General features: G+C 40.7%; 32 protein-coding genes, 8 long non-coding RNA genes, 11 other non-coding genes and 1 pseudogene across 81 annotated transcripts in view; 37 read left to right on the top strand and 15 right to left on the bottom strand.

The window, feature by feature from the left end:
* Window positions 1–12,724, bottom strand: part of pkhd1l1.1 (PKHD1 like 1, tandem duplicate 1) — a 79,345-nt gene extending 66,621 nt beyond the window's left edge. The window contains exons 1-17 of the mRNA XM_037795502.1: window positions 12,614–12,724; window positions 11,992–12,126; window positions 11,736–11,813; window positions 11,106–11,250; window positions 9,664–9,772; window positions 9,506–9,563; window positions 9,315–9,408; window positions 8,888–8,941; window positions 8,087–8,160; window positions 7,936–7,978; window positions 7,744–7,814; window positions 7,537–7,647; window positions 5,521–5,613; window positions 3,816–4,075; window positions 3,005–3,096; window positions 2,768–2,927; window positions 1–17 (exon numbers count right to left, since the gene is read on the bottom strand). The exon at window positions 1–17 is cut by the window's left edge and continues 119 nt beyond it. Of these exons, the coding sequence (XP_037651430.1) occupies window positions 1–17; window positions 2,768–2,927; window positions 3,005–3,096; window positions 3,816–4,075; window positions 5,521–5,613; window positions 7,537–7,647; window positions 7,744–7,814; window positions 7,936–7,978; window positions 8,087–8,160; window positions 8,888–8,941; window positions 9,315–9,408; window positions 9,506–9,563; window positions 9,664–9,772; window positions 11,106–11,250; window positions 11,736–11,813; window positions 11,992–12,046 (1,514 nt within the window). The 5' untranslated portion in view covers window positions 12,047–12,126; window positions 12,614–12,724. The remainder of the gene's footprint in view (window positions 18–2,767; window positions 2,928–3,004; window positions 3,097–3,815; window positions 4,076–5,520; window positions 5,614–7,536; window positions 7,648–7,743; window positions 7,815–7,935; window positions 7,979–8,086; window positions 8,161–8,887; window positions 8,942–9,314; window positions 9,409–9,505; window positions 9,564–9,663; window positions 9,773–11,105; window positions 11,251–11,735; window positions 11,814–11,991; window positions 12,127–12,613) is intronic.
* Window positions 1,680–19,054, top strand: LOC119503638. Its single transcript, XR_005210363.1, has 3 exons — window positions 1,680–1,690; window positions 3,024–3,026; window positions 18,899–19,054. It is a non-coding gene; the product is annotated as an uncharacterized LOC119503638 (long non-coding RNA).
* A 474-nt stretch (window positions 19,055–19,528) lies between these two features.
* On the top strand, window positions 19,529–22,875 carry gdf6b (growth differentiation factor 6b). The gene is made up of 2 exons (XM_037794006.1): window positions 19,529–20,538; window positions 21,294–22,875. Exons 1-2 carry the CDS (start codon window positions 20,193–20,195, stop codon window positions 22,184–22,186), a joined length of 1,239 nt encoding a protein of 412 aa, XP_037649934.1. The 5' UTR covers window positions 19,529–20,192; the 3' UTR covers window positions 22,187–22,875.
* A 23,894-nt stretch (window positions 22,876–46,769) lies between these two features.
* On the bottom strand, window positions 46,770–74,541 carry LOC119503046 (T-cell differentiation antigen CD6-like). Of its 3 annotated transcripts, XM_037794540.1 has the most exons (14): window positions 74,403–74,541; window positions 71,099–71,194; window positions 68,838–69,119; window positions 67,155–67,472; window positions 65,332–65,643; window positions 64,306–64,377; window positions 63,940–64,077; window positions 62,998–63,114; window positions 62,664–62,786; window positions 62,369–62,440; window positions 61,925–62,089; window positions 61,298–61,408; window positions 61,109–61,212; window positions 46,770–47,268 (listed from the first exon to the last, which is right to left on the bottom strand). In XM_037794540.1, the coding sequence occupies exons 1-13, from the start codon at window positions 74,452–74,454 to the stop codon at window positions 61,121–61,123; spliced, it is 1,950 nt and encodes a 649-aa protein (XP_037650468.1). In that variant the 5' UTR covers window positions 74,455–74,541; the 3' UTR covers window positions 46,770–47,268; window positions 61,109–61,120. The 3 variants fall into 3 exon arrangements, with proteins under 3 accessions (XP_037650468.1, XP_037650467.1, XP_037650469.1); XM_037794539.1 differs by lacking the exon at window positions 46,770–47,268 and having other exon boundaries at window positions 59,697–61,212; XM_037794541.1 differs by lacking the exons at window positions 46,770–47,268; window positions 62,664–62,786 and having other exon boundaries at window positions 59,697–61,212.
* On the top strand, window positions 59,481–61,249 carry LOC119503049. The gene is made up of 2 exons (XR_005210242.1): window positions 59,481–59,543; window positions 61,068–61,249. It is a non-coding gene; the product is annotated as an uncharacterized LOC119503049 (long non-coding RNA).
* Window positions 74,542–76,313: 1,772 nt separating the features above from the next.
* Window positions 76,314–85,831, top strand: LOC119503047 (G1/S-specific cyclin-E2-like). Of its 2 annotated transcripts, none has more exons than XM_037794543.1 (12): window positions 76,314–76,435; window positions 77,372–77,403; window positions 77,516–77,564; window positions 77,673–77,723; window positions 79,044–79,183; window positions 79,460–79,595; window positions 80,288–80,434; window positions 81,965–82,060; window positions 82,167–82,301; window positions 82,699–82,810; window positions 83,701–83,858; window positions 84,954–85,831. In XM_037794543.1, exons 2-12 carry the CDS (start codon window positions 77,390–77,392, stop codon window positions 85,026–85,028), a joined length of 1,113 nt encoding a protein of 370 aa, XP_037650471.1. In that variant the 5' UTR covers window positions 76,314–76,435; window positions 77,372–77,389; the 3' UTR covers window positions 85,029–85,831. The 2 variants fall into 2 exon arrangements, with proteins under 2 accessions (XP_037650471.1, XP_037650470.1); XM_037794542.1 differs by having other exon boundaries at window positions 76,373–76,566.
* On the bottom strand, window positions 85,768–106,186 carry ints8 (integrator complex subunit 8). 2 transcript variants are annotated; one of them, XM_037794537.1, is made up of 28 exons: window positions 106,095–106,173; window positions 104,071–104,209; window positions 102,627–102,801; window positions 101,189–101,329; window positions 100,931–101,002; window positions 99,533–99,584; window positions 99,112–99,291; window positions 98,786–98,893; window positions 98,524–98,676; window positions 98,243–98,343; window positions 97,897–98,038; window positions 96,226–96,296; window positions 95,899–96,074; window positions 95,645–95,775; window positions 94,432–94,542; window positions 93,898–94,102; window positions 93,473–93,594; window positions 90,628–90,812; window positions 90,480–90,513; window positions 90,317–90,376; window positions 89,007–89,068; window positions 88,787–88,905; window positions 88,326–88,429; window positions 87,622–87,672; window positions 87,325–87,398; window positions 87,188–87,252; window positions 87,033–87,076; window positions 85,768–85,983 (listed from the first exon to the last, which is right to left on the bottom strand). In XM_037794537.1, exons 1-28 carry the CDS (start codon window positions 106,116–106,118, stop codon window positions 85,867–85,869), a joined length of 3,018 nt encoding a protein of 1,005 aa, XP_037650465.1. In that variant the 5' UTR covers window positions 106,119–106,173; the 3' UTR covers window positions 85,768–85,866. The 2 variants fall into 2 exon arrangements, with proteins under 2 accessions (XP_037650465.1, XP_037650466.1); XM_037794538.1 differs by having other exon boundaries at window positions 85,867–85,983; window positions 105,990–106,186.
* Window positions 106,187–106,745: 559 nt separating this feature from the next.
* Window positions 106,746–111,129, bottom strand: LOC119503048. Of its 2 annotated transcripts, XM_037794546.1 has the most exons (3): window positions 110,831–111,129; window positions 108,907–109,022; window positions 106,746–108,829 (listed from the first exon to the last, which is right to left on the bottom strand). In XM_037794546.1, exons 2-3 carry the CDS (start codon window positions 108,984–108,986, stop codon window positions 108,130–108,132), a joined length of 780 nt encoding a protein of 259 aa, XP_037650474.1. In that variant the 5' UTR covers window positions 108,987–109,022; window positions 110,831–111,129; the 3' UTR covers window positions 106,746–108,129. The 2 variants fall into 2 exon arrangements, with proteins under 2 accessions (XP_037650474.1, XP_037650472.1); XM_037794544.1 differs by having other exon boundaries at window positions 106,746–109,022; window positions 110,831–111,128.
* A 5,019-nt stretch (window positions 111,130–116,148) lies between these two features.
* Window positions 116,149–117,302, top strand: LOC119503557. Its single transcript, XR_005210341.1, has 3 exons — window positions 116,149–116,201; window positions 116,926–117,019; window positions 117,193–117,302. It is a non-coding gene; the product is annotated as an uncharacterized LOC119503557 (long non-coding RNA).
* A 1,745-nt stretch (window positions 117,303–119,047) lies between these two features.
* LOC119504033 lies at window positions 119,048–119,166 on the top strand. Its single transcript, XR_005210480.1, has one exon. It is a non-coding gene; the product is annotated as a 5S ribosomal RNA (ribosomal RNA).
* A 316-nt stretch (window positions 119,167–119,482) lies between these two features.
* On the bottom strand, window positions 119,483–119,601 carry LOC119504029. Its single transcript, XR_005210476.1, has one exon. It is a non-coding gene; the product is annotated as a 5S ribosomal RNA (ribosomal RNA).
* A 596-nt stretch (window positions 119,602–120,197) lies between these two features.
* On the top strand, window positions 120,198–120,315 carry LOC119504035 (annotated as a pseudogene).
* A 1,073-nt stretch (window positions 120,316–121,388) lies between these two features.
* LOC119503700 lies at window positions 121,389–122,046 on the top strand. The gene is made up of 2 exons (XR_005210372.1): window positions 121,389–121,641; window positions 121,806–122,046. It is a non-coding gene; the product is annotated as an uncharacterized LOC119503700 (long non-coding RNA).
* Window positions 122,047–131,559: 9,513 nt separating this feature from the next.
* On the top strand, window positions 131,560–144,837 carry LOC119503512 (NACHT, LRR and PYD domains-containing protein 5-like). Its single transcript, XM_037795343.1, has 8 exons — window positions 131,560–131,736; window positions 132,901–132,998; window positions 133,780–135,574; window positions 138,220–138,396; window positions 140,998–141,174; window positions 141,720–141,893; window positions 143,563–143,757; window positions 144,819–144,837. The coding sequence occupies exons 1-8, from the start codon at window positions 131,603–131,605 to the stop codon at window positions 144,835–144,837; spliced, it is 2,769 nt and encodes a 922-aa protein (XP_037651271.1). The 5' UTR covers window positions 131,560–131,602.
* Window positions 144,838–146,853: 2,016 nt separating this feature from the next.
* On the top strand, window positions 146,854–148,324 carry LOC119502803. Its single transcript, XR_005210171.1, has 2 exons — window positions 146,854–146,929; window positions 147,047–148,324. It is a non-coding gene; the product is annotated as an uncharacterized LOC119502803 (long non-coding RNA).
* A 478-nt stretch (window positions 148,325–148,802) lies between these two features.
* On the top strand, window positions 148,803–148,921 carry LOC119504062. The gene has a single exon (XR_005210507.1). It is a non-coding gene; the product is annotated as a 5S ribosomal RNA (ribosomal RNA).
* Window positions 148,922–155,291: 6,370 nt separating this feature from the next.
* Window positions 155,292–155,410, top strand: LOC119504060. Its single transcript, XR_005210505.1, has one exon. It is a non-coding gene; the product is annotated as a 5S ribosomal RNA (ribosomal RNA).
* A 319-nt stretch (window positions 155,411–155,729) lies between these two features.
* On the bottom strand, window positions 155,730–155,848 carry LOC119504032. Its single transcript, XR_005210479.1, has one exon. It is a non-coding gene; the product is annotated as a 5S ribosomal RNA (ribosomal RNA).
* A 597-nt stretch (window positions 155,849–156,445) lies between these two features.
* Window positions 156,446–156,564, top strand: LOC119504048. The gene has a single exon (XR_005210494.1). It is a non-coding gene; the product is annotated as a 5S ribosomal RNA (ribosomal RNA).
* A 319-nt stretch (window positions 156,565–156,883) lies between these two features.
* LOC119504031 lies at window positions 156,884–157,002 on the bottom strand. The gene has a single exon (XR_005210478.1). It is a non-coding gene; the product is annotated as a 5S ribosomal RNA (ribosomal RNA).
* Window positions 157,003–157,599: 597 nt separating this feature from the next.
* Window positions 157,600–157,718, top strand: LOC119504037. Its single transcript, XR_005210483.1, has one exon. It is a non-coding gene; the product is annotated as a 5S ribosomal RNA (ribosomal RNA).
* Window positions 157,719–158,037: 319 nt separating this feature from the next.
* LOC119504030 lies at window positions 158,038–158,156 on the bottom strand. The gene has a single exon (XR_005210477.1). It is a non-coding gene; the product is annotated as a 5S ribosomal RNA (ribosomal RNA).
* A 597-nt stretch (window positions 158,157–158,753) lies between these two features.
* LOC119504028 lies at window positions 158,754–158,872 on the top strand. Its single transcript, XR_005210475.1, has one exon. It is a non-coding gene; the product is annotated as a 5S ribosomal RNA (ribosomal RNA).
* A 319-nt stretch (window positions 158,873–159,191) lies between these two features.
* LOC119504034 lies at window positions 159,192–159,310 on the bottom strand. The gene has a single exon (XR_005210481.1). It is a non-coding gene; the product is annotated as a 5S ribosomal RNA (ribosomal RNA).
* Window positions 159,311–162,377: 3,067 nt separating this feature from the next.
* LOC119503712 (nucleolar protein dao-5-like) lies at window positions 162,378–168,881 on the top strand. The gene is made up of 10 exons (XM_037795603.1): window positions 162,378–162,766; window positions 164,042–164,173; window positions 164,301–164,426; window positions 164,530–164,643; window positions 164,739–164,864; window positions 164,956–165,102; window positions 165,903–166,013; window positions 166,102–166,254; window positions 168,141–168,284; window positions 168,364–168,881. Exons 1-10 carry the CDS (start codon window positions 162,715–162,717, stop codon window positions 168,432–168,434), a joined length of 1,176 nt encoding a protein of 391 aa, XP_037651531.1. The 5' UTR covers window positions 162,378–162,714; the 3' UTR covers window positions 168,435–168,881.
* A 1,261-nt stretch (window positions 168,882–170,142) lies between these two features.
* On the top strand, window positions 170,143–188,350 carry LOC119503329 (probable C-mannosyltransferase DPY19L4). Of its 2 annotated transcripts, none has more exons than XM_037795041.1 (20): window positions 170,143–170,546; window positions 170,719–170,756; window positions 170,916–171,051; window positions 172,989–173,113; window positions 173,202–173,292; window positions 173,437–173,558; window positions 176,686–176,831; window positions 177,685–177,808; window positions 177,907–178,041; window positions 179,889–180,020; window positions 180,351–180,452; window positions 181,294–181,367; window positions 181,548–181,706; window positions 181,870–181,989; window positions 182,093–182,213; window positions 183,761–183,817; window positions 183,912–183,994; window positions 184,080–184,212; window positions 185,265–185,423; window positions 187,175–188,350. In XM_037795041.1, exons 1-20 carry the CDS (start codon window positions 170,456–170,458, stop codon window positions 187,337–187,339), a joined length of 2,313 nt encoding a protein of 770 aa, XP_037650969.1. In that variant the 5' UTR covers window positions 170,143–170,455; the 3' UTR covers window positions 187,340–188,350. The 2 variants fall into 2 exon arrangements, with proteins under 2 accessions (XP_037650969.1, XP_037650968.1); XM_037795040.1 differs by having other exon boundaries at window positions 170,719–170,865; window positions 170,938–171,051.
* A 1,556-nt stretch (window positions 188,351–189,906) lies between these two features.
* On the top strand, window positions 189,907–195,790 carry tekt1 (tektin 1). Its single transcript, XM_037795042.1, has 8 exons — window positions 189,907–190,039; window positions 191,418–191,602; window positions 191,683–191,848; window positions 191,974–192,102; window positions 193,350–193,496; window positions 193,608–193,827; window positions 194,103–194,299; window positions 195,165–195,790. Exons 2-8 carry the CDS (start codon window positions 191,437–191,439, stop codon window positions 195,322–195,324), a joined length of 1,185 nt encoding a protein of 394 aa, XP_037650970.1. The 5' UTR covers window positions 189,907–190,039; window positions 191,418–191,436; the 3' UTR covers window positions 195,325–195,790.
* Window positions 195,791–198,244: 2,454 nt separating this feature from the next.
* Window positions 198,245–211,369, bottom strand: LOC119503303 (lysine-specific histone demethylase 1B). The gene is made up of 21 exons (XM_037794995.1): window positions 211,354–211,369; window positions 210,902–211,044; window positions 209,261–209,382; window positions 209,078–209,167; window positions 208,850–208,961; window positions 208,648–208,761; window positions 208,518–208,556; window positions 208,195–208,387; window positions 207,894–208,078; window positions 207,582–207,752; window positions 207,293–207,367; window positions 207,064–207,198; window positions 206,141–206,312; window positions 205,635–205,762; window positions 203,413–203,544; window positions 203,227–203,301; window positions 202,973–203,089; window positions 202,662–202,787; window positions 201,916–202,038; window positions 200,347–200,499; window positions 198,245–199,094 (listed from the first exon to the last, which is right to left on the bottom strand). Exons 1-21 carry the CDS (start codon window positions 211,367–211,369, stop codon window positions 199,011–199,013), a joined length of 2,505 nt encoding a protein of 834 aa, XP_037650923.1. The 3' UTR covers window positions 198,245–199,010.
* Window positions 211,370–211,598: 229 nt separating this feature from the next.
* LOC119503302 (cilia- and flagella-associated protein 69-like) lies at window positions 211,599–233,490 on the top strand. 2 transcript variants are annotated; one of them, XM_037794994.1, is made up of 23 exons: window positions 211,599–211,981; window positions 216,003–216,062; window positions 216,151–216,216; window positions 216,571–216,680; window positions 216,784–216,860; window positions 218,745–218,843; window positions 219,681–219,833; window positions 220,083–220,257; window positions 221,186–221,309; window positions 221,451–221,499; window positions 221,608–221,729; window positions 221,815–222,046; window positions 224,066–224,218; window positions 224,309–224,424; window positions 224,792–224,910; window positions 226,127–226,208; window positions 226,338–226,530; window positions 228,429–228,566; window positions 228,972–229,048; window positions 229,331–229,528; window positions 230,558–230,644; window positions 230,735–230,818; window positions 233,298–233,490. In XM_037794994.1, exons 1-23 carry the CDS (start codon window positions 211,892–211,894, stop codon window positions 233,460–233,462), a joined length of 2,769 nt encoding a protein of 922 aa, XP_037650922.1. In that variant the 5' UTR covers window positions 211,599–211,891; the 3' UTR covers window positions 233,463–233,490. The 2 variants fall into 2 exon arrangements, with proteins under 2 accessions (XP_037650922.1, XP_037650921.1); XM_037794993.1 differs by having other exon boundaries at window positions 211,892–211,981; window positions 218,745–218,915.
* A 2,569-nt stretch (window positions 233,491–236,059) lies between these two features.
* LOC119502813 lies at window positions 236,060–241,677 on the top strand. Its single transcript, XR_005210178.1, has 3 exons — window positions 236,060–236,303; window positions 237,203–237,292; window positions 240,749–241,677. It is a non-coding gene; the product is annotated as an uncharacterized LOC119502813 (long non-coding RNA).
* A 3,784-nt stretch (window positions 241,678–245,461) lies between these two features.
* Window positions 245,462–256,306, bottom strand: LOC119503511. The gene is made up of 8 exons (XM_037795342.1): window positions 255,974–256,306; window positions 255,339–255,397; window positions 255,116–255,252; window positions 254,832–254,959; window positions 254,222–254,515; window positions 253,708–254,041; window positions 246,437–247,699; window positions 245,462–245,496 (listed from the first exon to the last, which is right to left on the bottom strand). Exons 1-8 carry the CDS (start codon window positions 256,121–256,123, stop codon window positions 245,462–245,464), a joined length of 2,400 nt encoding a protein of 799 aa, XP_037651270.1. The 5' UTR covers window positions 256,124–256,306.
* A 2,076-nt stretch (window positions 256,307–258,382) lies between these two features.
* Window positions 258,383–261,451, top strand: LOC119503885. Its single transcript, XM_037795902.1, has 2 exons — window positions 258,383–258,668; window positions 258,796–261,451. Exon 2 carries the CDS (start codon window positions 259,640–259,642, stop codon window positions 261,296–261,298), a length of 1,659 nt encoding a protein of 552 aa, XP_037651830.1. The 5' UTR covers window positions 258,383–258,668; window positions 258,796–259,639; the 3' UTR covers window positions 261,299–261,451.
* A 9,792-nt stretch (window positions 261,452–271,243) lies between these two features.
* On the top strand, window positions 271,244–289,937 carry LOC119503576 (Na(+)/H(+) exchanger beta-like). Its single transcript, XM_037795420.1, has 12 exons — window positions 271,244–272,303; window positions 280,022–280,488; window positions 281,749–281,999; window positions 283,249–283,466; window positions 283,738–283,934; window positions 284,992–285,081; window positions 285,236–285,306; window positions 285,545–285,718; window positions 286,894–287,008; window positions 287,123–287,221; window positions 287,585–287,657; window positions 289,403–289,937. Exons 1-12 carry the CDS (start codon window positions 272,012–272,014, stop codon window positions 289,633–289,635), a joined length of 2,280 nt encoding a protein of 759 aa, XP_037651348.1. The 5' UTR covers window positions 271,244–272,011; the 3' UTR covers window positions 289,636–289,937.
* An 802-nt stretch (window positions 289,938–290,739) lies between these two features.
* LOC119503577 (fatty acid-binding protein, liver-like) lies at window positions 290,740–293,599 on the top strand. The gene is made up of 4 exons (XM_037795421.1): window positions 290,740–291,966; window positions 292,047–292,219; window positions 293,268–293,357; window positions 293,479–293,599. The coding sequence occupies exons 1-4, from the start codon at window positions 291,819–291,821 to the stop codon at window positions 293,527–293,529; spliced, it is 462 nt and encodes a 153-aa protein (XP_037651349.1). The 5' UTR covers window positions 290,740–291,818; the 3' UTR covers window positions 293,530–293,599.
* Window positions 293,600–294,339: 740 nt separating this feature from the next.
* On the top strand, window positions 294,340–305,548 carry LOC119503468 (serine/arginine-rich splicing factor 10-like). 5 transcript variants are annotated; one of them, XM_037795278.1, is made up of 6 exons: window positions 294,340–294,516; window positions 297,427–297,725; window positions 298,236–298,342; window positions 301,741–301,912; window positions 302,394–302,465; window positions 304,222–305,548. In XM_037795278.1, the coding sequence occupies exons 2-6, from the start codon at window positions 297,697–297,699 to the stop codon at window positions 304,445–304,447; spliced, it is 606 nt and encodes a 201-aa protein (XP_037651206.1). In that variant the 5' UTR covers window positions 294,340–294,516; window positions 297,427–297,696; the 3' UTR covers window positions 304,448–305,548. The 5 variants fall into 5 exon arrangements, 4 of the variants coding, with proteins under 4 accessions (XP_037651206.1, XP_037651203.1, XP_037651204.1 ...); XM_037795275.1 differs by lacking the exon at window positions 297,427–297,725 and adding an exon at window positions 297,165–297,269 and having other exon boundaries at window positions 294,347–294,516; window positions 298,239–298,342; XM_037795276.1 differs by lacking the exon at window positions 297,427–297,725 and adding an exon at window positions 297,165–297,269 and having other exon boundaries at window positions 294,348–294,516; window positions 298,239–298,342; window positions 302,394–302,444.
* Window positions 305,549–311,473: 5,925 nt separating this feature from the next.
* LOC119503401 (gap junction alpha-9 protein-like) lies at window positions 311,474–313,464 on the top strand. Its single transcript, XM_037795190.1, has one exon. The coding sequence runs from the start codon at window positions 311,579–311,581 to the stop codon at window positions 313,085–313,087; it is 1,509 nt and encodes a 502-aa protein (XP_037651118.1). The 5' UTR covers window positions 311,474–311,578; the 3' UTR covers window positions 313,088–313,464.
* A 1,285-nt stretch (window positions 313,465–314,749) lies between these two features.
* LOC119502984 (MYC binding protein) lies at window positions 314,750–317,500 on the bottom strand. Its single transcript, XM_037794377.1, has 5 exons — window positions 317,330–317,500; window positions 317,010–317,082; window positions 316,815–316,863; window positions 315,106–315,235; window positions 314,750–314,998 (listed from the first exon to the last, which is right to left on the bottom strand). The coding sequence occupies exons 1-5, from the start codon at window positions 317,342–317,344 to the stop codon at window positions 314,954–314,956; spliced, it is 312 nt and encodes a 103-aa protein (XP_037650305.1). The 5' UTR covers window positions 317,345–317,500; the 3' UTR covers window positions 314,750–314,953.
* Window positions 317,501–317,738: 238 nt separating this feature from the next.
* On the top strand, window positions 317,739–339,773 carry LOC119502981 (sialin-like). Of its 4 annotated transcripts, none has more exons than XM_037794369.1 (12): window positions 317,739–317,928; window positions 322,380–322,485; window positions 322,745–322,841; window positions 325,847–326,064; window positions 326,487–326,720; window positions 327,273–327,447; window positions 328,800–328,918; window positions 330,566–330,727; window positions 332,635–332,767; window positions 335,224–335,371; window positions 335,755–335,845; window positions 337,242–339,773. In XM_037794369.1, exons 3-12 carry the CDS (start codon window positions 322,757–322,759, stop codon window positions 337,407–337,409), a joined length of 1,533 nt encoding a protein of 510 aa, XP_037650297.1. In that variant the 5' UTR covers window positions 317,739–317,928; window positions 322,380–322,485; window positions 322,745–322,756; the 3' UTR covers window positions 337,410–339,773. The 4 variants fall into 4 exon arrangements, with proteins under 4 accessions (XP_037650297.1, XP_037650296.1, XP_037650298.1 ...); XM_037794368.1 differs by having other exon boundaries at window positions 322,688–322,841; XM_037794370.1 differs by having other exon boundaries at window positions 322,685–322,841.
* Window positions 339,774–344,577: 4,804 nt separating this feature from the next.
* Window positions 344,578–360,805, bottom strand: LOC119502983 (sialin-like). Of its 4 annotated transcripts, none has more exons than XM_037794372.1 (11): window positions 360,683–360,805; window positions 359,044–359,194; window positions 357,856–358,073; window positions 357,200–357,433; window positions 356,473–356,647; window positions 354,924–355,042; window positions 353,804–353,965; window positions 352,120–352,252; window positions 348,980–349,127; window positions 348,506–348,596; window positions 346,942–347,109 (listed from the first exon to the last, which is right to left on the bottom strand). In XM_037794372.1, the coding sequence occupies exons 2-11, from the start codon at window positions 359,126–359,128 to the stop codon at window positions 346,942–346,944; spliced, it is 1,533 nt and encodes a 510-aa protein (XP_037650300.1). In that variant the 5' UTR covers window positions 359,129–359,194; window positions 360,683–360,805. The 4 variants fall into 4 exon arrangements, with proteins under 4 accessions (XP_037650303.1, XP_037650300.1, XP_037650301.1 ...); XM_037794373.1 differs by having other exon boundaries at window positions 359,044–359,197; window positions 360,683–360,802; XM_037794374.1 differs by lacking the exon at window positions 360,683–360,805 and adding an exon at window positions 359,390–359,516.
* Window positions 360,806–361,703: 898 nt separating this feature from the next.
* On the top strand, window positions 361,704–371,829 carry LOC119502645 (sialin-like). Of its 4 annotated transcripts, none has more exons than XM_037793673.1 (11): window positions 361,704–361,722; window positions 362,723–362,897; window positions 363,863–364,080; window positions 364,563–364,796; window positions 364,974–365,148; window positions 366,279–366,397; window positions 367,999–368,160; window positions 368,900–369,032; window positions 370,354–370,501; window positions 370,631–370,721; window positions 371,362–371,829. In XM_037793673.1, the coding sequence occupies exons 2-11, from the start codon at window positions 362,789–362,791 to the stop codon at window positions 371,527–371,529; spliced, it is 1,557 nt and encodes a 518-aa protein (XP_037649601.1). In that variant the 5' UTR covers window positions 361,704–361,722; window positions 362,723–362,788; the 3' UTR covers window positions 371,530–371,829. The 4 variants fall into 4 exon arrangements, with proteins under 4 accessions (XP_037649601.1, XP_037649600.1, XP_037649602.1 ...); XM_037793672.1 differs by lacking the exon at window positions 361,704–361,722 and adding an exon at window positions 362,407–362,527; XM_037793674.1 differs by lacking the exon at window positions 361,704–361,722 and adding an exon at window positions 362,408–362,527 and having other exon boundaries at window positions 362,723–362,873; window positions 371,362–371,529.
* Window positions 371,830–381,545: 9,716 nt separating this feature from the next.
* LOC119502961 (elongation factor 1-alpha) lies at window positions 381,546–385,813 on the top strand. 2 transcript variants are annotated; one of them, XM_037794326.1, is made up of 8 exons: window positions 381,546–381,699; window positions 382,540–382,694; window positions 383,554–383,733; window positions 384,090–384,386; window positions 384,473–384,623; window positions 384,723–384,979; window positions 385,063–385,297; window positions 385,400–385,813. In XM_037794326.1, the coding sequence occupies exons 2-8, from the start codon at window positions 382,551–382,553 to the stop codon at window positions 385,522–385,524; spliced, it is 1,389 nt and encodes a 462-aa protein (XP_037650254.1). In that variant the 5' UTR covers window positions 381,546–381,699; window positions 382,540–382,550; the 3' UTR covers window positions 385,525–385,813. The 2 variants fall into 2 exon arrangements, with proteins under 2 accessions (XP_037650254.1, XP_037650255.1); XM_037794327.1 differs by lacking the exon at window positions 381,546–381,699 and adding an exon at window positions 381,949–381,972.
* A 161-nt stretch (window positions 385,814–385,974) lies between these two features.
* On the top strand, window positions 385,975–395,872 carry LOC119502962 (elongation factor 1-alpha-like). 2 transcript variants are annotated; one of them, XM_037794329.1, is made up of 8 exons: window positions 385,975–386,114; window positions 387,230–387,382; window positions 388,972–389,151; window positions 389,246–389,542; window positions 389,714–389,864; window positions 390,491–390,747; window positions 393,081–393,315; window positions 395,498–395,872. In XM_037794329.1, exons 2-8 carry the CDS (start codon window positions 387,239–387,241, stop codon window positions 395,620–395,622), a joined length of 1,389 nt encoding a protein of 462 aa, XP_037650257.1. In that variant the 5' UTR covers window positions 385,975–386,114; window positions 387,230–387,238; the 3' UTR covers window positions 395,623–395,872. The 2 variants fall into 2 exon arrangements, with proteins under 2 accessions (XP_037650257.1, XP_037650256.1); XM_037794328.1 differs by having other exon boundaries at window positions 385,980–386,114; window positions 387,227–387,382.
* Window positions 395,873–396,126: 254 nt separating this feature from the next.
* On the top strand, window positions 396,127–418,858 carry LOC119502964 (elongation factor 1-alpha-like). 3 transcript variants are annotated; one of them, XM_037794331.1, is made up of 10 exons: window positions 396,127–396,278; window positions 396,763–396,913; window positions 398,512–398,691; window positions 399,058–399,354; window positions 399,549–399,699; window positions 399,920–400,176; window positions 401,330–401,564; window positions 402,704–402,778; window positions 403,907–403,928; window positions 418,840–418,858. In XM_037794331.1, the coding sequence occupies exons 2-10, from the start codon at window positions 396,770–396,772 to the stop codon at window positions 418,841–418,843; spliced, it is 1,365 nt and encodes a 454-aa protein (XP_037650259.1). In that variant the 5' UTR covers window positions 396,127–396,278; window positions 396,763–396,769; the 3' UTR covers window positions 418,844–418,858. The 3 variants fall into 3 exon arrangements, with proteins under 3 accessions (XP_037650259.1, XP_037650260.1, XP_037650258.1); XM_037794332.1 differs by lacking the exon at window positions 418,840–418,858 and having other exon boundaries at window positions 403,907–403,947; XM_037794330.1 differs by lacking the exons at window positions 403,907–403,928; window positions 418,840–418,858 and having other exon boundaries at window positions 402,704–403,017.
* On the top strand, window positions 401,573–402,392 carry LOC119502967. Its single transcript, XR_005210228.1, has 2 exons — window positions 401,573–401,944; window positions 402,269–402,392. It is a non-coding gene; the product is annotated as an uncharacterized LOC119502967 (long non-coding RNA).
* rpl11 (ribosomal protein L11) lies at window positions 410,072–415,077 on the top strand. The gene is made up of 6 exons (XM_037794333.1): window positions 410,072–410,107; window positions 410,213–410,363; window positions 411,394–411,500; window positions 411,913–412,044; window positions 414,135–414,245; window positions 414,998–415,077. The coding sequence occupies exons 1-6, from the start codon at window positions 410,087–410,089 to the stop codon at window positions 415,025–415,027; spliced, it is 552 nt and encodes a 183-aa protein (XP_037650261.1). The 5' UTR covers window positions 410,072–410,086; the 3' UTR covers window positions 415,028–415,077.
* Window positions 413,295–414,631, bottom strand: LOC119502966. The gene is made up of 2 exons (XR_005210227.1): window positions 414,404–414,631; window positions 413,295–414,290 (listed from the first exon to the last, which is right to left on the bottom strand). It is a non-coding gene; the product is annotated as an uncharacterized LOC119502966 (long non-coding RNA).
* klhl43 (kelch-like family member 43) lies at window positions 416,560–433,667 on the bottom strand. Its single transcript, XM_037794325.1, has 7 exons — window positions 433,463–433,667; window positions 422,886–423,504; window positions 421,473–421,621; window positions 420,627–420,973; window positions 419,572–419,871; window positions 419,311–419,486; window positions 416,560–418,984 (listed from the first exon to the last, which is right to left on the bottom strand). Exons 2-7 carry the CDS (start codon window positions 423,236–423,238, stop codon window positions 418,186–418,188), a joined length of 2,124 nt encoding a protein of 707 aa, XP_037650253.1. The 5' UTR covers window positions 423,239–423,504; window positions 433,463–433,667; the 3' UTR covers window positions 416,560–418,185.
* Window positions 433,668–437,308: 3,641 nt separating this feature from the next.
* eloa (elongin A) lies at window positions 437,309–460,456 on the top strand. 3 transcript variants are annotated; one of them, XM_037794322.1, is made up of 12 exons: window positions 437,309–437,581; window positions 441,435–441,491; window positions 443,456–443,568; window positions 444,175–444,851; window positions 449,045–449,370; window positions 451,370–451,481; window positions 453,103–453,258; window positions 455,110–455,207; window positions 457,496–457,676; window positions 457,827–457,956; window positions 458,567–458,749; window positions 458,842–460,456. In XM_037794322.1, the coding sequence occupies exons 1-12, from the start codon at window positions 437,510–437,512 to the stop codon at window positions 458,906–458,908; spliced, it is 2,172 nt and encodes a 723-aa protein (XP_037650250.1). In that variant the 5' UTR covers window positions 437,309–437,509; the 3' UTR covers window positions 458,909–460,456. The 3 variants fall into 3 exon arrangements, with proteins under 3 accessions (XP_037650250.1, XP_037650251.1, XP_037650252.1); XM_037794323.1 differs by having other exon boundaries at window positions 437,313–437,581; window positions 458,567–458,745; XM_037794324.1 differs by lacking the exon at window positions 437,309–437,581 and adding an exon at window positions 437,726–437,794.
* Window positions 460,457–461,873: 1,417 nt separating this feature from the next.
* Window positions 461,874–477,411, top strand: pithd1 (PITH (C-terminal proteasome-interacting domain of thioredoxin-like) domain containing 1). The gene is made up of 6 exons (XM_037793962.1): window positions 461,874–462,344; window positions 463,382–463,425; window positions 463,784–463,861; window positions 465,500–465,604; window positions 467,990–468,098; window positions 476,910–477,411. Exons 1-6 carry the CDS (start codon window positions 462,153–462,155, stop codon window positions 477,009–477,011), a joined length of 630 nt encoding a protein of 209 aa, XP_037649890.1. The 5' UTR covers window positions 461,874–462,152; the 3' UTR covers window positions 477,012–477,411.
* A 3,264-nt stretch (window positions 477,412–480,675) lies between these two features.
* lypla2 (lysophospholipase 2) lies at window positions 480,676–505,428 on the top strand. Its single transcript, XM_037793961.1, has 10 exons — window positions 480,676–480,808; window positions 489,884–489,976; window positions 493,587–493,618; window positions 499,162–499,227; window positions 499,548–499,595; window positions 499,747–499,817; window positions 500,568–500,641; window positions 500,744–500,845; window positions 501,012–501,182; window positions 502,974–505,428. Exons 2-10 carry the CDS (start codon window positions 489,899–489,901, stop codon window positions 503,022–503,024), a joined length of 693 nt encoding a protein of 230 aa, XP_037649889.1. The 5' UTR covers window positions 480,676–480,808; window positions 489,884–489,898; the 3' UTR covers window positions 503,025–505,428.
* A 5,014-nt stretch (window positions 505,429–510,442) lies between these two features.
* sfpq (splicing factor proline/glutamine-rich) lies at window positions 510,443–536,883 on the top strand. Of its 2 annotated transcripts, XR_005210296.1 has the most exons (12): window positions 510,443–511,426; window positions 512,116–512,304; window positions 512,833–513,134; window positions 513,248–513,343; window positions 514,104–514,300; window positions 514,467–514,551; window positions 514,996–515,107; window positions 515,220–515,268; window positions 516,898–517,004; window positions 535,195–535,243; window positions 536,459–536,544; window positions 536,755–536,883. XR_005210296.1 is itself a non-coding variant. In XM_037795022.1 (10 exons), exons 1-10 carry the CDS (start codon window positions 510,617–510,619, stop codon window positions 519,924–519,926), a joined length of 2,058 nt encoding a protein of 685 aa, XP_037650950.1. In that variant the 5' UTR covers window positions 510,445–510,616; the 3' UTR covers window positions 519,927–520,298. The 2 variants fall into 2 exon arrangements, 1 of the variants encoding a protein (XP_037650950.1); XM_037795022.1 differs by lacking the exons at window positions 535,195–535,243; window positions 536,459–536,544; window positions 536,755–536,883 and adding an exon at window positions 519,816–520,298 and having other exon boundaries at window positions 510,445–511,426.
* An 18,715-nt stretch (window positions 536,884–555,598) lies between these two features.
* The window catches only part of LOC119503242 (zinc finger MYM-type protein 4-like), a 38,608-nt gene continuing 21,526 nt past the window's right edge, over window positions 555,599–572,680 (top strand). Inside the window, exons 1-5 of one of the 4 annotated variants that reach the window (XM_037794917.1) lie at window positions 555,599–556,246; window positions 565,777–566,437; window positions 568,052–568,138; window positions 569,437–569,513; window positions 569,665–569,808. In XM_037794917.1, the coding sequence (XP_037650845.1) occupies window positions 555,944–556,246; window positions 565,777–566,437; window positions 568,052–568,138; window positions 569,437–569,513; window positions 569,665–569,808 (1,272 nt within the window). In that variant the 5' untranslated portion in view covers window positions 555,599–555,943. The other 3 variants (XM_037794916.1, XM_037794918.1, XM_037794919.1) reach the window with 3 other exon arrangements.

Genomic DNA, 572,680 nt, shown 5'->3' with positions numbered 1-572,680 from the left:
GATTCAAAGGTCACCACCTGGGTAACAGTGAGAGTGAGCGAAGGTGAGGCACAGAAGCGAGAAAACCCACCTTCCTTCAACCTGCTATATTTACTTCTACCTCATTTAGTGATTTCCTACATTCTCCTAAAAGACATGAATGATAACAAACCCCATGAAGAGAACGATAATGCTAGCAATAATGCTAGCAATGTAACAGAAGGAAAAACATGAACTTTTCTAGTCAAGAAATGCTGTATCCTTTGCTTAAATTGCAGAAAGGTCTGGCTGTATTGCTGTGACTACAGACATTGGTATCCAAAAAATGCAACTGGAAAGCTAGAAACAACCTGAAAGATAAACCCTACCCTATTAGATACTGACAGAAACCACTTTATGCTACATTGTCATTAGCTGCTTTTAACAGAAATATTTAAAGGTCCCATATTGTAAAAAGTGAGATTTTCATGTCTTTTATATTATAAAGCAGGTTTAAGTGCTATATAAATACTGTTAAACTATCAAAACGCTAAATATACGGAGAAATACACACAGCCCGTATTCAGAAATTGTGCGTTTGAAACAAGCCATTAGGATTTCTGTCCATTTGTGATGTCACAAATATACAATATTTAGACCATTACACGGTTTTAAACGTAAATATTCTAAATGTGTCCCAGTTTATTTCCTGTTGCAGTGTATGTAAATAGCATCAGCTGACATGGACCCAAGCTGTTGCCTAGCAACGCAATTCCGTTGAAATGCACTAAAACAGAGCGTTTCAGACAGAGGGTAAATACAGGTATATTCCGGCAGACCGTATGAGGAAAATAAAGGGTTTTTTTTAACATTAAAGCATGTAAACATGTTCTAGTAGAAACATGAAATACAAGTATGAACCTGAAAATGAGCATGATATGGGACCTTTAAAGGTACAAAATTAATTTCATTTTTTTACTTAGAAATGACTAAAGGAAACCGGGAAGGTGTAAAATACAATTGATTCCGCCGCCTTTGTAGGTTGTTTTATTTCCCTGTTTAAATGAATAGTTCAACATTGTGGTAAATATGCTTACTCACAAATCGACGCCACTTAAATATCCATATGTTAAATATGAGGCTGGAGCCAGGAGACTGCGTTAGTTAAGCCAGAGACAGTTCATAAAGGAGAGTCAGTTTCCTGTATCTGAGACACATGGGTTTTGCTACTGCCCCTTTAGGAGACTAGCGACATGTCCTGAGTCTATTAAACCTGCAGTAGGCAGAATATATTTGGCATCATTGGGCAAAAAGGCTTGTCTTGGCTTGTCGCGGTAATCGGTGTTACCGGTGGTACACGCTGGTCAGACACACACCGGTCAGACACACACCGATTACATTATGTACCCACCGCCCCCACCGTCGTTTGGCTTTTTTTACAGAAATAAAACCCGTTTAGTTAATTTTGGCGTATCAACGCCGTGTTATCAATACAAAGTTGGACGACGGACGCGGCACACTGGCAGTGAATGCATCTGCTCCATACGGAGTCTCTGCTTAGAGTAGCAGGTGTCGCACACACGGAACGAGACAGAGTTGACAGACAAGACGATGCAAAGCGAAAAGCAAAATGCGCCTACTCGGCAATATTTCAGATTTAAACCCAACACTATAAGGGGACCATAACATTAATGAGGCCATCGCCGTGTGGAGGACGGAGCGGTCACAGCCGGTTGGAAACCTGCAGCCCTGCAGCAAAAGCTGGACCAGAGAGGCCAGACACACAGCCACCTGACGTCAAAGATCAAAGTAAGTGCGCTACACGTATTAACCGTCATCTTTTCTTGTAAAATGTCCGCAGTAATCAGTAACACTGATGTTGTCACAAGTTTATTAACCGGTGGGAAAATATCTTCACTATCACATCTCTAATCAGCTCTGATTGGCTGTTTTCCTCCAGTCTCATGCACTACTGTCATGATATAACAGTGTAACGGTGGTACTACAACTTCCGTGTCCGTCACCTGATGCCATCGGGCCCAAAAAAAACTTTTCTTCTTACATTGGGAAAGAGACGTATGTATCTCAGCGGATCATTTTCTTTTTAGGTGAATCAACTTCCCAGTACGAACACTCTAATAGTCCTTATTTAAATCATTAGGTCCTAAAAGTTATAAAATGCACTAATAGCTGAATCCAGAGTTATTTCCCTTCCTCCGTTCATGTGAATGAGAGCCAGACCGAGGCTGGAGCGAGGGCTGGGAGGCGGAGTTAGCAAGCCGCGTCGACAGCGTGACGGCTGTGACCCCGTGACCGAGACATGTGACCAAGCGGACGCTACTGCGCCTGCTCCATTTTGGCTTCATGCGCCACTGAGCAACTCTCATAGAAATGAACGTTCTCTTAATACATCCATGCTGGAAACATCTTGCTAGCACTAGCTCCGTTCAAAGGTTAAAAAAAGTCCACCTACAGCAGCCATCCACAAGCTCAATAATTAACACATTATATATATATATATATATATATATACTGTATATACGGGGGAAAGCTAGCTGGCTCAATCCAAGAAGACTTCTTGGATTGAGCCAGCTAGCTTTCCCCCGTTTCCAGTCTCTATGCTAAGCTAAGTTAACTGTAGCTTCATATTTAGCGAGCAGATAAGAGAGTGGTATCAGTCTTCTCATCCGAGTCGGCAAGAAAATGTCTGTAACCATTCACTTTACGGGGAGCTGAACAGAGAATCTGGGATGTGCTGTGTTTAACAGAAGCTCCGGGTTAGCAACGGGTTAGCAACTACCGTACATACCTGCTCCTCATCGAACACGTCGTATTCAGCCACGATATCCTGAATTTCATTGACAGCGTCGTCCGTCTGGTCTTCTGTGAAGGAACTCTCCTCTCGGAACAGGCCGATGTCGACCCTAGCAAGACCTCCATAGTCTTGGTGCAGAATTTCGAAGTAGTAGCTACAGGAAAAATGATTTTAAAATTATTTTCAAGGGGAACTGTAAAGGTATTAGAGCCATTAGAGTCATGTACTTACGTTTTATCTCCCTCTAGAGCAAGTACTTCAGACTTTTGCGATTCCGTTTTCGTGAAATCTGAGTAATATCTTGTCTGGAACGCAATCAGAGCCTGAAGTGGAGGTTGTGAAATAAAAACAAGCAAGAAAGATATTAGGATTATTATTACAAAAAAATACAAACAACTTGTAAAGTTATTAGGGCTGTCAAACGATTAAAATATTTCATCGCGATTAATCGCAAACTAAACGCAATTTTTTTATCTGTTCATAATGTACCTTAAAGGGAGATTTGTCAGGTATTTAAATCACTTATCAACATGGGAGTGGGAAAATATGCTGCTTTATGCAAATGTATGTAAATATTTATTACTGGAAATCAATTTACAACACAAAACACTGACAGATATTGTCCAGAAACCCTCACAGGTACTGCATTTAGCATGTCTGTAAAGGGGAGACTCGTGGGTACCCATAGAACCCATTTACATTCACATATCTGGAGGTCAGAGGTCAAGGGACCCCTTTGAAAATGGACATAGCAGTTTTTCCTCGACAAAATTTAGCGCAAGTTTGGAGCGTTATTTAACCTCCTTCGCGACAAGCTAGTATGACATGGTTGGTACCGATGGATTCCTGAGGTTTTTCTACTTCACTCTAACTTTATAACTGAGCCTGCTACAAATCCCAACTTGAGTTAATGCATTAAAGAATTTAGTGGCGTTAAAACAAATTTGCGTTATCGCGTTACCTTTGACTGCCCTAAAAGTTATCTGTGATTGTTTCAAATGGAAACCTGTGATTGATGTTGAACTGAACCCTCTGTTCATACCTTGTCTTCTGGGCGGCTGGAGTTGCTGAGGTAGAGCTCACATCGGTCATCACAGTGGAGGTATATGGTGTAGTTGGCGCTTGCTGGAGGTTCAAAGAAGCCTCTGGATCGTGAGCTGAAATAATTCAGGTCAAAGATGTGGGGCATGGAGTCGATCCACTCTGTCCAATATCCAGTTGTGTTCTCATTGTAGGTCCAAATGTCAGTCAGGAAGCGGGGTCTTGTGTCGTTCCACACCTCCATCTTCAAGCCTCTTCCACCTGGATTTAGAAGAGGTGCATGTGACAAAATGGAAATAAATGGTGGTGTATCAAAATTAGAGCTGAACCGAATAGTCGATTAATCGATAGAGTTGATCCAATACCGATACCAGTAACGGAAATGCGTTCGATACTGCCCAAAATTCGGATTCGGGTATCGGCGAGTACGCCAGTCTATGCACCATACCATGATTTACAGTATCAACCTAAATTAAAATCAACTTGTTTAAATGGATTATTTTATAATCTTTTAATATTATTAATTGATGTTCTTTGTAACTGACAAACTGAATAATAAAAGAAAGTTCTATTGCATTCATTCTCTGTAAGTATTTGTTCATGTTTTACAAAATGAGCCAGGCCATGCAACAAAGATAGTAATCATATCACATCCATACATGGTCAGTAGTAAACAGAAGAAGAAGAAGAAGAAGAAGAAGAAGAAGAAGAACTATATAATAATCTATTTTGAGTCATTTTTCAAGCAAAAATGCTCAACATTAGTTGATTCCAGCTGCTCAAATGTAAGAATCTGCTGCTTTTCTCCGACATATTTGATAGTAAACTGAATATCTTTGGGTTTTGGACTGTTGGTCGGACAGAATAAAACATCTGAAGACGTCACTTTGGGTTCTCTGAAATTATAGTGGGCATTTTTACTATTTTCTGACATTTTACAGACAGAGATATTAATCAATGAATCAAGAATATAATCAGCAGGATAATCGCATGTGAAATCAATTGTTAGTTGCATCTCTTATTCAACAGATGGGTGGCAAACGGTTCTCTTAGAAAGTATAAATAACCACATGAGGAATGAAGTACCCCTTTTGCTTCTTATGTAATTGTTTGCAGAACCCGATGTTAACGTGAGCTTGTTTGAGCACTCTTTTGCACAATGCACACTTTGAATAAAAACCTTTGAATCACATGGGGCGCTCTAGAGAGAGAGAGCTTTTCTAAAACATGTGCTCTTCTTCCTCTTGAAGTAAGACTCGGTCAAAACAAAGTATATGGCCCTCTGTGATCCAGGCAAAAAGCAAGGAATTTATGCTCTTATTGTTTGATCTCAATCATAAGATGACTGTTAAAGTTCATCTTGTTGTAGAAATAAAAAAAACGGCGTCCGTATCTGCTGTTGACATCAGCTCTACGAGAGGACATTTGGATGATGTATGATGAAAAATATGTGCTTTTGTCACAGTCACATAGCAGGTTATCTTTTTACAGTACACAGCACATCAAAGTGAGTCTTGATGAATCGTGACAACACGGTGACAATGAGATCGTCATCTTCAAGACAACTCTTTTGTTGACGGATGCTTTAAATTCATCCGGTGATCCGAGATGCCGACTGGTGTTAATGCTTTGTTCAGATAATGACACAGCAGCAACTATCACAACAAAAGGCAGAAGAACAGAAGAAGAGGAGGTTTTGTTCTCACCTGGGTGGACTGACATGTGGCTGTTCATCTCGTGTTTGGGGGTCCTGCACGTGATTCTGTCATCAGACACACTCTGGATCTCACAAGGCCGGCCTGAAGGAGAGTCAGCGTCACAATAACGCACAAAAAAACACAACAGCACGGGCTTCACTGAAGGGAATAGTTCACGGTAAAGTGAAAATGGACTAATAACCCACTCACCTCCGCGTCGGCTGAAACACCACTGAAACTTAGTATGCTTTTTACACATTTCACTAGCCCTTCAGGTGACACGAAGATGTGTGTACAATGACTGAATTTAGGATGATATATTTCTTTTAGAACGGTCAATTGACATTTAATCGTGATTAATTGCAAATTAGCTGGAGCGTTATATATTATATATATTCTCAAGCTAGCATGACATGGTTGGTACCAATGGAATCATTAGGTTTTCTAGTTTCATATGATGCCAGGATCATCACTATCTAGCTTTAAAACTGAGCCCGCTACAACCTACAAATCGCAAATTGCGTTAATGCGTTAAAGAAATTAGTGGCATTAAAAGGAATTTACCTTAACGCGTTATCATCGCGTTAACTTTGACAGATGTACTCGTGTCCCCCTGGTTGCATCGTTCCAATACCTCATATTATTGCAATTTCCTCATTTCATCACTTTATTTGTGATATTTTGTTGTTTTTTTTGTTGTTTTATTTTTTGTTTTCCAGTGCTTCATTTTGCAAATGGTGCCTCAAAATAATCGTTCTGTTTTTTTTTCAAGTGAATTATTTTGTCATTTTTACCTCTCCAGGCCTCGAAAAATAAAAAATAAATCTCCTTGGTCACAACCATGTGCAACCAGTAACAAGAGTTCACTATTAGACTTTGACTGCTGACTAATATTCAGGAAGAAAATAGATGATGTGAGCTCTGCGATGTGGTGGAAGTGGAAAGGGAATCTAATTTTCTTCTGTGTTGTGCATGCTTTCAAACTTTCATGACGAAGGAAATTCGTAGGAAAACGCACAAAAGATACGTTGTTGAAAGTCGTTCTGAGTGTCGAGAGAAAAAGGGAAATTTGTCTATGTACACAAATCAAATAGATTAAATTCTACCGTGAGACTGTGTTGAAATATCCTAAATATAGCGTACACTTAAACGGAAATTGATTGTTTTAGGTGGGCCTTTCTTTTAGGTGTCTAAAATAATTTTTTCTGCCGTCCCCGTCCACAGCACTGTGTGCTTTGCTCTGGTGTCGGCACTCCTGTCTGTTTCTCCAAACTGGAGGCGTGCAGACCGTCATCTACTGTAGGTAATACACTGGCTATGGATAAGTACCTCATACAATCCCACTTGAAAACACCCAAACTATCCCTTTTAGTTTCCTAATTTTAAAGCATGGAAGTAAAGGTAACACATGCCCTAATGCTGATGCTTTACCATCAGTAACATATGAACCTTATTGCAGACTTGAAGGTCTGATTAGGTAAATTACATGAATATACTTTGTGTACTGTCATTTGATAGTGTACGCTCTGCATTCTGTATCTGACTCATATTCATTTCTGGCGTCCTGTACACCTTGAATTCATTCATCACCATGTGAAAAATGTGGAAGAACTGGGATTTAATTTCGACGATGATTGCGTCAAAGAGCCCTGATTCACTGTCAAACACGTACTGTAACTTTCAACATGTTGAAAGTGACAGACGGCGCCTTATGAAAGACGGCGCTCCGGCTCGTTTGTCACGGTCTGTTGTGTCTCTAAGCTTTCACAGGATTCTTTCCTCTAGCGTGAGACAGCTCTGTGGTTTCCTTTTGTCTGCTGTGTCTCAAAGTATGCACACATTCTGTTTGTGTTGAAAAGGATTATCACCATTGCACGATTGGAACAATGTGTCGGGTTTTGTTTTGGGGAGATGCATCACATTCAACTCGTTGTACTGTGTGAAAACAATGTCAGAGAAGCTGTCATGGCATTGGAAACTGGCTACGGCTAGTTGAGTTTTTTGGTAGATTTCCAGTGTGATTACCTCCAACGAGAACACGTGCTGGGCGATCGGTTTGGTCGAAGAAGCGGCCGTGAATGGTCAACAGGGTTCCGCCCATGACACTGCCCACGGACGGGGAGACTCCTGTCACCTCTGAACAAGGGACATAACACACATTTCACTGTAATAAGAATAAATACTACAAAGGAAGTACTTTATTGTGAGCATATGTCTGTCTGTCTAACGTACCCGCATAGGTCTGAAACATGGCGAGTGTGTTCGCAGCTGAAACCCTGTACAGAGACTTGTATGGCATACTCCTAAAGATTTTAAAGAAATGAATTAATATTGTTACAGTTGTTCATACAATAACCTTGTTGTTGTGTGAAACACTTTAATTGAATGTAAAGAAATGCAAAAATTGGAGTTAACATGACCTACCTTCCATATTCATTATTAACAATGTAACTGAAATTGTGATGCCCTGTTGGAAATAAAACATGATTGTTAAAGGACAATTTGTACAGTTTCAAAATTGACCTTTAAAAAATAAATGTTAAGAGTGGCTGTAATGTGAACGAAACCATCTTACCGACATACGTCCCCGTCATTTTGCAGCTCATGTCTCCCCAGCTAGAAGACTCAGAGTCCACTCGTAGGTTATATCTTTAGAAAAAAATGTAGAAACTTTTGATACTGTAATATGTATTCTTAGTGTTCAGTTCAGTTTTATTCAAAGGTGCTAAATGCGAGACTGGGAGCATTTCTATTGCCTCCACAGGGCTCTCAACATGGCAGCGGCTGAGCCGGCGCAAACAGTAGAGAAGCAAAGAGACAAAACTCCGGTGCTTTTTTGACAACGGCTGCTAGTTGCCGCTGCGGTAACTCTTCTCTTGTTGCAGCGTTACATTTAGTTCCTTTTGAGCGTCTTTCTTATAAAACTAGGCAGAGATGTATAGCGGATTTTCATGAGCGTGCTCCGCATGTAATCTGATATTCAATTATATTTCAATGTGTTTAATATGTCTAGGCCTCTATCTCTATATGTTTCATAGGCTATGCAATGCTGTCAGAGATTATGCGATATGTTGCTGTGGAAAAAAGGCTTTGATTGAGGAAAAGAAGCACATTTGGTATTGTTTAGTATATGCACAATTTGTATGTTTTTTTGATTACGATTAATCTATGATTGATCGTCAGTGTTACCAATGATCGATTAAGGAAAGTGCTTATAATTTGCATCTCTGTGCTCAGGATATGGAATTTAGCACCTTTAACCTAACTTCATCCCACAAAAGATTCCTCAGCTGTGAGACATACAGTATCTTAACTTAACTTAATCAATATGTTTTGCATTTTGCTGTGTTTTCACTGTGATATACAAACTACTTACAGTTCATCTGAATCCGGTTTAAGCAGCAGGCACGGCATCCCTCCCATGTAGACTCTGCAATAAACAAGATCCTATTCACTGATCGATTACAAGATGACATTTTAATAAAGTTTAAATGAAGTTGGTTGTTACATAGCGAGCAAATAAACGTCTTGAGTATCTCTCAGTCTTGTGTTTTCGTAAAACATGTGAACACATTTCAACGGGTTAATTTCAACTGTTTTTATTCTGTCAAACTAGTTTCTTTAGCGTTCATTAGTGGGTCAGTCTGCCTTCTTTTATAGGATATTGACAGGATGTCATCATAAAGCTGTCAGAAATGGCCCTGAATTTAAAATCAATGATACTTTAATGCTTGGGTGAGACAAAATGCCTTACGTTAATATGAACATTTTGAAAGTATATCCGTTTCATTATATTTCTGTACCTCAGAATACTGGCGTCATTGCCGTTAGAGCTCTTGGCAGTGTTGCTTCCGTACACATCAGTGAAGAGAAGTCCTCGCGCTGTCACCAAGCTGCCTGCAGCCGTTTTGAAGTGGGTTTAAAAAATATATTTAATAGAGTTGAAGGAATGGACTGTAAATTCACCGTGTGCTATAGGAGTAAAGAACTGTACCTGGGGGACCACTGACTGGACTCAGAGTCTTGATAGTAGGCGTGCGGTACCAAACAGTCTGAGAAAAGTCACAGTAGGAATGGAAAAAAGGGCTGTTAGAAACCGACCCAAACTTGACTGTAAGATCAGTTCATTTGTAAATGAAGGTGTAAACTTACATAGAAGCTGCAGTGGTGTATTTGGTACCTGCCGCGGCACAAATTGCTGTAAGGAATGGGAACGCCGTCCACACTGACGTGGACCATGTAGCGATCACGCGGCATGGCTCTGTGATGGATGAATCATTAGATAAGAGATATATGCATGAAGTGACTTATGATAAAATGTGTTTATTCAATTAAGACAGGGATTCTCAAAGTTTTTGGCGCCAGGGACCAACTACAGGGGAAAACATTTTCCAAGGACCTCCTCATCGTAACACTGATAATGCTTACTATCATTTGTACTCTTAGACACCAAAGGAGCTATTTGTATTCTGAAACTCTTCACCCCAAAATACTTCAGACATGTTTTACAGTGATAAACAGAAACACATTTCAATTTGAATCATGTTAAACCTGCAGGAGGCAGAATGTTTTTGGCATCATTGGGCAAAACATTCCATAATAACCTTTCAGCATATTGTAACTCAAGTGTTCTGAGAGAAAACTAGACTTCTGCTCCTCCTCATGGCTCTGTTTTCAGGCTTTAAAAAATCTAGCCCGTGACGGGAGACTTTGACCAATCACAGGTCATTTCATTGAGAGAGAGCGTTCCTATTGGCTGTTCATTCAATGGAGGCAGCTGTCAATCACTCGCGAACTCCAATCAAACGGTCAAACTAGGCAGCGCTGATCAAATATGAATCAATATTCTGTTACTGTAATGCCTATTTCTCTCCTCAAATGTTTTCAGAAACATCTTATAGTGTACTGTTTAGCTGTAAAATTAGAAAGTTTTCTCCAGCTGGTGGGCGGTGCTTGGTATTTCCTCAACTGATCTCAACAACTTTCTCATTTACAGCTAAACAGTAATTTTTTTCAGATTACCTGTCTCATGCACTACTGTCAGGATATAGTAAACGTTTTAAAAAAATAACTTTTTTTATTCATATTTGCTCCAATTCTACCTACTGCAACTTTAAGATAAAATGAGATAATCCTTTATTAGTCCCACAGTGGGGAAAATTGTAATGTTATTGAATGTTAATACCATTTATTTACCTTTTTTAAAAAAGAGTGTGGTTTTATTCGACTGCATTTGGACTCAACTTAACAGGATTCATAGCCTACATTTCAAGTATTTCATCTTAAGATCAGATATTTAAATTTAAAAGTCCAAAGCTGACTTTCAGTAAGTGCTTCAACTTTAAAATAATGAACTTATTGCTGCGTGCCACAATCATATCAGAGTTTCTATTGGCCCAAAGCTAATGTGGGTGGGAGTAATGGACACAATATGCTTGTTTTATTCGCACAAATAGTCCCCTATCTGTAGATATGTACTTTTTAATGATACAGCACAATTTCATAATTTATATCAAATTATTTCCCCTGACAGAGTGCCATGGACCCCACTTTGAGAACCACTGAATTAAGAGGCCTCTCGGCCTGTAGGCTACCTGGTGACACAGGTGATCCGGTTGCTGTGTGTTGAGTCTCTCTCCACATCACAGGGGACCGTCAGCTTGTCTGACACCAGGAACACACTGTTGCCAAAGTCATCGTCTTTTGGAAACAGCTGGAACTGTCTCTCCTGGGCAAAACCTGGGGGGGGGGATGAACGCATACAAGTAAATGCAAAATGTTTTTTTCTGGATAAAGGAGTCAACAGGCAAACAAGTCCTAGTGAAGGACAACTTTTAGTATCATGAAGATACAGATGACAATGCTGCTAAAGTTTTAGATCAGGAGTTGATATTTGTCACAGTTTAGAAACAAATAATCCACAATCATAATAACTATAACTACTTCAATCTCATTTATTCAGCTGCATCTCCTCAGATAAACAGTGTCATAATATATGGTAACTAGCACAAACGAGATTCTTTGATTACTTTTTGATCATTTTTAACCAACATATTTATATGTTATAACCTGTTTAAAATCACATAGCTGACTTTAAAATAATGTCCATTATTTATTCCTGAAGATAAATTAGGTCTGTAACAAGATTTCAGCATCCTCATTGTGGATTAAACGTCACCATGAACTAACATGGAGGCTTCCATGTATCTGATTCAATCTCTTACCGCTTCCTTGGATCATGATTCGTGTTCCTCCATTAAAGCTGCCTCGTTTTGGAGTTATGTAATCAGTGCGTTGAGCACCTGAAAATACATGAAATATTACAAGCTCTGTTAAGAATATATAAAATAATGTGAGCAGTGCAGTGGGCTGGCAGCGCAGGACATTTGCGCAATTTCTGCATTTAAAAAGGCGCAACTCACATTCTAAAGGGAATAATGTCATTATTATGGTACTTTGTAGCTGTACTTTGCTACTTACTGCAGCAGCACCAGAGTGCGAGGAGGAGAACCACCGGCTTCATGGGGGACTCCATCCTGGAGGATTACCCAGAGATCCCTGCGGCTTCACCTGCAGTCTGCTGGGATGCTGCGGTGGAGTCTATATGCTGGGAAACTGTAAAACACGGAATACCAGAAGTGTTATTTTAGTAGAAAAGGTTTAACGAAAGTCCTCATACGTTAGTAGGCTACTGGCCGTAAGTCAGACTGTTTTGATAAATAGATTTAACTATAAAATGTGAAAGACTGTTATTTGGCTCAGGATTAAAGCAGGTCGACCACCAATCGGAAGTTCGTCGGTTCGATCCCCGGCTCCTCCGGTCCACATGTCAGAACATGTAAAGCGCTTTGAGTGGTCGGATGATTAAGAGTCGCTATATAAATACAAGTCCATTTACAATTACCATTTGTTCAAAATCCAGATACCATGAAGAGTTATTTAAGTAAAAAAACACCATGGAGATTAGACACAATTATGATTATTATTATTATAGAGTTAGAGCCACATCGTGATGAAATGTACTAAAATCTGTAACAACCACAAGAAATGTTGAAAAGATATTTTCAAAATAAAATGTGATTTAAAAATGAATAAAACCCACCTGTTGAGAAGGTCGTTGAGGCGAACTGTTAACTGTATCAGGTGTTCAAATAAAGAGATAGAGAGATAGAGAGAGACACTCCTGTACACAGATCACTGCACTCACTCTTTATACAACTGGCTGCTCACTGTCTCCGCCTCTCACCTGAAGCTGAGAGGAGGAGACTGTTGAGATCAGCCCATCCTCTGGTATCCATGCAATCCACCACCACCACCACAGGATTAATCTGTTGCTGAAATCAAACCAGATTTGTCCATTTCCTGTCAGAGGAAGTCAAAAAGAAGGATGAGTAACAGCTTTATGAACCACTCTGATGGAATTGAAGAGGAAGTAGTGGAAATGTAGAAAGAAGTGGGTCTGTCAGTCATGCATGTTTTGCAGGTCAAAGTGAAGTCAAGTTTTATTTTTTTCAAAGCTGTAGTTTTGTATTGCATTCCAACATGTTGCCAATACACACTTGCACAATGTACCACAAACCAGCTTAATTACAGGGCTGTTTGATTGTATTAAACTGTGTCTAAACCTGCCTCTACACGTCATGTATGAAATATAAAATGTACAAAACATAAGCACAAAAAGTGGCTACAATCGTGACAAGACCAAACAAACAAACATTATTCGAGGGGTGGACTAAATAACAGGAACACATAGACCTTTTCAAACTTGACAACATAAACAATCGAAATGAACCCCTTTGTATTTCCTGTTGCGATGTTTGCTGATGTAGTAGCTGACAGGAAGTAAACTTGGACCAAAACTGTGGACCTAGCAACAGATTGGCAATGAATAGGTCTATTATACACTATACACTAAAAAACAGTGGTTCTCAAAGTGGGACCTGGAGACCCCAGGGGTCCTCGAGGGGGTTCCCGGGGGTGCCCAGCTAAAGGGGGAATCATTTATTGATTGATTATTGATCATTTTTTATCAATTCTCGAGTGGTAAAAAATGGTTAAAATTAGCACAAAATCTGTGGGACAAATGGTATCAACCCAAACATTGCTGCAACAACTTATGAGACATAATAGAGTATGGGCATGGACATCATATACTTCTATCATAATGTTCTAAACCCTTATACACTCTCACAATTTATTTTAATTCATTAATTCATGTTTATTTCTGATTTATGACTAGAACAACTTGACAGACAGTGCTGAGCTTCTGATCTTCATGTCCCCAGCTTTCAGATGATGTACACCACTTCTATGTGACATCTACTGTTGACCTGCTATCTCCCCCTAAAAGATGGTGATGAGTTAATAACTTTCAAAACAAAAATAGCAGCAACTGGTCATTTTGCTCTCATCACCTCCTTCCTCGTCTTTTCTTCTCAAACATGATTGACAGTTTGAGCTAAAGATAGAGACAGAATGGCAGAACTGTCATAAAGTTTTTAACGTAAAAGGCTGTGGGGCTTTGCTGTTGTTCTCACAGACGTCACATTTCTTTGGTCAATTAGCTTTCCAACCCAGAGGCACCTGTGAGTAATTATGAGGTGATGTACGTTAAACTACTACTACTACATACCTTCTTCTATGAAGTACTTTGTAAATAAATACAATTGCAGTCAACAGCAGCCTTCTCTAACATCTCTGATGTACTGCAAAGCTACAGGCCGTCTTCATGTAAACCTGTAGTGAGAGGAGTGGATAGTTTACTGACATTATAGAACATGATTTTGAGGTAATAATTATTGTATTACCCTACTTTTTAAGGTTTTACTCATCACATGTCTGTCTCTCCTTGTTTGCTTTCTGATGCCATTTTCTTTTATGAGCAAGCCTGATTATGCATCAAACACAAGGAGTTACACACCTCCGCGAGCCTGTAATGCCCATTACACACCAGCAAATAAAAGGGTTAGTTGGATAGAAATGGAGAGATTATTTATACCTTAGGGTTTGTTAATACAGGAAGTGATGCTCTGTAGGGGTGTGGAAATAAATGAGGATACAAGTGAAAATAGCACAGACAAGACAATGGCAAAGACTGACGGTGATGATTAACACTGTAAACAGCATTAAAAAAATAATGAAGCCAAGAACCAGGTGTGGACGGGCCTGTGGCACACGAGCCATTCCCTGGACCTGAGCCTGCTCTGACTATGTACAGGTATGAATGAGGTGAACTACGTGACCATACTTGAATGGACACAGCCTGGTCTCATCTCACATTCATCACCATCTACTCTCTGATCACATATAAACTACATCACTGCCAAAAGGCAAGACAGATGCTTTCAAATGAAATCACGTGTGTTCAAAATGTGTCCATTTAATCTCATCCTAGCATGGCCACATAAGTGTGGAGGGATTGTGCTGGTCGACATGGACAATAAATATATATTACATCTTTATATACAATGAAATGGAGAAGGGCACGGTGGCAATTTGAGAGGGTGTTTCTCCTTTTAGTTCAATGAGTCTTCCTGCCTTAACATGATGAAAGGATGGTAAGATTCAGTAAGATTACTGTAATAGTCTGATTTCTGTCTGTCCAGCCTGTCATCATAAACTAATAATATATTGATATCATTGTATGGTATGAAAAGTCAAACATTTCCTGTCTTTGGTTTTGGTGAGGTCTGTGGTTATATGTTGTATAGCAGTGGTTTGCAAACTTTTTCACATCAGAGACCACTACATTGATACAAATTAGACCACGGAACCCTGTTTCATAAGATTTTGTCCCAGGGTTCCCCATCTGAAAATAATTTAATTAATTAATTAAATTGCTTTTAGATGTTTTATTACAGAAAGTGAATGAAATCTATGACCAAAATAATCATACATTCTGTCATTGTGTTACTCATGGATGGAATTCTAGTGAAAATACAATGATATCAATATATCATTAGTTTATGATGACATGGTGGACAGACTATTGCAGTAATGTGAGTGTTAATCATCATTGCCAGTCTTCGTCATCGTTTTGTCTGTGCTATTTCCACTTGTATCCTCATTTCTTTCAACACCCCTACAGAGCATCACTTCCTGTGTTAACACACCCTGAGGTATAAATAATCTCTCCATTTCTATCCAACTAACCCTTTTTTGCTGGTGTGTAATGAGCGTTACAGGCTCACGGAGGTGTGTAACTCCTTGTGTTTGATGCATAGTGAGGCTTGCTCATAAAACAAAATCACATCAGGAAGCAAACAAGGAGAGACAGACATCTAATGAGTAGCTGATGGGTGAGAGAATCATAGATGGAGGACAACTTTGCAACTTTAGCAGCCTCAAGTGGTAGAGAGAGGTTACTGTTTAAAAAGTAGGGTAATACAATAATTATGACCTTAAAATCATGTTCTATAATATCAGTAAACTATTCACTCATCTCACCACATGTTTACATGAAGACGGCCTGTAGCTTTGCAGTACATCAGAGATGTAAGAGAACGCCGCTGTTGACTGCAGTTGTATTTATTTACAAAGTATTTCAGTATTTCATAATTGCTCACAGGTGCCTCTGGGTTGGAAAGTTTAATTGCACAAAGAAATGTTACGTCTGTGAGAACAACAGCAAAGCCCCACAGCCCTTTACGCCAAAAACATAATGACAGTTCTGCCATTCTGACTCTATCTTTAGCACAAACTGTCAATCATGTTTGAGAAGAAAAGACGAGGATTACCTGTTGCTGGTAGTGATCTTTTGTTTTGAAAGTTATTCACTCATTACCTACAAAAATATATTTTTTTTGTTTTTCGATGGAATCATTCAGAAGAGAAAAATCATTAACATTGTCTACAAAACTACGATCTAACCCTCTGAGACCCACAATTGACCCATTTTACAGGGGGTCTTTAGGGGGAGATAGCAGGTCAACAGTAGATGTCACATAGAAGTGGTGTACATCATCTGAAAGCTGGGAACATGAATATTAATTAGAGATGCAGCTCAGCACTGTGTGTCAAGTTGCTCTAGTCATAAATCAGAAACAAACATGAATTAATGAATTAAAATAAATTGTGAGAGTGTATAAGGGTTTAGAACATTATCATAGAAGTATATGATGTCCATCCCCATGCTCTATTATGTCTCATCAGTTGTTGCAGCAATTTTGGGGTTAATACCATTTGTTACACAGATTTGGTGCTAAATTTAACCATTTGATACCACAATTGATCAAAATGATCAATAATCCCTCCAAAATACCACATTAAGACACCAAGACCTTGAGGAACACCATTGAAACCCATGCTGTGATTTGGGATCAAAAACTTTTGACATTTGGAGATTTCTGCAAGAATTGCATTTTTCGGCGATTGGATGTCAAGCACTTCTGTTCCCTGGAAACTGCTCAGAAACCCCCTTATTGTCAATTTAGCGAGGAAAGCCATCCATCCTCTGAATGCTCTAGGTCTCTAGTTTATGGCTGTAAACCTTCATGAGGCTGTGATTATCCTAGAGGTCACCACAGGTAATTTTATACAGTGAAGTCAAGTTTTAAAAAATGGTCTCACTATAATGAAACAGCTACTATGGGGACAAACATCATCACACATGAATACAGTTGGACTCATTTGATCCACAAGAGTCTCAGCTCTACAGTGAGACCCAAGTTATATAATTCCAAGAAGTATGCAGAGACCGTTTAGAACAGGCGAAAATAGCGTAACCTGCTACAGCCTCTGAAAGACAGTAAAGTCAGTCGGGATATAATAATTATAATAATTTATAACTCTATTGATTACAGCTGTGCACAACATTTTGAGTTTTGTACGGATTAAAAAACAAGATATGACTTGTTAAATAGTCCGATTTAGAGGTGCTTCTCATCGAACTGTCGACGAGAAAGCGAATAACTGTGTTTCCCAAAATATCTTCATAGGTTATATATGATATTCAGAGCATTAATATAGCAGCAAACAACTATTTGCTATGTAAAGATATAGTGGAGTAATGTCTACATATGTTCTCATCCCAACTCGTCACATACCAACTCGTCACGCCCTTTGGCGTCACTTTAGGATTAATCAACAAAACCACTATAATTAGGTTTAACAACATGGTTGGGCAAAACTACTACATTTGTACAGTGAAAATGACACTGAACATTGTGAATACGGGACACAAACAGTTGTCTCCTGGATGAAAGCCTTGTGTTTGTTGGACCCGTCCACCTCCCCTCCAGCCCGCCCTGTGTGTGTCTTTTCCATGGATGTATTAAAAGAACTGGATCCAGTGTTGGAGGCGGGGCCCCGTTCATTCCTATGAGAGTTGCTCAGTGGCGCATGAAGCCAAAATGGCTCGACTTCCATCTTGAAAAGTACCCGGATCTTCCGGTGATCTTCCGCATCCATTGGGCCCATGGAGCAGGCGCAGTAGCGTCCACTCGGTCACATGGCTCGGCCATGGGGTCACAGCCAACACTCTGTCGTCACGGCTTGCTAACTCCTCCTCGCTCCAGCCTCGGTCTGGGTCTCATTCACATGAACGGAGGAAGGGAAATAACTCTGGATTCGGCTTTTAGTGCGTTTTACAACTTTTAGAACCTAATGATTTGAAGGGACTGTTTGTAAGAATCAGAAATTGCTTGTTAACAGCGATACCTGTGGCCTTTAAGTCAACGAAAGTCAGAGTTGGGCTCGCGCTTGTGCTCGCTCTACATAGGCATGAACGAGCATCGACACACTTCAGCTAAAACCACAATATCACTCTATATTTCAGCTGCTTGGCAGTAATGTTAGCTGACCAGACGAAGGTCTCTCCATGAATCAATGCTGATCCTAGTGTTGGCTTTTCCTGCCTCAGCCTCTCGGAGGGAACAGGGGAGACACCGGAGTTTTGGTCGGAGTCGATAACGTCTTCACAAGACACGGGAAACCTCTGTTTGTCTGGAGGAGCTGCAGCAGTTATTTCTGCACAAACGTCCACTTTACATTCACTAGATATTCTCAGAGCTAAACTAACTCTTCTGCAGTGTGGAGTGTGCGCGCATGCACGTGAGAGTGGAGCGAGAACGAGCGCAGTGTGTGAGTGAAGGCAAGCAGTCAGACAGAGGAGCAGAGTACAGCAGAGACTCAGGTCCTGGAGACCAAAGCTACGGTCTCCCCCGCGTCCTCCGACCGCGGCCAACACTGTTTACAAGATGGGCTTCACTAGATACAACTTTGAGGTTTTGGTGCTTCCATGTAGTTTGTGTTGGAGTCTGAGTCTGAACAGCGTAGCCACATGTGAGCGTGCATGGGACAATGATTTATACGTGTAAGAAGTTACAAACAGTCCCTTTAAATAAGATCTATTCAAGTGTTCGTACTGGGAGGTTGATTTAACTAAAAGAAAATGATCTGCTGAGTCACAGACATCTCTTACCCAATGTTGTCAATGGGAAAAGTATTTTTGGGCCCAATGGCATCACGTGACGGACACGGTAGTTGCAGTACTGCTGTTTGGCCACTATAAAAATTGGCATCAACGACCGGCGCACTTCCCGGGGGCTTGGTCTTTTCACTCTTTAAACTGTAAAATGAGAAAGTTTGTGACCTGGCCGCCTTCTTGAGATCAGTTCAGGAAATACCAAGCACCACCCACCAGCTGGAGCAAACTTTCTCATTTTACAGCTAAACTGTGCACTACAAGATGTTTCTGAAAACATTTGAAGTGAGAAATTGGCATTACAGTAGGGGAATATTGATTCATATTTGGTCAGCGTTGCCTTGTTCGACCGTTTGATCGGAGTTTGCGAGTGATTGACAGCTGCCTCCATTGAATGAACAGCCAATAGGAACGCTCTCTCTCTGAAATGACCTGTGATTGGTCAAAGTCTCCCGTCACAGGTTAGATGTTCTAAAGCCTGAAAACAAATTCATGAGGAGGAGCAGAAGTCTAGTTTTCTCTCAGAACACTTGAATTACAATATGCTGAAAGGTTATTATGGATTTTTTGCCCAATGATGCCAAAAGATATTCTGCCTACTGCTGGTTTAATCCGACACATGTGACCTAAAACAGTGAGGACTCTGTCCATGGTTCTGAAGGAAGCTGATTGGCTGAGTGTGTCCTCTCGTGCATCAGCAGCAGCAGGTCGATATGTGTGCGCCTCACTAGAGGGCGGGAGACTCCTTGCTAAATCCTCAATTCATGAGACACAGTTACATTGATGTTTCAAGTCCTGCTTGAACAGATAAAAACTTCTAAAACTGAGACATTAAAAAAAAAAAAAGAAGCCATTTTGGATGTGTAGAGTTTAGTGAGCGCAGCAGAGCAGCAGAAGTGGAGGCTCGTCCTTTCAGCGCACATCTGTCTCCCCAGGAGGAGGGGACGGCCGACAGAGGAACAATTAGTTTTACAGCCTTCATTTGCGCCCTCCATTACGCCTCAACAATAACAGTACAATGTGGGCGTGTTCTCGCCCCCTTTTCTCTGACTTTGCACCGCCTGTCCTCCGGAGCTGTGCGCACTGTGCGGAGCAGCCAGTAGCTGCGGAGTGGATGTAGACTGGATGTGGACTGGATGTGGACTGGATGTAGACTGGATGCAGAGTTCAGCTCCGGCTCAGCCCCGTGGTCCCCCCCTCCTCCCCGGCCACAGCTCTCAGGCTCCCTCCGGCTCTGACTCCGGATAAAGACCAGAGGATGGATCTCTATCACTTGGCTTTCCTCTGCGGGGCTCTGTTGGTGGTTTGGGGGATCCCCTCTTCTCACTCTCTGGCCATCTTCCCTCCAGCTGCCCAGAAGAGCAGCAAGGTGTCCAGGATCTTTGATGGACAAAAAGCTTCCAGGTATTTCAAGGAGTTTTACGCGCCGCCGTCCATCGACAGGAGCAATAAAGCTGTGTCTAAAGACTCAGTGGAGCCGCACGACTACATGCTGTCTATCTACCAGACCTTCTCCACGGCAGAGAGACTGGGACTCAACGCCAGCTTCTTCCGCTCCTCGAAAGCTGCCAACACTATTGCAAGTTTTGTTGACAGTGGACAAGGTATGTGGAGCACTGTACATGTGAGTGTGTGTGTGTGTGTGTAGGCCAATAGTCGATGTGGGGACATCAATCTGTTTACATAGCCACATTGTGGGGACGCGCCTTCCTTTTGGGGACAAAATACAAGTCCCCATAACGTAAATCCTGACATTTTAGGGTGAAGACTTGGTTTAAGGTTAGGGTAAGGGTTAGGATTAGGCAAGTATCGGTTATGGTTATGGTTATGGTTATGTTTATGGTTAGGGTAAGTGTCCAGGAAATGAATGTAAGTCAATATAATGTCCTCTAAAGTGATGGAAACACAACTGTGTGCATGTGTGTGAGTGTGCGTGTATAACTCGTTGTGGGGATATCAGTCTGTTTACATAGTCACATTGTGGGGCCTCGCCTTCCAAAATGCAGGTCCCCATAACGTAAATCATTCAATTTTAGTGGAAAACTTGGTATAAGGTAAGTTTAAGGTAAGTTTAAGGCAAGTAGCAGTTATGGTTATGGTTACGGTTACGTTTGGGGTAAGTCTCCAGGAAATGAATGTAAGTCAATGTAATGTCCTCTCAAGTGAAAGAAACACAACTGTGTGTGCATGTGTGCATGCAGGTAGGATTGATTGAACACCCGTGACTCATACTTTGTCTCCCAGATTAATTCAGTGCAGACAATAGAGGGATTTTTCCCGTCAGATTCCACATCTCTGCGGTATGCACATCGTCCCCGTGAGAATGCATCTGACCCTGCTGCTTTAATGCTTTCCACAGATGACCTCCCACTCTCCCCTCTGAGGAGACAGCAGTATCTGTTCGACGTCTCAACGCTCTCCAAAAAGGCGGAGGTGCTGGGAGCCGAGCTCAGGATATACACCAAAGTGTCTGGGAATTTCAGGATATCGGAAACGGAGCCCGTTGACATCCAGCTCCTCTCCTGCCACGACCGGCAGCTGCTCGACTCCAAAACGCTGGACCTGCAGGATTCCCAGAGGCCGAAGTGGGAGGTGTTGGACGTGTGGGAAATATTCAAAGAGCAGCAGCACCTGAGCCAGGGGGAGAATTTCTGCCTGGAGCTCAGGGCGATGCTGGACAACCCAGAGAGGGAGCTGGACCTGCACCTGCTGGGCTTGCACAGGCACGGCAGGCCTCAGCAGAAGAAAGCCATCTTAGTGGTGTTCACCAGGTCTAAGAAGCGGCAGACCCTTTTCAGTGAAAGGAGAGAGGGGAGACCATTGCTGGGTCTGGAGAGGAAGGCCAAAGAGAGGGGCCCTGGTGCCAAAGCCAGCAGGAGAAGGAGGACGGCCGTGTCCAAAACCCGCCACGGGAAGAGACACGGCAAGAAGTCCAAATCCAGGTGCAGCAAGAAGCCGCTGCACGTCAACTTCAGAGATCTGGGCTGGGACGACTGGATCATCGCCCCACTGGATTATGAAGCATACCACTGCGAGGGGGTATGTGACTTCCCCCTGCGCTCCCACCTGGAGCCCACCAACCACGCCATCATCCAGACTCTGATGAATTCAATGAACCCCAGCAACATGCCGCCCAGCTGCTGCGCCCCATCCAAACTCAGCCCCATCAGCATCCTCTACATCGACTCAGGAAACAATGTGGTCTACAAACAGTACGAGGACATGGTGGTTGAGTCTTGTGGCTGCAGGTAGTAGATCTGACAGGTATAGCGCTTCACTTTGACCAACTCCCTGTTCGTCAGGCTCTCTGGTTAGTGGAAATCCAACAGAAGTACAGTCTGTGTAATGAGAAGTCTGCACCTGAAATAAGGAAAACTTGCTCAATTTCTTTGGAAAGAAAAACTTATTAATGCTTTTCCTGACCATGCACCCAACAAGGTCACGTTTAATACCTCAAACATTTGTTTTCTTGTTGTTTTTCTGTATGTTCTGGCCACTTCAACACCAAGTGACAGCATATTCATGGATATATGATAAGAGAAACTTATTGAAAACTCTATATCTTCTGTGTCACCAAATCAAGAAAAGGTTTAAAAGAACAGTTCAACAATTGGCAAATACACTTATTCACTTTGAAGACAACGGAGTAGAAGCGCTGCTGGGTCGTTGTGGTAATGACATTATTTTTGAAGATGATATGCATTTTGTGCTTTTTTGAGACCATATTCCACCCACGCAATGAGCCCTTCACAAGATTGAATATACACTTATTCACTGTCTTGCAGAGAGTTAGACGAGAAGATTGATACCACTCACTTGCCTGTACGGTAAATTTGAAGCTACAGCTAGCAGCTGGTTAGCTTAGCTTAGCATAAAGACTGGAAACAGGGGGAAACAGCTAGCCTTGCTCTGTCCAGCTAAAACAATATGCTGCACAAAACAACAGTCATTTTTAAAATTCAGTTTTACGCACTAAACAAACAAGATATAATGTTTTAATTAATGAGCTTTAGAGGGGCTGGTAGGCAGATTTAGTTACCTTTGGACAGAGCCAGGCTAGCCACGTCCCCCCGTTTCCAGTCTTTATGCTAAGCTAAGCTAACTGCCTCTTGACTGCAGCTTCATTTTTACAGCATTGACATGAGATCTTTTCATCTAACTCTGCAAGAAAGCAAATCATTTCCAAAAAATGTTGAACCATTCCTTTTAAAAAGAGACATTTAATATCCCCTATTTAAGAAAATTGTATCTTTTAATCTTATAAAAAATATTGCCAGTGCAAAAATAAAACATTTTATTTGACTTTATATCCTTTTACCACCCTACTGTTTGGCCCTTGGGACACAAGCACTATGTTTAACTTTCATGAAGAGTTACATGATTATGAACATTTAATATATATGATGTTAACTATAGATTCTAGTTCATTTTCAAAAGCGTGCCCTGTAGTTATGACGACCCAGGTACAATGTAAACCAGAGTATTCAACTGAAACTTTAAAAACTAATCAATCGTCCTTGATAACTTAATGTCCAAATTAATTTCAAGGTTCTAATGATCAAAAATAGTCAAACGATAAACTTCAGGTAAACATTTTTTTCCCGTAATGGACGTGTTGAGTGACATCTCTGCCAGGATTAAAAAGCAGATTTTTCAGCACTTGACATGGCCTATGACTCAGGGAACGTCCTCGAGTGCTGGAGAGAATGTGAAGTCCTTATTTTTTTCAGATGAACCACCATCAGTACATTTCCACCAAAAAAAACAGCGCAGGGTTTCTCACCAGTTTACTTTGTCATTGAGGAGATCCATAATTTTGTCTGCGATGCACTGATGTTCAAAGGTACCATATGTAAATATTTGGAAATAATAATTTATGTTCTAGTAAATTATTTCATTTTTTTTATTGTCTACTTTGTTCTGTTACAACTTCCAGATGGCATGAGTCACACATCTGGATGTTCAGGTTCAAATAAACACATATGGGTAATGTTTTGGTAACGAAACGTGACAGCTTTGTTCTGGTCACAGACTGTGAAATACTGTAGTATATCAGTGTTTTTGTTGTATATATACAAAGTAAATAATTATTCACCAAACAAAAAAACATTGTCTTTGTTTGATGAACTCTTTTTTAGGCTATACTGTTGTTTAAAACACTAGTATCATATTTAAGCCTCTTATCTATATTTTTTTCAATTATTTACTGGAATCTGAAAATAATATATTATACTGATTGACACTGACTGTCAGTAAGATGTCTCTTTTCCCTCCTACATCAAACCTTATTACAGCCAAAAAATTAATTGATAATGTATTTGTACACAGTAAAGTAACCAGAAAAAAATTGTTTAACCAAATTAATCTATTCTTATAAACTGTGTGAACTGTAAGATGTGTAGAGTAACAGGCAAATTAAAATGTCTTGAACTTTAAATCTTGTTGAAGTGTGATTTGGTTACTAATACTTTTACTCTTTTTGTTCATTGTACCACTAGATAGCAGGTCAGGAGTATATGTCACATAGAAGTGGTGTATATCATCTGAAAGCTGGGAACCTGAAGATTAATTTGAGATGCAGCTCAGCACAAGTTGTTCTAGTCATTAATAAGAAATAAAAATTAATGAAGGAATTAATTAATTTAAATAAATTGTGAAAGTGTATAAGGGATTAGAACATTATGATGGAAGTATGGCCATTCCCATGCTCACTCATGTTTCATCATCATCATCATCATTGTTGCAGCAATTTTGGGGTTGATACCATTTGTTACACACATTTGGTGCTAAATATAACTATTTTTTACCACTCAAGAATTGATCAAAATGATCAATAATCCCTCCAAAATACCACATTAAGGCCCAATTCCAATCCGGCCCCTCCACCCTCCCACTCTGTGGTGGAGTGAACTCCGCCTGTAGTCACACTCACAGCTCAATGAAGCGTCCTTCTTTAAGGTGGAGGGTAAAAATACAGCAGCCACTTTGGGACGAACTTCCCTCTCTCCTGCAAGGAAATAAATATCAGAATCAAAAATACTTTATTGATCCCCGGGGGAAATTGAGTTATGTTTTGCTCCCGTTCTAGAATATAAATAGAAATATACAAAAATAGATAAATCATAAGAAAATATACATAAGAAATATATATAATGACAGTGCAAATAATAATGCTGAAAAATAAGATATATGCAAATAATATAAATGCATGCATTTATAAAAATGCAAGAATACTGTAAAATAAGAATATTAGTTTAAATGTTATATAAATATGTATATAAATACATGCAGTGTTAATGCTGGAGTAAACCAGATTATTGCACAACTGAATTATTGTGCTAAATTATTGCACTGTTAAGTCAGTATTGCACAGTTAAAGATATAATAAATTATGGGGTTATAGCTCCTGATTTAGCTCCTGAAAAATTATAAATATATGTTGTGTGTGTGTGTATATATATATATATACATATATACATATATATATATATATGTATATATATATATACACACAATCTAATGCACATGTCTACCCTTTTCTAGACTGGACAAGGGTATATTTGATCCTAAATACAATCTATTTACTTTATGTTGTTAACGTCTTATGACAATAAAGTAGAATAAATCAAATGTCTATCAGTTTGAGCAGTTTACAAGTAAATGTTTGTACTGGTAGTACCGGTTTGGAATTGGACCTAAGACACCAAGACGTTGAGGAACACCATAGAAAAAGCCATGCTGTGATTTGGTTTAAAAAACTTTTGACATTTGGAGATTTCTGCAAGAATTGCATTTTCGGCGATGGATGGCGAGCACTTCTGTTCCAGAATCTGCTAAAAAAAAAAACGTATTGTCAATCTAGCTAGGAAAGCCATCCATCCTCTGAATGCTCTAGGTCTGTAGTTTGTGGCTGTCAAGTTTCATGATGCTGTGATTATCCTAGAGGTCACCAGAGGTAATTTTATGCAGTGACATCAAGTTTAAAAAAATGTTCTCACTATATGAAATTGATCCTATGGGGACTAACATCATCACACATGAATACAGTTGGGCTCATTGGATCCACAAGAGTCTCAGCTCTACAGTGATACCCAATTTATGTAATTCCAAGACTGTTTAGGGACCCCAGTATGCAGCAATATTCACCATTTTAGAATAGGAGAAAATAAACACATTTATACTACATGCAAAAATCAGCATGGTTTTTGCCCCAAACTGCATGTGATTATCATAAAGTGGGCATGTCTGTAAAGGGGCGACTCGTGGGTATCCATAGAACCCATTTTCATTCTTGTATCTTGAGGTGAGAGGTCAAGGGACCCCTGTGAAAATGGCCATGCTTTTTGGAGAGATATGTGTTAACTAATAAACTCTAGAGCTGCTGTTAGGTGGATTTTGTTACCTTTGGACAACGCAAGGCTAGCTGTTTCCCGGGTTTTCAGTCTTTATACTAAGCTAAGCTAACCAGCTGCAGGCTGAAGCTTCATCTTTATCGTACAGACATGAGAGTGGTATCCATCTTCTCGTCTAACTCTCAGCAAGAAAATGAATAAGGATACCTCCCAAAATGTCAAACTCCCTTTCAATGGGTCTGTTATTCTTGCCTTTTGTTGGACATCTGAAAGTGTAGACTGCTGTTGTTGACCTCTAGTTGTTAAAGGTACAGTGCACCTAGACCTGCTATTGATCAATATAAATAAGTGGTCAGGAGCTTATAGACTCATTAGTTTCCCTCTCTGGTGTTAAAGGGATGCAGGGTGAGTGACAGTTTGTAGGGTGAAAACAAGGTCAGCAGACAAGTGGAAAGAGCGCCATCTTCCCTGGGTGGGCTGTGTTTCTGTGTGTGTTGGAGGTCAGGGGGGCAATATGTGACAAACAAATTGGTGTGCAGATGTACTGACTGCCCCCCCCCCCCCCCCCCCCCCCTCCTTTAGTCTAAAGTCCCATTGGGTCCCCTGCCACACAGACAATGGCAGTGGAGGATCTCAACATCAGATTAAGCCTGCCTTTTCCTCACCAGGGTCAAAGGTCAAGTGTGGTATTGTCTCCGGGGGGTGCGGACATTAAACAACGTACACGTCCCCTTAGAAAAGGGACGGCAATCAAGAGGGGAGGGAGGAGGGCGAGGGGAAGGAATGCGTGTGATGCTCTCTGAGGGCCTCGCTGTCATCCCCCCCCCCAAACAACAAGGTGAGATATAAAAAAGGGGCGTCCGGTTTGAAGCAGCTGCTCTGAACAGCCAGCAGAGGACAAAAGACTGGAATGTTCCGTCTCTATAGTGGTGTACGGAGGCGTTTCTGCACTGCGTCTCACTGTGGCAGATTTGCTGTGAGATGGAGAAAAAATATTTGCAGGGGAAACAAAACCGGGTGTAAATCGAGTGCAGGATTCAACAGTTGTTATCAGAGGGAGTGGGGGATAACTGGGAGCTCATGTTTTTCTGTTTTCTTGCTGAGTTCTGCTGTGATTTTAAATGTTTCACACATGTCCAGAGTGCAGTTAAGAGGAACAGAAGGGATAAGGAGTGAGCGCAGAGATCTGGAATAAGATAAGCCCCGTTTCCACCAAGAAATTCCTGGTAATTTTAGTCCCAGGACTACTTTTCAAGGAACTAAAAAGGTGTCTTCAGCCCATTGCCTACAGAGATGATTAATTGACCTAGCTAGTTTTCAGTGGCTTGCAGAGCTCGAGGCAACTTAAAACGCTGAACTCACCGAACATCACATCACCGAAGACCAAAGATGTTGCCAACTGTAATACACTGAAACGTACCCCCACTCAGGATTACCACCAAAAATAAGAAAGGCAAAATAACAAAGTGGCAGGCTCTTTAAACCTGCCAGGTGACTACCTAGTCAGGGTGCTCTAAACCAACATTCCAAGCTGGTCAAACAGTTACCCAGTCAAAAGCACAACTAAACAAGCAGCAATAACCACAAATGATCTAAACTCTACACTCAAAGGCCACAAAATACACACAAAAACTTACATTTACTTCACCTCATGGATGTTCTAGATCCCGGACGAGCCCCCATTTGTTACGCCCCACCCTTAGGCAACGCTATTTGGGAGAACAATACTAACACTGACCCAAACCAAAGACAGAAGACACCTTTAAAACTCAAATCCATAGGATTTATTGACAAGAAAATGTGAAAAGGACAATATATCAAGTCCTAAGCTGAGAGGCAGCAAAACCAGAAGTCCCCACACCAGAAGCCTCTCCCTTATGCTGCTGGCACAGGAGCTTTTAAGCACTTCCTTCCCAACCTCGTTGAGCCAATGCAGCGCACCTGGGCACCTCGTTGAGGAGTGCAGCCCACCTGGGCACCTCGTTGAGGAGTGCAGGCCAGCCGGGCAGAGCTACTGAAGAGGGAAAAGGGACAGCAGCACAGAAAACACATACAGCCGTAACAGAAGCGCAATGAGTTTCTCAAAAGGTTCCTAGAGGTCCTAGGGAAAGTTCCTGCGTCGAAAAGGGGCTATAGTTTACAACAAGAAAACTCAAAACAGTCAAAAAGAAAGAAAACTTTCCCCTGAAGTGTTCACTAGATATAATTCCAACACGTGTCTTCTGTGTTTGCTTTTAGTCGCAGGAAAAGTGATGTCTTGTCATGTTGACCTCTGTGTTTGCTCTAACGCAGCCTGCTAAAGTGGAAATCCTCTCTGTGGAGTCAGATGGCGGCAGACTCAAAGCCCTCTGACTGACATACGAGGGAAGTGACTCGTTACCCTTTCTATTTGTTCAGTCAACTTTAGTGACTTCTTATTTGTCTTCTTTGCTGCTGTTTTGCTCTTTTCAAGTTTTGCCTCTGATTCCAATTAGGCTTTGATTTTTTTTTTAGAGGTAAAAACTGGGCTAAATGTGATTAAAAAATGTATAAATCTTTTTAGATATTTATTATATTTAATTAATATTTTGACAGCATTAAAATAACCTAAATACATGTTGAAATATAGCTATTAAAATGCTGTGGAAAGAACAGAAAAAAGTTTGTCTATTCATCAAATCATCTAAATATTGTAGCTGGTTTACTGTCTTTGTAGGGATCCTTTTTAGATTTGTATACAGGTCAAATAAAAATAAACTTGCCAGTTTATTAGCTACACCTAGCTAAAGCTAATGCAGTCTAATGGTGCCTTCAAATGAAACTCGTGAGCTTGTGTTTACAAAGTGGGAAGTCGTGTACACGATATGCTTGGCGTTCAAGTGGTTAAGTCGTGAGAACACTGCTGCTAAGCAACGGCAATATTAACGTTACTGTCGCCGTCTAGAAGCCACAGAAGCTAGAAGTTTAGCAAGCTAGCAAGTGGGTAACATAATGCAGGAAATACAAAGGCATAATGACAGAGGAACAAGATGAGGCCGTTGGGAATATCTACATTTTCCTCAGACATATTATAAAATTATGAAGAAAAACAATATACGACTAAAATAAAAATATACTGTATTCACTTATTATGCACCAAACAATACACTTCCAAGGCCTCCGCCATTTCTGACAACGTCAACAAACACATCACAACTCGTTAACTCGGAGCTTTAAGAAACTTTCCACTCTCGAGGTCGTAAATACCACAAGAGGGGGGCATTCATATGGACTCTTCTCGCGAACACGGTAAACACGACGCCATTTAAAGGCACCACAATACAACAGTCCATCTTCATTAAGGCGTTGATTCAACTTAATGATTATTTTGGAGGACGTAGCTTGTGGTGCTGTTGAACAGAGAGGCGTTTCTGTTATTTATCCAACCCTCATTGATATAAATAGGGTGGACAAAATAATAGAAACACCCTTTTAAATGTAAAAGTAACCTGGGATTTAGAAGAAAGTGTAAACTCAATTGTACTTATTCCAAATTTGGGCTAAAAGTTTGATGCAAAAAGGTCTACTACAATTTTAAAATGAACAATTAAACAAAAGACTTTGCAGTGACATCTAGTATTCATGACTGATTCATCAAGATCTTGAAACATGCACATTAATAAATTGTTGTTGTGTTGTTGTTTTTTGTTTTTTTGGCCCATAAGAAAAATGAAATGGGGCTATTGTGACTGAGTTACTCTTTGCTGTAGTACTTTCACTTTCTGGACATTAAACTCAGACGTGATTAAGAGTCATTGGGAGATCTCTCTGTCTGGGTGCTGACTGATGCAGACTCAGAAGAGAAGAGGGATTACACAGTTGAGTGAGGAAGCAAAGTGATGGAGGAGGAGGAGGAGGAGAAGGAGGAGGAGGTGAGACAGGTGAGTCCTCTCTGTGGGTCACTGCTGCTGACAAATAGTATCTTCTTGAATGTCCCTTAGAGCCCTCTCAGGGTTCGGATTGGTGTCTTTGTTGTTGTGATATTATATCACATATCACAGGTAAGTGACACACAGACAGATCGGCCCTTGTGTCTCTCCCATTATGCACATACACGTCATACACTACAGACATCAATTAAACTGTGATGCTGGAAAGCCCCTGCCATTTAAAAAATGGCAAACTTTACAAATACAAGTGTTTTCCAGATGCAGCTGGTTGCACTGCTGCCCATAATCTGTTGTAATCTATATCAGCTGTGAGGACTTCCCCCATGTCTGTCTTTGCATCGCAGCATTTTGGGACAATTTGTATTAAATGTAATTAATTAATTACTCTTGAAAGTTTATAAGAATAGATTCATTTGGTTGAACAAATAATTTTAGCCTGCATGTTGGCCTGTGCAAATGTATTTAATTATCTCACAACAAACAAAAAAAAACAGTGGAAATGTTTCTTCTTCTTTGTCAGTTTGTTTGATTGTGCAGTAATGCCATGTTATGCTGAAGCCCAGCAATATTTAACAGGCATTTTATTTTTATTTCTACAGCTTTTTTGCTAAATATACAATATCTGGAGGGTCACATTTTTGTTTTGATCACTTGACAATGAGATCAATAGGATCATTGATAAAATAAATAAATAAATAAATAAATAAATAAATAATAGAGCCTGCACACCCAAAAGTACAAGAAAACATCTCATTACACAATAATAATAATAATAATAATAATAATAATAATAAAGAAAAATTATGATACAGTAATAAAAATACTAGAAGAATTGCTTTGTCATGTTGGCCATTTCTCTTAGCACTTTGACCAGAAGGACTAATCTTTCTTTGACTACCCTTTGTTGCTCAAGCTCATTTGCATAAATTAAAAACCCTGCAGGAAGAATATGGCAAAGGAACTCAAGGCTCCAATACTTTCTAGGTTTAGGACTACAAATTCTAATGTTCAACAGGCGGCCTTTAGGGCTACTTCAGATCTCTTTGTCATTTAGTGTGTGGCGGTACTGAGTTCCCCAGACTTTAGTTGTTCAGTCAGAAGACTGAAAAACAGTTCCCATCCACATAATAATATAAAATATGCCTTGTTAATAATAATAATGAACAAATGCCTCTTCAATAATGAACAAATGCCTCTATATTAACAAACAATTAAGGAAACTGAAATATTGGTTTGTGTTTTTCCTTTTACCCTCCTTTAAAGTTTTCCCAAATAAAATACACTAAAAGAAATGGGTATAAAGGGTTTCATTGAAAATCAACAAATGAATAGAATACAAAAATACAGCCTGCAGGCGTTAGGCTATTGTAAGGCAAGCCTGATCGTTGCACAAATAGTACCTAAACGTCCCAGTGCAGGTAACCCAATTGGTTGGCACTTAACTTTCCCCAACTAGGAGAGTCAACACTCTCAACAAACAAAACACAAAGATCACAGAATCCCAAAAGGGCCCAAAACAGACCAGAGTTTCTGATAAAGCTGATAACACATGTTGCATTGAGTGAAGGAGAGATCAGAATGACACTGGGTGTGCAGTTTCCCTCCTCTTTTAAGCCCTACAGAAAGGGCGTCGTTACACCCTGATTGGCCAAGAGGGGAATGCACCAAGCTGCTCTCAACTATCATTTAAGAGCCAGTCCCCACACCCTGCGCAACAGGTGAACTGAATAACCCTCTAATCACTCAGCAACTCAACCAAAAAAACACCAGGGAAAAGGGAAACAACAGCAAGCACCAGAGAATTGGCAGCTGCCACAAGTGTTCGCATTAATTTGTGGGGAGTTTTGTTGTTTCAACAAAAATCAATCAGCAACTTTACCAGCCTGCCCAAGCATATTAATTATGTGTATTAAGTGTTTGGCCAGTAATACCTGCACTTTTTTTCTCTTCAAGTTCAAAGAAAGGAATTAGATTTCATTTAATAAAACTCCCAATAATTCCCCATCTGAAGCCTCATATCTGTCCTTTTCTGTATCTCATTTCCCCTCGCTGTAACCTCTCTATCTCTATCTGAACACGTGTACTTTGGATACACATGTTGTGTTTCCGCACTTTGAACAAGATCCTCTAGTTTCGTTCCCATGCTTGATCTCTCTGGTCTCTTACAGATTGTGGCCTCAGGTGAAGGTTTCATGAGAGGGCAGCCGGGGCAGATCCACATTCTTTAGACATCTCAAAGACACATTATCCACAACACCTCATGATGGTAAAGTTTTATAGAGATTGGAAAAGTCCTGATACCACTCCTTCTTCTTCTGATGCACAGGAACAGCGAAAGAGAGGAAAAGACAGGAGGAGAAAGAGAGAGAAAATTTGAAAGGAAAGTAGGACAGAGATAACAGGAGGGAGGGGAAGTGAACTGAGATCATGTGAAGGATACAGACGGACCAGTAAGTGAAAGACAGACAGAAAAAACAAAATGAAAGTGGGTTTTTTGAGGGGGAAAGCGATTATACAGTATCAAGAAAAGACATGGAGAAAAATAGTGATTGCTAGCAGCTCTGTGAGGCTGTACTTCGGCACAGTGGTGCCAAGAACGTCCAGCAGCAGAGCTATGCTTCCGCCATTTTGGACTGAAAGCGACTACCAAACGTCAAAGTGCCGTACAAAAGTAGAACATTTTTTTTTTATATTCTATTGTTATATTTAACGTCCCTACCGAAATGTCCTGTGTTGAACAACAAAAATATTATAAATATAGGCTAATAAGTGTTTTCAGTCCAAAATGGCGGCAGCGGCTGTTGTCAATAAACACTGGCATTTCATCTCTTTGCCTCTATACTCTTTTGCGGTGCTTTGTGCTAACGTCAGCGTGGTAACATCCTCACAATGGCAATGCTAACATACCATGTTTAGCAGGTAAAATGTTTACCGTGATCACCATCTTAGTTTAGTGTGTTAGCATGCTAACATTTACGCTTTAGCACTAAATACAAAGTACAGCCAAGGCTGATGAGAATGTCACTAGTTTGGCAGGTATTTGGTCATAAACCACAGTATTTACTGATGATAGGGCTAGAGGAAAAAATTAAGGGATCACCAAATTTCATGACAATCCATCCAACCCGATATCATGGAAAGCTGCATAAATAACATGATATTTTTAAGACATTCCGTGTGTCATGATAATGCATTTCAGGCTTTCAGCTTGTCATTTATACGCTATGTTGTTACCGTGAAATGTTTGCGGTTATGATTAGGCAACAAAACTACGGTAACGGCCGCAGTTAGGTTTAGGCAACAAAACCACTTAGTTTGCTTTGGGTAAAACATCATGTTTGGGCTTAGAATAAATACATAATCTAAGTAAAATACGTACGTCAACAACAAAACATAAGTACGGAAAACACATCATAAATGCCAATAACGTAACTTCTAAATAACTCAACAACAGTTTAGGTCATGAACACCGGTCTCCTGGTTGAAAGTCCTGTGTTTGTTGGACCCATCCACCTCACTTACTGCCCACCGTAAGCAGTCTTTCTCACTTTTAATTTTCCGTCACTAGTTGTGAGCGTAGCATATTCACACAGATGCGTTTCCATTGCAGGCAGTACAGACTACATGGTGTACACATGACATGGCAAAAGCAACCCTAAGCGCCGTCATTGCACGCAAAATGGCTTACAAATTAATTCATAGTCCGACGTCATTTGGTGTGACCGGGTTGATCCAATCACTGTTGAGATGTTTCACTATAAGCCGATGATGTCGTGGCGCTAGAGGAATAGTCAGAGGATAACCAAAGTCACGAGGATTCATCCTTTGGGGACCATGAATGTCTGTACAAAAGTCCATCCATCTAATAAGATATTTTAGTTTGGACCAAAGCAATGGACCGATCATCAGACCGGCATCCATAGAGCTAAAATAAAATAGTTAACATCAAAGCTGCAATGTCCGAGATTTCCTATCTCTTAGATCTAAGACCCTAGTATATGAATCTCTAGATTTCCCATAATGCAACAAAAAGCATACCTCACCACCTGGGAAACACCAAAGTGTTAAGACCAAGAGGACATTGTCGGCTGAGCAGTACAGAAATAAAATGACCCTTAAATGAGGGTGATGCCAGGGGTGAAAATTCAACATTTGTGTGTGTGTGTTTGTGTATGTGTGTGTGTGTGTGTGTGTGTGTGTTGGTGTGTGTGTGTGCGCCCCATCAGTCAGGCCTTTTGGCAGCAGAACAAACCGGGCAGAGATACTTTTTAGCGGGTGTTCCCCTCTTCTTCTCCTCTCCGCAGCCTTTTACTGTCACACAGGGATCTAAATGATGAGGACACGCAGAACATGCAGATGTTTGCAATATCTCTAATATGAACTCTCTCATATGGACGCACCTGGCTCTGATTTGTCTGAGATAGAGCATGTAGCGTGTGCACTTGACATAAGTTTTTTTTTTATGTGTGCAGAAAGATACTTAAAGGCAAGGGAGAAGAGGAGGAGGAGGAAGGAGGAGGAGGGAAGGAGGGAGGGAGGGGGGTTGTAAGTAAAAACAGAGCAACTGTCGCTCACATGCCCGACACAGAATGATAATCAGGACCCGGGCTGCTTTTGTACATGAGCAGCTTTGGTTTTGGGTGACAGCGCTGGTAGTGTTGTTTTACAGTCAGTCTGCAGTTGGAAATAAAAACCAGACGAGGTGGGCTCCGCAGCCAAAATCAGTCCCCCCGGTAATTAAAAGTGCCTGCTGAGAGCTCTTTACTACACGCAGCCAGATCACTGATCATCACTGGCCGATCACATCAAAAGGAAATGACACAGGACACAAGGCGAGCCATTAGTGAGTCGATTTCCCCAAAAAGATCACAGGCAGTCATTGGGCGGTTGATTACCTACAGATTGTCTGTTCTTTCTCCACCTTTCCACCCCGCAGGGATACACGCTGAAACTTCAAATAAAACTCCTTAGAGGCAAACTATTTAATGCCACAATGATTTGATTTGATCGCATCACCAAATCTCACATATTTTGATTTTTTTTTTGCATGTCAATTTAAGCTATAGGCTTCATAACATTTGCCAAACAGCGGCCTCTGTGGCCACAAGTGGTAATTACAGGATAAAGACGCAATCAATTTGCCTTCATTTCCCCAAGATTCTCTGAAAGCAAAAGCTTGACATAGTGGGAAATACACTCATTTGTTTTCTAGGGGAGAGACTGATACCACTCTCATGTCGTAAATATGAAGCCAGTTAACTTAGCTTAGCATAGCGACTGGAAACAGAGGGAAACAGCTAGCCTGGCTCCGTCTAAAGGTAACAAAATTGGCCTACCAGCACCTCTAAAGTTCACTCATGAACATGTTTTATCCTATTTGTTTAAAAACCAAAGTGAAAAAAGTACAATTTGCTGTTTAACGAGGGATTAGGTGTCATATTATTTTTTACAAAATACTGTTTTTCTACAGGCCATTGCATACATAAATAGTTAAAGTACCAATGTGTAACAATTAGGGGGATCTATTGGCAGACATAGAATTCAAAATGTAGTTTCTTTAGTGTAAAATCACCTGATAATAAGAATCGGCACACCGGAGAAGTTTCAGTTGGTTGCAATATCCTCACCTCACCGCTAGATATCGCCAGATCTTACACAGAGCACCTTTAAGAGAGGACAAGACAGTTCAAATCCCCAAAAAGTGCACCTAAATAATAACAATAAAAAAGCATGCACATATTGATTATAAAATTCTCCCTAAAAGATCCTAACTGACATTTCTCACTGCACCCCAGACAGGGAGGTCCAAATCGGCCCTGGAAAAACAAATAAGACCTCATGAAAACAGTGGATTGAAATAGTATTCATTCAAACATGAGGTTATTCCTTGAAGGCAAATTAGAATCAAACAGAGAACCAATTTGTGTTTCAATCTTAAAGGAACAGTCCGTAACATTTTGGAGGATCTAATACCAGAAATGAAATATAATATTCATAACTATGTTTTCATTAGTGTCGTCGTGTTTTTGTTAGCTTAGAATGAGCCCTTCATATCTACATCGGGAGCAGGTCCTCTTCACAGAGTCCGCTATGTTGCTCCTCCATGTTTCTACAGTAGCCCAGAACAGACAAACCAAACACTGGCTCTAGAGAGAGCCTTTCAGGTTTTTATGTGACCTGAAGGCCGCCGTCGTTCTCTGACATGCTTGTGTAACTGTGTAAGCCGCAGAGTGCAACTTCTGTTGCTCCGAAAGTAGTGTTATTACGATAAGGATGGCCTCTGAGTGCAGCTCACGTTACCGCAGTCTTGGAAAGGGAGGAGTGAGCGGAGGGTACTCAGTTGGTTGCCATCTGCAACCACACCACTAGATGTCGCCAAATCCTACACACTGCACCTTTAAACAATTATGAGGATGATGTTTGAAGTCCAGATCTAAGCTTCATACATCAGCAGTTCATTGCTTTGAGTCTAAATTTTGATTTCATCAACTTATTCAAGGACTCACTAGAAATAAATGTATTGTCATTCTATTCTTGTTTGTGTTGAAGCAATCACGTATCAGCACTCAAATATCAAAAGTAAAAGTACTCGTAGTGAAGAAAAGTGAAGTTTCCTCTTTCATCCTTTCAGATCAGCTGAAGAAGTAAAGAAAGGCGAGAAGGGAAGAAGGACAGAAGGAGAGAGTTTTGTCCAGATTGACTAGATTTCTAAAACCCTACAGAAAAAGTCTGAAAGTCAGTGTGACATCATCATCAAACCAAAACTTTTACAGAGTTCCTGAAAAGTTGACCTTTTTGAGACGAAAGACTTTTACAAGAGAAAAGCAACATTTCATGAGCCCTTCTTACGTTGAATATAAAATCTTAATCTGTAAAGAGAGTGCAGCCATCACAGATAAATGTAGTAAAATGTACAATATGTCATGTATTATCAACGAAACCATCTCTATGATATCTGAGCAATCTGAAAAAAAATATTTGTTTTTACTGATGCAAACTGCTTTTCCAGGGTCAACAATGAACTTTTAAACTTTATAATATTCCCCTCCAAAATGTAGTGTAGTAAAGGAAACCTCCAGTGAATGTCCTTACTTACTACTAACTCTGTAGGTGCATTAATGCAGTGATTTTCAAAGTGGGGTCTGGGGACCCCCGGGGGTTCGTGGCACTCTGCCAGGGGGTCTGTGAACATTTTTCAGATTCATTGATTTATTATTATCATGTAGTTATTTTTTATTTTTTGTTTGTTTGCAAAAGCCTTCATAGTTCAACGCATAATTGTAAAATCTGCACCTTCACCAGGAGACAGCTGTTCATGTCCCGTGTAAAACCAAAAGTAAACATTGACTTTTGTTACGTTACAATTTACGCAACGCTGTTTTACGCAACGCTGTTTTACGCAACGCTGTTTTACGCAACGCTGTTTTACGCAACTCTGTTTTACGCAACTCTGTTTTACGCAACTCTGTTTTACGTAACGCTGTTTTACGCAACGCTGTTTTACGCAACGCTGTGTTACGCAACGTTGTTTTACGCAACGTTGTTTACGCAACGTTGTTTTATGTAGTTTTGTTTTATGCAACGTTGTTTTACGCGACGTTGTTTTACGCGACGTTGTTTTACGCGACGTTGTTTTACGCGACGTTGTTTTACGCAACATTGTTTTATGTGGTTTTGTTTTACGCAATGTTGTTTTACGCAACGGTGTTTTATGTAGTTTTGTTTTACGCAACATTGTTTTACGTAGTTTTGTTTTACGCAACATTGTTTTACGCAACGCTGTTTTACGCAACGCTGTTTTATGCAACGCTGTTTTACGCAACGTTGTTTTAAGCAACGTTGTTTTAAGCAACGTTGTTACACTTCGTAAAGTAAGAAAGTCTGCTAAGGGCGGTTGTTATTTATTTACGTATTTACGTTAAGTTGGTATATTATTATTTTAACACAAACCGTAGTCTTTTTTCCAACCTTAACCAAGTAGTTTTGTTGCCTAAACCTAACCAATCGTTTCACAACGTTAACCACGTATCATTGTGCGTTTTCGCAAGCCTGATACAAGGCTGATATGAAATGTATTTCACGACTGGGTTGGTATAGTGGTTCATAGATTACGTTCTAATCTAACAAATCGACTTTTAGAAATCTGAAAATATGTTTAATACATGTCTAATATCTTTCTAATAAATTTCTCTTGTGTTGTTCTTTCACATAACTGAGACTATAGAAGTGTAAAAAATAGTCTATGTCAGATCATACCGAGGGATATACAGGAGTTGGTCCCCAGTATACTCTCTAACTTGTAATGGGTACTTGGCTGAAAAAAAGATTGAGAATCTCTGCATTAATGAAAAGAAATACCTTAAATTTAAGCCTTTTTCAATCAATTTTAATGTCTCAATAAACTTCCAAACCTTGAAGAATTCACCCTCTTAGTCTTAGACATTCAGGGATGCTCTGAGGTGCTGAACTCTGGACATTTTTAAACACCTTGTTAAATGAGTTGCAGGTGCAATCAGCAAGACAACGCCACTTTCAAACTTCGGCACAATCGCCCTCCTTACTGTAATTTATTCCCCTTAAAGAAATGCGGGGGCGAGTGGCGTTTGGGCAGACAGAGAGGGGGAGCTGAGTCTTTGGGTCAATAAAAATCAAAAAAGCAGTTATTGACTTTGAAGCCCTTTGCCGTTTGAGGGAAACCTGAACCGGGCCGATTGTGGCGAGTCGCTCTGGTTGAGGCCGGAGAGGAAATGCAGTGTGACACTAACAGGCTGAAGGAGGAAGTGTTGATGGACTGAATTAAACAAGAGGGGGGGCGGGAGGGGGGGCTGGTTTGTGGGGGCATGACACTAATGTTTTCCATTGACAAGAAGGAAAAGCCCCGCTGCTATGCCACACACACACACACACAGTCATAAATTCATGCATTTATTCACAGGGAGCGTTCACTTGGAGCCGGCAGCGGGGGCACTTTCCCATGCATACTTTAAGGAAAACATATAAACATTCGGTTTAAACTGAAGCTTGAAGTATGATTGAAAGGTGAAAGATCCATCCAATCAACATTTACCAAACCGCTCTGGTACAAAGTTTCCAAGAGCAGTTTGATTAAAGACTAAAAAATGACCATCAGTCGCTCCGGATTGAAAGAAAAAATAATAAAGATTTAAACATATTTCAGGCTACTGTGACTCAGAGGTACACAAGCTGTCTGTTTCCAATTATGGCTTTTAAGCAGTTTGAGGAAATGTGTGGTAACTTCAAGAGGAAATATTTTACATCGTCATGGATGTAATAGAGGAGCATTGTACTTTGTATAAACTGCTGGATCTGGGTTTTATCTGCACACAGGCACAAAAATGCAGCAGTGAAAACAAAGAAGGAGTAAATGTGGAGGGAGTGTTGACGGGGAAAAACAAGCACATGCTGAACAGAACAGAAGCACAAATATGTTCAAATGAGGATTTTCACCTTCAAAATTTGTGAATTTAACAATAAAAATGCTCCCGAAATTACGTAGAATAGCTGCAGCATCATCGAAAGCAGCACTGAGGAGTGCTCAGGTCAAAGATCAACACCTCAAAACTAGATGTTAAAACGGATATAAATTTGCAATATTTCTTTATGATAAGGAAATACACTGGTTTATTGCAGAAGGTAGATGCTGTGCACCAGTCAGAACAAAGCGTACACTGGCATATAAATCAAATTACTGATAAAACCATCTTTTCAAGGCAACCCAAGATGCTTTTCATTTAGATTTATTCCATTATGCAATGGAGCATAATAAATAAATGAAACAATATCATTTTGGGGACTATTCAATTCAATTCAATTCAATTCAATTCAATTTATTTTTGTATAGCGTCAAATCACAACAGAAGTTATCTCAAGACGCTTTATATATAGAGCAGGTCTATGACTGTACACCATAGTTTAGAGACCCAACAGTATCCACCAAGCGCACTGTGGCCAGGAAAAACTCCCCGATTATCTGTTGTGTAATAGTTGTGAGTATCTTTGATCAGTAAAAAGCAAAAAACACCAAACATTCTCTGGTATCAGCTTCTCAAATGTGAGGATTTCATCAATTGATTAAAATATTTCATCACGATTAATCGCATGATTGTCCATAGTTAATCGTGATTAATCACAAATGAATCGCACATTTTTTATCTGTTTAAAATGTACCTTAAAGGAAGATTTGTAAAGTATTTAATACTCTTATCAACATGGGAGTGGACAAATATGCAGCTTTATGCAAATGTATGTACAGACGTAGGCAAAGTTGTTGGTAACGTTCCGTTAAAGAGAGAAAAACCCACAATGGTCACTGAAATAACTTGAAACTGACAAAAGTAATAATAAATAAAAATTTACTGAAAATGAACTAATGAAAATCAGATATTGTTTTTGAATTGTGGTTCAACAGAATCATTTTAAAAAACAAACTAATGAAACTGGCCAGGACAAAAATGATGGTACCCCTAGAAAAGATGTAAAATAATGTGACCATAGGGACATATTAAACTAAGGTGTGTCCTGTAATTAGCATCACAAGTATCTTCAAACTTGTAATCAGTCAGTCTGCCTATTTAAAGGGTGAAAAGTAGTCACTGTGCTGTTTGGCATCATGGTGTGTACCACACTGAACATGGACCACAGAAAGCTAAGGAGAGAGTTGTCTCAGGAGATCAGAAAGAACATTATAGACCTTCATGTTAAAGGTAAAGGCTATAAGACCACCTCCAAGCAGCTTGATGTTCCTGTGACTACAGCTGCACATATTATTCAGAAGTTTAAGGTCCATGGGACTGTAACCTACCTCCCTGGACGTGGCCGCAAGGGGAAAATTGATGACAAATTGAAGAGACGGATAATACGAATGGTAACCAAAGAGCCCAGAACAACTTCCAAAGAGATTAGAGGTGAACTCCAAGGTCAAGGTACATCAGTGTCCGATCGCACCATCCGTCACTGTTTGAGCCAAAGTGGACTTAATGGAAGACGACCCAGGAGGACACCAAATCATAAAAAAGCGAGACTGGAATTTTCCAAAATGCATATTGACAAGCCACAAAGCTTCTGGAAGAATGTCCTTTGGACAGATGAGACAAAACTGGAGCTTTTTGGCAAGTCACATCAGCTCTATGTTCACAGATGCAAAAATTAAGCATCCAAAGAAAAGAACACTGTACCTAATGTGAAACATGGAGGAGGCTCGGTTATGTTATGGGGCTGCTTTGTTGCATCTGGCACAGGGTGTCTTGAATCTGTGCAGGGTGCAATGAAATCTCAAGACTATCAAGGCATTCTGGAGCGAAATGTGCTGCCCAGTGTCAGAAAGCTTGGTCTCAGTTGCAGGTCATGGGTCCTCAAACAGGATAATGACCCAAAACACAGCTAAAAACACCCAAGAATGACTAAGAACAAAACATTGGACTATTCTGAAGTGGCCTTCTATGAGCCCTGATCTAAATCCTATTGAACATCTGTGGAAGGAGCTGAAACATGCATTCGGAGAAGGCACCCTTCAAACCTGAGACAGCTGGAGCAGTTTGCTCACGAGTGAGCCAACATACCTGTCGACAGGTGCAGAAGTCTCATTGAGAGTTACAGAAATCACTTGATTGCAGTGATTGCCTCAAAAGGTTGTGCAACAAAATATTAAGTTAAGAGTACCATCATTTTTGTCCAGGCCAGTTTCATTAGTTTGTTTTTTTAAATGATTCTGCTGAACCATAATTCAAAAACAATATCTGATTTTCATTAGTTAATTTTCAGTGAATTTTTATTTATTATTACTTTTGTCAGTTTCAAGTTATTTCAGTGACCATTGTGGGTTTTTCTCTCTTTAACGGAACGTTACCAACAACTTTGCCTACGTCTGTATATATTTATTATTGGAAATCAATTAACAACACAAAACAATGACAGATATTCTCCAGAAACCCTCACAGGTACTGCATTTAGCATAAAAATATACTCAAATCATAACAAGCTGCAGCCCAAAAGGCAACAACAGCTGTCAGTGTGTCAGTGTGCTGACTTGACTATGACTTGCTCCAAACTGCATGTGATTATCATAAAGTGGGCATGTCTGTAAAGGGGAGACTCGTGGGTACCCATAGAACCCATTTACATTCACATATCTTGAGGTCAGAAGTCAAGGGACCAGTTTGAAAATAGCCATGAAAGTTTTTCCTCACCAAAATGTCACGCAAGTTGGAGCCTCCTTCGCGACAAGTTAGTACGACATGGTTGGTACCGATAGATTCATTAAGTTTTCTAGTTTCTTATAACGACATTATCTTCATTCGCATTAACTTTGACAGCCAGACATTTATGTAAACTAAATACATTTTTTGGATTGCTGGCCGGACAAAACAGGAAGTCTGAAGACACTTACGTCATCAGATGATTAATCAATTAATCAGGGAAATAATCCCTGGATTAATTGCCAATGAAAATAATTGCTGATGACTTTGTTGACCTGTTGATGGTTTTTGATGGATACATTCACATATCTCCCTATAGTCTCATTCGTTTATCGTACATTACATAATCATATGTTAAACCTGTTGATCGGTTGACTGATGAGTGAGGGTGATTGCACAATAACAAACATTGTAAATGTGCCAGAGTTAGCCATGAAGCTGTTTTTCATGGAGGACAAAACCTGCCAAAATAAAAAATAAATGAATAAATAGATAAATGACTCGATAAATAAATGAATGTCATCAAATGCAGCAAAAATAATATTAAAATAAATGTAGCAATTAATCAATTGATAAAAATGTGACAAAAATTTATATTTCTGTTCATTTGCTTCTTTATTTATTTATCTTTGTATTCATTTCCTTATTAATTTACTCATCTATTTAATTTTCCCTTTTATCTATTTATGTATTTATTTGTATTAATTTTTAAATGTATTTATTTATTTTTGCATTCATTTTTTTAATCAATTTATATTTATTTTTAAATGTATGTATTTGCATTTATTACTTATTTATGATGATTTATAATTTTCCCTTTGCATTTCACCCCCTTATTTCTTTCCCCAAACTTATGTCTTTCTTTCTATTACAACTACAGTTTATCGATATATTTATTTCATATGCGAGTTCTGGCTCTTAATCTTTTTTTTCCTTTGACATTGTAGCCATTAATTTCCTACATGTGTAATGAATAACAATCTACTCTATATGACATACATCGAATACATTACTGTAGACGAAACTGTGATTGTGATTTTACTGATCAGACGGTATTATCTTTCATCCTTTCTCTCCCTCAGTGTTGATCGGTGTGAGCGCGATGATGAAAGCGTGTTTTGATCTGTAAGCCACTTTTCATATCTGGATTTGGGAGGCACATGGCATGGGAGAGGTCAGCGTTTATGGGCATTAACAACAAGTCAGACAGACCTCCCACCACGCGTGCATTCATCTAATAAAGCAGGTCTACTCGAGGCCTTTCACTCTTCAGGCCTTGATAAGGTTGTCAATCACACATTTCTGCAGCCTGGAAGCAGCAGCAGGAGCAGCAGCAGCATTTCTGAGGCCAAATCAGAACCGATAAAGCATTAAAAGAGAATTACGAGATCAAAATCTTTTATCAGGTCTTTCATCCAGCCTCTCTTTTATGTCGTGGATTTGTTCAGTGTTATTCTTTGCTTTAATTAACAGGATTAAAGTGAACTTTGATCAATATCATTTGAAACAATGTCTTGTTGTCAAACCTCCGTTAATCCCTCCCAACTGTCAGATTGCATCACGCCGACCAAGTAAAAACTTGACCAAAGTGGATTTTAGAAGCGGCCCGGAGTCACACGCTGAGGATCTGCAGCCAAAAATGCAACGTGTCGAGGTGTTCTCAAATATTCTTGTTACTGTGCCATCTTGAAGAATCAAACGTTGTCCTTTTATAGGCAAGAATAGATGTTTCTTGTGGGGAATTATGAAATTGGATTAGAGGCCAATCTGATACATTTGAGGTATATTCTCATACATTACAGAGTTAACATCTGATTTACAATTTTCAGTTAAGTTGCAGTTAAATTTGCACCTGTAATGTGATCAAAAAATTCAATTTGCTCACTTTCTATTCAAAAGGATTCTCATATTTTATAGTTTTTAGTACGAAAAGGAACCACTTTTTCAGATGTTCAGTATCTGACTTTGGTGAAATAAAAGGGTCACTGCAAAACATTTGACTTAGTCGCTGTATGGTGTTAGTATTAAAATGGGAATGATAAGGGCAGGGCCGGCTCTGGCTTTTGGTGCCGTAGGCAAAATTCTGATTTGGGACCCCCGACCGACCCCCCGCCGCCGCCTATGCCGACCTAGGGTTAGGGTTAAAGGGACTGTTTGTAACTTTTTAAGCGTATAAATGTAGCGGGTCGCCACACATGCGCGTTCGCATATGCGCGCTCGCGTGTGGCCGGAGCCTCATCTCCGCTGCCTTCTTACCTTCACTCAGACAGCGCGCGCGTTCTTGCGTACTCGCCCCACCTCTGCTAGACGTGAACGCGCGCTCACTCCACACTGCAGAAGAGTTAGTTTAGCTCTGAGAATATCTAGTGAATGTACAGTGGACGTTTGTGCAGAAATAAATGCTGCAGCTCCTCCAGACCAACAGAGGTTTTCCGTGTCTTGTGAAGTGACGGGGCTCCTCCGCGTGTTACGTTGTCGTCTCGTTACCGACCGGGTGCCGGTGTCTCCCTGCGGCTGCCGGCTGCAGTCGGGAGGCGATAACGTAACTCGTTGAGTAGCCCCGCTGCCTGAGCCTGCGCTGAGCCAGGAAAAGCCAACACTAGGATCAGCAGTGATTCATGGAGAGACCTTTGTCTGGTCAGCTAACATTACTGCCAAGCAGCTGAAATATAGTGATATTGTGCTTTTAGCTGACGTGTGTCGCCTCACTGTTTTGAGCGATGCTTGTCCATGTCTATTTAGAGCGAGCAAGCACGAGCTCGACGCTGACTTTCGTTGATTTCAAGGCCACAGGTGTCGCTGTTAACAAGCATTTCTGAAAGTTACAAATAGTCCCTTTAACCTACCCCCCCCAGAACCGTATCCCTAGCCTCGTAAACCCAAACACACATCAGACAACACAATGGTTTTAAGACAAAAATTAAGATTTTTATTTTCATAAATAACTGTATTTTATTATAATATAAATAAACAATTGGTCCCTGATATTGTTGTCTTAAAAGTGTTTACAATTTACACTTTTATTAACAAATAAATGCGGCCGGGCAGATGAAAAAGTGTTAGAAAGAGAGTTACAGGGGTGGAAAGTGTATTCATTTATTTCTTTATTTATTTGTATATGTGTTACCTCAATGCAGAAAATGAGGAAGGGCGCCCTACGGCATTTTTTATTATTAATATTATTATTATTATTTTTTTAATTTTAGAGGCGACCAGCACTCCCCAGAAGGTGGCGCCCTAGGCGACCGCTTATATGGCCAATCTCTGATCACTCTCTTACAGTTTGGACTGTGTGGTGAATAACAATAACAAGTAATGATATTTTAGTCCAATAGAAGAACATGGGGCATTATGGAGTTGTATTTCTGATAAAGTGTGTTTGTGCGGCTCGCTGAGTCTGAACAAAATGATCGTCATCACCCCCCCGACTGGATCAGAGCGATCTGGTGGCAGTGACCCCGGCTCCCCTCTTTCACCTTAAGGTGTTGATTGCTTTTAGAGCCCTAAGTCTAGATTGAGGGCTTTTCCCATGGAGATTAGACGATCTGGTTTAAAGCTGTTTCAACAGGTCGCTTGTGAGGGGTCAAAGGTCAATTACATAGTAGTGCCTAATGGTAGCAAATAGCGTCAATCACCTTAAACGGACCAGCGGCGAGACTTGTGCCTGACTTCTGGCTGGAATGTGGAGAATCCAGGGGTTAAGCTGGTGGCATGGAGCGGCTGACCGGACACACACACACACTCACACACACACACACACACACACACACACAGTTCCTCGACTCTAAGCTGGCCGAGCTCACTCACCATCACCTACCATTCCATGCTATCAATCTTGCAGTGACCTCATTCAATCTGAAAAACAACACACGTCCCAGAACTGTGGAGAGCATGTGATCGGGAATAAACTGATTTCATGTATGGAAGCAAAGAAACGCCGTAAAAATTCAAATGTTATAAGTAACTCAACTCTGGAGCTGCAACAATCAACGGATTAATAGATTCTTCAACTATTTTTATGATGGATTCAAGAAAAAATGCCAAATATTTGCTGCTTGTTTTTATCATATAGGATACTAAATAAAATATTATTTGAGAAAAGAATCGGCAGATGAATCAATAATTAAAACAACTTTTAGTTGCAGCCCTATTGAATACCTTTTTTTCTACATTATCTTTATTGAAAGTATTTACAAACAGAATTACAAACAGTTTCAGAAGGTTTAAAAATTATATATAGTACCCCCTACCAATAATAACATTTAAAATCATTTAAGTTCAAGTCAAAGAAAAATGTAACTTTAATTTGATAGTAATGATAATAGTAATAGTTCAGTCAGTTTAAAAACAACAGTATAATAATAATAATAATAATAATAATAATAGAAAAACCAAAAAGGAAATAAAGTATGAACATTTCAATCAAATTTATAATCATATTGTCTTTCTGCAACTGAATACCTAATTGTGAAATGTAACTACAACCAAATACTGAATAGTGGAATTAAAATGACACTTCATTTTGTAGAGTTGAAATATTTTACTTTCCCAAACATGTATCTAAATGCAGATTTAGGTATGTAGGTTTAAATTACACTCTTTCAAACTCTTTACCAAGTAATTAAAAATTTAAAAAATTTAAAATTGAAATTTTTTACAGTTTCACAAACTGCACATTTTCAATTTCAGGTTTAGAAATTCACTTAGAAGTCACTTCTAAGACTTTAAATCTTTCCTGCCCTCCTTTGCTTCCACACTCCTCCTCCTCCTGCTCTTTGTCCTCCTCCTCTTCCTCCGATTCTCTCCTTCGTTGCAGCTGAGGTGAAATGGTTCGTCCATGGCACAAACAGCCTGAAGTCCTGTGGAAGACAACTCTGTTGGCACAAATGTCTGCCGTTCACATTTACAGTAAATGATTTGTTAAGGCTGTCCCAGATTGACTCAGTAATTAATGACCTCGCCTGGGGCGCACAAACAAATGACTAGGCTGTGTAACCATGACAACGGAGATGACTCATACCCAGAGCGAGCCCCTCACCTGGTATGATGTGATGTCACAGTGTTTATAACTCACACTAACAGAGTGATGTGTTCATAATGGTTTTGTTTGGTTTTGATGTAGATGGAGCAAATTCAATATTATTAATATATTAATATTATAATCATAGGATAGGAGACAGTGCTCATTGATTCACAATAAACTGTAAATGAGCCGTAGTTAGCTTGGAAGGATCATTTTCATTCATGAAAATCTCCTTAAATGGAAGTTGATGAGTAGAAATTTGCCTTTTCATCTTTTAATAGAAGTATATGGTAATACATGTAACACACATGCTAACATTCTGATATTTAGCAGGTACATCTTATTTTAGTGTGTTAGCATGCTAACACTTGCTAAACTGCACTTCCGATAACACAAAGTACAGCTGAGGCTGATGGGAGTGTCATTAGTTTTGCAGGTATTTAATCATAAATCAAAGTAGTGGACAAATTAAAATTTTGACCTACTGGTGGCACTACATGTAAATTCAGAAAATTCAAAATGATTATGAATAATATCTTCTGGGGACAGTGAATAGTTGTACAGAATTTCATGGCAATCTGTTCAAAATCTTTAAGCCTGGTCGAACGTCATTGCTGCTAGCATGGCTAAAATGCAACCAAGGCAACTTTTAACAGATTGTTCTTCATTAAAGGGACTGTTTGTAAGAATCAGAAATGCTTGTTAACAGCGACACCTGTGGCCGTTAAGTCAACGCAAGTCAGCGTCCTGTTGCTCGCGCTTGTGCTCGCTCTACACAGACATGAACGAGCATCATTCAAAACAGTGAGGCGACACACGTCAGCTAAAACCACAACATCACTCTATATTTCAGCTGCTTGGCAGTAATGTTAGCTGACCAGACGAAGGTCTCTCCATGAATCAATGCTGATCCTAGTGTTGGCTTTTCCTGCCTCAGCCTCCCGACCGAGGCCGGAGGGAACAGGGGATCTCCGAGTTTTGATCCGAGATGATAACGTTTCTCGCTGCGGAACCCCGTCACTTCACAAGACACGGGAAACCTCTATTGGTCTGGAGGAGCTGCAGCATTTATTTCTGCACAAACGTCCACTGTACATTCACTAGATATTCTCAGAGCTACGAAGTCTTCTGCAGTGTGTAGTGTGCGCGCATGCACATGAGGTGGAGCGAGTTGAGTGAAGGCAAGCAGACAGAGGAGCATTGGAGCAGAGTTCAGCAGAGACTCTGGCCCTGGAGACCAAAGCTACGGTCTCCCCCGCATCCTCCAACCGCGGCCAACACTGTTTTGCAAGATGGGCTTCACTAGAAAGAATTTTGCGGTTTTGGTGCTTCCGTGTAGTTTGTGTTGGAGTCTGAGTCTGAACAGCGTAGTCACACGCGAGCGCTCATGGAACACCGACCCGCAATGATTTATACGTATAAGAAGTTACAAACAGTCCCTTTAAAGAAAGAGATCAAGTATTCACAATAGACAATTCCAGATTAATCCCACCATTCCTCACTCACCTGATCATCACCTGCAAGCACATCTGCTCCTCATTCACCTAAATCAGCCACTCTATATACATGTACTAAACCTCCCCACTAGCACTAGTCATGGCCTTGCATCAAAATCTAGTTATAAGGCCTTTATTTTAATCAAAGGCTGCGTTTAATTACCATACTTAAAATGACCACAAACTAATTTACACATAAAAATCATGTAGCCAGATTCAACAGGGGCCCCACTTGCCCCAGGGCCCTCGAACAGGTTAGTCTGGCCATGCCTAAATCGTGGCTACAGCCCTGGTTCAGAGAGCACTTCATTTGTATATAATGTGTCTGTTTCTTTCGTTGCTCTCAAGTTTTAACCATCCAATCTGAAACCTGTTGTTGCTCCAGAAATATTTACACAATCATCATTTGATTGACAATAATAATAAATAGATGACAAATCCCTGGTGCAAACATTCGTACAGTATCATCCTACAATGAGGCACAGCTCTCAGTGTCCCACACACATTATTTGTATATGCAGGGTTTTGTTTCCATGCCTCCTTTGGCCTGAAAATTCTTCCGCAGGGAACAGCACACTGCAATCAGGCCTGGTTTATGGCAGCCAATCTGCCTTTCACTGGAGAATAAGATTGATGACGCCTGTCTTGACTGACTGGCACTCAGAGCGAGATGCCGCTGTCCGACATGCACCGCACACTCATAAACCTCAGTCCATCTGGTTGGAGACAAACAAGGGAAATGTGTCCATAAATTCTTAACTTGCCTTGAGAAATTCTAAATGTTGGACAAGCGAAGAATAAACAAAAGAACATAGTGGGCCTACTGTGAATCACGTCTCAAACAACTGGAAACTACTGCACATCCTCGTATCCTCCAGTCACGGTGCCCTTTTGACCCGCTGACCAGACTACTTACATTAACTAGACACAATGTATTCTCCCATGAATGCAGCGTTAACCACCACAGGCTCCCATTGACACTCAAACGGAAGTATTTTTACGGCCTCCAGGCACCACTGAACAAGTTTAAAGCAGCTTAATTGCAGCATTGACCTGATTGGCAGCTACATGAATGTGACTTGGTGGGGAAGAGGCCACAGACTGTTAACTGCAGCGAGGTGCTAAGAAGAAAAAAAAGGTTAATGAGCTAAACGCTGCACTGCCAGGCCAGCTTTCAAGTTGGGATTCATTTCTTTATACAGACTAATAAATGTGTCTTATGAGAAATGTACGGTGGCCCTGAGGTGCAAAACACAACAACATTGGATGAAACACATTAGCGAAATAGAAAACACAACAAAGTTGTTTTAGACACTAAAATTCATTGGGTCAATTTGGCACCAACACAATAATGGTTACCCATGGTTAGAAAACAACCCAAAACAAAGAGTTGTTTTGACTCTGTCAGTGTTTTTTGTATAGATAATACTGTTGGATTATTTACCCACATTAAAATATGTAATCTTTGCAAACTGTTTAAATCTACTCTAGCTGCAGTGTGTGGGATCTGGCGGCATCTAGCGGTGAGGTTGCAGATTGCAACCAACTGAAACTTCTCTTTTGTGCCAAGCGTGTAGGAAAACTATGGTGGCCGTTGCGAAAACGCAAAAACGCAAAAACGCGAATGGCCCTTTCTAGAGTCAGTGTTTGGTTCGTACATTCTGGGCTTCCGTAGAAACATGGCAGCCGGCTCCATGAAGAGGACCCATTGCATGTTTAGATATAAACGGCTCATTCTAAGGTAAAGAAAAAAAACAACAATTCTTATTTTCAGGTGAAAATACACTAAAGAAAACATAATTATTAATATTATAATCTATTTCTGCTACATACTTACACACTATTCCTTTAAATATGCACATAGGTTTGTACAACTAACAATACATTTTAGGGTAAAACTTGGCCATATTGTGTCATATTATGACACATATAATATTATGTTTTGTGATTTATTATAAAAATGTTGCACAATTCATTGTTGTGTTGTGATGTCATGTTCTGTGAATTGTTGTGTTTTCTATTTTTCTATTAAAGCTAGGGTTGGTTATCTTCTTCAAAAACGTTGGTTCAAAATCTGGTATCTGTGGCTGTCGCAGGATTGTAATAAATGAAATGATTGGACGGGCTACCTATGTGCACTCTGCCCATGCACTCATTGCCCATCCCCAGTGTCTTTCACTAGCTGCTAGCTTGACAGCTGTGAATATTAACAATAGCCATGTTCGCATTCATAATGATAATTTTGGGGGAGTGGCTTTGGAGGAAGGCCTGAAGGGACAGGCTGTCAGTTTTGCAGACTTTCTCACTAGATTTAGCGACTGTTGAGTTCTGCTAGCTACTTTAATTGGAAAAGAGATGACAACACTGGTATGGGTTTTTCGGTTGATATTTTTTTTAAATCTAGCGTACTCTTGCTGATTACTGGCTCTACCTTTAATGTGTTTTGCACCTCAGGGCCACCGTAGTACTGCCAATTATGACCTCATGTTTGTTGTCATGTTCGTTCTTCTCCAAAGACATAAATTCAACAAGGTTTTATTCCAGAGTTTTAAAATGCCATCTGAGACAAACATTGCAAACTTTACACAACCAAACCATGAGATTCAAATGCTTGTCTGGTACAGTAGTAACAGGAAATGAGGTAATGAGGGCCTCTTTGGTAGTGCACAGCATGGAGAGTGATGCACTGACCCGTGGCAACCCAGACAGGTCCACTGAACTTTAAAGGTGAATTGGATCAGGGCCCCTGCCCGGCCGCTCAGCCAAAAACCTCCTGATGAGGGCTTAGCGGCGGCAGTGAAAGCAACCTAATGAGTGAGGAGTAATCAACACTATTACCGGGCCTCGCAAGCGCACCCAAGCTTCAGCCCAGCAGGCTGTAATGTCGTTTACAGCCAAACTACAGGTTGATTCACTGTGAGAGTGACTAATCAGGAGAAAGGAATATTAGTGAATTTAATGGCTTTAGTGTACATCTTTGCCATTTCTAGGCCGAAGGCGGAAAAAAAGCTTTGATTAATAAGCTTAAGTGGTCTGTAACCATCTGGGGCTCTACCTAAACTGATGACCTCACTGCCTTTCACTGGCTGCAGTCCATCCTGCAACATGTCCCTGGCAATCAAAGAGCAGCGCCAACACAAAGGCCAAGTCAAGAGCAAAACCTGCAAGGTCACAGTGAAGACACTAATTCGACATGTTAAAGACTGTTTTTTTGCAGTTACATATGAAAGACTGAAAAGAGTATTTCAGTAAAATGTTATTCAAGGTTTATGAATGTGGAGGTGAAAGCGCAATCTCATTCTCAAAATGAATAGCAAACTCATGATAAGAAGATAGGAAATGTGGGCTTTGATCCAGATAACAATAAAAAGCCCAAAAGTACCACTTGATATTCAAAGAAACTTTTCAAAAGCTGCAGGAATCAGGATTTTTTTTGGCCACTAGGGGGCAGAAAAACTCACAAAGAAAGACCCACAGCACTGACATATTATAGCCTTTTAAGTTGATATAGTGAACTTGTTAGCAATCAGTTGCTTATTTACACAACCAGCCAATACAGAGCAACATTATTGTTTATTTTGAATTGTGTCCACCTGATTAATATAAGTACAATATTCACTTTTAGCTCTCATATACTTTTAGCTCTGTTTTGGTCTCCACCAACTCCTGAGGGAAATATCTGTCTCTTTAGCTACTAAATGCTACACTATATTCACCAGCTGGTCACTAACTTTTTTTCGCTGTTGGTGCTGGGCTGCTTGCTATGGCTTGAAACAAGGTTGATGAGAGCAGTGAGATTGAACCAATCGTGAAACCAAAACAATGAGCTAAAAGAAGCTAAAAAGATGAGCAGCAGAGTTCTCTGTTCCCTTTTTACATGATAGTCATTTGGGGTCACTGTATAATAATATTTGAGCATGGAGGGCCATTGTTGATCCTGGAAATGCATATTGTATTAACTAGGGCTCGTGTTAACTTTGACAGCCCTAGAAATAAAATATTCCTAATTCAAGGCTCACTTACTTGCTATTTCTGGACCTTTCAGCCATATACACAACCACCTGTTATATCGTGACCAGAAGTCCATAATGAGGTCATGAATTTACAACTGAACATTCATTGAAAGTCATGGGATACAGTCAAAACATTTGTTAAAAAAAAGCTAGTTAGTGAACATTGACTTAAAGGTCCCATATTGTAAAAAGTGAGATTTTCAAGTCTTTTATATTATAAAGCAGGTTTAAGTGCTATATAAATACTGTTAAACTATCCAAACGCTCAATATACGGAGAAATACACACAGGCCGTATTCAGAAATTGTGCGTTTGAAACAAGCCGTTAGGATTTCTGTCCATTTGTGATGTCACAAATATACAAAATTTAGACCATTACATGGTTTTAAACATAAACATTCTAAATGTGTCCCAGTTAATTTCCTGTTGCAGTGTATGTTAATGACATCAGCTCACAGGAAGTAAACATGGACCCAAGCTGTTGCCTAGCAACGTAATTCCGTTGCAATTCCGTTGAAATGCACTAAAACGGAGCGGTTCAGACAGAGGATGAATACAGGCATATTCAGGCAGACAGTATGAGGAAAATAAAGAGTTTTTTTTAACATTACATCATGTAAACATGTTCTAGTAGAAACACAAAATACAAGTATGAACCTGAAAATGAGCACGATATGGGACCTTTAAGAATATTTAATCATATAAAAAAAATACTGATAGAAGCTTTAACAGCTTTGAGTGTAACATAGCATCAACACATTTCCCATGCTAAAAAGCCAAAAAACTACTTGGCCAGCTCTAGTTGTTGTAATATTCCTTATATAACCTTTTATTGCAGGATGACAAAAGAGTTCTAAACACAAGCTGCAGCAGCTGTTATTCAAGGGTTCTAGTATGTGCTCCATACTGTTTGCAGGCAGGTACTGTCGTCTCCGGGCCTCCTGCACCAAATCGAGTTCAAAAGTTTAAAGTCGGGCAGGATCTGTTGTCGGGACACTCTAAGCAACTTATGGACTTATGGAGGCATAATCCTTTGTGTGTAACTGATTTAATGAACAAAGTAAAAACAGAGGGTTGATCTCCTAATCCCTCAAATAGTACAAGCTACTTGAAATACTAGTGTACTACATTTCTTTCCCTTGATGTTAATCAGGACTGTAAATCCGCAGATCTTAAGATTCTGATTTATCGATCTTTCAGAGCGGAATAAAACAAGAGCAAACTGTTGGAGGAGGATCTGTAATATATCATACTGCATACTTTTAGATGGAATCTCTGCTAAGTGGTGTGTGTGTGTGTGTGTGTGTGTGCATGTGCGTGCTGGATTCTCCGGCATGTGAAAGAGATAGAGTTTCATAAGGAGATCTGGTCGTTAATTCGACTGTTTATCTCGATGCGGAGCTCTGGACTAAATTTGAGTGTAATATATGATTCTCTCAGACACGTTTTATCTCTTCCGTCCACCTCCTCCTTTTCTCCTCAGCTTCACCCCCCCAACCCCCATCCTCCCCCTCCACAGACCCCTCCACACACTCATCCTCCTTTCCAAATACCTTCCAGTCAAAAAACACCCAATCCTGCTGGTTATCAGTCTAATGCATCATCACTCCCATTTTCTCACGTTAACTGAGCTAATCCATGTTTATCTGCGCGTTCACCACTGCGACCCCCCTATTAAAAGTTTTACAGGTGCTTTTGAAGCAGTTTGTCATATTTACTTCTACAAAACAAGACATCACTTTGATTCAAGGCATCACTTTAGATCGGGGGGGGGAAGCGTTGATGCTCTGCAGCTGCTGCAGATGTAACGGACCAAGAAGAGCCGCGCCAGGTCTGGTTTCAAACCGCACGGATGGTTTATGTTGGCCCCCGATCAGGATCCACAGTTCCCCCTCTCAAACTTTTCCACAGTGCATTATTTTGACTTCTTCCTCGCTCAGCACATATATATATTTGTAATAAAGTGTTACAGCTGGGAAAAACATTTATTTGGCAAATAATTTATGGTGTTACAAGTTTGTTGTTTTTTGTAGTTTATCTGTAAGGGCTTCACTCCAGTCAGACACTTAAACCTTTAGTTACGTACAAGCTTATAGTGCCACCTTGTGGTAGAACTCAATAGTTTGATTACACTTTTACAAACACCTACAGGATGATGTGCTGCAAACATGAACACATTATTTGAATACACCATGTGGCCAAAAGTATAAGGATACATACTTGTGTGTACATTTGGTCTGGGGTCATTTATTGTGGTTTGGGCTGAGCACCTTAGTTCCAATTAATGGAAATAACTTCAAATTATTTAGACAATAGTGTGCTTCCAACGTTGTAAGCGTTTGAAGTAGACTTTTTCCTGTTTCAACATGAACAGTTTCTTCCCTCAGGCCGTCACTCTGATGAACAATTAATCAGTCAGACACTGTCAATAACTCTCTAACACTAAAATATCCGCTGCTGCCATTATAGATTAGAATTTACAGTCTTTAATAAACATTTTTCTGTCCGTTTAGGTACATATTGCAATATGTATCTGTCACTGTAAATACAAGTCCTTCACTGTACATACAGTATGTAGACATCTTCACATGTACATACTGTAATCATCCAGTCCATGTATATCCATCCAGTGTTTATTTCTTTGCACTATTTGTATTGTTTACAACTTCCAGAACATTTGACCTGTTCATAGACATTTATTTTAACATTTATTATTGTTGTCTTATTTTACTGTTGCTCATTGTTGTTCCTAGCTGTTATTTCTATTCTGTGTAACTACATTGAGAGAGCTGCATAAAACCGGAGTCAAATTACATGTATGTATATACTTGGTCAAATAAACCTGATTCTGATTCTGACAATGCCCCCTGTGCACAAAGTGAGATCAACATCTTGACTGGCCTACACAGAGCACTGACCTCAGCCCCATTCATTAGGATAAACTGGAATGCTATATGGCATATTTTCACTGGCTAATGCTTAATTCCTGCATGTGTGTCTGTTCCTGTCTGTATGACGTTATGTGGGTTCCTTTCTGTCTTTAAGCGGGTAGGTGAGTGGTTGTTTGCACATGCAAGCACATTGAGTTTACGTGCAATGAAATGTGCTAAAATTGCCTTGCCTTTCTCTTGTATTACAGCCCGACATCAGTGTCTGACCTCATGAATTAATGCCCATGGTTTTAGAATGATGTTCAACAATCTCATATGGGTGTTATGTTTGGTTATCCACATACTTTTGGCCACATAGTGCACATCACAATTTTACAGATTATGTTGGAACTCAATAGTTTGAATGTACTTATATCCACTGGAAGATACAAAGCAAACATTAGCACATTGTTTGAATCAGGGCTGTCAAAAGTAACACAATAAAAATTTGTTAACACAAATTTGTTTTAACACCACTAATTTCTTTAACGCATTAACGCAATCGATCTTTCGGAGGTTGTAGCGGGCCTTAAAAGCTAGAGCAAAGATACTGGCATCATATGAAACTAGAAAACCTGATGAATCCATCGGTACCAACCGATGCCATGCGACCATGTTAGCTTGTGGCGAAGGAGGCTATATAAGGCTCTGAATTTACGCTAAATTTTGATGAAGAAAAACTGGTATGGACATTTTCAAAGGGGTCCCTTGACCTCTGACCTCAAGATATGTGAATGAAAATGGGTTCTACGGGTACCCAGAGGACTTTGACCAATCACAGGTCATTTCAGAGAGAGAGCAATCCTATTGGCTGTGCTTGTCATGTGACTGATACTTGGGATTCCTTCAAGCCAACTCAACCTGATCTCAACATGTCTGCCGGGTCACAAACTTTCTCATTCACAACTAAACCGTGCACTACAAGATGATTCTGAGAACATTTGATGAGAGAAATAGGCATTAACGTAACACAATATTGATTCATATTTGATCAGCGCTGCCTAGTTTGACCGTTTGGTCGGAGACAGCAGCTGGACAGCAGACCTCAGATCAGCTCTTACTGCTTGTTTTCCTCCGGTCTGTGAAATCTTGAAAATGCAGTTAGGAGCACCGGAGGACACCAGAGGACACAGAGGGACATGATTTTTTCAGGTTACCTGTTTCATGTACTACTGTCACGATATAGCGACCATTTTATAAAAATAACTTTTTTTAATCATATTTGCACCAATCTCGCCTACTTCAGCTTTAAGGTACATTTTGAACAGATAAAAAATGTGCGATTAATTTGCAGTTAATCATGATTAACCACGGACAATCACGCGATTAAATATTTTAATCGATTGACAGTCCTAGTTTGAATACATACTAGTTATTATTCTGCTCTGCAAACGCATTAGTTAAATATTTAAAAAAATCTTTAAAAAAAATTTACATATTTTACAGTTGCTTCTACATTCACAGATCACCTAAACAACTTCTCAGTTTGATTTCCTACCTTCCAGGCAGTCATTTTCATTCAATGCGTCAATAATTCAATAATGTTTTCATGTAATGAGACTTGAAACTTGCTTTAGGTAGCTAATCCATCACAGTGAACATTTTGTCGTATTTCTTTGTAAAATTATATTTGCATGGCAATGGAGCTGAAAGCAGGGACTGTTTTAAAAAGTGCACGTCCAGCATGCTTGGACATTTCAGAGTCAGCTCTAGCTTTTCAATGCAAAACATGAGCTAAAATCACTCATTATTATCCTTTTCACAACATCCAAATTTGCTTCTCATTTGTCTCCAGGGTTGGATTTTTGGCCAAAAATGAGTATCATAGCCAACTCTCAATGGCATCTGACTGTCAGATGTCTGAGCGTCATTAAATGCAGCATTTAATGAGTTTTCAAAACAGTGTGTGCTCACAACTGGAAAAATCAACTCATTATGATGGATTACCTGCAGTGAGTCAATCACATTTTGAGTCTCAACAGTTGTACATTGAACTTTTCAATTGTCAATTGCCAAGACACAAAAACTGGTACTTGTGTGGCACAATTACTGAAACCACTAACTCATGTTGCCTATCTATTGACCAGAGGCCTGTACTACGAAGCAGGATTTGGCATTAGCGAGGTAACTTCATGGTTAACCCTTCAGGGTTTTCCGTCCTACGAGGGTGGTTCACTTCTTACCGGGGTAGATCACCATGGTGACTTATGCTGAACGGCTAACCTGCTCCGGAGCAGGTTATGTTCCAGATAAGTGATCAGCTTGTATAAAAGCACCTCCTACTGACCAATCAGAGCTCAGTGCGCAGATCGTATGGTAATATTACACATATATGAAGAAGTTTAAGTCATAATCCAGGCTATAAACAACACAGTTTAAACTGACAGATGCAGGAAAGACAGCTGGATTTATGCTGTGGGTGTTTACCGCTTTGAATTATGTTTTTATATTTATTTTTTACTTGCTCTCAAGTGCGTTTCACACCGCAAAAGACGGGGACGCAGCTGAAAGAAGGTTAAAATAATCATAGATGCCTCTTATTTAATAATGGGCATAATGATGTGTAACCCATCCATCCTTGATTTTTCTTAAAGCTATTTATATCCAAACGACTGTATCTGACTTTTCAGTTTTCCGTTAAATTAATAAGTCTGTTAATTCACGCATTCACACATCGTGAGTTTTGTCTTTCACCAGCTGTTCTTCCTGCATTTGGCAGCTTCAACTGTGTTAATTTTGAATCTGGTTTAAGTGTTTAACTTCTTCGTATTTGTCTAATATAATTTACTCTTCCTTTGTAAAATGAGCCGATCTGCCTGTCTGTCTGCAAGTCTGTAGACTTGTCCATGTCTGTGATTGGTCAGTAGACTTGTCCATGTCTGTGATTGGTCGGATACTGCCAACACCTCCCCGTTCATGTGAACGTGCTCATAGCCAGACTGAGAAACTCTGGGTTGATTTACCGAGTTGATAACCAGCGTCGTAGGACCGCTCAGTGGGATCTCGGTTGTTAGGGTTAGTTAAGCCAGATAACGAGAAGATACCCTGGGGATGTTGAACTGGCTTGGTAGTACAGGCCTCAGGTCTGCTAAACCATAAACACATTGTCTGCTTTACTCCAAGTTTGAAATTCTACAACACACTTTTTGCAAAAAAAATACACAATTATCTACATTAGACACGTCATTCAAAATTAAAAGCCTGTGTGTGTTGTTTGCTAAACAATGTTATTGAAATACCACACTCATTTATCAATTATTTGCACTCAGATTGCACCTGTGAAAACACCTGTAACCAAATAGATCACTAAGAAATCCGGAACTGAACACTATAAATAGGTTTTCTCTTTGGTGTGCACAACATGCATTCACACCAAGAGCGAAGCAGATTTTTGCCTCGCTTTACTCGTGCAAGTTGGAACGTCGGTATCATTTGTGTTCGTTCGCGCTAGACACGTCAGAGAGGAGAAGGGGCTTGTCTCCATAGATAACAACTTTTCTTTCCGTCATTTCCGCCCTAAACCATGGAAGAGACTACCACTGTTGCTGCTTTGTGCATGTTGTAGCCCAGATATGTCAGAAAACATAACATAACAGCCCCCGGCGGCAAGCTGTATTCACATACAGTGCCATTGCACTGTCTGTATCTAGCAAGCCACACATCACTACTGCGGTATGAACCCAAAGCAAACAGATTGTGCTGTAATTTAATTACAATAAATGGATCAAAAGGATGCCGGAATAACTACATAATAATGACGGTTTGTAAAAATTCTGAATTCATGCTTTGTCAGGTCTGTCCACAAGACGACAAGCAAACAACTTTTAAAATGCTTGTTTTCTGAATGGAGTTTGGATTGATCCGTGCTAGGCTATGCTAACATTGTAGCTGCTCCATCAACACTCAACATAACGTCATCTAAGCATAAATACAGCAGCAACGTTATTGTAAACGAATCAAAGTATACAAGTAATAACTGAATTCATGCTTTGTCAAGTCTGTCCGCAAGACGACAAGCAAACTACTTTGTGGTTGTTTCTACCATAGACAGTCTGTGGTTTATACACATACATATATACACAGAGTTTTGTCCGGTCTCTGTACAGATATGAGGTACTATCGTAGCTCTGGATGCCCACAAACAGCTACAATATTTTTTTCCTCCATTTCTGATTGAACAACGTCAGGACGTCAGTGACGACCGGAGGAGAATCTCAACTCTGAGAGACTTTCAAGACACAGCGTCACGCAAATTTCTCGCTCGAGTTGAAATATTTCAGGGAATGAATGACGCTAAATTTAGCGTCACGCCATTTGCGTCACCCGGCGGGAATTCGTGTCTATTCGCCTCTTTGTGTTGACTTTGTATGTAATGGCGCTGCACGAAAAGTTCACTTCGCGCTTGGTGTGAACGTACCGTAGAGGACTGTGATTGCAATATATTGTATTTTGTTTACAGTATAATACAGTAACTATGTTCATGTCATCTTCAGTTAAAGTCATTGTGTGTTATGAGTATATGAGTATTGAGAATAAACACATTGCATTTGTGTGCATAGTCTATATTTATAGCACGCTACAAATGAAAATGCCAAATAGTGTTTTATACTTAGCACATCACTGTGCAGTTGGCATCTGGAAAGTACTATTTCTTTTATGTTTGTGTGTAAAGTTGTGATGCAAGAATACCATTTTTAGAAGAGTTTATGTCGTTTTGAAAGAAGAATTAGCCTTTGCAAGAGATGTAAGATATTTTGTATTTCATGTATATGTTTTGGATTTTGTCTGTAGAGTTTCGACAAAGTTTAAGAAATTGTGTTTTAGCAATTGCAAAACACTAAATTATTGTTGTTCACAGGAAAGAGTAATTTAGTAAGTTGCAGGTCAAAAGTCAGTGATGAAATCTGGGTCAAAATTTGTCTGAATTTGGTTTAATTTTTAGATCCCCAGGCCACATATAACTCTATCAACAGCATTCCAGTGTTGTCTATTGCACACAAGGAAGTGTAGCCATTGTAATGCTGTTGAAACAATGGTTATAAGTAACCTAAACCTACACTTTTTAACCAAATTTAGTCCAGTTTTAAATGTGTAGACTTTTTTTAGCCTGTAAATCACTAAATGGGTTCATTGGGTTTACTCAGTCTAAACAGGTTGTTGGTCTCACAGTACAGTACATGTTTCCTTTCACTGCAGTTTTGCAGCTTCCGTTCCACAATCCCTGGTCTGTGAGTTACCTCCTCTGGTTACTATGCTGTGTCGATGTCATCGTAGTCATCGTCAGATGAAGAGTTTTGGTCGGGGCTCACAGGAGAGTAGAGGGGGCCGTCATCTTCATCACCTAATGATCGGACAATAATAAAGATCAGCAAATGTGATGATAATGATCACATTTTTTCCACAAGTGTCACATTAATGAAATTTACCTGAATTCTGCAGGTTGGTTTCTTGTCCGGGGTAAAGTTGATCTTTGCTGTAGGTGAACCTCGAAGGGTCAAAAGCATCATTGGCAACAGATGACTGGCCTGCTCCTGGCTCTGTAATTTGTGAGAGCACAAGTGACAACACTACACTACTGTATCTATCGTGTGAAAACCTTTTTGAGACAGTTTCAGGTTGGCTTTTGTCTTTCACATCCTCCTTCCTCTAAGTCACGAGTGTGTTTTTCTTGACTCTAAGCTGTAAATACCCACAGATTTAGTTTAGGGACCATACCAAAAAATATTGCTGAATCTTATATTTAAAAAGCTTAACGCTGCCCAGTGTTATCATTTTCTTTAGAAAGAAAAGAGCTGCAACACCCTCACCCACTATTAACTGAAATAGGAAGGAGTTTATCATGGTGGAGCCTAATTTCAAATCTTAAAGGAATAAATTAGTTTAGTTAATTCCCTTTCTTGCCAAGAGTTACAAGAGAAGACTGAAACCAACAGCCAGTTAGCTCAGCTTCATTTCCGTACAATTCATTTGTGTACAGTCCCTTAGTTAATTTTTACGGCAACGTTACAACAAGGTACTGGCTGAAGGGAAGCAGGTGAATAACTCCGACTGACCGGGAGTGACCTTGACATAGCCGTTGTTTGTGTTTTCGTAGCATTCCCCGGAGGAGGTGCTGGAGGTATCAAATGAGTCCACTGTGATCCTTGACACTCTGGCATATTGAGCCTCTGCGGGGTCGCCATTAAAGACTCCCATCACTTCCTCTGCGGGTTCAGGGGCTGCAAAATGAAAATTAGAATGTAATATTAAAGACACAAGAATAATTAAAAAAATACAAATTAAATTAATTATCTCTTGTGAAAGGGATCATGTAGGTCTATAGTTTAAACTAAAACAGAAAAAAGTGTTTTAATGTTTGTTGCGAGAAAATGTAATATGTCATGGTTAATTCTCTCAATGTTTGTGCCATCCTCTGCCTCACAGACGATTACATATTATTGTGTGTATTTGAGATCTGTGTAACATCTTTGTTTCTGTGGCATCCAACAGTGACTCACCTTCCTCGAAGAGGCTGTCGAGACCTGAGGGCCTCATCAAAGGGTTCACGTCTGCTCTGTACCTCTGAGAATCTGGATACAACACGATGCACAGGAGGCATTGTTTTAATCACAAACCATCCTGCAAGCATTCGGTGCAAACAGCATTGATCTGCAAAGACCGCACACACACACATGCATGGCAGAGCAGCTTCAACCGCAACATGCAGCAGAACAGGGAGAGAAGATCTTGAGAGGCAAAGACTGAGAAGCATACAGGAATGAATACAAAAGGAAATAAAAGAACATAGCTCACTCCGAAAGGTTGATAAAGGGACAGACGGGTCATTGTTTGGCTCATACTGCTCATAGTCTGTATCTACTGACGTGCTGTCAACACTACTAAGCTGGGTCCAAAGATACCTGGGATTGGAGGGGACTTTTAGAGACAAACACAAAGAAAATGACTTCATGAGACGACTATTTCCGGTGTAAACGCTGCACAATTCTGCAACTTGTGCATGTATATAAATACATATATGGTGTAAAGAAAGAAAAGAGTAAGTTGTGTTAGTATCCAATGTATTAAATTCTGCTCACACATTCAGTCTTTTTATTTATCATATTGTTGGAAATGTTCAGTCCCTGACCTTCTGTCTGCAGTGGGTTGGAAGTGACCTTGACGAGGTCGACAGCGTCTTGGTAGCTGTTGTGATGATGTTCAGAGGGAGGTCGTGGGTTGGTGCGAGTCTGCTGGAGCAAGTACGCTGCGGACACAATTACCAAGATATAGAGAATTATTATCTTATTTAATTCACGCTGTGTGATTAACTGTCTGGAATGTCTACTGTCTGACAGAAGGATTTTTTATCTTAAAAATGAGAGTTGGAGGTATCAATAGACTGAAGAGTTGGGATTAAATTAGATACAGTATGCTGTGTTTTGAAAAACTGGAATACTGTTGGAATATTTTCAGGACACGTGAGATGGAGACTTTGTTGATATGTAGTCTGTTGTTGAGATTACAGATCCTCTCAGACATGTTTTAAGACATTTGAATAATAATTTGTCTGATGTGTTTTATTTTCCTGAGAAAAGTTCAATTACCTTGAACCTTGTATTCTTAAAACACATCTAATGCTTCATTCAAAAATCCAGACTCTTTGAATATGTTAATATTGTTCATAAAAAGTTGCATTAATATACAAATATATGCAAATATTTAAGTTGGGTTTTTTTTAAATATAAAGACATTCTGAATTGATTATTTTTTTTTAAAGAAAAAGCTCCTCTACCACTCTGATGAAGGATATTAAGGCAAAAATGTTTGTAGAATGAACATGATCAGAAGTATATCGAAGAACACATGCTGTTTTTCATTTACTTTAATCTGATGAAGAGCACAAGGTATCTGTAACTGAAGCCTCATAATAATCAAAAACAGAATATGATGATTTCACTGATTCTGTTCACAGCTCCTGGTGTCAAAAGCAAACCTTAGTTTCTAGAACTGATCGTAAATCAGGTGCAGAGGTACTGAAATCATGAGAGCAGTGAGACTGTAGCACAGACTTGAGGTGAGGAGAACCAACCGTGTCTTCTCCTGTAATGGCAGCAGAGCATCGAGTTTGTAATGAGAACCACGAGGAGGAGAAGAGCCAGAGCAATGATGCTGAGAAGCAGTGTAGAACCTAATGAGAATCCTTTAGCACAACCGTCTGAGGTTACACCTTTTGGGATGGACAGAAAGAAAAAATACACATCATTCTCATACTTTCTGGTAGTTTATTAAAGAATCACATGGTTGGTTATAATTCTCAGTGTTTGTTCATGTGACTTTTAAAACATACTGAGCCATATTTTGTTGTCCTACTTAGAATATTGAAAGTATCATTTATAAACATAATGTGATATACAGTATGTCTGTTTTAAGTAAGATAAAAAGCTAATATATTTACCGGTCGTCCAGTCGGTCATTACAGTTACATTAGGTGTGGTGGTGGTGGTGGCTGAAGGAAACCCCAGGGAACCTGCAGGACAAAAGTATCATATTTTTAAGTTCAACCCAATCTGGATGTGAGCTGACAAATAAAGAAAAGAAAGGATTCACCGTTTTATTTACATAAGCAGAATGAGCTTGACGTGAATTTCAGATTTCTATTAGAATTACATGATTGTGTAAATACTGAACAGCAAGCCAAAAAATGCAGGGAGATTGGGGTTGGGAATAAAATATTGTAATTTAAAGATTTTTTTAAAGAAAGCTGTCTAAACATGAAGGAAACTGTTCTCTGACAATTATGTAATCATGACTCAAATCTCTAAAACTTTAAACGGAAGTATCGCAGGAGAATACGTGTTTTTCAAAAAGAGCTTTCGTCTTAGCAAAATTTAAATTTAAATAATTATTTAGGACACAAATGCAATTTTTTTTACACCATAACTATGGCCTTCGTTATTACTTAATGGAAAGTGAAAAAATATCACCTGAAAGTGCAAACATTTGTATGTTAGTTTAAATTTTCAGTTGATAAAAATTGAGTGCAGAATTCTGGTCCGGTCTTACAAATAGCTAAAATCTTGAAGATTTACAGAGGGGTTTATCCATCTCGTTATATAGCTATGATCAAAACATAATTTAAAAGACATCTGTAAGTCACCAGCTATTTATTGATTTATTGACAAAAAAGTCAAATAATGAAATGAGAATATATTTTTATACTCAAAAATAGCTGGAAACAAATGAAAATTATCTGTATTAAAATAATAAAAAACATGTTGCTGCTTTTGATTCATGTTTTGTTCATTTTGTATAAGTATAAAAAGATGAATATTTCTGCCAAACCATTTTCATGTGCTGTTCCCCCTATTTTACTGTGTCAAAGCCAAGACATCAGGTCTTGTTGCCTAATACGAAGCCAACTCTAGACCTATACCTATGTTGTTGTTACTTCATTAACAAACACAGACACTGTGTCACTCACCATTACAGATGACGCCGGATGCTTTAGCGGACATGCACAGATGTGGTTTGTTGACGAACTCCATGCACTGCCACAGATTCTGCATATTTGAACTGCATTGGTAAAACCACTGTGTCCCGTTGTTGAGGGCGAGAGGAGGAAGAAACTGAGAGAATTTCAGCGGTTCACCACACTGCAGCATGGAGCACACCATGGAGGCCATGTCTTTATTCCAGCAGTTATCACACACCGCACCCCAGCTGCCATTACGGTGGACCTCCACTTTACCAGAGCAACGGTCCAGACCTCCAGTCAGTCTGACTGCTTTCATCTCTGCAGAGGAAGAGGAGGAGAATTAGAGGAAGATAAATACAGTATTCTCTGAAGTAGATTAATGTTGTGTGAATAATTCCCTTTATGATATCACCATTGAAGACACTGAAGTCATGTACTTGTTATTTTTTCTTTGGGGATTTTATGAACCTGAGGGTAGTTTACATTTAAAGTTATAACCTACATAAGGTGGGTGTTTAATGGAAAAATGTACAGTCAATTTGACTACATGGCAATGTTGGTCTGTCTGTCCACCACTTTGTCAGATTAGAAGAATTAGATAGAATTAGATAGTTTGCCATAAAACTTTGTACAGACATTCATGTTCCCCAGAGGATGAATCCCCCTGACTTTGGTGATCCCTTAACGTTTCCTCTAGCGCCACCATGAGGTTCACATTTGTGGTTTTGAGTGAAATGTCTCAACAACTATTGGAAGGATTGCCAGAAGATTATACATTATTATTAATACACACCATTTTATATCTAATTGTAATTATATAATACAATTTAAAAAAATACTTTAGTTTATAACAAAATACCTGCAAAACTAATTCCCATCAGCCTCACCTGTAGGCCAGTTTCTGTTCAATCAGTGCTAATTATTAGCAAATGTTAGCATGCTAACTAGCTACACTAAGATGTTTGCATTTAGCTCGAAGCACCTCATCCTGGTCGGTGTTCCATGAGCGCTCGCGTGTGACTACGCTGTTCAGACTCAGACTCCAACACAAACTACACGGAAGCACCAAAACCTCTTGGTTGTATCTAGTGAAGCCCGTCTGTTAAACAGTGTTGGCCGCGGTCGAAGGACGCGGGGGAGACCGTAGCTTTGGTCTCCAGGGCCGGAGTCTCTGCTGTACTCAGCTCCTCTGCCTGTCTGCTTGCCTTCACTCAGCTCGCTCCACTCTCACGTGCATGGGCGCACACTACACACTGCAGAAGACTTCGTAGCTCTGAGAATATCTAGTGAATGTACAGTGGACGTTTGTGCAGAAATAACTGCTGCAGCTCCTCCAGACCAACAGAGGTTTCCCGTGTCTTGTGAAGTGACGGAGCTCCGTAGAGAGAAACGTTATCGTCTCCGACCAAAACTCCGACGTCTCCCCTGTTCCCTCCGGCCGCGGTCGGGAGGCTGAAGCAGGAAAAGCCAACACTAGGATCAGCATTGATTCATGGAGAGACCTTCGTCTGGTCAGCTAACATTACTGCCAAGCAGCTGAAATATAGAGTGATATTGTGCTTTTAGCTGACGTGTGTCGCCTCACTGTTTTGAGCGATGCTCGTTCATGTCCATGTAGAGCAAGAGTGAGCCCGAGCAACAGGACGCTGACTTTCGTTGACTTAACGGCCACAGGTGATGCTGTTAACAAGCATTTCTGATACTTACAAACAGTCCCTTTAACTTTCTCATTTAATGTTTTAAATTTCTATTCATGCTACCGAACAGTTATTTTTATGTTGTTGTTTTTTGCAGTAGGCCTTTGTATGAATAGGTTTTCTAAACTGGACCTGAGCACACGACTCCAGCGTCCTCTTTGTGTCCGCAGTCAGGCTCGTCCTGAGCGGCCGGACAGGCCCACAGGTTCTCCTCTCTGCTGGTACAGTTCAGCTCGTCCAGGTGGACGGGTCCTGCTTTGCCCGGGGGGTAGGAGCCACCCTGTCCCGTCACCCTGAGGGCGTAACCGCAGCCGAGCTGGGCGCACACCACGTCGGCGTCCCGCAGGTCCCACCGGTCGTCACACACGGTGCCCCACCTCCCATCTCTCCACAGCTCCACCCGTCCAGCACAGCGGTCTGAGCTGGCTGCCAGCCGCACAGCCTGGTGGCCTGAGGAGGACATGATCACTGGTTATGATGAGGGGCAGAGATAGTCTGGGAAATAGTTTAACGGCACTCTATTCGATCAGATTTACACTACTTGTACAATGGAGACTTCATTTCAGTCTTTGCAAGTTAGTAAATCTCTTTTATCAGTGCATAGTCATTCATAATTAATACAGGAATCAATAAAAAAAATCAAAATTATTGTTCATCACTTGCATTAGAATAGCATATCTGACTGGGCAGATAACCTAGAAAGGCTGATATGGACTATTTATGTATGTATATATTTATGTAGACTATTTATTGTTATTTGTTGTGGTGTATAGAGACATAAGCATAAGCATTAGTAAAAGTAGAAATAGGCAATGACAGTGTAAAAATAATAATAATAATATATTATATACAGTATTAAGTTACATATTGATTATAATTAGTGATGCATTACTTCATGTGTAAGCACCACTAATGTTGCAGCTGGTAAAGGTGGGGCTAATTTTTATATTTCTTAATGTTACTGCAGGTTAGTTTAATACATAATACAAGGTCCAAGGTTCTTTATTTGTCATTTGTCAATTCCAGCAAAGCAGCCATTGGCAATGAAAATATTTGGTCTCTGGTTCCTTCAACAATGATAAAATAAAATATGTATATATAAAAGGAGAAATCGCACAAGTAAATGTAAAAGAAAAATTATAATCTAAGGCATAAAATAGTGCAGTTTAAATATAGGGCTTAAATATAAACATAAGTAAATATAAAATAGTAATGTAAATTTGTAATTTTGTATTTCCTATGGGAAAACTGAATGTAAACAGGATGTAGTATGTATATGCATGATGAGAAGTAATATATGTACACAGAGGTGTAGACAGGAATGTAATATGTAATAATGAGAAGTACTAAAACTATATATATACATAGTATAGTAGTAGAAGTAGTATGTATGTGTATATATATATGTACAGTATATATACAAATATACATATATATATATATATATATATATGGTATAGTTGATTTATATTCTGAAACTGTATTTTATGTTTATGTTAAATACATCTAATGGAGTAAAAAGTAGAATATTGGCTTCCAAAAATGTAGTGGAGTAGAAGTATAAATGTGAAGTAAAGTAATATATAACAGGTGGTTATGTTTGCCAAAAAAGCCAAACATATAAATAAAATATACATTAATAGAAATACAGTGGACTAGAACACTTTTTAAAAGATATGCCTATGAATTCACAAGTAAATGTAACAATACAGTTTTTTAAATGGAAAATAAAAGGATAATTTATTTTAATCCCAATCCTATAATCAGTATATCGGATATAATAATAAATAAAAAATATTTTTTTAAATAATTTACCACAAACAGCTTCAGCGATCACAGTGCAGTTGCCTCCCACACTCTGTGAACAGTTCTGCAAACGACCGTCTCGGTACAAACAGTCGTGGTAGCAGGTGGCACTGGGAGGTGAGCTGCTTTTATCCACATGATAGACGCTTCCACAGTCGAGATCCTGACACATCTGTTCAGCCAACGTATCTATAGAGTCTGCTGGTAATGCCACCACATCACTGCTCCTGTTTCCACGCATCCTGAGCGTGAAGCTGCATTTACCAGCAAGTTTGTGAACGTAAGGGTCACCTAAGGACACACAGAAGCAGAAACTCAGAATGATTTATGTGGTGATAATTCCTGTAAAACTCAAAAGTATCAATTCTTGTTCTCTTATTTTGGTCAGTTTCTCAATACTTTCTGACTTCCCTCCCGTGTGAATTCTACTGAAGTACATTTTTAAAAATGTCTCACAAATATACAGTATAGTTTCACTTTTTGAAAAAGCTCAGTCATTTCCCAAAACAGCTGGGCTCTGTAGTTTTTAGAAAACTTGACTCAAACAGGAGGATAAAGAGCATTTGTTGGGGACTATTTTCAACTGTGGATTAATACACATTTGGTGCTATGGTGAGTATTTACAGCACCAGGATGGAGTTTGTGAGATTGATCGTGCAGTTACTTTCACTGGTATTGACAGTGTGAGCATCATGTCTTTACAGGCTACAAAACACACCGCATCAAACACATTTAACCACATGTACTGACTGAGTAGTTCCTCGTTTGAAGAGTCAAATTTGTCTGTTTGAGCACGGGGGTCAGAGCAGTGTGAGTGAAAGTAGACCATGTCATCAATGAAGTATCTGCCATGTGCAATGTTCCATGTATAACAATTCTGCCAAAGATATAAATTTGCCTCCGACTACTTTTAAAACCGACTTTGTCTTTTCCCGCAGCTAAAACTGAAATACTTGACACATCTCCCTTTAAGGTACATTTTGATAAAGATAAAAAAAATGTGCAATTAATTTGCCATTAATCGCGATTAACTATGGACAATCATACGATTAATCACGGTTAAATATTGTAATCGACTGACAGCCCTATAGTATTAAAGGAGACATATCATGCTCATTTTCAGGTTCATATTTGTATTTTGGGTTTCTACTAGAACACATTTACATACTTTAATGTTTAAAAAAAACTTTATTTTCCTCATGCTATCTGCTTGAATATACCTGTATTCACCCTCTGTCTGAAACGCTCCGTTTTAGTACATTTCAGTGGAATTGCAATGGAATTGTGTTGCTTGGGTCCATGTTTACATCCTGTCAGCTGATGTCATTCACATACACTGCAACAGGAAATAAACTGGGACACATTTAGAATGTTTACGTTTAAAACTTTGAAATGGTCTAAATATTGTAGATTTGTGACATCACAAATGGACAGAAATCCTGACGGCTTGTTTCAAAAGGTCAGTTTCTGAATACGGGCTGTGTGTATTTCTCTGAGGATTAAGCGTTTCGATACTTTCACAGTATTTATATAGAACTTAAACCTGCTTTATAATATAAAAGCCATGAAAATGTCACTTTTTATAATATGGGACCTTTAATATAGCAACAATTTGTGTGTGAAATTTACAAAATGTGATTTTCAATTGCAATACATTTACAACCTTTTCTAATATTTTAGGGTGTCATAGGTTAACATATAACAGCAACATCCCTGGTTTGTTTATATTTATATCAACCCTATTTCTTCCTTTTCATGGTAAAGCTTACCTTCATATTTACTGTATTCTTTAATTTTTTTCTGCTCTGTTCTACTGTGTAAATTCCAGTAGAAATGTAGCTTATTACTATTTATATCATTGCCATTATTACTTTGGCAAATACGATTTCAATGACTCTGAATGTACATGCATTGGACTGAGATGTCTCTGGTTACAAAACTGTGTTGCTGAGGGTGCAGTTTAGCACAAAGCTGCACAGAAACAAAAAGGTCGCTTGCAGAGCAAACCATGAGTCTGCGTGGGAGAATGCTTTGCTATCTCACAGTTTGATTTGCACCTGCAGATGTGTTTCACAAGCAGGTCGCCCCACATCCTGTGACAATAAGAGCAAGAATATTCAAACGCACTGCGCATAAAGTGTTCTTCTGTTTCAAAAGTAGTATAAAACAAAATTCTGGTATACAGTTACTGTGTTTGTGTGTTAGAGAAAGAGAAAGAAAAAGATTATCTTCCTGAATAATATATTTATACTGCAGAAAATGTAACTTACTGTTGAATTCCTCTTGTATTATCCCTCTTGTATTATTTCCCTCTGCTGTCACTTGGACATCAGTTGGGTCCGTTTGAGTGGATGTGTTTTGTAAAGCTGAAATGGAGATAGGAAAAGACTCATTACTTTCACTGTCAGTGTCAGTGTGAGCTTCAAGCCTGCATACACCACACGTGTCTGCCACAGGACTTTCGAAGGATAACAACTTGACCAAGTGTCTGACTTTTATGTCTCAGCAAGCGGATGGAGTGCAGGGTGGGTAAAACATGATAAGAGGTCAAAGACCAACAATAAATGAACTGCCATGTGTATTCTTCCATATTATTCACTATACCACATTTATTTTCTTTTTCTATCATCAAAACTAACTTTATGTTTTCCACTCCATATGACTGAATCATAAGCACCCATACCAAAGGATTAAAAGGATTCAAAGTATTCAAAGGCGAACCTGTTGTGTATCCATCACTTTAGAGGACATTATATTGACTTTCATTCATTTCCTGGAGACTTACACTAACCCTAACCACAACTGCTACATGCCTAATCCACCTTAACCTTAACCTAAACCTAACCATAACCTAATCCTAACCTTACCCTAACCTTAAACCAAGTCTTCACCCTAAAATGTAATGATTTACATTATGAGGATGTGCATTTTGTCCCCAAGGAAGGGGAGTCCCCACAATGTGACTATGAAAACAGATTGATGTCCCCACAAAATGAGTAATACACGCCCCCACACACACACACACACACACACACACACACACACACACACACACATAAGTAATACAGTTTTTTGCATTTGCCAAGACAAGAAAACTGGTACTTGTATGCATAATTAAGGATACCACTAACTCATGTCGCCTTTCTATTGACCAGGTCGGCTAAAACATCAGCACATTGTCTGCTTTACACTAAGTTTGAAATTCTAAAACACACTTGTGCAAATAACTACTCACAGTTATCTACATTAGACACATCATTCAAAACTAACCTGTGTGTTGTTTGCTGAACATTAAAAACCTAAAGGCAATTATCAATCACTTGTACCCAGAATGCACCTGTGAAAACACCTGTAACCAATCAGATCACTTAGAAATCAGAGTTCAAACACTATAAATAGGATTCAGATTTGCTCTTTTGTGTGCACAACAATGGAGGCCAAGAATATGGATAAATGGAGAATATTTATTTTTATTTATAATAATAATAATGTATATTTATAAATGGATAATGTGTTTAATAATTCAAATGAGAATAAACACATTTGTTTGTTTCCCCATTGCATTTGGGTTCATAGTCCATAATTACAGCATGCTACAAATGAAAATGCCAAAGACTAGATGATAGTGTTTTATACTTGATATAAAGTAGATATAGTTTTGAATGAAGTGTTTGCTTTTTCAAGAGATGTAAGATATTTTGTATTTTGTGTATATGTTTTCATTCTCTTATTTTGGTCAGTTTCTCAATACTCACTTCCCTCCCGTCTGAGTTCTACTGAAGTAAATCTTTAAAAATGTGTCACAAATATATAGTTTCAAAAGCTCAGTTATTTCCCAAAAGAGCTGGGCACTGTAGTTTTTAGCAAACTTGACTCAAACAGGAGGAAATAGTGCATTTGTTGAGGACTATTTTCAACTGCGGATTACAGTTTTTTACGATTGCTTAAAGCACGATATTTAAAACGGGGCTCATTTTGTCAAAACACTGCACACATTCCAAACACCCACACCCACAACTAGCAGAACACCTCAGATGTTTTGCAAAATGAAACACTTCATTCAAAACTATACAATAATTTATAAAAACACAATTTTGTCACCATGTGGCACACACATGGTTCATAGGATCTGATTCTGTTGGAACCAGTTAAACACTGCTGTGCTCAATCTTAAACACTTTTTTCTACTTTTCTAATGATATAGTCTGGGTTGGAATTTTTCAGAGATATTGTTAGAGTAAAGTACATGAATATATTGGCTTTACACAACACACAGAGTATGTTGTACTGCCTCAGTACATCCATACATTTCCACTAACAAACAAGTGACTTTATGTCAGATTCATGCGTCTTATGTAGAGAATAGAGTGCAGTGTGTTGCAAAATGTTGAGTTGCAAATTGGGTGCAAAGCAGAAAACATGTTTAGAGTTTTGGAGACTTGGGCTGAGGTTTTGCTCTCTGCATGTCAGTTTCAATGATTATGGTTTATGAGTCATTTTAGTATGTTTGCAATTGAAAAAAAAAACCTGTAAGCAATCGTAAAAAAAAAACCTGTATTACAGTAGAGTTTTGCAAATGGTAAATGGACTTGCATTTATATTGCGCTTTTCTAGTCTTCCGACCACTCAAAGCGCTTTACACTACATGTCAGCATTCACCCATTCACACACACATTCATACACTGATGGCAGAGGTTGCTAAGGTTCCAACTTTTCCCATCAGGATCTGATCTAAATACTCATTCACACACCGATGGCTATGCCTTCGGGAGCAATTTGGGGTTAAGTGTCTTGCTCAAGGACACATCGACATGTGACCCGGAGCAACCGGGGATCAAACCACCTTCCGATTGGTGGACGACCTGCTCTCCCCTCTGAGCCACAGGCGGCTGTGGCTCAGGACAAAGAGGGCCCTAGTTTCAGAAATAATTTTAGCATTTGCAAAAAACTGAATGTGTAGTGAAATACAATGCTCCTAAAGAATGTGCTAAAAGATTAGTGTTGATTCAAATTCATACATCAATGTAAAAATATTCAAAATTAACACAAATGTACATGATCCACTTCCTGTCCAGAACTCCAATTCTCTATGTTTTCACCTTGTTGATTACTTTTAACCTCCACACCATCTCTACATTTTCTTCAAGGCATTTTCTAAATTTCAAACCTACAAAAAATAAATAAGAGCAAATATAATTGGACCAAAAATACGAAAACAAACTACTATATTTATTCTGAAATACACTGAATACGGTATAGCCAACTTCGCAATCTTTGCCACTGTAGTTTGTGCATGTTAAATCTATAGTGTTACTTCCTTTTTCCTGTGATGAACAGCAGCAAAAAAAGCTAAAAAAAGAAGACAATACCAGCTTCTACGATTTCCCGTCATTGACAACAATAATTTAACATCCAGTTATTCAGTTGTTTATGATTTTCATTTACAGTAAATTGTAATAATGTACTTTATGTGCTGCTAGTGTTAACTGACAGTTTGTGAATATTTTTTACATATCAAATTTATAAATAAAATTAAACAATAAATAAATAACAAAATAAAACTGTATACATTACCTTGACAAAGACAGCTCAGTTGGACAATTAAAATGCATTTCACCAGCTTCATGTTGTAGACAGAAAGGGGGAAACAGCTTCTATTGTCTCTGTAATGTAGAACAACAGCTACTGAGCCTGTTGGCACTGTGTGGCTTCCTCTCTTGTTCCCTCTGTATATTTGATTGACAGAACTTCCCATTCGCTGCAGTGAATCATGACAGGAAGTGAAGCCTATGGCTTTGTCACTGATACTTGACTGTAGTATCAATAGTCAATCCACATTCATGATGCTGAAACTTACAGAAGCAATTTGTAGTAATAATTTACCCTGTTCTGTCTTTGATTTGGACATTACATTTAGACTTAATGTTGTGCCATCATGGACACTTAAGCAATGTACTGAATTAACAATATGTAGTAGCTGAAGGTCATATGGTATCTTAATGTATGCTGCCGATCATTATAATGCCGTTCAATTGCTGCTGTTGTATTGAGATCAGAGTGCAGTATTTATAGTGATAATTACATTAAAAGTACTTATAGTGCACACATGTTTTTCTAACGTATGAATCATATTGCATACAAATAATTATATTTTGGATTTATTGCACCTTATTGCAACTGCTCCACATCAATTTCCCTTATCTTACCCTGGTGACTTAAAACTACATTTAACCAGAGGGGGCGACATTACTTCAAGTCTGTGGTGGTGCACGTTTCAGCCAAAATGTTCAGGCTGTTAACAGATTGGTTTATATTTGTCGTTGAATTCAAATGACAAAACATAACAGACTGTAAATATTTTGGGATATTCACCAAGTAGGTAAAGCAATGAGATGGACACTTTTAAGACTACTCTGGGGCAATTTAATTTCCTTTAAAATGATGACACTTTAACCATTAAGTACAATAAAACACAAAAATACTGAGGTCCTGCATGTCCACGATATTTTTTTATGGAAAAGTATTTTATATATTTTTTTATATTCTTTATATTTCATAGGTTGATTCAAGAATTGTATTTAAATTGGACTAACTTTGCGCCAAAGAAAGAAAGAAAGAAAGAAAAATTATCTATAGTGTTATTAATAGCAGTTGAATAAATAAAATATGGAAAATCCAAATTGTAAAAAAAAAGAAAGATCTGACCTTCTTAGTGGTGTTATTGGGACCTGGTCCGATGACCTCAATATTAAGACATTATTATCTTAATAATGGAGATTAAAGAGGTCATTTGCTATCAGTGGTAATGACACAATGAACACCACTCATCCATGGCCATTTTATTCATTCCACCTTTATTTATGCAGAGGGGAGCTGTAAGGAACATATAGCTTGTTTTATAACTTTTGTCATTAAGCATGATTCCGTTTTCAAAGCTGTGTAACAGAGGAGAGCAGCTGTGTAACAGAGAAGAGCAGCTCTGCTGGACCTCTCTGACAGCTCTTTATACGGCCACGTGACAGCTGCCTGCTTTGTTTACATCCTGGTCCAGGAGCACGCGCTCAACTCAACTCGCCCTCCTATTGGCTGTTCTGTTCTGTAGCTCCGCCCACCACCGGCAGACCGGAAGATACAACTGACAGAAACAAACAGAAGAGGACGAAGTTAATGTAACATTTACCTTATTTATATACCTTTTCTATAACAATAAAGACAATAGTCATACTTCAACCAAACACCTGATTTAAGTAAAGAGCATTCGGCTTAATAAACCCGACGGTTTCTCTATTTAGGCTCTGGTTTAGTGGCTGGTTTAGTTTAGTCGCTGGTTTATTTAACGTTACGGTTAAAGAACAAACTCCTCGCGCTGCGTTCAGGCGGTTGAAACTAAAGCAAAGATAATGATGACAAAATAAGGTAAACATCCTTCCAGCTCCTCGCCTATAAGGGAGCTAAATATTAACCTGGTTTCACCTTTAACCTCGGGTTAAGTGCTTTAGGGTTGGGACTATTTCTACACATGCGCAGTGTGCCGCAGACGCTCATCTGTTGGCGCCAGCGCCAACTGGAGATCAGTTTGATTCTCGCTCTGAACCGAGACAGAGGAGGTAAGCTGCACTCATCAGAGCTCCTGCAGAGTTAACTATAGTCTCTCTCTAGCTCAGTAGTTTGATCTGAACAGTTCCGGATCAGTTCCTGCTAGTCTGCGTGTCCTCCGATGCTTCAATCAAAGCAGCAGGTAGTGTGTTATGTTGCTGATTTGATCGTAAACTCGGTCGTTGTCGAGCTTCTTGTCCAAGTGTTTGTGTTAGAGAGCTAGCTAACCCTATCCTGGTTGTCATTGGAGGCTGTTTTAGAAACGTGTTCTTGTGTTGAGTTTGCAGAGTCTGTTGCATCTTCTGAGCTTTAGTAAACTAAAAGGCTTCTAGTCCCTGCAGTCTGTTCCTGGTTCGGTTGTGGCGGTAAAGTTGGATAATAACTCATCTGAATCGTGATTAAAGTGTCCACAGCACGGACATGATACAAGAAACCACAACCAATGGATGGTTTAATGATCGATGATCGTGTGGTCGTCGTTTAGTGTTGGATTCAGAGCTGTTTATCATCAGTGGTTCTTGGCACAAAATGTCTTCCCTGGGCCTTTGTGTTGCTGCAGCTTTCACTGCATGTCTCTTTGTGCTGTTCACGGTCGTTTTGGCTCAAGAAGCAACTGCAGGATCTTTAGGCCAGAGATCTCCTCTAGAGGTGATCTAAAGTCTAAAGAGTCTTAGATTGCAGGTTTTTATCAGCACCGTGTAGTTTGTCGGCTGCTGGCTGCAGAGCAGAGTTGCTTTACGCGCTCATTCATCCTGTTGGCGCGTTATGATGATGAGGTCTAATTCCTGAAACTATGTCGGGTTATGTGGTTTCATCGGACTTGGTTTTGAATGGAAGGATGTTTTATGCTGTGATAATTGCAGTTGGTTGTTAGTCTTTCCATCTGAGGGACAACTTTCTGGTTTTAATGTTAACAAACTAACTTCTGAATTGTTCCTTTCTTACAGACAGAAGCAGCCACCACCATGTCTAGACGAAGGTAAGGACCTCTTCTGTTGCTATATGAATTCTTCTTCTTCTTCTTGTATCTTTGATTTGGTCTGTTGTCAGATCTCCTGCTCCATGTTGACTTCAGTTTAATGTCTTTGCAGTGTTCGCCTGCAGAAAAGATGTGGAAATGCTACAGAGCAGAGATGCAAGGTAACCAGCATCCATTTAACACTATACACTACAGTTTGAATTAGTTATTATATAGACATCATGTTCCAGATGGTCTGACTAACAACTTAGTACAACTTCTCTTTTCAGCAAAGCAACAGAAACAAGAATCCGCCCCTGTCAACGCTGCAGTGTGAGAAGGTATGTCCCTTTGTGAAATTATATGAATTAGATTTTATTCAACATTATTGTCATTGTACTGAGACAATGAAATGCAGTTTAGCATCCAACCAGAAGTTCAGGGAGCAGTGTACAGTATGAACATAGTAAGCAGTGCAGCTATAAGTATAAAATATATACAGTGCATACTAAGGGTAGACTATTATACATAATGAACAGCTGCAGGTATAATATGAATACGGTGTATACACTATAGATCCGATATGTAAGATAAGATAGTGGTATAAATATGAATACTCTATAGGACAGGATATACAGTGTAGATGGTAGTATTATGTATGGACATGTGAGAATGCATATAGTGCAAATAGTAGGTGTATAAACCTGTGCACTGTGTTCTTTAAGTAAAATGAGGTCCCATCAGAAATGTCACACAGTCAGAACAACGTCACACAAAGAGACCCTTACCCCCCAAAATTACACAAAGACGAAGAAATTAAAGTCATAATTCAGGCTATAAGCAACACAGTTTAAAATGCCAAGTGCAGGAAGGACAGCTGGCTGTATGTTGTTGGTACTTATCGCTTTGAATTAGGTTTTTATACTTATTTTGTTACTTCCGCTTCACACCGTCGGAGAGCTGAAAGAAGGCTGAAATGGTCATATATGCTATATATGTTGTCAAAGGGTATAATGATATGAAATATAGCTTAATCTATTCATTCAGTCTATTTTGAAAGCAATTGATATATCACTGCCCCATCTAGTCTACTATGTCTGACTATTGGGTGTTCTGTTAAATCAATAAGACTGATAATATATGCATTCACACATCAGTATTTTTTTTCTTTCACCAGCCGTCCTTCCTGCATTTGGCAGCTTCAGCTGTGTTACTTTTAGCCTGGATTATGTGTTTCACTTCTTTGTATTTGTCTAATATTAGAGTTGGATCTTGGTTTGTTAAATGTGCCGCTCTGCTGACAGTAGACTTGTCCATGTCTGTGATTGGTCAGATGCTGCAAACACCTCCCCGTTCATTTGAACGCGCTCGTAGCCAGACTGAGAAACTCTGGGTTGATTTACCGAGTTGATAACCAGCGTCGTAGGGCTGCTTAGCGTGATCTCGGTTGTTAGGGTTAGTTAAGCCAGGTACCGAGAAGATACCCTGGGGATGTTGAACTGGCTTCGTAGTACCGGCCTCAGTTCAAGGGGAAAGCAAAACAAACCTATGTCCCTGTCTTCAAGATCCGAATCAACACAACAGAAATATCCTGTGCCGTGTCCGTAGCTCTTTGTTTATAAACCCATGTGTTGCATTCAGTTTCCTCATTTTCATTTCAGAACCAGCTGGTGCTTGAAGGTGTCGCCGCCAAGCCTTGTATTCTCATCGAGACCTCTGAGAAGGGAGTCTGGGTCGACAGTGACACACTTCTCACTTCCGCAAATTCCTTGGTTCGGCCGTCGCCTCTGCCTCATCTTGGGTGACTTATTATTTATTATTCAGCCATGGTTTCACTCGCAATTATCTCTTTTATATCTGATGCTGATATCCTCTGTCGGACAGACTTTAATATAGTCATCCAGAAACAAACAAACATATTCAATTTACTGTAATGTAAGACCAAAAAATCCCCAGGATTCTCACATTTAAGAAACTGGAACAATCAAATGTTTGATTATTTTCACTTTAAAAATGATCAAAATAGTTGCTACAGTATATGATTGATTATTGACTAATGGTTGTCTGCATGTTACAGGTGGGGATCTCCTGAAGACGTGTGGGTGAAGATGGTCGGCAGGGAGCAGAATTACAGACACAGCAAGGACTTTGTGCAGAAACACCCCACAATACTACCCCGAATGAGATCAGTGCTCCTCGACTGGTTGATTGAGGTGCGTCTTCAACCGCAGCTCAGATTCCAACAATATTTGTTGGAGTTAAACATTCATCTTTGCTTTTCAGTTTAACATTTATGTCTTATATTAGGGCTGCACAATTAATTTTTATAAATGTTATCAAAATCGCAAAATGGCCTACTGCAATTTTCAAATCGCAGGATGAGGAGGAAATCACAATATTAAAGGCCACATGTGTGTCAAAATACCATTTTAAATTAAATATTGTGGTGTTGCAGAGGCCTACGCATCATATCCTACAGACTTAAGAAAATGTCTTTGTTTGGTACAGATAATTGCAATTAGATCTTTTTTCAAAATCATGCAGCCCTATTATATTTATGTGTGAAATAGTGGCAGTTTAAAATCCTTTTAGGGTCGCAATATTGTAAATACATAAATGGCTATGTACAAAACTAACCATGTGAGCTATTTCCAGTTTGACCTATATTCATCCACCATGTTTTAGGTATTTGGCACAAGCCTTGTTTATTATCTTAATACTAAATTCACTTTAAACATCAGGCCACTAAAACATGACTGTACTGCTTTCTCAGCTTTTTCAGTTCAACACAAAATAAAAAAAAAACTATGACGGAAATATTAACATGAAATAATGTAATCACTTAAATTTAAATCCTTAATCAAAATGTTTTCCAACATGTTTTTTTCATCATTGGTTTCACCAGGTGAGCGAGGCCTATAGTCTCCACCGGCAGACGTTCTACCTGGCACAGGACTACTTCGACCGGTTCATGTTGACGCAGAACAACATTCAAAAGGACACGCTGCAGCTCGTTGGGATCACCTGTCTTTTTATAGCGTCAAAGATGGAGGTGAGAAACAACAGGGAGGAATCAGGTCTCATCTTCACAAATCATTCAAATTAAGATGTGCTGCACTGAGAAGAACCCAAATTCAACTTGCACTTAAAGGGGAACTACGCCTATTTTCTAAATTCATTCATGTTATTCCTATGGTCTAAGACAGTCCAAAAAATATGATTAAATATGACCAACCCTCTTCCAAAACCAAAAACTAGAGCGCTAAAACTCAAACTTGTGATGTCATAGGGTATGAAGTGTGGAACTGCTCCATAGACAAAGAACTGAGAGATGTCTGATACTGAGAGCACCCGGGTGAATGTTCTGAGTATATGGGAACATTATGGCTTCGTCTGAAATGGCACACTATGCACTTCATACTCAACGGGTATACTCTCGTTCAAATGTACTTTTGTGTGAATAAACAGCAGTATGGATCTTTTCGGACGCACTGAGCAGTAATCTACGTCGTCACAACCTCAAGTTACCAAAATGACAGTTTGTAAACGTCAAAGTTGGACTTAATTTAAGATATATTTTACATCTAGCAAAAGGGAAATCTTATATTTGCAGTTAAATCAAAGCGTTATTGACGTCTCAGAGCTGTCCGTTATGAACGTTGTCGTCACTACTGCATTGCATTGTGGGATATTTATGCCGCCGTAGTGTCCAGCGTTGCGTACTGTAATATTTTATCGGAAATAGTATGCAATTCACGTCATATTGGTTTCGGACATACTAAAAAAATCTCACATACTGTTTTAGCGTACTAAATAGCATGTTAGTGTGGAGTTTCACAACTGACAACACTACAGTAGAATAAAGCTCATTTTGGGTATAAAAAAGAAAACAAATATTTTGTGCGTCCATTCATCGTCTATGGAGCAGCTCCAGACTTTATACTGGATGACATCACCAGTTTGAGACTTCCTTCTCTGGTTTCTGGCTTTGAGAGAGAGGAGCTCGTGTTCACTAATATTGACTGATCTTTATACTAGGCCACGGAAACAACATATTGGAATTCTTATTTTAGGTGGCGTTCCCTTTTAAACAACACGTCTCAATATATATTTCAAGACATTTCGTTTGTTTGGTGCAAAACACCCAGCAGACAATTTAGAAACCTTTTTATATGAAGGTGTTTAACAGGCTCATTGATCCTGAGGTATTTAATCTGCTTGATGGCAGCAGTGCACACAGACACACTTCTAATGGATATGACTGGGCTATGGACTACGGGGCTGGGCGATATGGAGAAAATCAAATATTCTGATATATATTTGACCAAGTGCCTCTATCGACAGTGTAGGGTTGGTGCTTTCACAATATTTCCACAATGAGATTTTTGATAAATAATCATTAGTAATGTAGATATAATGACCAAGTGGGTAAATAATAGAACAGAACAGTCTGGTAAGTTCAGACAATTACAACACTTCACTGTAATGCAGCGTTAAAAACCAGGAAAAGACAACAGCCATAATACAATATCCAAAACTGCTCTTTGTTTTTGAGTTATGGAGCTATTTTCTTTCCTTGTAGGAAAACTGTCCTCCGAAGCTCTCCCAGATGGCCTATATTACTGCAGACACCTACTACGAAGAAGAGATCCTTCAGATGGAGTTAATCGTTTTGAAGGTAATACTGTTAAAAGTGTAGCCACGTTGTGACTCTACTCTTCATTAATAGTCAATAAGGTGGCTTTGATTTTTTTGCATAATTCTACGTTCTGCATGTTCCACAGGCGTTGAGGTGGAACCTTTGTCCTGAAACAGCCGTCTCTTGGTTGAAGCTTTACTTCCAGATGGCATCGATGGAAGCCGACTCCGACCTGCTGGAGCCGCAGTTTCCACAGGATGCTTATGTACAAATGACACGTGTAGGTGTTTTGGAATTGGATTCATGGTGTTCAAGCACAAATACCGACACAAACCTCGGTCTCAGAGTTTATTTAAAAACCCTCTGACACAGTCAATACAAAGATGTAACCTTTCACAAACACTCTTTTGTGTCTGGGCTGTTATCGGATTCATTCTGTTGTAAGACTATAGGAGCGTGACATCAATGGGTTCCTATCAGAGCTTTCTCTCGTCATTCTATAGCCACACTGTTACCGATGTAGACAAATGTATCAGTATTTCTGGTTATATCTCCCAACTTAAGCAGCAAATGAAATGAACTAAAGCTTGTATATTTTATATGCTGTATTAATTTCTTCAGGCTAAGTCTGGCTTATGACAAATTATGTCTCTCTTCTGTCTTTTTGACTCTTCCAGCTTTTAGATCTGTGTGTCCTCAACATAAACTCGCTGGACTTTGAGTATCGAGTGTTGGCAGCCTCCGTCCTGAGCCATTTCATTCAACAGGAAACAGCTCAGAAAGTTTCAGGTAAAGTTTGGGATTATTACTAGGGCTGTCAAAGTTAACGGGATAACAATGTGTTACTGCAAATTCGTCTTAACGCCACTAATTTCATCATCTGAAACTAGAAAACCTAAGAATCCATTGGTGCCAACCATGTCATACTAGTTTGTGGTGAAGGAGGCTAAATAACGCTCCAAACTTAAGCTACATTTTGGCGAGGAAAAACTAGCATGGCCATTTTCAAAGGGGTCCCTTGACCTCTGACCTCCAGATATGTGAATGTAAATGGGTTCTATGGGTACCCACAAGTCTCCCCTTTACAGACATGCCCACTTTATGATAATCACATGCAGTTTGGGGCAAGTCATAGTCAAGTCAGCACACTGACACACTGACAGCTGTTGTTGTCTGTTGGGCTGCAGTTTACCATGTTATGATTTGAGCATATTTTGTATGCTAAATGCAGTACCTGTGAGGGTTTCTGGACAATATCTGTCATTGTTTGTGTCGTTAATTGATTTCCAATAATAAATATATACATATATTTGCATAAAGCAGCATATTTGCACACTCCCATGTTGATAAGAGTATTAAATACTTGAAGAATCTCCCTTTTAAGGTGAATAGATAAAAAAAATGTGCGTTTAATCAAGATTAATAATCATGCAATTAATCACGATTAAATATTTGAATCAATTGACAGCCCTAATTATTACCTTTTTTATAGAATGTAGATATAAATGGGAAAGTTTTGAGTGTCACATCACAGTAACATATTTTAGTATTTAATTTTTTCTGTGTGTAAAACGGATACAGCTTACTGTCAGAGCTGTTATTAAAAAACCTCCTGATCTGAACCACAGTGTGACCCCACAGCGAGGTTACTCACTGCATGTAAACACATCTGTGCTCAGGTCTGTCGACAGACGCCATCCAGCTGTGTGCTAACTGGATGGCCCCCTTCGTGGAGACGGTGGGCTGCTCCAGCAGAGTGGCTCTGAGGGATTTTGCCGGAATCAAGCAAGAGGACAGACACAACATCCAGACGCACACACACTACATGACCATGCTGGTTAGTATTCTCTTGTTGGGATGCGTTGCATTACATTCATTTAGCTTGTTCATGTGATGTACACCAATTCAACCCCCTTAGGAACAAGAGCTAAATGTTCTCAAAGTGGAAGTGCATCCCTCCCAAACAAACCACTAAGAGTGTGATTGAGTTTTAAGGAAAGTTGAAGGTAATATGGATGAGTTTTAAAGCATAGCTTTTTAGAAAGGCTTGGGAAAAAAATCAGGGAGGAACGAGTTAATAAAATGTTCTCCTAGGAGTCTAGGGGGTCTCCATAGTCTCAAAAGTGTCATGGAGAAAAAAAATTAATCCGTCCTCAAATTAGTAATCCTTGTTGTTGATTGAATAATTCATCAGGAACCATAATAATTACATTATTAATCTATAATCAACAATGGTTGCTGGGAAGAGAGTGGAGGACGGAACCTTCCAAAATAAAAAATCAATAAATAAATAAATGACTCAATAAATAAATGTAGCAAAAATAAATTTAGCCATTAATTAATTGATAAAAAGTAACAAATTAATATTTTTGTTTCAGTTTGCTTATTTATTTATCTTCCCTTATTTATTTAGTCTTGTTTAATTTTCCCATTTATTTATTTTTATTAATTCAAAAGGAATTAAATGTATTTATTTTATATTTATTTTTAAATTTAGGTATTTAGTAAAGCTGAAACTATTAGTCGACTCATTTTTCAAGCAAATTCCCAAAAACTATAATTTTAAGTTACTCGGATACAATGATTTTCTGTTTTATATGATAGTAAATTCAATACTTTTGTTCACCAGTCTGTGTAAAACGGATTATAACTGCTGCACTATTTAAGGTGTAGAACAGGCTGTAGCATTTGTCGACCTTTCCCAAAATAAAGAATTTTGTGAGGCACTCTACTGACATCGTGCAGTTTTACATGTAATGAATTATTAAACATAAACACTCCTAACACGAGGATGAAGGGAAAAAAACTGCTTCAACTGATATTGCTTTTATTGAGCGACCATTTAACATCAAAGCTCAATAAGTAATACTTTAACTATTCATGATGCTACTGGATCACTGGTTTCTGACTCTCAACCTGTTTTATTTTTTAGGACCACAGTCAGAAGGATGTGACCAGCCAGTTCCTCACTCCTCCCAACAGCACAGAGAAAACCAGCACACACTGAACCACAAGAGGAAGACTCTGAAGGGACTGTGAGCAAAGAGGACGCGGGGTTAATGTCCCACTAAGAGGACGCAGGGTTAATGTCCCACTAAGAGGACGCAGGGTTAATGTCCCACTAAGAGGGGCTCTTTTTACAGGAAACAACTCCTACTACTTTTAACTGGAGTCTGGATGGGAGTTTTTTTTCACGCCTGCTGATGTGAAATTGCCACTGAATGCATCATCCAGGATAATATTTTAAAGACTTTTCTTTCTTCTCAGCCAAAGCTTTTTTTTGCTTGATGTTTAGCTGTTTTTAGCAACAGGGTGCTATAATTCAGAAAAGGAGAAAATGTTTTTAAAAAAGTGTCAAGTGTCATTTCTAGGAAATGATCTATTACTGAAAGTGATGTGCAATTGTTTACTTTTGTAGCATATTAAATATGTTCATAGTCAACAGATGATACTGCTTCAGGGTCAGTTGAAATATGAAATTGTTTTTTAAAACAGATGATGTTGAAAAGCAGCTACCGTCAGCTAATCTGTAAACTAAGTGTGAAAAACAGGGAACCACTGATATACAGTACGAATATGCACCGTCATGAACCCAGATGAAAGCCATGCGACTGAAAGGGCAGGCTGAATAAATGGCATACTCAGTGTTTTTCAGTGATATTTCCCATGCTATTGTAAAGCCATTGTTTGTGTAACTCAGGGCTATGGATAGTCAGTGATCTATTTTCAAATGATTGCAAGTGTACAAATGAGCAACTGTATTTATTAGAAGTTTATTTTCTACCACAAAATAAAATATACATTCCCAAACCCTCCCAGAAGTCTGCCAGTGGTTCACACGTCTCCTAGAAATACAGTTTGGCCATCGCCTGCAGGAATCTCTTCTTCCTCTTCTGTGCAGCCAGCTGCAGCACCTCCTCCGGGTTACTGGTGTTCAGCTCCGTCTGTCCGATCGCTTTTATCTGAGGAGAAGCAACCAGTTGGGAAATGAATGCAGCTCTCTGGAGCGTCTCGGGAAGCGCAGACTTGGACATATGCAGGTTGTAATTTGATTTGGTCGAGTTGTCTTTCAACAGCATTTTGAAACCCTCAGTTTGAAGCAGAATTATGGTTAAAAAATAAAAAAAACTGCAGTTGAACTGAGGTTTATATACAAGACAGATGTCGAAAACTCACTTTCCAACCCAGTTTTAACCAGATGTGTTTACAACCTGCAGTAGGCAGAATGTTTTTTGGCATCAATGGGCAAAAAAATCCATAATAACTTTTCAGCATATTGTAATTCAAGTGTTCTGAGAGATGACTAGACTTCTGCACCTCCTCATGGCTCTGTTTTCAAGATTTAAAAAACTAGCCCGTGATGGGAGACTTTGGCCAATCACTGGTCATTTCAGAGAGAGAGAGACAGAATGTTCCTATTGGCTGTTCAACAGAGGCAGCTGTCAATCACTTGCGAACTTAGGTCAAACTAGTCAGCGCTGATCAAATATGAATTAATATTCTGTTACTATAATGCGTATTTATCGCCTCAAATGTTTTCAGAAATATCTTGTAGTGTACTGTTTAGCTGTAAAATTAGAAAGTTTGCTCCGGCTGGTGGGCGGTGTTTGGTATTTCCTCAACTGATCTCAACATGGCTTTACAACTAAACAGTACACTACAAGATGTTTCTGAAAACATTTTATGCGAGAAATAGGCATTACAGTAACAGAATTGATCACAGATTGATTCATGTTTGATCAGAGTTCACGAGTGATTGACAGCTGCTCAGAGACGGCAAGGCTCCAGCTCGGCTCTGATTGGTTGTTTTCCTCCAGTCTGTGAAATCTTGCAGATGCCGTTAGGAGCACCGGAGGACACAGAGGAACAGGATTTGTTTCAGATTACCTGTCTCATACACTACGGTCAGGATATAGTGACCGTTTTAAAAAAATAACTTTTTTTTTTTTTTTTAAATCATATTTGCTCCGACCTGCCTCCTCCAGCTTTAACTGGGTTTTGAACTGCTTACCGCTATTTGTCTCTTCTCAGTCTCGCCCCTTTTATGGTGAATATCTGAACGCACAGTTAGGAAAGTTAACAGTTGACATTGTAGTTAACAGCAGGTTATGATAGAAGGTCTGAAGGTTCTCAATGAATCAATACAGTCATTAACAGGAAGGATACGTGTGAGGTATTCCAGGATGGTGACGTCCCAGATGTAGTCGTAGAACGAGTCCATGGCGTCGTGACTGTGGTGACGAGAGAAAGATGTAAGAGATGTTCAGAAGAGTGCTGGTGGGCGTGTATGTGTCATGTCATACCTGTTCTGTTCTTGAAGAGCTTTAAATGCCGTCATGTAGTCCACCTCTCTGAGAAACTGACAGAGAACAGCAACCTGATGAAGACGGGACACAACAGGCATTTAGCTGAAAATAAACATTTAACACTGAAAGTGATGAAACCTGACGGGTATTTCTTCGGTGTCTGACATTTTCAGAAACATTGCTTCAGGAAACTGTTAACTAATTCAACTATTTTACCATAAGGACATGGAGACAGCCTGGTGATAGCAGCTGACATTAATCTTTAAAAAGAAGGAAACTGGTTTGACCTCTGACCTGTGTGTGGCAGTTCATCATTGAACAGCACTTGATCATCCTCTTCAGGACCTGCAAACAACAGTCAGTGTTATTATAGGATGGATTCTTTTCTTTTTTTAATCATGCTTTTTATTGTTTCCTTAAGAGAAAAAGATTACAACAACCTAAATCACCAACAAATAAAATAATATGTACATAAAGTATATCAGATAGTAATTGTAAATTGAAAAACAAGCTATTCAAAAATAAAGAGAAAAAAAGGTAATAATAATAAAATTAAAAATATAAATATATTTTAAAAAAAAATTCTAAAATTAAAAATATAATACATTTTTTTTTTTAAATAAAAATAAATAAATAGTAATGATAATAAATAAATAAAAATAATAAATTCACACACCACATTCCCAGCACCTACTTATATCCCCGTACAAAGTACATACTGTGTGTTTAAGGCACATTTACAACAGAGTAAATAAAACAGAATATGAAAATAATTAAATAATATGAATATAACTCAATAAAATATTGAAACAAAATTAATTAAATCGAGGTTTCATTTTAATGTCAAAACAGTGGACTGAAACTACAATTCAGACTAAAGTATGTTCATTTTCTATCTTTTTATTGTAATTCGCTCTTTGTTTGTATTTCTTGTTGCCAACAACTGCTGAAAAGCTGTTCACTGTGAACGTATGTGTACTGTTTGCTGTGTGATCTACCTGGTCACTGTAGACGTCAGGGGGAACAGCTTTGGTGAAGAAGTCGGAGCACACGGCTCCGGCCTGGAGGTAAAGGTTCAGTGCAGCAGAGTATTGATTGGTCACTACAGAACAGAGAGAGACCAACAGAAGGCTTCAGTCAAACGGAGACATCTGGGTAACACTGTTTATACTTTCCCTTCATTGTTGTAGCCAGATGTTTGGTGTTTGCAGGGGTGTAATGCAAGTGAATATATTTACATGAGTACTGTACTTAAAGGGTAACTTTGGTATTTTTCAACCTGGACCCTATTTTCATATGTGTTTGTGTCTAAAGGTTTACTAACCATTTAACCCTAGTTTGCCTAAATCCATTGGTGAGCATTTTAGGAACTGGAACTTCAACTAAATTCACTGATAAAATATTTTCCGGCTGCAGATGTCCTTAAAGAAAAACAAAAGGCTGCCGGTGCGTTTCTCACCAAAGTAGATGTCTGCCTGTGTGATGAGCCACGACTGGTTATTAGGATTCAGGGTGAGGGCGTAGGACACCAGCTCTTTGACCGTCACAGCCACAGCTTCCACGTCTACTGCCTGTATGCTGATCCACACAAACACACACACCCAAAAACATCACCGTCACATTTAGAAGGCTTTGTTTGAGAAATCTTAATAATTCATTAAGAAAGACAATTTTCTTACCTCGGAAGAGTAGATGGCCAGATGGTGAGGTGTTCTGCTGTCACTTCATTTACAATATCATCCTAAAGAGAGAGAGAACAGTTGGTTACCTCGGAGAGAATGAGATGAGCTGATGGTGATAAGCAGTGCTTTAAGTGTCCAGACTGAAACTGCTGCAAAACCTACCATCACACCATGGTATTTATACATTTACTGCAACATTAAAGCACTTTGATCCATTGTAGCCAGCTGTTTATTAGAGGCCGGGCAGCAGCTCTGCTCTTGTTTTTGTCAATATTCTTCTCCTTCTTCCCTAGAAAATCTGCCTTCCCATGCATGAAAATAAACCAAACTTTGCACATAGATCCAGTCCTATGCTAAACTTCCTCAACTAGTTTTGTGGGCTAATAATAAGCTTAAAACTCTTAACAAATCAGCCGTACGTGCTAGCAATTTGCAACTTTCACCAGAATGTAGCCCCAAGTGAGCAGAAATGTTCAGATGCTTCAACCTGGCAGGAATTATAAAGTCCATGACTAAAACGTATTAAACTCCAGCATTTGTTTCTCACCTGACACCAAACTTCAGACTGTCCTCCACAAACCATCCACCAGATTTTTGAATTATCAAAAATCCACAGTGCATCAAAACATTTTAGTGTGTTACTGTACACAGCTACTGCAAATTCTCACTAAATAAAGCTCCAATGTTCATGAAAATAAATGAGAATTTTGAGGTCATGGTAGGGTGTACAATTATCTCAAAAACTGCATTTTTCACAGTATTTTGAATTCTATCCTCATGTGAACCATCACAGTCAATGAAAATCAATCAATCAGTTTGTCACTTAAGGAGCAATCAATCATTATTCAAATACATTACAGACATCTCTGTGTTGTATATATGAAGTACACAAATTCTCAGAATTCTGTCTTGAAAACTGAATTTTTGACACTAGTTTGAAATCTGCCTTTACATGCAGCCCCGGTGATCGCCTAGTTGTAGTGTGAAGTCATAGTGTGTGAAGCGGTAAGTTCACCTAGATAGTGACTTGCCCTTGGTGTTTGAGGTTGTGAGTTGGAGACCCGACTGAGGCAGACCTAACATGCTAATGCCTTCCAGGTTCGATGATGGACTGTCCTGTATTTCTCATCGGTCTTCCTCCTCTTCCTTTTTTCATCTTCCTCCTCTTCTTCTTCATCCTCCTCTAAATGCCCGGCCCCTTGTTTCGCTGTGAGATATTCCTACTACCACACAGCCTATGTGAGACTCTACAGCGTGCTATCAGTGTGGAAAATTCAACAATCTAACAGCTCAAATTAGAGACATACCCGCACGATGCTGTGGAGCCTCACAAACAGTGAGATGAGGGTTGTCAGCACCAAAGGCTCCTGTGAGACATAAGAGGACACTCGTTACCTTTTGCATCAATAGTATCCATTGTTAATGTGACATATCCAAAGTGGGATTAAGTTTAGTTTATTAAATACTCACTCTGAGTTTCTTGATGAAAGTGATGAATTTGCTCCTAAATGCGTTAAAAAAATGAAAATAGATCAGAATGAGCCTGTGTGTGCTTCTCTACAGCGTATCATTGCGTTGTAATGCTTCGTTCAATGCAGGGGGTGTGTTTGCAGCGTACCGGTAAAGGATGCCCATGGAGGACTCCCGATGTTTAATGAGGCCCACTCTGCCGTCGCTGTTCCTCTTGTGTTGGATGGACACGCTGCAGATCTGCACCACCACGTCCCACAGCTCCTTGGCTGTGCGCCGACACTCTTTAGGACCCGGGAGCTCTTTGCACGTCGAAGCCAGGAGCTGACCGATCTATCAGAAGGAAACAGAGGGAGATTAATTCAAACAAGCCAAAACCACAGCGGTCTCCGCCATGTCAATCATTTCAGAGCCAGAGGAGGGTCCATCATCACAAAGTCTTGGTTCAGACCAACACAGGTTTGTTTTGAACTCTCATGGAGATCCCAGTGTTTCCAAAAGGTACCAAATATGTATTGTTGTGGGAACGTGTATAAACTGATGCACAATACTTCAAGAATAGTTGTTGTTATATTATAGAATATTACTGCCGTGGCATTGAATGGCACATTGAGTTTGTCTCAATATACGAATCACATGGCTTAAACCTGCAATAATGGATTTCTTTTAGCCACTTGGGGGCAGTGCAAGAAGCTGTATGCACATCATTGACATGTTATCACCTTATAAAGTTGTCATGAACGTAAACAGTAGGGATGGGCGGATGGTGAATACTGTGGTATTGATTCTTTGATAGTCACAAGCTACTCATTTGGTATCAATAACTATCGCTAATAAAATTATATAATTACAAAAGTGGGTGGCTGCATCACTGCTGAATGTTTTCACTACTTTTGCATAATGTTTGTGCCAAAACAGCCCCGACATATTTAGCTGGCCCGTGTCACATGACTGTGGAAACCATGTGACATCAGAACATAGTCGCACACTTCCACATCAAACGTGAGAGAATGGCAGAAAGGAAAGTAGTCTGGCCGCTTAAAATAAAAGTTAAAAAGATACAAATACAGCAAAATGCACTATTTGTGAAAGTAAAGTGCCACACGGCAGCACAAGTCCCTCTTCAAACATTTCAAAACAACACACCCTGAAAGTTATAAGGAAGCTTATTATTTAATCATAGTATTTCTGTAAAATGCTGGACTAGTTTTTACATGTAGTAGCACAAACCTTTTTATTTAATTGTATTTATATTTGCTTTTGTAATAAATTTGTTATTAATGGCCGGTATGTGTCATGTGACTTGCCTTTGAGTGTAACGATCTTTTTTTTTTTCTAAAAATGCCCATGATTTTGAAAAATCACAAGAAATTATCAGTTTCGGTATTGTTAAAATTGTAACAAAAAGTATCTGTATCAGATTAAAAAATGTTGGTATCTCCCATGCCTTGTAAACAGTTGCCTATTTACACATCGAGCACACATGACGCAATGATATTATTTTGTTTCTGTCCACCTGACAAATGCCAGTCCAATATTTATTGTTCTTTTAACTCTGTTTTGGTCTCCACCAACTCATGAGGGCAATATCTGTCTTTTTACCTGATAAACTGTGTCTGTAATTTGGTGCTGGACAGGTCACATACACATATTCATTTTGTTGTTAATCTAGAAATACTGATCGGAGCAACAAGCAGATAAAGGATGTCATGCTGTGTCAGCATGGCCAACATGTTTCTGTATTGAAAGGTAAGGAGAAATTAAAGGGACTGTTTGTAACTTCCTACTTGTATAAATCATTGCGGGTCAGTGTCCCATGCGCACTTGCGTGTGGCTGTGCTGTTCAGACTCAGACTCCAACACAAACTACACGGAAGCACCAAAACCACAAAGTTCTATCTATTGAAGCCCGTCTGTTAAACAGTGTTGGCCGCGGTCGGAGGACGCGGGGGAGACCGTAGCTTTGGTCTCCAGGACCGGAGTCTCTGCTGTACTCTGCTCCTCTGCCTGCCTTCACTCACACACTGCGCTCGTTCTCACTCTTTCGCTCCACTCTCACGTGCATCCGCGCACACTACACACTGCAGAAGAGTTAGTTTAGCTCTGAGAATATCTAGTGAATGTTCAGTGGACAGAAATAACTGCTGCAGCTTCTCCAGACCAACAGAGGTTTCCCGTGTCTTGTGAAGTGACGGGGCTCCGCAGAGAGAAACGTTATCGTCTCCGACCAAAACTTCGGTTTCTCCCTGCTCTCTCCGCCCGCAGCCGGAGAGAGCAGGAAGACACCAGCACCCGGTCGGTAACAAGATGATAATGTGTCTCTCTGCAGAGCTCCGTCACTTCACAAGACACGGGAAACCTCTGTTGGTCTGGAGAAGCTGCAGCATTTATTTCTGCCCAAACATCCACTGTACATTCACTAGATATTCTCAGAGCTACCAACTCTTCTTCAGTGTGAAGTGAGCGCGCGTTCATGTCTAAAGGTGGAGCGAGCTGAGCGAGAAGGCGCGCGCTGTCTGAGTGAAGGCGAGCAAGCAGAGGAGGAGAGGCAACAGCTACACGCGAACGCGCATCTGCGAGCGCGCATGTGTCCCGACCCGGTACATTTATACGCTTAAACAGTTACAAACAGTCCCTTTAAGAGTGAAAATCAGAGTTCAAGATTTTAACTGTAAACAATTCTATCTGCCTGCATGTACAAATTCATGATAGTTTTGATATTGTGTTGGCCATTATTGAATCTGAACAGTGACATTTGTTGAAAATCTTAGTTCAGCAACCGTACCTTTACAGAGCATACAAAGCTGAAGTTTAAGTCAACATTAACATGATAGAAATAAAATAGCAGAAGGCATTTTTAACTGTTTCATAACCTACAGAAATGTTATGGACTTCTTGGAATAATGTAAGGGAAAATAATATCATCTATGTAACTGGTACAATGAAGCAGTGATGGACCTGAAAGTGGTGTAAACACAGTTTTTTTTTTTTACCTTGATGTATGGGTTGTTCATGACCAGAGATGGTGGCACCTGCAGAGTCAGGTAATCGTTCTCCCTCCAGTTCAACATGAAGGCGACACACTCCTCTCCAACCACCTGACGCAGAGGCAGATCTGGAGACAAAGATAAGGACATCCCCTGATTTATTAGTGCGTCTAAAAATGATCCCTTATTCCACTGCAGCATTAATCCACAGTGAGCGAGCTACGATGCTGTTCATATGCAGTAGATAGGGTCACATCTTAATATTAGAGTGCATCCAGAAGTGTCGTAAATATTTGTTTTGCCAAATAACTTTTAAACTTGCAGAACCAGAGTGACGGAGTTTACCACACAGCCCGACATCAGACTATTTAAAACAAATTACAGCTGGGTAAAGACCAGGTAACAACTCCACGGTGTTTCCACTCACTCACCGTGAATCCTCATCTCCAGGTATCCTCTGACCCTGCTGACAAGGTCGGGCGGCGGTCGCTCCTTGCTGCCCTCGGCCGCCATCGTCTCGTGCGCGCGAACCTCCAGTAGCAGCATCTCGTTCAGCATCACCTGCCTCAGCTTCGGGGAGAACTCTGTAACAAGCTCCAGGCAGGCTGAGAAAAGCTGCCGCGCGTGGGCAAAGTCCTGAGACGACAGGAAACAAGTATTAACGGATTCTCACTGCTCGGAACTGTTATTGTAATAAAGCTGATGGACCACTTGTTGATGTCCTTTGTGTCAGTAAGGGTTTAAATAATTGTGGCAAGCCATTTGGTATTCTTTACAGTTAAGAAAGTTCAACAAGCTCATTCCATGTTTTGGATCCTGTGGAACAAAGTAGTCAGTCTACAGAGCCTCAAGTCCGAGAGTTAAAACATTCTTCACACAGCGTTTACTTTTCCATTTTGATGCATAATTGTGAGCCTGAAACTAGAAAAAGGTTATATTTCTGAGCGCTTATCAAGTAAGCACACCTTTATTGATATGCAGTGGAGTCCTTTGGCCATGAGGATGTAAACAAGGTCCTTTGTCAGGTTGTCTTTAATGCCGAGGATCACGTTGATGTAGTCCGGAGGAACTTCCCACTGTACACACAAACAGAAGGGGGAATTTTTTGTATTATTTCAGTTTAGATTTCATTATATCTGACAATGAATATTACTAGGGCTGTCAATCAATTAAAATAGTTAATCGCAAATTAATCACACATTTTTTTATCTGTTCAAAATGTACCTTAAAAGGAAGATTTGTCAAGTATTTAATACTCTTGTCAACATGGGAGTGGGCAAATATGCTGCCAGAATATATATATATTCATTATTGGAAATCAATTAACACAAAAATATGCTCAATTGGCAACATGGCAAACTGCAGCCCAACAGACAACAACAGCTGTCAGTGTGTCAGTGTGCTGACTTGACTATGACTTGCCCCAAACTACATGTGATTATCATAAAGTGGGCATGTCTGTAAAGGGGAGACTCGTGGGTACCCATAAAACCCATTTACATTCACATATCTGGAGGTCAGAGGTCAAGGGACCCCTTTGAAAATGGCCATGACAGTTTTTCCTCGCCAAAATTCAGCGCCAAGTTTGGAGCGTTATTTATCCTCCTTCTCGAAAAGCTAGTATGACATACAGTCTAAGAATCACACGTTGCATTAATGCGTTAAAGAAACAAACAAAAAACAAATTTGTGAATAATTTAAAACATCAACATGAATGGGAAGAATCTTGGGGCCCCTTTGCGCAACATTTGGACTCCGTTTGACAGCATTTGTATTCATATATTGATAGTTTTCTTTTTTCAAATACTCCTATTATGATGATGATACAGTATGTTATGATATTTATGCTTTTTCTTTTGTCCTTGACACACAGTTTGGATAATTTTCTCTTAGTTATTTGTACCACTCCTCCCCGGTAAATGTGTGTGTGAGTGTGCGAGTGCAGGTGTGTGAATTTTTAGGTTGGGTTATGGTTTTGATTTTTGTTTGGCTTATATGTTGTCATCAACATTTGTCAATAAAATTAATACACAAAAAAAAAAACACATTTGCGTTATTATCGCGTTAACAGCCCTAGTTATTATTACTCTTAACAGGAGCATTATTATAGATATCTAATATATAAATGTCTTTGATATCAGCACTTTCTCTTCCGGTATCACTCTGTTGACCTCTGACCTTACTGTTGACCCTCCAGAAGGGTCGTTCGGCCATGCCGTGGAGTTCGATGAGGATCTGTCGGATCCTGCGCGGCTCCAGTAAGAGGATGAGCTGCTGCTCCAGCTGCCCAATGTTCACACTCGCTGAAGCTGTGGAGCGATGAAGACAAGCTTTAAGAGACTGAAACACACCACTGAGAGCTTTCCTGACAACAAACCCATAATCTGGATGTCACCGAATAGTAAGCATAAGAACAATTCTCAGTGCTGTACCTGGAATGTCGTAGAAAGAAGGTAGAGGCTTGGCGCTGAGGTTGATTGTGGCCGATCTCTTCCTCAGCTGCTCCACCAGAACCTTCCTCTCCTCCTCCTTCAGCAGCTCCATGAAGAGCTTATGAGAGGACACCACGAACAGCAGAGGCAGCTCCTCCAAGGTTTCACACAGAGTCCTGCAAGATGACAACGGTCTCATTTTAAAAAGATGATCAGGGTACGTTAACAGAGGCTACCAGCTGTAGGTTCTGCTATTTCTTTACTAATAAAGGTTTTATTGTCACTTTAGCTGGTATGTCAGTGGGTGTGGCTCTGACGCTCACTCACTTCATGAAAGCGGCCATGTTTCTTCTGCATGTCTCAGACGGACGCTCCTTTTCCAGTGAAAGTGTGCACACCTGCAGGACGAGGAATGTCTCATTCAAATGTGCAGCAGCTTCCAATTTGATTTTTTAATCATGAGAAATATTCAGGTCAGTCCCAGATACACAAACTCCTCAAACCTCAGCACAGCTCAAGAAAATTATTTTTTAGCTTTTATTGATAGAGACAGAGAGTACTGAAAGGGGGGGAGAGAGAGGACTCAGCCTTGGAACAGGGGGGGCCTGCTCTACCAGGTGAACTACAGCGGCGCCCCTAGCTTCAATATTTTAACCTGCAAATTTAACTCCCAAAAACCTCTTTCCTTAAAGGGGAACTACGCTCATTTTAAAAATGTATACATGTTATTCCGATGGTCTAAGACCAAAAATATTAGTAAACATGAACAACTCTCTCCCAAATCCAAAAGCTAGAGTGTTAAAACTCAAACTTGTGTGTCTGGAACTGCTCCATAGACAATGAATTGGGAGAGATGTTCTAGATGACACTGAGAGCAGAGTTCCAGTTGAGTTTTAGCCCTCTAGTTTTGGGATTTGAGAGAGAGATGTTCATGTTTACTAATATTTTTGGACTGTCTGCAAAGCAATATACCGCTGTGGACGGGGGCAGAATTACATTCATCTATGCTCTCTTCAAAGCCACCAGTCTCCTTTGACAAAAACAGCAATTTCAGTCCATCGGTTAGTTTGTGTGTGTTATTGTGGGATTTTGGTGTTTCAAAGTGTTAGTTCGGATACACCAAAGGTCAGACAATAACGAGGGCTGTCAGAGTTAACACATAATAACGAGCTAACACAAATTAGTTTGAACGAATTTCTAATTTCTTTAACGCATTAATGCGACTTGTGATCTTTAGGTTGTCATATTGGCTCGTTGTAAAGGAGGTTCTATGGGTACCCACGAGTCTCCCCTTTACAGACATGCCCACTTTATGATCATCACATGCAGTTTGGGGCAAGTCATAGTCAAGTCAGCACACTGACACACTGACAACTGTTGTTGCCTGTTGGGCTGCAGTTTGCCATGTTAGGATTTGGGCATATTTTTTATGCTAAATGCAGTATCTGTGAGGGTTTCTGGACAATATCTGTCATTGTTTTGTGTTGTTAATTTATTTCTAATAATAAATATATACATACATTTGCATAAAGCAGCATATTTGCCCACTCCCATGTTGATAAGAGTATTAAATACTTGACAAATCTCCCTTTAAGGAACATTTTGTGAACAGATAAAAAAAATGTTTTAATTAATCGCGATGAAATATTTTAATCGATTGACAGCCTTAACAATAACACAGACAAACCAGCTACAGACCAGTAACTTCCGTGTTCTGCGAGGTGAAGTTGCTGTTTTTGTCAATGGAGTCTGGTGGCTTTGAAGAGAGCATAGATTACGGCTTCGGTCCTCCGTCAGACAGGGCTGTCTGACGGCAAGATAAAGTTGGGAAAATATTCAAAATATAGTGTACACTTAAGCCGATATTGATTGTTTAGTTGTCTAAAAGCCGTTTTGCTGCTGCCCCCCCGTACAGAGCAGTACATTGCTTTGCTCCCGCGCTGGTACTCCTGTCTGCTTCTCACACTTACTTGGGACACAAGAAGTTTGAGAAAGTACCTCTAAAATGAAATCCACCATCCTTTTACTGGGCTTGAGGAGGAGCTGTTGGAAACGCACACTGAGCATTTCTCCTTCCAGAGCATCTCGGACGGCGTTGCAAACACACACCTTGTAGCAAACCTCATCCAGACTCGATTCCCTGCAGAGTGTTAGAAATGGCTTGTTTGTTGGATTGTTTGTGGACATGCAGTTGGACTGTCTGTCACTATAAACTAAATAAAAAAAAAAAATACAATGCAAGCAGTACCTCATGTTTCAATGCGTAACATATATATATATAGGCTTTGTCACACTGCAAACGGCTGTGTTTGAATTAGTTTGGATTTTGGATTGAAAATCTCACCCTTGCTGGACTTTGTACAGGAACTCCCTGAGAACAGATCGTCTGAAGTTGTTTGGCAAACTGCGGCACACGTTGTCTTTGATGAAGGCTTCAATGACAGCCTGTCAGAGAGAAGAATACATATTATAAAGTACTACAGTGCTGAATATCTCACTGGAACCTCCCTTTTGCCTTCAGTTTACAATTGGAGCCTTACTACTGTGCATGTCACATTGCTCATTACGTAGTCCTGGGTGCATTAAAGTCTTTGGCTTTAAGCTCACTGCAGCGTCTGCTCTGACCTGGTAGTTGCGCGCCCTGATCAGGCTGTTGATCTGATTGTAGGGCGTGTTCTGGGAGTCTGAGGGGTCGCAGTCTTCAGTCAAAGCTTTGCAGGCGTTCCAGTAGCCAGCCAGACGTTTCCCGTCCAGGTGAACATGGATAGTCGAGTCAAGCTGAAAAATAAAGTTTTAAAGGAATGACTGCTGGTGGCAAACTGCAGTCATTACAGGACTAAAACAAGACAAATCAGGACATGGTTAAGTAATATACAAGTAAATCTACCTTTGTTAACAGTTCCTTTGTCTGTCTGAAGTGATCCCGGGCTTTCTCATAGGCAGTTTGGTCTGTGCAGCCTTGCTGGAAGAAAATACCTCCCAGATCATAATGCACCTGAAACACCAAAATACAATTAATTGCAATTAATCGCCCATTGTTTATCTGTTCAAAATGTACCTAAAGGGAGATTTGTCAAGTATTTAATACTCTTATCAACATGGGAATCAATAAAGTTCATCTGATTATATGTAATCTGGATGAATTGTACTCAGAGTGATCTAAACCCAAAAATTTAATCCCAGCAGCGAGACACCACTGAGTTGTCCACCAACCTGACAGTGCAGCTCATCGGCGCTGATGCGAAGCCCTGCGGTCGAGGACTCCGTCTCTCCGTTGGCGGCGGCGTCAGCAGCCAGCAGATCCAGAGTCCTCAGGGTGTGAACGTAGAAGTCTTTCTTCAGCTGTAGGGCTCCCTCCAGGACACTGATGGAGTCGGTCGCCTGCTCTTTCAGCTGAGGGCAGGAAGTTACATGATGGGAAAGTAATTTGACCTACTAGATATTTTTTTAGACAGAGGACAGGGACAAAACAGGGATTAACGGAAAAGGGGCTATAATGACGTGTTGTTCATCCAAACCTTTACAAAATCAAAAGTTTGTGGATAAAATGTGGATACCGTGTTTATTTATATCAGATATAGTCCGAAAAAGTATATTTCATGACGACGTTTAAGGATTTCCATTTCGTACTCACCACAGTAAGGATGTTTTCAGTCATCTCCTTCTCCTGCTGCACGATACTTAACCTACGAGAAGCAACAAGACATGAACTCACTATCGTCTTGATGCCATTCAAACTGAGCACTTAAATAGCTATATTTCAATTTTTTAACCCTCTGAGACCCACATAGACCCGTTTTAGTCTTTTTTAGGGGGGTACAGGGGATCTTTAGGGGGAGATAACAGGTCAGCAGTAGATGTCACATAGAAGTGGTGTACATCATCTGAAATCTGGGAACCTGAAGATTAATTTGAGATGCAGCTCAGCACTGTGTGTCAAGTTGTTCTAGTCATAAATCAGAAATAAACGTGAATTAGTTAATTAAAATAAATTTTAAAAAAAGTATAAGGGTTTAGAACATTATGACAGAAGTATATGATGGTCATCCCCATGCTCTATTATGTCTCATAAATTGTTGCAGCAATCGTTGGGTTGATATATTTTGTTACACAGATTTGGAGCAAAATTTAACCATTTTTTTACCACTTGAGAATTGATAAAAAATGATCAATAATCCCTCCAAAATACCACATTAAGACACCAAGACCTTGAGGAACCCCATAGAAAGAACCATGCTGTAATCTTGGATCAAAAACTTTTGACATTTGGAGATTTCTGCAAGAATTGCATTTTTCGGCGATTGGATGGAGAGCACTTCTGTTGTCTAAACTGCTCAGAAACCCCCTTATTTTCAATCTAGCTAGGAAAGCCATCCATCCTCTGAATGTTCTAGGTCTCTAGTTTGTGGCTGTAAAGTTTCATGAGGCTGTGATTATCCTAGAGGTCACCACAGGTCATTTTATACAGTGAAGTTAAATTTTTAAAAAAATGGTCTCACTACAATGAAATGTCTCCTATGGGGACTAACATCATCACACATGAATACAGTTGGGCACATTGGATCAACAAGAGTCTCAGCTTGACAGTGATAGTCAATTTATGTAATTCAAGACTGTTTAGGGGCCCCAGTATGCAGAAATTTTCAAACACATCATTTTAGTATAGGCGAAAATAACACATTTTTACTACATTCAAACAACCATGGTTTTTGCCCCAAAACTGACTTAGTGTAAGTTTGGAGCGTTATTTAGCCTCCTTCGCTACAAGCTACTATGACATGATTGGTACCAATGGATTCCTTAGGTTTGATATCAGTATCTTTACTCTAAAGTGAACCTGCTACAGCCTCTGAAAGACGGTAAAGTCAGTCGGGATCGCCCCCCCGATCACGCAGGTCTCAGAGGGTTAAACTCTATGTGCAACTAGGCCTGGATGTTTCAGATGAGCACGAGTGAGTGTATTTGTTCTGTAAAACAACTTTATCTTGACCCAAACCAGAGGAAGTGACAGGAAGGGAGGAGCAGTATTTACATGTTCATCTGGTGAGGTCCCGGTTTTGTCTGTTTCTCTGGAAAACTGCTCAGCACGATGGCTCTGATGGCCCTTTGAAAGACACAAGAAGACATGGACATGAAGATGGTTCAGACTCTTTGTTCTTTTTTCCATTTCAGCTGTTTCTTCCTTTCATCAACATTTATTCTTCGGGACTAATGCAATCACTAGAGGGTTAGAGACTCTCTCTCAGTACTTCGGTGAGTTTTGCGTGCTTTCCCCGTGGATCTCACTCACCAGCGGTTGTATATGATGACAGCCATGGCCGTGGTAGGAGGCAGAGTGGACAGGTCCAGGTCCACGTGTTTAACCCCCGGTGGCACTTTGCTCACACACAGGAGCTCGTTCAGTAACATGTTTAATACTGGAATGGTCAAGCTGGCAGGGAAGAAGGATCAATTATTACATGATGCTGTATGATTTGATATAACACACAATAATTATTAGAGACACGTACAGGGCTGCAGCATTTTGAAAAAATATCTAATTGTGAGTATTTTGACTGATACTGCAAATGCGATATGATTTACGATATTAGAGGGAATGATAATTTTTACATCAATATTCTCATTTTGAAAAAATTGATTTGTGATTTTTGCGGGCATCTGTCTGTACCATACAAATATGTTTTCTTAAGTCTGTAGAATATGATGTGTAGACCAGGACATCTCCCACAGATGGCCAGCCCAATCACAGACTTAATCAACAAAATTAAAAATACCTGCTCCCACAAAGCAACACTAATTCCACCACCAGAAAAGAAAACAAGGTTTACTTTATAACACACATTCATAGTTAAATAGAACATCCATTATCTGTAACTGCTTATCCTATTGAGCATGGCGGCGGGGCTGGGGCCGATCCCAGCTGGCATTAGGCGGAGGCGGGGTACACCCTGGACAGGTCTCCAGACTATCACAGGGCTGACACATAGAGACAGACAACCATTTACACCTACGGGACATTTAGAGTCAAGTTAGCCTGCATGTCTTTGGACTGTGGGAGAACCCGGAGAAAACCCACGCTGACACGGGGAGAACATGCAAACTCCACACAGAAGGGCCTCAAGCCGGGTTTGAACCTGCGACCCTCTTGCTGTGAGGCGGCAGTGCTAACCACTGCACCACCGTGCAGCTCTTAACTAGAACATTCCTTCTGTATTTTTTTTTTATATATATTTTTAGTAGTTACAAAAAAAAAAGTAGCTCAATTTAATTTGGACCGCTATAAACCATAGATGTATTAAGAGAACTGGATACAGCATTGGAGGCGGGGCCCCGTTCATTCCTATGAGAGTTGTCAGTCTGGGTCTCATTCACAAGGAACGGAGGAAGGGAAATAACTCTGTATTCGGCTATTAGTTCATTTTACAACTTAGAAAACTTAATTTTTTAAATAAAGGCAATTTAGGTGTTCGTACTGGGAAGTTGATTCACCTCAAAAAAAATTATCCGCTGAGTTACAGACGTCTCTTTCCCAATGTGGAAAAAAGTATTTTTGGGCCCAGTGGCATCACGTGACGGACACGGAAGTTGCAGTACCGCCGTTTGGCCACTACAAAAGTTGGGATCGACGACCGGCGCTCTTCCTGGGGACTTGCTACAAATGCATCGACAAGCTTGCACTGACGGCCTCCGCATTATAAGTCTAAAGAGCCTTTCACACACACACTTACCCTTTCTCAAGAGCATCCAGGTCCCACTTCATGTGGGCGGCTACTTTCAGGGCCAGCAGCTTCAGGGTGCGGTTCCTGCGGTTGTCTGCTGGAGGCTGCACTTGATTCTGCTCGTTCACGGAGGGTTTGGACGCCTGCTCCAGGAACTGGATGATCAGCTGCACCGCTATCGGGTCTGTGGAAAAACATACATATGATTATGTTTTAATGAGCATTAATGGGCACACAGTAGATTAATTCAAAGTGTCCACTCAAGACGCTGACGTGACAAATATATCCAACCTTGAATGCTTTTTAGGCTGTTCCATTTAATAAATCTATTATATGTTGTAATTCATTTTTATAGTGAACCCCCTTTTCATTAAATTGCTCATCATCAGCATCCCTCTTCAGGAGATAATTCATTACATTTCCAAGAAATACTTCTGGAGGAGACGGAGTACTTTGCTCTGTGATTCTGACAAAAAAGGCACCAACACCTAAAGTATATCGTTATGATATCTCATTCAGATGCACTGCAAATATCACAATATGGTGTCTCGTTGTTCATGTTTGGCCCCACAGCAGGGAGAAGAATTCACCTTAAAACAATAAAATTAAAATGTACTCTTTAAAGGGTATTTTTCAACATTGCCCCTATTTTCCTAAGTTTTTGTGTTTAACTGACAAATAGCGACTATTAGGACTGGGCAATATGGCCACAGTCTTCTACCCCGATATAAGTCATTTCATATTTCGATAACAATATATATCACAATATAGCATGTTTTCTGGTAATTCAATAAATAAATTGTCTATATGAAATAACCACATGGTAAAGCCTATTTTTGTATACTCCTGTGTGAATCAAATACTTGACAAATGAAAAGCTAGGAGTATTGTAGCAGCTCATTTTGCAGCTGTCTGTTACAGTGTTATCCCTCAATACTGCACCAGTTTTAAAAAATGTTGTTCCCATTAGTCACTTTAGACACAAAAACATGAGAAAATAGGATCCAGGTTGAAAAAAAACAATGTTACCCTTTAATGGATGATTATTATGCAAAACATGAGGGTAACTATTTCTATGAATTCCATAATAAATCAGAATTAAAGTACTTACACTTCGCAGCTAATGAATGCACTTTACTCAAAGGACATGAGATACAACAAAAAGTATTTATGCCATAACAAAAGGCATGAAATATAGATATTTTCATGAAAAAATATTTGCAACGTCATGAGTACATATATTTTTAGCCTTGTTCAACTCACTGACATAAAGTTGTATCACAGTTGATAGAGTCCAGATGTTTATTCAAGGAGGAGAACCAGTATTAATTGAGCTATCACTGAAATGTTGTCCACTCTTGTTATTAAATGAGTTTATCTAATTAAGAGACCAGTACAATCTACAACAAGACATTATATAATAACTGTTAGTCATAAGTAACGCTGAGCTGACCTGGGTTGGACTTCTGCAGGTGATGCTCCAGCAGGCTGCCGTCCAGGAGGAACTCAAACCATGACGTCTGAAGAGGCGTGCTGGGCCGATTGCTGGTCACAGCGGCTACCCGGTCCACCGTCTCCACACTCATCCTCCCCTGGTGAACAGTGAAAAAGATTTGAACATTTGTTTTTAAGGCATCACAGTGACCTACAGTAAGGGTTATAAGGGATTGTGTGAACAGATTAGAGTTCTATGTCAGCAAAAATGAAAGTGACATTGAAGTACCTGGTTCAAAATGAATGCTATATCATATTAACACTTTAACGCAAATTCATTTAACGCCACTAATTTCTTTAACGCATTAACGCAACTTGCGATTTTTAAGTTGTATCGGGCTCTGTTTTAAAAGGTACAATGTCATAATAGCTTCTCACGAAGGACTTTAAACAACGCTCCAGACTTACGCTAAATTTTGGCAAGGAAAAATTGTCATGGCCATTTTCAAAGGGGTCCCTTTACCTCTGACCTCCAAATATGTGAATGAAAATGGGTTCTATGGGTACCCAGGAGTCTCCCCTTTACAGACATGCCCACTTAATGATAATCACATGCAGTTTGGGGGCAAGTCATAGTCAAGTCAGCACACTTACACACTGACAGCTGTTGTTGCCTGCTGGGCTGCAGTTTGCCATGTTATAATATGAGCATATTTTTTATGCTAAATGTAGTACCTGTGAGGGTTTCTGGACAATATTTGTCATTGTTTTGTGTCGTTAATTGATTTCCAATAATAAATGTATACATACATTTGCATAAAGCAAAAATATTTGCCCACTGCCATGTTGATAAGAGTATTAAATAATTTTATCAACTGACAGCCCCAATTATCACACAGGATCAGTTTACTCATCAGGGGGAGTACTACCAAGTCTCTAAAAACAGATAACTGTATTGTCAAAAGTCATGTTTTCTGTGGCTTTGTCAAGTCTGAGAAAATGCCACTGAAGATGTATTTTACGTATTTCTTTTAATGTGAATTACTGTTTTATTTTTACGATTCTTAACTTGAAGTACTTGTTTCTCTTTTTCTACTATATATTTATTATGACCGTTGTGCACTAAAATACCATGGTTAATTCATCTTCATGTACCTCACACATGCAGAGAGATGATCTTTACTGTTTTGTTTATGTGTACTCTACATCTTTCCTACTTTGTACTACAGCTACTGCACAACACTTTCCCTCAGAATAGTTTTATTTTATCTTGTGTATGTGGAAACCTAACGTTACCTGGCAATAAACCTTTTGATTCTGATCAGGGTTACTTTTCATCATTAAAAAAAACAAAAACTTACATTTTGCTGCCAATATAATGCCTTGTAATTTATGGAATGGATATTTACACTAAGGTAGTAGTTTTATTTGTAAAACAAATATATATACTTTGCCCACTTATGACAACATCATTTGTCTCTTACATGTCTTTGCTGAAAATAGATGGCCATATTCAGTTTATTTTCTGTACATGTATCTATTATTTGTATTAAAAGTGAAGCACATGAAGTAAACAACCCACACGTACACTAAAGCTATGCTCTCCAGCTAGATAGCGAGCTACTTATGATAGGATGGAGAGAGCAGATAGGTAGCTAGCTACTAGCTAATCAATGAAAGTTTAATGTTTTGTATTGGCCAGGGAAGTTTAATCTGAGTAACGTGTAGTCCCGTGTGGGCGGAGTTCCACTTGTCCACTTGACTGACTGGGGACTTGACTGGCTCGGGGCTGACAGTACACCAAAACCAAGCGCACCCCTTCCACCCATTCTCTGTTGTGTCCGGAGCAAACGTCGTTTTGAGTTCATATTCAGCTAAATATCAACCTGTACAGCCCGGCACGGCTCGGCCCGGACTCAGAGGGACGGGTTAGCTTACCTTAACAGGCCAAAACGAACAAGTAGTAGATATCTGAGATAAATATACACTAAAAAAGCTCCTAATTAAAAGCTGGAACAGCTACACGGACTGTTTGAGTCTCACATAATTCATTCTGCGCTTCGACATCTCTCCGCCGTGTTTCCGGTTCCGCTTCGTTGCCAGGGAGACACACAGTGCGCCATATTTGCGCATATTTATGCTCCGAGCGTGATGAATGTTAGTTATCATCGGTGCCTCGAGGCTGGGTTAAACTTAAGTGTATATTGCTGTTCATAAATTTATATCTTTATATTCTGTTTTCATGTGTTCACTGTTTAACTGTACATTGAAAATAGGCCCAGTACAGTATTATTTAGAAAGAAATGTTATTTATTTTATAATAATTGGATGGTTTTGGTACTTAGTATATTAAAATAAATACACGCTATAAAATATTTATTTACTCTGCTGTTTACTTGTCCCTTTTATTTATGAATTTTTATTTATGAATTAATTATTTTTCGGCATTTTTTAATTTTCTTTCCATTTATGTTTTTATTCATTTTATATCTAAATATGTCTATTTATTTATTTTGTTATTTATATATGTATGCATGATTTCCACTTTGCATTTCAGCCTTTATTTATTTCCCCAAATGTATTTATTTCTGTATTCTTTTCTTTATGTATTTCTGCCTCATTATACAAATTAGGGGCAACCACATATTTGACTACTATACTATACTATACTATACTTATAGCCTGATTTTTTTCCCCCCAACATTAACAAATTATGATAATGATAATGTTTGTTATTAAGCATCACATGAAAGCAGCATTAATTGAATATATATATATATAGCTCAGAGTGGAACTGATGCTTTATCATATTAAACTGCTTCTTTTTTTTTTTTTTTACTTTTTTATTTAGTGAAGCATGACAAAACAGTGGAAATTTGACAAGACAAACAGAAACAAACAAAAGAGAAAAATAAATAAATAAAATACATCGGAAGTCATGACAACATGAACGGGACAAGCCAATTCCAACAAAACGAACAAAATGAGACAAATAATTAAGAGATGTTGGTGGAGGGAGGGTGGTGTTATTGACAGTGCAGGGCAGTCTGTTGTGTAAGGTTCCAGTGTGTATGTACAGTTGTGTGTGTTTGTATGTATAAAGTGTGGGGGGTGTAGAGTGTTTGTTTGTTTGTATTTAAAGAGGAGAAAGAAAAGAGCGGGAAAGAGAGAGAGGGGGTGGGGTGGGGAGTTGAGTATTTTTCGTGGCAGGGATGGCTTATAATATCCCATGGTCCGAGAATGTTATGTTATCATATTTTGTCTTTATATATTGGTCTTTATTTGTATTTACATTTATATATATTTTTTTCCCTTTTTCCTTTCTTTTTTTTTGTTTCCTGAGACAGGTTACCCCCCTTAAGCTGCCCCCAGACCCTGGGGAGGGGGCTAGCTGTCAGAGGTGTCTACTGTCGCCCTTCTTCCCTTTAAACTGCTTCTAAATGACGACTGTAAAAAAAGAAACAAATTTTGTAATAAAGATTTTATATTCGTCCATTATCCATTTTTCTCATCTGGTCCTGTAGTCCTCCATCCTTCTCATCTGGTCCTGTAGTCCTCCATCCTTCTTATCTGGTCCTGTAGTCCTCCATCCTTCTCATCTGGTTGGTGCCTAATACCTGAGTAAAAGAGACTTGGAGACTTGTCTTAATGTTAGTAATTATTACCATAGCTCCGTCTGGTACAGCCACCTACACCTAACTTAAAAAACAAAAAGATAGAGAGTTAGTAAAATATACAATTTCTCAATTAGTGATAAGTGAGACTTTCAGGAGACTTGTGTTAATGCTGTCATTAAGTGTTGACTTACCTTTGTCTGGTATAGCCATCTCTACTTTATAAAGAAAAATACATAACAGAACAACAACCATTAATTGTTACCTTACCTCTGGTATCAGCATCTAGCATCATCAACTATGTCTCAAAAGGAAATTCATATATAAAAGAGATATAAAAAAAAAAAGCTCTTGTTCAAGAAGCAACCTATATGGCCAACCCCGCCAGATGCATGGGAAGGCTGCCTGGGGCTTTATCAGTCCTGTCAGAGGCAAAGGTTGTACAATCCTGCAGCAAACAGCACTCAGTCTGAATCTGAGTCGCTGTTATCAGGTGAGAACTGCCAGTATCTCCTGAAGCCGTACCTGTAGTAGTCCTCTTCCCTGCTCCGGTTAGTGGAGGAGCCGAGGCCTGAAGTGGAGGATGCTGGCTCCTCATGGCTGTCCTCATACTGGCGCTGCCTCTTCACACCTACCTGCTCTGTGCAGTCCTCTTCCCTGCTCCTCTTCGCGGAGCTGCTGAGGCCTGAAGTGGAAGATGCTGGCTCCTCATGGCTGTCCTTACACTGGCTCTGCCTCTTCACACCTAACTGCTCTGTGCAGTCCTCTTCCCTGTTCCTCTTTGTGGAGCTGCTGAGGCCTGAGGTTGAGGGGGCGGACTCTTCTGACCTCTGACAGACTGACGGTTGACCTTCTTCAGGGCGTTCCTCTTGCTGCGCAGGAAGAACACCAAAATTGCAGCAGAAAGGAGCTCCAGCGGGACGGCCAACAGGAGATGACCCTCGGTGCAATCCCTGCCAAAAGCTCGGAGCTGGGAACAGCTGGTTGAGAGGGGAGAGAGGTCTGATGATGACGTTGATATCATCGTCTTCAGAGTCCTCTTCATGCTCGGACTTGGACTCGTAACCAGAATCTTCGCTCGGGTCAGACCAGGCGTCTTCATCCTCCTCCTCCTCCTCCTCCTCCTCCTCAATGTCAGAGAGGGCCATTACATGAGCAATAACTCTGTTGAAGACATGACGCTCACCAACAAAATCAAGCCTGACCTCACCTTCGTCAACAGCAATCTCGACCTCACCTACCTCTTCCTTATCAGAAGAGCCGTAGATAGGAAGATTACCTTCGTCGTCATTGACGATCCCGATGACTTCAGGGAGGCCATCTGGTGCAGGACGCTCAACGATGGAGTTCACACCACCTGAGGGGCAAAAATTCAAAATAACATGAAATCATTTTGAATAAGTTTGCAATAATCGAAAAAGACACACGTAAATTAGAAATACGTCGACTGCACTACACGTGTCCCGAAGCGAACAACACACACGGGGTTCTGCCTTTTAACAGTAATATCAAACACTGTGCAGCTCTGCCTCTGTTAGTTTGAACAGATGAGGGAATGAGAAAAAAAAATCACATAATACACATTTTGACAATATATATCAGGCTATAAGTATAGTATGGTATAGTATAGTATAGTATAGTATAGTATAGTTTAGTATAGTATAGTATAGTATAGTATAGTATAATATAGTATAGTATAGTATAATGAGGCAGAAATGCATAAAGAAAAGAATACAGAAATAAATACATTTTGGGAAATCAACAAGGGGTGAAATACAAAGTGGAAATCATGCATAAATACATAAATAACTGAATAAATAAATAAATAAAGAAACACATTTAAATAGAAAGTAAATAAAAACATAAATGGAAATATAAATGAAAAATTCTGCAAAAAAAATGCAAAAAAAACAAAACAAATTTATTAAAATAAATATATGAATAAATAAAAGGGAAAATTAAACAGTAGAGTAAATAAATAAGGGAATTAATAGAAAGATTAAAACAGACAAATTATGTCACATTTTATCAATTAATTTATGGCTACATTTATTTTTAATATTATTTTTGCTACATTTAATGACATTTATTAATTTATTTATCGAGTATTTTATATATATTTATTTTTTATTTTGGCAGGTTCCGTCCTCCATAAGGAGGGGCTCACGCTATGCGCTTTTACTTTTCTGATCTGGATTCAGATTCCAGCCGCAAAGCCTTCTTTAGACAAAAATACAAACCCGGGGACACCGGGAGCACCGGGACAACGGGGGAAAATGAGAGCTACATGTTTATTTAGCAGCAGACAGTTGTAAGGACTTCAGTGTTTGTGTGGACTAAACGACCAGTGGTTTGCAATAAACAGCGTGAATGTGTTTAATATGCATTGAACTGCATGCGTCATTACGCACAGTGAACCATGGCTTCAGTACATGAATCCAACATGACCAGAGGAACCTCTTTAGTTTATTATTGTCCCAGTTTAGGAGCTGCATATCACAACGCGTGTGTGTGATCATGGACGCAGCACGTGCACATGTAGTCACATGCAGTTACTGAACAAATCTCTCTCTTGTCCCTCGAAGACAAAACACCACACTAACAAGCAATGCACATTTCTATGTTAAATGTTACCAATAAGTTGATTTAGATGTGATGAACTAAAAGCAGCAGGTGTTTCTACAACAAGTCGAGCTTCAACAATGAAAACAAACCATCTCAGGGTCGCATCCGCACAGAAGCACGTCTCATTACACTTGGACATCCTGACGTCAGCTCCTACCTGTTACATCGTTTCCATGGTGAGCAACTAAAATACATGCTGAGCATTTTATGAAATGTGGCCCAGTCGCCATCTTTTTTCAGTATTTTTGATGTCAACTTTGGAAGATTTGATGCCCTCAAACCAAAATAAGAGTGTTTTCAAACCATTACACACATTGTTAACCCGCTCCACAATCATTTTACATACATGGAGAAATCGTCCACTGAGTGTCAGTTTTCATCAAATCAGTGTTTTTTCCAACAGGCCTAATAAGATGGTGTGAACAGTTCACCTCTAAACTCAACAAGTTACACTGATTTCTATACGGAAAACGTTTTTAAGGATTTTAAGGCAATGAATCAATAAATAAAATGATAAAGTAAATATAAAAGTTCTTTAACCTGGCCTGTTGTTGTCCAGCTCAGGGGAGACTCCCATCAGCTGCTCCTCCATCAGTGGTCTGCTGAAGGATATCTTCAGGCTCCTCGGTTTCCCACAATGTAGTTGATTTATCCAAAAGTTTAGTTCTCCAACAAGATCCGCTTTCCAGTAGTTTCTCTCAGTGGTTTCAAACTCAAAGAGTTTTCTTTACAAAAGGTTTTAAACTCTAAAGGGCCAAAGTCCAAATGCTAAGTGAGAAATGATAATGCTCTGCAGCCCTTACATACCTGACCTGACTGCTGTTGCCATGGCATTTACTGACTGATGCACGTGCATGTGTGTGATTGAGACACCAAAGGACGCATTTTATTTTTTTTCTCATATTTATCAAATATATTTTCATTTTATTTATACTTCTATTTTTTTTTTTTAATAATTTTTCACTGATTTATTACCTTCTATCTCTCTTTCATTACAGTAGAGCTGTTAGGCTAATGCAAACTGTTGTAAACCTTACTTTATACTTCTACTCCACTTCAATTCAGAGGCAACATCAGTTATTCAGATTAATAATACAAAATATAATCAACAAATAAATTATGATGTATTATTATCGATTAAGATAGAACTTTATTGATTTTTAGGGGAAAACTCACAAGCTACCAGCAAATAAAGTATATAAAATAATTAGAATGAGCCAGTAATAGTTGCAATATTAAAGCGATGTAGGCCTACACATTCCTGATTTGTTTTTGATCTCACAGGGCAGGACTCTTCCTGGAGCCCCTGAGAGTGGACGTCAACCGAACCACACAAAGCCATCAGCATCACACAACCAGTCTGATGTGAGGTAGCTCCAGCACCACAGCAGTCCACTCAATGCACTGAACCGCCTTCAGCACCACACTTTACACACAAATAATAATAATAAAAAAACTCAGACATTTAAAATGATCCTGTGTTATGTCACATACTTTACTCTCACTGATATTGGGTTGACATGAATCTTCCTAAATAGTAATTAAAATGATAAATAATAATAATAATAAAAAATAATTTGGAGAACATCAACAATAATTCCCGTTCCTAAGAAAACCGGAACCAAAGAAATGCAGGATTTTCGACCCATTGCCCTCACACCCATCCTCAGTAAGTGCATGGAGAGTCATCTAACACTGTCACTCTGTGGGGTGGAAGACGCCAGCCTGACACTAATACAAGCAGTGACTGAACACCTGGATAAGCCAAAAGCCTACAGAGATTTTATTTATGGACTTCTCCTTTGCATTTAATACTGTTAAAGGGACTATTTGTAACTTTCAGAAATGCTTGTTGACAGCGACACCTGTGGCCGTTAAGTCAACTTAAGTCAGCGTCGGGCTTGCGCTTGCTCGCTCTAAATATACCTGAACGAGCATCGCTCAAAACAGTGAGGCGACACATGTCAGCTAAAACCACAATATCACTTTATATTTCACCTGCTTGGCAGTAATGTTAGCTGACCAGACGAAGGTCTCTCCATGAATCAATGCTGATCCTAGTGTTGGCTTTTCCTGCTTCAGCGCAGGCTGAGGCAGCGGGGCTCCGCAGCGAGTAACGTTGTCGTCTCCGCCCGCAGCCGGAGTGAACAGGGGAGACACCGACACCCGGTCGGTAACGAGGCGATAACGTTTCTCGCTGCGGAGCTCCGACACTTCACAAGACACGGGAAACCTCTGTTGGTCTGGAGGAGCTGCAGCAGTTATTTCTGCACAAACGTCCACTGTGCATTCACTAGATATTCTCAGAGCTAAACTAACTCTTCTTCAGTGTGGAGAGAGCGCGGGTTCACGTCTAGAGGTGGAGCGAGTACGCGAGAATGCGCGCGGCTTGTCTGAGTGAAGGAGAGCAGGCAGCGAGAGGAGCAAACTTCAGCCACACGCGAGCGCGCATGTGAGCGCGCATGTGTCCCGACCCGGTACATTTATATGCTTAAAAGGTTACAAACAGTCCCTTTAATACAGATATCCTGCTATCACGTCTTTTTAATTTACAGGTTGACTTACAGCTGTTATTTGCTGGATAAAATAATTATTATGTAACCGACCTCAGAGAGTTAAGATAAATGATTTTATGTCTTACAGTCTTGTTTTTAAACACTGGAGTCCCACAGGGTTGCATTCTATCTCCAATTTTATTTTCAATACACACAAATGAAATTGGCGTGGCGCATGGTCTTCACATGATCAGAGAGTGCTGTTATTCCAATCACCTTCTGCGCAGATCGCAAGCCTCATTTTCCTCCAACTCAGCTCAGTATCAGTGTTGGACCTTTCTGGACTCTTTTCTATTTATTATTGATATGGTCTTTCCTGTGCGTCCATGAGAAAGTGAGTATTTGTTATAGTTGTCTATTGTTTAGTAACTGCATCGTTATAATAATTCTAAAGTCACCTGTATCATGTTATAATACTCATACTCGTTTGTCTATAAGAGTTTGAATGATAAGTTGTGTGTTTCTGTGTCAACATCATTTAAGTTAGAACAGCGCAGTGAACGGGCATACGCGGCCGTCATTAAGGGACCGTCGCACAATTACTCATATCACCCTCTGTGTGCACTCTGCTCATTGTACTGCCTGAGAGCCTGAGTCTGCTATTTGTTGACGCTCCCTTAAAGGTCAGAAGGCTGCGTTCTCCTCCTTTTACTCCCGTTTAAACTGTTTAGCTTGCACTGTATTTAATACAATACTGTTTGTTTATTATTACTTCATGTTACTAATACCTGCTCATGTTTTCTATTTCATTTTCTGTATTTAGTAACCACTATCCTCACTATCCACACTATTCAAAAGGATTTACAAACCATCTTCAATTAATAAATGAGTGGTATCTCAAAGAGAGTGTGTGTGACCTGGACTAATTGATACATCGTCATCATATTCATGTTCTTACCGGACAACCTGTGGAGATTGTAAATGACATTCATAGAACCATCATCTAAGGGTTCATTCACTCAGCATCACTAAGGTCACAAGTTTGGTATCCATTACACCAACGCCTATTTTACAGTTTACACAAACTATGTTACAGAACTCATGGAGTGGTTTGGTGATAGTCATCTTATGCTGAATGTAACCAAAACAAAAGAAATGTCTAAATGGTTAAAAGAACAACCTGTCAAATCCTCTATTTGAACCAATTAGAGTTAAGGGCCAGGAGGTGGAGCTAGTGAGCTCCTGGGGACTGTGGTAAAGACTCTTCCTGCTGCACAAACTACAGAGTTTTGAGGTCAGCCAATGCTTTTTAAACAGAGTATACCAATCCCTAATTGAACGTATACTCACTTTTAACATTGTCTCCCTGTTTGAGCACCTAAGTGTCTAAAGCAAGACAAAGCTTTCCAAAGTAGTTAGACTGGGCAGTACAATTACAAGCTGCAAACAGACCCCACTGTCCATTCACCATGGCAGGGCAGTCCAACGCTTCAGTGGCAAAATCTTAGATGACCACAGCCGTCCCTTAAATCACCACTTTCAGCTGCTGACCTCAGGGGAAAGGTACAGAGTCCCCTGTGCAAAGAAAAACATCCATAAAAAAACGTTTGTCCCTGTTGCCATAAGGAATCTTAATATGTAAGGACAGCCACTTTCTGAAGCCAGCCTGCTACCTCAGCACACAGCACTTTATATCCATTTATTTAACCTTGATTCAGTCCTCAACATCAAGTACCTGCTGCTCCTTTTAATGTAGCTTCTATTGGTGTATTGTGTTTTTATGTGTCCTGTCTGGATGTGATAAGTTGTGTTTTGATGTACCCTTTTTAATAACATTTTTTGCACATGCAAACCAAAGACAAATTTCAGCCTTTTGTATGCAAAAAGTAGACAGTAAAGTATTTTCTACATCTTGTAAATCAGTTGGTTACATTTGATGTGGAGCCTGTTTCAACAAGCAGCCATATACATATATAAATTTATATATATTTGTGTAATAATAAATGTAATTCCTCCTCCAACACGCACACACACACACACACACACACACACACACACACTCACACACACACACATACAAACACACAAGAAGTACTAGTAGTAGTAGTAGAAGAAGAAATCATGCTTATAATTGCACAGAAATAAATAAATAAAATAACTAAAAAAAATAATATAAGTAGCTAGTTAATCAAGTTACATTGATTATCGTTTTTTATTGTTTTCTTGGCTGGTTCGACATTAATAGATATTGAGAGTGTTACGATGAGGAAGTTCATAAACATATTAATAATGTATTTGGAGTCGACATTCCTTTTACATGTGATAGTGTATGGGTGACATCCCATTTGAAGGGTGGAACATCAATGATAAGAAACCGGTTCAAATACTTTAGCAAAAAGGCTGTTACAAGGATGTGGCTAAAATCTGAGCCACCCACCACTGACGAATGGATAGAAATAATACATGAAATATATATCATGGAAAGACTGTCTTTTTCCCTCAAAGTCCAGAGAGACATTTTTTTCCGGATTTGATCCTATAAGTTCAGACTTTAGCTGATTTGATAGAATAATTTAGGGAGAATGTAATGTGGTTTATATTAGACTACTTTATCGCGTTTAACAACCCATACTTTATCCATTTATGTGTATATGTATGAGTATGTGTGTATATATGTACTGTTATGCAAGCTGTGAAATAAAGTATTCCCCCCTTCATCCTTTTTCACTGTAATTGCAGTGCAGTTATAGGGCTATTTTCTCACTTTCAATGGGGAAACACAAAGTAAATATTGGGTAAGCGGACTGCAATATGTAGCTTCATTTCAATATACGCACACCGTAAGCTTCTGGATAATAGAGGTAGATATGGTTTCCTTGTGAATGTTTTTCTCTTCTTGAAAAAGGAAGTGATTTTTGTAGGAGCGAAAAATGCTGAAATTCAACATTCAGAGACAAGCTGCTCTGATTTTCAAAGTGTCCACCGGAGAAGCAGCAGCGCCCTGTGCTGTTTGTAAAGAGAAGTGCAAAAGCTTACAGCACCTGGTATTCCCAGGCGGTCTCCTATCCAAGTACTGACCAGGCCCGACCCTGCTTAGCGGGAGAGGGTTAGAGTGGGTCTGCCGACGAATCAGCTTCCAGGATTTCCATTTTCTCTCGACAAATCATGTGGCGGCTTTCCATTTTCACTGCCGACGTCATCCATTTTCAATGCCGACGTCATCCATTTTCACCGCGGATACAGCCAATCGGAGCTCTGGATTCCATTTTCAGGCAACGAATCGTGTGGCTGATCTCCGCCACGTCATCCATTTTTGAATAGCCAATCACAGCCGTCCCAGCGGACGCGATGCGGAGGAGGGAATTTTGAACTATTCACTGCCGTCGTCGCAGAAACGCCTATTCAGTTAAAGACAGGTAAATATCATTATTAACATTACATAACATTGATATTGGATTCTCTTAGACAATACGGATTAAACGTGTTTTAGCTTTCTGGCGTTTTTAAATGTTAGCTGATTAAGATTTGCTGTGAAATCAATGAATGGGTTTGTAATGTTACTCTGTCTAAGCTAACCTGGCTTTAATTATCTCAGAGAAACCTGGTGAATTAGTTACCAATCACTTTATAATCTGTTTAGAGCTCTAATTATTATGCTGAGGCTACGTTACAGTTACAGTTACAGTTACATAGAGGTAACGTTACTCCTACTGTATGAGCTCCTCAGCGTTGTTAAACTAACACTACCACCGTCACTTCTTTTAGCTCAGACAGGTAAGATAACTGTGATGTTATATTAATGATTATATGATCATAAACGTTATGTTAATACTAAAGCTATATATACATATACAGTATGACTGCTACTGTATTAGCTTCTTAACGTTGTGAAACAAAGTTTACTATCACAATCACTGTTTTTAGCTCAGACAGGTAACTGTCAGATAACTACTGTGTTATATTAATGTTCATGATTAATGATTATATGATCATAAACGTTATATTAAATGTTCATACTAAAGTTATATAAACATGACTGTAGTTTGCAAGGTTTTTCAAGGTAAAAGAAACATAATTATCATATGTGTGAAATTGTTTCTACATATAAGTTTTATTTCAATATCTGTTTGACTTCTCCAGGCTGTCAGTCATCCTGTATCCTCTGCCCCAGAAGCTCAGCCTGCAGTCCAGTCTGAATCCTCACCTGGTGTCTCAGGTGGCAGAAATACAGTTGGTAAGTCATGTTTACGTAAACCTCACAATAAAGCAATAGTAACAGTTGTGTCAAATCTATTGAACATACAACAGACAGCATACGGACATTAGGACATTATATGTTACATGTGGTGTAATTAAACAGCACTTTATCCTGTTTATTTGCTTACTGATTACAAATTGTATGTTTAGGGGACGGGCATGGTATGCCAGGTATGGATCGGGTTGACAGCCTTGCAGAGCACCTGGTAGAACTGAGGACATAGACCTCCATGACTCTCAGCAACCAGCAGGTTAGTAATATTTGTGATTTGGAATACCATGCTTAGTCCAAAAAGAATAAAACAATGTTGTTGTTGTTTTCATTTCATTAATTACTCACATAAGCCTGTTGTGTGAATAAATATTCAGTCTCTGTTGTTCTTTTCATGTTTTTTTATAAGTGAAGCACAATTGTAGCCCTGTAGCAAAACCTGCTGGACGTTGACAGTGGGCCCAGCAATCTACAGTGGGCTGGTCACTGCCTGAGGCCCCGCTGGAGTCTGAGCTGAAGGAGTTTCTGGTGAATCTGTGTGCTGTAAATCATTTTGTCTGATGTTGCAGGGAATCAGACCCAATGACAAACATTAAGAATAGTATTATCTTCTTCAAATTATTTGTTCTTGTTGTTTCACGTGTTCCAGGCCCAAAGACAATAAAGTTAAAACTTTAATATCATTACTGTCTCAATTCATGTGTATTCCTATGGTTATTTTTTTAATTAATTACACACAGCAAGTCCATCCCAATTAAAACATATTGCTCAACTATTCTCCAGTACATTATGCTTTATTATACAAACATTTTGACCTATCTGACCTAACAGTTCATTAATCAGTCATAAGGAGGATGTATGCAATAATAATAATGCAAAACATCATCATGGATGATGATAATGTTTTGTATATTTGTTAGCTGTAGTAATCTACCAGTTATATGACTGTATAAGGAAACCTGAACAATTTTCAATATTAATGTATTAGTTACAGGGCACAAGTCTTGCATTAAATGTATATCTTGAGTCGATTCAAGTTTACACGAGCAACACAAACTATTTTTTACTGCATATTATAAACTTCGACCCTGCCGGAGACGATATTCGAACTGCCTCTCAAGTGGAAATGTATTCTTCCCCCTGAAAAGCACAAAAAATAATGTTTTTATTCTTTAACAAAAATACTATGGTGTATAAAGACTTCAAAACACCATGTGGGGGAAAATAAGAGCTACAGAGTTGTGTTTTCTTCTCTCTTTCTCTCTTTTTCTTTCTTTTCCTCTCCCCTGTTCTCCCCCTTTTTCCTCCTTCTTCCCCCGCCATTCCAGACTATCGTTACCAAGCTTTTGCGGTGCTTAGCTTCCGAGATCAGACAAGATCGGGCGTGTTCAGGGTGGTATGGCCGTAAGCAACAGCACTGGTGACAAAACGGCCCTTTATAGATGTCAATCACTGCCACCATGAACGCCTGTGTGCATTTCTGTCAATAGGGACATTAGCATATTTCCAGAAGTTCTGGGCAAGGAGCTCTGATTACAGTGACACAGTTTCCCCACATGAATGATAAACACTATCTATTACAGAGGTGAGATTGTAACTGAGCTGCTTGAATGCAGGTTTGAGGTGCTTTTTTCAATTTTATGCTACTTTATACTTTATTTTACAGGGATAGATTGTAGTTTTTACTCCACTACGTTTGTGATTGTTATTGCCACTTTGTACATTTCGATTTGACATTTAAAACGTGATTGTTTCATAAAATATGGCGCAGTATGATACTTGAAAATGCTGCTTACACAGCAATACATCAGTGATAATAATCCAATAATATTTTTATAACATAGCCTGTAACAATGTAACAACGACAGAGTTTGTAACAAAGGCCCTTTTTGTCATTATAGTGAGTATATTTGTTTGTGTTCCTGACAATCTGCAGCTGCTACCTGTATAGACAGAATACGAAAACTTTGTGTTACAGCATCTTTAAATGGCCTTTTCGTTGCTGCAAATGTTGCTTACGGCCATACCACCCTGAACATACCCGATCTCGTCTGATCTCGGAAGCCGAGCAGGGTCGGGCCTGGTCAGTACTTGGATGGGAGACCGCCTGGGAATGCCAGGTGCTGTAAGCTTTTTCGCTTCTCTTTTACAAACAGCAGAGGGCGCTGCTGCTTCTTCGTTGGACACTGACAGGTGCTGATGAAAATCAATAGAATGGTGTACACACAATGTCTATTCTTTTCAAATATTTTTTAAAGAGCAAATCACGAGTTACAAGTGTATATCATTATATCATAAACTAATTAGAAGCTGATCAATTTCACTCGGAAAAATTTGTAGGAGCGAGGAATGATGAAATTCAACATCCAGAGACAAGCTGCTCTGGTTTTCAAAGTCTCCACCGGAGAAGCAGCGGCACTGTGTGCTGTTTGTAAAGAGAAGTGAAAAAGCTTACAGCACCTGGTATTCCCAGGCGGTCTCCCATCCAAGTACTGACCAGGCCCGACCCTGCTTAGCTTCCGAGATCAGATGAGATCGGGCTTGTTCAGGGTGGTATGGTCATAAGCAACAGCACTGGTGACAAAACGGCCCTTTATAGATGTCTGTCACTGCCGCCGTGAACGCCTGTGTGCATTTCTGCTCATAGGGACATTAGCATGTTTCCAGAAGTTCTGGGCAAGGAGCTCTGATTACAGTGACACAGTTTCCCCACATGAATGATAAACACTATCTACGACAGAGGTGAGATTGTAACTACGCTGCTTTAATGCAGGTTTGAGGTGCTTTTTTATATTTTATGCTACTTTATACTTTATTTTACAGGGATAGATTGGAGTTTTTACTCCACTACGTTTGTGATTGTTATTGCGACTTTGTACATTTAGATTTGACATTTAAAACGTGATTGTTTTATAAAATATGGCGCAGTATGATACTTGAAAATGCTGCTTACACAGCAATACATCAGTGATAATAATCCAATAATAGTTTTAGCCTGTAACAATGTAACACTGACAGAGTTTGTTACAAAGGCCATTTTTGTCATTATAGTGAGAATATTTGTTTGTGTTCCTGACAATCTGCAGCTGCTACCTGTATGGACAGAATACCAAAACGTTGTGTTACAGCATCTTTAAATGGCCTTTTTGTTGCTGCAAATGTTGCTTACGGCCATACCACCCTGAACACGCCCGATCTCGTCTGATCTCAGAAGCTAAGCAGGGTCGGGCCTGGTCAGTACTTGGATGGGAGACCACCTGGGAACATCATGTATAGAGACAGTGGTCCTCATCCATCAAACTGTTGTACCATCTGATCAGAAAGTCATTGATCAGTTCATCTCTATCACAGTTCTGAGATCAGTCTGACTGAAGCCTCAGATCACTGGCTCTTATTTCATAGAACCGTGGTTACATTTAGTAACCATGATGTGGTTTGCCCATAGAGTTATTAAAGGAGGGTAACGAGATGAGGGTGTGGAGGTTTAGTGTCTTTATTAACTCGTTCCAGTCACTAGGAGCAGCACACTGGAATGAGTGATGACCAGAGGAGGTGCAGACTTTAGGAACGACCACACTGATGAATTAGCTAGAAGATAAATTGCGGTTCCTGTTGGAGATATTGAGTAGTGAGCGGAGATATGGAGGTTGGTTCTGCTAATGATAGTTTTATAAATGAACTGTGTGTTGCATCAGTGACTGACAGCTGATGAAGGGAGTCTCTGTAAACACTGATTCATGACTTCTGTTCTCTTCTTCTCTCATCAGCTGGAGGTGGTGATCTCCGTCAGAGTGAGTGATCAGAAAAGTGGATGTGTTGAGAGGATCAGCTGTGTCCTGATGATCCACAGAGGTTCACCACCTGGACCTGCATCTGATTTTGTCTTTTTTTTATTCATTCATATATTCTGAACCCAAAGTGCCTCTGCAGAATAGTTCAGTTCATGACAACATAACTGTAGATTAACACATTTAAATAGATCTTTCTGCTCTGCTTTGTGTCGCAGCTCCACCCTGTGGAACGATGGAGTTTTGCTGTTTACTTCCACATATTTCTAAATAAGTTAATAAAGTTACCCTATTAAAACCGAGCCCTCAGGAAGAGTGTCTGCATATGACATGATAACTGAATGATATGACTTGATGCCCATTTTCGTAGTGGCCAAACGGCGGTACGACAACTTCTGTGTCCGTCACGTGATGCCATCGGGCCCAAAAAGACTTTTTCCCATAGACTTATGTAAGGACCTACTAAACATTGCTAAGTGAAGAGACTGTGTTTTCTCATGTAGGTAAATTCAATGAAAACTACATTTACCATAATGCTTTGCTTTCTTGTTTATTTTGTTTTCCTGGGTAATGCGAATCACAAACCATACAGGCATATATTGATAGTTACCACAGTTACATTCAGATTCACACAGATGCATCAAAGAGTTTAGTTAGTAAAATAGGAGTTGCATTTATTGAACCAGAGTTTCATATCCAAGTAGGGAAAAGGGTCAGTGATGATTTATCAGTTTACAGGAGAAATGCTCTCAATACTGTGAGCAGTGCAGTGGATAGAGGAGGCCAGACCATTGAGAGCAATCATCTACTCAGACTCAAGTTCATCACTAGTTAGTTTACAGTTCAGTCATTCAGACAGCAGACCAGACATCTTGATTGAAATACAACAAACATTATACAGAATTCAAATGATGGGGCTGACAGTAATGTTGTTATGGATACCAGCACACATAGGGGTCAAAGGAAATGAAATGGTAGATAAGATTGCAAAGAAGGCTACAAAAAATAACAACATTGATTTGACAGTTATAGCTTCAGCAAAACAGAAATGAAGAGCATTATGAAACAGAGACTGAGGGAAAGAGAAGCAATGGGAGGAAGAGAGGAAAGGACGGTGGTTTTACAGAGTTCAGAGGAAAGTGGGAGAAATGAAGGAGAGATGAGACAATCAGATCAAGACTTAGATTAGACACACTGGACTAAACAGCACACTATTTAAAACAGGTAAACATGACACAGGTAGATGTGATTACTGTGGACAAGAGGAAACGGTGGAGCATGTCATGTTGCATTGTGGGAGATATGAGGAAGAAAGAAGGCCTCAAAGAGATTAAAGTACACTTTGATTTAACAGATATTTGTAATGGAAAATGACATTGTATGTAATGATGTCTCTTTATGCAACAGTGGAGAGTTCCTGTCTGTGTGCTCTTCGTCTCATGTAGTGGGAAAGTACTGTGTTGACTTTTACTGGGACACTGTCTGAGTAAAACAACTCCTTTTCTCACAGTCCCTGTTGTAGATTTCTATATAATCACATTGTAATAATCTCCTGCAGTGCACTCTTCTGCAGACTTTGTGTGACTCTGTATAACCAGTGCCTCTTCTTGCAAGAATAAAATACAACAAAGACATTTCATCTGTTTGAGATCCTTATTTCAACGTTCATTAGGACTCATCTCAGAATATTGACAGAATTTCCATTACATATTCTACAAAAGAACTCACTAAATGAGTGTTATAGAACATTATTTCAGTATCTTAGACAAATTAATATGATTGGAAAAATATGAGGTTGTTTGTTTTCTTTTTCTTTTCTTTATTTTTTGAGGATATAGTAATTATTAGCCAGAATGATCCACACTCCTTCCTTTGGGTGGAAGGAAATGAGAATGCAGATATATTGGCCAAACAATCATTAAAACGACACTTAATTGACATACAAATACCGTTAAGTAAAGCAGAGGTTAAAACTACTAGGACTACATGCACAAAACCTGGCAGGAATACTGGGACTTTAGTGACACAGGGAGACATCTGTACAGTATTCAGACACATGTAGGAGCTGGTGGAAGAGATGGTCATTACCCGTCTGAGAATAGGACATACAGGATTAAACCAAACACTCCATTGAATAGGCAAGCACCCAACTGGACTATGCATGCACTGTAATAAACCGGAAACTGTCAAACATGTTCTTATAGAGTGCAACAAATATGACAAAGAAAGAAGGGAATTGATATCAGGAGTAGATGATGGAAATATTACAATCTGCTAGGAAAGACATCTAAGAAAGTACACAATCTTCTAATTAATTACTTAAGGACAACAGGAATAATGGAGATAATTTAATTAATATTATTATTATTGTTATTATTATTAGTAATAATTATTAATTTTTATTTTATTATTTTATTTTATTTTATTTATTTATTTATTTTTTCCAGCTTGACTATTTTCTGTCATTTTGACCAGAAAGTGACTTTTTGTAGTTGGTGCTGCAGCCTTTAACCTTTAACCTCTAACCAGCATGGATGAGAACACTTTAAAGCAGCTGGTGAAGCTCACTCAGGATGGACAGGTTGACTCTCTGCAGAGACTGATGAGCAGCTCTGAGGTTCAGTCTGTCAGCAGGAGACACTTCGGTCGGTCTGGGGACACCCTGCTGCACTATGCTGCCAGGAGAGGACACCTGGACATGCTGCAGTATCTCATAAAGCAGGTGTGCATGGATGTAGAGCTGCACAACAACGACTACAAGAGGCCTCTGCACGAAGCTGCTTCCATGAGCCACCAGGCCTGTATTAGCTACCTGCTGCAGGAAGGAGCCAACGTGGACAGTCTGAAGAAAGCTGACTGGTGAGGATGATTAATGCATGTTAAACCAGGGAGCAGATAATATAAAAAGAAATGTTGTGTATGCATGCAGCGCCCTCTGTTGGCTTTAAATATGCCTTATTTTGCTGTGTGCATCAGCTGAACCTCATCATGCAGCAGGCAACATCACACATCCCTAGAGACTCAGGGGGCTTTGTGAGGATGCTTGAAGACGAGGCTTTCTGTGTTTTCCTGACATTGTTCCATAAGATCATGCCACAGGTGGACATGCTTTTCAACCAGCTGCAGAAGAGGAACATGGACCCTGTCTTCATCAGAGCACTGGTCCAGAGGTTCACAGACAGCATGCTAACCATCAGATAAATAACTCCCAGATATTTACTATTAGCTGATAAAGTTGTTGTTAGAAAGATGAGTTGCTCACTTCCAACAGTCTGTAAAAGCCTGAATGTGCCTTGTCATCAAAGTGAATGAACATCATAGAAAAGAACATCACAATAATATCTGTTTAGAAGTTTAAAAAGGAAAGAGACAATCAGAGTTGGATAATAATGCAGGTAAAGTAGTTATTAAACACAATCCACCAGGTCAGTTTCTAGAAGAGGCCTAGTTGTTATTGAAGATGAATTTAATTGTTATGCAGACTATACGCAGGCTAAATGCACAGCAGAATAACACTACATTGCATCTGGCTCATGAATGTGATATAGAAATCCTAAAAAAAACTGACTAAAGTTTTAAAAAGATGAATTATATAACCATACTGTAAACAACAGTGAGTATATTGCACACAATGAATAGAATTGCACATGGATCCAGTTCTCTTTATACATCTGTGATTAAAACCAATACCAGCCATTTCTCATATTATAGAAGATAAATATTTGGTTGTAACAAACAGAAAGAATGAGATAAACTCTGAATTCAGTCGAGGCTTCACTTCAGTTTCTCAACTGACTACAAACAGATTATGTCTGGATTTTTGGTGTAAAGTCAGCACCTTCATATTTAATATGTTTGATGTAAAATAAACAAACCGAACTGATTAACATGCGTACTCTAGATTATATATTCACTAATCATGTACGTGCAGGAGGATTCCAGTTTCATGTTTGACTCTGCCAGTTTTCACGTTACATGACTGAACACAGAAACATAAAGTCGCCCGTGGAGCTTCTTCCCCTCAGAAATCCGTGTTGAAGCGGTCGTTCTCACCACCGTTCATGTTCTGTTGTTCCTGCTGGAGCTGCTATCTGCCAGCAGATGTCACCATTCCCTCTGTTTTACCACAAAGGAGGTTTATCAGAATGGATGCAGTGAACACTGAACTGTAGGGATTTGGCAGTAACAGCTTTGGTTATTTGCAAATTAATTAATAAATAATAATAGAATTATTCATATTCACTGAGCACTGAACTGTATGGATTTGGCAGTAACAGGTTTGGTTATTTGCAAATTAATTAATAAATAATAATAGAATTATTAATATTAATAAAAATGATCAATAAACATTAATAATAAATGGGGCACCACCCTGGAATCAGGGACCAATAACCAAAACGTTAATATAGTCTCATTAAATATACTAAACTATCAATTTGGAACTTAAACTGAATCTTTTTGAAGATAAACTATACGTGTCTTCACTGTCAGTTTCAGAACAATAGGAAGTCAGGTAGCTGTTCACTCTCTCTCTCAGTGGAGGTTGAGGAGTTGACTTCATTCCCAAGGATTTTGAGTTGGTTGGAAATCTTTCACTTCTGAGTGGAGAGGAAGTTAACCTCTCATCAAGTGAGGAGAGTGAATCGGAGTAACCAGAATCACAATGACTGACAGACTGTGGTGGGGCGAGATGTTCTAATCTAAGCCCTAACAATTTTTCTTTGTGTTGACAAAGATCTAACTGCTGAATGCAGGTCTTCTAAGTAACGCACTGCTTTCTTATTTGCTGTCTGAACTTCATGGAAGAGACAAGCACTTTGCGTTATTAGGCTATCTACCTCTTTTTCCAGGGCTGCTTTACTCTGAATGGCAAGGGTAGTTTGCCTGTGGAAAATCAGAAGTAAGCATTTCAACAATGAGTCTTTGGATGCGGTCTGTGCATCACACCTGTCTGTGAGGAGTGATTCTATTTCTTTCCTGCACTCACTGAGACTCAACCTGCTGATGAGTTCAGGGCAGCCAGGGTTTAGGCTCTGTGCTAGGGAAGAAATAAAAAGCTCTACACAGGGGTTCTCCATTGTTATACCTGGAATGGAGGGTCAAACTAAACAGGATGTCTAGTACAAAACAAAACAATGTTGTTGGCTATGGTGTTGCGTTGGCAGACACCTTGTAGTGTAGCTTGGGAGGTACTCTAGCCTAACAACAATGCACTGGCCTACACTATGGGGGGTAGCTTCCTGTGGAGGAGGGGTAGCTACAGGACCAATTAGTGACTCTGGTGGGCATCAAACAAAAGGGGCCAGTAAAGTAAACACAGGTTTACAAAAGAAATTTGCTTACACACAACATGCACTAACTGAGATGCAGGGCAGTAACAGTTGTGATGATGTTTCTTAAAGGTGACTCAAGCTGGAACATGTGGAAGTAACGGCTAGGTGCAAACTTATCTCACAGGGCAGGTAGCACACTGTGGCTCTATTTAACCCACTCAGGCTGGAATGCTTGGCAGTTACACAGCCAGGTACAAGCTCTCTATGTTACACAGGGCCGGTGGCACGCTGTGTCATTAAAGGAACACTTAGATTACAGCAAATATGACAACTAGACTAGATTGCATTGAATACTTGGTATTCAAATGCTGAACCAAAATCTTTCAAGTTCTACAGCGTAGGTTAACCTGAATTAGCAGCAAAAGCAAGTTATTAAAATTAACACTATAAAGGCTTAAAGTGTTAATAATCAAACTCTCAAATAAACAATTCTAACCACAATGTACTTGTTTAAAAGTACAGCTGGACTTCTACTCGTGTGGAAGACTAGTGGTGTAGAATGTAAACACTTTTGGTATGTTTAGAAGTGGAAACAAAATTTTTGGTTTTGACCAAAAATGATGCTGAAATTAATATTGCACAATTATGAACAATTTGCCAACAATAATACTATGCCTCACACAGGGCACCAACATGTAGGGATTTGGCAGTAACAGGTTTGGTTATTAGCAAATTAATTAATAAATAATAATAGAATTATTAATATTAATAACGGATATGCGCGTGCGTGCGTGCGTGCGTGCGTGCGTGCGTGCGTGCGTGCGTGCGTGCGTGCGTGCGTGCGTGCGTGCGTGCGTGCGTGAGAGAGACAAGATGGCTACTTGTCTCAAGATGTCTGCCTACAGACAAAAGGGGCAGGCACTGTAAAACTACAAAGATGGCGGGATCAAAGATGGCCGCCAACATGTCACCACATGGCCTCTTTTTTCTTCGGAACACATGTGCTCAGGAAGGACGGAGAGGGGGGTGATGTGGGGTTAAGATTATCTGAAGCTGTATGTTTATGTTTAACTAATTCACAGTTTCTGTATGTGATCTTAATGTGTGTAAGATAATGCAGTGGGTTAGAAAAGATGATTAGTTTGCATGCAAGACCTTGTCTATGTGAAGCATAAACTAAATACATCAGATACGGCGAAGCCAGCTACCGAAATATCAAATACAAATAATATCCCAAAAGTCAAACTCAATGAATAACATTAAACCAAATCAATACAAGTACATTCTAGAAATCAAAGTTGAACAGTCTTGCTCAGCCATGTGCAATTGCTACTGCTAAGGTAAGCCCAGTACGTTACCAATCCATAGAAGAAAAGGGTTTGTAATTCCATGTGTTGAAGTTGTGGTTCCAAGTCGAAGATGTCGTCTTTGCTGTGCTCAAATCAAGTTGTGCAGATTGTAGGAAGCTGATCGCTCCAATACTTTCTTCCCAGCAGCTTGATAGCTTGGTGCTAACTTCCTTGCGGTTGTGGCTTGAAGTTAGTTGATCAAAAGGCAGGTCCTTGCATCTTCTGCCTTAGAAGATCTTTGTGTTCCTTTGGCTGTTTCCTAACAGGCCTTAGATCAGAGCAGAGCTGCTTTACAGCTTCTGGTCTGGAGAGCAGCAGCTCACCTCCACAGGTCAGGAGAGGTGAGAAGGGTGAAGGAAGAGCAGAAAGAGAAGGAACAAAGAGATTCCTCTGGTTTTGTCCTGGGTGAATTTCACACCTATGTGTGAATGCTACAGTAGCCAATGGCTACTGAGCTGAGTCCTCAGCCAATGGCTACTGAGCTGAGCTGAGTCCATGGGTCAAGGATCATGTTACTGAGTTCATGTGGTCACTTGCCACCAGTCACATTGGTGGGTCCCTACAGAACTGATGGTGTGAATGCTTTCTTCCTGATTGACTTGGTGTTGTAAAGGTTAAATGTCATCATGATGTAGTTAAACTTGATTTAAAATGATGGAAACTAGATTTGAAATTAAACTCGGCAAACAAGTTTCACAAACGCCCACTTGGACTCAAGTATGAACTGATTAGAGTTTGGTGATCAAAGGTCAAAGGTCACCGTGTCCTCAGAAAAAACATTTTTGGCCATAACTCAAGAATTCATCTGCTAATTATGACACTTTCACACAGATGTTAATTATGATAAAATGATGAAGTGATGACATTTTGGACAGACGTGGATGTAAACTGTAATTTGACTGGTTGGGGGAGGCAGACAACCGTGAGGCGGTAATTCTAGTTTATTTCTTTTTGAAGACAAAACAAGTTTATTTATTCCATCAATGTTTAAGTATTTTGAGTTAACTAATTTTAAAATAATTTAGCTAATTTTGTGATATTAACAAAGAAACTTAGCTAACGTTAGTGTTAATGGACACTTTCACTTTTTAAAACTTCAACATGTTTCTGTGGTTTTCTGTCCACATTTTAAGATGAACTAATATCTGTTACTGCTCTGGACAGTGAACTCATCATTGTAGTAAAGATGAGACTGCAGGTATTTTGTTGTATTACTATTCAACAACTATCTTTGATAGAACCTCTTTAACATATCACACAATAAATCAAAGTTGACAGTGTTCCTCAGCAGGGAGAGAAAACTGCATGTTCACATGTTATAATAAGTATAATATATAATCTCTGGCTACCCTCTGTGTTTGGATTATGAAAAAGAGTTGCACAGTTGCAACGCAGGAAAAAGGCTGAAATTATTTTTTTATTGTGCAACAGACAGAATAATTTTTCATCCTGATATTCAGAAGAATTTTATTTGTCTAAATCTTTAAAAGAAAACAGAACAGAAAAAAATACGTCAGTTTTATACTAAATAGATTTATGAACATGATTTAAAGATAAAGCTGAGATCTCTCCATTCCTACACCACCATGTTCTTGTTTGGTTGGCTTCGGCTGTGTTACTAGATCAGGTTTTACACCCTTCATTCACCACACAACCACTCATCCATCTGCTGACACACTGATCACACTGATTCATTCATTCATGCATTGATTGGTTATTGTATGTTTAATAATAAACTTGTACACCTCTCTTGTCATGGCTCATGAGCCGGGTCATGTGACAGCTGTCAGTCACCTAGAAAAGATGGAATCTAATCTAAGAAAACTTGTTCTGAACTTAAAGAGGTTGAACATTTTATGTCATTTTTAGCTTGTTACTTTAGTTCAGTTGACTTTCTTGTCAACTAAACTAAAAGAAGTTGTATACATTTAATTTAATTTTTGCATTTCGTTTCATTTTTGCAAAGACCGTGAATCGAAGCCTCGCTGAAGAGAACGGAGCTGCGTTTTCTTTTATGTGTTTCAGTGCTAGCATGTTGAACCAGATCGGCATGATGTGTTATTATATCACACTTAGAGAAACGTCAAACTGCCTTTGAATCGTCGCCCACTTGAGGGCGAATCCAAACTTTAACTCCACTCTCTGTTTCCTGTTCTTTGTTTCCCACTTTTTGCCATATTTTGCCCACTTAGTACCTGGTATTGTTAGCTAAACTCCATCAACCCCATCAACATTTGTCTCACAACAACAAAACTCTGAGTGGCGGCGACGGTGAGTGACTGTCAGTGACTGTCAGCCATCTGTGTGTGGACAAACTAGAGCGGTATAAAGGAGAGAGACAGGAGCCCAAATAAGCAACTACACTTTAGAAACAAACCCCCAAAAAAACGCTCCCCACGACTACCAATATTAGTGAGGCCTTTTCAGGAAAACAAGCCCAAAGTCACTGATAATAAGCCGACTTGGCAACTCTGGCTCTGTTCCGTAAATGGAAACGCCCACTCAGCCGTTGCAAAAGGTCGTGTCTAGAAGGGAGCCCGCAAAAATGCGAAATCTGATTTGAGATCTGCAAAAACTTGCATATACTCTCGCGGGACTTGCTGTCCGACGACTTATCGGCCCAATTCCGATCCGGGGCTGCGGTCGAAAAGTCTTCTTCTCTCAGGAAGGTTCCTAACGGAGTGAAATGACCCGGAAGTATCTCAGTAGCAGCCGTGATGAGAGCTGTTAGAATCCTCTAAATGCTGAGGAAAGGAGCTTCAATGCTTCCTTTATTATCTCCTTTAGCAGAGGATACACTGGAGCATCCTTTACCAAAGGAAAGGAGATAATTCAGCCCCACAATTCCTAGCGGCCGCAACTTTTAATCTTATCGTGCAGGCCGAATTCAGAGGATGGATGGCTTTCCTAGCTAGATTGATAATAAGGGGGTTTCTGAGCAGTTTACACAACAGAAGTGCTCGCCATCCAACCGACGAAACATGCAGAAATCTACAAATGTCAAAAGTTTGTTTTTTTTATCAGATCACAGCATGTCTTTTTCTACGGTGTTCCTGAAGGTCTTGGTGTCTTAATGTGGTATTCTGGAGGGATTATTGATCTTTTTTTTTTTTATCAATTCTCTAGTTGTAAAAAAAATTTTAAATTTAGCACCAAATCTGTGGAACAAATGGTATCAACCCAAAACTTGCTGCAACAACTTATGAGACATAACAGAGCATGGGGATGACCATCATATACTTCTATTATAATGCTCTAAGCCCTGATACACTTTCACTATTTATTTAAAGTAATTAATTCATGTTTATTTCTGATTTATGACTAGAACAACTTGACACACATTGTTGAGCAGCATCTCAAATTAATCTTCAGCTTTCAGATGATGTTCACCACTTCTATGTGACATCTACTGCTGACCTGCTATCTCCCCCTAAAGACCCCCTGGACCCCCTAAAGACCCCCTGGACCCCCTAAAGAAGACTAAAACGGGTCTATTGTGGGTCTCAGAGGGTTAATTCAGCCTGTTCAAGCCAAGAGAGATTCTTATGAACACATCATGTTAAATGGCTGTGAACACACACAACCAGTCACAGATGACCTCAGTTGATTTCCTGTAAATGGAGAGAGGAGTAGCTGCACTGACGGTGTGACGCAGGCTCATGAGAACAGAGGAAAGAAACCATGAAAGTGAAAGTGTTCAGTTCAGTTCAGCGCCAGACTCCATTTTGAGATAACGGAGCAGAAGACTGAAGACTGAAGACTGAAGACTGAAGCAGGGTGAGTGTTAATCCAACATTTTATTACTTCACTCTCAAAGTGTCTGAGTCAGTTTCCTCCCTGTGGACTGTAGAGGAGAGAAATGTTAGAATGAACTCAACAGTTTGATTCTTCTGTGAACACAAAGTCATGACTGGCTGAATAATCCTCATTAAACCTGCTGTAAGCCAAGAAAACAAGCAGAGAGTTAAAGAGACGTGACCAGGTGGAGCGCTGGCTGGTTTTATTATTATTATTGTGTGTGTGCGTGCGTGCGTGCGTGCGTGCGTGCGTGCGTGTGTGTGTGCGCGAGACTACCTGTTCTCTCAGCCTGTGACTCTTGAACAAACTTGTTTCCGTTACATAATCACAGTCAGTGTCCCTGTTTTACCTCTCAGACTGATGTCAGATCAGAAGATGGAGGAAGAGGAGGACAGAGCAGAGTCTCTAGTACCCAGCTGTCTGTCTATGAAGAGTTACCGGTCCATGTACGATCCTCTGGACTTCAGTAATGAACCTGGACCCTCAGAGTCAAAGTAAGAGACTGTTTCTACTGTAAGCTGACCTGATGGATGATGATGCATTGAGAATGAAGACTAAATGTTCTGCTAACAGATTTATATTCCTCAACATGCAGCTTCATGTTGTACTAACTGAGCAAGAAAAAGTGTCATTTCTGGCTACCATCTATGTTTGGATTATGAAAAAGAGTTGCTAAGGAAAATGGCTTAAATTATTTTTTATTATGCAACAGACAATATTTTTTTTCTTTCAGATGTTGAGAAGAATCTTAGTCATATAAGTCTGGAAAAAGCACATTAGTTTTTAATCACATTGATTTAAACATAAAAATGAGATAACATTTGACCAAAACTCATTTTAATTCAACCTGTTCAAGCTAAAAGAGATTCTCATGAACACTCCGTGTTATAAAGCTGATTTGTGTGATACACACGCCCTCATAGATAAACTCTGAGGTCAAAGGTTTCCTGTAAATGAATAACAGAGCAGAAGGATGAAGACTGTAGACTGAGGCAGGGTGAGTGTTAATCCAACATTTTATTACTTTACTGCCAAAGTGTCTGAGTCAGTTTCCTCCCTGTGGACTGTAGAGGAGAGACATGTGACGCTGCCACCTTGTGGTTTCCCGGCGTGCCCTCGCAATATGAGGTCCATGAGCAAGTTACAGTTCTTTTTCCTCCCATCATGTTATATAGCCTCCAGAATAATATCAATGATTTAAAAGTGGCCAAAGAGAGCTGATTATGTCCTTTACTGATTCACAATCACTTTGGGCAGTTTAGTTTGAGTTAGTTAGGTTTGAACTGAGGTTAGAAGTGGTCTAAATATTGAGGTAGACCAGCAGTCTGAGACACACAGCATGTAACTCTGGTGTTCCTTGTTAGAATAGATTAATATCAATGTTTTAAAAATGTCCGTTGTTCCTCTTTAATAAAGAAACTTCAGCCAGATCACTAAATGTTTAATAAGACAGTCAGACAGGAAAAGCAGCTAATTCTTGTTTATTAAAGCAGGAGAGTTCAAATAATGGAACATTTTCATCACAGACTGAATGCTGAATTCACTACCAACACTTTAACTCTTCTCTGTGACCATCTGAGCTTCAGTGTCGGCCAGGTCTGGATATTCTTCACCAACAATCAACAAATGATTTTAGTAATAAAGTAATGTCTCCACAGAGAGAAGAAGAGGAGTCATGCTTCTGTGGAGGAGCCGATGTCCAGATCCAGAACAAGACCTGGACCTCAGACAGCCAGTCAGACCAGCACTGTACAAAGTAAGACTGTAGATGTGTCTGCTGATGTCTTCATGTCTGGAAACTTGTTGTTTTAATACACTGACTATTGTTGTGACAACTGTTTAAGATCTTCTCCATCATACATATCTGCTCTGCATCACTTGTACTTTGTTCTCCTTTGAGAGAAAATCTGAACCCAGAAGAAATAATGTTATATTTGTATGTTTTGTTTTTATGATAGCACTCCGTCTTTGCATCAACCAATCAGAATGATGTTTGTTCTCCATCTGCATAGATGAAGATGGAGAACTATTAATCTCTGTAAAGCAACAACATCACTGTTCTATCCCAGACAGACAGTCACACTGATGAAAGGGGAGTTATCTTCTTGTCATTGTCGTATAACAATACATGCTCATGGGGGATCTCTTGTTGGGTCTCTAAATGATAGAGTACGGTCTAAACCTGCTCTATATGAAAAGCATCTTAAGATAACTTCTGTTATGATTTGACGCTATATAAACATAAATTGAACTGAACTGAACTGAACAGGAGCCACAGACTTTGAACAACATTAGCTTTCCTGCTACAGTCTCCTTCTCTGACTTACAAACACGTCTGGTCCTGCAGAGCGACTTGTTGAAAAACTATTAAAAATAAATATAAAAATCACGTTGACGTTAGTTTTGACTTCAAGAAGGGATGATGACTTTATAACCTTTACTTCTTTATATGTTCTTATATTGATTATTTTCATATTGGCATTAGAAATAATGAGTTTCTTTGTTTTGTCTTAAACTTTGTTTCTCTCTTTCAGCAGATAGAGGTCTGCAGGAGGTTGTAGATGAACATAAGATCAGTCTGAAGGAGAGATGTGAATGTGTAACTGAAGGAACTGAAGGAACTGATGAAACAGGAAGTGGAACCCTCCTCAACAGGATCTACACTGAGCTCTACATCACAGAGGGACAGAGTGAAGAGGTCAATATCCAGCATGAGGTGAGGCAGCTTGAGACAGCGTCCAAGAAGAAGACCCTCCATGACGCTCCAATCAAGTGCCAGGACATCTTTAAAGCCTTACCTGACCAACAGGGACACATCAGAGTCGTTCTGACGAACGGCGTCGCTGGCGTTGGAAAAACCTTCTCAGTGCAGAAGTTCACTCTGGACTGGGCAGAGGGCTTGGAAAACCAAGATGTCAGTCTGGTGGTTCTGCTTTCGTTCAGGGAGCTGAACTTGATCAGAGATGAGCAGTACAGTCTTCTCATGCTGCTCCATGTTTTCCATCCAACATTACAGAAGGTCACAGCAGAGAAGCTCGCTGACTGTAAAGTTCTGTTCATCTTTGACGGCCTGGATGAAAGCAGACTTTCACTGGATTTCCACAACAACGAGGTTGTGTCTGATGTCACCCAGAAGTCATCAGTCAATGTGCTGTTGACAAACCTCATCCAGGGGAATCTGCTTCCCTCAGCTCTTGTCTGGATAACTTCCCGACCTGCAGCAGCCAATCAGATCCCTCCTGCATGTGTTGACAGGGTAACAGAAGTACGAGGCTTCACTGACGCCCAGAAGGAGGAGTACTTCAGGAGGAGAGTCAGTGATGAAGAGCTGTCCAGCAGAATCATCTCACACATCAAGTCATCCAGGAGCCTCCACATCATGTGTCTAATCCCAGTCTTCTGCTGGATCATTGCTACAGTTCTGGGCCACATGTTGACTACAGACCAGAGAGGAGAGCTGCCCAAGACCCTGACTGACATGTACTCACACTTCCTGTTGGTTCAGACAAAGAGGAAGAAGCAGAAGTACAGTAAGGGACGTGAGACGAATCCACAGAAGCTGACGAAGGCTGACAGGAAAGTTCTTCTGAAACTGGGGAGGCTGGCGTTTGAACATCTGAAGAAAGGAAACATCATGTTCTACCAAGAAGACCTGGAGCGGTGTGGTCTGGATGTCACAAAGGCCTCAGTCTACTCAGGAGTTTGTACGGAGATCTTCAAAAGAGAGAGTGTGATCTTCCAGAAAACAGTCTACTGCTTTGTTCACCTGAGCATTCAGGAGTTTCTGGCTGCAGTCTACATGTTCCACTGTTACACAAACAGGAACACAAAGGTACTGAAGGCCTTCCTGGGAGAAACATATGTTCATTCAACCCTGGATGACTTCCTGAACAGAGCCATGGAGAAATCCCTTCAAAGTGAAAATGGCCACCTGGACCTGTTTGTTCGCTTCCTTCATGGCCTCTCTCTGGAGTCCAACCAGAAGCTCTTAGGACGTCTGCTGGGTCAGACAGACAACAGTCCAGAAATCATCCAGAGAATCATCAACAACCTGAAGGAGATGAACAGAGATAATATCTCTCCTGACAGAAGCATCAACATCTTCCACTGTCTGACGGAGATGAACGACCACTCGGTACATCAGGAGATCCAAGAGTTCCTGAAGTCAGAGAACAGATCAGAGGGACTCTCTGTGTTACACTGCTCAGCTCTGGCCTACATGCTGCAGATGTCAGAGGAGGTTCTGGATGAGTTGAACCTGAAGAAGTACAACACATCAAAGGAGGGACGACGGAGACTGATTCCAGCTGTGAGGAACTGCAGAAAAGCTAAGTAAGTCCAGATGTGATTAACTTTATAAATCATTGTAGATTAGTAGTTTAGTTCTTCAAATATACACACTATAAATTATTCTTAAAATATGATATTCTTATAAGTGTTCCACATGTTTATTACATAAATATGTCAGTTATACTTTGTCACAGATGTCAAAAATGTTTCAGTAAGTTGGGTCTAACCGGTGTAACGGCAGCAACAGAACGTTTGCTGATCCGGCGGGGAGTCGGGGCGGTCCTGGGATCAGAGCCCTGGTGCTGGGGTTTGCACTGGTTGAATTTGAGCTAACTGCTAACTGGGGGTACGTCTCCTGGAGCTGCCGCACACTCTACTCCCGGCGAAGCAGCCTCCCGGCGGCGAGGAGGACGATTTCTCGTTTCTGCTTCTTCTGATTTAATCCAGACGGTGCAGTGTCCGTTCAGAGCACGTCTGTTCAGAACGGGACGAATGCTTGCAACTTTCTCCAGAACCGCTCGTACAAACAACTTCACACTCGACATTGTGCTTCGTTGGGTCCCGAGCAACACACCTGCCATGAAATAGTTGCCTCACACACCCAAGTCACGGCTATTCAAGGTTAGGAACACCGGTGAAATACACTTAGCGGAGGTAATTTTCAAATAGGTGTATTTTCCTGGAGGTAACGTTATTAGTGATATTTGTTAGTATCAAGTCTGACACCGGGGAAATACCGTCTTACTCACGGGGGAAAACACACACAGGTCACAGCTTACTCACGATCACTCTGGTGAAATACAGTAGAAGAGTTTGGTTGTAAAGTGAACTGCAGTCAATAAGCCGCGGTCTGCCCGCTGTGGACGACATGCTGGACTCAGTCTGCAGAGCCCTGAAGCCCCGCCCCCGCTGCTGCACAGAGCGCTGCTCGCTCGTTTATTCAAAGTTTAATAATATTGAACGCGCGTCCAAATTGCACCAAATTTGAAAATGGACGTCCGTGGGTCCCAACCACCGGTTGAGTGGATGATAGTGTTGTCACGCTACCAAAATGCTGACTTTGATACGACACCCTGCCTAAATATCTCGATACTGAAACGATAACACGGCAAAATAGAGTAATAGATGACAGAACATGGAACTTAAAATTATTTTTTATTAATTTAAAATATTTAAATGTTACAATTTATTTATTAAAAAACTGAAATGGTATGCAGTAATCTGATGTCCTCTACACTTAAGTTTATGTGATTTCTTTGATAATTAATTTTATATTTGCATTTATTTTTATAATGCACACATGATTACATCTAATCTGTATTCTTATTTCTATTATTCTTATAGATCATCTATGTTTTTTTATATATTTTTATTCTTTTATGGAACAACGGTAATTTCCCCTGGGGATCAATAACTTATTTCTGACAGCGTTTAATACGTTTTTGGGTTGTTTTTTTTTAAACAGAACCCCCGTCGGTGCATCAGTAACAGTTCAGGCGGAGAGTGTTATAGCAGCACGGAAGACGACGAGAGGCTTCCAAAACAAAAACCTAGAAAACGATAATAAATTCAGATGAAGTTCTGAGAAGTTGATGAAAGAAAAGCTGCTAAAATCAGGAAGACACCACAGTAACTGTAGAAAGTAAAATAACACTTTAACACGTTACAGAGACACACGGTAAAATAATACTTTAACACATTACAGAGACACACGGTAAAATAATAATTTAACACGTTACAGAGACACACGGTAAAATAATAATTTAACACGTTACAGAGACACGGTAAAATAATACTTTAACACAAGCTCTTTGGTGGATTATGTGTTTTTCAGGAGATGCTTGGACAGATTCAGAAAAGATGGAAATACACAGCTTCCACCAATAACAGCGGTCTGATGAATATATAACAGCAGAATGGTAGAATTCAGACTTTTTAAGAGATCTTATACACACCAAAGATCAATGTTATGTTTTTAATGCTGAAACACTGATAACATCTTTCTGGTGACATTATGTTGAAAATAATGCAACCTTATTGGTTCTTTAATTGTGTTTGTGAGCTGAATACGTTTGATGCTCAGAAAAGAGTGTTAATGACAAAACGCTATGCAGTCATCAAAATATCTAATTATATGAATGTTTAATTATGTACAGGTCTAATATTATTATGTGATTTGTTTAATTTCTCTACCGTTTGGCAGCAGTCACTGAATTGTCCCATTTATGGATGTGAACCTTACAGCAGCAGGTAGTTAGCAAAGAGAGGTCAACTTTATCAACTGTATCATTATTACTTATTTACTGAGTTTTAAAAATGCTTTTCTAATCAAGAAGGCCTCATGCATCAACCCTATAAGAGCGTCCTGAGTGTTCTTGCCAACACACCAAGGCTACATCGCTACCTGCAACCAACACCTATACAGTCCTCAATAAATACCTATTCAATACTCTTCATCTGCAAAATTAAAGAAAAACAAAGATTAAAAGTCTGCAGGTTTGAGAGAGAGTGATGAGAATTATTGTTTCATGTCAAACAGTGAGATAAGATTAGCTAAACCACTGATGTGAGGAGCAAATGTTAATCAAAGAAGTATATATCAAACTGTTTAGTCATCAAATGCATGAAGTAAATATAAACTGTCCTCTTTCATAATAACATATTTTGTAATTTTTGTGTCATGACAGACTTTCTAGCTGTGGACTCTCAGCTACTCACTATGAAGTTGTGGCCTCTGCTCTGAAGTCCAACCCCTCCCATCTCAGAGAGCTGGACCTGAGTAGAAACAACAACCTGAAGGATTCAGGAGTGAAGCTACTGTCTGCTGGACTGGAGAGTCCAAACTGTAGACTGGAGACTCTGAGGTCAGTTCACTGACTGTAGTTTATGTAGTTTGTACACAAACTCTCTACGCACACAGCAGAAGCTTCAGTTGGTTGCGATCTCCTTACGTCACCACTAGATACCGCCAGATCCTACACACTGGACCTTTAACCACAGACCTTATTTCAGACATCTAACTAAAAACACATTGACCTCCAGACGAGGGAACAGGAAGTGCTAAAATGCAAACTCATTTCTGGGTTTTAGGACTCATTCCTGCAGCTCTCTATTTGAACATGTCTAAAGGTGCAGCACTCTTCAACAAACACGTATTGCACCAACTTAAAGGCACATAAGTGATGAATATGAGCGACACCATCAAATTACAGGTTTCTATGGTTCTAAGTTATTCCCACGTTCTTGTTGACAGCAGATCTAACTGTGCTCTGTTTTCATGTCAGCATTGTCTAATTATTTGAAGCCACAGACATTTAGATTGCATCAAAAAACAAATAAATATTCTGCATCAGAAACATTTTTGCAGGTTCATATTTTTCTCAAGTCTATCTGAATACAATACTCACATGTTCATATGTACATTCAAAGAGTTATTGATGTCTGTCATCATTCCTTCTGTCTGTGAAGCCATCCCCGTTTAACCTGAGTGTTACGAGATGAGGACGAAATCCACCGTCTTGTTCTGTGTAAAATTACCTGTAAAGTTGATCTTAAACTAATCGGAGGCTTCAGCAGTCTGAGTTAGACGTATTAGGGCTGGGTGACTTGGACAAAATCAAATATCACAATATTTTTGACCAAATACTTCGATATCGATATTGCGACGATATTGTAGGATTGACCATTGGTGCTTTCACAAATTATTTACACCATGAGATTTTTTGATAAACAATCATCAGTAATGTGGATCTCATGATGAAGTGTAAATGACAAATAATAGTACAGCTAGAACAGTCTGGTAAGTTCAGATAATTACTTCACTTTATTGAAATGTAGCCTTTAAAACCAGGAAAAGACGACACTGATGTCATATCACGATAAAAAAATATGCAAAATCTAAGATGGTATCTCGTCTCATATCACGATATCGATATAATATGGATATATTGCCCAGCCTTAGTATGTATCCAGTCAGTATGTTGTGTTTGACAGTTTCCTTGTTGAGCTGCAGGAGGATTAGTAACTCAAAGAGGGAATTTGGTACTAAACAGTCTGTAACTTTGGTAAACACTAGGGGTGGGAAGAAAAATTGATTCACCTTTGTTTCGCAATTTTTTCTTTACGATTTAGAAATAGATTTTTTAATGCCATAATCGATATATTTGCTCCATTTGAGTCTATGTGGAGGTAGAAGGAAGTTACCGCTTTTATTGTTGTACTCTGAGTAACGTGACTTCATATCTGTTCAAACCAAAACAAACCGCAGTGAGCCGAAACGAGAAAGTATAAAACGTTGGAGGGTCAGCGTGGATACGACCTGCACCCTCACATGTTAAATCCAGCGTGGTAAACACTACACATCCAGTAGGGGATGGAAACACTTTGGGTTTCACACATTGACAGGAAAAGCAGAGCTAGACATCACGGCTAAAGCTGCATGCTAACTCTGTCAAGGACAGGAAACGTTATCGTATGGCGGTAACGTGGCGGTCGAGCCGGCCGTCGCTCTTATCTCCGTGGTCAAATGGGCCGACGCTACAACTGTAGAGCACCCATATACTGACATTTATGTTAAATGTATTTAGCCTTTGATTTTGGGGTTTCGCTGGAAATTTTTTTATAAATACTTCCTGACAATGACTGATATATTTGACTTCAGGACATCTCTGACTACATACATGCTGAAAATCAAACATTTTTACTGGATTAATTTAGATATTTTCTAAAGTAAAAGTCCCTAGAAGTGTATGATTCAACTTTTTCCCATGGTCTAGTGTTAAAAAAAGTTTACAAAAATCGCAATAAATTGTAATATCGAATCACAATACTTAAAAATCACAATACATATTGAATCAGGTGATAGTTGAATCGACCCAGCCCTAGTAAACATCCACTTGATTTGTCGGACTCAGACTGCTGAATCTTCATATCAGTTTCAGTTGAACTTATGAAGTCATTTCTTACAGTGTAGTTGTGTAATGAAGGGACCACTTCACAGGAGGAATGATTACTGCCACCAATAACTCTTTTAATGTACTTATGACATGTTGTTGTTGTTTATAGATACACTTGAACAAATGTTGACCTTTCCTGTAAATGACATAAACCTGCTAAGCTACCAGATACAGTGAGAAGAAGGCCATGTAATAAATGAAGTAATGAAGTCCAACAAGTCTGATTTGATATTGATCCTCTAATTCCAGACTTGACTGAGATCAGCAGCATGTTATAGATGTGTGTTGACATGAACAGGTGTATGAATGTTGTGGTGACATCTGGATGATGTCTGTAGAAGGCTGACATTATGATGATCCACAATAACACCATGACAAAGTCACTCTACTCATTTTAGGGAAAAGATCATTGATTAGGACATAGTAATGTTGAGCTACACATTTAAAACCTGAACACATCTGACAGGATTATAAAGTAATTTTTATCTTCATTATTTATTCTTTATTCAGATTGAGGTGGTGCAGTTTGTCAGAGATCAGCTGTGCTTCTCTGGCCTCAGCTCTGAAGTCCAACCCCTCCCATCTGAGAGAGCTGGATCTGAGCTTCAACAACAACTTGAAGGATTCAGGAGTGAAGCTCCTGTGTGGTTTTCTGGAGAGTCCACACTGTAGACTGGAGACTCTGAGGTCAGTTCACTGACTCTCTGTTACTATTAGAGATCTTATATGTTTAATTAACAAATGAACCTGATTTATGTACAAACATAACTTACATCCATAAAGTTGTTAATGTCCTTTTCTTCATATGTTCATGTTTCTTGAACTAAATTCAGTCTGCAGTCACAAAAGACTTGTGTTTCTTAAAGAAAGTGTAGAAAATGTCTACTGTTAGTTGTTAAAGTAAATTAATGTTTATCATTGTTGGTAAATGGTCACATCTGGATACAGAAGATCCTCTTAACTAATATTGGTTCTAAATTGATCAAGTTTACTTCATGAAGTAGAAATATTTCTCTGGTTTCTGTTTGTTTCAACGTGTTCCACAAATAATGTCTGATCATTGATATTGATCCTTCAGCACACACACATAGATGAACACAGAGATCAGCAGCATGTTATTGATGTGTGTTGACATGAACAGGTGTATGAATGTTGATGTGACATTTGGATGATGAACACATCTGATTGGATTATAAAGTGATTTTTATCTTCATCATTTATTCTTTATTCAGATTGAGGGACTGCAATTTGTCAGAGACCAGCTGTGATTCTCTGATCTCAGCTCTGAAGTCCAACCCCTCCCATCTGACAGAGCTGGAGCTGAGTCACAACGACCTGAAGGATTCAGGAGTGAAGCTATTGTCTGGTTTTCTGGAGAGTCCACACTGTAGACTGGAGACTCTGGAGTAAGTAGAGGGTCGGAGTCGGTCCATGCTGGTTTCAGCTGTATTGTTGTGATGTGTTTCCTCCGTTAAGGTGTGAGAGGAGAACGGTGACACACAGAGAGAGAGAGAGAACAGTCAGCCAATCAGATCAGCCAGAAGCTTGTTGTGATCATGTGTTAGAGTTGATGTGAAGAAGATGTTGTTGTTGTGTTCATGTCTCCAGGAAAAACACTGAGTATCTTAATGCTAAAGTCCATTTTCTTCTTCAGTGGTTTAGTCCATTGACTGTGGCAGAGCATTGTTGAGCTACACATTTAAAACCTTCATATATCACAACACCTGACTCCGTCATGTTAAAATAAATTGTAAAAAAAACATAAATATGAAAAATAAATAAATAATCTCTGTTTCAGCTATCAGACAATAACAAATATATTCAGTATTTTCTTTTTCTATAAATGTTATGAAGCTTTATGATTCTTTTACTGACTGAAGAGTTTAAACTGAAGATGCTTTGATTTTATGACTCCACTATTCCTATAATATATATTGCAGATGAGTTTTGTTCACATTTCTCCAAAATCCATCCTGACATATTTGACGTCTTTGGAAACTTTGAGATCTTGAGTTGAATCTTGAATCAGTTTCTGTGCTTTTATTTGTGTTTGGCTGCTCAACATGAGTTTGTATAGATGGATCCACTAGTGGAGCTGTCAGAGTTTAAGAGGTGAAGTCACTACGTCTTTACAGAAGTAGCAGCATGTTGTCATTAATACTAATGAGAGCTCTGTTTCACTGTTTGTGTTTGACAGTTTTTGACCTGCATCCTGTTGGCTTCAGGTGTTTGGAGTTTACATTTTCTAAACTTCTACGTTCTAAACCTTTTTCAGCTTTGAACACATTATTAAACATTGAATGATTTCAAGCAGGAACGCTGTCTTCTAAACTTACATCATTTATTCTTTATTCAGATTGAAGAGCTGCAGTTTGTCAGAGATCAGCTTTGCTTCTCTGATCTCAGCTCTGAAGTCCAACCCCTCCCATCTGAGAGAGCTGGAGCTGAGTATCAACAAGCTGCAGGATTCAGGAGTGAAGCTCCTGTGTGGTTTTCTGGAGAGTCCACACTGTAGACTGAAGACTCTGGGGTCAGTTCACTGACTCTCTGTTACTGTTAGGTATCTTATATCTTTAATTAACAATTGAACCTGATTTATTTACAAACATAACTTACATCCATAAAGTTGTTAATATCCTTTTCTTCATATTTTCATGTTTCTTGAACTAAATTCAGTCTGCAGTCACTAAAGACTTGTGTTTCTTAAAGAAAGTGTAGAAAATGTCCATTGTTAGTTGTTAAAGTAAATTAATGTTTATCATTGTTGGTAAATGGTCACATCTGGATACAGAAGATCCTCTGAACTAATATTGGTTCTAAATTGATCAAGTTTACTTCATGAAGTAGAAATATTTCTCTGGTTTCTGTTTGTTTCAATGTGTTCCACAAATAATGTCTGATCATTGATATTGATCCTTCAGCACACACACATCGATGAACACAGAGATTAGCAGCATGTTATTGATGTGTGTTAACATGAAAAGGTGTATGAACATTGATGTGACATTTGGATGATGAACACATCTGATTGGATTATAAAGTGATTTTTATCTTCATCATTTATTCTTTATTCAGATTGAGTGACTGCACGTTGTCAGAGATCAGCTGTGCTTCTCTGGCCTCAGCTCTGAAGTCCAACCCCTCCCATCTGAGAGAGCTGGATCTGAGCTACAACAAGCTGAAGGATTCAGATGTGAAGCTGCTGTCTGATCTGGTGAAGAGTCGACACTGTAGACTGAAGACTCTGAGGTCAGTAGAGGGTCGGAGTCGGTCCATGCTGGTTTCAGCAGTATTGTTGTGATGTGTTTCCTCCGTTAAGCTGTGAGAGGAGAACGGTGACACACAGAGAGAGAGAACAGTCAGCCAATCAGATCGGCCTGAAGCTTGTTGTGATCATGTGTTAGAGTTGATGTGAAGAAGATGTTGTTGTTGTGTTCATGTCTCCAGGAAATAAAGCTGGATTACAGCTGACAGCATCACAACATGTATAGAGACAGTGGTCCTCATCCATCAAACTGTCGTACCATCAGATCTGATCAGAAAGTCTTTGTTCTCTCATTGATCAGTTCATCTCTGTCACAGCTCTGAGATCAGTCTGACTGAAGCCTCAGGTCACTGGCTCTTATTTCATAGAACCGTGGTTACATTTAGTAACCATGATGTGGTCTGCCCATAGAGCTATTAAAGGAGGGTAACGGGATGAGGGTGTGGAGGTTTAGTGTCTTTATTAACTCGTTCAAGTCACTAGGAGCAGCACACTGGAATGAGTGACGACCAGAGGAGGTGCAGACTTTAGGAACGACCACACTGATGAATTAGCTAGAAGATAAATTGCGGTTCCTGTTGGAGATATTGAGTAGTGAGCGGAGATATGGAGGTTGGTTCTGCTAATGATAGTTTTATAAATGAACTATGTGCTCCATCAGTGACTGACAGCTGATGAAGGGAGTCTCTGTAAACACTGATTCATGACTTCTGTTCTCTTCTTCTCTCATCAGCTGGAGGCTGTGATGATCTCTGTCAGAGTGAGTGATCAGAAAAGTGGATGTGTTGAGAGGATCAGCCGTGTCCTGATGATCTACAGAGGTTCACCACCTGGACCTGCATCTTATTTTGTCTTTTTTTATTCATTCATATATTCTGAACCCAAAGTGCCTCTGCAGAATAGTTCAGTTCATGACAACATAACTGTAGATTAACACATTTAAATAGATCTTTCTGCTCTGCTTTGTGTCGCAGCTCCACCCTGTGGAACGATGGAGTTTTGCTGTTTATTTCCACATATTTCTAAATAAGTTAATAAAGTTACCCTATTAAAACCGAGCCCTCAGGAAGAGCGTCTGCATATGACATGATAACTGACTGATAGGTAAACATGACACAGGTAGATGTGATTACTGTGGACAAGAGGAAACGGTGGAGCATGTCATGTTGCATTGTGGGAGATATGAGGAAGAAAGAAGGCCTCAAAGAGATTAAAGTACACTTTGATTTAACAGATTTTTGTAATGGAAAATGACATTGTATGTAATGATGTCTCTTTATGCAACAGTGGAGAGTTCCTGTCTCTGTGCTCTTCGTCTCATGTAGTGGGAAAGTACTGAGTGTTGACTTTTACTGGGACACTGTCTGAGTAAAACAACTCCTTTTCTCACAGTCCCTGTTGTAGATTTCTATATAATCACATTGTAATAATCTCCTGCAGTGCACTCTTCTGCAGACTTTGTGTGACTCTGTATAATCAGTGCCTCTTCTTGCAAGAATAAAATACAACAAAGACATTTCATCTGTTTGAGATCCTTATTTCAACGTTCATTAGGACTCATCTCAGAATATTGACAGAATTTCCATTACATATTCTACAAAAGAACTCACTAATTGAGTGTTATAGAACATTATTTCAGTATCTTAGACAAATTAATATGATTGGAAAAATATGAGGTTGTTTGTTTTCTTTTTTCTTTTCTTTTCTTTATTTTTTTGGGATATAGTAATTATTAGCCAGAATGATCCACACTCCTTCCTTTGGGTTCCTGCACACATAGGGGTGGAAGGAAATGAGAATGCAGATATATTGGCCAAACAATCATTAAAACGACACTTAATTGACATACAAATACCGTTAAGTAAAGCAGAGGTTAAAACTACTAGGACTACATGCACAAAACCTGGCAGGAATACTGGGACTTTAGTGACACAGGGAGACATCTGTACAGTATTCAGACACATGTAGGAGCTGGTGGAAGAGATGGTCATTACCCGTCTGAGAATAGGACATACAGGATTAAACCAAACACTCCATAGAATAGGCAAGCACCCAACTGGACTATGCACGCACTGTAATAAACCGGAAACTGTCAAACATATTCTTATAGAGTGCAACAAATATGACGAAGAAAGAAGGGAATTGATATCAGGAGTAGATGATGGAAATATTACAATCTGCTAGGAAAGACATCTAAGAAAGTACACAATCTTCTAATTAATTACTTAAGGGCAACAGGAATAATGGAGAGAATTTAATTAATATTATTATTATTGTTATTATTTTTAATAATAATAATAATGTGAAATAAACATCAGAGATGCTTTGCTACAAGCAGAAACTGCAGGAGCAACTTAGGACATGGTGTTGCACGTCCTCCTCTAAATAACATTCATTGGTGGCAAGGTGGTCAGAGCATTCACATTGATGGGAACCCTTCTGCATCTTCAGCAGGTATCTCAGGGTCATAAGCGTTTCGCCCCTTAGCCTGTACGCTTCACCAGAGTGGGGCAGTGGAGACTACATTAGCCTTCACCTACAGAAGGGTTCTAGTTATAGTTTTTTTTTATTTTTTTATTTTATTTATTTATTTATTTTATTTTTTTCTGCCAATCTACTGCTCCACACTCCAGTCCAGTAGGTGATGGTAATGCACCAAATCGTTGTTTGCCAACCACCAATAAAGCTCAAAGAAGAAGAAGAAGATAAACAACAGTGAACTCTTCTCTTCTCTGCAGCATGTCTTCAGGAAGACCAGCTTGACTATTTTCTGTCATTTTGACCAGAAAGTGACTTTTTGTAGTTGGTGCTGCAGCCTTTAACCTTTAACCTTTAACCTCTAACCAGCATGGATGAGAACACTTTAAAGCAGCTGGTGAAGCTCACTCAGGATGGACAGGTTGACTCTCTGCAGAGACTGATGAGCAGCTCTGAGGTTCAGTCTGTCAGCAGGAGACACTTCGGTCGGTCTGGGGACACCCTGCTGCACTATGCTGCCAGGAGAGGACACCTGGACATGCTGCAGTATCTCATAAAGCAGGTGTGCATGGATGTGGAGCTGCACAACAACGACTACAAGAGGCCTCTGCACGAAGCTGCATCCATGAGCCACCAGGCCTGTGTTAGCTACCTGCTGCAGGAAAGAGCCAACGTGGACAGTCTGAAGAAAGCTGACTGGTGAGGATGATTAATGCATGTTAAACCAGGGAGCAGATGATATAAAAAGAAATGTTGTGTATGCATGCAGCGCCCTCTGTTGGCTTTAAATATGCCTTATTTTGCTGTGTGCATCAGCTGAACCTCATCATGCAGCAGGCAACATCACACATCCCCAGAGACTCAGGGGGCTTTGTGAGGATGCTTGAAGACGAGGCTTTTTGTGTTTTCCTGACATTGTTCCATAAGATCATGCCACAGGTGGACATGCTTTTCAACCAGCTGCAGAAGAGGAACATGGACCCTGTCTTCATCAGAGCACTGGTCCAGAGGTTCACAGACAGCATGCTAACCATCAGATAAATAACTCCCAGATATTTACTATTAGCTGATAAAGTTGTTGTTAGAAAGATGAGTTGCTCACTTCCAACAGTCTGTAAAAGCCTGAATGTGCCTTGTCATCAAAGTGAATGAACATCATAGAAAAGCACATCACAATAATATCTGTTTAGAAGTTTAAAAAGGAAAGAGACAATCAGATTTGGATAATAATGCAGGTAAAGTAGTTATTAAACACAATCCACCAGGTCAGTTTCTAGAAGAGGCCTAGTTGTTATTGAAGATGAATTTAATTGTTATGCAGACTATACGCAGGCTAAATGCACAGCAGAATAACACTACATTGCATCTGGATCATGAATGTAATATAAAAAAAAAGTGAATTATATAACCATACTGTAAACAACAGTGAGTATATTGCACACAATGAATAGAATTGCACATGGATCCAGTTCTCTTTATACATCCATGATTAAAACCAATACCAGCCATTTCTCATATTATAGAAGATAAATATTTGCTTGTAACAAACAGAAAGAATAAGATAAACTCTGAATTCAGTTGAGGCTTCACTTCAGTTTCTCAACTGACTACAAACAGATTACGTCTGGATTTAGGTGTAAAGTCAGCTCCTTCATATTTAATATGTTTGATGTCAAATAAACAAACAGAACTGATTAACATGCGTACTCTAGATTTTATATTCACTAATCATGTACGTACAGGAGGATTCCAGTTTCATGTGTGACTCTTCCAGTTTTCACATTACATGACTGAACACAGACACATGAAGTCGCCCGTGGAGCTTCTTCCACTCAGAAATCCGTGTTGAAGCGGTCGTTCTCACCACCGTTCATGTTCTGTTGTTCCTGCTGGAGCTGCTTTCTGCCAGCAGATGTCACCGTTCCCTCTGTTTTAGCACAAAGGAGGTTTATCAGAATGGATGCAGTGAATGCTTTCTTCCTGACTGACTTGGTGTTGTAAAGGTTAAGTGTCATCATGATGTAGTTAAACTGGATTTAAAATGATGGAAACTGGATTTGAAATTAAACTCGGCACACAAGTTTCACAAACGTCCACTTGGACTCAAGTATGAACTGATTAGAGTTTGGTGGTCAAAGGTCAAAGGTCATGATGAAATGATGAAGTAAGCTTTTTCACTTCTCTTTTACAAACAGCAGAGGGCGCTGCTGCTTCTTTGTTGGACACTGGCAGGCACTGATGAAAATCAATAGAATGGTGTACACACAATGTCAATGCTTTTCAAATATTTTTTAAAGAGCAGATCACGAGTTACATCTGTGTATATCATTATATCATCAAGCATTATCAAAATGCTGCTTACACAGCAATACAGCAGTGATAATAATCCAATAATAGTTTTAGCCTGTAACAATGTAACACTGACAGAGTTTGTTACAAAGGCCATTTTTGTCATTATAGTGAGAATATCTGTTTGTGTTCGTGACAATCTGCAGCTGCTACTTGTATGGGCAGAATACCAAAACGTTGTGTTACAGCATCTTTAAATGGCCTTTTTGTTGCTGCAAATGTTGCTTACGGCCATACCACCCTGAACACGCCCGATCTCGTCTGATCTCGGAAGCTAAGCAGGGTCGGGCCTGGTCAGTACTTGGATGGGAGACCGCCTGGGAATACCAGGTGCTGTAAGCTTTTTCACTTCTCTTTTACAAACTGCACAGGGCGCTGCTGCAGCTTCTTCGTTGTACACTGGCAGGCACCGATGAAAATCAATAGAATGGTGTACACACAATGTCAATGCTTTTCAAAGATTTTTTAAAGAGCAGGTCACGAGTTACAAGTGTATATCATTATATCATAAACTAATTAGAAGCTGATCAATTTCACTCAGAAAAATTTGTAGGAGCGAGGAATGATGAAATTCAACATCCAGAGACAAGCTGCTCTGGTTTTCCAAGTCTCCACCGGAGAAGCAGCGGCGCCCTGTGCTGTTTGTAAAGAGAAGTGAAAAAGCTTACAGCACCTGGTATTCCCAGGCTGTCTCCCATCCAAGTACTGACCAGGCCCAACCCTGCTTAGCTTCCGAGATCAGACGAGATCGGGCGTGTTCTTTTTTTTTTATCTTTTTATTATAAATTATGACATTTTACAATCAAATGCATTCCCGGTTAACAATCAACCAAGAAAAACAACACATAACAAATGAGGCATGTAAACTATCAGTTTATACAACAAAACTAAAAAACCAACAACGGTATAACTATGCCAACTTAAAATGAAAACACAAATCCCCTTTTTTACCCATGCTAATCAAAGTGTTATCTCCAACAAAAAAATTCTCTGCCTCTACATCACCATACTTATAAATCAAATTGACATCCCTTTTTACAATCATTTCAAATATGGCTTTAATATTCACCTTTTTCTTTTCAAAATATGCATAGTTTCTTCTTAGAACGACTGCACGCCGAGCGTGGCTCAAAATAAAATTCAGTAAAGCCCGATTTGCCCCATTCTTCTTATATGGGAAACCAAACAAAAAAACAGTCCTCCAGTCTTTCAAAATGTTTTTGTCAAGTTTACATCGTTCGGCTAGCAATTGCTTCAAATAAACAAAAAAACCTTGCAACTCCCTACAATCCAAAAATTAATGAAAAAAAGTCTCATGGCCACAGTTACATACATCACATTCCCCACTTATCTCATTATTTATTTTATGCAAAACCACTTTTGTGTACACTCTGTTGTGTCGCAGCATAAAGTCATTATTTTCGCATTCTAAACTATTATATGTTACATTTAGACTAGCCCATATGTTTTTTCTTTTCTAACTGGGGGAATACCTCACCCCATACTCTTTCAGCCGCTGGGGCCTTAAACTCCTCCTCTATCAAGATGGCATATATGTTTTTAACAGTCAGCTCTTTCAGTCTCTTCTTCCAGCTCTCTCTCACTACATATAATCTTGGTATTTCATTTGTTTGCTTTTTTACAATTTTTGTGTTTATTATTATCCTCCATCTTTCTGGTATACTCACTTTAATTTTGTTATAAAAACAATTAATTTCTGCCCTGCTTACTTCTTCCTTCACCTCACACACACTGTCATAAATACATTCATTCCTCAAAAAACCTGGTATTACCTCATACATTACATCCTTAACCTGTCGAATACCAGCATCCCAAAACAACTTGTTATACAATACATTATTATCATACCTTATTTTATTGTTAAGAAATATAGGTTGATTTATTATATCTTCCAGATTCTCACATTCATAATTTAGGTTTTTGATGAAGTTTCCCCAAGCTTGCAATGCCTCTTTAAACACTTCTGACATCCCCTCAGTCATGGTTCTTTTGCTTTTCATCAAGAAGAAGCTGTTACCCATACCCCCAAACTTTTGCACCTGCTGTCGAAAAACTACCATCCAGCCATATTCAGCTTCCCCATATAGGTATTTAATGACAGTTTTTATCCTCACAGCATTGTGTTTAGCTCCCAGATCCACTAGCTTTAACCCACCTTGTTTTATTTTCCCAATCAGGGTTTTGTACCCGATCCTAACCCCCTTCCCTTCCCACAGGAAATCCACAATGATTTATTGAATATCTTTTTTAACCCATTCTGGCATATCCAATACTCTTAACACATACACACACACAGACATCACGAGAGAATTTATTACCACTACTTTACCTTTCAACTTCAACCTTCTTTCCCTCCATAACCCACACACACTCCTCATATTATTCAAAACCCCTGTCCATGTTAAATCCCTTCCGACGGACTCCCTTACACCCAAATACACCCCTAACATCTTCATACAATCCTCCCTAATCCTAAAATCTAACCCAGACCTCTCTACATCCCCTATATACATAACCTGTGACTTACCTACGTTTACCTTAGCCCCCGCTGCCTTCCCATACACCCCTATTAACTCCATAACCCTCTCTATACTCTCTCTATCCCTCACTGTGATGGTTGTGTCATCTGCATAACTATTAATCTTAATAGTCTGCCCCTGCTCCAGCTCAATTCCCTTCACCCCCGCATCATTCCTGATCATACTGGCCATTGGCTCTACCGAAAGAGCATATAGCAGAGGACTCAGCGGGCACCCCTGCCTTACCGACCTCTCTATTCTAAAGCTGTCTGTTAACACCCCATTAACTTTCACACAACTCCTGGCCTCCCCATATATACATCTAATCCACCCAACTATCTTTTCCCCAAAACCAAATCTCTTTAATACCTCAAATAAATAGTCATGTTCCACCCTATCAAATGCCTTACTCAAATCCAAACTAAGCACTATCCCTCCCTTTCCGTCATACTTCATGTATCTGATCACCTCTCTTATGGTACTTATACTATCCGCTATATCCCTCCCTGGTATACTGTAGCTTTGTGAAGGCTCTATTATTCCCCCTACCACCTTCTTAATCCTGTTCGCCAAAACCCTAGTCAATATTTTATAATCATTATTCAACACACTAATCGGTCTATAGTTTTCTAAATCTAATTTGCTCCCTTTGTTCTTATATATTAATGTTACCACCCCCTTTCTCTTACTCCTCTCTATATATTTATATACTTTTAATAATATTGGCCCTAACAAGTCCCTATATACTTTGTAAAACCCGCCCCCTAACCCATCACTCCCTGGACTCTTCCCACCTTGCAGTCCCTCTATAGCCGTCTGTATTTCCCTCTCAGTTATGTCCCCCTCGCACATTTCCCTATCATCTCTACCTATCTGCTTATTAATATTACCAAACACCTCATTCATACTACCCTCATCCCTCTCCCCCCTCCTAAACAACTCTGTAAAATATTCTAACACTATCTCTAACACTTCCACATAATCATTAACTGTCTTACCTGCTCTATCCACTACCTCAGATATATATGACCTGCTTTGTTTTCTCTTCTCCTGCCCCAAAAAGAATGCAGTGCATCTCTCTCCCTCCAGTGTGTATCTTGCCTTACTCCTCAAAATTGCTCCCCTACACTTATCCCTCTCAAACTTTGCTAATTGTGCTCTGACCCTCAAAAACTCTTCTATATTGTACCCCGGCTCATCATCTGCTCTACTCAGTTCCCTATTTAGCTTCTCCCTAAGAACCCTCTCTTTCTCCCTCTCTTCCTTATTCCGCTTTCTTGCAAATGTTATACTTATCCTCTTCATCTCTTCTTTTACCCCTTCCCACCATTCCCCCACATCTATGCTATCTTCTAAAATATTGTTTATACAGTCAAGTTTCTCCACTAATAATTGTCTAATCTGCTTGCTGTATTGCTTATCCACCATAATATTAGCATTTAACATCCACTGTCCTCCACCTCTCTCCCCACCCCTACCTCTAATCTTAAACAGTAATGCTGCATGGTCACTAAGAGTGTTGAACTTATACTTTGTATCCTCTATATAACTCAGAGTGTCCTCTTTAACCAACAATAAGTCAATCCTAGACTGCTTCAATCCCCCCTCCTTTACCTGCCTCCTTGAGTACTCCCTCCTGTCCAAATTATAATATCTCCACACATCTACTAATTTCCCTTCCTCCATCATTTCAACTAATATTTTCCTAGACTTTTCCCACCTAAATACTACATCTTTACCTACATCTAACCTAGTCAGTTTAATATTGAAGTCCCCTGCCACTATGCAGTTCAGCACACACAGCGGCTTTAATTCAACCAGAACCCCCCTTTTCTCCCCTTCTATCACCGGCATATATACATTTACCAACCTAAACCTCATATCTATATAATCAAATTCTGTACTTAATAACCTCCCTCTACTATCCTTATACACCTGCCTTATATTCTCCACTCTATCCGTTTTCACTAATATTGCCACTCCTCTTGCATTAACTGCCCCATTACTGTAATATATACTCCCCTTCCACCTCTCTCTCACCTTTCCTACAATTCCATCATCCCAGTTAGTTTCCTGGAAACACATAATGTCAGTTTTATGCAACTTTAATATGTTATCTAATTTCGCCATATCCCTCAAACCATTCACATTAAATGACAAGACTGTGACCATGAGATAAAAAAGAAAGAAAACAAACACAAAATAGCAATCTGCCAGCCTTACTTACACTTTCTTCTTTACTTCTTCACATTGTTCTCCATTCCTCAGAGTCTCGGCTTTCCTCTTCCCACCCCCCTGTCCTTCCGGCATCATTTCTTCCACTTTGTCCTGCTCATAACCCCGGTCTCCTCGTCCTCTCTCCTCGTCTCCCAGCCTCTGTCCTCCTCCTTTCACCGATCCCTTTGCTCCATGCGCTACTCCAAACACCCGGCCAAGACCGGGCTTTCTGCTGTCCTTCTGCTTCGGCCCTTTTCTCTCCTTCGCAGTGCGCCCGGTGAAGCTCGCTGGCTGGCTCTCCTCGTCCGCGTCCGCCTCAGCCTCCTCCACCTCCACCTCCTCCACCTTCTCCTCCATCTCCTCCGCCTCTTTCTCTCTTCCCTCATCTCCTCCTTCGTCCCTCGCCGTCTCTGCTCCCGTCTCCTCCGCCTCACCCTCCTCTTCCTCGTCCACACACTCCCGTGCGTGATGCCCTTGCCCTCCGCATCTGAAGCACTTCAGCTCGGGGCACTCGCGGTAAATATGACCCGGTTTTATACACAACCGGCAAACTCTCTCCTGCCGATCATGTATTACTCTGAAGTGTTCCACTCCCTCTATGGTGGGAAAACGTGTGGAATAAGGTAGAGACCTCACCTCGTCCGTAAATCTTACTTTGAGGAAGCGTGTTCCGTCCACCACATCCGTTCCTGGCCACTTTCTCCTCCAGATCTCCGACGCCGCTCCAACTCCCCACTCCTGCAGCCGGCCTTGTATCTGCGCGTCTGTGATGTAGACGGGCAGATGCAGAAACGAGACAACCATCTCGTTACTGTTCATTTCACGTCCCATTATTCTGGAATTCCTGAACTTTATTCCGTCCATGATTTTCCTCTTCCCCTCCGCCGACTCCATAGTGATCTCCAATTTGCCAGTTCCTCGTGCCCTGCATCCCAGCACTACTCCACAGTCTTCTTTTATGGATCTCAATATTTCCATTGTTGTGACTTCCTCCTCGCCTTCCACCACCACCATCACTGTCAAACTCCTGCTGTATTCCTTAATGCCTCTGCTCCCCTCCTCTGCTTCTCCACATCCACCGTTCTTTTCAGCAGCGCTCCCGCTGTTGGCAGCCATCATGGAGGAAAACAAACAATCAAACAAACAAAGCAACAAAGCAATCCTCCCCTAACACCAACAGGTGCTAGGGGGGAGGTGCAAACAAATGCCTCCACTAAAAAAGAACAGAAAAAGGACTCAAACTGAGCTAAAGTTTTCAACGTAAAAATGGAACTGTCCAGCACTCTGTCTCCTCTTCTCTCTCAGCCAAACTGCACACAACCCTGCTCAGGCGTGTTCAGGGTGGTATGGCCGTAAGCAACAGCACTGGTGACAAAACGGCCCTTTATAGACGTCTATCACTGCCGCCGTGAACGCCTGTGTGCATTTCTGCTCATAGGGACATTAGCATATTTACAGAACTTCTGGGCAAGGAGCTCTGATTACAGTGACACAGTTTCCCCACATGAATGATAAGCACTGTCTACGACAGAGGTGAGATTGTGACTACGCTGCTTGAATGCAGGTTTGAGGTGCTTTTTTTCTATTTTATGCTACTTTATACTTTATTTTACAGGGACAGATTGGAGTTTTTACTCCACTACGTTTGTGATTGTTATTGCGACTTTGCACATTTAGATTTGACATTTAAAACGTGATTGTTTCATAAAATATGGCGCAGTATGATACTTGAAAATGCTGCTTACACAGCAATACTGCAGTGATAATAATCCAATAATAGTTTTAGCCTGTAACAATGTAACACTGACAGAGTTTGTTACAAAGGCCATTTTTGTCATCATAGTGAGAATATCTGTTTGTGTTCGTGACAATCTGCAGCTGCTACCTGTATGGGCAGAATACCAAAACGTTGTGTTACAGCATCTTTAAATGGCCTTTTTGTTGCTGCAAACGTTGCTTACGGCCATACCACCCTGAACACGCCCGATCTCGTCTGATCTCGGAAGCTAAGCAGGGTCGGGCCTGGTCAGTACTTGGATGGGAGACCGCCTGGGAATACCAGGTGCTGTAAGCTTTTTCACTTCTCTTTTACAAACAGCAGAGGGCGCTGCTGCAGCTTCTTCGTTGGACACTGGCAGGCACCGATGAAAATCAATAGAATGGTGTACACACAATGTCAGTGCTTTTCAAAGATTTTTTAAAGAGCAGGTCACGAGTTACAAGTGTATATCATTATATCATAAACTAATTAGAAGCTGATCAATTTCACTCAGAAAAATTTCTAGGAGCGAGGAATGATGAAATTCAACATCCAGAGACAAGCTGCTCTGGTTTTCAAAGTCTCCACCGGAGAAGCAGCGGCGCCCTGTGCTGTTTGGAAAGAGAAGTGAAAAAGCTTACAGCACCTGGTATTCCCAGGCGGTCTCCCAACCAAGTACTGACCAGGCCCGACCCTGCTCGGCTTCCGAGATCAGACGAGATCGGGCGTGTTCAGGGTGGTATGGCCGTAAGCAACAGCACTGGTGACAAAACGGCCCTTTATAGACGTCTATCACTGCCGCCGTGAACGCCTGTGTGCATTTCTGCTCATAGGGACATTAGCATATTTACAGAACTTCTGGGCAAGGAGCTCTGATTACAGTGACACAGTTTCCCCACATGAATGATAAGCACTGTCTACGACAGAGGTGAGATTGTGACTACGCTGCTTGAATGCAGGTTTGAGGTGCTTTTTTTCTATTTTATGCTACTTTATACTTTATTTTACAGGGACAGATTGGAGTTTTTACTCCACTACGTTTGTGATTGTTATTGCGACTTTGCACATTTAGATTTGACATTTAAAACGTGATTGTTTCATAAAATATGGCGCAGTATGATACTTGAAAATGCTGCTTACACAGCAATACTGCAGTGATAATAATCCAATAATAGTTTTAGCCTGTAACAATGTAACACTGACAGAGTTTGTTACAAAGGCCATTTTTGTCATCATAGTGAGAATATCTGTTTGTGTTCGTGACAATCTGCAGCTGCTACCTGTATGGGCAGAATACCAAAACGTTGTGTTACAGCATCTTTAAATGGCCTTTTTGTTGCTGCAAACGTTGCTTACGGCCATACCACCCTGAACACGCCCGATCTCGTCTGATCTCGGAAGCTAAGCAGGGTCGGGCCTGGTCAGTACTTGGATGGGAGACCGCCTGGGAATACCAGGTGCTGTAAGCTTTTTCACTTCTCTTTTACAAACAGCAGAGGGCGCTGCTGCAGCTTCTTCGTTGGACACTGGCAGGCACCGATGAAAATCAATAGAATGGTGTACACACAATGTCAGTGCTTTTCAAAGATTTTTTAAAGAGCAGGTCACGAGTTACAAGTGTATATCATTATATCATAAACTAATTAGAAGCTGATCAATTTCACTCAGAAAAATTTCTAGGAGCGAGGAATGATGAAATTCAACATCCAGAGACAAGCTGCTCTGGTTTTCAAAGTCTCCACCGGAGAAGCAGCGGCGCCCTGTGCTGTTTGGAAAGAGAAGTGAAAAAGCTTACAGCACCTGGTATTCCCAGGCGGTCTCCCAACCAAGTACTGACCAGGCCCGACCCTGCTCGGCTTCCGAGATCAGACGAGATCGGGCGTGTTCAGGGTGGTATGGCCGTAAGCAACAGCACTGGTGACAAAACGGCCCTTTATAGACGTCTATCACTGCCGCCGTGAACGCCTGTGTGCATTTCTGCTCATAGGGACATTAGCATATTTACAGAACTTCTGGGCAAGGAGCTCTGATTACAGTGACACAGTTTCCCCACATGAATGATAAGCACTGTCTACGACAGAGGTGAGATTGTGACTACGCTGCTTGAATGCAGGTTTGAGGTGCTTTTTTTCTATTTTATGCTACTTTATACTTTATTTTACAGGGACAGATTGGAGTTTTTACTCCACTACGTTTGTGATTGTTATTGCGACTTTGCACATTTAGATTTGACATTTAAAACGTGATTGTTTCATAAAATATGGCGCAGTATGATACTTGAAAATGCTGCTTACACAGCAATACTGCAGTGATAATAATCCAATAATAGTTTTAGCCTGTAACAATGTAACACTGACAGAGTTTGTTACAAAGGCCATTTTTGTCATCATAGTGAGAATATCTGTTTGTGTTCGTGACAATCTGCAGCTGCTACCTGTATGGGCAGAATACCAAAACGTTGTGTTACAGCATCTTTAAATGGCCTTTTTGTTGCTGCAAACGTTGCTTACGGCCATACCACCCTGAACACGCCCGATCTCGTCTGATCTCGGAAGCTAAGCAGGGTCGGGCCTGGTCAGTACTTGGATGGGAGACCGCCTGGGAATACCAGGTGCTGTAAGCTTTTTCACTTCTCTTTTACAAACAGCAGAGGGCGCTGCTGCAGCTTCTTCGTTGGACACTGGCAGGCACCGATGAAAATCAATAGAATGGTGTACACACAATGTCAGTGCTTTTCAAAGATTTTTTAAAGAGCAGGTCACGAGTTACAAGTGTATATCATTATATCATAAACTAATTAGAAGCTGATCAATTTCACTCAGAAAAATTTCTAGGAGCGAGGAATGATGAAATTCAACATCCAGAGACAAGCTGCTCTGGTTTTCAAAGTCTCCACCGGAGAAGCAGCGGCGCCCTGTGCTGTTTGGAAAGAGAAGTGAAAAAGCTTACAGCACCTGGTATTCCCAGGCGGTCTCCCAACCAAGTACTGACCAGGCCCGACCCTGCTCGGCTTCCGAGATCAGACGAGATCGGGCGTGTTCAGGGTGGTATGGCCGTAAGCAACAGCACTGGTGACAAAACGGCCCTTTATAGACGTCTATCACTGCCGCCGTGAACGCCTGTGTGCATTTCTGCTCATAGGGACATTAGCATATTTACAGAACTTCTGGGCAAGGAGCTCTGATTACAGTGACACAGTTTCCCCACATGAATGATAAGCACTGTCTACGACAGAGGTGAGATTGTGACTACGCTGCTTGAATGCAGGTTTGAGGTGCTTTTTTTCTATTTTATGCTACTTTATACTTTATTTTACAGGGACAGATTGGAGTTTTTACTCCACTACGTTTGTGATTGTTATTGCGACTTTGCACATTTAGATTTGACATTTAAAACGTGATTGTTTCATAAAATATGGCGCAGTATGATACTTGAAAATGCTGCTTACACAGCAATACTGCAGTGATAATAATCCAATAATAGTTTTAGCCTGTAACAATGTAACACTGACAGAGTTTGTTACAAAGGCCATTTTTGTCATCATAGTGAGAATATCTGTTTGTGTTCGTGACAATCTGCAGCTGCTACCTGTATGGGCAGAATACCAAAACGTTGTGTTACAGCATCTTTAAATGGCCTTTTTGTTGCTGCAAACGTTGCTTACGGCCATACCACCCTGAACACGCCCGATCTCGTCTGATCTCGGAAGCTAAGCAGGGTCGGGCCTGGTCAGTACTTGGATGGGAGACCGCCTGGGAATACCAGGTGCTGTAAGCTTTTTCACTTCTCTTTTACAAACAGCAGAGGGCGCTGCTGCAGCTTCTTCGTTGGACACTGGCAGGCACCGATGAAAATCAATAGAATGGTGTACACACAATGTCAGTGCTTTTCAAAGATTTTTTAAAGAGCAGGTCACGAGTTACAAGTGTATATCATTATATCATAAACTAATTAGAAGCTGATCAATTTCACTCAGAAAAATTTCTAGGAGCGAGGAATGATGAAATTCAACATCCAGAGACAAGCTGCTCTGGTTTTCAAAGTCTCCACCGGAGAAGCAGCGGCGCCCTGTGCTGTTTGGAAAGAGAAGTGAAAAAGCTTACAGCACCTGGTATTCCCAGGCGGTCTCCCAACCAAGTACTGACCAGGCCCGACCCTGCTCGGCTTCCGAGATCAGACGATATCGGGCGTGTTCAGGGTGGTATGGCCGTAAGCAACAGCACTGGTGACAAAACGGCTTCTTCGTTGGACACTGGCAGGCACCGATGAAAATCAATAGAATGGTGTACACACAATGTCAATGCTTTTCAATGATTTTTTAAAGAGCAGATCACGAGTTACAAGTGTAGATATGGCAGATAGAAGTCCAATTAGATGAATATGCTTTCTGCATTCCTAAACTCACTGATTATTTCTTTGCAAACATTTACTTATATCGTGTTGCTGTAAATGTCAAATGCTGGAAGGCCAAGTAATTTTCCTGGGCCTGTGTCCTCATGTCCATACACGTGCAAGACATCTGGCTGGGGTACAGTCGTGTTGTTACTGGGTAACAAGCAGTGGCGGCTGGTGGATTTTTTTTTGGGTAGGGCCAATCAATTTCAACAAACATCCTAGTACGATTCAATGCAAAAAAAAAGGTATCAAAAACGCATTACTACTTTGCAGTTACATTTCTATCATTTATTCCAACACTGACATAAGGACATCTTATTCATACAATTCAATTCCCCTCATGACGGCAGCCCCGTCGTACGCCTGGGCAATAAGTTTGTCTGTTTGTCCGGGTGGGAGTATGGTGCTCAGCCTCTCCATAAGCGCTGTAGCGATGGTGTCAGCGGTCACGTTCTGGATGGTGATGTACTCGAAGAACCGCTCTTGTACATTACCGCTAGCATCTATGTAGCGTAGCACGAGCACCAGCTGGCAGTGGGTGGAAATGTCCGTCGTCTCGTCCGCTTGAATGGCGATAAAATCCGCGTTTTTGACTTCCTCCAGAATGTAATCCCTTACAACCGACAGCATGCAGTCCAGCAGCTCGTTCTGTACCGTCTTCGACGTGCCTTTGAAAACGCTGGCTGTCTCGAGGTGCTCCTCCAGCACACTGTCGAGGGACGCTACAAAGTCCACAAGTCCCTTGAACACGCCGGGGTTGTCCGAGGAGTCAGTCTCGTCATGCCCACGCAAGGCTAACTCAAAAGCCCCGCAAAACTTGACACAATCAATTATTTTTGATAAAATGTGCCGGTTTTTATCCACCTCCTCATTGTGCTTCTTTACCGCAAGCCTGTGTCCTTCGTCCAGCTGCATTGCAATGTTCACTCTGCCTAGCATAGCTAGCTTCACGGAGTTATCTATGTGCATCCTGGTGTTCTCGTGTTTTCTTATTTTTTCAGACAAGTGTTTCATGTCTCTTACTCCCGTCTCTGCCCATGCTGAATCTGACCCTGTCGACTTAAAAAGCACGCATGGGAAGCAAAATACAGCATTAGCTTGACTGCATCCAGCTAGCCAGGCCTTCCTCGCGTACCAGTCTTTACAGAAGCTCCGCATGTGTGGCTTGCCTTGTACGCCGGTCTGTTGTTTTATGCTGAGTCCAGGAGGTTGATCTGGGCCCAGTTGTTTCACCAGGAGTTTCTCCGCCAAAGTCCTTCTCTCAAACGGGTCTTGGAGGAGAGATTTGATCGAGTTAGGGTTGAGTCTTGCAAGAGTAGCGCTACTAGTGCTTGGCTGTTCCATTGTCAAGATCACGCGAGAACTGACATGAGCCCTGACGAGAACAGAGAGAGACACACGTGAACGTGAACGTGAACGTGCGCCATGGGCCAAATCAGTTTGGCCCCCCCGGAAGTCTTTTTTACGGCGCTGATTGGATGAATTGTATGTCATTCATGCTTGTAATCATATATCTTTAATCAGTGATTGGCTGTACTGCTTATTAGACCCGCCTTCCTTGGGCCAAATCCATTTGGCCCCAGAAAGTGCATGTGAGCAGCTGAGAGGTGCACTAGCAGAGAGTTCAAGGAGGAAAGCAGATATTTGGCGCAGTTATCCTATTTTACAAATATTACGGGTATATTCCATAGGTCAAAAACACACATATTGACAATTTTTAGAATTTTTAGAATTTTTATAATTAATAATTTTATAATTTTTTTTTTTTTTTTGGTGGCTCAAGGTGGGTGGGGCCAGGCCCCGTGGCCCTCTATTGGCTGGCCGCCACTGGTAACAAGGTAGGGAAAATAAGTGGTAACAGTGTAGATATTGCAATGAAAATTTTCAAATGATGATGTGCTTACAAAAAAAATACTTTGGGAAATGACATTGTGAGAAGTTTCCAAATGTAGAGTACGTAATGTTAGGAATATACAGTATTGTACATTATTAGTGCTTGGGAACAGAACAAGAAGGGTGTTCCTTTACAGCCATAGCTGTAGAAGTATGTGTACAGTGTGTTTTAACAATTCCAATAAAATACTGGGGAAATGTGAGGCAGTTTTGGGATCTGACGTAGCATCCATCTGACGATCAATACTGATTTCAGAGAAGTTCCTAAGCCACATTTCGCGTCCTTTCATATCATTATATCATAAACTAATTAGAAGCTGATTAATTTCACTCAAACAACTTTTTTTTGAAAAGCAAGCAGAAGTGATTCAAACTGAAGTAATGGCCGTTACTCTTTGGTGACAGCACACTAGCACCAGGACAAAGCGTTGAAAATGTGGGAGAAAGGCCCCGTAGTTCTGCGTAAGAACTGGGTATGCAAGCTGTGAAATAAAGTATTCCCTCTTTCATCCTTTTTCACTGTAACACTACACTAGAGAGGAAGGGTGGTCCCAGATGAGTCCGTGAAAGGGGTGGTGCAGGCCATGCATGAAGCATTGGGCCATGCAGGCACCATACCCACACGGAAGGAACTGGAGAGTCAACAGTTCTGGATTCCGGGGAGCCGCATTCGCTAGATCCTTAAAGACTGCGAGGTATGTGGACAATACAACGCAGGTCGGAGAGGACAGAGGGTGGAAGGGCTTAGTATAATTATATTTAATAATTTAAGTGATATATGTGCACACAAACAAACTAAGGTCAAAACAGCGCTAAATTTGGCTGAATTATAAAAGGCAGAAGTGGTAAAACGAAGAACTGTTTGGGAGTCGAAAGAGCCGGCTCTTCTTGGTGAGCTGAGCCAAATGATCTGGCTCACTGAAAAGAGCCCTTATTCCCATCACCATCTCCTACTACCTGCTCCGGTACAGCAGGCGACGGTATAAGACCAGAAGAAGAAGAAGACGCGTCATCAACACTGGACCAACACTTGCGCAACCCAAAACGGAAGAAAACAAACCCAACGTGAAGTAGGAGCACATTACAGCCACGACTGACCGGGGAAACTGGTTTATAAAACTTGTTTAATGATACTCTGTGGCAGAGAGGGACTGTAGCTGTCGGTTCGCGGACCAGACACGGAACAGCTAACTAGTGACAACAACTAGCAACAAACTGCGAACTTCACTTAGCAACCAGAAGAAGAAGAGACCAGCAGTAACTTAGCTAGCTTAGAGCAAGTTGGCGCCTTTTGGTTGAAGAGCATTAACTAACAGATACTAAGTAACGAGATGGCCTGCAGCACAGCCGACCTGCCGAGCAGTGTGGCACACAACTCTCCAGGTAGTTACATTAACAATGTTGTTTTGAATCACAGCTGAGGAGGCGAACATGACATTGTGCTCCGTCGCAGCTAAAAGCTACGTTAGCTTAACGGAAGTAACAACTTGGCAGCACTGCTGCTAACGTGTTTCAAAACAGCTAACAGTTAGCTAACAATGGGGAGTTATCATTGATCAAATCACAGATTGTGGCCCATTAATCTAATACAGTGACATTTCTACGTGCATAGTAGTATTTTAGGAGCGTTTGTCAGCACTGCAGCGACAAGCCACATTTATGAATACAATCAATAGTACTGGTTATAGTAATACACTGTGGTGGGAAGTAGTTGAAGTTCTGTAGTTTAAGTAGGCTAAAGTACAATTTTATATAATTTCTTGAGTATTTACAGTTTGTTACTTTATACTTCACTACTTTTACCCCACTACATTGATCTATAATTACTTTTGACTTTGTAGATTATAATTTGACATTAAAAAAACATGTAGTTATTAAAATTCAACCAGCTACAACATAGAAATGCTACTCACTTGTTACTACTTGCAACGGTAGTAATCTAATAACTTTACTCAATTATAAATAATGAGTGCTTTTACTTTTGTTACTTTAAGTGGATTTTCCTTATAATATTTGAGTACTTCTTCCACTACTGGTAATAAACAGTCGTAATGCTCGAATTAATTGTTTAAAAAAGCAGAGGAAGTTTGGAGTTATTGGAGCAGCCCCCTCATAGACTGCTTTTTGACTAATGTTAAGAAACTTGTTAGTAGATCAACTTCGCTCTTTATTGTGTGACACAACTGGTTTGACTCCAGCCGGGAACCTTTATAGCTTGTCATCCGAATTTCTTAAACTCATCAATCTATACAGTCAAGGTAAATGCCATAAAAAGTAATCACAATTATAAACAATAATCTTTAACATTCACAAATATGCTTTGTTTTCAAAGAACATATTGGTTGCAGTATTGTTGTCAGAGAGAGTATTTTAATTTAGCATGTTTCCTTAATCTCTGATGAGGTCATTTTATGATTTATTACAGTAAATATATGACATATTGGTCCTTTAACTATGGGTTTGTATAACATTTCTGAGTTAACTGTTGAGTCAGTTCCAAGCACTGGAAAATACTTAAAGGAAAGTAAAATCAGGATGTGCAGAGTAGAAAAGGGGTAGATTATTGGCTCCAAATGTATTGTCAAACTTTTATGATCATTTCAGCAGACCAAACTTGAGATGTAATTACTGGTATTTATTCATCCTGTCTCTGATCAGGGAACAGCTCCTGCTCTGATGATGACGATGACGTACCTCTCTCGAAGCTCCGGACGAAGCCACGCAGTGAGGAGAAACAGTCGCGTGGAAACACACACGGATCCAACACTAATTCAGAAAAAGACAAAAGTGGTGAGGACAACAAATTCAACAGACTGTCAACGATACTGCCAGTCGAAATAAAATATTTTCAACTTGACATTTTTGTGACATTTAAAAGCAAAGGGTACTAAATTTTGTATATCTTCTCCTGGTGTAGTTTCGGATGACTCTTCAGATGACGAGCCTTTGATAAAAAAGAAAACAATCCCTGCAACAGCTAAGAAACCAGAGAAAAAACACAACAAGACAACAAGATCTAATGGCACAAATAACAAGAAAGCAGGTGGTTACATTACCATATGTCATCAGCCATATTTCTGCTGTATTTTCTGAGCATTGTCTGTAATGGCTGGCTTTAAATCTTTTGATATGTGTAACTTTTTCAGATATGAATTCAGATGACAGCTCTGACAATGAGCCTCTCATAAAAGTTCCCTCCAAAGCTGCAAAGAAGCCTCTCTCAGTGTCTCCAAAAAAATCTGTTGATTCAAAGAAGAAAGGTAAGATAATCTTATCTCCATGGATACGCAGCGTCAACAGGAAGTTGCTGTCCTCCATAGCAGATACTTGTTCTTGACTTCCCTCTCTTCCACAGAATCACTGGAAGACGGTGATAGCTCGGATGATGTGCCTTTGAGTGAACTTGGCAAGAAACTTTACCCCAAACGTCAGAGAAAGGCCCCAGTATTGAAATCCAAAAGAAACGCAGCGAGGGAAAGGGGTTGGTGTTAAAATGTGGAAATCAAAACTCATCTAAAATGCTTTTCTCATAGCACTTGTTCCCAAAATAAATGTTTTTTTGTTTTTTCTAGTTAAATATGCAGAGTCTTCCAGTCCCAGCTCTGATGATGAACCACTGGCAACGATGAAAAGGAAGTTGACAAAGGCTCCTAAAGAGCAAAAGACTTCCGCAAACAGCAAGAAAACAAAACCAAAACCTAAAGACGAATCACTAAAAGGTAGGCAGCGCTTTGATGCGGAACTATTGTTTTGACGGAACTAATGTTTTGATGTCAGAATCTTTTTTAACGGCGGTACAGTAAACAAACCGTGCTTCATTCAGACAGAAAATGGACAGATATTTGATAGGGACGAAAAGAAAAACAGGCGATGCTTCTGAGACCAATAAGACAACATGCTCAACTGATGGTAATCAACCAAAAAACAAATCGAGAAGAAAATATGACGAAGCCCATCATGCTGTTGGGTTCACAGTGAATGCGGTGGGAGCTGAGGAGAGATCAGTGTGTATTTTATGTCTGAAAACTCTGGAAACTGACAGTATGAGACCCAACAAATTAAGAAGACACTTAGAAACATTACATCCAAGTCACGTCAATAAGCCACTCGAGTTCTTCAGCAGGAACAAAGCTTTGTTGCTGCATCAGTGAACAACAAAGCACAAATGGCATCAGACATGTTATCTTTGTAGCAAATGTTACGGTTATTTCATTTTTCTTTATTTTTGAAAAAGCACATAGACTGAAGGAGCAATCTGGTGACAAATGTCACAAAAAGAGGTTTGATAAAGTTAGTAATGGAAGAATGGGGAAAGGAATTTTCATGATCTTGTTGTTATTATTTCAATACACAAGTTAAACTTGGCCCATTTCGTCATAATTTTGTTGGAAAAAATGTTCTTCCTCCAAAGGGGGGAATGACAGAAAAAGTTTGAGAACCGCTGTAATAGACAGACCAGAAATAATTCATTTAATTTCAGTACTAACCTCTTGGATTTTCAAAAACCCTTCATCCTCAGACAGCAGCTCAGATGATGACGTGCCCTTGGCGAACCTAGAGAAGAAGAAACCAGTGATTAAAAACACAAAGACAACTGCATCGCCAGGCAGAGCTTCAAGAAAAAGACGAGGTACTGTAGCAGTGATCAGGACATGAACAAAACGTAATTTTGAAGAAAACATTTTTAATTCCTTGCTGCTGTGACTGTTGTTTTGCAGGAGACTCCGATGAAAGTTCAGATGACGAACCGTTGATTAATCTTGTGAAAAAGAACCGCACAGACAAACAAACAAAAAACAAACCGAAGGCTTCGCCTCCAAAGAAGAAGAGGAACACAACTCCCAAAAAGCCAAGAAAGATGCCCGTGCAAGGTAAAGACTCCGGCCCAGCCGGTCTTAGCTAGTAGAGGTGACAGAAATTAAAATGCATATCACAACACCAACAGTGGAAGAACAGAGGCCTGTATTACGAAGCGAGTTCAACATACTCAGGGTATCTTCTCGTTATCTGGCTTAAAAAAAACCTAACAACCGCGATCCTGCTAAGCGGTCCTAGGAAGACGATTATCACCTCAGTAGGTCAACCCAGGGTTTCTCAATCTGGCCGTGAGCGTGTTTACATAAAAGGGGCGGTGTTTGCAGCATATGACCAATCACAAACATGGACAAGTCTACTGTCAGCAGAGCGGCATATTTTTCAAACCAAGAGCCAACTCTAATATTAGACAAATACGAAAAAGTTAAACATTTAATCCAGACTAAAAGTAACACAGTTGAAGCTGCCAAATGCAGGAAGGACAGCTGGCATAAGAAAAACAAATGCCGATGTGTGAATGCGTAAATTAACAGACTACTAAATATCACTGCCCCATCTAGAGCATGGGAAGATCTGACTATAATTACATTGTATATTCCGTTAAATTAATAGGATGCTTAGATGTATTCTTATGGCGTGTATGACAATATTTTGGCCTTAGCTGCAACCCAGACGCTGTGAAGACTTGATATAATTTATATGAAAGTAAGCCTGCTTACCGCTTTGAATGAATAGGGTTGCAGCAACGGAAAGAATAAGGCTAAAGTATCGTCATATACGCTATAAGAAAACTTCTAAAAAACACATTAATTCAACGGAATACACATGTAATTATAGTCAGATCTATCATGCTCTAATGGTACGTGTCCACAGGCTCCGTGCTTTCCACGCTCTCCATTCATTGTCTATGTAAGCAGCCGCGCAATGCATTCTGGTAGCGTGGCGTCGCAATTCGAGAGACTAGGCGTCACGACGCCCGCTCCTTATTTGCATAAAGTTGAGGGCTCCTCTACTTTATGCAAATCACGGGTGTCCGACGCGACTCGCCGCCTCTCGAAACTACTGACGATCTTTTAAAATAAACGTTGTTGATCCAAAATAAAGACCGATTCAGCAACTGCGTGGATTATTTCTCGCCTCAAATGTTTTCAGAAACACATTTCAGTGAACTTTTACGTGAAATAAGAGAAGAAAGTTTCCAAACGAGCCTCCATACTGGTTCCGGTTTGAAAGCTGGGAGCAGCAGCCAACGGCGGGAAAGCGTTCGTCCAATCAGGAGCCGAGTGCCTTGTTTCTAGGGACAGCACACCAAGCGTCCAATGTTGGGAAGCGTTGCGTCCCCTCGCGATAAAAAACGCCCCTGTGGACACGTACCGTAACAGTGAAAATAGAATAGTAGATGTCATGATTCCCATTGAATATGAAGTGGCATGTATGACAACCTTCTTTCAGCTACGGTGTGAAACAGATTTGGGAGCAGATAAAAAATATAATTCAAAGCGGTAAGCAGGCTTACTTTCATATCTAATAATCTCATACAGCATTAAACTGTGTTGCTTTTAGCCTGAATTATGACTTTAACTTCTCCATATTTGCGTAATATTATCCTACGATCTGCGCACCGAGCTCTGATTGGACAGTAGGCGGTGCCTTTATACGAGTAGAACTCTTATCTGGAACATAACCTGCTCCGGAGCAGGTTAGGTGTTCAGTGTAAGTTACCATGCTGATCTACCCCGGTAAGAAGTGAACCACCGTGGTAGGACTGAAAACCCTGAAGATACCTCGCTAACCCCAAATCCTACTTCGAGGTACAGGCCTCAAATAATGTGGTTCCTTAGCAAAACCCCTTCACTGAACAAACATATTCAGGTAAATGTAGTATTGTGAAGCTTTTTTCTATTCTCTATCATGCATTTATGTTTCTTTAATACATTTTCAGAGTCGCCAAGCAACAGTTCAGACGACGAATCCTTAATTAAGGCAGCTAAACACCCACAAGTGACCAAAATCCTGAACATAATACTAGAGAGGTGTGATGGTGAAGAACATGGGGACACAGGAAGCCCCAACAAAACCAGAACAGGTACTCATTACATAACCAAGTCATCATTGATGCTCTAATAGAACCTTAAAATAAAGAGTAACATTATTCTCCATCACAGAGACGCAGATCGATGAAAGGACCTCGAGGGACGAGTCGGAGGCCTCTGAGGAATCATCAGAACAGGAATAAGCAGCAGCAACGTTTTCTTGTTACCTTTCACCTGGACGAGGAAGTTCAAACCACCTAGTGGCTACAAGTTTGAAGGACTTCCTACAGTGTAAATCCCTTGGAGAGGCACCTCCTAAAAATCCCAGTTAGTGTTCATGTAAAGTTCAACAGTGTGTTTTATATACAGTACATACATGTTAATTTAAGGTGTTGATATTTTTACTCCCGTTTTTAAGTTTGGGACCAGATTTTGTAGTTTCCTGAAAGATTTTATTCACAGTCTTTGATGTTATTTCACTATTTGTGCCTATTGTTTGCACTGGCTGTCTCCTCTGTTTTTTTTGGTTTTTTTAAAGAGTCATATAATCAATTGATGTAGGTTTTATTTCTGCTTTCATATTAACTGTACACTCCGCATGCGGCAGTGAAAACCTGTTGTGTTGGATTAAACTGCCTTCACTATGATGAGTCTGTCTCGATTTCAGCTGACTTGCCACACACCCACAGTTCTTTATTCCCGTCTGGCATTTTCTCGTATGTCAAGTCAATTTTCTTTATGCTTCCTAAAAGGACAAAATCAGAAGGCTTTTCCACAGCTCTCAACTTGTATTTTAAAGTAATTCTACATTTTTACTCTGGGCCACTTTGCTTGTATCAGCAGCCAGGGCTGTCTACATACCTCCATCCAGCTCTGACCTTGAAACAACCTGATATCAGTTGTACACTTTCTCCAATCAGGATTTGATTGTAGTTCACTGGTAGGGATGCACCGATCCAACTTTTTCAGTCCTAATACCGATACCTGGGCTTTGGGTATTGGCCTATGCCGAGTACCAATCCAATACCAGTGTTTAATTAATAAACTGCACTCCTCACTGTGTGGAAGTGACTGGATCAGGCTTGACTTAAACATTGCTTTCCTAACTTTGTAAAACAATTGTAACAAATAAAAACATAGATACAATTTTACTGAATTGTATAAAAATAATAAGATCATACACCAGCAACTTGGTAAGAATTGCAATTCAATTGTAAACCTTTTTAATGCAGCAACAAATTGGTCAAAACTTAAAAATTCCAGCATATAATGTTTATTGTATAGAATAAAATTGAATTGAATTAATTGAACTGAATAAATCAGCCCCATTGTCACCGAGACCCGAACCAGCTATTTGAGTCAGTATCGGCCGATATCCGATCAGGTATCGGTGCATCTCTAGTTTCAGGTAGGTCAGTTATCTTCAAAAAATCTCCAAAATGTGGTGACTGATGTCTTCACATTGCTTGTTTTCCCTCAAACAATGATAGTCAGTTTACAATTATTTTTCTAGTAAATCAAATAAAATGGTGATGACAGACAAGGATCATACCATCAAGCAGGGGTGAGCGGCGTGCTGATGGTCTACAGGTACAGAGCAGGATGGAGAGGAGGAGAAAAAAGAGGAGTGTGATGCGCGAATAGCAGACAAGATGATTGACAGTCGGAAACGAAGCAGCATGTAAAATTATGGTATTCTGGAAATTAAAAGGTTTAGTATAATTATATTGAATGATTTAAGTGATATATGTGCACACATGCTAATCATAGGTCAAAACAGCGCTAAATTTGGATGAACTATAAAAGGCAGAAGTGGTAAAACGAAGAGCCGTTTGGGAGCCGAAAGAGCCGGCTCTTCTTGGTGAGCTGAGCCAAATGATCTGGCTCACTGAAAAGAGCCGGAATTCCCATCACTAGTTTCTGTAGCCATCCGCATCCGTAACTTCCGCTCTGTCCCAGCAGCGGTGCTAACTTCAGTCCTCTACTCAGTAAACACCGCAGACACTGGAGCTGTGACACTTCTGCTTTACAACTTCATACAATAAAAGTTCCATTAGAAGAGGGAAGCGTGTAACTCGGCTTGTCACCTGCCTGGTTTACTTCAGAGCAAAGTATTGATCTGAGGGCTCTTGGGTTAGCTAGCTGACTGCTCGTTAGCTTGTTAGCTAGCATGCTGCTGTCTCAACACATCAGACAACTCCTCTCGGACTAATCTCATCTCGTCATGACCGAATTAAGATGTCGAAGAACAGACCCTTTGGAGGGTGATAAAGAAGATGACGGGCGGCACAATGAGCCAGAGGTGCAGGCTACATGTAAGTTGAGCTAACTTAGCAGTCTGCTAACTGAATACCAGTTAGCTTCCTGTGCTAAAAACATCCGGTAACTTCAGTTAACTTTCCCACAGAAACATGACCTCTGACCTGTTATACATTGTCACAGAGCTTGTAGTTATTGAACTGTCTGTCTGTGGTTCCACCTGACCAGCTACCAGAGAGCCGGTGAACACAGAGGAGGAGGGGACTGTGTCCACCGGTGAGGATGGAGAGGACCATCAGCAGGAGGAAGATGAGGGAGAAGTTAAAGAAGAGGATGGAGCGGACAAGCAGCAGGAGGATAAAGAAGAGGATGGAGATGACAAGCAGCAGGAGGATAAAGAAGAGGATGGAGATGACAAGCAGCAGGAGGATAAAGAAGAGGATGGAGATGACAAGCAGCAGGAGGATGAGGGGGAAGTTAAAGAAGAGGATGCTCAACAGACACAGGAAGAATCAAACAGACCCGAGTCTTCTGTCAAAAGATCCAAGTGCTCTTCTGCATGTAAGTTCATGTCCTCTACACTCTGTACACTTTCAGCACTGCCCAGTGTCAACTTCACTTTATAAAGCAGTATCAGTATCAGTCCCACTCTCAACTGATGATCTTGTTTTAGGGCTGTCACTTATGTCCAAAATCATATTGTAGCCAATATTACATCCACGTTATAACTGTCACATGTGTCATGTCAGAAGATCTGACTTTATGTCGAGACTGTTACTGATCATACTATTTCTGTATCCTGAGTTCAACACAAACATGGAGGAAAGTTCTGATGGACAAGAGATGATACTGATGATAACAGCAGAATACTTTCACTCGCCTTCATTGGAACACGTTAAAAATTATGAATTCTGTTACAGCTTTTTGTGATGTGTTTCAAGACTAATTTCCTTATTGTTTTACTCCTGTAGTACCTGGTTTAACATAGACAATGTTCCAACAGATTAATGGGACCTTTTTACAGTTTGGGTTAACCCTCTGAGACCCACAATATACATGTTTAGTCTTTCTTAGGGAGGTACAGGGGGTCTTTAGGGGGAGATAGCAGGTCAACAGTAGATGTCACATAGAAGTGGTGTACATCATCTGAAAGCTGGGAACCTGAAGATTAATTTGAGATGCAGCTCAGCACTGTGTGTCAAGTTGTTCTAGTCATAAATAAACATTAATTAATTAATTAATTCAATTGTGAAAGTATATAAAGGCTTAGAACAATATGATAGAAGTATATGATGGCCATTCCAATGCTCATTTGTGTCTCACAAGTTGTTGGGGCAATTTTGGGGTTGATACCATTTGTTACACAGATTTGGTGCTAAATTTAACCATTTTTCACCACTCAAGAATTGATAAAAATGATCAATAATCCCTCCAAAATACCACATTAAGACACCAAGACCTCGAGGAACACCATATAAAAAGCCATGCTGTGATTTGGGATCAAAAACTTTGGTGATTGGATGGAGAGCACTTCTGTTGTGAGGTCACCGCAGGTCATTTTATACAGTGAGGTCAAGATTAAAAAAATGGTCTCACTTCAATGAATGGCTACTATGGGGACTAACATCATCACACATGAATACAGTTGGGCTCATTGGATCCACAAGAGTCTCAGCTTTACAGTGATACCTAATTTATGCAATCCCAAGACTGTTTAGGGACCCCAGTATGCAGAAATATTCAAATACACCATTTGAGAATAGGCGAATATAATACATTTATCCTACATTCAAAAAACTGCACGTGATTATCATAAAGTGGGCATGTCTGTAAAGGGGAGACTCGTGGGTACCCATAGAACCCATTTTCATTCACATATCTTGAGGTCAGAGGTCAAGGGACCCCTTTGAAAATGGCCATGCCAGCTTTCCTCGCCAAAATGTTGCCTACATTTTTAGCATTAGTTAGCCTCCTTCCCAACAAGTTAGCATGACATGGTCAGTACAAATGGATTCCTTAGGTTTTCTAGTTTCATATATCTGTACCTTAACTAGCTTAAAACTGAACCTGCTACAACCTCTGAAAGATAGTTAAGTCGATTGGCATCGCCCGCAATCCCACGAATCTCAGGGAGTTAAATTACTGAAGCAGAATTCTCCTAAAAAGAGTTGTGAAATGCACTTTTTACTAAATCTAAGCATATCAACATTAGAAGAAGGTCCTTTTTATAGTGGTATCTTATTTACCCATAGAGCCCAGCACTGTGTGAGCAGTTTAAACCATTAATACAGAATCAATCTTAGAAAAGAAGACTAGTTTCTCCAGTGTCTCGATAAACCCTTGACGATGGTGTGGCAGGATAGTTACAGTGTAAAACTGTCTGAGGGTTGCTTTTTTCCTTTATAAACAGACAAAATGTGTCTAACACACTTGTCATTATAACTTACTAAAGTATTGTTGTGATATGTAATGTTCACTGTTATATTTCTGCCCCTCAGCGGGTTTTTTGCAGCGCCTGGTGAGGGTGTTCTTCGGATGTCTGGCAGCAGTTGCCTGTGGCGTGCTTTATGCCGCGTATCTGTCTGCGTATCATGACAGGAAGTTCTGGTTTTCAATTAGACAGGTGGGTGACTCACGAGTCTGCTTCCCTTAAATTTCCACTTCTCTGCCATAAACATATCAATTCTAAAATTCACTTTATTGCATCTCAGGAGCTAGAGCGGGAAATCACCTTCCAAGGAGGCAGCGGGCTGTATTATTACTACTACAAGCACATGCTGACGGCACCGTCCTTTGAAAGAGGTACATGTGTTCTTTCTGCTTCTCATTAAAGAAATAAAATATTGAATTAAATACCAAAACAGACACTAACTTGAATGAAATGGCTACGGATGTCGCTCTCTCCTTGTCGCTCAATTCTGTGCTCATGTGGTTTGTGTTTTCCAGGGTTTTATGAGCTGACGCTGGATAACAGGACTGTTTCAGGTCAGACCATCAACGCAGTGGAGCGTCTGTCTCTGTATCCAGAGCTCATCACAAGCCTAATGTACAGACTCACCGGCAGCCAGGTGGGCTTGTTTTTGCTGTTTGATCAGCTTATGATTGAACTTAAAGTGTAATTAAGACATTGTCTGTTTTGACCATGAGCTACGATACATTTGTGGCATATTTGTTTCTTAAATGATAATATGAGATGGAAGGTGCACATATATTTTCCAAAGAACAAAAGCTGTGAAAAGTCCTTGGAACTCCTTTTCAAGGAACTAAAAGGTTCCTTCAGCCCACTGTTGTCTGCATTTTCACCGCGGTCTAAAGACCTGCGAAGGTTAGGCCAATTAGTTCGGTGACGTACGAAAAAGCAACATGACGTGAGGCGAGGGCTGCCGGTGGTCACAGCAGTAAATACACTCTGTAGCCTGCAGTTCAGTGTGTCCGCCTGTTTTTTCTCCAAAATAAATGCTGGAAAAATACCCATTAGGTTTCGTCTCAATGCGACAATATTTACTGCTTCATATATTTACTGATGCACATAGGATGTAATGAATGAAATACAGCAGAGGAAAATTAAACTAAGAGTGTCTGTCTCCACAGTAAATCATCTGTTGAGTGTTTGAGGGTTATTTATTAGCAGTGCTGTGTGTTTGTTTTACCAATCAGCAACGGTTATCCCTGCAAACTCCACCCCGAAAGTTCCTGTACTTTCAGAAAGTACTACCCCCCCAGGAAGGCCCTGGAATATGTTCCCGGAACTTAATTTAGACCCGGGTCGAAAACACAATGAGTTCCTAAAAAAGGTTCTTAGTTCCGGGGGAAAGTTCCTCCCGTGGAAACGGGGCTTTTGGCGCTGAACCAGCACAATGCCCTGTTTTAAAGTAAACAAACACTGGCAGACAGATTAGAAATAGTAACATAGTTCCTCTCATACGTCTGAAGCAAAACGGTAAACGTTAGTTGAACTTCAGATGGTTTGCATAGGTTTGTACTCTGACAAGCCAGTTACATTTGCATTTTATTTTTTTAAGTTTGCATATGTATCTTATCAGATTGAGTGGTTTAGCATGTGACATGCTAGCAGTGGCGGCTGGTGGATTTTTTTTGGGTAGGGCCAATCAATTTCAACAAACATCCTAGTACGATTCAATGCAAAAAAAAGGTATCAAAAACGCATTACTACTTTGCAGTTACATTTCTATCATTTATTCCAACACTGACATAAGGACATCTTATTCATACAATTCAATTCCCCTCATGACGGCAGCCCCGTCGTACGCCTGGGCAATAAGTTTGTCTGTTTGTCCGGGTGGGAGTATGGTGCTCAGCCTCTCCATAAGCGCTGTAGCGATGGTGTCAGCGGTCACGTTCTGGATGGTGATGTACTCGAAGAACCGCTCTTGTACATTACCGCTAGCATCTATGTAGCGTAGCACGAGCACCAGCTGGCAGTGGGTGGAAATGTCCGTCGTCTCGTCCGCTTGAATGGCGATAAAATCCGCGTTTTTGACTTCCTCCAGAATGTAATCCCTTACAACCGACAGCATGCAGTCCAGCAGCTCGTTCTGTACCGTCTTCGACGTGCCTTTGAAAACGCTGGCTGTCTCGAGGTGCTCCTCCAGCACACTGTCGAGGGACGCTACAAAGTCCACAAGTCCCTTGAACACGCCGGGGTTGTCCGAGGAGTCAGTCTCGTCATGCCCACGCAAGGCTAACTCAAAAGCCCCGCAAAACTTGACACAATCAATTATTTTTGATAAAATGTGCCGGTTTTTATCCACCTCCTCATTGTGCTTCTTTACCGCAAGCCTGTGTCCTTCGTCCAGCTGCATTGCAATGTTCACTCTGCCTAGCATAGCTAGCTTCACGGAGTTATCTATGTGCATCCTGGTGTTCTCGTGTTTTCTTATTTTTTCAGACAAGTGTTTCATGTCTCTTACTCCCGTCTCTGCCCATGCTGAATCTGACCCTGTCGACTTAAAAAGCACGCATGGGAAGCAAAATACAGCATTAGCTTGACTGCATCCAGCTAGCCAGGCCTTCCTCGCGTACCAGTCTTTACAGAAGCTCCGCATGTGTGGCTTGCCTTGTACGCCGGTCTGTTGTTTTATGCTGAGTCCAGGAGGTTGATCTGGGCCCAGTTGTTTCACCAGGAGTTTCTCCGCCAAAGTCCTTCTCTCAAACGGGTCTTGGAGGAGAGATTTGATCGAGTTAGGGTTGAGTCTTGCAAGAGTAGCGCTACTAGTGCTTGGCTGTTCCATTGTCAAGATCACGCGAGAACTGACATGAGCCCTGACGAGAACAGAGAGAGACACACGTGAACGTGAACGTGCGCTATGGGCCAAATCAGTTTGGCCCCCCCGAAGTCTTTTTTACGGCGCTGATTGGATGAATTGTATGTCATTCATGCTTGTAATCATATATCTTTAATCAGTGATTGGCTGTACTGCTTATTAGACCCGCCTTCCTTGGGCCAAATCCATTTGGCCCCAGAAAGTGCATGTGAGCAGCTGAGAGGTGCACTAGCAGAGAGTTCAAGGAGGAAAGCAGATATTTGGCGCAGTTATCCTATTTTACAAATATTACGGGTATATTCCATAGGTCAAAAACACACATATTGACAATTTTTAGAATTTTTAGAATTTTTAGAATTAATAATTTTATAATTTTTTTTTTTTTTTTTTTTTTTTTTTGGTGGCTCAAGGTGGGTGGGGCCAGGCCCCGTGGCCCTCTATTGGCCGGCCGCCACTGCATGCTAGTGTGTTGCTGGTTTGTATTTGTTCTTCTCAGTCTACTCAGTGACAACATACATGGAAATGGAGCTTCATAGCAGCTAATAACGCAATAAATCATTCAAAGCATTGAGCCAGAAAAAATTGGAGAGAAGTCAAACTTTTGCATTGCATTTCCTGGCTATAGATTACAATAGCAAGACGCCTTCATGCTAGTTGGCCCAGCACCAAACAACAACATTGACATTTCACTTATTTTGCTATACAGTATACGTAGTAAGTCTTATTTAAGTTATCAATTAGTACACCGCCTCATTTTAACACTTTCTTATTTGACATTGGATTTCTGGCATTGACATAGTTGGTATACAGCCATTTAAAGCAAACATTATACAGAGTTGTTTATGTTCCTCCTCATATCATTTTGGCCTCGCCTGTGATGAAACCTTTATGTTTCTCTCTCTACCTTCAGGATTTTGTGGAGCCGATCTACTTCTATGTTGGAGCGGTTTTCGGGCTCCAGGCGGTCTATGTCACCGCCCTGTTTGTGTGTAGCTGGGTGATGAGCGGCACCTGGGTGGCCGGCATGTTGGCCGTGGCCTGGTATGTGATCAACAGGTGAGAGGAACTCTGCCGCCCGGTTTGTCTGTATGCCTCATCACGATTTTTCCTCCTGTCAGCACGGTAAAGTTACCATCCTGTTGTGAACTTTATCATGCATCCTTTCTTTCCACTTTTTCTCCTCTGTTGCTTCTACATTCTGAGAACAAAACAGTCTTGAAAATGGGACATGTAGGCTGCTGTTAAAAGTCCAGTGTGTAGGATTTGGCTGCATCTAGTGGTGTGGTTGCAGATTGCAACCAACTGAACTACCAACTACCCTTCCTCTCACTCCTCCCTTGCCAAGACTGCGGTAACGTGAGTCACAGAGTACAAAACCGTGATATCGCCGTTCACCTCGCTCAGAGGTCATCCTTACCATAATACCATTACTTTCAGACGGCGGCTAGCTGTACCACAATTTAGCACTCTGCAGCTCACGTTACCGCCGTCTCACAAGCGTGTCAGAGAACTATGGAGGCCTTCAGGTAATGTAAAAACACGAAAGGTTCTCTCTAGAGCCAGAGTTTGGCTTGTCCGTTCTGAGCTACTGTAGAAACATGGCGGACTCCGTGAAGAGGACCCGCTCCCTATGTAGATATGAAGGATTCATTCTAAGCTAACGAAATAACCACGATTCTGAGTTTCATGCGATTACACACTACTGAAAACATAGTTATGAATCTTATATTCCATTTCTGCTAATTGATCCCCTAAAATGTTACACATTGTTCCTTTAAGACAAATTCAAATCTCAGTGATGAAGCATAATAATACCCTCCTGTTTCAGATTCCAGTCTCACTCGTTTTCCTTCTGATTTCTGGTGACTTGTCCCCTCTACAACTCGTCTGTGGGTCATTTCTTCCTCAGACCAGATACAAGCAGAGTGGACTATGCCATTCCTCTGCGGGACAACTGGGCTCTGCCTTACTTCTCTTGCCAGGTTGCAGCTTTGACTGGATTCTTGAGTAATAATATCTGCTCTGCCACTGAGGTGAGCCTCTCATGAAACCAGTTTGGTAAATAATCCTCCTACCATATCAAAGTTAGGTGGAACTCTGCATTTACATCACAAACTTTCTTTCTGTGTAGATGTTTTGCTATCTCACCATGAGTGCCACCACCTTCACCTTCCTCCTGGTCTGGGAACACAGCCACTACGTGCTCTTCATCCAAGGCCTCTGTCTTTTCTTACTCGACTCTTTTGACCTGGTGCCACCACGCAAGGTAAGGAAGGGACTGCACCTGATCAAGAAATAGTCCCGCACATAAAACCACAATTTGTTATTTTTACGCTGCGTTTTTTGTGTGAATAAACAAACAAGATATAACATGTTAATTACTGAGCTTTAAAGGTGCTCATAGGCAGATTTAGTTACAGTTACAGTTTCCTACTGTTTTTTAGGGATGGGGGGGGAAATCCAATTCACCTATGTATTTTTTTTTTCGTGATTTTGAGATTGATATTTTAATGCCAGAATCAATGTAATGGCTTCATTTGAGTCTATGTGGAGGTAGAAGGAAGTTACCATTGTTATTGTTCTTGTCTGAGTAACGTGGCGCCATATCCGTTCCGTATCCGTCACCAAAACAAGCCGCAGCGAACCGAAAAAAAAGCAGAAAACGACGGAGGGTCAGCGTTGATACGACCTGAACCCTCACATGTTAAATCCAAAGTGGTAAACACTTCACATCCAGTAAAGGATGGAAACACTTTGGGTTTCACACATTGCAGGAAGAGCAGAGCTAGACATCATGCCTAAAGCCGCATGCTAACTCTGTCATGGACAGGAAACGTTATCATATCGCGGTAATGTACGGTCGAGCCGACCTTCGCTCTCATCTCCGTGGTCAAATTAACCGACGCTACAACTGTAGAGCACCCATATACTGACATTTATGTTAAATGCATTCAAACGGCCCCGATGGAGCTGACCATAAAGAGAACGGAGCTGACGGGAGCGCTAGCTAACTTGGAGAAGTTAGCGGAAGTATACACGTGGGACTACGTCCGATTTTCAAAATAAGGTTTTAACAAAAGGAACTGTATATACAAAATACATATATGGAAATAAGATTAATTGATTGTATTCACCAGAAGTATAAAACATTACATGTCCCTTTATAAATTAAAAAGAAAAAAACACTAATTTGTGAGGGAAATGTCTTTATTCTTTGATTTTTGGGTTGCTGGAAAAAATGTAGTAAATAATTCCTCACAATGAGTGATATATTTGTCTTCAAGACATCTCTGACTACATACATGCTGAAAATCAAACATTTTTACCGTATTAATTTAGAGATTTTTCAAATTAGAAGTCCCTAGAAGTGTATGATTAGACCTTTCCTAGTGTCATCTTTTCTAGTGTTAATAAAAAGTGAACAAAAATCGCAATAAATCATAATATCGAATCACAATACTTAATAATCGCAAGACATTTCGAATTGGCACCCAGGTATCGTGATAGTATCAAATCAGGAGATAGGTGTATCGTCCCAGCCCTACTGTTTTTATGCTAAGCTAAGCTAACTGCCTGCTGTGTATAGCTTAATATTTAACTGACAGACATTAGAGTGGTGTCGGTCCTCTTATCGGACTCTTGGCAAAAAAACGTATTTCCCCAAATGTTCTTAAACTATTCCTTTAACCACTGAATTAATGAATGAAATCCAGCTCTGCTGTTGTAGTTTTTGGTTTACTGGTATAGCACACTCTTTTATTAGATCTAGTTAAGAATGAGTTTTGTGGACTGAGGAATTTTTTTTTTTTAAGCTTTTAATTAATGCATTTATGACACCTAAACAAGAAGTAATCCTAAACCTTTGGCCAGTTCTTTATAAACATACGATGTGGAAAAAGAGAAAAATGCTGTGGTCTTTTTATTTATAATGAGCTTAAATATTCTTCAGGAACAAATGTGATTTCCCAAAATGTAACTGTTAAAAAAGTATCTATAGCTCCTCCTACGTTGTGCCCACAATTATCCTCAAAGACTTTGTGCTTCTTCCTTTGTTCCTCTTCTCTCTCGGTGTCTCTCTTTCTCTCCATCATCCCTCCACCTGGAAACGTTAAGATGGCTGACATTCACAAGGTGTACCTCAGCTCTTTGTTCCTGGCCTACATGTTCCAGTTTCAGAACCCGACCCTGCTCAGCTCGCCTCTGCTCAGCCTCCTGATTGGCTCAGTGCTCGCGAGGTACTTCCAGGTAGAGTTAGCTGCTCCCTCACGTCAGAGCTCAGTCAAATTACATATTTCAGGCGTTTGTTTTAACTTGCATTGAATCCCAGATGGGTGAGCTTTGGTGCTGTCACCGTGATTTAAATCATTGGTTAACAGATAATAACTAGTGGGTTTTATTAATTTAACTAATTTATCAAGTAAATTAAAAAAAAATCGTTTCCTGGTTGCACCTTCTCAAATGTGAGGATTTTCTATTTTCTCTGTATTTTATCATTAAAACCTTAATTGATGACTTTCAGCCTTTGAACGTAGAGTAACACCATCTCAATGCTATTTTTCTGTATTTCTATTGCAGCAAAAGATGAAGATGGGGCCTCTTGTGGCCAGAGTGATGAAGCTCTTCCTACACTTCCACCTAGTCTTTACCACGGGGATCACCTTCAGTTATTTGGTCAAGGTAAAAACCAACCACAGGATCATGGGCTGGCTGTCTCCATTGATCCATTTCAAGTCAAGAGCATTCGTTTGTAGTTATTAGTCATGTATTGTATTATAACTAGGGCTGTCAAAGTTAACGTGATAATAACGCAAATTCGTTTTAACGCCACTAATTTCTTTAACGCATTAACGCAACGTTTTAGGTTGTAGCGTGTTCAGTTTTGAAGCTTGAGTGAAGATACTGGTATCCTATGAAACTACAAAAACGTAAGGAATACATTGGTACCAACCATGTCATACTAGCTTGTTGCACACGAGGCTAAATAACACTCCAAACTTACGCTAAATTTTGGCGAGGAAAAACTGGGATCCCTTGACCTCTGACCTCCAGATATGTGAATGTAAATGGGTTCTATGGGTATCCACGAGTCTCCCCTTTACAGACATGCCCACTTTATGATAATCACATGCAGTTTGGGGCAAGTCATAGTCAAGTCAGCACACTGACACACTGACAGCTGTTGTTGCCTGGTGAGCTGCAGTTTGCCATGTTATGATTTGAGCATATTTTTTATGCTAAATGCAGTACCTGTGAGGGTTTCTGGACAACATTTGTCATTGTTCTGTGTTGTTAATTGATTTCCAATTATAAATATATACATACATTTGCATAAAGCAGCATCTTTGCCCACTCCCATGTTGATAAGAGTATTAAATACTTGTCAAATCTCCTTTTAAGGTACATTTTGAACAGATACAAAATGTGCGATTAATTTGCGATTAATAGCCATTCAATATTTTAATCGTTTGACAGCCCTGATTATAACTGTTGGTTAATCATCACTGTTTTTCATTCACAGAAACTTATACCTGTAAGTGAGAGTGACTTCATTTTGAAATTCCTTGAAGTAAAATTTGGGCTCAACACAACAACGTGAGTCACAGCTGTTGCATTAAAAGTTAGCTGTTCCAATGCAGGCTAATACACAGTGTGTATTATCTTGTGTGGTTTTGAACAGTATCCATATGTGTTAGTCAGTGCGTGTGCTGTTTTTGTCTGTATAATCTAATCCACTGTAATCTAATTTCAATGTTTTCTTTCCTTCTATGTCAGTGACTTTATCACCAACTTCCTCCTGTGCCAAAAGAGTTTCCAGACACCCGGTCAGGACTTATTTCTACGGCTGACGCAGGCCTCAGTCCTTCCCTTCTACTTCCTGGTACTCACTGTCTGCCTGCTGTCCACCCTGCAGACCATTTACAGAAGACTCAGGTTAGAGACTTGTGCCAAACACAATGCATGCCATTCCTCCTGGGTGTCTTTCTATGATTATATTTGACAGAGCTTGTCACTTGTGACCAGCTACAGTTTGAAGTTTCTGCTGTTTGACTCTCTTGTCTGCATGTATCATGGTTCCACTTTGACTTTCATACAGTGGCCAGCCGATGAAAACCAACCTCAGGCTTGAAGATGGACGAATAGGAGAGCAGCCAGAGGTCATCTATCATGTTTTTCACACGTTGCTTTTTGGAGGCCTGGCTCTGCTGTTTGATGGGTGCGTCCATCAGCGTAAAAGTGTTTTGGAATTTGAAGTGAAGCATTGCTGAATTGTTCATTATGGCACAACAAGACATCAACTGTGTTCTTTTCTCATGCAGGATGAAATATTTATGGACCCCGTACGTCTGCATGTTCACAGCATTCGGTGTGTGTTCTCCAGACCTCTGGATGACTGTGTTTAAGTGGCTCAAACTGAAGTCCATCCACCCTGTAGTACTGGTGAGTGGCTTCTGATATTCACTTTTAACAGCAAACATTGTGCTCTTTAAATTATAAAAAAAAAGTGCATGACTTTGGACAAACATTTTTTCCCATTAAATTCACCCAAAAGGGTGTTTTTAAATTAGATTAATATCTAATCTGCAGAATTGTTTTGCTACATATGAAGTATTATTATAACATACAGTTGCAAAAGAACCTAATCCCCATCATTTGTTACTACAAATCATTGGTCATCCAGGTTCTTGCTTAAAGAAATAATTCCGATTTTTGAAGTGGGGTTGTATGAAGTACTTATCCATAGTCAGTGTATTACCTACGGTAGATGGCGGCTGGCACGCCTCCAGTTTGGAGAAGCAGACAGGAGTACCAGCACGGGAGCAAAGCAATGTACTGCTGTGGACGATGGCAGCAGAAGAGAGCATAGATTGATATAACGACTTCAGTTCCCCGTCGAAAAAGGGCTGTCTGACAGCAAGATAAAGCTGTGAAAATATTCTGAATATAGCTTTCACTTAAACTGATATTGATTCTTTTAGGTTAACGTTATGTGTGTGAGTGAGCGAGTCGAGTGACATGTGATCGGATGGACAGTAACGTTAGGCCCTGATCAGACAGAGTGTGTTTTGCAGTTTGCTGCGTCACCAAATGAGTGCCAACGTTACCTTATTACAAACCATGAGCTGTACACGACCCAAATAGTTAATTGCACAGTTTAAATGAATGAAATCAATTTACCCGAAATCTCAAGTACTGCACTAATTTGCCTCCTGCGGTTTTCTGTTCAGATCACGGTTACTACGGTTGGTAAAGTCATACAGCTCCTTGTATTCAGCAAAAGTCACCACAATCAGAAAAAATGCTAATAACGTAAGGCGCTTTTCCGCTCCGAGTTGAATATTTTTCGACAGGGCGCTCCTGTAAAAGAGCAGATAAACATGCAGCGCTCAACAACACAAACGCTGAACCAAAACGCTTCAATCTCAGTGAAAACAATTACAAAAAGCCACCCAGGGTGCTAAAACACTGTATGATCGGGGCCTTAATCTGCATTCATCTTTATTTTTTCAGTATAACGTTATGATGGTCAATTTGAGGATTTCTCAGCAGGCCGGTAAAAGTCATTTGAAAATCTGCAGGGAAGTCTAGTTGTGGTTGCAGCCATGCCAGCAGTACAAGGAGCAAGGTGTATCTTTGTAAATGGATGATCACTAAAAAATAAATCATCTCCGTTTGAAGTTACAATTAGGCGTGAGGTCTCCAATAGGTTTGATCGTGGCGTTAAGGCAGATTCGGTTAATGAACAACCCAAAAGCGACAAGACAACCCAATACGAGACGACGAGAGCGCAGGATGTAAGGCACCGCCCTCAGGTGAAATACCAAGTTTATAGGGAGTCTTCTTAGCTTCTGTGCTGGTACTCCTGTCTGTTTCTCCACCGCCATCTACTGTAGTTAATACAGTGACTATGGATAAGTACCTCATACAACCCCAAATTCAACAAATCCAAAAGATTTAAGGTGTTAACTGTTGCTTTTCCTCTCCAGTCTCTGATCCTGAGCACAGCAGTTCCTACCATCATTGGTTTCAGTCTGTGGAGAGAGGTGAGATTTTCAGCTCTTTATCTTTTGAAACTCTTTACGTCGGACATTTAAAGACATATAATATCTTCCTTCACTGCTCTCTCCTGTCTTGCAGTACTGCCCTCGTGTCTTAGCAGAGTTGTCAGATCTGCAGGAGTTTTATGACCCAGATACAGTAGAGCTGATCAGCTGGATCAAGTGGGTCATCACATCTTTCTATACTTTTTAAAGACGTCCATAAAGTCTTTATTGTGGCATCTAACGTCTTCTTCTGGTCTTCCAGGTCCCAGGCTCCAGTGGCGGCTGTCTTTGCAGGCAGCCCTCAGCTGTTGGGAACAGTGAAGTTGTGTTCAGGTTCAGCTGTAACCAGTTTACCGCTTTACTCAGACATCAACCTGCTGAGGAGAACTGAAGATGTGAGTAAGGTGACAGATTTATTCAGAAAGGAAAAAAGGAGACTCCCGGTACTGGAAAATAATCGAAAAACATGACTTAGAACAGTACGGACAGTTTTAAAGAGGATCTATTATATTTTTGTGCTTTCTCCATTTCCTTTAGTGTGTTAAATAGTTTTTTTGTGCAAGTAAAAGGTCTGCAAAGTTACAACGACCACACCAAAGGGAGTTACCCTCACCCACAGAAACACTGCTCCTGAACTGCCTGAAACACCTTGCTTGAAGTCCCGCCTTTTCTTCCGTAACGTGGTGATGTCACCAAGTAACACTTTTGCATTATACTTGCCTAGCGGCTAGTTTGGCACGACCTCAAACAAAGCTCAAGGCATAAAAATGCCTTTAGAGAAAAAGACATAACATATTTTGATTTTCCTTCTCACAGATGAGTTGAGCTGGCAATCCTCCCCGACAGCCGTGGCCAAAGGCATTATGTTTTCGGGTTGTCCGTCCGTCCGTACCATTTTGGTCACGGTATCTCAGGAACGCCTGAGCCATAAAGCAGGGGATGCTTAAAGGGCTTGTCTAACTTGTGATTGACAGGTCGCTACCACGGCGTTGTCCGGTCTTGGAGTTGTCCGTGTATTCGTCTAACAACTTTAACCCTTTCACAGTGTGTTTTCAGTTCATCAAAGTTAATTATAACCTTTTTGGTCGCCTAAAAATGTCTCATTCAGCGTTCAGTTGTACTTAGCTCCACCCTCTCGTGTCACTTCTGGTTGCAAAAGCCAAGATGGCAACGTCCAAAATGCCGAATGGGTGATGTCACGGTGACTACGTCCACTTCTTATATACAGCGTATGGACCTCACAAAACACGTTTTTGGCCTTAACTCAAGAACTCATATGCTAATCATGACAATTTCATACAAAATGTCTAACAGGATGAAATGATGAATGGATGACATTTTGGACAAACATGGATGTAAACTGCAACTTGACTGCTTGGTGGAGTCATACAACCATGAGGTGGTAATTCTAGTTTCAAACGAATATCCTTTTTTTCTTTCCTTGTAGACTTACCAGGTGTATGCAATGAGATCTGCAGAGGACATCTACAAGATTCTGACCTCTCACAAGACAAACTATGTGATCATCGAGGAGTCGATTTGTAACGAGCTCAGTCTTAATAAAGGCTGTAGGATCAAAGACCTGCTGGACATCGCCAATGGACATGTGAGTTTTACTACAAAATGCAGATTCCCATCTGCATGTCTGTTAACGTGTTTAGAATTGTTCATGTTTGTTGCCATGAGGTGAAAATCATGATTTTAAGTTTATCGAAGTAGGTTTTGAATAATCTTCCATCGGACTAAGTGTTTGAGGAATACTGCGCAGTCTATCAACGTCAACAAAGAACACCAGAATCTGAAATGGGATGTTTTCATACACAAGCAAAGTGCTAAATCTGTTTTTTGTGGTGCTCTTGCTCATTACATACAATTAAATTAAGACCATGGTATCTTGCACTGTACAACTAAGATACAGCACCCGCATATATGTAAGTAGATATTGAATAGACAGACATGGTTTAAAGGGACTATTTGTAACTTTCAGAAATGCTTGTTAACAGCGACACCTGTGGCCGTTAAGTCAACAAAAATCAGCGCCGGGCTCGCGCTTGCTCGCTCTACATAGACATGAACAGTGAGGCGACACACGTCAGCTAAAACCACAATATCACTCTATATTTCAGCTGCTTGGCAGTAATGTTGGCTGACCAGACGAAGGTCTCTCCATGAATCACTGCTGATCCTAGTGTTGGCTTTTCCTGCCTCAGCGTCAGTGCCGGGGCTCTGAAGCAGAAAAAGCGGGTCGGTGACGGAGCTCCGCAGCGTCATCCCGACCGGGTGCCGTTGTCTCCCGACTGCGCCCGCAGGGGAGACACCGCACCCGGTCGGGGAGGCAATAACGTTTCTCGCTGCGGAGCCCCGTCACTTCACAAGACACGGAAAACCTCTGTTGGTCTGGAGGAGCTGCAGCAGTTATTTCTGCACAAACGTCCACTGTACATTCACTAGATATTCTCAGAGCTAAACTAACTCTTCTGCAGTGTGAAGTGAACGCGCGTTCACGTCTAGAGGTGGAGCGAGTACGCGCGCGCGCTCTGTCAGTGAACCCAAGCAGGCAGAGGAGCAGTGACTCCGGCCACACGCGAGCGCGCATATGTGAGCGCGCATGTGTCCTGACCCAGTACATTTATACACTTCAAAAGTTACAAACAGTCCCTTTAAAGGAATAGTTTGGAAACTTGCTTTTTTGCCTGGAGTTAGATGAGAGAATTGATTCCTCTCTCATGTCTGTACGGTAAATATGAAGTCAGCCAGTTAGCTTAGCTTAGCATAAAGACTGGATATGATGGGGGGAACGGCTAGCCTGGCTCTGTCCAACGGTAACAAAATGAGCGCCTCTAAAGCTCACTAACAAACACGTCATATCTTGTTTGTTTAATCTGTACAAAAACCAAAGGGTGATAACGGCACGTTGCTGTTGTATGGGGGGGGGTTATGTATCAGACTAGTTCTTGTTTGGGAGCAGTGACTTCCTGGAGTTAATAGGGCTGTTTCCATACACATGGTGGCTTGGCTGACAGAGCCAGGTTAGCTGTTTCCCCTCGTTTCCAGTCTAAGCTAACTGTAGCTTCATATTTACCGTTTGGACATGAGAGTGGTCTCAATCTTCTCATCTAACTCTTGGCAAGAATTATTTCCCAACATGTGGAACTCTTCTTTCAGTGCATTTGACATATTGTTACATATAGATAATTACAATGAGGGACTCATAGTAAATAAATCCGGTGTACACCTATCAACCATAACATTTTGACGCCATTTGGTGAGACCGTGCCGGATTATGACGTGATTTTTAAGAAAGTGTTATACAGTTGTTCTTCTCATTAAAGTTCCAAATCCTCTTGTCTCATTCAGGTCGTTTATGACAAAGGAGAGATCTACTCCTTCTCCAAGCACGGAAGATTCTGCCACGAGATAAAGATGAACTACTCGCCCTACACAAACTACTTCACTCGGGTTTTCTGGAACCGCTCGTACCACGTGTACAAAGTGAACTCTGTCATCTCCTTTCAGTACTGACAGCAGCTCCTGCCTCCCTGCTGAGAGTTCACTGAGCCCGGCTCTGCCCTTCTCCAGTGTTTCACACCATATCCACAATGTAACACAGAGGACTCGGAAAGATGTCTCATCACTGGTACCTTCCATGTCCTGGTGTAGACGGTGAAGCTGTAAATTCAGACAAACTGGGATCAACATTGGTTTTGGCCTACACGTCAACATAAAAGGGCCCTGTTGAAGTTGAAATAGGCCATAAGTAATAATCACTGTACTGTAGTTTTACAAGCCATGCGTTACTGTTACTGATGTATTTAATGAAGGAAGAGGTTCATATGTGAGGTCTGTGTTTTCACTTTGTACAAAAGACGAGAGCGGCTGACATTTGTTTCTGCTCTGTAAAAGGGAAGTGGGTAAGTAAAGGTGAGCAGAGGACACCCACCTCAGTTCATCAATATAATTCCTGGGCTCTACCATCAGCCGGTGAATATATTCAAAGCTCAGCAGCTCACCTGCGACATTGCAAGATAATGACGTTGTGATATCAGGTGTGAAGTGTAGAGAAGCTTCAAACACCGTGAATATTTATGGAGAGATTTTAATGTGTCGTACATGCTCTGCTTTTCCCATTTTAACTATGGTTTTGTTACGGAGCCTCTCTGTTTTTATATCCATATATTGATCGAACAACCCGGGACAATAGAAACAACTTTCTTTCAGCCTTAAAGGGTAGTGCTGGTTCTGATGCTGCTATGTCTCCATCGTTCTCTCCATGTGGATGCCTTATTTTGAGATGTGGGAACTGATTGATAGACATCTCTTTATCCATCACACGTTTTGTTCCGTCTGAGACTGACCGTTTCCCCTCCCCTGGTTCTTAACTGAAGTATTTGCTGGTAAATTCCTTCTGGTGCTATCATGCAGGTCTCACCAATAACTGTTCCTCTGCAAAAGGCCATGTAGTGACTATTAGGTTTAATTGAAATATGGAAAATAAAAGTGTGTATGAGTTGATAAATACAAAGCTGTTGCCAATTGGTATTGAGAATTCTATTATGCTTTGAATGTCATTTTAATTTTTTAGGAGGGAATAAGGGCAAGAAAAAGACAACTTTATCTATTAGAGTCAATTTTCCCTTTGCATTTTTTGCTAAATAGTTTATTCCCCTTAAGATCAAATTAAAACAATACTTAACACACAGCATGACCGTTTGTATATGAAGTACTCACCATGTGTTACCTTAAATTCCGTAAGTGAATTATTCCTTTAACTTTTATTTTGGTAATTTTTTATTTTTATGATGTTTTCCCGTTTTCCACTGCCCGGCACACGCACATGCCTAGATGTTTGTAATTTTTTGCCTATCGGAGGTGTTCTCATGACTGTTGGGGTGGGAAATACCACAACTTTATCATTATTATAGGTAACTAGAATATGGTAACCTCATATAATTCCTACCAGCTCCACTCAGGGGTGTAATCAGCCAGACTAAGTGAGAACGTGTGGGTGTGCCGGGCCTTTAAACGTCCCAATTTATCCTTTAAATTGGAGTATTTACACCGATCAGCCATAACATTAAGACCACTGACAGGTGAAGTGAATAACATTGACTATCTCGTTACAATGGCACCTGGCAGTGGGGGGGATATATTAGACAGAAAGTGAACATTTTGAGCTTTGAACTTTGTGTTGGAAGCAGAACAAAATGGGCCAGCGACTTTGACGAGGGCCAAATAGTGCTGGCTAGACGACTGGGTCAGAGCATCTCCAGAACTGCAGCTCTTGTGGGATGTTCCCGGTCTGCAGTGGCCAGGACCTACCAAAAGTGGTCCAAGGAAGGAGATCCGGTGAACCGGTGACAGGGTCAGACGCGAGGCTCATTGATGCACGTGGGGAGCGAAGGCTGGCCCGTGTTGTCTGATCCAATAGAAGAGCTACTGGAACTCAAACTGCTGAAAAGGTTAATGCTGGTTCTGATAGAAAGGTGTCAGAACACACAGTGAGGAGCAGGTTGTTGGTATGGGGCTGCGTAGCTGCAGACCGGTCAGGGTGCCCCTTGCTGACCTAAGGTTATGGCTGATCGGTGTATATTTAAGTTTTTATTTCATTTCACATCTTTCCATTTTTATTGCCCATATTAAAATAGCAATTAGTGTCCATATTCATTTAAATATCAAGTTTCTTTTTTCATTTAACTACCTTAAAGTTGATATTTGTTAAAGATTATATTTGTTTTTATTTTGTGTGCACAATGTAAGGCATATTTTAAGGGACTTTGGGGGCTCAATAGCTTCCATGTACAGTAATTATCAATTCCTGTTTAATATTAAATTTACCCTTTTAATCTTGTTTCTGGGTAAAATTATCCTCCAGAGAATTCATCTCATGTGCCAAATTGGCATAGGCCTAATTAGCTTGACAGCAGGCTAATTAAATACATAATTGCCAGAAGCAGGTAGGTAGCCTCCTCATGCAAACAAAATGTTATTTATTTTTATACATTATATTTTTATCTTCTTATAAAGTAGTAGTTAGTATGCACTGTTACTTATTGTGTAGGATCTGATCTGAATACTTCTGTCACCTGAAGGGTCAAATGACCGTTTCCACTCATGACGTACCATCTGTTGCCATGGTAACCATCTGTTTGACATTTGAGAGGCAGGAGACGGTGAAACTAAACTAAAACATTTGGCTGTTTTTCAAGTACCGTAAGTAACAAGGTATGTACGATATAGTTTTGGATTTGTCTGTACTGTGTCTTCTAGTGTGTTGTTATAACGCTGAACAACGTCTCTAATGTCTGTCCGTCTCAAGATGAGAGAGTGAACATAGTGTTAGTCACGTTAGCTTAGAGGCTAGCTGACTTCACTAACTAGCTTCAACGTGTTCTTTATACGAACATTTTAGGAAAACTCAGAACGGTAAACATCTTCCTAAAGTGGGACAATGGAAAATGTGATTGAAATAACGAATATAGATGAACAAACATAAATATATCCCAATAAAAACTAGCAGGATTGTTTTATTTATAAGAAATGTATACCCTTAATATTAAGTTTATCTAAACATTATGTCACTGACCTTCGGGTGGTCTTCACACAGGGTGCTTCCAGTTTGATGATTGCTCCACTCAGATCTATTATTGGACATATGAGAAGTTATGGGATTTTGATCACATGACCCCACCGCTTGTGTTAACCGATACTTTTATTGACTTTTATTTGTTTGAGGAAGACCTACACTCACTGGAGCTTAGGTGTCCCACATTACGGCAACTCACCCACGAACATATTACAGATATTTAAATTGGAGTAAAATGAAACCATATGTAAGCTACAGTTACTTCTATACAAATCCTTATATACATATAAACATAGGGGAGGCTGACTCTGAGTTTACATCAATGATGCTCGGTGCTCAAACATTGTCAGAGTTGATGGACAATGCTTCCCTGATGTCGATTTTTTTCTTTTCAAAAATCTTTTCATCAATGTACAGACTCTTACTGTGACAGGTCATGTTATTGCAGATGCAGATGTCAAATTTTAATGATATCAGCCATATTATCTGTCCAGAGAATTTACCAGTGTATTTGTTGCTGCTGTTTACATTCCTCCTGATGCTAATCCAAAAAATCACTACTGTTTATATTGTGTTTAGTTTTGTAGTTTTTCTGAAAGGGACTATAACTGCATTTCGTTGTGCAGCCCTGTGTTGTACAATGACAATAAATGAACATTGAACCGAGAGACACTTTGGTTTATAATAGTTTAACCATCTCAATTCAAAAAGCAAAAATATTCCTAAAAACAAAATTAATAACATTTTTGATATTCAGATTACTGAGCTTTTCAGATGCAATTTTGTAATTTTCTCAATGTACAGAGCTTTTTCTAATCAACATTTGCACTGGGTGTGTTTAAGTGTTCCTATTTCTTTCTGACGTTTCTAAATAAATGATCAGTGGGTGTCCAGTAAATCCTGTATAGTCTCATTTTCCTCTGGTTTTGAAGTGTTTTCAGTTCTCTTTCACCACGAGGCAGCCACATTTCGAATCACTTCTTAATGTCTCTTCTTCCTCCCTGCCTATACTGTCAGTGACCACCAGTGTAGAACAATGTCTGTCCTGGACCCCAGTCCCCTGCAGACTGTCAGACCCAAACTTGTGAATACTGAGGTTATGCGGAACCACTCTGAGCTCTTCCGAGCAGAATGCAGGAGGCTAATGTTGGAAACTGAAAGTGAATGCAAACGCATGCAAAATGATGACACCAAGCGACTAGGTAAGTAGGGCAATGCCAATGTGTTTAGCACTAAAGGATGATGTTGACTAAAGAGGTGGACTTTTTCTTGTACTGTTCAGATCAGCGGGTCAAGGACATCCAGTTTCTGAAGAAGGAGTTGGAGCTGAAGTTGGAGGAGATTATTGTGGAGATTGATGCCCTCATAGTGTTGCAGAGCAGAGTGGTGAAAGCCCTGGAGGCCTGCAGAGAGCCTCTGAGAGTCACCATGGTCTGTCTGGAGGAGAGGTTAGGCTTGAAAACGATGGAGAAGAGAGAATCTTGAACAATCAGATTTGGGAGCTATTGTTAGTTTTCAGTAACGTGAAGTAAGTATAAACATGTTAGTACTCTTTTTGTTCTGTGGCGTGCAGAATGAAACGTCTCCCTTCTGAGAGGCTACATGACGAGGTGGACAGAGAGCTGCTGAAGGAGAGGGAGCTTATTGAGGGAGTGGCTTGCCTTCTGCAGAGTGTAGCAGAGCAGATCACTGAGCAGATACGGTAAGAAAGATATCAAACAGTGAGTAATTGATATGCAAATGGTCATTTTGTGGGTGAAGTATTCCTTTAAGCTTTTATTTTGGTCATCTTTCATTTTTATTTTTAGGACGTTTTCCCATTTATCTCTACCCGGCACACTCACACTACACTTACATGCAGAGCTGTTTGTAATGTTTTTTTGCTTATCAGATGTCTTCTCAAGACTGTTGGGGTGGGAAATACCACAACTTTATCATTATTATAGGTAACTAAAATATGGTAACCTCATGTAATTCCTACCAGCTCCACCCAGGGGTGTAATCAGACAGATTAAGTGACAACACGTGTGGGTGTGCCGGGCCTTTAAACGTCACAATTTATGCTTCAAATTGGAGCAATTTCAATTGCGTTTTTTTTTTTTTTTCATTTTTACTGCCCATATTAAAATAGCAATTTGTCAGTATCCATATTCAATTAAATATCCAGTGTCTTTTTTCAATTCACTACAAAGTCCTTAAAGATATTTGTCAAAGATTATATTGGGTTATATTTGTGGATTATATTTGTTTTTACTTTGTGTGCACACTAGGAGTATAATAAAATATCGGAAATATAGAATATATCGGGATATTTTGTTTTGTGATACTGTATCGATTCTCAAAAACACTGTCTCGATTTTTTAACTAAGTTTACATGCGAAGATGAACTCCGTCAATACTTGATGTTGGATGTTACAGGGACTGTTATAAATGCAAATACAGATCCCACTGTTCTGATTGCACAAAAAAGATAACTTTTTTTACTCAGATTTTATGCATATGGTGTTTTCCTAAAATTAGATTTAAAAAATTGCAATATATCGCCTTGCTTACAGTATCACAATATATCATGATATATTGAATCGTAAGCCCTGTATCGTACATATCGTCAGATTCTTACCAATACACAGGCCTAGTGCACAAGGTAAAGCATATTTTAAGGGGCTTTGGGGGCTCCATAGCTTCTTGATACAGTAATTACCAATTCCCATTTAATATTACATTTCCCCCTTAAAAAATTCTCCTCAACAGAATTCATCTCATGGGCCTGAAATCAAAGAGAAATCAGCTAAACATTGGTACGGACTATGATCTGTACAGGGGATCTCAGAAGTATGCAGACCTTTTGGATCTTCTAACGTTTACTGTCTTGAAACCTGGAAGGAAAATCAAATCACTAGATACAGTTGCCAGTAACAGCAAGACAAAACATGTTGTTTTGTGTTCCAGATTGAACCGATCCGCCAAGTACCACCTGGAGCAGGATCTGAAGGAGAAATTTGAGGCTCAGTGCATCGACAACTCCTGTGCCTTAATGACCACCCATTCCATCAACAACCCGCAGTGGTCCAAAAACACTGAAACTGCTCTGCTGAGGTGAACTACTATGATGATCTGACATTCTGACCCACAGATCTCGGTAGAAAAAAGGCATTTTGTAAATTCCAGGTCTTCATAAGTTTTTTTTTGAACGTCTCCCTCTCTCAGCTCGACTCCAAAGCAGTGGGAGAACATCACTGAAATCAACATGGCCAAAGCGCAGCAGCAGCTGACCAACTCCCTGTCCCTGCGGGCCCTGGTGGAGTCTCTGCTGGAGCAGACGGCCGCTGACATGCAGAAGCAGGTCCGGGCCACAGCAGCAGCCTTTCAGCTGAACATCAACGAGATGAAGTCTGCCAAGAGCCAGATGGAGAATCAGCTGGACAAGGTGGGGCAGATGAGTGTATGGTGTAATTTGGCAGAGAGAGAGTCAGGCAGTGGGAGGCAGATGTTATGATAAAGAGAGAAGATTTAGTTTGATTTATTAACATTTGGATATTAGTTGGCCAGTGATGACCCTTTCATTAAGGATGCACAGGTGTGTAACAACGTGGTTGATTATTTGAATAGAAGTTTCGTGTCTTGGTAGCAATATGTTGATATCATTTTCCTACTAAGTGAAACCACTGGTTGACCCTGGAGTGGCACCCCTATCCCCTCTAGATTCTGTCGGAGTTTGCCAGGCAGCAGAGGACCAGAGAGGATCTGCAAGTGGCCATCACAGAGAATGAGCATGCTCTGAGTTTGGCTCAGGCCCGGCTGGCTCTGCGTCGCCAGAGGCCTGGCAAAGAGCAATGCCACGATCCAGCACAGTCCCAGCTCCTCGCTGAGGTCCAGCAGCTCACCGCTCGCACCAACGAGTAAGGCCAGGGCACACTCGCCTCCCATGTGAAAGCACTAAGCAACAAATGTTTTCAAGAGGGATACAGAGAAAGTTTAAAGAGGACCTATTATGCTAATTTTCAGGTGCATATTTGTATTTTGGGTTTCTACTAGAACATGTTTACATGCTTTAATGTTGAAAAAACGCTTTATTTTTCTCATACGGGCTGTGCTGCAGACTCCGCTCCAGCTCCGCTCTAACTAGCTTTGTTTGAGGGCGTGCCAAACTAGCCGCTAGGCAGGTATTATGCAAATGTGTTACTTGGTGACATCACTACGTTATGGAAGAAAAGGGGGGACTTCAAGCGAGGCGTTTCAGGCAGTTCAGGAGTAGTGTTTCTGTGGGGGAGAGTAACTCCCTTTGGTGTGGACTTTTTAACTTTACAGACCTTTTACATGCACAAACAACTATATAACACGCTAAAAGAAAGGGAAAAAGCACAAAAGTATAATATGTCCTCTTTAATGATACCAGTGTGGACACACAGCTATTATATCTGCTAGTTTACGAAGGCTATAACCAAGAAATCTAGAAATAAATACAACAAATGGGAACAATTCAAACATCAATTTTAACATGTCAAAAAAAAGAAAAGGAGTGTAAGTGAGCATGTATACCAGTGAAGGTTTTTAAATAGGAGTAGCAATAGAAAAAAAAAACTTAATTATTGGTACTCCAAAATGCACAGATGTCTGGTTTGGATGGATTGTCTAGATGTGATGACAGAGTAAAAAAAAACAATTATGTTCCTGTTTCCTACCATGATTCTTCCCATATTGGCTGATGTATTGTTTAGAGAGGACAAGTCATCATGTGGCATCTCTTTATCTGTGCCCTCTCAGGCTGCGTCAGGCAGCGGCCCAGTCCGAAGTGGAGCAGAGGGCTCTGGCTCGCTGCCAGCTGGAGCTGCAGGAGAACATCGAGATGAAGGCCAACTCTCTCTACATTGACGAGGTCATCTGCACCCAGTACAGGGAGCCCGTTATCATACATAACTTCTGAGCATTTAGCAACAGGAAAGGTCGAGAATGTTTGGTTAACTGTTTCCAAGCTGAACAATTGACTTTAAAACGTAACTTTTATAAGTGAGTGTAGACTAGAAGTCATTAAAGGTGCTAATGCCAAATTCACACCAGAGCAGTGGCGGGGTGCTGCCCGCGGCCAGCTGCCATGCAATGTCAATGGAAAGCTGCGGTCATTGCTCCCGAGCTCAGCGAGCTGTGGCTCTTTCATTCTGCAGCGCGGCAAACATTTGAACTTTTAGCTAAGTGCGGCCGATCAGTAAACAGATTCTGTGACTCCTGTGACATGTTGACCTATGTATTACAAAGAATTATTTCCTGCCTGAAACACATGAACATGCCTCCCGGGCCGCAGAAAAATGTAATTATTGCGACGAGCCACACTTCACCGCTGCCTGGTGTGAATTCGGTGTAAATGCGAGATTGGGAGCATTTCTTTCAAAGAGTATAGAAGCAAAGAGACGACAGCCGCTGCCACCATTTTGGACTGAAAACGCTTATTATATTTTGATTATTTTATTGTTAAACACAGGTCATTTCAGTAGAATATGACATTAGAGTAGAAATAATTTAGTTTTACTTTTGTACGGCTCTTTGTAGGCGGACGTTTTACTGGCGTCCGGTAGTCGCTTTCAGTCCAAAATTGCAGAAGCGTAGCTCTGCTGCTGGGTGCTGATGTTGCAATGGAGCGAACAATTGACTTTCACTTCTTGGCAATAAACATTCTTTGTTTCTATTGCCTCCGCACGGCTCTCAACATGGCAACGGCTGAGCCAGCGGCTCGCAGCTAACGGTGCTAACAGCGCAAAACAGTGAAAACAACGGCAACAGTGCGGCCAGCCCAGTTATGTCAACAAAGCGTGGAGAAGCTCTGATTACAACACAGACAGAGGGAGAGAGACTTCATTCTCTACTCAGGTAGACATTACTCCTCTATGTCTTTACATTGCAATTAGTTGTTTGCTGCTGTATTAATGCTCTGAATATCGTATAGAGCACCTTTAATGAAGAGCTTAGAAAAAAAATCTGCAATTTCAGGCCAACTCCATCTGCTAAGGAAAACTGTGACACAGAACAGCTATTAAATTGAAAATGTTTTCTTTATTGATTAATCTGCCAACCATTTTCTTCATTAAGTGATTGTTTAGTCTATATGATTAAAATAGTGTGAAATCTCAGATGTTCTCAGAGCCAGAAATGATGCTTTCAATTTGCTTGTTTTGTCCAACCAACTGTCCAAAGATTTTCAGTTTACTATGATGGTAGACTAAAAGAACACCAGCAAACACTGTCTGTATTCACATTTGACATGTTGAAACCAGCCAATTTGGGGCTTTTTTGCATAAAAAGAAATATTAAAAAGATACATTTTTGCGGATTAATTTTCTGTCTATCAACTAATTGATTGACTACTTGTTTCAGCTCTATTGATATCTTTAGTCGGTACAGTACTGGAGAGCCAACCCAGTAAAGTTGACTTTACAGAATAGGTTGGCATAAATCTTTATCAATGAATATAATAACGCTGATTTGAGGAGCCCAATATTCATCCACAAGTGAAAGCGGTCGGTATGGCAGTTGATAGCTCAGTTTATTACACACATACAAGATAAATACTCAAACACTGTAATGCTGGACAAACAGGACATGATCATCTAGATGTACTGATCCAGACCGATATGAGGACCAACATGTAAAGCTTCATTAGTCAACATTAATCAAACCTCTTTGTTCAGGAACTAATAAAAGAGAAATGTGGAGAGTTTGTTTTTTTCCTCCTTTGGTTGGTTGTGTTATTTTTTTCCGACCATTTGCAGAATTGTCCATTCACAATTATTATTCTCTTCATCATTTTCTGCTAGGTGTTGTTGTCTTGATCACATCCCTGAGACAGTAAGGGGACAATCCTCTGATCATACTCACTATTCAACCTGTCATACACATCAACTATTCAGATTTTTTCATACAGTTTTTAAAGGGACAGTTTGTAGGATTTAGTGGTATCTAGTCGTGTGGTTGCAGATTGCAACCAACTTCTCTCACCCTGCCTTTTCCAAGACTATAACGGCTGGCGTTACCGCGGTTTTGCACTCGGCCAACCCAGTCTCACTCCCAACTCGTCAAACACTGCCGATTCAGCAGCGCTCCTCAGCATTGGAAACCGACGGACGGGGGCACCCTTTAGTGACAGTTTGTGACGAACCGGGCTTTCAACTAACTCCAATGTAAAAATCCACCCGCGCTGTTATTCTACGGTCGGAGCAAGTGACGTAGTATTAATAGCATGAAATTCCATGGTGGTGGACGGGTCAAACAAACACAAGACTTTCAACCAGGAGCCCGGTGTTCGTGTCCCTTGTGAAACTAAAAGTAACGTTGACTTATTTTGTCATGAACGTCATTGGTCCCGTGAGTCGTTAGTCCCGTAAGTCGAGTCAGTGAAGTTAACGTCAACCCCGAACGTTTCCTAACCCTACCTAAGTGGTTGTGTTGCCTAAACTTCCTGTGAAAACAGAAGTTTATTTTGAAAGGACACCAATCATGTAAGGAGCGTATCTTTGACACGCCGTCCCTGGTCCGTCTAAAAGTAACGCAAAAAGGGGTACCCCGTGCGTCGGTCTCTGATGCCGAGGGGCACTGACCAAGCAGCGGTATTTGTCGAGTTGGGAGTGAGAATGTGTTGACTCGGCAGCTCATGTTAACGCAATTTCACAAGCGTGTCCTTCAGGTAACATAAAAACGTGAAAGGCTCTTTCTAGAGCCGGTGTTTGGTTTGTCCGTTCTGGGCTACTGTAGAAACATGGTGGATTCCGTGAAGAGGACCCGCTCCCTATGTAGATATGAAGGACTCATTCCAAGCTAACAAAACACACAATGATTCTTAGTCTAAGGTGATTATACACTAATGAAAACATATTTATGAATATTATATTCCATTTCTGAAAATAGATCCCCCCTAAATGCTACACACTGTCCCTTTAAATCAGATGGTCGTTTTAAATCAAAAGTGCTATCACAGAAGTACTCCTACTCTATATCTAACCTTTTTTCCTGTTTCACCTCAACATTTGTACCAACACATGAATCACATGATGCAAATTCATTACAGCTGTATAAAACATTGGTAGGCGGCTCTCAAAGAAAATAGTTTTAAATATCACTACAACGGAATCTCTCAAAACTCGGAGATTAAATCTTACTTAATTCATGATTAGACGACAGAGTTTACCAATGTTTCATGCAACCCTAAGCTGTCAAAATGACATTTTCTGATCATTTCTATCACAGAAGTGCTACGTACACCACTCATTAAACTCTAATTTAAGATAATATCCTCCTGCTCTCCAGCACAGCAGGCCCAGGCAGAGCTGCACAGGGATCATCCATTAGTCATGCCTTGCTGTTCATTTTGCATCTTGTCACCAACAAACGTTTCACCAGCTGGATTTCTGATATAAATTAAAAAGCACTTCTCTTGTGTTAAACATGTAGAGCCAGGCCCTGGGAAGCCCTACTTGACCTGATCAGACACATCACAGTACAGGGAAATATCATTTCAAATGGAGCAACTTAGGTTAACGCAGTCCGAGTCGTTTGACGGTCTGTTGCTCAGTGCAACCCGTGTGTCCATGCTGGTGTTTTTGAGTGCTCGAGGACTGACGGAGCTTACATAGCAGCCATCTTGCTGGCCTCTCTGACCCCACTCAGGTAGGCCCCCGTCACAGTCTGAGGGAAATGTCTGTTGGTGGCCTGGTAACAAAAAAACAACAACAACAAATCAATGAAAAACTGTTTTAAAGTCTGCAATATGTTAGCCTGTTAAATATGATAGCTAGAAAGTAAACAGTGACTAAATATCTGACATCATAAGACATTCGACTGCTTTGAGCAACTTCTATGAAACCATAATAATTCATTTTTTAAAAGGTAATCCTCACTCAAGGTCCACTTACTGGTTTTTAAATCAAATCTGTCATCATGATCTCATCCTCTGAAAGTTCTGGAAAAAGCTAGCACTGTAAGTGGACCTTGAGTTAAAGGGGACCTATTATGCTAATTTTCAGGTGCATACTTGTATTTTGGGTTTTTACTAGAACATGTTTAACATGCTTTAATGTTCTGCTCTGATTGGTCAGCTGGCCCACTGTTGCGATTGGTCAACCGAACCAAACTCTTTGGACTCCGCTCCAGCTCCGCTCTAACTAGCTTTCTCTGAAGGCGTGCCAAACTAGCCGCTAGCCAGGTTTTATGTGGAAATGTGTTACTGAAATCACCACGTTACGGAAGAAAAGGTGGGACTTCAAGCGAGGCATTTCAGGCAGATCAGGAGCAGTGTTTCTGTCGGGGGAGAGTAACTCCCTTTGGTGTGGACTTTGTAACTTTGCAGACCTTTTACATGCACAAACAACTATATAACACGCTAAAAGAAAGGGAAACAGGTCCCCTTTAAGATTATTTTTGTCAAACTACTGTTTCTAAGGTCAAGATTAAACTGTCATGCTAAATAGTGTGTTAAATGAATCCAGGAGGTCTTGGTGCACTGATGGTGTTTTTGTTGGAATAAATAAAACTGGTTAGGTCAACAAGCACCATCTGCAGAAACCCAACCTTTAATCAACAGCAGTGTCCATTTCATTCTGAAATGTCACAGTAGGAAAAACACAGGTTTAAACAATAACATTATTGATGTCTGATTTCCATTTAGCTGCAGGGTCCTGGTGTTGTTCATGCTGGCTCACTGTCACATGGTTATGGTTTACTAGGACACTTATATAGAGCGGAGCCATCATTAATGTTATTAGGAACACCTGGGCTTTTCCTGATAAGTCTGCTGTGAAAAGGCCGGTTGATATGAAAAGTGCAGTGGGGAAAACTCCAGAGGAAGAATAGCTTATCACCAATAATATTGTCAAAAGCAAATAAATCTCACATTACCATTTTAAATAACATGACATTTCGAGACACATTTGATTTTTTAAAAAATTGGTAAAAGCAGCATCACCTCGCCAGCAAAGAACACTTTTCCCTGCACGTCTTCAGCGAGGATGTCGTAGGCCTCTCCGCTTCCCCTCGTCTTCACAAAGCTGTAGGACATCTGGGACCACATGTCTTTGCTCCAATGTGTGACAAAGAAACGCAGCGGCTCTGGGACGTCCTATCAAGGATGACGACAAGAACGGTAATGAGAAACACACACAAATAATACTGTACGAGCAAATCTGAAAAATAAAGGTAATAGGAGTTAAGGGAAAATGTGCAGGGTATTTTAGAATTGGCCACATGAATTAGTGACTTCATGTGTGTTTTAAAGGGATAGTTTGGGTGTTTTGAAGTGGGGTTGTATGAGGTACTCAGCTATAGTCGGTGTATTACCTACAGTAGATGGCAGTCGGTAAGCCCCCAGTTTGGAGTATCAGACAGGAGTACCAGCATGAAAGCAAAGCAATGTACTGCTGTGGACGGGGGCAGCAGCAAAACGGACTTTAACCAACTAAAATAAAGGCCCACCTAAAAAAAAAATCTCTAAGTATATGCTATAATTAGAATATTTTCAACACTTTACCTTGCCGTCAAACAGCCCTATCCGGCAGTGGTAGACCAGCAACTGCAAACTGTGTTCTGCGAGGTAAAATTACAGTTTTTTTCCCAGTGGAGTCTGGTTGATTTGGCGAGAGCAGAGATGGATATAACGGCTTCAGTTCTCTGTCGGAAACAGACTGTATACAGTAGCTGTCTGACGGCAAGGTAAAGCGGTGAAATTATTATAAATGTAGCATACACTTAAACTGATGTGTTTTTTTAGGTGTCTAAAATCCGTTTTGCTGCTGCCCCCGTCCACAGCAGTACATCGCTTTGCTCCCGTGCTGGTACTCCTGTCTGTTTCTACAAACTGGGAGCGCACTGACCGTCATCTACTGTAGGTAATACACTGACTATGGATAAGTATCTCATACAACTTCACACGCCGGAGGGAACAGGGGAGACACCGGAGTTTTGGTCGAAGATGATAACGTTTCTCGCTGCGGAGCCCCGTCACTTCACAAGACACGGGAAACCTCTGTTGGTCTGGAGGAGCTGCAGCAGTTATTTCTGCACAAACGTCCACTGTACATTCACTAGATATTCTCAGAGCTAAACTAACTCTTCTGCAGTGTGTAGTGTGCGCGCATACACGTGAGAGTGGAGTGAGAACGAGCGCGGTGTGTGAGTGAAGGCAAGGAGAGGAGCAGAGTCCAGCAGAGACTCTGGTCCTGGAGACCAAAGCTACGGTTTCCCCCGCGTCCTCCGACCGCGGCCAACACTGTTTAACAGACGGGCTTCACCAGATACAACCAAGAGGTTTTGGTGCTTCTGTGTAGTTTGTGTTGGAGTCTGAGTCTGAACAGCGTAGCCACACGCGAGCGCGCATGGGACACCGACCCGCAATGATTTATACGTGTAAGAAGTTACAAACAGTCCCTTTAAATGTGACAGGGTTACACATTAAAATGTGGCAGGGTTACACATTAAAATGTGGCAGGGTTACACATTAAATGTGACAGGGTTACACATTAAAATGTGGCAGGGTTACCTGCTCTTTGAAAAGTTCACGCAGGACCTTCATGCACTCATCCACCACCTGCTTGTCCTCCATGTCCCGGACAGCACGCACAGCATCGCCAGTGATAACAGACATGAGGACAGCCTGTTTCCCCTACACATACACACACACACACAAAAGACAGCATTATGCACATTGTAATCATGACATGAGGTCAAAATCCACCTCTTATCTTTTTATGCCTCGGCGCCGGCAGTAGCCATGATTAGAGGTATTGTGTTTTTGGGTTGTCCGTCTGTACCGTTCTCATGAATGCACCATCTCAGGAGGTGGAGGGAACTTCTTCAAATTTGTCACAAACATCCACTTGGACTTGATGAACCGATTATATTTTGGTGGTCAAAGGTCACTGTGACCTCACAAAACACGTTTTCGGCCATTACTCAAGAATTCATAAGCCAGTTACAGCGCTGCCGCCAGGCACACGCGCTGTGCGTAGGGCACCAGGTGCCGGAGGGGGCAAGTTCTACTTATATATTTCTGTATCTTCTGTATTCTTGTGATGCTGCTGACGGCTGTCAAATATCCTTCTGATAATCAAAACAAATAGCATTGTTCTTGTATTTGGACTTGCAGTCTAACATTAATAGTTCCTTCCCTGGTAGGAATTAGTGTCATATGTGTAATTTCTGACAGGAGAGCATGTGATTAGAAGACATGTTGAGTGGTAAGAGACTGTACTGTCTTGCCGTGTGGATAAATGAGAAACAACAAACCTGTGGCTCCACGTCATAGAAGACACTGAACATGCCTCTCTTGTCAGGACCTGGTGGGATGTGACCAAAGTAGTCTGCCCCTTGGATTTTGTTGTCCCAGAATCTGTACGGGAACTGAAGAGCAATCTGGAAGAAGTTTTTTAATCATATTTTAGCATCTACAATGAGGCAACTTTCTCATCAACGGGCCACTGCTGTTATTTTGCCTTAAATCTAAATGTTCTGAATATGTTTGCCAACATTTCCCTGGTGGCCTGTACTTATCTACAACCATGAATTACACACACACACATACACAAAGCAGTGATTACCTTCTCTATGATACCAGCTCCCAGGCTGTGGATTGCTTTCAGTTTCCTTTCAGGAAGCGGAGGGTTGAACTGAATCATGTTCTTCTGGAGTAAAGTCAATGGGACTGTGACAAGAACCTAAAAGAGGAACATTAACACCCTGTTAATCGGCAATGAATACATCCACCTTCTCTGAAATGATGCATGTTTTTAAGATAAAATATATCTTCCTGGTAAATATAAACGATCTATAACATTTATTATCATGCGTTTACCTTCTGTGCTGTCCACTGGGACCCGTTGGAGGAGGTAACTTTGACGACATCACCTGAGTAATCAATGGCCTGAATCTGGAATTGAAAAACAAACAGTAAACCTGATTTTCATTTTTTTGTTAACACATTCAACGCAGTGTAACAAAGTCAAAAGCAAGAGCTGAAATTAAAGATTGAATTACAAACCGGGCACTTTGTGCGGATGTCGAGGCCCTCGGCCAGTTTGTGGAGTAAAGCAGAGTAGCCCTTGGTGAGTAAAGTGTGGTCTCCTGAGAACTGGGCAAAAAACTCATTGTGGTCCCAAGATCTTGCCGATACCTACAAACAAACAAACAAATAAACAATTGAGAATATTTTCATTCACAAAGACACAATATCCAATCCCACACAAAATGAGCAGAATGCAGACAGAGTTCCCTTTCTGCAATAAAAAATAGAGTGATTTTCTAGAACAATAACTCCACACCTCAAAACACACAGACACATGCAGTGTTGTTATAATCTTCTTTGGTCAATGTTTTCCTGATTCTGCAGGCAGAGATGTAGGATGTATTCATAACAGGAAACCAGCTGGTTTTCTTCATTAAAGGGGACATATCATGCTCATTTTCAGATTCATGCTCGTATCTTGTGTTTCTTCTAGAATATGTTTACATGCTTTAATGTTCAAAAAACACATTATTTTCCTCATCCTGTCTGTCTGAATATACCTGTATTCACCCTCTGTCTGAAACACTACGTTTTAGCGCCTGTCCCTTTAAGACCCCTTCTGAAAAAGCCCAGTCTGCTCTGATTGGCTAGCGAGGAAAACATGGTGCACCTTTGCAAAGGTAGTCTACGTTCCAAATCGCATACTTTCTTTTTACCTTTAGTACATCCTGCATCTGCCCTTACAAAATACATACTGTTGCATGAAGTATTGGTGCCTTCAAATGGGGTATTTACAACCTCGTAAGTGGAGAGTTGCGATGTGTTTGTTGACGTTGTCAGAAATGGCAGAGGCCATGGAAGTTCATATTTCGGTACATAATAAGTTAAAGGGACTGTTTGTAACTTTTTAAGCATATAAATGTACCGGGTCGGGATCCCATGCGCACTCGCATATGCGCGCTCGCGTGTGGCCGGAGTCTCTGCTCCTCTGCCTCATTGCCTTCACTCACACACACTGTGCTCGTTCTCACTGTCTCGCTCCACCTCTAGACGAGCATGAGCGCATACTCCACACTGCAGAAGAGTTAGTTTAGCTCTGAGAATATCTAGTGAATGTACAGTGGACGTTTGTGCAGAAATAACTGCTGCAGCTCCTCCAGACCAACAAAGGTTTCCCATGTCTTGTGAAGTGACGGGGCTCCGCAGAGAGAAACGTTATCGTCTCCGACCGGGTGCCCCGGTCTTTAGCTGACGTGTGTCGCCTCACTGTTTTGAGCGATGCTCGTTCATGTCTATGTAGAGCAAGCGCGAGCAACAGGATGCTGACTTTCGTTGACTTAACGGCCACAGGTGTCGCTGTTAACAAGCATTTCTGAAAGTTACAAATAGTCCCTTTAATAAATTATTATTTTAGTCATATATTGTTTTTCTTCATAATTTCATAATATGTCTGACAAAAATGTTGATATTGCCAACAGCCTCATCTTGTTCCTCTGTCATTATGCCTAGTGACGTTACCCACTTGCTAGCTTGCTAAATTGTTAGCCTCTGTGGCTTCTAGACGCCGACAGTAACGTCAATATAGCCGTTGCTTAGCAGCGGTGTTCAGCTCACGACTTAACCACTTGAACGCCAAGCATAGTGTGTACACGACTTCCCATGTTGTAAACATGAGCACACAAGTTTCATTTGAAGGCACCACATGCATACAAATGGGACAAACTACTTTGTCTTAACATTGCGCCTTGAACTTTGACCCTCTTGCTCATATATCTGCTGTGCAGAGGATTGTGGGTCAGAACAGCCAGAAAAGCATGCCGGCTTGCATATTGCAAAATGTGACCGGATTTAGTAGGACATCCTGGTATTTTTGGCTAACTGCATTTGACGTACTATGTATTGGGATATACTAAAAATTGTTCTAGCATACTAAATAGTAGGGTAGTATGGGTATTGGAATGCACAGAGAGTTCTCATGCTCTGGGAGGTATATTCTAATGAGCCTACATGTGACATAGGAAGGGGAGTCAAATCTGAATGGCTTGTTGAATCACATTTTCTGATCTAGACAGACCACAAAAAACTGCCTGGGTTGTCTTATTTCACAGTTTGTGGGTTGGTAGGCACTCCAGATACCCAGATGGATGAGCACAAAGCACATGCCCCATTTAAAATCTTAAAATCTGGTGGCAACTGACACTACGGTCTTATAAAGACTGTAAAATCCAGCCGCCCTTTAGTGTTTGAGTTTTCCACACCTGGTCTAACGTGCTTCCACAGGCGTACTCCAGGTTGCTGAGATGAAACTGAAGCACTTTCTCCTCCAACTCGCTGAACTGGATTCCAGACTCCTGAAGAAAGTTCTTTTTCACCTCCTGGACTTTTTCTGCAGAGATAAAAAATGTACACATCAAATATCTCCGAACACTAACCAGACTCTGTTTTTATATGTTTTTTTATTAAGGAAATCGTTTTTGCTGAGTCGCACATTATTTCTCAGCACTACTTCCTTTTTACTTGCACGGTGTGTATTCACACTTGAACTGCCCGGTGCTGTAACATGCTCTTTTAACCCATGTCATAGCCATGATATCTGGACTTTAAATGTAGAGCTCATTATCTTGACCACATTGTAATAATTTGCAGGTAAGGCCAAACATGAGAATGGCTGCTATCATCATCAGTAGTCTGATAATGATCTTTACTGAACGTCACAATTTAGATTAAAACAGTAATGTCGGGTTTGGGGATAAAGGTTCAGCACCTCTCAGCGGCGTGTCCTGGTTCTGGGACTTGTCCTTCCTCCACTCTGACACCACGTCCAGGATGGCGTTGAAGTGGAAGTCCATGCGCTTGTCAATGGCCGTGTCAGTAACTTGCCCCCCCTCCTGAAAGAGGTCACACCGCTCTCCCAGCTTGTGCATCTTGATGCCCATCTGCAGAAGAAGAGTGAAGAGTCAAAGTCAACCAAACACAAATCCTAGAGTCACATATGAAGATGCCACAAGAAAAACAGTGTTTCCATTTAGCAGAAAAAAGACTTAAACCTGCAGTAGGCAGAATATTTTTGGCATCATTGGGCAAAAAATCCATAATAACCTTTCAGCATTTTGTAATTCAAGTGTTCTGAGAGATAACTAGACTTCTGCACCTCCTCATGGCTCTGTTTTCAGGCTTTAGAAAAACTAGCCCATGACGTGAGACTTTGGCCAATCACAGGTCATTTCAGAGAGAGAGAGAGCATTCCTATTGGCTGTTGATTCAACGGAGGCAGCTGTCAATCACTCGCAAACTGAGAAAGTTGCTCCGGCTAGTGGGCGGTGCTTGGTGTTTCCTCAACTGATCTCAACATGGCTGCCGGGTCACAAACTTCCTAATTTTACAGCTAAATAGTACACTACAAGATGATTCAGAAAACATTTGAGGAGAGAAACAGGCATTAACGTAACATAATATTGAGTCATATTTGATCAGCGCTGCCTAGTTTGACCGTTTCATCAGAGTTCACGAGTGATTGACAGCTGCTGAGAGACAGCATGATTTTTTTCAGATTACCTGTCTCTACTGTCAGGATATAGTGACCATTTTATAAAAATAAATTTTTTTAAAATCATATTTGCACCAATCCTACCTACTACAACTTTCATGAAATATGTAGAGTTCTTTTGAGCTCTTAAAAACGTTTACCTGTTCACACATCAGGGCGATGGGGTTGTTTACACAGCCATTGACAATTTGAGCTCCTCGGCCTACAGTGACGCCCAGAGAAGTATCATCCCACACGCGACCTCCAATTCTCTCCCTTGCCTCAAGCACCACCACCTGTAGACCAATGCAAATGAAGAGTGTACAAGGTCAAACAGGAGTTCAGAGAGAAGATCTGCGACAGGAACTAACTTGAGCCAACGATAGTTACCTGAGTGCCAAAGTTTTGCAGCTGTCGTCCAGCAGCCAGCCCCGAAGCCCCGGCACCGACGATGAGAACGTTCCTCTGCAAAAACACGATGAATGTGGGAGGATTGTGGGTCAGTCTAAATTATTGAAAAAAACTTTTAAACACCAGATTTAAAGTGGTGCTTTTGTGTGATTCTTTGTGGAGAAACTCAGATTGATTAAATCAACTAATTGATTAGTGTTACTCGACTAAGAATGTCTTTGGTCAAGGACAGCCCTAGAGCTGATCCAGTACAGATGAGGACACTCACAGAGCAGTGTCCCTCAGGGAGCAGAGGCCGCTTCACTGCCAGCACACCGGTGTTGATGAGGCCCTTCCTGGTCATGAAGTGGAGCACCCGGTCCATCTCTTGCACGCAGCGCACACGCACCAACCCCCGCACAATGATGTGCAGGGCACATTTCTGGGAAGTCAGCACCTCCTGCAAAAAAACAGGAACAATTGTTAATTGTTTTTGGAGTCTAACGTTCCCTTTTTTTAATATTCCAGGTCCAAAACCCTAAAAGGTGGAAACATGACAAACGTGCAATGTTTGTAAAGCACACTGTTGTCTGCAGTGTACCTTGCAATTCTTGTGCCAGGAGGCCAGAATAAGGTTACGCAAAGCCAAATACATGGTGGGATCGCGGGAAAATTCTGGAAACTCGTAAAGCTCATCCAGCTCCATCATATCCGGACGAACACACAGAGCCTTCCCACACTCATTAGGCTGGTAGAAGGGCTGGAAGTATGGACACAGGCCTGGAACTGATGGGAAACGATCATTATTACGACACCACATTACTACAGTAAGTGCTTTAGACTGATATCTCTGAATAGGAGGCAGTTGAAATATTCCGTTCGTCTCACGCCCACAGACTTACTTTGCGGCTGGACAGCTCTGCAGTGGTCCGCCCTCAGCTCAGAAAGAGACATGTTGCTGGGAGGGCCTGATGGACTCATCCCCACACAGTCAGGGTAGTAGGCGGCGAGGAACGGGGTGGCTGGACTTTCTTTGAACAACGGCGGCAAAATCAACATTGAATGCCACCAGCTGTCAGTCACCTCGGCCACTCTCTGTCAGAATGACACAGCGCGGGGTTAAAGAGGATGCAAACCACCGTCGGGTCTTTGCCTAAAACCACTAACACATTTTATTTTGTGATAACTGGTAGGATTCCAAAACAGATCTTATAACACAGCTTACCAAGTCCTCTGGTTGGGAGCAGTGGTCCGGCCCCTCACTCTGCACAAAGACACAAAATCATCATCATAAAAAATAAATAAAAATGTTGCTTGTGTGTGGCTGGTTGATTATTTTCCCATTTCCTGTTTACCTTGATGTTATTGAACTTCATCCCACAGCGGTACGTTGATGCTAAGGACGCAGTGAGTTGGATCTCCTTGGTCAGCTGACGCCACTTCGTACAGTCCGGCTTAGTACATTGAACCTGAAAGGAACATTACTGTGTTTGTGACATGCTTAACCAGGTTAACCAGGTTGTTTAACAGGAAGCAGGAAAGCTGCCTGCTGCTTACCCAGAATGGCAGCTGCTGATCTGCCATGAAAGCTTTAAGACTGGGCTCACTTTTCCCGTTACTAGTCCACACCTTCTTCCATGAAGCAAAGATCTCATAGCCGTCTTTGTGACTGCCAATAGAGAAAAAAGGGAAAAAAGTTATGGCTTTGATGCAACAGCACAGGAAATGTCAAAAAATACTGATTGTTTATTAATGTTATGCGTATAGTTGTCCTGTCAACATTACCTCCTGTAGTAGTGATCGAAACACTCGTTGCAAAAATGCTCGCCACATGACAGGTGATACCAGCGAGACGTGTATCCATTTTTAGCACACCTGAGAAGATACGAACACAACAATCTGTATCTGGAAACAAAAGTGAGCGACTGAGTTAAGATCTAATTTCTATTATACCAAGAAACACGCTACCTTTCAGATGCACTTGCAAAACAAACTGGGTATGTGGCCGAGCATCCAGCCTTCTCACACTTCCTGTACTTCTTCTCGGACTGGTCGTCTTCCTCCTCCGTGTCTGTGGCTTTTCTTTTGCTCTAGAAGAGAGTGTGGAGAGAGTCATCAGCGAGCTCAACTCAGCTTTATTTATAGAGCACTTTAAAGAAGGGATCCACACGCAGTCATCCAGACTTTACATGGATAATTCACACAAAAGTATGTATGTAAAACTATTTAAAAAGATACATATTTTTGCCACTTAGTAGGCCTCATTGTGTTTAAACCTGGTATTTGTGCACAGTTGCAGATAAAGATCAGGCTACACTAATATTATTAGTATTATACTATTAGTAGGTAGAATTAGCCTACAGTGGTGGCTGCATAGGATTGTTTCCAACTTGTGTGATCCAAACATTTCCAATAACTCCACAGAGAGTTGTGAAGTCCAAAAGTAAATATTTATTGAAAAAAAATAGATGTAATCATTTCCAAAATTCACAACATGTTTTTTATCTAACGAAATATTCTGCTTCAATCCATATTTGTTGGAATTTTGCCTTTCAAAAACAACATTTCCACTGCGGTCAAAAACCTATTTGCTCCCACACGAAGGGAGGCATCTATATATACAAAATAATCAGCTATAAACTATAAAATTGTGCTGTATCATTAAAAAGTATATATCTACAGATGCGGACCATTTGCACCAATAAAACAAGCATATTGTGTCCACTAGTTTTGGGCCAATAGAAACTGTGATATGATTGTGACGTCATCACGTCAACCTGTCATGAATCAGTCACTTCATTCAGGACGCAACGAAGCGTCCCTGCTGCTGCTTAGCTTAGCTTATTAGACAGCTAGCTAGCTGAAATGTGTTTCTGTTTATCAAACAGGTCTGACATATTTAGGTTGAAAAGTTTTAGAATAGTTCCAATGACATCTAAGAGTATAAATGGTAGTAAGCATTATGCTTAATTGGTGTTACGATTATGAGGGGGTCCTTGGTTCTATAAGGGGTTCCTAGCCCCTAACAGTTTGAGGATCCCTGGTCTAGGGGCTAAGACGAGTACCATGTAAATCACAACGTTATGGGTTTGAATCCAGCCGGACCTTTGTTCCATATATCACCTCCCTCTCTATCCCCACATGTCCTGTCTGACTCTCCACTATTTACTGTCAATTAAAGCCAGAAATGGCCCCCTAAAAATAATCAATAATTGTCATTGGATGTTCTAAACTCTCAAATATCAGCATCAGACTCAAAAACTCAAGATCAGGCACAAACAACTGGGACAAAAAAAATAGGGACCAAGTAAGAACCGTAGACCTGACTGTGTCCAGCAGGCAGACAGAGGTCGAACATGTATGCTGCTAGTGTACCTGTCCAGGTGGAGGGATAGAACCACAGACCTGACTGTGTCCAGCAGGCAGACAGAGGTCGAACATGTATGCTGCTAGTGTACCTGTTCAGCTGGAGGGTCAGAACCACAGACCTGACTGTGTCCAGCAGGCAGACAGAGGTCGAACATGTATGCTGTAGTGTACCTGTCCAGGTGGAGGGATAGAACCATAGAGCTGTCTGTGTCCAGCAGACAGACAGAGGTTCAGTCTTACCTGTCCAGGTGGCGGGTTGTTGGCTCTCTTCACCCGGACGTTGATGTGTCTCCCTGAGGAGCGCAGGGTCTGTCCGTCCCCCGGTGTCTCCCCGGAGCTCCTCTTCTTGGCTCGCCGAGCACCAGAGGCATTCCCAGAGTAGTCTAAACGTGGGTGACAACAACAGTATAGCTTTACCAGAGGACAATGCAGAGCAGCTCAGTTCAAACGGGGCCTTTAGTGTAACTGATAAGAGCTCTCTCCGACTGATAACATGATGTATCCTGTTAACGGAACCAATTACACATTGACCAGAGCGAATGAAACACGAGATCACATTGTACATTGTACATAAAGGCAGCAAAGGTGTTGACACATTAGCGAGCTCTTTAAAGCAGCCAACCAATGTCCTCCTGTCTCGTTTAGCATGCAGAGTTAGCACTGAGAGCAGCAGCAGAGCTGTGAACACTGACCTGCATCCGACAGCATGGCTCACTGCGCTGCTTCTTTAACAGCCCGGAGATTAAGTGACAGTTATGTGAGTTTCTGAGACGTTTTTTGGATTGTTACAGTTCGTCTCCCTTTTATTGTTGTGGGGGGAAATCAATGCGCTGTTTTTGCGAGAATACCACTTCCTGTTTTAAAGAGGAAATGGGCGTTTCGTTTTCGTGTTTTAGTTTTGAGCTCCACTGCTTGCCGTCCTGCACGGTAACCATGGTAACTGTAGTAACGCTGCGCCGTCAGACTCCGGCAACGTCAAGAGGAGCAGAGACTCAGATGTTGGACGACTTCAGAGGCGTTTTTATCAGAGTTTAGTGACTAGAAACCAACACGGGTTTAGGTGAAGTTTCCGTTAATGTCAGCTCGCTGTTACTAGCAAACAAACACCGAGGTTAGAGACGTCTAATGTCCACAACTGACCCTTTTAATGAACCAAACACATCTCGTGAGGCAAAATTCAAATGAACCGACAATGTTTGGAGTAAGAAGTTGAAACAAGAAGTTTTGGAAATGGATTCAGGCAAAGTTGTGCACAGAAGAAAACCGGATATTCCTACAATCAGACCAAGAGCATCGGATCAGAAGCAACATGTCCAGGAGGTAAACAGTGACTGCTAATGTTACTCATCATACTGCTGAAGTGTCTCCTCTGGCTCTCACATTATAACGTTATTCATCCATTCACAGTGGGGGAAGAAGTATTAGTCAAAGTAACAATAACACAATTTAAAAATACTCTTAATTCAGTGAAACACCTTCATTCTAAATCCTACTAAAATTAAAGTACTATCAATAATGTGTTGGCTACTTAAAGTGTAAAGGGTAAAGTACTCACTATGCAGCCAAAATGGGCTCTGTTGTTGTTACATTATTATATTGTATACTATTATATTATATACAGTAACATTTAAGATTAATTTTAATGTTGTAGCTGATTGAAGTAGAGATAATTTTAATATTTTTTTATACAGTTGGGTGGTTTAATTGATTGTATAACACTGTATTGTATTCATATGCTCATTGTTTTTTATAATCTTCATCTGTAAAGTAACTACAGGTATCAAATAAATATAGTGCAGTCAAAAGTAATATTTCCCTTTCCATGTGGTGGAGGAGAAGTATAAGTAGCACAAAATTACACTTCAGTACAAGTAACTCAGAGTTGTATTTAAGTACAGTATGTACTTAGTTACTTTCCACCACTGCCCTATTTATTTAATGTAATAATAATCCCTGATCACTGGGAATGTAAATAGTCCATAACTCGAATGACTTTACCGGTCTTTTGTTACACAAACTAAAACTAGACAACAACTAAATATAATACAGTTATTAATGTTTACTGACGCTAAATGTAAACTAAAGTGCTTCTTTGAACTGAGAAACACACAACATGCTTTCAAAGGATACTTTATGTACGGCTGAATTACCAACTGGGCAAGTGGACAACTGCTGCAAGGCTTCAGACCTCCAGTGGTTTGTAATAATTTGCCAATTTATTTGGGAATATGCACCAATGAACTTTAATATCCATTGAAAAGGGACACAAATTAGGTCCAGAATGATTGTTATCATGAGGCCCTCGGTGTCTTGGAGGGGCCCTATGTCGCAATCTAATTTAAATATCTTTCTTATTCCAGTTTATGTTCGTCACAAATGTGTATTACTTTATTTTCTCAAAGTAATTAGCAGACAGCATATCAGTGGCCAGGTAGTACTCTAACATAGGAGTATGAGCTGGTTTAGGGATTATAGGCAGGATATAATTAAGATGTGTAGTCTGATGTGTGCACAGTTCTTGATGGGTAGTTTGAGGCGACAGGGTACGTTCACAGTGCAGTGAGAGTGGGTTCATTCAGCCATGCTGATTCATCAAATCTATCCATTATATACAGTGTATTTTATATGAATATCTGTGTACTTGTTATTAATGTCGTTAAGACAAGATCCATGATGTATTATCACAGTTAGTATGCAAAAATGGGTAACACTTTATAACAACCATTTATAAATGGTAAATTGATAGTTAATTAATTTTAAGTTAATAGTTATTTTACAGTTAACAAACAATGAAATGATCATTACTAATGTTTACTAACTATTAGTAATGCTATAATTTCTGTTATTTTATCAGTAGTTTGTGTAATATGAAATAATTAGTTTATAAATTCTATATTGTATCATAGCTGATAAGAGACGATAACGATCACATTCTGATTACATTAGTAAAGTATTTGACAGTTTGTTGTTGCACACATTATAACATTTGATATACTATATTAAGTATTTGTTAGTGATTACCAAATGATTTGTAAACCTTTACGAAATCGTTTGTAAAACATCTATAAATATTACATAGATAGATGGACCAGAAATGATTAACCATTGACAAACTATTAACTATCTATCTAAATAATGTTTATAGATGCTTTACAAAGTATTTATTAACCATTTAACAAGGTATAATAATCATCAGTTGCATCTTTATAATAGCCATCCAAATAATGTAAATTATAGCATTAATAATTATTAGTAATCATTATTAATGATCAATTTACCATTTATAAATGATGGTTATTACACAGTGTTACCCAAAAATGTAACTGTTCTATTTACATAGAAGTGTAGTGACTTGTTGCAATTTTAAATATGACCCTAATTGCCAGATGGAGCAAATATAAATGCTGAATTGGGTTATTATGATCCCAGAAATTGCACAAAGAAAAAAAAAAAGCATTACAAAATGTCAGATAATATTTTATCTTTTACTTCTATAATGGACTATGGGTCTGGAAATAAAGTGTATTGAACTCAACTATTACATGAGATACAGACGTAGGCAAAGTTGTTGGTAACGTTCCGTTAAAGAGAGAAAAACCCACAATGGTCACTGAAATAACTTGAAACTGACCAAAGTAATAATAAATAAAAATTTACTGAAAATTAACTAATGAAAATCAGATATTGTTTTTGAATTATGGTTCAACAGAATCATTTTAAAAAACAAACTAATGAAACTGGCCTAGACAAAAATGATGGTAGCCCTAGAAAAGATGTAAAATAATGTGACCATAGGGACATATTAAACTAAAGTGTGTCCTGTAATTAGCATCACAGGTATCTTCAAACTTGTAATCAGTCAGTCTGCCTATTTAAAGGGTGAAAAGTAGTCACTGTGCTGTTTGGCATCATGGTGTGTACCACACTGAACATGGACCACAGAAAGCTAAGGAGAGAGTTGTCTCAGGAGATCAGAAAGAACATTATAGACCTTCATGTTAAAGGTAAAGGCTATAAGACCATCTCCAAGCAGCTTGATGTTCCTGTGACTACAGCTGCACATATTATTCAGAAGTTTAAGGTCCATGGAACTGTAGCCTACCTCCCTGGACGTGGCCGCAAGGGGAAAATTGATGACATATTGAAGAGACGGATAATATGAATGGTAACCAAAGAGCCCAGAACAACTTCCAAAGAGATTAGAGGTGAACTCCAAGGTCAAGGTACATCAGTGTCAGATCGCACCATCCGTCACTGTTTGAGCCAAAGTGGACTTAATGGAAGACGACCCAGGAGGACACCAAATCATAAAAAAGCGAGACTGGAATTTTCCAAAATGCATATTGACAAGCCACAAAGCTTCTGGGAGAATGTCCTTTGGACAGATGAGACAAAACTGGAGCTTTTTGGCAAGTCACATCAGCTCTATGTTCACAGACGCAAAAATGAAGCATCCAAAGAAAAGAACACTGTACCTAATGTGAAACATGGAGGAGGCTCGGTTATGTTATGGGGCTGCTTTGTTGCATCTGGCACAGGGTGTCTTGAATCTGTGCAGGGTGCAATGAAATCTCAAGACTATCAAGGCATTCTGGAGCGAAATGTGCTGCCCAGTGTCAGAAAGTTTGGTCTCAGTTGCAGGTCATGGGTCCTCAAACAGGATAATGACCCAAAACACAGCTAAAAACACCCAAGAATGGCTAAGAACAAACATTGGACTATTCTGAAGTGGCCTTCTATGAGCCCGGATCTAAATCCTATTGAACATCTGTGGAAGGAGCTGAAACATGCATTCGGAGAAGGCACCCTTCAAACCTGAGACAGCTGGAGCAGTTTGCTCACGAGAAGTGGGCCAACATACCTGTCGACAGGTGCAGAAGTCTCATTGAGAGTTACAGAAATCACTTGATTGCAGTAATTGCCTCAAAAGGTTGTGCAACAAAATATTAAGTTAAGAGTACCATCATTTTTGTATAGGCCAGTTTCATTAGTTTGTTTTTTTAAATGATTCTGCTGAACCATAATTCAAAAACAATATCTGATTTTCATTAGTTAATTTTCAGTGAATTTTTATTTATTATTACTTTTGTCAGTTTCAAGTTATTTCAGTGACCATTGTGGGTTTTTCTCTCTTTAACGGAACGTTACCAACAACTTTGCCTACGTCTGTATATGCACATTTTAATGCAAAATATTTTGTCACATCTTCAGATTGCACACAATAACTTGATGCAATATTTTTTTTGTGTTCAAATCTTTTTATCATCCAAGAGTTATTATAATCCCAGTAACACCTTGACAGACAGTGTAAACTTTGACCTAAACTGTAATTTCTCAACAGGCCAGTGTGAAAAGTATTGAACTCAGTAAGGTGATTCGTCTTTTTGAAGATCCTTTGACAGTAAGTTAAACTTGAATGTCATCAGACTTTTTTTCTGTTTTAAGTTATGTGATATGTAATCATACTGTACTTTCTGTTTTTATTAAAGGCTAACTCGAAGGAGAGGCACCTTTTTGTGCTGAAGAAACTACTGAAGAGAAGCCAAATTGGCTTTGTATCCTTTGTTCTGGATTTAGCCTTCTGACGTATGATAACGCACAATCTCTCTTTTCCAAAATAAATCTTTCTCAGGTGTCACACACTGCAGCAGATTGTCAAATTGTCCTCATTACTGTCCCCGGGCACAGTGATGAAAATAGATTTGCTCTCACGCAAAATAAACACAGCGCCAAACGTCATTCCCAAGGCTCTAATTTACAGCTCTATCGCTGTCTGTCAGCATTTTCCCTGTTCAGAAATATCCTCAGCTATCATGATGACTCTTTGCCCCGTCACTTCCCCTCCCTCGCTGGGATTTATCTCCGTATACGCTTTGCCAAAATGTTAGAACTTCTTAAATTATTTCAAGCTTTTGAGGGAGCTGACAGGCATCGCCAAAATACTCAACATCTGTGCTGAGAAAGTGACGGATCACCCTGAATATGTGCCCATTCTGTGTGAGGTACTTCAAATTTGTAGGTAAGAAACTCAAATATTTGAAGCCTACATGGAAAAGAAGGATGTTTGTTGTTTTTGTTGTGACATCGTCTGAACATCAACATGTTGCTTTGCTTCATCTCAGGCTTCCCTTCCTGAAGGAGAAAGCATCTGATGAGCTGAATTACGCTCAGGACGTCATAGAGTTCCTCTCACACATGGGTATACACATCACTTATTAAAGTTATTTCATATTTTTGCATTAAATTGCAATTGACCATTTCCAAAAGCGTAGCATAGGCTTTAAGGTCATTGATTTACCTTCTACAGTAGGAGCCACTAACTCTCATTCTCCTTCTTCTTATTCTATGTTATGAAAATTAATTTGAAGTCTTGAAACTTAAAGGATAAGACTGGCAGTATTGTATTTTCTATATTTTATTTATTATTGTCAAAAAATCCCATGAAGAGACAGAAACAAATAGTTTTCTCAAGACTTTAGGACACCCAGACAGGGTGCCCATTGGTTCCTTCTGAAGATGAAAATCTCTAAAAACAGGTCACAAATTTACAGTTAAATTTTTCTAAAGAGGCTCAGTAATTTCCTAAAACAGCTGGACACTGTAGCTATTGTCAAACATACCTAAACTGGAGAAAACAGTGCATTTATAGAGGACTATTTTCAGTAGTGGATGAAGACACATTTGGTGAGTATTTCCTGCAGCAGGATAAGAGATTTGCTGACAAAAAATACATGTGAAATATCACCAGCCTTACTCTTTAAGAAAGAGCACCCATTACATGTTACATGTATTTGTGTCAAAGTTATCATTGTGGGATAATGTTGTTTTTTGGTGCATTCACATGCTTGCAGGACTTGAAATGCAGTGGCCGAACCTTTTTAATGCAACACATAACAGAGTCCATATTATCCTTCATATAGTTGTTACTTTGGTTTCTGTTTTTACAGTTTGATTTTTGCTTTCTATTGCTTAAGACTGACTTGGTCCTTCAAAGTTAGGGTTGGTAATCTTGAGAAAGCAGCAAGAGTACATTAGACTTTAAAAATTAAACAAACTGAAAAGCCCAGGCCGGTGTTGTCAACTCTTTTCCAGTGAAAGTAGCTAGCAGCACTTGCTCCAAAAGTCACAAAATCTAGCGAGAAAGTCGCCAAGTTGGCAACACTGATAGTCCGTACCTTCAGGCCTCCCTCCAAAGCCAATCCCCGAAAATGGTCATTATGAATGTAAACAAGGAACATGACTATTGTTATTTGTGGAAGACTCCACATCCGGTTCCCTCGTCTGGAAGTCAATGGGTTGTTAGTTAGATGCCTGAAATAAGGTCTGTGGTTAACACAAGCTGAAGAGATTTTAACGTTTTGTTCTACGACATAAAATACACCAATAAATATCCCACTCGTAAATTTTGAAGCTTTTATGTGTCTTAAAAAAGTCGGTTGCTAACAAGTGGCTAAATAAGACTACTAAACGTCATCACGCTGACTCGTCCTCCTTTACAGTCTCGTTGTGCATACTCGCGCTCATGCGTCCGTGGTGTAGTTCGTTTATAGCCTAACGTTAGCTTTTTACTTCTGGTGATTGCATTTACAATTCAAAAATCATTAAACTGGTGTTCATTTGTGGAGATTATCTTGCTGAACAAAACTTGTAATTATCATAAATGTGTGTTTATCACAGAGTTTATTTTCGGTGATAATCCAAACCCCAATGGAACAATCCAATTGGCTTTTTGTCGAGGGAACCAGCGCGGTGCTAACTACCTGGTTGGCCTACAAAAATACGTCATCCCTGCAGCACTCTATGAGTGCACGGGCAGAGTGCGTGCAGACAGGCATGTAGATAGGTAGCCTGTCCAATCATTTAATTCGGGTTTATTACAGTCCTACGACAGCCACAGATACCAGATTGTTTTTCTCTTTTTATCGTCAGAGTATTTGCTTTGTTGATTGCTGTCTGGATTTAATGAAAATGTCATCAAATGTAACAACAAATGTTTTTGAAGAAGATTACCAACCCTAGCTTTAAAGAAGAAGGCAGTTTCTCCAGACAGGAGTGACTCTGACTGATGTGTTTGTTTTGGCAGGCTGTCTGATGAGGGTGTCAGATGTTGAAGTGAGACAGCAGATAGTTGAGTCAGTGAAATCGTTCTACAGCTGTGTGGCTCCTAAACAGCTGCTTGACGGTACGGAGCGTCTTGCCAAGCCAAAGCCTCGGACTTTCCACTCTGACAAGCGATTTTCTAGACTTTCACTGAGTGAGGTTTTTTCATGGCTTCTGTGGTGGCATGCTTGTGCCTTTGTTTCTTTCCTTTTCATTGTTTGTTTCCTTCATTCTTTCTTTCTTTCTTTCTTTCTTTCTTTCTTTCTTTCATGCTTTACCTTTTCTAGAGTCTTAGTGAAACATTACAAGGCTGATGTTATGAACCAGTAATGGCTTATCAATCTTGGTGATTGTAATTGTCAACTGTAAAACAACTTTGTCCATAGAGACTGGCACAGTTTTGTATGCATAAAAAAATATATTAACTATTATATTTTTACTACATTTTGACAGATACAGCAACTGTTAAATAGGGCTGCCCCCTCTTTGTCGACTAATCGGCCGTTTTGGTCTTTGTCGCCTAAAATTCCTTTAGCCGTTTATATCTACATACGGAGCGGGTCCTCTTCACGGAGCCGGCCGCCATGTTTCTACAGTAGCCCAGAATGGACAAATCAAACACTGGCTCTAGAGAGGGCCTTTCGCATTTATCACGGTTTTGTGTCGGCCACCGTAGTTGTCCGAAACGCTTGGCACACGGGAGAAGTTTCAGTTGGTTGTGATCTGCAACCTCGCTGCTAGATATCGCCAAATCCTACACACTGCACCTTTAAGAAGCACTTGTAAACAATAATGTGTTGTTTTTCTTCTTTTTGTTTTTGTATTTTTAATTTTCTTTTCGTCTTCTCTTTAGTTCGATTCTTGCAGCTCATAACTTACATCCATAAATGTATTTTATTGTTATTATCTGCTTCCGCAGGGCTTCAGCCGACCTCTCCAGGCTACAGGCTGCAGCTGCTGGAGCGCAGCGACCTGGCTCAGACGCTGCTCCTCTCCATGGCCGCTCTGGAGAACCAGCCTGCCATCAAGCTGCAGCTCCTGCAGACCCTTAAGATCCTCTCCAGCTCCTCTGGTCAGTAGCTGATTTTATTCTGGATCCACTGAGGATAGTGGAGGAGGGGATCTGTCAGACACGTCAATCTAACCTCCTTCATTAGATAAAGTAGCCAGCTCTCAAGTGCATAAATCATCTTGTGACCCAAGTAATAATCAGACAAACAATCAAAACAGTGATTTTAAGTGTCCTTGTGTCAATGTCAGCAGGTCAATGGGTTGTTTTCATCATCAATCACATTAATCGCTTTTCATTTTACAAACACAGATATGAATTGTGCGTTAATACTGAAAGCACGAGGAGCAGAGACCATCTGCCTCCACATGAACGAACCTGACCCGTCCGGTCAGGTCCTGTTCCGCTCCTCCGAAATCCTCTGGAACCTGCTGGAGAGAGGCAGCAAGGAGGTCACTGCTCAGCTCAGCAGCATGGAGTGTGTCATGTATGTGGATTTAACATCTTTTGTGGCTGAGTGTGAGGAAGTTAAAGCTGCAGTAGGCAGTATATTTTTGGCATCATTGGGCAAAAAATCCATAATAACCTTTCAGCATATTGTAATTTAAGTGTTCTGAGAGAAAACTAGACTACTGCACCTCCTCATGGCTCTGTTTTCGGGCTTTAATTAATCTAGCCCATCCCAGGAGACTTTGGCCAATCACAGGTCATTTCAGAGAGAGAGCGTTCCTATTGGCTGTTGATTCAACAGAGGCAGCTGTCAATCACTCGCGAACTCCGATCAAATGGTCAAACTAGGCAGCGCTGATCAAATATGAATCAATATTCTGTAACTGTAATGCCTATTTCTCTCCTCAAATGTTTTCAGAAACATCTTGTAGTGTACTGTTTAGCTGTAAAGTGCGAAAGTGGGCGATGCTTGGTATTTCCTCAACTGATCTCAACATGGTGGAAGGGTCACGAACTTTCTCATTTTACAGCTAAACAGTACACTACAAGATGTTTCTGAAAACATGTGAGGCAAGAAATACAGTAATTGAATCATTCAATCATTCATATTTAATCAGCGCTGCTTAGTTTGACTGTTTGATCGGAGTGATTGACAGCTGCTACGAGACGGCGAGGCTCCAGCTCGGCTCTGATTGGTTGTTTTCCTCCAGTGTGTGAAACCTTGCAGATTCCATTAGAATAACTTTTTTTTTTTTTTTTTAATCATATTTGCTCCAATCTGCCTACTCCAGCTTTAATCGAGGAAGTCAGATCCTGAGATTGATAGAATCCTAAAATGTATATTGATCAGCAAGCATCTAGAGGAAGTTATGAGTCAAGAATGAATCACCTTCCATCCTTTAAAAATGTGAATACTTTTGTGCTCTCATTCTGTACAAATAGATTTCTCACTTTCTGTTCATTAGATCCCTGAAAGAAGCGTTTTCTCACCAGCTGATGAACGGTTTCCGACATTCTGACCTCCAACTCAGAAATGATCTGCTTGTCATCATAACTCTCATCGCTGAGAATCCCAACTCTCTGCTTATTGTGAGTACAGGATAGATAAATGTACTGTATGATAGAAACACCCTGCAGCTGATATTTTTAGACTCATAACTGCCTGGTATATTTAGTAGGTGTGTCAATGTGCCACTACAGTTTGCTTGACGTTGTGTTTCTAATTTCTAGGAGAGTTTGTTTGCCAAACAGCTTGTGGTTTTTGTCACATTTCCAGAGCGTGAGGCCAATCTTTCCTTATACATTTTTGTTTCATTTTTACATTTTAAATATGTTTGAGTACAGTAGCAACTTTTATGATAACAAAATTGCTTCCTTTATGTTTTAGTGAAAAGTCAAAACCCTTTGATCCGCAACCTCAAGCTCACCTACAGTAATGAAGACTTGAAAATGAAGAAATTGCTTTTGAATCTGCTGGTTTTGATGTCAAAGGACTTAGCTGCTCTGCAGGTCAGTCACACTCAATTAGTATTGTTTGAGTAGTGATAAGTCTAAATGGGACATTTTTAACACCCTCTGTGTTTTCCTCTCCTAGCTTTATAAAGAGGAAAGAGTCATGCTCGCTCTGCTGACACTCATGAAGCCAACCGTTGCCTCGCCTGAGCGCCATTCGGTGTCACGTCAGTGGTCCTCGGCCCAGCGGGAGGAGCTCCAGCTGCAGGCGCTGGCCACCCTGGCCATCGTCGCTCCGCTCATGTTGGACGACTACATGTCCTGTCAGGGAAACACGTGTCTGCTGCTCCTGCTGGACTGGTGCATCGCTCAAGGTGAGGATGCTGCAAAACGTTTAGAGAACCAGAGGCTGTCCTGTATCTGAGAGGTCAAAGGTCAAACACCAACATTCATGTGTCCTGTCAGAGTGCAAAAAAAAATGCATCATGGTTAGAAGAATTAATTGTTTAACTACTTTTCAAAAAAAAAGAAATGATTATACATGATTGTGTTTTTTTACAGACTATTTCCATTTATTTAATTTTTTTAAGTTTAACTGATGATTCAGTTATTTACAGGGCTTAAACTTGAATCCAAAAATGACAAATGCTTTCAGGGATTGCACTTCAACAGACACTTCTTTACATTGCTTCAACTTCAACTCCCATACAACATCTCACATTAAAACAATTCACATTTTAAAGGGGACATATCCTGCTCATTTCCAGGTCCATACTTGAACATGTTTACATGCTTTAAAGTAAAAAAAAAACATACATTTTCTCATGCTGTCTGTCTGAATATACCTGTCTTCACCCTCTGTCTGAAACGCTCCATTTTAGCGCCTGTCTCTTTAAGAGTCCCTCCCGAAAAAGCCCAGTCTGCTCTGATTGGCTTAGGAGAAAACTATGGTGCACCTTTGCAAAGGTAGTTGTCAAGCTGAGGGCGGTATATTCTGATGAGCCTGCATGTGACATAGGAAGGAGAGCCAAATCTGATTGGCTTGTTGAATCACATGTTTTCTGATCTAGACAGCTAGACATCTAGTGAGCACTAGGGCTGGGACGATACACCGATTCAATATGTATTGCGATTCAATATTGTGATTTATTGTGATTTTTGTTAACTTTTTTAACACTAGACCATGGGAAAAAGTTGAATCATACACTTCTAGGGACTTTTACTTTAGAAAATAAAGTAAAGTAAGGCAAAATGTTTGATTTTCAGCATGTACAGTATGTTGTTAGAGTTGTCCTGAAGTCAAATATATCAGACATGTATCATGTAATGTTTTATACTTCTGGTGAATATAATCCAATCAATCTTATTTCCATATATGTATTTTGTGTATACAGTTCCCTTTGTTAACACCTTATTTTGAAAACAGGACGTAGTCACACGTGTATACTTCCTCTAACTTCTCCAAGTCTGTCTCTAGCTCTCACGTCAGCTCCATCCTCTTTATACATCCATGGTCAGCTCCATCGGGGCCGTTTGAATGCATTTAACATAAATGTCAGTATATGGGTGCTCTACAGTTGTAGCGTCGGCCCATTTGACCACGGAGATGAGAGCGACGGCTGGCTTGACCGCACGTTACCGCGATACGATAACGTTTCCTGTCCGTGACAGAGTTAGCATGCAGCTTTAGCCATATTTAGCTCTACTTTTCCTGTCAATGTGTGAAACCCAAAGTGTTTCCATACTTTACTGGATGTGTAGTGTTTACCACGCTGGATTTAATATGTGATGGTGCAGGTCGTATCCATGCAGACCCTCCAACGTTTCTACTTCCTCATTTCGGCCTATTGAAGGACGCTGGGTCACGTGTCATCAACGCGTCATATCTTTGGGGTACAACACATGTGCAGTAAAATCTGGTCTGCACTCGCCAAAATTGAGCCAATCGCAACGCACAACCGCAGCTTCAGTTACACTGCGCATGTGTTATACCCCAAGACCCGTGTTCAGCCTGTGTCCCAGCCTCCTTCAATAGGCCTTGGTTTCGGCTCACAGCAGCCGGTTGACAGATAGGGAACAGATACGACGTCACACTACTCAGACTACAACAATAAAAGCTTCCTTCTATCTCCGCATATACTCAAATGAAGTAAATATATGGATTCTGGCATTAAAAAATCGATTTAAAGATCATAAAAAAAAATGCAACACAGGTGAATCGATTGTTTTCCCACCCCTAATGTGCGCAATCGCTGAAAAAATGAGTTTTTATGATATGTCCCCTTTAAGACACTGTAAACCCTTTACAGTGTTTGCACCTGCAATTTTAATAATTTGGTTATTGTAGCCTTTTTTCATAAAACAACAGTATCCTTATTATACTTTTCCTTCAGATGCTTTCTTTGGTCAGGGTCAGAGCTCTGGAAGAGGCAGTAAGAAGGCTCAGATGCGGCATTGTATCAGAGTGCTGAGATCTGTGACGTCTTTAGGTGAAGACTCAGTCAACCAGGACCTTTGTGATCAAGGAACTATCAACCAGTTGTTGGGTAAATTTAATCAAAACTCGCACAACATCAGCAGAAACATTTCACTTCATAAACATGGTCGACGTAGACGTACCTGTTGTATTTCCTCAGGGGTTTTGATGCAGATGGAAGCGAGTCCTGATGAGGAGGATTCGGTCACCCTGGAGATGAAGTCAGACATTCAGCTGATACTTTCAGCGCTGTGTGAGAATGACATGCACAGAAAGGTAAATGTGACATTATAACCCTGATAAAAGCACTTTGTAACAGCTAAGAAGTAGATTCTTATGTGATTATAGCATCTTTCAAATTAGTTTAAAAGATGGACAAGAGGACAAGTTTTTGTTTGTAGAAAAATAAGACAATACTGGTGAAAACAGCTGCTTTAATCAACACAATAAATGTAATATTTTTGAATTAGTGCTTCAAGTGAAAATAAATACTGCTGCCTGCATCTTTAAACACTAAAATGATTTGACTTTCTTTATGTTTATATTTGTAATCTCGGGCTCAGATCAGAGGATTACACTTTCAGTTACAGTTTGTGAACATACAGTATCTCCATACTGACAGTCCTGTTGTGTTGCACCACAGGAACTGTTTGGATCAGAGGGCGTTGAGATGGCGGTTCACTTCCTGAAGAAAGGCTCCAACAAGTTCTACAGCGGTCTGGGACACAACAAGCTCATCCTCTCCACAGTGGACTGTGTGTGGTCAGTTCAGCTAAACATCAAAACACTTTCATTAATAAATGGATGTTATTTATTCTAATGAAACATACCAACAAATGCCCCATTTACACTTGTCATGTCCAGAATCAATTTATATCTGGCTGCATTAATGGGTCTTCCTTAGCCGAAGGCTTGATGTCTCTATGAGTCATCGTTTGTTTTCAGGATCTGAATTGGGACACCATTGAGGACACCTTGTGTCCTTATATCGTTTCAGAAATAAGATTTGAATCTGTCCAATGTGTTTTGTTTGAGGACACAGAGGTCACATCTTCGGTGTTTTTTCTTATGTTCATTTTAATTTTTCACACAAAGATGCAATTCATTTGAAGCAATTTTTGGCATCATTGGGCAAATATATGCTATTCTCCTGCACAAAAAAAAAATGCATCAAAATCAATGTTGTGGGCGGCTGGTTAGCTCAGTCGGTAGAGCGAGCGCCCATGTATCGCCAAGGCTCTGTCCCTTGCAGCGGTGGACCCGGGTTCGAATCCGGCCTGTGGTCCTTTCCGCATGTCAATTCTCTCTCTCCCCCTTTCAACACTGTCCTATCAATAAAATGCTTAAAAAATGCCCCCCAAAAAAATAACATTTAAAAAAAAAAAAAAAATCAATGTTGTTGCTAATTAAAAGACAACAACTAGCATGTAGTGTACAGAAAACAAATAAATAAATATATATATATATTTATTTATTTTCATTGAAAAAACAGTGGCATTATGTTAACAAACTGGCGCTTAAAAGGTTTAAATTCTGAAAATTAATGAATATTTGGTGGTTATGATCAGGACTGAAGTTAAAGGATTTATTTCAGTGACATTGGAAAATAATATTCAAATATATTTTTATGGCAGTTTTTTGACACAGACATGTTTGTCCTCTAAGGACATCAGAGCAACTTTTTTAAAGTGAGGCACAAAGGTTAAGATCATACTACTCTCACCTCATCTCCTCACTCTAACATTACAGAGCGTGATTTACTCTTTAGTAAATTTACTCTTTAGGTCATCATCATATCCTTTATACGTTTTTTTCCACTTGGCTTTTCTGTTGTTTACTGTATTGAGTTTTCTGAACAGTCCAAGACCCATGAAGTGTAAATATAGTAATATTAACTTTTGTGTTTTGGAGAATTTGGAAGACAGGAAGGAAAGCACTGATTCCCCACAGTTGATAAAATGTGTGTGTGTCCCATCAGGTCCTGTATTGTGGGCTGCTACACCACAGAAGATTACTTTTTGGCTAAGGAGGGGGCGTCTCTTCTGTTGGATTTACTCAGTGTAAGTAGCTAATTGATTTCCAATGTCTGAAGTTATTGTTGTATTTGCTGTCAGGCAGTGTCCATATGCACCTAAATATCAAAAGTACTGATATGTATATAACTGTTTGGGCATCTCTCTCTCTAACAGTCGAGCCCCAGATGTGTACACAGCAACGTCCTCGCCACCCTGCTGGAGCTGTGTGACAACCCCAACACTCTGTCTCACATCCTGAGCTGGAGGGACGGCGGCGGTCAGACGGCTCCCAGGTTCCTGCTGCAGCTGTGGAGGGACGAGGAGGAAGAGCTGAAAGTCAGCAGGAACCACCACGGAGGGATCACAGGTCAGTCTGCAGCTACACTTTAAACAACAACGGGTCGATGACAAGACTGTTAGGAAGTACATTAACTTACATGAAATGAAATATGGCAGTCACAAGTATCTAGACTGACCTGTTGTTTAGCAGATCAGGTGAAGATAGACCACACATGTAGATCTCAGTGATCAGGTGTGAGCCCTTAAAGGTCCCATATCGTGCTCATTTTCAGGTTCATGTTTGTATTTTAGGTTTCTACCAGAACATGTTTACATGCTTTAATGTTCAAAAAACACATTATTTTTCTAATACTGTCTGTCTGAATATACCTGTATTCGTGCTCTGTCTGAAACGCTCTGTTTTAGCACATTTCAACGGAATGGCAACGGAATTGCGTTGCTAGGAAACAGCTTGGGTCCATGTTTACATCCTGTCCGCTGATGTTATTCACACACAATGCAACAGGAAATAAACTGGGACACATTTAGTATGTTTAAAACTGTGAAATGGTCTAAATATTGTAGATTTGTGACATCACAAATGGGCAAAAATCCTAACGGCTTGTTTCAAACGCACAGTTTCTGATTCCGGCTGTGTGTATTTCTCCATGGATTGAGTGTTTTGATACTTCCAGTCTTTATATATCACTTAAACCTGCTTTATAATATAAAAGACATGAAAATCTCACTTTTTACAATAAGGGACCTTTAACTAACATGTTTTAACTTATTCTCTGAAGTAGATACAGTAGTACACCGGAGCCATTCATACTTTTCATACCGTAGAAAGTGCTGGACAAAGTGTCAAAAACTGACCATTAGGAGCCCAAAACACACCAACCGAAGGATTATAAGAACAGTGTGAAGCAATGTGGTCGATCTATCAGAAGAAATGTGTATGATATGTATGGATAAATCAATATAATATTCATAACTATGTTTTCATAGAGTGCTAGAGGAATGAGTCCTAAAACTCAGAAACGAGTTAGCATTTTAGCATTTTAGCATTTCCGTTTCCCTTGTCTGGAAGTCAATGGGTTTTTAGTTAGATGCCTGAAATAAGGTCTGTGGTTAACACAAGCTGAAGAGATTTTAACATTTTGTTCTACAACATAAAATACATCAATAAATATCCCACACATGGATTTTGAAGCTTTTATGTGTCTTAAAAAAGGCGGTTGCTAACAAGTGTCTAAATGAGACTACTAAACGTCACCACGCCGACTCGTCCTCCTTTACAGCCTCGTTGTGTATACTCGCGCTCATGCGACTTTGGTGTAGTTTGTTTATAGCGTAACGTTAGAGTTTTACCTCTGGCGATTGCATTTACACGTCAAAAATCATAAAAGTGGTGTTCATTAGTGAAGATTATCTTGCTAAACAAAACATGTAAGTATCATTAACGTGTGTTTGCCACAGAGCTGATTTTCTGCAATAATCCAAAACCCAATGGAAAAATCCCATTGGCTTTTTGTCCAGGGAACCAGGGCGATTCTAACTTCCTGGTTGGCCTACAAAAATACGTCATCCCTGCACCACTCTATTAGTGTATAATCACCTGAAACTAAGAATGATCGTATTTCCGTTAGCTTAGAATGAGCCCTTCATATCTACATAGCGTCCACCATGTTGCTCCGCCATATTTCTACAGTAGCCCAGAGCGGACAAACCAAACTCTGGCTCTAGAGAGAGCCTTTCACATTTTGATGTTACCTGAAAGCCACCCTACACCTCAGACACGCTTGTGAAACTGTGGTAACGTGAGCTGCCTTCTGACTTCCGTTGCTCCTAAAGTAGTGTTACTAAGGTAAACATGGCCTCTGAGCGTGTGGAAGCTGCAATGCCATTTTTTTTTTTTGCACCATACATCTCATGTTTATACATCTTTCCCTTTTATTTTCTACTTGTTCACTTTTTGACTTTAAGACGCCCAGAGGCCCATTCTCAATCATCATCAGCAGCAGGACGCCCAGCTGTCATTTCCTGCTAACACACCGAGTGCAGCAGTGCTGGAGCTGTCCGAGAACCTGCGGTCAAAGATTTACTCCATCTTCTGCAAACTTGGTAAAGCAGTTATTAAAGAATTACATTATTACATACATTATTTAAACAATACATTTGTAATAGGTAGATGCTATTTGTATCATGTAGCCTAGAAGCTGTAGTCTATCAAGACATCTTATACAGCCTAAATGTAGCCAAAATGTCTATAACCATTTAGATCTAGATCAGTTTTTTAGTACACACGCATGGGGCTTTGACATTCAAGTTCAATACATGACTCCTGATCATTTAAGTTGTCATTTACCATAATGCAGAATATTGTAAAATATTGTGAAAAATATTGTAATGATGTATACAGGAAAGTATGACGGCCGAGGCTAGTTAAAAGTAGCACAACAGTAAATTTGCAAATGATTTAAACTTTAAAACTATGCTGTGAAAAATGATTATTTGTTACTTTTGCAGGTTTTCAAGACCTTCCCGGATTGTCAAGAAAACATTATGTGACCTTGAGCATCGTCAGGCGATATCTGGACTTCAAGGTAGAACTGATAATGCCAGTGCTGGATATGAAATTAGTTCTATTGCCACCAGTTTTCATCAGGATTGTGTCATTTATACACCATTAGAATAGCTTTAAAATGGCTTTAAAATTCTCATCATATGAGCTGTAATGGGACCAAAATGTTCCTGGTTGTATAGGCTATTTAAACTTTAAAATTATCAACATATCCCAGGCAAACATGTTAAAGTGTCATTTTAAAGACATTTGTTTCAAACACAGAAACACCATAAACCCTGAGGTGTCTGTCGTGGCGCTGTAGGTCGGTGAGGTGTGGGAGGAGATCAGCAGGGAACTGAGTTTGGACGGCGTGAGGCCGATCACCCCCGACGACGAGGCTCTGAGTACGATCTTTAAGATCACAGAGGACACGGCGAGGAGGGTCGCAGCGGAACAAAACAGCATCCTGGAGCAACAGGAGAAGGAGGACATTGGCGAGGAGGAGCTCATGTACACAGAGGTGCTGAGAGTTTAATTCAGTAATCACAAAGAGTAGACAACCGAAAGAAAGTCTGTGAAAGCCAGCTGAATCTTCTTTGATTTAAGCTGGTGGAGTAGGCAGGTTGGTGTAAATATGATTAAAAAAAGTTATTTTTATAAAATGGTCACTATATCCTGACAGTAGTGCATGAGACAGGTAATCTGAAGAAAATCATGTTCTTCTGTGTCCTCCGGTGCTCCTAACGGCATCAGCAAGATTTCACAGACCGGAGGGAAACAACCAATCAGAGCCGAGCTGGAGCCTCGCCATCTCTGAGCAGCTGTCAATCACTCGCGAACTCCGATCAAACGGTCAAAACATTTGATGCAAAGAATAGGAATTACAGTAACAGAATATTGATTCATATTTGATCAGCGCTGCCTAGTTTGACCGTTTGATCGGAGTTTGCGAGTGATTGACAGCTTCCTCCGTTGAATGAACAGCCAATAGGAACGCTCTCTGTTTGAAATGACCTGTGATTGGTCAAAGTCTCCCGTCACAGGCTAGATTTTCTAAAGCCTGAAAACAGAGCCATGAGGAAGTGCAGAAGTCTAGTTTTCTCTCAGAACACTTGAATTACAATATGGTGAAAGATTATTATGGCATTTTTGCCCAATGATGCCACAAATATTCTGCCTACTGAAGCTTTAACAGCACACAAAACTTGTTTCTAGTGTCTATATGTTGGTGTGGATATGTTGTTGCCTTTATCATGAACTACCGCACAAACTTGAACGGAAAAAATCTGGCACATGTATCCCACATTTGTCTGTCAGTAGGGTATTTTTGGATAAGCATTTTCTGATTAAAAACATATTTTTAGAAGATTTAAGAGCTTTGACAGATTGTAGCTGTATTTTTTTCTAGGAAATTTAAATTGATTTAAAAGATATTGTCACTGAAAGTAATTTGTCTCTGGAACTTGATTTAATCCATGTAGAAATAGCACACATCTATTTTCATAATTTGCACTCTGACTCATACTGTTTCTGTGTCTTTGTGTTGCAGATTAAGTCTCATTGGACGCAGCGGGAGCTCACAGCCAAGTCATGGGACAATTACGTTTCCAAAACTTCAAACTATGAGATCCTAAAGGTTTTATCTTTAAAACATCCGCAGATATGACCACAAAGAATTAATCTGAAGAACAATGTTTTTATGTTTTGCTGCCTTTTTTTCACACAGGAAGTAAAAGCACAGAGGGAGAAATACATTGAATCATCCAGACCCAAACCAAAGCATCAGGATGCTGCAGTTCGTCATACAGAGGTCTCTCACTGACACACAACATTTATCGTATAGGATTGTACTGCTCACTGTCAGTAATCTGGTTTTAGAGGATAAAACCTGCAGTGTGTTCAGCAAGGTGGTTGAATCAGACTTTTACTGACCTCTACTGGCAAACAGGAGCAACTGCAACAATCTCTCTCTCACAAGACCCACCCCTCAACTCCCTTTGAATTACAGTGAAAAAATTAAAGTGTCCCTCTTACGCTAGTTGATAAAAGCATAGATACAACAGAAGCATTCAGTAAAGAAGTAACATGCAATATACTACTGCTTGCCATTTGATTTTAAGGCTTGAAAATTAGGGTTTTATCTTTCTCAAAATGTCTTGCAGTGTAATTTGAGAAAATGTCTTGTGTATGGCTCACAGAACAACCTAAAACTGTTCTGGAAGCCAGATATGTTAACACCTCAAGGAGTAATCATTATTGAAGAATTAATAACTGCCAGTGTGTTCATTTTGTCCACTGAGGCTGTAAAAATAGACCTTTTTTCACCTTAAATCCTCTTACAGCTGCAAGGGAAGTTAGTTCAAATATATCTACTAGCTCTTAAAGGTGCAGTGTGTATGATATGGTGGCATCTAGCAGTCAGGTTGCAGATTGCAACCAACTGAAATTACTCCTGTGTATCAAGCATGTAAGGGAAAACGTGAATGACTCTGTCTAGAGCCAGTGTTTGGTTTGTCCGTTCTGGGCTACTGTAGAAACATGGCGGCCGGCTCCGTGAAGAGGACCCGCTCCCTAAGTAGACTCATAGGGAGCGGGTCATTTTAAGGTAACGAAAACACAATGATTCTTAGTTGCAGGTGATTATTTACTAAAGAAAACATACTTATTAATATTATATTAAATTTCTGCCAATAGATCCAACTAATTGTTACACACTGTTCCTTTAAAGGCATATTTGTCGGTTGTGGTTTGTAAACACTCGCAAACATTCAAAGTTGGCCCCTCCTCCCCGGCTCAACGAGGGTTAGGGTGCGTGCCAGCGGGCAAAAGACCTCTCGTTTTGGAGCGAGCGCTGTCCGCTTGGCGTTTTGCCTCTCTATATTTGTGTTTTTCGGCACTGTGTCCACCATTTTTGTAGCCTCCTCTTGGATGCGTGTTGGCACCTGGTTGCTACATTTTTACAGAGAGGCGAAGTCAACAAACTGCCATTTTCCTGACTTGCAAAATTATCTTTTAAATTGACAAACATCATATGTGTGATTCACGGCGCAATTCAAACAGCCTCAAAAAACTATTTGTCTCTCCCCATTGACTACCGTACATATTTTTTCCGAAATATGATCCCATGGGGTCCGCCGGAGGGGACTTGGCCTCTCTATAGAGGTTTCACACCCATGAAGGGCAGTGTCTCTTTAGATCCAGACACCACACCACACAGTCTTAGTGGGTCAGAAGTGATGATTGAGAGGGATTATTTTTGTATGAGTCTATACATTGTTTTTTATAGGGAAATCCTTCTCATGCACCTTTAAAGCTGAAGTAGGCGAGATTGGAGCAAATATGATTAAAAAAAGTTATTTTTATAAAATGGTTGCTATATCCTGACAGTAGTACATGAAACAGGTAACCTGAAAAAAATCATGTTCCTCTGTGTCCTCCGGTGTCCTCGAGTGCTCCTAACGGCATCTGCAAGATTTCACATACCGGAGGAAAACAAGCAATAAGAGCTGATCTGAGGTCTGCTGTCTATCTGCCGTCTATGAGAGCCGGCTGTCAATCACTCGCAAACTCCGATCAAACGGTCAAACTAGGCAGCTCTGATCAAATATGAATCAACATACTGTTACGTTAATGCCTATTTCTCTCCTCAGATGTTTTCAGAATCATCTTGTAGTACACGGTTTAGCTGTGAAATGAGAAAGTTTGTGACCCGGCAGCCATGTTGGAAATCTCTTGAAGGAATGCCAAGGCCTATGAAAAGGAGGCTGGGTCACGGACGGACATGGTCTTGGGGATTGGGGTATGACACATGCTCAGTGTAACAGAAGCTGCGGTTGTGCATTGCGATTTGCTCAATTTCGACGAGTGCAGGCAAGATTTTACTGCGCATATGTTATACCCCTGTGATATGACGCGTGACCCAGCCTCCTTTATATAGACCTTGAGGAACGCCAAGTACCGGTCACATGACCGGAGTACAGCCAATAGGAACGCTCTCTCTCTCTCTCTCTCTGAAATGACCTGTGATTGGTCAAAGTCTCCTGTCACGGGCTAGATTTTTTAAATCCTGAAAACAGAGCAATGAGGAGGAGCAGAAGACAAGTTTTCTCTCAGAACACTTGAATTACAATATGCTGAAAGGTTATTATGGAATTTTTGCCCAATGATGCCAAACTTATTCTGCCTACTGCCACTTTAAGTCACGAGCTGGTGACATAGAGCTGTGTGGAACAACAAAGAGACGTACTCACTGATGGTTAACACAGGCTGTGTTTGACTGTGTGTTCCAGCATTTCATCGGGCAGGTGATGTCTGTAGAGAGGACAGACGGTCAGGGGCCCGCCGGAGTGAAAGTGATGCTGGCCAGAGCTCCCATCAAGGCTGCAGGTCAGAACGAAGTGGGAGCCACAACACAGGACCCAGAGTACTTCAGCACCGTATCTGTAAAGGACTGATGTTCAATACACGCCCTTTACACTGTCACTGCACCTTTATTTTATCTTATAGATTTTAATGTACACCCAGACTTTGCAGCACATTAACCCCTTACCATTCCACCCTCTTTTTTTGAGCAGTAGGGGTGGGGGACAGGGGATGTTCAGGGGGAGATAAAAAAGTAGGTGCCACAGTAGATGCCACATAAAAGAGGTGTACATCATCTGAAAGCTGGGAACCTGAAGATTAATCTGAGATGCAGCTCGTCACTGTGGGTTAAGATGTTCTAATCATTAATAAGAAATCTAAATTTATTAATAAATTAATTAATCAATTAAAATAAATTGTGTATAAGAACGTAGAACATGATGATATCAATTTGTGATGGCCATCCCCATCCTTAGTTATGTCTCATACATTGTTGCAGCAATTTTTGGGTTGATACCATTTGTTCCACAGATTTGGTGCTAAATTTAACCATTTTTATCCACTCAAGAATTGATAAAAATGACCAATAATTCCTCCAAAATACCACATTAAGACACCAAGACCTTGAGGAACACCATAGAAAAGCCATGCTGTGATTTGGTTTCAAAACTTTTGACATTCTGGGATTTCTGCAAGAATTGCATTTTTCGCCGATTGGATGGCGAGCACTTCTGTTGTGTAAACTGCTCAGAAACCCCCTTATTGTCAATCTAGCTAGGAAAACCATCCATCCTCTGAATGCTCTAGGTCTCTAGTTGGTGGCTGTCAAGTTTCATGAGGCTGTGATTATCCTAGAGGTCACCGCAGGTCATTTTATACAGTGAGGTCAACTTTCAAAAAATGGTTTCATTACAATGAAATGGTCTACTATGGGGACTAACATCATCACACATGAATACAGATGGGCTCATTGGATCCACAAGAGTCTCAGCTTTACAGTGATACCCACTTTATGTAATTCAAGTTTTTAAGGACCCCAGTATGCAGAAATATTCAAATACACCATTTTAGAATAGGAGAGAATAACACATTTATACTGCATGCAAATAACTACATGTTTTTTGCCCTAAACTGCATGTGATTATCATAAAGTGGGCATGTCTGTAACGGGGAGACTCGTGGGTACCCATAAAACCCATTTACATTCACATATCTTGAGGTCCGAGGTCAAGGGACCCCTTTGAAAATTGCCATGCCAGTTTTCTTCGGCAAAATTTAGCACACCTTTATAGCGTTATTTAGCATTCTTCTCGACAAGCTAGTATGACATGGTGGGTACTGATGGATTCTTTAGGTTTTATAGGTTCATATGATACCAGTATCTTCACTCTAGCTGAGCCCGCTATGACCTCTGAATGACAGAATAGGTGGCGGGCTGTAGTGGTGTTAAGGGGTTAACATCAACAACAATAGTTGTTTATTTCTTATTCATTCCCAGCGTCTACTGAAGAGTTTTATTCTACTTTGGCAGTAACTGCAGACATGAGGTCACTTGATGTGCACAATCAGCACCTTGTAGTCTAGTCCACCTCCAATCCCTTACACACACACACACACACACACACACGCACACACACACACACACACACACACACACACACACACACACACACAACTGTTAAAATACACAGTGGAAACCTTATAGTGATCATGTCTGTCTGGGTCAAATTGATCACTATAAGCAGATGATTATTATAACCATTTTTTTCTTTTTCTAGATTTCTCTTTATTTCTGTGTTACATGAATATAAAGTAATGAAACGGAGAGTTATCTACTGAGTCTTATGGACGGTTTCAAAATGCAGTACTGATGTTTCAAATGCTTTTCAAATTACAGTACAAATTAAATTACTGTACATTGAAATACACTATAATCCACAATATAAAATATAGCTTACTGTAGTTCAAATTATAATTAGGCTTTAGCCTGAAACAGTAGCTTAGCAGTGGTTTCAGTGCATTTTTAAACTTTTAACAGGCCTGAAAGTAAACTATAGGCTATCAATGCCATGAAATACAGTAGGCCTATCATGGTAGCAAAGAATTACCATGTTTCCATATGTTGTCAAATTATTTAAACATCATTTGTATAGGAATGATTCTGTCCCAAGCTTTTTGATTCATATAAGCGGTTGATCACTGTAACCGGTTTCCACTGTATATTAATAAATAAAACAATACAACAAGTGTTTTTTAGATAACATGAAAATGAATTTGATTTGTAAACCTTTTTTACACAACTTTCAGACCATTAAACATATAATTCAAATGTTTCTTTACTTCTCCAACATGCTTTGTTTATAGAATCAACCCTGAACAATCAATATGGCATCCTGGAAACTGAGGCCTTATGTAACATCAACCACTAAATTGCTTTAAACATAAAAAAAGTGTAATTCTGTCCTGTAATCCTCATGTCAAAGGCTGCTTTGTGTTTGGCAGCTGTGGCCCGCCAGAAGCTCCATTTAGGACAGTTGTTAAAAAGTATTTTCTCTATAGTGTTTTTGGGTTACATAAGTCACTGCAGCGCATTAACACACATGTTCCTTCAAGCGTGCAACATGCTGCACAGAGCCTCTTCTTCCTCTCTCTCTGCTCTCACCCATTTGACTGGCTGGATGACCAAATCATCTCTGACAGGCCGCGGTTTTTCATGCAGCTTTGTGAGCCCCGTCAGACACTGGGACGTTCACACTGTACAAAAGAGCAGGGACACACAGGAGCCCTCTTCAGTATACGACAGGCTGCCACTGTTTGTTCAGGCTGCTGAGGGGCTTCACATGCTGTCTGTCTGACTGAGCTGCTACAGCCGTCGATGAGGGTGAGGCTGATGGGTGCTGGTCAACTCCCAGAGGACCCGTTAACTTCTAACTGTGAGTCAGGCTTTGTTTCACCTAAATAACTCTTTGGTTATTTGGTACAACTTCATTTTTTTTATATTCACATTTTACATAAAGTTGATTATTTTAAGTTTTTAAAGCATCAGCGAGAATGAGATATAATTCTAACAACTTTTGCTTGATTGTGACAAGTTTTGTTGTGTTTAAGAATTGTGTTAGAAATAATGAATTTGGCTTCTGTCTGTACTAACGGGTGATTAACATTCATATTTAACACACAGGGATAAAAACTATATTTAAAGATATTTTACTAGAAACAACAGGCAATGTCCAGATGTGGAAGGGCTGCTTGAATATTGTATTGATTAGAATATTACTTTTAAAAAGAGTGAAATGACTTATGATGAAAAGCACTCAAGTGAAAGTACAAAAGATTGAGAGTTTTGCATGCTGCGAGAACCTTTGTATTATTTTCTTTTTAAAGTAAATTACAAAACTTTTTCTCTTAAATCTCCAGATTGTCTGCCGATAAACTAGACGGCTAAATGTCCCAAAAATATCATTACATCTTTTTTAAGATCAGTGATTTTAAGGTTTGAAGTTGCTATTAAAGGGGTCTCGAGATCAATCTCAGGGGTCACAAGATGAACAAACATATTTCTGCTACAGAAAAGTATACGTACATTTTGTCTGACTTTACTCAACAAAATACTGGGTACTTTTACCTCCTCAGATCCTTTAAAAAAATATTCACATATAACAGACTGAAAGGAGAAATTCCCTCTTTGATTGAAGTGTTGACATGTAAAAACAGCTTTGTTCTGAGGAGTCACAGACCAAAATTAGAAAAGTGTTGGGATTGAAATGGAATACTTCCTACAGTGTAAACATAAACTTGTGGAGGAGTGATGACGGTGTTTCTTCCCCTGCAGGAAGGTTGTTGGCTCATCTGAGGAGCTCCAGCAGCAGAAATGATCATCAGACTGGGCAGACTGACTCCGGGATACTTCCGTCTCCTCCAGGTGGGTCACAACCACTCACAGCACTAAAGTTTGATTTTATTTATAGCTTCACACAGAGAAATATGTTGTAGCACAAATAAATCAATCCACTCAGTGAAAGTAAACATATTTGTTGTAAATACTTGACAGATTATCCTCATCCTCATCCTCATACATTCTTCACAGAAATGCTTTAAATTTAGAGAGGACAAGTAAATTAATATTTTACAGAGAGCTGATGCAGCTCATCTCGGGAGGCTACGTTATATAACCTGTTCAGACTCAACTTCACAGCTTGTGTAAGAGGCTGCACAAGGCCAGGCAGCTTTTATTTATTTATTTATTTATTTATTTATACACAAAAGAGAGCATTTTCTGAGACTACCATTTCAGGGTGCCAAAGTCTGACATTTTTTAAATTACATTTTATATTTACTGGCTTTAAAAGCTTTCTGAAAGATTCCTAACTTCATGATGCGATAAGAAACAGAGCTTGTGTGTCCAGTCACTGACTACAAATCTTCGTACTGAACTGAACTCAATTTGATTGAAGCAAAGTAATTTGTAATTTCCGCCTCCACTGACTTTTTGACTCTGTGACTAATAAAGTCTCAACTTAATCTTCAGCTGACTGTCTCACCACACCCAAACCATCCCAATGATTTCTGAGGGACAGCCAGTTTCAGACAAACAGGAGGCATTTAGGTGGCAATATTCACAGTTACAGACAAGTACAAATGGAAAAGACATTATATGATACTTATATATAGATATATTTAAAGACAGCATGCAGGCGTTTAGCAGGTATAATGTTTACCATGTTCACCATTTTAGTCCATCATGTTAGCATGCTAACATTTGCTAATTAGCACTAAACACATAGTACAACTGAGGCTGATGGGAACATCATTAGATTGGAAGATATTTGGTCATAAACCAAAGTATAGAGTGCCACAGGAATGAGTCCTAAAACCCGGAAATGAGTTAGCATTTTAGCACTTCCTGTTCCATCGTCTGGAAGTCAATGGGTTTTTAGTTAGATGCCTGAAATAAGGTCTGTAGTTAATACAAGTTAAAGAGATTTTAACGTTTTGTTCTACGACATAAAATACATCAATAAATACCCCACTGGTGAATTTTGAAGCATTTATGTGTCTTATAAAAGGCGGTTGCTACATGTGGCTACATGTTAGCTTTTTACTTCTGGCGATGCATTCGCTCTTCAAAAACCCTAAAATTGGTGTTCATTTGTGAAGATTATCTTGCTTAACAAAACGTGTAAGTATCATAAACGTGTGTTTGCCACAGAGCTTATTTTCTGCAATAATCCAAAACCCAATGGAACAATCTCATTGGCTTTTTGTCGAGGGAACCAGGACGACGCTAACTTCCTGGTTGGCCTACAAAAATACGTCATCCCTGCAGCACTCTATTGGACAAATTATCATTTTTGACCTGATAATATGGTTGGAAAGTCACCAAAGTTATTACAATTAATCCAGAGAGGAAAATTAATATCTGTCTAATATCCATCCAGTAGTTTTTGAGATATTTAGGTCTGGACTGAAGTGGTGGGCCACATTAAGGCCCAGACACACCAAGTTACATTTGAACACTCCTCAAAGTATATATGCCGACAGCCAACTATCACGTACGATATGTGCCTGCGTGAGAGGAAATAACTCTCCACACCAGCAGGTAGTGGTAGTCTGTATTCCTCATCCAAAAAGGGAAACCGGAAGACCGAGGACTGCGGATATACAAGCCGTTGTTATGATACGTAGGCTACATGAAATAAAGCAGCGTCTGCCGACCATTTTCACACCAGTTTCGCTCACCACTTAGCTTCATTCCAGATGTTCATGTCGTTGTGAAAATATCGGTGTTGGAACGATCCGTTGAGATGAAGATGAAAAATGAGAAGAGCCTTCTGTGTTTTTCCTCTTGACTTTACTCATTGGCTTGCTTTCCTCATGTCTGTTTCTCCTCTTGTGCACTGATTCGCTTAATGTGGAAATGAATCAGTCAAACAAGTGAAGCTGGTTTACTAAATGGATCTCCAATATAATGAACAATTATATAACAAACATGACAACTGCCAGCATTTAAAAGAAAAAAATAACTTTTGTTTCATCTTTCGTGACAAGAGTGTGCATGTTACAGTACTCCAGCCTGTGACGTCACGAGGTTGGTCGGCTCGGCTGAATTACACAGATACAACGGTAGAGACCGTGAAAGACGAGGACTGAGGAGACACAGGACAGAAGAAAACAAAAGGGGGGACATTGTATTGCTCCTGGATGTAAAGATGAGTTTTACTATGTTAAAACCAAGGACAAAACAGTCCATTTCATACACTGCAGCTGAAACGGAGATCAGTAACGTTACTGCAGCGCTGGCTAGTGGCACTGAAAGATCCCACCGACAGGCACTGAGTCCAGCTGCAGCTGACTGTCTCCCCATCTCCCGTCCTCTACCCTCTGTGATCACCTGTCTCTGACTCCCCATCTCCCGTCCCCTCCCCTCTCTGATCACCTGTCTCTGTCTCCCCATCTCCCGTCTCCTCCCCTCTCTGATCACCTGTCTCTGTCTTTCCATCTCCCGTCCTCTCCCCTCTCTGATCACCTGTCTTTGTCTTCCCATCTCCCGTCCTCTCCCCTCTCTGATCACCTGTCTCTGTCTCCCCATCTCCTGTCCTCTCCCCTCTCTGATCCCCTGAATCTCCTCCTCTGCTGTCTCATTCAGATCGTTCAAAGACAGGGTCGCTAAGAAAATAAATGCCCACTTTATTCTGAAGCCCACGTTATAGCGTTTGTTTACATAACTTGCCGGTTGCTTCTGTTAGCTAGCTAGCTACCGGCTCGACATTAGCATACCAAAACTACCGTCACAAAGTAAAACTTATCTCCAAAGCAAACACTAGAGACATTATCGGCCTAATGTTACCTGTGTTCTCCTTCAACTAACTAACTATATAACTATCTAGCTCGGTCATACTCCCAAGCCGACGTGCACACTGACCGACTCGGTCGCCTGCTGTCAACGGCAGCTCTTCTGGACGATGTGGATGGGGGAGCCCCAGTCGTCGCACCGTGGTGTCCACGGTGTCCGTTGTCTTGGGAGTATAACCGAGTGAGGTATTTAGTTAGTTGAACAGCCGATCAGAGTGATTTCTCTCGCCGACGGGCTCCGCTGCCAACATGCTGAATCGGCCGAAAAGCCACCGACACGGGCAAACTAGAGCCGACGGTGCGGGACACACGCAGGTCAGGGCCTTTAGTGTGGTGGCTAGAAAAGACAAAAAATAAAAATATTTTTTTTTTCAACAAACACAAAACATGTGCCCGCAGAATACTTTGAACGCTGCCACAATCACATAGAAATGATACACACTGTGGCTTTAATGTGGGGAAAAAAAGACTATAGTCTGTGTTAAAGTATTGCCTGTCTTCATCTTTCTGTCCGTCCTGTGTGCAGAGGCAGGTCTCAGGTGAGCTCCGGATGCAGCCACAGAGCAGCCTCATCGATCCCATCGCCATGACGATGGCCACAGTGGGGATGGGAGTGTCTCTGTACAGCGCCAGGCAGATGGCAGAGAGGGTCCACCTGAAACATCCAGCTGCCTGGGATCAGTGAGAAGCTCTGAGACTGCTTCTTTGTTTGTGTACGTCGCAGAAGGTTTGTGATGGAGGAGGTCGACAGAGTCCATGTGTTTGTGGTGTTGATTGAAGGAAAATCTAAGTGTCCCAGGAGGGAAATGTGAGTCATTGTTCAGTCCCAAAGGGAAGATTAGTCATACACACAATTTACACTTTCTTTGCAATCTCAACATTTATAAGCAAATATAAGTGAGCCTGTAGTTTGACCACCCTGCATATTTTGAGCAGGTTGCCTTTAATTTCATCAGTGATCGTATTCTAATGCAATAAATGAGCATATCATTTGTCAACCTGGATCTCAGCATTAAAGTTTAACCTGCAGCTGTTATTATGTCATAAAATTAATGTTTCATAAAAATGAACCACAGAAAATCTAATGAAATAATTCTGTAGTAAATTCTCTCAGCGCACAAGCTTGTTGTATTTAGGGACACTAATCATAAGCATGCACTATAACCTCAAAATATTTCAGTTCAGTCATTAGTTTGTTGTACTTAAGCATTTTGAATTTAGATTGCTTATTATTTACGAAGCAGACTATAATCAGCTAAAGGAAAAGGCTGTTTTCATTAGGGCATCTTCAGTTTGCTAAATCAAAATTTCATGTTTGTACTAGGATTTGATAAAGGAAATGTCTGCAAATGTAAAATGCCACTAAAAGACATTCAAATTATTTAATTTGTATCGTAACAAAGTTGGTAAATTGATGCAATTTCCAAATAAATATGTTCACAGATCTGACTTTTATATACTGATGTTTTTCAAGGTGTTTTTTGAAACATTAAAACAGCTCCGTGGTTCTCAGGCTTCATCCATGTGGAAAGGTTTGGTGGGAAACAGCAATTGTCGGGCGACTGCACAGTCTGAATGGAGCGACTCATGTGGATGAAACTCAGACGGGGAAGTGATTTTCCCGCGAGGTGAAAGTCAACATGTTCTTTAACATCAGTAGATACATTTTCAGATGAGAATGAGAACTGTATTCTTATTTCACAGTAATTTGTGTACACATATAGGCATGTGGTTGTAGTAAGCTTTTCCTCTGAGAAACAGCAGTTGGTACTTGTAATGATTAACCAACAGATTATAACCCAACTCTGTAGATCCCCTCCGATCGACAGAGCATTTTAGTGTCTTTCTGTCATTTTTTTGGTTTTACATCAACTTTACTGTTTTGGTTCACTGTCGCCACTCTCATGTCCTTGTTTTCAACTGCAGCAGGCAGGTGTTTTCAGAGAAAAAAGTTATTAAAAGCCCACTGTTCACTACCTGCTCAGCACCAAACAGCAGACAGACACAGTTAGAGACTAGCTGGTGAACATAGTGGAGCATTTAGCAGCTAAAGAGACAGATATTTCCCTCAGGAGTTGGTGGAGACCAAATCAGAGCTAACAGAGAGTGAATATTGGACTTATATTAATCAGATGGACACAAACTCCTGAGACTCCTAATGAATGATAATGTTGTTCGGTAACTGCTGGTTGTGTAAATAAGCAACTGTTTGCTAACAAGTTCAACATATCAACTTAAAAAACGATGATATGTCAATGTTACGCTCACAACTTGTTTCTGCTGCCCTCAAGTGGCCCAAAATCTATTATTTACAGGTTTAATAAACAATAACTTGTTGGGTAGCTGTGTCATTCTTAGGAAAAATGCAACTAAAAATGTTTTTATAACTTAATAATACTTTCCTGTTTTCTTTTTTTTCAGACCTGTCAAAATGAATGCGATAATAACACGTTAACGCAAATTTGTTTTAACTCCCATGTTGATAAGAGTATTAAATACTTGACAAATCTCCCTTTCAGTTACATTTTGAACAGATAAAAAAATGTTAATCACGATTAATTTGCAATTAATCGTGATTAACTATGGACAATCATGCGATTAATTGCGATTAAATATTTGAATGGATTAACAGCCCTAGTTTTTTTTAAATAGCATCCACAAATCTCCAAATTTGATGTAGCTGAGAGGACATTTATACATTTGGTGGGGTTATAAAAAAAACAGTTAAATAACTTGGGCCAATCTAATCTCCTCTGTGTCACATTAACAGCTATCTGACCTGTAAGCTATTTAACATCCCTGCCAACTTCTAGATTGATGTTTTGGTCAGACAGCAGCCAGAGGAGCAGCTCTGACACTGTGGGAACCAGTCACTGTTGTTGGTTTGACTAATTCCTCTCAACTGGGGACCGACAGACACGACGAGCATGTGTGAGCTGTGAATCATTTGTTTATTCTGAACTCAAACTGGAAGCTATTTTCAAATAACAATGTATTCTACTTTATTTGAGAAGTTGATATAATAACTGGAATCATGTGGGGTCATCAGAGTGACAGTAGAGGGGCCAGTATAAATAGTTTTTCCAAAAAAGGAATTAAAACCTCATAAAACGTGTGCATATTTACAGTGAGAAGCCAATAGCTGTCTCTTGATTCAATTGAAACAGACCTTGACTGTAGAGTAGATCGACTCCTTATTTTGGCAGCAGATTGACGCAGATGGATCCTCCCTGGATAACAGGCAGCAGGCTCCTCTTGTCATGATTCATCCAACTTTATTTTCCCTCTGAGAAACGTTCAGTACTGCAAAATACGGTGTAAAATGCAGCTTATGACGCATTGCAGGCCTGACAGAGAACAGAATACACAGCAAAATCGACAGTGTTAATCCAACACTTAAAGAGTCAATTTTAACACTAAGTCAGTGAACATATGGTCCCTATCTACAGAGTGTTAAAATAACACTGGACATAGTGTTGAATTTTCAGAGTCAATTCAACTCTAGAAAGAGTTAATATTTTACACTACACTACACTGAGAAGTGTTACTCAAGTTTTACACTATGACGAAAATAACACTCATAGAGTTATTTATAGTTGACACTGAATTTTTAAGTGTTAATCAGAATTAACTCTTATTAATTTACTCTTCATGAGTGTTAAGCCAACTTGACACTGAATTTTAAAGTGTTAATCAGAATTAACTCTTATTAATTTACTCTTCATGAGTGTTAAACCAACCTAACACTAAGTGTTGATTAAGAAATTACTCCAAACAGTGTTGATTTTTTGAATGACTCCTGCCAGTGTTAAAACATATTTACTCATGTACTTACTCCCTTTAAGTGTTATTCTTACTCAACACCAAGTATTACTTGTTCTTTCACAATAAGAGTCCTGATACAAAATACTGGCATCTCATCAGCTATACAATAAGCTCTTTTCTAATAAAATGCATTCTTCAACAGAATTAGTTTTGAGTGTTTTGCATTTTCTACTTTACCATGTCCACCTGATACTTAAAACAGGTAAAACTAAAAATGTTTGCAGGGGGGAAACAATAAACACCATTATATCCATGTCTTAATACAAATTTATTAAAAATAAAGACATTAACCCTCAGGTCAAATGTAGTTTTTTAGACATGCTCACACCAACACGAGCTACATAACAATAAAACTTCACTTTCAGTTTAAGAGATGAAAAAAAAAAACAGTGTTCTTAAAAGACATGGTATATTTCAAATTTTAAAATCTTAACTATTTCTCTTAACAATGAAAAATGTGTTTAAACTGCATTTCAGAGGATACACACAGAGGATAATTCAAGCTATTTTCAACCCAGAACAAACTTCACTATCATCTGGAATCTACCAACCGATTCATAGCAAAATATTATCGAATTGGCCACTGAATGAGTTGTGATGTGAGAGTGCACCTGCCTTCATGTGTGTTTGTGTTGACTTTAGTAATTGGCCAAATTCAGATTTTTTTTTTCCAGTGGTGAGACATATTTGGCTTTAGAATATTTGACTATATGTTCAGACATTATACTACTGCTGCCAACTCAAGTGCCAAAAAATAAATACATTTTTCATTTGAAACACTGTTCAAACATGCTAAAATGGCTTTAAAATATTCCATCTATAACACTATGTGGAGTGCAGTTAGATTTACTATTGGACTTTCAACTTCCCAGAGATTAGTGGGTTTTCTATTCCAGCAGGTGTTCAAATTAAATTTTTAAAAGGAGAGATTTGCCGATTTACAACCTTATCTCAATCTATCCCATATAGTGTGAAAAACGCCAAATTATGTCGCTGTGCCCCAGAGAATGTCTACAACAAATGCGGGAATTTTCTATACTATATGCAGATAGACTGAGATAGGTTAAAAATTGGCAAATCTCTCCTTTAAGAAAAGTGACAGCCCTAGTAGCTGAATTGTAAAGATCTTGGTTGGAATCTATCAGTATGGTGGCAGATGATAGGAAGTTGTCTATAGGTTGAATAACAATAACTCCTTTTCAACCATCACTAAAATACAACAAACCACCCTTAGGGAAATACAAATGACAATGGGAAATTCCATTAGGAGGATATATATGGAAGCAGGATTACCTCAGCCAGACAACCAGCAACTTTTGATCTTGCTAAACGGTAATGATAAATAAATGACTTTTGTTATTAAATATTCAAGTTGGGTTTCAGAAATTAAATTTCATACAAACAGCCAAATTCCTTAAGGCCATCGCATCCTGCTACCTAGATTACCCCCTAGAGGACACATTGTAAACATCAACATCTTAAATTTTGCCTAAAACTCCACTTAAATGATCCATAAAGGTCCATATGAAAAATCGTCAACTTTGAATTAACACTAAAAGCACTGGTCAAGGCCGCATTAGATGGCAATATGGAACTATGAAAAGGGAGGAATCTGTTGTTCCATATGCCATTTGAACATCCACTGGTTTGAAGTAGAGCAACTCTTGAACATCAAACACCTTAAGTGCCTGGAATGGCTTAAACACAATTTTAAATGCATGGTAATGTTCATCAAAACAAATGGTTTCTACACCAGAGCCAGTAAGTATTACTTGTTCATCTTTCACAATAAGAGTCCTGATTTTACAGAATACTGGCATCTCATCAGCTACCTCAACACATACTAATAATCCAGGGCGATATTCAGTGCCATAGTGCTTTACCCACTTCACTGACAGAACATTATTAGATATTGCAGCATTTAGTTTTGCAGCAATCTCAGGACCTTCTTTCAATTCTCTAAGCTGCACTATCTTTCCTGGACCAATAGTTAATCTGCCCTGGCTGAAAGATTCCCAATTCAAGGCCATGTATCTTTGGTGCTTTTTGGCCAATGTCTTTGTGATATTTTTGAAACTCTTAAGTTGGGTCTTGAAAAAGTTATGCTTTGCCTCGTAACGCATACACCATGTGTGCAGAATTGGTCCAATATTCCTTATACATCGAGGATAATGCGTCATGAAATGATGCTTAGGCAAGAGGTTTTTAGCAGGAAACAGACGCTTAAAAAGCTGATGATGCTCAACAATAATGTGTTTCAGAAAGATGGTCATACCATCAGTTAGGACTGGAGAAAAAACAATATTCGCTATCTGCAGAAGCAACATTAAAAGATGCCAGTATTCATCGTCTCTTCGCACTAGATCACCAAATATCAACGGCACGTTACGCAACAAACACCAGGATTGTATGACGTTGAGGCCCAAATCGTTACTCCCATCAAATAACTTAACTGCAGGGGGACGATTTCTCCTCTCAGTGTAGCCATAGTTATATGACTCTATTCTACCAGCCAGTTCTTTAGCAGTTAAGAAGTTCTCCTGCACATACTGCAATACAGGTTTTAGCTCAAACTGTGCTACTCCTTCTAAAATATCGTGCATGATATCAACAGAATAATTATCAGCTGTGTTGAAATATTGCAGAGAGTTCAATAAACACGAACGCTTGACACCATAAACATGAGGTAATTGTGGATTTGTTTGCATAGTATGGCAATGTTCTGCATGCATGTTTTTTGTTCGTAATATCACACTTTCTTCATCTTCACAAAACACAGTTTGAAAATCACCTTTCTCTATGACACAAAAACAACAGCAATTCCGAGCACTGAACGATTCTACAAACCCAAAGAGTCCATGTATACCAAGATTATCCCCGGTGACTTGCACAATGCTACCATGAACAGGAGTTTTGAACGTGGGAACTTTAATCCCATCAGTTTCAAGCAATTTTAGGTCACTAACGATTGGCTGAAGTATGGTGTCAAACCCATAGGTTTTAATGTCCTGAGCATGAAAAAGTGCACACAGATGTATATTGACTAAAGACGAATTAAACTTTGGTGGAAAATTTCTCAATGTAAAATAGATTGCCCCCAATTTATGTATACCTTTTTTGGATCCCAATGGGTTAGCTGTCTCAAAGTCATCATAAAATAATTGAATTTGCAATGCAAAATTTTCATTAGAAAAAAGAGGATGTCTCTTCATATACAACCCATCTTTTAAATCGAAATATACACCGTCCTTGGACGTGTGGCTAGAAGTAAACATATCACTGAGGTTTGGATTTCTGAGAACAGACTGCAATGTTTCAAGAATTGGAACATAGGTAAATTTGTCAGTTACAACTATCTGATCGTAAGTTCCAGTACATCTGTTTCTTCTGTTTTCAAATCTGACACCAAGTACTTTTTCGACAGGTTCAACAGTTTTCCATTTCTGTTCAAAATACGAGTTTCGTTTTGATTCGGAATTCAGTGAAGTAAAAGGGTTTTCAAGTTGTTCAAAACTCTGTTCAATTTTTGCTTTTGTACTAGTATCCTGAGACGAAAAGCATTTCAAAGCGGCATCTTTAGCTTGACTCTGTACTTCCAGTACTACTTCTTCCATATTTGATACAAAACTATTTAAAGTAGACTGGCCTACACCAGTGTAGGGGTTCTACTTTGGTAGGTTTTGGTTATTAGCAAAATAATTAATAAATAATAATATAATTATTAATATTAATAAAGATTATCAATAAACATCAATAATAAACGGGGCACCACCCTGGAATCAGGGACCAATGACCAAAACGTTAATATAGTCTCATTATATATGCTAAACTATCAATTTGGAACGTTGATTAATAATTAAATTAATAACTATAACCAAAATAGATAGTAAAGGTTGAAGGATATCGGAATTCTTGACATAGCAGAGGTTGGCATTATTCACTCTTGTGCAACATTAAAGAGACCAGCATGTATATTCCACAATCATTTATTTACAAGATAATAAAGGTTCAAAACACAATATTAATCTAACTAAATAACTAAACTAAACAAACCAAACACAGTGTGTGTGTGTGTGTGAGAGAGAGAGAGAGACAAAGAGAGAGGGGGGGGGGGAAACAAGATGGGTTCTTGTCTCAAAATGTCTGTATGGCCTACAAACAAAATGGCGGGCACTGTAAAACTACAAAGATGGCTGAATCAAAGATGGCGGAATCAAAGATGGCCATCAGCATGTCACCACATGACCTCTTTGTTCTTCTGAAAAGAAGGACAAAGAGGGGGGGGGGGGGGGTGATGTGGGGTTAAGATTATCTGAAGCTGTATGTTTATGGTTAACTAATTCACAGTTTCTGTATGTGATCTTTATGTGTGTTAGATATGCAGTGGGTTAGAAAAGATGGTTAGTTGCATGCGAGACCTTGTCTATGTGAAGCATAAACTAAACACATCAGATGTGGCGAAGCCAGTTACCCAAAAATCAAATACAGATAAATCACCACAGTCAAACTCAATGAATAACATTAAACCAAATCAATACAAGTACTTTCTAGAAATCAAAGTTGGACAGTCTTGCTCAGCCCTGTGCGATTGCTAATGCTAAGTTAAGCCCAGTACGTTACCAATCCATGGAAGAAAAGGGTTTGTGATTCCATGTGTTGAAGTTGTGGTTCCCAATCAAAGATGTCGTCTTTGCTGTTAGTTTGGTGCTAACTTCTTTGCTTGATAGCTTGAAGTTAGCTGGTGAAAAGGGCAGAGCACTCGCGTCGTCTGCCGTTTGGTTCCTTGGTTGCAATGGCTGTTTCCTAACAGGCCATTGATCAGAACCAGAACTGTTTTGCAAGTTCTGGACTTGAGAGTCGTTCACCTCAACCAGGTCAGCCTGAGTTGAGGAGATGAAGAGCAGAGAGAGCGCAGCAGCTCACCTCTCACACGTCAGGAGAGATGAGCAGATGAGAAGAAAGAGGAGGAACAAAGGACATTCCTCTGGTTTTGTTCTGGCAAAATTTCACACCTCTGGGTGAAATGTTACTGTAGCCAATGAGGACTGAGATCAGAGTCAAGGATCGTGTTACTGAGTTCATGAAGTGACTGTCTCTGCCACCAGAAATGGCAGGTCCCTACATCCCCCCTTTTGGTTTTTAAGATGTGTACCATCCTTGAAGAGCAAACAGAAGGTTGAACAGTTCACAGATCCTTGGAAACAACCTGGAGGTTGTACAGTCCAATCCCTGGGGACAACTGAAAAGTTGTTAAATCCATGATTGAAAAAGTTCATTCAATAGTTCATTCCATTTTGTAACGTCTGGGCAGTTCATTAACCAATTGGGCATTGGTTAAGACTATCTATCCTGGCTAAGCAAGAGCAGTCCCTAAGTTACAAATAAAACCAGATAAACAAAAATAATAGCATTGTATAAAATACCTAACTATGTTTCTCTGTTATTTATAAGGTTAGTGAAGAACAGGAATGTTAGAGGTGTTAAGGTGAGAGGCGGAGAGTGTCACCTAAAACAATGCGGACAGGTGTATGACTGGTTCTGTACAGTCATAATGTGGTGTCCTAAACTAGTGTGTGCACTAGTGATCTCTAAACAAGATACTACTAAGGAGTTGGTCTAAGTGTACTTGTAAAGTTGGACAGTGGTGTCTGAGTTGAGTTTTTGCTGTTGCTAACAAACTCAAATTTTCCCTAGTATCTGCAAAAGAGGAAAGGAAAATGAAGGCACCGTTATCTAGCGTCAGTCTCACTGTTAGCTAGGTGTAGCTAGTACCGTGGGAAGGTAGCTCTGGATCTCTGATGCTTACCTCGTGGCTCAGGGCTGTAACGCTCCAGGTAGCCAGAGGCAGAGAGGCACTCAGAGTAGCTATCACTGTATGCTAGATTATGTCCATGTTCTGAACCTCGTTCAGAGTCTGAAATGTGGTCAGAGATGCTGTGGTCATCGTCAGACCGGTCACGCCAATTCTGGGACAGAATTTCAGCGTATGGCTTTCTAACACTTCTGTTGTGTGAATGCCTATCTCTATGCAAATGGGGGACATGGCGGTTACGCTCAGTGTCCCTATGCAACCTCTTCTGACCCCCCTTCGACCTGTTGTGAAGGTGGTCTTTTGAGGTGGCAGATCTGCTTGACACGTCAGTGTTTGAGCTGGTGGGCTCAGTTAATTTACCCCCCTTTTTGGAAATGACCAGAGTTTCCCAAGCTATCTGTGTCATCTTCCTTATCTCACACAGTGAGGGGTTACCCTCATGCGTCCTCAGTACGACGTGAGTGCGTACACAGGGATGCAGATTCTGCAGAAATAAGGACTTGAAGAAAGAGTTTTCTTCTAAGCCTGGCGCATTCTTACCTTGGAAGTATGCATGCCTTAAACGTTTGTAGTAATCTCTAGGATTCTCACTACGTGAATGTTTAATTTGAAGGGCTGCAAACATCGCTGAGGTCTCATCAGCTGTGGAAGAGAATTCTTCTATCAGTGCATGGCGAAGCTCACAATAGTCATTTCTGACACTGGGAGGTTGTGACTGTATAAACTTGTGCACAGCTTTAGAGCTGGTTTTCCACACAAGTTTAACTTTCTCCCTTTGGGTGGCGTGTGTTAAGTCAATTAGATTGTGATCTAATTCCTTAAAATAGTCATCAATGTGTTGATCACAGTTGCCTGGATCAAAACATTCAATGTCCTTAGCTATGAATTCCAGCACTTCATGGCGTGGACCATGGGGGGTCCTTTCTGCTGAAGGCAAGACTAAATTAGCATTACAATGCACTGGTGTATCACATGCTAATGTCCTCTCTGGCTGAGAGGCAGAGGCTGGACAGCTGTCATCAAGTGAGGAGAGGGAATCGGAGTAACCAGAATCACAGTAACTGACAGGTGGGGAAAGACATTCTAATCTAAGCCCTAACAATTTTTCTTTATATTGAAAAAGAGCTAACTCTGCTGAATGCAGGTCTTCTAAGTAACGCATGGCTTTCTTATCAGCTGTCTGAACTTCATGGAGGAGACTAGCACTTTGCGTTCTTAGGCTATCTACCTCTTTTTCCAGGGCTACTTTACTCTGAATGGCAAGACTGGTTTCCCTGTGAAAAATCAGAAGTAAGCATTTTAACAATGAATCTTTGGATGCAGTCTGCGCATCAAACCTGTCTGTGAGGAGCGATTCCATTTCTTTCCTGCACTCACTGAAACTCAACCTGCTGATGAGTTCAGGGCAGCCAGGGTTTAGGCTCTGTGCTAGGGAAGAAATAAAAAGCTCTACACAGGGGTTCTCCATTGTTAAACCTGGAATTAGAGGGTGAAACTAAACAGGATGTCTAGTACAAAACAAAACAATGTTGTTGGCTATGGTGTTGCGTTGGCAGACACCTTGTGGTGTAATTTGGGAGGTACACAAGCCTTACAACAATACACTGGCCTACACTATGAGGGGTAGCTCCCTGTGGAGTAGCTCCTGTGGAGGAGGGGACCAACTAGTGACTCTAGTGGGCATCAACAAAAGGCCAGTAAAGTAAACAAAGGTTTATAAAATAAGTTTGCTTACACACAACATGCACTAACTGAAATGCAAAGCAGTTACAGTTGTGATGATGTCTCTTAAAGGTGACTCAAGCTGGACACGTGGAAGTAACAGCTAGGTTGCAAACTTATATCACAGGGCTGGTAGCACACTGTGGCTCTTATCTTAACTCAGGCTGTGGAATGCTTGGCAGTTACACAGCAGGGTACAAGCTCTCTATGTTACACAGGGCCGGTGGCACGCTGTGTCATTAAAGGAACACTTAGATTAACAGCAAAATATGACAACTAGACTAGATTGCATTGAATACGTGGTATTCAAATGCTGAACCAAAATTCTCTCAAGTTCTACAGCGTAGGTCAACTTGAATTAGCAGCAAAAGCAAATTATTAACATTAACACTATAAAGGCTTAAAGTGTTAATACTCAAAATCTCTCAAATAAACAATTCTAACCACAATGTACTTGTTTAAAAGTACAGCTGGACTTCTACTCCTGTGGAAGACTAGTGGTGTAGAATGTAAACACTTTTGGTTTGTTTAGAAGTGGAATATGAAATTTTTGTTTTTGACCAAAAATGATGCTGAAAATTAATATTGTACAATTATGAACATTTGCCAACAAGAATACTATGCCTCACACGGGGCACCATTATGTAGGGGTTCTACTTTGGTAGGTTTTGGTTATTAGCAAAATAATTAATAAATAATAATATAATTATTAATATTAATAAAGATTATCAATAAACATCAATAATAAACGGGGCACCACCCTGGAATCAGGGACCAATGACCAAAACGTTAATATAGTCTCATTATATATGCTAAACTATCAGTTTGGAACGTTGATTAATAATTAAATTAATAACTATAACCAAAATAGATAGTAAAGGTTGAAGGATATCGGAATTCTTGACATAGCAGAGGTTGGCATTATTCACTCTTGTGCAACATTAAAGAGACCAGCATGTATATTCCACAATCATTTATTTACAAGATAATAAAGGTTCAAAACACAATATTAATCTAACTAAATAACTAAACTAAACAAACCAAACACAGTGTGTGTGTGTGTGTGTGTGTGTGAGAGAGAGAGAGAGAGAGGGGGGGGGGGGGGAAACAAGATGGGTTCTTGTCTCAAAATGTCTGTATGGCCTACAAACAAAATGGCGGGCACTGTAAAACTACAAAGATGGCTGAATCAAAGATGGCGGAATCAAAGATGGCAGAATCAAAGATGGCCATCAGCATGTCACCACATGACCTCTTTGTTCTTCTGAAAAGAAGGACAAAGAGGGGGGGGGGGTGATGTGGGGTTAAGATTATCTGAAGCTGTATGTTTATGGTTAACTAATTCACAGTTTCTGTATGTGATCTTTATGTGTGTTAGATATGCAGTGGGTTAGAAAAGATGGTTAGTTGCATGCAAGACCTTGTCTATGTGAAGCATAAACTAAACACATCAGATGTGGCGAAGCCAGTTACCCAAAAATCAAATACAGATAAATCACCACAGTCAAACTCAATGAATAACATTAAACCAAATCAATACAAGTACTTTCTAGAAATCAAAGTTGGACAGTCTTGCTCAGCCCTGTGCGATTGCTAATGCTAAGTTAAGCCCAGTACGTTACCAATCCATGGAAGAAAAGGGTTTGTGATTCCATGTGTTGAAGTTGTGGTTCCCAATCAAAGATGTCGTCTTTGCTGTTAGTTTGGTGCTAACTTCTTTGCTTGATAGCTTGAAGTTAGCTGGTGAAAAGGGCAGAGCACTCGCGTCGTCTGCCGTTTGGTTCCTTGGTTGCAATGGCTGTTTCCTAACAGGCCATTGATCAGAACCAGAACTGTTTTGCAAGTTCTGGACTTGAGAGCCGTTCACCTCAACCAGGTCAGCCTGGGTTGAGGAGATGAAGAGCAGAGAGAGCGCAGCAGCTCACCTCTCACACGTCAGGAGAGATGAGCAGATGAGAAGAAAGAGGAGGAACAAAGGACATTCCTCTGGTTTTGTTCTGGCAAAATTTCACACCTCTGGGTGAAATGTTACTGTAGCCAATGAGGACTGAGATCAGAGTCAAGGATCGTGTTACTGAGTTCATGAAGTGACTGTCTCTGCCACCAGAAATGGCAGGTCCCTACACCAGCAACCTGAAGGTGTGCAATAGCAGATGCACACATATCACGAATATTCACGTTGGATACTGGCAGAACTTGAGAGCTACTGGCTGCTTCTTCAAAATCTTGTGACTGAGCATTATCTGCAACAACATCACTGTCTACAATATCATCAGTTTCGACTTCATGCTCAATTTCCCTGGCATGTTTTGTGTTTAAATGTTTCCTGAAGCCCGAAAAGGTACAAAAAACATGGCAACATCCTGCCTGAGTACATTTCAGGCGAAGTGATTTACCAGGACAGAAACCATGAATCAATCGCATATGCCTCACAAGCATGTTGGTACTCACAAAATGAGTCTGGCAAACAAAACAAATCACCCCCATTGTATCAAATAAGACTGGGTGAAATGAGAAACTCACTCACAATATAAAGAAAACAAACAAAAAAAACAATACCATAGCATTTATAGATAAGCCCGCCCCGTTGTTGTCAGTCCCGGGAGTCAATGTATACTACTGTAGTAGTCTAGCTCTAACCTCTGCAACACGTGGACTCTCATGGACTTTTCCGATGTCTATGTTGTACACAGTGGTCTGTAGGAAGGTGTACATGTTGTGGAGTATCTGATTGTACATGGTACCAAATACAAAGTGAACCTTAAAGAGTTCATCGAAAGCTCCAAGAGAACTGGTTGACTTGCATGGTATGACCTGCTTGTCCAGAACGATGAAAAACTCATGGATGGTGCTCCTCTTCATCCCAACGGCAAGAAGATAGGGTTGAGTGGTGCTGTTGATGGCATCAACATGTTCCTGGATGCTTGTGCCACTCTGAGGATAAAAGAATGAGCAAAAGTTAAACATTGAAAATCAAAGAAATAGTTTAAATCTCTCTGGTTCAATGATCTTAAATTACTACTGAGGGTATATAAAAAAGGTTTTTCCAAATTCCTAAGGTGTCTCATATAAGAGATAATTTGTGTGTAACTGTATCCATCAGTTTAACCAATTTTTTAGTAAAATATTTTCTACACAACAATCAATTTCATACATGGGAGACATTACAGATGAGGGAAAAACATTGTGTTTCCTCCCAACATTACACCCACTCTATTTGTTTCAAATGGAAAAAAACTACAATACAAACCTTCTTGAACACAACAAGATGCTTCTCAGCCTGGGTTGCGGACACCTTGCCTGGTCTTTTCCGGCCTTGGGCTGAAGGAGGAATCAGGTGGAGGAGGAGGATAATGGAAGATAGATCACTGTCCCATCCTGTACACAGAAACAAAAGAGCTAAATGTTATATAATGGTACTATAATCTTACAATTTAAAAACACCATTCTTTTAAAGCTGCAGCTGAACCAAGAAAAAGGTAGGGTATTGAAAAAGAAAAAAGTCAAAGCCCAAGACGAAGTAAATCAAAGTACCAGAGTCAACATTGGCATCATCCAATTCCTTTTCACTTGATGGAGCTTCTGCACAATAAATCAGTTCTTCAAGGTCACTTGTGGTAGGGAGAGCCTTGCTCTGCTGGATGACCTTTTGTTTAAATGTAGTAGGCCACCTAGATAGAGAAATACTTGATTAATCCAATATTTCATTCCACGAACTGGGTTTTTAGGCTAGGACTACTACAGAGTAGGGACCAACCTCTCCAAAAACTTGGCAGCTACATCTTCTCCAAACTGCAGGATGAAATCTTGCTCAATCTGCAATAGATAAATGACATACCAAGAGAGAGTTTTAAGAAACTTAAAGGGATAGTTCAGATTATTTGATGTGGGGTTGTATGAAGTACTTATCATGTCACCTTCCCCCAACCTATTGCCACAATAGTCATGTTTTTAATTTACCTATATAGATGCAATTCGCTTCCCATTAAGCTGCAAAATAATATTAAAATCAAATTTCAGAAATTCCTAAATTTATGCAGTTATGTAATCCCTGGAGATCAGATACTTGTCAATCACAAAAGCACTAGCCTTTTAATGCTTTGTATGATTGAGTCATGCACAAATATCTACATCTTACATTACTACAAGAAGTTTAGAATCTCTATGGTTGATTTGGCATTGGAATGGGAAGTGAACGGCATCCAGACTGTAGACAGAATCAGGTACAGTACCACAACGAAAGGCTGGGGAGAGGGCACCAAAGAGACGATATAACAATACATACAGTATTGTTATATCGTCCTTCCCAATAGGTGAAAAAAGTGTTGCTGTTATAACATTCATTTACATTTGTATGACCTAATGCCCATTTTTCTGCAAAATACTCATTACCAGGCCTTTGACATCTTTGAAGCGCGGAAATTCAGTCAAGACGTCCGAGGATTTCTCATCGTCGAGAACCATATTACGACGATATTCAAACGTCATCTTCATCTTCTGCTTGATAATGGCCTCATCAGAAGAATATTTCATGAAGGACATGGCCTCCTTGCATTGCTCTTCACTCAGGGTCGTCTCAGGACTAAATGAAGCATCTCTTCTAGCTGTCGGTCCTCCACCAGACAGCTTATGTGATGACCTTCTGGTCTCTGATGAAGCACTCCTCCTCTGGATGGTTTTGAGCCTCCATGCTAAATAACCAGTGCCACTTTCACCATCATAGAAATGTTCCTTTAAAAATATAACAGGATCTATTAGTTATGAAAACAGCAGAACTTCGTTACATTTTTGAAGTTGTATAAATGTAATACAGGATCATTTGTGTGATCTAAATGCTTTGGACACTGCAAATATTTGGAAATAGCAATTCACTATTTTCATAATATGAATCAGGCCTATAAAGTGCAACTGTTTTAATCTACTGTGCAATCTAATTTTAAATTTTACAACCGTAATTAAATTTGGGCGCACTGGTCAAATTTACTTGTGTTGGTTTGCCTTTGCTTCTTTCTCTTTTGTACAGCCTATAGTAGGAATGCTCTTAACAGTCTAATAACAAGAACACATAAAAAGACTTACATATCCATTTTTGGAATATGGATCCATCAGGTAAGGGAACATGGCAACTATGCCTTTAGCATACATCTCTCTGACATGCCGTGTCGGTGCAGTCCTGACAAGGGAAGAGTGAACAAGTCTATTAACGTCAATGCTTACAATAAACCTCAGAGCAATGAAAATAAAAGAATGGCACTTAATAAAAATGAATAAAACAAGTGGTTGGTAAACGATTCTCAGCTCTTGTTTTTTAGCTACGTCATTGTACACAGAGCAACAGCATGCCAGGCTGAAGACATCTGAATTACCCATGAGTTTCAGTCATTTCTGCTGCAAGGATGTTAATCATCTGTCGCCGTGAGGAGTCAGTCAGACCTTTCGTCCGGTTGTATTCCTTGACAATAGAGTCTCCACCAGGTTTCTTGGCCAGCGCAGATTCAACCAACTGTGAAACGACAGAAGACAAGACAATAATCACTAAAAATTAAATAATCTTGGAGAGCTGACAGTAAATACACAGGAAAATAAAATCAAAAGTGTGCAATCCTCAAAGGAAGCTATCACAACATACATTTTACACATCAACTTACACGTTTGGCATCTTGATCTTCCTTCTGCCGTTTTCTGGAAGGGCTGTAATCATCATCTAGAATGACTGTATCATCAGAGTCGCAGGATACAAATTTCAGGATGACCGTATCATCAGGGCGGCAGCCTGAAATATCCAGCGCTGAATTGGTTACGACATCAAGCGGTGGACTGGCGGACGAAGTTGTCCCCTCGGAAGAGCCGGACGAACTTGTTCCCTGGGAATCTACGTGTAGTTCAGGAAAGAGAGGGAAGAGAGAAAAATAAACACCTACCATTTGTCAGTTTATCACAACCTTAAAGTGTAACTGAGTCTTATTCAATATTCATTGGACTATGCTGAAAGAAATGGGAATTAAGATAGAAGTTTACCGTTGTCAAATGTGATAGTAAATACACCAGCGTTGGGCTGCTGTGCTACTTCTTCAAAGACGTCTGTATCCACCTCAGTTCCCGTCTCATCATATACTCTGATGCCTTTGGTGACGGGTGGGATGGAGAACTTCAGGAAAGCTTAGGGAAAAAACACAAACGGAGTCATACCATATGAAACCATGCCATCAATCTGGTCATACTGTCTGACAACTTTCATCAATCATCTTAAAAAAAAGTTGTCCCTAGATACCATTTAGGTGGGAAACAAACTCAACTAAGCCGACCAATACAAGTCAGCCCTTGATTGCTGTGACCTCTGGAAATGCCCAAAAGGTAGCTTGCCAGAAAGTGAGATATGGAAATTATTTTCAACCAACAGAACAATGACGTGCATCCTCAAGGGTGTGACTGATGGCTTACCAGCATTCAAGAATTCCTCCAAGCTCGGTTCACTGATCTTGACATATTTCTGTTCGTTATTGATTTGGGTTTTAATCAACATGATGGCATCTGTAAAAGCAAAACTGAATTTGTGTTATGATCTACAACACAAAGTTACTCTGACAGTAGCATCAGCTCCTGTTGGCATATAGTAGATGGGGAAATCGTATTGGTTGATTTGGGCTTTAAAAATCACAATCAGAATTTGTCTAATTTCAAATTCAAAGTAACTGTTTGGACTGAGTGGAGTCTCTGAGACGTGACAGCAGAAACCATTTTGACATGTGTGTAAATGTGGCACACCTGAGACAGTGTGGCCACATTTCAGTGATGATATGGTGTGATGATTTAACTTATTATTTTGGATCATTATTTGTATTTATGTTAGGACCTTTATTTATTTTCTTACATTAATGACACCGTTTTAAAAAGGAAGTTGTGAGGCGGAACGTTTGTGTTCGCTTCAGTTGCTCCGGGGAACGGTTGAGAGAGCGCACGCTTCCGCTGTTTCCTCAGAAGCAATTTGGCGCGAAACAAGATGCACCGTCTCCTCATTGTTTACTCTTCTACCTGCTTAATACAGGTCGGTAAACTGTAAATAAACTATTATTATATACTTTACAAGGTCGGGTTTTATTAATGAGATTATTAGCTAAATATTTACGGAGTTTATATTGATTTTTATATGCATAGAAGACCAACAGGAGTTACGTCCGTCCTGGCGCAGTGTGTACATATTAGTGCCATTTTAGGTCTAAAGTGGCCTGACAATAGAAGAGTGTCTCTCAGGGCTATGGTGAATATTTAGGATGATTGTGTACTAATGTGTTTACTGATGTGTTTATTGGGTCTCAGGCACTTTATTAATAGTGACTGAAAGTTATAAATTGAATGTAAGTTGTTAATTACACTAAAGTATGTTTTGTTCATGTAGCACAGCATTTTCTTGTTTATATATTTCTGAATCCTGTAATTATTACAGAATAGCGCCTGGAGCGCCGAACTGAGCCAGTTGGCATATTGGCATAGTTAAAGGGGCATTGTGTAAAACTGCTGAATTGCTCTAAATGAGTATAATACTGTCTAAACCAGTTAATTACTGTGAGAGAAGAAGTATTTTAAGACTCAAGATGTTTATTTAAATATGAAAATGGATGTTCATCACAGAGAGAGTAACTGACCAAGTGAATGTGTGTTTTATTGAGACTGTGAAAATACTGAAGTAAGTAATGGACTTTAATGAAGAGTATGGAAATACAGATAACAGAAATATGTTGTGTTTATGGCTACATGTGTTGAGTGAGTGTAATAAAACAGAAGCAATTTGGCGCGAAACAAGATGCACCGTCTCCTCATTGTTTACTCTTCTACCTGCTTAATACAGGTGACATTTCTGTTACGGTGACACCCGTCCCTGGGACCCGTAACAGATCTTGGGGGCTCGTCCGGGATCGGCGCCACTTCCTAGTCTGGGGCTGATCCATTGATGATATCTGGGACCAATACAAGGGCTGATGAGAGCCGTGAGCTGGAGCAGTGACTGAGCCATTGTGGAACGGAGTGACCTACTGTGAGGGAAGGGAAGGAGCCACTGCCATGTCGGAGAGCGAGAGGAAAAGCCTAGTGTGGGACATTAGGAAAAGCCTACTCACCCTGTCAGCGGAAGGGCTCTTCCACATTGCCAAGGAAGTGGGTCCAGTGTCCGGCTTGGACTGGTCTGAGCTCCAAAAGGGAGACCATGAGGGCTGCTTCGACTACATCAGCTCATTCATGTACAGTAAGCACTTGCTTGAGTCAGAGGACAGTGGGATGGTTGATTTGTTGATTTTAAAGGATGCTGTTGATGCTGTTGTTAGTAACCGGGATGTAACAGATTTGCCAGATTTAGAACCACACAATATACAGACAACCACGCAAACAGTACATACTGCTCACACTACAGATGACACCACCAATCTAATGTCCCAAGCCGTAGGCACAGCTAGCTCTACTGTCCCACTCAGTTCTGTTTTGCCTAGCAGTGAGGTTTTCACAACTAGCCCAGTGAGATCAAGGTTAGCTAGTGCTGTAGCTGACACCACAAATACTGAGTTACTGAAAATGCTCACTAGCTATGAGGAGCTTGGCAAAAAGCTTCGTCAAAGTATGATTGTACCTGAAACACAGTCACTAGAACACACCCCGCTGTTACCAGCACAGGCCACTAAGTCACATAGTGGCTCATCATACAACAACTTTACAGATCAGCCTGCCCGCGAGGGGATGATCTCCTTAAGAGACCTCTCCTACCTCCAGAGAAGAGAGTTTAAAGTGCAAGGGGGTCAGGTTGGTGATCAATCATCAGACATAAGCTACAATAATGTCTGTAAACAAGTGGAGGAAGGGATTAAAGAAGGCTTCCATGACACAGAGATAGTTCGTGGTGTGCTCCGAATAATAAAACCTGGAACCTTTAAAGATATGCTCATAAACAAGGATGACCTGACGGTGACGGAACTCAAGGGGTTCCTCCAGGCCCACTTAAGGGAGAAAAACAGCACAGAGTTATTCCAAGAGTTAATGTGTGCCAGACAGGATGAGAACGAGACACCACAACAGTTCCTTTACCGGGTAATAGGGTTGAAACAAAGAGTCCTATTCACATCCAAACTGTCAGATGCAGGCATTAAATACAGTGCAGCTACAGTTCAAGATGTCTTCCTACATACGGTCTACCAGGGACTAGGATATAAACACAGTGATGTACGCAGAGAATTAAAGCCCCTTCTGTCAAGCGGTGAAGTAAGTGATGAAACAATACTACGCCAGGTAATGAGGATCACTAGTGAGGAAAGTGAGAGACAGAAGAGGATAGGTTCTTCTCGTCGGCAGACCACAACGAGCGCACACAGCGCGCAGTTTGAACCTAATACATTCCAAGAACGTAGCGACAAGCAAGAAAGTTCCACATTCAAAACAAAGACGGACCCTATTAAAGAGCTTGCAGCCAAAGTAGATGAGCTCACAAGTTTAATAGAGGCAATGAGACAGCAACGCCAGCCACGGCCAGCAGACCCGGTGAATCAGTATTCTCAAAATAAGGTGAGAATGAAGAGAGAGAAACCCTATGGGTGTCCAAAATGTGTTGAACAAAACCGGCTGGACTGTAGCCATTGTTTCTACTGCGGGGAGGGAGGACACCGGGCCGTAGGCTGTCTACAGAAACAAAAGAGCCAGGGAAACGCGAACCGGTCGCTGCAGTGGGGCGCCCAGTGATCGGACCTGAAACGCAGTCCCAAACTGAGCCGTCTGGGGGGGTAAGAGCTCAAACCATTTGTAAAAACGGGACAACAAATCTTTCCTCGTCCATTACCCAAGACGTAGCTAGTACACAGAGTAATTACAAGCAAAGTGACTCCTCAGCTCAGTTCTCATTTGAGCCACCAGGTGTTAAACGTGGAGCTGTTGCCAAGCTAATAGGAAAGGAGGCTCTGATACAGTGTAACCTTAGTGGCCTGGCAGTGACTGCATTGCTCGACTCAGGCGCACAAGTTAGTATAATAAGCCGAGCCTGGAAAGATCAATATCTACCTCATCTCAACATTCGACCAATGTCTGAAATTATTGAGGAAATGGACGAGCTAGAAGTGTATGCAGTTAATGGGGAGCTTATCCCATTCGACGGCTGGGTACCCATAATGACCAATCTACCAGGGAATGAGGACCCCAGTCTTTCCGTCAGTGTCCCATTCCTAGTCAGCAGCTTGACCATGGAGAGACCATTAATTGGTTTTAATGTTTTGGAACAGCTCATTGAGGGACAGCCAGAACGAATAATGCCTACTCTGACTAAGTTGCTTTGTGATGCTATCTGTGTTGCTGGTGAGAAAGCAGAAGCCATTGTGAGCTTTATTCAGACAGCAGAACCAAAAATGCCACAAGGACGCCTAAGAACAGGTGTAAAAGACATTGTCATCCCCGCCGGTCAGGTCGCCTGGGTGAGGTGCCGGGTTCCCCCAAACATGAACCCTTCTGACTGTCCAGTGTTGTTTGAAGCTGATGAAGGCAGTCAGCCATTAGAGCAGCTGGATTTAGGGACAGGTTTGGTTGAGATGCAAAACCCTGCAAAGCCTTATGTCACAATTGCAGTTGGAAACAACACCAAACATGATGTTACCTTACCACGGAAAACGGCATTGGGCACCTTGCAGCACATTGAAAGGATTGTGACTGCTGACTCTCCCGACCAGCCGACATCTACCATAACAGTCAATGAGATCAACTCTCGACCCACTGAGTCAACTCCACCCCTGTGGCATCCGCCGGTGAAACTCAACCACTTGGAGGAGGAACAACAAGAGGTCGTCAAGAGGATGTTGTATGAGGAATCCAAGGCTTTCGCGAGGGATGAAGATGACATTGGATGTAACCCGAGCCTGCAAATGGTGATAAATCTAAAAGATGATATTCCTGTGCAGAGAACGTACGCTTCCATACCAAAACCACTGTTGCGGGAGGTCAAAGAATATATCCAAGACCTCCTTGTGAAGGGATGGATAGTTAAATCTAAATCCTCCTACTCTGCCCCTGTGGTGTGTGTGCGGAAGAAGGATGGCACCCTACGCCTCTGTATAGATTATCGTCTACTGAATCAGAAAACTGTGCCAGACAGACACCCACTGCCTCGAATACGGGACCTGTTGGACACCTTGGGTGGGTACTCTTTGTTCAGCATCCTCGACCAGGGTAAAGCGTACCACCAGGGTTTTGTGGCTGAAGGTTCACGTCATCTCACCGCTTTCATCACACCCTGGGGGCTTTATGAGTGGGTAAGGATCCCGTTTGGTCTGTCCAATGCGCCTGCAGCATTACAGAGAAGTATGGAGGAGATGTTGAGTTCTCTGCGAGATGAGTGCTGTATACCTTACCTCGACGACATACTTTGCTACTCAGGGTCTTTTGAAGATCACGTGGAGGTGATTCGCAAAGTGCTCCAAGCATTACAATGTCAGGGGGTGAAGCTCCGACCTGAAAAATGTGAAATGTTCAAGGAAGAAGTTCGCTATGTAGGGCGCCTTGTCTCCGCTGAGGGTGTTCGAGTTGACCCCAAAGACCTGGAGGCGGTACTGGCTCTAAAAGAGAAAACACCACAGACTGTGGGTGATATGAGAAGGATCCTAGGCTTTCTCAGTTACTACCGGTCGTACATACAGAACTTCTCGAGGATAGCTAAGCCATTGTATGAGTTGCTCCAAGGGAAATCCTCGACACTGCACACCTATTCCCGTCAGAGTAAGACCAAAGGCCCCCAGCTGTCATCTAGGGCACCTATAGAGTGGACTGTTGAGCATCAACGTGTACTTGAGGGACTGGTTGACATGTTAACTCATCCCCCGGTTTTAGGGTATCCAGACTTTGACCTGCCATTTGTTCTGCATACTGATGCATCGGAGCAAGGTCTTGGGGCTGTTCTTTATCAGCAGCAGAGCGGAATGTTGCGAGTAATTGGCTATGGGTCACGAACCCTGACAAGTGCAGAAAAGAACTATCATTTGCATAGTGGCAAGTTAGAGTTCCTGGCGTTAAAGTGGGCAGTGTGTGAGAAGTTTCGAGATTATCTCTTTTATGCTCCGCACTTCACCATCTATACTGACAATAACCCACTCACGTATGTCATGAGTACGGCCAAACTCAATGCGGTTGGCCACCGCTGGGTGGGAGAATTGTCAGACTTCTGCTTTAACATCAAATACAGACCTGGGAAAGCTAACACCGATGCTGATACTCTGTCCCATGTCCCTCTTGATATTGATCGCTACATGTCAACATGCACAGAGGAGTTGTCGCAGGATGTGGTGAATGCAACTTGGGAAGGAAGTCAAGCGGCCCAGAGAAAAGATGTGGCCTGGGTAGCTGCCCTCTCTGCCTCCTCCCATGACGTTATCCTACAGCCCCGCACACCCCTCCATGAAATAGGTCATAATGAGTTGGTTCACGCCCAAAGGGAAGACCCCACGATTGGGGAGATCATAAGGCTCAAAGAGGTGAATGATAAACTGACAGATGGTATCCGGAGGTCAGTGAAGGGAACCGCTTGCAAGCTCCTTCACGAGTGGAACCGACTACACCTTGAGGATGGAATCCTGTATCGACGGACATCAGAAAGAAAACAGTTAGCCCTACCTCTCAAATACCAGTCGGTTGTCTTGAAGCATCTTCATGATGACATGGGGCATGTGGGCACAGAGAGAGTACTCCACCTCGCCAGAGAAAGATTTTACTGGCCTTATATGAAAAGGTGCATAGAGGACTATGTAACTAAGAAATGCTCTTGCATAAAACAGAAGAAGCCCACAGTCCATGTGCGCGCACCCATGAGCGGCATGAAATCTAACTCACCCCTGGAGCTGGTCTGTATAGATTTCTTGCATCTTGAGAAAAGCAAAGGGGGCTATGAGTACATCTTGGTGGTAATCGACCATTTTACAAGGTTCGCCCAGGCCTACCCAACCAAGAATAAAGCTGGCCGGACAGCAGCAGAGAGGATCTATAATGACTTTGTACCTCGTTTCGGGTTCCCTAACAAACTCCATCATGACCAAGGACGGGAGTTTGAGAATGAACTCTTTCGAACACTCGGGCAGCTCTCTGGGGTAGGTCATTCCCGAACATCTCCATACCACCCCCAAAGTAATCCAGCGGAGCGGTTCAACCGTACCTTGTTACAGATGTTACGTACACTGACAGACAAAGAAAAGGAGTCATGGAAAGAACATCTCCCGCAGGTTATACATGCATATAACTGCACCCGCCATGAATCCACTGGTTATTCACCACACTTCCTGCTCTATGGTCGACACCCTCGCCTCCCTGTTGATCTCCTGTTTGGGTTGTCAGAAGAGACAGATCCGGTGACACATAAAGGATATGCTGAGAAGTGGCATAAAACAATGACAGAAGCATATCATATTGCTAATGATAACAGCTTGTCATCTAGTGCCAAGGGCAAGTCCTATTATGATAAGAAAGTGAGAGGAGTGGTTCTAAAGCCAGGAGATAGGGTGTTGGTGAGGAATTTAAGTGAACGTGGCGGGCCTGGCAAACTGCGTTCCTACTGGGAGAAGAGAATATATGTGGTAAAGGAACAGGTTTCAGATAATCCAGTGTATGTCATCCATCCAGAAGGTGACAACAAAGGGAAAACAAGAACGCTGCACAGAAATCTGCTCCTGCTGGTCAATGACTTACCAGTGGAGTTTCCACCACAGCCAACCAAACCTACTTCAAAGCCATCACAGAGACAAGGAAAAGTGAGAGTGAACGACGTGAGAGACCAAACTATAAGGGCGGAGACATCTGACTCGGATGATGAGTCTGCAGGAGGTTACTGGTTGAGGATACCGGTGAGTTGGGCCGAGCCAAGAACAGCAACTGCACCTGAGAGAACAACCATGTCCCAGAGAAAGCGAATGCCAGTGTTGGAGACACAGTCTTCCTCTGAGAAAATGCCTGATAAGACTCCCAGGAAACCTGTCAGACTCCAAAATGAACCAGCACACAGAATATGTGCCAGAAACACCCAATACAGGGATGGAAATCCGCCTGAGTCAGTTGAAGTGTATAGGGAAGATCTGGAACGAGTGGAGGTCCGAACCTTACCTGAACTGGACTCTGTACCACTGCAAGCTGAAAAACAGGATCAAGAGGAAGAAGGGCACTTACCAGAGAATGGTGAACTACGTCTTGAGGAGGAACAGGATATCCCTCGTCAAACTGAGCCAGAGGAGAACAATGGGCTTCAGTCCGACGACGAGCGGGAGTTGCCTCAATATGCATACCTTGATGAGCAGATACAAGGTTCTCAACCTGGCTCCCCTGTCCCACTGAGAAGGTCCACTAGGGAAAGACGACCAGGCCAAATACTCACCTACTCATCCCTTGGTCATCCAACTTATCAGTCACGACCTACCGTAAACGCGGTTAACACATACCCCATGCCCTATACTCACCTGTGGTACTCACAGCCGTACCCACCAACATTCTCATACACACCCCTCATTCAATGTCCGTGTTTACCATTTACTTACCCCACACATGGTTATTGAAAAGCACACACATAATTTGTCCTCATGGCCAGACACTCTTGAGGTGTGAGGATTTTGGTATATTGTAAATATTTGTTTATCAGAGGATGTTTAAGTATTTTGAATGGAAATTTGTGTTCAAAGTAAGTGTCGGGAGCCACTTTTGTTGTTGGGGAGCGTGTGGCACACCTGAGACAGTGTGGCCACATTTCAGTGATGATATGGTGTGATGATTTAACTTATTATTTTGGATCATTATTTGTATTTATGTTAGGACCTTTATTTATTTTCTTACATTAATGACACCGTTTTAAAAAGGAAGTTGTGAGGCGGAACGTTTGTGTTCGCTTCAGTTGCTCCGGGGAACGGTTGAGAGAGCGCACGCTTCCGCTGTTTCCTCAGAAGCAATTTGGCGCGAAACAAGATGCACCGTCTCCTCATTGTTTACTCTTCTACCTGCTTAATACAGGTCAGTAAACTGTAAATAAACTATTATTATATACTTTACAAGGTCGGGTTTTATTAATGAGATTATTAGCTAAATGTTTACGGAGTTTATATTGATTTTTATATGCATGGAAGACCAACAGGAGTTACGTCCGTTCTGGCGCAGTGTGTACATATTGGCGCCATTTTAGGTCTAAAGTGGCCTGACAATAGAAGAGTGTCTCTCAGGGCTATGGTGAATATTTAGGATGATTGTGTACTAATGTGTTTACTGATGTGTTTATTGGGTCTCAGGCACTTTATTAATAGTGACTGAAAGTTATAAATTGAATGTAAGTTGTTAATTACACTAAAGTATGTTTTGTTCATGTAGCACAGCATTTTCTTGTTTATATATTTCTGAATCCTGTAATTATTACAGAATAGCGCCTGGAGCGCCGAACTGAGCCAGTTGGCATATTGGCATAGTTAAAGGGGCATTGTGTAAAACTGCTGAATTGCTCTAAATGAGTATAATACTGTCTAAACCAGTTAATTACTGTGAGAGAAGAAGTATTTTAAGACTCAAGATGTTTATTTAAATATGAAAATGGATGTTCATCACAGAGAGAGTAACTGACCAAGTGAATGTGTGTTTTATAGAGACTGTGAAAATACTGAAGTAAGTAATGGACTTTAATGAAGAGTATGGAAATACAGATAACAGAAATATGTTGTGTTTATGGCTACATGTGTTGAGTGAGTGTAATAAAACAGAAGCAATTTGGCGTGAAACAAGATGCACCGTCTCCTCATTGTTTACTCTTCTACCTGCTTAATACAGGTGACATTTCTGTTACGGTGACACCCGTCCCTGGGACCCGTAACATAAACATAGACTAATGTTAATATTAACTTATCTAAAATGATACTTACCATCACTGGACCACAGCACATAAGGGGGATATCTGAAAAAACAAGTAGAACAATTTCATGTAACATTAAAAGGAATACAGGGGAAATAAAGTCAGTTAGCTTATATCAGAGAATTACAGAAGACTTATTGACAATTAAGAACTACCACAATGCGTTGCCATCAGCCTCACAGCAATTTGCCATTCTACCTCTTCTACAGTTCTGCTGTGCAAGACATGATGATATAGCAGGGTTTTTCCAGCATGAAAGATGTTTTAGTGGTGATCAAAGACAAATCAGGAACACCAAAATGTGTAAAAACAGCCATTTCAATTCTTGATAAACAGTCTCTCAATTCTGATCACAAAATATTGCGTTAATATTAATATCATGCTCCTAAGTAGCAATAAGTGAAGTTCTTTTTAAATTACATTCTTTGCTTGTGTTCTCTTATATTATGATTTGGGAAATCAATCAGCTATCACAACTTTGTGTTTACCCGCCACGTGTTAGCTGTTAGCCCCGGATAGCTTGTTAGCTAGTTAGCTAGTTCAGCTAACTCCCTACACATGCAGTCTTTGTATTTTACTGTAATCTATGGACATTAATAAGAACATAACTGTCACTGCTCCACATTGCGACTTGCCGACATTACAAGTACAGTTTGACATTAGCTAGTTAGCGTTAATTGGCTTAATGTTGCTGACACATTTTAGCTAGCCTTCCACATGGTCACGTTAGCTCTGTGTTATTCAGTATTTTAAGACACAAAACCAGCTGGAGTGTATGTTGAACAACAATATAAAGTTATCCTAAAATGCTGCTTCTGCTGAAATACTCAAATTTGGTTTAATAAGTGATTAAGAGAAACTTACCTCAGTCTTTCAACGAGTACAAAATGACGCTGAGAAGATCTTGGTCCGTTTTGAAATGAGCAGGAGGAGGAGAGGAGGAGGAGCCGGAGGAGCTCTCCAGAGTACAGAGTACTCTCCAGAATACACCAGTCTTGTAACTCTGAACACTTTCACCAACACTGGGGTGTATCTTACTCTAGCTGTTGTTGTAATAACTCTGAAAGAGTCCATGGACTTTGACAATGTATATTTTACACCGAACATTTTTAACTCTGAATATTTACACCTACACTGGAGGGTATGTTACTCCGGCTGTTGTTGTAATGACTCTTGCTGTTGTTGTAATAACTCTGAAAGAGTTCATATACTTTGACAAGGCATATTTAACTCTGGAGAATTTGCAGTGTAGTTGTTTTGTATGTGCTGCTGTAACTGAATATTGATCTTGCATTCCTTCTCAGCTGTGAACATTTGTAAAGGTGAATAAACTACAATAGAAAATCAATTAAAACATCACGAAAGAATATCTTACAGTTATAAGTACCAGTCTTGGTAGATGTATTCAGATCAATAACTAAAATTTTAAATTAGTATTACCAGCAATATTTACATACAGTAGACCTATCAAAAGTAAAAAGTAAAATTACTTCTTAAAGGTTCTCTATATGATATCCAGAGCATTAATATAACAGCAAGCAACTATTGTCTATGTAAAAATATAGAGGAGTAATGTCCACCTGAGCAGAGAATGAAGTCTCTCTCCCTCTGTGTGTGTTGTAATCAGAGCTTCTCTGTGCTTTGTTGACATAGCCGGGCAGGCCGCGCCTGCTTTTAGTGCACGTTCTGCTGCCTTCAAATGGGGTCGTGTTTACCGTGTTCACGAGAGGAGTCCACGCAGTTGTGACCTGTTTGCTGACATTGTCAGAAATGGTGGAGGCCATGAAATTCCATTTTTTGGTGCATAATAAGTTATTTTATTGTAATTTATTCATATCATCAGCATAAAGAAGAATGTTTACAAGTACACGGCCACATAAAACTCCTTTTCCCAGCTGCTTTATCTCTCCTGCCAGATCATTAATAAAAACAGCAAATAATGTTGGTGATAAAATATCACCTTGCTTAACACCATAGGGCGTCGGAAACCATTCTGTATGATGTTCACTTTCACACAAGCAACAGCTGCCTTATATAAAGAGATTGATAGAATTTTCCATTAACCCCTATTTGGTAAAGCTTAAATTTTAGGAGATCATGATCACCAAAATCAAACATTTTGGGAGATTTCAACATTTCATTGGTCTAATCTACAAACTCATCTATACCAAAAGCTTCTTTAACCTTAGCATTCATCAGTGTCAGTGTGGTACTTTACATGTTCTCTCTCCAAGCAGCGTATAGGCCGATTTTCATGTAATTCATCATCGTCAGACTGTTTGGCGAAGAGACCGGAAAAAGTTCCCTCCCATTCATTTAGTACCTTACCCAAGTCTGATGATATTTTTCCTTCAGACCTGCACAGGAATCTTTTTCATGCGTTTTGGGCCCAGATTATTTATCTCATTCCAAAAACATTGTGGATTCTTCGATTGTATCTGCTCCAGATGTATTATTTGTCCTCTCTGATATCTTCGTTTGTAAAGCCTACGTTTTTTTTATCAGAAGTATATTGTGTATGCTTGTAAACGGCCTTCCGCTGCTTTCTTAGTCTATGATCTTAACATTTTAAAAACAGATGTTCAGCACTGCGCATGTCCAGCCATAAATCATTCAACTCCTTATTCCAATAAGGTTTATACTGTTTTGTATTTCCTAAATCCTAACATCATCCCTGGAGTACTCTATTATCATCGATGCATTAACATATAGTGGTACTTTAAAGGGACTGTTTGTAAGAATCAGAAATTGCTTGTTAACAGCGACACCTGTGGCCGTTAAGTCAACGAAAGTCAGCGTCCTTTTGCTCGCGCTTGCCCGTGTGCACGCGCTACCTGAATGTGAACGAGCATCCGTCAAAACAGTGAGGCGACACACATATCTGGTATTTATTAGGACTATGCCAGTCTTGTTACTGTTCATTTTCTGAAAGATTTTAAGATCAATTACCTGAAATATAGGCTATAAATGCTGACAAGTTGAGTCCAAATGCAATTTGAGTAAGATTACCCACTGTTTTAAAGGTGGTATTAAAGAGACTGTTTGTAAGTATCAGAAATTGCTTGTTAACAGCGACACCTGTGACCGTAGCGAAAGTCAGCGTCCTGTTGCTCGCGCTTGTGCTCGCTCTACATAGACATGAACGAGCATCGCTCAAAACAGTGAGGCAACACACGTCAGCTAAAACCACAACCACTCTATATTTCAGCTGCTTGGCAGTAATGTTAGCTGACCAGACGAAGGTCTCTCCATGAATCAATGCTGATCCTAGTGTTGGCTTTTCCTGCCTCAGCCTCTCGGAGGGAACAGGGGAGACACCGGAGTTTTGGTCGGAGACGATAACGTTTCTCGCTGTGGAGCCCCGCCACTTCACAAGACACGGGAAACCTCTGTTGGTCTGGAGGAGCTGCAGCAGTTATTTCTGCACAAACGTCCACTGTACATTCACTAGATATTCTCAGAGCTAAACTAACTCTTCTGCAGTGTGGAGTGTGCGCGCATGCACGTGAGAGTGGAGCGAAAGAGCGAGAACGAACACGGTGTGTGAGTGAAGGCAGGCAGGCAGAGGAGCTGAGTACAGCAGAGAGTCCGGCCCTGCAGACCAAAGCTACGGTCTCCCTCGCGTCCTCCAACCACGGCCAACACTGTTTAACAGACGGGCTTCACTAGATACAACCAAGAGGTTTTGGTGCTTCCGTGTAGTTTGTGTTGGAGTCTGAACCTGAACAGCGTAGCCACACGCGAGTGCGCATGGGACACCGACCCGCAATGATTTATACATGTAAGAAGTTAAAAACAGTCCCTTTAATGTTGTAACTGGCCCAGGGTAGTTTATACTATAACAATGCATCATTATTATTATAAACAGGTCATTTGATGTAAAATCTTAATCTGAAAATACATTTATTTAAAATAAAGAATAAAAAGTACAATTCTTCCCTCTGAAATGTAGTGAAGTACAAATATGAGTTGTATAAAATAGAAATAGCCTGCTCAAGTACAAGTACCTCAAGATTATATTCAAGCACAGTACTTGAGTAAATGTACTTCCAGCACAGAATTGTACTTCCAGCACAGATGTGTACTTGTTGTGGAGGCTGCCTGGTGCTCGGTGTGGTCCTCCTCTCCAGCAGATGTCGCTTTCTCTCCGGATGAGCTGCCTGTTAAATGAGAGAAAGTGAAGCGTGAGATGGATATTCATAGTGGGGTGAAGTTGTCAGAGTTTCTCTTGAAGAGAGAATAACGGGTCTGAAACCAGCAGGCAACATCTCCCCGAGCTGTACATCATCCCATTAGGAGAGGAAGGAGCGTGGACCTTACAATAACCTTCCACTGATGATGACAGCAGCTCGTTGCACCAGAAAACACCGTTTGTTCTTCTACAACGATGCGTGATTTTAAGATGCCGAGTTTGGAGTTTGTGCGTAAAAGTGCGCGCTTCTCCGTTGCGCACCGCGCTCGCTTCCCGTACTATCCTCATCTTCATCTTCATCGGATCTAGAGCTGAGCAGCAGCAGCAGCTGAGCAGCAGTTGAGCAGTCAAACATCTGAACATGGCTGAGCTGCATGCCGCCCGGAGGAGCTCCTCCTGTCCTCCTCTGACCGGGTTAATGTGCGTGTTGTTGCTCGTATTCGCCTCGGTCGCCTCCGCGAGTCGTGATGTGGTTTCTGGAGACAACGAGACGTGGAGGAATCCAGCCGGAGAGACACGAGAGGACTCCCATCATCAAACTAACTCCACTGGTCACAAAAAGGCTTTCCCCGTCCTCGCCTTCAACTACGACCACGTCAGTAAACCCTTCAGGATCTCTCTGTGGATCCTCCTGGCTCTGCTCATGAAACTTGGTGAGTGACACATGTGTGCCACACATTACAGAAGGATTTCCCTCAGCCAGAATAATCAAATCCTCCCACCTCTTTCCTCAGTGAGAGGCTGGGCTGTTATTGAATGAAGGCTACTTATTACCCAGGCTGCTCCACAGCTGGATTTTAGGGTTTTCTACTTGGTTTGCATTTTTCCTGTGTTAAGATTTAAAGTTTGTAAAATAGGTCGAGTTTATCTGTATAACAAGATGTCATCCAGTTGGACAGAAAAAGAGGGAAAAGATACAATAAAATATCAGACAAAACTGAATCCAGAAGAACAGTAGTGATAGAAATGACTGAGGATAATGTTAAAGTGAATATAGCAACAACCAGCTATTAAGTTCTCAGAGACAAACTGGAAAAGCATGATGGAAATGATGTCCTAATGATTTGGTAAAGGTATGAAGTGATATTTTACAGATTATGGACATATTTTATTTAAATCAGTAGAATTTGGTATGGAGTCTGGTGTGAGTATGAGCATGTATTGGTGTTGGCAGCTCATTGGCAGCTAGAACTGTCAGGTTGACTGTATCCTATTATTAGTTACCAAACAAAATGTAGTGTTTATTAATCCCACAGATTAGTGCAGTTCTTCATTGTGTTGGTGAAAGTTGTACCAAACTCCATTTAAAAAAAAAAACCTGTCAATACTGGACATCTTCCCTTTTCCTCTTCTGCAGATTCACCCTCCAAAAATATTTATAACAAACAAAACGTTGAGAGTCTTCTGTAGAGTCCAGCAACAACGTTGATGTTAAAGGTCCCATATTGTAAAAAGTGAGATTGTCATGTCTGCTATAGTATAAAGCAGGTTTAAGTGATATATAAAGACTGTGGAAGTAAGCAAAGCACTCAATCCATGGACAAATACACACAGCCTGTATTCAGAAATTGTGCGTTTGAAACAAGCTGTCAGGATTTTTGCCCATTTGTGATGTCACAAATATACAATATTTAGACCATTACACGGTTTTAAACATAAACATTCTAAATGTGTCCCAGTTTATTTCCTGTCGCAGTGTATGTGAATGACATCAGCTGACAGGAAGTAAACATGGACCCAAACTGTTGCCTAGCAACGCAATCCCGTTGCAATTCCGTTATAATGAGCTAAAACGGAGCATTTCAGACAGAAGGTAAATACAGGTATATTCAGGCAGACAGTATGAGGAAAATAAAGTTGTTTTTTTTTAATTTACAGCATGTAAATATGTTCTAGTAGTAACACAAAACACAAGTATGAACCTGAACATAAGCATAATATGTCCCCTTTAATAAATTCTCCAAAAATCTGTATTTTTAACTGTTTTTATAAAGCTCATTTCATATACATATACATACACACACAAGCAAATACAGTATATAATGTACACACATATACATAAATGCAAAAACAGTTGCAGGTAGTTACTTTTTATTTCCATGTCATGCCAAACATTTGACTGATTGGATTACAAGTCACCACTATTAATCAAATATCAAAAATATATAACACGCATCTTCTGGTATCACATATACACAACCAAAAAAAAAACATGTTACAACATTATATGTCCTTTCAGTTAGCATATTTATATGAAGGATTTTAAATATATTGTACACCGAAAAGAACTTCTGCAGTTTATCCTGATTCCCAGGCTTTCTTCAAGTAACTGGTTAATTTAAATGTTAATCAAATGTACAGGAGAAAAGGAATATTTGTGTCAGCTTTTGCATATTATATAATGCACTCTGGCTTAGTTATTTCAAGAGATAGGACCTTAAAGACAAAAGAGGTTCATATTGGATCAGCAGTTCAGAGAGACACTTCAGACCAAGGCAGTGTGGAGCTTTATAGACCAAAAGTCAAATTGGTTAAACTTGTTATTTTTTTGTTAAAATTCTGGTTGCAGCATTTTGTATTAGCCTCAGTAAGCTCGCAGTCATTTTAGGCAGATGAGTGACTGGATATTCCTCCTGCAGGCTGCAACAGAGTGCTGTTAATCATGTTTCCGTGCCACGCAAACTTATTTTAGGACGAGCCTGATGGTGTGAGCGTGTCCGTCTGTAGACGAAGCAAATGTTGAAGGATTAGAGTTACAATTCAGCCCGGGCAAGAGGTTCAGAAGCAGTTGTTCAGGCTAATAGGAGGGATTAAATGTATCTCTGTGGAGATTTATAATAAGTCATCTCTCGCCTCTGACCTTCAGCATATACACTTCTCATACAGTATGTTGAGTGGAGAAACTCTGGACAGTCAGACACTTGGCTTACTCAGTTCTTCTTATTGTAATCTTTTTCTTATGGTGTTTTTTACAAATTTTTTATCATCATATATATTATTATCATGTATAGTATTTTATTACCTGGTGTATTCATTCCGTCTAGCCGCCAACCAGACTCAGAACGTTTAAGAAAATCACAAAATATCACATTTTATTTATTCATTTAATAGTTGAAGTATCTTTTGTGTACATTTTATCTCTTCATTATGGCCTAAATTTAGTTTTATAGCACACTACATAGACTCAATATTGACCGATACTAGCTTATCACATTATATTAATATATATCAGTATCTGTGTTGATGTTGACTTATACGTTAAAGGAAATTACAATACAATTTGTCCTCCAGAGGGCATTAAGTAATGTATTTTTCAAATGTAAAATGTCCAGCTCAGTACATATTTTAGCCACAATTCTTTAAAACCAAGCATAAGTGATCCTTATTAAAAATGTTTATGTTCGGTATTGTGTTGGGGATCTTAAAGATGTCGTGTGTAGGATTTGGTGGCATCTAGTAGTGAGGTTGCAGATTGCAACCAACTGAAGCTTCTCCCGTGTGCCAAGCGTGAAAACCCGAATTGCCCTATCTAAGAGCCAGTGTTTGGTTTGTCCGTTCTGGGCTACTGTAGAAACATGGCGGCCGGCTCCGAGAAGAGGACCCGCTCCGTATGTAGATATAAACGGCTCATTCTAAGCTAACAGAAACACAACAATTTGTATTTTCAGGTGATTATTCACTAAAGGAAACATACTTATTAATATTATATTCCATTTCTGCCAATAGGTCCCCCTAAATGTTACATGTAATGCCTGTAAAAGAGTACATTTTTAAACCATTTAGTCGAACAAAAATATCAATATCAGCCACAAAAAACCCAACACGTATAATATGTGTGTTGACTGTAGAACGTAAACTCCACTCACAGTTTTTAGTGCCACGGCAAACCCTGGCCAAGTATTATCTTGCATTAAAATTAAAATGAGTCCTACACATGTAGATTTTAAATTTGGGGAAAAGAGAAAACTGGTATGGGATCGATACTCGTTATCGGCAGATGAGTCGAGGTATCAGAATCAGTATCGGGAGAGACAAAGTTGTATTGGTGCATCCCTCGAACAATAAAAAGCAACCCTTGTTTGTGTTCATGATAAAACAGCAGTTGGATATTTCTAAATATTTAGATTAACATAGTCAATAATTTCTTTGTATATTCTTTTCTGTTGTTGTATACCTTTAACACACTTTGAGCAGCATTTGTGTGACTTGTTGCCTTACAAATGAAATATTTTAGAAAGTTTCAGAAAAGAAGATGAACACAAGATGTGAAATGTGAGGACATGTCCTCGGTGTCCTCGGTGTGGCTACAGCCCTCATTACAGTGAGCTTTGTTTCCTCCACAGGACGGTCTAAGTATATACAGTGCCATGAAAAAGTATTTGCCCCCTTCCTGATTTCTTATTTTTTTGCATATTTGTCACACTTAAATGTTTCAGATCATCAAACAAATTTTAATATTAGACAAAGATAACCCAAGTAAACACAAAATGCAGTTTTTAAATGATGATTTCATTTATTAGGGGAAAAAAGATATCCAAACCTACCTGGCCCTACGTGAAAAAGTAATTGCCCCCTAAACGTAATAACTGGTTGCGTCACCCTTGGCGGCAATAACTGCAATCAAGCGTTTGCGATAACTGGCCATGAGTCTTTCACATCGCTGTGGAGGAATTTTGGCCCACTCGTCTTTGCAGAATTGTTTTAATTCAGCCACACAGGAGGGTTTTCGAGCATGAACGGCCTGTTTAAGGTCATGCCACGGCATCTCAATCGGATTTAAGTCCAGACTTTGACTAGGCCACTCCAAAACCTTCATTTTGTTTTTTTTAAGCCATTCGGAGGTGGACTTGCTGGTGTGTTACGGATCATTGTCCTGCTGCATAACCCAAGTGTAGTTGAGCTTGAGGTCACGAACTGATGGCCGGACATTCTCCTTCAGGATTTTCTGGTAGAGACCAGAATTCATGGTTCCATCAATTATGGCAAGTCGTCCAGGTCCTGAAGCAGCAAAGCAGCCCCAGACCATCACACTACCACCACCATGTTTGACTGTTGGTATGATGTTCTTTTTATGAAATGCTGTGTTAGTTTTATGCCAGATGTAACGGGATGCAAACCTTCCAAAAAGTTCATCTTTTGTCTCATCAGTCCACGGAATATTTCCCCAAAAGTCTCTGGGATCATCAAGATGTTTTTTGGCAAAAGTGAGACGAGCCTTTGTGTTCTTTTTGGTCAGCAGTGGTATTCGCCTTGGAACTCTCCCATGGATGCCATTTTTGCCCAGTCTCTTTCTTATTGTTGAATCGTGAACACTGACCTTAATTGAGGCAAGTGAGGCCTGCAGTTCTTTAGATGTTGTTCTGGGTTCTTTTGTGACCTCCTGGATGAGTCGTTGATGCGCTCTTGGAGTAATTTTGATAGGCCGGCCACTCCCGGGAAGGTTCACCACTGTTCCAAGCTTTCTCCATTTATGGATAATGGCTCTCACTGTATTTAATGGCTCTCACTGTGGTTTGCTGGAGATAGATGTCAATGACTTTGTTTCTCATCTGTTCTTGAATTTCTTTCGATCGCGGCATGATGTGCTGCTTTTTGAGATCTTTTAGCCTACTTCACTTTGTCAGACAGGTTCTATTTAAGTGATTTCTTGATTGAACAGTGATTGGCTAGTGAAATTGAACTCAGCTTTCCAAAACATGTGGTTGATCACAGTTAATTCATGATTTAACAAGGGGGGGCAATTACTTTTTCACATAGGGCCAGGTAGGTTTGGATATCTTTTATCCCTTAATAAATGAAATCATCATTTAAAAACTGCATTTTGTGTTTACTTGGGTTATCTTTGTCTTACATTAAAATTTGTTTAATGATCTGAAACATTTAAGTGTGACAAATATGCAAAAAAAATAAGAAATTAGGAAGGGGGCAAATACTTTTTCACGGCACTGTATAGTGATGCATTTTGACTTCTTTTATTAATGTTTTATCGAACCATGCCGCCATGTTGAATGTGAAAACAGTGGGGTAGTGATGATTCTGATTGGCTGAAGGAATCTCTCATGCGGTTTTTGTCGTTGGCTGGGTGAGCAGCGTGACAGCTTATCTGCTCTGTCCAGCTGTTGTCTACGAGGGCCGGTCCGACTTCCTGTCCTAATGCACTGCCCGATAACAAAGATCCCAGTGTGCGGAGAGGAGAGGAGGGGGCGAGGACGGCTGCACACAGGACCCATAGGACCGACTGAATAAAACATCGCAGAAAAATGTTCTTTACAGCCTCGACCCCGAGTCACATGACCGGGAGGCTGAACGTCAAGGCCTCATTCAGCTGAGAGACAAACGAGCCAAATATGATACTAAAGGAGCAGTGACAAAGTTCTGTTCAGCATCAATCTCCTGTATCACCAAAGATGACAAACATTCGCTGGTTTTATGTTCTCTAATGGGAGGATTTGACTACATGAGTTCCCACTAAATGCAGATTAAAGACATGAAATTGAACCCACACAGATATTTCTGTGCAGCCGTTGTGTTCGTATAAGCAGCCTGTTTGTTCGCCTGCGGCTGCAACATGTTTCATATTTCATGAGGATGTTCCAGAGTAGTGCTACTGACTGAGTGGAATCATTTTTTATTGTCATGCCAAACTGCTGCTCTAATGCACACCGTGATGTATCACCTAATGTAGACTCTGTCCACAGTAATGTGTATAATGTCTTTTAATGTCCCACGGTATCATTCTGCAGTGAATCTTCCATCCTGTTGTACCATATTCATTTACTTATACACAACTTATATGTTCTTGTGCATTTATTTTACTGTTTATTAATGATACATCTTGCAGTTATTTTTAGTCTGAAAATCACAACGATATTCATTTGGCAACAAAACAGAGAAAAGCAGCAGTTTGTGATGCTGGAACCAGATCATGTTTTGCCTTTTTGTTTTCAGTAAATGTTTCAGTGCATTTGAAAAATGACTCCTTGTCCCAAATGAATTAAGCTTATGATGATTACACTTAAAAATATTAGGAAAAAAATAGGGCTCATAGTTAACGCGATAATGTGCGTTAACGCAAATTCATTTTAACTCCACTAATTTCTTTGACACATTAACGCAACTTGCGATTTTTAGGTTGTAGTGGTTTTAAAGCCAGAAGGAAGATACTGGTATCATATGAAACTAGAAAACTCTTTAGCTCGTCATGTAGGAGGTTGAATAACGCTCCAAACTTGCGCAAAATTTTGGCGAGGAAAAACTGGCATGGCCATTTTCATAGGGGTCCCTTGACCTCTGACCTCCAAATATGTGAATGAAAATGGGTTCTATGGGTACCCACGAGTCTCCCCTTTACAGACATGCTCACTTTATGATAATCACATGCAGTTTGGGGCAAGTCATAGTCAAGTCAGCACACTGACACACTGACAGCTGTTGTTGTCTGTTGGGCTGCAGTTTGCCATGTTATGATTTGAGCATATTGTTTTATGCTAAATGCAGTACCTGAGAGGGTTTCTGGACAATATCTGTCATTGTTTGTGTTGTTAATTGATTTCTAATAATAAATATATACATACATTTGCATAAAGCAGCATATTTGTCCACTCCCATGTTGAGAAGAGTATTAAATACTTGACAAATCTTCCTTTAAGGTACATTTTGAACAGATAAACAATGTGCAATTAATTTACAATTAATCACGATGAACTATGGACAAACATGCGATTAATCACAATTAAATATTTTATTCAATTGACAGCCCTAGAAAAAAAGTGATCACATGATTAATGCTACATCTTTGATTTTTAATTTGTATGAAATACTCTCCAGTATTCATAAACATGTAAAATTATCTTCAATCTCATATATTTATATATATGAAATAGGGGGAAGATGATAGGAAACTGCCTGAAATTGAAACACAAAGAGAACAAGAGAGACACTCTGCAGAGGAAACACATAATGAAAGTAATTTCGTAACCACATTGGCAAGTGCAGACACTGATGGATAGAGTGGTTGGAAACAAAATCAATTCCAGCTTTACTTCGTGTTTGGAGATAATATATTAAAATGAAAGCAGCAGTTTCAAATAGGAGACTAAAAGTACCATAGTCTGAGTATTAATAACCTTACATAATGCTTCAGGAAACAGTGGTGATTTATTATACAGTCATTCTTAAACACGTCTCTGTTCTGCAGCCGTCCAAGGCGCTGACAGGCAACTCTTAACCAGACATCCTGAGATCTCATTTTAAGTTAAAAGAAATGTGATAAATAGGTATTATTCTCAGGTTTATGAGAAGGAGTAAAAGTGAATGTTTTTGTCCAGTTTTTAAGTTTGAGTAAAAAGTTGAAATCTTTGTCTCTCTGCAGGTTTCCACATCATTCCCAGAGTGTCGAACGTCGTCCCAGAGAGTTGCCTGCTGATCGGCGTCGGTCTGCTGGTGGGCGTCATCATCAGAGCCTTCGGAGAGCAAACCCCCGTCCCCGTCCTCAACACCGAGCTCTTCTTCTTCTACCTACTGCCTCCCATCATCCTCGATGCCGGCTACTTCCTGCCCATCCGGGCTTTCACAGAGAACATGGGCACCATCCTGGTGTTCGCGGTGGTGGGGACTCTGTGGAACTGCTTCTTCATCGGCGGGATGATCTACGGCGTTTGTCAGATCGGAGGACCCCAGCTGGCCAGGGTGGACCTGCTGTCCAGCCTGCTGTTCGGCACCATCGTCTCGGCCGTGGACCCCGTGGCCGTCCTGGCCGTGTTCGAGGAGATCCACATCAACGAGCTGCTGCACATCCTCGTGTTCGGGGAGTCGCTGCTCAACGACGCCGTCACTGTGGTGAGTGAAGTGAAGGCTGGAGGGCGGTATGATTCTGAAGTACTTGTACTTGAGTATTTCCATCTTCTGCTACTTTACACTTCTACACTATATTTCAGAGATAAATGTTGTACTTTAAAGTCCACTACATTTATCTTACAACTGGAGTTGCTGGTTACATTAGACCACACTACACAATAGACCCGTTTTAGTCTTTTTTAGGGTGGTCCAGGGGGTTTTTAGGGGGAGATAGCAGGTCAGCAGTAGATGTCACATAGAAGTGGTGTACATCATCTGAAAGCTGGGAACCTGAAGATTAATTTGAGATGCAGCTCAGCGCTGTGTGTCAAGTTGCTCTAGTTATAAATCAAAGATACAAATGAATTAATTACTTATAATAAATTGTAAAAGTGTATAAGGGCTTAAAGCATTATGATAGAAATATGTGATGTCCATCCCCATGCTCTATTATGTCTCATCAGTTGTTTTAGCAATTTTTGGGTTGATACCACTTGTTCCACAGATTTGGTGCTAAATTTAAAAAAAATTTACCATTCGAGAATTGATAAAAATGACCAATAATCCTTCCAAAATATCACATTAAGACACCAAGACCTTGAGGAACACCATAGAAGAAGCCATTCTGTGATTTGGTGTAAAAAACTTTTGACATCTGGAGATTTCTGCAAGAATCACAATTTTCGGCGATTGGATGGCGAGCACTTCTGTTGTGTAAACTGCTCAGAAACCCCCTTATTGTCAATCTATACCTAGGAAAGCCATCCATCCACTGAATAATCTAGGTCTGTAGTTTGTGGCTGTAAAGTTTCATGATGCTGTGATTATCCTAGAGGTCACCACAGGTCATTTTATACAGTGAAGTTAAATTAAAAAAATAAACGGTCTCACTACAATGAAATCACATGAATACAGTTGGGCTAATTGGATCCACAAGAGTCTCAGCTGTACAGTCATACCCAATTTATGCAATTCAAAGACTGTTTAGGGACCCCAGTATACATCCATCCATCCATCCATCCATTATCTGTGACATTGGGTGAAGGCGGGGTACACCCTGGACAGGTCTCCAGACTATCACAGGGCTGACACAGAGAGACAGACAACCATTCACATTCACATTCACCCCTATGGGACATTTAGAGTCAACAATGAACCTAACCTGGAGGATGGAAACAAGGAAGGAAGTGAGATAGTATCAAAGTCCATGAGAGCCATAAAGACATGTGACCTTGAATAAAATGTGTTTTTGTCTCGGTGCAGGTTCTGTATCACCTGTTCAAGGAGTTTTCTCACGCAGGAACCGTGACCGTGGCCGACGCCTTCCTCGGTGTCGTCTGTTTCTTCGTGGTCTCGCTGGGAGGCATCCTGGTGGGAGCCATCTACGGCTTCCTGGGTGCCTTCACCTCCCGCTTCACCTCGCACACAAGAGTCATCGAGCCCCTGTTTGTTTTCCTCTACAGCTACATGGCGTACCTGTCTGCCGAGGTCTTCCACTTGTCGGGCATCATGTCGTGAGTTTGGGATGATTCCTCCTCGTTGTACGGGGTCGTTATTCTTCTGCAGTGAAAAATGTTGAAACCAGTTGATCCTTAATACGCTTATTCACAGAGTGAGATGAGAAAATCAATACCACACTTATAAGCCAGTTAGCTTAGCTTAGCATAAAGACTGGAAGCAGGGGAAAACAGCAAGCCTGACTCTTTCCAGCATCTGTTTCTGGCATGGAAACCTCACAGCATCGACAGCAGTTAGTTTGTGTACATCTTTAAAATACGTGTTACTTAGAATAGACCGGCGATAAACACTGATCAGCCATGACATTAAGACCACTGACAGGTGAAGAAAATAACATTTATTATCTCGTTACCATGGCACCTGGCAGTGGGGGGGATATATTAGACAGCAATTGAACATTTTGAACTTTGTGTTGGAAGCAGAAAAAATGGGCCAGCGTAAGAATGTGAGTGATTTTGACGAGGGTCAGATAGTGCTGGCTAGACGAATGGGTCAGAACATCTCCAGAACTGCAGCTCTTGTGGGATGTTCCCGGTCTGCAGTGGTCAGGACCTACCAAAAGTGGTCCAAGGAAGGAAAACCGGTGAACCGGCGACAGGGTCAGACCCGAGGCTCATTGATGCACGTGAGGAGCGAAGGCTGGCCCGTGTTGTCCGATCCAATAGAAGAGCTACTGGAGCTCAAACTGCTGAAAAAGTTAATGCTGGTTCCAATAGAAAGGTGTCAGAACACATAGTGAGGAGCAGTTTGTTGCATATGGGGCTGTGCAGCCGCAGACCAGTCAGGATGCCCATGGTGTCCTAATGTTATGGCTGATTGGTGTATAATGATAGTCTACCATATCTCCGTACGCTACCCTCCAAAAATGGCGGTGCGCCCCAAAATGATCCCATTCCCTATAGCTTCACATTTAGGGCACAAACATGAGAGTGGTGTCAATTTTCTCATCTAACTCTCGGCAATAAAAATGGGAAAAGCACATTTCCCCTCATGTCACATATTTCTTTATGTTTTGCTTCATCAGCTCCTGTAGGTGGAGAAGTGATCCCACCCAAAAAAAACTATTTTTTGTCTCAAGTAGCAGGGGATGGGTTTGACTTAGCCACACTTTATGATTTGGTTTGTAACAGTAGTACTTTTCCATAGAACTATTGTTTCATACAGCTTTTAACCTTTCAGAAAACTGGCTAACCTCACTCTGAGTTGTTCATAATGCTCTCCTTGTTTCCTTCCTGTCCCACACAGGTTGATATCGTGTGGCGTGATAATGCGGCCGTACGTGGAGGCCAACATCTCCCACAAGTCGTACACCACCATCAAATATTTCCTGAAGATGTGGAGCAGCGTGAGCGAGACGCTCATCTTCATCTTCCTCGGCGTTTCCACGGTGGCCGGTCCTCACGCCTGGAACTGGACCTTCGTCATTGTCACCGTGGTCCTCTGTCTGGTGTCGAGAGTGCTGGGTCAGTACAACAAACCGTGGTCAGATAGTGACTTGTGTCTGGGTTAACTGGATAGCTAACAGCAGATTTTTGTTGTCTTTTTAAATTCCTGCATTTTTTCTGATTTTGTCCTGTTTTTGCACTATAAGTACAACAAATGTTCCCTGTAAGAAAGTGAAAAAAAAATATTTGAAGGAAGATTGCTAACCATAAAAGTGAAATGTATTGCTGTAATCATGTTTACTTTACCCGTTCCTCCTCTTTATATAAACTGTATTATGTTGTGTTTCAGGAGTCATTGGCCTCACGTACATCATCAATAAATTCCGTATTGTGAAATTGACCAAAAAGGACCAGTTCATCGTGGCCTACGGTGGCCTGCGAGGTGCCATCGCCTTCTCACTGGGGTTCTTGCTGACCGACAACGAGATGAAGAACATGTTCCTCACCGCCATCATCACAGTCATCTTCTTCACTGTCATTGTGCAGGTGACAAACATTTGCATTTCTGTGTTTTATTTGGTTTCAAGTTACTTATGACTAAACCTGACTTTTTTAGGTTCATTAGTCAAATAAAAAAATAAAAAATAAATAAACAGAATTATTTAAAAGAAAATGTAGAAATAAGCAACCAGGAATTTAGTTTATTCTTTCTTTTTTGTAATAATTCAGGTTTGGTCATCCATACCAGTAATCCGTGACCTTTGTTGACCTCTGTGGGCGACTTACTGGAATTGCAACTTCCTTTTTTTAAGCACTGCCTATAAAAACAAAGTTATTTGTAAATAAAGTAGGGCTGTCAATCGATTAAAATATTTAATCGCAATTAATCAAAAATTAATCACACATATTTTGTGAGATCTGTTCAAAATGTACCTTAAAGGGAGATTCTTCAAGTATTTAATACTCTAATCAACATGGGAGTGGACAAATATGCTGTTTTATCCAAATGTATGTATATATTTATTATTGGAAATCAATTAACAACACAAAATAATGACAGATATTGTCCAGAAACCCTCACAGATACTGCATTTTGCATCAAAATATGCTCAAATCATAACATGGCAAACTGCAGCCCAACAGGCAACAACAGCTGTCAGTGTGTCAGTGTGCTGACTTGACTATGACTTGCCCCAAACTGCATGTGATTATCATAAAGTGGGCATGTCTGTAAAGGGGAGACTCGTGGGTACACATAGAACCCATTCACATTCACATATCTGGAGGTCAGAGGTCAAGGGACCCCTTTGAAAATGGTCATGCCAGTTTTTCCTCCCAAAAATGTAGCATAAGATTGTAGTGTTATTTAACCTCCTTCCAAGCTAGTACTGTATGACACGGTTGGTACCGATGGATTCCTCAGGTTTTCTTGTTTCATATGATACCAGTATCTTCTTTATTAGTGGCGTTAAAGCGACTTTGCGTTAACACGTTATTATCGCGTCAACTTTGACAGCCCTAAAATACAGTTATTTGTAAGAAAAGTAATTTGTTATTGTGTTGTCAATATCCACATGACCTCACTTCCTGTTTCTGTCTTCAGGGAATGACAATCAGGCCTCTGGTGGAGCTTCTGGCCGTGAAGAAGAAGAAAGAGAGCAAAGGGTCCATTAATGAGGAGATTCACACACAGGTGGGATCAATAATAATTAGTATCACAATTTTACAAGTTTTTACGACATACAAAAAGGGAGCATTGAAGATGAAAATCTCATTTTTGTTTATTGTTTTTTTATCATCATTGAGATGCAGAAATAACAGCATATCAAAACTAATCTTGTCTTCAGTTCCTGGATCATCTCCTCACAGGAATTGAAGACATCTGTGGTCATTATGGACATCATCACTGGAAAGACAAGTATGGTTTTTCTTCTGTCTCCTCTCTGTTACTGTCTTTTATGAGGAAAGGCAAAAGAAACGGCCTTTTAGTGGCATTTTAAACATCCAGGGATGCCACTTGTGTCCATTTGTTGGCAGGTTGGCACCTCTGCTGATGATGAATGCTAACATGTAGTGTAAAGTGCTTTAAGTGTTCGGAAAACTTGAAAGACGCTATATAAATACAAGTCTATTTACCATTCCTCTGCTGCACTCAGGCTGAACCGCTTCAATAAGACCTACGTGAAGAAGTGGCTGATCGCAGGCGACCGCTCCAGCGAGCCTCAGCTCATCTCCTTCTACAACAAGATGGAGATGAAACAGGCCATGATGCTGGTGGAGAGCGGGAACGCCGCCAAGATGCCCTCGATTGTGTCCTCCGTCTCCATGCAGTAAGTATCAGTTGTAAGAGGACAAATTCTGTTTTTCACATAGTGCTGAGGTAGAATACCAGAAAGGTCCTGGTTGTGATTGGGACTTTCTATCAAAGAAATCGTCCCAATGAAACGTGTTGACAGAGACATTGATGTTATTAGTGTTACGTGACAAAATACATCACAAAACACATGCAGGGGGGTGAGGAAACCCTTTAAACATGATTTATATGGTACCACAATGTTATCGGACTCAATGTGTTCCATTAAAGGGGACATATCATGTATATACATTATGTTTTTTTTTACATTAAAACATGTAAAGTATGAACCTAGAAAAGAGCATGATATGTCTCCTTTAACACATATTTTTGGATAATCATTTCAGCACATTGCACATATCCTTTATACTTTATACTGTGAACTTTTGTACAGCTTTTTTCATTTTAAACATATATTTTTGATATTTTTATTGTAAATATATTTACAATTCTTGACTTTTAATAATAAATTAAACTTATATAGCGCTTTTAAAGATCTCAAAGACGCTGTAGTGCTTGTTTTTTTCTTTTCTCTCACAAAATACCAAAATACCGAGGTGAATTCCTGATATATGAAAATCTACTTGGCAATAAACCTGATTCTGAATCTGGATATTATGATTTTTGTTCCAAAACAAAGCACAGGATGTAAAGTTAGTTTTAAAAGTCTGAGGAACCTGAGGAAGTGAATCCAGTGTCATTGGTACCGATCACTTGTTGACAGAAGAGAATAAAAATGTGCACTTCGAAAAAACCTCTTCAACAGGGGCTGGACCGAGCAGGAGATATTGTTGCCAAAAGTAGAATCTGCACGTTGTTTTTTAGTCCTGCAATGTTTTATTTACCCAACAGATTCAGCAGATTCTACTTTTGGCCATAATGTAGATCAGTAGTAACCAAACTAGAGGGCAGCACCTGCCAAACACATTTAGGCTACACAAAACTATATATATATTTTTCAATGTCACTTTATTTTTTTCTTTCCCTTGTGAATTACGTAATAAGTTTACCTCTAAAAAATATTTAAATAAGGCCTCAAAAGCCACTACTGCAGAAATATGTAATGCTCATTTTGTGCTACAGGGAAATTCTGTTAAGACCCTAGGGTTTGTTGTTTGAAGTAGTAATGATGAGTGATGCGTGTCTCCACAGAAACATTCAGCCGAGAGGGCCGGCCAGAGGACGGGCAATCCCGAGCATCTCCAAAAGTCGTGAGCAAGAGATCAGAAAGATTCTGCGAGGCAACCTGCAGAAGACCAGACAGAGGGTAGGAAACCATGTCTGTGGATGTCACGAGTCCAGCTGAGTGTGTTGCAGGCATATTAACAAGTTGTCAGAAAGTAAATAAATGTGTTTCTGACGCTGTGTTTTTGCTCCTCAGCTCCGTTCTTACAGCAGACACGACCTGATGATCGACCCGTTTGAGGACAACGTGAGTGAAGTTCGCTTCAGGAAGCAGCGGGTGGAGATGGAGAGGAGGGTGAGTTGATCCTGTTAGTGAGTGTTAGAGCTGTGGAAATCCAGGATAGGCTCTGCTTCTCATATCAGCTGCTGTACGTGACCTAATTTACAGATGGAGTTCATTGTTCTGAGACTAGTTCATTCTTTGAACTCTTTCTATTAACGCTGTTGTAATCCCATTCTCTGTGGTTAAATAGTATTAATGAACTGAACGACACCCAGATGTCCAACGATTCAGTTATAATGAATGAAGTGAAACTAAAATGAAAATTCAGTCCAATTAAGATGTTGAGTTATATCTTAAATTTCAAGATTATGATTATTGGTCAAGTAAATTATGAAATGAGGTTAATCCGGACAAATGTTTGTGTGTCATTCACAGATGAGTCACTACCTCACAGTTCCTGCAAACCGCCAGGAAACAACGCCAGTGAGAAAAGTCTGCTTTGAATCAGGTCAGAATTTATCTGATCATATCATAAAAGGTGTACATGGGGAAATCAGCCTCTCACACTGCTTTATGTCATGTATGTCAAGAATTTTTCTTTAATACAGCATGTTTGTGGGTAAAAACAGGATGTTGGGTGTGAACTGGAAGGGATAAAAAAGAAAAGAAGCCATACCTACCAGACATAGTAATAGTTGAACAACTAAACCATGATTGTACATCAATTGATTGGACACAAATACACGCCACTTGACAAGTAACAAAAGAGTGTTTGTTTGTCCACCGGAGAGCGCTTACAAGTTAATTTTTCAACTGTAAAATGTCAATACATATCTTGATAGTGATTTTATTTGATTTTTTTAAACAAATTTAATGGATCTTGAATCTGAAAGAAGTGTTCAGATCTTTTACTTGCGTAACAATTGCAAAACTACAGTGTTAAAACACTCTTTTACAAGTAAGAGTCCTGCATTCAAAATCTTACTTAAGTAAAAGTACAAAAGTATCAGCATCAAAATATACTTAAAGTACCAAAAGTAAAAGTATTCATTATGCAGATTAATTTTAGAAGCATTTATATATTATATTATTTGATTATAATTATTGATGCATTAATGTGTTCATCACTAATGTTGCAGCTGGTAAAGGTGGAGCTAATGTTAATGACTTTATATTAGGGCTGTCAGTCGATTAAAATATTTAATCACGATGATTTATTGCACATTTTTATCTGTTCAAAATGTACCTTAAAGGGAGATTTGTCAAGTATATATTGTAATACTGTTATCAACATGGGAGTGGGAAAATATGCTGCTTCATGCAAATTTTTTGTATATATTTATTATTGTAAATCAATTAACAACACAAAACAATGACAGATATTGTCCAGAAACCCTCACAGGTACTGCATTTAGCATAAAAGATATGCTCAAATCATAACATGGCAAACTGCAGCCCAACAGGCAACAACAGCTGTCAGTGTGTCAGTGTGCTGACTTGACTATGACTTGCCCCAAACTGCATGTGATTATCATAAAGTGGGCATGTCCGTAAAGGGGAGACTCGTGGGTACCCATAGAACCCATTTACATTCACATATCTGGAGGTCAGAGGTCAAGGGACCCCTTTGAAAATGTCCATGACAGGTTTGGAGCATTATTTAGCCTCCTTCTCGACAAGCCAGCATGGTTGGTACCAATGGATTCTTTAGGTTTTCTAGTTTCATATGAAGCCAGTATCTTCACTCTAGCTTTAAAACTGAGCCTGCTACAACCTAAAAATCGCAAGTTGCGTTAACGCGTTAGTATCGCGTTAAGTTTGACAGCCCTACTTTATATACTGCTGTCCTTAATATATACAGTATAGAAATATATCATAATGTAGTAGTTGACTTACAGTATATTTTGTATTAATAATCTACATCTGAAAAATAACTAAAGCTGTCGGATAAATGTAGTGCAGTTAAAAGTACAATATTTGCCTCTAAAATGAAGTGTAAACAAAGTATAAAGTAGCATAAAATGGAAAAACTCAAGTAAAGTACAAGTACCTCAAAATTGTACCTAAAGGCAGTACTTGGGTAAATATAGTAAACCAGTAAGACACATGAACCCAAACATCCCAAAAACAACCCTCACTGAAGCCCAATCTGCTGCTTTTCCAAAGAAAAAAGCACTTGTTTATGAGTTTGCAGCTGCTTGTAGATAATGTTTAAGCACTAATATGTTGCTGCCCTGTGTCTGCATCCTCCAGAACACCAGGTTTACACTTACGATGACAGCGAGAGCCCCCGAGGCCAGCCGGCTCAGCCAGATCCCAGCCCTCCTGATGCCGTCAGCCTGTTGAACGAGTCCCCCCAGAGGCCCAATCAGAGCAGCGAGCAGAGAGCCACGGGGCCGCCGGACGAGCAGGAGGAGCAGGACCAACCGAAAGTATCACGCTGTCTTAGTGACCCCGGTCCAAACAATGAAGACGACCTCTCATGATGAAGCACATATTTATAGTTGTTGAAATGGAGGATGGATTCTCCTCATGTCATCTGTTGTATCCAGTGAGTGGAGATCCCTGAGTGAATGGGAGCCGTAGCAAAGCTTGATATTTATGAAGTATTTTGTCTTTTCCGTATTCTGTTTTTGTGATATGCAAATTGTTTTTTTTTTTAATAAGGATTTTTTTTAATCATGTAATATATTACCAAAGCATGCACCATTTGCTATTTCAGGATTTTATTACAGCCTGAAGTGAGCAGCATTTTGTGTCTTAACAAGCAGACTTGCATCAAATAGTACAAAAAAAAGACAGAGCACTTGTTTTAACAAGCTTGAAGCACCAGATGGGTAGAGTTTATCCCCTCAAAGCACAGTATAAAGAATCTATAAAGCAGAGCTCGACCGATAAATCATCTCGGCTGACATTATCATAGTCATTATCATAGATATTGGCTCATGGGTAACGAGAAGTTGCTGCACAAAAATACCAAAGATGTTTGAGGTCATTTAGAAACATAACGAATACAAGTTTGTTTTTAGGATGAATTGATGGAAATGTCGGTCTGCCGGTTGATTTGAGCGGATGATGTCCTCATATCAAAAACATTTGTTTCTATATCATTATCAAAATCATCATTATTGGGCTTTATCCTATTAAAGGTACTCTGAAAGAATCAGAAACTGCTGAATGAATGGAAGGCCTGGCCGATGTTGATCTTAGTGTTAACTTTTAACTGCTTCAGCCTCCCGACCGTGGTCAGAAGGAACAGGGGAGACACCGGAGTTTAGGTCTCCTGGGCCGGAGTTCCCCCCTCCCCGTCACTCCACTCAGCAGCAGGAAACAAGACACATTTCTGCACAAACTGCAACTTCCTTTGTACATTCCCACGATATTCTCAAAACTAAACTAACTCTCTTCTGCTCCGCTGCTCGCTCGTTTTCTCACACACTCGCTGCTGCTCTCTCTCTCTTGCTTCACCCCTCACTTCCCACGTGCACACACACTCTTTGCACCGACTGCTATTTTCCCACAACACTAGTTTTTCTCCTGTTTTCATGAGATATAACTTTGTTTTTTTTGTGCTTCCGTGGAGTTTGTGTTGGAGTCTGAGTTGTGGTTGGGGGCTGGTCGTTTGTTGGTGTTAGCGGACTCCATTTCTAATCGAATGTTAGCTACGGCTAAGGCATTCGCGAGAGCGCATGACGTCACATCCCCTGCATTTTCCCGGAAAAACGGGCCCGGGTTCTTCACATTAAAAGCGGTCCACAGACTGATAGAGGAAACCCAGAAAGTCGCGCAAGGTCTCATTTTTTAGGTTGGGTTACAACCTGTTCAAACATTGGCAATAAAAAAAAAATTTCTATGTGTAAAAAGTTACATACGGTCCCTTTAAGTACACAAGAGGGTATACCTGTTAAAAGTGTAAAATGGAAAGTGCAAATCTGGTGATCCAAGAATGTTAAAATAACATAAAAGTCATGAATAAACTGCAACAAAATATTGTTTGACCGACGTCTGTGAACAAGCTTGTATTTAACATCGCGGCATGACTGATCAGTGTTTTCTCAGGGACTGCAACGTGGCAGTGTTAACAGGTGGCTCTGCAGGAAGAACATAAGTGTTACTGTCCAAAATGTGCTCTACTCGTGTCTATTTGTAATGTGACTGTTTTGTAAGTGTAAGTTCAGTGTTTTGAGCTTCAATAACATTCCAGCAGTCATCGACTTTGTCAACGTTTTGGTGACGAAGCTCTACATATCTGTGTTCCCGGTAACTGAGCATGCTTCGAGGTCAAAGAGGTGAATCACCTTTTCATATCTGCACTGAACTGCCTGAGCTTTTGCTGCCAGCACATGTTTGCCTTAAAGTGTATTGCTTTCTGTGTGATTGCCAGTTGAAGTATTTTTATATTTTGAAAAAAAGAAATGTCCTCAAGTCATAAATATTTGTCAAATGAAGGAAAGCTTTAAAATAAAGATATGTCATTACTTAAATTCAGTGATAATATGCAATGATTTTGTTGGATTTTGGAAGAAGAAACATTTGTGAAAGCATCTTCACCTCCTGTCTCCTATCTGGTGCCATATTTCATCAACACGTTACTTAATATCTGTTGCTCAGCCCATTCTCTCTCACTGGAAATTCTAGTCCAAATAACAGGGAGTTTGAAGTCCCCAACATGCCAACCAGAGGAGCATGTGATGGGATTGTGACAACAAGAACAACAAACATCCTCGGGCAAGCAACGCGACAAGCAGACATGGACTTCAACGGCACTTGGAAAGTTTATTCTGAGGAAAACCTTGAGGAGTTATTAAAAGTAGTAGGTAAGAATATGTTCATATATATATATAAAGGATGTATTTGTTTATGTATGCATACATTTTTTTTTTGATATGCATTCAAGGTGCACCTGACATGGTTGCCAAAATGCGAAAGGAAATCAAACCAGTGTGGGTGATTGAGCAGAACGGCAAAGACTTCATCTACACGATGAAGAATCCCATCGGCACCACGGTCCACTCATTCAGCCTCGGAAAGGAGTCGGAGATGACTTCTCCAGATGGCAGGAAGTTTAAGGTAATTCAAGCCTCAAACTAGGGATACACTTCCTGTTAATTTAGAAGATTTTTTACCAAGTTGCTGTCTGTCTGTCTGTCTGTCTGTCTGTCTGTCTGTCTGTCTGTCTGCCTGAAAAAGAAAAAGTAAAAGTGAGGCAGGGGTACTTTTACATGTATCACATGTAGGGTCCACATCAGGGTACATTCGAGCTAATTTGGTTGTAGATATATGGAAAGGATGCACCACTTTAAATTGCAAAAGTGCATGTTGAGCACACATTGAAGAGGAGTGTATCCGGTTAGGGATTGAGTCCCATGTGTCATCTGTGAAAGTAGAAGCTAAGTCCTGTTCCCAAGCTGTTTTTATAGCCGCCATTGAAGGGCAGTGCAATTTTCAAATAAGATTGTACAGGTCAGACATGATGCCTTTCGATGAGGGGTTGACAGAGAGAAATACATTAACAGGACTGACTGGAGGTTTGTGAGGAAATTTCGATAATAAATGCTGTACATAATGCTTAACTTGTAAAAAGAAAAAAAAAAGAAAAGTGTTGGCGATACCAAAGTTTTCTGTCAATTGAGAAAACAAGCAAAGTGATTATCAGTGAATAGATCACCAAAGCATTTTGAGCCTTTTTTGTGTGAGATCTGAAATGCACCTTCAGCCACTGAAGGAACAAATAGATGATTCGCTGCAATCGTACTTTGAAGTGAATAAGTCTGCAGTACAAAACTTTTTCCTGAATTGGGCCCAGATTCAAAGGGGGGATGTTTGAGAGGAAAGAAAAGAAAAACAGGTAATGCTCATTGAGGAAATGTCAGTTATATCTGAAATATGACAAAGACTGGGTTCACTATCATTATCTATTATTATTTGTGTCTTTCGTGTCAAAAACTTCCGGCAGTTTAACTTGTACATTCATTTTTTATTATTTGCTAAAAATGTATTTGATTGATGAACAGGATTCAGAAGGCATGATTTTTTTTTTCCTCGGCAAACAAAGGGGGGTGTTGGTACAAAAAGTTTGCGAACTACTTTCCCATGCAATGTCTTTGGTCTTGACCAGTGCATTGTCAGGGAGGAGAACGGGAAGCTGATTGCTGTGACTGAAAAGTTCACCTCTGTCCGAGAGATCCAAGGGGACGACATGGTTGAGGTCAGTGGGCAGTTCTTTTAAAAACTGCTGTAAAGACGAGAGATTCAGTGTTAGAAAGAAATGTATACACTGAGTGTTTTTTTGAATGTGAAACAGTGTCTCTGCCTCCTCACTTTTGCAGACTATCACTGCTGGCCCTGTAACTTTCATCAGCAGAAGCAAACGAGTCTGATCCACACCTGACTGATCTGCTGATGGATCCCTCTTAGACCTTCTCAGCTTCAAGCAGGGAGCCATGTGGACATAACAAAATTTTTATACTTAAAAATCTTAATACATTAATGAATAAATTTGAATAATTAAATCAACTGACATGTTTGTTGTATATTCACTCAAGTATTTAAATACACAGGTAGGCTGCTTGTACTTTAAGTTAATATTTGCATTTTATGCAACTTTATACTTCTACTCATCTCAGAGGCAAATATTGTACTTTTTGCTCTACTACATTTGTCTGACAGATTTAGTTATTTTACAAATTACAATTATTCATACCCTTCCTGTCCAGTGAAAACAATGTATCGCCGAATTGGTGAATTAATTAATTGAGATAATCCTCCTACAATTAAGAAAACAGGCTGTTTTTCTGACTTTTTAGAGTTAAGTGGTTCTCACAGGACAGCGACGCTACAAACATATGATGATCTTATAGAGTATGATGCATCACTGTAGATTAAACTACCCAACAGTATATAAAAGGGTTAAAATGAGCACAACCTTAAACATCTACAGCAGTAAAATGCAACAAAGGCATTAATGCTTCAGTAATATTAATCCAAAAAGATCATATATAGCCTATATTAGTAAAATAGTCACTGGGACCATTTTTCTGCAGAATGAATACTACAATACTACATGTTGCTGATAATACTACTCAGGATGTAAATACTTCTTCCATCACTGGTTTGTGTTCAGGTCCCTGTGTCTGCCACAGTTGCAGGTGGTGAGCTCAACCAGCAGAGGGCATTGTGGGTATTTATTACCCGCTCTCTGTCTGACAGGAAGAACCAGCGGATCTTTGTGCGCATGCGCCAGATTCTCGCTGCAGATTTTCCCCAAAAAAAACAATAATTTCTTCTTCTGAGTGACACTTTATGGCCAAATACATGAGGCCCCCAAACACGTCTTTGTTCGTCAGAAACATCTCCGATGAATCCAGGTGAGTCCACACTCAGACCTGATGACAATCACAAACATCCAGCCACTAACTAACGCGAACATTAATGACAGCTAACGTTAGCACACCTAGCTTAGCAGCTGAGGTTAGCCTCCTCGTAGGAGCCTCTAGTGACGTTAAATCAGCGTGCAGAGGCTTTATGTGTTCAACATGCATCAGCTGTAGCTCCTAGTGTTCACATCAACAACATGTCTGTGTTTGAGTTTCTCTCTCATGTTTACTACGAAGCTAACAGCTAACGTTACCGTAGCAACATTAGCTAGCTACCTAACTCATAAACAATATTTCAGTAAACGATTTGGTGATTTGCAGGTAAAAGATGTTCAACTTTAAACTTCTTAAGCTGTTATTTAATGATGTTGGACTTAATGTTAGAAACCCAGGTAACAGTTAACCGTTATTAACCGTTATTTATTTAAATGAGCTAACGGTAGTAACCGTTATAACGGTACATTTAGAAGCGTTGCCTTGGTTACCTGTCATTTAAATAACCTGCTAGACATGAACATTCTAGTCAAAGAGTCTCACAAAGCTCCTGAAACAACTTTAATCTAGAAAATAAACCAGTTACTTGGACACAACAGTTTATGAACAGTAACGTTAACTTGTCAACTAAATGTAAAAGGCTTTTATAGGAGTTAACTGATGTCCTAGTGAAAGTAACGTGTTTATTGTGACTGCAGGATATTGTGATATTGTGTTCTAAAATGGTTAATTTACATTAATTGTAAGAACAGGAAAATACGAAAAAAGACAAGATAAGAAAAATAAGTGTAGGAAAATAAGAAGACAAAATGATGTGTCTTTCCTTTTGGCTGACTGAATAATTGTCCCACTTTCTGTTCAGTTTCAAGTGTTAATAAAGACATTACACAGTAATGGATGTGTGATTTCAAGTAAACTAGTAATATTACTGACATCAAAGATGCTTGATAAAAACTCATAAGTTACCTAATTATTGTATCAAAATACTGTGCAAAAACGTAGAACAAAAGAGACTAATGACTGGCAACAAATATTAACAAATGCTGTATGAAACTTGGCTTTTTTTACTGTATGTTGTAACATTTGGGTTGGGTCAGAATACATATCTGAATACAAACATGGACATGTTAGTAATCAGTTTTATAATCCACTGACCTAGCTAAATTAGTTATAATATCCTTTAGATTAGTTTTTACTAACCTACTCATCCAGCACTATTCATTTCACAATTTACACTACATAAGTACTTCAAAACAGGCCAAAATATATAATTAAAAATGTTTTATTTAGTTTTCCTCTTCCGGTGTAGTGCTCTTTTCTCTAATTTGACAACGTTGCCTCTAATTTTTATCAGGTCTTAACATCCCAAGTAAAAAGATGTTTTAAAAAAATATAACTTTGGTAGAGACTACAGTACTTTTTCATAATCTGAATGCATATCATCAATTACTGCCCAATGTTGCTTTAAGCTGCGTGTAAGAATGTTTGAAAAAGGATGTTAGTAATAATCTTACTCTATATTTTTCTTTTCATTTTGGTAACATATTGACCAACAGTGCTGCATCTGCTTATGTCTAGTTGTAGACTTGTTAGTGGGTTTTACATTGAATTGCATGTTGAACAAAATGGTGTGCTTATCTTAAAGGGTCAGTTTACCCCAAAATACAACAGAAATGTTACGAAACAAAATACAACCTCTAGAATAATAAGTGGTCTTGAGCAACAGCCCATCTTAAAGTGACTGTTTGTAAGAATCAGAATGTCTTGTTAACAGCGACACCTGTGGCCGTTAAGTCAACGAAAGTCAGCGTCCTGTTACTCGCGCTTGCTCGCTCTACACAGACATGAACGAGCATCGCTCAAAACAGTGAGGCGACACACGTCAGCTAAAACCACAATATCACTCTATATTTCAGCTGCTTGGCAGTAATGTTAGCTGACCAGATGAAGGTCTCTCCATGAATCACTGCTGATCCTAGTGTTGGCTTTTCCTGCTTCAGCCTCCCGACCGCAGCCGCAGGCAATAATGTTTCTCTCTGCGGAGCACCATCACTTCACAAGACACGGAAAACCTCTGTTGGTCTGGAGGACCTGCAGCAGTTATTTCTGCACAAACGTCCACTGTACATTCACTAGATATTCTCAGAGCTACAAAGTCTTCTGCAGTGTGTAGTGTGCGCGCATGCACATGAGGTGGAGCGAGCTGAGTGAAGGCAAGCAGGCAGAGGAGCAGAGACTACGGCCCTGGAGACCAAAGCTACGGTCTCCTCCGCGTACTCCGACCGCGGCCAACACTGTTTAACAGACGGGCTTCACTAGATATAACTTTGCGGTTTTGGTGCTTCCGTGTAGTTTGTGTTGGAGTCTTGTCTGAATAGCGTAGCCACACGTGCATTTGCGAGCGCGGCTGATTTATACTTGTAAAAAGTTACAAACAGTCCCTTTTAAGCAAATAACACAAATTGTGTGGACAGGTGGGTCAGATCGCCAGGTAAGAAGTAAAATAAGTCTTACTGTGTTTTGGGATGAACTGTCCCTTTAGCCCCCTCATCAGCTGCTCTCCCAGCTCTTGTTACTGGTTGATGATATAGGTAGAGTTTGCCCGTGATGGTCAGTTGAGTCATACTTGTATTTACGGTGTTCAGGCCTGAGGATTTGCGACGTGAGTTTGGCCGCTATGGGCCGATAGTGGATGTCTACATCCCACTTGACTTCTATACACGCCGACCAAGAGGATTTGCATACATTCAATATCCTTTCCCAATGACTTTTTACTGTGTGTGTGCTCCTGCTAACAAAACATTTGAATTTCTTTTCAGCAAAGAAGATAATGCTTTTGTGATGTATTTTTCTTGCACATAATTTGATTGAATATCTAACACGCATATTTCTCTGTTATTGCTTCAGAAAATGTAAAAGCATCCAGTTGTGGAACCGGCCACAAAGAGTAACAAAGACCCGTGTAGAGTAGCTGTAAAGACAAGTCACACAGACCTTCAGGATCAGAGGGAGGGAAAAGGTTGAAAAGAGAAAGTAAAGCATGAAGAGGAAAAGGGAACGGAGACAAAGCCTGGATATGGCGGCAAAGAATTGGGAAAAGAAAAGAGGTTTAAGAGGAAAAGGCAAGCAGGAAACCCGAGTCTCTGTGGGAGTCGATTAAAGAGTGTAAAGATCAAGATGAAGTTCAAAGTCAAGCATGGGCAAAGGTAACAAGTCTGAATTATTTTGTATCCTCACAAGACAAATCCACAAATTTGACATGACAACAAAATCAGCTTTCCCTGTGATATCAATGACATTTAATTTTAATCAAAGCAATTTAATCAACTTTTTTCGTGTTTTGTGATTTGTTTATATATTTGTAGTCCTGATCCCTCAGACAATTATTTGATGTGTTTGAAAAACTTGCTTCATCTTTTATCTCTACCAAAATCAACAGAGGATGTATTTGTTTGTTGCTTTTTGCCTTGCTATAAAGTAATATGTAATTTGTACTCATTATGAACTGTTTTATCTAATAAATCAGGCCACACAAATTAAAGAAAATGTTTGATGAATGCCCTGAATCCTTCTTACAATAAATGTAAAATACAGTGTGCTAAAGAAGAGGGTGAGTTTTCTCACTTCACCCCTCTTAGAGTAAAAAAAAAACATTTGTTTGAATTTGCGTGGCCTTACCAAAAATTAAAGCGAACAAAAACCCTTAACCACCCCAGCATATTTGAGGATGTGCGTGATGCAGAAGATGCTCTTCACAGCCTGGACAGGAAGTGGGTTTGCGGTCGGCAGATTGAAATCCAGTTTGCACAGGGTGACAGAAAGAGTAAGTGGTTACCTTTTTCGATTTATTTTTGCAACCAAATACTGTTGAGTCTGTCAGCAAATGTTTTTTGCTGTAGACAAAATTTGAATTGTCAGTGTCACTTAAGTTCTACAGCGTTAGATAGAGATGTAGGATTCACTGTATGTGTTCATACAGCGTTTCTCACTGACAAACTCGTAGGTACGAGTGAGCAATTGTACTATTGGCAGCACTGAAGTAGCTAAAATTATGGCAAAAAGGCATCTTTAACAGCATTGTAGTGTAAGAGCATCAGTAATAAACAGATTTTCTGCTGTCCAGAATATATAAAGCTAAGCAGGTGGTCGGATGTTGTGTGATGGAGGGTGTTGATAATTGAAGTGAGTGAAATGAACAATAATATTACATTTAATATGTGCAAGATGTGATAAAAACTGAACAAAATATTCAGCAGGTTTTTCCTGTCAACGGCAAAATACTTGTTATACATCAGACCGGCAAATGTCATCCAGAGTAGGCTCATGACCATGCCCCCTTTTGGGGGGAAACAATCCTGTGTCCCTAATAGACGGTAACAGAGTAAACAGAAGAAGTTGAAACTGGTCTCCAAACTTCTACTTTAAACCAACCGGTAATAGTAATAACACTATGCTGAAGAGTTTCTATGTAGCTGGTTGCACCAACAATAAATCCAAAAACGCTGAAAAACTCAGATTTGTTCCCCTGCAATGTCCAAAAAAAGATATACTAGAGGGGCTTTAAGGCTCCAAGCTATAGACCAGACCAGCATGGCTTTATGGCTCCAAGCTATAGACCAGACCAGCATGGCTTTATGGCTCCAAGCTATAGACCAGACCAGCATGGCATCATCGCCGAGGCTGCGCTCCCTTTTTGGAGAAAGAAACTCGCCGTCACAGGACAGAAAATTATGAAAAGCTGTTGTGTAGCGGGTTAACCGAGGCTTTCACACTGAGATCTGAGGCACATACAGTGCATCCGGAAAGTATTCACAGTGCTTCACTTTTTCCACATTTTGTTATGTTATAGCCTTATTCTAAAATTGATTCAATTAATTTTTTCCTCAAAATTCTACACACAATACCCCATAATGACAAAGTGAAAAAAGTTTGTTTAAATATTTTGCAAATGTATTGAAAATAAAGAATGAAAATATAACATGTACATAAGTATTCACAGCCTTTGCTCAATACTTTGTTGAAGCACCTTTGGCAGCAATTACAGCCTCAAGTCTTTTTGAGTATGATGCTACAAGCTTGGCACACCTATTTTTGGGCAGTTTCTCCCATTCTTCTTTGCAGGACCTCTCAAGCTCCATCAGGTTGGATGGGGAGCGTCGGTGCACAGCCATTTTCAGATCTCTCCAGAGATGTTCAATCGGGTTCAAGTCTGAGCTCTGGCCGGGCCACTCAAGGACATTCACAGAGTTGTCCCGAAGCCACTCCTTTGTTATCTTAGCTGTGTGCTTAGGGTCGTTGTCCTGTTGGAAGATGAACCCTTGGTCCAGTCTGAGGTCCAGAGCGCTCTGGAGCAGGTTTTCATCAAGGATGTCTCTGTATATTGCTGCAATCATCTTTCCCTCGATCCTGACTAGTCTCCCAGTTTCTGCCGCTGAAAAACACCCCCACAGCATGATGCTGCCACCACCATGCTTCACTGTAGGGATGGTATTGGCCAGGTGATGAGCGGTGCCTGTTTTCCTCCAGACATGACGCTTGGCATTCAGGCCAAAGAGTTCAATCTTTGTTTCATCAGACCAGAGAATTTTGTTTCTCATGGTCTGAGAGTCCTTCAGGTGCCTTTTGGCAAACTCCGGGCAGGCTGTCATGTGCCTTTTACTGAGGAATGGCTTCCGTCTGGCCACTCTACCATCAGGCCTGATTGGTGGAGTGCTGCAGAGATGGTTGTCCTTCTGGTAGGTTCTCCTCTCTTCACAGAGCAATGCTGGAGCTCTGTCAGAGTGACCATCGGGTTCTTGGTCACCTCCCTGACTAAGGCCCTTCTCCCCCGATCGCTCAGTTTGGCCGGGCGGCCAGCTCTAGGAAGAGTCCTGGTGATTCCAAACTTCTTCCATTTACAGATGATGGAGGCCGCTGTGCTCATTGGGACCTTCTATGCTGCAGAAATTTTTCTGTACCCTTCCCCAGATCTGTGCCTCGATACAATCCTGTCTCGGAGGTCTACAGACAATTCCTTGGACTTCATGGCTTGGTTTGTGCTCTGACGTGCACTGTCAACTGTGGGACCTTATATAGACAGGTGTGTGCCTTTCCAAATCATGTCCAATCAACTGAATTTACAAAAGGTGGACTCCAATCAAGTTGTAGAAACATCTCAAGGATGGACAGTGGAAACAGGATGCACCTGAGCTCAATTTTGAGTGTCATGGCAAAGGCTGTGAATACTTATGTACATGTGATTTTTTCGTTTTTTATTTTTAATAAATTTGCAAAAATTTAAAAAAAACTTTTTTCACATTATCATTATGGGGTATTGTGTGTAGAATTTTGAAGAAAAAAATTAATTTAATCCATTTTGGAATATGGCTGTAACATAACAAAATGTGGAAAAAGTGAAGCGCTGTGAATACTTTCCGGATGTACTGTACAATACGTGAATATTCACTGTCAGTGTGGTAAATGGCTAAATGATGCTGGTGACAGTGACTAGCATGGCTAGCTAACGTTAGCTTGAGTGTGAAGCTGCTGCAGTAATACAGTCATACATTAACGTTATAGCAGCATCAGACTGTCGTCTCCAACTAAATCTCAGCTTATAGATCAAACAGTTGGTTATTTACAGACAACACTTAGCCTAACAGGATTCAATCAAATATGTATAAACGTCTGGATAAGCAATATCCAGCCACTGATCAATCTTAATTTATTAAGGTATCGCGAACGCTCAGATTCAGGCAAGGTCGCAAAATAATTATTAGACATGTGTATAAAATAATCGTTTGTATAACGAGATGAATGCATATTACAAAATTACAATTCAAACACATGTCAAATTGTATTGAAGTCTGGGATCTTCAGTTTTCTATCCCCCAAAAGGCGGCACGGCCTTGACTTTTTGCGAAGTACTCGTATGTGCCAGTTTGATGTATGACACGACTGATTAATAACATTATTGGCTCATTCCATTTAGGTATTAATGCTGGCTTACTGGCACATCTGAGTGAGGTTATATTAGTTCCACTTGTGCTCGTCCTGATATGATCAAAATGTCCTTCAAGCCCTGTTTTAAACAACGCAGTGTGTTACTGTAATGCCTGGTATAGAGGTGCACCCTGTATTTACTCTGTAGGGCTCATGGGAATGTCTTTCTTTTGGCTTTCTTTTTTCTACTCTGACCTCTAACCGTCCTTCTCATCACTGTTTTTTTTTTTTAATCATCAGCACCAAATCAGATGAAGTCAAAGGAACGCCATTCTCCAGGCAGATCGTCTCGATACGACGACCACGATCGAGACGGCAGGCGCAGACGTTCGCGCAGCCGCAGCTACGACAGATACAGATCACGCAGCCCTTCTTATGATCGCCATCGTAGACGGTCCGAGAGTCCTCGCGAGTGAGTCTTTCTTTCAGCAGACTTCCGCCGGGTTCACATATGGAACGGAAGCGCCACTCTATAGTGAATCGTTGCACCAGCCAAACGGAAGCACATTTCTCCACGCTGGTCAACAAGCGATTCTGCTCCTCTGCTGTTTACTATAGAGCTCTCTCTCTCTCTCTCTCTCTCTCTCTCTCTGTGTGTCTGTGTCTCTGTGTCTGTCTGTGTGTCTTTCGCTCTCTATTTAGACACAACTGACAAATATGTGGAACAAGTACGCAATTTAAAATCCATGATCACAAACAGCTGTGGCACTAAGCTATTTCTAATAAATATAGTGGATGGATTTTGAAATTGGGGGGGAGGGAATCGGAGGAATCAATCGGAAGAACAGCAGGGAGAGAGGAGGGGGAAGTAAAAAGCTTTGGTTATTCCTTACAGTCGTCATCCTCGCTTATTTATTTGAAAGGGAAAATAAAATCTCCACATCTGCCTTCAGGTCTCGTGGGTGGGTGTATGGAGGGAGAAGCAGGAGTCGCGAGGATGACGGGTACTGCTGGTCTTTGACTGGGTAGAGGTTTCGGTTTGCTCCTGTTACTCTCTCTCTGTCTCGTCATGGTATCTTCTGTTATTGTACAGATAAACTTAGAATTTCTTGGGCAGACTTATTGTATGAGTGAAATTGTTAGGTAGTAGAAAAAACTAAGTTGTAGGGCTGTCAGATAACGCATTAAAGCAAATTTGTTTTAATTACACAAATTTCTTTAATGCATAACGCAACTTGCGATTTTTAGGTTGTAGCGGGCTCAATTTTAAAACAAGGTCAACCGTGTCATACTAGCTTGTCGCGAAGGAGCCTAAATCACTTTTGGCGAGGAAAAAACTGTCGAGGCCATTTTCCAAGGGGTCCCTTGACCTCTGACCTCCAGATATGTGAAAGTTCAGTTTTAAAGCTGGAGTGAAGATACTGACATCATATGAAATCTAAGGAATCCATGGGAACCAACCACGCTAGCCTGTCTAGGAGGGAGGCTAAATAACGCTCCAAACCTGTCATGGCCATTTTCAAAGGGGTCCCTTGACCTCTGACCTCCAGATATGTGAATGTAAATGGGTTCTATGGGTACCCACGAGTCTCCCCTTTACAGACATGCACACTTTATGATAATCACATGCAGTTTGGGGCAAGTCATAGTCAAGTCAGCACACTGACACACTGACAGCTGTTGTTGTCTGTTGGGCTGTAGTTTGCCAAGTTATGATTTGAGCATATTGTTTTATGCTAAATGCAGTACCTGTGAGGGTTTCTGGACAATATCTGTCATTGTTTTGTGTTGTTAACTGATTTCCAATAATAAATATATAGATATATTTGCATAGAGCAGCATATTTGTCCACTCCCATGTTGATAAGAGTATTAAATACTTGACAAATCTCCCTTTAAGGTACATTTTGAACAGATGAAAAATTTGTGATTAATTGCGATTAAAGGGACTATTTCTAACTTTCAGAAATGCTTGTTAACAGCGACACCTGTGGCCGTGAAGTCAACGAAAGTCAGCGTCAGGCTCGCGCTTGCTCGCTCTAAATATACCTGAACGAGCATCGCTCAAAACAGTGAGGCGACACACGTCAGCTAAAAGCACAATATCACTCTATATTTCAGCTGCTTGGCAGTAATGTTAGCTGACCAGACGAAGTTCTCTCCATGAATCACTGCTGATCCTAGTGTTGGCTTTTCCTGCTCAGCCTCCGGTGTCTCCCTCAAGCGGGTCAGTGACGGAGCACCGCAGCGAGACACGTTATCGCCTCCCTGACCGGGTGCCGGTGTCTCCTGACTGCGCCCGCAGGGAGACACCGGCACCCGGTCGGAGGCGATAACGATTCTCGCTGCGGAGCCCCGTCACTTCACAAGACACGGGAAACCTCTGTTGGTCTGGAGGAGCTGCAGCAGTTATTTCTGCACAAACGTCCACTGTACATTCACTAGATATTCTCAGAGCTAAACTAACTCTTCTGCAGTGTGGAGTGAGCGCGCGTTCACGTCTAAAGGTGGAGCGAGACAGCGAGGACGCGCGCGCGCTGTGTGACTGAAGGCAAGCAGAGGAGACGAGGCTCACGCCACATGTGAGCGCACATATGCGAGCGCGCATGTGTCCAGACCCGGTACATTTATACGATTAAAAAGTTACAAACAGTCCCTTTAACCATTTGAATCGCTTGTCAGCCCTAGTCTTAACATTTGACGCACAGGACCATTATGTTGAGCACCCAGAAGTTTAGATAATCCCAGAAGTGTCTAAATAGCGTCATTGTGTTGTCTTCAGATACAGGCCGAGGGCTCGGAGAGAGTCCAGAGGGAGATCACGATCCCGCTCCAAATCCGCATCGCCACGAGAAAACGTCAACCCAGCGTCGACTTCCCGTTACACGGAGGAAGTGCGACGGACACACTCCCCATCCCGCTCCAGGTCCCGGTCCGCATCAAGATCACGCTCCCATTCACGTTCACGGTCCCGATCCTGGGCTGGCCGCAAGTCGGGAGGACGCTAGAAAAGCAGCCGCTCCCCCCCCTTCTATCCGTCGTTATGTCAGATGCACCAGAGTTGGTTCATTTGTCAAGAAATGTTTGTTTTGACATGAATGTAACGTCCACTGAACCATTTGTAGAAAGCTTGTTTTGCAGCTCCATTTGAAGAACAATGCTGGTCCTTTTGCTTGGTTTTCTAAAATTGTATTGGTGAGATTTCCCCCGATTAGAAATATGAAACAGTCAGCGGTTTCTGTGTTCAGTGGTAGTCGGCCAGGAATAATTGTCTTTTTTAATATGCGGTTACTGATCATTTTGTTTTCTAAACCCTATGCACCCATTTTTGCAAAAAAAAAAGAAAACATTCAGTATTTTAAAATGAATCCAGTCCGTTGGCGAACCAAACCAACGTTTCTGTGTGTTTTATCACATTTATAACAAATCAGGTACTTTTTACTCTACTGCTGACCTTTCTCCACAGATTTCTCTTCCCTTCTTTCAGCCACAGGTGTCTTTTGATATTCAAAAATATAAAACTTGCTTTACATAATCTGTCACAGTGAACATTACGGAGATGCTCATCAAGCTATATTGTCAAGTAGCAGACTGAATTGAAAAGTGCACTGCATTATCCTGCAACTATAACGCAACTAAAAAAAACAAAAACAGATGAAAATTAGTCCGTGGCAGCCTCAAAGAAAAACATGACCACAGGTAAAGGATATGATCTGTTTTGGAAGATGATCAGCAGTAGCACCATGTATGAGTATTGAGGCTAAAATACACAGAAACGCTGCCGTGGTCCGTAAGTGTTAAGATGTTGTCGACCAGTGACTTAAAACCACAAACTGTTTTAAAATGTACATTAATCTGTTTTAATTTGTGGCGTTTTATGTCAGATTAGACCTTTTTTTTTTCAAAAGGTATTTTATTTTTGGAACATTTCTCCAAAGTTTGGTTGTGAGATGAGGAGGAACAAAACTCTCTTGTTGGTGTTTACACGACTGTGTTGATGGTTTTTCAGATTGAATCTTGTCACTGCATGTTTTATTCTAATCTTCTATTCTTAGTAGGAAGAAACTGTTATTTTGAGTAATAAATGGATAACATTCAGTATAAGGAAACGGTGTGTGACTTCAGTTTGTAAATGCAACTTGGTCTACTAAAGTTTCTTAATACTGGCAACTAAGCCAAGCTCTATATGAAGATGAAGAAATGTGACTTTATTTAGGGAATTTGAGGAGAACAAATGGAGGTAACATCATGAGAATGAATCCAGAGATTCAGTATTATGAGAAGAAGTGGAATCACAAGTCTGCAGTCATCTGCATGGAAAACAGACTAGTCCAGCCATGAACATTGATTTCCTTCTAATGGATCAGTAGCTGGGAGGAACAACTCAAATTAGATTCACAGTGACGAAGCAACCATGTATGAAATCGGACGTGCCCCATTGATCGCTGTATTGAAAAATTAACATTGATTAAACGAGTACAAAGTACAATGGCAGCATGGAGGCTTGATGTGAGTTACTTTATCAAGAATAGCTGGTATGAAGCACAGGGTCGGTTACAAATACAGAACAGACACACACCGATCAGCCACAGGACAGCACGGGCACCCTGACCGGTCTGCCGCTACGCAGCCCCGTACCCAACAAACTGAGATGCACTGTGTGTTCTGACACCTTTCTAACGATAACGATAATAACAATAACACTTTATTGTCAGACAGGTCTGAAATTTGTTTTGCATCACAGCAGCTCCATTTGCAACATCACGGAAAGGACAAAGACAAGAAACAAGGATACGTATATTTAAACATTACAGTCACAGAAGACAATATTCAGGGCCCTTGAACATACATTTGATCTGGGATTAGGCTCCATATTTAGTTTTAGGATTGACTGGTGTACAAAAGAGTGCTTCAGTCTAACCTTATTAAATCGGGGAACCCTGTATCTCAGATTTGATGGTAACAATTCATATTCACTGTTCAAAACATAGTTGGGGTCAGAGACAATGGTGTTAGCCAGCCCTAACCGGAACCAGCATGAACTTTTTCAGCAATGTGAGTTCCAGTAGCTCTTCTATTGGATCAGACAACACGGGTCAGCCATTGCTCCCCACGTGCATCAAGGAGCCTCGGGTCTGACCCTGTTGCAGGTTCACCGGTTCTCCTTCCTTGGACCACTTTTGGTAGCTCCTGACCACTGCAGACCGGGAACATCCCACAAGAGTTGCAGTTCTGGAGATGCTCTGACCCGGTCTCGTCATCACTATCTGGCCCTTGTTGTCAAAGTCGATCACATCCTTACGCTGGCCCATTTTTTCTGCTTCCAACACAAAGTTCAAAGTTCAAAATGTTCACTTGCCTGCTAATATATCCCCCCCACTGCCAGATGCCATTGTAACCAGATAATCCATGTTATTCACTTCACCTGTCAGTGGTCTGAATGTTATGGCTGATTGGTGTATTTACACTATACAGTATACAGAGATGTGATTCCGCCAGGGGTGCAGATGAACCACAGATGGAGGCTGACCAGTAACAGAGGGGTTGCTGGTTAAGTCCCTGCCACTCTTGTATAATTGTGTGCTTAAGACAGTACGGATTCTGGCATCACATTTGTTGTGCCGGCCATCTCTGATCCCCTAAGACTGCTCCTTTGTTTTGTACCTTGTACCTGTCATCCCCTAAAGATGCAGGGACAATCTGTAACAACTGACAAAGCTCTCATTCCTTTCAAAGCTTTTGAACATCTATTGATTCCCCATCCGCCGTTCTCTCTCGATGAGCAGGGCATCATGCAAGCCAATTAGAGCTGGGGCCATGGGGGGGTCCTTCCTCAGAAAAAAGGGAAATAATGATGCAATTTTCTGCAATTTGACATATGTATCCAACAACTTTGGGGGTATTATATATATATATATATTGAATGGAATTCAGTGTTTTGCTAACTATAACCTACGATGGGGGTGGTATCAGCTCACCGCCATAATAATATTCAATATTAAAGGGATTGTTTGTAACTTTTTAAGCGTATAAATGTACCGGATCGGGACACATGCGCGCTCGCATATGCGCGTTCGCGTGTAGCTGCTCTCTGCCGGCTTGCCTTCACTCAGACAGCGCGCGCGTTCTCGCTCAGCTCGCTCCACCTCTAGACGTGAACGCGCGCTAACTCCACACTGCAGAAGAGTTAGTTTAGCTCTGAGAATATCTAGTGAATGTTCAGTGGACGTTTGTGCAGAAATAAATGCTGCAGCTCCTCCAGACCAACAGAGGTTCTCCGTGTCTTGTGAAGTGACGGAGCTCTGCAACGAGTTACGTTCTTGTCTCGTTACCGACCGGATGCCGGTGTAGTCCTGATCTCTCCGGCTGCGGGCGGAGAGAGCAGGGAGACACGCTGCAGAGCCCCACTACCTCAGCCTGCGTTGAGGCAGGAAAAGCCAACACTAGGATCAGATCTAAATCATGTTCATGGAGAGACCTTCGTCTGGTCAGCTAACATTTCTGCCAAGCAGCTGAAATATAGAGTGATATTGTGGTTTTAGCTGACGTGTGTCTCCTCACTGTTTTGAGCGATGCTCGTTCAGGTATATTTAGAGCGAGCAAGCGCGAGCCCGACGCTGACTTTCGTTGATTTCACGGCCACAGGTGCTGTTAACAAGCATTTTCTGAAAGTTACAAATAGTCCCTTTAAATAGGATGCCATGCTATCACAAAAGTCATGAGTAGCTAGCCAGCCTGAAGGCTAAACAACTGGAGTTTTGGTCAGAGACGATAACGTTTCTCTCTGCGGAGCCCCGTCACTTCACAAGACACGGGAAACCTCTGTTGGTCTGGAGGAGCTGCAGCAGTTATTTCTGCACAAACGTCCACTGTACATTCACTAGATATTCTCAGAGCTAAACTAACTCTTCTGCATTGTGGAGTGTGCACGCATGCACGTGAGAGTGGTGCGAAAGAGAGAGAACGAGCGCGGTGTGTGAGTGAAGGCAGGCAGAGGAGCAGAGTACAGCAGAGACTCCGGTCCTGGAGACCAAAGTTACGGTCTCCTCTGCATCCTCCGACCACGGCCAACACTGTTTAACAGACAGGCTTCACTAGATACAACCAAGAGGTTTTGGTTCTTCCGAGTAGTTTGTGTTGGAGTCTGAGTCTGAACAGCGTAGCCACATGCGAGCGCGCATGGGACACCGACCCGCAATAATTTATACGTGGAAGAAGTTACAAACAGTCCCTTTAACATTCAATAGCGTTGTACATTTCCCTGCTGCGGGACTAATAAAGGATTATCTCATCTTATCGGATCCTAACATGTTTCAAATTGAATTGTGTTTCTGTTTCACTGTGATCACTATGATCACTATTAAACAGGTCTGAAGTATTTAGGGTGAAAGGTTTTAGAATATAAATAGTTCCAACAGGCATCTAAGAGTACAAATAGCAGTATAAGCATATGCTTAACCGCTGTTACGATTAAGAGGGGGTCCTTGGAAAATGTTCTCCCTTTTAAGGGGTCCCTGGCCCCAAAAAGTTTGAGAACCTCTGTTGTAACAGATTCCTGAGGATGTGGCCGTGCAGACAAACTGCAGCTAATGCTGCAACGATTAGTCCATTGATCAGCCTACTTACTGTCATGAAGAACAAAGAAAAGCATTAAAGCTTCACAACTGAGAAGCTTGAAGCAATAAATGTTGGGCATGCTTGAGAGAAAAAAAGGACTTAAATGATTTATCGATTATCAAAATAGTTTCAGGTTAATTTTTTATCGACTGATTAATCAATTAATCGACTGAGCTCCAGCTGCGTCAACCAACACCATTCAACACGGGTTATAACAGAGCAGTGAAATGGGCGTGAACTCATATTACACTGCTCACTAGCTGTGGCTCTTATGCAACACAGCTTGATGTTTTAAATGAGTATTGGGTATCTATGGTAGCATTTGAACCGGTCTTTCAATGTAAAGTTTCAGATTAAATCAGGATATTGATCCTCTTTAGAAGCATTTTCCTGTGTAGATTATAATCCACCTTTCAAGTCACTCTCAGATGCCAGATTCCCATCAAACCCAGTGCACCACTTCTGTGTTGTGAGATTTAGAGGATCAAACCAGTTCAGGGTCCTTTGGTTTCAACCAGAAGCAGGCGACAAACTCTTACATTTGCAACACATTTCACCCCTAATGACTCTGGCAGTCAGTCCATTCATACTGCTGCGAGGTAAATGGCAACAGAGCACCGCAGCAGTATCGATCGTTTTTGTCTTTCACAGGCTATAAGTTGTGAACAGCGAAAGCCGGCAGGGATCATTTGTTTTAGTCCAGTTTTCACCAACAGCGGAGACTGAAATCTTGGGAAACGTTCTTCTTTTAGAAGAGGATAACGAAGAGAAACGATGTGCTGGTAGAAGTGTGTTCTACAGCATCAGCAGCATTATTGCAAAAGGCCTTTTAATGTTAAATTTCATATCTAAGATGAAAGGTAAGTTGACTCATTTTAAAATAAGTTTTTTACCTTTTTGTGTAAGCCATGCCATTTTGTTACATAATTACAGTGAGCTGAATATATCAGCTTTATATGGTGCAATTTTTTCTCTCTTTTGTTGTAGCAAAACACTTTTGAGTAACTTTCTTATGAATAACATCATGGATTAAAATGATTGATTTATGTTGATTGTTTGACATGATTGGTGATGCCTAATGATTTCCAGTTTTACCAATACAAAACTTAACACTAGGGGATAAGAAGATATTAAAATACTTAATTGCAACCATTTAGGACCATCCCAATCACTAATACATTTTAGTGTCTAATGGGATCGGGTTCTGCTGTAACTGGGTAAACTGGTTGTAAAATTGAAAACCTTGTTCTCAACAGTGGTGGAAGAAGTTTTGGATCTTAATCTTAGCAATACCACAATGTAGAAAATACTGTGTTATAAGTATGAGCCTTGCATTCGAAATTTGATTTAAAAAGTTCATAAGTATTATCAGAAAAATACTTCAAGTAGCAAAAGTAAAAGATACTCACGATGGAGTAAATTGATGTATTTGATGAAAGGCCATTTTAATATTAGTCGAGGTGGAGCTAGTTTTAACTGGTTTATATAGATATATCAGGGGAGTTGGATCCTCAGCAATGTATCATTTTAGAAACTAGTTTTATTGTATAAAATATTGATCTAAAAAGTAGCTGGTAACTCCATCTGTCAAAAAATGTAGTGCAGCAAAGAGTCCAATATTTCCCTCTGAAATGTAGTGGCATAAAATGGAAGTAAAGTACAAGTAGCTCAAAACTGTACTTAAGTACTTGAGTGAATGTACTTAGTCACTTTCCACCACTAGTTTTCAGACGTAGCTTTGTTTCAGTATTAGCTGCTTCACCTCTTTCATCTGTTTATGTGATAACAAAAATCAGACAGATATATCAGTATCGGTGTTGAACTAGGTTTGGGGTTAAGTGAGTGTCTCCATTACATAGTTTGTCCACCAGAGAGCACCGACCGGTTGATTTTGAAACTGTAAAATGTCCCTCTTGGTCTGTATCTTGATCACAATTCTTTAATGGAAATGTAGAGATCTTTTTCAAGATTGTTTGTATTTGTATACTACCGACCGGTAGGCCTATGTGTTGTTGTTTTTTTTTTGTTTTTTTTAAATATCCCTATATTGATTTTTTAAGTCCCAAATATAAATATCAGTATCAGCCTCAACATTTCAGTATTGGTTGGACTATAAACCTAATGATGCACCTTGAAGAAGTCATTTATTTTCATGTTTCACTAAGATTGACTGCAGGACAAACTTTCAAGTTCATACTTTCCACTGACTTTATATCTCACTGTATTGTACTATTTTATATATACGGCGGTTACAGCTGATAACGCCGTCATTGCAGAAGCGTAGCATCCCCCTCAGGTAAACACTTAGCTCTGTCAGCACTTTCGCCATTGATATCACTGTTAGAACCATTAGCTGCAGGCCGCCAGCTTGCCATCGCCTATCAGCAACATTAGCAGATTTAGCAGAACTCCCACATATCAATACCATTATGGGCCTCTAAAATCCAATATCCGTCAGGGCTTTATTAACAATCATAACTGATTTTTTCCCCCCATTCATTAGAGCACTGCTAATGTAGAAAATGGGAGACTGGAACTTCCTCGGCGGGATCTTGGAGGAGGTACATATCCACTCCACCATGGTTGGCAAGATCTGGCTGACCATCTTGTTCATATTCCGGATGTTGGTGCTGGGCGTCGCAGCAGAAGACGTGTGGAACGACGAGCAGTCCGACTTCGTCTGCAACACCGACCAGCCCGGCTGCCGCAACGTCTGCTACGACCAGGCCTTCCCCATCTCCCTCATCCGCTACTGGGTGCTACAGGTGATCTTCGTGTCCTCGCCCTCCCTGGTGTACATGGGTCACGCCATCTACCAGCTGCGAGCTCTGGAGAAGGAGCGCCACTGCAAGAAGGTGGCTCTCCGTCGGGAGCTGGAGGCGGTGGACGTGGAGCTGGTGGAGATGCGGAGGAGGATTGAGAAGGAGATGAAGCAGCTGGAGCAGGGGAAGCTCAACAAAGCTCCGCTGAGGGGCTCTCTGTTGTGTACTTATCTGGTCCACATTGTTACTCGCTCAGTGGTGGAGGTCAGCTTCATGGTGTGTCAGTACATCCTCTATGGACACCGCCTGCACCCTCTTTACAAGTGTGAAAGGGAGCCGTGCCCAAATGTAGTAGACTGCTTCGTCTCCAGGCCCACTGAGAAAACCGTTTTCATGTTGTTCATGCAGGGGATTGCCTGTCTCTCCCTCTTTCTCAGCCTTCTTGAGCTCATGCACCTGGCATTCAAGAAGGTTAAGAAGAGCATCCTGGACTTCTACCCACATCTGAAGGCCGATCTCGATGATTATTATGTCGACAAGTCAAAAAAGAACTCAGTAGTGCAACAGATTTGCGTAGGCACGTCTGTGGGTCCGAAGACTACTATCCCCACAGCACCGTGTGGATACACATTACTGTTGGAGAAGCAGGGCAACGGCCCTGCCTACCCTCTTCTTAATGCCTCCTCTGTCTTCGTCCCAATAAAAGGGGACCCTGGTGTAAAGCCAGACAGCCACAAGGACGGCAAGGAGGGAGTGCCGAGCCCCACGGAGCAAAACAGCAACTCCAACAACACGAGCAGCGAGACACGTTCTCCTCCTGCAGACAAACAGGATGAGCCAGACGAACAACCTTCACCCCATCATGAGGACATGGAGTGTGCCAGCTCTGAGTACCCCACCCTCCCCGTAGCAGACACTTCCTCCTGCACCACACTGTCAGGCATTGCAAGGAAGTCACAGAGGGTCAGTCCACCTTGGCACTGCTCCACTCTGGTCGAGAGGAATGGCTCGGACAGTGGAGATTCCTACCACGGGAACAACAGCGTGAAGCTACATAGCAGCTGTGTCGGACCCCGAGCAAGGATGCTCTCGAAATCAGACATAAAGAGGCCGAGCAGGTCTCAGAGCCCGGACTCTGCAGGGGAGCTGAGCTCAGTATCTCGACACAGTCGAGAGAGCAACAGCCCCACCGCCTCCTCTCCAAACCGCCGAGTGTCAGCGGCGAGCAGTGCCAGCAGCAGGAGAGCTCCAACTGATCTGCAAATATAAACAGACAGTATGCTCGCCAACGTGGTGACAGAAACTCTCAATAAGCCATGTTTGGGTGCAACTTATGTGAACACTATTTTACTGCACTTTTCACACATTTAAAGCTCTTTAAAAGACATCATAACAAGCACAAAAGGCCTTTGTTACCCATTGCTAAGGAGATTATGCTCTTGACTCCGAAGAGCAGCCTTTTTCCATCATATTTCAATTTAAATCTGCGATCTAACATCTACTTTTCGGATATTAACAGGTGGTGAGACCACAATAGACTGTACATTAACCTGCAGTAGGCAGAATATTTTTGGCATCATTGGGCAATAATTCCATAATAACCTTGCAGCATATTGTAATTCAGGTGTTCTGAGAGATAACTAGACTTCTGCTCCTCCTCATGGCTCTGTTTTCAGGCTTTAGAAAATCTAGCCCGACGAGAAACTTTGGCCAATCACAGGTCATTTGAGAGAGAGAGCGTTCCTATTGGCTGTTCATTCAACAGGCAGCTGTCAATCACTCGTGAACTCCAATCAAATGGTAAAACTAGGCAGCGCTGATCAAATATGAATCAATATTCTGTTACTGTAATGCCTATTTCTCCCCTCAAATGTTCTCAGAATCATCTTGTAGTGTACTGTTTAGCTGTAAAATGAGAACGTTTTCTCCAGCTGGTGGGCGATGCTTGGTATTTCCTCAACTGATCTCAACATGGCTGCCGGGTCAAAAATGTTCTCATTTTACAGCTAAACAGTACACTACAAGATGTTTAACAGAATATTGATTCATATTTGATCAGCGCTGCGTAGTTTGACCGTTTGATCGGAGTTTGCAAGCGACTGACAGCTGTTCAGAGACGGCAAGGCTCCAGCTCGGCTCTGATTGGTTGTTTTCCTCCGGTCTGGGAAATCTTGCAGATGGCGTTAGGAACACTGGAGGACACCGGAGGATACCGGAGGACACCGGAGGACACAGGGGCATATGATGTTTTCCAGATTACCTGTCTCATGCACTACTGTCAGTATATAGTGACCGTTTTATAAAAATAACTTTTTTTAAATCCTATTTGCTCCAATCTGCCTACTGCTGCTTTAACAAGTCTGTTATGGACATTTAATGATTTGACTGTATGCAACAGCTCTGTCTGAATGATTAGACTGGAATGGAAAACCACAAATCTATAATGTTGTTTCAGGTCACAATATGGTGTTACACAACAGGATGCTTTTAAATCAGTGACGCTATCTGAATGAATCCAACCCCTGTTCCAACATGAGAGCTCTTCACTAAGAACATTACACATAAAGATACACAGTTCTGGATGTCTCTGTCACAATGGAAAATAAGTGCTAAATATCTTTGCGTTGTTATGGCGACGTGAATAAAAGATTTTCTTTAATGTGCTGTCATTTATCAGACTTTAATTTCCCTTCAGGCATATGAGCAGCAACCTCTGAATTATTGCTTTTATAAGACAATTTCTTACTCAATAATACAGAATATATCAATTAAAATGTCTGAAAAAAATGAAAGGCCATTCTAAAAAAAAAAATTAGAAATCTTTTTAATGTATTTATTTCAGATGAGTGGCTGCATATACGTAGAATCCTTTGGTTGGAAACAGAGGAACAATTGTCAATTTAGGACATCAAGAGAATGACTGATGCCAAATGCTGAGAAAAACATTTTTATTTATGACAAAGAAACAGTTGCTTCTTGTGATATAACAAAAAATAACAGTGATTTTGTATTCACTGTACATCCATTATTATTTAATAAACATTTACATATTCTTCAAAAAAAATGCTTTTGTTTATTTGTTTATTTTTTTGTTGTTGTTTTTACCCCAGACAGCAATGACATAATCGCTCCTTTCTACTCTGCTGCTCCCTCCTCAGGTGATGGTTCGTACTGCATCAGCTGGAAAATGATATTGAGGCAGAGGTTAGAGGTTACATTAGGAGCAGCACACTCAAACACAGGCTGCTCTGGTGATCTGTAAATGTGGACTTTTACCAGCATCTCACCCTGTTTCTCAGCTCTTTGTTCTCCTCCATGAGAAGGTTGCACTTCTGTTGTAGGTCGGACATCTCCATGCGAAGAGTCTCGGCGTCTGCTGGCTCTGGACCAGCCGCACCGAGTTGAAGCTTTATGAAACTGTGAGGGTGGTTAAGGTCAACGTGTGTTCTATTAATAATGTACAGAAATCTTTTATTGTTACCAAGCCAGACGGGTCAAGCTAGGTGAGGACAACAACAGTGACTTGTTTCCCTCTAGGAGCATTCATGTAAAGCAAAATGATGATGTCTGCAAGAAAACAATTCCTCTGGCTCAAGAATAGGCTCCCTGTGTGAACTATACCAATCTTCTGCCTGATACTGAATGACAGGAACCTGCCAAAGTACAATAAACCACAGCCTGGCTGACACATAAAACTGCAGCCTTTCTGGGTTCAATTATCTAGCAGTGGTTTTCACACTTAAGTCTCCTATACAGAAAAAAAAAGCTATGTTCAATCTGTTTCCAGGTGACACATTTGTTCTTGATAGATGAAAAAAAATGCAATTCTGTCACACAGGCCACCTAAATATATATATATTATACACTCACCAGCCACTTTATTAGGTACACCTTGCTAGTACCGGGTGGTCTTCTGCTGCTGTAGCCCATCTGCTTCAAAGTTCGACGTGTTGTACGTTCAGAGATGGTATTCTGCATACCTTGGTTGTAACGAGTGGTTATTTGAGTTACTGTTGCCTTTCTATCATCTCCAACCACTCTGCCCATTCTCCTCTGACCTCTGACATCAACAAGGCATTTTCGTCCACACAACTGCCGCTCACTGGATATTTTCTCTTTTTCGGACCATTCTCTGTAAACCCTAGAGATGGTTGTGCGTGAAAATCCCAGTAGATCAGCAGTTTTTGAAATACTCAGACCAGCCCGTCTGGCACCAACAACCATGCCACGTTCAAAGTCACTTAAATCCCCTTTCTTCCCCATTCTGATGCTCAGTTTTTGAACTTCAGCAAGTCGTCTTCACCACCTCTAGATTTCTAAATGCATTGAGTTGCTGCCATGTGATTGGCTGATTAGCTATTTGTGTTAACAAGCAATTGAACAGGTGTGCCTAATAAAGTGGCCGGTGAGTGTATATCTCCCTTGCTAGATTGCTGACATTTTAAACACTGTGAACTTTTCCAGGATTAATATTGCCTTTGTTAAACCACGGAGAACCTTGCCTGTAAATATTACTAGGTCAAGAGTTGTCAAAAATTTACAAAGTCTCTTGTCCTCAAATGTATGCCATGAAGGAGAATAATTCTCCTCGCAGGTTAAAGTGCATGTGGAAAAAGGGGCTTGTAATGGCAAAGATTGATTCATTTCCTTTTCTGTTGCCATGTTAGTTCAGGTTTTAGTACAACAGGGACCACAATGCTCAGCTACACGGTTTCCTTGGAGAAACCCTGAAGAGGTTCAACTCAAAGCAGAAACATGTCATTGCGGTAAAACCGGGATTAATAGGCTGGATATTAATTAACATATTTTATCAATGTATTTCATCAGATGTACCATACCATGTATATAGTTGACCAAACTAAAAATCTATATATTTTTCTGCCATTGTCTTATAAAAACACACTGGGTTTGGAGGGTCGTTATTTCAGGCACTCCACCAACACTTGTTTATTACCCCTAAAAGTTCTATAAAACTGCACACACGAGAGAAGGATACTCCAGGGCATTGTTAGGTTTGTCAGTCTCTTCATAAAGTGCCACTAAAACTGCAAAAAGAGAAACACAATGGTGATGAAGCAGCAGAGCAGGGATATGGGTGAAGAGTAAGTGAATGTGTGGGTTTAACACCATGTATTAGATGCACATTTACATGCTGAATGAGGTGTGTGGATTGCCTGTATTGTATACCTACCGCTGGTTATAGTATCGAGCACTCCAGACTTTTCAAGATATCTTCTAAACTGTTCTCGCTTCGACTCTGAGGCCTGAAACACGAGACACATATTTAACTCACACATACAGTCAGTTAGCAGCACACGTCGGACTGGTTTCACCAACGGACACAATAACTGTGAATAACCGCTGGAGGTGAGTTCACTGCCTCTATAGCTTCATGCAAACAAGCCCAGAGGGCACAGTGCTGTGATGCTAGCTAGTTAGCACAGAAGGAACTATCATATTTACCGAGTAAACATTATTAACAGCTACAAAATGATGTAACCAAATACTTACTCTGTAATGGGCCATGGATGCGACGAGAACTCTATAATTTATATACAGATAGTTGTTAGTTGATAGCTGGGCTGGAGGGTTGTAACCTGTCTGTTTACTTCAGTCTACAACACACAGGAGGTGCATTCGTTGCCATAACAACACGACCGGAAATGCATTTCTTCCTGACTAGCTTTTTTTTTTTTTTTTTTTTTTTTTTTTTTAAATAACCTATTTAAAAAAAGAAGTACGACTGAATAGCAGTGATAAAAAGTTAAAATTATTATTATTATTATTATTATTATTTTAGTACTTTAATTAACAAGCTAACCGCTGGAGCTTGAGCAAGATAGTAGGGCGGGCCAGCCGTTGGTCATGTGCTATGACGTCACATCCGTAGTGCAGATCTATAGAACATAGGAGCTGTTTCAGTGGAGAGTGTAGAACCAGGCGGAGCCGCTCCAGTGTTTGACAGCGTCTCGCTGTAGCTGTGGTCACATGACAGCAACACAGCTCATCTGTTGTCTCGCCGGCTGAGCTCATGACACAGTCGATATGATACGTTTCGTGTTTCACATTCTTTTACCTTCATGCTGCCTCAACGAAGTATCTTTCACAAGGTAAGATGTAAAGATGTCTTTGACGAAATATCCATAAAAGTTGTCATTAAACAGTAAAACAGCTATTATAGCTAGTTAACAAACAAGCTAACCTTCAGGTTAACTTTAATACCTGTGCTAACAGTCACACACCTGTACAAGGTTTCTGTTATATATCTGTGTATGTCTGATACTTGGCACATAACATACAATAACACATTCATAAGTAATGTTCTTATGTTAAACTAGCTTGAAAGATGAATAATAATAACAATGTTATGCGTTATAATGTTGGTATTTCTTGGCATTTCTCTGTCATTTATAGAAAAAGACATATTGCACTTTAATTTCCACTTGTTTTATTAGTTGTTATTTCATATATCATTTGACATTATTGAGCCTTCACACTGTTGTGGTGTCCTTTAGGACAGTAAGGAGTTGACAAAGTTAACAGAGACTGAGGAGTGCTCATTTGTCTCTGTTTCATGTCATTATCATTTTTAATGCTGTTAGATTGACAAAATAACCAATTTAATGACATTATTTTGGGCTCTGGTAACTTATGGTGGGCACTTTTCTATATCTTAATAATAGAAAATCACTTACCAGTTGATAATGATATATAGTAATTGATATAGGAAGTAGGTTTCAACCCTAATTTATTTATAGATGTCAGTGCTGATCATGGGACTTAAACATTGCTTATGTAAAAACAAGCTTTTACTTTTAGTCCAAACTGGTTTAATAAGAAAAAATACGACTTGAAAACTTAAGAATTTGCCACAGTAACTGACCTTTTCATCCTCAGTTCATCCCAAACAAAAAGGCAGAAAGGGGCATTTCGATAATATAAAACATGAATTGTTTCAATAAAAAAAGAAGTGAATTGGGCTGTTTTTTCAGAGGATCTCATGATTGGCTCACTCATACATAGTTGCACAGACAGTCACTTGCAGACAGCACATGCTTTGTCAAGAATGCAAACTTACCATATAGCACAATATAAAAGGGGATACACAAAGGTTTGGTCATTTATCGATATCTGTACAGATCTTTAAAGAATCAGTAATGACATCTAAAATTATTAAAAAAAAAAAAAGAAAGTCAAACAAATGAGAAAACAACTTCTTGAGCAATAGAGAAATAAATATTTTTTACAAATACTTATTTGATTAATCAATTAGGTTGATAGTCAGAAAATTAATCTGCAACTATTTTTATAATTGGTTGCTTAGGTCACTCATAAATCGAAATTGCCAAAGATGACCTAGTTTCATCTTTTTTAATGTGAGGATTTGCTAATTTCTCTCTCTTTTATGTGAATAGTTTATCTTTGAGTTTTGGATTTCCGATGGGACAAAACGTGCAATTTGAAGACTTCACTTTGGCTTCTCATAACTCATAATGTAATAACTGCACATAATGTAATAATTTAAATGTAATAAAAGCTCATAATGTAAGAAAACCAGGAGCGCATAACGTAATAACAGTTTTGTGCATAATGTAATAAGTTATTATTACCTCCTAAAGGATGTTTTCAATTAAACATCAATTACTTATAGGAATAGTAACCATCTAATTATTGTTGACCATTGGAGAAAAAAAATAAGCAAAATATACACGATTGAAATAGTGGAAAGCGTTATTTATGTAGCCTATAAGTATTTTGTTATGATGATGATGATGATGATATTAGCCCTATTAACTAGAAATTCAATATTTCAGTTCTTTAAGATTACTCCTAACTGGATAGTTTTGAAATGGAAGGAACATTTTCTGGATTTGGAGCTCAGCCAATCATAGAAGGATAACTTTTGAATCGTATCAGAAGCATAAAACAGGTGCTCTGTTATTTCTACATCTGTGTAGCAATTATCTACAGCAACTTTAAACCTGGTTCTGATGAGTTCATTTGAAGGATAAATTCTATTTACAGTTTTAAAATGTAAGTCTTTATGTTTAGGAGGAATTGGAAATAGTAGGAATTTTGTTTTATAGCCAGTATTTCAGTTTTTCCATAGTTTGTTAGATTAAAGTTGGTAACGTTGAGCTAATATGATAAAAGTTATTTTTTATTAAACTGTCTCTATATCCTGACAGTTGTGCATGAGACAGATAATCTGTGATACAAATCATGTTCTTCTGCCTCCTCTCACTGCACCCGAAGAAAAACAACCAATCAGAGACGAGGAGTCTCTACAGCAGCTGTCAATCACTGCTCGTGAAACTTGTGAACTCCGATCAAACGGTCAAACTAGGCAGCGCTGATCAAATATGAATCAATATTACTGTAATGACTATTTCTCATGTAAAATGTTTTCAGAAACATATTTTAGTGTACTGTTTAGCTGTAAAATGAGAAAAAGTTTGCTGGGCCATATTGGTTTTGCCTCGACTGTTTACAACATACACTAAAGTACACTAAATATATGTTTCTGAAAACAGTTTGGCAAGCAGTGATTGACAGCTGCTCAGAGACTGCTCGGCTCTGATTGGTTGTTTTCCTTCGGGCAGGTTGAAATCTTGCAAATGTCGTTATTAGCACAAGGAATATACATAGCCCCTTTCACACAGTCTGTTCAACCAGAGTTCACCAGAGATGTGCTCGTAAGTTTCTTGGAAATAAAGCATAGAAAAAAATAAGAAACCTTAGTCAGCTAAGACCAAAACGGCAGATTGGTCGACTAAGAGGGTTGCGGTCCTATAAAATACAGTCACTCCAGTGTTTGTCTCCTATGTGCTGACAAACACGTTTTTGTACAGAGGTTTCAAAGCTGTATGCTGCATGATTGCAATAACATAGGGTCAAAGTTTTGGGTAGACGTTATCCTCAGACAATAAGGAATGACTTGAAACGTCACATGAAACTTATTGAGATTGACTAGACAGATGAACTGTATGAAAGGGTCATTCACCATCATTGTTAACTGTTTATGGAGGTGATACTTCAGACCAGCTGCTTCAGAGAATCTTTGTGCCATTCTTGTCCTGTTATGTGCTGATAACACTGTATATCTGCTGCTGTCATGAGAAGTTCTTGACCTTAACTCAGCTCCATCCCCGAAAACTGATTGAATCTTGTCAAAAATGCATCAACAAGCTACAGACAAGTATATTTTTCTCAGTTCCTGAAAAGCATTTTTCACTAAAACTTTTCCACTGCCAGCAACATGATGACGAGTCGTCACTTTTTTTCTGTCCGTCAAAGCTAAACAGCAGCAGGTGTGAGAAGTGAAACTGAGAACTATGACTCAGCATTTATATCCTGCCCTAAAAAACATTATCTCTATAGACAAATCCACTCTATATAATTTAATAACACTTGATATACAGAGTTATTATTTTTTGCTTTTGTAGGTCAGCACTGCCACCAATACAGATTATTTCCAATCTATAGACGATTGATTGATTAATCAGTCGATTATTTTCCCAATTAATTCCCAGAGTTGAAGGTGATGTCTGTAAATTTCTTGTTTTAACCAACTGTCCCAAACCCAAATATATTCAGTTTACTGTCATGTATGACAAAAAAAAACATCAAATCCTGACATTTAACGAGCTGGAACCAGCAAATATCTGACATTTTTGCTTAAAGGAACAGTGTGTAACATTTAGGGAGATCTATTGGCAGAAATATAATATTAATAAGTATGTTTTCTTTAGTGTATAATCACCAAAAAATAAGAATTGTTTTCGTTACCTTAGAATGAGAAGTTTCAGTTGGTTGCAATCTGCAACCTCATTATTAGATGCCGCCAAATCCTACACCCTGCACCTTTAAAGAACGACTAAAATGATCATTTTGATTATAAAAGTAGTTGCCAATTAATTTCTGTGTGGCAGTATCGTTAGTTCATAGTCTATAGGAGGGGGCTTTTTTTTTTAATTTACTTTTACAGACACAAATATCAGTTTTACTCAGACCTTTAGGCAAAAAATACAGGAAGAGAAACAAAACTTCGGTAGTAAAACACAGTATTCTTGACATTAAATGTCCCACTTTCTCCACAAAATGCTTAATAAATTAATAACAATAAAATATGTGGGCTTGATCCACCAGTGCAGATCCACAGTCCCTCCAGTGAGAGTACTGGGTCCCAGTTCCTTTTGATTTCTTTTTTTAATAAAAAAAAATCTGATTTTTCTAACAAAAGTCACTCCAGGTCACTGACTAGGTAACGTTACAATGAGTTTCCTAGGGTTTCACCCACACCTCAGGTATTTCATTCTTATCTGTTTTTTCCTACATTTTTCCCATTTTGGGATGCTTTTTGATGCTCGTGTTTCAAGCTGACCTTTGGTTTCGTGAAACCTTTTAAAAACCACGTTTGGTAAACTTGGACAGAGATGTGTGTAAAGCCAAGGACACACACAGGGGGTTTTCTTGAAAAGTAGATATTTTGAAAATGGAAGAAGAAGAACACAACCAGTCTGTTTTGTTGTTATGTGACCTTTTTATTTCTTGTTCACAGGTTCAAGTTCAGTAAAGAGACAAACTCTCGCTGAGCTTCATCATCATTTTCATCATCTCTCTTCATCGCTCTGCAGTGTAATCCATTCTAAGCATCAGTAACTCTTGTAAGTTGCAGGTTTGATTTTTCCAACATCTTGAGAAATCAGGAAGTGTCATTGTTTGTGTGTGTTTGCTGATGTGTTGTCACTTGACTTCACTTCTCTTCCTATATTTACTAGTCTGCCCTGTGTTTATCTCACATCCTCCTTGTGTCTCATTGTTTGTGTTTTTCCTGTCTTCTGATTACTGCCTTTGTCCGTCCAGCAGGTTTCGTGGACACCATGGCTCATTGAGATCATTTTACCGACTTAATATTTCCCTCAGCACTCGAGTGCCATGCAGCGTCCAAAGGGCTACTCCATCAACTCGGCCCCTTCGGAGGAGAGGGAGGACGGTGAACCCCTCATCGAGAATGATGCAGGTGTGTTTATATTTGTAGCAGGTAAAATGTATTTTAATCAAGATTCTGGGTTTGCTACATGCCAAAACTCTCAAGACAAGTTCCAAGTTATTTCAATCATATTTATATTTAATAGGGCTGTCAAAGTTAACACGATAACGCGTTAATGCAAATTCGTTTTAATGCCACTAATTTATTTAATGCAACTTGCGATTTTTAGGTTATAGTGGGCTCACTGGCATCATATGCAACTACAAATCCTAAGGAATCCATTGGTACCAACCATGTCATACTAGCTTGTCGCGAAAGAGACTAAATAATGCTCCAATGTCAAGCTAAATTTTGGCGAGAAAAAACTGGCATGGCCATTTTGAAAGAGGTTCCTTGACCTCTGACCTCTAGATTTGTGAATGTAAATGGGTTCTATGGGTACCCACGAGTCTCCCCTTTACAGACATGCCCACTTTATGATAATCACATTCAGTTTGGGGCAAGTCATAGTCAAGACAGCACACTGACACACTGACAGCTGTTGTTGCCTGTTGGGCTGCAGTTTGTCATGTTATGATTGGAGCATATTGTTTTATGCTAAATGCAGTACCTGTGAGGGTTTCTGGATAATATCTATCATTGTTTTGTGTTGTTAAATGATTTTCAATAATAAATATATACATACATTTGCATAATGCAGCATATTTGCTCACTTAAATACTTGACAAATCTCTCTTTAAGGTACATTTTGCACAGATAAAAAATGATTAATTTCTAATCGTGATTAATTTGCTATTAAAGATTTTGGCCCTAATATTTAAGACTGCAACTCATGATTATTTTCATAATCTTGATTAATCGATTAATTGTTTGGTCTCCATGACATTAGGAAAACTTTACAATTTCCCATATCCCAAGGTGAATTGTCTTGTTTGGTCCAACCAGCAGTCCAAAACCTAAAAATATAAAATTTACTATAATGTTAACACAAGGTAAAAAAAGCACATCTTCACATACAAGAAAGAGAATGTTTGGATTTTCTGGATTTTTTTACTTAAAAAATTAGATTAAACAATTATCAAAATAGGTGCCGATTAATTGTCTGTCAATCGACTGATTGTTTAAGCTCTTTTTATATTTTTATTTAACACATATTGTGCAAACAAAGACATTCCCACTTCCAACATGACATTAAACATTAATTATGCTTTAATAAAAATATTATCTGACAAATTCAAAATGCAGAAAATTAATCTTTTTCCATCATTTCCTGAAGATGCACAACAGGCATTTCTCGTTGCGTGTGTCACCACAGTTTCTCCACATTTTAATGTATATTTAGGTTTTGTTGGATGTAATTTCAAAACATAAACAAAATAGTATAATGTGCTGAAGATAACTCGGCTTCTCTTCGCAACTTGGAAAAGATCGTGTTTGCAGTAATGGCTGCTGCACAACAACATGCTATTTACAAAGAATTCAAAAAAGCAGAAAACTCATGATATAGTGAAGTAAATGGACTTCACCTTTCTCCTTTTTTGGATTCTCTGTGAGAATGGGGTGAGTAACTGATAAACAGATGGTCATTTTTTGGGTGAAGTATTCCTTTGATGAGGTAGCTGACCATCAAATCAAGACACATAATCACAGGTGTGCTCTATTTACAGATTCATTTTTTTTTTTTCACAATATTTTTATTATGCTTTTAAACACAAACACTGACAAAACCAACAATAAATCAACACACAGTGGCCACAATAACTAAACACCAGATTTAGATCCCTAACACACAGTATACATAGCACATAATATACTCAAAGAGATGATTGTACACAATCACATATGTAGTTGAAAATATCAAAGCATCTATGTATGTATATGTATAAGGATAAGGAGGCACTCAGTCTGTTACAGTTTATCGCAATCGACACTGATGCAACAACAAAACATTTTAAGAAAAATAAGAAAACAAAACAAAATAAATAAGTCAGCAAAGCGAATTTTTTACATTTCAATCTTTATGTTAGATATTCCATTGATATTAGCTCAAATATCAGTTTATACCACTCCACAATTGTTGGTGTTTTTTTTTTTTCCAGATTCATTTTAATTTTAGGAACATTTTCCAGTCAAAATGTAAACACAAGGCTTATCCACACTGCCAAGATTGACACCTGCTACTACTTCCAAATTGATTGACAGCTCTTTTAAAATGTAGATAAACTCTAGACTTAATATATGTTATTAATAATGTCTGTGTTTTAAAGTAGAAGCATGATTCACCTACTTCCAAGGTGCATGTAGTAGGGAAAAGTCTGAAGAGGTCAAAACTCGAGCAACACCTGCAGTATATAAAGAACAACTTTATTGTCAGACCAACGTTTCAGCTTGTGACTTTTGACCCTGATGAAGGCCACAAGCTGGAAAAAGGTCTGACAATGATGTTTAATGTTTAAAAGAGTAGTTAAGTGGGTTTACATTCAGTTATATCAGTAACACACATCAATATCAGCAAAGCGTTTCAGAGATGGAGAGAAAATGTTGCTAATAGTTTAGCTTTCTGCTAACTGTAACCAAAGGCTCACAGAAGCGGTGACGTACAGTAGCTGCTAGAGCCTCGAATCACAATATGTCATCTCAAAGGGCTTTACAGGCCCGCAAGTTGGCAAAGAAAACAGGATGGTAGTTCTCATAGAATTGCCGCAGTATAACAGCATCGGGATCACAATGATGATAGGGATGATGATAGAAATGAATGACTGGTACTCGTGCAGGGGCCAGTTGCATAAACCTAGTTTAAGATTAGTCTTGGTCTAGACTGGTCTTAGATTGTCAGGTTAGACTAGTCTAATTAAGCCTGTCTGTTGCATAAATATTAACACTGAGGTGAGCGATTTGTTGCTATGGCCACAATCTGTTAGACGTTAGCTAACTATTAGTTAGCTACATTAGTTTCTAGCTAAAATGTTTTTCCCAATGACTGTGTGCTCACAGTCCAGACTACATGTAAAGATCACTGTATTCTATGTGAACAGTCCCTCCCCGGTGCTGCTCGGCTCGCTTCAACCTGGCCTTCCTGATGTTCCTCGGGTTCTCTGTGGTCTACGGTCTCCGTGTCAACCTCAGTGTTGCCATGGTAGCCATGGTGAATACCACTGACCCCAGACCAGCTCAGAACAGCTCCGTAATCAGTGCCTGTCCACTGCCAGCAGGGTCGGGAAACACTAGTGACCCTTTCCTACAACCTGAGGGGGTAACAAATTCCACTCATTCACTGAATGTTACAACATGTGTGTAGTTTGAAAACTCTTTTGATAAGGAAGCCACTACAAGATAACATGTCATCAGTCAGTTTGTTTCTTTAAATTAAGTAAGTTATGTCAAAACTACTCTGCAAAGCTGACTGAATAGCATCAAAAAAGGTAAATAACAAAGAATAGAGAGGGGGAAAAGTGCACGTACTTCAAGCTCATGACTAGATTCTAGTCAGTGCATTTTGATAAAAGTTACTTTGCATTTAATAATAAATACATATTGTAAACAATAACCTCTCTCACCTTTGCCAGGTGGTGAAAACTCCTCTTAAATCAGATGTAAATGAGAGTAGGCTGCCTGTCAACAGTGTCTGAATGCCTTTTACCATATACACTCCCTCTCTTGGTCCTCTTGTCCCAGATCCCCCAGTACCCGTGGGACTCGGAGACTCAGGGCTGGCTGCTGGGAGCCTTCTTCTTCGGCTACTTGTGCACACAGATCCCAGGAGGCTACCTGTCCGGTCACTACGGGGGGAGTATCTTCCTGGGTTTGGGTGTGCTGGGCACTGCTGCCCTCACGCTGCTCACCCCTCTGGCTGCCAGGATGGGGTCATACTGGCTGTTTGCACTACGAGCACTGGAGGGCTTTGGGGAGGTAAGAGTGTGTTGAGCAGGACACGGGAGGCTGCAGGGAATGTTGTGTGTACAGATAGGTATCTGTCTGTGTGCTTCTAGTTTACAATGAAGGACTTTTACAGTTCAATTTAACAGCAATATTAGAGTAATAGAGAATTTGCTGATAAATTTGGCAGATATTGAATTTTAGTGACGACGGTTGATACTCCGGACCAGTTTGACAGTCTATTTTTTTGCACAATATTTATTAAATTGTATAGAAAAAAATTCCCCTTGATGCTTTAGTTGTTTTTACAGAAGAGCTGCAACTTGCAAATATATTCATTATTGATTAATCTGCTGATTATTTTCTTGATTAATTGATTAATTGTTTTCTCTATGAAATGATTAATCAATTATCAAAATAGTTGCTGATTAATCATTTCAGCTCTGTTTTACATCCCAGTATTATTGCAGAGGGAACAGTTGAAACCTTGGATTGCTACACATCCACATTTTATATGAACAAAAACATGTTTCTGCTTGCTCTTCCTCCTCCTGTCTGACTGTCTGTCTCTCCATGTTTCTCCAGGGTGTTACGTTCCCGGCCATGATGTCCATGTGGGCTCGGTGGGCTCCTCCTATGGAGCGCTCTCGCCTGATGACCCTGTCGGGATCCGGGGCCAACTTTGGGGCCTTTGTGGCACTGCCGTTCACCGGCTACATCTGCCAAACCTTAGGCTGGCCGGCTGTCTTCTACCTCTGTGGTGAGGGAGGGAAACCCAAATACAATCACTAATCATATACGTCATGACATATCTTAGTGTCTCCCAGGAAAGATGCCTGGGTGGTAGATGCTGCACGATAATGAGAAATTGAAACATGCAAAACATAAATTCCCTTTCAGATATAAATGATTAATGTGCAAGAAATGAGCTGTGATTAAACGATAGTTGTTGCTGTATTTGACAAACAGAAATCAGTTACAGTAATTTGTAGTATACTAAGACTACACAAAAGCAGCGGTGGAAGAAGTACTCTGATCTTTTACTTAAGTAAAAGTATCAATAGGACAGTGTAGAAATACTCTGTTACAAGTAAAAGTCATGCATATACATTTTTACTTCAGTAAAACTACAAAAGTATTAGCATTAAAACATACGTAAAGTTCCAAAAGTAAAAGTACTCATTCTGCAGAGTGGTCTAATTTTAATTACTTTATATACTAGCTTGTAAATTTCCCCATCAGTAAAGTTAACCTGTAATAATGCACATACAGGGTGGGGAGAGTTACTTTAAGAATGTAATCCGATACAATTACTTATTACCTGTTAAAAAATGTATTCAGTAACCTAATCCAAGTATCACAATATAAACAATTCTGTTACTTTCGGATTACCTCAATACCAAATGTGCAAATAAAGACAAAAGCAAAGAAAGATGATTTAGTATGTAAAGCAGAAAAGAGGAACAACATCACAGTACAGGACAGTTCTGCCTGTGCTGGGAAAATGCTGTCATCATCATCCAAGAACTCAAATCATTTGGCACATCGTGTTCCTGGATTTTAACTTGGAGCCGCAGCAGAAGGTTACCCATTTACATTTAATTAAATTAAATGAACCTACATGCATATTTCCCGGTTTGTCCTGTATTATGTTTGCTGGAACAGAAATTTGAAGCGGTTCGCTCATTTACCTAAAACCTTGTTTTCACGCTGGGATGCCTCTCGGCAACAAGAATAATTTTGATGAACTATAAAGTGTACAAACCATCCTGCTTTGTGATGTTGTTCCCTTTTTCTGCTTTACATACAAAATAATGGTGAAATCGCTAACCTTGCTACCTTATAACATAGCATCATTTCTCCTTGGGTCATGACAGTGATAATATTAATTTTCCTCTGATTGGATTTTCAAAATAATGTTCTCCTCTTTGCATGATACATCTGGAGCAGTTTGATTTTGTTCTGACCTCAGGCATTCCCCATCAACCCTGAATACAAGCTACCTTTTCTTTAATTATTCACCACCATATACAGTAAAACGTTCTCTCTCTCTCTCTCTCTCTCTCTCTCTCTCTCTCTCTCTCTCTCTCTCCCTCTGTGTGTCTCTTTCAGGCGGTGCTGGTTGCCTCTGGGCAGTCTTTTGGTTTATTTTTGTATCAGATGACCCTCGCACCCACCGTCGAATCAGCAAAGAGGAGAGAGATTACATCATAAACTCCATCGGACCTCAGGTGCACATGAAACATTATTCGTCATTCTTATTTACAGTGACACGCAGCTCAGGTCTCTCACGCTTGCTCTACCTTTTCTGGTAAAAAAAAAGTAAATAGCAGTGATTTAGAAATGACAAAAGAGGTCATCTTTTGAAAAATGAAAAAGACCCAGAAGAATGAGATGCTCTTCTTTACTGCAGCTCCTCTTTGTTGATGAGATTTAAACTCTGGCCTATTGCAGCTTTAAAGGGCCAGTGTCTAGCAATTTGGAGGATCTATCAGCAAAAATGTAATACAATATTAAGAACTATGTTTTCATATCAGTATATAATCACCTGAAAAATAAGATTTGTTGTGTTTTCATTGGCTTAGAATGAGTCCTTCATATCTACATAGGGAGCGGGTCCTCTTCACGGACTCCGCCATGTTTCTACAGTAGCCCAGAACAGACAAACCAAACACTGGCTCTAGAGAGTCTTTCACATTTTTACGTAACCTGAAGGCCACCGTAGTTCTCTGACACGCTTGGAAAGGGAGGGGTGAGCAGTCCCTTTAAATCTTAATACACAAAACTCAAAATATTACTGTGAGTCCACTGTACGAGTGGTAATATTTCTTTTGCCACATTTGACTTTTAACAACACTTCAGTCCAGCTGTGTGTCAGAGAGGGAGTTTTAGATGAATAGAAACTGAGTTGTCCCTCACACCTCTACTCCATATTGGATAGTTTCTCTTCTTGCAGTGTCGTGTTGTTCTTCAGTTCCATCTCAAACTTCCTGTTTCCCTTACTGTTCTCTCTTTCTCTTACTTTCTCTTCCCCTCAGCTGTCCTTGTGCTGAGAGAGAGAGAGAGAGAGAGAGAGAGAGTATTGTATTGAGGATTCATCATTCATCATTCATCATCAATCATTGAGATTGAATCTCTGTGTGAAAGGGGCTACAAGCATCGGCCCGGCTCTGTGGAACAACTTTGTCCCCCGATTCCGTCTCCATACATTCTATACAGAACAGCTAGTCAGAATAACGGCGCAACAGTCCCTCCTTGAACAGGCTTTTTGAAATGGACTACAGAGTGAATGAAGACAGGGAGCGGAGAACCAAGCAGTGAATCGGAGAAATAAAACGTTATTTTCTGATTGTTTCACGGTGGTTATGTTCTAAAGCACAGATAAACACACAACTAACTCTGCACACATCTGCACAACCCTGTGGGAAGGTGCCGCTTTGCCGGATTTTGAATGAATGCAGCCAAAGGGCAGACTTCATCCTGTCCGCTGTCGCTCAGCGCTGCTCTCGGACGCTTTGTATCTGACAGAGCTGAAGGGGGGCTTGTGTCTCGGTATCAGACATCCCAGGGGCGTGACAAAGTGGCGGTATGAGACGACCTGAACGGGATGCACACCCTGCACGTGTTATTTGCTGGGGGTTACACCCCCACATGGGGCCGAACGTCTGTTTGCTGAAACCCAGAGGAGTCCCGAACACAGCAAAATAAGCTACCTTTAAACTTACTGAAAGCTTCCCTGTCATTGCATTACATTCTCTCTCACATTGAATCGTTTTTATCGTATCATAATGTCAATGATAAAGATAACAGGATATATTGTGTGCATTTTTCGTCATACATGTGTAGTGTTTTCTAAAGATGTTGTCATTAATCTGCAGGGTACAGGTCACGGCTGGTCCTTGCCCCTGCTGCCCATGCTGCTGTCGGTCCCTCTGTGGGCCATCATCGTCACCCAGATGTGTTCAAACTTTTCCTACTACACCCTGCTCACCTCGCTGCCCACCTACATGGACAACATCCTGCACTTTGACCTCAAATCGGTGAGGTCTCCATTCATTTGTTCCTCTGTTTCATCTCAAAAATAATAATGAAAAATGTCATTAAATAGCACTTAATCTTTCTCATGCTATTTTTAACTATTGACTTCACTTTACTGAAGGTTGTGGGTAATTGACTAAAATTAAACATTGTAGTTGTGCTTGCTTACCTGAATATGTTCCGTTTTAGTGTCTAAGTGACTAATAGGGACAACAATTTCTGAAATTGGTGCAGAATTGAGGGAAAACACTGCAGAAGGCAGCTGCAAAACGAGCTGTGAGGGCAGGAGAGCAGCGTCAGTGTAACGTTACATCCATTAAAAGTGCTTGTTTTTGCCACTGACGGGCTCAGATTGTTATTATAAGTGTCTGACAACATCATGGAAAGGACCCTACAGAGAAATAAAACCTTTTTCTTACCTTTCGCTTGATCTGGTCTGTTTTATTATTATGTCCAGGTCCAGCTCAAGGAGAAGTGTCGTTGTGAAATGTAAATATCCATAATACTATGGCTCCAATAAATAAAGGCGGAATTTGAATTCAAAGACCTCCTCCGCATTGTGGAAATCATCTAAATATTCAGCCATGACATTGACAATATTTTAGATAACACTAAGCTATGCTTTCTGTACTCCAACACAACAAACTCTGGCCGGCTGCTACTCGTGTTTCCACCATGGATGTGTTCCACTATTCCCCCGTTGTCTTCCAGCAACATGTCACTTCACCAGATTTCAGAACGAGACTTCTCCTTGAGCGAGACTCTTTCAATAATGTTGTCAGACACTTATAATAACAATCCGAGCCTCTTATGGCAAAAAACAGCACTTTTAGTATTCATAAATGACGGTGCCAGCTTGCCCCAATAGGATTACATTGCAGCTTCCCTCTACAGTGCTCTCCCTCCATACTGGACCAATTTCAGAAATTGTTGTCCCTTTTAGTCAGTTAGACAGAAAAACATTGGAAAATAGGGTCCAGGTTGAACAATATTGAACTTGCCCTTTACGGTGTTTTAAAGTATGAACAAAGTAATTGTACTCTTAGTCATTGCAAACATATTAATTACTGATCTTACTGATCTCAATGACAACATTATGGAAAGAGTCTCTCTCAAGCAGAACGAGACTTCTGCTTGAGAGAGACTCTTTCCATAATAATGTCAGACACTTATAATAACAATCTGAGCCTCTCATGGCAAAAAACAGCACTTTTAGTGGACGTAAATGACGGTGCCAGCTTGCCCCAATAGGATTACATTGCAGCTTCCCTCTACAGTGCTCTCCCTCCATACTGGACCAATTTCTGAAGTTGTTGTCATTGGAAAATAGGGTCCAGGTTTTTACAATATTGAACTTGCCCTTTACGGTGTTTTAAAGTACTTTTCGGTTTTTAAATAATGTTAGCTGTTTTCTATCACTCAGTCCAGGGTAAAACAGATCTTGAACAAAGTAATTGTACTCTTATTCATTGCAAACATATTAATTACTGATCTTTAGAGGTGCTGACAGGCAGGGTTTTTTTTTTATACCTTTAGACAGAGCTACGCTAACAGTTTCCCCCTGCTTCCAGTCTTTATGCTAAGCTAATCTAACCAGCTGCTGGCTGTAGCTTCATATTTAGCATACAGAGTGGTATCAATCTTCTCATCTAACTCTCAGTAAGAAAGACAATAAGCGTGTTTCCCAAAGCTGTTTCTTTACTCTTTACCAAGATGTCATAAATGATTTTGGAGTTCCCATCACTCACATGCTGTACATCTTTAATACGGCCCCGATGCTGTGTGACAGGACACTGTAATATGCTTACATATGCATCTTTTAAAACTGGACAAAGACAAGCAACCTGTAATCATCAAATCCTTCACAGAATAGGACAACAACTGACGAAATCTCTCTGTCTCCGTCCAGAATGGTTTCCTCTCTGCTCTGCCGTACCTCGGTGCCTGGTTGGTCTCGATGCTGTCGGGTGTCGTGGCGGACAGCCTCATCGAGAGGAAGGTGTTCGGCACCACCGTCGTACGCAAGCTCTTCACACTCGTAGGTAAAAGAAATGTTTCCTCTCAGATCCTCTACGTGTATGCACCCTCCCTGTGTTGCATGATTGCTTCTGTGTCTGGCGGACTGTCACAGGACAAGAGATCGAGGTTTAGGGGAAGTGAAGGACTCTGAGAAGTGATTTACATCGGACCGTTTGACTTCATATTATAAAGTGCAGTCTGTATTCTACTTTTGAAAGTATTGTTTTGGCTCTGGCACAAAGGGTGAGTGTGCACTTCTATTTTTGATGAACCTTGTAGAAGTTGTTTCCCGTTTTACACAAACCCACACTGTAAAATGGATGTGAAAACCCTTAAAGCTGGAAGTCAGCTTTAACCTCATAGTCACACTTTCATTTAAAACACAGTGTGATGGAGTACAAGGGCAAAACAATGAAAACATGTTACTTTCCAAATATTTTCCAAAAAATATGTTTTTAGCATCATTGCCCAAAAATTCAGCATATTGTAATTCAAGTGTTCTGAGAGAAATCTAGACTTCTGCACCCCCTTCATGGCTCTGTTTTCAGGCTTTGGGAGGGAGACTTTGATCAATCACAGGTCATTTCAGAGAGAGAGCATTCCTATTGGCTGTTCATTTAACGGAGGCAGCTGTCAATCACTCGCGAACTCTGATCAAACGGTCAAAATAAGCAGCGCTGGTGGGCGGTGCTTGGTATTTCCTCAACTGATCTCAACATGGCTGCCGGGTCACAAACTTTCTCATTTGACAGCTAAACAGTACACTACAAGATGATCCTGAAAACATTTGAGGAGAGAAATAGGCATTACAGTAACAGAATATTGATTCATATTTGATCAGCGCTGTCTAGTTTAACCGTTTGATCAGAGTTTGTGAGTGATTGACAGCTGCTCAGAGACGGCAAGGCTCCAGCTCGGCTCTGATTGGTTGTTTTCCTCCGGTCTGTGAAATCTTGCAGATGCCGTTAGGAGCACCGGAGGACACAGAGGCACAAGATGCACAGATTTTTTTCAGATTACCTGTCTCATGCACCACTGTCAGGATATAGTGACCGTTTTATGAAAATAACTTTTTTTAATCATATTTGCTCCAGTTCTACCCACTGCAGCTTTAATGCATTTTGAAGTAATTAGACTTTTGATTCGACCATCTGCAATACTGAAATATTTGTATCAATAATCTCACCTATTGAAAGGGATAATGTTTCAGAATATGTAAAAATGATGATTTTATTTACTCCACATATGAAGGTACTTTTACGCAAGTTAATGTTTAAATGTAGTGTATGTTTATTGTAGGAGTATTCTTCCATTATGGTATTGCCACTTCTACATAAGTAAAGTTTTCCACCACTGATTAATCAACATAAGAACAAACTTCCTCTTATTTTTGTTCATATCCTTGATTTGTTCTTCTTTTGTTAGTACCCATTGATTTCAAGGATTCACCACTGTATTCTTATTTTTGCTCTTCTCTTGGGTAAGAGGATTTTTTTTGGATTGGTCGAGAGCACTCTTACCAAGATAAAAAAAACAACATCTTGTTTTCACAGTCCACAAACTGGTTGTCCAATGCAAGGAAACACAAGTTTTAAATTTGAATAACATGAATATCATATAATCACATTTAGATTATTAAATGTTTTAGAGTAATTATAATGATTGGATTATTAAATTTCTCGGCTAAAGAAATACTAATAGTTCATCGATCCCAATTTTCCTGTAACGCCAGTACTGACGCTAACGCAGAAGTTCTTCTTCTTCTTACAGCCTTTTTTTGGTGGCATCTCTCCAATTCTTGGGCATGTGCCAAAGTATTTTGCACACGGCACAACACCTGCCCTTATATATTGTTTAGGGAGCGTTACCTATACTAATAATACACAATCGGCCACACGTCTCCAGTTTATGATCAAGTGGGATTCATCATTCAGCACGCCTGGGTAAGAGCTGGTTTAGATGGTTGACAACGTTTGGGGCATCTGGAGTTGACTCTTATTTTTTCTGTTAACAGAAAATTCAGAGAAACTATAAGAGATATTGAAGAGAATGTTGCTACATGAGTCCCATTATTTCACTCACCAAAGGGAATTATAGATTTACTTGTCCTCTACAAAGACTCGTAGTTTTCAAAATGTCCTTGTGACAAACAAATATGGAAGTGTCCTCTACACAGGCAGCGTTGGGCTGGTTTTCTGTTAGTAAGTACAGTATTTAAGGAGAAATACATTCATTACAGACCAAAAACCAAATGAAAATGTCTCTCATGTTACATGGAGTAATCCTGCCCTCATCTGGTTTAGATTCAGTATTGAATAGATGACACAAACATCCAGATGTACACTCAGAGAACAGTGTTTTATGTTTTACTAATTGTTCCAGCTAAATATTAAGAGACACAAAGAGAACCAGTAACACCAGTGATGTTTTCTCAACGTGCTATTTCCTTCCCTTTTTTACATCTACTTCCTCTCTGCAGGTGTGTTGCCATCGGCAGTTTTCCTCGTGGCTGTGAATTACGTCGGCTGCAGCCACATCCTCACCGTCACTTTCCTCACACTCTCCACAACCATAGGAGGGGTCACCGCCCCCGGAGTCTACATAAACCAAATAGACATCGCTCCTCGGTGGGTGTTACCGTCTATACTCACAAATTCTGTCATTTATTAGGACTAGGGCTGAATGTGGCCATTTGAACTTCCCAGAAACCCAGTGCGACGTCCTCAAAAATATTCAGTTTGCAAAGATATGAAACAGAGAAAAGCAGCAAATTGTGACATTAACAAACCTGAAACCAGAGAATGTTTTGCTTTACGAGCTCCAGTTTTGGTCCTCCTGACTTCTAAATGTACATACAGTTTGTGTGATAAACTAAATTAAATGTAGTAACTGTAACATAACTCATTATTTCATGGAAAGTTGTACATTTTAGGCTGATAACTACTCACCTTTTCTCTGTCTTTGTATTTTAAAGAAATACTGAAGGATATTTTTCCTCTGTCTCCTGCAGGTATGCAGGATTCCTTCTGGGAATCACCAACACATTCGGGACCATTCCTGGAGTCCTGGCACCCATTGTTACAGGATACTTTACTGAGGATGTAAGTCCCTAAGAATGAATGATTTGTCCAGTCTCTTAAATTACCTTATATACACATACACACCATACTTTAGGCCTTTTAGTGACATTCTTTGGCTGAACCATTGGATGGCTGATCTTTAATATTTCAGATATATAAATATTTGTATGCAAGCAAAAAAGATCAGTTTTGTTCTCCATCAAATGAAATTGAAGCCCGTGAAACAGCGTTTAGACGATCACAGTGTACTCTAAAATGTAAAGTTTAGTTTAGTTTCATTATGAGAAGGAGGACATTAAAGCTAGGGTTGGTAATCTTCTTCAAAAACATTTTTTGTTATTTTGTTGAAATTCTCATCACATCCCGACAGCAATCAATAAATCAAATGCTCTGACAAGAAAAAGAACAAAAACCCTGTATCTGCCTGTCGCAGGCCTGTAATAAGCCCGTCCAATCATTTCACTCGGCCCTAATGAAATGATTTGTTGGGCTACCGGTCTTTGCCCGTGCACTCACTGTGCATCACCGGAGTATTCTACAAGCTGCTAGCTTGACAGCTGTGAGTTTTAACAATAGTCGTGTTTGTTGTTCATGTTCATAATGATAATGTTGGGGGAGTGGCTTTGGAGGGAGGCCTGAAGATTTGGGGGCTTTTGGAGCTAGTGCTGCTGGCTGCTTTCATGGGAAAAGAGTTGCCAACACTGGGCTGGGTTTTTCATTTGGATCATTTTTAAAATCTAGTATACACTTGCTAGATTCTCAACATTACCAACCTTAGCTTTAAATTACACTCATCTACAGAATTAAAAGGATACCACAATAAAGTCCAAGACTTATTCCACCGGACTGTTGTTTGGACAAAACAAACATTGTGAAGGTGTCACGTTGGGCTCGGGGTAATTGTGACGGTATTTCTCACTATTTTCCCATTTTTTTACAAACAAAACAATCAATCCATTGATGGAGAAAATAATCAGCAGATTAATCCATAATTAAAAAAGTAATAATAAATACTTAAAGATTATATCCACGTCGTACTTTTACTTTTAATATTTTAAGTACCTTTTCCTGATTATATTTACTTACTTTTACCGCAGTAACATTTTCAATGCAGGACTTTTACTTGTAACAGAGTATTTTCACAGTGTGGTATTAGTTCTTTTATTTAAGTAAAGGATCTGAATTTGAAAAACAACTCAAAACAAAAGTCTCTGCAAACTATTTTTTTTTATAAATGAAATGAGCTTTTCTCTCCAGAAACCTTGTTCTGTTGTTCACTTTCTCCTGGGTCTTTAATGTCATTCTCTCTCCACCCATCTTCATATCAGTTTTTCTGTTATCAACCCTGATATGCAGACACATTCAAAGAGTCTCAGTAACAACACAGTACATAACGGGTTCTTCTTCTGGTTGTCAGCACACCCTGGCTGGCTGGAGTAAGGTGTTCTGGTTGGCAGCTGGGGTCAACGTCTTCGGCGCTCTCGTCTACACGATATTCGGCAGCGGGAAGCTCCAGCCGTGGGCCGTCACCGAGGAGGAGAGAGCAGAAGATGAGAAAGACAGGAGCGGGTCCATCTCCACATGAAACATGTTACAGAAATATTCCACCAACAAACACCAACAAAAGTGTCCGATGTAGTACAGCTTTAAAAGACAGTTGGATATATTTTAACCCAGAAAAAGAGCTTTAGAGTACTACCTCTGTATATTGGTGTATAAATTACAGAAATATATGTAGTATTCACACTTAATATTCACACAAATATGAAGTGTGTGACAGGTGTACATACAATAGTCTCTGCCAAGCACAGCATATCATTTATATCAGTGGACCAGGATAGTTCGATCAGGAATAATTGAAAATGTTTTATCAATAATATCTGTATATATAGTGTATACTCAGGTGAGCGTTTGAACTGATTTGAACTTCCAGCAAAGAGATTATAGAGCAGTTTTATACATTGAAATCTCATTTTAGGCACATTTTTAAAGTAGGAAAAAACACCTCCGCTGGATATTCACTGCCTTCACCAATCAGGAGACTGTGACTATGTTTACTGTTTTTAGTGTTGTAGAAGTTCACTGAAGCACAATTTAAGGTACAACTCTTTGTATTAGATGAATATTTACATTATAACCAGTGATATTTGCATTGTGTAATACATGCAGGGTTCCTACACATTTTCCATTTCAAAATTTCCAGACTTTTCCAGACTCAAGTTTCCACAATTTTCCGTTGATTTCTCAAACCATATTTGACCAAAGTTGGCATCCATCTTTCTTTTCCCATTTGGAATCCTTAGCAAACCAGACTTTATATTTGGGACTTTCCAGCCAGCCCATTACCCATTGTGGCCGTTGAGTCCAAACTCCTACGCAGAAAGTTGGACAACGTTCCACTTTCAGAATTCAGTTCTGTCCTCCCAAAATATTGGTAGAGACAAATCTGAGAATTATCAATACCAGATTTAAAGTATTAGACTCTGACAGGCAGCGCTCCGCTCTGTGCTATCTGCAGCTGTGAGGGCCAGGCTTACCCATGCTGGGGTTGTACATTTAAACTGGTTAAAACTCAATAAATATCTTTATAAAAAATAAAAAGAAAGACTGGCCCTCACAAGACCGGCCGACCAGGAAAATACCAGAGCTTCCCAATGGCCAGTCTGCCCTGGCTCTGCGTAGGAGTGTCCGCTCAGTTGCACGCCATACTTCTGGCTTTCGACGACATCAAGCTCGCTCTGGCTCCAGTTCCCTTTATACATTCATGTCTGACCCGCGATCTCTCACACAGTCGTAAACATTTTGGATGCACTGACTGCTCCAAACACCATGAAAAACACGCTGCTTGTAGGATCAATTTATTTTTAGAAATTCAGAATTTTATATTTTATATTTTATATTTTTTCTTTTTTCCATATTTATTCAGACCTTGAAATTACTCAAATCAAATTCCATACTTTTCCATGCTGCGTAGGAACCCTGTACATGGCCTATACAGCACCTCAGACCAAAACAAATCCATTTCTGTGATCTTTTTTGTATGTTTTTAAGTATTTCTTGATCTGTGAACGAGATGGGACCGTGGGTTTTATACTATACCACAGGAAGTGTCATCAACCACTTGAAGTTAAGCTGCTTTGTTTACGGCTGTGTCTGTTTTCTGACCACTTCTAGACTGTCCTGCAGGACCAAAAGAAGCACTTTTCTCATACAAAAATTAGAATTGTTCCGATACCATTATTGGAAATGCGTCCGACACTGTGCACCGATCCGATACCATCATTTATTAACCCAGAAGAAAGTCAGCTTGTTTAACCGGAAATCAATTCTTCTTCACCGCTCCAAAACAGCAGCCTCCACTGTGCCTTCGCCCCGGATGTATCATGGCTGTCCACTATCCATACATGGTCGATACGATACTGCAAGTTCATGTGTCGGAATCGGTATCGGGAAGGAAAAAATGGTATCGGAACATCTCTAACAAAAATACACCAAAAGCCTTATATCTGATAACAGTGGCAATATTATGCTAAATAATCTTTCAAGATGTTTTTTTTATCAAATATATAGAAAGCTGTTTTTTTTTGTTTCATCCAGAAAATGAAAGCTCAGTATTTCAATATTTTTTAGTAAAATTCCATGAACTATGACTTAATTTTTGAGGTATGTTTCTAAGAAATATGTGGATTTGCTGTGTTTTTAATCTCTCATCATTCTTTTTATAGAAAACAGGACTCAACCATTTTTCGTCAACTCTTACCGTATGTCAAAATGCTCTGTGATTGTAAAGATAGGACGTTTTTTAACGGATGCAATAATTTATTTACCTTCTCTGTGCTTTGAAAATGTGAGGTTGTACAAATTTGTTATATATGTTTTACTTTATATTTTATTGTGAAAAGAATCAAGTTTGTTTTACTGAGCAAAACTAAAAAGCTGTGGCCTCTGAGTGGAGTGTGTTTGTTCTGTTCAGACTGTTGTGTTGGTGCAGATTATTGTAATCTTACAGTCAACGTTAATTAGCACAGGATGTGTATGTGTACATGACTCTCAGATTGACACTCAGGTCTGCAACAAAGTGAGACAAAGAGGCAAAAAGCTTCATTTAAGTGTTTCCGGGGATCAAGATTGAAGGATCTAAGAATGTATTATTGTCATTATGAAATGTAGTTGTGGCCCCCTCCACGCTACACACACAGAAACTGTAGAAACAGATGGTCCTCTTGTTACTGAACCAATCATGTTGAGGTGATGTCTCTTTTGCTACTGCCCCCAGATGTCACAAAAGTTCAGTGGTTGCAGCTTCCTGTGTCCCATCATGACATAACAATGTACAAAAGTGAAAAGGAGATCAGCAGGGCCAAAGTCCTGAGTCCATATACCCCCAACATGACCCTACATACCCTTAAATACCACATACCCTTCACAGGTTGTATCATCATTCAACTGTTTAACAATATGTTATTTGAATTAAGAATAGACTGTAAAATATACCAGAATCAGCTTTATAAAACTCCAGGGTAATGTAGGATGGTAAAACCCCACAAGGACATGTCCTCAGTGTCCTCTATAGGCAGTATTTACAGCGTCCAGTTGGACACGTCATCGCAGGGTAAACACAGGTGTAATTGATCATATTAATTATGGTCCCATTCTATTTAGTGTGTCACAGCCAGTCCAGTGAGCCAGCATGTACAACAGGCTACCAGGGCACCTAAATGGATTAGGGCCATAATCAATATTATTCAATACACCTGTGTTTACCCTGCAATGACATGTCAAAATGGCTGCTGTGAAAAGGGCCTACTGTACCGTATATACTGTAGGTGGCGGGCCGAAGGCTGCTACCTGCTTTACTGTTTTAAATGATCGACCCTCAGCGATACAGTAGCTGTTTGTTTTTTCATATAAACAAAATACTTTTTTTCTGAACACGTTTCTATTTGTTGTAAGCCCCAAGTCGATCATAGTTTTATGAAAACTAAACTTATGTTTAATAAACTGATCAGGGCCCCGTTCCAGAAAGCAGGTTTAACAAACTCTGAGTCTGAACTCTGAGTTAACTAATCCTGAGGTGGGAAACTCAGTGTTCAGTTCCAGAACAGCTGATCAGAGTCAGTTTAATCAATTCTGAGTAGGTTGAACATAAAAAGCCATCATCAGTGGAGCTCTGATGCAACGATTCACCATGGCAACAGGTAAATAAGAGGCAGAGCCTCCATTTGAATCCAGACGACGTAGAGATATTAATGCATGTGAACTGTGCACATTTATCTTTTAAAAAAAATCAGAGGGGGGAAAAAGTGTCAATAACACAATAAAGTTTTATTCAGTGTTTCAGACAGAGCATGAATACAAGTATATTCAGGCCGACAATATGAGGAAAATAAAGTTGAAGGGTGCCTTCTCCAGACTGCATGTTTCAGCTCCTTCCACAGATGTTCAATAGGATTTAGATCCGGGCTCATAGAAGGCCACTTCAGAATAGTCCAATGTTTTGTTCTTAGCCATTCTTGGGTGTTTTTAGCTGTGTGTTTTGGGTCATTATCCTGTTTGAGGACCCATGACCTGCAACTGAGACCAAGCTTTCTGACACTGGGCAGCACATTTCGCTCCAGAATGCCTTGATAGTCTTGAGATTTCATTGCACCCTGCACAGATTCAAGACACCCTGTGCCAGATGCAGCAAAGCAGCCCCAGAACATAACCGAGCCTCCTCCATGTTTCACATTAGGTACAGTGTTCTTTTCTTTGGATGCTTCATTTTTGCGTCTGTGAACATAGAGCTGATGTGACTTGCCAAAAAGCTCCAGTTTTGTCTCATCTGTCCAAGGGACATTCTCCCAGAAGCTTTGTGGCTTGTCAATATGCATTTTGGCAAATTCCAGTCTCGCTTTTTTATGATTTGGTGTCCTCCTGGGTCGTCTTCCATTAAGTCTACTTTGGCTCAAACAGCGACGGATGGTGCGATCTGACACTGATATACCTTGACCTTGGTGTTCACCTCTAATCTCTTTGGAAGTTGTTCTGGGCTCTTTGGTTACCATTCGTATTATCCGTCTCTTCAATTTGTAGTCAATTTTCCTCTTGCGGCCACGTCCAGGGAGGTTGGCTACAGTCCCATGGACCTTAAACTTCTGAATAATATGTGCAGCTGTAGTCACAGGAACATCAAGCTGCTTGGAGATGGTCTTATAGCCTTTACCTTTAACATGAAGGTCTATAATGTTCTTTCTAATCTCCTGAGACAACTCTCTCCTTAGCTTTCTGTGGTCCATGTTCAGTGTGGTACACACCATGATACCAAACAGCACAGTGACTACTTTTCACCCTTTAAATAGGCAGACTGACTGATTACAAGTTTGAAGACACCTGTGATGCTATTTACAGGACACACCTTAGTTTAATATGTCCCTATGGTCACATTATTTTACATCTTTTCTAGGGGTACCATCATTTTTGTCCAGGCCAGTTTCATTAGTTTGTTTTTTAAAATGATTCTGTTGAACCACAATTCAAAAACAATGTCTGATTTTCATTAGTTAATTTTCAGTACATTTTTATTTATTATTACTTTTGTCAGTTTCAAGTTATTTCAGTGACCATTGTGAGTTTTTCTTTCTTTAACGGAAGGGTACCAACAATTTTGTCCATGTGTGTATATTCAGGCAGACAGTATGAGGAAAATAAAGTTGTTTATCTGAACATTACAGCATGTACACATGTTCTAGTAGAAACACAAAATACAAGTATGAACCTGACAAGATGCATAATATGGGACCTTTAACTTGTAAAAATCGGTATGAAGTTTAGACACGTAGGATCAATGAATAATTATCTCTCGATGTGATTGGTCCCACTGATGGAACATGATAATATTGTAGATTAGATGTTAATATTTGTGAGTGAGCAGGATGGTGCTGCAGAATGGAGTTAGAAAGTGAGTTGTTTTTTTTTAAATAGGCTGCTTTTAGTCTGAACTTGTTTTAACAGCATTTCACTGACTTTGTTAAATTTATTACATTTGTAGAAGTATCTGAAATAAAGCCACTGAATGCTGTTGAGCCCAGATCCAAATAGATGTCTACTATTTAAAATCCACTCTATTTTAACCTTTCAATCACCAAACAAATTACTGCATCAGATAGCAGTGAGTTTACAGTCATGTCTCTATGTTTAGATATATTTTTAAATCTGCAATTATATTTTTCATCTTCAGTAGCTGGCCCTTGTGTGTTGTCCTGTCAGATTAAAGCTGAATAAATCTACCTGTAATGTAGACTACAGCCTTAATACAGTCATATTCCACTACTTTATCATCCATTAAGGGAATGTAAGCCTGGTAAAAGATGAATTAATGGACGACACTTAATAAATCTTTATTGTGTTATTGACACTTCCCCCTCTGACTTTTTTTAAAAGATAAATGTGCACAGTCCACATATACATGCATTAATATCTCTACGTCGTCTGGATTCAAATGGAGGCTCTGCCTCTTATTTACCTGTTGCCATGGTGAATCGTTGCATCAGAGCTCCACTGATGATGGCTTTTTATGTTCAACCTACTCAGAATTGATTAAACTGACTCTGATCAGCTGTTCTGGAACTGAACACTGAGTTTCCCACCTCAGGATTAGTTAACTCAGAGTTCAGACTCAGAGTTTGTTAAACCTGCTTTCTGGAACGGGGCCCTGATCAGTTTATTAAACATAAGTTTAGTTTTCATAAAACTATGATCGACTTGGGGCTTACAACAAATAGAAACGTGTTCAGAAAAAAAGTATTTTGTTTATATGAAAAAACAAACAGCTACTGTATCGCTGAGGGTCGATCATTTAAAACAGTAAAGCAGGTAGCAGCCTTCGGCCCGCCACCTACAGTATATACGGTACAGTAGGCCCTTTTCACAGCAGCCATTTTGACATGTCATTGCAGGGTAAACACAGGTGTATTGAATAATATTGATTATGGCCCTAATCCATTTAGGTGCCCTGGTAGCCTGTTGTACATGCTGGCTCACTGGACTGGCTGTGACACACTAAATAGAATGGGACCATAATTAATATGATCAATTACACCTGTGTTTACCCTGCGATGACGTGTCCAACTGGACGCTGTAAATACTGCCTATAGAGGACACTGAGGACATGTCCTTGTGGGGTTTTACCATCCTACATTACCCTGGAGTTTTATAAAGCTGATTCTGGTATATTTTACAGTCTATTCTTAATTCAAATAACATATTGTTAAACAGTTGAATGATGATACAACCTGTGAAGGGTATGTGGTATTTAAGGGTATGTAGGGTCATGTTGGGGGTATATGGACTCAGGACTTTGGCCCTGCTGATCTCCTTTTCACTTTTGTACATTGTTATGTCATGATGGGACACAGGAAGCTGCAACCACTGAACTTTTGTGACATCTGGGGGCAGTAGCAAAAGAGACATCACCTCAACATGATTGGTTCAGTAACAAGAGGACCATCTGTTTCTACAGTTTCTGTGTGTGTAGCGTGGAGGGGGCCACAACTACATTTCATAATGACAATAATACATTCTTAGATCCTTCAATCTTGATCCCCGGAAACACTTAAATGAAGCTTTTTGCCTCTTTGTCTCACTTTGTTGCAGACCTGAGTGTCAATCTGAGAGTCATGTACACATACACATCCTGTGCTAATTAACGTTGACTGTAAGATTACAATAATCTGCACCAACACAACAGTCTGAACAGAACAAACACACTCCACTCAGAGGCCACAGCTTTTTAGTTTTGCTCAGTAAAACAAACTTGATTCTTTTCACAATAAAATATAAAGTAAAACATATATAACAAATTTGTACAACCTCACATTTTCAAAGCACAGAGAAGGTAAATAAATTATTGCATCCGTTAAAAAACGTCCTATCTTTACAATCACAGAGCATTTTGACATACGGTAAGAGTTGACGAAAAATGGTTGAGTCCTGTTTTCTATAAAAAGAATGATGAGAGATTAAAAACACAGCAAATCCACATATTTCTTAGAAACATACCTCAAAAATTAAGTCATAGTTCATGGAATTTTACTAAAAAATATTGAAATACTGAGCTTTCATTTTCTGGATGAAACAAAAAAAAACAGCTTTCTATATATTTGATAAAAAAAACATCTTGAAAGATTATTTAGCATAATATTGCCACTGTTATCAGATATAAGGCTTTTGGTGTATTTTTGTTAGAGATGTTCCGATACCATTTTTTCCTTCCCGATACCGATTCCGACACATGAACTTGCAGTATCGTATCGACCATGTATGGATAGTGGACAGCCATGATACATCCGGGGCGAAGGCACAGTGGAGGCTGCTGTTTTGGAGCGGTGAAGAAGAATTGATTTCCGGTTAAACAAGCTGACTTTCTTCTGGGTTAATAAATGATGGTATCGGATCGGTGCACAGTGTCGGACGCATTTCCAATAATGGTATCGGAACAATTCTAATTTTTGTATGAGAAAAGTGCTTCTTTTGGTCCTGCAGGACAGTCTAGAAGTGGTCAGAAAACAGACACAGCCGTAAACAAAGCAGCTTAACTTCAAGTGGTTGATGACACTTCCTGTGGTATAGTATAAAACCCACGGTCCCATCTCGTTCACAGATCAAGAAATACTTAAAAACATACAAAAAAGATCACAGAAATGGATTTGTTTTGGTCTGAGGTGCTGTATAGGCCATGTACAGGGTTCCTACGCAGCATGGAAAAGTATGGAATTTGATTTGAGTAATTTCAAGGTCTGAATAAATATGGAAAAAAGAAAAAATATAAAATATAAAATATAAAATTCTGAATTTCTAAAAATAAATTGATCCTACAAGCAGCGTGTTTTTCATGGTGTTTGGAGCAGTCAGTGCATCCAAAATGTTTACGACTGTGTGAGAGATCGCGGGTCAGACATGGATGTATAAAGGGAACTGGAGCCAGAGCGAGCTTGATGTCGTCGAAAGCCAGAAGTATGGCGTGCAACTGAGCGGACACTCCTACGCAGAGCCAGGGCAGACTGGCCATTGGGAAGCTCTGGTATTTTCCTGGTCGGCCGGTCTTGTGAGGGCCAGTCTTTCTTTTTATTTTTTATAAAGATATTTATTGAGTTTTAACCAGTTTAAATGTACAACCCCAGCATGGGTAAGCCTGGCCCTCACAGCTGCAGATAGCACAGAGCGGAGCGCTGCCTGTCAGAGTCTAATACTTTAAATCTGGTATTGATAATTCTCAGATTTGTCTCTACCAATATTTTGGGAGGACAGAACTGAATTCTGAAAGTGGAACGTTGTCCAACTTTCTGCGTAGGAGTTTGGACTCAACGGCCACAATGGGTAATGGGCTGGCTGGAAAGTCCCAAATATAAAGTCTGGTTTGCTAAGGATTCCAAATGGGAAAAGAAAGATGGATGCCAACTTTGGTCAAATATGGTTTGAGAAATCAACGGAAAATTGTGGAAACTTGAGTCTGGAAAAGTCTGGAAATTTTGAAATGGAAAATGTGTAGGAACCCTGCATGTATTACACAATGCAAATATCACTGGTTATAATGTAAATATTCATCTAATACAAAGAGTTGTACCTTAAATTGTGCTTCAGTGAACTTCTACAACACTAAAAACAGTAAACATAGTCACAGTCTCCTGATTGGTGAAGGCAGTGAATATCCAGCGGAGGTGTTTTTTCCTACTTTAAAAATGTGCCTAAAATGAGATTTCAATGTATAAAACTGCTCTATAATCTCTTTGCTGGAAGTTCAAATCAGTTCAAACGCTCACCTGAGTATACACTATATATACAGATATTATTGATAAAACATTTTCAATTATTCCTGATCGAACTATCCTGGTCCACTGATATAAATGATATGCTGTGCTTGGCAGAGACTATTGTATGTACACCTGTCACACACTTCATATTTGTGTGAATATTAAGTGTGAATACTACATATATTTCTGTAATTTATACACCAATATACAGAGGTAGTACTCTAAAGCTCTTTTTCTGGGTTAAAATATATCCAACTGTCTTTTAAAGCTGTACTACATCGGACACTTTTGTTGGTGTTTGTTGGTGGAATATTTCTGTAACATGTTTCATGTGGAGATGGACCCGCTCCTGTCTTTCTCATCTTCTGCTCTCTCCTCCTCGGTGACGGCCCACGGCTGGAGCTTCCCGCTGCCGAATATCGTGTAGACGAGAGCGCCGAAGACGTTGACCCCAGCTGCCAACCAGAACACCTTACTCCAGCCAGCCAGGGTGTGCTGACAACCAGAAGAAGAACCCGTTATGTACTGTGTTGTTACTGAGACTCTTTGAATGTGTCTGCATATCAGGGTTGATAACAGAAAAACTGATATGAAGATGGGTGGAGAGAGAATGACATTAAAGACCCAGGAGAAAGTGAACAACAGAACAAGGTTTCTGGAGAGAAAAGCTCATTTCATTTATAAAAAAAAATAGTTTGCAGAGACTTTTGTTTTGAGTTGTTTTTCAAATTCAGATCCTTTACTTAAATAAAAGAACTAATACCACACTGTGAAAATACTCTGTTACAAGTAAAAGTCCTGCATTGAAAATGTTACTGCGGTAAAAGTAAGTAAATATAATCAGGAAAAGGTACTTAAAATATTAAAAGTAAAAGTACGACGTGGATATAATCTTTAAGTATTTATTATTACTTTTTTAATTATGGATTAATCTGCTGATTATTTTCTCCATCAATGGATTGATTGTTTTGTTTGTAAAAAAATGGGAAAATAGTGAGAAATACCGTCACAATTACCCCGAGCCCAACGTGACACCTTCACAATGTTTGTTTTGTCCAAACAACAGTCCGGTGGAATAAGTCTTGGACTTTATTGTGGTATCCTTTTAATTCTGTAGATGAGTGTAATTTAAAGCTAAGGTTGGTAATGTTGAGAATCTAGCAAGTGTATACTAGATTTTAAAAATGATCCAAATGAAAAACCCAGCCCAGTGTTGGCAACTCTTTTCCCATGAAAGCAGCCAGCAGCACTAGCTCCAAAAGCCCCCAAATCTTCAGGCCTCCCTCCAAAGCCACTCCCCCAACATTATCATTATGAACATGAACAACAAACACGACTATTGTTAAAACTCACAGCTGTCAAGCTAGCAGCTTGTAGAATACTCCGGTGATGCACAGTGAGTGCACGGGCAAAGACCGGTAGCCCAACAAATCATTTCATTAGGGCCGAGTGAAATGATTGGACGGGCTTATTACAGGCCTGCGACAGGCAGATACAGGGTTTTTGTTCTTTTTCTTGTCAGAGCATTTGATTTATTGATTGCTGTCGGGATGTGATGAGAATTTCAACAAAATAACAAAAAATGTTTTTGAAGAAGATTACCAACCCTAGCTTTAATGTCCTCCTTCTCATAATGAAACTAAACTAAACTTTACATTTTAGAGTACACTGTGATCGTCTAAACGCTGTTTCACGGGCTTCAATTTCATTTGATGGAGAACAAAACTGATCTTTTTTGCTTGCATACAAATATTTATATATCTGAAATATTAAAGATCAGCCATCCAATGGTTCAGCCAAAGAATGTCACTAAAAGGCCTAAAGTATGGTGTGTATGTGTATATAAGGTAATTTAAGAGACTGGACAAATCATTCATTCTTAGGGACTTACATCCTCAGTAAAGTATCCTGTAACAATGGGTGCCAGGACTCCAGGAATGGTCCCGAATGTGTTGGTGATTCCCAGAAGGAATCCTGCATACCTGCAGGAGACAGAGGAAAAATATCCTTCAGTATTTCTTTAAAATACAAAGACAGAGAAAAGGTGAGTAGTTATCAGCCTAAAATGTACAACTTTCCATGAAATAATGAGTTATGTTACAGTTACTACATTTAATTTAGTTTATCACACAAACTGTATGTACATTTAGAAGTCAGGAGGACCAAAACTGGAGCTCGTAAAGCAAAACATTCTCTGGTTTCAGGTTTGTTAATGTCACAATTTGCTGCTTTTCTCTGTTTCATATCTTTGCAAACTGAATATATTTGAGGACGTCGCACTGGGTTTCTGGGAAGTTCAAATGGCCACATTCAGCCCTAGTCCTAATAAATGACAGAATTTGTGAGTATAGACGGTAACACCCACCGAGGAGCGATGTCTATTTGGTTTATGTAGACTCCGGGGGCGGTGACCCCTCCTATGGTTGTGGAGAGTGTGAGGAAAGTGACGGTGAGGATGTGGCTGCAGCCGACGTAATTCACAGCCACGAGGAAAACTGCCGATGGCAACACACCTGCAGAGAGGAAGTAGATGTAAAAAAGGGAAGGAAATAGCACGTTGAGAAAACATCACTGGTGTTACTGGTTCTCTTTGTGTCTCTTAATATTTGGCTGGAACAATTAGTAAAACATAAAACACTGTTCTCTGTGTATATCTGGATGTTTGTGTCATCTTTTCAATACTGAATCTAAACCAGATGAGGGCAGGATTACTCCATGTAACATGAGAGACATTTTCATTTGGTTTTTGGTCTGTAATGAATGTATTTCTCCTTAAATACTGTACTTACTAACAGAAAACCAGCCCAACGCTGCCTGTGTAGAGGACACTTCCATATTTGTTTGTCACAAGGACATTTTGAAAACTACGAGTCTTTGTAGAGGACAAGTAAAACTATAATTCCCTTTGGTGAGTGAAATAATGGGACTCATGTAGCAACATTCTCTTCAATATCTCTTATAGTTTCTCTGAATTTTCTGTTAACAGAAAAAATAAGAGTCAACTCCAGATGCCCCAAACGTTGTCAACCATCTAAACCAGCTCTTACCCAGGCGTGCTGAATGATGAAACCCACTTGATCATAAACTGGAGGCGTGTGGCCGATTGTGTATTATTAGTATAGGTAACGCTCTCTAAACAATATATAAGGGCAGGTGTTGTGCCGTGTGCAAATACTTCGGCACATGCCCAAGAATTGGAGAGATGCCACCAAAAACAGGCTGTAAGAAGAAGAAGAACTTCTGCGTTAGTGAAGCTGAGGTACAGTTAAATAAACTTCAACAAAGTAAACATGTGATTTTCCAGAGCGTCAGTACTGGCGTTACAGGAAAATTGGGATCAATGGACTATTAGTATTTCTTTAGCCGAGAAATGTAATAATCCAATCATTATAATAACTCTAAAACATTTAATAATCTAAATGTGATTATATGATATTCATGTTATTCAAATTTAAAACTTGTGTTTCCTTGCATTGGACAACCAGTTTGTGGACTGTGAAAACAAGATGTTTTTTTTATCTTGGTAAGAGTGCTCTCGACCTCTCCAAAAAAAATCCTCTTACCCAAGAGAAGAGCAAAAATAAGAATACAGTGGTGAATCCTTGAAATCAATGGGTACTAACAAAAGAAGAACAAATCGAGGATATGAACAAAAATAAGAGGAAGTTTGTTCTTATGTTGATTAATCAGTGGTGGAAAACTTTACTTGTGTAGAAGTGGCAATACCATAATGGAAGAATACTCCTACAATAAACATACACTACATTTAAACATTAACTTGCGTAAAAGTACCTTCATATGTGGAGTAAATAAAATCATCATTTTTACATATTCTGAAAACTGATCCCTTTCAGTAGGTGAGATTATTGATACAAATATTTCAGTGTTAGAGATGGTGGTATCAAAAGTCTAATTACTTCAAAATGCATTAAAGCTGCAGTGGATAGAACTGGAGCAAATATGATTAAAAAAAGTTATTTTCATAAAACAGTCACTATATCCTGACAGTAGAGCATGAGACAGGTAATCTGAAGAATCATGTTCCTCTGTGTCCTCCGGTGCTCCTAACGGCATCTGCAAGATTTCATAGACCGGAGGAAAATAATCAATCAGAGCCGAGCTGGAGCCTAGCCGTCTCTGAGCAGCTGTCAATCACTCACAAACTCTGATCAAACAGTCAAACTAGGCAGCGCTGATCAAATATGAATCAATATTCTGTTACTGTAATGCCTATTTCTCTCCTCAAATGTTTTCAGAATCATCTTGTAGTGTACTGTTTAGCTGTCAAATGAGAAATTTTGTGACCCGGCTGCCATGTTGACATCAGTTGAGGAAATACCAAGCACCGCCCACCAGCGCTGCTTATTTTGACCGTTTGATCAGAGATCGCGAGTGATTGACAGCTGCCTCCGTTGAATGAACAGCCAATAGGAATGCTCTCTCTCTGAGATGACCTGTGATTGATCAAAGTCTCCCTCCCAAAGCCTGAAAACAGAGCCATGAAGGGGGTGCAGAAGTCTAGATTTCTCTCAGAACACTTGAATTACAATATGCTGAATTTTTGCTCAATGATGCTAAAAACATTCTGCCTATTGCCACTTTAAATATTAAGAGCTTCTAAGCTTTACTTTGGGCCATTAGATAAATCTAGCAGATTCCAAACCTGCAAGATTTCTCTCAAAAATACTTGAGTACAATGTAAAATGTCTCAAAATGGAAGTACTCATTGTAAGTGGCAATACCTCACACTTGTAAGCAATAGAGTGCATGTAATGTACTGTTCCACATGTAATCATTGCCCTCCAATCAAATTGCTCCTTTGTTACTGCAGACTGTCCTGCTGAATGAGTCTTTAACCTTGTCAAAAAAAAAAAAAAATTAAAAACATCTTGTGACTAATAATTGATCTTCTCTTGATCTCTGTTAAGTGTATCTAGAAGAATTGAACTCTCAGCAGTTCCAAAGAAAGAGCTTGCCAATATCAGATGATAAGTCACTCATCTCCTCCCATCAGGCAGACAGGACACTTTGAATGTCTAACACTGTTGTTTCCACTGTTTTTCACAAAGCAAAATACAGTGCAGTCCGTACATATTTGGAAAGTAACATGTTTTCATTGTTTTGCCCTTGTACTCCATCACACTGTGTTTTAAATGAAAGTGTGACTATGAGGTTAAAGCTGACTTCCAGCTTTAAGGGTTTTCACATCCATATTACAGTGTGGGTTTGTGTAAAACGGGAAACAACTTCTACAAGGTTCATCAAAAATAGAAGTGCACACTCACCCTTTGTGCCAGAGCCAAAACAATACTGTCAAAAGTAGAATACAGACTGCACTTTATAATATGAAGTCAAACGGTCCGATGTAAATCACTTCTCAGAGTCCTTCACTTCCCCTAAACCTCGATCTCTTGTCCTGTGACAGTCCGCCAGACACAGAAGCAATCATGCAACACAGGGAGGGTGCATACACGTAGAGGATCTGAGAGGAAACATTTCTTTTACCTACGAGTGTGAAGAGCTTGCGTACGACGGTGGTGCCGAACACCTTCCTCTCGATGAGGCTGTCCGCCACGACACCCGACAGCATCGAGACCAACCAGGCACCGAGGTACGGCAGAGCAGAGAGGAAACCATTCTGGACGGAGACAGAGAGATTTCGTCAGTTGTTGTCCTATTCTGTGAAGGATTTGATGATTACAGGTTGCTTGTCTTTGTCCAGTTTTAAAAGATGCATATGTAAGCATATTACAGTGTCCTGTCACACAGCATCGGGGCCGTATTAAAGATGTACAGCATGTGAGTGATGGGAACTCCAAAATCATTTATGACATCTCGGTAAAGAGTAAAGAAACAGCTTTGGGAAACACGCTTATTGTCTTTCTTACTGAGAGTTAGATGAGAAGATTGATACCACTCTGTATGCTAAATATGAAGCTACAGCCAGCAGCTGGTTAGATTAGCTTAGCATAAAGACTGGAAGCAGGGGGAAACTGTTAGCGTAGCTCTGTCTAAAGGTATAAAAAAAAAACCCTGCCTGTCAGCACCTCTAAAGATCAGTAATTAATATGTTTGCAATGAATAAGAGTACAATTACTTTGTTCAAGATCTGTTTTACCCTGGACTGAGTGATAGAAAACAGCTAACATTATTTAAAAACCGAAAAGTACTTTAAAACACCGTAAAGGGCAAGTTCAATATTGTAAAAACCTGGACCCTATTTTCCAATGTTTTCCTGTCTAACTGACTAATAGGGACAACAATTTCAGAAATTGGTCCAGTATGGAGGGAGAGCACTGTAGAGGGCAGCTGCAATGTAATCCTATTGGGGCAAGCTGGCACCGTCATTTACGAATACTAAAAGTGCTGTTTTTTGCCATGAGAGGCTCGGATTGTTATTATAAGTATCTGACAACATTATTGAAAGAGTCTCGCTCAAGGAGAAGTCTCGTTCAGAATTCTGGAGAAGTGTCATGTTGCTGGAAGACAACGGTGGAATAGTGGAACACATCCATGGTGGAAACACGAGTGGCAGCCGGCCAGAGTTTGTTGTGTTGGAGTACAGAAAGCGTAGCTTAGTGTTATCTAAAATATTTTCAATGTCATGGCTGAATATTTAGATGATTTCCACAATGCGGAGGAGGTTTTTGAATTCAAATTCCGCCTTTATTTATTGGAGCCATAGTATTATGGATATTTACATTTCACAACGACACTTCTCCTTGAGCTGGACTTGGACATAATAATAAAACAGACCAGATCAAGCGAAAGGTAAGAAAAAGGTTTTATTTCTCTGTAGGGTCCTTTCCATGATGTTGTCAGACACTTATAATAACAATCTGAGCCCGTCAGTGGCAAAAACAAGCACTTTTAGTGGACGTAACGTTACATTGACGCTGCTCTCCTGCCCTCACAGCTCGTTTTGCAGCTGCCGTCTGCAGTGTTTTCCCTCAATTCTGCACCAATTTCAGAAATTATTGTCCCTATTAGTCACTTAGACACTAAAACGGAACATATTCAGGTAAGCAAGCACAACTACAATGTTTAATTTTAGTCAATTACCCACAACCTTCAGTAAAGTGAAGTCAATAGTTAAAAGTAGCATGAGAAAGATTAAGTGCTATTTAATGACATTTTTTCATTATTATTTTTGAGATGAAACAGAGGAACAAACGAATGGAGACCTTACCGATTTGAGGTCAAAGTGCAGGATATTGTCCATGTAGGTGGGCAGCGAGGTGAGCAGGGTGTAGTAGGAAAAGTTTGAACACATCTGGGTGACGATGATGGCCCACAGAGGGACCGACAGCAGCATGGGCAGCAGGGGCAAGGACCAGCCGTGACCTGTACCCTGCAGATTAATGACAACATCTTTAGAAAACACTACACATGTATGACGAAAAATGACAACAATATATCCTTTTATCTTTATCATTGACATTATGATACGATAAAAACGATTCAATGTGAGAGAGAATGTAATGCAATGACAGGGAAGCTTTCAGTAAGTTTAAAGGTAGCTTATTTTGCTGTGTTCGGGACTCCTCTGGGCTTCAGCAAACAGACGTTCGGCCCCATGTGGGGGTGTAACCCCCAGCAAATAACACGCGCAGGGTGTGCAGCCCGTTCAGGTCGTCTCATACCGCCGCTTTGTCATGCCCCTGGGACGTCTGATACCGAGACACAAGCCCCCCTTCAGCTCTGTCAGATACAAAGCGGCCAAGAGCAGCGCTGAGCGACAGCGGACAAGATGAAGTCTGCCCTTTGGCTGCATTCATTCAAAATCCGGCAAAGCGGCACCTTCCCACAGGGTTGTGCAGATGTGTGCAGAGTTAGTTGTGTGTTTATCTGTGCTTTAGAACGTAACCACCGTGAAACAATCAGAAAATAACGTTTTATTTCTCCGATTCACTGCTTGGTTCTCCGCTCCCTGTCTTCATTCACTCTGTAGTCCATTTCAAACAGCCTGTTCAAGGAGGGACTGTTGGGCGTTATTCTGACTAGCTGTTCTGTATAAAATGCACGGAGACAGAATGGGGGGGACAAAGTTATTCCACATCGGCTCTGTGACTACCTCCGGCGGCGACTCAGCGCCGATGTTTGTAGCCCCTTTCACACAGAGATTCAATCTCAATGATTGATGATGAATGATGAATCCTCAATACTGCCGTGAAGAAGATCCACTGTTATGGCAGCTTTGTTTTTTTACTGCTATTTACTTTTTTTTACCAGAAAAGGTAGAGCAAGTGTGAGAGACCTGAGCTGCGTGTCACTGTAAATAAGAATGACGAATAATGTTTCATGTGTACCTGAGGTCCGATGGAGTTTATGATGTAATCTCTCTCCTCTTTGCTGATTCGACGGTGGGTGCGAGGGTCATCTGATACAAAAATAAACCAAAAGACTGCCCAGAGGCAACCAGCACCGCCTGAAAGAGACACACAGAGGGAGAGAGAGAGAGAGACAGAGAGAGAACGTTTTACTGTATATGGTGGTGAATAATTAAAGAAAAGGTAGCTTGTATTCAGGGTTGATGGGGAATGCCTGAGGTCAGAACAAAATCAAACTGCTCCAGATGTATCATGCAAAGAGGAGAACATTATTTTGAAAATCCAATCAGAGGAAAATTAATATTATCACTGTCATGACCCAAGGAGAAATGATGCTATAATATAAGGTAGCAAGGTTAGCGATTTCACCATTATATTGTATGTAAAGCAGAAAAAGGGAACAACATCACAAAGCAGGATGGTTTGTACACTTTATAGTTCATCAAGATTATTCTTTTTGCCGAGAGGCATCCCAGCGTGAAAAGATGGTTTTAGGTAAATGAGCGAACCGCTTCAAATTTCTGTTCCAGCAAACATAATACAGGACAAACCGGGAAATATGCACGTGGGTTAATTTAATTTAATTAAATGTAAATGGGTAACCTTCTGCTGCGGCTCCAAGTTAAAATCCAGGAACACGATGTGCCTGGATTTGAGTCCTTAGATGATGATGACAGCATTTTCCCAGTACAGGCAGAACTGTCCTGTACTGTGATGTTGTTCCTCTTTTCTGCTTTACATACTAAATCATCTTTCTTTGCTTTTGTCTTTATTTGCACATTTGGTATTGAGGTAATCCGAAAGTAACAGAATTGTTTATATTGTGATACTTGGATTAGGTTACTGAATACATTTTTTAAGAGGTAATAAGTAATTGTATCGGATTACATTCTTAAAGTAACCCTCCCCACCCTGTATGTGCATTATTACAGGTTAACTTTACTGATGGGGAAATTTACAAGCTAGTATATAAAGTAATTAAAATTAGCCCCACCTTTATCAGCTGCAACATTAGTGACACTTACACATTGATGCGCCAAGAGCCTAATAATAATCCAATAATATAAAATATATGATTCTGAAATGGACCACTCTGCAGAATGAGTATTTTTACTTTTGGAACTTTACGTACAGTATATTTTAATGCTAATACTTTTGTAGTTTTACTGAAGTAAAAATGTATATGCATGACTTTTACTTGTAACTGAGTATTTCTACACTGTCCTATTGATACTTTTACTTAAGTAAAAGATCAGAGTACTTCTTCCACCGCTGCTTTTGTGTAGTCTTAGTATACTACAAATTACTGTAACTGATTTCTGTTTGTCAAATACAGCAACAACTATCGTTTAATCACAGCTCATTTCTTACATATTAATCATTTATATCAGAAAGGGAATTTATGTTCTGCATGTTTCAATTTCTCAATATCGTGCAGCATCTACCACCCAGGCATCTCTCCTGGGAGAGACTAAGATATGTCATGACGTATATGATTAGTGATTGTATTTGGGTTTCCCTCCCTCACCACAGAGGTAGAAGACAGCCGGCCAGCCTAAGGTTTGGCAGATGTAGCCGGTGAGCGGCAGAGCCACAAAGGCCCCAAAGTTGCCCCCACATCCCGACAGGGTCATCAGGCGAGAGCGCTCCATAGGAGGAGCCCACCGAGCCCACATGGACATCATGGACGGGTATGTAACACCCTGGAGAGACATGGAGAGACAGACAGTCAGACAGGAGAAGGAAGAGCAAGCAGAAACACGTTTTTGTTCATATAAAATGTGGATGTGTAGCAATCCAAGGTTTCAACTGTTCCCTCTGCAATAATACTGGGATGTAAAACAGAGCTGAAATGATTAATCAGCAACTATTTTGATAATTGATTAATCGTTTCATAGAGAAAACAATTAATCAATTAATCAAGAAAATAATCAGCAGATTAATCAATAATGAATATATTTGCAAGTTGCAGCTCTTCTGTAAAAACAACTAAAGCATCAAGGGGAATTTTTTTCTATACAATTTAATAAATATTGTGCAATAAAATAGACTGTCAAACTGGTCCGGAGTATCAACTGTCGTCACTAAAATTCAATATCTGCCAAATTTATCAGCAAATTCTCTATTACTCTAATATTGCTGTTAAATTGAACTGTAAAAGTCCTTCATTGTAAACTAGAAGCACACAGACAGATACCTATCTGTACACACAACATTCCCTGCAGCCTCCCGTGTCCTGCTCAACACACTCTTACCTCTCCAAAGCCCTCCAGCGCTCGTAGTGCAAACAGCCAGTATGACCCCATCCTGGCAGCCAGAGGGGTGAGCAGCGTGAGGGCAGCAGTGCCCAGCACACCCAAACCCAGGAAGATACTCCCCCCGTAGTGACCGGACAGGTAGCCTCCTGGGATCTGTGTGCACAAGTAGCCGAAGAAGAAGGCTCCCAGCAGCCAGCCCTGAGTCTCCGAGTCCCACGGGTACTGGGGGATCTGGGACAAGAGGACCAAGAGAGGGAGTGTATATGGTAAAAGGCATTCAGACACTGTTGACAGGCAGCCTACTCTCATTTACATCTGATTTAAGAGGAGTTTTCACCACCTGGCAAAGGTGAGAGAGGTTATTGTTTACAATATGTAATTATTATTAAATGCAAAGTAACTTTTATCAAAATGCACTGACTGGAATCTAGTCATGAGCTTGAAGTACGTGCACTTTTCCCCCTCTCTATTCTCTGTTATTTACCTTTTTTGATGCTATTCAGTCAGCTTTGCAGAGTAGTTTTGACATAACTTACTTAATTTAAAGAAACAAACTGACTGATGACATGTTATCTTGTAGTGGCTTCCTTATCAAAAGAGTTTTCAAGCTACACACATGTTGTAACATTCAGTGAATCAGTGGAATTTGTTACCCCCTCAGGTTGTAGGAAAGGGCCACTGGTGTTTCCCGACCCTGCTGGCAGTGGACAGGCTCTGATTACAGAGCTGTTCTGGGCTGGTCTGGGGTCAGTGGTATTCACCATGGCTACCATGGCAACACTGAGGTTGACACGGAGACCGTAGACCACAGAGAACCCGAGGAACATCAGGAAGGCCAGGTTGAAGCGGGCCGAGCAGCACCGGGGAGGGACTGTTCACATAGAATACAGTGATCTTTACATGTAGTCTGGACTGTGAGCACACAGTCATTGGGAAAAACATTTGAAATGTTTGAGATAAACTTTAGAATGAAGTGTTTCTGTATGGGTTGAGAACGTTATCATACTTTTTTAAAAGTACTACCTCTTCTTAAAGCCTGTGAACACCCACACAGGAGTCAGTTAACTGCTACAAGTCAGGGAGTCCAAAGTCCATTTGTTTTAAGTCCTTTCAGAGTTCAAATTAAATGTAAGTCTTTGCAGCTTTTTTGTTGATAACATTTTCGAGTCAGGTGCCATATTGCTTGAGTTCAACAATAAAACAATGAAAGCAGGTTTGGAGTCAGAACATTTTGATTTGTGGATGTGGAATTTACAGAGAATAATTAGAAGCCGAATTATATAGTTAATATTGCTGGCCATCCCATAGAACACTAAATATAACATCACGATCAATTAGTACCCATTTTCCAATTTATAAAGTTTTGCATATCTGTCCCAAATAAATTTGAATGTTCACAGTGAAAGAACAAAAGAACAAATGAAATACTGTCTCTCTATCAGAATTACAAAACACAGCTGAAATGTTTCCAACACTTCTTTAACTGGGTAAATACGATGGAAAATCTTAAAGGATAATTCTTTAACCTTATTATTAATACAATATTTATTTAAAACACACAACATGTTCCACTGTAAATCACCCATGATTATAGTAAATGTAATATTTTTAGGTTTTGAACTGCTGGTTGGACCAAACAAGACATTTCATGACATCAGCTTGGGATATGGGAAATTGGGAAGTTTTGCTAATGTCATGGAGACCAAACAGTTAATCGATTAATCAAGATTATGGAAATAACTGTTAGTCACAGTCTTAAATATAAATATGATTGAAAGACATGGAAACTCCAAATCTTGATAAAAAATACATTTTACGTGCTACAATCACAACAAACACACCTGCATCATTCTCGATGAGGGGTTCACCGTCCTCGCTCTCCTCCAAAGGGGCCGAGTTGATGGAGTAGCCATTTGGACGCTGCATGGCACTCGAGTAATGAGGGAAATATTAAGTCGGTAAAATCTCACTGAGCCATGGTGTCCACGAAACCTGCTGGACGGACAAAGGTAGTAATCAGAAGACAGGAAAAACACAAACAATGACACACAAGGAGGATGTGAGATAAACATAGGGCACAGACTAGTAAATATAGGAAGAGAAGTCAAACACACACACACACACACACACACACAATGACACTTCCTGATTTCACAAGATGTTGGAAAAATCAAACCTGCAACTTACAAGAGTTACTGATGCAGAATGGAGATAGAATGGATACACTGCAGAGCGATGAAGACAGAGGATGAAGATGAAGCTCAGAACAAGTTTGTCACATACTAGAAACCTAGAGCATTCAGAGGATGGATGGATCAAACTAGAGACCTAGAGCATTCAGAGGATGGATGGATCAAACTAGAGACCTAGAGCATTCAGAGGAAGGATGGCTTTCCTAGCTACATTGACAATAAGGGAGTTTCTGAGCAGTTTCCTGGGAACAGAAGTACTCGCCATCCAATCGCCGAAAAATGCAATTCTTGCAGAAATCTCCAAATGTCAAAAGTTTTTGATCACAAATCACAGCATGGCTTTTTCTATGGTGTTCCTCAAGGTCTTGGTGTCTTAATGTGGGATTTTGGAGGGATTATTGATCATTTTTATCAATTCTCAAATAGTAAAAAATGTTAAATTTAGCACCAAATCTTTATAACAAATGGTATCAACCCAACAATTGCTGCAACAACTTATGAGACATAACTGAGCATGGGGACGGCCATCACAGACTTAGATCATCATGTTCTACGCTCTTACACACTTTCACAATTTATTTTGTGTTTTGTGTTACGATGTGTCCTTAAGCAAGACACCTAACCCCAAATTGCTCCCGAAGGCATAGCCATCGGTGTGTGATTGAGTATTTAGATTAGATCCTGATGGGCAAAGTTGGCACCTTAGCAGCCTCTACCATCAGTGTATGAATGTGTGTGAATGGGTGAATGCTGACATGTAGTGTAAAGCGCTTTGAGTGGTCGGAAGACTAGAAAAGCGCTATATAAATGCAAGTCCATTTACCATTTACCAAGTCCGTTTTAATTAATTAATTAATTAATTCATGTTTATTTCTTATTAATGACTAGAGCAACTTTACACACAGTGCTGAACTGCATTTCATATTAATCTCCAGGTTCCCAGCTTTCAGATGATGTACACCACTTCTATGTGACATCTACTGTTGACCTGCTATCTCCCCCTAAATACCCCCTGCACCTCCCTAAAGAAGAGAGGGCGGAATGGAAAGGGGTTAAAGACGTTATATTATGGGATAGAAAAATCCCATTGTTGTTTTGTTGAGGGAACCAGTGCGGTGCTAACTTCCTGGTTGGTCTAAAACAATACGTCATCCCTGCAGCACTCTATGACCACGACCTCTTGACAGCGCATTGCGTGATGGTGACACGGAATGAGTTCAAATTACGTATCAGAGAGAGAGAGAGAGAGAGAGGGGGGGGGGGGGGGGGCGAGATAAGGTGAACTCACCAGATTCAGACGGGACGTCTTGAGTCACGGGGGTTCGACGCATGCGCAGTGTAACTACCAATGATATGATGCTGACATCTCCTCTTTTCACCCTCCTCGGGAATCTACCGGCGTCAGCAGTCAGACTGAAGCAGACTGAAGTTATCCTAACCTGTGACTTGTTGTGTAGCCCAGCCAAGCTAAGTGTTGGAACAATGAAACGTGGGCAAGTAGACCTAGATCCCCAAAAGAATCCAGACAAAGAGACACAGCAACTGGATTCAAGGTTACATCCACCATGTTGAAGGAAAGATGAAGGCATGAAGGCATGTTGCTGTTTGACAACAGCAAAGTGAAGTTGGCTAACTAACAGCTAACTCTCTAGCTGAAGTTGTCATCAGGAACCAGAGGCTTTGTTTACAGTGTGGATGAGACAATAAAGCATTTAGTCAGAGACGACACGACCAGCCTGTAGACCTGTTAGTTATATATATAACTATATATATAGTTATATATATATACATATGTATATATATAACTATATACATATGTATATAGTTATATATATATATATATATATAGTTATATGTATATATATAACCACATACAAACTAACTATATACATATATACATATATGTATATATATATATATATATATAGTTATATATATAACTAACAGGTCTACAGGCTGGTCGTGTCGTCTCTGACTAAATGCTTTATTGTCTCATCCACACTGTAAACAAAGCCTCTGGTTCCTGATGACAACTTCAGCTAGAGAGTTAGCTGTTAGTTAGCCAACTTCACTTTGCTGTTGTCAAACAGCAACATGCCTTCATGCCTTCATCTTTCCTTCAACATGGTGGATGTAACCTTGAATCCAGTTGCTGTGTCTCTTTGTCTGTATTCTTTTGGGGATCTAGGACTACCTGCCCACTTAGCTTGGCTTAGCTACACAACAAGTCACAAGTCTGACTGCTGACACCGGTAGATTCTCGAGCATCATATCATTACACTGCGCATGCGTCGAACCCCCGTGACTCAAGACGTCCCTGTGGATCTGGTGAGTTCACCTTATCTCCCCCCCCCCCCCCCTCTCTCTCTCTCTCTCTCTCTGATACGTAATTTTACCACATTCCGTGTCACCATCACGCAATGCGTTGTCAAGAGGTCGTGGTCATAGAGTGCTGCAGGGATGACGTATTGTTGTAGACAAACCAGGAAGTTAGCACCGCACTGGTTCCCTCAACAAAACAACAATGTGATTTTTCCATTTTCCATCTCCATCCCATAATATAACGTCTTTAACCCCGTTTCCATTCCGCATGATCTGAGTCTGTGATTTTTGGGTTGATACCATTTGTTACAAAGATTCGGTACTAAATTTAACCATTTTTTAACCATTTGAGAATTGATAGAAATGATCAATAATCCCTCCAAAATCCCACATTAAGACACCAAGACCTTGAGGGACAGCATAGAAAAAGCCATGCTGTGATTTGGGATCAAAAACATTGATATTTGGAGATTTCTGTAAGAATTGCATTTTTGGGTGATTGGATGGCAAGCACTTCTGTTCCCTGGAAACTGCTCAGTAACCCCCTTATTGTCAATCTAGCTAGGAAAGCCATCCATCCTCTGAATGCTCTAGGTCTCTAGTCTGATCCATCCATCCTCTGAATGCTCTAGGTCTCTAGTCTGATCCATCCATCCTCTGAATGCTCTAGGTCTCTAGTTTGATCCATCCATCCTCTGAATGCTCTAGGTCTCTAGTTTGTGACAAACTTGTTCTGAGCTTCATCTTCATCCTCTGTCTTCATCGCTCTGCAGTGTATCCATTCTATCTCCATTCTGCATCAGTAACTCTTGTAAGTTGCGGGTTTGATTTTTCCAACATCTTGTGAAATCAGGAAGTGTCATTGTGTGTGTGTTTATGTGTGTGTGTGTTTGACTTCTCTTCCTATATTTACTAGTCTGATCCCTATGTTTATCTCACATCGTCCTTGTGTGTCATTGTTTGTGTTTTTCCTGTCTTCTGATTACTACCTTTTTTCGTCCAGCAGGTTTCGTGGACACCATGGCTCAGTGAGATTTTACCGACTTAATATTTCCCTCATTACTCGAGTGCCATGCAGCGTCCAAATGGCTACTCCATCAACTCGGCCCCTTCGGAGGAGAGCGAGGACGGTGAACCCCTCATCGAGAATGATGCAGGTGTGTTTGTTGTGATTGTAGCACGTAAAATGTATTTTTTATCAAGATTTGGAGTTTCCATGTCTTTCAATCATATTTATATTTAAGACTGTGACTAACAGTTATTTCCATAATCTTGATTAATTGATTAACTGTTTGGTCTCCATGACATTAGCAAAACTTCCCAATTTCCCATATCCCAAGCTGAGGTCATGAAATGTCTTGTTTGGTCCAACCAGCAGTTCAAAACCTAAAAATATTACATTTACTATAATCATGGGTGATTTACAGTGGAACATGTTGTGTGTTTTAAATAAATATTATATTAATAATAAGGTTAAAGAATTATCCTTTAAGATTTTACATCGTATTTACCCAGTTAAAGAAGTGTTGGAAACATTTCAGCTGTGTTTTGTAGTTCTGATAGAGAGACAGTATTTCATTTGTTCTTTTGTTCTTTCACTGTGAACATTCAAATTTATTTGGGACAGATATGCAAAACTTTATAAATTGGAAAATGGGTACTAATTGATCGTGATGTTATATTTAGTGTTCTATGGGATGGCCAGCAATATTAACTATATAATTCGGCTTCTAATTATTCTCGGTAAATTCCACATCCACAAATCAAAATGTTCTGACTCCAAACCTGCTTTCATTGTTTTATTGTTGAACTCAAGCAATATGGCACCTGACTCGAAAATGTTATCAACAAAAAAGCTGCAAAGACTTTCAATATTTTAAAGGAAATACATTTAATTTGAACTCTGAAAGGACTTAAAACTAATGGACTTTGGACTCCCTGACTTGTAGCAGTTAACTGACTCCCGTGTGGGTGTTCAGAGGCTTTAAGGAGAAGTAGTACTTTTAAAAAAGTATGATAACGTTCTCAACCCATACAGAAACACTTCATTCTAAAGTTTATCTCAAACATTTCAAATGTTTTTCCCAATGACTGTGTGCTCACAGTCCAGACTACATGTAAAGATCACTGTATTCTATGTGAACAGTCCCTCCCCGGTGCTGCTCGGCTCGCTTCAACCTGGCCTTCCTGATGTTCCTCGGGTTCTCTGTGGTCTACGGTCTCCGTGTTAACCTCAGTGTTGCCATGGTAGCCATGGTGAATACCACTGACCCCAGACCAGCCCAGAACAGCTCCGTAATCAGAGCCTGTCCACTGCCAGCAGGGTCGGGAAACACCAGTGACCCTTTCCTACAACCTGAGGGGGTAACAAATTCCACTCATTCACTGAATGTTACAACATGTGTGTAGTTTGAAAACTCTTTTGATAAGGAGGCCACTACAAGATAACATGTCATCAGTCAGTTTGTTTCTTTAAATTAAGTAAGTTATGTCGAAACTACTCTGCAAAGCTGACTGAATAGCATCAAAAAAGGTAAATAACAGAGAATAGAGAGGGGGAAAAGTGCACGTACTTCAAGCTCATGACTAGAAAATTCCAGTCCCCTGAATTTTGATAAAAGTTGCTTTCAAATTATTTTCTGAATTTTTCCATATATCAATTCTATCTGCTTTGACCCCTTTTTACATAATAATAAAAAAGACATATTGTAAACATAACCTCTCTCACCTTTGCCAGGTGGTGAAAACTCCTCTTAAATCAGATGTAAATGAGAGTAGGCTGCCTGTCAACAGTGTCTGAATGCCTTTTACCATATACACTCCCTCTCTCGGTCCTCTTGTCCCAGATCCCCCAGTACCCGTGGGACTCGGAGACTCAGGGCTGGCTGCTGGGAGCCTTCTTCTTCGGCTACTTGTGCACACAGATCCCAGGAGGCTACCTGTCCGGTCACTACGGGGGGAGTATCTTCCTGGGTTTGGGTGTGCTGGGCACTGCTGCCCTCACGCTGCTCACCCCTCTGGCTGCCAGGATGGGGTCATACTGGCTGTTTGCACTACGAGCGCTGGAGGGCTTTGGGGAGGTAAGAGTGTGTTGAGCAGGACACGGGAGGCTGCAGGGAATGTTGTGTGTACAGATAGGTATCTGTCTGTGTAAACCTTGGATTGCCACATATCCACATTCTATATGAACAAAAATGTGTTTCTGCTTGCTCTTCCTCCTCCTGTCTGACTGTCTGTCTCTCCATGTTTCTCTCCAGGGTGTTACGTTCCCTGCCAAAATGTCCATGTGGGCTCGGTGGGCTCCTCCTATGGAGCGCTCTCGCCTGATGACCCTGTCGGGATCTGGGACCGACTTTGGGAACTTTTTGTCTCTGCCGCTCACCGGCTACATCTGCCAAACCTTAGGCTGGCCGGCTGTCTTCTACCTCTGTGGTGAGGGAGGGAAACCCAAATACAATCACTAATAACATATGTCATGACATATCTTAGTCTCTCCCAGGAAAGATGCCTGGGTGGTAGATGCTGCACAATAATGAGAAATTTAAACATGCAGAACATAAAAATCCCTTTCTGATATAAAGGATTAATATGCAAGATAGATGATGCTGTATTTGACAAACTGAATTCAGTTAATTTGTAGAATACTATGGTTACACAAAAGCAGTGGTGGAAGAAGTACTCTGATCTTTTACTTAAAGGAATAGTATATAGCATTTAGGGGGATCTATTAACAGAAATCGAATATAATATTAATAAGTGTATTTAGTGTATAATCACCTGAAAACAAGAATCGTTGTGTTTTCGTGACCTTAGAATGAGCCGTTTATATTAACATTCATATGTAGGGGAGCAGGTTCTCTTCACAGAGCCAGCCACCATGTTTCTGCAGTAGACCAGAACGGACAAACCAAACACCGGCTCTCGAGAGGGACATTCGCGTTTTCATGTCGGTCACCGTACTTCACACAGGAGAAGTCTCAGTTGGTTGCAATCTGCAACCTCACCACTAGATGCCACCAAATCCTACACACTGCACCTTTAAGTAAAAGTAGCAATACTACAGTGTAGAAACGCTCTGTTAACAAGTAACAGTCCTGCACTAATAATTTAACTTCAGTAAAAAAAGTATTCATTACGCAGAATGTCCCATTTCAGAATAATTTATATCATATTACTGGATTATAATTATTAATGCATTAATATGTGAGCGTCACTAATGTTGCAGCAGGTAAAGGTGGAGCTAATTTGAATTACTCTGTATACTAGATTGTGAATTTCGCCATCAGTAAAGTCTTATCTTAACCTGTAATAACACAAACATTATTTATCTCTATTTAAGTAACTAGTAGCTAAAGTTATCAAATAAATGTAGTGGAGTATAAAGTACAATATTCGCCTCTGAATTGTAGTGAAGTAGAAGTATAAAGTAGTAGACAGAAATACTCAAGTAAAGTACAAGTACCTCAAAATTGTACTTAAATGCAGTACTTGAGTAAATGTACCTATTCACCACCATATACAGTAAAAGGTTCTCTCTCTCTCCCTCTGTGTGTCTCTTTCAGGCGGTGCTGGTTGCCTCTGGGCAGTCTTTTGGTTTATTTTTGTATCAGATGACCCTCGCACCCACCGTCGAATCAGCAAAGAGGAGAGAGATTACATCGTAAACTCCATCGGACCTCAGGTACACATGAAACATTATTCGTCATTCTTATTTACAGTGACACGCGGCTCAGGTCTCTAAGGCTTGCTATACTTTTTCTGGTCAAAAAAAGTAAATAGCAGTGATTAGAAATGACAAAAGAGGTCATCTTTTGAAAAATGAAAAAGACCCAGAAGAATGAGATGCTCTTCTTTACTACAGCTCCTCTTTGTTGATGAGATTTAAACTATGGCCTATTGCAGCTTTGAATCTTGGATATAAATACACAAAACAAAAATTATTATTTTGAGTCCACTGTACAAGTGGAAATCATCAGGAGGAGAGGTGGTAACGTTAGCGGTTAGAAGCGTTAGCAGCAGGTGGGCAGCACAGTTCTGATTGGATAAAGAGTGGAGATACTAACGTTAATGGAGGTGCAATTCAGTTATTATTATGAGGCGTTCACGGTCTGCTCAGCAAAATGACAATTGGGTGAAGGTAAATTACAACTTTATGATGATGTGTTCAAATGTAATCTCGTAAAATTAAGTTTTTGGCAAGAAACTTGAATAGATCCAGTTGTTTGAAGGAGATGTTTTCACATCAATGTAAAATAGATATTAGAGAGAGAATTATGACCTTTTTAACTTCATAACAACATACCAAGATTTGTATTAATCAAGGCAAATATTTAAATAATCCTAATCATTTAAATTGTGTGTTTTATGCGAATAACCACCATAGATGACAATAACAAAGTACAGTACAGTACTGTGTACAGTAACCTCCCTCCCCCCCACAAAATAGGGCTCCCCCAGAAGCTACGGTGTAATTCAAACACTGTAATTTACCGTGTATATAATGTTTTTTATGTAAAATATAACTTCAGATCTAAAATGTTATTCCTTCATTTAGCGCAGAGATTTCAAAAGTGGCAGATACAATTTCTGAGTGGCAGACAAAAAAAAATACTTACCTGCCACAGTGGCAGGAAGTGAAAAAAAGTTTATTTCAGACCCTGCATGTATGTAATAAGTATTTTACATTCTCCCTAACATTGAATCTTTTTGTACCACCGCACCGGCTACAGCTGTCCGACCCACGTACGTCTGTCCGGTCCATTTTCATGAATGCGATATCTCAAGGACGCCTCAAGGGAATATCTTTAAATTTGGCACAAACGTCCACTTGGTATCAAAGGTGAACTGATTAGATTTTGATTGTCAAAGGTCAAGGTCACTATGACCTTACGTCCATCCCATTCTCGTGAACGTAATATCTCAGGAACGCCTTGAGCGAATTCTTTCAAATTTGGCACAAACGTCCACTTGGACCCAAGAATGAACTGACTAAATTTTGGTGCTCAAAGGTCACTGTGACCTCACACCACCAAACATATTTTTGGCCATAACTCAATAATAAATATGCTAATTATGACAATTTGACACAAATGTCTAATAGAATAAAATGATGTAGTGATGACAATTTGGACATAGACTGGTTGGCAGAGGCATACAACCATGAGGCGGCAATTCTAGTTTTATCTTAACATAATGTCAATGATAAAGATAAAAGGATATATTGTAGGCATTCTTCGTCATACATGTGTAGTGTTTTCTAAAGATGTTGTCATTAATCTGCAGGGTACAGGTCACGGCTGGTCCTTGCCCCTGCTGCCCATGCTGCTGTCGGGCCCTCTGTGGGCCATCATCGTCACCCAGATCTTTTCAAACTATTCCTACTACACCCTGCTCACCTCGCTGCCCACCTACATGGACAACATCCTGCACTTTGACCTCAAATCAGTGAGGTCTCCATTCATTTGTTCCTCTGTTTCATCTCAAAAATAATAATGAAAAATGTCATTAAATAGCACTTAATCTTTGATTACGTTTGTCCAAATGTGTCAGGTTCATGTTCATGCTAATTTGAACTATTGACTTCACTGTAGTTGGGCTTGCTTACCTGAATATGTTCCAAAAGTAAACATACACGAAAAAAAGCAAAAGTAAAAATATATGAATCTGCTCTTCGGTTTTTAAATAATGCTCGCTGATGCTCACTCAGTCCAGTGTAAAACAAGAACAGAGTAATTGTACTCTTATTTACTTTAAACATTACTGATCTTTAGAGGTGCTGACAGGCAGGTTTTTTTTTTTTTATACCTTTAGACAGAGCTACGCTAACAGTTTCCCCCTGCTTCCAGTCTTTATGCTAAGCTAATCTAACCAGCTGCTGGCTGTTGCTTCATATTTAGCATACAGAGTGGTATCAATCTTCTCATCTAACTCTCGGTAAGAAAGACAATAAGCATGTTTCCCAAAGCTGTTTCTTTAATCTTTACCGAGATGTCATAAATGATTTTGGAGTTCCCATCACTCACATGCTGTACATCTTTAATACGGCCCCGATGCTGTGTGACAGGACACTGTAATATGCTTACATATGCATCTTTTAAAACTGGACAAAGACAAGCAACCTGTAATCATCAAATCCTTCACAGAATAGGACAACAACTGACGAAATCTCTCTGTCTCCGTCCAGAATGGTTTCCTCTCTGCTCTGCCGTACCTCGGTTCCTGGTTGTTCTCGATGCTGTCTGGTGTCGCGGCGGACAGCCTCATCGAAAGGAAGGTGTTCAGCACCACCGTCGTACGCAAGCTCTTCACACTCATAGGTAAAAGAAACGTTTCCTCTCAGATCCTCTACGTGTAACTGCTGTATGATTGCTTCTGTGTCTGGTGGACTGTCACAGGACAAGAGATAGAGGCGAAGAGCAGTGGTTAAGGGAGCCCTTCTCTTTGCCCTCTTGTGCTCATAATGGCATTTGCAAGATTTCACCAAAACAACCAATCAGAGACGAGCAGTCTCTGAAGCAGCTGTCAATCACTGCTTGCAAAACTCTGATCAAACTGTGAAAGTAGGCAGCGTTGATCAAATATGAATCCCTTACTGGAATGCCAATTTCTCTTCTCAAATGTTTTGAGAAACATATTTGGTTTGATTCTACTCCATCAACTGGTCTAAGGCCAAGATTCTGCCTCTAACTCATGTAGACTGGGATGCTGAGATTGGGGACTTACCCTATAAGTACACAACTCAACCCATTAGATATCTCGGAATCCATGTTTCCACAAACCCAAATGACATATTCAAACTAAATTTTTTCTCCCTCACTATACAATATGAAAGAAGATCTGGATAGATGAAATAAACTCCCACTTTCACTTATCGGCTGCATCTCCACTGTTAAAATGAACATTCTCCCGAAAATAAACTATCTATTTATCCACCCCCCCCCCCCCCCCCCCCCGACCCCCCCCATTTAATGATTAGTTCATGAATATATGTGACTTGATCATACTGACCACTTTCATGAGTTGTTCTTAATTAACTCTGAATCAGCTGCTGAGTGCCGCAAAACTAGTAACGACTCATTAATGACTGATTACTGAAACATGAGTTTTTGTGTCACTCCAAGTAAAATGGGACATAATACGGAGTAGTTACTGACGAGTCCCTCCTTACTTCATCATTATCTTTATAATTAATTCCTTTAAAACAAATCTGAGACGGCAGGATTCTTAACAGATGTTTTATTCATCATATTCAGACAACATATACATTAAAATTCACATACAGTATATGAATATTATGAAGTTGAACATCATTCCAGCACATAGGTCGCTTTAGTCCCAAGACTGTTGACTTCATCATGTGATACTCACCAAAGGGAATTATATTCCTTCATTACAGACTAAAAACCAAATGAAAATGTCTCTCGTGTTATTAATGGAGTAATGCTGCCCTCATCTGGTTAGATTCAGTATTGAAAAGATGGCACAAACATCCAGATATAGACTCAGAGAACAGTGTTTTATGATTTACTAATTGTTCCAGCTAAATATTAAGAGACACAAAGAGAACCAGTAACACCAGTGATGTTTTCTCAACGTGCTATTTCTTTCCCTTTTTTTACATCTACTTCCTCTCTGCAGGTGCGTTGCCACCGGCAGCTTTCCTCGTGGCTGTGAATTACGTCGGCTGCAGCCACATCCTCACCGTCACTTTCCTCACAATCTCCACAACCATAGGAGGGGCCACCGCCGCCGGAGTCGACATGAACCATATAGACATCGCTCCTCGGTGGGTGTTACCATCTATACTCACAAATTCAGTCATTTATTAGGACTAGGGCTGAATGTGGCCATTTCAACTTCCCAGAAGCCCAATGCGACATCCTAAAATAGAATATTTTTCCTCTCTCTCCTGCAGGTATGCAGGATTCCTTCTGGGAATCACCAACACATTTGGGACCATTCCTGGAGTCGTGGCACCCATTGTTACAGGATACTTTACTAAGGATGTAAGTCTGTTAGATTACCTTATATATACAGTACATACACACCATACATACAATACTGGCAGCCATGGATAAAGCAAACTAACTGGATCAACAGAGATAACACAACGTTAGATTCTACCCGACCTGAAAAGCCTCGGCACATCTCTCTGTGGTCCGTGTGCAGCTGGTTATCAAGGCAGCGAGTATTTGAGACACACAGCCGGTGAAGTGATTCCGACTACTTCTACTGGCCAGAGGCTCATATTGCGTAAATTTGTGCTGAATGCTATCAGTCACACTGGAGGAGCGGACGGGCCACGGCTCCAATGTTTTGAATTTGGCCTGCTGTTACCCATTTGAAACGCCAGCTGTCAGTCCTAAATATTGTTCCTTTACGTAAAGGATTTGAATTTGAAAAGCAAATCAAAACAAAAGACTCTGCTAACTATTTTTTTTATAAATTAAATGAGCTTTTCTCTCCAGAAATCATGTTCTGTTGTTCACTTTCTCCTGGGTCTTTAATGTCATGCTCTCTCCAGCCAGACTTCTACTTAAAATCAGTTGTTCTGTTGATATGCAGACACATTCAAAGAGTCTTAGTAACACAAAGTACATAACAGGTCACTGAAGTAATACACTACCCTCTTCTTCTGGTTGTCAGCACACCCTGGAAGGCTGGAGTAAGGTGTTCTGGTTGGCAGCTGGGATCAACGTCCTCAGTGCTCTCATCTACACAATATTCGGCAGCGGGAAGATCCAGCCGTGGGCCGTCACCGGGGAGGAGAGAGCAGAAGCTGAGAAAGACAGGAGCGGGTCCATCTCCACATGAAACATGTTACAGAAATATTCACACCAATACATCCGACAAACACCGACAAAAGTGGCCGATGTCGTACAGCTTTGAGTTTTTATCAATAATATTGTACACTCAGGTGAACATTTCAACTGATTTGAACAATACTTCCAGCAAAGAGATTATATGAAGGATTATAGAGCAGTTTTATGTATAATCACCTGATGATAAGAATAGTTGTGTTTTCTTTAGCTTAGAATGAGCCGTTTATATCTACATAGGGAGCGGGTCCTCTCTAGAGTCCACCATGTTGCACCGCCATGTTTCTACAGTAGCCCAGGACGGACAAACCAAACACTGTTAACATTTCCTGCTTTGGTCGGAGTCGATAACGTTACTCGCTCCTATCGCTGCTCTCTCTCTCTTGCTTCACCACTCACTTCCCCATATACACAAACACACTCTACACACTCTACTCTTACAACAGCTGACTCTAGAGAGGGCCATTCGCATTTTCGCGTCGGCCACCGTAGCCATCCTACACGCTTGACACACGGGAGAAGTTGTAATCTGCAACCTCACTGCTAGATACCACCAGATCCTACACACTGTTCCTTTAAGATACAAATCTTTGTATTAGATGAATATTTACACTATAACCAGCGATATTTGCATTTTATAATACGTGGACTATACAGCACCTCAGACCAAAACAAATCAATTCCAGTGATCTTTTTTGTATGTTTTTAAGTATTTCTTGAGCTGTGAACGAGATGGGGCTGTGTGTTTTATACTATACCAAAGGAAGTGTCATTAAGCACTTGAACTTGTGTGTCTGTTTTCTGACCACTTCTACACTGAAGCACTTTTCTCATACGTAATACACCAAAAGCCTTATATTTGATAGCAGTGGCAATATTTTGCTAAATCATATTTCTAGAAGATGTTTTTTATCATATCTTTAGAAAGATAAGGTTCTTTAGTTTCATCCAGAAAACCAAAGCACCTTCGACTGCCAGGATTTTTATATTTTTTAGTCGAAGTTCCAGACTTATTTTTGAGATACGTTTCTAAGAAATATGTGGATTTGCATTGTTTTTAATCTGTCATCATGTCTTCAGCTACAACAATTATTCCTTTTATAAAAAACTGAAATTTTTAAACGGATGCTATAATTTATTTACCTTCTCTGTGAATTGAAAATGTGTGAGGTTGTACAAATTTGTTACATATGTTTTACTTTATATTTTATTTTGAAAAGAATCTAGTTTGTTTTTGCAAAACTAAAATCTGTGGCCTAAAAATAAACAAATTTAAGAATGTTGACTTTATATATATATACCAGAATCAGCTTAATAAAACTCCAGTGTAATCGTAGGATGGTAAACCCCCATAAGGGACAGGTCCTCAGTGTCCTCTATAGGCAGTTTTCACAGAATCCATTTGGACACGTCATCGCAGGGTAAACACAGGTGTAATTGATCATATTAATTATGGTCCCATTCTATTTAGTGTGTGTCAGCCAGTCCAGTGTGACAACATGTGCAACAGGCTACCAGGGCCCCGGCCCACCTAAATGGATCAGGGCCATAATAATTACACTTGTGCTTACCCTGCAATGTCCAAAGAGCTGCTGTGAAAAGGGCCTATTGTAGCTATGACCCTTTAGGTCAGTGTTCAGTGACTTTGTTTGGACTCACCACATTGTATGTATGCAGCCTGTGTTTACTCTGTCTGCAGAGGTTGGTAATCTCTTTGTGTAAACACACAGATTGTGTTTGCTTCCACTTGAGCTGAGCTGAGTTTTCAAGACCCACATGTGGAGTTTTGACACCACAACACCTGAATTTACTGACTTTGTCGCTGGATTTTAAACGCAATCAACAATAAATACCTTCATCAGAGGGTTTTAGGCTGCTTTATGAAACCCAGTTTTTCTCTTCAGCCACTAGATGGCACAAGAAACTAAATATTAGCAGTGATCTCTGGGCTGTCAAAATGGAAAGAAACGTTTTGAATAACAGCTCTTAATCAAAGCAGCTGTTCTAGCCCTGCATGTTAACTGGTGGAGTTGAGTGTATAACCCCCAACCAGTGATGATCACATGGGTAATGTACTACCAGTGGTGAAAGTATTAACATCTTTTACTTAAATAAATACCACAATTTAAAAAATACTCTGTTACAAGTAAAACTCCCTCATTCAACAAGAAAGTGTACTAAGTAAAAGTACTCACTATACAGCCAAAATGGGCTCTGTCATTGCAACATAACATTTAAGTTGCATTATAATGTCGTTGCTAGAGTTAACTGTATTTATTTTTATTCTGTTGGGTGGTTTAAATTTACTGTATAACAATGCATTGTATTTTATATGCTCATTGTTGGGTTTTAAAATGTTCTCATGCAAAGTAACTACAGGTATCAAATACATATAGTGCAGTAACTTACATAGTTTATAAGTACATAGCCTTCTTACATACTTTCACTTTAGTAACATTTTCAATGCAAGACTTTTACTTGTAACATAGTAGGTATTTGTACACTGTGGTATTGCTACTTCTACTTAAGTAAAGCTCTGAGTACTAAAGTTCTTCTTCCACCAGGGCTGGAATATGTGTCCCAGTTTGCTATCAGGGTGGAGCTCCATGTGGAGCTGCTGTTACCAGGAAGGTGGTGAAGCTTGCATCAGATTTTTAATGCATGACCCGGATGTTCTTATCATGAAACCGGTGTGGTGTAACGGGAATTATCGCTCCCCCCCTATTTCATGATATTCCCATCATTCCATTTATTTTATCCATTGATTATTGTTACTCCACTAAAACTTCACTCGTTAAATACCTCCTCCATACTGTTCCATCTGTCATGTAGCTGGCTCAGTCCTGTCTTATTTATTGGAGGTTCAAAGTGCAAACCTGCGGATTAGACAACGGCTAGCTAACTAGCCGTTTCATTAGCATGAGAAGTTATTGACTTAGCTAACGTTATTCTATTTCATTAATGTAACGTTAAACGTGTATGGTGTGAATAATTGCCTTATATTTGCCTTTTCACGACTATTAAACAACACAGTGACCTCTGTATTATTTCTTGGCGTCTCAAATCCTCATTTCTAACTTAAAAGAGCTTGAAGCTAGCTAGGATTAGCTCACGTTAGCATTGTGCTAATGCATTTTGATGACAATGCAGTCGGAAGGGAGCAAGTACTCACTACATGCTGTATATGTGTTACACATCAACGCACACACACTACATGTGGAGCCTTTATTCTGCAAAATGAGTTTACCATCTAAAATCATTTAATGTAGGCCTAGTGGCTATATTTGATTTTTTGTTTTTAAAGAATTATTTGAATATTTAGTTTAGTCCAATAAATGTATTTGTGATGACACAGTCCCAGTCTGTAGTGCTAATTATGACTTGTTTCACAAGTAATGGCCTACATTTATTTATTTATTTATTTATTTATCAGTTTTTAATGTGTGATTAATGTTATCTGTTTTATATAGTATGTTGTTTTTATTTCTGATCATTTTAACTGTGTAAAGTGTCTGAGTTTTATGAAATGTGCTTTATGAATAAAATTAATTATGATTATAATATATATATCATTATATATATATAATTATAATCATAATTATTATTATTAAAATCTACAATTAGTCACAACACAACTCTAAAGTCAGGAGTAGCCTATTTGAATAAATATGTTGCTGGAAATAAAACTGATTGCAGGGAACTGATCTATTTTGTCAACAGAGCATTGCTGAGCCGTGATTATTGATCATTCAGGTTGCTGCCAGATATGTATCATGTCCTCAAAAAACTGATTATGAACAATATCTCCTGTAAGTCCACCTTCAGATCCAATTTTCTCTATTATTTTAACAGTTCTCTATTCATTTTCTAGTGACTTTTTGTCCTTAACCCTCAAATTTCAACTGTTTTTCCTTTACCCCATACTGTACCTGCAGCCTACATATGTGAAAAAGAACTGATAAGAGACCAGTTTGAGTTTTTAAAATGATGACATTCATAAGTTGTATGGCTCGGGATATACTATGCCAGAAAGCTCACCACTATTCTTTGAAGCAGGATGCACATTTGTTTTAACATTAAGAGAATCTGAGCACCTAAAAACAAATTTAACAATATTTTAAACAGGCAGTGTGATTTAAAGAGATTTCCCCTCTTAGGCTGGCTCGAGGGTGCAATCAGAGCCAGAGGTGGGTTTAAAAAGTTGAATCACCTACCCTGGAGGCTGTCATATGCATGTGATAAACACATTTCCTTCACACTCAGGGTGTGAAACAAATGCAGACGATAGCATGGACACCAAACGGGAATACTTTGTTTGCAAGTGTGAAGCGTGGGGGGAGCGTGGGCCTACAGGCTGCAGGAGATGTGGATCTGGCTCAGTGTTGTAAATGTGCTCTATTTGCATTAACTGTCCCCCTCTGGCTCAGATTCTATTTGCATACAGTGTGATGACATTGGTATTTAGATTGAGTTACCTTAAACTCTTGCACATGAATGCCGCTGCTGTGGGATTTTCTGAATGTTGGCATTGATCAGAATCAGTCAGAGCCTTTTTTTTCCGCACCCACACAGACACCAAGTCATGTTTCTTAAAACTGGCAGAAAAAGACGACTCTGAAGTACCAGTTGATGTTGCTACCCAATATAAACTGTGTGTTTTTTTAATAACTTTTAGATGCTGAAGAGTATGAAGTATCCAGTTTCTCACACGAAACAAGCAAAGATTATTTAGATTAAGTGTTATTTATATACATTATAGCTGTGGGTCCCAATCTTTTTGGCTTGTGAGCCCCTAAAACGAGGTAATGTCTACTTGTCACCAGTTGCATATGTCTATCACTTCAACTCAAGTGTGATTTCCTTTTTTATTTGGATGCATATTAGAGGTTTTGTCTTTTCCATCCTGTAAATCATCCCGCTACTCCTCAGGTTATTGCTGTTGCCCCTCAGAAGTGCTCCAGACAACAGTGTGCAACAGTTTGTTTCTCCCTTTCCTATTGGGTCCATGAAGAAATGCTTTTTTCCAAGTTCAATGAAGATAAACTTGCCTGTGCAGAGCCCTGAAATCAGCCCCATCCAAGTTTTGGGATGAACTGTGAGCCAGACCTTGTCACCCATCAGTGGCTGACGTCAGTGCTGTTGTGGCTGAATGGAAGAAAATTTGAACATAGTTATTGTTTGCAAGGAAATCAGAATCAGGTTTATTGACAAGTTTTCACATAAAAGAAATTAGCTGTGGTATTTTGTCTATCTATCTATCTATCTATCTATCTATCTATCTATCTATTTATCTATCTATCCATCCATCCATCCATCCATCCATCCATCCATCCAACTATATATCTTTCTATCTATCTTTCTATCTATCTATCTATCTATCTATCTATCTATCTATCTATCTATCTATATATATATCCATCCATCCATCCATCCATCCATCCATCCATCCATCTATCTATCTATCTATCCATCTATCTGTACTAACAGTTTTTTCTCAGTCATTGTAAAATGGTCACATCTCTCGTTGCTATAACCACCACCATCATACCCAATGACTCATCACTGACGTGTTGCCAGTCTGCCTGTTGAATCACATTCTCCCTTTCACACACACACACACACTCATACCCTACTGTAGTGAGTGTCTGAAAGAAGAGCACAGCTGTTGTACTTCGCTGTGTTCGGTTATCAGATCATTCGAGGCTTCATGAGCTGAGCTGTGTGTTTTTAGCCACGCTAGCGGAGTATAGCTCTATAGGGATGGCAACGTCCTTCAGTTGGTCCACACTGATCTACTGTATCTCAACAACTATTTCATGTTACCCTCATGGTCTCCAGAGGATCAATCCTCATGACTTAACCCCTGACTTCTCCTCTATAGCGCCACCATGAGGTGAAATGTTTACTGGATGGATTGACTTGAAATTCGGCCAAAGTGATGAACACATTAATGCATCAATTATTAGAATCCAATAATGTAATATACACAATTCAGAATTGGCCATTGTGCATAATGAGTACTTTAACTTTAAGTACTTTAAGTAAAGTTTGATGCTAATACTTTTCTAGGTCAATTTTTGAATTACCACAGTAGAGGATCTAAGTGCTTATACTAATAACCATCATTTATAAATGTTAAATTGATAGTTAATTAAACTTAGTTAATAGTTATTTTACTGTTAACAAACAATGAAATGATAATTAATTAATTTAGTTATTATTAGTAATGCTATAATTGATTTTATTTTAAGTAAGTATTTGTTAATGATTAAGATATTATTTTAATTAATTTAATCTTAATTTAATTTAAGAAATTATTTGTAAACCATTTATAAACATTAGATAGATAGATATTTGTAACACATTGTTGATGGTTAATAACTGGTTTGTAAACTATCTATAAACATTATTTGGATGGCTATTATAAAGATGCAAATGATGATTATAATACCTTGTTAAATGGTTAATAAATACTTTGTATAGCATCTATAAACAATATTTAGATAGATAGTTAATAGTTTGTCAATGGTTAATACTTGGTTTCTATCTATGTAATGTTTATAGATGTTTTACAAACGATTTCTTAAAGGTTTACAAATAATCAATCAATCAAATCACAGAGAAATACTTTATAAAGTATATAAAATGTTATAATGTGTGCAACAATAAACTGATAATAAATACTTTACTAATATAATCAGAATGGAATTGTTATCGTCTCTTATCAGCTATGATACAAAACATAATTTATAAACAAATTATTATATTATATTATTATATTTATATTATAAATAACAGAAATTATAGCATTACTAATAGTTACTAAACATTATTAATTGTCATTTCATTGTTTGTTAACAGTAAAATAACTGTTACCAAAGTGTAATTAACTATGGATTTAGCATTTATAAATGATGGTTATGATAAAGCGTTACTCTTCCATCACTGGTGAAACAGGTGAAGTACTTTGGTGTCACCCTGAACACTGAGTACACCTCTGGGTCTCTGCCAAGTTTCTTTGCTCCACCTTTTTGTAGGCTGTGAAACGTGTCTCGCTGTCACTTCCTCGTTAATATCCCCGTCTGTTTCTTTACTGCCGTGTCTGTGTCAAACCAATTGACCCCGTCAATGAGAGAGCTCAAATAGTTCCTTTTTACCTGCCCTACAGGTATGCTTGAGTGACAGTAATCTTCTCTAAACAGGGTCTTTACACCCAGTGGAGTCGTTTTACAGCTACTCATCAACTCAGACCCTCGGGCCATATAGTTACACCTCTTCACTAGAGATAAGGCTTTCAGGTCCACATTGTTGTGTCCCAGACTGAGAGCTGTCACGGTAAAATATCGCTGCTTTACTCTCATGTAAGCACAACCAGTCACCTCCTATGAGCCTACAGCTGAGAGAAAGTTACGGTCGTGGTTTACACATAATGTAAGCTACAATTTAGGCTTATGGGTTAGAAAATGTGTGTTTTATATCTTGTCTTCCATAATGAAATCAAAAGTCAGGAAAGCTGTGTATTCCTTGCTTTCAAGATTGAAAACTTCACATTTTCAAAGTATATTTGAGTCTCAGTGTAGCTCGTTACTTTTACTTTATAATAATCTAATTGAAATCGGCTCAGACTGCATTTTTAAGCTTCTGGTTATGAATGGCAGTTGCTCAACATTGTGGCGACATGTGGAGTCAGAAGATATTTAAAAGTACATAATGCTTTGTGCTGTGACTAGTTGTACTGTAGGTCTACACATAGAGCCTTGTCAGACGGGTTATATAATTTCAATTAAATCACAGTGTGATCAAACAAGAACTTAGTTTGCATTGTATGTATCTGACATACATACAATGCAAACCATTGTATGTATCTGACATTTACCAGGGATTTCTTTAAAATAATTTGACAACAAATAATGTCATTTTACAAGAAGTCTGCACCATTCTGTGCTTTTTAATCACTCGAGTGTTCTTTTTATGACTCCAGCAGAGGAAACCACACTTCTGGTCATTTACACTCACTTTTTACAGCTCTATTAACAAGTTGCCACTCTCTCTCTGCCCCTCAGGCGATTTATCACGTCCCTCTTCTCCCCATATCTCCCCCGGCCTGCCTCTCACCCTACCCCCCGCCCCCATGGTCGTTCTGCTCTGCTCTCCGCTGAGTGAAAGCAGCAGCTGCCAAGTCGAAGTGGCTGTTACCTGAACTGGAGGGAAAGCCGAGCGAGTAGTTAGAGTGAGTGTGTCTCTGACATTAGATGTGTGGGTGTGTGCCAGGGGATGCCAGCTGCCTCTATACTGGGCAACATGCCAGCCATGGTGATGGAGGAAGAGGCAGAATCTGACCTCCTGACCCCCAAGTAGCATCCAAGCGACAAAACAGGCCTTTTTCTAAAGTTAAAGCAGCAGTAGATAGAAAATCAAAAAAGTTATTTTTATAAAACGGTCACTATATCCTGACAGTGGTGCATGACACAGGTTATCTGAAAAAAAATCATGTGTCTCTGTGTCCTCTGGTGCTCCTAATGGCATCTGCAAGATTTCACAGACCGGAGGAAAACAACCAATCAGAGCTGATCTGGAGTCTGCCGTCTCTGAGCAGCTGTCAATCACTCACAAACTCCGATCAAACGGTCAAACTAGGCAGCGCTGATCAAATATGAATCAATATTATGTTACTGTAATGCCTATTTCTCTCCTCAGATGTTTTCAGAATCATCTTGTAGTGTACTGTTTAGCTGTAAAATGAGAAAGTTTGTGACCCGGCAGCCATGTTGAGATCAGTTGAGGAAATACCAAGCACCGCCCACCAAAAGCCTGAAAACAGAGCCATGAGGAGACGCAGAAGTCTAGTTTTCTCTCAGGACACTTAAATTACAATATGCTGAAAGGTTATTATGGATTTTTTGCCCAATGATACCAAAAAATATTCTGCCTACTGCAGGTTTAATAACACATCAACAGGATACAATGAACAGCTTTAAGATAAGTCAATTTCCCCCCGATAAGTCAAATAATACTAATTAAGCAGACACCTTAGCTACTTTATAGATGCGGAGAGTAAGCTGATACAAATCACAACAAATTTCACAAAGGAGAGAAGTTACAAGGATAACAAACAATTAGTTTTTGTGGCAGTTGATATAAATTGCCTACCATGTCTTTTGGTTGTAAAGTAGTAAACCGGCTGACCCTGAAGATACACTTCACCCTGAAGAACATCACCTTTAATTTAATCAAACACTTATGTATATGCGTCTGTTGTATATGTAAACAAGCGGTAAGATAAGGTGTCTTGAGCACAGCATGAGTTCATCTTTTCAGGGTCCGGGCTCTGTTTGAATGCAAATTTGGAATTTAGATAATCTTCTTATTACAGTGTGGGGGGGGGGGGGGCTTTGTGCTGTTATGGTCTGAAATAGTTATTTGATTTGTATATATATATATATATATATATATATATATATATTAATGATGAAAAATCCACTTCCCACTTGCCTGTGTGCAGAGAATCATTTGTGTGTTTTACTTTCCTGTTTAAAATACACCCTGTCCTCCTCACATTATTTCTATGCAACATTTGTGTAATAAGTGGGTGAAGCTGTATGTGATTATGATTGAAAAATATCAGTATTTCTATTATAATTCAAACTTGATGTAACATAACACTTACTGGTATTCATCTTCACTAAATGTTTTCATCTTTTCTGCATGACATGATTTTATTTATAGTTTGTCAACAGGCTGAAAAACGTGTCAAACTAGGAAGTCAAACACAACTCCACCAGCTGATTGGTTAAAGTCGACGAACCTGCGGGTCAAACGAACTTAACAACTCGATCCACTGTGTGCTTTTACACTGTGTTTCTGTCTAACTAAGAACCCTATTATCACCATTATAGCGTTTGTGTTGTCGCTAGTGTCAGTGCTAAGCTAAATGCTCAGTCCCTGGTGGATGAGACTTCATCATACATGTTTCAGGCGGTTCATCCGGTGGCGTGCTGACGTTTTTCGCAGGAATGTGTGTGATTTGCGGGGTCTGCACCGCGGAGGGCGACGGGAAGTCAGGCCGCCTCCCATCCAGTATAAAACCCCCGGTCCAGCCCTTGTCTTCCTCTTTCTGTTACCTGCTAGGGGCAGCAGCTTTTGCCGTGAAAATCCAGAAACACCGGTAAGTTCAACTTTGATTCACACGAGCGAGCGAGAGAGATAGATGACGGCTCGGGCTGTTAACGATTTCTGATGTGTGACGTTTGATAAACGTTCAGCTGTGAGTTTATCTGCCTCCATTTTGAGTCTTTTGTTCTAAACTTTGTCTCCTCGGTTATGTAACTTGACTCAAACCTGTGGATTTATTTCAGTTGTTGAAGGAATTAACGGAACATTTGTAGGCTTTCTATCACTAAGCCTCTGCTACCCGGATAGATATCTGCGTGTTTATTTGGTGAGTTTGAGCTCATAATGTGTGAGTTTAGTAGCTGTGTGTGCGGGAGGAGAGAGGGAACAAAGAGGAGCTGGAGAGAGGAGACAGAGGATGCTAGGAGGGCTTCTCTTCCTTCTCCTCCTCTCATACAACAACTGCTCATATTAAGTGTCAGGAGCTGGGAGGCTGGCAGGAATAGCTGCTGGATATTTGGCGATCTCTGGAACTTAATAGGACGTGGCCCATGGAGGAGTAACACGTGTCCCGTCTGGCGTACGGCCGAGTGAGGCCTAGCAGCAGCAGCAGCAGCAGCAGCCTGTTAGCTGCTCACTGCCGGTACCGTTACCCGACGGTTAACGGTCACATGTCAACTTGGTTTTCACTGACGTGTTTTAGCAATGTTTGCTTTAATGAGCTGTTTTAATCCCTTTCTATGTACCATGAATAGTGTTCATACTAAGCTGGGCCTGATATCTCCCGGTTCAATTAACGTCCCGTTACCGCCTGCTGCTGTTAGATGTTAGCACCGTTAATAAAAGACGGCGCGCTTATAACGGAGAGATAACTTATTGTGTTTTTTCGTGACAGAAACTACAACAATGGCAAAGGACAAGATCCACATCAACATCGTGGTCATCGGCCATGTCGACTCCGGCAAGTCCACCTCCACCGGCCACCTCATCTACAAGTGCGGAGGCATCGACAAGAGAACCATCGAGAAGTTTGAGAAGGAAGCCGCCGAGGTGAGCAGCTCTACGTGTCTTTTATATTATCTTTATCTGTGAAACCGTTAGAGTGAAGCGCCAAGATGGCGGCGCCAGCGTGCCCACTCTGAGCTCCACTGGCCGGCACGAGAGTGGAGCAATCACACCGTGTGCGCGCACGCAGGGGTGGGGCTTAACGCCAGCAGCAGTGATGGTGACTTTGCACTTTATTGAGCAGAGGCCTCAGGCTGTGCTGCTCTAAAATGAAATATTCACCACTCAGGGCTATATCCTACCCATTAAATGTCACCACATATAAAATGTTACTAAATGTCACCAAATATAAAAGGTTACGTTTGTTTTGTTGCGTATTCAATGTTATTGAACGGCTGTAATAACAGGAAGTTGGCTTAGTGGGTGTGTATGGTATTTAAAATTGTGGGTGACCACTTGTGTCAGCCAAATTGAGTTTCTAAACATGTACAAAATATCATGCAGAAAGTTCTTAAAAGTATATAAAAGAAATGACTCCTGAATAAAAAAAAAAACTTCATATCAAAGCTATATAGGATTTGTATTGGTGTCATGCATAAATAATATGCAAGACACCGTTATATAGAAAATAACAAAGGCAGAAACCAGAGTAGCAGTATAAATTACAAATACTAGACAAATTAACCATCCTGATGTTTTTTTTCCAAGCTTGAAACAAAAGTAGCCAACTTATAAGCATTAGAAAATTAACAGCCATTCCATTTTGTCATCATCTGACCACCAAAACATTTCTGGATTTTGAACAGACATTTGTATTCTGTATATGTCCCTATTCCTATAACAAATGTTTGAAGAAGCAGAACATTAATAAAATCTGGTTATTTCCTAATTTATCCCTCCACAGATGGGCAAGGGCTCCTTCAAGTACGCCTGGGTGCTGGACAAACTGAAGGCCGAGCGTGAGCGTGGTATCACCATCGACATCGCTCTGTGGAAGTTTGAGACAACTAAGTACTACGTGACCATCATTGATGCCCCTGGACACAGAGACTTCATCAAGAACATGATCACCGGTACCTCACAGGTATGTTATAGCGTTAATACAAGGCAAATTCAAAGTCCGAACGTGGGCAGAGAATGATGTCGCTCTCCCTATGTGAGTGTCCTGATCCGAGCTTTTCCTGGCTTTGTTGACATCGCCAGCCCGCTCGCTTTCAGTGCCCCACTGGCGAACTCATTCGCTGCTCTTATACAGCAGTAACACCTGCCGGTTCCCCCTAAGATGCAGTGTTGCATCTGTCAGCACTTTAGCCACTGTTGGCACTCATCGCCGTTAGTACTGCGAGCTGCTGGCCCGCCCATGTTGAGAGGCAGTAGAAATGCTCCCAATCCTGTATTTAGCACCTTTAATCTGAACATTATCTGACTTTTGATTTTTAGGCTGATTGCGCCGTGCTGATCGTCGCTGCTGGTGTCGGTGAGTTTGAGGCTGGTATCTCCAAGAACGGCCAGACCCGCGAGCACGCCCTGCTGGCTTTCACCCTCGGTGTGAAGCAGCTCATCGTTGGAGTCAACAAGATGGACTCCACCGAGCCCCCTTACAGCCAGGCCCGTTTCGAGGAAATCACCAAGGAAGTGAGCACCTACATCAAGAAGATCGGCTACAACCCCGCCGCTGTTGCCTTTGTCCCCATCTCTGGGTGGCACGGAGACAACATGCTGGAGGGCAGTGACAAGGTGAGGAAATTTAACCTTGCAGTGCCAAACTTGCTGACATGATGGATTAGACCTGGACTTATTTCTTGCTTTGAATCTGTCTGTAGATGAGCTGGTTCAAGGGCTGGAAGGTCGAGCGCAAGGAGGGCAATGGCAGTGGAACCACACTGCTGGAGGCTCTGGATGCCATCCTGGCCCCGTCCCGCCCCACCGACAAGCCCCTTCGTCTGCCCCTGCAGGACGTCTACAAAATTGGCGGTAAAAACAAATAGTTATTTTCTAAAAGACAATGGTTTAAATTGCAACTTCTCAAACAGTCAGGTTATCTTGATTTCTTAAACAAATAATTTTTCTCAGGTATTGGAACTGTACCCGTCGGCCGTGTTGAGACCGGCATCATGAAGCCCGGTATGGTTGTCACCTTTGCTCCCGCCAACCTGACCACTGAGGTGAAGTCTGTGGAGATGCACCACGAGTCTCTGGTCGAAGCTGTCCCTGGTGACAACGTCGGCTTCAACATCAAGAATGTGTCCGTCAAGGAGATCCGTCGTGGATACGTGGCTGGCGACAGCAAGAACGACCCTCCCAAGGGAGCTGGCAACTTCAATGCTCAGGTTGGCATTGTGAACTTGAATAGAATAGCTTCGTTTGGGGTCTAGTTGCAATTTAGAGTTCTAATTAAAAAATGTGTCCACAGGTCATCATCCTGAACCACCCCGGCCAGATCAATGCAGGTTATGCCCCCGTGCTGGATTGCCACACCGCTCACATCGCCTGCAAGTTCAGCGAGCTCATCGAGAAGATCGACCGTCGTTCTGGCAAGAAGCTTGAGGACGCCCCCAAGTTTGTGAAGTCTGGAGACGCCGCCATTGTCAAACTGATCCCACAGAAGCCCATGGTTGTGGAGGCTTTCGCCAACTACCCTCCCCTTGGTATGTACTTGAAGACCTATTCGTACACAATTTAGCCATGCTTGACAATAAAATGAGTGCATGATGATCCGGTTACTAACTGCTCACCCCCTCTTATTCCAGGTCGTTTTGCCGTGCGTGACATGAGGCAGACGGTGGCTGTCGGTGTCATCAAGTCTGTTGAGACCAAGGAAGTATCCGGAAAGACAACCAAGGCTGCAGAGAAGGCCGTGAAGAAGACGAAATGAATGGTCGTGTGCCGGCGGCAGCGGGCCACTCCTTCCCCTCGGTCTTGCCCTCACCCTGGATCATCTTCTCTGTGGCAGAGCTCTCTACTCAAGGACTGGCTTATGCTGATTAAAACCCATCGCAAAAGTTTTCGCAGGAAAAAAGAACTACGTGGCATTGTCACTTACCTGAATCACATGACGGTGCCTCTTCTCAGTTAAGTTTAAGTTGGAAATGTTAAATGCCACATTTAATTGGAAAGTAAGCTGCTGGTAACTAATAAAATAAATGTCTTTGAAAAAATTGAAATTGGCTTGTCTATTTTACTGTGTTGCAGTTGGTAGTTTTAGTCACAGGCGAGCCTCTGTCTGCGTTGCAGCTGTTTTTGACCATGCTATCTGTGTCCAGTGATGCACTTGTCGTCCAATCGTCTCGATAGGAATTATGCCGCCCCAGCCAATGGCACCCCTTATATTAGTCTGACAGCACCAAGAGCATGCACAGCCCTCCCTCTCCTCTGGTTCAGTATAAAAACTCTGGACCGATCACGTTCTGTCCTTTTTTCCCTCCGCTCTAAATCAGGGGACGTCTTTTTAGTTGCCGGGCACAGGTTAGTGAAATGTCATTTATTAATCCAGCTCTTAAAGCTTAACTCTTAATAAAAAAAAAAAAAAATGCATGTTGGTACATGGGAGCTGGGCTTGTATCCAGGGTAGGGAGTCTACAATTGGGTTATGTCAGCCTGACTCAGAATCTATCTGAATCTAGACTTGATCAGCTTCTGCTTGATGGTTTAACATTTTAGTTGGGTTAATGATGAAGGTAAACATGCCAGCTCACCTCTTGTATTTCTCATCCAAACCTTGTATAGCATGTGGTGAAATATTCGGCTTTGTCTTAAGAGGGCTTCAATATACAGATGTTCAAAAAAAAAAAACAACGCATTTGGTATCCTTGAGCTAGATGAATAGTTTGTGCCAGTCATGATAGCCGTTACTCCTTTCTGTCTACCGTTGGGAGCGCGCATCCAATGCTGTGGCTGCACCGTCGGGTCACGCGCTTGCATCAGTCGGTAACATGGCGGCTCTGCAGTCCCGGCGGCGCGAGCGGCGCAACATGGAGGCAGAGCAGCCGGCTCGAGCACATGGCGCGTGACTCACCAGTGTCGCCTTTCCGGTGGCGTGCACGAGCATTGAAAATGACGGTTATACAGAAAAGAGAGTAAATCTCCGTCAGTAACGGTCCGTTAGTGTGTGTGTGTGTGTTAACGTGTCGTTACACCACACAGCGGCATTACATTCACTCTGCTGTGTTTCATAGTTACCGGCCGGCTAGCTAACGGCAGCTAACTGCTAATGCCGCAGTTATGAACGTTATGAATCAGAAGACGTTATAAACGTGACGTTAACGCTTTGAGTCAACTTATTCTCTATTAATAGTGTCATGAGTCTCGTCTGGTGGTCCTTACTGAACTCCCGCAGTTTAGAGACGTTTAAACGTTAAATATTTAATATAAATGAGTCAACATACTACCGACTAGCCCCCCGGTGGTGTTCATAACTCGGTTAACGTCATTTAACGGCCAGCAGCTCGATAACGTCGCTAATTAACGTCACAACTGAACGTCCTCCCGGTGTGCTCACCCCTGTTCAGACACCACTTTAAACCTGAAACATTTAATGTTCAAGTCAACATATAATTGCTCCCCATGTTGTTTATAAGCAGTACATCGAGATGGGAAAGGAAAAGATCCACATCAACATCGTGGTCATCGGCCATGTCGACTCCGGCAAGTCCACCACCACCGGCCACCTCATCTACAAGTGCGGAGGCATCGACAAGAGAACCATTGAGAAGTTTGAGAAGGAAGCTGCTGAGGTTTGTTTATAAATACACCAGCCTGTAGATAACTAATCAATACATACATAGCCTGTACAATACTCATCAATAAATATATAGCCTGTACATAACTCATCAATACATTCATAGCCTGTATATAACTAATCAATAAATATATAGCCTGTACATAACTCATCAATACATACATAGCCTGTACATAACTCATCAATATCTACACTAGCCTATACATAACTCATCAATACATACATAGCCTGTACATAACTCCTCAATACATTCATAGCCTGGATATAACTAATCAATAAATACATAGCCTGTACATAACTCATCAATAAATACACCAGCCTGTACATAACTCCTCAATACATTCATAGCCTGGATATAACTAATCAATAAATACACCAGCCTGTACATAACTCATCAATACATACATAGCCTGTACATAACTCATCAATAAATACACCAGCCTGTACATAACTCATCAATAAACACACATCACACCACAGTAGGCCACACGTGTATGAGACTATGAAGCAGAGACTGAATCACCTTTAGATATGTGGGGAATGGGTGTGGTGGATGAAACTGCTCCCTGATATTACTTTGTAAAAACTGCCACCTACTGTTTAAAGACATGTACTCCTGATTACTGCAACTAGTCCAGAAAATATCCCTGTTGAAATCTAAACACATTGTTTAACGTACATAAAATTAAATTAAACGTGTCATGGGTTAATATTGCTAGTACAAAATGGAAAATCAGTCTCAAGTACTCAATAATTAAATAATTATTTCCGGATTCCTATAACCAGTAATCCCAAAATACCAAATACTGAATTTAGTAAAAGCTGTAAGTAGAAAATTATATGAAAGATTAATTACAAACACTGATTTGTTTAAATAGGTTTTTTTTAAAGTGCAAAAAAAAGATGCATTTGAAGTAACTAAATCATTAAATATTAATCCTACATTAATTGAATATTGTAAAACAAAAAAACTTCATTTTAAAATATGCACAATGTAGTAAAGCGAGTTGATAAGCAACTTCAAACAAATGATAATATAAAAGTATGTGCTTCTAAAAAGGGGGATCTGTATGAAAACTAGGGCCAGATAACTCATATTTGTGTTATTTTGCTGAAATATTTCCTGATCTAAATCAGGAAACTTTTATAAGTTCACATTATATTTTAGGTAAAGACCTTCATTTACCACTAATGTATTTAGTCATTTTTTTTTTATGAAAAAAGGGGCTAAAGCATGTTTATGTTCCCCAAACTAAGGTATCTAAAATAAGTGTAGTACAGGGTGGTGGGTGACATTTGGTATATCTGGGGTTAACGAGCTGATACGTCTCAACAGTGTCATTGAATTAGTTACATTATACAGTATATTCCAAATCGAATTGTAATTAAGTTTTTTAAGTTTTCTCAGGTCTATTGGAGGGTCATTTTCAGAGGACTCTTGCAAAAGGAAGTTTGCTGTTTTTACACTACGAAGAGGCATGCTTTTATTTAAAAAATCAATCTTCAGTTAATCTTTTCTGCTGCATTCATACTTTTGTCCCATTTTATTTCCTCCTCTATTTGTGCTGTTTTTTACCTCCACAGATGGGCAAGGGCTCCTTCAAGTACGCCTGGGTGCTGGACAAACTGAAGGCCGAGCGTGAGCGTGGTATCACCATCGACATCGCTCTGTGGAAGTTTGAGACCGCCAGGTACTACGTGACCATCATTGATGCCCCTGGACACAGAGACTTCATCAAGAACATGATCACTGGTACCTCTCAGGTAAAGACACACCTTTTAACCTGCTATCTACCGACTCCTCGCTTTATACTTTATATATAAATATGTATGTTCTACAAAATTCCTGCCTGTTCAGGCTGACTGCGCCGTGCTGATCGTTGCTGCTGGTGTCGGTGAGTTTGAGGCTGGTATCTCCAAGAATGGCCAGACCCGCGAGCACGCCCTGCTGGCCTACACTCTGGGTGTGAAGCAGCTCATCGTTGGAGTCAACAAGATGGACTCCACCGAGCCCCCTTACAGTCAGAAGCGTTTCGAGGAAATCACCAAGGAAGTGAGCACCTACATCAAGAAGATCGGCTACAACCCTGCCACTGTTGGCTTTGTCCCCATCTCTGGGTGGCACGGAGATAACATGCTGGAGGCCAGTGAGAAGGTGAGGGACTTATTATATACTGTAGTTGTGGTTGGCAGGTGGTGTAATATGTCATGGAATTCTTGGATTTTCACATCAAATAATCCTCTAGAATTAATCATCTTTCTCTTACACCATTACTTTTCCTGTCTCCCTCTCTCTCTGTCTCTGTATCTGCACTCTCCATTTCAGATGAGCTGGTTCAAGGGTTGGAAGATCGAGCGTAAGGAGGGCGGTGCCACTGGCGTTACCCTGCTGGAGGCTCTGGACTCCATCCTGCCCCCCTCCCGCCCCACAGACAAGGCCCTCCGTCTGCCCCTGCAGGACGTCTACAAGATTGGTGGTAAGGAGTATCAGGTCATATAACATGTCTCCTTAAGGAAAAGGAGGCAACATAATGTCAGTGGAAACTACTACTTTCTACAACTGACTGATTGCACTGTGAAGCTCCTTTCAGACATGCACTGTTAAATCAATGCGATTTCACATGTCGATCTCATGTCGGAAGTCTGAATTCAATTTGTATCTTATCCCGTACAAAAAGAAAAGGAAATCATTTTAATAAAGCAAGAAACTTTGAGAGTGAGCCGAGAATCTCCCAAGTCAAATCAGTCTATGCAAATTGAGTTTTTTTTATCCTTGCAGTTCGAGGGAAAAGAGTTTATTTTAAAAACAACTTGTACAGTCACCATAATAAACCAACTAGCACTAAGAATATCCAGTCAAAGGCTTTATATAGAGCATGTGAGCAAATAGGAATAAATTCAGACTTGAGGTCTTGTTGGCTGCAGAGAAACACTGACAAGATGTTTAGTGAGAATGTACTTTACAGCTGCTACAAGCCTTCATCAATGTCTTAAAATGTTACAGCTCACATTCTTTAGTCCATTTAAAACTAATTTACAAGTTCTTTTATTTTGAAGTTAATTGAAAAGCGTGCTAGAAACTTGTTGCCTCCTGCTCTCTCAGGTATTGGAACTGTCCCCGTTGGCCGTGTTGAGACCGGCATCCTGAAGCCCGGTATGGTCGTCACCTTTGCTCCCCCCAACCTGACCACTGAGGTGAAGTCTGTGGAGATGCACCACGAGTCTCTGGTCGAAGCTTGCCCCGGTGACAACGTCGGCTTCAACATCAAGAACGTGTCCGTCAAGGAGATCCGGCGTGGTAACGTGGCTGGCGACAGCAAGAACGACCCTCCCATCGCGGCTGACAACTTCACCGCCCAGGTGAGTCTCAGGAAAAAAGGAAAAAGAAGGAAAGTTTATTTACAAAATAAACTTGTAATCATTTTTATCCCTCCGTGATTTTACATGAAGTAGATACAGAAAGTGAAACGGAACACACCAGACCTAATGGTTTTAATGGAGCTTTTTAAATTAAACAAAAATTGCAACTAATCAACAATGAACTACCCCTCTGCTCTTTCTATCAAACACTTCATTCTTGCCCTTGGATAAAGTGATTTGACAAAACAGATTGTAACTCAAGAAAAAGCTCCGTCACATACATGAAATCTGACCTCTGCATTTAACCCATAAGCATCAGGAGCAGTGGGCTGCTCTGAAGCCCCCGGGGAGCAACTTGGTGTTCAGTGTCTCGCTCAAGGACACTTCACATGCAGACAGGAGGAGCTGGGGATCGAACTGCCAACCTCGTGATTAAAGCCTTCAGATGTGGTCGAAAGCTTCTGAAAAAGCTAGTATGTGGACCTTGAGTTAAGGCACACACCAAGCCGACGTCAATGAACTAGTGGCGATGAAGACTGACTCTAGCGTCGCCTCACGTCGCCTTTGTTTTGGCCGACAAGTTGCATTTGAACACACCACAAATATTAAAGCTGATGGCCAGTTAGCACATGCGTTCTGCGTGAGAGAAAATAACTCTCCACACCAGCAGGCAGCAGTAGTCTATATTCATCATTTGACCATTTTCACACCACTCTCACTCACCACTTAGCTTCATTCCACATGGCCATGCGAAAATCTCCGTGTCCGTTACCTTAACTTTACTCACTGGCTTTCTTTCCTCACTTCCGTGTCTATTCTCATGCATTGATTCGTTTAAGCTGAACAGCCAATCAGAGTGATTTTTCTCAACGTCGAGCTCCGCTGACGACTCAACATGCTGGATTGGCTGAAAAAACTCCAGACTAGAGCCGACGGACACTCACCGACAGCCCCAAACAGTCCGACGGCTTGGTGTGTCAGGGCCTTTATGATTTGGTCAAAATACTAGTTTTCAATATATTAAAGGGGCATTCTGCCGATGTTACACATAATATTCAGTTTGCTCATCTCGATGAGTACGACTCAGTCTGGAAAAACAGTTTCAAAACATGTTCTGTTGCTCTGGAGGACCTTTCCAAAGTTGAAGAAAATGACCCTGATGGGTCTAATGAAAGACACTATTGAGTTGCATTATGGGAAATGTTGGATTCAGTGTTTTTGGTCCCATACAGGACTAAATCTCAGGATATCTCAGCCACGGCTGCTTCAGTTTTGACCGTTCCTTTTTTTCAATCTCTCTTGTGAGTCCCCCAAATTTACGGAGGTGCTTCAATAAATCCGCCTTTAAATGAATGCTTTCTGAAGGTCATTTTATCACGACTCTGAAGAAGTGTTTAGTAGGGCTGTCAAAGTTAACGCATAGTAATGCGTTAACGCAAATTGGTTTAAGCGACACTAATTTATTTAACGCATTAACGCAACTTGCGATTTTTAGGTTGTAGGGGGCTCAGTTTTAAAGCTAAACTTGCGCTAAAATTTGGCAAGGAAAAACTGGCACGGTCATTTTCAAAGGGGTCGCTTGACCTCTGACCTCCAGATATGTGAATGTAAATGGGTTCTATAAGTACCCACGAGTCTCCCCTTTACAGACATGCCCACTTTATGATAATCACATGCAGTTTGGGGCAAGTCATAGTCAAGTCAGCACACTGACACACTGACAGCTGTTGTTGCCTGTTGGGCTGCAGTTTGCCATGTTATGATTTGAGCATATTTTTTATGCTAAATGCAGTACCTGTGAGGGTTTCTGGACAATATCTGTCATTGTTCTGTGTTGTTAATTGATTTCTAATAATACATATATACATACATTTTCATAAAGCAACCATGTTTGTCCACTCCCATGTTGATAAGAGTATTAAATACTTGGCAAAACTCCCTTCAAGGTACATTTTGAAAGGATAAAAAATGTGCGATTAATTTGCGATAATCCCGATTAAATATTTAAATCAATTGACAGCCCTAGTATTTAGCTATATATAAACCTGTCAAACTCTGCTAACCACCAGGTGAGAAGTGAGCGAAATCTCAACACCTGAAACCTAAAGATTACTATTTCTTTTTTTGTCTTTATTTTACAGTCGACAGTGTGGCGATAGACCCCTTCAATTTAGGCACCAGTTACAGAGCAGAATAAACATTGAACAACACGCAGCAGTCAGTCTACCTCTTTCTAATCTTCTGGAAGAATAGTGGTATCCAGCAGTGCGCCACGCAGTCCACATCCTTACATGTTGCTCTTTTGACCTCCCTCCATGTCTCCCCCTGTACAGGTCATCATCCTGAACCACCCCGGTCAGATCTCCCAGGGTTATGCCCCCGTGCTGGACTGCCACACCGCTCACATCGCCTGCAAATTCAGTGAGCTCAAGGAGAAGATCGACCGCCGTTCCGGCAAGAAGCTTGAGGACAACCCCAAGGCTCTCAAGTCTGGAGACGCCGCCATCATCACCATGGTGCCTGGAAAACCCATGTGTGTTGAGAGCTTCTCCCAGTATCCCCCACTGGGTGAGTGAAACGCCACTGTTTTCTTGTTGGTATTGTCAGTTGTAGACCTTCTAAACGACATGTTGACATGTCATAGCAGGACAAAGCACTGATTACAATAATGATGGTTGCACTCTACTTTGGTGTGCAGAACAAAACACTGCCATGAAAAAGGTCTATTGAAAAGCTGCACTAATCAATATTTTATATAAATAATGGATTAAGTGACTCAGTTTAAAACCTGCAAACCTACAGAGAATTTCTCACCTAGCCCCCTGTCTGCTCTTACAGTACTGTGCGTTTTAGCATCTTTCAGCAATCGTTTTGGTTTTCTGGCCCAGAAATAAATTGCAGGCAGCTGTTTTCAGTAATAAAACTAATAAAGCTGAATAAAACCCACTGTACGCTACCTGCCTTACACCATATAACAGACTAGCTGGTGAATAAAGTGGAGCAATTAGCAGCTAAAAGGATATTTCCTTCAGGAAATGGAGGAGACCAAAAACAGAGTTAAAAAGAGAGTGACACAACTCCAAATGAAGTATAATATTGCTCCTGGTCTGCTGGATGTGTACTCAGGCAATTGTTTGCTAATTGGTTCACCATAACAACTTCACGTTAGATGTTTCGTTATAAGGTTGTTCCCAAGTGGCCAAAAATCAACTAATAGAGCTTTAAATGTCGTCATACTGTATAATGTATGTTCTCCAAAAAGCATTACAGTCAATCAGAATTATGTTTGACCAACCGCAGGTCATTTCAGAGAGAGAGCTATTGGCTGTGCTCCGGCTGGTGGGTGGTGCTTGGTATTTCCTCAACTGATCTCAACATGGCTGCCGGGTCACAAACTTTCTCATTTTAAAGCTAAACAGTACACTACAAGATGATCCTGAAAACATTTGAGCTGAGAAATAGGCATTACAGTAACAGAATACTGATTGATGTTTGATCAGCGCTGCCTAGTTTGCGAGATATTGACTCGTGGCTCTCATAGACGGAAGCTGGACGGCAGACTCCAGATCAGCTCTGATTGGTTGTTTTCCTCCGGTCTGTGAAATCTTGCAGATGCCGTTAGGAGCACCGGAGAACACAGAGGAACATGATTTTTTTTTCATATTACCTGTCTCATGCACTGCAGTCAGGATATAGCAACCGTTTTATAAAAATAACTTTTTTTAATCATATTTGCTCCGTTTCTACCCACTGCAGCTTTAAACTTCATTATCATGGCCGAAGATTGATTAAGGAAATATGTCAAATGAGAATACAATGCCTGTCCATCTCCTGCTCCATTTCACCCCCACTCGTGAACAAGACCCCGAGATACTTGAACTCCCTCGCTTGGGGCAGTGACTCACTCCCAACTCTGTTTTCTGGCAGAGAACCATGGCCTCAGACTTGGAGGTACTGACTCTCATCGCGACCGCTTCACACTCGGCTGCAAACCGCCCCAGTGCGTGCTGAAAGTCATGATCGTTTTTGCGTCAGCAGTTGTGCGGGCGCTGTACCAGACCGTTGTGGTGAAGAGGGAGCTGAGCCGTAATGCAAAGCTCTCGATTGACCGGTCCATCTACGTTCCAACCCTCACCTCTAGTCATGAGCTTTGGGAAGTGGAAGAATGAGATCATGGATACAAGCGGACAAAATGGGCTTCCTTCGTAGGGTGGCTGGGCTCAGCATTAGAGATAGGGCGAAGAGCTCAGACATCCGGAGGGAGCTCGGAGTCGCTGCTCCTTTGCGTCGAAAGGGGCCAGCTGAGGTGGTTCAACATCTGATCAGGATGCCTCCTGGACTCCTTCCTTTGGAGGTTTTCTGGGCACGTCCAACTCATAAGAGGCCCTGGGTAGACTAAGAACACGTTGGAGGGATTATATATGTTGTCAGGCCTGGGAGCACCCTGAGGTCTCCCAGGAAGATCTGGAAAACGTTGCTGGGGAGAGGGTCTGGAATTCCCTGCTGCCCCCGTGACCCGGCCCCGGATAAGCGGAAGCAAATAGATGAATGGATGTAGAATATAATGCTACTGATATATTTGTGCTCAATTACTTATATAAAAGTATTGATCTTTAGTATACTGTGCACTGTTAGTTCACCACCCACCAGCTGCACCTTAAACACAGAGATGACTCATGTCAAAGGCATCTTTTCAGTCTCTCATTGACTCCTCTGTTTCTCGCTTTTCTTGTCCATGTCCTCCTCCCAGGTCGCTTCGCTGTGCGTGACATGAGGCAGACCGTGGCTGTCGGCGTCATTAAGTCCGTCGACAAGAAGGCCGCCGGCAGTGCGAAAGTCACCAAGTCCGCACAGAAGGCCGAAAAGAAGAAATGAATTCTCATGCAGGACGTCCAACAAAGAGTCACGTCTCAGCAGCAGCGGCCCGCCCCACCCCTTCTTCTTCCCTGCCACCCAGCGCCGTCTTCTCTGAGGCAGAGCTCTCTACTCAAGGACTGGCTTATGCTGATTAAAACCCATCGGAAAAGTTTCCGCAGGAAAGGAGGGCTTGTGCCTTTTTAGGGGAAACTATGATCATAATTAAGTTGAAACCAAAACAATAAAATCTTAAACATTGCCAAATGAAGATGTGTGTTTTGGGTTTCATTACATTGTTGATGGCAAACTGCAGCAGCACTCCTCCAGAAGCTTCACACATAATAAGGTCAAAACACAGTGATTATTTATCAGTTTCAGGCCTCTTTTCATTTGTTCTGTAGATTAGAGGGAAGCTCCAGGTACAAAAGATGAGGCAGGCAAATTTTTAAGGTGTGTTCTATGAAACGTAACGTTCAAGAACAGACTGGTAAAACTAGTTGGCCAAGTATGTGTGTGTGTGAGCACACAGTTTAAGCAATAGTGCAATTATTCATGAGACAAATATCCAGGAGGAGGAGATCAGAGAAAAACGCTGTCGTTCGATCTCTTTTTACGGCAACAGCGGAGAGGGAAGGTGCGGATAAATAAAGCAGGAGACTACCGGCATTCCACAGGTGAGTTAAAATGCTGTAATATCTTTTAAATTTGCTCTATTAAACTGGTTGTTTCTACAAGAAATCAAAACCCATTAAATACCACTAAAACCTTTTAGATACATGAAATAAGATTAGAAGGTAGTGGGCTTTGGATGATCATCTAATCGACTGCTTTGCTTTCTAATCGTGATGGTTTCTAATGGTTTCCATTGTTAGATGAACTGTTTTCTGTTGGTCTGTATTGATTTCTAATGGTTTACATTCATTTGACAGCTGCTAATTTACCTTTCAGATTAAGATTTTACAAAATTTGATCAGTTTGTAAAACATGGTGCATGGTGCCAGAAGTATAGGCGGTAGTTAAACTTCTCTCAACGTCAAACATTAGGCTTATCGTGCAACACAGGCAGAGGACATTATGTACAATGAAGAATACTTAGTTGGATAACTAATAACTTTTTAGCCAGTTATTTACTTTAACAAGTATTTTTTTTAAATACAGGAACAAAATGGGAAAGGAAAAGATCCACATCAGCATTGTGGTCATCGGCCATGTCGACTCTGGTAAGTCCACCTCCACCGGTCACCTGATCTATAAGTGCGGAGGCATCGACAAGAGAACCATCGAGAAGTTCGAGAAGGAAGCCGCTGAGGTTGGTTTAGGGAAACACCAGAGGCCTTCAATTAAGTTCTAACAAATGTTCACACCATATAAAAGACAGTGAGGCCACAAAGGCACAAACTGTGACACATGGCATGGTGTGGCGGATGTAACCTCCCAACATTTGCTTAGTTACTACTGCCACCTACTGTTGAAATAGGTGTACTGTCTTTAACAAGGTAATGTCATTCAGAAAATACTCCTGTTAAGATTATTTGCAGTTATATTTTTGAACATACAAATTAAAATGCCATGTGACAAGGGCTAATAGCCGATATAGCTATAAAAAAAAAGTGGGAAATCAGCCTAAAAATAAATGCTTTCTCAAAAAATCACCATAACCAATATTACCTAATGGCTATATAGGCTACTTTAATTAATGGTAAAAGACTCACATGGAAGTTAGTCATCTAGGCTACATAAAAAAAGGCTACTTGTTGCTACACTGCTTTACCATTATGCTGTCACTTTACCCTTAGCTTTATACTTAACTTACTGTTTTACAAACTGTTTACACCTATTTATATTTATTACTTCTCATTATGCATATACATTTGCTACATCCCTGTTTACATTTTGCAGTTACAGTTTATTCATTTGCAAAACTGTCTACCACAAATTTATATTACTATATTTTATATATTATTTATGTTTATATTTTACCCTGCACTATTTTATGTCTTATATTCTCATTTTTCTTTTACTTGTGTGATTTTTGGTAACACTTCATTTTACAGGTCCGCCAATTTCATGGTGATAATTAGCAAGTGATCTATTTGAAATTCCTTTGGAATTACTGCCAAATTACCCCAATATTTACCTCAAAATCTAGTGAAAATTATTTTATTATAAACATTATTTAATAATGAAGTGCTAAAATAGCATCTAATGGTTAAAATAGGGCCCTTAGGCTTGAGAAGCGGCTGCTCTTCATCGGAGGTGGAAAACCAAAACTAATAGAAGACACTTCTGTTCATGCACAGATCTCACCATAGTGTGACTTATTGTCTACACAGATGTAACCTGGTAGCTGATGTCATGATTCAGGGAGGTTTTTAAAGACATTTCAAAGAAGTTATTTGCTAACTATTATCTATTTATCAGCAGACATGGAAATAAAGCATATCAATTAACTTTTTATTCTTTTCCTGGAAATGTATTAAATAAATTACCAGCTATTGGGAAATAGTGGAATATAATTATTAAATAATGTTTATAATAAAGTCCTTTTTTATCAATTTTGAGGTAAATATTGGGGAAATTTGGCAGTAATTCCAAAGAAAAGTGTTACCTGTTTTTCCTATTTGTTATGCATATTTAATGAGCATTTTTGGAGGGAGCCTGAGATCCAAGATTTTCATTGCCAACGACTGCTTCCATGTCATTGTTGTGCATGTTCTGCAATCTCCCTACACGAAACCCTGGACATAATTATTAAGCACACACTAGTAAAGTAAATGAATTACCGTCTTCAAGCTATTATTTGAAAAAATTATGTTTCTAAAAAGGGGATCTGCATGACATTAATGTTTTTATTTAAAAAAACGGCTTCACAGATTCACGTGCTTTGTGCTGTTTTTACCTCCACAGATGGGCAAGGGCTCCTTCAAGTACGCCTGGGTGCTGGACAAACTGAAGGCCGAGCGTGAGCGTGGTATCACCATCGACATCGCTCTGTGGAAGTTTGAGACAACTAAGTACTACGTGACCATCATTGATGCCCCTGGACACAGAGACTTCATCAAGAACATGATCACCGGTACCTCACAGGTATGTTATAGCGTTAATACAAGGCAAATTCAAAGTCCGAACGTGGGCAGAGAATGATGTCGCTCTCCCTATGTGAGTGTCCTGATCCAAGCTTTTCCTGGCTTTGTTGACATCGCCAGCCCGTTCGCTTTCAGTGCCCCACTGGCGAACTCATTCGCTGCTCTTATACGGCAGTTACAGCTGATAACACCTGCCGGTTCCCCCTAAGATGCAGTATTGCATCTGTCAGCACTTTAGCCACTGTTGGCACTCATCGCCGTTAGTACTGCGAGCTGCTGGCCCGCCCATGTTGAGGGGCAGTAGAAATGCTCCCAATCCTGTATTTAGCACCTTTAATCTGAACATTATCTGACTTTTGATTTTTAGGCTGACTGCGCCGTGCTGATCGTCGCTGCTGGTGTCGGTGAGTTTGAGGCTGGTATCTCCAAGAACGGCCAGACCCGCGAGCACGCCCTGCTGGCCTACACTCTGGGTGTGAAGCAGCTCATCGTTGGAGTCAACAAGATGGACTCCACCGATCCCCCTTACAGTCAGAACCGTTTCGAGGAAATCACCAAGGAAGTGGGTGCCTTCATCAAGAAGACCGGCTACAACACCAAAGCTGTTGCCTTTGTCCCCATCTCTGGGTGGCACGGAGACAACATGCTTGAACCCAGTGAGAAGGTGAGGGACTTATTTCATGCAAAGCTCAAGTCAACATACTGCAGTTGTGGTTGGCAGGTGGTGTAATATGTCATGGATTTCTTGGATTTTCTCATCAAATAATCCTCCAGAACTAATTATTGTTCTTTCTCTTACCCCATTACTTTTCCTGTCTTCCTCTCTCTCTGTCTCTGTATCTGCACTCTCCATTTCAGATGGGCTGGTTCAAGGGGTGGGCGGTCGCGCGTAACGAGGGCAATGCCAGTGGAAAGACACTGTTTGAGGCTCTGGACTCCATCCTGTCCCCCACCCGCCCCACCAGCAAGCCCCTCCGTCTGCCCCTGCAGGACGTCTACAAGATTAGCGGTAAGGATTGTCACAGAGTTGTTACCTCCTTATTCCCTGTACGTCTTCCCTTGTATGGGCTGTAATATTAAGCGATTCCGCACCCTGTAGGCCAACTTTACATCTCCCACAAACCTAAAATTACAGTTCATATTCCATCAAACTTTCTTCTATGGACTCCCTTTTATTTTGAAGTGAACTGAGGAGCTTACTAGAAACTTGTTGCCTCCTGCTCTCTCAGGTATTGGAACTGTCCCCGTCGGCCGTGTTGAGACCGGCATCCTGAAGCCCGGTACGATCATCACCTTTGCTCCCACCTGCCTGTGCACTGAGGTGAAGTCTGTGGAGATGCACCACGAGTGTCTGACCGAAGCTCTCCCCGGTGACAACGTCGGCTTCAACGTCAAGAACGTGTCCGTCAAGGACATCAAACGTGGATTCGTGGCTGGCGACAGCAAGAACGACCCACCCAAGGGAGCTTCCTGCTTCAATGCCCAGGTGAATCTGAGCAAATGAAAAGAGAGGACATAGAGATTAAAAAGGAATAAGTGAATATGAGGAACTAGACTTGGATTTTTAGATGTGACAGTCTCTTCACAATTTGTATAATCATGTTCTGAAAGACTGAAAAATTAGCTTCACATTCTTTGTCATTCTTGCCTGCAATAATACTGTATACACCTATAAGCATTAAAATGCCAAACATTTAACCCCTTCACAAAACAGTATTTTATCTTATGCTTCATGCTCTATCACATTCAAACTCCAACCAACAATGAAATAATTAGGAATTAACCGTCCGTCCTGCCCCTCTTGTCCTTCTATCAACTGTAACTGTCTCTAGCCCTTTTGGTGGCCTTGGCGAAATTTGGATTTGGACTTAGGATTTGGATTTGGTGGGGAAAAACTGTCATGGCCATTTACAAAGGAGTCCCTTGACCTCTGACCTCCAGATCAGTGAATGTAAATGGGTTCTATGGGTACCCACGAGTCTCCCCTTTACAGACATGCCCACTTTATGATAATCACATGCAGTTTGGGGCAGGTCATAGTCAAGTCAGCACACTGACACACTGACAGCTGTTGTTGCCTGTTGGGCTGCAGTTTACCATGTTATGATTGGAGCATATGTTTTATGCTAAATGCAGTACCTGTGAGGGTTTCTGGACAATATCTGTCATTGTTTTAGGTTGTTAATTGATTTCCAATAATAAATATATACATACATTTTCATAAAGCAGCATATTTGACCACTACCATGTTGATAAGAGTATTAAATACTTCTAATTACTTCTATTAAATACTTAATCATTTTATTTATTTTTATAGGCGACTGCCTATATGGCCTATGCCTTAAGCCGGCCCTCTGCTCACGAACTGAAAATAACTGAATGACTAGTCTCAATGTCCTGCTTTGATGATAATCTCTCAAAGAAATATAATAATAAGCAAGATACTCCCACCCAAAATGTCCTTTTATAGACTCTAAAGAGGTGCATGAGTGATTCCAGCTGAGGTAAACATAAACATCTGTGGACCTCTGCTGGCCTCTAGCAGGAACTGCAATGGTGTCCATCTCAGGCCTGAAGTGAGTGCTGGATAGAGAACTCTCGTCATCATTTCTAAATGCACTTAAACATTATTATTTCAGGTCATCGTCCTGAACCACCCCGGCCAGATCGGCAATGGTTATTCCCCCGTGCTGGACTGCCACACCGCTCACATCGCCTGCAAATTCAGCGAGCTCAAGGAGAAGATCGACCGTCGTTCTGGCAAGAAGATTGAGGACAACCCCAAGTTTGTGAAGTCTGGAGACGCCGCCATTGTCACACTGGTCCCATCAAAGCCCATGTGTGTTGAATCCTTCTCAGAATATCCTCCACTGGGTGAGTAAAATGCTTTTTCTTCTTTATCTGCTGCATTTTGTAGGTTACAGTCCACTTTGTTGTTAAGGTAAGGGACTGGGTTAGTTTTTAGTGCCCAACTATCTATCCAGCACCACTGTTTCCTCTTCTTTTATTATGACACTTTTACTTACGTTTATTAACCTATTCAATTTTCTACCTCTTACCCTTCAACTGACAGTTCAATGGCTTTCAGTGACGGTACTTCAACTCACACATTTCGACTGATTTTTACTTATTTTTTCTCTTGTCTTTATTTGCATATTTGGTATTTAATCCAAAAGATTAGTTAGTAAGATTACTTCTTACATTATGTTATTATTACTTCTTACATTATTACTTATTACTTATTAATGGTTAAGGTTAGGCATTGATCTTGAATAGTTAAGGTTAGACATTGACCTTGAATAGTTAAGGTTAGGCATTGATCTTGAATACTTAAGGTTAGGCAGTGATCTTGAGTAGTTAAGGTTAGGCATTGATCTTGAGTAGTTAAGGTTAGGCATTGATCTTGAATAGTTAAGGTTAGGCATTGATCTTGAATACTTAAGGTTAGGCATTGATCTTGAATACTTAAGGTTAGGCATTGATCTTGAGTAGTTAAGGTTAGGCATTGATCTTGAGTAGTTAAGGTTAGGCATTGATCTTGAATACTTAAGGTTAGGCATTGATCTTGAGTAGTTAAGGTTAGGCATTGATCTTGAGTAGTTAAGGTTAGGCATTGATCTTGAATAGTTAAGGTTAGGCATTGACCAGCAGTTTATCATGATATTATTTTCTCATTCTTTAGAATAAAACAGAACGGTATTTTCCCATCTGTACTTCTGTAATCTCTTCTTTTTTTGCTGGTGGACTATGCTCGTAGGTTGCCATTTTTTAAATCTCACATGGCTGACAGGCGTATCATAGCAACGCTGTCACTCATCACTTGTGAGTGACAGTGTGCATCTGAGGGATTACAGATCAGGAGGAGGAGCAGGTTCTGTCAGGACATAGAATAAGCACAAAATCTTCTTCCAACTTTTTTTGACATTTATTTTGTCAAATATTTCAATGACATTTTTCCAGCCTCTCATTGACTCCTCTGTTTCTCGCTGTTCTTGTCCATCTCTTCCTCTCAGGTCGCTTTGCTGTGCGTGACATGAAGCAGACCGTGGCCGTTGGTGTCATTAAGTCCGTTGAGAAGGTCGAGGTCGGTGGAAAGGTCACCAAGTCTGCAGTGAAGGCCGGCAAGAAATGAATTGTCATGCAGGACGTCCAACAAAAGGTCACGTCTCAGCAGCCTTCCCCTCTTCATCCCAACGCCGTCTTCTGGCTTGTGATGATTAAAAGCCATTGGAAAAGTTTCCGCCGGAAAGGAAGGCTTGTGCCTTTTAGGGAAAACTATTATAAAAAATTCGGTTGAAAGCAAAATAATAAAAATCTCAAACATGCCCAGTGAATGTGTTTCTTTTCTTGTTTTGCAACTTTTGAAAATATAACATCCTTTTTTTGTAATTATCTTTTTATTGAGTTTTAAAGAGAGAATGAACGTAACCCAGGGCTGGACTGGCCATCTGGCATACCGGGCGTTTTCCCGGTGGGCCGACGTCCTTTTGGGCCGACGTATGCCTTTTTTTTCTTCTTTTTTTTGGCCCATAAAACAGGTAAATCGTCCCATTTCTTTTCCTTAATTGACACTGGGCTGGCCCAATCGCTCTGTGCCTGGTGGCCACAGTGAGGAAGAGAGGGAGGGAGATAAGGGAGAGAGATGAGGGAGAGAGAGGAGGGAGGGAGATGACGGAGAGAGAGGAGAAAAAGATGAGAGAGGAGGGAGGGAGATGAGGGAGATGAGGGAGAGAGAGGAGAAAGAGAGATGAGGGAGAGAGAGGAGAAAGAGAGATGAGGGAGAGAGAGGAGAGAGAGGAGGGAGAGAGAGGAGAAAGAGAGATGAGGGAGAGAGATGAGAGAGAGATGAGGGAGAGAGATGGGGGAGAGGAGACAGAGAGAGAGGAGGGAGGGAGATGAGGGAGAGAGATGGGGGAGAGGAGAGAGAGAGAGAGGAGGGAGGGAGATGAGGGAGAGAGAGGAGAAATGGAGATGAGGGAGGGGAGAGAGTTGTGAGGGAGGGAGATGAGGGAGAGAGAGGAGAAATGGAGATGAGGGAGAGATGAGGGAGAGGAGAGAGAAAGATGAGGGAGGGAGATGAGGGAGAGAGATGAGGGAGGGGAGAGAGAGTTGTGAGGGAGGGAGATGAGGGAGAGAGAGGATAAATGGAGATGAGGGAGAGAGATGAGGGAGAGGAGAGAGAGAGAGAGATGAGGGAGAGGAGAGAGAGAGATGAGGGAGAGAGATGAGGGAGAGAGTGTAGAGTTTGCGGTAAGCAGTTCTGGGTTAGCTGCCTGGCTCATCATGTCATGAGAGATGAGCAGTGCTTGAAGTGGGCCGGTACGTAGCGGTACGCAGTATTTTACCTATTTTATTCCTTATGACGTACCGTGACTTTTTCATGCGTACCGGAGCTTCTCACAAGCTGCCGGTACTCCTCTGCCCTCTCCATATCAGCTTCTCTGGGAGATTCATAACGGCGCAGAGCCAGAGTATTTGCGCCGCGTGGGTTCCCGTAGTGAACGGAAGCGCCGCGCTATTAATCTCCGCACGAGCTGAAGCCTGGCTGTTCACATCAGAAGAGCATTCCTCTGCTTCCTCTGATCATCTGCTGTTTACTATCCATCTCTCTCTCTGTGTGTCTCTGTGTCTGTCTGTCTGTCTGTCTGTCTGCCAGGGGCGGGTCCAGAGTGAGGGCTGGCACTGCCCCCCCCCCCATCAGAGTCTGAATGTGATAGGTCCGATAAGACTCAACAAACATATGATGATCTAATGTATAACTGACACACTGTATAGGACCCATCTGAAGTTCACAACATGTTTTAATAAGGAATTCAGCATCATTGATATTGTGACTTAATGTAGGCCTACGGTAACTTATAAATTAACAACCATGTATCACTCATAGTTGTATAACTGAATCCCTTACCTCCCAGACGTATCCCAGTATCTGGCAGATGGGCCTAAACTTCATACTTGCCAACCCTCCTGATTTTCCCGGGAGACTCCCATTTTTCATTGTCCTCTCCCGGTTTCCTCCCTGGGTCACAATTCATATTTCTCCCAATTTATGTCAAATGTACTTTTTTTAACCTGTTTCTGGCTCTGTACAGCATGTATAATCCTAAAAAAGGGGCAGCATGGACAAAAAACAAATAATTATAACTGATGAATATTAGTTTATGCTAGATATTCACATGCAAAGTTTACGCCAGAGGGGCAAATTATTCAGTTTTCTTCCCTGAGATTTAAAGGTAAAATTAGAAGTTTAACATAAAAATGCTGTTGCAGTGTACTTATTATTTTGTTATTTTAATTTTTTAAAGTCACCAGAATTCAGGAAACAAAGTCTCTGAAACTAAAACCATTTCTTAGTCTGGGATGTCTTACAAGCATCCGTTAGTATTCTGAACCATCTTTCTTCCTCTGTTCAACTTCCCCCAGCTTAATCAGATACATCAGCTCAAAACAACTAAAAATAATGTTGCTTTGAAAGACAGTTTCCAGGATACAAAGTATTTTAGTCATCTAACATTGAGTTCAGAGCTAACCATGACACCTCATACCAACTCTGAACTGGAAAAGACTGGTTTCAAGTGATATGCAAATGATTACTGGAATAAACTATAAAAACAAACTAAAGTTAGAGACACTCACTCCTCTGAGGGACTTCTACATACTTACTAATATTTGTATTGACTTGTTGGTCACCATTTTGGTCTAGACTGAAATATCTTGACAACTATTGGATGAATCGCCATGTAATGTGGTGTAGAGATTCATGGTGCCCAGAGGATGAATCCTAATGACTTTGGTGATCCCCTGACTTTTCCTCCAGCACCACCATGAGGTTGATGTTAGTGGTTTTGAGCAAAATGTCTCAACAACTGGATGAATTGCCATGAAATTTGGTACACACATTTATGTCTTCCACGGGATGAATTGCAGTCACTTTGGTAATCCTCCTCTAGCACCACCATCAGGTCAAAATAGGTCTAACACTTTGGTTATGACCAAATATGTGTAAAAACAATGAATAAGAAATAATCTTAAAGGGACTGTTTGTAACTTTTGAAGCATATAAATGTACCGGGTCGGGACATATGCGCACTCGCATATGCGCGCTCGCATGTGGCTGAAGTCTCTGCTCCTCTGTCTGCTTGCCTTCACTCACACACCGCACGCGTTCTCGCGTCCTCGCTCCACCTCTAGACGTGAACGCACGCTCACTACACACTGCAGAAGAGTTAGTTTAGCTCTGAGAATATCTAGTGAATGTACAGTGGACGTTTGTGCAGAAATAAATGCTGCAGCTCCTCCAGACCAACAGAGGTTTCCCGTGTCTTGTGAAGTGACGGGGCTCCGCAGCGAGAAACGCTGTCGTCTCGTTACCGACTGGGTGCCGGTGTCTCCCCTGTTCTCTCCAGCTGCGGGCGGAGACGACAACGTTACTCGCTGCGGAGCCCCGTTGCCTCAGCCTGCGCTGCAGCAGGAAAAGCCAACACTAGGATCAGCATTGAATCATGGAGAGACCTTCGTCTGGTCAGCTAACATTACTGCCAAGCAGCTGAAATATAGAGTGATATTGTGCTTTTAGCTGACGTGTGTCGCCTCACTGTTTTGAGCGATGCTCGTTCATGTCTATATAGAGCGAGCAAGCGTGAGCCCAACGCTGCCTTTCGTTGACTTAACGGCCACAGGTGTCGCTGTTAACAAGCATTTCTGAAAGTTACAAACAGTCCCTTTAACTAACAGCACATTTTAGGCTGTACTCAAACAATGCATTTCAATAAGGGCAATGCTTATTTTCTTCTGCAGATTCTAATATGATTATGCTCTCAGAAAAGTAATTTCTTTTGTGATTTACCCCCACGACCAGTTCAGGTTGATGGGGACGAGGTGGAGGTCGCTCTACCTACAAGTACCTCAGGCTGCAGCTGGACAACAAACTGGACTGGACAATAAACACTGACCACCTCTACAGGAAGGGCAAAAGCAGACTGTACTGCCTGAGGAGGCTGCGATCATTCAACATCTGCACAAAACTCCTGCGGATGTTTTACCAATCTGTGGTAGCCAGCTTCCTTTTCTACGCTGTGGTGTACTGGGGCGGCAGCACAACTAAGAGGGAAACCTCGAGGCTGGACAAGCTGATCAGGCGGGCCGGCTCTGTGGTCGGCATGGAGCTCGACTCTCTGGTGACGGTGGCAGAGGATAGAACACTCAACAGACTGCTGGCCATACTGGACAACGCCAGCCATCCTCTGCACGCCGTCATCACCAAACAGAGGAGCTTGTTTAGCGGCAGGCTGCTGCTCCCCAAGTGCTCCACAGACAGACTCAGGTAATCCTTTGTCCCCCAAGCCATCAAACTGTACACTCCCACATTATATTCCATATTTGACATTTCTAAATATTTATATCTCCTGTATTTTATTATCCAGCACTATATCACCTTCTGCACTATATAATTTTTAATAGTCCCGTATCTCAGTTTTTACCCTGCACTATATTCATTTTTAACAATTTCTTCATCTCCTGTTATTTTTTATATCTGGTATATTTTTTTATACTCTGTATTACTTACTTGTGTCTTTTTACTAATATATGTACTACTTACTTGTGCCATTTTTACTAATATGTTTGCACTATGGAACTGTGATGCTGGAAACTTGAATTTCCCTCGGGATCAATAAAGTTACTATCTATCTATCTATCTATCTATCTATCTATCTATCTATCTATCTATCTACATGCCTATTTGTGAACTTTTTAGGTCAAGATGTTCCCATAAATGGCCACCTAGTTATTTAGTTCAGGTACAATAGATGAACGGCTATGTAATGTGAAGAATTTAAAAGGTGTGCCTTGTTATAATGTGACACACTGGTGAAACCAGTTGGCCCAATAAGTGACAAACTCTTCATTGACTGGCAGTATCATTATTCATGGGTGGAACTGTGCAACTGGCACCATTTAGGTGTTATCCACAGATTGCATTTCATGGAAATTGAAATCTATCTGTCTATCTATCTATCTATCTATCTATCTATCTGTCTGTCTGTCTGTCTGTCTGTCTGTCTAATGGTTTGGATTACATCATCAGTGGATGAAATGTTTTCTGTAATTGACTGCATTGGTCTCTAATGGATTGTAATGGTTTCTAATGGTTTCATTTGTTTATACTGTTAGCAGTGCCTTCCACTGGTTTCTTGTTGCAATGGTCTCTGTTGTCTGCAATGACTTCTGTTACAGGTTGTAGTTGTGGATTAATAGACATGAATGGATTATTTCAAATTTTTGCGGTTTAATCTCAAAATACCTGACATTTTGGCATTGGTTGCTTGTTGTTGAATGTAAGTGTGGTTGAAGTATTCAGATCATTTACTTAAAGGTACAGTGTGTAGGATTTTGGGGGATCTATTTTGGCCGCTTGTATTCACAATCTCATTTTTCCACTACCCAAAGCTCATGACCATAGGTGAGGGTCGGAACGTAGATGGACCAGTAAATCGAGAGCTTTGCCTTCCGGCTCAGCTCCCTCTTCACCACAACGGTCTGGTACAGCGCCCGCATAACTGTTGACGCCTCACCGAACTGCCTGTTCATCTCCCGCTTCATTTTACCCTCACTCGTGAACAAGACCCCGAGATACTTGGACTCCCTCGCTTGGGGCAGTGACTCACTCCTAACACCGTTTTCCGGCAGAGAACCATGGCCTCAGACTTGGAGGTACTGACTCTCATCCCGACTGCCTCACACTCTGCTGCAAACCGCCCCAGTGCGTGCTGAAGGTCACGGTCTGATAGAGCCAACAGAACCACATCATCTGCAAAGAGGAAAGATGGAATTCCGAGGTCCCCAAACCGGACAGTCTCTTCCCCCCGGCTGCTTCTTGAGACCTTGTCCATGAAAATCACAAACAGAAGGTCATTGGTGACAACAAGGAACAACACTAGCGGAGGCCAACACCTGGAAATGTGTATGACTTTGTGCCGAGTATACGGACGAAGACTCACTTTGGTTATATAAGGGCCGGATGGCTCGAAGCAATGATCCTGATACCCCCATATTCCCACAGAACTAGAGCACATCCTCTGGCCCTCCTTTTTTTTTGTTCTACTGACACTGACTGCTTACTGTAATATTCAAGAATTTCAGTTTGTCTAGCCGATTGCTGTTGTGTATCACACAGAGCTTTTTAGATGCCCATTTCAATAGTAGGTCAAAGTTCACTGGGAAAAGTCAATACTGTAAAATACGTTAGTACACAGAAAAGGATATGCACATGTATTTATACAGAAAATGTATTTGTGTAGCAATCTACTGTCAAAATTTCCCAGAGCCCAGGGCGACCTCTTGCTTGCTTTGTCTGACCAAAAGTCCAAACAAGAAAGATATTACATTTACAATGATTATTTTTAAAAGTAAAAATATTCATATTTGTGAATAATATACCAGTGGGAATGATTTAAAAATGATTTTAATTTTTGTTTTTACTATCAAAACGGTTGCTGAATCATTTTCTCTTGGTCAGTCGATTACTCAACTAATTGTTTCAACTGTAATAACAAATAAACACTGTGAAGAAAATTGTGCGATGATTTAAACTAAATACAGAGCTGCGTTATTCCCGCAGACGATGAGATCATTCTTCTTTTGTTGCTTTTAGTGCCTTAAACCGGAACCCTTGCGTTTCTCCGCGATGTCTCCCCGGGGTCATTTACGGTGAACACCTCACTATAAATTTCTCTCGCCGGAAACGTAACACCCTCTTTTAGTGATCCAACATGGCGGTGAGTACTGTCTCACATCGGACAATGGCGATCAGATATGAAGTTGTAGTTGAAATCCACATTCATCGGAGCTGTGGGGTCATCCTAACGACTGTTTGACCTACAGAGACTTATACTCCACAGTGGAGGATTAAACTAGAGGCGTATTTCATTAATGAATGTAACAGAAGACAGTTAAACTAAAACACCGAGTGATGCTAACCGGCTAGCTGCTGTAGCATACGGTCCTCTGGTTCACTAGCAGCGATATACAGCCGTAACAGCCGATATCACGGTTATGTGATGACACAGTAGACAGGACTGCTCTTTAAAGTAGCTTTATTTAGTGTATAGAAGTTGTTTGGTTTCCGGACACGTAGCGTTATGTGATCTGTGATGATGCTAACAGCAGCGGGGACATGTGTGGACATGTCCTCCGGCCAGCATGTGTTTGTCTCAGACTGATGGGAGTTTGATGTTGAGACAGAGACGAACAGTGTGAGGACTCGGGGAGTTATATAATACTAATAAAGTGAATGTTAAACTGAAGCTCGTGTTGACTGTGAAGTAGTTGAAACGTTGGTTTAGCTTCCTAGCCCGAGCTAACCTGCTAGCAGGCTAACCAGAGTAGGTGTTCTCAACATGGCAGCAGCGGTGGACGAGGTGTCCTAACTTCTTCGTTCGGTGTGGTGTCCCGAGTGGTTGCCTCGATGTTTCTGTCACTTCGTGGTGTGAATGTAACCCTGTATATGTTGTTGTGTCCTCCAGGAACAGGGTGAGAAGAAGGAGAACCCCATGAGAGAGCTTCGCATCCGGAAGCTCTGCCTGAACATCTGCGTCGGTGAGAGCGGAGACAGACTGACCCGTGCTGCTAAGGTGCTGGAGCAGCTCACAGGGCAGACACCCGTCTTCTCCAAAGGTCAGTGTTTGTGTGTGTGGGGAGGAAAGACTTCAGATGGCAGGACTTTGAGCTGTGGAAGTGTTAAAGCATTTGTAGTGAAGTAATGTTTCATCAAACACGATGTTAAGGCCACACAACACTTAATCCTAGAGCTGCCAAAGGTGGACGAGCAGCTGACAGTCGTGCTAAAACTTGGCTAAAGGGTGGATGTGATTTGATAAAGTTCTTAAGATAAATTAGCTTTATAGTAGAGATGTCAATAATAACCGACATTAAGAATTTTAACCTATTAATGCTATCGGTTGAACGGCTAAAAGAAATATTACAGATTAATTAAAAAGCTGAACAAAACTCAGAAGCGGCTCACTTTGAGGAGAAAAGCTGGTCCACCTTAACAGCCCACCTTAAAAGAGAGTCTGAGCTGGCGTTGCTAGGGTCTTGAGCGGAAAAGTTGTAGCCTTTATTCACCGACAGATAAACTGTACACACACTGCACTGCTACGTTCACAGCTAGAATGCCACCGACAACCCCACACTCACCACCACCACACACACCCGGTCTGTAGGACACTCGCTAACGCTGCGCCGGGCTGACGGACCGTATGTGTGTGACAACGGCGGCCAAGAAGCCACCGGCAACGCTTCAGCTGTGAACGTAGGACAAACTGACACGGTCTGTCGGGCACTCGCTAACATTACGCCGGGCAGACAGAGCAACGTTACGCCAGGCAGACACAGAGCTGACAACCTCGTAGCTAAACTAAATGGTATGGTAAAGTGGCTGCATGTGTCCTCGACAATGCACGCAGCTTGGTGGCAGCTACAGTAACTCTCTCGGACGGGTGAACTGGGGATTCGGTTGTCTGTTTCGCTCATACACTGCAGCTGGCGCACCGCTGCATGCGACGCACTAACAATGTCAGTTAACGGTTAATAATCAGTTAACGAGGGTCGGTTATCGGTTAAAACAAAAACTCAAAATTAGCATCCCTACTTTACAGATATCACCGTACTGTGTTTAACTTCTGTTGTTTTTTTCTTTTGGCAGCCCGCTACACTGTGCGATCATTTGGTATCCGCAGAAATGAAAAGATTGCTGTCCACTGTACCGTCCGTGGAGCCAAAGCAGAGGAGATCCTGGAAAAAGGACTCAAGGTCAGAAAGTCATGTTGCTTGTACCTCTACATTTCTCACTAGTTCAGTCATTCCTAGGGTTTTTTTTATTTGGCATGTGACTGATTTTTGGCTGCTTTTGGTCTGTTTTTGTTACCTTTCCATTTTAAATTGATGTAAAGTACATAGTGTTGGACAGAGTTGACGTGCTCATCATGTAAACTATATTTTGCCTCGTACTCAGGTTTGCTAGTCCAGTTGACACTGTGGCTTTAATTTTGTCATGATCAAGTTACCAAACACAAAATGCAAGCGGAGAAATTAAAAAGTAATGTGTGAATATTTTCAATGGACAGTTTATTTGTTATGCACTAAGGCTGTTTAATTAACATTTTTGCATTTTATCAACTAACAGAGTTGTATTACAATGTTGTGAACATGATATTGCTTCCAGGTACGCGAGTACGAGTTGAGAAAGAACAACTTCTCCGACACCGGAAACTTCGGCTTCGGTATCCAGGAGCACATCGATCTGGGTATCAAGTACGACCCCAGCATCGGTATCTACGGACTGGACTTCTACGTGGTAAGTGGCCAAGAAAGTAATATCCTAAATGTAGCTGGTTGGAGGTGATGGTTTTGAGGATGTGGTGTGGTGGAGAACAAACAGATATGCAAGAGTTAATTCTTTTTTCTTTTTTTTGTAGTTGTAATAAATTGTTGCTCAATATTTGTCACAAAAAATTAAAAATATCTGTTAGGTCTTAACGTATTGGGCATTAAACTTGACTTTGAGCATCTCAAAGTCAAGTTTAATGCTGGGACGATTAAAACTGTTGAGCTTTTTATATTTCATTTTTTTGTAAAGTGTGACATGATTTATGCTTTACACTAGGGTTGGGCGGTTTACCGGTTTCATCACCGTCACCGGTGTCACGTTCGGCCACAACATGGATTTTGCATTACCGTGATAAACGTTACCTTTTTGGTTTAGCACACATATGCGCACACACGTTTTGGTTTAGCACACACACATTTTGTTTTTGCACACACACACACACACAATGGAGATACAACATCCGGTAAACTGTCACACCCGCACAGGTTGTCTATGAATACGCACTACCACCCTTTCATTTCGTTGGGTAATTAACAGGTGATTTATGGTCGCTGTAGTGAAGCTGACATAAGGTGCGCGCAGAGCACCTGCTAGAGCAGCCAAACAGCCCGGGTGAGCAGCTCGACTCGTACATGTGTGGCGTCCACACAGTCAGCCTTGCTGGAGCTGCTACTGCCAGCCCTCAACAGATCATTTTCTGTCTGTTTTGGCCGAAAAGTGCCTGCATCATGCGAAAAAAATAGGCGACACGGTGAATCTGTAGATGAGGCGCCCGTAGCCGAGCCACGCTGCCCACGGCCCATGTGTCTTCTGTACAGTACTGGTCCAACAGTGTGGCTCTACGCTGTATATTTTCGAACTCTTTCTCAGTGTGGGTTACGATGTAAAAGGTTCTGTCAGCTTTCTGTTTCTACAAAGATGTAAATTAAATTAAATGTAATTCCCAGTTTGGCTATGGTGGAAAAAAGGTGGAAAAATCCTCCGTTTCCAGGTTGCTCGACAGTCAGCTGCAGTTCACTCACAACTGAAAACAACAGCATGACTGTTGTTTATTAAAACTGAATGAATCACATTACATTTACATCAAGGGGCAGGCTGCTACTCCCAAAACACATGTAAGCCACTCATTTTCAATTTGGAGCCAATAAATGCACTGTTTTTAAGATGTGTCCCCTTACATTGCCAATAGAAAGAAAAGAGGTAGAATCATGCTTTGATGGAGTATCCCTTTTAATTTTGTAATACCGTGATAAAATACCGTCACCGCTAAAAATCAAAAGAATTACCGTGATATACATTTTAGGTCATATCTCCCACCCCCTACGTTACACATAAAGATGTTGCAGCTGAGTTAATAAATGTCTGCAGAATGGTTGGATTTGTGATTTATTTGGAATTTAGTTTAACTTGCTGTTTGTTTGAAATGCTGTTTGTCCAAGTTGTTGTTTGAAAGTTATGTCTGTCTGAAGTAAATCATGTCCATGGTCAGCTGACAGCTTGTTGATGACCGACTTTGAGACTTGATACAGTACCAGAGGTGCAGATACCAGAAGTTTACTTGTTAATGTCTGTCTTTGCCAAATATAAACAGTCTCTGTAAAAGTAACTGTTTTCTTGTGGAAAATAAGCCATTTCTTACATCCATCAGAATTAAATGTAGTGCTGAAACGACAAGCTGATTAATTTTCATTTGATTAAATAATTGACCGTGTAAGCAGGTGATTGATCTTTCAAATCATTTATCTAGTAAAGATTTCTTAGTTGCAGCTTCTCAGATGTAAACAGATGCTCCTTTTTGTTTTTATATTATTGTAAATTGAATGTTGTTTGACTTTTCAGGTTGTAGAGAATCAACACTGGACTTTTGTTAGTCTTCTTAAATCCCTGAATTTTCCAACATTACATTTAACCAGTACTGAAGTCAAGAGGCCAGACAACAAATGCTGAGTGCTGATCTTGATTGATGCTTTTGGAGTGTTTGTGTATAATGGACAAACAGGGTTGAAGCTTTTCTGACCAGCTCTGTCTCCCCTCTTCCCCCCCCTCCTTGTGTTCAGGTTCTGGGCAGACCCGGCTTCAGCATCGCCGACAAGAAGCGGAAAAGAGGCCGCATCGGTTTCAGGCACCGCATCCGCAAAGAGGAGGCCATGCGCTGGTTCCAGCAGAAAGTGAGTGTTGTCATGGGTTCACACACATCCTGCGACGCCTTGAAGCTGCACACTAGCTTTCCAAGTTTTGTTCTAATTTCATTTTCAAAGAGAATTCCCTGGAAGAAACGCTGATATATTTAATTATTATTGAACGTTGAAAATATGTTAGATCAAACACATTAATGATGGGAGATTTAGTAGCTTATTTACAGAAACTCTAAACCCATAAGTTGGCTTTGTTTAACCAGAGTGGTGTAATGTTTTCACCGTCCACCCCCAACAACATGCTTAAGAAACTGCTACTTGATTGTGAACGGAATCCAGTTCATTTTAATACTTTCATTTGGTTTACTGCATTTTGTGGATGTGTAATATTTTCTCCATTGTTGGCCATTTTGCTCTTACATCAAGCTCAGGGTGGGAAGGCTCTCTTGACTACAGTTGCTGCGTCTCGTTGTTTGGATTCTTTTTCTACTTATCTGTCCACATTTGATTGTTTCAACTCTTAGCTGGGTGCACAAGTCCATGTTTAGATCACTCCACCATAAAGCTGTCTGACTAGTTCCCAGAGATCCTTTACCAACCGCAGTAAGAGCAAAATGGCCGCCGTGTGAATATGGTCCATTTGGGTGGTTGATTGTTGCGTCCGTGGCGGTCAGCCCCCTCGTGGCCCCCTGCAGCTGAAATATTATATTTACAATCAAATTTCTTTAATGTTTTTATTTTCTGTTGTCTACAATCTAATATGTGTCCTTATTTCTCTTCCTCAGTATGACGGCATCATCCTCCCCGGCAAATAAAGGACCACCTTTTGATGTTGTTTGTAACAAATTAAATGGGAAAAAACTGACTCTTTGTCTCGTGTTGTTACTGTAGTAGTTTCATAGTGTACACGTTTTAGACATGGCTGCTTACTTTTGAGTGTCTCGTGCTTCCAGATAATTTTCACTTAACCCCCTGAGACCTGCAATCCTGACTGACTTTACTGTCTTTCAGAGGCTGTAGCAGGTGTTGGCGCTTAAGTGAAGCTACATATATCATATGAAACTATATTGATAACAATTGTATAACGTTCCAAAGTTGGGCTAAATTTTGGCGAGGGGAAAAACTGTCATGGCCATATTGAAAGTGGTCTCTTGACCTCTGACCTCAAGATATGTGAATGAAAATTTTTTTTTTTTGCATGCAGTATCGGTGTTATTGTCTCTTATTCTAAGATGGTGTATTTGAATATTTCTGCATACTGGGGTCCCTAAACAGTCTGTGGATTACATAAATTGGGTATCATTGTAAAGCTGAGACTCTTGTGGATCCACTGAGCCCAACTGTATTCATGTGATGTTAGTCCACATAGGAGACATTTCATTGTATTGAGACCATTTATTGAAACTTGACCTCACTATATAAAATGACCTGTGGTAACCTCTAGGATAATCACAGCCTCATGAAACTTGACAGCCACAAACTAGAGACCTAGAACATTCAGAGGATGGATGGATCAAACTAGAGACCTAGAGCGTTCAGAGGATGGATCAAACTAGAGACCTAGAGCGTTCAGAGGATGGATGGATCAGACTAGAGACCTAGAGCATTCAGAGGATGGATGGATCAAACTAGAGACCTAGAGCATTCAGAGGACGATTCTATGGTGTTCCTCAAGGTCTTGGTGTCTTAATGTGGTATTTTCTTGATCATTTTTATCAATTCTCCAGTGATAAAAAATTGTTAAAATTCCCACCAAATCTGTGTAACAAATGGTATCAACTCCACAAATTGCTGCAACAATTTATGAGACATAATGGAGCATGGGCATGGACATCAGATACATCTATCATAATGTTCTAAACCCTTATACACTTTCACAATTAATTTGTTTATTTCTGAGTTGTTACCAGAACAACTTCAGCTGCATCTCAAATTAATCTTCATGTTCTCAGCTTTCAGATGATGTACATCACTTTTATGTGACATCTACTGTTGACCTGCTATCTCCCCCTAAAGACCCCCTGTAACCCCTGTAATTTTTCAATGTGAAACATTAAGTTGTTTTTACATTGTGGTATTGCTTTTACTTGAATAAGGTATCGGAGTCCTTCCACCATTGCATCTTTAAAGTATCTGTCAATCACACACCCTGCAACTTTAAAGAATTATCCATTTTATTGCTGAATTCAATGCTCAATTTGATCTTAACCTGACCTCTGACCTTAGATGACGTGTTTCTTGCAGCACAAAAAGTACAGCCGGTTTATAGCTCTTTTCTGTGGTCAGACTACATTTCCCAGCAGCCCCAGTCTGTATGTATAAATAAAAAATAAGACAGGAAATGGGCATGTTTTGATCACATTGGCTTTATTCAGTGAAACCACCAGCACAGAGCTCATCTAGTGACAAATACAGAGGGATTCATCCAATCAAATGAGCCAGATTAACCTCATGATAAAACAATATTCATCAATAACTCTCAATATGCAGCTACAGCTCTTAGCAGTTTGTGTTTCCACCTGCTGGAGTCTCACTGGTTCTTCAGTTGGTGATTTGTCTTAGTTTCGGTAAAAATTTGATTAGTCAGAGAACGGCAAATGTTTTAAAACAAACGCAGGTGAGGTGTCAATTTGTTCTTCTTTATTTGTGGATTTTCTTTCTACATTTTTCAGATTTTTTATATCATTTTATGAATATTTTTCTCAATTTTCCTGGTTTCTTGTACATTTTTGTCTCTTATTTTACATTTATTTCTCACCTGTGTTGAGTTCACACCGCCTTCCTCTCGTGTTCACCTCGTAAACCTTCCGCATTGCACATATAAAATATTGATATCATATTTAAGTCCTACATCTATCTTTTTTTTAATTCATTTTTATTACAGTTGAGCTACACTACTTCTGACAGATATAATCCATAAAATAAATAAAACAATAAACATTGGGCTGTTTATTGCTGACCTGCTTCGTTCCTCATGAAGAAATATTTAAAGTTTGCTAATGAGAAATCTTAATTATTGCAGTTTTTGTCAGATTTGGCTCATTTTCCTGTCGCGGCCACGCACTCGTCACTCATCTCTGTCACACACACACACACACATTCACACTTATTTTCACAGTTGAACACACACACACATATTTGTACACAAACTGCCAGTGGATTCACAGTGACGTTTGTTCAACCCACTCAAACGCAGACAGCCACTGATCCCGTCTTCCCATCATTCATCCTCCTCCTCCATCACCTCTCTACCTCCACCTGCTCCACTCCACTATTCATCCCGTATTCACCTTTTCCTTCTCAGTTTCCATCAATGTATAACCTCCTGAGACCACTGTGGATCATGCAAGCTCTCTTTGCGTCCTGGGCGTTTCATGGGTCTGTATCTGGTTGTATTTTAAATGAGCATCTTTCTCTTGTAATTATAATGGAGGTCAGATGTCAGGTAAATATGTTTTTAGGAACAACTAAAGTCACCTCAGGAAGGATTAAGAACCAATGCTTCATCTAAATTGTGTATATCTGTAGAAAATACGCAAACTTTTGTCCAATCAAATTCTCAATAATCATTGTTGTCAGTACTTTTAGAGTTACATTTAGAAAAATATGTAATACATGTATTAAAAAAAAAAAAAAAAAATTGTTTTAAATATTCATTTTTTATTTTTAAATATTTCCACAATATATTTTATGAAGAAAAAATCTCTCTGCTAGGTTGCATTGTTTTCTCCGGTACTGTTGTGTTGGGGTTAATGTCTTGTTTGTTGTCTGTTTGGTTTTTCTTTTCTTTTTTTGTGTAATTATTTGCAGACTGAAATAAATTTGAGTTTCAGTTTGAAGTAGGTGAACAACATACTGTACTGCTAACATACTGTAGCCTATATATCAACAGAATAAAGAGCAGACATGATCCAGATGTTCTCCAGAGGTTGAACCCGCCCTCCTCTCTTCTAGTCTCTCCCTTCCTGTCTCTCTATGCTGTGATGGGTTGTGAAGGAGCCATGCTGCTCTCTCTGCTCCGGTTCTTCCCGGCTTGCTGCTGCTCTTCGTGGGCCGGGGTGTTGCGGTGCTGCTGTCGGCGCGGTGCGTGGCGTGGCGGCAGGGTCAGGGTGCAGCAGGACACTCCCACCGTGGGCTCGGGCAGATCCTCCGCCACAGACCAGCTGTCTGTGGCCGGGTCGTACTTCTGGACGGCCGCCTTGTAGCGCTTCTCCGCCTCGTTCCAGCCTCCCAGCAGGTACAGCTTGTCGGCCAGCGGAGACAGCCCGGCTGTGCTCACACCGAGAAGAAGAGGGGCGGTGCGGCTCCATGCGCCGCTCTCCGGGGAGAAGACCTCCACAGAGAGCACATCCACCCGCTCGCCACCGGGTCCCAGCTGGCTTCCTCCCACCACGTACACCTTCCCTCCGAGGGCGGCGGAGCAGTGCCAGCCGCGGGGTGTCTCCATTGGGGCCTTCTCGCTCCAGGTGTCGGTGTCCACGTTGTAGCACGCCACAGAGCGGGAGTAGGCGCAGTTGATGTACCCGCCGGTCACCAGGATGTCTCCGGAGGGCAGGGTGGCACTGGAGTGGCAGCAGCGGGGCACTTCCATAGGCGCACGCATCTGCCAGGTGTTGGTGGACGGCAGGTAGCTCTCGGTGGTGGCCAGCAGACCCTCCACGTTTCGCCCGCCGATGGCAAAGAGGCGGCCGCCGCTGGCTGCCAGAGAGAAGTGGGTGCGGCGCTGACGCATGCTGGCCAGGTGGAGCCAGGTGTTGAAGCGAGGGTCATACCTGTTGGAGGTAAAGGTCAGAGGGTTCAGAGGAGATCTCAGACTCCCAGAGGAAGCACCATACCGACTGACATGATGAGGGCCTTCAGGTTTGTCCTGTTTCACGTGATCTTGAGGCCCGGTGTTGAACAGGAGGCGCGTCTCAAAATCTAGTTTTAGGATTTTACATTACACGGTGCATGTTCAGATTACCAACCTGCAGATTTGAGACTACGTAGGCTACAATGCAGAGAGGGAAAGTGACGGGGGGGTGGATCCAGCTATGGGTTTGTGTCTGACCATACCCTGGTTACTGTGTTTAGTTCAGACTATGGCAGCTCCTCCTACCTGCTGAGGGTATTGACGGCATGCTTGGCCTGGTTGCGGGCGTCGTTCTGGTCCTCTCCTCCTGCCACGTACAGGAAGCCGTCCATCACAGCCACACACTGGTTGAAGCTTTTCGCCGGCAGCTGGGTGAGGTGACGCCAGGTAGCTGCTCCATCACGAGGATCCCTCCACAGCACCTGGACACAGAGGTCAAAGGTCAGTGAAGTATTTTCTTCTTGAGTTTTGGCGAATAATAGAGACAACAATAACCAAAGCACCGACCTCGCGGCTGAGAGCTCTCTCTGTGAGTGATGGTCGACCACCGACTGTGAGCAGAGTCTGCTGACCGGCTCGGACCTGTGTGCGTCGGGACTGCAGGGTGTTCTGCTGGTAGGGCAGCAGGTGGTAGTTCATGGCGTCCACCAGCAGGCGGTGACAGTGAGGGTCCATCATCATGCGGGACACCGGTTGGATCTGACTCACCAGCTCGCTGGCCGGGATCGTCTCAAAGCGGATGTGAGACAGCAGCTCTGCGGCGTGACTCTGACGAGAGGCGTCGAAGTCGAGCCATCTCATGGCCAACTGGAGGGAGAGATGTTTACAGTGAATATATATATATATATAATATACAGTTTGTCATGTGTTATAATTAGCTTTATAGAGCACCTTTCAAAACCCAACTTACAAAAATGGCTTCATACGTAGCCGTGAAGCTGTCTGAGAGTTATCAAACAAGTTTAAAATTATAACTACATCAATAAATAATATTGTTAGTTTAAGGTGGAAAATAGGAAATAAATATTGTTCGGTAAAAAATAGTAATAGAAATGAATAAATTAATGATTAAATGTGTGCCAAGACCAAAAAGTTCCATCGATATAAGAAATAAAGAGACAATAGAGAAAAAAAGCCTGAATCAGGACAACAGTTATATTCAGTGCCGACAGACTCACATTTGGTCCAGTTTATAAATACAACGATCACTGCGTCTCTCAGCTGTCTGTCTATTTAGGTCTGTAACAGAGTTGTATATTAATAAACGAGCTCTCTTCTTGCATACAGTGAGTTATAATTGGTGGGTTCTGCTCACAGTCGACCTGCAAGTGACTGGCTGATCTGTGTTATGCTCTGAGCAGCTGGTCTGGGCTCTGTTTTTAGGTCTGGATGAAAATAGCAGGAAGGCCCAGAGGGTCGCCTCTGAGAAGACCTGGCACCTCTCCTCATTTAGGATATCAGAAGTGAATATATTCACTTGACAGCATATCCCTTTTCAACCTACATTTTCAGCCACAAATTTCCACCTTTTGCCCTTTAAAAGACAAAGTTTGACCTCTGACCTGGAAGGCAGTGACCTCAGAAGGCAACAACAGCGAGTCGTCCTGCAGGAAGGCGGAGATCTGCTCCAGGGTCAGCTGGGTGAACAGCGGCGTGTCGGCGAACTGCACAAAGTTCTCCAGGACGAAGCGGCGGGCGGCGTCGCACACCGGCACCAGGCTGTAGGCAGCGGCGATGTTCCAGATGTAGACACAGGTCTGCACGTTGAGCTCGGCCAGCAGGAAGTCCATGCACATCTTGAGGAGTTGAGGGATCTGCAGGGTGGCGGCGGCCGAGGCGGTGCAACCGATGGTGTAGAGGGACATGTGGACACGACCCAGGTAGGCGAAGGTGATGACATTAGCCAGGCCTGCAGACAGAGCGAAACTAAATTCTTGATTTCTTTCCTTAAATTCCTTCAAGCCGCTAGTTAGAAAAAACATTTTAACTTCTCAACGCACCATTGAGGCTTTATGATGCTTACACTGAGTCAATTATTACAACTTTTAGTCGTGTACATCTTTTAAGGGCTGAAACTAATGTTTTTTGTATTAATCTAACAGTTATTTTTCTCAATTTGGCCTATAAAATGTCAGAAAATAGTGAATAACGGCCATCAACACTTCAAATTCAAATTCAGGTGGCTTGTTTTGTACAACCAACAGTCCAAAACTCAATGATATTCAGTTTACTACTATGACATAACTCAAAGAAAAACACCAAATTCAAATTGACAAGCTGAGACTACAGCATTCTGGTAATCAACCAATCGATTTCGAAGGCTAAGCATAATATATTTGGCATCTAGAAAGTTTGGGATCTTGACTAGAAATGATATTATTAGAAATGAAAAGACTCAGTAGATGTACCTAGAGGTGAGAGGGAGGGCAGCTCCAGGCGCTTCATGCCCGGGTCTTTGGCCAGAATCTCTCTGAAGTACTGACTGACGGAGGAGATGACCAGCTTATGGACGTCAAAGGCTTTCGTCTTACAGGCCAACTCCAGGTCAGTCAGGAACCTGAGGAGAAGAGCAGGAAGATGGATGGATGGATGACACACCTGACACAATAACTCATGACACAATACAATATGTTATAATGTAATGAAGTAGGAGAGGGCTAATTTCTATGTAATAGGATTTGTGACAATACAGTAGTATATGAGTATTGTATTGTATCGTACCATAAGTGTACAATATTGTACTGTATTGTATTGGTACTGTATCAAAATTTTACTGCATCGAAATTGCACTGTATTGTAACTGTAAAATGTAATAATCTTTAAGTATCGTAATTATACTGTATCGTAATTGTAACTTATCGTAATTGTACTGTACTTTAATTGTACCGTATCATAATTGTAATGTATCGTGATTGTATTTATCGCATTTGTACCGTACCGTATTGTCATTGTACCGTATCGTAATTGCATTTTATCGTAATGTGACCATATTGTAATTGGACAGTAATTGTAATGTATTGTAATGTATTTATCGCAATTGTACCTTATCATAATTGTACCATATTGTAAATGTAATGTACGCTAATTGTACCGTATCGTGATTGTACCATATCGCAATTTAACGTCTCGTAATTGTAATTTATCGTATTGTATTTTATCGTAAATGTATTGTATCGTAATTGTATTGTAATGGTACCATATTGTAATTTTACCATTTCATAATTTTATATCTCGTAATTGTACTGTATTGTACTGTATAATATTGTATTGTAAATGTATTGTATCGAAACTGTAGTGTATCATATTGTAATCGTAATGTACCGTGATTGTACCATATCGTTATTGTATCAATTCATATCACAATTGTCTTGAATCAATTACAATACAATAAGTATCAGAACCTACTTCTCCTGTATTGTATCTTATTATAACTGTAATGTACCGTAATTGTACCGTATCGTAATTTTCAGCCTCGTAATTGTACCGTATCGTGATTGTATTTTATCGTAAATGTATTGTATCGTAATTGTATTGTAATTGTACCGTATCCTAATTTAACCATATCGTAATTTTACGTCTCGTAATTGTATTGTAATTGTACCGTATCGTAATTGTACCGTATCCTAATTTAACCATATTGTAATTTTACGTCTCGTAATTGTACTGTATAGTATTGTATTGTAAATGTATTGTATCGAAACTGTATCGTATCTTATCGTAATTGTAATGTACCATAATTGTACCATATCGTAGATGTAGCAATTCATATCACAATTGTATTGCATCAATTACAATACAATACAATAAGTATCAGAACGTACTTCTCCTGTCGCATCTTGCTGAGCTCCTCCAGGAGGGCGTTGCCGTGCAGGGGTCGTGTCAGCTCGCTGCCCAGACCGAGGCCTTTCTCTCCGGGCTTGATGATCGGTGGAGGCAGCGGCAGGTTGAGGCTGTTCAGCTGAGCGATGTCCAGCGCCGCCATCTGCTCGATCTTCTGCACTCCGCTCTCCATCACCACCACACCATCACCACGGCTCTCCACCTTCAGCTGGGCCGGAGCAGTCTCCATGGCAACCTGAGGGATGGTTTCCACGGCAGGCTTCTTCTGACGGGAGGCCTTCTTCTTGGGGGCCATTGTTTGACTGTTGAGGTTGTTTTTTGTAGGTTTTAGCATAAGTTTACTCTACACTAAATGTTTTCCTACAGTACAGTGAGTAAGGTTTACTGAGTTGACTTCTTGACAGGCAGGGACACTGTTTCACTGGCTAGAAATCCAGCTGGTCAACAAAATTCTATTAAAAATGTTTCTTGACACTCAGGCCTAAGTGCTGAAGTCCTCTTCTTTTGTGAGGTTGTAGCTAAGAATGGTGTAATGATTAGACTGTTTTACGATCGGTTGGGATTTCGTTGGTGGTTTCACTGAAACACAGCACACAGCACCTGAAAAAAAAGAAGGGAAAGATGAAGATTTAATTATCATTTGCAAAGTGAAGAATTGTTCAAACCCTTTGATCTAACAATGGGACTATTTGGAAGAACACAGCAATGTTGCATGATGAACCACACCAGTGTATGAATTTATTCTATATATTTTATATTTTGTCAAAGAAATCCCCAATACATCACAGTAGTTTGGATATTTCACTATTAGTTTCTGTTCATTTCAACAATTTTTTGCTGTCATCTTTTTTTGACAGCAACATTTTTGTAGAAACAACACAACCTTTCCACATATTACATCTGTGGTCTACAAGTAGCAATATGTCACCAAGTGACACAGTTTTTGGGATATTCTAATGTTTTTTTTTATAGTTTTAGACAGCCTTTAGTTTGGATTCATTTAAGATAAGTATGAAAATCCACATTCAGAGATATAAAACCTGCTGGAGTTTATCTATCTTGACATCCTGTTATTGTTGACTTATTTAATCAATTTGTGCTTTAACAGTGACACCGTGCTACCATAATGTAACTTTGACAATGATAAAAGAAAACATGATGTCCACAGAAACTGATTAGATATGTAAAGTATGATTCAACGGTCGGGAATTTGATTTTCCTCTTGCACTGAAATTACATACTATAACGTGTAGAAATCGCTGGATTGCGTTTATCCGACACAGTCTCCCGGCAGTTCATGAAATAGTCACAAATTTAATCTTTTTGATTCGTGTACATAGACACGATTTTCCTTTTTTTTCATGATGCTCAGCACGACATTCAACAACATATTTTTCGTGCGTTTTCCTACGAATGTCCAGCAACACGTGACGCACGTGTCAATATCTGCTCCAGTCTTTTCAAAATAAAACTACTTAAATTAGGTTTAGGAATAGATCGACTTGGTTAGGCTTAGGCAACAAAACTACTTAGGCTTAGGAAAAGATCAACTTGGTTAGGCTTAGGCAACAAAACTATTTAGTTAGGTTTAGGAAAAGATCAACTTGGTTAGGCTTAGGCAACAAAACTACTTAGTTAGACTTGGGAAATCATCCACTTGGTTAGAATTAGGTAACAAACTATTTAGTTAGGCTTAGGATGAAGATCAACTTCGTTAGGCTTAGGCAACACAATTACTTAGTTAGGCTTAGGAAAAGATCAACTTGGTTAGGCTTAGGCAACAAAGTACTTAGGTTTAGGAAAAGATTAACTTGGTCAGGCTTAGGCAACAAAACAACTTAGTAAGGCTTAGGAAAAGATCAACTTGATAGGCTTAGGCAACAAAACTACTTAGTTAGGCTTGCGTTTTCCTACAAATGTCCAGCGACATGTGACGCACGTGTCAATTTCTGCTCCAGTCTTTTCAAAATAAAACTACTTAAATTAGGTTTAGGAATAGATCATCTTGGTTACGCTTAGGCTACAAAACTACTTAATTAGGTCTAGGAAAAGATTGCGGTTTGGATTAAAATAACACCAGAAGTGGCGTTACATAAATACGGAAGTTAAGTGACAAATCAATCAACTTTGACTCAACAGTAGTCTAATGTTATAGATGTAAAAATACACGTTTCTTAAATATACATTTATTTCTTCTACTTGACTTCCACAGAGTTACTCTAAAGAAAACAATAATCACTTTCCACCTCTCTGAAAATGTTTTAACATCTCTCCTTTGTCCGGATATATATCTTGAATTATTAAGGAGACAGTGACAGTGAGTTCCTGATAAACAACCGAAACACGCCTGGCGCATGTTTCCCTGCTCTGAATCACAGTTTCATGGTCACTGGAGGACACAACAAACCCACTGACAGATGCACATTTCTCTGCTAATCTCTGAACATCACAACACAACAACACACAGACTGACTGACACCTTTTTTAAATCCAACTGAGGATCACCTACAAACTCTGTGTCTCTATGAGCCGGCAGCAGTGTGAATGACAGGTGCGAGTGTCCAGAGAAGAAGCTCAGGGTCGGGTGTTGCGTTTTACAGCATCCAGCCGGCATTTAATGCAACTGGGGATTCTTATTCATGATCGCAATGAGCCTCGGTATGCAAACTGCAGCAGATCAGCGTAGAGAGGGGAGACTGTTACAGAGAGTGAAGGGATCACATTCAAGTGCTGATATATGCAAGGTAGAGGGAGTCTGAAATAAACAAATAAAAGAAATGGTGAGCATGGAGTTTCCTGAATGTAACTAAGGGGATATACAGAGCATATAACTCAATTTTTTTGTACTTTTTATCTTTTGTTAGTTTGGTTTTGTATCTGTTGTATGACGCTTGGGTGGAAGGAATTGTTTCTGTTCTTGTGTTTGTGTCTCTTGATTTGATTTGAAAAGGACTGAAAGCTCTTAAAAGCACACCAAGTCCGAACCAAAACTCCACTGTGAAAGAGAGAAAAGTTTTTTTCAAACAGGAACAATGCAACAACAATGACCAAGCCTGACACAAAACTGTGCACTTGTTTGTTGATTTCTTATTTTGTTTTCTTGTCGTAGAACTGGTCAGCAATAGTGTCAGAACTCTAGCAAACTTTATAATGATAAGAAAATGATTGGAAAGGTGATGAAAGGATGGGGATTTTACCAATTGGCGACATGTTTGAGGAAGCAATGTAATGTTTTTATTTGTTTAAAGGGCCTCCAAAATCTTTGTTGTTCTCTTTTTTTGTCCAAAAAAGGGTCCAATGGCGGCCAAATGACAATTGTGGAATAATGCTAACTAAATAAATACTTTTTAGCATTTAGCTAAAATGGTAAGCTATTGTGACAGTAGCTCAAGTGGAAAGCAGTGTTGCCAGATTGGGCTGGTTTCCGCTCAATTGGGCTACTTTTGATTGAATTTTGCTGGGAAAAATTGCGTTGGGCTGGTAGATGAAATTTGGGCTGCTTTTGTCAACAAAATATTGTGAAACAATATTACCAAACAAGCTGTCATTTTGTGGTCAAAAACACATACAAAATTCAATAATCTTTGTTATGTCCACTCGCTCATGCGATTCATTTAATTCAAGAAATATTTGATTGACATGAGTATTCAATCGCTGTTAGGGATAAGGGAGGACCTACTTTTTCTTGCCGTCATCATCATGGACATTGACTTGGGAATTTGAGTATTTGGTTGTCTGACGGCACTCTTTGTGGGTTGCAATAGCCTTTTTATTTGACATTTTAGCTTTGGTTATTTGCTGGAGATATGAAGCTTATATGCTTGTGATGTGTTTTCTATCGTGCATGTAATGGTTTTATGGTTTTACACAGGCTTCTGGCAAGGTTATGATTTGGGCTGTTTTTTATTGAATGGGGCAGGTTTCAAGTTGTGATTGGGCTGGAAACTCAATCTGGTCTGGCAACACTGGTGGAGGGGAGTCATAAAGTCAGTATTGACTCAGTAATATCAAAAACTGTTGAGTTGAAGGCCTCTGAAATAGTTGGAAGCTGGACGTCTGGCAGTAAACAGCAGCAGGAGATGAGGAGCTTTGTTCCTGGCTCACAGTTTGTTGTTGTTCACCTGAGCCTCAGTGAAGAGATCACCTCAGTGCTGGCTGTGTCAGGGTGGGAATTAAAACTAACCCCTGTGCCTATTTGGGGCCTCAGCAGTGTGCCACTTCTAAATGATCTTTCTCTCACTGAGCTTGTCAAGATCTGTTCTTTACATTTTTTCTAGCGAGTGTTAGAGGTCACATTTATTGTCAGTTCATTATTAGATTGAACTGGAGCTTTTCATGGTCCGACTTTTAGTTGCCTTTTCATGTCGTATATTTACACCAATCTTATGTCTCTGTTGGTCAGTCGGTTCACCATTTTGGTCCAGACTGAAATATCTCAACAACTGTTGGATGGATTTCAATGAAACTTGGTACAGACATTCATGGTTCCCAGACAATGAATCCTTATAACTTTGGTGATCCTCTGACTTTTCATCTAGCGCCATCATCAGTTCAAATTTTCAATGTTTGTCCAATACTTCGTTTTATGACCAAACATCTGCAAAACTAATAACATTCCCATCAAATTGCTAATTAGCCAATGTTAGCATGCTAACATGTTAAACTAATATGGTAAAAAATTGTAAACACAATATGCCTGCTAAACATCAGCATGTAAGCATTGTCATTGTTAATGAGTTAGCATGTCGACATTAGCATTTAGCTCACAGAGCTGCTAGCGTGACTGTAGACTCTTAACTAAGTCTTGTTTATTACGTAACTTTAGTTGGATATTTTATAGTCATTAATTTGCTTTGCAAGTTTCTTGCGCTTAATACTCGTGAAATAACCTCAGATACCTTTTTTGTCACACTATCAAAGATTAGTGTTGCTTAGACTTATTGATTTTCCATTCATTTCTTACAGATTTCTTATGTAAATGTCCGATATTGTCAAAAGTGAGATTTTCATGTCTTTTTTATTATATAGGTCACAAATGCACAAATGCATGCGAGTGACTATCGCCTGCCGAGGCAATTTTTGAACTCAAAGTTCACCAAAGTTGAACTCCACGTGAATGCAAAGACGCAAATTTGCTTCGCAAGCAAATGTTTTTTCATCCCTTTGCTCACAAATTAGTGAATGGGAGGCGAATGTCAATTTTGCACGTGTGACCGCGCCTTAAAGCAGGTTTAAATGCTATATAAATACTGTGGAAGTTTCAAAACGCTCAACCCATGGAGAAATACACGCAGAAACTGTACCTTTAAAACAAGCCGTCAGGATTTCTGTAATTTTGTGATAAAACATCCTAAATGTGTCTCAGTTTATTTCCGGTTACTACTACCAGTGCTTCTGACCACAAACATGAACATGACCCCCCCGTCCCTCTTTCTACCCTCCTCATTCGCTCAGCGTCTGAACTTGGATCTTTTTAAATAGCATCTATTGGCTCGCCGGCCAACGGACTCCACACATGGACAGACCGGGGGACGAAGACAGGATCGTACAGAACGAAGCAGCAGCTGTTGTTGGTGTCATATGAAGAGGAGGGGGTCACTGTTACAGACCATACAGGCTACTTGTTGATGTCGCAATCCCCCTTTAAACATTTGAAACAGCAGCCAGAACACTGGATAAACTCATTACACCGCAAATTAACTGAGAAGAAGAGCTATTTGTTATTTGACAGCAGCGTTCACAGAGTTTCTGTGAATGTGACCCTCTCAGTCTAATGATGACAGAGGTACAGAGACACTAAAACACATGGGGAGGTGATAAATTCAGTGTCAGGGCCAATTGGAGGCACGAGGGGTAGGCTGATGGCAAAAACTTTTTTGATTCATGCAAAAATAACAAGGTGGAAGATAAAAATTATATCTTATGACCTGTTTTTACTAATGAGCAGTATGGTCTTAATAAGACAATCTCTTTCGACATATTTTCTGCTTTTTCACAAAAATATAACAGATGCATCTCCTTTAGATAAGTATCTCCTTTAGTTAAGTGAACGCACCAAGATGACAGTGTAAAAATACTCCATTACAAGTAAAATTACAGAAGTATTATCAGCAAAATGTACTTAAAGTATCAAAAGTAAATGTACTCGTTCCACAGAAAAATGTCCCCTGTGACTGATATATTAGTGTATATTACATTATTAGATTAGTAATACCGATGCGTCAATGTGAAAGCAGCATTTTACTGTGTTAACTACTTCATAGTTCAGTGGTTCCCGACCTCGGGGCCAGTCAATCTGAGGGGTCGTGAGATGATTAATGAGGGCAGGAAAGAAGAAAAAACAAAGTTATGTTTAGCAAAATTGTCTTCATATGTTGGACTTTTGTCTAATCTTTGTTTTTTTTTTGTGAATTATTAGATACTTTTATTTAGGTTTAGAGGTGAAATCACTCCTGAAACAACTGCTAAATAATTCATAGACACATGACAAGAGGCCCCAACTAGGTCGTGAACCACTGGTTTAATCTTAACAATGTTTTAACATCTTTTTTAAGCTTATCATGTGTTTTTTTTAAAAGCAAAATCTTAACTTGTAATATGAACAGTAACTATATCTGTTAGATAAATGTTGTGGAGTAGAAGTATAAAAGTAGTAGCCCTATAAATTAGAAATACTCTAAGGTACAAGTCCCTCAAAAGTACAAGTACAGGACTATAATGTACTTGAGTAAATGTAGGAACTCTCCACCACCGCAGATAATGTCCATGAAATGTAAAATCTAGGTCTTGGCGACATTTCAGACAAACAAACCACTTGTTCAGTGATTCCGTGGCATGAAAATAATCTAAGCAGAGATCAGCCTACAGAAATATCTGAGACCAAGGTTAGTGCAGGGAGCAGCTGCTCTGTCATCCACCATACTGGGATCCAGACCTCACCACCACCCCTCCACCACCACCACCATCATCACTGACAAATATAGTGTAACTAACAACAGTATCTCCTTTCAAAACAGCAGATTAAATACATGGACTCATAGATCTGTGTACACCTTCCTATTGTTAAATACCACTGACAAAACTTTGGTAATGCTTTATTTTACAGATACTTAAATTCATAATTATTAATATTTCTGTATAATTTCCTAGGAACTGTAGTTTGGCACTAATTAAAGGTAAAACAGGTTTTAATTGGCGCACTCCCTATTGAATGCTAAAGTAGGTTAACCCAATGTGTTTTAGTCCCAAAGCTAGACATGCAAAAAAGTGCTATTTGTCTAAACGAAAGTGTAAAATTCAAGTCTATGAAGAATAGACTTCAATGTATTTTACTGTTTACATATAGTATTTGGGGTATTTTTTACTCTTTTTTTCTTCTAATATATATAGTTCTGTTTACAATTTAAGTTATTGTGATTGATTAATGAGAAAACAAACACACAAAAAAGAATAACGTTTTCATTAAAAACTGCAGAGTGAAAAATGGTTTTAAATGGAGCAGTGGAAATCAACAACTAAAATAACTATTGGTCACTATTTTCCTTGTAATTAGAACCAATTCACAGGAAACTTTTTGTAATTATTAGGAAAAAGATTTTTTAAAATAAGTGTTATCCTGTCATGAACTATGTGTTACTATGTTAGATTTGTTATACAAGAGACTGGAGTCCTGAGGGTTTTTGAAAATGTAACTCCAAAAGGTTGCAGATGTCAGTAACAGGTCAGATAGCCTACCCAACAGATAGCTGGATGAAAATAAATACAGTTTTTGAAGTATAAAGGTATGATTTTCAGTGACAAATTGAGGACCTATAAGGGAGTATGAGTTCCTAAATTGTTCGGAAAAATTTTGGATCAAAATTTACAAAAGCTTAAACATTCAGAGGCCTAAAATAGATTTATCCATATGTGTTATAAATTACTTAGGTTTAAGATATGTATTAAAGATATTAATGTAAACATACAGCTGGACAGATTCACTGCCATCGTCTTGCCTTAACTGTCTTGTTCCTTGATGTTTGTTAACATGACAAGGCAAACAGATACTGAACACAATTAAAAGTAACCTCAGATTGATTTATGGTTGTCAAGTGGTGATGTGTGTGTATCATAATTCAAACAGAAGCACCTGGGGCCTTTTATTTTATGTTTAGACACCGACCTCAGTTTCTTTGAACCTTTGCAAAGAAGCGGACAACCGACACGAAGTGAAGCATTGTGACGATTTAGTCGGAGCTGTGTTTTTAAGGAGTGTTTGCAGACGACACAACAACAGTGTGCTTCCAAAATAAATTGCATAACTGATGAAAAGTGACACTGGATGGCTTCCCAGTACAACCACATTCCTATGATTCTGATTCGCTGACTGTCTTTATTGTTCTGGTTTGATTTTTATTAGGCTACCTTGATTAGGTATGGTTATAGGTGTATTTTTGAAGTTTGATCAGGTCCTTGCAGCAGTCTTTGTGCTAAACTAAGCTAAGCTAATGCCTTCTGGCTCCAGCTCCATACTTATAGGGCGGCGGGTCCATCTACGTTCTTTTCCATTATTTTTTTTCAAATGGAAACATCCACTCAGCCGTTCTAAAATAACTGAAAGGGTTAATTCGGTTGTTGTACTGTATGTATACCCGTGTTCTGCGACGTAAAATTATTATTTTTGTGAATGGCGTCTGGTGGCTTTGAAGAGAGCTATGTAACGGCTTCAGTTCCCCGTCGGAAATGGCTGTCTGACGGCGAGGTACGGGAGCAGCAGAAAAAGGTATTTTATCCACATTCAAAAAATCAATATCAGTTTAAGTGTACGCTATATTTAGAATATTTTCACCGCTTTATCTTGCCATCAGACAGCCCTTTCCGACAGGGAACTGAAGCTGTTATATTGCTGTCTTCAAAGCCACTAGACCAGACTCCATTCACAAAAACAGAATTTTACCTACGTCAGGTCATGTAGGAAAAAGTTTTTAGAAGGGCTTAGGAAAATAGCATTTTGACGTTAAAACATACTTTGACCAAAATTTGAATGTTCGGCCGCCCTTTAACGTACAAATATGAGATAATAATTCTGATAAAACTGATTTATTTGACCACTTGGAGGCAGTGTAAACAAGCTGTGAACACAACAAAGGTTGATATGACAGATATGTTAGCATACAGTTGCTTATTTACACATCCAGCAGTTACGTAGCAACATTAGCATTCATTTGGAGTCGTGTTTCTATCCTCCTGATGAATTTAAGTCCAATACTCTCTTTTAGCTCTGAATTTGGTCTCCACCAACTCCTGACGGAAATATCTGTCTCTTTAGCTGCTAAATGCTCCACTATGTTCACCAGCTAGTTGCTAACTGTGTCTTGTCTACTGTTTGGTGCTGAGCAGGCATAGAGAGGGTTTTTAGAGCTTCTTTGATGAAAACATCCGCCTTCTGCGGCCAAAAAACAACACTTTGAGAGCGGTGAGAGTGAACCAAATCAGTTAAGTTGCTGGAAAACCAAAACAAAGAGCTAAAATACGCTAAAACATGTCGTAGAGTTGAGGGGAACTGCAGAGTTGGCTGATAATTTCCTGTGGGTTTGTCAAAATTTTGACTATAGCTGCTTTAACAACACTAGGTCCTTCAAAATGACCACTGAATTGAATCAACATGACTGACAGTCTTAATAAAACCTGAACATTATGAGCTTGATCAAAGTGGTATTAACTGCAGGGCTGTGGTATTGCATTATAAAGTGTTTCTGTTATTTTGTCCACCAATTGTACCGGCTCATACACACAAAAAACACCACTCTGTGTGCCTCTCCACCACTTCTATCGCTCTCTGGCTGCAGCTAAATTCCTTGTCTATCTCGTGAATGTATTTATAGGCGCTGACACACACAACATGTACTTCGTGTGTGTATATTGTGTGTGTTTTACAGCTTAGGACTGGAAAGAGAAGGACCGACACCCCTCTGCAGTGTAGTAATAGCCACACGGCAACTGGCAACTACTTCACATTGTTTCCATTCAGCAGTTAAATATAAATATTAGTATATATTACTAATTAATATGGTGATGTCATGAGATGTGTCATTTGGTTTTCAGTGGTGGAAGATATAGTCATCCTGTATATTTTATTTAAGTAAAAGTAGCAATACTACTATGTACAAATACTCTGTTTAACTGTTACAGCTGTTACAGCTGGTGGAGGTGGAGCTCATTTTAACTACTTTATATACCGTCTGAATATTTAACTATCATATTATATAAATGTTTTGTTTGTACAATCTTTAGAGTAACTAAAGCTGTCAGATAAATGTAGTGGAGTAGAAGTAGGAAGTAAAGTACAAGTACCTCAAAATTGTACTTAAGCATAGTATTTAAATGTACTTGGATGTAGTAAATGTACTTCGCTGGTGATTTCTGTCTGTTGGCATCAGCGATGTCAACAGACAGTGTTCAATTCACTTTAATGAAACCTTAATTGGAGATTTTAAGATACAAAACGTTGTTTCATTTACGTTACAAAACTCTTCTTGACTCAACAAACTGTAATGCAGTAAATTAAAATGTATTTTACCTCTTTCTCCCTCCTGGTTCCTGCTCTTCTTCCCTTTCCCTTTGCTCCCTCAGCTTCTCTCTTTAAACTCTCTTTTACGTTCTTTCTTTTCTTTAGTTGTTGTTGTTGTTCTCTAACAGGTTCCTCTTTGCATCGTCCGTCTGTCCTCTGTCAGAGTGCTGTGTGTGTGTGTATGTGTGTGTGTGTTTGTGTGTGTGTCAGCATTAGAAGGACATCAGGGTCCCATCCAAAGCTGTGACGTATAATTCAACGCCCCACCCTCTTCCTCCCCTAAAGCTCTAAAATCCAACCACGCCTCCCTGGGCTCCCATCAGATCCTCTTCTACCTCCAACATCCACCTCCATCTCCAAATACAGGCACTCCTCGTCGCCCTCCCCTCCAAAAATATCCCATAAGAGGTCGGCTCTCCTCTCACCCAATCCCGCCTCACCCCTCTCAACCCGCCTCACCCCCCTCAATCCCCTCAACCCGCCTCACCCCCCCTCATGGCCTTTTGGTTTCAGGTTTTAGATGTGTTTCTGTGTCTGCTGTCTTTGTTTGTCTGTTAATCTCACTCATCTCACTGAGTATCTGCACGAATGGGTTTAAAACATATTATCTAATGTATCTGACAGGGAGAAGACATGTCCCTATAGATACCATAGGATTACTATAAAGACACTGCAGCAGGGGTGGAAGAAGTATTCAGATCCTTTACTTGAGCGAAAGTACCAATACCAACAATGAAAAAATATTCCATTATGAGGAAAATTCCTGAATTCAATTAATTTCATATAATTGGTTTATTTTTGCACTAATTCTAACAACCTAACATACTGTTGAGTAGTTTAATGTATGAAAATGCATCATAGTTAATGAGATGAATATGTTTTTGTATGTACAATCTTAACAGGCCTATGCAAAGTAACTCCAGCTGTCAGATAATGCAGTAAAATGTACAATATTTCCCTCTGAAGTGGAGTGGTAGTAAAAAGTAGCAGAAGTCAAGCACAGGTACCTCAAAATTGTATTTAAGTACAGTATTTGAGTTAATGTACTTAATTACTTTCCACCACTGCTAAGCCACCAACCTTATGTATAGTAGATACTGGTGATGATGTTTAGGCTTCAGAGCTGTAAATTCTGCTCTTCTCAATCACAAAGATAAGTCATTTAAAGTGATTTGTTGCTTTAACTTTAAGTGTCAATAATACTAATAATAATTGTATTTATATAGCACCTTTCAAAACAAGGTTACAAAGTGCTTTCCAATAAAAGCATGATAAAAATAATTAACAACCAGAACTTAAAATCTAAACAAAATAAAATCATATAAATACATTACAATTAATATTTTTTACAATTACATTTTCTTTGAATTATGCTTATGTGCATCTATTGGCATATACTGTATGTTTTGAAGAAAGGTAGTACAAATAATCAGTGTCACACTGGATTCAGTGTTTTTTGAAGAGTCACGAACAAATCAGATAAAAAGAAATCCCAGTTCAGTTTATATTTTCCCTCTAGGAGTAGAAACCCTATAGGATACAGATGCTATCCTGACCAAATTAAAATACATTTCTGTTAAAGAATTCACCACAAACAAATAAAATATATACCATGTCACCGCCACCTCAAAAAATATTGAACTTCAGTCACTATTAAAGGAACAGTGTGTCGCATTTCGGGGGATCTATTAGCAGAAATTAAATATAATATTAATAACTATGTTTTCTTGAGTGTATAATCACCTGAAACTAAGAATGGTTGTGTTTTCATTAGCTTAGAATGAGTCCTTCATATCTACATAGGGAGCAGGTCCTCTTCACAGAATCCGGCATGTTGCTCCTCCATGTTTCTACAGTAGCCCAGAACGGACAAACCAGTACTCAGTTGGTTAGATGCCGCCAAATCAAATCCTACATACCGTACCTCTAAGTTACTATGGTGGAAGAAATACTCTGATATCTTACTTTAGTAAAAGTAACAATACCATAGTGTAGTAGTGTAAGTCATGCATTCAAAATGTTACTTAAAGGAGCAGTGTTTAGGATTTAGTGACATCGAGTGGTGAGATTGCAGATTGCAACCAATTTAAACTTCTCCCGTGTGCCAAGCGTGTAGAACTAAGGTGGCCGAGATGAAAATGTTAATTGCCCTATCTAAAGCCAGTTGTTGTAAGAGTAGCGTAGGTTATTTGGAGAATTGCAGATCCAGTGTGTAGAGTGTGTGTGTGACATGGGAATTGAGTGGTGAAGCAAGAGAGAGAGAGAGCGGCGGTGAATGTGTGTGAGAAGACAGAGTTAGTTTAGCTCGGAGAATATCTAGTGAATGTACAGTGGAAGTTGCAGTTTGTGTGGAAATAAATGCTGCAGCTCCTCAAGACCAACAGAGGTTTTGTCTTGTTTCCCAGTGGCTGAGTGGAGTGACGGGAATTAACTCCGGAGCGAGTAATGTTATCGACGCCAGCACAGCAGGAATAGACAAAGTGTTTGGTTTGTCCATTCTGGGCCACTGTAGGCGACCCGCTCCATATGTAGATATAAACGGCTCATTCTAAGGAAACAAAAACACAATGATTCCTATTTTCAGGTGATTGTACACTCAAGAAAACATACTTATTAATATTATATTCCATTTCTGCCAATAGATCCCCCTAATTGTTATACACTGGTCCTATAAGTACGAAAGTATTAGCATCAAAATATACTTAAAATACCAAGAATAAAGGTACTCATCATGCAGAATGGCCAGTTTCAGATTAAAGCTTCAGTAGGCTGTATATTTTTGGCATCATTTGGCAAAAAATCCATAATAACCTTTCAGCATATTGTAATTCAAGTGTTCTGAGAGATAACTGGACTTCTGCTCCTCCTCATGGCTCAGTTTTCAGGCTTTAGAAAATTTAGCCCGTGACGGGAGACTTTGACCAATCACAGGTCATTTCAGAGAGAGAGCGTTCCTATTGTCATGTGACCAGAACTTGGCGTTCCTTCACCAGATTTCATAATGGCAGCGGCGTCACAAACTTTCTAATTTTACAGCTAAAGCGTGCACTACAAGATGATTCTGAAAACATCTGACGAGAGAAATAGGCATTAACGTAACATAATATTGATTCATATTTGATCAGCGCTGCCTAGTTTCACTGTTTGGTCGGAGTTCGCGAGTGATTGACAGCCGGCTCTCAGAGACAGCAGCTGGACAGCAGATCTCAGATCAGCTCTTACTGCTTGTCTTCCTCCGGTCTGTGAAATCTTGCAGATGCCGTTAGGAGCACCGGAGGACACCGGAGGACACCGGAGGACACCGGAGAACACAGAGGCACATGATTTTTTCTCATGTTACCTGTTTCATGTACTATTGTCACGATATAGCAACCGCTTTATAATAATAACTTTTTTTATTCATATTTGCTCCAATCTCGCCTACTTCAGCTGTAATGGTATTATTAAATTAATTTATAATTGATATTATCGGATTATAATTATTGATGCATTAATGTGTTCATCACTTTAATGTTGCAGCTGGTAAAGGTGGGGCTAATTTTAATCACATCATTTACTGCTGGGTTATGAATCCCCCCCATGATCAATAAAGTCTTATCTTATCAGAATGTGTTTGTTGATTATATTTTGTATTATTAATCTGAATCTGCAAAGTAACTTGTAACTTAGATAGATAGATAGAGTGTTATCAGACACAGTAAATGATAGCCTACTTGTGCTGATTCAGCGTTTTCTCTGACATCACACTAACAGGTGTCCCTGCCCGCTCCGGCTCCGTCAGCTGGGCTGTGACGTAGTTCCGTCTCTCAGGACCGTTCTCTTAATGTACAAACTTCTGTTTTCTCCTCATTGCTCTTAATTATTTCATTCTTAATGTATTTATTGGTGCTGTTTTGTTATTAAAATAGTACAGTATTATTTTTATACGGCTGTAAGACGCCTCTTCCGCGCAGTAGCGCTCAGTAGAGTAGCGGAACCTCTCCGTCGTCTCTCCCGGTCTCTGTTTAGTCAGGATGAAGTGGCGAGCTTCCGGGCGACAGGGTACCAGCAGTAAACATGGCGGAGGAACTGCTGGAAACAGTGGATAGACTTCAGTCCCGGCTACTGGAGAACCCGGAGCCTCGAAAGGTAAAGAGTGAACAGGTGCAGACGGAGTGATTTGGTGTTTAGCACCGACTGTCTCCCGAGAGACGCCGGTTTGACTCCGGTGTCCGTAACGGAGCCGCGGCCACGGCGGTCCACAGAGAAGCAATGGCTTTTAAATGCTGCGTTTAAGGGCCGCTGTCGGGCTTCGTCTTCTGAGCATCTTTACGTAAAAGAGCATTCAGCTCATTCTTTAAGGTCAGAATTACACATGATGTTTGACTTAATGAGTTCTGAAACTACAGTAGTTTCCTCTACTAGTTGTTTTATTTAAATCGAGAAATTCAGTGGTAAAGAAGTCAAATTAAACTGTGGCAACTTGTTTCAACTGTAAAGTAAACAAATGACAAAGGAATGAAATTCATGACAGCCCACCAATTACAAACTATTAATAGTAGGGCTGAAATAAATTAATGTCATTTAATACATTGATTCCAATTATTCATTTTAAAGGCGTAGTTTATAAAATATGAAGTAATCTCAAATGTCTATCGCAGGTTTCTAGTGGTTGAAATTAAATAAACAATATCAACTCTGACCATCAGATAATACACTGACTTGTTTTAGTGCTCAATTATTTTAAAATTGTCATAAATAACAGTTCACCTACAGAAGTAGCTATGATTTGCACATCTGCTGCCCCTTAAAAATACAAATGGGACATAACTCTGCTTTCCACTAATATGCCTTCATAATAATGTAAATATTACTCATGTGCACTCATCTTCCACATTTTCTTTTTGAAAATGCTGTTCTGAGTGTTTGAGTAAAAAAACATCAAACATCAAACACTGAAAAATAGAATTAAGAATAGAATATGTGCATTTTAAATAAAATATATTGAATAAATGACAGTTCTTTTGCAGTTTTTAAGTTAAAATTTCCACGACATGTAGGGTGTTTTTGTTGATTTAGCTTTGTGATCTCAACTGCGAGAAGTTGTGTATATCAATACATTTTCTAGATTTCTCCTTCAGTACCAATCCATGTTTCCCTACATATTTTGTATTTACATTTTTAATTTGCTTCCAATATATTTGTTAGTAGTAAGAGAACATTTGGTCTGTGGTTTCAACATTTATTTTGCAGAAGGAACATACATTACTGTTTAATTCACCAGCTATTTATGTGTGTTTAACTTTTAGTAGTAACACTTACAATAAAAATGAAATTCTTCGGCATCTTAATAATTTGGAATTTTTTCCATGTCAATACTTTGTTGAATGGATTTGGATCTGATAAATGAGGGCTCACTTTAGAATACCAATATTTCCGACAGCATGTGAAGGCATCATGTGAGACGTCACGATAATGAAGGGCTTTTAACTAGTTCTAATGTACTTCTTTAACCCTGGCTTTTAGCTACTATTAACACCTGTCAGCTTGCTTTAATAACCCTTCACAGACACTCCATCTGTTAGTAAAATAAGAACATTAACCACAACCTCGTTTCTCTGATAACGAAACTGTAGGCAGTGTAGCCGTTAGCCATGAAGCTAACCAGCGTTAGTGCGGACAGTGATGAGAGTTACACCTCCAGGCCTCTAATGTTACACTGATTCATGTCTAAGTTCAGCTCATACAGCAGCTGACCATCACTGCTCTGACATCTGCTCTGAACATGTTGAACATTACCAGCAGATAAACTAGAATGAATAATGATCCGACCTCCCTTTGTTTACTTTCACTGCTCTAACGCGACCTCCAACACAAAGCAGGCATGGTGTGTGTGTGAGAGAGGTTTGGTTCAGGAAGCTTTATTCTGGTTTCTAGAGGTTATTAGTTTATTAAAAATGTTGAAATCCCAGCTGAATGATGTTTACTACAGCCCGGCCCCATAGGCCACGTTATCAGTCAGTCTGCATGAGGCAGGGCTGGGTAGAGCTGCTGTTTCCACTGTGGATCAGACACTGCTGATTAATTAGATTTAATTGGCAATTAAAAAGTGAGGAAGAGCTCCTCAACCAGCAGGTAGAAACCAGGTGTAGTTTATTTAGGTCAGAGAGGGTTGTTTTTATTATAACGTTTTCATGTAAATCATCCTGAAGGTTGACCAGTGGTTGAAATTCAAACTTGTGTACAAACAAGTTGTGTATGCACACAGTAATGTGTAGTGGAGGGTATGCACAGGTATACGGGGTATACACACCTCTTTTATCTGGCAGTTAGCAGCCACAAAGCCATTGGAATATATAGGGGAGTATACCCACGTCCTCCTCGGTAACCTACCCATCAGTACACCCACCTCATCAATGACCACGACACCAGTGATTCTCAAAGTGAGGTCCGGGGACCCCCAGGGGTTTGTGGCAATCTGTCAGGGGGTCCACAAATTAATTTGCTATCAATTATAAAATTGTGCTGTATCATTAAAAAGTACATATCTACAGATGGGGACCATGGATGTATTAAGAGAACTGGATACAGTGTTGGAGGCAGGGCCCCGTTCATTCCTATGAGAGCTGCTCAGTGGCGCATGAAGCCAAAATGGCTCGACTTCCGTCTGGAAAAGTACCCGGAAAATTACAGAGGAAAACAATATACGACTAAAATTACAATATATTCACCTATTATGTACCGAAAAATTAACTTCCATGGCCTCCGCCATTTCTGTCAACGTCAACAAACACGTCACAACTCGTGACCTCAAAGCTTTCAGAAACTTACCACTTACGAGGTTGTGAATATCGCAAGAGGGGGGCGCTCATATGGACTCTTCTCGTGAACCTCAATTTTTGGGGGTGGCAGTATTTCAGTCCGTAGAGAGTTGGCTTTGGGAACCGGAGGGTCACCGTTTCAAGCTCCCACATGGACCAAGTATTGAGTGTGAACTGGTAGCTGGAGAGATGCCAGTTTGCCTCTTGGGCACTTCCCAGGTGCCCTTGAGCAAGGCACCAAACCCCCAACTGGGGATCAATAAAGTGCCTTTCTTTCTTTCTTTCTTCTCTTCTTGAAGGCACCATATGTATAACAGACTGTTGTTATGGACACAGTTCTGATGTCTGACTCTGACGGACCGTTTTTGTGTCAAATTATAGATTTCTAATTAAGTAGCCGTGTAATAAGCGGGATAATGAACAGCTAGCGGGTCATTGTTGTGAAATAAACCCCTTCAGGGCGACGCTAAGCCTAAACGAGCTAAATTGAGAAAATATGACGACAGTTATATCGAGCGCCGGGACACCAAAATGCGTTGTGTCTTCAGGTGCTAGCTAGCATGAAGCCAGCCAAGCTAAAGTGACATAGCATCTAAGAGTATAAATGGTATTAAGCATTATGCTTAATTGATGTTATGTTATGAGGATGTCCCTTGAAGGAGTCCCTGGCCCCCAAAAAGTTTGAGAAACCGTGGTCTACACCACTGGTAATAGAGTGCTGCAGGGAAGTCGTATTTTCGTAGGTCAACCAGGAAGTTAGCATCGCCCTGGTTCCCTCGACATGAAGCCAATGGGATTTTTCCATTAGGTTTTGGATTATTGCAGAAAATCAGCTCTGTGACACACAAACGTTTATGATTCTGTAAAATAATCTTCACAAATGAACACCACTTTTAGGATTTTTGAAGCGTGAATGCAATCACCAGAAGCAAAAAGCTAACGTCAGGCTCTAAACAAACTACACCACGGCCACATGAGCGCGAGTATACACAAGGAGGCTGTAAAGGAGGACGATATCCGATTTAAATGAAGATTCACATTTCATTTAATTATCTTGAGTAATGCCAAAGTAATGATACTAATTATAATCACACACTGTTATAGTGTTGATTCAGAAAATGTGTCCACTTTAATACCACAATCGTCTTCTAAATAATTGAAGTTTTCTCTTGTTTTTCCAGCTTCTAAAGACTTTCAAAAGACTGGGGGAACTTCCCATGACTGTGGACATACTGGTGGTAAGGATCCTGTTGATTCCCAAACTAGAATGTCTGATAATAAAAAGAAGAAAATTATGCAGCGGTGGTGAAATTGTTTCAAGCTACAGTTACCTGCTGGACCTCCAGAGTCGAGACAGACAAGACCAGTAGATAACCAGTTTGGGGAAGATGCTCTTTAGCAAGGCATTTAATCCCTGACTACTGCAGTAAGAAACAATATGAGACGGTGGTTGTAGTGTACAAGAATTGGAACAAAAATGCTTTGCTCAGTCAGCTTGTTTTTTCTTGTCAGATTGGGATTTATGCCAAAGGTATGATACCAACTGTAAAAGTAAAGACACATACAGACAAGATAGAAGAGGATGTCAGACACTTCTCATGTGATATCTACATAAATTAAGACTTTAAGGCTAAAAATGAGGGCTGCCAATCGCATTTAGCATAAAATATATGCTCAAATCATAACATGGCAAACTCAAGCCCAACAGGCAACAACAGCTGTCAGTGTGGCCCTGCTCACACCTGGTATTAACATGCATCCTGAGTGATCGGATCACAAGTGGACAGCTTTAAGTACGTCTGTTCACACCTGGCATCAGGATGCCTCTCCACGCGTGTCTCCAGTGACCACTTGTGATCGTATCTCACTTCCCCGCTCTATATGCAAATAAACACGTAGTAAACACACGGCTAATACAGCAGATGTTGTGACGTAATGCTACAGGAATGTCAGTAGTAATATCCTACATATTTGTGAATTGGGGTACATTTTATTAACATCGAAATATAAGGTTATTGGGCGGACCTCCACGTGCGCCGCTGGCAAAAGAGCTCCGTGCAAAGCAGCGTAACCAAAACACCGACACATCTCCGACAATATGATAATAATGCACTTCCCGTGCCAAGTCTGGTAGTCTGTAGATATGTAGCCTATAGATAAAGTATATTTCAATAAAATACAGTTGTACCGACAGAATACAGTAGAGCACAGAGGCCGTTTCCATGCTGCGAGGCAGACGCTCGCGTCTGACTGTCTATGACTAGACACGGGAAGTGCATTATTATCGTACTGTCTGTGTTTGTGTTCCGGTGCTTCGCACGGAGCCGACACCTGCAAGCCCGGCCAGCTCTCATCCCCGGCTCTCTTAAGCGCTACACCCCGCTGTTGCCTGGCAAAGTGTCAGCGGCATGGAGGTCCCCGGGGAATAACAATAACAATACAATAACCTTTTTTTTTTTTATGTTAAGAAAATACACCCGAATTCACGAATATGTAGGATATTACTGCTGACATTCCTGTAATATTACGTCACGTCTGCTGTATTAGCCGTGTGTTTACTACGTGTTTATTTGCATATGGAGCGGGAAAGTGAGATCCGATCATAAGTGGTCACTGAAGACACATGTGGAGACACATTCTAATGCCAGGTGTGAACAGACGTACTTAAAGCTGTCCATTTGTGATCGGATCACTTCACTTCAGTGTAAGTTTTTAGCATTATATTGCCTCCTTTTAGGTTTTCTAGTTTCATACATCAGTATCTTCACTCTAGCTTTAAAACTGAGCCCGCTACAACCCCAAAAAATTGCAAGTTGCGTTAAAGAAATTAGCAGCGGCGGCTGGTTAGCTCAGTCGGTAGAGCGAGCGCCCATGTGTCGCCAAGGCTCTGTCCCTTGCAGCGGTGGACCCGGGTTCGAATCCGGCCTGTGGTCCTTTCCGCATGTCAATTCTCTCTCTCCCCCTTTCAACACTGTCCTATCAATAAAATGCTTAAAAAATGCCCCCAAAAAAATAACATTTAAAAAAAAAAAAAAAAAAAAAAAAGAAATTAGCAGCGTTAAAACGAATTTGCGGTAACGCCTTATTGCATTAAGAGATTTCATTAAGTTTACCTTATGCTGTTGAATTAAATTAGTAAATCCGGGCTAGGAGAAAGATGGTCAGTGTCCATGATTTCACTTTGTTTTGCTCTCTCTTGTAGGAAACTGGAGTCGGGAAAACTGTGAATTCTTTTAGGAAACATCAACTGGCTGGAGAGGTGGCAAAAGGCCTCGTAGCCAAATGGAAGAAACTGGTTCCTCAGTCTGCAGACAGGTACGTTGTGCATGACTCTGCCTGGACATGTAAACAGTAGTCAGGAGGAGAGAGGTCCCTGCAACGGAGATGCAACATCTACTTGAAACTCATCCTCACCAGTTGCTTATGTTAGTCAAATTAAATGAGGGGCAGGTTGATCTCTCTCCAGGCGGCCTTTTGAACAAATAGTGTGGGAAAAATGTAGTCATTTTTTAATAAATATTCTCCAATTTCGACCATGTTCACTCTGAAGTGGAGTCATATTGTGGCACATATTTGGTAGAGTAATGCTGCTGAGACCTGAGTCAGGATAAGAAAGGAAGTAGTTCATATATAATGTGTATATATATATATATATATATGTATGCATATATACTGTATGTGTACATGGGAACTTTCATCCAGGTTTTGGCACATTTCACAATGTGTGCTGTTCACTGTTTGGAATAAAGGGATCATTCTGCAGAGCTGCCCTCAACAGGCCATAATGAATTATCGATGCGTATAAATGTTGTCCTAAAGTTTCATATCATTTATTGCATGTTTTGCATGTAAAACAAAAAAAAAAAGTAACAACAACAAACAGTTGTGTGTTCTTCACCGCTGTGCATCTGTCTACCTCAGACCCGCCAACAGCCACGTCAAAGAGGCACCGCGGACACACACACACTCCCGAGGCCCAGAGGCGGGGGGCGATGGAGGAGGCCACAGACGCACCCGGGAGCCCTCCCCCGAGGAAGAGCCCTCCTACATGGAAGAGGAAGAAGAGGAGGAAGAAGAGGAGGAGGAAGAGGAGGAGGAGGAGAGAGGCTATCACACAAACTATTCGCCCTCACCTCCTCAACACGAGCAGTACAGCCCTCCACAGCGAGGAGGCTACCAGTCGGACGAGTACGAGAGCCCCGAGCCTGAGCCTGAGCCTGAGCCTGAGCCTGAGCCCGAGCCCGAGCCTGAGCCTGAGCCCGAGCTCGAGCCTGAGCCTGAGCCTGAGCCTGAGTCTGAACCAAGTCCTCCTCCTCCTCGCAAAGAGGTCCGCCACGCCAAACCCAACAAAGAACCCAACAAAAACCACCACCACGGTTCCCACGGCGACAGAAACAGGGACAGAGATGAGGAGCGGCGGCAACGCCATGCACAGATGAGTAGCGATCGAGGAGGAGGAAGAGAGGGCGGTGAAGGGAAGAAACGCAGCGCAGACAGGGAGAGACAGCAGAGTCCAGTACTAAAGTCTGCAAAGCACAGCAGGAAGTCCACCACACATGAGAGCAAGAGGGACGAGAAGAAGAAAGGAGGAGATGACGGTGAGTGTTTGTGTTTGAGGGAAGAGGTTCACTGTGACACCAGAGATACCTCGTTGATACCAAGAGTCATCTTCCTGTTTGTCCTCGGCATGGACGAATTACGAGGCAAAGCTTGTAGACATTATATCGCTTCAATAAAGAGCTGGAACAAGATGATACAGAATATATAGTGTATATGATACTGTCCCGACAGCATGGAATAAGATATTATAGCTACATAAGTGGAAACAAAAGGGGGAAAACAGGGGTTAGAGCAGCAGTAGGCAGAATAATTTTGGCGTCATTTGGCAAAAATTCCATAATAACCTTTCAGCATATTGTAATTCAAGTCTTCTGAGAGAAGACTAAACTTCTGCACCTCCTGATGGCTCTGTTTTCAGGCTTTAAAACATCTAGCCCGTGACGGGAGACTTTGGCCAATCACAGGTCATTTCAGAGAGTGTTCCTATTGGTTGTTCATTCAATGAAGGAAGCTGTCAATCAATATTCTGTTACTGTAATGCCTATTTCTCTCAAATGTTTTCAGAAACATCTTGTAGTGTACTGTTTAGCTGTAAAATGAAAAAGTTTGCTCCGGCTGGTGGGCGGTGCTTGGTGTCTCCTCAACTGATCTCAACATGGCTGCCGGGTGACAAACTTTCTTATTTTACAGCTAAACAGTACACTACAAGATGATTCTGAGAACATTTTATGCGAGAAATAGGCATTACAGTAACAGAATATTGATTCATATTTGATCAGCGCTGCCTAGTTTGACCGTTTGATCGGAGTTTGTGGGTGATTGACAGCTGCTCAGAGACGGCAAGGCTCCAGATCAGCTCTGATTGGTTGTCTTCCTCCGGTCTGTGAAATCCTGCAGATGCCGTTAGGAGCACCGGAGGACACAGAGGCACATGATTTTTTTCAGATTACCTGTCTCATGCACTACTGTCAGGATATAGTGACCGTTATACAAAAATATATATTTTTTTTAATCACATTTGCGCCGACCTGCCTACCCCAGCTTTAAGGCTGCACGAGTAGGGCTGAGGATTTCTACGATTACAATATTGAGATCAGGACTGTTTACACAATAGTTAAATATCCAGGTTTATGAAGAAAGTTGTCTTATTGAACTTTTATTGAACATTTCAAATTGACAAAAAAACTGCCTTCACTTTCATCTTTCGCTCAACAAAAACCTAAAATATAGGTCGCCTCAAAGGTACAAAAATCTTCATTTTAAACAAGAATTTCTTCTGGTTGTATCGTAAACAATGTTTTGTAAAAGTGTCTGATAATCCTGTGAGGTATAGGCAACAAGATGGATGGAGTGTGTTCTCGAAGCTAACAGTAAATAAAACTGGACTCTAGGATAATTCTACCGCAGCCAAAAACCAAATAGAACCGATTTATTTCCAAGTAGAGAAGGAAGTCACATTACACTTGTCCTTGTTTCGAAAGCAATTAATTCCATCTTGTGCTGGTTTAGACCGTTTATCTATGAACACTGTGCACTTGTTTTGATGCTCTGGAGCACAAATTGTAAACTCTAAGTTTAACAATACAGATGCATTTCATAAACCTTTAATCATTCTAGATGCCAAAATAATGCTCATGTTTTTATTAGATGATAAGTTGTGCCGGTCTGTGCACCAGTAAAAAAAAAATTCTGTTTCATAATGCCACAAAATGTGGCCACAACAGAGCGACATCCTGTACCAGTGAATTGAGATACAATCTGTTAGTTGAGTAACTCTGCCGGCAGGAAACGACAAACTTATCCTTTATAAATGAAATGCAAGCAGTTTCTTAAAGGTCCCATATTGTAAAAAGTGAAATTTTCGGGTCTTTTACATTATAAAGCAGGTTTAAGTTTAAGTTTAAGTGCCATATAAATACTGTTAAACTATCAAAACGCACAATATACGGAGAAATACAAACAGCCCGTATTCAGAAATTGTGTGTTTGAAACAAGCCCTTAGGATTTCTGTCCATTTGTGATGTCACAAATATACAATATTTAGACCATTACACGGTTTTAAATGTAAACATTCTAAATGTGTCCCAGTTTATTTCCTTTTGCAGTGTATGTAAATAACATCAGCTGACAGGAAGTAAACATGTTGCCTAGCAACGCAATTCTGAAATGAAATGAGCTAAAACGGAGCGTTTCAGACAGAGGGTAAATACAGGTATATTCAGGCAGACATTATGAGGAAAATAAAGTGTTTTTTGAACATTACAGCATGTAAACATGTTCTAATAGAAACACAAAATACAAGTATGAACCTGAAAATGAGGACGATATGGGACCTTTAAACAACAGTGAGTGATTGCTCTGTCCTTAGAAAGCTGGACACACAAACATTAGATTTTTTGCTACTGTATATTGATACAAAGCATTACAAGCAATGTATGGTATGTGTGTGTGTGTTGGTTGAAGCTGAAACAATTAGAGTAGTTGATTAATCGATTATTCAATCAACAGAAGATTAAAGGGTAACTTCGGTATTGTTCAACCTGGACCCTATTTTCCCATGTCTTTGGGGACAACAATTTTTGAAATTGATCCGGTATTGAGGGAGAACGCAGTAACCGGCAGCTGCTCACGGGCTGCAATTGTGGTGCTATTGGGGAAAGCTGGCACCTCCATTTACATTCACTACTAGTGCTTGTATTTGCCATGACAAGCTCTGATTGTTATTATAAGTGTCTGACATTATTGAAAGAGTCTCGCTCAAGGAGAAGTCTCGTTGTGAAATCTGGCATTGTGACATGTTGCCGGAGGACAACGATGCAATAGTGGAATACATCCATGGTGGAAACACGAGTGGCAGCCGGCCAGAGTTTGTTGTGTTGGAGTACAGAAAGCGTAGCTTAGTGTTGTCTAAAAGATTTCCAATGTCATGGCAGAATATTTGTGGATGAGGCCTTTGAATTCGATGGCCGCCTGTATATATTTGAGCCAGAGTATACGGATATTCAGAGTTCTCCTTGAGCGGGACTTGGATACAATAACAAACAGACCAGATCAAACGAAAGGTAAAGAAAACGGTTTATTTCTCTGTAGGGTCCTTTCCATGATGTTGTCAGACACTTATAATAACAATGTGAGCCTGCCAGTGGTAAAAACAAGCACTTTTAGTGGACGTAACGTTACATTGACTACTGAATACTGGACCAATTTAAAAAAATGTTGTCCCCATTAGTCACTTAGACACAAAACATGAGAAAAAGGGTCCAGGTTGAAAAGTTACCTTTTAGGTTAAATTTAGCAATTTAACAATATCAATCACTTTTCCAGCAAAAATGTCAAACATCAGCTGGTTCCAGTTTCTTAAATGTGAATATTTTCTGCTTTTCTTTCTTGCATATTTTAGTAAACTGATGTTCAGACAAACGGACAATTTGAAGACGTAACTTCAGGTTCTGGGAACTTGTGATGGGGATTTTTCACAATTTTATGACATTTCATAGACAAAAACAATCAGTCAGTTAAAGTGGCAGTAGGCAGTATATTTTGACGGGAGAATGTGACCAATCACAGGTCATTTCATTGAAAGAGCGTTCCTATTGGCTGTGCTCCGGTCATGTGACCAGAACTTGGCGTTCCTTCACCAGATTTCCCAATGGTGGCCGCGTCACAAACTTTCTCATTTTACAGCTAAACCGTGCACTACAAGATGATTCTGAAAACATCTGAGAGGAGAGGAATAGACATTAACGTAACAGAATATTGATTCATATTTGATCAGCGCTACCTAGTTGGACCATTTGGTCGGCGTTCATGAGTGATTGACAGCCGGCTCTCATAGACGGCAGATAGACAGCAGACCTCAGATCAGCTCTTACTGCTTGTTTTCCTCCGGTCTGTGAAATCTTGCAGATGCCGTTAGGAGCACCGGAGGACACAGAGGAACATGATTTTTTTTAGGTTACCTGTTTCATGTACTACTGTCACGATATAGCGACCGTTTTATAAAAATAACTTTTTTTATTCATATTTGCTCCAACCTCGCCTACTTCAGCTTTAATGGAGAAAATAATTGTCCAATTAATTGTCAGCTGCAGCCCTTGTTTGCCGCTGCTAACCAGCTATTTGAAAAGTTTCACCGTTTTCCATCGTCTGGTAATTGTCGGTTACTTTGGACTTGGCTCCTGATTTCCCATGATTCACTGCATCCTCTTAACTTTTCCATTTGTGTTTCCAGGGCAACCACGGGCGCCAAAGGACTCTCTGCCCAAAGAGCAGGAAGAGGACTTTGAGACCCCCACCATGTCCTTTGAGTCTTTCCTCACATATGACGCCCCAACGCCTGTCAAGAAGAAGAAGAAGCCATCATCGTCATCATCCTCGTCACACAGTCGACCGTCTCACTCTTCTTCCTCCACGTCGTCCTCCCGTCGTTCACGCACCCCTCCGCCCGCCCCCTCCTCATCCTCCTCTTCCTCGAAAGGGAGCAAGGCTAACGGCACACAGAGCGCCAAGAGGCCACATTCAGGCTCCAGTTCGGCAACAATGGAAAAACGCAAGAGGGTAAGACCAGCAGCGGAGGCTATGAGGAGATCATTCTCCATCTGCGTTAGATTATTTCAGTAGAACAGAAGTAGGGCTGCAGCTAACAATTATTGTCATTATCGATTAATCTGTGTAGAAAATAGTATAGTGTTCTAACTTCCCACAGCCCAGGGTGATGTATTCAGATTGCTTGTTTCATTCGACCAACAGTCCAGACCTTAGATATAATCAGTTGGACTGTCAAAGTTAACGCGATAATAACGCGTTAATGCAACTTTTTTTAACGCCACTAATTTCTTTAACACATTAACGCAACTTAATGAAACCTAATGAATCCATCGGTACCATCCATGTCATACTAGCTTGTCGTGAATGAAGCTAAATAACGCTCCAAACTTACGCGTAAATTCTGGCGAAGAAAAACTGCATGGCCATTTTCAAAGGGGTCCCTTGACCTCTGACCTCAAGATATGTGAATGTAAACGGGTTCTATGGGTAATAAATATACATAAGAGCTGTCAATCAATTAAAATATTTAATCGTGAGTAATCGCATGTTTGTCCATAGTTAATCACAATAAATCACAAATGAATCGCACATTTTTTTATCTGTTCAAAATGAACCTTAAAGGGAGATTTGTTAAGTATTTAATACTCTTATCAACATGGGAGTGAGCAAATATGCTGATGCAAATGTATGTATATATTTATTATTGGAAATCAATTAACAACACAAAACAATGACAAATATTGTCCAGAAACCCTCACAGGTACTGCATTTGGCATAAAACAATATGCTCAAATCATAACTCAAGACTAACAGGCAACAACAGCTGTCAGTGTGTCAGTGTGCTGACTTGACTATGACTTGCCCCAAACTGCATGTGATTATCATAAAGTGGGCATATCTGTAAAAGGGAGACTCGTGGGTACCCATAGAACCCATTTTCATTCACATATCTGGAGGTCAAAGATCAAGGAACCCCTTTGAAAATGGCCATGCCAGGTTTTCCTCGTTAGAATTTAGTTTAAGTTTGGAGCATCAAGCTAGTATGACATGGTTGGTACCGATGGATTCCTTAGGTGTTTTAGTTTCATATGATGCCAGTATCTTCACTCTAGCTTTAAATCGATTGCGTTAATGCATTAAAGAAATTACTGGCGTTTAAACAAATTTGCGTTAACGTGTTATCGCGTTAACTTTGACGGCCCTAATATACATACATTTGCATAAAGCAGCATATTTACCCACTCCCATGTTGATAAGAGTATTAAATACTTGACAAATCTCCCTTTAAGGTACATTTTGAACAGATAAAAAAATGTGTGATTAATTTGCGATAAATCGCGTTGGACTACGGACAATCATTTAATCAAAGACGATTAAATATTTGAATGGATTGCCAGCCCTAATTCAGTTTGCTTGTTTCATTTGACCAACAGTCCAAACCTTAAATATAATCAGTTTACTATCATTGAAGAAGCTGCAACTAGAGTTTACAGTTTTTGCTTGACAAAATGACTGAAAAGATTTATTGATTATTTAAATTGTTGCTGATTCATTTTCTATCAATCAACTGTTAGATTAATTGACTAAATTGTTGCAGTTCTAAATTGAAGCCTGTTGTGTTTGAATGTTGAAAATCTGACGAGATCTGGTTGTGTTTGTAGACTTTATTGAGCTTTGAGCCCGTCAGTGTTTCTCTCCAGGCGTCAAAGCTGTGCTTTTATTTTGTAGAACTGTGTTTGTTTCCTAGCAGCAGTGGTTTATTAAACTGTCAAGATAATTCAGAGAAGAGCAGTAATCTGCAGATTTCAAAGGCTATAACAAGTTTAGAGTCTGGAGTATCACAACAGCTCTGTTTCTGTGGTTTCTCTGCCGCTTACGACAGTCTTAATCAAACAATATGTCATTATAAACAGCTTGCCTGGTTGGAGCATATTTCCTTTCAGTTTATAAACCTTGAAAATCTGTTATAGGGTCATGCTTGTTGATGTTAATGCGATGTTGTCTGCAGGTGGTCGAGGCCGTCGCGACTCTTCCTGAAATCCCTCTGCCAGCGATCCAACCCAACTATAGACCTCTGCCCTCCATCGACGTCACACCGCTGTCACCGCAGAGACGGAAAGGTAACGCCCTCACCTTACAAATTCACGTCTTGTTTATGAAACATCATAGTTCCTTCTTCTAAACCAGGGCTGCCCAAAGTGGAGCCCGTAAGGTCCTGCCAGATGTTTCTAGTGGGGAAAAATAATTATAATAGTTTAAAAACATTCTAATATAAAATGCTGTTTGTGCTGATTCATTTTTTGTGAGGTAAAAATGCTCTTTAAATGTAGAATCCCTAATTATTAATTATTTTTCATAATCTGAGTATGGCGGGCACAATGACACTTTGTGCAGGATGTCAGTTTGGCGCGAGTGTGCTAAGAAGATAATGGAAAGGCAGAGACAGTGGCACACGGACAAAAAAGCATTTGAATTAAGGGAACTTGGGATCCCAGTACCATTTTGCATCTTAACAATACAATAAGTGTTTGCTTTGGGCCCTTGGCCCACCATTACAGCCCCCTTCCAGTGTATTTTGGCATTTCATATTTATTTTAGTCATTTACAGAAAATGCTGATTAGCCACGATGTTTGACATTTTTTTTATCAAATAATTTTGTTCTAAAAGTTTAAAAAAGAAGGTTGTTGCTAAAATGGGAATGTGAGGTATGACTATAGTAGAAGCTGCAGGTCAGACGTCATCCTCCAAGCTGCAGGTCACTCATGCTTGTTTGTGTCTGACCAGCAGCAAACTGATAAATGTGTTTATCTGTCTGTCAGTTTGTCTTCTAGTTAGTTAGTTAGTTAGTTAGTTTAGTTAGGTGTAGTTAACTAGCCCAACTTGTTGCATTAGCTAACTGAGGGTTTTCATTTTATTTTTAGTTTCCTCCACTTTAGTTTAGTGTGTTTTCACCATGGCATTTGTGTGTGCGGTGAACATGTGCAATCAATGCAGAGAATTACACAAAGTCCCACCGGCAAAATTAGCCCAACACACCGACTGTCTCTCTCACTCGCTCTCTTCCTTACCGTCTCCTGCTGGAGAATTCTTGTCTCATTTGTGGTGTGATGAACAGTAAATTCATCTAAACTGGTTTCATCTAAACTGGGTTTAAAAATGATGCAATCTGGTTGCCATGGTAATGAATTACGTCTGACTATTAACCACACCCCTATTCTCTGTTTGAGAAAGAACGTTGAGAAAAAACACTGCCTGGAGGGGGGCTTTAAATTTCAGCTTTGCCCCCCCCCCAGGGAAAAAGTTGGGTCACCCCTGTTCTAAACCACGTTCAGAACAGGGGTGCCCATCATTTTATAGTATGTCCAACATAATCCTCATATTATGTATTTCTAATATTTTACAAACAATCAATTTCATTCCTGGTCAATATTTCCTCCACAGTTTCCTCTATTTTCTTGCTTGACAACAGTCGTGTATGAACTTCTGTGGAGTTGTGACTAACGTGCACTGTTTCTCCAGTAACTGGATTTCTTAAATTTCATGTAAATAAGAAATCTGGTTTCTGTAATGGGGGGGGGGGGGTCATGTTCGAACAAATGAATCTTTGCTTTCCTGCAAAGTGTAATCTAGTTCTTCTTGTTTTTTTTCTTTCTCATCAGTGTCACCATATCTGTAAAAGTTCATCCTGCCCTGCTCTGCGTCACACTGACCGACTTTTCTCTCCCATTTTTTGTTTTCAGTTCCTGTCTGCAACAACGACGAGGAGGATTCCGGGTTCACGGGGAAGCGATTCAACTCTAAGATGGTGGTCTACTCGGGATCAAAGACCGCTTACTTGCCCAAGATGATGACTCTGTACGAGCAGTGCATCCGTGTGCTGCAGAACAACATCGACTGTGAGTGGACTTGCCAGTGCTAGAAGTGGAAAAAAGAAGTGCCAGTACTCTTTTACTCACATGTTAGTGTGTGTATCGGCCGGTATCGGCAATCTCTGTCGACTTATTTCTATTTATTTATTATTTCTTTAAGCATGTTGTACTGTGTCAGTCATAATCAGCTGTGATTTTATTGCTATTATTATATTTCGCTATGCATCTTCTATAGTAGGCCTATAATACTCCAATAATACTCCATCTGGAACATTATAGGGTTATGGTGGTGTGTCTGTATATAGTGTTAATACTTAAAGTGCGTTCCTGTGTTATTTCTAGTATCATTCTATAATATATTATAGGATGTCTATAAGTTAGAATTAGCAGCCACCAGACAGACAGACAGGCAGGTAAGCAAGCAGCGCTGAGCTGTGTGAGCTCTTCATTCAGGTTTTAGGAGCAGAGTCCCAGTCAGGATGCTCCTACATATTATACAGAGACACATTTTGAATTTCTACAGTGAATAGAAGATACTAGGAGGTGTTAGGTTTAGAGTCCTCCCCCAAGAAAATTTGAAGGTTTTTTTACTGAAAACTATGCAATTTTACATCATTTTGGACCATAGTTATTAGGCTACTATAGTCTAGGTAACGCTCACAAAACTTAAAGACAAAACTTGCTGTAGGTGTAATTAAATAATTATTTGATTATTACACAATAACAGCCATCGTCCAACATTCAGTTCTTCTGGAAATATTTACCCTGTAAAATAATATTCTGTAAATCAAGAAAAGCAGATTCAGAAAACTTTTCAATTCAATTTCCTTAACTATATATATTCACAAGTTTAAAAATGTTATGACGAACAAATCTCCCAGAGAACCTGATATGGAGAGAGCAGAGAAGAGTACCGGCAGTTTGTGAGAAGTGCCGGTATGTGAGAAAAAGTCACAGTATGCCATTAAGGAGTAAAATGAAGCTGCGTACCGGTGAGTACCGGCCCACTGGGAGCACCACAGCTACAAAACAGTCACGGAGTCTCCCAGCAGATGGCACTAGAGCACCTGCAGACTCCCTCATTGTTCTCACAAGCTCATATACCTAAGCACAAAAATGTATTCATGTTAGTGCGCATTAAAGGTCCCATATTATAAAAAAGGGAGATTTTCATATTTTTTTATTATAAAGCAGACTTAAGTCCTATATAAATAATGTGAAAGTATCGAAACGCTCAATCCACAGGGAAATACACACAGCCCGTATTCAGAAACTCTGCATTTGAAACAAGCTGTCAGGATTTCTGTCCATTTGTGATGTCACAAATATACAATATTTAGACCCTTTCCACAGAATTAAACGTAAACATTCTAAATGTGTCCCAGTTTATTCCTGATTGCAGTGTATGTGAATGTCATCAGCTGACAGGAAGTACACATGGACCCAAGCTGTTGCCTAGCAACGCAATTTCGTCGCAATTCCATCGAAATCAGCTAAAACAGAGCGTTTAAGACAGAGGGTAAATACAGGCATATTCAGGCCGACAGTATGAGGAAAATAAAGGTGTTTTTTTAACATTACATTATGTAAACATGTTATAGTAGAAACACAGAATATAAGTATGATCCTGAAAATGAGCACGATATGGGACCTTTAAATACCACTACATTAATTCTGTGGGACAAATGTGAAACTGTGATAGAGGGGTGTGGCTCAGCACAAAGATGAACAGAAGGCCTTCACGATCACCGGACAAATCTCTGAGAGTCAGTATGTACCCCTCTGCGGTCACTTCCCACCCACCCGTTACCTTATGGTGGTGAAAACAAACGGACACTACTGCACACGTGACTGTTGGCTGCTTCTGTGCTCTTTCAGCCATCGCCGAGGTCGGAGGAGTGCCGTTCGAGATCCTGGAACCGGTGCTGGAGCGATGTACACCAGAGCAGCTGTACCGCATCGAGCAGAGCAACCAGGTAAAACACACACACACACACACACACACACACACACACACACACACACACACACACACACACATACACACACATACACACACACACACACACACACACACACACACAGTCTTTCTATACTTGTGAGGACCCTCATTGATATAATGCATTCCATAGTGTCATGCCCCTGTCTGTGGCTGGTCAAGACACAACGAAGGTTACAATATTGTAACCCTAGTTCTGTACATGCAGGCGGAGCCCTCTACTGGACTCTATGGGTAATACTCCTGTCCAATCACACGCACGCGTCAGTCCACTGAGAGTTGCATAAACGTTGCCGGCCTATCAGGACGCGCCTACCTGCGTGCGCCACCAGAGTGTAAGAGCCTAAGTCACGCCCCTTCCGGTGGACCCCGTGGGACCTTATTTCGGAAAAAATATGAACGGTTGCAAGTCAAGAAAGTCTCAGTTTGTTGTAAAACTGTTGAAGTATCAGACTGAAAATACACCATTAGAAAGACGACACACCCAAAAGTGTCGTAGTGACGTCTCTCTCTCTGAAGCTACGATGTCTGTGTGTTTCCTACTGGGATGAACTCACACCAGCGATCGTATCTCGCTTGTTCTTTCTCTTCCCGGCTGGATAAAACACATCAGGTAAAATAACATGTTAGCTAGCTAGCTTTGGTGACGTATATTGTGCGAGACGAGAGATGTAGTTCACTGAGCAGTTTGACGTAAAACTAAATGATCCTACGACAAACCTACGGCAAACTGAGACTTTCTTGACTTGAAAAATTGTTTTAAATTGACAAACATCATATGTGTGATTCATGGCGCAATTCAAACAGGATCAAAAAAATATTTGTCCTTTTCGTCGTTAACTACCGTTCATATTTTTCCCGAAATAAGATCCCATGGGGTCCACCAAGGGGCGTGACTTTGGCTCTTACACTCTGGTGGCGCACGTAGGTAGGCGCGTCATAGGTCTTATAGGTCTTATGTATAAAAGCTGACCCTCATGCCACGGTCGCGTACCGGCTGCAGCGACACACAGCGTCCCAATAAACTAGACCTCTCTGTGTTGTACAACACGCACATTCCCTCTAGATTTTTTTTGTAAACCTCCAACCTCAAAGTTCAAACTGCGCCTATGCCTTGTAGCAGTGACTCCATCCGTGGAGATGTAGCCGTACTGTGGTAACGCACATATTCAGTAGGCACGGCCTGATTGGCCGGCTACGTTTATGCAAATCTCAGTGGGCTAACGCGTACGTGTGATTGGAGGAGAGTATTACCCATAGAGGGCGGAGCCTGTGTGAGATAGAACATGAAAAAGACCAATCTTCCCTAAGTCCCAGCCAGCTATAGATCTAACAACTGAGGTGTTTATTACCAGCCGCGACAGCGATGCTGGTATTGTTTTCACCATTTTTGAGTACTTTGCCAGGTGTTTATATTTCTGTATGTCTGTGGACGGGTTTTGTCACCGGGGTAACGTCACAACCATGTAAGATGCAGTCACAAAACTTCACAGGTGCATAGTTGAGATCAAAATGAAGGGCGAGTTTTGAGATTGGTGTGGTCTGAGCAAGAGGGCGGAAGTAGGAGTGAAGGAAGTGGGGAAGGGACTACTGGCCCCCCCACTTTACGCCATGGATGTATTAAGAGAACTGGATACAGCGTTGGAGGCGGGGCCCCGTTCTTTCCTATGAAAGTTGAGGAAGGTAAAAAACTCTGGATTCAGCTATTAGTGCATTTTACATCTTTTAGGACCTGATGATTTAAATAAGGACTATTAGAGTGTTCGTACTGGGAAGTTGATTCACCTAAAAAAAAGTATCCGCTGAGTTACAGACGTCTCTTTCCCAATGTAAGTCTATGGGAAAACGTTTTTTTTGGGCCCAACGCATCACGTGACGGACACGGAAGTTGTAGTAACATCGTTTGACCACTACGAAAATTGGCATCAACGACCAGCGCTCTTCCTGGGGGCTTGTTTTACGCCCCTAGGCCAATTTGATGTCACGGCTGGTGTGATCCCATCACAAGATGATCTGTAGTTTACAATGTGTTCTGAAATAGATGAACCCAAGAACTGACTCAAAGCAGGGCAAAGGCCAAAATAGCAATCAAACAAATCGAACTAGCAAGGTATAACAAATCGAACTCAACAAAATCAAAGACACCAATTTACAATAACTTACCTCCCTAACTAAAATAAACAAGACGAGGGAAGATGAAGTGTAAAATGACGAGCACTGTGTAGGAAGGCTGAGAAGACTGATGGCATTCCCCTCTTCTTTCAGTGGTTTACGGAGGAATCTGACGAACTGTGGATGCGTCACTGTCAGCGGGACTTTAAGCGCGAGTCTCGTCAGGAGTACGAGTCGTGGAGGGAGATGTATCTGAGGCTGCACGACGAGCGTGAGGAGCGGCTGAGGATGCTCACCCAGAACATCTCCTCCGCCCATGCCAACAAGCCAAAAGGTAGGAGAAGCATTGAGTCACTTTATATTAATGAGCACTAGAAAGTGAACGTTCATTTCTAGGAAAACGTCCGAGACTGATGTTGAAGTTTATTTATTAAGGTCTTTGATTGTTGGTATTTAAGTGTGAGTGTTGTGTTTGTCCCGGCAGGGCGACAGGTCAAGATGGCGTTTGTGAATTCTGTCGCCAAGCCGCCACGTGACGTCCGCCGCCGACAAGAGAAGTTCGGCACCATCAGCGGTTCGTCAGCGAGCTCCACCGCGGCTGCAAACCCCATCAAGTCAGTAGCACATCCAGCATGTTGACACATTCGGCATTTAGGTTTCTGACTTGAGTTTGGTGTTGAAGTGACACCATTGAGATAGAATAAACATGGAAAGTATAGATAACTTTACATAAATGTGAGTTTCCATCATGAATGCACAGGTCGTATTTACAGTTCATAAGGGCATATATATATATATATATATATATATATACTGTATGTGGCATTTATTCCCAATTAAACCTACATTTAGTTTTGTTCTTTTGTTTCTAATATCTCAGGATCTAAATAGATGGTAACCTTTTTAGTGGTTATAGTTTCCATTAAATTTACTAGACATAGTTCACATAAGCTCAAGCAGATACCATAAATTGGTAAAGCTTAGTTAAGTATTCAAAGGTTGCGCAGCTTTATAATTTAGGGAAATGATTCCAATATATATCTGAGGGGTCCAAACATTATTTTAGGGAGAAGAAAGAAAAACTTATATTTTTATATTTCTTTTAGAATTGTTAAAGTTTTAGGAGCAACGAAATTCAGACGGCAGCTGGCGGTACTACGGTTTTGCACTCCACTATTTTTTTCTCCACAATCACAGATATTTTCCACTTCCTGTGTCCTTCAGAATAAGACCAGCTACCATAAACTACTCTGGTGAATCGAGCCACTCTTCTTCCTCCCAACTCGACCCTTCTCCCAGCTCGTCTCGCTCCTCAGCACCGGGTGGTGGAGGAGGAGGAGGAGGAGGACCTGGAGGAGGACCTGGAGGAGGACCTGTCGCCCGGGACAAGCCACAGGTCAAAAGTAAGTGTGCTAACGATCCTGAGTTTATCATAAAAAGAGGCAGGATTAGTTTTGGTTTCTTTTTAAATCTCACAAACCGTTTGTTCCTTCTTGCAGAAATCGCCCCCATGATGGCCAAAACTATCAAAGCTTTCAAGAACAGATTCTCCCGCCGATAGTGTGAAAGAGACTGAATATATTTTATGAATTCCAATTATGTTTTTAATTTAAGTTTAGCAAAATTTTACTGGAGACCCCTTCATCCCTGCCCACACACACACACACACACACACACACACACACACAAACACACACAAACACACACAAACACACAAACACATACACACACATCATCATCTTTACCACCAAACACATGGTAGGAACTTTTCAGTATTGGTGGAAAAAGGGTTGATTTTTAAAACAAAATTTATTTAAGTGGTGGCATCTGTTTTGGGGGGGTCTTTGAATAAGTATTTAAATCATAAATGAAGGTCTGTGGGTGTGACGTCTGTGTTAAGAAAAATGAAGTCTGCAACTTTTTACAAGACGTAAAGGACACACACCTGCAAACACACAGTCTGTTACCTTTTCTTGTTTTCTAGCAGCCTTTTTAAAAGGAATAGCTCGACCCTTTTGGGAAATGCTCTGTTTTGCTTTCCTAAAGAGAGTTAGATGAGAAGACTGATACCACTCTCACATCTAAAAGTGGTGTCAATCTTCTCATCTAACTCTTGGATGGTCTACTAAAACATCAAACTTTTCCTTCATGGGACAGAAAAATGACTGATTCTTTTCATTTAAAGAATAGTTGTTTGTTACTTTTCATTACGTGCAAATGGTACACTACATGAGGAAAACCTTTACACACTCTTTTTTTTTTATCTTAATGGTATGCATGGTGCACGTCAGCCGAGGCATCAATTGGCTGGTTAAAGACTCTGCTTTTAAAAAAAACAACAACACACATCCATATTTAAACATGGTGCATTTTTTTTAATGTGTAGAGCTAAAATGATATCAGTGAACTACACGCACACACACACACACACACACACACACACACACACACACACACACACATTGTAGACTTATTTTAACCCTCCTGTGGCTTCAGATCATGTTTTCCTGCTGTTGAATGTGTGTGTCCCTGTTTGTATCTGCTTCACTGTGACGAATAGCTTGAGTGAATGCTGGAGAGACTGTAGGAAGAGAAGAAGAAGAAGAACAAGGAAACACAACAATAAGGAAGGAAGTTAATAGGATGTCTGCAGTTTCAGTCTACAACAATGATGAGATGTATTTATTTTCAACACTGGGACCTGGCACCCCGCAACATGGGCCTGAAAGGAAGTAGATTAAAAATTGTAATTTTATTAGATTTTAATAAATGTTATATGGTCATTTTTATTAAAATTGACTTTTTGCCCTTAAGACTGTGTGTGTGTGTGCTGAAATATTTTTGTGCGGCTTTATCAAGCAACACAAACCTCCTCTGTGCTTTCTATTGAACATGAGAAAGGAGTATCACTTGTGTCAACATTTTCTCTCCAAATGACTGAACAAATTCCAAAAGTGTGCAGAGGAGGAGGTCTACAGTAGTCTGGAAGAACTGTCACTAGAGAATGTCCTGTAGGCCTTAATATAGACTTATTAGTGTGTTGTTTATATAATGTTATTCTTAAATCATGGATTGTGGCATTTATGCCCAATTAAACCTACATTTTGTGTTGTTCTTTTGTTTCTAATATCTCATCATTAACGCCCAGGAGCTAAATAGATGGTAACCTTTTTAGTGGTTATAGTTTCTATTAAATTTACTAGACATATTTCACATTTGCTCAAGCAGATATCATAAATTGGTAAAACTTCTCAAGCTGGGGGCCAGGACCTCCCATAGGATCCCAGTATAAATCTGAGGGGTCCCAACATGATTATAGGGAGAAGAAAGAAAAATGATTTTAGAATTGTTAAAGTTATGCCTTCTTTTATCAGACTTTTTCATCAAATTTAGTCTTTTTCTTTTGAAATATTGGATACTTCAAATGAAACCGTCTGAGAAGGTTTAAAGATGAGTACATTTCAAGTACTGTACTGGCATTTGTATTTTACTTGAGTATTTCCATTTTATGCTACTTCCTTCTTCTACTCCACTACATTTATTTGACAGGTTTAGTTAGCTTTATTAATTAGCTTTATTAATACAAAAATATAAATCAACTAATAGATCACGATGTATGATTACAGATTGAGCTACCCAGCAGTATATAAAGTTGTTCAAATGAGCTCAACCTTTAGCAGCTGCAACATTAAATTGATGAACACACGAATCCATCAATAATTATAATCCAATAATAAAATATATATTGTTTTGAACTGTGCCATTCTGCATAATGAGTATTTTTACTTTTGGTACTTAAAGAATATTTTGATGCTTTTGTATTTGTACTTAAAGAAGCAGTGGGTAGAATTGGAGCAAATATGAAGTTATTTTTATAAAACGGTCACTATATCCTGACAGTAGAGACAGGTAATCTGAAAAAAATCATGTGCCTCTGTGTCCTCCGGTGCTCCTAATGGTATCTGCAAGATTTCACAGACCGGAGGAGAACAACCAATCAGAGCTGATCTGGAGTCTGCCGTCTCTGAGCAGCTGTCAATCACTCATGAACTCCGATCAAACGGTCAAACTAGGCAGCGCTGATCAAAATATTAATCAATATCCTGTTACTGCAATGCCTATTTCTTGCATAAAATGTTTTCATAAACATATTTTTGTGTACTGTTTAGCTGTAAAATGAGGACGTTTGTGACCACCCGGCAGCCATGTTGAGATCAGTAGAGGAAATACCAAGCACCGCCCACCAGCCGGAGGACACTTCTTCATTTTACAGCTAAAACAGTACACTACATGATGTTTCCACTGACCCATTACAGTAACAGAATATTGATTCATATTTGATCAGCGCTGCCTAGTTTGACCGTTTGATTGGAGTTTGCGAGTGATTGACAGCTGCCTCCGTTGAATGAACAGCCAATAGGAACGCTCTCTCTCTGAAATGACCTGTGATTGGTCAAAGTCTGCCGTCACAGGTTAGATTTTCTAAATCCTGAAAACAGAGCCATGAGGAGGAGCAGAAGTCTAGTTTTCTCTCAGAACACTTGAATTACAATATGCTGAAAGTTTATTATGGAATTTTTGCCCAATGATGCCAAAAATAGTCTGCCTACTGCCGCATTAACAATACCATGTAGACAAACAGCTTGTTTTATTTTGAAAATCTCAAACCGGAAGTCTATTTATAACGTCGGTTCGCTTCCGCTAAGAGGAACTTGCTGATCGCACTATTTCACTAGCTCACTCTGTGTAAACACACTGACCCAGTCTGATCCAGACAGCTGTCTCTGTCTGAGCTAACTGTAACAGAACGATGTCCGGGCACGGTCATGGGCACGGGCAAGGTTGCGGGTGCGCGGGGGAGCACGAGCCCGCGGAGAGGGGCCTGGAGTACGGACTGTACCGGAGGATCGACCTGGACAAGCTGCAGTGCCTCAACGAGACCAGAGAAGGGGACGGGAGGCTGGTGTTCAAACCCTGGGACCGGAGGAACGAGCGGGACACGGTACCCGGCTACACAGAGCCTTTACCCCGCTGTGGAGCTCATGGAGCTCATAGTGGAGCTCATGGTGGAGCTGCGTAGTGGAGCTCATAGTGGAGCTCATGGTGGAGCTGCGTAGTGGAGCTCATGGTGGAGCTGCGTAGTTATTAAATCAAACAAAACTTTATTATTATCACTCAGGCTGACAAATCACACGAGTCTGCAATCCTGTAGGGAAAGTTACTAAGTAACGTTACATTTACTCCAGTAATGTGTGTTACTGTTGAGTATCTGTTTGAGGTACTTGTACTCTTTATGTTATGCTCCACTACAGCTCAGAGGTAAATATTGGACTCTTCCTTCACTGCATTTATCAGACAGGAACTAGTTACTTTTCAAAATAAGATGTGACATAAACATTTAATGAGTTTATGAAAGTTTTTTTTTAGGAGATAAAGTAGTTGATATTAGTTCAACTTTTACCTATGACAGTATGCGTTGATGCATCACTAACAACTACTATAGTGTGATATATAGCAATATATAACTCAGAAGGGCCTTTTCTTTTGCAGAAGAAACTACTTTTACTTTTTACTTCTTAAGTCCATTAATTTTACCTTGAATGAAGGTATTTTACTTGTAATGGAGTACTTCTACATTGTTGTACTGGTACTTTTTCTCAATTGAATACTATCACCACTGGTGAAATCATAATCATGATGTTAATAATCATATTTTAAGATATTGATATACCGGTATGTTACAATATGGCAAATGTTGGCAAAATTACACATGAAATAATCAAACTGATGTTTATAACGATCATTGTCATTATTGATTCATTTGCAGATTATTTTCTTGATTAACTGATTAATCTTTTCCTCTGTAAAATGTCAGAAAATAGTGTAAAATAATACCCAGTTGTGATTGCTTATACTGGGGTCAAACCAGTATCCCAGTCTGAGAATGACTCAGTGCAGATTGTACTGTTTCTTTTATTGCTGCTGCAACTCTGATTGCTTAGAAAGGATTCACTCTTGTGTGTGTCTATTTTCTTTTAGTATGTCGAGAGTGACGCAGATGAAGAGCTGCTGTTCAACATCCCGTAAGTTCTAAAATCACCATCATCATCATCATATGAGCCTGAACTTTACCCTTTCCTCTTGAATGAGTATATTTGTAGATGGCAACACATATGCTATTATTATGAAATGTGTTGGAATGTAAGCTGCTAACAGGGTTCTTCTTCACTAGTAATAATAAGATGAACTCTTCATTTTTCTGTAATTTCAGACCGAAACGGTTCTGGTTCTAATTTCATTTTTGTTTTTTCATAATTCGTCTCTTGTGACAGCTACTCGTCATTCACAGCGTCCAGTGTTTGTTTTTTTGTGACCTGATAGCGTCTCTTTGTGATTTTTGTCAGCGATGGCAGCGAAGCAACTGTGTGTCATCTCTTTCAGTTTTACAGGCAGCGTGAAGCTGAAAGGCATCATCATCTCTGGAGAAGATGACGACTCTCATCCGGCTGAGATTCGACTGTGAGTGTCTGTTCACTGCTTCTTTGATTAGGTAACGGAGTGAACCCAGCTGGATATGAACTGGGGACTTAAAGGGATAGTTTGGGTGTTTTGAAGTGGGCTTGTATGAGGTACTTATCCATAGCAGGTGTATTACCTACAGTAGATGATGGTCGGCGTGCCCCCGACATCGAGAAACAGACAGGAGCACCGGAGCAAAGCAATACAGTGAGGTGGAAGGTGACAACAGCAAAACGTAAAAAAACTCACCTCACCTAAAAAAATTGATATCTGTTAAGTGTACGCTGCATTTAGAATATTTTCCAACGGGGTACTGAACTGAAAGTAAAACTTATCTGTACTGTTTTTGTCATCTGAGCCTGCTGGCTTTGGAGAGAGCAGAGATAATTCAGTTCAGTTCCCCATCAGAAAGGGCTGTCTGACAGCAAGAGAAAGTGGTGAAAATATTCTAAATATAGTTTAGGCTAAACTTATATTTAAGAGATATCAGTTGTTTTTTTTAGGTGGGCCTTTCTTTTAGGTGTCTGAAATACGTTTTTCTGCCGTACCCGTCCACAGCACTGTGTTGCTTTGCTCCGGTGTCGGTACTCCTGTCTGTTTCTCCAAACTGGGGGCGTGCCGACCGTCATCTACTGTAAGTAATACACCTAGTATGGATAAGTACCTCATACAACCCCACTTCTAAACACCCAAACTATCCCTTTAAACCCCCTAGACCACCACAGCACCCCAAAATCTTTGTTCATAAATTCATCGTCTCCATCATACAAAAAAGAGTGTTGGACTGCGGTGGAAAAGTCTTTCTCTCTCAGGAAGGTTCCTAACGGAGTGAAATGATTTGGATGTATCTCAGTAGCAGCCATGACGAGAGCTGTTTGAATCCTCTAAATGCTGAGGAAATTTGCCTCAATGCTTCCTTTATTATCTCCTTTAGCATAAGATACACTGGACCATCCTTTACCAAAGGAAAGGAGATAATGCCGCCCCACAATTCCTTGCGGCCGCAACATTTAAATCGACGCACCATTCGGCCGTTCCTGAAAACAAACGATCATGCCTGTCTTGCATAGATTTAACAATTATTATTATTACAATTCTTATTTTTTTCAATGAAGTCTGGTGGCTTTGGCGAAAGCATAGTTGGATACAATGTCTCCAGCACGCCTCCGGAAAGGGCTGTCGGACGGCAAAGTAAAGCGGTGGAAATATTGTAAATATAGCGTACACTTAATTTTATTTTTTATTAATTTTATTAGGTGTCTAAAATCCGTTTTGCTGCTGCTCCCGTCCACAGCAGTACATTACTTTGCTCCCCCGCTGCTGTCTGTTTCTCCAAACTGGGGGCGACCGCCATATACTGTACACTGAGTAGGTGCAGTCTGATATTTTTAATACCGTGGTTGTCTTTTCCTAAATTAATTCTCCTTCACATCTATCCTTGACCTCATGACGTTTTCCACTGAGGTCAAGGAAAAGTGTTTAGGAAAAGACATTCAAATTTTTTGACTTTTCGACTGCAGCCTTGGATTTATTCTAGGTCCTATTAAAATAAGAAATAAACCGATCTGCAGCTGAAATGCTTGCATCCCTTCCCATCACTAGAGGGCAGTGATTTCATGAACTTACTTTTCTTTCCAGGTACAAGAACATCCCTCACATGTCCTTCGACGACACCGGCAGAGAACCCGAACAAGCCTTCAGACTCAACAGAGACCCCGTCGCCGAGCTGGAATACCCAACAAAGTGAGAGCATGAGCAGTTTTTAATCACCTGAGCAACTTGCTGTCTTCAATCAGGAACTCTTAGTCCCATCAGGTTCCTAAAATCAACACTTTCCACCTGCCTTATGATAGGGCTGTGTATTGGAAAGAACCTGGCAATACGATACGTATCATGATACTGGGGCTACGGTTCAATATATTGCGATACTGTGAGCAAGGCGATATATTGTGATTTTTTTTAAAATCAATTTTTAGGAAAACTGTCATAGTATAAAGAACAGACCGACATGCCAACGAGCGGTGCATTCAAGAAATCTGCAGTTTAAAAAGCCATATATCTTTTTGGTGTTGTTTTTTTACACTTACTGCATGCTTGTTCTTTAGTTTCCTGACGCTTTTAGTTGTTGTCATTGTTGGTACATCTTTCCCACATCACTGCTAGCTTGACACTGTCAGCCACCAACCAGCTCACTGCTGACACAGCTTGCAGGAAGGTGGTTGTTGAAGAGCTTACAGCAGGCAAACTGGTGCAGTAAGGCAACACACAGGGTCACCGACAAACAAGGACTAATAACATAAAACACACTGTTGGTTGGACCTTTTTATTGACACAAATGTTACACAATTTAGCTTTAAGTGACAAATCTGCCTTCTAGCTTTACCGTGAAATCCCCCAAAGACAATAGAGTGCGACAGGAGCTGATTATCTGCATTAATCCAAAACCCAACGGAACAATCCTAATGACTTTTTGTCGAGGGAACCAGGGCGACACTAACTTCCTGGTTGGCCTACAAAAATACGTCCTCCCTGCACCACTGTATTTTGAAGGCTTTTAGATTTGCTCATGATTGATAAGACGAGAGATATAGAAGTGATTAAGTTAAAGTAGCTTCTGTATTTAAGATGCTTGACCACATAATGCGGTGAAATCCAATCTTTGTGATCTGGTCAAAGAAGCGTTCAAAACACAAGTGGAACCAACTCTCTGTTTTTCTTTCTGTTTGTCTCAGTATGTCAGACACTTGCATGCATGTGTATGTATTTCTGTTATATTCACGCACGCACATAAAACAACATGCCATTACTCACTTTTAAAGGGATCGTTCGGGTGTTTTAAAGTGGGATTGTGTGAGGTACTTACCTGTAGTTGGTGTATTACCTACAGTAGATGACGGTCGGCACGCCTCCAGTTTGGAGAATCAGACAGGAGTACCAGCATGAAAGCAAAGCAATGTACTGCTGTGGACGGGGGCAGCAGCAAAACAGATTTTAGACACCTAAAAGAAATCTATATCCGTTTAATTGTACGCCACATTTAGAATATTTTCCCTGGTTTACTTTGCCATGAGACATCTGTACAGTCTATGTTTCCGACCGGGAACTGAAGCGGTTATCTGTGCTCTCGCCAAAGCAACCAGACTCCATTGAAAAAACATCAGTAATTTGACCTTGCAGAACAATCGGAGTTGCTGGTGTACCGCTGTCTCGATTGGTTATGCCTGGTTCACACTACACAACTTTAGCCCTGATTTTCTGCTCGCACATCGGCGCAGTTTGAGCATGTTTTATGAGCTGTTCAAAGACGCTCGCCGAGAAGTTTGCAGACGCGAGCCGAGAGGTTTGCAGACGCAAGCCGATGCCTCACAAACACATTCCAGATATCTAGCATGCTAAATATGTGGACCTATTGGGGACTCCGGCCACAAGCTACATCTGGTTGAGGGGAAACCTCGAGGAGGAGGGGTCGTCTGTAACAACAGGAACTTACCGTATGTGTTGCATTTGCAACACGGAACAAAGTCATTGTTGCACCTAGAGCAATAAATAGTAAAAAGGAGTGTGGATGCCGGTGGAAACAGGCGGTTTTGTAAACACACCTGTCAACAACATCAGAAATGTGTCTTGCACATGGGATCAAATCATTTACTGTGTATTTCTTGCGTGTGTTTTCGTGACAAACCAATGGAGTCTAGTGGCTTTGGTGAGAGCATAGATGGATACAGGGGCTTCAGTTCTCCGTCGGAAAAAGGTAAAGCAGTGAAAATACTCTAAATATAGTGTACGCTTAAACTGATATAGATTTTTTTTTTAGGTGAGCCTTTTTTTAGGTGGCTGAAATCTGTTTTGCTGCTGCCCTGTCCACAGCAGTACTCCTGTCTGTTTATACAAACTGGGGGCATGCCGACCGACAGCTACTGTAGGTAATACGCTGACTGTGGATAAGTACCTCATACAACCCCACTTGAAAAAAACCCGAACTATCCCTTTAAGTCCTTCTTTACAATCCTTTACAAATTTCTTGTCAAAATGTCACTGCAGTTTAGTATTGCTCCCTTGGAGTATGAATGCATACCCAAGCTGTTGTCTCAAACCGAGGTGTCTCTCCCGTTGTGTCACGATTTCCAGGATCGCTCGTTTCTCCAGTGTCCACCACCTCTCCATCCACATCTCAAAGAACTTCGGAGCAGAGAACACCAGGGTCTACTACATCGGTCTGAGGGGAGAATACTCGGAGGTCAGTCCAAATTACAGCATTTAAAAAAAGAAATGCTCCTCCTCTTTTTGTTTGATCATCTAAAATACTGTAGATATCGATGTATCAGTGAGGGTAGCGAAATATTAGAAAACCACATCCTCCAAAATGACCATGAAGTTGAATCAACACCTCTCTAAAACAGTTTCAACTAAAACTGAACAGTATAACCTTCATGAAGGGGGTGTGTTGTATTAGACTGCAGTCCATCCCTGAGTGTTCCCAGAACGGATCAACTGATAAAGATCTTTTTTTTCCCAGCTGTTCCGCGGTTGGTTTGGCTGTGTGCGTCAGATCACAACAACATTGAAAGGAGATATTATTTTGACTCGTCTTTTATCCCGAGGTCAGCAGATTCTTTCCCAAAATATTTTGGTATCTCTCTGGTGTTCCTCCGGTTTCCCTCCCATTCTCCAAAGAGCCCTTGCGTGTCTGTCAGTGGGTATGATGCTGTTGTGGTGACGTCTCTTTTAGCCGTCCTTCTTTTTAATTAACACCAAACAGTTCACGTCTACTGTAGTTTTGTCAAAACATGACAGTTTCCCACATTATTTCCAATGTTAATTCTGCCCTCTGGCACGATTAAATCATGGGCCACTTTGGCCCACAGCTCAGAATAGCAACAATCATGCATGTTGCAAGCATGCAGCCACACAGTAGGTTCAGTTGGATTAAACCTAAGAGACCCACATAGACCAGTTTTAGTCTTTTTTAGGGGGGTACAGAGGGTCTTTAGGGGGCGATAGCAGGTCAACAGTTGATGTCACATAGAAGTGGTGTACATCATCTGAAAGCTGGATCCTGAATATCAATTTGAGATGCAGCTCAGCACTGTGGGTCAAGTTGTTCTAGTCATTAATCAAAAATAAACATGAATTAATTAATTAAAATGAATTGTCAAAGTGTATAAAATTATGATAGAAGTATATGATGGCCATTCCCATGGCCAGAAACCCCTTATTGTCAATGTAGCTAGGAAAGCCATCCATCCTCTGAATGCTCTAGGTCTCTAGTCTGATCCATCCATCCTCTGAATGCTCTAGGTCTCTAGTTTGATCCATCCATCCTCTGAATGCTCTAGGTCTCTAGTCTGATCCATCCATCCTCTGAATGCTCTAGGTCTCTAGTTTGATCCATCCATCCTCTGAATGCTCTAGGTCTCTAGTTTGATCCATCCATCCTCTGAATGCTCTAGGTCTCTAGTCTGATCCATCCATCCTCTGAATGCTCTAGGTCTCTAGTTTGATCCATCCATCCTCTGAATGCTCTAGGTCTCTAGTCTGATCCATCCATCCTCTGAATGCTCTAGGTCTCTAGTTTGATCCATCCATCCTCTGAATGCTCTAGGTCTCTAGTTTGTGGTTATTAAGTTTCATGATACTGTGATTATCCTAGAGGTCACCACAAGGTCATTTTATACAGTGAGGTCAAGTTTAAAAAAAAATGGAAATGTCTCCTATGGAGGCTAACATCATCAAACATGAATACAGTTGGGCTCATTAGATCCAAAAGAGTCTCAGCTTTACAGTGATAATTATGTCATTCAAGACTGTTTAGGGACCCCAGTATGCAGAAATATCCAAATACACCATTTTAGAATAGGCGAAAGTAACACATTTATACTGCATGCAGAAAACTGCATGTGATTATCATAAAGTGGGCATGTCTGTGAAGGGGAGACTTGTGGGTACCCATATAACAGATTTTCCTTTGAAAATGGCCTTGCCGGTTTTTCCATGCCAAAATTTAGCCTAACTTTGGAGCGTTATTTAGCCTCCTTCCTGACGAGCTAGCATGACATGGTTGGTGCTAATGGATTCCTTAGGTTCTGTACTTTCATGAGAGATACCGATATCTTCATGAGCTTTAGCTTGAGCCTGAGCCCGCTACAACCTCTGAAAGACAGTAATATCGGCCAGGGGACGCCAGCAACCCCCGCGGGTCCTGTTTGTACCATATTCACTTTTCTGGTTTACGTTTTTGAATCTTTGTTGTCACTGTCTTGAAGCGTGATGTCTAGGCTGGTCAGAGAGATCGCAGTTTTATTTGATATGGTTCTAATCAAGCCGAGACTGGATGGAGTATTTGGGTGGAGAGGAACTCGTATTATTTCGTTTGCTATTATTTAGTTACTAACTAAGTCACTATTTTCTGACATTTTGTAGACCAACAATTAATCTGGAAAACAATCTTTAGCAGGGTTGGAAATGAACTTTTTTGTCCATCTGCCACTGTGGCTGATGGATTCCAAAAATTACCGGCCACTCAATAGATTACCATTGTGTCTTTTTTTGGCTGGTGAGTGAAGCAAAGCTAGCAGCCACTTGCATATTTGACCAGTATTTGGCTGGTGGCTGTTGCTAATTTCCTAACCTGATCTTCATTCATAAAGTTGGTTAGTTAGATGCAGCCATGGATATCAAACAGTAGTTCTATTTCGTTCTTCCTGACTGCCAGAGGCAGTGTTTAACACTGGATGTTATCCATCTCGCGCACGCGCAGGTCGAGTATTTAATATCAACAAAGTCACATGTGACCTGGGATGACGTAGTTTATATAAGCCCACGTCATCATCAGAGATGTCCCTTGAATCTTCTCGCGGCAGGTAATCCGCGAATGCAGGTTGATTAAAAGAGATAAGCCGTTGACTTTTCGCTGGAAGCCCTGCAACCGCATGGTTGGAGCTACGGTTTCGTCCTCCAAGGGCTGCGATTAGTTACTCACGGCTACACTCTAACACTTTAGACGCTGTAACACCGGTGTTTTCGCCGGTTCAATTCAGCGAGGCTAACGACAGGTGAGCTAGGATAACAAGGTGAGTATATCCTCCCGTCGTTAGAGTTTAAGTTACGTTTGTTGATAGGAGTCTGTTTTCGGTCTCCTTTATTGTTTATTGCCGCCGAGCTAAGTGTTTGCGCTACAGTATCGGCGAGCCTCCGTCGGACAACGAGCCCCGTTGGGCTGTTGTCGGCTAATTCATTTCCTTTTACAGTGTGTATTGCTCAGCAGCGAGTGATTTCGCTCGTTAAAGCAGACATCTCCTTTGTTGATAGATAGAGCGACCGCTCCCCAGTAAGTGATTTCGCTTGTGGGTTAACTTATTTTGTGGCTGCTGTTAAAGGGGAAGTTATTATCTCCCCTGTCTTTTGTATAATAACAGTCCTAGTTCAAAGCTAGTGTCTAGTTACTGAGACAGTTTGCTGTTAAGCAAATTGATGTAATTTTTTTTCTCTCTGTTATTAGAGAGTGCTTTCACTCCAGTGTAACCAATGATTTGCATAACTAAGTAAACACATTATATAAGTAAGATAAATACATTATTTAATTAAATATAAGAGTATAAAATTAATACTAAGAATTATTATAAATATCAGCAGCACCATGTTAGGTGAGCATGTTTGCCGTGCCTGCATGGCTCCACTGCTAGCTACTGATGGCCATGATGAATGCCCCACATGCCTCGGTGTTGTACACCTGAGGGAGGGGCTGTCCGACAGTCAGTGCATGAATTGTAGTTTTATGCCACGGGAGCTGAAGATAGCTCGATTAGCTGAGCTAGAAGAGCAGCTCGAGTGCCAGTTGCCCCTATCGGGTGTACCTTCAAATGCACGGAGTGGGCGGAGACGCGCCCCACCTAAGGGGGCCCCACCTACAAAAAAGGCACGGAAAGTGGACTGTTTGGCAACTAAGGTCGACACGCTAACATCAGAGTTTGCTGAGATTAAAGCGCTGCTCCTTAACCTTCAGCCAGGCAGGGTGAACGCAACCCAGAATGACAGCCCGCAGGCTATGACACCTACCCCACCGGGATGGGATGAGGATGCCCTGTCTACGAGGGCTTCCTGTAGCCAGTTCTGTGAGGACCGGCCTGGACAGGGAGAGCTAGTAGCCTCCTCCCACGCTTCTGACACCTGTTCCCAGCAGTCAGGAAGTGGGTCCAGGGCAGGCTCAGAGTCTGCTCCAGCGACAGTTAAGCCAGTGGTCCGTATGGCTCTGGCACGCTTAGGTTTGGATGAGGCCCCGACTGCGGGCACCTCATCCAGTGCATTTTTTAGGTGGGCCCCGCCCCTGGCGGGTTTCTCTGTTCTACCCTCCCAGCCATACATTGAGGAGCTCCACAAATGCTGGCCAGACCCGAAATCGCTTTCCCACCACACCACTGACGGCAGGGCCTTAGCTTCAATGCAGAACGCTGACACTTACGGACTGGGTAAGATGCCAGCAGTGGAGCCATCTATTGCCGCCCTTATTGTGTCTCCCAATGAGGTCTTGAGGCCTGATGCTCGCTGTCCCAGGCCCCAGTGTCGCATCACAGACGACTTTCTAGTCAAGGCTTATGAAACAGCGGCACGCATGGGCCGTCTTGGAAACTCTCTTTCCCACCTGATACTATCCTTGTCCCAGTCCCTGCAAGCTGCTGGCGTGGATGCTTCCGTCCAGAGCCTCAGTGATGCATCCCTGCAGGCGTTCGGTCTTATCACAAGGGAGCTTGGCAGACTAATGTCGACCCTTACGCTGACTCGCCGGCAGGTATGGCTGGCCCAATCTCCGCTTTCGGAGCCGGGCCGGAGAGCCCTCCGCACTCTCCCCGTGGTTCCGGGGGAGCTGTTTGGCCCAGCAGCACAGCAGGCCTTGGAGCGGGGAATCCAGGCGAACCAGACTCGGCAGCAGTTTGCTAGCTTCCGGGAACCTACGCCTTTATTGCGACAGCGGCCCCCACAGGGTGGTGGTACCAGTCGCCCTCGGCTTCCAGCTCGTCCTGATATGTACCCGAGGACCTCGCAGGCTCCGGCACGGCCGGTGCCTCAAGCGAGAAGGGGTCGGGGGTCAGGGTATCGCCCCCCCCAGGTACCCAAAGGGCCAGAGGGGAAGATCCTGATGCCCCGGGGCCGGCAGTCGGACGCTTCTCCCAGCAGCAACTCAGCTGCTGGGAAAGCAGCACTTCAGACCCTTGGGTGGTGGCTACGCTTTCCCAAGGGTACAATCTCCAATTCCGACGCCGGCCCCCAGTTTTCAGTGGGATCAGACTGACCACGGTCAGAGATCCCACAAAGTCCCAGGCACTCAGACAAGAAATATCCACCCTCCTGGGGAAGGGTGCCATCGAAGAGCTGGGGCAAGAGACACAGCAAGGTGGGTTTTACTCAGTTTATTTTCTGATTCCAAAGAGAGAGGGTGGGTTTCGCCCTATACTGGACTTACGAGGGCTGAACACATTTCTGAAGGTGTTGCCCTTCCACATGCTGAGTACAGCAGATGTGCTCCAAAACGTGACACGGCACAGTTGGTTCACATCCATCGATTTGAAGGACGCATACTTTCACGTCCCAATAGCACTACCTCACAGGCAGTACCTGCGCTTCGCATTCGAAGGCAAGGCCTTCCAATTCAAGGTGCTCCCATTTGGTCTTTCCCTTGCCCCACGGGTCTTCACAAGGTGCATGAGGGCGGCACTCGCCCCGATGCAGGCCAGGGGTATGCTTATCCTCCCATACCTGGACGATTGGCTAATTTGTGCTCTGACCAGGGAACAGGCAGAGCGGGACACTGCGTCCCTTCTGCATCACGTGACGAGGTTGGGCCTTACCGTCAACCATGCCAAGAGTTGTCTCATACCCAGCCAAAGGGTAGTGTTCATTGGTTTAACTCTGGACTCCCGCCATATGCTGGCCTTCCCAACACCAAGACGAGTAAACGCCATACTCCAGCTCCTCCTCCGGTTCCGGAAGAATAGGAGGTTGAGGTACAGCCTGTTTCTCAGGCTGTTAGGTATGTTGACGTCAGTAACATCAGTAGTGCCACTGGGCCTCCTGTACTTACGGCCATTCCAAATTTGGATCAATTGTCTCCAATTAGATCCAAAGTCCCACAGATCCAAGAGAGTCAGGGTGTCCAGCCGATGCCTCCTTGCATTGCGGCCATGGAGAGCCGGGGCATATCTGGCCAGGGGCATCTCATTGGGTTCGATTCCCTCACGTCGCGAGGTGGTGGTGACCGATGCTTCGCCCTCCGGCTGGGGGGCAGTATGGCAGCACAGAGCGATAAGGGGGCTTTGGACAGCACAGGAAGCGGCGGAGCACATTAATGTGCTCAAGCTCCGTGCTATATATTTGGCACTTCGCAAATTCCTACCACATTTGAGAGGCAGGCATGTTGTTGTACGGTCCGACAACAAGTCAGCTGTCTACCATGTAAACCGGCAAGGGGGCACCAGATCAACCCGGTTGCTACAGGTGGCACGGAGACTTCTGGTATGGGCTTTCCCTTGTTTTTCCAGCCTCAGGGCCATGTATCTGCCAGGGCCACAGAATGTGGTGGCAGACTTTCTCTCCCGCCAGAAACCCCCCGCGGGCGAGTGGAGGCTCCACCCAGAGGTGGTAGAGGAGATATGGCGCAAATATGGCGCAGCAGAGGTGGACCTGTTTGCCTCAGAAGCCTCAACGCACTGCCCTCTTTGGTTCTCCCTGACGGAGACAGCAAGCCCGTTGGGACAGGATGCCCTGGCACACCCATGGCCAGATTGCCTCCTCTATGCCTTCCCACCATTCCCACTGATAGCAGTAACGCTACACAGAATACAGCACGGCAACAACAGACTCCTGTTGGTCGCCCCAAACTGGCCGGGGAGACCCTGGTTTCCGGGGATGCACAGGCTTCTGGACGGAGTTCCATGGTGCCTGCCCAAGAGGCAAGACTTGCTCTCACAGCTGGGGGGCCGCATCTGGCATCCGAACCCGGATCGCCTACAGCTTTGGGTATGGCCCCTGAGGAGCCGGACCCACTCCTAAGGGTATGTGACCAGGCGGTAATTCAAACCATTTCTGACTCAAGAGCACCCTCCACCAGGGCACTGTATGCCAACAGGTGGAAAATATTCTCAGAGTGGTGTAAAGTTCATGAGGAGATACCTCAGAGTGCCTCTGTGCCAATAATACTGAGATTTTTGCAGTCTTTGCTGGAGAAGAAACTCTCTCCTTCTACCTTGAAGGTCTATGTAGCTGCTATTTCAGCCGGGCATGTCAGAGTGGATAACCAGACCGTGGGGTCTCACACTCTGGTGACCCGATTTCTTAAAGGAGCCCAGCGGCGGAACCCCCCGCAGGCTGTCAAGGTTCCCTCGTGGGAACTGCCTCTGGTGCTAGAAGCCCTTTGTCTCCCCCCCTTCGAGCCTCTGGATCAGTCGGGGCTGGAGTGGTCTTCAGTAAAGGTTGCTTTCCTTTTGGCGATGGCATCAGCAAAACGTGTGAGTGAACTTCACGCCTTGTCAGTGAGTGAAACGTGTATTCGCTGGAACTCGGATGGCACAGGGGTAGCACTTTGGCCTAACCCATCATTTTTCCCGAAGAGGTTGGCTCCGGCCCACTGTAATCAGGTCATTGAGCTGGCAGCTTATGACCCTTCATGCCTACAGGGTGAAGATGCTAAGTCAGCAGAACTGCTCTGCCCAGTGAGGGCCTTAAGGCATTATATACAGGTGACTGCGAGCTTTCGCCGCTCTGATAGTCTGTTTGTCTGCTATGGGGGCCATAGGAAAGGGCACACCCTGTCCAAGCAGAGGCTTTCCAGGTGGATTGTTCAGGCCATTGAGGAAGCATACAGGTCAAAAGGACTGCCTTTACCTCTTAATATCAGAGGCCACTCCACCAGGAGTGTCTCCACTTCCTGGGCAACACTACGGGGGATCCCCCTAAGTGATATCTGCGCTGCGGCCAGCTGGGCTACTCCATGCACCTTTGCCCGTTTTTACAGGGTCAATGTTGCTGCTCCCCATGCAGTAGCATCGGGGGTCTTTCAGGAATCCACAGGCCGTTCCCGGTGAGGTGGGTTTTCCTCGTGACTACGTTGGTAGTCGTCATCCAGTGTTAAACACTGCCTCTGGCAGTCAGGAAGAACGAAATAGAACGAGAGTTACGTATGTAACTACGGTTCTATGAGTTCTGGATGACTGCCAGAGTTGGCTGTCACTCGGAATCTTGGCGAGAAGATTCTGGAGGGACATCTCTGATGATGACGTGGGCTTATATAAACTACGTCATCCCAGGTCACATGTGACTTTGTTGATATTAAATACTCGACCTGCGCGTGCGCGAGATGGATAACATCCAGTGTTAAACACTGCCTCTGGCAGTCATCCAGAACTCATAGAACCGTAGTTACATACGTAACTCTCGTTCTAATGACTTGCCATTCCATGATGAAACTACTTGGCGGTCATCTTACCTGGATACAGTTTGAAACGTGCTGTAATTGGAACCTATGGTGAAAGAGGTTTTCTTTATAATCCTTGTATTTTTCCAATACTGTTTTTTATTCTAAGTAATGAATGTAAGACAGCTGTGTCTGTCTAAAGAGAAAAACAAAGATTTTAGTAGAATTGATTATTATAGCTCCAAGAGAACTAATCATGCTTCCGATCATAAGGATAATCTCATAATTGTGCATTTATATTGCAGACAATTATTTTATTTAATCAATTTTGCCTGGATTTAATATTTAAGAACTGTCTTTGGTATTCTGAATGGCTACTATACTATAAGCAATATACAGTATAAGCTGTTTTATATCTGTGGTTGCAGCCCTGGTATGGTCGTCTTCATTCTCCCAATGTGTTTTAAATGAATTAAGTTGACATGGTAACAGATACATAAAAGATCATAGTGTATAACCAGCTGTTTTCCCCTCCTTAGCCCTATCTTCCTTTTCATGTAATAAGACTATAAACTGTATATATAAATATGTATGTTTGTCTGAGCTGTAAGTCAACCTTATGCTTTCTCTCTGTGTGCTCTTTAGGCTTACAGACATGAAGTGACCATCTGTAACTACGAGGCGTCAGCAAACCCTGCAGATCACAAAGTGGAGAGCATCATCCCACAAACTAACTTAATTTCCTGAGAGCTTCAGAGAGTCGGGATGATGAGGAGGAGGAGGAGGAGGAGGAAGAAGAGAGGTTCCAGTGGCGTCTGCTGACTGTCATTGACAAAAAAGTCAAAGATGAGTTCCAACGCTGCGTAGCAACAGGTTGGATGAGCTCGACCGGGACTGAGTACTGAAATCTGAAGAGCAGAGAGCTTCAGGTTTGTCTGGAAGTGCCAAGTTGCTGCTCTGTTTTCTATGGAATTAAAGAGTGAAGGGTTAATGTGGGCAAGCTTAATAATAAATGCATGAAACAGATAAAGTCTGTTGTTATCAGTTTAACCTGTATACTCTGATTCATGTCTAAAGATATACACTGCTTCAGCTACTCTTAAATAAATCACAGAAGGCTGGATTTGATTAAAGACTTTGGTTGCCATGTTTGCACTCTGGATTCATAATTAGCTTCACATGATGACTTTCTTACGTATATAACATGTAAAGAAACTTAATTTGAAATATAGATACACAGTAGTCAGAAAATACCGGATACACAAACACCTTTTTAAATACCCAGAAATTCATATATGCTGACATTATTTGCCTTTTGTGAAGCCAACACATTGTCCACACAGTAGTGCTGAATATTTTCTGCCACCTAGTTGTGTATTATGTGATTATTAGATCTTCTTTCTATAGTCCTAAATGCTCTATTTGTCTTTCCTCGGTTTATCTCTGTGATGAGATGAATTCCCAGCAGCTCCGTGGCGCGTTGACACAGTTAAGTAGATCTTCTGTCATCTGAGGGAGAGCGAGGTGAGCGGAGTTGAGGGATTGATAGGAAGCCTGTGTGAAGTATTGAGACTGGACCAAATCCAAGGCTTCCTACAGTAGAGGTCTATTCTAACAGGCTGCTGTGATTCCTCTACAACAGTGATTCTCAAAGTGGGGTCTGGGGACCCCCAGGGGTCTGTGGCACTCTGTCAGAGGGTCCGCGAAATAATTTGCTATAAATTATAAAATTGTGCTGCATCAATAATAAGTACATATCTACAGATGGGATCAATTTGTGCCAATAAAACAAGCATACAGTATTGTGTCCACTACGCCCACCCACATTAGCTTTGGGCCAATAGAAACTGTGATATGATTGTGACTCATCACGTCAACCTGTCATGAATCAGTCGCTTCACTCAGGGCGCAACGAAGCGTCCCTGCTGCTGCTTAGCTTAGCTTATTAGCCAGCTAGCTAGCTGGCGAGCATGGAGAAATATTTGAGTCAGCCCACTTTGTTAAGTGATGCTAAGACCAAAAGAGCTAAATTAAGAAAATATGACGACAGTTATATCAAGCAACAGCGCCGGGAGACAAAATGCGTTGTGTGTCTTCAGGTGCCAGCTAGCTAAGGAAGCCATGAAGCCGACCAAGCTAAAGTGATATTTGATTACAAAGCACCTGGAATATCAGGGCAAAATAAAGTTGTGTTAAAGGTCCCATATTGTAAAAAGTGAGATTTTCATGTATTTTACATTATAAAGCAGGTTTAAGTGCTATATAAATACTGTGAAAGTATCAAAACACTCAATCCATGGAGAAATACACAAAGCCCATATTGAGAAACGGTGCGTTTGAAACAAGCCGTTAGGATTTCTGTCCATTTGTGATGTCACAAATCTACAATATTTAGACCATTTCACAGTTTTAAAAGTAAACATACTAAATGTGTCCCAGTTTATTTCCGATTGCAGTGTATGGGAATGATATCAGCTGACAGGAAGTTAACATGGACCCAAGCTGTTTCCTAGCAACGCAATTCCGTTGCCATTCTATTGAAATGAGCTAAAACGGAGCGTTTCAGACAGAGCGTGAATACAGGTATATTCAGACAGACAGTATGAGAAAAATAATGTGTTTTTTGAACATTAAAGCATGTAAACATGTTCTAGTAGAAACCCAAAATGCAAACATGAACCTGAAAATGAGCATGATATGGGACCTTTAACATGATTCAAACTGATATGTGTTTCTGTTTATCACTATCAAACAGGTCTGAAGTATTAAATTGAAAAGTTTTAGAATACAGTAGTTTTCAATAGCATCTAAGAGTACAAATGGTAGTAAGCGTTATGCGTAACCGGTGTTACGATTATGAGGGGGTCCTTGGAATTTCCCTTTTAAGGGGTCCCTGGCCCCAAAAAGGTTGAGAGCCCCTGCTCTACAATAATGCTTTAATACAAACATGTCACATGCATGTCACCATTTGACCAAAGCTGCCTGCTAGGAAATCCTTAAAAACAATAATCCTTACCTTCACTCCTTTTATTTTATTTCCACAAAGGGCTTATGTCATCCTTGATTTCATTGTTAGTAATGCAGTGTGTCATCATGCAGACAGCGGCAGCCTGTGAGTGCATTAATGGGAATGTGTAAGCTCAGTGTGTGGAGGTTAGAAAATATGATGCTGATCTATGATCTTATGGTTGATGATGTAGGTATTTGTTAATTTTATTAGCTAACCTGGTACTTTTTCAGATTTTTTAGAAGCAAATATTTATTAATATACATTAAGTTTTCTTTAAAGGGTCAGTTCACCCAATTAAATTAATTTTGTTAATCCTCACTTACCTCTGTGGTATCTAGCCTTGTACAGGTTTTTTGCTGCTCACAGTATTTACAAAGTACATGTGGAGAACTATGTAGCCCACCTCTAGCACTGTGCCATTTTACTCTAATATGATAATATACAGAAGTCATTAATACCCTTTTTCAATGCTGTCAGCACCTCAGACGAAACAGAAATAAAGTGTTATTGAAATTAAAGTTTGTTTGGCAGTACAATATTCATACTTTCTTGACATTTTTTTAGTAGGCTACTTCAAGGAGTCTGTTTAATTCAAACAAAACAAGACAAAAAAAAACAAAGTTAGCAAACATTCTTTTCAAACCAAATATAAAATAAATGTATTAAAATCTAATCTTCATATAGAATGTACAGCTATTATCAATGTCAGAAAATGTGATAATCCTGCTGTTACAAGGATGTATTGATCATATATGTTATTCTTCATATAGGTTGACTCTGGTTGAAGACGTATTCAAATCATTTACCAAATTAAAAGTCGCAATACCACACTGTAAAAATATTCCATAACTCCTGCATTCATATTTAAAATAGTAAATATATATAAATAATAAAAAACATAAATAATAAAATAAAAGTACATAAGTATTGTCAACAACATGCTCTTGAAGTCAAAATCAAAAGTAAAACTTTTCCAATAATATTACTATTACTATTATTATGCACAATGGCCTATGTCAGTGTTACATTATCATATCGGATCACTATTATTGTTTCAAGTTCAACATATTACTACATTGTGAAGTGAAATGCTTTGTTGCCTCTACATATTGTGCTTATATTATATTAAATACGTTGCAGTTGATTATGCATTGGTTGTATTTAGCAAAATGTTGTAGTGTTATCAATAACATTGTATCATGTTTTACATAGGCTATGCATTATGTGTTTTGAATGTAAAATCTTAATCTGAAAAGTAACCTTGAGTTGAAGTATAAATTAGTAGTATCAAGTAATATAGTACAGTAAATTAGTAAATATACTTTACTTAAGCTCCTTTAACCACTGTATATTGATCATATATCGAGATGTATTGATTATATGTGTATTTTATGAGGGAAGATCATCGTGATAAGAGAAGAATCTGCGGCAGGGCGTTGCTATGCGATGACGTCACCACGCTCTGGCCCCGCCCCCTGCTGGTGTGCGGCCAGTACCGGAAGTTCCGATCCGTCGCGAAGGGGGACAGCAAGCGGTGAGTGTGATGCATCTGTGTTAGCTAGCGGGCCGCGGGGGGGACATTTAAACACCTTTATCCCGGTCCAAACGGACTCTTGTTGTAGTCTTTTGTTGCTAAAGGTGTCTTCTAATAGACGGCCCGTGTTTGAGGTCCGAATATGGATCACAACATTAGCCTGAGGTAGAAACAGAGAGACACCGGTAGAAGACAATACAATCAATGTGTGTGTGTGTGTGTGTGTGTGTGTGTGTGCGTGCGTGCGCGACGTTAGCTAGCGGCTGGACTACAACTAGTACTGCTCATTGTCTAGCTGTGCGCGTCTGTGTGTGTGTGTGTGGTCAACTAAACCGAGATTAAATCCGAGCGCACGGGTCGGGAGTACTAGTGTGTGTTTTGTGGGGCATTGAAGGCTTTGCTCTGCTGGATGCCATCACTACTGAGGAGGATGGCTCGATAACAGCCATAGCTATAAGCTTCAACCATTCATTGTCTCCTTCCTCTTCCACAACCCACCACCCTCTTCTTCCTCTGCTTCCACCACCCACACTTCATCTCTTTATGTTTATATAACCGCTTTAACCTCTGTTGTGTTCATGTTGCTCTCTGGACTGCGGTGTGTTTCTACAGATGCTAGCTAGTAGCCGAGTTATTAACCTCCATCTGCAGCAGGCGGAGAGCTCAGAGCAGGGTTAGCTGCTGCTGCTGCTGGGTGTGTGTGTGTGGGAGTATGGGAGGAGGAGGAGGAGGAGAGGGGGGGATGCCTGCCTGTCACTCAGTGCCGCATATTATCCTGTTGTTTGCCAGCCATCCGTAGCCATTGAGCAAAGAGCTGTCTGAATGCAGCAGCCTGGTGTGTGTGTGTTTATCCGTTTGACGTCCACACACACACACACACACAGACTGCAGCACGACTCTTTTTTTTTTACGCTTGACTTAAATGCAATTGGAGTCATGCAGGATGGAGACTCGTGATGTGCTTTAAGTTGACTGCAACACAGGCGGCGTCTTTCTTTTCTTTCCTGGTTTGTGTCACCTAAAAGTGACACCAAGCAGTTGCTATATTGACTTCCGTTTTTATTCAATCATCTGAGTGCTCTGTCACAATAAAATAAGTATGGCTCAACTGCAACACATCAGGAAAACATTTACTCTAAATCAAGATATGATGACCAAAATGAAAGATGATATCCACTATCGTTTGACAGCAACCATTTTTATTTCAATCAGCTATATCTTCTCAATTAGAGTTGTTCTGATACCGATACCAGTATCGGAAATGCATCCGATACTGCTCAAAATTCGGGATCGGATATCCGAGAGTACGCCAGAGTATGCACCGATCCGATATCATAATTTATTATTCCAGAAAAAATGTACATGTTTAACCGGAAATCCATTCTTCTTCACCGCTCCAAAACAGTAGCCTTCACTGTGCTGTCGCCCTGGATGTATCATCGCAGCCACTGGCAACTTCTGTCCACTATCCATACATCGTCCGTAGTAAACAACTGTTAAATAATAATAATAATTATGTATATTTTGATCAAGCTGGTATCGAATCGGTACTCGGTATTGGCTGATATCGCAAGTTCAGGTGTCGGAATCGGTATCAGGAAGGAAAAAGGTTTTGGAACATCTCTATTCTAAATCAATCTGTAGCAGTTTTGAAAGTATTTTGGGGCATTTTATGCCTTATAGTAGACAGTCGACAATCAAAAGATGACAGGGAATGAGGGGGTAGAGAGAGGGAGGTGACATGCAACAAAGGTTCCATGGCTGGAAGAACCAGCGACAAACTTGGAGCCACAACTTTTAACTTTTGTAAAATACAGATGGTACTCAAAACATGATTGTTTTCATTCATTGCCTGATCATTTTATATAGTAAGTGTAAAGAAAATAAAACATTCCCAGAGCTAAAGGCGACATCTTAAAATTGCCAATTTTGTCCGACCATCATTTCAAAACTAAAAATGATATAATTAACATTGATATAAAACAGAAAAAGCAGCGAATCCTCACATTTTAGCAGCAATAACCAGCAAATGTTTGACATTTTTGGTTGATAAATGACTTAAATGAATAAACAATTTAGAGTTGAAACGATTAGTTGACCAACAGAGAATTAATCGGCAAACTATTTTGTTTATCAATTTCAATTTCTCAAGCAAAAATGTGATACTCTGCTTCCGGTTTAGCTTGTGTGAGGCTTTCCTCTTTTATATATTGAAGCTGAAGTAGGCGAGATTGGAGCAAATATGATTTAAAAAAAAGTTATTTTTATAAAACGGTCGCTACATCGTGACAGTATTACATAAAACAGGTAACCTGACAAAAATCATGTTCCTCCAGTGTCCTCTGGTGCTCCTAACAGCATCTGCAAGATTTCACAGACCGGAGGAAAACAAGCAGTAAGAGCTGATCTGAGGTCCGCTGTCCATCTGCCGTCTATGAGAGCTGACTGTCAATCACTCGCGAATGCCGACCAAACGGTCAAACTAGGCAGCGCTAATCAAATATGAACCAATATTATGTTACGTTAATGCCTATTTCTCTCCTCAAATGTTTTCAGAATCATCTTGTAGTGCACGCTTTAGCTGTAAAATTAGAAAGTTTGTGACGCCGAAATCTGGTGAAGGAACGCCCAGTTCTGGTCACATGACTGGATTTTCTAAAGCCTGAAAACAGAGCCATGATGAGGAGCAGAAGTTTAGTTCTCTCTCAGAACACTTGAATTACAATATGCTGAAAGGTTCTTATGGAATTTTTGCCCAATGATGCCAAAAATCTACTGCCTACTGCCACTTTAATTTTGAATTGAGTATTTGTGAACGTTAGACTGATTATCAGACAAAATAAGCATTTTTTAGATCTTACCACGGGCTCTGAGAACTTGTGAATGCAGTTTTTCACGTTTCACATTTTATAGACCAATCGATTAACTGCAAACATAATTAACAGATAATTGAAATAATTGTCACAGTTACAGCTCTAATCACAGCCATTGACATCAGGAAATCCAGCAATCAGCAATATTAGCCATGTATGTACCGATACGTTTTGAAGGCTTCTCTGGTGGTAAACGTATAGTTGGTGCATTTCCATCCATGGCTTAAATATTAATCATTACTGGCAAAGGCCGTGGAAAATAAAGGAAACATTAATAATCTGTTTGCTGCTGCATCCATCCAGCTGTTTAAGGAGTGCACAGTCTGTTAGAAACTCCAAGTCTTAGATTAAATTGAATTTGTGGAACAAGTCCTGTTTTCAGTTGTTTTTTTTTAGCCTCAACCTGAAATTGGACAAGAAACTTGTACACACTATTTTTAACCACCGGCCTCCTCCAGAAGCATAAAGAGTGAGCCATTGTTTCTTAGAGCATTGAAAACCCACATGGTTGTTTTATGCTGGTACTCTGGGTTACGGGTCATTGTGAATCTGCTGAACAAGAACAGGTGGAGGGGAAAAAAGGGTATAAATGTGATTTGCATATGCTACCATGTTTAGAGAGCTTGTTCGAACAGATTGTCCAGTGTTCCTGCACTCCTCCATCTCTCACTCCTCCTCCTCCATCTTTTTTTTTATCATCTCTTTGTTTCTTTCACTCCTCTCCTTGCGAGGTCTGCTTTTAGTCCTGTTATCTATTTGGCTCGGTCTGTTCCCACTCAGGGCCAGAGTGCAGCTAAATTTGTTTAAAAATTGGTTTGAACACTGAATTAGTATTTGGTGAAAATGAATGCACATCTTGTGATGAACTTTTTAATCGCATCGCAAGATGTCAAAAGTATTCAGTGGTAGTATTCACATCTTTGAGTTAGTTAAAGTACCAATACCACCATTTCAAAATACTCCATTACAAATAAAAGTCCTGCATTTAAAATCCTACTTAAGTAAAAATACAGAAGCATTGTCAGCAAAATGTACTAGCATCAAAAGTAAAAATATTGTTTTTTCAGAAAAATGCCCCTTGTTACTGATATATTATTATATCTGACATTATTAGATTGTTAATCCTGATGCATCAATGTTCAAGCAGCATTTTTGTGTGGCAGCTGCTCGAGGTGGAGCTAGTTTGAACTACTTTATACAGTTGCGTCTAGTGCAGCGATGCCCAACCCGGGGCTCAGGCCCCTCCAACGGGTCATAAGATAAATGTGAGGGGTTGTGAGATGATTAATGGGAGAGGAAAGAAAAAAAGGTTCTACCATCAGGGCTTGAGACTAATGGCATTCTGTCATCCAGGGGACGATGGAAAGTGTGTTTGAGATGCAGTAAACTCTCTATCGACGCGTCCAGGGGACACAACCTATTTTTCCCTGATAATGCTACATTGTGAACAACAAATCTGTGTTGAAAACAGCGGGGCGAGAGCTAGTTAAATGTAGGCTGTTAGCAGCCGGTAAGCAGCGCAGTTCTGCACGGAGCTAACAGCTAACATTAAAGGCCCAGACACACCAACCCGACATCAAAGAACTAGTGGTGACGAAGGCCGACTGTTGAGTCGCCTCACACCGCCTTTGTCTTGTCGACCACACCGCAAGACTACATTCGACGGCCAGTTAGCACGTATGTTCTGCACCTGCGTGAGAGGAAATAACTCTCCCTACCAGCAGGTAGTGGTAGTCTGTATTCCTCATCCAAAAAGGGAAACTGGAAGACCGGGGACGGCGGATATACAAGCCGTTGTTATGATACGTACATGAAATAAAGCGGCGTCTGCCGACCATTTTCACACCACTCTCACTCACCACTTAGCTTCATTCCAGATGGCCATGTCGCTGGGAAAATATCCGTTTGTTGAAATGATGAGATGAAGATGAATATGAGAAGGGCTTTCTGTGTGTGTCCTTTTGACTTAAATCATTGGCTTGCTTTCCCCACTTCCGTTTCTCTTCTCGTGCACTGATTTGTTTAAGCTGAACGGCAAATCAGAGTGATTTCTCTCACCGACGAGCTCCGTCGCCGATTCAACACGCTGAATCGGCCGGAAAAAACTCCGACAAGGGCAGATTAGAGCCGACGGTGCGAGACAGACCACAAAAAAAACAACAGACGCTCACGATGGCCCCAAACTGACCATCGGCTTGGCGCTATTAATTTACATTATGATGCGTTCATACAGTAAAAATGAGTATTGGGGGAAGGTAAATTATGTAATCATGATGCGTTCAAATGTAATCTTGTAAAATATAGTTTTTGGTGTGTAACTTGAATAAATCCACTTATTTGAGGGAGATGTTTTCCCAGCAATATAAAATGGATAATAGAGAGGGAATTATGACCTGTTTAACTTCCTAACAAAAACTAGCATGCAAATGGTAATGATGGATGGATGATGAAGTACATGAGATTTGTTGTTTTACTTTTTTGAATTGTAATGAGAATCGTGAAATTTTACTGGTATTGGTATCAACCAAATTTCTAGTATCGTGACAAACCTAGACACAACAGTTGGTTTAATCTTTAACAATACATTGTATTTTACAAGCTTATCAGAGGACTCATTTTTTTTCAAATGTGAAATCTGGATCTGAAAAGTAGATAATAACTATAGCTGTTAGATAAATGTAGTGCAGTAAAATGTTTAATATTTCCCTCTGAAATGTGGTGAAGCATAAAGTAACACAAAATGTAAATACTCAAGTAAAATACCGTATTGGACTTAAACTTATTGGAGTAAATGTTACCTTATACATGTGGAAAATGTCCTTCCTGATGCTTAAAAATTCACAGCAGAACTATTCATCAGACTATTTCCTGGTGCTTAACCCTGTCCAGTTATTATTGAATTATTACTCATAAATCAAGGGTCAGAATGCAGGGCAAAAACAACCTTCTTTTGTCCACAATTTGGACGCTTAAATCACACATTTAGCTTCCACTTCCACGTATTTTAGCTGTGAATATGACCTTCAGGGGATAATTTGTCACCTGCCAAAAGAGCAAACACACAGCGCACAGGCAGAACTGAGCAGCATGCTGCATACGGCTGCTCGGCCGTAACGGCGGAGGAATTTGAACACCCAGAGAGTACAATCCCGCTCGAGGTTTACACATTAACCTTTGTGTTTCAGACATTTCCCCGTCCATCTCCTCATCGCTTATTTACCAATCAGGCAGCACGTCGTCTGACCCGCCTGTCCCGCCTTGCCTCATTCTTTCCCACAACATCAGAGAGATAAAGGGCATTAAGGTTTTTACTGCTCGACTTTACTGTAAAGGAACCACCTGATCTCATGATTGTTATCGATGGCTGACTCACTGTGCAGAGGGGTGGACGTCTGCAGCCGATCAGCAGAGTACAGTAGAGGGGCGGGAGTGCGTTTCATTTAGTTAATGAGTCTCGTCCCTTGACACACACACACACACACACATATACCTCATGACTGCTGTTTTAGGTTCAGCAGCAGCAGCTTCATTATGCGTGTGTGCGTATATGTTCAGCTTTGTGTTTCCTGTCTGCTGACTGAATGGCTGCGCTGATAACCAGCCGGAGGTCTAACTGGTAGAGTAGGCTGTTCATTGTTATTGCTGATGTTAAAAAACCCATTTAGTCCTCCAAAACTACATGACAGATACCACTGTACACGACACTGCCCATTACTTGTGTCTGCAGGCAACCTATTTTGAATAAGCTTCACTTGTTTCAGAGTTTGAATACATGGTGATTTGAATATTATTATTTTTTTTTTACCTTGGTGAACAGGTTTGGAGGAAGAGAATTGTAATAGAACATTTTCATACTTAAACAAAAGAGAATTTAGCACATTTCAGTTATTGTGCTTAAGGGAACCCTGCTATTTCCTGCATTAATATAAATTTCTATCATTCTAGCAAATAATGTATTATGATTAGGGATAAACCGATACCGGATCGGATATCGGGCCGATACTGACTCAAATAGCTGGATCAGGTATCGGTGACGATGGGGCCGATCTATTCAATTCAGTTCTATGTTTATATACTATATACATTATAGACTGGAATTTTAAATTCCTGTTTAAGTTCTGACTAATTTGTTTCTGCACTATACTTGAATTATAATTCCTGTAAATTTTGAAGATTTTTTACCAAGTTGCTGGAGTGTGATTTATTATTTTAATAATGAATAACAATTCATTAAAATATATCTATGTATTTATTTGTTACATTTAGTTTTACAAAATTAAGAAAGCAATGTTTAAGTCAAGCCTGATGTGTCCTTACACATAAAAGAATGATCCCAGTCACTTCCACACAGTGAGGCATACAGCTCATTAATCAAACACTGGTATCAGATCGGTACTCCGTATCGGCCGATACCCAAAACCCAGGTATCGCTATCGGTGTCGGGACTGAAAAAGTTGGATCGGTGCATCCCTAATTATGATCAAATTGGTTATCGTGCTTTAATTATACAGATATTTGGAGCAGTGATGATTAGTGATTAATTGATTGGTCAGACAACAGAAAATGATTTTTGAGGCCAGTACTAATATGCTGTAGATATTTGGGAATTTTGTATTTTATTTTTTTTTAAAGTACTTTTTTAACATAACACATAATTTAATCAGTAATCTTGATACGGATCACTCAGATACATTTTTTTCTGACCAAGATATTTGACTTGGAGAAATTGTAAATTGTACAGTTTCAATATATTTTAACATTTTACAGACTGAAAGATTATTCGACAATAAAATTAATTGTTAATTGCAGCTCTTATGGTATTCTAACAAAAACAATTCAATTCTATCCAAATAGCTGTATTATTAATTCACTAACCCTACTTAAAATCACATTCATTCCATAAAGCCTTCAGCACTGCTGCTCGTAAAGTTTATTGCTCCGAGTGATAATTGAAGGCTGTGAATATTGAATTTTGTTAGAAATTCTTCTCTTTTCTCATCTGGATTTTTGCATTTAGAGGGCATTTTTTTTTTTACAAAGATTTAGTGAGTAAATCAAACCAAAAGTGTAAAAACTAGAATTGCACTCGGGAACGCGTGACGTTAAAAACAGATCACAGCTCAAAGCCGGCAGTACTGTGAGGTGGTCGGCTTATTATTAACACGCTGTGTTTCCGTGTAACGTAGCGGCGGATGCCTCTCTCATTCAGCAGCCTTGTTATGTCTGTATAACGTTACACTACGTTGTCTCTCATCCCGTCAGCTACAGCTTTGTTCTTTCTCACCCCGGACGGCCAGCAGCTCCCGCACACACATCCACACACGTATCTCTCTGCTCTCAGAAGGAGGCGGGATCACGCGTGACAAACGCGTCATCAACGCGTCATCAGCTACACTGTGCATGTGTTATACCCCGTGGTCTTATTGCTCAGGCTGATCGGAATCCTTAAAAATATTCCTGAATCCGGATCATGATCCGGATTGCCACGAAAATGTATTGGATTGTTCATTGTGCCACACCCCACCCCTCCAAAAAATGTAATTCAAATCCATCACAGACTTTTGGAGTAAATCTGCTAACGGACAAACAAACAAACCAACAAACCAACAAACCAACACCAGTGAAAACATAACCTCCTTCCTAGGCCTTCGGCCTTGGCGGAGGTAATAGGAGAAAAATATTATTTTAAAAAGAGGAAATGATGTCCTTATCTGCTTTATTGAGCTTGCACAGTTCACTTATCATGTAGATCAAGAAACCAGAGAAACCAAGTTAATATGATGAAATCAAATGACTCCAGAGCCCAGGGCTGATTTATTAGATGCAAAGTGGACTGGTGGATTATTTGAGTAAACTGACATCTGTTTGTGTTAGTAAAAAACATTATCATGCAGAAAATCCCCTAGAAGATTAGGGTCTTGACTAATCGCTCTACAACCACAGGAATAAAAGATGGTTGAACTTTGAGTAGATTTTTAAATATTTGTTATCCGTCATGTGAACAGTCTCATGGTTAGGATGAAGGCTCTGGAAACTCTCGAAATCATGTGGAAATTTTGCAAATTGCTCAAATTGTCTGAAATGTATTAGTTAAATAAAGCTCTTTGTTCTGTCCCAACGCACATGACAGCATATTTTATGTATTTCCACACTGCGATCTGCACTCAGCTGACCTTTTGTCTGTCCTCTCTTCTGACTTCAGCACCTCTTACAGTGTATGTGTGGCAACAACATGTCTGTGCCGCTGCTCGCCGAGGCTGTGACGGTGTCTGGAGTGGAGAAGGAGACCGCGGCGGTGAGTGGAAACGACAAAATCTAACGTGTTCTTGTATTCAGAACGTCTTACAGTCAATGAGCAGTTGAGGACGGGTGGGGAAGGGGTGTCAACGTCTAACTCAAGGACACTTTCATGACAGAAGGTTTTTTGTGGCCTTGAAGATGCTGATGTTTTGTGGAGGAACTTTGACTTCCTCTCCAATACCAGTCTTGTTCCATTAAAAACTGGATCAGACAGTCACTGCTCTGTCGGACATGATAGTAAAGGGAGATTAACACCGAAATACCTTCCCAACCACTGGCTCTTTACTTTTGGCCACCGATTCTCCAGATAGAGAATTTCAGAGTGTGTTTTACTTAATAACGTAATATCACTTTATGATTTTTGAAGTGTGAATGCAATCGCCAGAAGTAAACAGCTAACGTTAGGCTATAAACAAACTACACTACGGTCACATGAGCGCGAGTATACACAACGAGACTGTAAAGGAGGACGAGTCAGCGTGATGACGTTCAGTAGTCTCCTTTAGCCACCTGTTAGCAACCGCCTTTTTTAAGACATATAAAAGCTTCAAAATTTACTGACGTATTTTATGTCGTAGAACAAAACATTAAAATCTCTTAAGGTTGTGTTAACCACAGACCTTAGGTCAAGGATCTAACTAAAAACCCATTGACTTCCAGACGAGGGAACCAGAAGTGCTAAAATGCTAACTCATTTCTGGGTTTTAGGACTCATTCCTGCAGCACCCTATAGCTCTAAAAACAACAACTCTGAAGTGAGTTGCATTTAAATGCTGACAAAATCATGTATGAAAAATGCTTGAGGAATATTTAAACATTTCTTTGACATCACATTTACTATCATTTAAGGACTGTTTGTAAGAATCAGAAATGCTTGTTAACAGCTGTGGCCGTTAAGTCAACGAAAGTCAGCGTCCTGTCGCTCGCACTTGTGCTCGCTCTACATAGACATGAACGAGCATCGCTCAAAACAGTGAGGCGACACACGTCAGCTAAAAGCACAATATCACTCTATATTTCAGCTGCTTGGCAGTAATGTTAGCTGACCAGACGAAAGTCTCTCCATGAATCAATGCTGATCCTAGTGTTGGCTTTTCCTGCCTCAGCCTCTCGACCAAGGTCGGAGGGAACAGGGGAGACACCGGAGTTTTGGTCGGAGACGATAACGTTTCTCTCTGCGGAGCCCCGTCACTTCACAAGACACGGGAAACCTCTGTTGGTCTGGAGGAGCTGCAGCAGTTATTTCTGCACAAACGTCCACTGTACATTCACTAGATATTCTCAGAGCTAAACTAACTCTTCTGCAGTGTGTAATGTGCGCGCATGCACGTGAGGTGGAGCGAGCTGAGTGAAGGCAAGCAGGCAGAGGAGCAGAGGATCAGAGTACAGCAGAGACTCCGGTCCTGGAAACCAAAGCTACGGTCTCCCCGCATACTACGACCGCGGCCAACACTGTTTAACCGACGGGGTTTTGGTGCTTCCGTGTAGTTTGTGTTGGAATCTGAGTCTGAACAGCGTAGCCACACGCGAGCGTGTGATTTATACGTATACGTTTTTTAAGAAAAATACCCAAATGAGGGTTGGTGAGGTAAAAACATACTGATATGACTTAAAGTATTTCTTTATACAGAGATTTTGATGTCCTTGTGATGGATTGTATGCATTAAACTCTTCTCAGAACGTGTGCATATCTCAGAGTTTTAATAAATCTTGAATATTGACAGCTGGCAACAAAAGGTCTGCTCAGATTCATTATCTTCTTTACTTATTCTTTTATCAGATCGTTCCTAATTTAAGTAAAGATTCTCTCAGTTTCAGACTATTTCACTCAGGCAGAGTTCTTCAGCTGCTTTTGTTCTGTCAACAATTAACATCTTTTGTTAAATGGAAAAAATTTGTAGAAAATATTTTGTGGGAAATATTTTAAAATGTCAAAAGATACCGAGCCCTAACCATCACCATACACGTAAAGACACAATCCATGATTTGAAGTGTCACCCAGACACAAAAATCTAAAACATGAAATTGAAACCTGCTAAAGCATCACCCACATTGATTGACAGGGTTTTAATGCACAGACTAAAGCCGTGAGAACTTTCCATAGTTATAAAAATCCTATCTCATAGTATTATAAACCGCTGTGCAGTGTTTCGGCATCGGTTAATCAATCTGGACTTCATGGATTGTCCGGAGAGAAAATTTCTGCACCTTCCCAAGGCTCTGTTTTCAGCCTTTAAAAAATCTAGAGGGCGAAAGAGGGCGTTCCTATTGGCTGTTCATTCAACCGAGGCAGCTGTCAGAGCCATGAGGAGGAGCAGAAGTCTGGTTTTCTCTCAGAACACTTGAATCACAATATGCTGAAAGGTTATTATGGAATTTTTTCCCAGTGATGCCAAAAATATTCTGGCTGCTGCTGCTTTAAAAAGGATGTAGAAATATTCCGTCTTGTTCAGTACAGACAAAATCCTAATAAACAGCATTCCTTTGCGATGAGAAGCCACACCTGTAGCTGTACCTGTAGCAGGAGGTGTAATAAGTACAGTACAGTAAGCACACACATTGTGTAGATGCTCCGCTGGATCTGAGTGTAAAAATGAAACGTGCTGTTGTCAGGTACAGCGCAGCGATTTGTTAAACACCAGGATCAAAGCTGACTGTCACTGGCCCCAGCTCCCAGCAAACCGTACATGGAAGAGAAGTGTTTTGATCTCTGCAAAGACAGCAGAGTCTCTGATTTCCAGCCAACAGGCAATGAAATGCCAGCTTTTTAAATTGTTGTTTTTCCCTTTCATGGTATCTCTGCGGGGAGTAGCGTGTGTGGAAACTGGCAGTGAGAGCTTATCTTGGCACCTGTTTTTCCCTGTTTTGGAACAAGTATGCGCACTTATCAGTAGTACTTTGTGTACTACAAGACAGACGCAATGTGATACATTGTCTCCAAGTTCAAAGAGGGTTTATCGTGGATTCTTCCAGCAATTAATGTGTCCAATGTGATCAATCGCTATCAGAAAATTCTAAATATCTTTGTATCTAACTTTAAAAGGTCCCATATCATGCTCATTTTCAGGTTCATACTTGAACAACTACTAGAACATGTTTACATGCTTTAATGTTCCAAAAACACATTATTTTCCTCATACTGTTGGCCTGAATAGGCCTGTAATATTTACCCTCTGTCTGAAACACTCCGTTTTAGTGCATTGCAATGGAATTGCGTTGCTAGGCAATGGTGTGTGTCCTTGTTTACTTCCTGTCAGCTGATGTTATTTACATCCACTGCAACAGGAAATAAACTGGGACACATTTAGAATGCTTACGTTTAAAACCGTTTGATGATCTATATATTGTATATTTGTGACATCACAAATGGACAGAGATCCTAACGGCTTGTTTCAAACGCACAATTTCTGAATACGGGCTGTGTGTATTTCTCCGTATATTGAGCGTTTTGATAGTTTAACAGTATTTATATATCACTTAAACCTGCTTTATAATACAAAAAAACATGAAAATCTCACTTTTTACAATACGGGACCTTTAAGAAATGTTCCCAGTTTCTTTGGGTGGAAAATTCTAACCTGCTTTTTTTTTAATCTGTGCTGCAGGTGATCTTCCTTCATGGATTAGGAGATACAGGGTGAGTGATGTTTTATTCTTAATTCATGTTGTGAACTTGTCTGTTCATGCAACCCTCAGTGAAAGATTTAACAATCCTGTTTATCTGTTTTCTATATTATTAATTTGTCATTATTTTAACGCCTATTTGAGCAATATCAAGTGCACCTGCACTTTATACACAATTTGGGCGTCGTCATACGCATCATTCATAATTAAATTAACTTCCTGCTTCAGATATTACAACAAATACTTTTCATGGCGTCGGCTGGGCTTCGAACCTCAATACCTTTTTGCTGAAATGTGTTCCTGATTTTGGTGGAAAAGAAATGTTTGTATATGTCAAAGTAAGGTACTGGAAAAAAGCCATTTCGGTAGTGAAGTTGGTTGAAACTTTCCTCCTTCAGCAGATCAATGTGAAAACAGGATTCCAGTAGGGGTGGGAATCACCAGAGGTCCCACGATACGATATTATCACGATACTTAAGTCACGATACAATCTTATTGCGATTTTAAACATTTTGCGATATGCTGAGTATTGCGATAAGATATATTGCAATTAGGGCCGTCAAAGTTAAAGTGATAATAACGTGTTAACACAAATGTGTTTTAACGCCACTAATATCTTTAACGCATTCATTTTATAGATTTTAGAGACAAGATATTGGCATTATATGAAACTAGAAGAGAAACTAAGGAGTCCATCGGTACCAACCATGTCATACTAGCTTGTTGAGAAGGAGGCTAAATAACGCTACAAACTTATGCTAAATTTTGGCAAAGAAAAACTGGCATGGCCATTTTCAAAGCAGTCCCTTGACCTCTGACCTCCGATGCCGATTTTTCCTCGCCAAAATTTTGCGTAACATGACTGTTACAACCCGGAGTTGGGGTAGGGGTAAAGGAAGTAACATAGAGCCGATGTTATCAGGCAATCACTTGTTTATTTATGAGTGATTGAAATTAAAGCAAAAATAAAACGTACAAAGGGTTGAATTAATACTAAATGAAAACGAGGGTTTAGGGTGGCCGAAACGGAGAAAAACAAAAGGCACACACCCTAGCCCTGAACGATCCTAACCAGCAGACAAATTACACAACTAACTCAATGCACAACAAAATATACCTAAACGAGTACCTCAGACTAGTTAACAGCTACAACAATCTAAGGTCCACTGACTCCAGTGGGACCTGTACACATTCTAGTTAACAATTACAACACACACAATCGAGAGGCACGGGGAACAGATCAATGATAATCACTGCCCGCCTGGGTCTAGTCACAGCTGGCCTTTAATGCTTTCCACGCGCCCCAGCCGGCTGGTGATTGGCTAATCACATGTGACGTCGTCAGAGGCAGGACCACAAACGGCGGGAAACAAAGGGCATCCACCTGAGGGCGTTCCGGAGGCGTGGCCCCGAAGGGAATCCCCAAGACGTGACGTCGTCTTGGAGAGACGGGACAGCAGAGCGCACTAAAAGAAGAGAGCACAGGGAACAGCGCCGCACAGCAACATACACACTACAAACAATAACGAACGGTCACTTCTGCGACCGTAACACCCCCCCACATAAATACAAACCTACTGGCTTTGTCACAATATCACATCTAACAATACTACTTACACTCTGGACAAGGCGTCGGCCACAATATTTTCGTTTAATCACAAGGTTACATCCACCTGGCTCCACAATGTAACCGGCAACTTTCAGTTTACAAGAACACGGAAAATCGGGAGTAGCAAGTACCGGAGCATGGCACAGGAGAGCGGTTACACTCTCAAAATCACAGTGGTAATCTGGTGTCCATGCAGGGCTATCAACTACTTTTGAACGGGGAAAACCACTGAGATTACCCACGGTAGAACAAATAAAGACAATGCCAATTATCACAATGAGGCGAAGCAAATAATGAATAATTACCGGTGGACGAAGCGCGTCAGGGGAAGAGGTACGGGTACTCGTTACCTTTTCCTTTCCGTTTCTGAGAGAAGACTCGAGCGCCACAGTTGCGTCTGGTTTATCTTCTCCTGCAATAACTTTAGTTAACACACTGTCACATGGATCAACATCACCTGTCTTCAGAGGACTGGATTCTGCACGAGACTGAGCGGGCGTAATTACGCGCAACGGCACCAACTTGGGCTGTGCTAAAATGTCAGGATCTGGGGTATTAGTTACTTTACCCCCAGCAATATCGTTCCCCATTAACATGGCTATGCCACTGATTGGCAACGTCGGGCAGACCGCTACAGGGAAGAAGCCGCTTATTAACTTGGACTGCACATGTACCCTGTGCACTGGCCGCGGAACACAACCCATTTCGATTCCACTGAGCATCGTACTGTAGCCACACGCCGATTGATCTGAAAATGGTAACGATTTTGCAACTATAACAGACTGGGAACCCCCGGTGTCGCGCAAAATCTGTATGGGACGCTGATCACCTGGCGCGCCGGTTAGCGACACTAAGCCCTCCAGAATAAACGGCCTGAAACAGGGATCAGGACTATCGTCATCGCACGGGTCTGTGGGATTTCCAATACGCCCTGATTTAATTAAGCCGATGCCTTTGGGCTGGCGCACAGCCGGAGATGGCTGCTGCTCCTTACGTTTCAATAACAAACAATTTGCAATGACGTGTCCGGCCTTGTGGCAGTAGTAACACTCCCTCTCCTCTCTGCGCACGAGAGGAGCTCTGCTAGGACCACTATCAAAAGAGGCAGCGGGAACGAAACGAGGCTTATCAGAAAAAGAAGACGAAGTGAACGTAACCTTGTGCGTAAGCACATACTCATCAGCCATTACAGCTGCAGCAGACAGAGTGCTTACCTTCTGTTCATTCAAGTGCACAACCATGCGCTCAGGCAAACATTTTTTAAACTCTTCTAACAACAGCAACTCACGAAGGGCAGAAAAATCATCACATTTATAAGCAGAACACCATTTGTCAAACAGACTTCCCTTATCCCTCGCAAACTCCACATAAGTTTGGGTGGCAACCTTTTTGTGGGCTCTAAATTTTTGCCTATAAGCCTCTGGCACCAATTCATAGGCGCGCAGAATTGCGGCTTTCACAGTGTCGTAACCCTTACTATCCTCAAGAGGGAGCGCTGCTACTACCTCTTGGGCTTTCCCATATAATCTACATTGCAATAGTAGGGACCACATATCAGAAGGCCACTTCAGAGCCAGAGCAATGCGCTCAAAGGCGCTGAAGTAAGAATCCACTTCGGTTTCTCGGAAGTTTGGGACTAAAGCGATATGCTTACCAATGTCAAAAGCTCTATGTGAATAACTAGCGAGCATTGAGGGTGAGCCAGCTGACGCAGAAGCTGCCTCTGCCGTAAGAGTCTCCCTCTGTAAATCAATCTCCATCTGACATAGCCTTACGTCTTTGTCTGCCTCTATCTCCAGTTTTTTAACTTGCAGGCAGAAGTCAAGCTCTGCCTGACGTTCCTGCGCATGAGTCTGAGCCTCCAGGTGGAGACGAGCAAGGCGTACTTTTAAACGTGCCTCGTCTCGAGATCCTGGAGAACCAGGCGATAGGGGATCGTATCGAGGGAGAGTAACCGGCGTCTTAACCCGGCCCTCCGCCTCGAAGACAATACCCGGGGCTGGTTTCGGCCCTCGCTCAGCCACAGTACTGGGAGTTCCACCCTCAGCCAGAGCGACTTCCTCCTGCACACTAGACTCTGTAGGCGCCAACATCTCAATCACCCTCAACTCAACAAGTTTATTCACAACTAACTGCTTAAGCTCTTTTTTAACTAGCTGTTTAGATGCCGAGAAACTGAAGTGGCTGGCAATTTCTAACAGGTCGTCCTTTCTACATAAAGCAAGTTGATCACGGGTGGGGGTTTCAAGGAAACGCTCCAAATTGAATGCCATTGCACACCCGGTGCAAACAATCAATCAAGGAAAATAAACAAGCAATTCTCGGGAATAATTAGGATCCCGGACGAGCCCCCATTTATGTTACAACCCGGAGTTGGGGTAGGGGTAAAGGAAGTAACATAGAGCCGATGTTATCAGGCAATCACTTGTTTATTTATGAGTGATTGAAATTAAAGCAAAAATAAAACGTACAAAGGGTTGAATTAATACTAAATGAAAACGAGGGTTTAGGGTGGCCGAAACGGAGAAAAACAAAAGGCACACACCCTAGCCCTGAACGATTCTAACCAGCAGACAAATTACACAACTAACTCAATGCACAACAAAATATACCTAAACGAGTACCTCAGACTAGTTAACAGCTACAACAATCTAAGGTCCACTGACTCCAGTGGGACCTGTACACATTCTAGTTAACAATTACAACACACACAATCGAGAGACACGGGGAACAGATCAATGATAATCACTGCCCGCCTGGGTCTAGTCACAGCTGGCCTTTAATGCTTTCCACGCGCCCCAGCCGGCTGGTGATTGGCTAATCACATGTGACGTCGTCAGAGGCAGGACCACAAACGGCGGGAAACAAAGGGCATCCACCTGAGGGCGTTCCGGAGGCGTGGCCCCGAAGGGAATCCCCAAGACGTGACGTCGTCTTGGAGAGACGGGACAGCAGAGCGCACTAAAAGAAGAGAGCACAGGGAACAGCGCCGCACAGCAACATACACACTACAAACAATAACGAACGGTCACTTCTGCGACCGTAACAATGACATTCCCTAGGTTTTCTAGTTTCATACGATACCAGTATCTTCACTCTAGCTGTGAACTGAGCCCGCTACAACCTCTGAAAGACAGAATGAGGGCTGTCGGATTGTTTAGAGGTTAATAGTTTATATCATAAGAGATCGATACTTCACATCCGTGTATGCTGTATCGATTCTCTCCCCCCCCCTACCTTCTAGTGTCGAACTCAGCACATGAAATCATCCTGCACAGTGAAGCTCAAACATCACAGTGAAGTAACAATAAGCTAAACAGTGGAAGGGGACTTTAAACATAAAAATTAACAAATAAGATGTGTCATTTTGTTATTTTTGAATACATTAATACATTTTAACACCGTTTTGTTTTTTGTGTCTGGTAAAACTGTTTTTTAGATGTTTGTGTATTGGGACTCGTGATCTCAGTATTTCTGAAATCCTGGCTACAGCCCTGTTAAATTGACCTTTGGCTTTATTTTTCAAATATAAGATAGCTATTTGAACCGCCCGGGATACATGAAGTGGCGCGGAGTGTAAATGCGGTTAATTGATGCCCTCTTTCATGCTGTTTAATTTCAATACACCACTGACAACATCGCGAATGACTCATTTCAAAAGCTCTCGAACCAGCACTTGGCGTCGGGTGATTCACTTAATCAGATGTTAAATCGTGTCCGTTGAGATCCTAATTATCCCCTTTGGTGGCTGTTTTTCTCCTGAGTACCTAATTGTACCTCAAGTGCAAATGAAGTGTTTTTTATTTATAGGCCACATATGGTGCTACACTCTGTATTGTACATTGTACTAAGTTGTAATACATTTGGGTTTTGATATACTGCATATTTGTCATTTTGCCGAAGCTGAGTGAGAAACAAAGAGTTTCTTTCTCTGTGTTTTCTGTCAGGCATGGGTGGGCAGACACTTTGACGGGGATCCGGCTGCCTCACGTCAAGTTCATCTGCCCCCACGCGTAAGTTTTTTTTTTTTTTCCAATTCCTTCTGTCATGTTTTATTCCTACAAGACTGTCACTTGTCATCAGAGAGGAAAACTAACATATTTTTCTTGGTGTGTGGTTATGTGGAACAAAGTAACCTGAGAACAGATATACAGTTTCTAGCTCGCTCTCTCTTTTTTTCTTTTTTTTTGCACATCAGCTTCAAACCCATAATTTATCTATAATCTTTTGTTGAGTGCATAAATCAATACACCAACATTCAGCTGCTGGTGCTGATCTCCTACGCTGGCTGTCATGTTTTCATTTCTCTCCATCCCCTTTCTCCCCCCCGCAGGCCCCAGATCCCCGTCACTCTCAACATGAGGTCGATGATGCCCGCATGGTGAGTTGGCGTGATGAAACAGACAGCCTTTTAGCTCAACACTGGATGCTATTGTTACCCTGGAAACCACAATAGGCTCCCAAACTGGCATTGACAATACTGCGATTGTATCTATTGATTCCCTTAAACACTCGCCTCTTCATGTGTGCAGGTTTGACCTCATGGGGCTCAGCCCCGACTCCCAGGAGGACGAAGCTGGAATCAAGAAGGCAGCAGACAGCAGTGAGTTTATGTGTTTGCATCCTTACATTCATATTTACATGATTCTCTATGATGGACTGCTCTTCAACTCATCTTTGAGTATTGCCTTTCAGAACACCTATAAATACTTTCACCTTCTGACAGTTGACACCTTTGTACGAACAAATTCATTTCAGGCACCCAGGCAGCCCTTTAGTTTTCAACCTTAACCTCCTAACAGCCAGACATGTGTTGAAGATCTGATACTCCTCCTGGTGGTCAGAGAGCACAACAACTCCTTTAAGGACAGAGGAAACTAGACTGGGTCCAAACCGAGTATATGTCTGGACTGTGTTCGGTCAGTCTGTGAATTTGTGGCTAAATTGTTACACAAATAGTCAGTGTTCATGTCTATAATGTTAAATCCAGAGGTACATGTGTTACTGGGCAAAAATCATTAGCTATGTGGGTGTTCCTGTTCTACGTAAATCAATGATCTACGTGGGCGTTCCTGTCAAGCTCGAAAGGAACGCCCCCCTGAAAACGGAAACAAAGGACTGGTCCAGACTTTTCTTTTTCCAAAGAGAAACGGCCAATGAGGAAACTCCAACACTCGGCCAACCAATCGTGTAACTTCATCATTCAGTCTCTCCCTCAGTGACAGACTGGCCCTCTGTGGTCCAGCCCAAAAATTTAAACCGATCCTAAAAGTGACAGGGAAGGATTTTTCTGCATTACATGTTGTCTCTTTGATATGTTGAATAACACATACTTCTTCTTGCTGTCCTCTAGTCAAGGCCATAATCGAACATGAGGTCAAAAATGGCATCCCCCCACACCGTATAATGCTCGGTGGCTTCTCTCAGGTTGGTCTTGCGTTGCATTATATTCCACAAGAGTAATATTTGTAACACAATTGAAGAAATGTAACTTCCTGCATGTAATAAACTTCCTGCATTCCTCCTCAGGGCGGGGCCTTGTCCTTGTATACCGCCTTGACCTGCCCACATCAGTTGGCTGGCGTCGTGGCCCTCAGTTGCTGGCTACCACTTCACAGGAGTTTCCCATCGGTACAGTCACAGTTTTACCAGCTCTTCTGCCTCCTCCATTCCAACTTGTTCAAATGTTAAATGAGCTGCTTTACTTTTCATATTAAAATAGTTCCATTAAACTTGCTCCAGATTTACAGGACTCAATGTGGACATTGTTTGAGTCTGTGTTGTGTCTGTCCTGCAGGCATCAAGTGGCCACAAGAACATCCCGATCCTGCAGTGCCACGGCGAGATGGACGGCATGATCCCAATGCAGTTTGGTGCCATGACGGCAGAGAAACTCAAATTCATAGTCAACCCTCAGATGATCACCTTCAAAACCTACCCAGGGCTCTCTCACAGCTCCTCTGCTCAGGTACCGTACCACCGTGGGTTGTTTGTGGATTTATCCTGTTGTGTGAGGCTAAATCAGTTCATAAAAATAGTTTTCATTTTGACATTGAAGGGTTTGTCTTTATGTCTAAGAGGCGCTGGATTATTTAAACAATGTTATCATGTGTATTATTAACATGATATCAATATTTCATTTTTAAATATCATGGTTATCGCCAATACCATTATAACACTCTTAACCAGAACCAGAGCCAATAGATGTTTTCTAAAACCCAGTTTCTGATTATTCAACCAGGAGAGTGTCTTGTTGCCTTCACAGGCCTCCACTCTTTGCTCCACCTGCCGATCACCTAACGTTGTTATGCCTCTGCGCCGGCGACAGCTGTGGCCGGAGACATTATGTTTTCAAGTTGTCCGTCCGTCTGTTAGGAGTGGGGAAAAAATGTATTCACCTATGTATCGCAATTGTTTTTTTTGTTTTTTTTTTACAATTTTGAAATAGATCTTTTTTAATGCCAGAATCTATATCTTTGCTTCATTTGAGTCTATACGGAGGTAGAAGGTAGCTACCGCTTTTATTGCTGTAATCTGAGTAACGTGATGTCATAATCCGTTCCGCATCCAGCAAAAAACAAAACAAACCGCAGCGAGCCGAAACAAGAAAGTAGAAAACGCCGTGGATACGACCTGAACCCTCACATGTTAAATCCAAAGTGGTAAACGCTACACATCCAGTAAAGTATGGAAACATTTTGTGCGGAAATATACATGTGTGACTATGTCCGGTTTTTAAAATAAGGTGTTAACAAAGGGAACTGTATATACAAAATACATATATGGAAATAAGACTGATTGGATTATATTCACTAGAAGTATAAAACATTACATGTCCCTTATACATTAAAAAGAAAATAGCACTAATTTGTGAATGAAATGTCTTTATTCTTTGATTTTTGGGTTGCTGGAAAAAATGTAATAAATAATTCCTGACAATGACTGATATATTTGACTTCAGGACATCTCTGACTACATACATGCTGAAAATCAAACATTTTTACTGGATTAATTTAGAGATTTTCCAAAGTAAAAGTCCCTAGAAGTGTATGATTAAATTTTTTCCCATGGTCTAGTGTTAAAAAAGTGAACAAAAATTGCAATAAATCATAATATCAAATCACAATACTTAAAAATTGAAATATATATAAAATCGGCAACAAAGTATCGTGATGGTATCGAATCGGGAGATTGGTGTATCGTCCCAGCCCTGCCGTCCGTCTGTATGTACGTCCGGCCGCTCCGTTCTCGTGGACGCGATATCTCAGGAACGCCTGGAGAGAATTTCTTCAAATTTGGCACAAATGTCCACCTGGATGCAAGGATGATCTGAAACATCTTTTGTGGCCTCACAAAACGCGTTTTTGGCCGTAACTCAAGAATTCATATGCTAATTATGACAATTTCACACAAATGTATAACAGGATAAAATGACGACATGATGACATTTTGGACACACGTGGATGTAAACTGCATCTAGATTAAGGCGGTAATTCTAGTTTATACAGAAAATAAAGTGGACATTCATTTCCAGAAACCTGGACAAACAAAATATTCCCTCCCACTTAGCATCTCTATATTTCCAAGGCTTATCTTACTCAAGTCTGTCTTCAAAACAAACCTTTTCCACATACTTTTGTAGACAAAATGTTTTTATTTCTGTTTAATTTAGGCTCCGATGCTTTCCATGAAGAATGAGAAAACAGTGTCATGTGTTTGATTTGTCCCCTGTACCAACATCTCCTTTGCTCTCTTGCAGGAGATGGCGACTGTAAAGGAATTTATCGAGAAGTATTTGCCCCAAATCTGACCTCACCTCATCCCTACTGTGACCCCCCTGAGACACTGACCTCTCACCCCTGATCTGCCATTCTCCCACAGGAAACAGCCATGTGCACCCCCCTCTTCCACACACATCGGCAAGATAACCAACACGCGCATGAAAACACGCACATTTAATAACCATAACGATTCGATCCACTCTGCTAAACAAAACACATGCTTCTCCATGCAGTCCTTCCCGACAACACTCATACTGCAAACCGATTCGTCAAACACACTGATTTGATTCTAACATGATTAAGTGCTCGCACTCACAAGTCTTAGCCTTTCGGAGGGAGAAACACTGACTCACACATTACATTCCCTTTGGTTTTATTTAAACAACCTCTGTCTGTCGACTCCACCCGACCTCGGTTTTTCTCCACTTTTACCTCCGTTTGCTTCATCTTAACCCCCAGCTGTCACATCCTCTAATGCTTCCGCTGCCACGCCTTTCCCCTCTTTCATCGCCGCGTCACTTTGTGAGACATTTAGTGAAAAACCAACAATAAGAGTGAGTCGGATAAGCATGTTAACACCTACCTGATACTGTTAGTGACCACACTAAGGCTCAGTCAGACCGGATTTCACTTCTTTATCATTTCTGTGTAGAACGGGACGAGACACATTGGCTACTTGTCGCGAATTGACCTTCGTCCTTTGGTTCAGTCGGATTGGCATGCAAAATATTAATGTCCAGCCAGTTTAGATAGAAAAAGGTGGGATTGGCTTCTCATTCAGGAAATATTGCGGCGAGAAGAAGGGATGCTGCGGTGAGTGTAAAGAGCAGTGACAAAGTTTAAAATGTTTGATAAAACACTGCCCCAAGCTAAGTGAAATCCAGTCTGACTGCGGCTTCGCTCCAGTTCTGGAGTCCCACAGAGTCCGACTCAGGTGCGGTGAGTGCTGGTTTTAGAGCTGGAGCAGCTGGTTTCCTACCAACCCATCCATCCCATCCCCCCCATGACTTGTACACTGCAGCCTGTCCGGGTAATCTATGGAAACCCTTTTTATTAAAGTACCAACATCCATGAGGTCGTCACATTTTCTTCTTTTTTAAATGAGTGTGATAAAATATCTTGAAATACATGAAGAAAATCCAATTGAAATAAAAGAAAACTAATCAATCGATGCTTTTGCCACCCTGTGCTGTTTATTTCAAAGCTTCCACACCTGCATGTTAGTAACGTCTTCCTGCTTTATGTGATTCTTTACAGAAATTTACCTCATTTGAATTCCTTTTTTTTTTTTTTTTTTTAATATGATTGTAGGCTTAAAGGTGAATGACTGCCAGGTATGAGTTGCATGAAATAAAACTAGATGGTTGCAGGCCTGCACAGACTGCACACCATGAGTCGCTTCACTGTTCCTCCCACCGACTTTTCCTCTTTAAACATTTTCCCCATTCAAGTGCTCCTGTTTGTGCACCCACCACCCCATGAACACCCACCTCTCCATTAGTCCCAGGTGATTTTCAATGGGTTTGTTTGTTTTAAACTCTGGGAAAATCTGCTTTCTCAATATCTTCTTCCATGACACCAGAGCAGTTCAACTTCAGACCATTTATTCCCAAGAAAATGTACGAAAATATTCCCTTCCCCACTCCCTCCTTTGGCAACTTACTGTAACCCACTAATAGAACATAAAAGGTCAGATTTAAAGGTAATGCTATTATAGTTCACTTCTTTAAAATCAAATGGCTATACACTGGGAGAGCTTTGGCAAGAAGCTGTTCCAACATAGCTGAAGGGTGATTTTACAAATTAAAAACAAGTTAATCTTGAACAACGTGTGATCCTTGAATATAGGGAGTGTAACTCTGAGGAGTCGTGTGTGCTTAACAATATATATATCAGGTGTTCTGCATTTTCCTTTGTGAATGTTCATTTTGCTCTCCTCATGATTACTTGTTCTATATTGCTGTTCTCAATCCTGATTTGAAAACACAAAAAGGAGGAAAGACGTGTTCTGATTGTTGTTGACGAATCGATGAATGTCTCTCTGACCTCCTCGAGTCCTTTTCTGTTTCCCGTCACTCTGAATCTCTGACGCAGCCCTGCGTTCTCTTCGCTTGTCTTTATTTAGTTTGTTTTCTCCTCTTTGATACCTTCACTATTTTTTTATTATTCCAACATCCCCCTCCGTGTGACGACGTCGCACCGTCTTGTGTTTTCTCCTGGGTTGTATGTTGTCATTAGTTCAGCTTTTTACATATGTGTATTTTGTTTATTGGACTTCTGTTTCGTTGTGTTTTGTCACTGTTGTCATCTCATCCTTTTTTTGTGTTTATAATGATTAGCATTAAGACGACATGTTTAGGAGAGACTTGGTGGTCTCCACTTTTTTTTGTTTCCAAAACACCTGTATGCGGAATAAATGACCCAAAAAAAGTCCATCTGAGTTGAGTGTCTTTTTTTAGGGCTGACCCAAGTGCTTCGACCGTTGCCATAGTAATCAACCTTCAAATCAGTATTAAATGCTTTTTATATATATATACAGACGTAGGCAAAATTGTTGGTACCCTTCCGTTAAAGAAAGAAAAACCAACAATGGTCACTGAAATAACTTGAAACTGACAAAAGTAATAATAAATAAAAATTCACTGAAAATGAACTAATGAAAATCAGATATTGTTTTTGAATTATGGTTCAGCAGAATCATTTAAAAAAACAAACTAATGAAACTGGCCTAGACAAAAATGATGGTACCCTTAACTTAATATTTTGTTGCACAACCTTTTGAGGCAATCACTGCAATCAAGTGATTTCTGTAACTCAATGAGATTTCTGCACCTGTCGACAGGTATGTTGGCCCACTCCTCATGAGCAAACTGCTCCAGCCGTCTCAGGTTTGAAGGGTGCCTTCTCCAGACTGCATGTTTCAGCTCCTTCCACAGATGTTCAATAGGATTTAGATCCGGGCTCATAGAAGGCCACTTCAGAATAGTCCAATGTTTTGTTCTTAGCCATTCTTGGGTGTTTTTAGCTGTGTTTTGGGTCATTATCCTGTTTGAGGACCCATGACCTGCGACTGAGACCAAGCTTTCTGACACTGGGCAGCACATTTCGCTCCAGAATGCCTTGATAGTCTTGAGATTTCATTGCACCCTGCACAGATTCAAGACACCCTGTGCCAGATGCAACAAAGCAGCCCCATAACATAACCGAGCCTCCTCCATGTTTCACATTAGGTACAGTGTTCTTTTCTTTGGATGCTTCATTTTTGCGTCTGTGAACATAGAGCTGATGTGACTTGCCAAAAAGCTCCAGTTTTGTCTCATCTGTCCAAAGGACATTCTCCCAGAAGCTTTGTGGCTTGTCAATATGCATTTTGGAAAATTTCAGTCTCGCTTTTTTATGATTTGGTGTCCTCCTCGGTTGTCTTCCATTAAGTCCACTTTGGCTCAAACAGTGACGGATGGTGCGATCTGACACTGATGTACCTTGACCTTGGAGTTCACCTCTAATCTCTTTGGAAGTTGTTCTGGGCTCTTTGCTTACCATTCGTATTATCCGTCTCTTCAATATGTCATCAATTTTCCTCTCGCGGCCACGTCCAGGGAGGTTGGCTACAGTCCCATGGACCTTAAACTTCTGAATAATATGTGCAGCTGTAGTCACAGGAACATCAAGCTGCTTGGAGATGGTCTTATAGCCTTTACCTTTAACATGAAGGTCTATAATGTTCTTTCTGATCTCCTGAGACAACTCTCTCCTTAGCTTTCTGTGGTCCATGTTCAGTGTGGTACACACCATGATGCCAAACAGCACAGTGACTACTTTTCACCCTTTAAATAGGCAGACTGACTGATTACAAGTTTGAAGATACCTGTGATGCTATTTACAGGACACACCTTAGTTTAATATGTCCCTATGGTCAAACTATTTTACATCTTTTCTAGGGGTACCATCATTTTTGTCCAGGCCAGTTTCATTAGTTTGTTTTTTAAAATGATTCTGTTGAACCACAATTCAAAAACAATAGCTGATTTTCATTAGTTAATTTTCAGTAAATTTTTTATTTATTATTACTTTTGTCAGTTTCAAGTTATTTCAGTGACCATTGTGGGTTTTTCTTTCTTTAACGGAAGGGTACCAACAATTTTGCCTACATCTGTATATATATGTATATATATATATATCGAGTCAAGATATATATATGTATATATAGAGCTCTGGAAAAAATTAAGAGACCACTTCAAAATTATCAGTTTCTCTGGTTTTACTATTTATTGGTATGTGTTTGAGTAAAATGATTTTTTTTTGTTATATTCTATAAACTACTGACAACATTTCTCCCAAATTTCAAATACAAATATTGTCATTTAGAGCATTTATTTGCAGAAAATGACAACTGGTCAAAATAACAAAAAAGATGCAGTGTTTTCAGATCTGGAATAATGCAAAGAAAACAAGTTCATATTAATTTTTAAACAACACAATACTAATGTTTTAACTTAGGAAGAGTTCAGAAATCAATATTTGGTGGAATAACCTTGATTCATTTTAATCAAACACATATCAATAAATAGTAAAATCAGAGAAACTGTTAATTTTGAAGTGGTCTCTTAATTTTTTCCAGAGCTGTATATATATGTAAGTATGTAATAATAATGTATAAATCCCTAAATAGCCCATGAAATAAGGAATAATCCCGCAACATTATTCATATTCAACATGAATTATTATTAGTTATTCTCAGACAGATATCACTGTTGTTGGTGTTTGTAGAGGTGTGAGTGAGTAAAGTAGTGCGGCTGCGGCGCCGTCCTGACGCTTCTAATACCTTCGCAAATTTCTCCCCGAATCTTCGAAGCCCAAAAAATGGTATTCGGTACAGCCCTAGTCTTTTTACTTTCCATAGCTGGATATATATCAGAAGATGGATTAACTTAATAAAAGATAGGTATGAGGAATATAAAAATTCAAACAAAATCTATAGTTTAGCCAACAGCACAAGTGTGTCCTCATCGAGAAACGCGTAATCAATGCTTTCATTTATGTTGTCGACAAAGGTAGGAACAAGTCATTGTTTTAGAAATCACAAAAAAAGTTTCAAATCCTGCCATTGAGTCCTAATATTTCAGTTTTGCATCCAAAACAAGTCATTATCTGTTCTTTAGTGCCACTTCAACATGTTAACACCAAAAGACTAATAGTGAAGAAATGCAGCGAACCAGGAAAATACAAATAAATGTGTTAAGTTCTAATCTAATGTATTCCTTGTCTGGCTCATGAAGTCCAAGTGATCACAAGACATATTTTATTAAGTCAAGTCTAAAGTCCTCACATTTTTGACTTGAGGCCAAAGCCCTGCCCTATAATGTCCTTCAACAGGAGGTCAAAGGTTCCCTACCTTTTACCCTATCATGTACTCTTACCTCTGCAGACTGCTAAGTATAGACCTACTGCTCCGCATTCACTTTGCATATTTCAGGAACTACAACAATCAAACTGTATACAAAAGGTTGGCAAAAATGAATGACTTTAAATGGGTAAACTATTGAAACTCTGTTAACTCAATTAGTGAAGTCCAGTTGATGATGAGTTGATTTTAGCATGTTGTGATGATGGACGATGATTAATGTGAGGCAATTGGTCCACTTTGGATGACGGGCTTAAACCAACAATAGTGCCAGCTCTAAGTATGAAAACAGATTAGTGGTCAGGTTTAGTGTTTGGGGGAAGTGGTGGGTCAACATAGCTCTTTTTGAACGGTTCTTTTTGGTGAGGGGAAAAAATATTGGCATTGTATATTTTGCATCTCATCAAAATGAAATGTGGACAAAGCCAAGCTCAATATATTCAGTGGGCTGTCTTTATACTTTAGACCAAGTATGATGCAGATAATTCATTTGTATTCAAATAAAATCTAATATAACGCCAATTGAATAACACCACTTTTAAAGGTCTCATTTTTTAAATCTTTAATCTTATATTTATGCTTTCTCAAGACCTCCCTCTTATTATTTCTCTTAGTGATTGGTCCAGTTTGTCATTTTTAATTTAGGGTACGTGATTGGACGGGTAGTTTGAGCACTGTCCTTAGATTTACTGTGCAAAATTGAAAGTTTTTCAGTTTTCATAAAAGCAAGAATAAAGATATGTAAAATTATAAAATCATTGCTGTTTATTATTTTCTGTTAAACTTCATATTGATAACATTTTTACATAGACGAATAAATAATAATAATAATAATAATAAAAACTTCCACAGAGCTTTTAGAAAGGTGACAATTAATAGGATTGTGAATTAATCATTTTTAAAAATTTGGCGGGTCCAAAATGAATGTTTTGTTTATCTCTGTGGGAGATATCTGACATTTGGTTCCTAGTTCTAACAAGGCTTGTGGGCCAATAGCACGACGTTGGTATGACATGGTATCACTTATCAGCGATCAAGTTGCCAGTTTGTGTGAAAAAAACAGAACAGCGGAAGACACGCAAAATTCATGAGTGGGATTATGAAAATGTGAAAGTGGGATTATGAAAATGATCAATATTACTTTTACTCTACCATGAAAGTTTCATTACTTGACATGACTATCTGTGTCTGAGTCTCACTCCACTTCACCATAAAATATGCAGCTTGTGCAACGAACTGGCAACAATTTGTTGTGAAGTGAATGCGATGGAACGGGGGAGGGACAATGCGACATCTACTGGCGGAATTTGATCAATGTTATCAATAGCACCTTTAACATGTGAAGACCATCTATACAATTAGTGTTCCATTCACATGTGCATCACCAGGAGGAATTTCAGGAGAGCAACTGTTGGTCTACTACACTGCAGCAGCATCTAGATGAATTAATGCTCTGGTAGAGGCAGAAATGAATCATGTAAATATGAACACAGGGGTATCTTCACAAGACTCAAACCTATAATTCACTATAATTAATACAGGGACTAAAACTGTAACATTACATTTCAATTAGTAATGTTTTCTGATGCTATTTTTTTTTTTAGATTCAAGATGTTTATTGTCACGCCGGTTATGCAGGTACAATCGTGTGAAGTGCTTTTTGCTGGGAAGCTCCATTAAAATAATAAGTTATATTACAATTATAAAAAGAAATACTTTGTACAAGGGAATATTAAGAACATATACATATCAGGAAGTATGAATGTACATATATAATACATACTTTGTACAAGGCATATTAAGAACATATACAGGCATATTAAGAACATATTTTACATCAGTAATGTTTGTACACTGCAATAAAATGTACCGCCACAGCAGCATTACATTTTTCTAAATAACTGAATTGAGAGTTGAATTGAATTAGTGGTTAACGAACACATTCAAACTTACCGGATCCTTCAAAAAGCCCTGAACGCCTCTGGTGACGTGACTCCTCCTGCTGAGCGGCGGACCAATGAGCGGAGCGGGGCGGTGGCTTCCTGAGCGGGGCGGGCCTTAGTGGACTGGAGGAAGAAAGAAAGGAGTCTTTAGGCTCAACCCTCAGTCGCCATTTTAAGGAGTTTGACCTGCCTCACCGGTAGCGGACCGTTGTTACGCAGCACATTTCTAACGCTTTTGATATTTTAATCTTAGTTTTCTCTGATATCAGGATCAATGTCTCGATTTAACAATAATCGCGGCGGCTTCGGGATGAATCACTTCCAGCAGCGCAGAGGAGGCGTTGGGCCCGGCGGCCCGATGCGAGGCGGCCTGATGGCCAACCCGCACTTCAGGAACCATCCGTTTCAGAACCAGAACCAGAACCGGAGAGGGCATAATAATAATAATAACTTCAACAGACTTCCTAACCAGGGACCACAGACTCCCCAGAAGACACAGCTGAACCAGTCTCTGCCCATCATCCCTCCGCCGACCCCCGGCCCGGCTCTCACCATGAAGGGCCCGATGCAGCAGCAGCAGGAGCCCAAACCGGCAGCGGAGCAGCCGAAACCGGCACCGGTACAGCCCAAACCAGCACAAGAACAGCAGCAGCCGAAGCCAGCACCGGTACAGCCCAAACCGGCACCGGCTCCGACACCGGCACCGACCCAGCAGCCCAAACCGACAACCCCCGCTCCTCCGCCGAAGATCCAGTCCCCCCCACCGAAACCCAACATGACCTCCCCTCCACCCAACCAGGCCAACAAGAACCAGAACCAGCAGCAGCAGCTGAACCAGCAGCTGAAGTCCCCGCTAGGGAACACTAACGGGCAGAAGCCGCCTCCTCACCAGAGCCCGAAGTCAGGCCACTACCAGGGCCAGAAGTCGAGCCCGTATCAAGGCCAGAGGACCGGGCCTTATCACGGCCAGAGATCAGGCCCGCACCAGAGCCAGAGGAGCGGGCCGCCGGCCATGAAGCCCCGACAGGAGCCAGAGAGGATGGCCACAGACAACGCCGCGGGGCCCGATGGGAGCCAGTCAAAGGTCGGTTATTCTCTTAATACATGTTTTTGAGGATGTCGTCGACCGGCTTTGTTGTCCGCTAACATAGCCATAGCTTCTTCAAATACTGACAGTACGTTCGATTTGAAACACAACACAACCCGAGCGGGCGGAGCTTCCTTGCATTCTCTATACGACTTTTGTTGTGTAGTCGACTGCTGCCAATGGCGGTGCGAGCGGTGAATGAAACCACGCGTACCCTAGTTTATTCGCTTTAGCTATCCGCCATCTTGTCTAAAATCCGAACAGTTACATAAAAGCAAAGTGTTCACTGTCAGGACAAAGAACACGCAGTATATAGTATATAACGCGTGTTTTATACCGGTTCCCATTTATTTTCTCTACCCACCTTGTGTGCGCTGGTTTGCCAAGAACTACTGTCAGAAAATATAGGTCAAGCTTATTGTTGCCTTGAGCAGACAGACATACCTGATGGGGGATGGGCGCTGGTCTGAGGAACACACACTACAGACTAACAAAGACTACTACTACAAAGACTACTGCGTTAACATGCAGACTAACTAACACATTATGATATTTGCGGCCTTTCAGTCTTAACTCTTATCCATGTTCTTTCAGTGTGTGTGATTTGTCTTGTGAATATAAAGGTATTTGGTGTTGCACAGAGATTTGAGTTTTTTTTTAATATTACATCTTTAATCCACCGACAGTCGTTCAAGGCAACCCTCTCCATGCTGCTGAAACCCGGAGAGAAGACGTACACACAGCGGTGTCGTCTGTTCATCGGAAACCTGCCCAACGACATCACAGAGGACGACTTCAAGAGGCTGTTCGCAAAATACGGAGAGCCCAGCGAGGTGTTCATCAACAAAAGCAAAGGCTTCGGCTTCATCCGACTGGTAAGGCTTTACACCCTTAAATATATCCAAGTGTCATAGTTGATGATGTGTTGGAGTACAGACTGCTACAGCACTGTGTAAGTACCAGTTTTACACCAAGTGTCTATCACAGGGGTCTCCAACCTTTTCTCCTCTGAGAGCTACATTTATTCACATTGCTCAGCTCAACCCAAACCAGCTGAATAAGCTTCTTTTGTGTGAACATTTAGAGAATGGTGATATCCAACACTCAGTTTTTGACATCATCAACATCTAAAATTCAGGAGCATGTGCATGTTCTTTCCCTGTATGCATTTCTTTACATTTTCAATGTGTCAAGCTCACATTATTAAATTCACATCAGATTTATAGACCCCTGTTCTATCATGTGTTATTAAGCTCTACTTTTAGTCTAGGGCTGCAGCTAACCATTATTTGTTGTTTTCTGATTAAATATTTGGTCCACCAAAAGTCAGACGTTTGTAATAAAATGTTGATTTAGGTCGAACAGATCCCTTCATAGTAATGTTACATTTGGTTCCTTTGTAGGAGTCCCGTGCACTTGCCGAGATAGCAAAGGCAGAGTTGGATGACACACCGATGAAAAGCAGACCCCTGCGTGTCCGGTTCGCCACACACTCTGCAGCTTTGTCTGTGAAGAATCTGTCGCCGTTTGTTTCCAACGAGCTCCTGGAAGAAGCTTTCTCCCAGTTCGGAATGGTTGAGAGATCAATTGTCATCGTGGATGACCGCGGGCGCTCCACAGGCAAGGGCATTGTCGAGTTTGCCTCCAAACCTGCGGCCAGAAAGGCCCTGGATCGGTGCAACGAGGGCGTCTTCCTGCTCACCACGTAAGTATAGTTCAAACAACACACTTCCGCTGCGTGCGTAATGAGCCGATTCACCGCCATAAAAGGTGCTTGAAACGGTTGCTTATTTGTCTCTTTTGTTTCATCCTTTTCAGGTCACCCCGGCCCATCGTAGTCGAGCCCCTGGAGCAGTTTGATGATGAAGATGGTCTTCCAGAAAAATTGGCACAGAAGAACCCCAGATATCAAGCGTAAGCAAATCACTTCATGCCCCCCCACTTGCCTTTTGTAGGGATAAGTAGAGTTGTTGTGATTTTGGAGGTTGAATATGGTTTACTTGCGTCTCTCCGATACAGTCATCTTTATTCTGCATATTATTTTCTACAAGTCATTGTTTTGTGAGCAGCAGATGGTGTGATGGGGGCGGGGGGTAGGAACTGAGGTTCAGGGACTGCAGCTGTTAGAAATCAATAGGGCTGACCTGAATGCTTCGACCGTTGCCGTGGTATTCAACCTCCAAATCACTATTTGAATACTTTGTTTTTAAAATGTAATTACATTTTTTAAATATATATGTATGTCATAATAATGTATAAATCCCCAAATAGCCCAATGAGGAATAATCCCACATTATTCATATTCAACATTAATTATCATTATTAGTTATGAAAGGGGTATATCTCACCGAAGCTTCAAAGCACAAAAAATGGTATTCGGGACAGCCCTACAAATCAATCATCTGTGTGGAGTGGCAGATGCTAAATCAAGGGGAGGAGAAAGGATGTTGCCTCCCGTCTTTAAAACCCCACTATACAGTTATGTAAACTAGGGCTGCACAATTTATGGAAATCTCGATATGGCATACTGCAATTTTCAATTTGCAGGAGGCACAGTATTTGTAAAAGGTTAAATGTGTGTCATAGTGCAGCGATGTCCTGGCCTATACATCATATTCTACAGACTAAAGAAAACATATTCACAATCAGTATATTGTGTTGATTGTGTCTATAGAGAACGTGAGGAACCTCCTCGTTTTGCTCGCCCCGGCACTTTCGAATACGAGTACTCCAAGCGCTGGAAGTCCCTTGATGACATGGAGAAGCAGCAGAGGCAGCAGGTGGAGAAGAACATGCGCGAGGCCCGTGAGAAGCTGGAGAGCGAGATGGAGGACGCGTTCCATGAGCACCAGGCCAGCCTGCTCAGACAAGGCAAGTATAGGGGTATTGTTGTCAGGTTTAAAAAAAGAAAAAGGCCTGCAGCTGTTCGGTTGTATTTTCTGCTGTTTATTACTAGAAAAGATGTGTTTCACTCACAGCACATAGAATACCTTAATGTTCAAGTTCCACAATGAAATGGTTTCATGTTTCCTCTCAGATCTGCTAAGGAGACAAGAGGAACTGCGGCGCATGGAGGAGGTGCACAGTCAGGAGATGCAGAAGAGGAAGGAGATGCAGATCAGGTATTTATGCTCATTAGAATTCTGTTTGGTTGCTGTTTGAGGCAGCTGTCTGTTTCAGAAAGCGGGTTTAGTGAAAACTGAGTCAGTCAACCCTGAGATGAGAGGTGACTTAAACTCTGCGCCAGTTACCACGGTAACTGACTATGAACCCAACTTGCTCGCTGATAGGTTTCCTTCAACAAAGCCTGAGTTTCTCTCTGTCTGATCTCCCTCTTACAGAGACAGACACACCGTTTTATTTCCTCATTCATTCAATGTGTATGAAAGCACGTATCAAAAGTTTCCCATCTCAGCGTTAGCCGACTCAGAGTCCAGAGTTTGTTAAACCTGCTTTCTGAAATGACCCGGGTGTCTTTTGTAATCAGAAATTAAAATGAAATGTGATGTGTTGATATCAATGCTGAACTGGGATCACATGATTAACACTTTCCTCGATGTAAACAGACAAGAAGAAGAGCGTCGCCGGCGGGAAGAAGAGATGATTCACAAGAGGGAGATGGAAGAACAGATGCGTCGCCAGCGTGAGGAGAACTACAGGATGGGCAACTTCATGGATGTGAGTTAAACCAAATGTTAGAATACAAGACCATTACATATATGTAATGAAGAAAGATGAAAATTTGTCCGGATTAATATTTATTTTCTTATCTTTGTCTTTCGTATTACAGAGGGACAGGGAAATGAGGATGAAACCCGGTGGAGCTCTGGGCATGGGAGGTAAGTTATTTTATTTTCAGTAATTTCATTGATGTTGCTTATTTAGAAAGAAAAAATCCCCAGAGGCACTAAGAGCAGGGCTCCACCCCATGTATATCAGTTACTATCAACACCCCTCACTATGAGATGATTGAATTCAACAGCACCACAAATCACATTCTCCAGCATGACCTTAGAGTTGAACCAGAACCTCTGTTTTAAAAAAAACCCTGAACATTATGAAAGTAGGCCTTTTTTGCAGAGCTGTAATATTAGACTGCATTTGTTTTAGCTAATGAGCAAATAAGTGTCTATGTATCTAATGCAGCGCCAGGTAGTTTCTTCTTTACAATGTTGTGATTCCATTTGAAATGATACACATCCAAGTAAATGTATTACAGTATATCTTGTCTAATAGAGTGCTCCAGGGATGACGTATTTTTGTAGGTTAACCAGGAAGTTAGCATCACCCTGGTTCCTTTGACAAAAAGCCAATGAGAATTTTCTATTTGATTTTGGATTATTGCAACTTTTATGATACTTGCGCGTTTTGTTCAGCAACATAATCTTCACAAATGAACATCACTTTTATGGTTTTTGAAATGATAATGCAATTGCCAAGTAAAAAGCTAACGTTAGGCTATAAACAAACCACACCATGATCGGATGAGCGAAGCTGTGAAGGCGGACGAGTCGGCGTGATGTTTTGTAGTCTCATAGCAATTGCCTTTTTTTAAGACACGTAAAAGCTTCAAAATTCATGAGTGGGATATTTACTGACATTAAAATCTCTTAAGCTTGTGTTAAGGTCTTCGCACAGTCAGTTTTTTTTTTCGTATGCGCTACGAAAGTTACAAAGTGTTACGCACAGAAACTTTGCACACTGAGTCAGATGCGTTCGATTATTCTATTTGTTGCGATAATTCGCAGTCCAAGACAGTACTGAATTAATTTCATGGGCGAGATGGATAGCACTAGTCCCAAACGGGGCTAATGAATGACATTGGCAAGAAGCTATCATTCAGCTGGCTAGAGCACGATCACTAATGTCTAATTGTTCGTACGTCATTTGTTTTGCAGCCATCCCCGATTCCAAACAGTTATGTCACACCTGCCACAATCTTTATATTCTGCACCGCATTTTTCTTTTATTTCTTTATTGTAAAGTGTTTTGTATGACAATTTTGGATGGAAAAAAAGAGACTTGGTGTGCAAAGGCCTTTTAAGAACTTATGTCAGGCATCTAACTCATTCATGCAGCACTCTATTCTACTAAATCAGCTTTTCCATCAACAGGCCACATTTCTTTACCTTTTATTTATTCAGGGGGAGGTTCACTGAGAGCAATGCTCTCTTTTTCAGGAATGCCCTGATCACATCCGCACAGTTACACATTCACACCTGGAGGCTGCCCAGTACAACCACAGTCTGATCTGCTGGCCACTAAGCAGCTCCACTGGAGCAGTTGGGGTTTAGGGCCTTGCCCAAGGGGACCTCAGTGGTGGTAATGAGGGAGGGGCAAGTGCTGCTTTTCACTTTGAACCGGTGACCTTCCGGTCTCTTCTCTAACCTTTAGGCCACCACTGCCCCACCATACTGTATATTTCAAGTGCAGTTTGTGTATCTGACTTGTTATGTTGTTTCTGTTAGATATGTCCTTTGGTGGAGCCAACCAGAAGTTCCCCATGGGTGGACTAGGCTTTGAGGGGCAGCAGGGAATGGGATCACCTGCAGGAGGCTTGATGGGCAACGAAATGGTAACGTATCCCACTTTTTGGACAATCAGTAGTTAATGTAGTTTTTGTTCGGCTTTCCTTTTTGTTGGAAAGATTCCCAGCTGATCTTTTAACATAGGAAGGCCAGCTGGCAAAGCAGGATGGGAAGTTCTGAATGATTTGTGCCCCCAGCTGTTTTCGGGTGGCTTGCTGGTTGTTGAATATGACCGATACGCTGCCTGCCTGATAGGGTTTCTTTCAACGGTAAGCCTAGCCTCCTCAGTTACCATCAAAGTGTCTTTACATCTATCCAGCTATGAAACCGTCAACCTGCACTAAATCCTAAGAAATTGCTCTTTAATGTGCTCTGATAGCTGTAGACAGACTTCAGTGGCTCTGCTCACTCTTCTCACACCGTTTGTGTAGTGGACTGCTATTGCAAGCCCTGTCTCACGTGAGCTGGACAGGCACTTTTTCATGACCGGAGGCAGAATGTCATCTACCAGGTTTTTTTTCCCTCAACAATGTGCTCATCTAGTTATAAACAACTTTTTCATACCGTGCTAATAGTTTCATGTATCGTCTGTCATGAGAAGAAAGGAAGTTGTCTATGAACAGGCTCCGTGCATTTTTGGGTGGCAGTGTGGATTCCTGTGTAAAGAGTAGGGGGTGTAGTTCATCTTCTGGACCAACAGCAACCTTTGCTTTCTCAACATCTTTTTTTGTAATGAGCATTTATGTTTTTAGAGCAGGCTGACGGTATAACGCATTAAAACTTGAACACGATGTTCTAAATTGTATATTACAGCAGAATTAATTGATGGGGGCGGGCAAACCTTTTGTGTTTAGGATGATATTGGTGAATACCGGACTAAGCATGACATCTATGCTTCTGGAGGAACCGTAGTATGTTGGTTTCTGGATTACAGTTCACTGTCAGAACGGTTAAATATCTGTTAACATTGCAGGTGAAATGAATGAAAAGCATTTCTAGTAAATTTTCAATCAAGCTTTGAAGTTCTATATACAACATTTGTATATTCTTACTGTACTATGTTTTGTATTTGGAAAAAGCGGTGCGCTTCACATTTGTAGCTTTTGACAAATCAAACTTACACATGCTAATATTAGCATGCCTTAATTATTTAGTCTCGCATTGAATTTAAAGCACCATTTTCCCTTAGCAAAGGCTTTCTTAGGAAACGAAAATGTCTTTTAGGTTAGCTTGTTGGCAGTGTTGATGTTGGCGGTGCACCATTTTCACAATCTACGGAGTGTGCACCGTGACACACTGTAGTTCTATAGTCACATCTGAATGTAAAGCTCAGTAAAAGTCTATGATAATTTACTAGGCTGAGCAGATTGATGTAGCGCCAGTTCAGGATATATTCATTCTACATTCATACATTACTTTGTATGTTCTTCTTACCATATCGTTCCACTGTAGCCTCGTGTTGTAAATCAAAGCCTCCTCCTCTGTTGGAGTTTTGGCTTTTGAGACATTCACTCTTTTTCACACTATTTTTCTAGTTTCACAGAGTGTCTGAATTGGCATGTACTGTGCATATTGGTTATTGTTGTTGGAGATATGGTTGTGCTGAATGTCCTGTGCAATGTTTCCATTTTACAGTGCCGATATTCTACACATGTATTCCTGGTACAGTCCCTGTACTACAGATTCTGGTCCCACTTGGGACCATTAGTTAAAGTTTTATTATTTTATCAATGCAGTCCCATAAGAGGTACTGTGATAGCCGGACAGTAGATTACTACACCATCATTTCTGCTCTGGAAACATTAGAACTCAATTATTTCAGTCAGAATTTGATACGATGGCACTTCATTTCATATCTTTTTCTCAAATCTTTAAGGAAACCTGACGTCTGCCTGCAACAAAAGAAATATAAAATTGATTGGCTCTTATTTATAACCTTTATATATATTTATGAGTACCTCCATCAAGAGGTTTATCTGTTGCCATATTCAATCAGGGTTTCCGCCAGTTGTTAGGACCGGCGGCCAAGTGTCTCGGAGGAGCGGCTTGTCACTAAAATGAGACTAGCTGGTTCACCTTAAAGGTCAGGTCACCTCACGTGAGCGAGCCTGATTCAAAGTTGTCGCTAACTTCAGGGCTAACCCCCTGCACTTTAATCAGCAGGTGACACGTAAGATGTGGAAACTTGGCTTTTTGTTCACTGACTGCCTAAACTGTACACAGTGCACTGCTACGTTCACAGCTATAATGTTACTGTTAACCTCATACTCAACGTCCGTCACACACACACACTCGACCGCACACTGACACTCGGTATCGTTAAACACACAACCTACGCACTGAGTTATTCCATAAAAGAGTTTTTAGTTTAAAAAAACATCTTAAAAATACATAATTCTCTGATGCTTAGACTCGGCGGCGAGTCAACTTATGCCCGGCGGGCCGCCGGGCTTGCAATACACTTGCGGAAACCCTGTCAATGATCTTGAAGAGGTAAATATGGGCAGCATTTACAAAAATGCTAGGTCTACAAAGTAGTAAGGCTAGGCTATAGGCTAGTCTTGGCATGCACTGGAGAGACCATACTAGGTAGGCACTGACTAACGAAAGCATTACCCTCTCTTCCTTTTCCGTATGTAACCTGTGGCACCTGTGGACCTTCATATTGGAACGAACGGTTTCTTCGGATGTGTCTCCTGCTGGTTGTGTTGTAAATCTCACAATATATAACAAATCACCTCTATTGCCGTACCTTTTTTATACCCTTCCATATGGACATGAACTGTGTGCTTACGCACTGAACCTATACCTTATCCCCGCCCTTCCTATCTGCCTCCCTGGCAAATTGACCCCCGCAGCGCAACGAGCGCTTCAACCAGGGCGGTCCTAGGGGAATGGGTCCTGGTAACGCCGGGTTCGGCAGGGTCCGTGAGGAGTTTGACGGTCCTGCAAAGAAAGCCCGTTTTTAAACGCAGCTCTTTGGTGCTTCCAGGAGCAGCATTTGTATAGATTCTCCACAACAAACATGTTGAGTCGCATTTCTTGTATTTAAGTTTAAATTGCTACATTTTAGCCTGACAATTTACTCATTTTATGAAAAAGTCAATATTTTCCTTTTTTATTTTGTATTGTCAGTAGTATGGAAAGATGGGACACCTTCGTGTGCTCGTTAGTTCTTTCTGACCCATGTATAATTTTCTTTTCTAGATGTATTATGCTCTGTGATTCGCCGTGAAGTGATACCTGTAACTTTCTCTACCTACTATGGCTGTGTTTTGTGCCATACATTTGGAGTCAAAGCATGGATTATAATAAAGAGACATTGGTTCTATCAGGACAAACCGTTAACATTTATTCCTAAAAGTTGAAGCATACAGTACGTTCAGAAAGCAACTAAAATACCAATTGATTGTAAATAATGTGGATACATCTGCCACATTAGGTCTTATAGGGTCTATGTGTTATCTCTGCCACAGTCCTGAGCCATTGTGTTCAGCGACAATCTAAAAAACAGAACGCGTGGCCGTGCCTGATGCATATGCTCGCTGCAAATGCCCCACCCCCATCCTTTTGCTTCTTTATTTTCCTCCCATCAAATTCAGATAACTAGCTGACACCGCCACAATCAGCATTCTCAATAAAACAAAGAAGTAATGAAGTAGGCATTTTGATGGCACTGGTAAGACATTTAGCATCTGGACAATAGACTAGATGGCACCCAACATGTGTGAACTGTACAGTAGACTGAATTTACATCTATTTTTAATACACAACTTTCCAGTTTCTCTCCACAAACACTGCTCATTAGAAATGGAGGTCTCCTCTCTTTGAAACATGAGAACTTTAAAGCTGCTTTCATACTTAAGTGGCTGCACTGAGTTGTTTACCACGTTTCATTCATTGGTATTCAGTAACTCTAATTTTACAGTCATGCTTCAGGAAAGCAGAATTACTACACATAGATCCTCTAAGAAAGCCTGTACTATGGTGTGGTTGTGGGTAGCCAAGTGGACACACTAGTCTTCTTCCATTCTGCTCATATCACACACTACGTTTACATGCAGTCATTATATAATAATAAAAGGATCGCCACACTTGCCCTTTATAACTGTTTTGTTTACAAAATTGCCATTTCTTGTAGATGAACCGCTGGCATAAAGCCTGCACAGCAAGTCACTGTTGGCACCTTCTTAGTAACAAATGGGTTTTTGCTTTTATACATGGATGAGATCTCATCACAATTTTAAAAAAACACAATCCAGCTCCTGAGATGTATTGCGCTTTTGATTATCCGGTTTGTAGGGGGCGTAGCGGTACACATTCCACTAATTGATGCATGGAGCAGATGTCGTCGTAATGAAATGTCTGCAAGTATATCCACAGATATACCCTACTTCAGTTTAACAGTGTCGGCGTACAGTTTGACTCAAATCGTTGTCTATTGAGGTTGATTAACCTGGATAACAGGGCAGACAATAACTGGTGCGCTGCCAGAACTTTCCAGGTAAAACTCCCGCTCCAGAATTTCTGTTCCACGTGTGCGAGTAGTAAACATAACAGTGTATGTTTGAAGAAGAGCATCTGCTCTGCTACTTGAAGTTCTGCTAATAAATTGCATTTAAGGGAGCTACAGTTTGATGGGCTGTACCGAACGGTTCAATGCGAATACACGTACCATTACACCTCTACCGGTTTGTGTTTGTATTAATGACATCATTAAATTGCATGAGACAGGTAATCTGGAAAAAATCAGCACATCAGTAGATGGCGATAAAGGCTACTTCACCGATACATCAAATAAGAATCTGAGCATACCTAGTGAGCTTCATCTGCTCATATGGTAATAACAAATCAAACAATTTAAAAACAATAGCAACTAATTGTTTCTCTATTTATACATATTATTCCGGTAGTCCGCCATTCTAGCGCATTTTCAATACACAAATCAACGATAGTCATGCACGAATTGAAGAGATGACGCTTCCTTAACGCTCTGTTTTTAACGTTCACACGGATACAAAATAACCAGAGTTTTGAAAAATCTGCACCTTTTTTAAGAAGGCGTTTTCAGGAATTTATGTTTTAGTGACCTAATACTCCATTTGCGTGTGAACTACAGGCCAAAAGAGGATTAAAGTATCTGTATATGTGTAGACAGGGCCTTAGACCAATGATCCTTTACAAACCTGCATGTAAACGTAGTCTTATTCGGTTCAGTTAAGGACTTGTTTTTGGGTACAACAGACGTCAAAAAATGTTATGTAAAAGAAACGCCAAAGGAAGTCTTTACTGAACTGATAAACCTTTATCTGAATCCAATGACCGTACCATAGTTGCACTATTTGATGGCATGAGTAAATCTGCCTTTGCATGACTGGCAAGGGGCTCATTTGGACTTGCAAACATGCATTGAGGTCAGTCATGATAACCACCAGAAACTAAGGCATACATATATAAAATTTGTTCTATCTATGGATCAAAATGGCACCCTTTACTTATTTTCACTTAAACAAGCAAGAAGAAGGGGTCACCACTTTTAAACAGAAGACATATTATTTTCAATTGTTGCTTTAAATATAATTTAAATTCTTGCTGTTGATTCAAAAATATTTATGCATTCATGATTTTTATAGAGCTACATTACACTAGCGTAACATGAATCAGCAAACATAGCCAATGTTGGAGATAGATATTAAGCCTACACTGGCACAAGGTGTACTTTGTACTGTGACGAAGCATTCATTGTGCTGGACCTGTAAGAAGAGTTTGTCCAGAGTTTGTCCTAAGCAAGGTATACTGCATCATTATGGCTCGTATTGCAGTGGAATAATTTCTGCCCGTCTGCTTCACCTCTTCCACTTTTTGTTACTGACGAGACATGCTGAAATTTCACAGTCTCCGGTTTGTGAATTCCCTTTGTACATCTTGTCACTTCATAAAAGGAAGACTGATCAATTTTATTGGTTTAATACTCTTAATATGATTTTACACTATGACTTCTGATTTAATGTGTATTGTGTTGCACAGATTCATTCTTATATGGTTGGATGCATAAACCAACATGGCTAAAAGAGGTTCTCTCTGTAGTTGACTGATGGTAATCAAGTGGCAATCTCTGGTACCGAGAAATTAAGCCAATGCGGAAGTGCCAAAAACTTAAGTTCCTCAAATGGCCAATTGAGGCTGGCTCCAAAAGCGAGTCTTTCTCCATAGACCTCCATGTTAAAATGTCTGTCTCACCGGCCCAGGGCACTGGTAGATGGAAAAAATCTACCAGCCAAGCACATTTTTTACCAGCCAAAATAATAAACTGCCTTTTTGTGTCACATACACGTTAGTTTCAGTACATTTCATTGAGATAATGAGGAATTATGTTGAATACAAATTTGGAGAAGAGAGCAGAGCAAAAATTTAAAGCAAAATAATTTAAATATACTGATGGTTAATAAATTCAAGCCTTAATACTGGGCTTGGGCGGTAACTATTTTTTTCATACCTTCCTGACATTTCTCCGGGTATTGGCTACCAGCGGTCGGACCAAGTCGTTGTTTTGCAGGCCCCGAATCGAGACTGAAAAGTCCCAAGTCAGGTCTCAAGTTGTGAGTCCTAAACTTAGAGTTTCGAGTCCTAAACGAGTCATAATGTGCTATTCACCAAATGTAATGCCATATTAACAACAGAGTAACTGGTGCCAACTGGCGCTCAGTACCGTTAGTTCTTCATGGTTTTCACCTGAAACTTGATTGGATGCTGTCGGATTGGTTCAAACTAAGTGGATCCGAGGAATTAAGTGTAAGATAATCAAATGCAAGTCCCCATAACATTCTTTTCAGAGATTCAGCAATATACAACAAAAGATAGAAAATCAGTTTGTTCAGTTCAGTTTACAGTTCGCTTGCTTCGGGGCTCACCTCCTTCACTTTAATCAGCAGATGACAAGCAAGCCTTATAGTCTCATAGACCTCCGAGATTTACTCACCAAACGGAAAATGTACCCGCACTTGGCGGGTGTTAATTTTGGACCCTGCTTACCCATTTATAGTAATAATTGAGGGCGTGACTGCTTTGAGTGACAGATGGATGCTGTACCAAGTCGCTAGTTGCTAGCCGTCTGCTCTGCTGCGTCACCTGGGCCCGCCTCAGCTGTGTTGTCACTGCCAAGATGGCGACAGCTGGAGCCGCCCACTTTGAGCTTCACAACCGCTCTTCAGAAACCTATGGGCTTCGTCATGGAGACTTCATCCTTTATACACATACTTTATACAGTCTGTGAAGGTAATAGACGAGCCATAATGTTTCACTGGGGAACAGCCGAGGTCACAGTGCTTTCATTTTATTATTTTCCTCAGATCTAGATTCAAGTTGTTGTTCTCACACTGCTTCATGTCATTACTCACATTCAACAGGAGCCCATTGACCAGCACCTTTCTGTATTTCAGGGTACAACATGTGTTAAGCTGTAGTTGCATTAATGTCATCTGTGGCAATATTACAAGACGCAAGAAGCCACAAACGGTAAAAAAGAAAACGGAACATTAACAACCTTGCAGAGCCTTCAAAATGGGAAACAATGAGATAACTGAAATACCAAAATATGTTTTAATTTTTGATGGCGGGCTTCCCCTTTTGTTGACATTTGGATCACAGATTGTAACTAAACTCTGTAAATTGATGAAAGGCCTGCTGTATAAAGAAACTGTCAACTTGTTAAGGACTTCTTTCAACTGAAATCCACATTTTCCTCTCCTGCCCAATCTGGCCACTCCCCATGAATCATGTCCGTACCTGTTCTGAGGTATTCTGACATCACTTTGGCATCCAATGGACACTGGCTTGCCTCAGCAAGCATTTCTCAGAGTTGTGTGGTAGGAGGAGATGGGCTGTAAAAGTGAGTGTAAGTATTCTTGTGTTAATTACACCTTTTGGGATGGAGCACATTTCATCTAACTCTTAACTCTCTAACTTTAATAAGTATAATTGTTTCACTTGACTGTGTTTTTGTTATGGAAATGGTGAATGTGCTGAGTAATGAAGCAGGACACTTTATTTTTTTCCTGACACTAGCTGGACGGACATTCTGTGGACTGTTGTGAAGGTGTATTTACATCACGTGGAGTTGACGAAAGTGTCCTTATAACAGTGCATTTTTTATGCTTCTTATTATGCTTACATTTTCAATATGAAAAGAACAATAAGTGGCTTTCAGTCTTAGCTTTGGAGTCACTTGTATAGTGTTCTTTTGTAAACCATAAGAGTCCAATGGCTGCCTTTGGAGAACATTTTGACCTGTAGCTGGATGGCCACAATGCTTCCTATGCTAGTTCTTTTCATTTATCTAAAAGCTGCCAAAACATTGGAGTAGGTAAGACATTAAGAAACTTTAAAATGACTTGTAGTGTTCCTCTGGTGCACAGTAAGATAATATACCCTTCACAATAACAAAAGAAATCTAAGAATTTTTACTTTTTTAAATTTTATGACTTGTGATTTTTATTTTTCAGTATGCAAAACAATCGGTTCACAACTGCACATATATCCTTCCCCATTGCTCCCGCCCCACCCTGTGTAACTCCAAGAACAAGAGGGATAAACAATTCAATAATGTGACTTTGAAGAAATACAATATATCTGGGGAAAAATAAATAAAATAACAAATACATTAATCCTCAGTACAGATGAAGACTTTTAAGAACATATAAACATAAAAGCCACCTGACCATACTTGTGCTTCAGTTGCTTCTACCTTATCCGTACTCCTGTGCACCTATAACAGCAATACACCTTTCACACGTAAGCCAATATTTTTCTGCCCCAACACCATTACTATAAGACATTCTTTCATACGCAATAACCTTTCCCATTTCAGTCACCCAATCCTTTGTTCCAGGTGCTTTCCAGTCCCTGATAATATTTTGTCGCCCTATCATTATTAGTGCCCTATATTTCCAACAAGTCACAGAATCCTTTAAGTCAAGTCTTGGTAACTTTACGATGTAGAACTTTAAACTCATCTTATCCTCAAATACCTTGACATTTTACAAGAATTGCCACAAATTTCAGCCCATTTATCTTCATCCAATGGAACAACCCAAATCCCTTTCCCAAACAGTTTTCAGAGCTGCTTTTTTCCCCCCGTAGGACAATACCATTTTTATTAGTCGTGGATACCTTGTCCTTTTGAATTTTTGTTTTGTTCTAAAAAAGTAAATCCTCCTCCTTCGTGTGGCATCTGAGAACCCTGCAAAACCCATCTGAAATGGCTGCAAAACCGAGGACTACAGATACTTGGTAATAGAATTGGATATCATGGAGTGTTCATCTGTAATGTTACGTGTGTTTGTGTTATGTACATTTTTTCTTTAACAGGTTTGACCGGCTTTAAAGATTGTGGACTGTGGAGGGATTTGTGGCTGTGTAGCGTGGACTCAGGAATGCTTTAGCAAAGAAGTCTAAACTCTGGTCTTGTGTGCAAAAGATCCTTAGTAAGATTCACAACAGAACAACGAATAGATGATTAAAACCAGGAGGCCTACTATAGCTATAACTATAATAACTGTAACACATTTGGCTTTGAATCGGTGTAATATATAGGGATGCACCGATGCTGATATTCACTTGATTCAAATAGCTGGATCGGGTATCGGTGACAATGGGACCAATCTAATCAATTCTATGTTTACGTCTGATTACTCGTGCCTCATGCGTCAACAGCACGCCAGTAGACCGCATAGCTAAGGGATAAGGAAATGCGTCCTGTACTGTCCAAAATTTGTGATCGGGGGGTACACCAGTTTATGCACCGATCCGATACCATCATTTATTAACCCAGTAAAATCAATCCTTCTTTATTTGTTCCTGTTTTATATAAAGGGTTTAATCTGAGCAAGGCCATTCAACGAAGATAGTAATCATATCACATCCATACATGGTCAGTAGTAAACATCTGTAAAATAATAACTGTAACACAACCAACTTCATGAAACACCTCCCGAATCATCACGCTGAAGAATTCAACGAATTTTGAAGATTTTTTTTTTTTTTTTTACCAAGTTGTTCGTGCACTTTTTTTTACATAGTTAAGAAAGCAATGTTTAAGTCAAGCCTGATGTTGCTTTACTCATAAAAGAATAATCCCAGTCACTTCCACACAGTGAGGCATACAGCTGATTAATTGAACACTGGTATTGGATCGGTACTCGGTATAGGCCGATACCCAAAGCCCAGGTATTGGTACCGGTATCGGGACTGAAAAAGTTGAATCGGTGCATCCTTATTGACAGTTGGGCAATGATGCTGATCTAATTTTGGAGTATTCCTCTTGCATCCTATAGATAAAATGACTACATAGACCTTTTATTTTGTAAGACAAGAACATTTCTAAACTACAACTTCATGAACTTTGAAAAACGTTTTCAAATAATCTGGTTTTACTCTTTAATGTAAAAAATGCCAGTCAGTTGAAAGAGCAGAAATTCTGTCTACAACTTGTAAGTACTTGCTTTTCTGAAAGTGAATGGCACCAGCGAATGCCACCAATATAAGTATACAACAGTCATTCATTTCACAGTTATCTTTGCTGTAGTTTCAACATTGCACTTCTGTAGTGGGAATGGAAGAACTCTTTGGTTCTACAACACCAGATTGGTGTTGGTTGGTTGGTTAAGTCAAATTTTGTGAAGAGAACTATTCACAAATAAGTTAAGTCTGGAACCAGTTTACAACCATTGTGTTTGTGGATTAATGCTGGTGTATTTGTTATTTTTTTGTAGATTACAGCCTAACACTATCAATGCAACATTAAACCAGCTTTTTTTATTTACCTCGCCAAGTTCAGCCTTGAGGGTTATTCTAGATTAGCTTTTTGGATGACTAGTTATATACAGTATGTTCATTTTCTAGATGGCTAATTATCTCTATACAATCATGAATCTAACTGAAATCAGTTATAATAATTTCAGGAGTAAAAAAAGACAACTTAGTCAAGCTCAAGTTTTTGATTCTTTATGCTTTTCTCACTTTACGAAGATTGACAAGGAACATTTAGTACAACAACAAAACCCCCCTTTGGATTCACTTGTGTAGTGCTCTTTTGTAGATTGTTCAGTATCTGACTCAATGGACAGATTTTGAACTGGATCTCCTGACTAAACAGTAACCTTGAAGGATTTGATCACATAGCAAATGGAAAAACCAAAGGGGGGAAAAGACAAAAGTCAGAAGACCGCCAACACTTTGGAGTTGGTAAGACAATTTGATATTATTAAAAAGTGAAAGTTAAATTGGCAGCTAACTTTAATTACTGCTGTTCTTTTGTGTATAGCGTATTAGACAAGTATTTAGGAAACATTAGGCTAATTTAGGGCTTTGCTAGTCAAACAGATGTTCTCCTCCATACAGCATCTGAACATCCTGCAAAATAGTACAAGTACTCATTGAGTGTAACCTTTAAAACTTGTAATGTTATGTCTGTGTGTTGGTGTTGTGTACAATTTGTTTTTCTTTAACAGGTTTGGCCATCTTTAAAGGTGTTGGACTATGAGAAGGAACTTTCCAAACCAAGAAATTCAAAGTCTGTAGCTTCGTCGCTTTTGTTAATGACTTTGGAGGACCAAATAGCACCTGATTTTGATTACATCTATTAAGGATGGTGATGGGTGGTGGCTCTATAGCTCGGACTGTAGCTTGTAAAGTTGGAAGATGGAGATTTAACATTTCTTCTTGCACAAGAACACAAAACGGCCGCTGCTGCAGCACAGTTTGACTTAGCGTTATTAGAGTTCAAATGGAAGTCAAACCATTGACACTGACATTTTTGAAGTCATGTTCATAGTGAAGATTTGTTTAAAGAAAGCGGCAAGCACATTTAACAAACTACACAGTAACAAACTACATCACAGAGGAGTGTCCCCTATGGCCTACACATTTTGACTTTGTGTTTATTGAAGTAAAAAACAAGATCAAATCTTTGATGACATTCTTGAAGACTTTGTCAGGATTTGTTTAAAGCTGGCACCAAGCTCACTTCAACTATTTAGCAACTATATGAAGTTATGGTGTCACGATTTCAATTCTAAATCCTAAATCAATGGAAATGAGCTCTCGATGTCGACATTTTAAATCAAAAGCAGGATTGGCGATTCTCCCAGTGTTTTTCTCAGTTCAGCAAACTGTTTGGCGATTAAAACCGCGACCCCGCTATCCCCACTTCAAATTGATTGCGCGTCTACTTCGCTCCATGGCGCCGACGGGGACTTCAGGGTGCATTCAAGAGTACTTTGTAAACTGAGAAACTCTAGCAATCCTTCCATCTAGTGGAACTTCTTTTTGTTGTTTAACTGTTTGTTCCCAATTGACTGATGAAATAAGTTATTGTTATTACATATTACATACATTATTTAAATTTGACCATGTTCATAATTGAACGACCAAATTTGTCGTTTTATATTAAATTTGAAAATGTAAATGTCAGGGCATAAAACCTGTTATCTGTTGATCTTTGCGAATCAAGATTCCATAGTCTAACGATGGCATACCCGTAAATGTTGGGGAAAAAATATTAAATTTAAAATCGCCCTGTGACCTTAAAATCGAAAGCCCAGTCGAATCACGGATTTGTAGAATCGTGATACCCCTAATATTAAGGAGGTTCAAAACAGGGATGTCCCTTATTGCAAACACATGTTGACTTTGTTATTAGAGTAAAAACGGGAACCAAAGCATTCTTAGAGAAGTTCAGAATCCAGATTAGTTTAAAGGTGGCACAAAGCACACCTCACAAACTACACAGTAACTATATCAGAGGTTCAGAACAGGGACCTATAGCAGCACATTTTGATGGCATTGTGGGAGTAAATATGGCGATCAATGCTTTGACACTGACCTTTTTTTAAGAGTTCTTTGTCGAGGTTTATTAAAAGGCAGAGTCGAGCACACTTAACAGACTACACAGTAACTAGATGAGAGGTTCAGAACAGGGAAGCCCCTTATTACCAACACTTTTAACGGCGTTATTGGAGTAAAAATTGAAAGCAAAGCTTTGACAGTGACATTTTTTAAGAGAAGTTCATAGTCAACGGACTGTAAAGTAACTGAAATATACAAGTTTGGAACAGGGATGTCCTCTTTTGCAACACAACAATTTTGACATTGTGTCATTGAAGTAATGATTAAAAGCAAAGCTTTGACACAGACATGCCTAAAGAGAAGTTCTTAGTCAAGATTTGTTTAAAGGCTACATTGCTTTTAACCATAGACGTATATACGTAGATGCCGCTTTGGCAGCTTCTGTGATACGCCTGTGTCGCCTCCATATTGGGGAGGTCAGGACAGGCCAGTAAACGCATACAAGTGAACAGGGCAGCTGCTGCTTTTCTGGACAAAAAGCACTACAACGTTTTCTCAACCAATTGCAATGAGTTGTTTTTATATTCAAGGATTTCTGATCTACGAGGAGTAGAAAATTAAAGTTTTGTCTCCAGTTACTAAAAATCTCGATACTGAGCTATGATTACTGCTAGATGCTCAAAAGATTGTGTATCAACGTTAGCTAAGCTTAATGACCTGAATTACTTATGTGATGGGAAATAATTGATTTTGCTGAGAGCTAACGTTACTGTTCCAAAAACCCAGGACATGACATCAGCTTTATTGTTAGTGGTATTAGACGCATGTCGTAAATTTCAATTGGTCGAGGATTAGGTAACAATAACAAGCACTGGTTAGCTCTTATCTGATGACCTACAGAAGCAACTGTTTTGTAAAGATGTAACTTAAACTGTAATCTTGATGATGTGAAAAATTCTTAAAGGAAAATGTGCTACAGTATGAGAGTACGACTTTTTAATACAACAGACGGACCTGTCGGTGATCCATGAACCCGAAATAGTAACGCAACGTTACTGAACCGTTTGTCACAAAAGTTAGTTGTTTTTGCTGGGTAAATCTAACCTACAGCAAGTACTCCACGTAGATCTGAAACGCTTGAATATAAAAACAACTCATTGGAATCGGTTGAGAAATCCAGAAAAACGGCAGCTTCCCCGTCCACTTCTATGTGTTTCCAGGTCAGTCCTGACCTCCCCACTATGGCAGCAACGTCGACATACAATCCAAAGGCCACTGCGGCCTTCTGCATATATATATCTATGCTTTTAACCCCCTTACCATATTTGTTCTATTTTTGTGCAGAATTCCTGACCCTGAAAGCTTTTTAGTTAAAAACTGCACTAGTAGACCTGACCGACCTCCCATTCACCAACCTACCTCAGGCAGGAAGTCCCAAGCACCTTACGGTTGAAGAGAGGATGGCGTGTTGTGCCTGTGTGGTTGTGTGTGTTTCATGTCTTTGGGTAAATGAGAGGTGCGTTAGCTGCTGTCAGCCAGCTTGGCAAAGACTGGCTGCCCCAGTCCACAGTAGAGGCTCTTCTCTGCAGTTGGGTTACATTGGCGATGAGTAGTTCTGCAGAAGTCAGTGGACAGTAAAGCCTGGACTTGTTTGCACTGCAGCCAGAGGTATGCTTACACAGATCAGCTGAACAAGTAAGGTAAGTGTCCCATCCATGTTTATAATACAAGATGCACAGATTCTTCCCGTAACTTAACTCTTCTTCTCTCTGGCCTCTCTCACACCACGTCACCGCTCAACAGTGACGTCCACAGGGCTTCTGGCATCACACTTCCAAAGAATGGCATCACAGTGCAGATTTCTGTTCTTCAACCTTTTTTTGCGTGTGGATGTGGCAAAGCATCGTAGCCGACCCCGTGCAGTGTGTGTGTGTGGTTGTAGTACTTTGGCTTCTCTGTATGTATGCATGAAAGGTACGATGTATGGACGGCTGAGTCACTGGTTCATCTACAGTTTCTAACCAGAGGTGTGGGATACAGTGCTGCTGTCATGTTGTGAACACTAGAAGTCAAGAGAACCTGTTCTTTATTTTTTGGCATCGCTTGAAGTGTTCAAGCAAGATGAAAAAATAATGTCATTTTTAAAACAGCAGAAAGCGTAAATCTTTCATATTTGCGTTCTCTTCATTCAGCTTGTGCTGGTTTTTCTGAACTTTATTTTGCCATATTTAAAAGGTAATAAGCTTTGGTAATAGGCAGGTTGTGTGCAACAATGAACGGAGTAAAGTGAGTCAAAAGTCCAACTCGGATGGCATTTTCTATTAATGCTGTAAGAAACCTTTTAGGTAGTTTTGTCTTTTACATCTTTAACAATCAAATAGTGCTGCGTCTGATCAAAAAGCTGCACAGATGTCAATTTCTGGTTTGATCATACCTTTTATATTTATTTGTTATAATTCTAACTATATTGAGTTTGCCTTTTCAGAAACAATAGCACAAGTGTGCAGGCTAATCTTTGTTTCACATGAATTTATTTTAACGCACAGTAATCCTATCACTGAACCATGGTAAATGATATAAAGGTTATAGAGTATAAGTTAGCACTTTTCACTGAGTTTCTGTAGACATTGCAAGGACCTTGGTAACTGACAGAAGTGCTCCGTCTGTCGTCACCACCCCCGACTACCTCCGTCTCTGGCTGTGAAATGTCTGTAAAACTATAAACGTTAATATCGTGTGGTAGTGGGTTGGAATGCCTTTGCCGATTTGAAGTGAAACCTGTCACGTACTGCTTGGGTTGCTCTGGGTGGGACTGTACAACATTTAAATCCCCGTGTCAGACATCCTGTTTTTGTAATCCAATGCAGTTTGATCCTTTGACCACAACCTTTGTGACTTATTGTGTTTGTGTAGATACTGTTTCTCTTCACACTCCCGTACAACCTCCGTCTATAAACTTTGGCTTTATTATATCACCTAAAGTGTCTACACTCTGTAGTTCAAATGGAAGGTGTTCTGAAAAGGTGAAGTTAGTTATTGTAGTAAAAATCACTCTCTCTTGGAGTCCTAGCTTCAAGTCTCAACACACAGATGTGATATAGGTGTTTTTAGTGTCGGTGTCATATTTGATGTCCATCGCAATTGAACGTCCATAAATCAGCGTAGAAATCATAGAAAAACAGAAGCTCCTTTACTACTTCAGAACTTGCCTGTGAATCATCATGTGTTCCTTCAGTATAAAAGTAATCTAGTGATGGTTGTCTGTACATCCGGGGCTAACACAGGAGCAGCTAATAGGTCATGCGGTAAACTTTTAATGCTGCTAATTTGCCAAAAATATAAACAAGGGTTCAAGTTGAAGCCTGCATCGTAACTTACCGAAATGCAACTTTATGCTTCCTGTAAACATCCCCCAAAGCATCATGGGAACTGTGATTCCAAAGCTTAGCGGTGATTTTCCCCCATAGAAGTAGTAAGACAAAGAATAATGATAGGAGTGAAAATCCTTTTTTTCTTCTTTTTGACAGTGTAAAGTAGGGATGCTAATATTGAAAAACATTCTTAACCGATGACCGACCCTTGTTAACCGAATATTAACTGATTATTAAACTTTAACTGACAAAATTAGTGCCTTGCAGGCAGCGGTGCACCAGTTGCAGTGTATGAGCCCTGTGTTGGACAGCGGACGACTGAAGGGACATGGCGGCGATCAACCTTAATTTATGAAAGTATTGCGAACGCTCAGGTTCAGGCATGATCGCAAAATAATTATTAGACATGCGTATAAAACAAACGTTTGTATAACAAGAGATTAATGCATACGAATTTATCAAAATTACAATCCAAACATACGTCAAATTACATTGACATCTATGAGATTTTTGGTTTTCTATCCCCCAAAAGGGGGTGCCGGTCTGATGCATACCAGATCCACTCCTTCTGTTCTTACCTTTCACAATAAAAGCCCTATAAATATACACTGTTTACCAGAGGGAACTCAAATTCACTCAGACCATTTTGCTTAAAAGAAACTCAATATTATAGCTTCCATTAGTTTAGGCTATGCAACAGTTTGCCTCTCAGACTGCCAGATGCTGCTGTGGGTCAACAGGATCCCAGTAGTTAGTCCTCCAGCTGCATGAATCCATTCAAACCTTTTATTATGAACAAGTTCTGCAACTGTCGCAAATTTGCATCGCTGCCGTTGGGAATGGTTTAGATTTCACAGGCCAGTATTTAAACATATTGGTGTCGTTTACTACTCACGCCCCCCCCGCTTTAGACTGAAGTTGTTTGCAGACAGTCATACCAGACACAGCAGAAAGATATTGACCTCTAGTTGACGTATTTCACATCCTCTTGAAAGGAAGGAGGAAAAGGGAGACATGTCGTTCTTCTGTGAGAATAACATTTTGCAGTAGTGCTGGACTCTTGCTTTCCTTTCCTCTCTCCTCTCGGTGCATCTTACTGCTCATATTTTGTCACTCTTCCTGTTAAACCTGAACGCCCTGTCCTGCCAGTGACCAGCCAGTCATTGTGAAAACACAGTACTATCACGACTGTGGCATGTTCCTTTCTGTAGCTCGTATGTAGGAGTTGTCTTGTATCTGTGAAGGACCGTGGTGGAGTTTCTGGTTCTCCTTGATCACGAGGGGAACCACGCTGTGTTCAACTGTTGCCATGACCTGAGCCCTGGAGGCTGTCGAGATGTATCCGTCTGCACTGTGATCCATTTTCTAACCAAGTCCTCAGTCCTGAGGCCAAAATGATCTTTTCTATGTCCTGTCTCTGAGTGTGATGCCAGAATAACCCTTTTGGCCTCTAATGGCCTCGTCTAAAAGGGCACCGCCCAAAGTCTGCACCAAGTCTACTTCTCTACCAGCTTTACGGTGCAGCTCCCAGCTCTGTTTGGGTTTGATGTGTCAGTACGAAGTCCAGCTTCACATGGCTTTGTAACAGAAGTACCTTCCCTGAGGTTTGCAACAGATCTCAATGTTGTTGTCATGTATTTGTCTCATCTGCAGTTTCTAAACCAGTGAATCTCCTTCAGGGTGCTGAGGTGCTTTTCTAAAAACCTGTATTTTAACTATCTCAAACAACATATTTATACTTCTCACATTTACATACATACGTGTAATGCATGTTCACATTCTAACATCATAAACCTGTATTTACAATTAAAACATGTTTGGTTTTCTTTTGAATTTCCACAAACACATGCACACAAAACACACACATAGACGCACAGGCTGTCATTTTTGTCTTTTTTTTTTTTTTTTTTATAAGGTGGCAACCTCAAAATAGTAATGGTATATAAAACAAACAAAAAAAGTAATGGTAGATACCTGCTGACCTGTTCACTAGCAGGCTCTCATTGTTTGTCTCTCGCCACAGGAGCCTCGACCCGTCGAAGGAGGCTGAGAATCCTCACCGTTAAACCAGGGTAAGTGGTTAGTGAAATGCAATGTGTGGGCTTCGAGAACAACCCAGTCTTTTTTTATATAATACACGTGTTCCTTTTAAAGTAGCACTCCACCGGTTTAGCTTTGCACTCCTGTATCATTGTCATCTCACGATGGACAGTTTGAAATAAAAGTATCAAAATTGATGCAGGAGAACCAGATTTTTGCTTTCTTCTTCTTTGTCAAAACCTACTGCCTTCATTGCCCATAATGCAATTCTGTTGGCAGTTCAGTCGGAGACTTGTGTCAACCTTACACCAAACGACTTTTCAAGCGATGTCACTGTCGCAGACCTTTTTCCAATGTCAGAATGAAATCACGAGAGTTTTGCTAGAGTTGCGGCACTCTCCTATGACCTCGATCATTAAGTGTAAGGTGGTCATAAACTCAGTCCATGCTGTCTTAAAGGGGACATATGCTCATTTTCAGGTTCATACTTGTATTTTGGGTTTCTACTAGAACATGTTTACATGCTTTGATGTTTTAAAAAAACTTTATTTTCCTCATACTGTCTGCCTGAATATACCTGTATTTACCCTCTGTCTGAAACGCTCCGTTTTAGTGCATTTCAGTGGAATTGCAAAAGAATTGCATTGCTAGGCAACAGCTTTGGTCCATGTTTACTTCCTGTCAGCTGATGTTATTTACATACACTGCAACCAGAAATAAATTGGGACCCATTTAGAATGTTTACATTTAAAATTGTGAAATGGTCTAAATATTGTAGATTTGTGACATCACAAATGGACAGAAATCCTAACGGCTTGTTTCAAACGCACAATTTCTGTGTGTTTCTCCGTATATTGAACGTTTTGATAGTTTAACAGTATTTATATATCACTTAAACCTGCTTTATAATATAAGAGACATGAAAATCTCACTTTTTACAATATGGGACCTTTAAGTCTGTCTTTGGGCAGGAGCTCAAACGGAGCGTTTCAGACGGAGGGTGAAAAGAGGTGCTGCAGCACAGTTGGTATGAGAAAAGTAAAGTGTTTTTTGAACATTAAAGCATATAAACATGTTCTAGTAGAAACCCAAAATACAAGTATGAACCTGAAAATGAGCCTAATAGTCCTCTTTAAATCACCAGTCAGGGTGTACACAGGGCATTTAAAAAGGAGTAAATGTTGTTTATGTTGTGTAGAAGTTAAATAACAGTTGGTCCTTTCTTTTTCTTTCTTCCCGTCTTGTAGGTTAAATGAAGACTGATGTCTGATAAAATGCCAGAGCTGCAGGAGACCCAGCAACTGCACTGTGGTGACGCCAAGATGACCTCCATGTTAGTTTCCATTATTCATGCATGGATGTGAAATATCATAAAATAATCCAAACACTAAAGTAAAGAAATCTAGAAAACCAATACTGGAAAACAATGCGTTAGATGTGATGTGTGTTGTGTTTAAGTGTTGACCACACTAGCTGTTGAAACATCATTTCAGTTTATAAACTCCACTAAAACCAGTGTTTTCTTTCTGCTTCTCCCTTCCAGGTGGAGCTGCAGGTGATGGAGCAGACGCAGTACCAGGAGGCATCCAGCAGGAGGACGAGCAGCTCGCAGTCCAGAGGAGGGATGCACAGTTTTGTTTAGAATTTGTAATAATAAATGATATAAACCAGACTTTTGTTGTTTGTATTTCTTACAATGCAGATGTTCAGCCGATAATTTGAGTTAAGAGTCGTTTCAAGCCTGTTACTGTAAAGTAGAAACATACTACACTTTATAGCATAATTGCATATATTCAGTCAAATTTAAGTTGCAGCATGTGGAGACTTGCAAAGTACGTAGTTAGTTAAAAAACATGAAGATGGTTTTACTTGATTTAGTCATACTGATGCACTTTGACAAATGCTTGTGCTGAGCGCTGAGTAGTTGATTAACTACCACCTCCGCCTGCTGACTTGCCTCAGTGCTCCCGCTCTGAAGCCAGTCCAGTTACAATTAAGGGTAAAGGTGCAATGTTTCCTCTGCTGGATCACGCTTGTATCCTGAGGTTTTGGCTGTCAACCCTGGAGGAGGTCCAGCCCGGAGCGAGGAAGGCGATACGGAGGAGCCTGAAGTTTACGAGCCCGACTGAGGGAGGCCGAATGTGGGTCAGTTTGCTGTTGCCTGACCTGAGCTGCACTCTGGTACTATGAGACTCTGTAAACAGGCTGTTGGCAGCCAAAAACACACCAGTGACACATTAAAGGAAAAACCTGTAAAGTTGTTACTAAACAATCCCATCCAGTGTAAAGTGGCAACGGTGAAACAAGGAGAAGCTAGTTAACACCTTATTTTATAGGACTATATTCCTAATAATCTCATAGGAAACAAAAATATAGACAGTGTTCAGTTACTATACTGGTTCACAACCTTTGCTAAATGATGTACATCCACAGCCTAATCAGATCAACTACCCTGCTAACCCCACCGGTCATGTTCCATGTGTTCATTTTAATTTAACATGTTACTACAGTGGTATTGGAATTGTTCATGTTTAAGCCCATTGTGTTTTTCTTTTGTACGAACACTTGGAGTGGCTGAAGCTGGACATTTCAACCATTTATCCGCTCCTTTTAGTGATCTGTTTCTACTTCTCTAGTTTCCGCACGCTCTTAAAGGAACAGTGTGTAACGATAAGGGGGATCTATTGGTAGAAATGGAATATAATACTAGTAAGTATGTTTTCTTTAGTGTATAAATCACCTGACAATAAGAATTATGTTGTCGTTAGCTTAGTATGAGCCGTTTATATCTCCATAGGGAGCGGGTCCTCTTCACGGACTCCGCCATGTTGCACCGCCATGTTTCTACAGTAGCCCACAACGGACAAACCAAACTCGGATTTGATAACGTTACTCGCTGCTGTTGCCGCCACTCTCTCTCTTGCTTCAGCACTCACTTCCCACGTACACACACACTCTACACACTGGCATTCTTCTGGAAATCAAAAAATTCACTCAACTGAACACAACAAAATAAAATAACGGCATCGGTTTTCCTTTTGAGTACCAAATTTACATAAAGTATTTCTGTTCAGGAAACTTTCAAAAATGTCTTCGGGAGCAATAGACCTGTAAATTAAAGTGTTGATAAAAACTGGTCTTTTAAACTTTTTTTTTTGTTTGTTTTAAAAGCTGTAATCCTGGTAACACTTTAAAATACAGCCTGCCTACAGTGTAATGTTGTATGAGTCAGGTAGCCTACAACAAGGCTGTGGAGGATGAAAGGAGAAATTAATAATTTTTAATGTATTTTTGTAAATACTGGTCATTTAGGGGGTACAGTACTGGAAAACAAAACGGAGGTTTGGTAAGAATAACACTGATATTCTGCAGAATCTGTCCAGTTATTATGTACAATGATAATATGCTACTAAAACTACTCTCTACAGTAAGATAACTGTTTTGTTCCCCAGTACTGAAACCTGGTAACGGTATATGGAATGTTCGTTCATCAATGAACTTTGTCCTGCAGACTGTCGCTCCGTCTGCACGCCGAAGCTGTCAGGCCCTGGTGGAGGTCTTGCTGTGGTCTTTAGAAATCATTTTGACTGCCGGTTGGTTAGCACTGAGTCTTTCCCCTCATTTCAACTTACTATGACTAACGTTGGTCGGTTGAAGACTTTCTATTGTATTTTAATTTACCGACCCCCTGGTCCATCTGTCTGATTTTACTGAGTTTTTATCTTTGGTTATAAAATTGGACAAAGTTTTATTTCTGGGTGATTTTAACTTCCACGTTGATGATGCTACCTCTAAGGCTGCATCTGAATTTCTTGATATTACTAAGTCTTTTAACTTTATACAACATGTTTCTGGGTCCACTCATACAGCGGGGCATACTCTGGACTTTCACACAGTCTAACTATTGGTAATGTTCGGACTTCCTTGTCAGCGATCATAAGTGTGTTCTTTTTGATGCTTCTTGTAATTTGGATCTGCTGCCCCATAAACATTTGTCTCGCAGGTGCATCATCAACCAGAGCACAGCTGACAATTTCACAGCTTTGTTTGACCCTGATGTGCTGTTAAACTGTTTTGATGTGGAGACCTTGGTCCAGATATTTAATGAACTGTGCTCCTCTGTATTGGATATAGTATCTCCCTTTAAATCCAGGCAGGTCTCCTCTGTCAAATCCTCACGTTAGATTAATGAGTCAACACGCAGTTTTAGGCGAAAATGTAGGAAGAGAGAGCGCTTATGGAAAGCCACCAAACTAGAGGTCCATCGGCTGCATCTTAAAGGACTTTTAATCAATTTTAATGAAATGATGAGGGCTGCTAGGTCTGCCTATTTTGCCAAACTTATTTCAGCTAACTAAAGAAATTCAAAACTTCTCTTCAAGACTATAAACACTATTGTGTCTCCTACCGCTCTACAAGTGCCTGTCTTCTCCAACACTGATTGCAATAACCTTCTTAGTATTCAGTATTTACAAAAATAAATAAAGTAGAATTTATTTGAATTCATTGTATCACATCAAGCTCTGTGATAGTCTGCCGACCTGTCCAGTGTATACCCCGCCTTCGCCCAATGTACCCTGAATAGGATAAGCGGTTACAGATAATGGATGTATCACATCTACATTTCAAGCACCTTCAACCAACCCTCACTTCACTCTGTGTGTTTACCACCTGTTCCCTCTGACTGTAAGCTGACCTGGAGAAGAGGGAAAGGGAGAGAGGGAGAGGAGGTAAAGTAGGTGGTGTCCACCTGACCGGCTCCAGCTCCAGCCATGCATCATTAATGGACATGCATCATTGATGGTGTCCGCTGCCCACAGGTGGAGCGGTATAATCCCCTCTACATTCACCCCCAGGGCTTGTAGACACACACAGATCCAGGTCTTCACAGTAGTCCACTTTGTCTGCTTGATATCTATGTATCCATGTGTGGCTGGATAATCTAGTTTCTAGTTTAGCTATCAGAGGCTATTTTCAGGTAAATTCTCCTCCAGACACAAAAAAACTCAGAGACCGATGACTGGCACCACCGGAGCTGCTCCCCCGAACGCCGTGCTCGGCCTGGGTCTGGACATCAGTGGACGGTGGCATCAGAGAGCCGTCCAGAAGAGCAGAGCTTTGGTCCAGAACTACCTGCTCACCAGCTCTGTTCACCCTCCACCCACAGCAGGAGGAGGAGGCCGGGGGACCAGGACCCCGCTGAGGCTGCCAGCACTAGTAGCTACAGCCAAGGGGCCTCGCAGGCCAAGCAGCATGGCTCGTCTCAGGTGAGCTGCACATCTGACTGTAGTTCAGTTTATATGTAGCCCCGGTTTACATTCTCATCACTGAGCTAAGCATCTGTTTCTTTGAGAAAGTCCTTTCCTCTGGGTTCTTCAGACATCTCCAGTTATTCCACAATAGCCTACATACTATTTGAGGTTTCTACTAGAACGTGTTTACATCCTTTAATGTTAAAAAAACACTTTATTTTTCTCATCCTGTCTGTATGAATAAACCTGTATTCACCCTCGGTCTGAAACGCTCCGTTTTAGCACCTGTCTCTTTAAGACTTGGGTCCATGTTTACTTCCTGTCAGCTGATGTTATTAACATACTCTGCAACAGGAAATAAACTGGGACATATTTATTATGTTTACGTTTAAAACCGTGTAATGGTCTAAATATCGTATATTTGTGACATCGCAAATGTACAGAAATCCTAAAGGCTTGTTTCAAACGCACAATTTCTGAATGTGGGCTGTGTGTATTTCTCCGTATATTGAGCGTTTTGATGCTGTCACAGTATTTATATAGCACTTAAACCTGCTTTATAATATAAAAGACATGAAAATCTCACTTTTTACAATATGGGACCTTTAATATAATTAGACCCCCCCCCCACCCCTCATAGAAACCAAAACCGTTTTTTTTGTACCAGGCTGTTAACATGTTTATTTCTGCTGTAAAGTCAGGCATTTTAGCATGGGGGTCTGTGGGGATTGACTCGCTTTGGAGCCAGCCTCAAGTGGCCATTTGAAGAACTGCAGTTTTTGGCACTTCCACTTTGGCTTCAGTTGTCAGCCCAATGTATGTAGCTTAATGTATAATGTAGCAGACCGACATGACTATCAATCTTCTCATCTAACTCTCGACAAGAAAGTGAATAAGGGTATTTCCTAAGAAATGTCAAACTATTCAATTCAATTTAATTTATTTTGAATCCTTTTAACGTAAATGAAACCAATATTTTTTTGTTTGTATGTGTGTGTAGCATTTCCTCTACCAAACTGAGAGCACAAGGATAGAGTTTGTTAGAGTTTGTTTTTGTCGTACAGACTTTATAGCACTCTCAAGGCTATATATCAGGCTATATAAATAAACTGACTTTACTGAACACATTTACATATAATTTAAGTCCAATGTGTATTAAATTATATAACACATATAAACTGGCAAAAACCATCCTTAAAAACAACACAAAACCAAGGCCTGAGTCCCATCAGTGTGCTAAAGGTTCAGGACACCAGGTGCAGATCATGCAGCTTCGCTGCTGCATGTTTGAATGTGATTAATCACCTGTATGTCATCTCCACTCTCCCATCTCCACGGCCTCTATTCATGTCAGCAAAAGTGCCTGTCAAAGGTTCAACGCTTGACTGGAATTACAGTGTAATTGTTTCCTCTCTGGTCCGTCACAATTTGATAGCATAATGTAGGCCACTTCTACGCTCCCACCCCCCCCGGTTTGCTTTGAATACAGAAGGCCAGCGAACAGTGTGTCATAAATCTCAGGTGTGGAAGCTGATCCATCGCCTGATGCAGCACCCACACTGGCTTCACTCAGAGGAGGGAGAAACCTGAGTGAGGGCGCGCGCGCACACACACACACACACACACACACTTGAGGCTCTTAAACACAAACACACTCACCTCACTGTCTAACAGAGTATTGGCCTCCACTCATCCAAGCAGAGCAGGTTTTGAATAACCATCAAATAGATGCGGAGAAAGAGGAAGAGTTCTGATGCGTGAACATTTTTATTTGTCTTGTTAGCCTTGACATAGGGCTGTCAATCGATTCAAATATTGAATCGCGATTAATCGCATGATTGTCCATAGTTAATCGCAATTAACCACACTTTTTTATCTGTTCAAAATGTACCTTAAAGGGAGATTTGTCAAGTATTTAATACTCTCATTATCATAATATCATAAAGTGGGCATGTCTGTAAAGGGGAGACTCGTGGGTACCCATAGAACCCATTAACATTCACATATCTGGAGGTTAGAGGTCAAGGGGCCCCTTTGAAAATGGCCATGTCATTGGTTGGTACCAATGGATTCATTAAGTTTTGTAGTTTTATATGATACCAGTACCTTCACTCTAGCTCCAGAAAACATTTTGGCCAGGATGGAGAAACCGGGTGAACATGGACAGGAACGGCCGGCCCTGAGGGAGTTGGGAGCAGAGCGATATGCCTGTTGATGTACAGAAGGAACTGTGTAGAATAATTAATCAAAACAACACGTTTGACATGCATAAGCATAAGCGGGGGAGGGGGGGGGGGGGCTTGACAGACAGAGAGATTGCAGCGGGGTGTGCTGTGCCAGCTCTCTGTTTATATACTTATCTCATGTGCACAAATTGATTAATGAGTGGGACAGAACATGATAAATGTTTATGTATGTATAATATTGTTATCATTATTTTAATTGTGGTGAAAACCGGGACAATTTGTTAGTGACTGTTGAAAACCGGAACATTTGAGTGTTTTACAGATATTTGTTGGGACTCCGGACACCCAGCTTGAAACCGGGACAGTCCCGGACAAACCGGGACAGTCCTGGACAAACCGGGACGTTTGGTCACTGTATACTCTTCAGGAATTATGGCTTATGCCTTTGTCTCAGGCTCCTACTGTTGAAGTGTCCTTGAGCGAGACACTAAAACCCAGAGTTGCTCCCCGGACGCTTCATAGCAGCCCACTGCTCCCAATGCTTATGATAGGTTAAATGCAGAGGTCAAATTTAATTTATGTACCTGTATGTATATGACAAATGTAATAAAGTTTTTTAGTTTAAGTTTTTATATGAGTCTATACATAGTTTTTCAGGAAAACCCTGCACAGTAGCTATACCTTGAAAGCATTGCTGGGCCTAGGTTCAGGCTCACAGAGCTGCTAGTGTAGCCGGAACGGTCTGCAGGTCCCGACCACACTGCGTTGTGTTCTGGTGCACAATCAGACGCTGGACACTGGCATGTCTTGTTGAACTCAGGTTTATTCCTGTTTTGAGCCCAGAGAGAGCAAAATGCTGTCATATGGTTTTTATCCTCATAGAAACACACCTCTCGCAGTCAGGTTCAGTGCAGACTCATTATAAACATGAAAATAACTCAAAACATGTAAATCAAATAAGACACAATAAAATATAAATGAGTGTGTCATTACTTTGTGTCTCCAATTACATAACATTCAATTATATTATCAATAATAATTGGCTTTAGGCTTAGCCTACATCGCCATGTCATGTGAAATAAATCATATAGATGTGTGTGTGTCATTAAATGACACACACACACAAAAAAAAATACATATTCAATAAAAAAAAGATTTTACAGACCCCTATGGCTGTCATGAAAAATACACTGTTCCACAATCACCTCACACAATATACTTAAAATGAATACTATAATTACTGAACACGGTAATGGGAGTACAACACATATACACATACCTGTTCTGAGCCCAGAGAGAGCAAAGTGCTGTCATATGGTTTTTATCCTCATAGAAACACACCTAACATGAGAAAAGGACAAGCTTCAATGTGTATCCCCACGGGAAGATAAAACGGCGACACCAGCACACACACATGTTTAGCTAGTTAGCTTAGCCTCTCAAAACTCACTTTACAAGTAAAAAGCACGACAGAAAATTACCCAGTTCGTCTGTCCTAATGATACTATGAAAGAGTAAACTGCTCTGTGTAATTAAATCAACATTAAAACATTAGAATTCACACTTTACATCGCGCCACTTTAGATACATACCTCTCGCAGTCAGGTTCAGTGCAGACTGACGAGAGAGCGGAGGAGACGCAGTACGTCTGCTAACAACCACTAGAGGGCGCTGTAGCACAAACTAAAACAGTACTCCCAATACCAAGGATAAACTTAGGAACAACACAACAAGTGAGGGATTTTGGTGAAATTAATACATATTGCAATAAAACACATAACATAAGAAATAAAAATTACAAATATTATTTACTGTCACTTCTTCTATCTGTTACATTCACCCCTCTTTAATTTCGCCAAATCCCGAAAACATACAGAGGGTTGTGCAAGATAAATAAATAAATTTTACAAAGCACAATTTTCACATTCTTTCGGTCCAAGATAACCCTGGGAATCTAATTCCCCACACAGCATATTAGCTACTTGCTAAGTAAGTTCAGAGAAAACAGAAGTTGATCAGGCTACTGCTTCTCCTAGTATATATGATGCCTTTTACACCACATGAGATCTTGGCATTCAATCCCGTCAATGTGAACATTTTATGACCCAAAACAAAAGAAGAAATGTACTGTATAAAAACAAAACACAAAACTCATTTCTATACCTCTTCTGCCCTGTTTAAAACAAGGTGAGTAAGGACTGTGACCTACTGTTAAACCTATCTACAATACCCCGTGTGAAAGGTTTTTGCGCCATGTTCTCTATCAGGCGATTGACTGCTTTGACAACCCTGCCTGTACGTGTTCTGACTACGTGCCTGTCAGGCCCTGAACCTTGTGTAGGTATCTGTCTATCAGTCACTGTTGTGGGTGAGGTGATGTTACAGGGTTCTGGCTCATCTAGGTCAGAAACGGTGGCTAAAGGGTCAACATCAGTGTCAGTCATGTATGGCTCGGGGAGCTCACTGGAACCGGGCAAGTCTCTCACAGGTAAGGTTTCCTCTCTTTCTTCCTTGTTTCCACCACCATTGGCAGGATCAGACTGGGGCCTTACAAGTGGCAGCTGATCAGAGTCTGTGGGTGGGGAGTATGACATCTCAACCTCCATTCCTGACTCTCTATCATCTCCCAAAGACTCACACTCAACATCAGATGATGTGCATATCCATGAGTGGGTACGGTCCTCAGAAGCTTCGACCGCCAGGCCACTCAAAGTATCAATGGACGGAGACTGAAACTCGCTCTCCTCGTCTGAAGCACCTGAATCCAGCTCCCCACTGATTTGTTCTGGGATTGGTAGGAAGCTCACATCCAATATCAAGTTCCGGTGTACAACTTTGGTTTTCCCGCCATCGTCCGCAACTTTATAGATGTGAGTCTGAGGTTTCCGATCCATGACAGTGTAGATAGTGGGTTCCCATTTATCTGCCAACTTCCTCTTTCCTCTTTCCCCTTTATTTGCGAGCAGAACTCTGTCACCAACATTCAGGCAAGTGCCACGGACTCTCTTGTTGTAACCATCAGCTTGATGCTGCTGCTCTTTCCTTGCATGCTGCTGAGCAATGCCAGCGGCTTCATGGAGGCTTGCCGTCAGTTTCTCGGCGTAGGTCTTGTAGTCAACCACGACTGTGTCTTTCAGGACTTGCTTGAAAACCACATCCACCGGAAGTCTGGGGACCCGACCATACATTAAGTAGAATGGGGCGTATCCAGTTGTTTCATGGATGGTGGCGTTGTAAGCAAAGGTCAAGGTTTGTATCTGTTGTGCCCAGTGTTGTTTTGCTGCTAATGGTAAGGCACGCAACATACCGCCAAGTGTCCTATTAAACCTCTCAGTTTGCCCATTTCCCATGGGATGGTATGCAGTTGTGTGTGACTTTGCGATCCCTGTGAGGCTGAGGAGTTCTGCTAGGAGTTTACTTTCGAAATTGGCTACCTGATCTGAATGGATTCGCTGTGGAAAACCATATATGCAGAACACATTATCCCACAGCTTCTTAGCAACTTGCTTTGCAGTCTGGTTAACACAAGGGAACGCGTGAGCCAACTTAGTAAAGTGGTCAGTTATGACCAAGACATCAACTGATCTTTGTTTGTTATCCTCAGCGCTCCAGAAATCTATGCATACCAACTCCATGGGTGCAGAAGTGTGAATGCTCTCCAAGGGAGCTCGGGCAGCTGGTTCAGGAGTCTTTGCTAGGATACATCGTTGGCAGCATTTCACATATTCCTTTATGTCTCTTTCCATTTGCGGCCAGAAAAAGCGTTGTCTGGCAAGGTGTAGGGTTCTGGCTTGCCCTTGATGCCCTGCGAGGTCATGCACACCAGAAAGGGCATTGACCTTCAAACTGGCGGGTAAGACAAACTGGTACCTTTTCTGCCTGGTTAAAGAGTCTTTGGTAATCCTATAGAGGACTCCATCTTGGACTTTCATCCGATGCCACTGCTTGCATAGCATCTGTGCTCTTGGACTTAGCCTACATCTCTCTCTTCTAGATGGCAGCTTACCCCGCTTGCTGGCCGTGCCGAAGCTCATCAATAGAGAAGGCTGGAAGGGTGTCTTGTTCTGAGTGTGCCACCTGGGGCAGAACCTGGAGGAACTGAACTGCTCTTGACTCTGCAGCTTTCTCCCACTCAATGTGAGCTTCACAGATGGACTTAACATTAGCGGAATCCTGATTTCCAGGTGGCTTGTGCTGTGGCGCATCTGTGATCACACAGCCTGAGTTATATGCCTGAAGGCATTGGACCTTGCACCAGAAAACATCCTGGACTCCTTCCTCCTTTGTTCCCTCGGCTTCTACCAAAAGGTTCTCATATGGCTCGCTGATCAATCTTTGGCCCACTGACCTAGCAAAAGGGTCTCTACTTAAGGCATCTGCCACAATGTTTTTCACCCCAGGTATATGTTTAAGATCGAACATGTATGGGGACAGCTTGGCCACCCACCGCTGTTCGCAAGCGTCAAGTTTTGGTTTTGTCATTATATAGGTCAATGGATTATTGTCGGTCCACACTGTGAAACAGTGACCCTTCAACCAGTGACTGAATTTTTCACAAACACTCCACTTGAGCGCTAGAAATTCCAGGCGATGGGCGGGATACCTCTTTTGTGAGCCAGTGAGGGTCTTGCTCGCAAAAGCAATCGGACGGGCTTTGGTTTCACCTTCTGGTAACTGTGACAAAACGGCCCCGAGGCCATCAAGAGAAGCGTCGATGGATAGGATCAGTGGTTTGGAGAAATCCGGGTGAGCGAGGACTGCACAGTTCAGAAGCTTCTCCTTGAGGCTGAGGAAGGCAGAGTCACAGTCATCAGTCCAGTCTGCAGGTGTGAGCTTTCTGAAGACACCGGGATTCTGGTTTAACTTTCTAACCTTCCCTCTCCGTTTTTGACCAGCTGTAAGGGCAAACAGAGGCTTTGCTGTGGCGGAGCAGTTGGGCATAAAGTGCTGATAGTAGAACACCATTCCCAAAAATGACTTTACTCTCCGAACTGAAGGTGTGCAGCCGTCATCCTCCATTAAATCCTTCTTTGACATTTTGACGATAACTTCAACTTTCTCTGGGTCAACAGCTACCCCATCACCGTCAATAATGTGTCCGAGGAATTTCACGGACCGCTGCAACAGGTGGCATTTTTTTGGACTCAGCTTCAGGTTGTGCTCTCTCAGCCTCTGAAAAACAACCTCCAGCCTATTGAGGGCTTCTTGCTCAGATGGGGCAAAGACCAGGAGGTCGTCAAGATAGCACAGCAAGCTACTGAAGTTTAGATCACCAAAAATGCTCAACATCATTCTCATGAAAGATGCGGGACTGTTACAAAGTCCCTGGGGCATTCTGTTGTACTCATGTAAGCCCAGGGGTGTTGTGAAGGCGGTGAATTTCTTGTCTTCCTCGTGCATGGTCAGGTTGTAAAAACCTGATGTTAGGTCCATGGTGCTGAAGACAGTGTTTCCGCCAAGAGCCGCCAAGCAGTCTGACTGATGAGGCAGGGGATGAGCATCTTTGATGGTCCTTGCATTCAGCCACCGGAAGTCTGTGCATATCCTGAGGTCACCATTTTTTTTCCAGACCATCACGAGTGGGGATGCATATTCGCTCATTGACTTCCGAATGATTCCCTGCTCTTCCATCTCAGTGAGGACCTGGCGCAGCTTTTGGTAGTGAGCTGGAGGCACTCTGCGATATGGAAGACGGAAAGGACGGTCATCTGTAAGCCGGATCCTATGTACAAAGCCCTTGGCTTCTCCACAATCTAGATGGTGTTTTGAAAACACATCCTGGTACTGTTCCATAATTTCCACCAGTTGGATCTTGGTGGAAGAGCTCACTTGGCAATTATCGATGTTGACATCCCCCAGGCCAACATTCTGCAGTCTCTGTTTCAGGTCAGTATTATCAGCGTGTTTGTCATGAGTCACTTTATCTGCGTCATTTTCTTTCTCACAGGAGCCTTGGAGCAGTGTGAAATCTTCAACTGCAACGCAGGGAGAAACATCTGCCAGCTTGCAGTTTCTTTTCAGGGTGAGTGGCTTTTCTGTGTAATTGGTGACCTTCATGGGAACCCAGCCATCTCCCCACAAAGGTGTGACCACTCTGCCAACCATGATACCCCAAGGGATGCACTTGGAAGAGGTAGGTTCCACCACTACTGTGCTCCCAGGTGACATAGGGACATTACTTGGCAACTTGCCCCATAGCAGGTATTCTTGTTTGGGGAGTAGAGTCACTGCTTGGGTTAGCTTAACTGTACCCACCTTGTCTGGTACATCAGCCCCGTTCCACCTTGTGAGACCAGCCATCATCTCCAGAAACTGCTCGCACTCAGAGGACCCCTGTACATTGCATGAGACGAGTTTCCAGTAGTTTTCGTCATTTTTCAGCTGACTCATCACATATTTCAACATGTTGGTGCCTATGATGATGTCGTCCTTCTGACCAGCAACCACCAGGACCGGGACCATGCACTTTACCCCATACAGACCCAGCTCCATATCATATATGCACTTGGGGCTCACCTGTAGTCCTCCACAGCCAACAAGAATAATGCGCTGTGTCGGCTCTTGCCGCTGTGTCAAAACGTTCTCTGATAGGAGTCTCTGCTCTGCTTCTTCGCTTATTGTACAAGCCATTGATCCCGTATCAAGCAATCCTTGCAACTGAGCAGAATCACTGATCATCACTGGTGCATGGAATAACTCGTCAAATGGCTCAACTTTGTGTATATTTTGAATGATTACTGTGCAATCCTCTGGCATTGCTTTGCAGACATTTGCATACACCTCTTTCAAATCCTCATTTCCTTCAAGGGTTGGTCCTTTAACGCCCACACGTCCCCTCGCCAAATGTGAGCTGTCTAGTTTAAACCTGCTCCACCTTGCTCATTTCTGGGCTGTGTTTAGACAGGTTGTGACGTGGCATTATTTCTTGACTTTCGTTGGTGGCATTCTCTCCTCCAATGGCCAGGCTTGAAACAGCTCATGCAGAGATTTTCCTGCCTGCAGTGCATAGTTGTTGAGTGGTCACCGGACTGGCAAACCTTGCATCTCCTTTGAGTAAAATTTGCTTGCTCCCCAATAGGTGGTGTAACTACTGCTGACTGAGCCTTCTGCTCCAGCACGCGGTCCAGCAAGCTGATGAGGGACTGAATGCAGACACTCTCTGCCTGAGAAGAGGATGAGGGCCCCATTGCATTCTGGTCGCAGGTAAGCTCCCTGGCATTATCAGTAGCTACAGCCTCCATTGCTGAAGTCTGGGCATGTGCACCAACCTGCTTTGGTTGTGGAGGCCGACATGTTTTACCTTGAGACTTGGTCCTAGCCTCTCTCTGGTTTTCAGTGAGGCGCTCCTGGATCTCATCTGCTGTCCATTTCTCTGCTGTTTTAAACTTCAGAACACTTGAAAATGCAGGGTCGGGGCAGTGTTTCACAAACATCACTGTGACTTCATGAGAGGGATCTTCAATATTCCGTCCCTGCCTCCTCAGACACTCATCTGCCACATCCACAGCTTTATTCAAGCGGATCCAATAGTCCATTGGGCTTTCTCCGGCCAAAGGGAGAGTGTTATAAAAATCTGCCAAAGGCATCGAAGAATATGTTACCTCACTAAAATGTTGTTTGAGTATATCAAAGACAAGCTTGGAGTCTTCAGCAGGCCTTAAAGATGGAATGCTGCGCAGGGTGACCTTGACAACATCTCTAGCCTTTCCCATCAATCTTGAAATTATTTCTTGGGAATGCTCATGAGGCGGGACACCCCTCTTATTCAGGTAAGCATCCATGATTTCCTCCCATTCATGTACTGTGTGTTTGTCGGTTCCATCACCCCTGAAGTGTGGTGGCTCCTTCACATCTGACTGCATCACTAACTTCACCCCAGTCATGTTTAACTCAGAGAGACCCAGGCCCGTGTTCAAACTAGGTGCATGAGTAGTTCGATCTTCTTGGCTACCTGCAGTTTTCTGCATCTGGCTTGCAATACTCTCTCCAATTTGGTTGGCTAACTGTGTTATGAGATCCCCTATGTCTGGATAACTCATGTCTGGACTAGGCATGTGCTGTCTGGGAGAAAGTACATCGGTGTGCATGTGAGTGGAAGAGAATGCAGGGTGGCCTACTACACTAGCACCCCTTACTGAAGTTGATTCTACTTCACCAAAAAGCTTGCCCCGCCCGGAGCTTACTGCCCCAGCACCCCTAACTGGAGTTGAGTATACGTCTCCCAAAAGCTTGCCCCGTCCGAAGCTTACTGAACCAGTACCCCCATCATGGCCAAATGGTATCTTAACATTTTTACCATCAGTCATCTTAGCTAGGTTTGTTATCTCTTAACCAAAGCTAATAAGAGGTAAGTGAATACTCAACATACACAAAAAAAACAGGATAAAAATGAACTTGTGAAGACTAAAGCACCAACAACACTTAACACTCACAATATATGCAGTATTTGTCACAGCATTAATGTCTCTGAAGTGTGTTAGTACTTGTTACAGCATCAGTGTCCTTGAAATGTTAATACTTGCTGCAGCAACCACCGGCGATCACGCTGACGATGATCTGAAGCGGAGAAATCCGGGTCACGGCACCAATGTAGCCGGAACGGTCTGCAGGTCCCGACCACACTGCGTTGTGTTCTGGTGCACAATCAGACGCTGGACACTGGCATGTCTTGTTGAACTCAGGTTTATTCCTGTTTTGAGCCCAGAGAGAGCAAAATGCTGTCATATGGTTTTTATCCTCATAGAAACACACCTCTCGCAGTCAGGTTCAGTGCAGACTCATTATAAACATGAAAATAACTCAAAACATGTAAATCAAATAAGACACAATAAAATATAAATGAGTGTGTCATTACTTTGTGTCTCCAATTACATAACATTCAATTATATTATCAATAACAATTGGCTTTAGGCTTAGCCTACATCGCCATGTCATGTGAAATAAATCATATAGATGTGTGTGTGTCATTAAATGACACACACACACAAAAAAAAATACATATTCAATAAAAAAAAGATTTTACAGACCCCTATGGCTGTCATGAAAATTACACTGTTCCACAATCACCTCACACAATATACTTAAAATGAATACTATAATTACTGAACACGGTAATGGGAGTACAACACATATACACATACCTGTTCTGAGCCCAGAGAGAGCAAAATGCTGTCATATGGTTTTTATCCTCATAGAAACACACCTAACATGAGAAAAGGACAAGCTTCAATGTGTATCCCCACGGGAAGATAAAACGGCGACACCAGCACACACACATGTTTAGCTAGTTAGCTTAGCCTCTCAAAACTCACTTTACAAGTAAAAAGCACGACAGAAAATTACCCAGTTCGTCTGTCCTAATGATACTATGAAAGAGTAAACTGCTCTGTGTAATTAAATCAACATTAAAACATTAGAATTCACACTTTACATCGCGCCACTTTAGATACATACCTCTCGCAGTCAGGTTCAGTGCAGACTGACGAGAGAGCGGAGGAGACGCAGTACGTCTGCTAACAACCACTAGAGGGCGCTGTAGCACAAACTAAAACAGTACTCCCAATACCAAGGATAAACTTAGGAACAACACAACAAGTGAGGGATTTTGGTGAAATTAATACATATTGCAATAAAACACATAACATAAGAAATAAAAATTACAAATATTATTTACTGTCACTTCTTCTATCTGTTACACTAGCATGGCTTGTTATTAACATATTCTAACCATATTCCTGAGAATGTTTTTACAACTAAAAACCTGCATTACTGTCTCCACAGCCTCAGTGAGCCGTCCCTCCTCACCCCGAACGAGAACATCCTCTTCGAGGGATTCTCCAGCAACCGTCGCCCCAGTGTTTTACAAAACCGACCCCCACCTCCTCCTCCATTTTCCAAGTCATCGGTCCTGCTCCCCTTCAAGACCTGCCACCCACCCGGGACCAGCCAGCCCCATCAGCAGCAGAGCCACCAGCAGGTCCAAAGCTGCAGCAGACCGGCCTACATTCACTTCTCCCAGGCCATCCAGCCCGGCTCCAAACCAAGACCAGCGAGGCGTCATTCGCACAACCCTGCCCTGAGTGCAGAGGCGGTGCAGGGTGACCTCCGACCCTTGGTGATGCAGAGTCGCAACTCATCGTCTCGGGGAGAGCCTTTGTCTGTCGTTGGGAAGCCTTGTCTTCCGAGCTGCAGTGAACGTCCCACTCTGGCTGCTGCTGCCGCCGGTCCAGCTCGCACTCAGCTTCATGTGTTTCTGCCCACGGAGGCTGAAGGAGAGGAGGTGGACAGTGAGTCTGTGGATGAAGGCTTCATGGACGAGTTGGACAGTAAGATAATTTCTCTGAAGCTCCAGCAGGGAGCACCAAAGACACTTACGTACCACTAATACAACGTCCCCTGTTGTAGTACTATATGGCAAAAATATATGGACAGACCTGTCCACATACATTTTGGGTCTGGGGCTGTTTTTTTATGATTTGAGCTAGATTCTTTCATTCAAATCTGCTGCAGCAAACTATGGTATTTTAGACGATAGTGGGCCTCCAACTGTGTGGCAGCTATTTAGAGAACACCCTTACCTACTTCAACATATCAACTCATTTATTTATTTATTTTTGATTTTGGCAGGTTCCATCCTGGAAAGCCTGAAACCAGAAGAGTGGAAGCTGTTACAGCAGCTTGTTAAAGCCCTTTGTTTCAGAATTAAATGTCCAACAATCATGTGTAATGTTTGGTTGTCCACATACTTTTGGCCATATAGTGTACGTCTTTAAATGCAGCCTGGAGAGGACCCAAACGTTCATACAGTATACACTTTGGTCTTCAAAAAGGCGATGCATTGAACCTGAGAGACAAATTAAAACAGAAACGGAAGTCACACAGACTAATAAGCTAATTACCCAAAACAAATATGTGTAAATATGCCTGTATATATAAATTATATGAATGATTTCTCATTCAAACGTGGTCACTCTCTCGCATTGAGAAGGTTAAAGACTCCTTGTTTCATAACTATGAAACACAGAAATACATTTTTCAGAGTTTCCACAAAACAAATATAACTTTTTGTTATATTTGGTACTATGAAAGTAAAATTTTCATGTATTATTCACATGAATGTACAAACATTTCCTTTGCTACCCTGTTCCTGACAGCTCTGCTAACCATAAGTCATAATCATTTGAGCATGTGTTAATGTAAACACAGTTTGTTGTGCAGACTAATTTGGATTTGCTTCATGGAGGCAATATGTCAGAAATATTGATCATGAGGAAGGAGTGGAGGCTGGGCTACCTGGATGTAATAATAATAAGTAGTAAATCTACCTTTACAAAACAGTTTCTGAGTATTGTGCTTATTATTAATTCATGCCTTCACCAGTATTCCATTTGTGTTTAGTATGCTGTGACTATAATTGTCCACCTGTTGCAAAGCCAGGAGGATTTCCACACACAAAAGTATACTTTTCAACAATTTGTATGTATGTCTATATATTTGTCACACCTGTCATTGCTCTCATTGTCTTGTAGAAAGGCTCTAATGATCGTCAAAAAAACACACCTGGCCCTGCAAGAAAGACTAACCTCACCTCCAAAGTCTTTACTGAATATAACAGTGAGACCATAATCATGAAAATATTTAATATTTCAGACATTAAACATATGATTTGCAATCATGCTAACCAAATGCAATCATGCTAACCAAATGTCATTGTTTGCTTGTAAAGTGAACTGTTTTTCATGGAAAAGGTTAATTTAAATCACCTGACTCTGTGTCACCGCCCACTACAAACAATTCAACCAATCAGAAGTAGGAGAGGGATGACATCAGCTATTCCACTTCCCCAATTGGACTAAATTAAAAACATATATCTATCTATTTGTCCTGTTTTGAATCTTCATCATGCCTTCATCATGCCTTCCGTCCCTGCATGTCCATCCTCTGACAAACTCTAACATGCAGTGACCATTTCCCCCGAGAGAATTTCAAAAATGTTCAATCAGAGCTCTTGGTTTTACCAAATGGTTTATGCTGGTTGAAGAAGTGATTTCTTCTCTCCTTCTGCTTCAATCAAAATCAAACCAAGGTGCTGGTCCGACCCTGAAGCTACAACGTGTAGATTAAACCTGTACTGTCTGATGTTAACCTGGTTAGCTAACATGATAAGCAGGGCTGGTTTAAGGCATAGGTCCATATAGGCGGTCGCCTAGGTCGCCACCCTCTAGGAGGAGCTGGTCGCCCTCAATTTTTTTTATTATTAATTAATTAATTAAAAATACATTTAAAAAAATGCTGACAGGTGCCCTTCCTCATTTTCTGCATTGAATTAACAAATGAACAAATAAATAAAGAAAGAAATACACTTTTCTCTGCTGTAACTCTCGTCGTAGTGAAACTGACTAAACACTTTTAAGCCAACAATATCAGGGACCAATTGTTTATTTATATTATAATAACTACAGTTATTTATGAATTTAAAAATGTTAATTTTTGTCTTAAAACAGTGACGCACCAAATCCAAATTTTGCCTAGGGCACCAAAAGGGCTAGAGCCGGCCCTGCGTGTAAAGAGTTTGTCTTCTCTTTAGTCATCCTATCCTTGCTTCATTTATAACTTCTGTATTCACATATTATTGTGTCTAAGTGAGTAATGGGGATAACAATTTCTGAAATTGGTCCAGTATTGAGGGAGTGTTGTGCATTGCAATCCTTCGGAGCAATTCCTCAACATCAATGTACGTCTTTATAGTCAATTGTCTGTCCACTAAAAGTGTTTTTGCCACTGAAATGCTCATATTATTATTATAAGTGTTTAACAACCTTATGGAAAGGGCCTACAAAGAAATAAAACCTTTTCTTGATCTGATCTGTTTGTGTCTAACCAAGTCTCGCTCTGGGAGAAGTCTCCTCTCTGATCTCGCGAGAGACTTGTTGCCGGAAGACAGCGGAAGCGTGAGTGAGAGTTGGAGAGAGCTATGTGCCTTGTCCTGCCGTGGCGCGAAGCAGACAGCAGAGTGGAGCTTTATTCATGTTGTTTTGTGTGTACTGTGAGAATATGGGGAGCATATTTTGATACTCTATCATAATATCTTTATTTAATATTTCAGAGGTAGCGTATTATGGACCAATATCCCTATAATGCTCCCACTTCTTGTCATTACACCACTACCACTACTACTATACCGCTGAGGAGCACACCTCAACAGGGAGCGCATCTCCACAGCACACCTGGAGGAGTTGGTTGTGTTGGAGTACAGAGAGCCTGGCTGTAGTTCATCTTAAAGAATCAAACTGCAATGGTTCGTGTTTGTGCATTTCCCAATTGTGGCAACAAAATGTCGAGCCACACTTCTCGCAGCTTTCACAGACTACCTCTGCTGGATAAGGACAGACGGAAGTTGTGGCTGGATGTGCTCCAGATGGATCCAAACACTCCTGTCCAGACACTGCGCCTCGCTGACCATCGAGTCTGCAGTGACCACTTCAACCGGGATGACTACAGTCAGCCGAGGAGGAGAGCAAACATTATACCAAGACACTTTTACCTCAAGAAGAATGCTGTTCCGAGAGTGGAGAGACCTGCTGCAGGCATAGTGGAGGTAACGTGATCAGCTCAAGTTCTTGTGTTCATCTGGCAGCAGTACACATGACAGCATGACAGGATAAACAATCACGGTGGTGCAAAATATCAAGTGATTCATGACTATAGATTAATTCCCCGATTGGCATTGTCTGGGGAGGCTAATAATGTTGCCAACATGTGTGTGCATGGTGTAAAACTGTCATATTTATGCCTATAAAGGTCCCATATCATGCTCATTTTCAGGTTCATGCTTGTATTTTGTGTTTCTACTAGAACATGTTTACATGCTGTAATGTTAAAAAAAAACTTATTTTCCTCATACTGTCTGCCTGAATATGCCTGTATTTACCATCTGTCTTAAACGCTCCGTTTTAGTGCATTTCAATGGAATTGCGTTGCTAGGCAACAGTTTGGGTCCATGTTTACTGCCTGTCAGCTGATGTTATTCACATCCACTGCAACAGGAAATAAACTGGGACAAATTTAGAATGTTTATGTTTAAAACCATGCAATGGTCTAAATATTGTATATTTGTGACATCACAGATGGACAGAAATCCTAACGGCTTGTTTCAAACACACGATTTCTGAATACGGGCTGTGTGTATTTCTCCGTATATTGAGCGTTTTGATGGTTAAACAGTATTTATAGACCTGTAAACCTTATAAACCTGCTTTATAATATAAAAGACATGAAAATCTCACTTTTTACAATATTGGCCCTATAAGACCATTTGTATGCCTACATTTGGTTACTGCAATGAATACTGGCAATGACTGATGATGGTAGTTATTCAGTGAGCCCTAATGCACGGTCTGTTCTAATTTAAGTCGACATTGAATAATTCTTACATTGCCGATCCCTAGCTCTATGACTGTGTAATGATTACAGTTCACATAGATTATAGAGTCTGACAGCCAGACTTGCCAACCATGAGATATAAATAACAAGATAGCTACACTACAACAGCATTTTTATGGTAAATAGGCCTACTTTTACTATTAAAGCTTCAGTAGGCAGAATATTTTTTGGCATCATTGAGCAAAACTTCCATAATAACCTTTCAGCATATTGTAATTCAAGTGTTCTGAGAGAAAACTAGACTTCTGCTCCTCCTCATGGCTCTGTTTTCAGGCTTTAGAAAATCTAGTCCGTGACAGGAGATTTGGCCAATCACAGGTCATTTCAGAGAGAGAACGTTCCTATTGGCTGTCAATCACTTGCGTACTCCAATCAAACGGTCAAACTAGGCAGCGCTGATCAAATATGAATCAATATTCTGTTACTGTAATGCCTATTTCTCTACTCAGATGTTTTCAGAATCATCGTGTAGTGTGCTATTTAGCTGTAAAATGAGAAAGTTTGCCTCAGCTGGTGGGCGGTGCTTGGTATTTCCTCAACTGATCTCAACATGGCTGCCGGGTGACACACTTTCTTATTTTACAGCTAAACAGTACACTACAAGATGTTTCTGAGAACATTTTATGCGAGAAATAGGCATTACAGTAACAGAATATTGATTCATATTTGATCAACGCTGCCTAGTTTGACCGTTTGATCGGAGTTTGTGAGTGATTGACAGCTGCTCAGAGACGGCAAGGCTCCAGATCAGCTCTGATTGGTTGTCTTCCTCCGGTCTGTGAAATCCTGCAGATGCCGTTAGGAGCACCGGAGGACACAGAGGCACATGATTTTTTTCAGATTACCTGTCTCATGCACTACTGTCAGGATATAGCGACCGTTTTGTAAAAATGCATTTTTAAAATCATATTTGCTCCAATTCTACTTACTGCAGCTTTATATAGTCTTCAGTTTTTATTTATTCATTCATTCATTTTTTCCCCTGCTTGAGTATTCCTTTCTCTGGTATTCTCCATTTCTCTCTCCATCTCTCACTCACTGAAGGCCCACAATGAGACAACAGCACCACTGAGCTCTGAAACCCATCATGAGACTTTCATTTTGTGTTGATTTTGGCTTTCCCTGTGGACCAAAGCGGTAGAACAAATGATTAGAGCAATGTGGGTACCAAAGCTCTGTTCCTGGCCGGAGCTTGGTCTGTACTTGGCGGACTGGTTGATGCCGGAGGCACCACTGTAGTCTTAAATGAAGGAGTTTCTGGTGAACCTGCATGATTTCGCCGGAATTCACTGATGGTCTCGTTTGCATATATAGGTCATAGAGACATCAGTATTAAATTGAATAACCACCCAAAAACTCCTTGTTGTAACTTTAATAATACACAATATGTAATCAACAAATAAATTATGATGTGTTTTGATGGATAAAGATAAGACTGTATCGATCTCTTGGTGAAATTCACAAGCTACCTTGCAGTATATATATAGCCTAGTTAAAAAATAAGCCCTGCCTTTACCAGCTGCAACATTAAAGTGATGTGATGTCACAATGAATACTTTTACTTTTGGTACTTTAAAGGACCAGTGTTTAACAAATAGGGGGATCTATTGGCAAAAATGGAATTTAATATTAATAAGTACGTTTTCTTTAGTGTATAATCACCTGAACTTATGAACGCTGTGTTTTCGTTACCTTAGAATGAGCCGTTTATATCTATATAGGGAGCGGGTCCCCTTCCATGGAATGGGCAGGGCTGTTCCAAAACAAAGTACAGGAGCTACAAGATAAAAGGCCTTGATCAGATGATCGGAGTAGCCGACAGCTAAAAAAGGGGCTTCACAGCTACTATATACTGTATGCAGGGGCCTGGCCGTGCAAGCCCTTGTAATTTATTAGTAAACTATTGAAATCAATTCTGTGTTTTACTGGAAGCTGATGAGAGGAGGCAAGAATTGGGGTGATGTGGGGCCAACGACTAGATAAGGGATAATGTACAGCGAGCCGGTCGTTGTTGTGAAATAAACCCTGACACAGCTACTTACTTAAGAAATCAATAATTTGACACAAAAACCACCAGAGTCTGACATCAGAATTGGGCCCATAGCAATGGTCTGTTATACATAGCAACTGTCTGCTATAAAGAAATAACAGACCATAGCAAGCTGTGATCAACCAATCAGAATCGAACATTCAACAAAGCTGTGTAATAATTTTTGTTAACACTCTAGCCGCTACATTTTGCACCAGTTGAAGATGAGCTAGAGAGGACTGAGTCTTGGTAGCGAGCTCCTGTAGCTTGACAACTGCCAAAAAAAATCAATGAAATATTGTACTGGGTGGAAATTTAGTGTTGGTCAATAGACTGTATATAAGAAGTGGACGTAGTCACCGTGATGTCACCCATTGGTTTGTGGACTGCCGTTTTGAAGCTTTGAGTTTGGCATTTCGGCCGTCGCCATCTTGTTTTTTTGCAACCAGAAGTGACACGAGAGGGTGGAGCTAAGTACAACCAAATGCTGAATAAGGAATTTATTTTTCTTATCACGCTGATTAATGTTCAAGTGTTAATTTTTCTGAAATGCTTGGTTTTAATTTGTTATTTGTTGCTATAGAGTGCTGCAGGGATGACGTATTTTTGTAGACCAACCAGGAAGTTAGCATCGCCCTGGTTCCCTCGACAAAAAGCCAATAGGATTGTTCCATTGGGTTTTGGATTATTGCAGAAAATCAGCTCTGTGGCAAACAAACGTTTATGATACTCACATGTTTTGTTCCGTAAAATAATCTCCTCAAATGAACACCGCTTTTATGATTTTTTAAGTGTGAATGCAATCACCAGAAGTTAAAAGCGAATGTTAAGCTATCAAGGAACTACACCACAGTCAATGAGCGCGAGTATACACAACGAGGCTGTAAAGGTGGAGGAGTCAGCGTGATGACGTTTAGTAGTCTCATTTAGCCACTTGTTAGCAACCGCCTTTTTTAAGACACATAAAGGCTTCAAAATGTACAAGTGGGATATTTATTGATGTACTTTGTTGTAGAGCAAAACGTTAAAATCTCTTCAGCTTGTATTAACCACAGATCTTATTTCAGGCATCTAACTAAAAACCCATTGACTTCCAGACAAGAGAACTGGTAGTGCTAAAATGTTAACTAATTTCTGGGTTTTAGGCAAGGAAAAAAGGAGATGTCACGCGTCATCATTGCGTCATATCATTGGGTAACAACACGTGCAGTAAAATCTGGTCTGCACACGCCGAAATTGAGTCAATAGCAACGCACGACTGCAGCTCCAGTTACACTGCGCATGTATCATACCCCATTCAAAGAACGCATATTGCTAAGAAGTGAAAGTCAATTTTTTGTTCCTTTGCAATGTCAGAGCCCAGCAGCCAAGCTATGCCTCCACCATTTTGGACCGAAATCGACTACCGGACGCCAGTAAAACGTCCGCCTATAAAGTGTTCTATTCTATTGTCATAATTTAAATGTCTCTACTGAAATACCATTTTAGCTATTTACTTACTTATTTATTTATTTATTTATTAAACTTTTTAGCCCGGCTGCTTCCCAGAGGAGCATAAAGTGAGCGATGGACATAAATGGAAGTCAGAAAAATCCAACACAGATTTTTAGAGCAATCTCAAACTTTTTCATGTCAAGGACCTTCAAAATATATGAACAATAGACCTCAAACCATGGATGTAGAAGAGGTTGTGTATTGTACTTTTGCCTTGCGTGTTAGTAAATAGCCTAACGTTACAACTACGTTAAATTCTGTTCATTTTGTGCGTGCTTCTACTGGATGATAGCTGGTTGTTTGGGAACAGAGACGTTAATACATCCACCACGGTACAGGCTTACAGCGTACAGCCCATGGGTGTATTACAAGATAATAAAGAGATGAATTACAGCCAATATATCCATTATTACAGCTGCATACAGCTAGCAGGAAGCTGGCAGAACCTCATATGTCATATCAGCTTGCAGGGCGGTGCAGTCCCGTGGGACTGTCATTATGCCGAGGAAAATAACTCTGGATTCAGCTATTAATGAACAGTTTATAACTTGTAGGACATAATGATTTAACTGAGGGATATTTAAGTGTACGTACTGGGAAGTTAGTTTACCTCCAAAAAAATGATCCTCTAATTTCCAGACGTTTCTTTATACATCCATGGCCGCAGACTCATTGGCGTTTTCAGTCCAAAATGGCGGCAGCACTACCGCAGTGCCATCTAGCGGCCGTTGTCAAAAAAGCACCTGAGATTTGTCTCTTTGCATCTATACTCTTTGCCCCATAGCTCAAGACCGTGTCCCAACCTCCTTCAATGAGCCTTGGTTTTAGGACTCATTCCTGCACCTCTCTATAAAGATATGGTGAGACTACATGATTAACAGCTGTGATTCTCTCTTGCTAACAAGCTGCGGTCTTGCTCGGCTCGCGATTGGTTCGGGACCTCGATACTGGCTCCACCGCCCAAACACTACTGCAAAGACTCTGGCTCCAAATGACATCAAAATCCGAAGATGTCAGCTCCTGTATACGGGATATTTTGGCTTCACTTCTGTTGAAGGAAGTGGGGATGTGTCGTCCATCTTTATATGCAGTCTATGGGCCAAACAAACATTCAGAATTGAGCATGTAGACCTACGTACTATTAAGCAAAGCTGGAGCTAAAGCATTCATTAGGACATTTGCACAATCAGTATGGCAGGAGTATTGGGATGACAATGAAACAGGAAGACATCTATATACTATACAAAGATATGTTGGAGCTAGGAGGATGGTGGGCTCGAAACGAATAAGGGAAGAAAATATCATCACTCGTCTGAGAATAGGTTATCAACCAACCATCGATTATATAAAATAAACCGGATAATTCTCACGCTGTAGCCAACCAGAAACAGTCCAACATGTTCTACTTTGTTGTAGAAAATACAATAGAAACACCTTCTACAGTAAATATGTAAGGCAGAACACCATGACTTTTCATTGTCTCTTGGGGAAATGAGCTGGCAAGATATGCTTTGACATTATTAAGCTTTTAAAAGAAACTGATTTAGCTCAAATAATCTAGAAGTTTCCACAGTTTTTTTCTCCACTAGCCATAAAACCTCAAAGAATTCCAGCATAACCTCTTGTTCCACCCTCCAGTCCAGTAGGTGGCGGTAATACACATCTAAACTGAGTTGACAACCGCAAATAAAACTACAGATGAAGAAGAAGACAACGCTCTGCAATCAGATAGACTGGGTGAAAGGATGTAGGCTAGTAAGGGACCGTATTAAAAGCACTTCACGGTTGTAGAGATTATTTTAAAAGCACATAGTCGCATTGTATGTGCTGAACTCTTGCATCTGGATCTTGGAGCCAACATGGCTACGACGGAAACAGGCGACGGACACAAACCGCTGAACACCAATCAAGAGGCGTCTGTCCAAGTCGCTGGCGCGGTAATGTTCCTCACGTTGTTACGGCTCTGTACAGCTCCTATAACGTCGCTATATGAAGATATTGGTATATCTAACAAATAGAAAGGTTATTTAATCAGCACAGTGGCTCGTTATTGTGTCGCGTGGACATAAAGGCTCGTTAACGGTAGCGAGCTAACGGACACACAGGAAGGTGTGCGGACTGGCTAGCTAGCGTTAGCTTAGCAACTGGTGAGCTAGTTGTGCTCTTGTTTACAGGTCATGTAATTAACATATATCACCAGAACATGGCTGAATCAGAGGAAGTGAGCCAGACGGAGGTAATGAAAGCTCTCATCTCTAATGTTGTAGCTGGTGGCTGAACAGCTGTGCAGCAGTGAGTGAGGCTGGTTGTGTTTACGGTGCATGAGCGGTGGTGCTATATATCAGTAACAAGCTAGCTGATGTCATGTGTGTGTGTTTGGTGGGAATGAACAGTTCAAACACACTGCGTGCTGATGTCAGTTCATATTTAAACAAGCAGTGTTTTATTATAGCATGTTTTTATACATGAATGTTGGCTATGATTACATTTAAGATAGCTATTCATTGGCTATATATATATATATATATATATATATTAGTGGAAGTAGTTGTACTTTTAACTTTAACTTCTGCACTATTTTATGGCTTAGATTCTCTATTTTAAACTTGCGTGGTTTTCCTTTTAAACATAATAATAATACAACTTTATTTATAGACTATTGCACCTTTACTAACAGGGGTTTAGTATTTTACAATAAAGTGAAGAAACAAGAGAATAAATAAAAGGCAAATTAAGTGCAAACACTGCGCAATCAAATGAATAACAAAAAAGAGGCAGCAAATAGCAAGAAGAGGTATGCAAAGATTAATAGAATAAGATAAGATAGAACTTTATTAATCCAGAAGGAAATTCTTGTGCCAGAGATTGCTCAAAAATACAACAAAATTACAACAAGTTCAAGTGTATAAAATAAAAAGTACTATTTCTAACACCAGTACCTAATAGAATAACAATTAAGCAAGATACATTTAGTAAAATTAGTAAATAAGATAAGTTAAGTAAAATAAAAAAAGTAAAGTAAGCTAACAAACAGAAAAATAAGTAATATTGCACATGTTGGACATTAATATTGCACACAATGAACAGTGATATTGCACATGAGAATGTAAAAAGTAGTATTGCACATGATATTGATATTATATTTGTACTCAATGTCTGGTGTCTATCATTGAATATGTCAATGATAGAACAAAGGAAGGCTTAATAACGATAACACATCTAAAAGATAATAAAACAAAGGAAGAGTTACTGTTAAAGGCAATGTTGAACAAATACGTTTTCAATTGTTGTCTAAATGTGCAGAGTGCTTGCATCTCTTATTATTGCTGCATATTTAATGAGCATTGTTTGGAGGGAGGGGTGGCACGGTGGTGCAGTGGTTAGCACTGTCGCAGGTTCAAAACCTGGCTTTCTGTGTGGAGTTAGCATGTTTGCCCTGTGTTAGCGTGGGTTTTCTCCGGGTTCTCTAGTTTCTTCCCACAGTCCAAAGACATGCAGGTTCATTGTTGACTCTTAATGTCCTGTAGGTGTGAGTGTGAATGGTTGTCTGTCTCTATGTGTCAGCCCTGTGATAGTCTGGAGACCTGTCCAGGGTGTACCCCGCCTTCACCCAATGTCAGCTGGGATCGGCTCCAGTCCCAAGATTGACAAGATCATTAGTTATCTGCTTAAACTTAAAAAAAAGGGGAAGAGCAAATGTTCGACTTCTGCTTTTCAAAATTACGTTTTTAGGGGTACATTTCCCTCTTTAGTCACAGATATTGTGACTAGTGCTGTCAATCGAAAATATTCAATCGCATGATTGTGTATAGTTAATCCCGATTAATTGCATGACTGTCCATAGTTAATCGTGATTAAGCGCAAATTAATTGCACAATTTTTTATCTATTCAAAATGTACCTTAAAGGGAGATTTGTCGAGTATTTAATCCTCTTATCGACATGGGAGTGGGCAAATATGCTGCTTTATGCAAATGTATATATATATTTATTATTGGAAATCAATTAACAACACAAAACAGATATTGTCCAGAAACCCTCACAGGTACGGCATTCAGCATAAATATGCTCAAATCATAACATGGTAAACTGCAGCCAAACAAGCAACAACAGCTGTCAGTGTGTCAGTGTGCTGACTTGACTATGACTTGCCCCAAAATGCATGTGATTATCATAAAGTGGGCATGTCTGTAAAGGGAGACTCGTGGGTACCCATAGGACCAGTTTTCATTCACCTACCTTGAGGTCAGAGATCAACGGGACCCCTTTGAAAATGGCCATGCCAGTTCTTCCTCGCCAAAATTTTGCGTAACTTTGGAGCGCTATTTAGCGTTCTTCCCGACAAAACTAACATGACATAGGTGTTACAAATCGATTCCTTAGGTTTTCTAGTTCCATATGAATAACATTAAGACTGAGCCCACAACAACCTCTGAAAAACAGAATATCAGCTGCGAACGCCAGCAGGCCATTGGACTGTTAAGAGGGTGATACTTTATGTAATAAAAGATTGATACTTGATATCCGTGTATCGATACAATATTGCCATTCAAAATATCACGATACAATGCTGTATTGAATTTTTTTCCACCCCTAATTTGCATGCATGAGGGGGGATTACAATACATGCAGTCTAATACAACACCATCACTAACTACAACCTCAACAAAAAAGTTGAATTAGCACCTCTTGGAAAGTTTTATGAAAAAGTGACCGTTATAAGCTTTGTAAAGGAAGAATTTATGGCTGAGCTGTTGTATTGGATTGCATTAGAATGTGTAAATGTGCCTAATAAAGTGTCTAGAAAAATAGAAGATGATGACAAGATGAAACTTGAAACAAGTCTTTTCATAGTATCATTAATAAAAATAGAGGACAATAAAATGAACACCTCCACTAAATATCCAAAAGAAAGCTAACGTTATAAACACCCGTGTTTAATCATGCAGTCGTCACTTGTGTCTAATGCAGCTCTGAGGAGAAATAAGACAGAGCAGTCACCTTCATTAGGAGCAGGAATCAGCATAAATATACGTGGAAGGTTTATACATATATATAAATCCTATACTGATATTTGGGGGTTGTATTTGTAGGACTCCTTTTTTAAAAAAAGTCAGTATTCTGGTATTGTACATAATGTTAATTGTTTATTGTCTTACACAGGTAACAGTGTGGACGGACGAGTCCATGGAAGCTGTTTCAGAGCCGGGAGCATCAGTGGATGTTGTAGACCCAGAGCTTGTTCATGAAGCTTCTCCTAGACTTTCTGAATATGGAGAGGAGGATAACTTTGTTGATGTTGCTGCAGAAAAAGAAATGGAAAGTGAAGAAATTGAACATGAAGAGAGTGAGGCCGCTTCACAGTCGTATTTCTCCACAGAAGACACAATCAGTACAGTTTTGGTTCACGGTGGTGAGCCAGGGAGCACCTCAGAGTCTGAAAAAGAAGAGGGTATTGAGGTGAAAACCGAGGAAGAGTTTGAGTTGAACGAAGAAAATGTGTCAGTAAAGGACAACCGCTTAGAGAAAAGTCCTGCAGGACCTGATGTCAGCGAGGACACAAATATGCACAAGAGTTCTGAGGAGCAAACAAACACAGATGTAAAGGTAGACCTAGACATCGACACCAAGGAGGATGTGGGCACACAGCAGGAGAAGGAGCCTCCTGGCAGTAAATTCAGGGTTTCTACAGCGGACGACCTCGATGAGATGATGGACATTGGCACAGTGGATCAGGTGGAACAAGAAGCTCAGATGAAGGAGGAGCAACTAAATAGTTTGATGGATGTGGATTGCAGCCGTTCACCTGCCGATTTAAATACAGGTAAAGTTCAAGCTGAAGTTTTATCACAAAGGTTTTGTGTTTAATGATGCAGAGAAACCTTTTCAACCAGCAAGTGTTAAGGCCCAGACATATTAACCTGACATCTAAGAACTAGCGGTGACCAAGGCTTGCTTTCCTCACTTCCGTTTCTCTTCTCGTGCACTGATTCGTTTAAGCTGAACAGCCAATCAGAGTGATTTCTCTCACCGACGGGCTCCGCCACCGATTCAACATGCTGTTCGGCCGGAAAAACTAGACCGACAGATGCTCAACGACGGCCCCTAAACTGTCCGATGGCCGACCGTCAGCTTCGTTGTCGGGGCTTTTAAATGATGCAAATAGGGCTGTATATTGGCAAGAATCTGCCGATATGATGCGTTTCATGTTACGGGGGTAATGATTCAATTTATTGTGATGTATTGCGATACTGTAAGCAAGGTGTTATATTGTGATTTTTTTTTTTTTTTTTCATATCTATTTTTAGAAAACTGTCATAAGTATAAAGAACACAATATATATAAAACGTGTTAAAAAATTCACTATGCGAAATGGCTACTATAGGGTCTAACATCATTACTCATGAATACAATTGGGCTCATTGGATCCACAAGAGTCTCAAACATACAGTGATATCCAATTTTTGCAATTCCAAGCAGGAATATGCAGAAATATTCAAATACGTCCTTTTAGAATAGGTGAAAATAACACATTTGTACTGCATGCGAAAGATTACTTGGTTTTTGCCCAAAACTGCATGTGATTATCATAAAGGGGGCATGTCTGTAAACGGGAAAGTTGTTGGTACCCATAGAACCCATTTTCATTCACATATATTGAGGTCAGAGGTCAAGGGACCCCTTGGAAAATGGCCCTGCCGTTTTTTTCTCGCCTCAATTTAGCACAAGTTTTGACTGCTATTTAGCCTCCAGTGCGACATGCAAGAATGACATGGTTGGTACCAATGAATTCCTTAGGTTTTCTAGTTTCATATGATGCCATTATCTTCACGCTAGTCCACTACAACCTCTGGCCAGCGGGCCATCGGATTTTTATAAGGTTAATTAAAAATCGATACAGCGTTTTGGAGAATCAATACAGTATCGCAAAACATGATACTCATGTCGATATTTTCTTACACTCCTAGATGCAAAGCAAAAGTTGTGTGTTTTGGAAATTGTGGTGCACAAAATCACAAAGTAGACATGTTTCTACTAATGAGTTATTAGTAATCTTGCTTCATGTGTGTTTTCTTATGATTTTTGCTGTGGATGCCTCCACTGCTGACTGTCACATTCATGCAGTGCTTTTGGAGTAAACAATTACAATAGTTGATAGCAGTGAACAGTTTAAAAGTTTGATCCCATTGTTTACAGAGCTGCTTATTTAATGAATCATGTATTCTTAATTATGGTCTAAGCATTAGCCCCTTTGAAACATAGAATACATAACTTTCCTGGCTTCATCTTTCTGTGAAGGTAAATAAAGCACTGCCTCTGTAGCATCCCTTTAATTTCTATATTTAAAATTTTCCCCTCACAGCTTCAGTGACGGAGGACAGTAACTCTGTTGAGGAGGAAGCTGATGTTAAACCCACTGTATTTCCACCGCCTGCAGAGGGGGAGCAAGTGGAGGACTTGAAAGTGGCTTTAGACTTGATGCAGTCCAGCTCGTCTCCGGTGTCTGAAGCCACGGCCAGTACAGGTGAGTGACCTCAGAGCAATGGTGCTTGGGGTAAAATGAAGTGTTTAACACCAGCGTGTGATTAAGGTATGCCATTCTCATCCCACTTTAGGCTGTCGCGATTCCAGAAATGTAGTAGTCGATACCAATACCAGTGATATTCTATGTTACAAATTCAATACCGCAGTAAAAAGCAAAAGTAAAGCAATAAATCCCATGTACTTCAACATACACTCCTTTTTGTTAAGAAGTTAAACAGGTCATAATTCCCTCTCTGTATCTATTTTATCTTGCTGTGAACACATCTTCAAACAACTGCCAAAAAACTAGATTTTACAAGATTACATTTGAACACATCATGATAATGTTGAATAATTTACCTTTGCCCAATACTCATTTTTACTGAATATAGCCTGAATATTGTAAATCAATGGCACCTCCCGTGTTGTAATCGGCAGGACTAGAGCTGGTTAACGTTAGCAGTAAGCAGCACAGTCCTGCACTGAGCTAACAGCAACAACTTTAACTAGTTCTTGTCCTGCCGATATGATGTCAACACCGATTTGTTGTTCACAATCTAGCATTATCGGGGACAAAATAGGGTGCGTCCCCTGGACGTGTCGAGGTGAGTTTACTGTGTCCCAAACACATTTTCTATCGTCCCCGGGACAACTTGATGCCGTTAATCACGACTCGAGCCATGACGGGACCTGTGGTACTGTATCGGTTCATGTGACATCCCTAATCCCTCTCGCACAATTAGACCAATCAGTCAAGCATTTAGATGATTAGCTCCTGAAAGGAAGTCTCTAGATTTTGAGATTTTGGCTAGTGAACATCTCATTAAATGCTGAGATGTTAATTGTTGTAGTATATACTGTATTACCCAATCCATTACACTATAAATCAGAACTGACAATCCAACAATTAAAACTAAATATTTTTAACCTGTCCAGTCATGGTTAGATTTTGATTTTGGTTCAATTTCTGGCTGTCCAATCATAGACCATGTGATAAACAGGAAGGTAATCCAGGCGCTCCAAAATCTTCGAACAAGTAACAACGAGGAAGGAAATATAAAAAAGGCTTTATTATAGTGGCTAAATCATTACAAAAGCCAACATGTTTCGACCACTGTGGGTCTTCGTCAGGGCATTTAACAAACAGACAAAACTGGCGTGACCATGTGCTTTCATCTTCCATTTGTATGTCACTGTTGTAATGGATGATTATTTTCTGCATGTATTTATTTTCTTTAATAGTTAACTTTGCACCTTATTCACAGTTAACAGCTTGCCATGTTGCTTATGCTCCCGTAGGAAGGGACAGCTCATCACCAGCGACTGTAATGAACGGGATGAAAGTTGTTAAACTGTCAATACCAACGTTAGACACTGTAAGTATAAATTAGACAATCTGCTTCAGTGTGTTGATTAAAACAAGTACATAGAAATGGTTGGGGTGCTACCATGGAAGTTGAAATCTACATCAGTTATGGTCGTGAGAGTCCAAACAACAACAACATATTTCTTTATTTCCTGTTGTAGGAAACTGCTGCTCACACACTCAAGTCGTCTCCTTCACCACCTTTGGTCAAGGTGAAAGATGAGCCTATAGACGAAGAGTATGAACAAGCTCTAATATCGTCTGTATCTACAGCAAATGTGAAAGATGAGCCCAATACTGCAAAGGTGGGACACACACACACACACACACACACACACACACACACACACACACACACACACACACACACACACACACACACACACACACACACACACACACACACACACACACACACACACACACACACACAGAGAGTCAGATGGCAGTTTGACATCAGGTCTCATGTCTGAATGACGTCAAAAGTCACGACGACAATCTCACTAGGTCTGATCTAACATTTATTATAAATACAAACTCTGTATAACGTTACTCTCACTGTAATAAATGTATTATCTAATTTTCAGTTCTTATACGCAAAGAAAATATCAGTTTATTAAAGGGAAAATTCTGCACCTTTTCATATAATGTCCAATCAGTGTTGATGGTAAATGTAGTCCTCAATGCGTGCTATATTGACTGAGAAAGCTGAGTTCTCCTGCTCGTAGAGCTGTTCCGGCAGTGCCTACATGTACCAGGATGCATTGCGCGCAAGCTACTTACGCCCAGCCAAAACATAGTGTACTTATGCAGGTAACAGAATAAAAACACTGAGGCTCCGTAGTCCGAACCAGCGTGAACCAAGACGGCAAATTTTCCACGTTGTCAACGGCAGCACATTGTAGCTCCACTCCTTCCATTTTTACCTTTCACAATAAAAGCCCGACTTAAATTCACTCAGCATTTCGCTAAGAAGCAACTCAATGAAACTGCTTACTGCATTAGGTGACAAAAATACTCACTCGGTCTTCTGCCTTCTCGGCCCTGCTGGTCTTTGGTTGTATTTTCCAGTTCATCTTCGGGATCCTGAAGGTCTTCAGCACACCTCTGTCCATGTGAGGAGTAAAACTCTCATGCATAGTAACTAGGGGTGGAACAGTTCACAAAATTCACGGTTCGGTTCATATCATGGTTTTGGGGTCACGGTTTCCGGCTCGGTACATTTATGTTACAGCGAGGAGGTCACAAATGTTTGCATTAACAAAAGTATGGCTTACATAAGGAACATAAACACTGCTTCATTGACAAATCTTAATTGAAAGAATAGGTCTTCTACAGTCATTAGTGCAAACAAAAAATGCAGCTTTGTTATTTTCATATAAATATGATGTAATTATAGACTGAAGGCCATCAACATAAATTGAAGCATACTTTTTTTCGTCATTTTCATGGTAACACTAAATCCGTAATGCTCCCATACAGCGGAGCAAAACGATGCTGGTGGATCCTCTAACTGTACTTTAACGTGTCCACTCATCATATCTTTGGGGTACAACACATGTGCAGCAAAATCTGGTCTGCACTCGCCGAAATTGAGCCAATAGCAACGCACGACCGCAGCTTCAGTTACACTGCACATGTGTTAATCCCCGTACCTCAAGACCCATATCCACCCGTGTCCCAGCCTCCTTCAATAGGCCTTGATTTCTAAAAGAAATACACAATCGGCCTCATAACTTATTTCAAATGAACCGAACAATTCATACACGTCCCGAACCGTGACTAGCGAACCGAACGGTTCGGATTTTTTACCTGAACCGTTCCATCCTTAAGAGTAACACCCACACTCTCAGGGTGATGTCACCGACTGCATCCAACATGAATTGACCACGCTGACATTCCTTACAGCAGAATGATTCCATTTGTGTTGGCCAGTTCAGAGAGGTTAAAGAAACCCCTCTTACAACCACAGCAATAATCTGACCAAAACTCTCGCCTTATATTTCCATTCAACTGTGTGGATTAATATTTGGCTCCAGGTGCCAACACTAAAAGATACACTGTAAACTAACTTGAAAGAAACTCAATAGCCTACCAACATTAAGGCTACAAACAACCCATAATGCATCAATCCATTTTTTTTATTCTTTATTCTTAATTTAGAGCCCCTTTAGCGTCGTCAAAGTGGTCGCTAGTATTCCTGGGGTCCAAACGGAACCATAACAATAAAAACAAACAACAATTTAATATCACATTGATCAACACAACAAGAAAAACAAGCCAGATATAAAGGTCAGAAAACAAGTGAAATAACTATACATAATGAAAAGGTCGACGAGAAGCTTACAGTGAAAACAAAATTGTAAAAAAGACAAAAAGAAGTTTCCAAAAAAGCTTTAAATTAAAGTAACATATATGCAATATTCATCATTTTTTGTTTTAGTAACTTCAAACGTGACTTTGTTGTGAACAAACATGGTAGACGACGGGCAGGAAGAATTAGCGATGTTTGTTTTTGCACGACTTTGTACTGAAAATTCACAAAAGATGGATGGATGAAGTCATGGAGACATTAAATAAACTCTTTTGTCAACGCCACAAATCAACAAGTTGGTCCTCCATTTCAGAGCTCCATCTTATTATTACAACTTTATGCTTTGCATTGTCATTAGCACATGCATTAGCCGCGGCCGCCATGACGTCGGTGGTTGTCCTTCCTTCTTCAGTCAGCTTGGTTCTCAATTGACTGTCGTTCTTTCCCACGTGACTGCATAATCGGCTGCGCTCGGTGTTCCACATACGCAACAGGATATCTGATCGTAAATATTGAACATGTATTGAATATTGACTATTTGAGATCGGTGCGGCCAGGATGGACTTCTGAGCCGTTCGGGGATGTATAAAACACTCTTAACATACCTTGCATCACAGGAATATCTGAAGAGATAATCTTTAGAACCATCAAAAAAGCTGTGCTTTGCTGACGATTACCAGGTGGGGGGGGGAATCGGGCTCAAAATTGGCTTGAATCTCCTGTAGTGTGTGACAGGCATTAGGGAACGGTGCTCACACTATTCAAAGACAACATTCGTGAATGTCTAGTCCTTGAATATGATATCCATAAAAAAGTCCTTCAATCAGGATTTGATGGATCCAGGATCACTGGACCACCACTGA

This window comes from Sebastes umbrosus, chromosome 15 (genome assembly GCF_015220745.1).
Source record: "Sebastes umbrosus isolate fSebUmb1 chromosome 15, fSebUmb1.pri, whole genome shotgun sequence".
Taxonomy (NCBI): Eukaryota; Metazoa; Chordata; class Actinopteri; order Perciformes; family Sebastidae; genus Sebastes; species Sebastes umbrosus.
The sequence above is the reverse complement of the archived record's forward strand: the minus strand, read 5'-3'. Positions and strand labels throughout refer to the sequence as shown.

What these genes read in the sequence shown, in the direction of transcription:
- LOC119502984 (XM_037794377.1), bottom strand. An exon ending in GCTCGATACTATAACCAGCG is followed by an intron (nt 316,864 to 317,009) that starts GTAGGTATACAA and finishes CTCTTTTTGCAG; the next exon opens with TTTTAGTGGCACTTTATGAA. An exon ending in ACAAAGAGCTGAGAAACAGG is followed by an intron (nt 314,999 to 315,105) that starts GTGAGATGCTGG and finishes ATCATTTTCCAG; the next exon opens with CTGATGCAGTACGAACCATC.
- LOC119503885 (XM_037795902.1), top strand. Translation starts at nt 259,640, where the DNA reads ATGTCGGAGAGCGAGAGGAAAAGCCTAGTGTGGGACATTAGGAAAAGC.
- LOC119502961 (XM_037794326.1), top strand. Translation starts at nt 382,551, where the DNA reads ATGGCAAAGGACAAGATCCACATCAACATCGTGGTCATCGGCCATGTC. An exon ending in GGACGTCTACAAAATTGGCG is followed by an intron (nt 384,624 to 384,722) that starts GTAAAAACAAAT and finishes AATTTTTCTCAG; the next exon opens with GTATTGGAACTGTACCCGTC. An exon ending in CTGGCAACTTCAATGCTCAG is followed by an intron (nt 384,980 to 385,062) that starts GTTGGCATTGTG and finishes ATGTGTCCACAG; the next exon opens with GTCATCATCCTGAACCACCC.
- lypla2 (XM_037793961.1), top strand. Translation starts at nt 489,899, where the DNA reads ATGTGTGGCAACAACATGTCTGTGCCGCTGCTCGCCGAGGCTGTGACG. An exon ending in TGGAGAAGGAGACCGCGGCG is followed by an intron (nt 489,977 to 493,586) that starts GTGAGTGGAAAC and finishes TCTGTGCTGCAG; the next exon opens with GTGATCTTCCTTCATGGATT. An exon ending in AGGTCGATGATGCCCGCATG is followed by an intron (nt 499,596 to 499,746) that starts GTGAGTTGGCGT and finishes TCATGTGTGCAG; the next exon opens with GTTTGACCTCATGGGGCTCA.
- LOC119502981 (XM_037794369.1), top strand. Translation starts at nt 322,757, where the DNA reads ATGCAGCGTCCAAAGGGCTACTCCATCAACTCGGCCCCTTCGGAGGAG. An exon ending in CCTCATCGAGAATGATGCAG is followed by an intron (nt 322,842 to 325,846) that starts GTGTGTTTATAT and finishes CTATGTGAACAG; the next exon opens with TCCCTCCCCGGTGCTGCTCG. An exon ending in TGCACTTTGACCTCAAATCG is followed by an intron (nt 330,728 to 332,634) that starts GTGAGGTCTCCA and finishes GTCTCCGTCCAG; the next exon opens with AATGGTTTCCTCTCTGCTCT.
- LOC119503576 (XM_037795420.1), top strand. Translation starts at nt 272,012, where the DNA reads ATGGCTGAGCTGCATGCCGCCCGGAGGAGCTCCTCCTGTCCTCCTCTG. An exon ending in TCTGGTGTCGAGAGTGCTGG is followed by an intron (nt 283,467 to 283,737) that starts GTCAGTACAACA and finishes GTTGTGTTTCAG; the next exon opens with GAGTCATTGGCCTCACGTAC. An exon ending in TCTTCACTGTCATTGTGCAG is followed by an intron (nt 283,935 to 284,991) that starts GTGACAAACATT and finishes TTCTGTCTTCAG; the next exon opens with GGAATGACAATCAGGCCTCT.
- LOC119503712 (XM_037795603.1), top strand. Translation starts at nt 162,715, where the DNA reads ATGGCCTGCAGCACAGCCGACCTGCCGAGCAGTGTGGCACACAACTCT. An exon ending in AAGAAAGATGCCCGTGCAAG is followed by an intron (nt 166,255 to 168,140) that starts GTAAAGACTCCG and finishes ATACATTTTCAG; the next exon opens with AGTCGCCAAGCAACAGTTCA. An exon ending in CCCCAACAAAACCAGAACAG is followed by an intron (nt 168,285 to 168,363) that starts GTACTCATTACA and finishes TCTCCATCACAG; the next exon opens with AGACGCAGATCGATGAAAGG.
- LOC119503577 (XM_037795421.1), top strand. Translation starts at nt 291,819, where the DNA reads ATGCCAACCAGAGGAGCATGTGATGGGATTGTGACAACAAGAACAACA. An exon ending in CAGATGGCAGGAAGTTTAAG is followed by an intron (nt 292,220 to 293,267) that starts GTAATTCAAGCC and finishes GGTCTTGACCAG; the next exon opens with TGCATTGTCAGGGAGGAGAA. An exon ending in AAGGGGACGACATGGTTGAG is followed by an intron (nt 293,358 to 293,478) that starts GTCAGTGGGCAG and finishes TCACTTTTGCAG; the next exon opens with ACTATCACTGCTGGCCCTGT.
- LOC119502983 (XM_037794372.1), bottom strand. Translation starts at nt 359,128, where the DNA reads ATGCAGCGTCCAAATGGCTACTCCATCAACTCGGCCCCTTTGGAGGAG. An exon ending in CCTCATCGAGAATGATGCAG is followed by an intron (nt 358,074 to 359,043) that starts GTGTGTTTGTTG and finishes CTATGTGAACAG; the next exon opens with TCCCTCCCCGGTGCTGCTCG. An exon ending in CAAATAGACATCGCTCCTCG is followed by an intron (nt 348,597 to 348,979) that starts GTGGGTGTTACC and finishes TGTCTCCTGCAG; the next exon opens with GTATGCAGGATTCCTTCTGG.
- LOC119503303 (XM_037794995.1), bottom strand. An exon ending in GCTCCCAACCAGAGGACTTG is followed by an intron (nt 208,388 to 208,517) that starts GTAAGCTGTGTT and finishes TCATTCTGACAG; the next exon opens with AGAGTGGCCGAGGTGACTGA. An exon ending in AAGTGTTCTTTGCTGGCGAG is followed by an intron (nt 199,095 to 200,346) that starts GTGATGCTGCTT and finishes TTTTGTTACCAG; the next exon opens with GCCACCAACAGACATTTCCC.
- LOC119503329 (XM_037795040.1), top strand. Translation starts at nt 170,456, where the DNA reads ATGACCGAATTAAGATGTCGAAGAACAGACCCTTTGGAGGGTGATAAA. An exon ending in GCCTGGTATGTGATCAACAG is followed by an intron (nt 176,832 to 177,684) that starts GTGAGAGGAACT and finishes TTTCTTCCTCAG; the next exon opens with ACCAGATACAAGCAGAGTGG. An exon ending in TGGACATCGCCAATGGACAT is followed by an intron (nt 185,424 to 187,174) that starts GTGAGTTTTACT and finishes TGTCTCATTCAG; the next exon opens with GTCGTTTATGACAAAGGAGA.
- gdf6b (XM_037794006.1), top strand. Translation starts at nt 20,193, where the DNA reads ATGGATCTCTATCACTTGGCTTTCCTCTGCGGGGCTCTGTTGGTGGTT. An exon ending in TTTTGTTGACAGTGGACAAG is followed by an intron (nt 20,539 to 21,293) that starts GTATGTGGAGCA and finishes TGCTTTCCACAG; the next exon opens with ATGACCTCCCACTCTCCCCT.
- LOC119503511 (XM_037795342.1), bottom strand. Translation starts at nt 256,123, where the DNA reads ATGTCCTTCATGAAATATTCTTCTGATGAGGCCATTATCAAGCAGAAG. An exon ending in AGAGTCCACGTGTTGCAGAG is followed by an intron (nt 254,042 to 254,221) that starts GTTAGAGCTAGA and finishes TTTGTTTGCCAG; the next exon opens with ACTCATTTTGTGAGTACCAA. An exon ending in ACAATCCTGGTGTTTGTTGC is followed by an intron (nt 245,497 to 246,436) that starts GTAACGTGCCGT and finishes TGTGTCCTCTAG; the next exon opens with GGGGTAATCTAGGTAGCAGG.
- klhl43 (XM_037794325.1), bottom strand. Translation starts at nt 423,238, where the DNA reads ATGCTAAAACCTACAAAAAACAACCTCAACAGTCAAACAATGGCCCCC. An exon ending in AGCAAGATGCGACAGGAGAA is followed by an intron (nt 421,622 to 422,885) that starts GTACGTTCTGAT and finishes TCTTCTCCTCAG; the next exon opens with GTTCCTGACTGACCTGGAGT. An exon ending in AGAGAGCTCTCAGCCGCGAG is followed by an intron (nt 419,487 to 419,571) that starts GTCGGTGCTTTG and finishes CTCTGTGTCCAG; the next exon opens with GTGCTGTGGAGGGATCCTCG.
- rpl11 (XM_037794333.1), top strand. Translation starts at nt 410,087, where the DNA reads ATGGCAGCAGCGGTGGACGAG. An exon ending in GACACCCGTCTTCTCCAAAG is followed by an intron (nt 410,364 to 411,393) that starts GTCAGTGTTTGT and finishes TTCTTTTGGCAG; the next exon opens with CCCGCTACACTGTGCGATCA. An exon ending in ACGGACTGGACTTCTACGTG is followed by an intron (nt 412,045 to 414,134) that starts GTAAGTGGCCAA and finishes CCTTGTGTTCAG; the next exon opens with GTTCTGGGCAGACCCGGCTT.
- ints8 (XM_037794537.1), bottom strand. Translation starts at nt 106,118, where the DNA reads ATGTCGAAGCGCAGAATGAATTAT. An exon ending in CGAAGCGCAGAATGAATTAT is followed by an intron (nt 104,210 to 106,094) that starts GTGAGACTCAAA and finishes ACTGTTCACCAG; the next exon opens with GGGAGGATGAGTGTGGAGAC. An exon ending in CTGTACAAAGTCCAGCAAGG is followed by an intron (nt 98,039 to 98,242) that starts GTGAGATTTTCA and finishes AACACTCTGCAG; the next exon opens with GGAATCGAGTCTGGATGAGG.
- eloa (XM_037794322.1), top strand. Translation starts at nt 437,510, where the DNA reads ATGGCGGAGGAACTGCTGGAAACAGTGGATAGACTTCAGTCCCGGCTA. An exon ending in GAAGAAAGGAGGAGATGACG is followed by an intron (nt 444,852 to 449,044) that starts GTGAGTGTTTGT and finishes TTGTGTTTCCAG; the next exon opens with GGCAACCACGGGCGCCAAAG. An exon ending in GCTGCAGAACAACATCGACT is followed by an intron (nt 453,259 to 455,109) that starts GTGAGTGGACTT and finishes GTGCTCTTTCAG; the next exon opens with CCATCGCCGAGGTCGGAGGA.
- LOC119503046 (XM_037794540.1), bottom strand. Translation starts at nt 74,454, where the DNA reads ATGAAGCTGGTGAAATGCATTTTAATTGTCCAACTGAGCTGTCTTTGT. An exon ending in CCCTTTATCAACCTTTCGGA is followed by an intron (nt 62,441 to 62,663) that starts GTGAGCTATGTT and finishes TGTTGTATCCAG; the next exon opens with ATTCTCAGAGGTACAGAGCA. An exon ending in CTATGTCAAGGTCACTCCCG is followed by an intron (nt 61,409 to 61,924) that starts GTCAGTCGGAGT and finishes CACAAATTACAG; the next exon opens with AGCCAGGAGCAGGCCAGTCA.
- LOC119503512 (XM_037795343.1), top strand. Translation starts at nt 131,603, where the DNA reads ATGTCAGATCAGAAGATGGAGGAAGAGGAGGACAGAGCAGAGTCTCTA. An exon ending in TCAGACCAGCACTGTACAAA is followed by an intron (nt 132,999 to 133,779) that starts GTAAGACTGTAG and finishes CTCTTTCAGCAG; the next exon opens with ATAGAGGTCTGCAGGAGGTT. An exon ending in TGTAGACTGGAGACTCTGAG is followed by an intron (nt 141,175 to 141,719) that starts GTCAGTTCACTG and finishes TTCTTTATTCAG; the next exon opens with ATTGAGGGACTGCAATTTGT.
- LOC119503047 (XM_037794542.1), top strand. Translation starts at nt 76,546, where the DNA reads ATGCTTCAATCAAAGCAGCAG. An exon ending in ACCACCATGTCTAGACGAAG is followed by an intron (nt 77,404 to 77,515) that starts GTAAGGACCTCT and finishes ATGTCTTTGCAG; the next exon opens with TGTTCGCCTGCAGAAAAGAT. An exon ending in TGGAGTTAATCGTTTTGAAG is followed by an intron (nt 82,061 to 82,166) that starts GTAATACTGTTA and finishes CATGTTCCACAG; the next exon opens with GCGTTGAGGTGGAACCTTTG.
- LOC119502964 (XM_037794330.1), top strand. Translation starts at nt 396,770, where the DNA reads ATGGGAAAGGAAAAGATCCACATCAGCATTGTGGTCATCGGCCATGTC. An exon ending in TCGAGAAGGAAGCCGCTGAG is followed by an intron (nt 396,914 to 398,511) that starts GTTGGTTTAGGG and finishes TTACCTCCACAG; the next exon opens with ATGGGCAAGGGCTCCTTCAA. An exon ending in GGACGTCTACAAGATTAGCG is followed by an intron (nt 399,700 to 399,919) that starts GTAAGGATTGTC and finishes CTGCTCTCTCAG; the next exon opens with GTATTGGAACTGTCCCCGTC.
- LOC119502645 (XM_037793673.1), top strand. Translation starts at nt 362,789, where the DNA reads ATGCAGCGTCCAAATGGCTACTCCATCAACTCGGCCCCTTCGGAGGAG. An exon ending in GGCTGTCTTCTACCTCTGTG is followed by an intron (nt 365,149 to 366,278) that starts GTGAGGGAGGGA and finishes TGTCTCTTTCAG; the next exon opens with GCGGTGCTGGTTGCCTCTGG. An exon ending in CAGGATACTTTACTAAGGAT is followed by an intron (nt 370,722 to 371,361) that starts GTAAGTCTGTTA and finishes TCTGGTTGTCAG; the next exon opens with CACACCCTGGAAGGCTGGAG.
- LOC119502962 (XM_037794329.1), top strand. Translation starts at nt 387,239, where the DNA reads ATGGGAAAGGAAAAGATCCACATCAACATCGTGGTCATCGGCCATGTC. An exon ending in TGATCACTGGTACCTCTCAG is followed by an intron (nt 389,152 to 389,245) that starts GTAAAGACACAC and finishes CTGCCTGTTCAG; the next exon opens with GCTGACTGCGCCGTGCTGAT. An exon ending in CTGACAACTTCACCGCCCAG is followed by an intron (nt 390,748 to 393,080) that starts GTGAGTCTCAGG and finishes CCCCCTGTACAG; the next exon opens with GTCATCATCCTGAACCACCC.
- LOC119503048 (XM_037794544.1), bottom strand. Translation starts at nt 110,882, where the DNA reads ATGGAGGAGCAGCTGATGGGAGTCTCCCCTGAGCTGGACAACAACAGG. An exon ending in GCTGGACAACAACAGGCCAG is followed by an intron (nt 109,023 to 110,830) that starts GTTAAAGAACTT and finishes TTTGCCCCTCAG; the next exon opens with GTGGTGTGAACTCCATCGTT.
- tekt1 (XM_037795042.1), top strand. Translation starts at nt 191,437, where the DNA reads ATGTCTGTCCTGGACCCCAGTCCCCTGCAGACTGTCAGACCCAAACTT. An exon ending in CAGATCACTGAGCAGATACG is followed by an intron (nt 192,103 to 193,349) that starts GTAAGAAAGATA and finishes TTTGTGTTCCAG; the next exon opens with ATTGAACCGATCCGCCAAGT. An exon ending in TGGAGAATCAGCTGGACAAG is followed by an intron (nt 193,828 to 194,102) that starts GTGGGGCAGATG and finishes TATCCCCTCTAG; the next exon opens with ATTCTGTCGGAGTTTGCCAG.
- LOC119503468 (XM_037795275.1), top strand. Translation starts at nt 294,452, where the DNA reads ATGGCCAAATACATGAGGCCCCCAAACACGTCTTTGTTCGTCAGAAAC. An exon ending in AGAGGATTTGCATACATTCA is followed by an intron (nt 297,270 to 298,238) that starts ATATCCTTTCCC and finishes CCACCCCAGCAT; the next exon opens with ATTTGAGGATGTGCGTGATG. An exon ending in TGCACAGGGTGACAGAAAGA is followed by an intron (nt 298,343 to 301,740) that starts GTAAGTGGTTAC and finishes TTTAATCATCAG; the next exon opens with CACCAAATCAGATGAAGTCA.
- LOC119503302 (XM_037794993.1), top strand. Translation starts at nt 211,892, where the DNA reads ATGGATTCAGGCAAAGTTGTGCACAGAAGAAAACCGGATATTCCTACA. An exon ending in GGACTGGTGCATCGCTCAAG is followed by an intron (nt 222,047 to 224,065) that starts GTGAGGATGCTG and finishes CTTTTCCTTCAG; the next exon opens with ATGCTTTCTTTGGTCAGGGT. An exon ending in AGGAGCTCATGTACACAGAG is followed by an intron (nt 229,529 to 230,557) that starts GTGCTGAGAGTT and finishes TTTGTGTTGCAG; the next exon opens with ATTAAGTCTCATTGGACGCA.
- sfpq (XM_037795022.1), top strand. Translation starts at nt 510,617, where the DNA reads ATGTCTCGATTTAACAATAATCGCGGCGGCTTCGGGATGAATCACTTC. An exon ending in GGCGTCTTCCTGCTCACCAC is followed by an intron (nt 513,135 to 513,247) that starts GTAAGTATAGTT and finishes CATCCTTTTCAG; the next exon opens with GTCACCCCGGCCCATCGTAG. An exon ending in AAGAACCCCAGATATCAAGC is followed by an intron (nt 513,344 to 514,103) that starts GTAAGCAAATCA and finishes TTGTGTCTATAG; the next exon opens with AGAACGTGAGGAACCTCCTC.
- pithd1 (XM_037793962.1), top strand. Translation starts at nt 462,153, where the DNA reads ATGTCCGGGCACGGTCATGGGCACGGGCAAGGTTGCGGGTGCGCGGGG. An exon ending in GAGCTGGAATACCCAACAAA is followed by an intron (nt 465,605 to 467,989) that starts GTGAGAGCATGA and finishes CACGATTTCCAG; the next exon opens with GATCGCTCGTTTCTCCAGTG. An exon ending in TGAGGGGAGAATACTCGGAG is followed by an intron (nt 468,099 to 476,909) that starts GTCAGTCCAAAT and finishes TGTGCTCTTTAG; the next exon opens with GCTTACAGACATGAAGTGAC.
- LOC119503401 (XM_037795190.1), top strand. Translation starts at nt 311,579, where the DNA reads ATGGGAGACTGGAACTTCCTCGGCGGGATCTTGGAGGAGGTACATATC.